We start from the raw sequence: 468,790 nt of genomic DNA, 5'->3' as shown, positions 1-468,790 counted from the left end.
TTGTTCAAGGAAAGAGCCAGGCTCTTGGCTCAACAGCGGTTTGATTCAGAGAAACCTGCGGCTTTTAAGAAGCCCTCTATGTTGTCTTTTTCAAGTGAGGTTTGTTTTCCATCTCCCCTCAGGTATTATTAGTCCACTTAGGAAATAAAATGTTAAAAGCAATTGCTTGACCAGTTTGGGCTAACCCAGGGGTTGACAAAGCCATGCTTCTTATGCAATTTACAAACTATTTTCTTTGTAGTTGTCCTTGAAGTCCAAGTGGGGCTAATGGCTTTAACTACCAGCCTACCTGGTTCAAAGTGATTTCCACATCAGGAAGCCATTGTCAACACCCCCAAACACTTAATTGGTATAGGATGTGAGCAATTCTGAAAGGCCACAATTCTGTTCCTGTCCCAGTCCCAATCCATTGCTCAGAGAGGAGTTGGTTTTCAGCAACGATTTCCATTCTGCCTCCTTGTGTGTGCAAAATCATTGATGGCTCCATTTTCCTATGGAATAAAAGGTTTCCTTGGTAATGAAAAAGCGTTATAATTATCCCCAGCACCTAAGAAATGGAATTGGCTTTGTGGCCACAAAAATCACAGCGCTCAGTCTTGGCATAAAATCACTGAGCGATGGCATCAAAAAGCCTCTGCAAGTGTGAGGTGGTTAAGAATGCGGACTCTAAAGTCTGGACAAGTTGTGTACTTGTCTGAACCTCAGTTTCCTCATTTGTATATTTGGGGTAATAGTACCACCTACCCTCATGGAGTAATTTGAGTATTAAATGAAATGATGTACCTAAGTCTCCTAGAACGGTGCCTGGAACACAAGAAACTCTGTAAATATTTATCATCGTTTCCGTAGTCCCTCCACCTCACTATCTTTCTCATCATCAATATTTTGAGTAAGGTCAGCTTTTTAGGAATGACACAAAATGCAGAAGCTATAAAGAAGAAAAATTACCAATTTAACCACATAAAAAGTGTATATGTGAATAAACCCTAAAAGTAAATTAAAAACCATGAGAAAAATATTTTCCACCCATTTGCCAAACTAAAGCCTCCTTCCCTCAATTTACGAAGATGAGCTGTCTGTTTAAAAATAAGTGCTTACTGTGGAAAAGTAAAGAACAAACAACAAAGAGAATGAATGAGAATGAAAGGAAAATGGAGGAAGAAAAATAATGAAAAGACATGATCAGGCGGTTTTTAGAAAATCAAAAATAAATGACAAGCAAATGAAAAATGCCAGACTCATGTCATAATCCATGAAATATAAATTAAAACATTAATGAGAAATTTTTTCACCTAGCAAGGAAGGAAAAATTTAATAATACTCAGTTTTTGCAGAGGTGTTCAGTGCAATGAGTTTAAGCAGTGTTGATGGGAGTAAAAATGGTGCAGACTTCTGGAGGGCAATTCAGTTGTTCTCAAAATTGGAGTGCACCTGAAGAATACTGAGGCAGAGTAGATAGGGCATCAATGGACAAATCTGGAACCTGGCAGAAAACTGCCACCATTGAACCCATGTCCTTTGGTACCTCCAAGATAGCTGCTGGAAGAACTTGCAAGAACTCCCATTCCAAACGAGATTTCCTCCAGAATCCCGGAGAAGCGGGAAGCAGGCGTGGCTCAACTGATAGAGCATCCGCCTACCATACGGAGGGTCCAGGGTTTGATTCCCAGGGTCTCCTGACCCGCGTGATAAGCTGGCCCACACAAAGTGCTGCCAAGCTCAAGGAGTGCTGTGCCATGCAGGGGTGCCCCTACATAGGGGAGCTCCATGTGCAAGGCGTGCGCCCTGCAAGGAGAGCCTCCCTGTGTGAAAAAAAAAAAAAGCACAGCCCACCCACAAGTGGCACACACGGAGAGCTGATGCGGCAAAAATGATGCAACGGAAAAGAAGAGATGCCATTTCCTGGCGCTCCAGATATTCTCCAGGGCCTTATCATTGGGCCCTCCCGAGGGATTGATAGGTGGGGTAATCAACCAAAACAGCAAAAAGGTGGGACTCCTCCCCTGTCATTAGCAAAGGAGCGGAATAAGTAAGGGTTCAAAAATCAGGCACAAAGGCTGACCTGGCCCCTGGTCTGGCCTCCTGCCCGCTGTTCTGGCCATCTTCACCCCTGCCTGGATCAATACGCAAGTAAACCTGGGCTTTTGTAACCTAAAATGAGAAACTGTAGTCTATAAGTCAGCCGTCTTTATCTCTCTTCAGCCCCTTTCTCTCTACCTGGGACCCATGTTCCATTATTTTCTCCCATTTCTCTTCTCACCATTCCTTAATATACTGGTGACCTAACTAACCTGGCTTGCTCTTGAAATTCATTTCTTATAGCTTAGCCAAGAACCTAGGGAAAATCTGACAACAATACTGTCAGGACAGGACAGAGAGATGTTTATTGTTGTATTTTTAATAACAAAAGCCCTCATAATAATCTAAGTGCCCCTTAATAATCTACAGGTAAAATGAACTAAAGTAAATCTATATATAATGGTATATTAATTATCTATTGCTATATAACAAATCCTCCCAAAATCTAGCAGCTTTAAACAAAGCACATTCATTATCTCAGTTTCTGTGCATCAGGAATCCAAGCACAACTTAACTGGCTCTGAGTCCCTTCCAGAGCCTCTCACATTTGGCCAAGCTGTAGGCCAGGGCTGCAGTCACAACAGGGCTGAAGGAGGAGGGATCTGCTTCCAGGCTTACACCCATGAGTGCTGGTGAGGGCTTACTTTCCTTGGCTGTTCAAGCAAATACCATGCAATGGGTTGGTTTAAGCAATGGGAATTTATTAGCTAATGGTTTTGAGGCTAAGAGAAAGTCCAAATCCAGGCGTCATCAAGATGATGCTTTCTTTTTTTTTTTTTTTTTTTTTTTTTTTTTTTTTTAAAGATTTATTTATTTATTTAATTCCCCCCCCCCTCCCCTGGTTGTCTGTTCTTGGTGTCTATTTGCTGCGTCTCGTTTCTTTGTCCGCTTCTGTTGTCGTCAGCGGCACAGGAAGTGTGGGCGGCGCCATTCCTGGGCAGGCTGCTCTTTCTTTTCACGCTGGGTGGCTTTCCTCATGGGCGCACTCCTTGCGCGTGGGGCTCCCCCACGCGGGGGACACCCTTGCGTGGCAGGGCACTCCTTGCGCGCATCAGCACTGCGCATGGCCAGCTCCACACGGGTCAAGGAGGCCCGGGGTTTGAACCGTGGGCCTCCCATATGGTAGACGGACGCCCTAACCACTGGGCCAAAGTCCGTTTCCCAAGATGATGCTTTCTTCCCGAAGATTGGCATTCTGGGGCTGGCTACCAGCAATCCTTGGTCCTGGGTTCCTCCGTCACATGGCAATGCACATGGCAGCCTCTCCTGCCTGCTTCTTTCTCCCCCACATTCCAATGGACTTCCAGCTTTTGCTTCCTGTGGCTCTCTCTCTTCTATCTGAATTTCATTCTGCTTGTAAAGGACTCCAGTAATAGGATTAAGACCCATTCTGAATGAGGTGGGCCGTACCTTAACTGAAGTGACCTCATCAAAAAGTCCTACCTACAATGGGTCCACACCCACAGGAAAGGATTAGGTCTAAGGACGTGCTTTTCTGGAGTACATCGCTCTAAATCACCACAGCAGGATTCAGTTCCTTGCCACATGAAGCTCTCCATAAGACAGCTCTCAACATGGCAACTTGCTTCAAGAGAGCAAGCAAGAAGAGTTCAAAAGGGAATGACAAGATGGAAGTCACAATCTTTTATTATCTAATCTTGGAAGTGACATCCCACCCCTTTTTCTGTATTCTGTTCACTAGAAATAGGTCACTAGGAAATTTCAAACATCAAGTTTTCATCTAAATTCTCGCATATTCATTTCTAATACCACAATATATTATGGCATCTAACATATCAAAATAATTTCTTATTCTCATCTAAGACCCTATTTCCATCTTAAAAATGTCTCCTGCAGAAGATTTATTTGAACCAAATAAGACCCATACACTGCATGGATTTGATTGTTAAATCTCTTACTCTCTTTTAATCTGGAGCACTCCTGCCTTTCTCATGCTATTGATTCGTTGAAAAGAAAGGAGGCCAGTGGTACTGTAGAATGCCTCACCTTCTGGACTTTCCTGAGTATTTCCTTGTGGCATCCTTCATCTTGTTCCTTTAACTCCTGTGTTTCCTATAAACTAGAAGTTAGATCTAAAGGCTTAATTATATTCAGCACGATATTTCATAGACAATGCTGTGTCCTGTGTATTCTATTTCATTAGGAGGCATATAATGACTCGTTGTGCCACTACAAGTCATTTTCAGGTGGATCACAGAGTAATCTGTTTTATATGTTCATATCACTCCCTGCTTAAAACCCTCTTAAGGATTTGATTCATTCAAAACCGTGAATCAAATTGCATCTCCTTATCATCATCGACCTTTCCTAATTCTTTCCCCATTGCTCACTATGCTTCAACCACACTAAATTACTGGCCCTCAAACTTGCCAAACTCTTTCTCAACTTCGGGCCTTTGCACTTATTGCTTGAGACACTCTTCCCCTAGAACTTTGCATGGCTGGTTATTTCTCACTCCTTCCTAACAGCTCTTCTTCCCAAACCACAATCTAACCCATAATCATGTTTTCTTTTCTTTTGGCATTTACTGCAACCTGAAATGATTTCATTTTGTTTGCTCGTGTCCTTTTTTATGGGTTTATGAGTTCATTGTCTATGTTCCCACTAGAATGTAAGCCCCTTGAGGATGGAAACTTGTCATGGTTGCTCACCACTATACCCCAAGAACTCTGAACAGTGTGTTGGACTAAGTAGGCAGTAAATATTTGTTGAGCAAATAACCGAATCTTACCAGCATTTTTCACGCATTTGCGTTAACGTTCTATCTCTAAGACACACACTTGATAAGAATAAAAACAAAGCACTAGCCCCTTTGTATACTGTTTCCATATTCTACTTTTGAAGGGGTATATACTGCTTTCATATTATAATCCCTTGCTCTTCAAAGTGGGGTGCACAGACCAGCAGCACTGGTGGCACCTGGGAGCTTGTTAGAAATGCGGGATCTCAGACCCCACCCCAGACCTACTGAATCAGAAGCAACATTTTAACAAGAAGCCCAGAAGACTCATGCATTTTAAAATTTGAGAAGTACTGGTTTAAGGTCCAGGTCTACTCCATTCTCCTCCCCACCCTACTCCCCAGCGGTACCCAACCACCCACTGTTAAGCCTAAATGGCCCATCCCAGGAAGCAGCTTCTGGTGCCCCCTGAACTATTTACCTAAAGGCTTATCTTCTTGGTTTCCTTCCCTCCGGATTTTGTTCTGTTTATAAATGTTGAAGCTGAAATATAAACCACATTGAAACTCTTCCCCAAAAGGCCTGTGTGACCTTGTAAGCCTTTACATCTGCAGGTATCTATTGACATATCTTAAGCAAACAATCTTAAATGTTTCCACTGGCATCCTGCGTTTAGCTTTTCCTTTCATCTTGTCTCATAAGCAGATTGAGACTAGTGTTTATTTTTAAAGCACAAAGTATTTGTAATATTTCTTAAATATGGGTTGAGGTCACATACCACCAAGCCATAGAATTGGGACTTGATTCCAGACAATCTGACCTCCAGCCGGGGCCTTCAGCTTCTAAGGCAGCAATGGGCATATTCTGTGCTTTTTGAAAACTTCATGCCTGTGCCCATTCATTCATTCGTTCATTCGTTCGTTCATTCATTCATTTGAAAGGCCTGCAAGGGTGTTGGGGTGGTGTAGAAATGTAGGATTTTTCAGCCCAGCAGCGCACAAGGGACCTTACCAGGCTGAGTCATGTAGATGGTGTTAGCATACTCTGAGTCCAGTGAAGGGAAACGGTCATGGCTGGGAGACCTCATGGCAGAGGCACGAGTCCAGGCGCCTGTAAGAAGCAGCGGGCCCAGGAAGTCAGGGCCCTGGTCCTGTCCCTGAGCCCTTAGACGGGACTTGACTCAGGATCTTGGGCATCCTCCATGCTACTACTGGGCTTTAGAACATGCTAAGAGCCCAGAAATCACAGGAGACCTAGGGCAAAGACTGGTTCTCTCTCCTTCAACAGACTTTTCTTGAGCATCTACGATGTTGCAAACTCAATTCTAAGGAGTAAGAAAACAGCAGTGAATCAACAGGTAAAATTCCCATCCTTGTGGGACTTCTGTTCTAATGAGTAAACGAATTTACAGAGAAATAATGGTAAAGGCCCTTGATGGTTTTTGTGTACAGAAAAGACTTTTCTGAAATATACCTTGGCTTTAGAAATTAATAATTTGTCAAAGTCACAAGTTAAAAAAGCAAGCTTGGGTAGCAGATGTGGCTCAAGTGGTTGAGCACCTGCTTCTCCCATGGGAGGCCCCAGGTTCGATCCCTAGTGCCACCTAAAAAAAAAAAAAAAAAGGCAAACGAATGAACAAACCAATTCAGGGGAACTGATGTGGCTCAATGGTTGAGCACCGCCAGCTTCCCACATATGAGGTCCCAGATTCAATCTCCAGCCCCAGTACTAAGAAAAAAAAAGCAAGCTTTTAAGCTCAACTACTCATAATCTAAAAATGATAAGCTCTCATGTTTAAGGGCCACTTGAATAATGTTTAGTTCCATTTGCAAACTTAATTAATTCAAACAACATCAGATATACTAATCTGCATTTACAAATTCCATGTATTCAGTTTCATTTCTAGTAGCTTATTTGTGTTACTGACAAATCTTCCCAGGTATTTATGTAATTTTTATTAAATTAAGTTAATAAATATGTTGATCCTTAAAGTACCTTAAATGTTCTAACACTTTATAAGCTTGGGAAGTTTTCAACTAAAATCACAAATCAAGACCAATTATGACTCAATTACATATTTTAAATGGATGCTTCTAGGCTGATCTGTTAATTCTTGTAGCTCAAATTCTTGTAAATCTAATAAGCATATAAAATACACATTTACTATATAAAAATATTATACTATAGCTTTGATTATCTTAAATATTTAGTAATTAATTGTATATTTCTCCCCAGTCAAAATATGCTTAACCAAGGAAACAATTTTATCAGCTCCTTCAGGTTTGGAAGGTTGTCTTTTGGGTTCACTGAGATTAATGACCAGAGCATGGTTGGACCTTTGAGGCCCCAAATGCTCAGAAGCAGGAGAAGGTGGTGGCTTCACCCTTTTCCCATAGAGTTACCATTCATGACTCCTCACCTGGATAGCCACACTGTTGGTTTTTGCATTTCTTTCACTCGACATAGATAAGTACATCTATTCCCACCTGTCTAAAAGACACATGAAGGGAAGCAGACTTGGCCCAATGGATAAGGGCACCCGCCTGCCACATGGGAGGTCTGCGGTTCAAACCCCGGGCCTCCTTGACCCATGTGGAGCTGGCCGGTGTGCAGCGCTGATGCACGCAAGGAGTGCTGTGCCACGCAGGGGTGTCCCCCGCGTAGGAGAGCCTCACACACAAGGAGTGCGCCCTGTGTGGAGAGCTGCCCAGAACGAAAGAAAGTGCAGCCTGCCCAGGCGTAGAGAGAAATAAATAAATAAAAATAAAAGTCACGTGAACTTGACCTGAATCCAGGTGTTTCATTTTGTTTTTAATACTCTCAGGGCCATATAACTCTTGCAGCGATTTAAGTCATTTCTGATTAAATTGGGGATATCTTTCAGCTGGAATTTTAAATCGCAGTATCCAAGGCAACTCAACAAGGGATACAATATGAAAAGAAAAATAAAGCAGAGTAGAAGGGTAAAAGAGTGATGGGAAGTGATCCTCTGAGGATGTGACACAGGAGCAGAGACCAATGTTGGAAAGAGCATGGCCATGCAGATATTTGGGGGAGAGACTTCCAGAAGAGGGAACGGAAGGTGCAGCAACCCTGAGGCAGGAGTGTGCTTGGCTTTTGAAGGGACAGCAAAGAGGCCAGGGGCTCAAGATTTGCAAGTGAGGAGAGAGTGGTAAGAGATGAAATCCAGTGGGAAAGGGGCAGCATGAGGGGATGGACAGTTCATACAATGCCTGTGGACCACAGAAGGAGCCTGGATTTCATTTCAGTGAGCCAAATAAGCAGAGGAGCCATGTGATCTGGCTCGGGATTTGAAAGCTGTCTCTGGCTACCTGTTGGAGAATAGAATACAGTGGGGCAAGGATAGAAAACAAATGCCAGTGAGCAAGGAGCTCTTCAAATTTGTCCAGTCCGGAAAGCAAGGTGGTCTTTGGCACCAGTGGAAATTGTGCGAAGTGACTGGACTCTAGACCTACTGTAAGGTAGCACCAACGTGATGGGATGAGAGACGTGAGCCAAGAGAGGAGTTGAGGAGGACAGTGACTGGATGAATGAAGTGGCAAGTCACTGGGATGGAGAGGACCAGAAAAGTGACAGACGGGACTCGGGCAGGGTTGAATCAGGAATCCATTTGGGGCATGTCTGGTAAGAGTGGTCAGGGGAGGTGTCAAGAAGCAGTTGGAAACGTGAACCTGGAGCTCAGAGTGGAGGCGGGAGCAATCCTGGGTGCCAACGCCCATGCATCCAGAGCTCCAGATTGAAGTCCCACTGCCCTGTGATTTCTCCCCTGGGTGCCTGAAGGACATCTGTGGCTCTCAGCAAAAAGCAGTTATCTATTAGCATGATCTGTCATGGGTGCCTGCGAAGGGGTATTGAAGAAGTACCTTCTAGGTAAAGTAAGTGTTGTCATCTTTTCAGAATTTCCAGCTCCTTATACAGTGGAACTTCAAAGGCTAATGTAGGGAAGCAGATTTGACTCAACTGATAGAGCATCCAGGGTTCAAACCCAGGGCCTCCTGACCCATCTGGTGAGCTGGCCCATATGCAGTGCTGATCCATGCAAGGAGTGCCATGCCACACAGGGTTTTCCCCTGTGTAGGGGAACCCCAGGTGCAAGGAGTGCGCCCTGCAAGAGCTGCCCCATGCGAAAAAAAGCACAGCCTGCTGAGGAGAGACACTGCACACACGGAGAGCTGATGCAGGAAGATGCAACAAAAAGAGATACAGATTCCCAGTGCCACTGACAAGAATGCAAGTGGACACAGAAGAACACACAGTGAATGGACACAGAGAGCTGACAATGGGGGTGGGGTGGGGGAGAAGGGGAGAGAAATAAATTTTAAAAAAACATCAACAAAGGCTAATGTACTTCCCACTCAAATTTCCAGTTCTTAGTTGACCCAAATTGGGCAAAATGCTTTGGGCGTATAGAAAAGTCTGAGGTTTTGAATTCAGAATGTGAATCAGGATCCCTTCACATTGTGTATTCCAGTCTTTATTGAGTTCTTCCCAGAGTTTATTGGTGCTACAGATACAGGAAAAGATGTAACACTTTCCTTCATTCATTAATTCACTCAACACATACTGAGCACATACCATGTATAATGCCCTGTGCTTGGCAGTGGGGCCACCAAGATAAGGAAAGAGGCAAGGCCTCACAAAGACCTCACAGCTTGGTCAGGGAAACAGGATGAAAAGGACCCAGCCGTCCTACATGCACTCAAGGACACAAGAATGCTTCATGCCCCCAGCTCTGGGAAGTAGCTATTAGTGCCTCCATTTACAGACCTGGAAACTATGGCTCAGAGCCACAAAGTGACTTGCCCAGGGTGACACGGTTAGAATTTAAACCCACGTCTGCCACACGGCACACAGCCTGCACTGTGCAGCGCACATGCACGTAATTAAAGGCTGACTTCTGTGGCACAGAGTTCAAACTGGAGGTGAGTGGATTTTAAATGGATTCCTATTTAAATATATAAGGGAAAACATTATTGGAATTTTCCGGTCAACCTTTTTATTTTACATTCTGCCAATCTAAATGTGTGGGTCTCAGGTTTCCTTAAAGCGTGGCAGTCTCAAGAGACCTCCATCCTGCTAAATAATATGAGACTGGCGTAACATGTTTTTGCCTGGGCCTTAACAGCCCAGGCCTTATATTTCCTAAGAGAGTGATACCATCAAAATATGTTGCATCTGCAAAACAACATCAACAACAATCCCTGGGAATTGATTATAGCAAGATTCAACACAGAGTCAACAATTGGTACCCTGGAAAAGTACACCTTGAATGCACACCAAGGAGTGAAAAATGTGACTTTCATTTATATTTACTATTTGGTAAGGGAATGGGGATCCATTTTTCCTTTTCCCTTGTGACCTTTTAAAGCTCTAGCCTAGCAAACTGGAGAACTGGGTACCCACTTAGCAAACCGAGCAACTCAGGGCACATTGCTTCCACTTTTAGCCTCAGGTTTCTCATCACTCCTGTGAATGTATGTACTAGGTGATCTTTGAGGTCCCTTCTGGCTCTGCAATGTTTAGATGACTGTGAGGCTGTTTATTGTATTTGCTAGCCTATGATGTTTCTGATTGTATTCTTTATGGCTGGGTATAGTTTACATTTGTTATGAGACAGATGGATGAGGTTAATAAGAATGGTTAATTAAAAAAAAAAAGATTGAATTTCCAGAAAGCATTTTGCCATGAATTTAATTATGGATAGTGCTAATTGCATCACTCAGACTTAGAAGTTGTCCAACTGCTCAATGTGCAAAGTACAGGACAGTTGCTTCAATTCTGACCCAGCTCTAAAGTACCAAGGGTGTGGAAACAGTCCATTTCTAGATAGGGAAAGACAAAGAAGGCAGGAGAGCTAGTCAGCTGACATAATGAGGTCTTGTCTTTGACAACATAATATCTCTACAACAGACAAGAAATGCAGATTTTTAAATATAGCTGCACTATTATCCACCTGCTGTGTGCTCTGGCTATAGGGCTGCCACTAGCCCATATGGCATCTTCATTGTAAAGATGCCCCCTTTCAGGGGACACAGCTCCACCAGGGAGCAACTTGGCAAGCAGATGGCTCTATGCCAGGGTGTGGCTTGGCAAATAGAGCGTGGGGGGAAGTGTAGTCCCTGCTTAGCCCTGAGGCTGAGCATCTCTGTACAGTGCACACACTGCCCCACTGGACATAGCAGCCCTGCATTGCTCAATCACTTAAACTCTTTCTGCCCCTCCAAGGAAGTGACCCATTTTGATTTTCCAAAAACCTGTGATCACTGCTTTGAAAATGGTTTCACTTGAGGTTGCTGGCAGAGGGTCTAGAACACCCGAGGGCCTCAGGGCAGGTGGAAGAATAGCATATTAAGGAATAGAGAGAAAACTGGATATGACTGAAACTAGAAACAGGGGAGCCCACATTAACCCACAAGGCTCTAGAGAGGGACAGGGTATTCACTGTGGACTTTCTAGCCCATTGTTAAAGGGGACTTTTTCCTAAAAACAACAGGACTCTGTCAGCAGGGTTGTTTTATTTAATTAACTACAATGATCTTTTTAAAAAAATTTATTTTTCCCTCTGTCTCCCCCCACCCTGCTGTTTTTTACTGTCTGTGCCCATCCGCTGTGTCATCTTCTGTATCTATTTCTCTTTTTGTCTTCTCTTATTGTTTTCCTCCTCTAGGATTCATGGGGACTCGATCCCGGGGACCTCTGATGTGGAGGAAGGTTCCCTGTCACTTGCACCACCTCAGTTCCTGGTTTCTGTTGCTTCTTGCCTTGACTCTCCCCTTCATCTCTTTTGTTGCATCATCATCTTGCTGCGTGACTCACTTGGGTGGGCACTGGCTCGCTGTGTGGGCACTCGGCTTGCTGTGCTGGCACTCAACTTGCCACGCGGGCACCGGCTTGCCACATGGGCACTCGTGCAGGCACTCGGCTCACCACGCGAACACTCATGCGGGCACTTGCCTTGCTGCATGTCAACAGGTTTTAAGCATTGGAGGGTTTAAACAGATCAGACAGTTCCTCTGTGAAGAGTGGATGGTAGGCACCCTTACTAAGAGGCAAGAAATGCTGGGACAGGGGTGTTACTGGAAAAAGGCTGATGATTTTAGAGCCAGTTACAAAGTAAAACTATCCAGAAATGATGATGGATTAGATTGAGGGACGAGGGAGAGGTGAGGATTAATTATGAAGGTAATAATAATAGCTAACCTACCACTTCTATATGCCAGGCACTATTGTAAGAGCTTTACATATATTATTAACTCATTTAACATATGAAGAAGGAAATTATTATAGAGGAGGAACTTGAGGCACAGAAAAATTATTTGTTCAAAGGTCCGCAGCAGAGTTGAAATTTGAACTCAGAGAGTCTGAAGTTTAAGTCCTTGCTCTCAACCAGTGGTTCTCAACTGGGGACAATTTTGCTCCCAGGGGACTTTTGGCAATATCTGGAAACATTTTCAGTTGTCACAACTGGGAACCATGGGGATAGGGTTGTGAATGGCATCTAGTGGATAGGAGCCAGGGATGCTGCTAAATATCCTAAACCATAAAAAGGATTATCCAGCCCCCAACGGCAATAGCGGTAAGGGTGAGAAGCTCTGTTCTCAACCACTATCTCACACAAACTCTCGAGGGCGGTGCCCATACTTCCGTCTTGGACAACTGATTTATCAAGACTAAGGGAAGACCAGTTTGATAGAGGTTGTCAGATGCTTTCTGGACGCATCCACTGGAAGTCCACCCTAGAGGAGCGGGCAAGTAGATGGTTGGCTGCTTGACTCTGCAGCTCAAGGGAGGTCTGGCATTGCTCAGAGTAGGTTTCTATTTCTGGCAACTGGATACACCCAGTATCTTATGTATTTTATCTTGTGTTAGTTTATTTATACTCCACTTCTTCCAAAAGGGTATAAAGCTACTTATAAGGATAAGAAACAAACAAGAGGCTGTTTGAAACAAACAAGTTAAAGTGGGACAAAAGAAAATATTAACATAAGGGTGGAGACATAGGATGGAGCCAGAACTGAGACTAAAAACAACCCTACTCATATTCCTGGTGGCTTCAGGACTGGTTTATAGCAGTACCAACACACATCTCCCCATCTCTGCTGAGCTCCTACCCTTTCTCTGCCCCCTCTCCAGCAGCGGAACCCCAAATCTTGTCTGTTGGCCTCCATAGCCGAGAAGAAAACTGTTAATGGTTACTGTCTCCCAAGTGCCTGGTACATAGTGGACAAGACACAAACCCTGTCCTCATGGAGCTTACTTTCTAGTAGTGGAGAGAAGCCAAAAAGTTGAGCAAGAAATTATGCAATGATTCACAACAACCTAAGTAAGCTTTGGTTCCATGATGTCCTTCCATCCCAAAAGCTTCTCTCAGTTAGGATTAGGTTCAGCTGTGACAGAAAAGTCATGACAACAATGGCTTAAACAGGACAGGTGTAGACAACTTCTGAGAAGAGTCCTTAAAAGAGTGGCCCTCCCCACCACCCCAATTGCCTTCTTGCTGCTGGATGGAGTGTAGACTAAATGGTTGGAGCCCCAGGACCATCTAAAACTATGAAGTGACCCTGGAAGTGGAAGCCAGGAATAGCGGTGCCACAAGCTAGGTAAAGGCTGGATTCCAGACACCGTTGAGCTGCCATGACAGTCTTGGTTAACCTAGTGCCAGATGCTTCTGTGAGAGACAGACACACACCTGTCCTCTTTTTTACCCCCAGGATCCCCAAGCTCACCAATGTGGGTAGAAAGAGAGCAGGAATGTCCATCCACCCCAACATCCCCAGTACTTAATAAATTTGCCTCCTTCCACAGAAAAAAAAATTCCCCTAAAACAAGGGAGTCAACCTCTCCGAGCATTACCCCTGGAAGGAACCTTCCGGATCCTGGAATCCTGATTTTACAGATGGGGAAACTGATCCCCAAAGAGAGAAAGTTGTCCACAGCCATACAGTAAGTCAGTGGTGAGGCAGGTTAGTACAGGGTAACGGAGAAGAAAAGCCACAACATGGCCCACAGACAACAAGGCTGCAAGACCTCACCCGACCTTGAGTTTAACCTTGAGGTCCTAGTTTCTCTTCCTGGGATCTCCCCTTGGCCCTGGATATTCCAAAAAGGCCTCACCATTGGCCCCACCATAGGTGAAGTAACCAGTAACAGCTGGGGCCCATGCCCTCATCATTAGCAAGGGGAAGGAATAACTAACAGCTTAAAAGGTAACCACTATGGTGCAGAGCCCGCTCTCTCTGCCTCAAGGGGCCACACCAAATCTTGATTTGTATTTCTGTCTTTCTCTTCCATTTTTCAGCAAATTCTGTTCTTTCTCCCATTTCCCAATAAATTCTTTTTACTGGCCTCACTAAATTCTTTCATTCATCATAGCCAAGAACCTAGAGGAACCAATGCTTCTCCACCTTCAAATGGGACAGAGATAATAAAATGTGAAGCTATGGAAGCTGGAAGATGATCTAAAAATCATCTAGCTCTACCTTCAGAGAAGGGAAACCGACGCCCAGAGAGGAGCAGTCGGGGGCAGAGCCAGGACCAGAACTCAAGACCTGTGCTGTTGCAGAGGACCCTTCCCTTGGGATTTAATGTTCTGCTGTTGCCATCTTAAAATTCTTACTAATGCTATCTTCAAATCTGTGTTTAAAAGAAAAATCCCAAGGGGCAATGGAACAAGCCCTGAGGGCTTGAAGCTCGGCTCAGGCACAGTCCCTCTAGGAGCTGCCTCCCCAGGTGGGTTCTCAGTCAACTGCTCCCTGTCCCTCCCTGTCCCCCTCAATGACCGCCGGGGATCGCCACCTGCAGCAGGGGGCTGGGCGCGCATGCGCCGCAGGGGCTCAGGGCCAGGCCCGGCTGCCGCTGCGAGTCCCTAGCCTGGCCCACCAGGGAGCAGTCAGCGGACAATTCTGCAGGGCTGAGCCTCTCGCCCACCACAGTCCAGGTCCTAGCATGGAGACTGCAAAACCTTTGGGGGTCGCCCGTCCACTGTGGGTTGCAGTGAAGCGCCCATCGGAGAGGAAGAGGCTTGGCTGGTCTCCCTCCTGTCCATCCGCCAACACCCTTCTCCCACCCTCGTGGCCGGGACCCTGGCAGCTGGTGGGCGCTGCTCGTGCACACGTCAAACTGCGGGGGGGGGGAGGCTCCCGGGTGCCTGGGAGGGTCTGCACTCACCCCGCCGGTAACCTCGAGCCCACGGGAGCGTGACATTAAATAGCAAATAAGAAACACCATGAGAGAGAGAGACTGCCAAACAAAAGGACACGCTGTCTACTTCACCTTTAAGGGCACTTTTTTTTTTTTTTTTTTTTAGTTAAGCAATGACTATTTTCTAAGTACAAAGACAAACTTGGGCAACCAGGGCAGAGGCCGTGGATGATTCCTTATTTCCAATTGGGGGGGGTGGGTGGAGAACTCGCTTTGCTGTGTAATATCGCGCCAATGGCTGAATTCGGCTCTCAATCAGGATCAGACGGAATTTAGCATCCCCTCGCCTTTTGAGCAAGGGTCCTGCATTTGCATCTCGCCCAGGGCCTGGGCCTGCCTGGGGGCTCGATTTGCTCCCCCAGCCGCCTCCAGCCCAGGCGGCGCAGCATTTGCCACGGCCCTTTGGCGCCAGCCTGCTGCCTGCCCGGCCTGCGCTAAGCCCTGTCTATTGTCTGTTTTGAAGGCCTGGAAAACCCCGATGCGGTGTGTACTATTATTAGACTCATCTCAAAGGTGAGGGGTGCAAGGGTGGGAGGTACCAAAAGGCCGAGCTAACTTGCCCAAAGCATAGAGCTGGTAAAGGGCAGAGCCTGGGCGCTTCGGGGTGAGGCAGGGAAGGCGCGGGGCTTAGCTACGAGCTCCGGCTGCCTCTCCTCCCCGCACTGGCCCGGGGACCGGTGTCCCCTCCCATCGCCTCCTCGCCGGCTCTCCCCGGGCATCCGTGCAGGGGCCACCGGGTAACCAAGCAACCGTTCCAAGACGCTGCTCGCCCTCCTGGCTCCCGCGCTCGCTGCTGCGCTGTGCAATTTCTGCCGGGCGGGGCAGGGCTCTTGGGAGCCTCCCGGAAGCCTCCGTAAGAAATAGGTTTGCTGGGGAGACCTGCTGGGACGTCTGATATTCCTGAGGTCGGAACCCTGCGCCCCAAAGTCCCAAGCTTGCCTGCGGGGGATTGTTGGGGCAGGAGCTTGCCTTGTGCCGATGAGGTTGCCCCGTGCTTGATGGAGATGCTTGAGAGAGAGGGCTGGGGAAGGCCTGGTGGGGGCGGCTTAGTGATATGATACACCCAGGCCCCAGCCGCAGGCCAGGTCCCAGGGCCAGCGGCTCCCCAAATGCCCTTAATTCTCCCGGATGGAGGTTCAGATACCTGTGCTCTCAGAAGCAGCTCTCAGCTTAGAGTTGGGCCTTCTCTTTACTGAATTCCTGTCATCCACAAGCAAGGGAGAGATTAAGGAGGTGACCGAGATTTTTAAACCTTTGTTATCTTCCCTGTGCCAGACACTAAAGAGAGAAAAATGAGCAAATCAGACCCAATTCCCATTTCACAGATGGGAAATCTGAGGCTGAGATAGGTGAAAAGACTTACCCTGAAGCTGTCTGCTAAAAATTTCTGCTGTTCCACTAAGCATACTGCTTTTACCGAGGAAGAGAGGAATTTAGGAGGAATCCGGGCCTGCTTCTTTATTTCACAGAGGGGTTAACTGAAGAACAGAGAGGCAGGGTATCTCCTCCACAGTCACGGCTTACTTGGCTCCGTGGTCATCTTTGAATTACTTGGGTGAAGACTGAACTCAGCTTTGACCTGCTCTTGAATTCAATAACTGTTTGGGGTTTTTTTTTTTTTTCTTCTTTTTTTTTGTTTAATAGATTTTTTTATTTTTTAAAGATACATAGATCATACTAAATGTTACATTAAAAAATATAAGAGGATCCCATATACCCGCACTCCCTCACCCCCCACACTCCTCCCACATCACCAAATTCTTTCATCAGTGTGGTACCTTCATTGCATTTGATGAATACATTTTGGAGCACTGCTACACAGCCTGTATTATAGTTTATATTGTAGTTTACACTCTCTCCCACTCCATCCAGTGGGTTATGGCAGGATATACAATGTCCTGCTTCTGTCCCTGCAATATCATTCAGGACAACTCCAAGTCCCGGAAATGTCCCCATATCACACCTCTTCTTCTTTCTCCCTGCCCTCAGCAACTCCCATGACCACTGTTCTCCACATCAATGGTACAGTTTCTTCCATTGCTAGAGTCACAGTAATTCTATAGTAGAATACCAGTAAGTCCACTCTAATCCATATTTCATTCATCCATTCTGAGGACCCTGGAATGGTGATGCCTACTCCACCTCTAAATTGAGAGGGGGCTTAGATCCCACATGGCTGATGGATGGATCAGTAACTGTTTAGAACTCCAAATTTCCTTCTGTTTTGTGAAGCTGGCTGAATAATGCCTGTGTCTATGTGAATGGGCATATAAAATGTAATTTAACAATAGGGCCACATAATGCAGGAAAAGGCTCAGTTCTGCCTCTTAGGAGCAGTGTGCTTTGGGACAATTATTTTATCTCTTTAGGTCTCAGTTTCCTCCTCTGTAAAATGGAGATAATGATAGCACTAAGTTCCTTCAACTAATAGGGGAATGAGGTAGGCAGCTAGAAAAGGCAGCTGAATGAGACACTCCTTAGTGTTGGATACAAAAGCTTGACCAGGCTGGGTTCAGGTCTTGCCTCTGCCATTTCCTGCCTGTGCTTTTATTCCGAAGGCTCGGAGCAAGCTCGTAAAAAAAAAAAAAAAAAAAAAAAAAAAATCTCAAACGTTGAGACACCCATCTTTGCTTGGCCATTCTCTTCTGAAATGATTCTGAGGGAATCAGAAAACTGGAAAGTAGGGCAAGGGATCTTTGATTTCAGCTAGTTTCTTTCTTTCTTTTTTTCCTTCAGATGTTGCCATGGCTGAGTTTAGAGTTTAAAATTCCCGGAGGGAAGGGTTCTTCAAGCTTGGCTTTGCTGCCCCTCCCTTCCTTTGGTGTTTTATGGTGACTCTGCAAGCAGGCAGCCTGGGTCCTCGGCCAAGCTCTGCCACTTTTAGCTGTGTGACCCCAGCTAAATTTCTCTACCTCTTTAGGTCTCCTTTTCCACATCCGTAGGTTGAGGAATATACCAGCGATGCTGCCCCGTGGTTGAGGGAGAGAGGACGTTAAGAGCACAGTAAGCCCTCAGGGGAAGAAGAGGCTCTGCCTCCACTATGCCTGCTTCTCACGTTTACATCCTCTGCGTCTGTGTTTCCATTCAGTCTTCATGCAGTCACCATTTACTGAGCATCAAGACAGACAATGTCCCTGTCCTCCATAGAGCTTGCAGGTGTCATAGGTGAGCAGGCACATACATAATTACAAACTGTAATAAATCAAAGGAATTGAACAGGTTGCGGAGACAGAGAATAAGGGGTGAGGGGCAGGTGAGGCACATGCTGGATGGGGCTGTCAAAGAAGGACTCCTGAGATGACGCTTAGTTGGTCCCTGAAGGCTGAGAAGAAAAACCAGAAAAGAGAAGGGCTGGAGGAGGAGTGGTCTTGGCAAAGGGGAGAGCATGTCAAGGCCTATAGGTAGACAAGAGCCTGGGGGTCAAGGGGCAGAGAGAAGACCAGTGTGACTGAGCAGAGGACCTGGGGGTCACAAGATAGGAGGGGCCCACATGCTGCCTGGCAGGCTGAGGTAGGGAATGTGGAGGGTGCCTCACACCCCCCAGGAGAAGGCTCCCTCATCTGTTTGCTTGTTCTTTTTTTTTTTTTTGCTCTTTTTTCCCACTGTTTCTGCTCATTGTCTGTCTGTTGTTTTGTTTTTGCTTGATGTCTGCTCATTGTTTGTATTCTTTAGGGGTACAGGGAACCGAGCCTGGGACCTCCCATGTGGGAGGTAGGCGTTGACCTGTCTGAGCCACATCTGCTCTGTGTGGAGGGATTTTTTTTTTAAATAAATGCAATGGGAAGTGATTAAAACAGGATCAGGTGGTCCGCATTTGAATTTTTAGAACAGTAGGTTCTCAAAGTGTGGCTCCGGGACCAGCAGCACCGACACCACCTGGGAACAGGAGGGAAACGCAGATTTTCAGCCCCACCCAGCCCTACTGGATCAGGAACTCTGGAGGTGGGATCTAGCAGCCTGTTTTAACAAACCCTCCCGGCGGGGCGGCGCTCCTCATCGGAGCTAGACGCTCAGTCGTTCCCAGCCCAGGCTGAACAAGGACTCGGCCAGGGAGCTCTAGAGAGCTGTGAGTGTTCAGAATGTTCAGACCCCCGGGGAGCTGAGTTAACTAGTCTGGGGTGGGCGCCAGGGTATCCGTAGCCCTTAAATCTCCCCACATTCCAGAGGCTCCTGCGCTGGGACCAGAGCTCTGGCCGCAGCTGGGAGAATGGACAGGAAGGCGGGGGTGGGGGGGTGGGAAGAAGCAGGAAGACCGATTAGAAGGTAGAGCAGGGGTCCCGTGAGTGGCGGGTGGGGGGTGGCAGGGAGGGTGGAGGAGCATGGACGGAAACTTTGGAGAAAAAATCCACAAGGCTTTTAGGTGGATTGCGTATGGAGGAGGGCCTCATGCGCAGCATCGGAGCGAAGGCAACGCCAGGCAGGACGGCCGAGAGCCTGCGCTGGTGGGGGGCCCGCAGCTAGCGCGCCGGGGGGGTGGGGGCTGCACCCTGAGGAGCCCCTCCCGGCACATCTTCTCTACATGAAGGGCAGTGAAGATCGCAAAGAAGATCGCGGCAAAGGTAGCAAGCCCAGAGTTTCTTGCTAAGCTAAGAGGACCTGCAATATGGAAGGGCCCTTTTTTTCTGAACGCTTGGGGAGGACTTCCCACGTTTAGAGCCAAGTTCGGAGAACCCTCTGCTTGGGCGATCCCTGGGTGGAGCGCTGTGTCCAGGTGCTGCCAGCAGGGGGCGCCCCAGACTCGGAAATGTGCGTTGCAGGTAGCGCCGTGGCTCTTGCTTTCTAGCCCAACCTGGAGAAAGGGATTCACCCCGGAAGTAATCATCATTATAGCTACATTTACTAAGCAGCTACTGTGCGCCAGATATTGTGCTAAGTGCTTTATGTGTGTTGTCTCATTTAATCCTCGCAGTTCCACAAGAGGGGTGTTGTAAGCACCCCCATTTTCCATATGCTCAGAGAGGTAAGTGTCTGGGCCAACGTCACCTAGCTAGTAAGTGGCAGGTTTGAGCTTGGGTTTCTGCCTGTGTGACCCCAAAGTGTTGTGGCCAGAATTCCTTGTCCTTATGGTGCTTTCACTCACACTTGGAGATGATCTTGGAAGGTGGCCCCTCACTTGCCGTGTGAAGATGAGAATGTTACTTGACCTCTCTGTGTCCTGAGTTCCCCATTTCTAAAATGGGGTGAGATGTGTTGGGGAGGGGTTGTGGGGAGATGGTTTTATGTAACTAATACAGCACCGTGCTTGGCCCACAGTAGGTGCTCAATAAACGATAGCTGTTCTGCCTGACATTGTTTCACAAGAGATGGAGCTACCTGTACCTCAGCAATGTTGAAAATGTTCTGTCCTTTGTGCTATCCAACAGTCACTAAACACATGTAGCTATTAAGCACTTGATCCATGGCTAGTGCAAGTAAGGAACTGGTTTTAAATTGTATTTAATTATAAAAATTTAACTCCATGTGGCTGGTGGCTACATATTGGACAGTGCAGGTCTAAACATGTCTGACCTCAAAGTCTGTATCCTTGAGACCCCCTTGGGGATGCAGTAAAATAAACCATGTTCAGCATTTAGAGCCTGTCAAACAGCAAGTGCTCAAGGAGGTTTGTTAGAAAGAGAAGAGAGAGGAAATCAAGGGAAGTCAAGTTCTACCTTCTACAAAATTATGCTCACATTTCCCCCAAGGAGGCTCTTACTTTGGTGACCTTTCAGACCAGTATTCTTTAAATATTTGTTCAACATTTGATTAGTGAGGGCAGAGAACAGACTTATTTTCTAGTTAATAAAGATTAAATTCAAAACCTGTGTTCTTCATTTATTCATTGGCTAAAGAAATCACCGTTGTGGTAAAAATGAACAGAATCCTTCCTCCTTTTCTAAGCCCCTCTCTTGATGTTTCTCATGCAATTTTACAAACCAGACAACTTCTCAAAGTTTTTAAAGATGAAAAATATAAGTAAAGTAACTAGTTACCAGGAAGTGGCACTACATTGTGCATTTCTTGGCTCTAAAATTTCATCTATTTAGACTTTGCCTTTAGGCACTGGTCACTTGGCAAACCTCATATTTGGAGGTACATTTGGTAGTTGAGTCTTGCACCTCGGCAAGACAAGTGGCAAAAATTCCCGACAGAAACAGGTTCATGTCAGCCAACAGTGCCATTTATTTCCACCCGAGGGTAATTTCTTCTCTGTCAGGTTTAAGGCCAATCTGTGAGGAAACCTGAGCAAATAGGCTCCTTCTTTCCAGTGGATTCTGGTGATGTTTAGTGTGCCTTGTGGACTGGCCCATCCCCTGCCCTGACCGTGACCCACTGGAACACAGTCCCCGTCAGCCACCTGCTCCTTTGCTGCATTCGGGCAGATCCTCTCTTTTGTTCCTCACAGTCCTGAAGACTCTGGCCCCTGCACTTGATGTTGCTGTGATTATAGCTCCTTGACCAAGCCATGGCTCAGGCAGCCCAAAGCTCCAGGTAAGGAGGGCTTTTGCTTTGACTTTTCCCTTGGCTATACCTCAAAGCGCTCTAGGAACTTGGAGACTCCTCTGTCAGAATGACATATTCATCTCTATTTTTAAACTCTTTATGTCTGAGTTGGCTCGTTCCCAGCTCTGTTACCAAGGTCTGAATACAGAGGCTCCCTCCTCGACTCTGCCTGTGACTGAGGGGTGGAGAGGCCACTGGGGCTGCCTCCTCATCCATCACTCTCCTCCACTGTGTCTTCCCTGCTCCCCCAAATGGTCTGTGCCCTCCTTGCACGAAGCCAGCCGCCCAGCCACCCAAGGAGCTATTAGTACACTCCCATAAGCGCTGTGGTACGTGGTATCCACCAGGTAAGCGTCTGCAGGGCTCAACCAACGGCAGCCGCCAGGAAGTGCTTCACCCAAGTCTAAGCCAGCCCATTGCGAAAATGGCAGTTCCCTCCCAGGGGCTCAGTGTGGATCTTCATTGTCATGACCTCCTTAATATCAGCGCCAACCTGCACTCCTGCCCCTCCTTTAGCCCTCATCTTCTGGCTGGGTGTCTTGGGTTTTCCTTCCACATCCAGGCCTCTGCCCCTGGCATCTGATCGGCCACCATACGGCATCTGAGCCTTGGGTTCAGTCAAGGGGAACCCCTGGCAGGAGAATGGAAAATGATGGTAGTGATTTCCCTGGCCCCTCTTGTCAAGGTCACCTCAGCCAGGCTGTGTCCCTACACTAAGGTCACTGCTCTTCTCCAGGGGCCTCCTTCCCACAGGTTGTGGCAACAGCTCCCGCCCTCTCCCTTCACACCTAAAAAGGGGACCCCCCTTTGCCCTGGGCTTCTACACCTGCACCTCTCTAAATAGTTCCTCTCCTCCCTTCCTCCCTTCTTCCCTTCTCTCCCTCCTTCCCTCCTAAGCACCAGAGTCATATTGCCTTGGTTAAAGTGCCAGCTCCTCTACCTACTACTTATGTGACCTTACCTTTCTAACCTTCAGTTTTCTCATCTACAAAATGGGCATAGTGAGCAGGTTGTGAGAATTAAAGGACATTTTAAAATGGCATCTGCACAAGCTGAAGCTCCTCCATATTGGTTGACTATGATTATTTCCTTAACCTCCCGTTTCTTCACTAATTTTCACTAAGGACTCGCATCCTTGCCCTCTAGCTGGTGGATGACTTATCTCCTTCACATTCTCCATGATCTCGAGATGACTTTTTGATTCCTGGTCTTCAAAGGAATCCTTAATTTCCATGGACCCAGGGTAGTCACAGAGCAAACTCCTTCCTAATTCTTATCAATTGGCTTATTTCCCTGCTTACTGGGTTTTTTTTTTAAAAAAGGAGATTTAAATTGTTTTATTATTTGTAGTATCTCCTTTGAAGTACTGGAAATTCAAAATGCCAGAGGGAAGCATAAAGAGGCAAGGGAATCTTTTCCTCCAAAGGAGATGGGCACAGTGGGAGGGAGAATTTGATACCATTTTAACAAGTTTGCAGAAAAGAGAAGTACAAAGTGCTTTACACATGAAGATTATTTAAGTATTTGTTGTTTTGCAGTTGATTTGATGGCGAGCACAGAGGAAGTCATTGAGACCAACAGCTTGAAGATTGAGGGAGATCTGTGGTTATGACTTCTCCACTGTTAATCTGATCCACTGACGTTTTAGAAAAACATTGATTATATAAGTTTTTCACCTCTGAGTTCCTGAGAATTGTGGAAATAGATTAGGAAAGTGGGATGTGCACAAAATTAATTGAGAAAAGAGTTGCGGATGCAGCTACAATATGTCCACAGCTGAACAACTTTTCTTGATGCTCCATTTTTTTCATAGTTTTATTTCCTCAAGGTACCCCCAAAATAGCAATTTATGCACATTTGTCTCCCCATCTAATCTTGCTTTAACAACAATAGTTGGGAAAACACAACCAGATGCCTTCTTTAAAAAAAGAAGTCTACATGTTGACATCAACGTCAAAATTAGCACTCAGTCTCCAGAAAGTCACTTTTTCAGTTCAGTTAATAATTAAGTTGGCGGGCTCACTTTCTTGAGTTCTGGGACTACACAGTTGGGGGCTGAACCCTGACCTGGCCTCGGGGAAATCAGCCAGCTAAGCTTCTCTTTCTCGCAGTTGCCTGGAGAACCTAAAAAAGGACGCCTATTTAAACAATTAAACCTTAATTACCTAAGTCATTAATACCTCACAGATGAGGCTAAAATTCCCTTGGACCACCACTCCAATTAGGACCCCTTCCTTCTTCTCTTGGAGGTCAAATAGTGGGCGGATATCCTTCCAGAACTTTTACTTTGCATTTGCCTCCATGTATACACAGGCACACAGCACCTAAGGAGCGCTGTTGTGTGTTCGTCTCACAGCCCATCTTCTCCTTGATTTCTCACAGGCCGGTTTTTCCTGGAGTCCTGCTCTTGAAGACCACCAGACCAAACTTAAAATCCCAACAGGCTGATTTCATCTTTTATTCTTCCCCATTGTCCTTTTATGATAAGTGATTGAATAGAATTCCTTAGTAGCGTAAACACTAATTTATTTATTTTAACTTCCGTCCTGTAGTATGTTCATCTTTATTAATGGGGGGAAGTTCCCTCCAGACTTTATTTTTTCATTGCTGCTTGAAGGATCTTACAGTGGATCAATTTTACACATCAAGAGCCTGGGGTCACAGGGGAAATGAGACTCTTGGGGACAGTGTCAGGACCAGACTCATGGCCTCTGTGTTCTCACTTTCTCTGCTTCGCCCTACCCCATTTATATATTTTTAGAACTTGGTTGTTGGGGGGAACCCCATAAACAGTTAAGGAAAAATCTCCCTGAAGGAACAATGCAATAAACTAAATATCCAAGGAACACAGGACCACCTTTCTTAGCTTTGTAAATAAAGTGGGTGGAGTATATTAGACTCTATCCATATCTTCTTTAAATTGTAACAAAAAATTATTTTCTGTTTGTCTTCTTCCTTTGTCTTCTCCCACTCCTACAAGCCAGCCTCTCTTGGTTGTATTCTCCTTTCAGAATCCATCTTTGCTTTTCAGTGACCTTTTGCTTGGAATTTCTGAATAGTAAACACTAAGAGCTAACGTTGATTTCACATCTCTACAAAAGATTATACCAAGTGCTTTTGATGCATGTTCCCTCTTTCTCCTCACAGAACTCCCTATGAGGTTGCTACTGTTATTCCCATTTACAGATGCAGAAACTGAGGACAGGAATCTTGACTGAAGCCTCCTAGGCAGTAAGTGGCAAAACTGGGGCCAGCCTTGGCTCAGTTTTTGACTCAGAAGCTCACACTTTTAATTCCAACCCTATACTGCCACATATTTAATTGTCTTTTACAATAAACAAGAAATATTCCATGATAAAATGGGGGGAAGCAGGTAGATGACTCTTAATAGGTTCTAGCAAACTATCCTCTAAACTGTTGGAGTGCAATGAATATTTGAACCCTAAATGAAATGCTCTGAAGACAAAATGAGTTCATACAGGCCTCACAGCAAACCCACTGTCTGGCACCTACTGAGGGCTGTTATTATTAATTTGTGGGGTGGCCTAAGTTTCCTGCAGCTTTTACGCTGCTGTAAATGCCTTGAAAAGCAAGACATTTCTTGTCCAAGATCCAGGTCTTGGGAGCCAATGTTGCTGTTGAGACATCTCAGAGAGGCCTCCCTGAGATGCGGCTTCCAAGCAGCTGGAGGGCCTCGCCTTGCTAACAAAACCATCTGGGATGGTCGGGCAGCAGGAACAATCCCTGCCTGGGCTCATTGGAGAGGAGGTTCAAGCCTCCTCATTATTCCTGAAGTTTGGAATTTGGGACAGATTCCTTCTCCCCAATGCATTTCCTTCTGCTGCCTTTCTGACTGACCAAAGGTATCCCCATGACTTCCTCCTTGGAACTGCTGTTTGCTGTGCATGAATCCATTTTGTCTACATTTGAAATGTCCATCATTATTTGCCAAGCCTTCTGGGGGCAGCCTGCACATAGCCTGCGTAAGTAGGCAGCAAATCATGTCACCTGTCCTTAAGTTTTCCCCAACCATGATGACCCAGTTGTGATGGACACTTCAGAGTCAAGGTCATAAGGCAGTGTTGCGACCCACCACCATCTGGGTCAAGTGCAAGATAAGGAAGCAAATGAAAAATCCCGAGTGCGACAGTAGTGTGGCCTGGATTCCTAATTTTCCCATTCACGTGTCCTGACTAAGCTCTGTTTCCCATTCTCAGATTCCATGACCTCTTTCTATTTTTTTTTTTTTTACTTAAAGTGAGTTTTGTTATGAGGATACAGAAAACCTTTTACTAGACACTGCTAACCAGATAAGCAAACTTTTTGAGGACATAGTCCCTGTGTATCTGGTACATCGTAGGCACCCAAAACATATTTGTTTCTTGATAGCGGAGATTTTAAGAAGTGAAAAGTATTTGATTTGTGACTTGGAATTAGATTGTTTTCTTGAGGCATTGAGGTCGTATATATTTATGTAAGGTGATAAGAATAACCATTCATTTGCTCATCCAAAGACATTTATTCTAGATAATGGAAATTGAAAGGTAAAATAAGGCCTGATTTGGGGGGTTTCCTGTCCAGCAGACAGCCATGTACAACAGATAAATTACAGCATGATCGGTTTGTGCAACCCAAACAAAATATTCCTCCCCAACTTCTGCTGTGATTGTTGTTAGTTTTCACAAACTCCGCTGACTCTGGCAAACCCAGTGCAAACACAAGCCCCACCCAGTGATCTGTGATTGGGACGCAGTCTGGTGGTGATGGGTTAAATGTCTAGGACTTCCTTCCACCCTACGTAATTACTGTTCACTTCGAACTAATCACTGACATTTGTTCATTTCAGGCTGTTACTCGATATCTGAAATTCATGATTGGTTCCCAGCAGTCTAGGTTTGCATGTGCATGATGTTTTACAAAAAACCGGAATGTCTTAAAATCATCATTCCCAAATTTCACAATGAGATGCAACATGCTCAAAATGAAAGGATTTTTCCTTCCTCTTGATCTCCCCTGATATGGTAGACCGAGTCGCAAGCATCCTTGCGTCCATCCCCTTCTCCACCCTACCTCAAAAACTCGTCTTATTTCCAAATAGGAACATCCAAGCCTCAGTTAACTGATTCATGAGTATAACGATTAGCTAGTATGAATGACTGAGTAGTGATTCCACACATTCAAGAACTAGTTTTTGGATTTCAGCCTGCTGCCATGCATCACAGGCTAGGTCCTGGCGACAGTGGAGCATCAAGTACGTCCGTCAGGACCTGTCCTCCTGGAGCTTAAAGTTCACAGAGAACGATGAGACTGCAGTTGGAGACGAGCTATGAAAAAAGAAAACCCCAAAACTGCCAGGTAAAAGGAAGGCATGTATCAGAAGACTCAGTGGATTTGGGGTATCTGGAAAGGTCTTACAAAGTCACATGAGAACAGAGAGCTCTGTGGGAGGGAACCCCTGAAGCGCACAGGGCAGAGTGTTTTGGGTTTAGGAAAGAATTTGTACAAAGACCCGGAGTGAGCAGGAAGAGCCTGAATAACACCTTGAGGGCTTAGGACAGAGAATAACAATGCGTCAAATTGTTGCTTTTTAGAAGACAAATGCTCTGTTTTAACCAAAATAGCTGGCTGGTGGGTGAGAAACCCACAATCAAAACAAATGCTCCAGTTGTCAGGGAATTCAAAACTTGTTATTGATGTCAAGATGTTTAAAAATATCAGTGGCGATTCTAAAATAGCCCCTCTCTCTTTCCTCCCCGCCCCCCCAAGTAATCAGAAGTTTAAGCCACCCTGGGCTCCCTAAAGGCATCCGGAGGATCTTTTCAATTAAGCAGCTGAGCCACTGAGGCCTGAAGTTTCTTGGTTTACCTTCTTATACCGTTAGCCTTTCTGTCTTGGTGGAGACAATAATAACTAACACCTGAAAAGCAAGAGTTGGAGAGAAATAGGCAGAACTGGTAGTCAAGTCCCCAAACCACTGCTGAGAAATGCTGCTCCTCCTGTTCTCTTTGATTTCTGACTCTGCTTCTTAACAATTCTCATAATCACAGTCACGTTCATAGTAGCAGTAGCAGTTAACATGTATCAACCATTCCTCTGTGCCAGGAGTTGTGCTAAGAACTGCCTATGTATTATCTCATTTAATCCTGACAAAACCCTATAACGTGGGAACGGTTAGGTTGAACCATGTGATATTGTCACTATTCAACCAATTTTTTTTGAACATTTATTTATTTATTTCTCTCCCTCCCTTCTTGTTTTGCGCCTACTGTCTGCTCTCTGTGTCTATTCATTGTGTTCTTTCTGTGTGTGTCTGCTTGTCTTTTTTTTTTTTTTAGGAGGCACTGGGAACTGAACCTAGGACCGCCCATGTGAGAGGAAGGTGCCAGATCATTTGAACCATCTCCACTTCCTGTTTGTGTGTCTCTCATTGTATTTCCTCATTATGTCACTTCATCACGTCATCTCATTGTGTCACTTTGTTGTGTCAGCTCACTGCGCCAGCCTATCGCCTCAGCTGCTTCTGTCTTCTTTAGGAGGCACTGGGAACCGAACCAGGAACCTCCCATGTGTCAACCAATTTTTGACCTAGAAAAAAATGGCCATTTCATATGATTGAAGCTAATGTAATTATTTCTCAGGGTACCAGAGAGTTTTCCCAAATTGCCTGTGTTTTTATAACTGGGGAGTGGTTAAGCTGAGATTCATACCCAAATTACCAAAGTAGCTGTGCTCTTTTGCCTAACGCATGTGAGGGAGAGGGGGTGGGAGAGAAGAAGGAAGCAAATAAATACCAGAAAGGATTTTTCCTCTTCCCCTGTCCCTAGTTTCTCATGTCTCATGGGGTAAAAGAGAAAAGTCAGAAGATGCTGACGCCGGCACATGGTCCTGTCCATTCGGCTGCCTACCCCATCTAAAACTGCTTTTACCCACGAAAGGGAGTCTTTGGCACTTGCTCCTGAAAAGTCCAGGTCCTCAAACAATGTTGACAAAAATTTGCCTCTGAATACCCCTCAGATCTTTCCACTGGCTGTTCCAAGCCTGCATCCCACAGCCTGACGCCTGGAGCAGAGAGAGAGAGAGGCTGCTGTCTCAAGGGGCCCAACAAATTCCTGATTAAGGTTCCCACTGACTGGGCCATGTTATGTGCCCTTGTGCCCAGGCCTGGACCAGAGCAGCCACTGCCAGCACTTCCTGAGGTTGTGTGTGGCACTTTAGGTGCATTTCCTTAACTGTCCTTCAACGGCCCTGTACAATGTGCCTCTCTGACTAAGGGCATCCAAGGAACCGATCGGCAGCTCTGACTCAGAGGCACAGCCCCATTTGAGTCGCCTGGACTGAGAGTTAGGGGAAGGTGATTCTTACCAGAAGACAGGAGATTGGATGCTGGGCAGTGGGAACTGCAGCTGTCCTCTGCGATGGGACACTGGGATAGGTTTCGACAGGATTTTTTCCCCCTCTGGTCTGCTGTTGAGCCCAAATTTCAAAGTACAGGAGGTTATAAAAGGGCCTGGGAAGGAAGTACTAATTAAAAGGTCTCTGCCAGCCTCAGAGTCAGAAAAAAAGAAAGAATCATCATTTGGGAGGTTCACAGCCTGATGTTTAACTGCAAGGGCTTTGGGGTAGGACTGAGGTTCAATCTCAATGTCAAGGATCTTAGACTGGGGATGTAAATTCTCTACCTCATTGTTGTCATTCAAAAAATGCAGCTAAAATACCTAACTCTCAGGTTTATTGACAGACTATGATCACTTAATGCATGTCAAGCCCGGGCCCGGTTCTTGGCCCATGGTTTGTTCTCAATATCTGGTAGTGGTTGTGGTTTTTGTTTTGTTTTGATTTTAGGAGGTACCAGGGATTGAACCCAGGACCTCATATGTGGGAAGCAGGCTCCCAACCACTCCCTGTAGTTGCTGTTTCTAAGGCTAGTCAAATATTATGGCTAGGTCTAAGGCTAGTCAAATTAGCATCCTGGGGATCTTTCCTCCAAGGCCAAGAGTCTCAACTGCTCCTCTGTCATCTTCGGTCCTTTCTTAGGGATGACAATGCCCAGGCCTTGCTCTAGTACTTGCTTCTCAGAGTCCTTGTGGCATTTTCCAGAACTTCTGCTCTTGCTGTGGGGTTGGGCAGTGTGGCTGCCACTGGCGTGGGCCCCTCTGGTGTTCTCCATCTGCCTCTGTAGACACTGGAGAAACCAGAGCCCTGCTGGTCCAGTGTCCTCCCATGCTCCCTTCACGCCGATTGGCTTCCTCAGGGCACCCTGGAGAAGGCTCGGGAACCCGCGTCCAGGGGCCTCTGGCAACCTTTCCAGGCTCAGCTTCCAGAATCCACTTGCTCCATCTGGCCTTCCCTTTGAATCCTGTCCCTGTGCCCTTGGACTTGCCACTGTAGACTTTTCTTGTTTCCTGACTGATACAGATGAGCCAGGTGTCTTTTTATAGCCAATGACAGAAACCCCATTGAAATGCACTTAAACAATTGTTTCACTGAAAAGGCCAGAACATAGCAGGATTCAGAGACTGGAACAATCTTATCAAGTCCCAGTCTCCCCTGCTCTCTTGCCTCTGATTTCTTTTCTGTTGGCTTCATTTGGGCAGACTTTTCCCAGCAGGTAGCAAAGTGGCCAACGGCAAATGTGGGTTACGCCGCACGGCCGGCCGAGTGCTTGTTCCCATTTCTTCACCCTCCTGTGTGCTGTCCACCGGGGGCTTTGCAGATTCTCCCACCGGAGGTAGAGCATGTTCACTGCCCCCTGATGTCGGGTGTGGCCACGTGACCTACCTGGGCCAGCGAACTTGGCTGGAAATGACAGTGTGCCGGATCCGAGCCTCGGCCTCCAAGAGGCAGCCTGTGTTTCAATTTGCCTTTCTCTTGTGCTTCTGTAATCACCAGGAACGTATGACCCAGGTAGCCTGCCGACTAAAGGAAACAAAAGACATTTAGAGCGGAGCTGCCCCAGCTGACCGTGGACTTGGAGCCGGAAGCAGGAGCCAGCCAGCGAACCTGCAGGCCTGTGAGCATGATGATAAATGACCACGCTTGCTGCTGCCGAGCTTTGTTATGAACTGTTGTAATGGCCGCAGTTGCCTGATGCACAAACTATTCTCCCAACAGCCACCACTGAAAGAGAGCTTTTCCTTCCTCATTGTCCAACAAAAAACCTTAGCTCGATTTTAGTCGGCTGGACGTAGGTCTGCTCCTAATGCTGGGGCGAGGGGGAAAGAGAAGCATGTACAGCAAAGCCGTTAGGGCTGGGGTGAAGAAGAGGGGGTTCCCCAAAGGAATGCCATGCACTGTTACCAGAAGAAAGGGGAAAGGAGGCTGAGCAGCCAAAGCGATTCAGTCTCGTTCCCCCATCCTTGAAGGATATGGTTCCAAATCAAGCCAGGAACCAGCCTTGTTCCCATCCACACCCGGCTCTGTCGGGTGGAACTCATCCAGAGCAAGAGCCAGTCACCAGCCAGCCAGGTAGAGCGACCCAGGCCCCAGCACTGGGGGCTTCATAAAAATAAAAAGCACCTCGCCCCTAACTCCCTTTCTAGGCCAGAAGGATGAGGCGGCTTGGACCAGCTGGCAGGCTCACGCCTGGCAGCTTGCCCCTCTTCCCCGCAGTGCCAGCCCACCTTGGAGGAGAAAAGTTGCGGCCAGAACAGCCGCGGGCTTCGCACCAGAAGCTGGTGGGGAGCGGGTCCTTTCTTCTCCAGCCCGATCTTCAGTTGCTCTGGTGGGGTTTTAACCGCCTGTGAGGTTGGTGCCCCCACGCCCTGAACCGAAAGCAGGGCGTGTAATAAATGCAACCACTCTGCCCTCTCTCATGGAGTCCTTGAACTTCCTGCTGAATATGATTTAAAATTGAGTTGAACTAAAAACTGTGGTGGCTGTGCTACTGCTTTCTCCCTCCCAATCCAGCTGCTCTACCTTGACCTTTTCCACACTGTGTTCAGCAGCTGCTGTCTTCTAGAAGGCCACTTGGCTTCAAAATATTCCTGGGGGCATTTCTGATGGACATTGTGCTGGGAAAAGGCAAGTTTCTGCCTCCTTCTGGCAAAATCATACCTCAGAGCTGCACTGCAAAACCTGTGCTTTCTCCAGGACTTGATCATCTCGAGGCATTTAGAGATGTAAAGGGAAGGCTGTATTTTCTCTACTCCCCAGGGGAGACCCCTCGCTTTGCCACACACCACTCCACCTTTTAATGCCAAACCTCCCCATGGGACGGAGAGAAAATGTTGGGGAAGGCCTGAATCAGGGAAAGCCAACACTAGCGCGTGTGTCCACTCTGATTACACCATTATGGGTGAGACAATAGCTGCTGTGAACACAGGCCGGCAGGGTTCAACACAGCTTTCTGCCCCTCCTCAGTACAGCTTCGATCAGTGGGGGTTGTCCAGGAGGAAGTTGAGTCTAACTGGGGCAGTCCAACCTGGGAACCATGCCTTCCTCCTCCCATCCTTTGGGAGGTCCCAAGCTTGGGACCTTCTGTGAACAGGGACCATTTCCGCCCAATCGGAGCCTCCACACACCAGCCTCGTCGCTCTTAGCACACGTCCCTGGTATTGGTGTGGTTGCCGGGGCCAGCTGGGTAAGCCGTGGCCCCTGAGCCCTAAACCCACCACTGTCCTGTGCTGCTGTGACTGCGGCTCTGAAGACTCCATTTCTCGCAGGCAGCTGGCACCAGGTTAGGCTCAGGCAGCAGGGGGGCCAGAAGGAGCCTGCAGAGCTGGAGGATGGGGATGGAGAAGGCTCTTGCCCCTTCCAGTTGCCTCCCAGTTCCCATCCGCTTAATGCAATAGCAGTTTGCTTCTGTCACTAGCTGTTTTCAATACTCTCCGATTTACAAAGTAAATCTGATTTGCTCCAAGATTTACAAAGTAAATCTCTGCCCCAAGATTTACAAAGTACTCCTACTTAAAAAAAAAAAAAAAAAAAATCAGTCTCCAGCCTTTTTAAACAATCCTAGCCCTCTGTGTACAATTTCATTTGCAGCCAAGAGAAGCATCAACAGCTGTGCCGATAGAGGGGTCCCAGTCTGCAGAGATCCAATTCCCGAGAGCTATGGATAATGCTAAGAAGATCAAAAATGACCTTTCACCTTGAGGCACAGTAATGTAAGATTAATCTGAGGCTTTGAAACTAATGAGTTGGCTGGCCCTGGCATAGCACCCTGTGTATACCGTGTATGTGAGGAGCCAGCAACCTGGGGGCTGTTTTCCTCAGTGGGGCTTACGAGGGGAGGAGAGAGGAGGAAGAAATTTATTTTAAAAAATAATCCTCAGGAGAGAGAGATCTGCTGGGTCCTCATAAAGCTGGTATAAGAGGAAGGGGAAAAAAGAGAGAATTGTGTGCCTTTAATCTGCTTAGCTTTTCACTGCCGAATAGCCAAAGGGCTCAATACAAGAGTATCGTGGGGGGTTAAGTCCATGACCTTGGAGTTAGACTGCTGGGGTCTAGGCCTCATCTGTGATTTTCTAGCTGGGTGATCTTGGGCATGTTATTTAATGTGTGTTTCAAAGGAGGTTTGCATTAGATACTGCATGGAAAGCATGTTTTTCAGATGAAGGATCTGGTTATTTCTGTATTTCCAATGGTGATCAGGGGAGGCTGGAGCAACTGGAGTAGGATCTCCCCACAGAACGGTAATCTGCTCTGACAAGAGGAAATATATTACAGCAAAACAAGCAAACATGGAAACAGCCTGACTTGAAACACGGGGCAAGTGGTTTCAGCACCACTCAAGAAAGAACTGTTTCATAGGATAGCTGACCGACTATGGGAGCTCCCCATCCCCAGAAGTATGCAAGTAGATGATCTTTCCACTCTTTGAAGGCATGGGTTCAATTATTTCTAAGGATCCTTCTCCCTGTCCAAATCTGGCTCTGCCACTTCCTACATGGGCCACCTGGGGTCCCTTAACCTCTTATTGGCTTGGGTGGCCTCATCTGTGAATGGGACTGATGGTGCACTGGCCTCTCTCTTAGGACCTCTGCCTCTTCCCTTCACTCCCTCCCTAGCACTGCACTGGGCTCTAAAGAAGAAGAGTATAGCGGTGCTGCCTTGGAGAAACTCAAACGTATCCTGGTGGAGACAGACATGTGAACAGATCACTGTAAAGCGATTCAGTAGGTGCCATAATGGAGATGGCGCCTGGAGAATGTGGGAGCAGGGAGGGGGGTGTCTAACCCAGCAGGGGCGAGGCAAGGAGGTGGGGTCAGAGGATGCTTCTGGATGAGGTGGTGTGATAACTGGGTGGTGGGGTGTTTCCAGCAGATGAAAGAGTATGAACAGAGACCAGAGGAAGAGGCAGCTTGCCATGCAGGGGACGATACCCAAGGCAGTAACGCTGGGATGCAAAGCGTGAGCCGAGAGTGATGGGAGAGGAGGCTGAAGAGGGAGCAGGAGCCGGGTCCCGGAGGCTCAGGATTATGAATAGATTACGAAGCTTCGATGGCAGACCTTAAGCAGGAGGGTGGCATGCTCAGGTTTACGCTTTGGCACAGTTGCTCATGTGGAGATGAATTAGGAAGAGGCAGGGCTGGAGACTTCATCCAAGCCAGAAGTGACCACGAAGCAGGTCTCTTACCGGTCGTGGTGAAAATCGGTTGAAGGGATGCCTACGAAGGCACGTAATAAAATGTGAATTGCTTCCCAAATGCGAAGGGTCGTTCTAATCATGACCACTCTATAAAATTTTGGCTTGGGGGCCCATATTATAAATTGTACCCCCTCATCACTTACCCAGGCAGTGGCAATAAAATCCACACGTGTGGTCCAAACCAGTATAAATGGCGCTTGTGCTTAATAAGAGCCTTTAAAAGGGCAATGAAAGCACTGGCCTGAGAGTAATTTTGCAGATGCTCCTGGGGTACAAAGCTTTCCATCCCAAGACTGAAACTGGGGGTCTCTTGGAAGGATAGGAGAGAGAAGCATAATTTTAGATTTCAGACAAACTAAGAGGGCAGATGATGCTCTTTGAATAAAACATCTAATGGATTTAGCACCAGAGGATACTGGAGATGGGCCCAAATGTCTCATATGTGCTGAGCTGGTTTTGCAGACAGCTGGAAATTCATCAGCATTATCCTTTTTTACCAGGATGTTTTGGATCTTGTAGATATGCCCCAAAATGCCCCTTCTCAGGGAAGCCAAGAAGAGTCTATCTGCAGCAAATGTGGTGTCTGCTTCCAGTGCTATTTATGGCACAGCTGAAAACTGTCTTGGAAATTAACAATAGATGTGTATAAATCTTCAGTTACCTAGCAACTGATACCATATAACTCAGAGGTTAACAGGGTGGGTGGAGGTATACTTGTTTTAGCAACACCTGGGAGCATTCCAGTGCTAGAGATTGCTGGGAGTGAAACAAGAAAATTAGAACTCATTGAACTCATTAAATGTTTGGTGGGTTTTTGTTTTGTTTTTTTTTTGGTAAAAATTGGATAAGATAACAAAAAACTTTCCTTAATCCCCAAGCTTTCCAGCAACAGGAGGGTTTTATAAAGACTAGAGAGCTCCTGAGGTTCTTCCAAAGCTAAAATTCTTGGCCACAAACTAGCTGTATAGGCTCACGTGTAAAATAAGAGTTCAGGTTAGGGAAATAGTGAAATTTCACCTACATTTCTAGGATGTTTGGGATGATGGGGTTTTTAGACTTCAGTTTTACAGACTCAGACACCCAAAACATATGTCTGGAGTCAAAGCAGATTTTTTTAAAAAGGGAAAGGTGTTGAAATATGTAGAAGAATGAAGTCACGGAGCATCTACGTAAGGCATGTGTTTACATATGTGTACATACATATATATTCTCTATGTATAAATATGCATGTACAATATATGTGTGTGGGTGTGTGTGTATTCTTGCTATTTTACACATTAAAGCATAGGTTGCAAGTGGAATGCCCGCAGGTGAACCTGTGCCCAGGGCCCACGCTGTCCAGTGAGTGGGCAGCTGCTGGGGGGCTCTGACCACACACACGGCCACAGGAGAGCCGGAGCCCGGCATGGCCGGCTCTGATTTTTCAAAAAACCAGAAATCCAGAATTTGTGTAGATTCTCCTATTTTTTAAATATTGGCAACTAATTCAGAGTTTTAAAAGGCACCTTGTGGGCTACACAAAGTAAGTGGGCCTTAAAGCAGACGAGCTGAGTGTGCCGTTCTCTTTTCAAATATTGTACGACGCCCGGCTGACTGGGTGGACACAATCTTGTGCAGGCCAGCGACTGAGCCAGTTCATCCAGAGCTGACCCCACAGCCCACCCAGGCACTGTGCTAGGTGCCTTTCCCGTCGGCCACCTCCAACTCCTCCCACTTGCGGGTGTTGGAAGGCGTGGCTTAGAGGTGATGTGCCGAGGCCCCGAGGAGCCCGGGTCACTCAGCTCCTAAGGCCTGGAGCCCGGGCTTGCAGTCCCCTTTCCCTGGATCTAGAACTGCCTGCTCTTATGAGTGTGATTCACCTGGCATTAAAAAAGGAGGAAGGGAGAGGAGTTTTGGGGTGTGTATGTGTATGTTTTAAGGAAAATAAATATTTTTCCCAGAATTTCTCTGAAGCAGTGATGGGAAGCCATCCCTTTTCCTTTCCCTCCTGTCCCTACATTGTGAAGAGGAGGCTGTGGAGGGAGGGAGAGAGGTTTAGCAAGCCCAGGCGTGGGGGTAAGGCAGGTAGGGGAGCGCGTGGGGAGGTGGGGTTATTTCACACGCCCCCAGAAGCGGCGGTTCATCAGCCGCAGCCGGGATCACGGAGGAACGCGGCGCTTCGCACCTTTGAGCCACTTTTAACCACTTCCGAAACTGGAGGAGACTGCATTTAGCAAAGTCACTGTTTTAGTTGGCACCACTGGTTCTCTCTGCATATCTTAATCTTTTTAAAATTAAAAAAAAATGTTGATATGGACTGGTAGCCTTACTTATGGTATGAAAAAGTTGGAAACAGCCTAAATGTCTCAAAACAGGATTTAGTAGGATAGAGTTCGCTGTAGTCTTTGAAAACCATGCTGTGGAAAAATATTTGCAATGGAGACAATAGTCATGACAGATGAAGTAGGAAAAAATGTAGCTTGTACAGTTTGATCCCAATTTAGCTATCTATTACATCTATATATATTCATTCATATATATATATGCATATGTGTTTAAAGTGTGTATTCATTTGAAAGGGTATACTGTAAAATACTTAAAATAGCCGTTAATCAGAGATGAAATTACATATAAGTTTAAATTTTTCTTTTATTTTTCTAAATGATCCGTATTTTCTACACTATCTGTATTTTTGCAATTAGGGGCAAAGCATTAAAATATATCTATATAAGCCTTCTTACATACTCATTTTATAGAAGTTTTCCTCTAACTTCACAGGAAGCTTCCTTAAAGCTTTTCAAATATGACATTTACAAAAATGTAAAACACTTGCCATTTTCCAGATATGACTCTCAGCCATGATTACCGGAGTTCTAGAATAATTTTTGCAGCAGGCCTGAGAACCTAACCTCTCTTTTTCTTGTCCATTCAATTCTCTTTTCCCCTTAAAGGACTTCCTAGAGTTCTCAAAGTATTCAGAGAAAGGGTGGTATTCTACAGATCTGGAGAGAGGGCACTAAAAATAAGTAAGCGGACTAGTTTAATGTATCTAAAATATCATCCAAGCAGACCAAAAAAGAAACAGGATGTAACTTCAGAGTAACTTTGGTCCTTCTAGTCCTCATTTATTTGAGAGTTCTTTCAGGCACACTTCCTTTTTAATAGAGCGTGCTTTGGCTAAATATCTCCTTGATGTATCCTTTTACAAGGCGAGCGGTGCGTGGCAGATCACACTGTCAGACTTGGAAAAAGCTGTAGTGATCATCTTTGCCCAAGCCTTGGCATCATTGCTTCCCAACCTCCGAATCCCCTGGGAAGCTTTTGTGAGGAAAACCAGGGTCTCCACATCATGACTACAACCAAATGGCACTGGGGTCATGGCCTGTGTAAGTTCTTGGCAGCTTGGTCAGGTTGGAGAACCCTTTGTCTACGTGGCCCGGGAGGTGCCTCTCAACATCACCATGGAGGTTGCCTAAACACCTCTAGAGACTCGTGTTTTCTCACGCCTGAGCTAGCCCATTCCACCCGGGACAGCTACGCCGCTCCTAATTCTCTCTTGCACATGTCCTTCTCTGGCTGCTTTCTTCCTCCTTCTGTTTTGCCCACTACTCAGACTTTCAACAACAAAGGAGAGGCCAGGAAATATCTAATAAGGTACACATCTTTCACCCCTTCTTCCATTCCACCAGGGCCTATTTCTTCCTACCCAATATTGTGATTTTGCTTTAAAATACAAAAAAAGGGAAAAAAAGGAGTTGACAATAGGAGAAGCCGAGGCATCAAAGACAAAATTCCCTTTATCAAGTCTGGTGGAGAAAGGCTTGCACTAGGCACGCTTGCCCATTACCAAGCCTGTCCTCCTCACAGCAGTGATTGCCCCACCTGCCCCTGCAAGGCCGCAGAGCCCTTACAGTTCCTCTTCAGTCCTGCCCCCACTCCCCACCCCCCACCCCCAGGTGTCACCCTTGGTCACAAACCAATCCCATCAACTACCAACGGGTGCTGTAATTTTTCTTCTTCTCCTGTTCTACTTCCCTCCCTCTGGTGATGTCCGTGCCTCTGGCAGTGTCCGTCTGGGGACTAGTAACCAACAAGGCTCTGTACCCCGGTGGCTCATAGAGAAGCATAGGCCATTGCGCTTAGTGTCTTAGCTTCTGACTCGGCAGCGCCGAGTTGCTTTTTTAAAAAATACTTTACAAAGCACTTTATTAGTGCATGTCTGTCCATTCCCATGAAACCTAGTGTAGCAGTTTGATCTGATTATGAATTTCAAAAATATTATGTTTGTAATCTGAGCTGTACCTGGGCATGCTTGAGTCCCCGCCCTTGGTGGGTGGGGACTCACAGACAAAAGGTATGGTAAAGGACAGAGTGAGGGCTTTTAATGTTGGAGTTTTGATGTTGGAATTTGATGCTGAAGTCTTAAGCTGGAGCCCCAGGAAGTAAGCTACACAGAGGAAACAGAAGCAAGTCCTGGAAAAAAGGAACCTTGAACCCAAAGAGAAGCAAGACCCTAAAAGGGAGGAACCCAGGAAGCCTGAACCATCGCAGCCGTCAGCAACCATCTTGCTTGAATACATGAAAATAGACTTTGGTGACGGAAGTAACTTATGCTTTATGGACTGGTATCTGTAAGTTCCTACCCCAAATAAATATCCTTTATGAGAACCAACCAGGTTCTGGTATTTTGCATCAGCACCCCCTTGGCTGCCTAATACACCTGGGTAGGTGCTGGGAGGCTGAGGGTGACTCTCATTCTGTCCTTCCCTTAGATGAAGAAGAGAGAGGTTACTTGCCCAGGCCATCCAGTGGGCTGCATGGGCCTTGTGTCCCCACCCGGGGACCCCTCTAGGGCCTACACTAAGGTAAGAGGCATCTCCTCTATGCATCTCCTCCCGCTCCTGCTCCTGCCCTCCCCTTCTCCCCCCACTGCTCCTTCTTCACTCCTCTGGTTGGGGCTCTCACTTCTTAAAAGCTCCAGGCCTCCCCGGCTCTCTGCAGTGGCACCTGGCACCACCTAGGCCAGTTGAGAGAAAGCAGGCAAAGGAGGCAGGCAGGTGTGAGGGAGGCAGGTGTGAGGGAGGCAGGTAAGGGAGGCAGGTATGAGGGAGGCAGGTGAGGGAGGCAGGTGTGAGGGAGGCAGGTGTGAAGCAGGCAGGTGTGAGGGAGGCAGGTGAGGGAGGCAGGTGTGAGGGAGGCAGGTGAGGGAGGCAGGTGTGAGGGAGGCAGGTGAGGGAGGCAGGTGTGAGGCAGGCAGGTGTGAGGGAGGCAGGTGAGGGAGGCAGGTGTGAGGGAGGCAGGTGAGGGAGGCAGGTGTGAGGCAGGCAGGTGTGAGGGAGGCAGGTGAGGGAGGCAGGTGTGAGGGAGGCAGGTGAGGGAGGCAGGTGTGAGGGAGGCAGGTGTGAGGCAGGCAGGTGAGGGAGGCAAGTGTGAGGCAGGCAGGTGAGGGAGGCAGGTGTGAGGCAGGCAAGTGTGAGGGAGGCAGGTGAGGGAGGCAGGTGTGAGGGAGGCAGGTGAGGGAGACAGGTGTGAGGGAGGCAGGTGAGGGAGGCAGGTGTGAGGGAGGCAGGTGTGAGGCAGGCAGGTGAGGGAGGCAGGTGTGAGGGAGGCAGGTGTGAGGGAGGCAGGTGAGGGAGGCAGGTGTGAGGCAGGCAGGTGTGAGGGAGGCAGGTGTGAGGGAGGCAGGTGTGAGGGAGGCAGATGTGAGGCAGGCAGGTGAGCAATGCAACGCCAGGCCAAGAGAGCTCAGCCTGGAGGCGTCCAATCTTGGACTCTTCCTGCCTTGGGGTTATCTGTTTGTCCATCACCCCAGGACAGGGCAGACAGACAGGTTCTCTCACTCCAAAAGCCTGGCCCTACTGGGGCCGTTTGCCTACTGAGTCACACTGGGAAAGTCACTTCACCTCTCTGTGCCTCAGTGTCCTCATCTGTAAAATGGGGACAATCATAAAATCTAACTCAAAGGGTTGTGCTAATTAACTGAAATTTTAATGAACTCAAGTGAAGTGCTTAGTGCAGCCACCATGTTGAGTATAATCGTCATCTCACAGACATCCTGAAAGACTGATGCTGGTTTTCATTTGCCATATTTGTTCTCTGGTCTTGGGGTTATTGCCATCCCCTTCACATTAATCCCAGCTGAAAGCTAAACCCATTCTTTAATTTTTACAAAAATACCCCCACCCCCAAAACCATTTACTTCCCATGGTCTTGGGTTTAATTTTGTTAGGGTACCTTGGAAGTCCCATGACATTGTTTCACTGAAGCTGGGGAGAGGACCTAAGTAGATATGAACAGAAGCTTGACAGTGTCCGTCATGGTCTCAAGCCCACCACTCCAACAAGTTCATTGTTTTGTTTTGTTGTTTAAAGATTTATTTATTTATCTCCCCTTCCCCCCCCCCCCCCCCCCCCGTTGTCTGTTCTCTGTGTCTTGTTTCTTTGTCCGCTTCTGTTGTGGTCAGTGGCACAGGAAGTGTGGGCAGCGCCATTCCTGGGCAGGCTGCTCTTTCTTTTCACACTGGGCGGCTTTCCTCACGGGCGCACTCCTTGCGCGTGGGGCTCCCCTACGCGGGGGACACCCCTGCGTGGCACGGCACTCCTTGCGCACATCAGCACTGCGCATGGGCCAGCTCCACACGGGTCAAGGAGGCCCGGGGTTTGAACCGCGGACCTCCCATGTGGTAGATGGACGCCCTAACCACTGGGCCAAGTCCGTTTTCTGACAAGTTCATTGTTAACACCTTAGTACAAGTCCTTGCTGAGGTTTCCCCCCATGCATGTAGCCGGATTTCCATTTTTCTTTTTATCGTTTGTGGTAGGTTAGATTATGTACCCCCCAAACACATGTTTTCAATCTTAATCCCCGTCCTTGTGGATGTGAACCCCTTGTAATTAGGACCTGTTGAAGCGGCTGGTTTCAGTTAAGGTGTGGCTCTGGGGATTACTGAAGGCCTTATAAGGAGAACCTTATAAAGAGAACCACAGAGGGAGAAAGGAGAGGACTTTGCCATGTGACAAGAGGAGGATATACAAACTAAGAAACTCCAAGGATTGCCCACAACTGGTGCCATAACGTACAGGCCCCAGGAGAAAACAAATCTTTCTGGTTATCTTGATTTTAGACTTCTAGCCTCAAAAACTGTGAGCTAATAAGTTCCTCTTGTTGAGCCAAAACCAACAGCGAGACCCATTGTGATCACGGGTCTGGCAAACTAAGACACCATTCTTCCCTTTTGGAGGGGGTGATTTTGCTAGGAAGTGAAGAGAGCCTGTGTGAAGGTCTCAGAGCAGACTTCAGCAAACTACAGCCCTTGAGTCAAATTTGACTGACCACCTGCTTTTGTAACTAAGGTTTTATTGGAACACAGTCATGCTCATTTGTTTGCATATTGTCTGCAATTGCAAAGTTGTCCTTGTGACAGAGACTGTATGACCCACAAAGCCTAAATATTTAGTCATGCTCTTTACAAAAAAAGCGTTTGCCAATCCCTGATTTACTATACACAAGCAGAGTAGCTTTTCCACATGATGTGCCATTGACGAGAAGACTATCATATGAGGTTTTCCTCTAACTAGTAAAGTGGCTGACCATTGTTGTAGATTTCTTGCATCTAGGAGCCAACTCTTCCTGCTACCTTAACCTTAATTCCCATTTTTCCTTCCCTAATAATTAGCATCTGTGAGCCCCAATCAAGAACAAAGCAATGTTCCTTAGAAGCTTGGCTAGTTCTACTAAAAATGTAGGAAACAGAGCATGAGATTGTTTTGCACATCTGGTAAGGTCACTGGGTCAGAGTCCCAGAGCTCATCCATGCTTGTGCTTCTCTGTTTCTTCCTGGGCACAAAGCCGGGTGACACTTCCCAGTCCCCTGCAGTAAGGTGGGCCGTGTCTCAAGTTTTGCTAATAGAATCATATGTCCACCAATTCCACAAGGCCTTGAACCCTCCTCATCGGCCCTCTACATTCACTTTTTTCTTGCCTGCAGGTCGGCTGCACACAACCCAGTGCAGAGCTGTGAAGTTTAGAGCAAGCTGTTCAATAGAACTTTCTGCAGTAATGAAAAGGTTCTATGCTTTTTTGGTTTGGTTTGGTTTTTCATTTTAACCATTTGAAGTATAAAATTCTGTGATATTGAGAACATTGATAACACGGTGTCACTTTCCTCACTATCCTCACTATCATTTTCGTCATCCCCGCCAAAAACTCATACCCATTAAATAACAATTATCCATTCCCCTTCCTCTTAGGCTCTGGTAACCACTATTCTGCTTTCAGCCTCTATGAATTTGCTTATTCTATTGTATGAGAAATCACACAGTATTGCTCAGAAAGGTTCTATTCTGCATTGTCTAATAGAGTAGCCACAAGTCACTTGTGGCTATTGAGCACTAGAAATGTGGCTGGTGTGACTGAGCAACTGACTTTTCACCATGATTTAATTTGCAGTAACTTAAATAGCCACATGGGTCCAGAGGCTGCCACGTTGGACAGCACAGCTCTAGAAGATGGCAGATGCTGAAGGTAGAAGGGTCCTGGACCCAAATGTGTGGGTGCAGCCGAGTGCCACCTCCCTGACCTCCCCTCTAGCACTGCCCTGCCCCTCCCCACTCCACGTGCATTAGATGGTGACTGAACAAGAAACGGCTCTTTTGATGGACCTATGAGACTTCGTGTTTGTTAGACTTAACAGCTTTAATACAGACACAAATCCTGGCCGCCATTTTTATGAAGAGAAAGCAATTCAGTCCACTACTCATTCATTTTACAAGCTCAAGGAATGCCAGGGGCCTCTGCTTGTATCTAGCTTTAAGCCTCATTTGTGGCACTGATTATCCTGTTCCAAAGACGAAAGGCTGGAGAGCCAGTAACTTCACTTAGCACCTGGACGGTACCGGCCACAGCTGCAAGCTATGTAGGAAGGCTCGGTGCCATTGAAAACGGAGTTCCATTTGCTTTCTTTACAACCGTTTTAAAGCGTACAGGCTCCATACATGACAGAGAAAGGGCCATCTGGTTTGTTGATTATTGGCTGGGAAGAAGAGAACACGAAAGGAAAGCATAACTTTTAATACTCAAGAGATCAGATTCTCTGCTGAAGAGGAAATGAACTGCGTGTCCAGGAAGATTCCGCCAACAAGCAGCCAAACGGGGCTGTCCCTGGGGGGGCGCTCAGCGGGGCGGCCAGCAGCATCCTTGTGTCCCTTCCAAGGCTGAGGCGCTGCCTGGCTGCTGGAGCGGGAGGCCTGGACTCTCCCTCTTTGGTATCAGCAGGGAGAGTACCCAGCCAAGGTCAGGTCAAAGCAGGAAGAGTGAAGGTTGCAAGAGCTGAGTCACCTATGCTGTGTCCCCTCCCATTTCTGGATGAAGTGGGGTGACACCTGTTTTATTGTAAAGAGAACCGACTTTGGACTCAGGCAGACCTCTGTTAAAATCCAGAATCCCCACATACTAGCTTGGACAAGTCACTTCACTCCTCTGAGCCCTGTCCTCTGTAAATTAGGGATAACAGTCAGCTTTCCTCTGAGAGCTCTAGTGCACCCGTCTGTGGAAACGGTGAGAACTGAGTTTGGTACAGAGTCAGCACCTTGAAGGACTGAGGGTTTGAGCCACATGATTCCAAACGTGGCAAAGCAAGGAGGGGGTTCAGGATGCTCCTGTAATGAGAACGCGGGCTTCCCAGTGTGTCTCAGATGTCAAAGTGCCTTCATATCGCCTGGGGCTTATGCTAAAAAGCGGATGCTGAGGGAGAGGGTGCAGGAGAGGCCTGAGACTCTGCATTTTGAAGGAGCAGCCCTGCTGGTTTGTGACCTCACTTTTGAGGAGCAAGGAATTAGAAGTCTTGTCCTCATCTGTGCCACCCACTTCTTTTACCTAGGTGGAAGAGATAGACTGCTTCGCGTAGAGAGGATGTGGTGGAGTGTAAAATAAAGCTAACGTAGTACAAGCTGGAAGAAGGCAAGCCAGGCAGATGAGGAAAGAAATCCTAGAGGGAAGGAAAGACGGGGATCAGAGGGTTGCAACCCTGACTAGACATTAAGATCACCTGGAAAATTTTAAAAAACTATCCACTGTCAGGTCCCATCCCAGGAGTACTGATTTAATTGATTGGGAAGGGGCCAGTCATGGCAAATTAATGAAAATAACTCCCCACATTACTTTAATGTGCAGCGGGGTTGAGAGCTGCTGGCCTAGACAAAAGAGGCAAGGTTCCCAGCTGGAGTGAATCAGGAAAGGGTCTTCTCAAGATAGGAGGCTATGTTTGGTGTTTTGGGGTTGCTAGTTTTTAAAAAAGCCTCAATGGAAATTACAGATAAGTAAGAGAAGCCAGCTGATTGAAACTTTGAAAAGTCAGATCCATTTGATGCCTTTACGGAGACACTAAATCTCTGCCTCAACCGCAATACCTTAGCTCTGGGCCTTTGAAGCGACTCATCTGTTGAGAAGCTAAGGGTCAGTGGGAGAAAGGAAATCCATGTCCAGGCTTTTCTTCTTCTGTCAACATCCCAGGTTCAGTTGTCCTCTGCGGGCAGGCGTTTGCAGAGGCTGTTGCTCATTTGGGCACAGAGGCCAGCCCTAGTGATCTCCAGCAGGGTGCCACGAGCCTGGCACAGGTGCACCCACAAATTCGGACCAGTGAGTGCAAATCACTTAGCTGTAAACGGAGTTTACACTCTTGAAGCCAGGTGGACGCTGCCTCCTTGTCACCAGAAGCCAGCTCAGACACGGCCTGTGCCAGCCTTCCACAAAGCTCAGCCCCTTGCCGGATCCCCTGAGATCTAGGCATGCCCAGCAGGGGCGAATATTGTGGTTTTACAGAAGACTTCTAATGTCCTGGGGCGGGGTCGCGTCATTTCACTTGAACAACCCCCTGTCCACCCTGCCAATAAGGGGATTCTGCTCCTTCGCCATCTCCTGTCCCCCTCCCAACCTTTTACCCCTGTGGAGGAGAGAACTTTAGTCCCGTCCCGGGGCTCTCCACTTGCGTGCCTGCACCGCAGCGAACCCACAGCCCTCCAGAAACTGGGGCCCTCCCTCTTTAGGTGTGTTACAAACTGTTACTTGGAAATTGATAAGGCCATTCCAATGCGGGTAGTGCTGGGCACCTGCTCCTGCTGAGAAGGAAAAGGACAGCCAATGTCAAGTCCTGTTAAGGAACCTAGCCGGGGAAGCCTTTGCCTAAAGGCTGTGTATGAGGGAGCGGGGTGGGGCAGTCGGTAGTTCTGCTTTGTGGCTGCTCAGTGGAACCACACTTGTTGGTTCCACTGTTGGTAAAATGCCGATGACGGCACCCTACCCCGGAGATTCTGATTTCACTGGCCAGGAATGTGGCCTGGGACTGGGATTTTTTTTTAAAGATCCCCAAGTCATTTCTAAAGTACAGTCAAGTTTGAAAGATGCTGTTCTGTTCAAACTGCTTAATGCTGAAGGGCAAGGGCCAAGGACCAGCCTGGTGACAGCTCAGCAGCAGTCACTTTGTCCTTGTTGCTGACCCACTGAGTCTTCAAGTGGGCCTTACAAAATTCTACCAGCCACAGACAGTGGAGAACCACTGAGTAATTCTGTCTTGGTAAGACAAAGAGGCTATTTAGTGGCAGGGTGGGGGAGAGAGAGTTAGGATTGAAGAGACGCTTCACCTCCCTGCATCAAACCAATAGCCTGGACTTCGCAATGCTTCCTGCGACTGGTCTGTGGAAACGGGTAATAGGGGTGTACGGAAGCTCTCTTCTCTCTCCTGTTCATGGTTTCTATCCATTTAGCAGAGCAATGACAAGCCCAGCCACTGCGAGGAAAGGATGCCACCGTGAGTGGAGGAGACTTCAAGGAAAGGGGCAGCCTTGGGAGGAAGTGAGCTGCTGGGAGGAGGTGCAGCCAGGATTACGGGGAAAAATGTAGCCAAGAGGGAAGAGGGCAGTGAATGTTCGCTCAGCTCCAAAAAAATACACTGGACCCACAGCTGATCTTTCAGGGGCACTTTTGTATGAACTGAGGTGCCCTTTTTCTCCAGGTTCACTGCACCCCACCCCCAGAGCACATGGGTCACTGAGCATGGCGTGGACCATACTTCTGCCATTTTTTTTGGGGGGGGGGATACCAGGGATTGAGCCCAGGACCTCGAACACGGTAAGCAGTTGTTCCACCACTGAGCTACAGCTGCTCCCCTCAGCCCTGTCTCTTATTCTCAGTCAGGTACCTTTTGTTCAGGGAATGCTGAACCAACTTGTGTGTGTGTGTGTGTGTGTGTAGGGGATGGAGAGAAGAGAGAGGAGAGAAAGCTTTAATAGAAAGGTAGTAAGGGGTCATCACATCCTGGGACAACAAAGATGGTCTTCATTTCTTCTGAAACCACCTCTCATTACCACCTGTAAGGTCTTAGGCAAGTCACGCTACCTCGCTAGGTATATTTCCTCCTCTGACCTCACCGTGAGTCTCAAGGTTCCAATAGCATACTTAGGAATGTTCTTTGTGAACCGTAGACTGCAACAGCGTAAGGGATTAGTAAAGTCAAATTTGAAGACAAATGACCCAATTAAAAAATGTGGGAATAAGGCTTGAACAGACATTTCTCCAAAGAAGATATACAAATGGCCACTAAATACATGAAAAGATGCTCAGTTTCATCAGCAAACAGGGAAATGCAAATCAAAACTTCAAGGAGATGCCATTGCATACACACTAGAACGACTATCATCTAAAAAAAAAAAAAAAGGAAGTAAGTGCTGGAGAGAATGAGGAGAAATAGGAACCCTCATATGTTGTTGGTGGGAATGTAAAATTGTGTAGCTACTGTGGAAAACAGTTTGATGATTCCTCAGAAAGTTAAGTATAGAATTATTACATGACCTGGCAGTCTCACCTCCAGGCATGTACCCAAAAGAATTGAAAGCAGGGACTTGAATAGATATTTGCACACCAGTGTTCATAGTGACATTATTCACATTTGTTAAAGGATGGAAGCAACCCAAGTTTCCACCAACAGATGAATGGCTAAACAAAATGTGGTATAGATATGGTATATGGAATATTATCAGGCTGTAAAAAGCGATGAAATTCAGATGTATGCTGCAACATGGTGAATCTTGAAGACATAATATTGCACAAAGAAAGCCAGACACAAAAGGACAAATACTGTTTGTGCTCATTTTTATGAAATTAGCATGTTCATGAAGTCAGAAACTAGAATATAGGGTGGGGGAAGGGACTGGGGAGTTAATGTTTAATTAGTACTGTTTGTTTAGGGTGACAATGGATGATGGTGATGGAGGCACAACTGGTAATATAACACCACTAAATTGTATATTTGTCTAATGTGAACAGTGGGCTAAAATTAATAACAATTATAATGTTTCATCAATTATCATAAAAGTACCACACTAATGCAAAATGTTAATAATAGGAAAACTGTGTGTGTGAGAGAGGAGTATATGGAAACTCTGTACTTGCTGCTCTAAACAGCTGCTCCAAAATATATATGTGGGCAAAAATGGCTGGATAAGCAATGGTACATATGTATGAGGTGTTAAATGTGTTTTGGTAACATTGAGAGTGGTTTTGTGTAGCATATTCAGAGATTTGCTTTGGTTCCAAAGTGAATATTCAATTAAAGTTACAAATTAAATATTAGTTCTTCTTTAGACTTTATGTATTATATTATTCTATTTATGAATCTAGCGTTATATTTTCACTTATAACATTTTATTATGTACTATTTGATACATACAAAATAATATAAATGACATCTACTAACCTTTGAGACATGTAATAAAATGAATACATGAAACCACTGCAGAATTTGTGGGTGTATATTTATGCTTTTGAAGTCACCATGTGCTCCCAGATCCCAACCCCAGTTCTCCAACCATTCCAAGTTAACCACTATCCTAAAAAAATAAAAAGGGTCAACTTTGCATCCTGTTCTTTTATAAACTATCAGGAAAATGAGGAGTGCAATGTTATTAAACCCCATAAATGCCAGGTTGAAGAGGGTGACAGAAGAGGGGAGACCAAAATAATATTTTTCTCTTATTACAAAAGACACATCTGTTCATAGGAAAAATGAAACAGAAAATTGCAAAGAAATAAAACCTGCAATTTCTCCCTCTGAGAGAATACAAGTATTTGTCTTAAAAACACTTATTTATGCACATGTAAAATTCATTTACACTTTCAAATTAAAAAGTTTTTTCTCTTTGTTCTTTCTTTTGGCAAAGATCTGTTCAGTGGTAAAATCTGAAACATTATAAACATCCTTCCAAAGAGGATTGTTGAAGTAAACTATATTTTATATAGTATGAATCTATTAAAAGGAATACTATGCTTCTGTATACCTAAGATGGAAAACTGTCCAAAATAGTTTATTAAGTGAACAAAGAATTATGTATAGGCAAATACCCCATTTTTGTAAAATATATATTTTTTTATGAAATAATAATTGCTCACCTAGGGATATCCATGGAAAAACTTCTGAAAGCAAGTAAGAGTCAATTCTAACTATACATGGCAGTTGTGTTTTACAAAGTTGTCAAAATTAATGACATTGCACTAGCAAATACTGAACCATTCTCCTCTCCTAGGGAAAAACAGGGTTAACCTCCTGTGAGCCTCTGGTCACATTTTGTCAGCTGATCAATACATGACGTTATTTATGTGTATATCTGTTTTAAGACATTTAAAATATATTGTTGATTCATTAACATTGAACTCATTGCCAACAGCAGTAGAACTCATGCCTGAATGAAGCTTATCTAACACAAAAAGTGTTTTTACTTAATTGTCTTGTAGTAACTGAGGATACATAGATAAGATAAAGAAAATAAGCTGCCACCTAGAGATACTTAGTCTGCCAAAACTTTAAAAATTCAAATAATTTTTAATATATTTACATATTTTCACCCTTATTGCTTATTACACAAGGAATACATGTTCATTTTAGAAAAATTATATATACAAAAGGTATATATTAAATCACTTGAAATTCAATCTTGCAGAACAATTGATCATAGCTTTTAGTATTTTATTATCATCTTCTGGGCTTTTAAATATTCAAGTATATGTATATTTTCAAAAGTAGACTGGTACCCAAAATCTTTTGTAAATCATTTGTAGCCTGCTTTTCAAATGGAACAATATTCCTAAAAATGTCCCCATCTCCTACAACATCATTTTTAATGTCTGGGTAGAATTCCATTGGGAGGATGCATACGATTTATTTAATGTGTTACCTGATATCAGGTATTTAGATCATTGTGATTTTTCTTTTTCCTCTTAGTAACACTGTAATGACTATCCTTTTGGCCACTTATTTGTACTTTTTTATAATTTGAATTTTAATATAACAAGGGTCAATGGCTCAGCAACTTTCTAAGGCTTTGCAAAGGGAAGGACAGATGCTTCTTAGTGTAGTATTTCTTGTTGTTTCAAATATTTTTGCTTTAGATATGTTAGAATATATTCCAAAATTTAGAAATTCAAGATGATTTGGTGTCCTGTGAAGTATTTACCTCTTTGACACTATCTCTTTCTTCCAGTTCTCTCCCAATTTCATAATTTTTTTCCTGATTATATATGTCTAATTCATGTGCCCATAAAAAGAAAAGCCCATTGGGAAGAAAAAGTCTCCTATAATCCCACCATTAAGAAAACCATCTCTCCAGGTACCCATCACTACCCCACCCCCCAAAATTCCCCCACTGCCTTTAGCTTTAGATACTCTTTTTCAAAATGCTGTTTGTAGACTTGAGGAGGATGCTTTGATGGAGCTTCTAAGTGTTGGCTACCATTCAAGGAAGTTTTTACCACTTTTCCAATGTTCATAATTGTTTCTAATAGGTAACAGAAATAAATGGCTCCTGGATGAGGCTGTACTGAGCTGCTATGTTCTTCCTATTTTAGAACGAACTATGTGGACCTAGCCCTGAGGTTTTTTGAGGGTGGGAACAGGGGGCTAGAGCATCACCTGGCTTTTAAAAAACCATAGACTTATGTAAGAAATAATAGAAAAACCAAAGTATGGAAGACAGGCACCTAGAAGCCAAGAAAGAGGAGATAAGTAGTTTCTTGCTGTGCTCAATCCGGACTTGATGTTAAAAGACCTGAGGCAACAAGGGCACAATTCTCAACTTTAAATAAATAATCTCACATTTCTGATTATATAGTAAACACATGTTCATTACAGGGAATATATTTAAAAGGCAAAAAGGATAAAAACTTAAAATCTTACCATCATTCCATTTGAATATTTTCTGTATTTCTTTCTAGTGTCTTGATGCATATTTTAAGACTAATTAAACCCCCACGGTCTATATTGGTTTTGTTTTTCCACTTGAGGCAAAGGCAACTTCCCATATTAACAGCTGAGTAGAAGAATTTCTTGTAATGATACATATTGCCTTGAGAGATGATGAAAGAACATATATCAAATGTCTATGAACAGCAAATGCAGTAATAAAGCAAAATAATATTGTCTACTGTTCACCTACATTGACAGCAAGAATTTTTTTCTTCCTTCTTGGGTTACTAAACTTTGTCTCGCTAAGCAAGATAAAGTAGTTAGATAGATAAGATACTGCTTCTCATACAGGAGCCTCAGGTGTAAATAAGTCCCTGGAAAACTGGCTTCTGATCAGAGGAAATAGACCAGGGGGCTTGGGTCCAGGGGAAAGCAGTCTTGGAGCCCTGATTGTGGAGTGGGAATCAGCCTGGGACATGTATTCACTATATAATCAGAAATGTGAGGGAAGCAGACTTGGCTCAACAGATAGAGCGTCCACCTACCACATGGGAGATCCAGGTTTCAAACCCAGGGCCTCCTTGACCCGTGTGATGAGCTGGCCCACGTGCAGTGCTGCCACGCGCAAGGAGTGCTGTGCCATGCAGGGGTGTCCCCAGTGTAGGGGAGCCCCATGTGCAAGGAGTGCACCTCATAAGGAGAGCCGCCCCGTGCAAAAGAAAGTGCAGCCTGCCCAGGAATGGCGCCACACACACACAGAGCTGACACAGCAAGATGACGCAACAAAAAGAGACATAGATTCTGGGTGCCGCTGACAAGGATACAGGTGGACACAGAAGAACACACAGTGAATGGACACAGAGAGCAGACAACTGGGGCGGGGGAGAGGAATAAAAAAAAATAAATCTAAAAAAAAAAAGAAATGTGAGATTACTGATCTCACATCATCTTGGTGTTTACTCTTTGAGCAAGTAACCAAAGGCAGAGTGAAACACTCAGACCACATCCCCAAGGGCATCACTTCCATTGCATCCCGCACTTCCATTCTCATCCATCTGGAGGAGAATTGTGACGCAGGTAAGGAACTAGCCCTGGTAGTTCCTAGAGTGAGTTTGAAAAAGGTTCCCCATCCTCGAGATATGCTCCTCCCATCTATTGGGAACTTTTGTTGGAGCAAGACAGTCCAATGAACCTGGCTAGAAATTTTCTTAGTTAAAATACAATTATGCTCTATCCACCATGTGAAAGCTGCCTCTTCACTTCTGCCAGTTACGGGGCCACATACAGGGCAGTGCAGAGTGTGGTGGACTTGCTGCCAAGGCCAGGTGAGCAGCCGGCCAGGAACTGTCACCTGGGGGTTGACTGCTAACACTGCTTGCTCCCTTTCTTGCTGAAGCATCTGCCTTCTCTTTAGTCATTAAACGAACATCTGTTGAGCATTTGAAATGAGTCAAATCCTGTGTTCTGCTGGCAAATAGAGATGAATAAGCTGTGGGTGTTTGCCCTTTGTCAGTACACCATCTAATGGCAGTGGTGGGTAAAAGGATAAATACAATATAGGGGAATCTGCTCTTTATGCCATCAATTTAAGAGCTGGGATTAGGGTGAGGCAAGTGAGGCAGTGTTGTTCCAGTACAGGGTTGGAACCTGTTTTTATTTAAGTGTTGAGATTCTGCTCATCATGGATTTTTTTGCATTAAATATTGCATTAAAGATAGAAAGAAATCTTTATATAAAGATTTTTTTTCTATAAAGAACTTTTTAGGAGTAATGTTTCCATAACTTGTTGAGCTGCCTTTTTCTGTTCTTTCATTTTTGTGAATTTGAAATAAAGTTGTTTAAAAATAAAACAAAAAAGAAGCTTTCAGAAGCAAAGAGCAAAGAAACCTAAAAAAATTGCACTAAAATATTGTTTATCTTGTCTACTGTTTTTTTTGGCATCTCTTTTTTTTGTCTTTATTTTTTTAATATTACATTAAAAAAATATGAGGTCCCCATATACCCCCCACCTTCCTCACCCCACTCCTCCCCCCAAAACAACAATCTCCTCCATCATCATGAATCATTCACTGCACTTGGTGAACACATCTCTGAGCACTGCTGCACCTCATGGTCAGTGGTCCACATCATAGCCCACACTCTCCCACGTTCCACCCAGTGGGCCATGGGAGGACACGATGTCTAGTAACTGTCCCCGCAGCACCACCCAGGACAATTCCAAGTCCCGAAAATGCCCCCACATCCCATCTCTTCCTCCCACTCCCCACCCCCAGCAGCCACCATGGCCACTTTCTCCACACCAATGCCACATTTTCTTCGATGACTAATCACAATAGTTCATGAATAGAATATCAGTGAGTCCACTCTAATCCATACTCTATTCCTCCATCCTGTAGACATTAGAATGGTTGTGTCCACTCCACATCTATATCAAGAGGGGGCTTAGATTCCACATGGATGCTGGATGCAATCCTCCTGCTTTCAGTTGTAGGCACTCTTGGCTCCCTGGTGTGGTGGTTGACCTTCTTCACCTCCATGTTAGATGAGTGGGGTAAGTCCAATAAACCAGAGTGTAGGAATTGCAAGTCTGTTGAGGCTCAGGGCCTGGCTATCACATGGTCAGTCCAGCGATTCAGGTCCCCTGGGTATACATTAAACCCCAGCACCAACTACAGTTCCAGTAAAAGTAAAAGGAGAGACTTGTGGACAAAGATCACATCTAAGTCCAGCTCCATCGTACAGAAACACAAACTCCAAAGTAGGGCCAACTGACATGGCACTGAACTCCATCTGCCATGACCATAGAACCTGTGGGTCTCTGTAGCCCTCAGCAGATCCAATACCTGGGGTTGTATCTACTTTTTCTGTCTCTGGGACTCTGCTCAGGTGTGCATAAGGGCAACCCATCTGATAACCTCCTGGCTCTTTTTGGAGACTCATATTTGGCATCTCTTTAAATCCCCTCTCTCCCCCCAGCAAGTGAGGCGCCATAGCCTTGACACACAACGCAAATCAAACCCTGCTTCTGGGCAATGAAGCGTCAGCCAACACTGATGCACAGGGGGTCCGACTGTGTCCTCTATTCTTTTGAACTTGGGGTATAGGGAGACTGGCCTTGCCACTAAGTTGTTGGGCAAACCCAGGCAAGCAGCTTTTCTTCTCTGAACTTCAGTGTCTCATCTGTAAAACACAAAAGCTAGGAAAGTTATCTTTTCAACAATAACAGTAATGTTTTCTTTCAACAAATGTTCATGGAGTAGCTACCACGTGCAGGCACTGTTTCAGGCACCAGGGTCACTGACGTGAACAAGAGAAACTCCTTGCCATCACGCAACTTGGATTGGAGGGGGTGGAGACAGACAATAAGCAAATAAGCAAACAAGATCATTTCAATGTATGCTATATGCAACATGAAAGGCTGTGTGTGTCACATTGCAATGGGGTCAGGGACATTTCCTTGGGGAAGATGACATTTGAACTAAAACCTCAACGGTGAATGGACACCCACCTCCTGTACCTCTCAGATTTACAACTTTTTTTTTTTTGGACAGCTAATCTTCAATGAACACTTACTATGTGCCAGGCCCTGTTACAGCCACGATATATGTAACACCTCATTGAAATCTCTCAACAACACTATGAGCTAAGGACTCTTCTTATGTCCCTTTTCATCCATGAGGAGAGGGAGGCACAAAGGCTTCAGCTGATTTGGCCGGATCACCAGCTAGTAAGTGGTGGAACCAGAATGCGAACATGGCACGTGGCTTCAAAGCTTGTATCACTGAAGGAACATCTCCTGGGTTCCCGGCACGCTCCGTTCCAGTGTCTTCCAGGAATTGTGTGGTTAGATGGGATGTAATTTATCCCCCTTTCCCTTCTTCTTCATCTACCGACACGTATTGAATATTAGCTACCTGGCATGGGGCAAATTTCAAAAGAGCCCATTTTAGGGGGTGACGGGACTGTCCCATATCTTGATTATGGCCTTTGTTACACATCTGCTAGTTTTGGCAAGCTAGCAGAAACATGCTCTAAAAACGGTGTATTTTACTGCATGCAAATTAACCGTAATTAAAAGAACCGCCCCTCACCCCCCACCTCCTGGGAAAAAAACCCTCAGCCCCACCCTTCTGCTTTCACCCCTTAACCACTCTCAACAGCAGGGGGACATGAAGTTGATCCCCGAGCTAACTTCAGGGGCAAGGGTGAGCGAAGAGCCCTCGGGGACGGGGCCAGGTGCGGGAAGGGCGTGAGACCCCGCGGGCCCGGAAGCAGGGGGACGGGCAAAAGTCGCCCGAGCCGGCGCGGGGGCGGCGGGGGAGAGCGGGCAGACCGCGGGGCGAGCCCGGGGAGGGCGGGGGGATGCCGGGAGAGAGGGAGGGACCTGCGGGCTGCAGAGGGGTTGGCAGAGGGAGGCCGAGGGAAGGGAGGCGGTGGAGGCGCGAGCTCCCGAGCAGAGCCGGAGCTGCGAGGCGGCGGCGGCCAGGCCAGGGGGCGTCGCGGGGGTCTGCCCAGGCCACCCGCCCTCCGGGCCGCGGCGCGGACTGACCGACGGACGGCGCTGCGTGCCCAAGTCGCCCGGCCATGTTCAGCCGGAGCTCCCGGAAAAGACTCTCCAGCCGCTCGGTGAGTGTCCTCCACCCGAGCGGGGCCGGCCTCCGGGGACCCGCAGTCGGCCGCGAGCGCCCCTGCCCGGCTCCCCTCCGCCCCGCGGCCGCGCACCTGTGGCCCCAGGTAAGCCGGCCCCGCGGGCGGAGGAGCGTGCGGGGCGGGAGGCAGCGCTGGCAGCCGCGGGAGGATCGAGTCCCCGCCGCCGGGATCGGCGAGGGGCGTTTCTGAAGCCCCGCCGAGAGCGGGGTCGGGACCTGTGGGGTCGAATGTCAGAGTCTGGGGGCGCCTCGGGGAGCCGCCTCCCTCCGGGCAAATCGGAATCCCAGCTCTAAAGCTCCGGCGTCCAGCATCTTGGAGCTCAACCAGCCGAGTTGACTTTGGGACTGACTTTTGGGGTGTCCAGGGCTACCCCAGTCCAGCAACACCAGGCCGGCCCAGGGCACGCGCGCGCTGGGCGCTCCTCGGGGACTCTGGGGGACAGAAAGGTCTTGCTTTTGTTTCTTAGAAACCCGTGACCAAGGTGTCTGGGGGAGACAAAGCCCCAGCCGTGGCCATTTCTTGGGGGCTTGGTGCCCACACTGGAAGCTGCCCTCCTGGGTCCGCACCCCTCCTAGGCAGGAGACCACCCCCGGGGCACCGGGAGCACCCTGCCCAGGGTCCCCCACACCCAAGATGCACAGCTGAGTCAAATCAGATGAGGCGGGAGTGGGAGGGCACAAGTGGGGCTGTGGAGGGAGCCCCTGCGGTGGAGACATGCATGTGTTGTCTTTTTGTTTTGAAGTTGACCGGACTGGGGCGGATAGAGCGAGGCCAGCCCTGTAACGTCTGTGGTGACCAGTGCCCCGGGTTCGCCTTGCACAGATGGAGGTAGGACGCCTTAAACCCGATCCCTAAGTGGACAGCACGGCAGGGGGAAGTACAGACACACGCGTGTGCACGTAGATTTTTCTCCCTTACATCTTGTAAGTCACATGGAAGGAATGCAAAGGCTGTTCCTTTAAGAGCGGGGGCTCCATCTGCTACAAACATTGAAGGTGGAAGTGGTGGCCTGACACCAGGGGATGCCGGAGAGCTGGACTCAGGCTCCTTTCCCTGATGGCAGAGCTTCGGGTCCCACGGACCTGCATTCCGTGTTTGGGTCACTCCGCCCCCAAAGACTCCCAGTGCCATGGGGCAGCCTGCAGGATCGCCCGCACTCGCTGGTGTTTTCCAGTTGTGCTTTTAATTCAGCCCCTGTGACTCTGGGTCCCGACCACAAATCCAGCCCTGCCTGCCTGTGCTGTGTCAACCCTCCTCTGTGGCCAGATGTTTCTTATTACTGTGCCTTGAGGCTTCACTTCCAGGCAGCCCTAGCCTGGATTGAAATGATTGTGTTTGGGAGACCAGGGATCTGGGTGCCTTTCCAGTACATCTGGCTGCTCAGGCTCTGGTTGGAAAAAAGTTGGGGGGCAGCTTGCAGGCTCCCTGTTTGGTGCTGTCAAGAGAAGAGGTGAATCCTTCCTGGCATCGCCATCAAAAGGGAAAAACCAAAGGCAGTTGGTAAATTCTCCAACCTCGCACCACGGTCTCTCTCCGACTAGGGCACTTCCCCCCCCCATCCCTCGTGCGCCCCTTTGAAGAGGGCTGTTTCTGGATCCTAGTGAGCAAAGCCTGCTTGGATTTTTTTTTTTTCCTCTGTGTATGCTTCTCCAGTTTCTCCCCATTGGTCATGTGTGCTGGGCATCCAGTTAGAAGGAGACTCTCAGTGGACTCCTTCAGCAATTAGATGCCTTTGTTCCTGCCTCAGATGGGTCTGGCAGACTCTTTGCCTTTGTTTCAGGGCACTGAGCGCAACCTTTACGGCCCCCGAGCGTTTAATAACTCCTGCATCAAAGTCAAGGCAGGGCGACCTTATAAATATGCAATCGGCAGAGAGGCATCCATCAGTCCTGCCGCCATGCGGTCCCAAGGAGGTGTGCTCTGGGCTGCCCCTCCTCTATCCCTAATGCGGAAGTGGGCGACACGGAACAGGTGGAGAGGCCTTATTGTAAATCACCTTGGGTGTGACTGGCCCACTGATTCCTTCCTCTTTGATGGATCTTGTGCTCTGATGGGGTGGGAAAGGCGGAGTGAGTGCTTTCCAGCCTCCTTGCCTTCGTTGTCCTGCAGTCGTTGGATACACTCCCTGGTGTGTCCTCTGCTCGGCCTCCTCTGCTCTCCTGCTCTGTGACCTCCAGTCCCTTCTCTACCCTCCTTCATTCTCGGTCCCCTCAGCCCTTCCGTGGGAATAATAGTGGTACTCACTTCAGTGGGTTGTGGTTGGGATGAACCGAGAGATTGGAAATGCATTGTTTGCCCAGTGCCAGGTAGTCAATATTCGCTTCTTTGTTTATTATTTTTAGCTTCCTGTCGATAGACTGCTCGGGATGCTTGTGTCCAGTGTCTCTCTAGACCTTCTGCCACAGTCTTTGGAGGAAGGGCCTTAAGCGGTGTTAACCCAGCTAGTCCTGTGGCAGGAAAACAAGTGTCTTATTTTCCATTATGGAACCTGTCTTTGGGAAAGAGACCCTTTCATCGGGCTGAGAGGGGTTTTCATGCCAACACGGTCTCCCTTTTAGCAGCAGCAGTGATTCGCTTTGGCTCCATGAATAGGGTTTTTATGGCATTTCCACCCATTACTGCAAAGGCAGCAGTGCCTTGCTCTTGTCCCCTCCCTTTGCTCCATAGGCGTACTTTCTAGTGGCCTTGTCAAGGAGAGGGACACTCATTTCTGAGTCACAGCACAGTTCTTGCCGACAGCGCACTGTTGTTTGAAATCCACAGTGTGCTCCGTCTACACTTCTGCGGCTGGGAAGTCTGAACTTCTCAGCTCTGGGAAGAGACTCCGAGCTGTATAGACAGAAAGGCCCGGCCGGAGCGGGAGGCTGAAAGGCTGCTTTGGTCTGACCCAGTGGGAGGAGAATTTCCCCTATGCCAGAGTACCAAGGACCGCCAAAGAGCACCACTTGTTTGCCTGGACCACCGCAGCGTCAGCCTTACTTGCCTCTCTGTCGCCGCTCTCATCACCTCCTCTCCAGTGTCCAAGTGTCAGCATCTCTTAAAGACAAAGGAGAATTGCACTACTGCCTCCCAGCATGAAGACACTTGAGTTCTGGGGAGGAAGCATGTCATAAACAAACTTTGCTTCCTCGTGGTGTGTTGGAGAGATCTGGGGGACTTTGAAGTCCGGATAGAGCTGGACTGGCATCTTACTTGGGCTTGAACAAGCTGTGTGACCTTGGGCAAATGACTTAGGCTCTCTGAGATTCCTTTTCCTCAACTGTTAAACTGGGATCTCTCCTCTGAGCAAGTATTTGAGTGCCTGTTCTGGGCCAGGCTCTCTGCTGGTGCTGGGGAAACAGTAGTGAACAAAACAGGGACTTTTTGCCCTCCTTCAGCAATTACATTTTAGATAAGGTGGACAAGAAAGGCCCTTCTGAGAAGGTGATATCTGAGCAGAGACCTCAGTGAAACACGGGAGGAGGATCATGTTGATTCAGAGTTGGCTCTTCAAAGTGTAGTACAAGAGCCGGCAGCGTCACTGTCTCTTGGGAGATGGTTATGAATGCAGAATGCCAGGCCCTACCCAGACCCACTAAAGTAGAGCCTGCGTTTTATTGAGTGCACGTAGACTGAGAAGTACTGGGTTAAGACACCTAGCGTGGGATGTGGCAAGTTGCTCTTCCCACTTTGGGTCTTGGACTCTTCTTCTGTGCAAGGAAAGATTCTAAGGGTCTTGTCCAAGTCTCTTACGTTTTATGGGGATTTTCCTGAGTGATCGTCCCCTCTCCATTTTATTGTCACTTACATCATTAGGTGGCAAACCTGGAGGTTTCTAGATTCCTTTAAAACCCTCAATGATTCACATGTCTTAGGGGCAAAGGGCGCCCAATCCTGGGCAAGGAGCTCTCTCCTGCACCTGATGTAGGGCAGCTGGGGAGCAGAGGTGGCCCTGCTGCCCGTGGGCTGACCCAGCCCAGAGGCTCGGCGCCTAAAGGCAGCCACCTGGGTAAGTCCCGCGGGGCCGGGGAGGGAATTTTCACGAAGAGGAAGATTAAGGTGTCTTCCTGGACCGCGGCCAGAACAAAATCATTTATAGCTAAGCATTTAGTGTACTCTGCTACAAGACAGCTTTCCACGTGGGGCTTAGTTAGGCTTGCTTGTTTTTAGCCAGTCTCAAAAGGGAAAGAAAGATAGCCATTTTTACAGTGAAGATTTGCCCTCCGAATGCCCAAGAGTTGAATAGTAATAATCACCGTATCAAAACAATATCAGGGAAGCAGATGTGGCTCCAGCGATTGAGCCCCTGTCTACCTCTTAGGAGGTCCCCGGTTCAGTTCTTTGTGCCGTCTGAAGAAGAAAGCGAGCTGGCGTGACAGGCAGGTGTGGCAAACTGATGCAACAAGAGACACAAGAAGAAAAATATAATGAAAGACACAACAAAGGATGGAGCGGAGGTTCCGGATGCATCCTAAAGAGGATGAGCAAGACAGCAAGCTGATGTGACGGGCAGGCATGGGAAGCTGGTGCAACAAGGTGATGCAACAAGAGACACAAGAAGAAAAACACAATGAGAGACCCAACAAAGCAGGGAACAGAGGTGGCTCAAGCGATTGAGTGCCTCCCTCCCATATCAGAGGTCCTGGATTTGGCTCCCAGCGCCTCCTAAAGAAACAGGGAGGATGAACAGACACAGCAAGTGCAAACAAGGGGAGGGGGAAGAAAGAAATAGATAAAGTAAATCTTTTTTAACAAACAACAACAGCAGCAGTACCTATGATGGGTGCTTGCTCTGTGAGGTGTTTTGCCTCTGTGCTTTAAATATATTTTTATTCCTCATGAGGTACTGAGTCTCAGAATTGTTAAATAACTTGCTCAAGGCCACGTGGCTAGAGAGAATCAAAGCTGGGATTTGGCTCCAAAACCTGGGCTCGTTCCCTTGTGATTCACTGCCTCTTGTTACTTCTTTCTTCTAAGGCAGAGGTCACAAGCTGGAGGCCCTTGGGTCCTGTCCAGCAGCAGGTGGGCTTTGTTTGAACTGCACAGTGTATTAAATTACAGGACTTTTTCTAATATAAAAATCCAGTCTTCCAGCTTCTGAAAAACCAGAAGATGTGTTAACATCAGGCCTACTTTCCTGCATGATGGCAAGTGGCTAGACAAAAACATTCGACCTTTAGATGGGATGTGACATCAGCTCGCAACAAACCCTAATATTTGTGCTGCGTTCAAGGATCGCTGCAAACACGTAGGTACTTTTCAGGTGCCAGAAGTGATCTGAGCTTGCAAATCCTGAATGAACATCCGTATCTCTCAAAAAAAATACTAGCTACCATTTTTAAAGTGTTTATCTTGTCAGGCAAGTGTTTTACATCCTTTCTCACTGTCACTCACAATGATCCTTGGAAATGGGTGCAATTATTTACGCCTATTTTAAGAAATAAGGAAAACTAGTCTCAGAGAGGTTAAGTAACTTATCAAAGGTCACACAGTCAGCTAATCAGTGCTATTCCAACTCTGTCTGACTTCAAAAATCTGTATTCTAGACCAGGATTTCTCAAACTTTACTTGCATATGAATTACCGGTGGCTCTAGTTCAAATGCACACTCTGAATCAGCAGGTTTGGGGTGGGGCCCGAGATTCTGCATTTCTAATAAGCTCCCAGGGGCGCTGATGCTGTTCATCCAGGGTCCACACTGTGAAGAGCAAGACAAATGACAGCCTGCTGCCCAACCCAGCCTTCCACCCGGCTTCGTGCGGCTCGTGAGATAAGCACAGCTTTTGTCCTTTTTAAATGGGAGGAAAAAGAAAAGAATGTTTCATGACGTGTGAAAATTACATGAAATTTAAATTTCAGTGTCCCTGGTAGTTTTGTGGGAACCCAGCCACGCCCATTCATTTACGTACCGCCTATGGCTGCTTCCGCACTACGGTGGCAGAGCTGAGTAGTTGCAAGAGATTGTATGGGCCACAAACCCGAAAATATTTACTCTCTGGTCTGGTCCTTTAGAGAACAAGTTGGCCGACCCCCAGTGAGTATGCAAGTAGCTTCACTTTGTTTTAGAAGAAAGCTGTCCGAGAATCTTTTGGAATCAGGGGCACAGGAAACATTCCCTCTCACCTGCTGGAAATGTTGCTGGAATCAAAGAAACCAAAGAACCAGGAAACCAAAGCTACTTCTAAAGGGCATGTGGCGATGAGGCTTGCAAGACCAGATCAATGAACTGCCAGTGGATTCTAAGCCCCTTGTAATCCCTTTAACGTTGCAGCTTTACTGATAAATGTAGATTCGACTTGAGCATTAAAAGGCGGGCTTTCAGAACAAGCCTCCTGGAGTCTCACTTTCATAAGTGGCTGACCTGGGAAGCCCAGTGTGGCGGTAGCTTTGTGAGGGTGTTGTAATTATGCAGAGCTGCAGACGGCTGCCTTACCAGGCGGGTTGCTTGGGCCATACTGCAGTTGCTCCAGAGGCAGTGCTCACTGGGTCAGCCAAACCAAGCCTTGGAAAGCATCTTAATTTAGTTGCCCTGGCAATTGTGTTAACTGATGACTGGGTAACGTGGGGCAACGCTGGACTGGTTTCCTTTAATGGATTGTAATTTGGCTAAGAAATGGTTCCCACCGATTATTTTGCTTGCGGAGGAGAAAATCCTCTCCTTGATCAACTGGTGTGCCAAGAAAAGGGAAAACAAGGAGATGTGGGGGGAAGTAGGGAAGGACGTGATTTATGCCTGGAATCCTCAAGGCAGGGATACTTAACAGCTAAGAAGGTTGTTGGTTGGCTCACTTTATATAATTTGCATTTGCTCATATACCCCATTGAAGCTAAAATATCTACATAGGGTTTTTCTCTTGGGGAAATGTATTGATCCATCCCAATCTATCTGTATCATCTCTGATTTTGAAATAAGACGTAAGTATTATAAGAGATTTAAAAATCATGCACACACACACAACATACAATCTAGATAGCTTAGAGGGGAAATCCCTTCTTATTCATAACTTCTAGAGCAGAGGCTTGCAAACCATAGCTGGTGGGACAAAATCTGATCCACTGCCTGTTTCTGTATTGCCTGCTAGCTAAGAATGGTTTTTACATTTTTAAGTGGTTAAAAAAATCAAAAGAAAATAATATTCTGGCGTGTGAAAATTATATGAGATTCGTATTTCAGAGTCCGTAAGTAACGTTTTATTGGAACAGAGCCATACCCGTTCATTTAGAATCCTCTATCACTGCTTTCATAGTGGCAAAGTTGAATAGTTGAAACAGACCTTATGGCCGAAGAAACCAAAAAAAATTTACTGTCTGGCTCTTTATAGAAATTGTTTGCTGACCCCTAAGCTAGAAATATGTGTTGCTTATGGCTTGGTGTTTATTTCCTCAGAGTCATTAAATTATTTATTAGTACGATGTTAAAGAAAACATATATTCTCTATGTGCTTTTTTGTTGCTTGCTTTTTTAAATACTTAGAAATACTTTTTGGACCTTGCTCCAAGTCAGTATATAAAGGACAAAAAGATCTAGTAAATTTATTAGCTTTTAGAATCCATTGACAGGACTGTCATCACTGAGTCAAAATTTCATTATCCGTGGCCATTTGGATTGTTTCCCGTTGTTCCTTACTAGATGCTACAATAGTTTTTCTTTTGCTACAATGTGCCTGTGTATAGTTACCTGATTTTTTGTTTATTTGTTTCTGCAGTAGAATTGGAATTGCCAGGTTAGAGGATGTGAACATTTAAAATTTTGAGAGCATTTGCCAAATTGGTCTCCAAAAAGATGGTGCCAATTTCCACCCCCACCTCTATTAAAAATTTGAATACATTTGTGTGTTCTTTGGGCTGCAACTTTGAAACATCTCATTTGTATAGCATCCTGGTAATTAATCCTTGTTTAATCTCCCTGAGTGACAATTTGTGCCTGATGAATTGTAAGAAAACACAGAGCATCGATGTCAGTCATCTTTTTTTTTCAAAATAAATTTTATCTGTCTTTAATCATGACAGTGCTCTCCACAGTGTGTCGAAAGGCTGCCATTCACCCTAATGCCTGTGTAGTTTATAGATAGTGGGAGGAGGGAGAAACTAATACATTTGTTATTTTGTGGTCTCCTGGATCAAAAGTGTCAAGGTTATCCTTTAACTCTGCAATTAATGAGTACCCCAGAGGGCTTTCCCTGTGGAGAGAGGAATCATTCCCTAAAGCAGAGATCAAAGGGATTCTACCTGCTTCTTCCCTTTGTGTATCAGAGAGTTGCTGGGGGCACCATGGTCTAGGGGAAAAACATGCTTCCAGCCAGTGTCAAAAAAACTTCCTTAAAGCTTGTAAGGGGCACAGTGGGAAGATTATAGCTGAGGGGTTAAGGGACAGGGTTTGGAGACGTTGCTAGGAGGGAGTCTTGATTTTGCCTCTGAGTTGATGTGTGATCTTGGGCAAGTGACTTAAGCATTCTGAGCCTTGGTTTCCTCATCTGAAAAGTGGGGGTAATGTTCCTCGTATTGTAAGGTTGTGAAGATTATGTGGGGTAATGCATGTGATGTGCCTCCCGCTGTGCATGGCACGTGGTGAATGTTTGCAGCTGCACCAGGAGTTAATGGAAACGAGGCCACATATGGAGTAGTAAGAAGACCTGGCTTCAAGGCCCTGGAAGTGGCAGGCTGTGTAACGAATAACAAGTCATTTCCCCACAAAGAGCTGCAATCCTTCCTTTGTTAAACAGGAGTGATGTTTCTTATCTTGTGGCCTTCACTGGGTAGTTGTGAATCTCAGAAGACATAGAGTGAGTGGTTTAGCCTCTGAAGGAATGAGACTTCCTAATGGAAGAACAGATTCATATTGCCCATCACATATTCACTTGGGGACATTTGCTCTTTGATTGAAATGGAGTTTGGAAGAATCGGACCCCACACCTTTACAGTCTCCTTGCTTAAGTGAAATGTGCACATGGTGTTTGTTAAAGACAATTCACAACCGGTACCAGAAAGACAACTTGCAAACTCTGCCCCTGAAGCAGTATTCAAAAGGGGACCTTGTGCCTTGTGTCCCACGCATCATGAAAATTCACGTGCAAGAGGAAAATCACAAATCATCAGGAAGATACTTAGTCTAGTTCACCCTAGCATGCTTAATAAGTAGGAGCTTTTGTGCCTCCCGATGTGTTATGCCAAACATTATCTTTACATGATCAACTAGTCCTTAAGCAGGACCTCCATCTTCTGAGCATTACAACCAAGCATACATACAGTATTTGAACCCAGGATCCCACCCTGGAAACTCCTGAGATGAGATGTAGCTTGTACATATTTTGTTGGCATTGCATAATATTTACATTTTAATTAGTTGTGAACATGTACAAATCCAGAGACTTTTGCCTCTGGATTTAGATTTGGGGCTTACTCTGGACAAAATGAAAAGATGTGGCAACTCTGGCCAGGTGTTTTCTATTTCTTCATAGTCCCTACCATTCCCTGTTGTCTTGCACCTGGCCTGCCTCACTCATCTACGTTACTGGCTGCCTCCTGTAGACATTGGATTTTGTGACCACTTATTTGAAAGAAGTGAGTGAGTGAGTGAGTGACAATGCACAACTGAAGGGAGGATGGGAATGGCAAACTGGAATAAAGTCAATACTTGGCAGGGAATGCTGTGATGAGCAAGTCATCCAAGCGTGGATATCCTCATCTGGCAGATGCTGTTTTAGTATGGAGCGCACATTGAGAACTCCTTTCATGCATCACCTCATCTAATCCTCAGAGCAGTTTTCAGAGGCATGTTATTTTATCTTCCATGTTTTTAAACATGAAGAAACTCAGGCCCAGGAATATTAGGTAACATGCTCTAGGTGATACAAGTAATGAGTAATGGAGTCAGGATTTGAAACCAGATCTTTGGGTTTTGAGATAATTTTTTTAGCCAAGAATGAATATTTCACTCTGGCATGTTGACTCTCCTGGTTTAAACGTAAAACTATCCTTTGCTGGGGAAAAGAGTCTTAGCCTAGATGGACTGGGATGAGATCTACTTAGTATTTACAATGAGTAACATGTCTGAATAACACTGGGCTAGCTGATTTCTTTAGGAGTGGGGTCTTAAAGGTGAAAATCCAATACAAATCGAAGGGTGTGGTGTTGAACTTATTAGGGTGTCCGAAAGGTGCCACCTTTTGAGAAAGTGAAATCAAATACAGTGCAATATCCAGCTCCATCAGAAGCTACGTGCTGCTTTCGAATCAGACCTGCATTACATTAAAGCAGGCATCGTTCAACTTGTTAACGTCTTTGGCTTCCAACTGGGTGGTCAGGGAGTTTGTGAAAGTGGGGGGCGGTTGTTAGAAATGCCATTGGCACAGTGTTTCCTAGAGAAAACGTTGACAAAACCAGGCAAGGGAGCGAGTATGAGCTTACAGGAGTTCACAGCGCATCCTTCAGTAGCCAACTTCAGGTCCATCAGCATAAATACAAACAAGATGCTCACTCTGCAGTCTTTGGACCTACCTTATCCTTTGGAATACATGCTCCTTAACACTTACCTGATCTTTGGCGCCCCGTTGCAAGCACATTTGAACATTGGAAGGCATTTAATGAGAGCGTTATTTGATTTTATGTTTGGTAAACTACTTGGTGATGCAGAAACTGCCTTCACAATTCTTAAAAACTGGCCTCATTAGATGTACCTCTTACACCCAGAATGGCTCCTCCACGAGTGAGTGCTGAGGAATTAGGCCTCCGGGGGACTTATTAAAATAATGCAGGTGTTTTCTTACTTCAACGCCACTGTGAAATTACTCTGATAATATAATTTCTCAAAGTCTTTTGTTCTGCAATCAGGCACCCAAGAGTGATCCGAGGCATTTGCATCCTTGATGACTTGGTCTTTGGAGCTCCTCCAGCGGCCTGTGGAGTTGTTAGGAAATCATAACCACAGGCTTGCACATCTCTATGAAGCCAAAAATTTGGAGAAGACAGATAACCAGGGAATGTCTCCTCCTTCTTGGGCCTGAACCATTTACAGCCACGGGAAAGGACACATACAATATGTTTAATTTACTGTGTTTATTAAACTTGATCAAACTGTTGGGTAACAAATGTACAGTATAAACGATTTGGAAAACTCAGCAAAATCAGATGATTTATTTTTAAAATTATTACAACTCTATTACTCAAAGATGGGAACTCTTTAACATTAGGGTGTGATTTCCTTACGGTCAGTGTTCTTTACATAGAGGTTTGCATAGTTAGTTAATAAAGCGAATGCAGTTTTGTTAATATTTTCTGAAGCAGGATGCCCTACTAGGGTTTTCTAAATATGTTATTTGCAAGATTACAGCAGCACAGGAAGGCTGGGACTTTATTTTGGGCACCTTTGGAGAAGGTCTTTTCTAAGTACAGTTGAATGTTTGGAACAGGAGGTGATCGTGTGAGGGAAAGTGGGTATAGGGAAACGGACTTGGCCCAGTGGTTAGGGCGTCTGTCTACCACATGGGAGGTCCGCGGTTCAAACCCGGGGCCTCCTTGACCCGTGTGGAGCCGGCCCATGCGCAGTGCTGATGTGTGCAAGGAGTGCCTGTCACGCAGGGGTGTCCCCCGCGTAGGGAAGCCCCACACGCAAGGAGTGCGCCCGTAAGGAGAGCTGCCCAGCGCGAAAGAAAGAGCAGCCTGCCCAGGAATGGCGCCGCCCACACTTCCCGTGCCGCTGACGACAACAGAAGCAGACAAAGAAACAAGACGCAGCAAATAGACACAGAGAACAGACAACCGGGGGAGGGGGGGAATTAAATAAATAAATAAATCTTAAAAAAAAAAGATAAAAAAAAACTATTTGATTAAAAAAAAAAAACAAAAAAAGTGGGTATAAAGCTGCTACCAGGGGATGGACTTCTGTAGTGGAATTTGCTGCTCATATTGATGAGTTCGGCTGTTTGAGTCCGTTGACCTCTAGGTCACCCTATTAAGTCCATCCATCTTCTTTTAGCTTTTGTTGGACCTTGCCAGGGCGATGTGTAGGAAATGAACTGGTGATGTGTGGACAGTTATTTGTGGGAAGAGCTTTTGGCCCTGGGACTCTTAATTCAAATCTAGGTTATATAATTGATTTACTTTCAAAAGGAAAAATGTACTTCCTTAGGAAAAGGAAATTCTTAGTAATCCCATAAATGGGTCACACCTCCAAAAAATCCTCCCAGAGTTAGTCTGTGCCACCTCCTAATTTTGTGTAAACACAAGCAGAAAAAATATAGTGTTAATTTTACTTTTCCATTCCCTGATTGCTTTTAAATCCAATGGGAAAGGATCTAGGTTTATCAGAATAAATTGACTAAAAGAAAAGGAAAGAAAATTATACTTTTTATCATCATCATCATATTTGCTGTCATTAATTGAACACTTACAATATCCCAGGGATATTCTAAGCATATTTCTTGTATCTTTTTTTATTGTGTTAAAATATATATCACATATTCTAACTGTAAGAGCCAAGACGACCAAGCTCCTAGAAGGTTATGTAGGGAAGCATCTATGAGATCTTATAGTAGGAAATAAATGGTTTCATAAACTTTACACCTACAGCGTGAGCAAGGAAAGAAAAGATAGGTAAATGGGACCTCCCCCAAATTAAAAATATTTGCACTTCAAAGGAGTTTATCAAGAAAGTGAAAAGGCAGCCCAGTCAGTGGGAGAAAATATTTGGTACCCATCTATCTAATAAAGATCTAATATCCATAAAGAAATCCTACATCTTGAAAATAAAAAGACAAACAACCCATTTAAAAAATGGGCAAGAGATTTGAATAGATGCTTTTCCAAAGAAGAAATACAGTTGGCTAAAGAGCCCTTGAAAAGATGCTCAACATCACTACCTATTAGGGAAATGCGAACCAAAACTACAATGAGATATCATCTCACACCTATTAGACCGGTGGCTATTAAAAAAGCTGAGAACTGCAAGTGTTGGAGAGGACATGGAGAAAAGGGAACCCTCATCCACTGCTCGTGGGAATGTAGAATGGGACAGCCAGTGCAAACTGTGGAGGACAGTTTGGCGGTTCCTCAGGAAGCTAACTATAGAACTGCCATATGATCCAGCAGTCCCACTGCTGGGTATAAACCCTGAAGAATTGAAAGCAGGGGCACAAACAGATATATGTACACCAGTGTTTGTAGCGGCATTATTGACAATTGCCAAAAGTTGGAAGCAACCCAAATGTCCGTTAACTAATGAATGGATAAGCAAACTGTGGTATATACATAAAGTGTAATATTACTCAGCTGTAAGAAGGAATGCAGTATTAACATATGGGATAACTGGGTGAATCTTGAAGACCTTATGTTGAGTGAAGTAAGCCAGTCACTGAAGGACAAATATTACATGACCTTACTGATAGGAATTAAGCAAATTGAGCAGACTCACAGAGCTAATCTGGAAGATAGGCTTTTAGGAGACAGAAGGGGAGTAGAGGGTGGTGAGCCAATGCCCATATGGGCAAAATCTATGATAAAGTGGAAGCGTGTAGTTGGGCAGGGGATGGTTGTGATAGTGGTGCCGTGATGTGATTGGTTTCTGTGGTGCTGGTCTGTGAGGGGAGAGGGGGAGGGGTTGGGTTGGAATATCCCTGGAACTGAGGGGAGTGTTGGGGACAGGAGCAGGTGAACTCGGGACTTTCAGGTCTGTGATTAAAACTACAATAGAGGGAATGTTCTTTTGGCAAATATGGCAGGGGAGGCTTACTGGTTTGGGGAGATTTGTGCGATAGGATGCACCCAGGGCAAGCCTCTATGGCAGGAGTTCTTAATCAGGGGTCCATGGATCCTGGCGTCCATGGAAAGATTTCAGGGGTTCCGTGAGCTTGAATGTAAAACATCAACTTACTATCTTTATTTTCTCTATCTTCTAACTGAAATCTAGCATTGCCTTCACTTATGAACGTATGCAATAAATAAATTATTGTAGTATTCATTTCATCTGACAGGCAAAGGGGTCTGTGGAACAAAAAAGGTTAAGAACCCCTGTTCTATGGAATGTGTAAGTGTTAATCTTGTTATAGTGTGTTTATCTCAGTGGGTGGAGACCTACACAATAAACAAGAAAATATTAAACTCCCATCCTGGGGAGTCCTGCTATGTTCTCAGCAAGGGAACATAGGCAGTGCCTAATAAAAGAAAACAGACCAATATGTCAAGCCTTCAATATTATTGCAAGTAACTGTATGAATCTTATTCTTCAAAAATTGAAACTTATAGTTACCATAGGTTCAAAGGGGAGGGGGAGGGAAGAGTAGAATAGATGGAACATAGGGCATTTTTAGGGCATTAGAATTGTTCTGCATGATCTTGCAATAACAGATACAGATGATTTAAAATTTCATCAAAACCTGTAAGTGTATGGTGCAAAATGTAAACCATAATGTAAACCATTGACCATAGTTAGCAGCATTGCTTCAATATTTGTACAGCAATTGTTATTAATAGGGGAGAGTGGAAAAGGGGAGGGCAGTGGGTATATGGGAATTCCCTATATTTTCTATGTGACTTTTTTGTATCCTAAAGCTTCTTTGAAGATAAAATGAAAAAAAAAAAAGACACTGGGGAAACATGTGGAAGAAATTGTCACTGTACATACAAGATAACAGAGCTTTCAGTGATGAAAGGCACTATATATAGAAAACATTTTATTTTGTTTCAGTTTATCTTTTTTATTTTTGTATTTTGTTTTTAAAATTATTTTATTTCATTAATTTTTTTGGGTTACTTTTATGGCTTTGTTTTTGGAAAGGTTTTGGATCACAGAAGGGTCACAACTGGCGGGGAGGAGTGCTGGTGTGGGGTGTTTGTGTAGGGAGGGGTGCACCTGGGGCATGCCTCTAAGGCATATGAATATGTTCAAATATTCATGGGGTGTTGTCTCAGTGGTTGGAGAACCACACAATAACCAAAAGAATATCGAATTCCCATCTTGGGAAGTCCTGCTGCATTCTCTAATGGACAGCAAGAATCCCCCGAGCACATGGACACTGTCTAGTGAATGAAGACAGACCAGGCCCTTGATATTGATGATTGTATTTATGAACCTTTTCTTGTGAAATTGAAACTTAGCCTAGTATTATATATTGCCTAAGAGTTACCACCTGAAAGCTTCTTTGTTGCTCGACTTTGGCCTCTCTCTAAGCCAAACTCAGCATATAAATGCACTACCTTCCCCTTGGCATGGGACATGACTCACAGGGATGAGCCTCCCTGGCACTTAGGGATTATTATCATGCACCAACTAGCAGTGCATCTGGAAAAAGACCTTGACCAAAAGGGGGAAAGAGTAAATACAAATGTGTTTTTATGGTTAAGAGAGTTCAAAGTGAGCCAGGAGGTCATACCAGAGGTTTCATTTAGGCATGTCTCAGCAGGATCTCATTGACTGCCTTGGTAAACAGTGCCTCAAACATCAGGACTCTTCAGGGCTCTAGTGACATCTGGACACTAGAAGCAGGGCAGACAAGCTCAGAAATTCAGCACCCTGTCAGTGGGCCTTTCTTAGGAATTTATGTTCCCCAGTGTAACAGAGTTAGACTCATTTATAGTTTCCCTACACATGGCTCTTCTGCCCCTTTTCCCGGAACATATAATTAGCACTATACTTGTTAAATATATGTCCCAGACACTTAAATCTTTGGTCTGTTTGTGTGCCAGTTGAGCCTTGAATCTCAGCAGAGTTGGCAACACCTACTCTCCAGTTCATGTGTCTCACCCAGGACAACTAACAGGGAGATGATGATGGAAAACACCCATTCCAAGGAACAGGAAGTATCTGCAACTGCAAGCAAGATAGTTTCATTCATTTGCCCCATGGGATCTAAGCCCCTTCTCAATTAGAAACAGAGTAGGCATCACTATCCCCAAATCCTCAAGATTGGGAAGGAACAATGGATTAAAGTAGACTTATCAGTATTCTATTATAGACTTCTTATTATTCTAGCAATGGAAGAACTTATATCATTGATATAAAGGCAGTGGCCACCAGAGGTTCTGAGAGGAGGGAGAGGGAAGAATAGCTGTAACATGGGGCATTTTCAGGACATTGGAATTGTCCTGCATGACATTGCAATGATGGATACAGGCCATTATACATTTTGTTATAACCTATAAAATTGTGTGGGGCAGAGTAGAAATTATAATGTAAACTATAGTCCATGGTTAGTAGCAGTGCTTCAATATGTGTTCATCAATTGTAACAAATTTTTATGTAACATTTATGTAATCTAAAGCTTCTTTAAAAATTTTTTAAAAATTAAAAAAATATATATCACATGAAATTTATCATTTTAACCATTTTTAAGTGTACAATTCAGGGGCACTAATTACATTCACAGTGGTATACAACCACTTTTTTTCATCACCCCAAATAGAAACTTTGCATCCATTAAGCAATAACCTCCCATTCTCCCCTTCCCCTAGCCCCTAGTAACTTCTAATTACTTTCTGAGTCTATGAATTTGTTTACTCTAGATATTTAATATAAGTGGAATTATAACAATGTTTGTCCTTTTGTTCTGGCTTATTTTACTTAGCGTAATGATTTCAAGGTTCATCCATGTTGTCTCATGGATCAGCACTTCATTCCTTTTTACAACTGAATAAATATTCCATTGTATGGATATACCGCATTTTATTGATGGATAGTGGGTTGTTTCCACCTTTCAGCTATTGTGAATAAAGCTGTTGTGAAACTTGGTGTACAAGTATCTGTTTGAGTCCCTGTTTTCAATTATTTGAGGTATATACTGAATATACCATACTTGCATTTTACGTAATTCTTGAACTCATTTAATGGGGTAGACACCATTATTTATATTGTTCAGATGAGGAAACTGAGGTCCTGAAAGTTTAAGTTACTTCTCCATTGTCATGCAGCAAGTTAGTATTTAAATTAAGGTTGGGGTTTTAGAACTCTGCCTGCACAGTTTCGATTCTTAGCCATCATGTTATATGCCTGCGCCTGAGGGATGATATACACTCTAAACCAGTGTTTTTCACACTTAGGAGTGTGTCCGAATTACCAGGACGGCTGGGTCCCACTCGCCAGAGTTTCCCAGTCAGCAGATTATACACTAGGGTTTAGAATTTGTATTTCTAACAAGTTCCCAGGTGGTGCTGCTGCTGCTGCTCTGAGGAACATACTTTGAGAACCATGAGTGTAAACCATAGGCCCAGCTGTCCCGCACTTGATAGACACATAAGCAAACTAATATACGTGGCTTCAGTGAAGTAAATGACAGTCCAGTTCATCAGCCCACAGAGTTCCTATGACAAAGTGGTTTAGATTATTCTTACTGCTGAAAGATTGGTGTTGATTTGGGGACTAGGAGTTTAGATTGGAAGGAAAGGGGTTTCATTTTGTTTTCCTTTAAGCTTTTGTCTATTCTTGGCTGCCTCTTCTTTCCTGTCACTTAGAAGCTATCTCTTACGGACTTTATTTTTTATTTGTTTAAAGATTTATTTTTTATTTATTTCTCTCCCCTTCTTCCCCCCAGTTGTTTGCTCTCTGTGTCCATTTGCTGTCTGTTCTTCTGTCACCGCTTCTATCCTTATCAGCGGCACCGGGAATCTCTGTTTCTTTTTGTTGCGTCATCTTGCTGCGTCAGCTCTCCGTGTGCGCGCGGCACCATTCTTGGGCAGGCTGCACTTTCTTTCGCGCTGGGTGGCTCTCCTTACGGGGCGCACTCCTTGTGCGTGGGGCTCCCCTATGTGGGGGCACCCCTGCATGGCAGGGCACTCGTTGCTCGCATCAGCACTGTGCGTGGACCAGCTGCACACGGGTCAAGGAGGCCGAGGGTTTGAACCACGGACCTTCCATGTCGTAGGCCGACACCCTATCCATTGGGCCAAGTCCGCTTCCCTCTCTTATGGACTTTAATAAAGTGGTCTTAAGCTCTTTAACCAGCTGAACTGTAGAATTACACAAGGTTTGGTATCTTTGGGGTCTGTATAGGCTATGAAAATGACCAAATATTAATGAGAGGTTCTAGCTGTACCAGATTATAAAATATATTATAAAGCTATAGAAAATAAAATAGAATAGTATGGGAGCAGGGATGGTGAGATCCCTGTGACAAATAGAGCATCTCCCAAACTAGATCCAATATTCTCTGGGAATATAGTATATAATAAAGGTGGCATTTAAAAACAATGGGGGAAAGATTTAATAAATGGTGTTGTGTCAGCCAACTTTCCATTTGCAATAAAAAAGAGATGAATCTAAAACTTGAACAACTTAAATTTTATTATGCATTATGAATGGCTCTTTTTACGATTTTGGAAAGTAAAAGACATATCGAAATTAGAATCCCCTTTTTTGCCCCATCGTTTCCTACCCTTTGGTCACACTGGGTCTGTTGCTGCTCACAGACATGGGGCACATTCCCACCTCAGGGCATTTGTCCCTGCTGGCCCCTCCCTGGGAGAAGCACCCAAGGTTCATGTGGGTGCATCCTTCCACACCCCTCCTCCATTGTCCTTACATTAGGGCAGCCTTCCCTGACCACATTCCAGTCACTCCCTTTTCCCTTCCTTTCCTTCGGTTTCTTCATAGCTCTTATTACTACTTGACTTTATATTTTTAATAGGTGGACGGTTTTTCTTTCTGCCCTAGAATATAACTACTTCAGGTTTCACAAGAGTTTAAACCCCATAAGCTGCTTTTGCTCCATGTCTCTTTGTTCAATTCCCCAACCCTAGAAAAACAGCTGGCGCCTAGGAGGTGCTCAATACAAATTTGTTGAATGAATGAATAATAAATGAATGGATGAAAAGAAGCCCGGAAGTCCTAAAGGAAGATGGGTGATTTTGACACAACTTAAAAATTGTCAGAAGACAAAATGAGAAAATTATTTGCAGCACATGTGATATACAGAGCCCTACTTTCTTTAGTATGAAAACAGCTCTAAGGAATAAGAAAAATAAATACAGAACAATTCATTAGAAAATTGGGCAAAGTATCTCATCAGGCAGATGTGTGAGAAGGTATCATTTGTTTTCTTAATGAAAATGTTTCCATTTCTAATGTTTCTGTTTATTTTGTGAGTCCAGTATAAATAGCTGTTAGAAAACATATTCATGTAGAATGGTGAAGTCTGTATTCAATGAACTCTAGTGTCTCTTTTCCCAGAAATTATTAAAATGGTATGCATACTCTCATGGTTAGGCCTAAACTTGGTTTGCTTCTGTCAAAGATGATTAAAAAACTGCTGGAGGTTCCTTGGGATTTGGAATTGCTGTAAACCAGATCAATAGCTGTGGTAGTGTGATCAAAGAGATGGCAGGAAACAACAATTACAAAACCACAACATCTACACAACAAAAAAATTACTTCTTGTAGATGCAGTTTTGTTTGGTTGTTCTTGTCACAACAACTCAGTAGTGTTGCTTACTGGCATTTTGTGGGCTGGGGTCAGGGATGTTAAAATTCTGCCGTCAGCAAGACAGTGCCACCACAACCAAACCAGTCTTGTCCCAAATGCCAATAGCAGCCCTTCACCTGATGAGAAACATCGGAAAGTATTGCCCCTAGCAAGCAGCAAATGCCATGGAGAAACGGCATAGACCCACTCTTTTTTTTTTTTTTTTTAAGGATTTATTTCTATTTATTTCTCTCCTCCCCCTTCCCTCCCCCAGTTGTCTACTCTCTTTGTCCATTCACTATGTGTTCTTCTGTGTCCACTTGCATTCTTGTCAGTGTCTCTTTTTGTTGCGTCATCTGCTGCGTCAGCTCTCTGTGTGTGCGGCACCACTCCTGGGTGGGCTGCGCTTTTTTCACGTGGGGCGGCTCTCCTTATGGTGCGCACTTCTTGTGTGTTGGGCTCCCCTATGCAGGGAAACCCCTGCGTGGCAGGGCACTCATTGTGCACATCAGCACTGTTTGAACCCTGGACCTCCTATATGGTAGGCGGACGCTCTATCAGTTGAGCCACATCTGCTTCCCTAGGCTAACTCTTATATATGGGATCCTACTTTATTTTTCTGGGCCTCAGTTTCCCTCATCTAGCAATTAAGAAAGATAGATTATAGAATGAGGAAGGATCCCATCATCATTAACACAAGGTAGTAATAGTCTTACCAGGCTTTACTGTTCAAATAGCCAACAGTTCCAGAGAACTGAAGTTCTCCACTCAGTTTCCTTGTGCATAACCCAAAGATCTCAATTCTTTTTATAAAATGTCCTGTTAGTAGGCCCCTGTGCAGGATGTTCTCACTTTTCTTCTCCCTCTGATTGTGTTGTAGAGTAGTATATTTACCAGCTGACTGGGTTAGTCCCAGACCTGTTTATGCTGGTGGTACCTGCTGCTGTAATTGCAAAAATTACCTTCAAAAACTGTGAAATATGAGTGCAAAAAGAATAAAGAATTGTTTTTATGAAAACTAAACTGAATGCTTGAAAATTACTCAATAATGAATGCTAAAAAGTAAGAAAGAGTTGAATGAGTTTGGGAATTTAACTGTAAAATTTGGGAGAAGAGGTGGCAGACATTGTAAAAGGGCTTAGATCTTTTTTTTTTTTTGTATCCAAAATGTTTATTGGGATGGTGTCCCACTCATCTTCCTTCAGGGTGCTTTTAGTGCTGCTTCTGTCTGAAGGCGCATCCTTCTGAAAGCCTTGCTTTTCCTCCTGTAGGTTGGCAGAGGACAGTGGAGCAACCCACACACAAAACTACTGTTGGTGCGTGGCTGAAGACCGTGGTGATATGATAGCATCCTGGGCATTTTACATCCATGAAGTAGGAACTGGGGCTCGGCACCAGGCGCTTCTTCTTGTGTTTCCTCTTTTCCTCTTCTGGAGAGGGATGGAGGAGGTCCTTTGAGAGAGGCATGTTCTCGTGGGGAGGTCGTCACCGCCGGAAAGGCTAGGGCTTAGATTTTTTGACAGTGTTTTTAAGTTCTGACACTGCTCTAAAGAAATCCAATTGGAAATTGAAGGAGAGGCCTTACAGATGCATTACACGTGAAAGATAAGGTGCACTAATCTGTAGACCTAAGTGCAAGGTCCCCTCCCCCATTATAAATGAATGTAGGGATATGTGTTTCAAGAAAAAAAATACTTAAAATGTGTTGTCTTTATTTTGGCAGATGCTGCTAATTGTCCCTCATCTGTTGTCTACTTCTTCCTAAAAAATAGAACTTTCAGATTATTGTCTTGCCCAGGGCCTGAGAATTAAGACAGTGTTTCCCCTTCTCCTTGCTCCTCTAGGTTGCCATTTGACTTGAGTTCTGGCCGGTGGGGTTAAATGGAAATTGTATGCATAACTTCTGGGAAGGGCTTTTTGAGGGAAAGCATGTACCTTCTCTCCCTGCTTCCTCCTTCCTGTCCGTTGGAATGTGTATATGATGGCTGCAGCTCAGGCAGCTAACTTGAACCATGAGGTTGAAACCCTGTGGAGGTTGAGGAAAGCAGAATAACAAGATCAGCAGGAGCACGAGTCCATGGTGACCGTGGAAACACCGTACTAGCCTTGTGCTGTGGGATCCAGACTGCATTTGCGTGAGCGAGAAATGAATTTTTGTCTGAAGCCACTGTTCTTTTGGGTTATCAGTCACTCACAGCTGAACTTAATCCCATCTGGATTTTTTAGATTGACCAGCCAATTACAGATCTTGATTAGTTTGGATAAGAGGCTCTGTTATACCAGGTACTGCCCAAGGGTCAGGATTAATTTTGACTACTTCAACAGATTTGCCAGAACTGTCATTTTTAACGAAAGGATACATGCTGTGTTCTCAATGGTTGAAAATCCAAAATTGTTCTTACAGTTTTAGAAGTGCTTGCTAAGGGCCAGTGTGCAATTCTAAAACAAACTGTTCTGAGGCAGAATGACTTCATCTGAAACCTTGACTTTTCAGAAGTTATTAGAGTAACTTGAATTACATCTGGATGTAATAGGTATTAAAAGAAAGGGCTTTTTTTCATACCCACTCATTTTCTCTGTGAATCTGTACCTTTATCTGTCGAGGAATAACCTGGAACATTTCAGGAATGTCACCATGTAGCACTGATTTCACCATATGAAAAAGCACATATGCTGTTTTGGAATGCATTTAGAGCCGCTTATTTTAGGATTAAAGGGTATAGAATGAAAGAATATGATTAATCCCTTTGATAGCCCATATCGTTTTACTAGCAGAGTAAGAGGGCTCGGGTTCACATTACAGACATAGGGAAGTATGCCCCAGCACTACTGTGCGTGAGCAAGGGCCAGGGTGAAACTCTAGCGTCCTTGTGTGAACAGAAAACTGCATGTGCCTTTTTAACCTCTTAATTAAATAATCACCAGTCAAAAATTTTCCTCGCTGAAAAGTCTGTTTTGTTGGTTGTGTCCCAGGATAGATTTGTGTGAAAGTCTTTGAGTTGAGATTATCTTCCCTAATGATTATTCCTGACCAGCTTTCTCAGATTATCTGAGAGAGAGGGTTAAATTGGTGATGAAAAATGTCTGAGAAAAATCTGGACAACATTTTGGGGCCAAGATTTCTCAAGTAAGAGGAACACAGACTGAAAATTGATTCGCAAGAAGTCAAGAGGGAATGCATCCATTCAGGAAAATGTGTGTCCTTACCATGACCTTGCATGCCATGAAATGCAATAATAAATATAATTAATGTACATACTTAAAATTAGTTGGGTGTCCTTCCTTGATGCATATACATACATATGCATGTATTAAATGTATGTCATTATAAACCTATGTGTGTGTATGTGTGTTTTGGAAAGATTGTATATGTGTTTTGGAAAGATTGTAACACCAGTATACATAGATAATTTTATATATCAAAAAGGCCACATAGTATCCCATTGTATAGCTATACCGTATTTTTACCAGTCCTTTATTGATGATCATTGAGGATGTTTAAAGTCTCTGGTTATTGCAAATGGTGCTCCCGTGGACATTCTTTTTTTTTATTTATTTATTTATTTTATTTTATTTTATTTTATTTTTTCCGTGGACATTCTTGTCTGCATATCCTCATTGCCTCTGTGTGTGAACATATCTATAGAATAAATTGCTGGATCAAAGGATAAGTTTGCTTTAATTAGATGGATATTGGTAAATGGAAAAAATTAGTTTTTGAAAATGTACAGACCTCTCAATATCTATGAAAAAGCAGTCTGATTCTAATTGGCTAAGCAATTAACATCAACAAACTTTTTACAATGCCATTTTATTCACTTTTTTTGGTATGCCAACCTCAGCTTTTTGCAAAACCAGTAATTGGATTTAACTCTCATGGGCCAAAGGTAGGAGCTGCTATATGATTTATATTGATAGAGTCTCTATGGGAATAAGCCGTACCATTCAAATTGTAGAGAGGACCAACCTACTGTCAACATTCGGCTGCTTGTAATGAGTAAAGATACTTAATTTTGGTGTATCAGAATGTGAGTTTGTGTTCTACCACAAGGTTGGGTGGCAAGAGGCAGATGGTTGGGTGTTAAGGATTTTGGGGTCTGCTCTGTTCCGCCCCTCAGTTTTTTTCATCTCATCTCTGCGTCCTGATATAATTTATCTGTAAAAATCAAAGGGTTAGGGAAACGAACTTTGGCCCAGTGGTTAGGGCGTCCGTCTCCCACATGGGAGGTCCGCGGTTCAAGCCCCGGGCCTCCTTGACCCGTGTGGAGCTGGCCCAAGCGCAGTGCTGATGCGCGCAAGGAGTGCCGTGCTACATGGGGTGTCCCCCGCGTAGGGGAGCCCCACGCGCAAGGAGTGCGCCCATAAGGAGAGCTGCCCAGCGCGAAGGAGGGAGCAGCCTGCCGAGGAATGGCGCCGCCCACACTTCCCGTGCCGCTGACGACAACAGAAGCAGACAAAGAAACAAGACGCAGCAAAAAGACACAGAAAACAGACAACCGGGGGAGGGGAGGGGAATTAAATAAATAAAAATAAATCTTAAAAAAAAAAAAATCAAAGGGTTAAATGGATTAGGGAATCGAACCCCTCTTCCTCACTGCACCCCCTCCCCCAGAAGTGTTTCTTCACTTTAAACCTTCAGCTGAAATTGAAAATCACAGGCTAAATATGCCTGGAAGCATTTACATCTCTCTATCATACCCTCCTCTAGTTCACATCACTATTCTGTTGTCCAAATTCCAGCCCTTGCTTCCTTAAAGATCTATCCACTTCTTCCTTTCACCCCACAAATCCATTCTCCACATGGCAGTCAAAAAAAAAAAAAGGTTATGAAACACTGAATAGATACAAAAATATTTATAACATATGTATAAGGCACTAACAATAGTGATACAATGGATACCTGCAAGCCTGCCACCTGGCTTTAAGAAAAAGTGCCTTGTCGTCATCTGTTCTGATTCTGTCCTCTTCCCTCCCCTACTCAAAGATAACCACTTTCCTGAGTTATGAGTTCATCACATCCTTGCTTTGCTTAATAGCTTTGTCACAAGTATGTCTCCCTCATGGTATTTTGTTTGGTTCTGCCTGTGTTCTATTGGGACGTGTCAGGAGCTTCTCTGGAGCATATGCCCTGGGAGTGGGCTTGCCAGGTCCTGGGGTGTGTGTCTGTGACTCTGCTAGATAAGGGTACATTATTTTCCAAAGGGATTGTGTCCGTTTATACTCCCATCAGTAGATAAGGTTTGTTTGTTCCTCATCCTCACCAAGGCTAGATTTTGTCAGACCTCCCCTTATTCCTTGGTCATGTGGTTTCCTCTGCCTGGAATATCCTTTTCCTATGTTTCCCCACCACTGGAGTCTTATCCTCTCATTCTTCCCATCTCAGGTTAACTGTCACCTTCTCAGAGCATTTCTCTGACCACCTATCTTGATATATCTCCTTACCCCAGACTAAGTTCCACAGGGCAGGGACCATAAGTGTTTAATTCATCATCGTATTCCCCAGGATCTAGAACACAGTAGGTGCTTAATATATACTTGGTAGAATGAGTAAGTGGCTGAGTGAGCCTAAAATACTGTGGTCCAATGAAATGAAATGAGGATACAAGGAAGTTAAGGAAACCTACTCCTTGTTTGCCTCTGGTTCCGAGACAATTTCATACTGGAGTTGGTATCTGAAGACCTTTTTTGAAGTTGTGTAGATGCTGAGCTACTCTGGTGGGCAGAACATTTACAACACTGTGCACCAAAACTGATTCTGGATGGGATAAATAAAAAAAAGCGTAAATACAAAGGAATTGTAGACTCATTTGTCTCCAAAATCAGGAGGTGAGTGGGGGTGTTCTGGGGGTGCAGAATTAATTTATATTCTGGCCAGCATTATATGGTAAAAAATACAAAGTAAGTGAGCCCAGATGGGAAGACTGGGAACGTTTGCTCAAGAGCCCAGATTCCCAACATGGACTTCCAAATGTACCTGTGGAAGTTTTTGTGTTTCTGCCTTCTCCTGTGGGAATTGGACTCTTTCAGTCCTTAGTGATACTGTAATACCTTGAAAATAAGCATGTTTATAGCTGGCCAGTCCAGCTGTGATACTGGACAGATCGGGTGGGGTTGAGAATTAAGACAAGGAGTTGCCCAGGCTGATATTCATAGAGAATGAAATCCATTACCCTGAGTCCCTTACAACGAGCGAAGCCCTTTCTGTTACATAATTTTATCAGATTGGAAATGAGAGGAAGATGATTGCTGCCCAGTAGACCTGTGAAATCCGCAGCAGGGATGCCACAGAAGAGTTTGATTGCAGGCTTTAGTATGGAATCTTCAGTTTGGCCGTGGACCAGCTCTGTAAACTTGGGCAAATCACTTGGTTTCTCTGCACCTCTGTTTCCTCATCTGTAAAATGGGGCATATCAGGACCTACCTTAAGATTTGCAGTGAGGAAAAAGTGATAAAACAAAGGTAAAATACTGGGCATAGTGCCTGGCACAGGGGAAGTTCTCAATGTTTCTTCTTTTAAAGATATACTAGGGAGCAAGACATATGTGAAGGAGGCTGACTCTCTCGAGTATGTTGTTGCAACTGGGTCCAGAACCCAGATACAGGACTTTTTCTCAGTGTTCTTTTGATATTCACTGTGAGAATAACTCAGATCATCTTAAGCCTTTCTTAATTAAGCTCTTTCTATGAAGGAACTACTCTTACCTAAAACTTTTTAAAAAGGTTTCTCAAGTCTCTTGTTGCTTCGATACATAACGACTCACTCTTGATTTAAAATTGGGGGGTTAAAATTGAGCAGCTGTTACCAGTTTGTAGGTAGAATGACTTTGCAGATTTGGTAAATATGAAGCAAGAAGTAAAAAGGGTGAGTAGAGCTGTCAGAACATCAGTCACCAAACAGCAAGTTGTGGGGGGGAAGGCTTCTCGAGGCCCCTGTGCCCTTGCCGCTTGCTGACGTGTGTTCCCCCTAAGCCTGTAGCCGAGAAGATTCCAGGCCTTTTAGTGAAAAGTCATCTTGGTGTGAAGAGGAGGGGCAGCCAACTTGAAATAATTAGTGACCCAGAGAAGCAGAAAATCCCCTCGAAGGCTGCTTTTCCCTACCAGTTGATGGATCCTCCGCTTTAGCCTCGGCCTTTTAAAATACCCACCTAGAACAGGATGGTCAGGACATCCTCGGAGCTCCCTGGGAGCCCATGGGTAAAATTAAGAGTGTCCTTGGACTTGGATGGGAAAAATTTACATCTGTATTTTTAACTAACCCCTCCTTGGACTTTAGCATTTCCCTCAATTATGCATGAGAACAGCAAGTCACAGTAGTGGCGCTGGCAATACCTGTGACTCTGTTGCCAATGGAAATCCCAGATGTTTCCATATCACAGAACAGTTGTGGCAGCCATCTTGAAGTGTTGTTTACGCTCCACTGCTTGGGAATTCTCGTAGTTATGAGACTTGCTGCTAGATCTTTATATGCCACGTGTTAATAACTATATTTTATCATATATACCAAGTTATATATGGAAACATACTTAAGAAGTGTGAAAGCTACTACATCAAAGTTTTAAAAATATTTTAATGACTCTAATGTAATTGGTTTCTTTTATAATCTGGTATGTTTTACTTTACTTGGTTTTACTTTGAGAAAGAGTTCATAGGCGTCACCAGATCCCCCACAGAGTTTAGGGCACACGAAAGTTTACCAACGCTTACGCTTGTTCTGGAAGGAGGAGAGAGTTCTAGGAGGAGGGTGTGGCCTCAGGTTTTTATGTTGCTCTCTCTCTCTACAAGTCTGTGAACATGGTAGAGTTGAAGATTCGGGGGCCTTTTGGCTTTTCTTAACCACACTGCTGAGTAGTCTTTTTAGTCAGACTTTGCTTTTCACACAGAAAAGCATGGTGCTGTTTCGGGCCTTGTCCTTCTCACGTAAGTGTTTTTGTGAAGGGTTTTCTCTCTGAATCCCTTAGGACAGAGTCAAGAAGAGACTATCCCGAGGTGAGCTGGAAGGTTTCAAAGGACCTCCGTGCACGTCGGCCTGGTCCACTCGGCCGATTCCTGTCTGTGTGTCCTGCTCCCTGCCAGTCACGTGGTCTCCTCACAAGCCTGCCCTGTGGGCTCCCTCCCACCTCCTTCACCACATGATGAACTGCTCTCTCCCCAGCCTCATCCTAGTCAGTGTTTGAAGAGGGGAAAGCAAAACCAGGATGTCACCAGGCACCAAGAAGGCCGAAGGAAGCCGCCACGGGTCGTGACCCATGTTGGAGAGGGGCCAGCTCTGGCGCCTCCATCTCTTTCTCCAGACGGTATTGCTTCTAGCCAGTCACGCTCCCGACTGTTTTGTATAGTGGTTCTGGTTAAGAGCCCTGCTCTGGGGTCAGACGGCCCGGGCTTCTGTGCCAGCTCCCCCCTGTAGGAGCTGTGTGCCTTTGGCGAGTTCCCTCACCCTCCAGGCCTCAGCGTCAGTGTCCTTCTCTACAAATGGGGATTAGAACGGTATCTACCTTGTAGGATTTCTAGGAGCGTTAAGTAAGTTAATCCATGTAAAACGCTTCGAACAGTGTATGGCACATAATAAGCGCTCGGTAAGAGCTGGTTATTCTAAAATTACTGTGGATTTAATCTTCTTATTAAAAGGGACTTGTAAAACTCAAAATAAATTTCATTTAGGAGGGAAACTAGTGGGTCACAGAAGGAACAAAAAGGCAAGTGCAAAAATAGGAAGGACAAAGCCTCAACTCCGAGGGCAGGGAGGGGGAGTTCTGAGCAGGGTACACAGGGTGGACCCCGGCCTGGTGACCAGCCGCCTCATTGCGAGGGGGGCGGTGGGAACGGTGAGGGCTCGCAGGCCCTGGGGTGTCTGTGCCCACGGGGGTCCAGGGCCTTGTGAAGTCAAGTTGGGGCAAGGGTAAGAGAGGGAAGAGGTAGAAGCTGGGCAACACAGGGTGTGGGCCTGGCGTGGGATGCCCCGGGGAAGGCTTGTGGGAAGAGTGAGGCTGGTACGGGAAGGAAGAGGAGGCAAGATGGAAGCTGCGGATGGGCTCTCAGGTGGAAGCAGAGGCTGGGGCTGGGGTTTAAGGCATGGAATTCAGATTGGGGTAAGGGCACCCAAAGGCATGTAAGGAAGGCTACTCCATGGCGATGCTTGCCTGGAAATTCTTTTTGGGACTTCTTTATTGAAGTGTAACATCTACAGACAAAAATGCACAAATTGTAAGTGCCACGACTTAAACCATTTTCACATACTGAACACTCTGCGTGTAGCTCAAGAAATGGTAGCAGCCTTTCTACTCCCAGTGCAGTGGGTCTGTGCACCCCTAGGTATGCGTGCCGTTGACGCAGGTACCGCCCTCTGGGAGGCACGCCAAGGATGAACTGGGTAGGAATAACCACCCCAGCAGGGACTCGACAGGCTTCAGCCGTGAGGTGTGGCTGCATGTCCTAACAGCAAAGTGGGTTTAACAGCCCTTTCCTCAGTTGTGCTTGGCAGTGGTGGTGGGGACAGTTGGGCATTTATATGCCCAGCATTTCCTCATGTGTCAAACAAAGAATCACAAAAAACCAAATGGGAAAGAAAGGGAAGGGAGCTGATGCTGGCTGGGCTGGTGTTTAATACCCATTGTTTGTCCTTAGAACAACCTTACAAGGTAGCTCTCCGTTTTCCAGAGGGTAAAACTGAGTCTCAGGATTTGCTGCTGGTAAATGTCAGAACCAGCATTCAAATCCAGATCTGTCTGATCTGAAAAATTAAGGCAAGGCACTTATCTTTGCTCATCCTCATTGCATCATCTGTAAAATGGGGACCCTGATATACACTCAAAAAATTATGATGGGATTTGACCAAGGGAAACTCTGAGGTGTATGGAGTTTTGTGAAGATGAAATGAGGTAGTGCATGTACTGAGCTTAGAAAATTGCCTGTACATATTAAATTCCTCAATAAATGTAGTTAATACCCCTGAAAAATAGAAGTGTTATATAAATGTTAACTTTTGTTGTTAAGTCTGTAGGCTCCCAACTGCTTATTCCATCTAACTACTGGGTGTATGTCTTTAATGCTATTTCTTAATGGTCACTTCTTGGGGCTAAAACATCTAATTGCACTGGGAGTGCTTCCTGATGATGCCTGATAAAATAGAACCTTTTTATATCCATTGACTCTTTCACTGCACAATTAGTTCACTTTTTTTTTTTTTTTTTAATATTTATTTATTATTATTTTTTTAAATTACATTAAAAAAAATATATGAGGTCCCATTCAACCCCACCGCCCCCACCCCCCACTCCCCCCCACAGCAACACTCTCTCCCATCATCGTGATACATCCATTGCACCTGGTAAGTTCATCTCTGAGCATCACTGCACCCCATAGTCAATGGTCCACATCATAGCCCAGACTCTCTCACGTTCCATCCAGTGGGCCCTGGGGGGATCTACAGTGTCCCGTAATTGTCCGTGAAGCACTATCCAGGACAACTCCACGTCCCGAAAACGCCTCCACATCTCATCTCTTCCTCCCGTTCCCCACACCCAGCAGCCCCCATGGCTACCGTTCCCACACCCATTCCACATTTTCTCTGTGGACATTGGATTGGTTGTGTCCATTGCACACCTATGTCAAGTGAGGGCTTAGATTGCACATGGGTACTGGATGCACTCTTCCCGCTTCTAGTTGTAGACACTCTAGGCTCCATGTTGTGGTGTTTGACCTTCTTCAACTCCATGTTAGCTGAGTGGAGTAAGTCCAATAAGTCAAAGTGTAGGAGCTGAAGTCTGTTGAGGCTCTGGGCCTGGGTGTCATATTATCAGTCCAGAGATTCAAATCCCCTACATATATCTTAAACCCAGCACCAACTACAATTCCAATAAAGTAGCATGCAAGTCTTGTGAAAAGAGATCCCCTCTGAGTCCATTTCCATCATGCAGAAACACCAGCTCCAAAGAAGGGCCATCTGTCATGGCAGTGAACCCCTTCTGCCATGACCATAGAACCCGTGGGTCTCTTTATCCCTCAAAAGAACCAATACCTGGGGTTGTATCTACCTTATCTGTCTCTTAGACTCTGTTTAGTTGTACATAGGGGTATTCCTTCTGACAACCTCCAGACTCTTTTTTAGAGACTCACAGCCTTATAATCTCATTTCTCCTTTCCATTTCCCCCTTACATTAGGTCAAACCACTTCCCGAAGTCATGTTATTATATGTAGACAGGTATATTCTGCTGTTCCACATTGAATCTTTGATTCAAGGTCATTTTCTAGTTGCTTCTTCAGCTGGTATGTGGTAGTGATCCCTCGGTGCCAGGGAGGCTCATCCCCGGGTGTCGTGTCCCACGCTGGGGGGAATGCATCACATCTACATGCTGAGTTTGGCTGTGAGAGTGGCCACATTTGAGTAACATGAAGGCTGTCAGGAGGAAACCCCCAGGCACAATGCTACTCTAGGCCTTGTTCTTATTGCAGGTGCATAGGCTCAAAAGTGTAGCCATTAGTATCAAGAGCCCACTGTTGGGCCCTCCTTCCTTCCTGGTTCTTGCCATTGCACCTGGAGGATTGCCGCTGCTCTCCCAGGGCCCACAACAATGACCCCCCGGCCAGGAGCCCAGTACCCCCCCAGCTGTTGTTTTTAATTGTTTCCACTATGAGTATATATAGACATTACCATATACCCTGGGCATATGCCCTGTATAACTCCCTGTCAACCATATATATCCTGTCAATAACATCCCATATCAGTATTCCTCCGCTGCCATTGTTGAACCACTCTGTGATCCAAAACTTCCCGTAAAGTGAATCCCAACATAATGCCAGCTTCAGAAGAGTCTTAGATCACCAAAATTCATATATACAATATACAGTATTTCCCCAGATCTACCATAACAATTAGTTCACTTTTAATTGTTTTCAGCCACATGAATGCAGCTTGTAAAAATGAAGCCTGCATATTTTGTTTCTTAAAGATGGTGAATTTTTCTTCTTGGATGAATCTTCGTACCTATCCTAGCTACTTAAAATTAAAAGGAAAAAAAAATGTATTTGAGAAAGCTATTTTAGCACATTCCACTTAAAAAGAAAAGGAAAAATCCATGGTAAGACATCCAATTTAGAATATTATGAGAGATTATCTCTGAAAAATGAAATACGTTCATCTAAAAAATTTTAAGACATACTATCTTCACTTGAACGGAAATATTAGTGGTGATTTTTAATTAGTTTTTTTTTAAACTCCCCAAGTACCCAGGCTAGAAAGGAAAAGGTCAAGACTGTTTCTGAAGGAAAAAAAAATGGCAGTTTTATTTTTCTCGTTTATAACCGTGTCCTTTTTTTTTCTTTCTGCTTTTCTTCTCATTAGTCGACATTCTAAAAATAATCTAGTGTTGGATTGTAAGCTTCCTTAGTCTGGTCTAGGATGTGATTTTTTTTTTTTTTTTTTTAAGATGTTATCACCACTTTGGGTTCCCAGTGATAATCTATATGGACATAGAAAAATTTCCCTAGCAAAACCTTGTGAGGTCACCCGGGCAGATGTTTAACATTTCAGCAACTTGTCTGCTTGTTTGTTTAGCATTTCTTAGCCTTTGAAGCTTCCCATAAATAGTCATGAAGTTATCATAGAGGAAATCAGCTAAGATGAATTGATGTTATTCCCAAACGCAAGTCTAGTGCCAGCAGCTGGCTGGTACCTCAGAAAGGTGGCGGTGAGAGCACTAGAATGTGCCTTATGGAAAGCCCCTCTTCGTTGCCTAATAAACTGCCCCGTTAGAGGTGCTTCTGATGGCTGACCCTGTTGGATTTCTGATCAGCATTGGAATTTTTATTTCAGTGTAATGGGGTGGTGTATGAATTAGGAAAAATTGTATCTCCATTCCAGAGTTAATTTACCAGTTATATGAATGCTCTAGTTCAGAAAAAAAAATTATGCCTTTAAAATTTCCCCCCTGACACATGCACACACCTCAGTGCCACTGTCAATTTCCTAGGGAATTTGGAACAGAAAAATGTATCAGACTCAATGGACTGGATAATTGTACTAATTAGGGACTTTGCTTTGACCATCCAGGCTGAAGGTTGTGAAACACGGCGATTTTATTGCTCTTCATTGAAAGTCCTGCCTAAGGCACCGTGTCAGCTCCATAAAATGATGATACTGGAGCTCTTGGTGAGAGAAGTAGCATTAAATAGCCTTTGTCAGGAGTGGCCCTTTTCTCGGCTCGCTTGCCCTCTATATAGCCGAGGTGGGCAGGGCAGAGCTCTGAATCTGTGAACCACTTCAGAATTAGAACCACTTCAGAGTAAGACTCAGCAACTAATGTGATTCAGGGATTGTACACCAGGAGTCTGGAGGGTGCCAAATACCCAAGACAGGATAGCAGAAAGAGGCAGAACAGATTAGGGGAGGGAGGGAAGAGTTCCATTCTAATAGGATGAGGTTGAGTGGCCGGAGGATATACTGGTGGGCATGTTCTAGAAGCATATTGTAGATTTAGGCTTAGGAATATGCCTAGGGCTTGAGATAAAGATAGTAGAGTCTTAGTGTTTTGGCGGTTGAAGGTAGACAGTTGATGCCATGGGAACAACATGACTGGGGGAGACTTGTTGGGCTCTGCATCGTGAATAAGGCAGGTGCAGGTATCCATGAAGAGCTGCCTGCGGCTGTAACAACAGGTAGCTTGCATGAGTTAGGAGTTTTCTTCTTAACAGAAGGTGACCTTGAACACTCGGGGCTGGTCCGCCAGCTCAGTGCTGTCTTCTGGGACCATTCTCTTCTCTTCCAGCTCATCCATCCTTAGCCTGTGCTCTTGTCCTCAAGGGGACAAGGTGGCTACTTCTTGCTCCCCCATTCCCCATCCTGCACAGCTGCTGGGTCTGAGGCAGAAAGAAAGGAAAGGGAGAGGGGAAAGCAGCAGTTCAATTGAATCATCTTCCTTTAAGGAGTGTCCGAAAGGTCAGCCTGTCATTTCTGTGTATGTCATTGGTCAGAACATGGTCACCTGACCACTCCTGGCTGTATGGGAGGCTAGGAAATGTCGTTTTCAAGCTGAGCATTAAAAGTGTGGGAGTGAGGGAGGGAGGGAAAGAAAGAAGGAAGGAATTAAAAATTCAGGAAATACTTATTAAATGCCAGGTGTGTGCAAAATACATAAGCATTCATTCGGAAGTATCTTTCTTCCCCTTGTTTCATAGTCTTCCAACTGGTTTATGGCCAGCCCTGGGGAAAATTGTGGAGTGTTCTTTGAGTATTTACCATGGCTTACTTTTGATCTTCACCTACAGCCCTCTGGGCTTTGTTTTGTCCATTTTACAGAGAGAGAAACTGAGGCATAGAGAGGCTGATTCATTTGCTTGGTGTCACACATTTAGTAATACTGTTTTCAGTGTTCTTTTTTTTTTTTTCTCTCCCAACCTGCCACATTTGGTAGAATCCCTTACTTTTTTTTTTTTTAAAGATTTATTTTTATTTATTTAATTACCCTCCCCTCCCCAGGTTGTCTGTTTTCTGTGTCTTTTTGCTGCGTCTTGTTTCTTTGTCCGCTTCTGTTGTCGTCAGCGGCACGGGAAGTGTGGGCGGCGCCATTCCTTGGCAGGCTGCTCCCTCCTTCGCGCTGGGCGGCTCTCCTTATGGGTGCACTCCTTGCGCGTGGGGCTCCCCTACGCGGGGGACACCCCTGTGTAGCACGGCACTCCTTGCGCGCATCAGCACTGCGCTTGGGCCAGCTCCACACGGGTCAAGGAGGCCCTGGGTTTGAACCGCGGACCTCCCATGTGGTAGACGGACGCCCTAACCACTGGGCCAAAGTCCGTTTCCCAAATCCCTTACTTTTTGATGCCCAGTGCTCTTGTATCAGTTCATCTCCTAAGTCACAGAGATAATGAATTCCCCTTTACTTGAAGTGCTATGGATTTACATTTCTTAAGAGAATTTGCATTTTAACATGCTCATTTTGTATGAGAAATTGCAGGTTCAAAGGAATCCATCTCTAATAGTGGAATTTTTGCACAGAAGTGGGAAGCATTTTGATGTGGGTAGAGGGATTCTAGAATAGAGAAGAAGGATCCTGTTTTAAGATTGTGGCAGATCAGTTCCTTTGGCTTCACTAATCATTGTGGAAAGACAGAGTGAGAGAGAAGGAAATAATTTAGGCAAGTGTGGATCATTTTCCTGCCATTGCACTCAAGCTGCGTAACTCCAGTGCCAGCCAGCCAGGGCCGAGTTGCATCTCCTGGTTCTTGCTGGCTTCAGTTTCTGAATGCCTCTGGTGCTATAGGCTTCTTGCCATACTGAGACTCTTAGTGCTTAAAGATACATATTTTTCATGCACTGTGGTCCTTTACTGCAAGCCAGTGACTTTCTCAACTGAAGCAACAGTGTCTGCAGTGACACTGGCAGAAAATGGGCTGGAATAGACAGGAGAGATGGTTTTCATTTACCAAGATAGCACCTTTCTCTAATGGATCGGGAGGCGTAATTTTCACTTTACATCATGATTTCTCAGCCTTGGCACTCTGGACAATTTGGGCCAGATAATACAGGACAGGGTGGGCAGAGGCTGATCTGTGCATTGTGGGATGTTTAGCAGCATCCTTGGTCTCTACCCAATGGATACCAGTTGCAACAACCCAAAATGTCTCTATGTCCCCTCTATGCCCCCTGTAGAGCAAAATCACCCCCAGTTGAGAACCTCTGCTCTACTTGATCTCACCGTGTGCGCTGACTTCAAAACCTTAGCTCTACCTAACGTGTAACTCCACTCGATATTTACGAGACTCCTGAAAAACTGCCACGGCTAGGATGTTTGGGGCTTAGAGAAATACCATGCCTTGGTATTGGGTAAAGAGTAACAACTGGAATCTACCTATAATATTCCATTAAATATTTACTGAGTGCCAACCGTGTCCAAGGCATTGAGCTAGGGTCTGGGTAAAGCCCTTGGAAGATAAAGCATAGATGTCGTTCCTGTCCTCAGGAAGTTTCTACTCTAAAGGGAAAATAGGCACTAAACATCAAATTAGAGATGTAGTTAAATTGTGTCAAGTGCTCTACGGGGAAGGACGCAGTGGCATGACCAAGCTGGGGAGACGAGATAATGACATTTAATCTGAGAACTGCAAGATGACTAGGTGAAAGGGGGGCTAAGAGGGGAAGTGTCCCAGGCAGAGGAAACACCATGTGCAAAGGCCCTGAGGCAGGAAGGGGCATGGCGTATTTGCTGGACTGAAACCCAGGGTGGCTGATAAGCAGAAAATAAGGCAGAGAGTGAGAGAGGTGAGATTCAAGAGGAACTCCCGGGCTGGACAGTCATGGTGACTTGGATTTTATTCTAGGAACAGTGGAAAACCGCTGAACAATTTTATACATGGGAGGGACATGATTGTGCTTAAAAAAAAAAATCACTCTGTCCCTTTCTAGGTCCAGAGAGCACAGATTTCTCTCTAGACCACCAGGGATTTATCTGCTCTCCTGCCGGGTGACTCTGACATGGATGGAGTCTTTTGAGGTGACAGCTCCCATTGGCACCTGCACCCATCCTCCAACCACCCCGATTTGGAACCTTTTAAAACTTTAAATAAAAGAAGCAATTCCTGTCCATGTTCTCTCTTTGTTCTCCTTCTTTAAACCATGATTGAAGCAGGGCTCAGATATCTTTGAAAACCCCAGAGAAGAAAACGATTTCCATAGCAGCTGTAACTATGGGAAACCTTCAAAATAGCTCCCTTCACTATACTCCTCTCAGCTCCCTTTCCTCTCTAGTGGTTGGTTAGAAATGAGGGCTTGCATTTTGGTGTTCTTTTTTGTCCAAATTCTTGCAGATGAGAGTCTGCCTTTCACATCCACATACATCTTATCAGAGCTTGAGAATCAAAGGACGGTTTATTTGAGGAGGGCATGAGAAGGTGAAGGGTGTAGGATACTTTCATTTGTTCGATAGTTAGCTGGGAAAATTCAAGGGGAACACTGATTTAAAGACGAGACCTCAATTTTCTTTTCCTGCTGCTTGGTTCCTCCCAGGTAACACGATAGGACCAAATACATCTTCTTTGAGAGGCATCCGGAGCAAACACATTTTTTTGAAGACACTTAAATATGTTTTTTATCACTTTCCCTTCCATTTTGCTCTCACAGCCTCTTGGTAATGAGCCATCTCTTGGTAATGAGCCATCTCTAAGTCATTTCAGAGAGATGCTCAAAATTCTTCCAAAAATATATGATTCCCCTGTAGGAAACTTTCGCGGCATGAAGCCAGTGACTCTTTTCGGGGATGGGCTCAGATAAAAATGGGCTGGCCAGTGTTTCTCTTGATGAACACATTTTCATGAAATATAGGCATGACAATGAATCAGAAGTTATTGCTGCAAAAGTTAATAGGGAGCCTGGAACATATGTGTATGGTGCTTGCTTTTGGAATTTGGCCAGGCCACTGGGAGAGGCTTGGGAGGAAAGCCGAGAAAGGAAATACAGAGTTCAGGCAAGTCCGTTATGTGCATTCTCATTTCCAAAATGTTTTAAAACCATGTTCAGAAATGCTATTGCATAAGTTAAACCAGCTGCCGGCAACTTTTACATTTAGAGCTTTCCTGGGTCGCCACAGAGAGTGGGGCAACTCTTCCTAGGTTTCTGAGTGTATATTAGAAAACTGTTCCCTTTATACAACATCCTTATCCTGACCGGGAGGCATCCTTTAGCCTTCGGATCTCACTGTGTAAAAAGAATCAACAACCATTGTTGGGCTGGATTTATCTAATGTTGTCATACTTTTGGGTTTATGTTTTCAAAGAAGGCACTCAGGGTCTGGCAATCAGATCCTCACTATCATGATGCTGGAATTTAAGAGATTTACTCTGGTTCCAGAGCTTGGCCTGGCCTTCCACAGTGTTCCCATTGACATCATGCTTCTGACTAGAGCACACTTGTAAAAATTAAATGAGATGACCTATGCAGTGTGTCTACCTTATGCTCCATAAATGTCAGTTCCTGTCTCTTGTTAAACCTTTATGAGTGTGATCTTAAGAGAAGACATTTGAGTCTGTCTGAATGAGCCATGTTGGGGGTCAGCATGTCGAGACACCTTCCATAACTTTAGTTTTCCATGAAGCGTATGGCATATAATCAAATCAAGAGGCAGGGAATGGTACTGACGGTTCGTTGAGTCTACCCTTTGCTTGCAGTCAGGACTGGTTCGCCTGAAAGTAATCCTTTGTCCCCAGTCTTCAAACTGAGGCATTGGTCAGCTTGCCTTGCTAGCATGCTGTGGCCTCTTTGTGGACACTAAAGTTGGCTGTTCCCCAAGTTTGCTTTTAAATACAAGAAGCAGTTCCGGTGCATGTTCTCTCTTTGTTCTCCTTCTTTAAACCATGACTGAAGCAGGGCTAAAGTGTTGGAGAGCCTCTTCTTAGAAAACTCACTCTACTAAAATGGCCTTAGTGAACATGTTAAGTCATTATTCATGAAAGTGAAAAGGTGCAAACCACCCAAGTGTCCCCAGCAAATGAAGGGAATAAGCAAAATATGGTACAGGCATACCTTGTTCTATTGAGCTTCGCTTTATTGTGCTTCACAGATATTGGGCTTTTTACAAATTGAAGGTTTGTGGTAACCCTGCATCCAGCAAATTTGTCAGCACCGTTTTCCCAACAGCATGTGTTTGTTTCATGTCTCTGTGTCACATTTTAATTAAGGTAATTACATGTTAAAAATTAAAAATATATATATAATGCTATTGCCCTTAATAGATTATAGTAAACATAACTTTTATATGCACTGGGAAACCAGAGAATTCCTGTGACTTGATTTATTGTGGTATTCACTTTATTGCTGTGGTCTGGACCCGAACCTGCAGTATCTCTGGGGTGCAATGGAATATTACTTAGCCATACAAAAGACTGAAGTTCTGATACGTGCTACATGGATGCACCTTGAAGACGTCATGGTAAGGGAAATAAGCCAGATGCAAAAGGATAGATATTTCATGATTCCACTTACATGAAATAACTAGAATATGCAAAATTCACAATTTTAAAAAAGAGAGACTAAAGAAACAATGAAAGTTAAATGCAGTACACGATCCTGGATGAGTTCTAATAATGAAGGAGAAAATGCCTCAAAGGCCATTATTGGGACAATTGAAAAACTTGTAATATAGATTGCATGCTTTATATCAGTGTGGAATTGCTTGTATGTGATAATTGTACTTAATGAGGTTACATAACTGAATATCTTTGTTCTTAGGAAATATATATAAAAAATTAAATGATAAAGGAGCGTAATATATGCAACCTATACTCAAAAGTTTAAAAAATGGGTGGATGGATAGACTGATTAATGAAACAAATGTGGCAAAATGTTAAATGTTGGTAAATCCGGGCAGGCAGTAGTATGTTGGAGTTCTTTGTATTATTTTATTGTTTTTGTATTATGTTTGCAACTTTCCTGTAAGTTTAAAATTACTTCAAAATATTGAAAGAAATGGTTACCCAGACTTTTTTTTTTTTAAAGATTTATTTATTTATTTCTCTCCCTTTCCCCCCAGTTGTCTGTTCTCTGTGTCTATTTGCTGCATGTTCTTCTTTGTCCGCTTCTGTTGTTGTCAGCGGCACAGGAATCTGTTTCTTTTTGTTGCATCATCTTCTTGTGTCAGCTCTCCATGTGTGTGGCGCCATTCCTGGGCAGGCTGCACTTTCTTTCGCGCTGGGCGGCTCTCCTTATGGGGCGTACTCCTTGCAAGTGGGGCTCCCCTACGCGGGGGACATCCCTGTGTGGCACGGCACTCCTTGCGCGCATCAGCACTGCGCATAGGCCAGCTCCACACAGGTCAAGGAGGCCCGGGGTTTGAACCGTGGACCTCCCATGTGGTAGATGGACACCCTAACCCCTGGGCCAAGTCCGCTTCCCACAGACTCTTTAAATAACATGTCCCTGATACCTTTAGACTATATTTGACTTATCAAGTTTTTTTCAGTAACATCCAATTTTTCAAGAGCACTTTGAGAAGTTTCTAGACTCAAGACCTCCTTTCTTCACAGAACCGTATTGTTCAATTCTTGGTAAACTCATGGTTTTATTTAACCGCAATCTAAAAACTTCTTTTCCTTTTATTTGACTTATCGCATTTCAGACCTGGAGAAAAAAGAGACACAGGGAGAGGAAATGGCTCTTCCTAAGAGGAAATATTTGATGGCCTGGTCGAGGGCAGACACCAACTCTAATGTGGTGTTTTTCAAATGGAGGTCTATAAATTCTATGAGTTTAAAATGTTAAAAAAAGTTTAAAAATATTTAAAGATTATTTCATCAGGTACAAATATGAAACTTTTCCTTTACAGTGAGTAATTCACAATTAATAGATGTTTTCATTGAATAAGATTTTGGCTGCTTAAGTTTTCCTTAAACTAAGGCCTAATCTATGGAGACTGGCTGGTGGGGGTGGGATGGGGTGGGGGCAAGGAGTGGGAGGGCGCTCTGCAAGGCCCTTTTCCTTGAAAAACTTTCCTTTAATGAAAACTAATTTTGTATTTATGAGATCTGATTCTTGAAGATCAGAGGAGAGAAATTTCATCTTTTTTTTTTAAGATTTATTTATTTATTTATTTCCCCCTCTTCCCCTCCTCCCACCCTGCTGTTTTTGCTGTCTGTGTTGTCTCCTCTTCTCATTTTCTCTCCTCTAGGATTCACCAGGATTCAATCCTGGAGACCTCTGATGGGGAGAGAGGTTCCCTGTCAACTGTTCCAACCCAGTTCCTGGTTTCTGCTGCGCTTCACCTTGACTCTTCCCTTGTCTCTCTTTTGATGCGTCATCATCTTGCTACGTGACTTGTGCGGGGCACCGGCTCACCACGCAGGCACTCATGCGGGCACTGGCTCACTGCGCAGACACACTTTATCTTCTTCTTTTTCACCAGGAGGCCCCACGGATCGAACCCAGGTCCTCCTGAATGGTAGGCAGAAGCTCTATCACTTGAGCCACATCCACTTCCCTCATATCTCTTTGCGGATGCTATTTGGGAAGGTTTGGGATTCAGACAGACCTGGGTTCAATTCCTGGCATTTGTGATATCTCTTTGTGGACAAGATTCTGAACTTGCTAAGCCCCATTCCCCTTCAGTAAGATGACATTCATCATAGTTATTACAGGAGGCACTTGTGGAGGTTAAATGATGGATAGTATATGTAAAGCCTTTAGCACAGTGTCTGGAAATTGCTGAAAGCTCTTATTAGCTGTTATTATCAATAGCTGGTTTCTACTCTTGAACTTGAGTCCATGCTGGAGAAGAAGACCCCCTCAACTTCCCTGTGATATGAAGAAGCTCTTCTAAAGGCCTGGCTTACTCTTTTTTTTGCCTCATCCCTTCTTAGCCTGACTAATCAGACTGTTCTTACCAGTAGTAAAGTAGGATGTTTGTTAGTTGGCTGTTAACGTTTTTCCCACTAAAGTCTCTCGTGTCCATATTCAGATGAATCCTCTGATTTTAGGCTTTTTATTACCTGGGTCCTGATAGACCCAACATAGCTACATATTTTCTTTCTAGCCCTTTTGTTTATCCTTGGGAATCTGAGTCCCATTGCAGGGATACAAAAGTTCTATTTAAAACTACGTGAGGAAAAGAACAAGAAATCTTTCAGGAACAATGCAGAGCTGTATAATAGCTCACCCGTTCTCACACATGGAACTAATCAGGACACCCATCCCGGGGCCCAGCTCCTTCCCACAGACCCCAGAGCCCACGTTGTAAGGATGCTTTGGAGTCCAGCCCCTGTCAGTGCCCGGTTGGAGAGGCCGTGATCCCGGCTTGGAGCTATGCAAACACAATAAAGTTGAACATTTTTTTGGATAGATGATCCATGTATTTAATAAAGTTCAGAACCAAAGTCAGGTTTGATTACAGGCCACATAAAAGCCTTACTTAGGTTGTTTTTCTCATTTTTCCCACTCTTTTTCAGAGTGCAGATTTAGTCAGATTCTCTGTATGGCTGCTGTTCCCTCCCTCTCCCTCGGTGCTGTGATCCCACAAAATGAAGAAACTTTGAATCCTGAGTTCACTCTCTTAGGTTCTAGAATATGATTGCTGGCCTCAAGACATGACTATCAACTCCTCAGACCGAAATGAAAGTTATTCATAATATTGGGGATAATAGACCTTCTTGGAAAACCCCATTAACGTACATTTTCATGTTTGATTGTCCAGTTCCTGAATAAATGGATCCCATTTAAATGCATAGTTTTCTCATAAGGAAACTTAAATAGTATACAGTTATTAAGTATATGTTATTAAGCAACATTAGTTAAGTTCCACTTATGAAGTACTGTTAAAACAGGAGTGTCCCCTGAAGATGCCACGTATTTCTGTCTGTGAATAAGAATTACTGTATATTTGCACAGGTCTTTACAGTTTTTCAGAACCCTTTTATGTATACCATCTCGTGGGATACCACCACCCTGGATATTCTTTTTTTTTTTTTTTAGATTTATTTTTTATTTATTTCTCTCCCCTTCCCCCCTCTCCGCCCCAGTTGTCTGTTCTCTGTGTCCATTTGCTTTGTGTTCTTTTTGTCCACTTCTGTTGTTGTCAGCGGCACGGTAATCTGTGTTTCTTTTTGTTGTGTCATCTTGCTGCATCAGCTCTCTGTGTGTGCAGCACCATTCCTGGGCAGGCTGCACTTTCTTTCGCTCTGGGCGGCTCTCCTTATGGGATCCACTCCTTGCGTGTGGGGCTCCCCTACGCTGTGGACACCCCTGCATGGCATGGCACTCCTTGCGCACATCAGCACTGCGCATGGGCCAGCTCCACACAGGTCAAGGAGGCCCAGGGTTTGAACCACGAACTTTCCATGTGGTAGACAGACGCCCTATCCATTGGGCCAAGTCTGCTTCCCCGTGGCTATTCTTCATAGCCATTTTACAGATGAAACCAAGGCTTAGAAGGGTGAAGTGGCTTGTTTATAGTCACATAGCTGGTATATGATAGTGCTTGCACTGTCATGCAAGTGATGTTCATGCTCACCAAGGCATCAAGAGGCAGAATCAGGAATTTTTTGAGCACCTTCTGGAGTGAGTAGGATTTCCGTTTTACAGAGGAGAAAACAGGCTGAGAGAGATCAAGTGACTTGTAAAAGGTACTAGTTATTAAGTTGTAGAGTTGGGATTTATTTCTATAGCCCATGTTCTATGCGGCCTTCCTAGAAAACTGTGAAAACTCTGGACCTGAATGCTCTGCTTCTAGGATAGGCAAGCCTACAAAACATTTTGGAGCAGTTGCAAGTAAAAATTGTCAAAAGTTGGTGCTTCTAAAAAGATAATCTGCAAGTATTTGAAAAGCTAAGTGACTTTGGTGAGGGCTCAAGGACTTGGCAAAATAGCAGAGTATGGAGAACCCTTCTTGGTCCCAGTTAGTTTCTCTTGGAGCAGAAGAACTAACCTCTTAGAGCCAGTGAATGGGAAAGTGATCAAGGGCTTGTGGAGAAGCTGGGTGAGAGTAAGAGTGTGCCTCACAGTACATAACCCGAATGGCACTGTTTATTTCTTCCACTCCACGAGAATTCTGGAATTTGTGTCTTCTGTCAGTTAGCGAGGTATAGCCTCAGAATCTCGGTGGCATGCAACATTCAGCATTTATTTCTCACTCATGAGATTGTGAATGGGCCGGGGTGGCTGTCCTCCTCATGGCTTTCATCCTTTTCTTGGGACCGGTGGGCATGCTCTTCTCATGGCAGGGGTAGAGGCGCTGGAAGAGCAAGCTAAAAACATGAGGCCACATTTGGAAATGTCGCATTGTCGTTTCTACCCATTTACCATTGGCCAAAGCAAATCCTGTAGCTGAATCAAAGGCAAAGGGCTGGGGAAGTATACTCCATGCATAATAAGGCCATGATAAGCAAGGGAGTGTATGCAAGGGTAAAAATTGGAACTGATATTGCAATCTCCTACAGGTACCAAGAGAAGATGTTTTGAAATTCATTCTTCAGATTAGATCACTGGCTTTATATTGTTGAGTTTTGGGGCCCCTTTGTGAACATGATGAAAGTTTTGAACGTGCACTCCAAGAAAATATATCACATGCCTAATTTGGCATTCAGTTTTCAGGGGTTTTCAGTTTTCAAGTCCAACCATGAACTCCATGATGATTAAATTCATGGGTCAACTTGGCCAGGTAACGGTGTCCAGTTGTTTGGTCAAACAAGCACTGGCATGATTGAGGATATTTCATGGACTTAAATCATCAGTAAGTTGATTGTATCTATGATTGATTACATCTACAAGCAACTGAGGAGAGTGCCTTCAACAATGAGAGATCATGTCTCATCCAATCAGTTGAAGGCCTTGAAAGGAGAAGTGATGTTTTCAGCAGTCAGAAGGGAGAATGTCCATCTCTACTTTAGCCAGCCAGCTTCTCCTGGGGAACTCATTGAAAACCTTGACTGGAGTTCCCAGCTTGTAGCCTGTTCTACAGAATTTGACTTGCCCATCCCCACAGTCACATGAGATAATTCTTATAAAGACCTCACAATATTTACAGATACCTCTTGTCAGTTCTGTTTCCCTAGAGAACCCTGACATAAACTCCATGTTAAGAGCCTGTAGGTGAGTATTACCCTGGGTGATGGGTTGGCTTCTGGTGAAGAAGGGGAAGACAGCATGGTGCCACTCCTGCTTCCTTCCTAAGACCTTCTGCTCTGCCAATCCCAGATGCTCACAGATTCTTCAGTTCAAGAACTCAGAATTGGACAGGGTCTTTTCTTATTTTTCCAAAATGAAAATAACTTTATTCTTTTTATTATAAAAAATTCATTTCCCAAAAGCAAATGAGTAATCATGCTGTTCTGTGATCACATTTTCATTGATTCACAGCAAAATGTGAAGAATATGGGTTGTGATGTGCATGAAACCACATTCAATCAATTTAAAGAAAATTCTGTTTTGCAGAGGTTTGTCTTTGGTTTTTAAATTTGTTTTAAATGGTTCCATCTTTTATGAAATCATGCTGATGTTAAATAGTTTTCGTAACTGTCCTTATTAGCAACCTTCTGTAGCTCCTCCAAGTTTTCTGATCTCATGATCTCAATACCTGAAAGCTAGTGGTGTAGAGCAGCTGCTCATCTGAATGTGGCCTCTTGAGAACCCTCCCCAGGCTAAGGCATCACCCAAACTCTCTTGATTACCCCTAGAGACAGGAAACTCATTGTCACATCTTCTCATGGCCTGTGTGCCATCACCGGTGAGCTATGACTACTGCATCATTTCTTCCTTAGGTCAAGCTGAAAGTCTTCCCCCAGGTGCAAAACTGAAGACACATCAGATAAGCACATTGACCTTGAGGAGCTTACTTAGCATTTTAAATTTGGAAGAGGAGTATCCTCTTTCATCTGCGTACTGTTGATTCTTTAAGTTCACCACTTTGGTTTCTGTGATAATTTGCTGTCCACCTGAAGCTTAGGGATGCTTCAGAGGCTAATTAGCATTTATTCTATTTTTGTGTACCTTCCCCTGGAGCCTGGCTTGAGTACTCAGGGATGTGGGTATCAGTTTGTTAGCAACAGTCTCTCCGCATTGCCCAGTCTCAGGCTATCCCCTAGAATTCCTCATTTGGTTGAGAATGCTGTAGGGATGGTCTTTCCATTTGGGAGTGAGGGGGTGGGGGTGGCGCCAGAGCTTGAAGAGCAAGTTGGTGTCCTCCACTCCCACAAGTCCAAGAGACCAAAGTCCTGACCCTGGATACCCAGACCAACACATAATGCACTAATGAAAATCCACAGCAGAGGGCGCTCTCTCATGCATATCCAGGCTGTCTTTGCAGTGATGTCTATTTAATTGAAGAACCCAAAGAAAAACTTCTTTAATTAAGCTGGCTTCATAAAGGGGAAGACAAATCCATTGCTATCCTAGAGACTATCTTTCATCCCCAGAAAGGTCCATTTTGTACTGAAAGGGGAGATTTCCCTCTTCGAAAATCCCCCCACTGTTGTGTTTAATTTGTGAAGTTCAAAAACAGAAGGGGGTTAATTTTAGAGTAGACTTTCTGATTTTTTATTTTAAGCCAGATATAAAAGTGGTAGGGATATTTGAACATGATGCAGCCAGACTTGCCGATTTATAAGCCTAACAACCTTCTGATCAAAGGATAAGCCTGGAGAGGATTATTAATACTAAACATCTGTTTTTCTTTCTGGCATCACGCACTCTGCTGAGGCTGTTTTATACATTATTTAATTTAATAATCACAAGAAACCCGTAAGATTGTTGTTATTGCCATTTTAAAGACCGGGAAGTGGAGATGGATATTAAGGGACTTGCTGTGTGATCTTGAGCAAGTCACTGGATGCCTCTGGGTGTAGCTTGCTCGTCTGTAAAACAAAGGCGTTAGATCAAGTAGCTTCCAAGATCCCCTTATTCTGTAGGTTCCAGACAAGATTCAATCTAAAGTACTGAAGCCAGAGTTATTATGGGGTCTTGATGTAATTGACAAACATCCTTTCCCAGGAACAAGGGGCTGTACTATTGTCACTTGTTTAAAATTCCTTAGGCTGAACCTCTTGCATATTGGAAACCCAACATCAGCTGAGATTTTCCTCTACCAAGGTTAAAATGCCGAGCACTAGCCTGCTTCAGTTTCCTGGGAACGTTAAAATAGAAACTGTATGTACTGGTTCTGAAAACTGGGCCCTCTGGCTGCTGCATATCCCCTCCTGCTCTTCCATGAAATGCAGAAGAGAACGGAGTGTACTGAATCACACAAAAGAGATTCATCTCATTTTCTTTTTCCCAGTAAAAAATTACCAAAATTCCTGACTTGCTGTTGTCCCCCCTCCCACCCCCCAAAATTCTCAGAAAGGCAACAGATAGAACTAAACGGTTGTTGGTCACCTCGGCTGAAAGTTTTAATCCCTGAGTCATCAACCAACTGTCAGAAGATGAATTCTGAGTCTGTTTCTAACCTTTTTTTATTCTTCTGACCAGGTCGTGGATGCTGGGGGCCTGGGGGCGTGGGGGTGGAGGCAGGAGTGAAAAAACCACGGGAAGGGGCTGCACCCCAGTCACATCTGTACTCTTCTCTCATCGTGAGAGGCAGTGGGTGGTTAGTTAATGCTGCTCCGTGTTTGCAAATCATGTGACCCAGAAGGCTTAGTTTTAAAGAGAGAAAAAAAACCTTACAGCTTTTTAGTGGTTGACATATTAAGCTGTACCATATGAAACTGCTGTTTGTAGGGAAGGTCTGGCCCGGGAAAAATAAATTTGGGAAGCACCAGCATTTCGGTGGTGAATGAGCCCTGATCTTACTCACAGAAGGAGGCGACAGAGCTAGGACAAGGGCCCCGCCCAAGCCCTGAGGCTTTGCAGCACTCCTGCTCGGAGGATTCCTGGAGGAGGAGAAACCAGCTAGAAGGTAGAGAGGGGAAAATGTCCTTAGATAGTCTACTAGCAAGATTTAAAACACACAGTCTCCCTCCTCCTCCCCCCACTTCTCTCTCTCTCTCTCTCTGTCTCTCTCACACACACACACACACACACACACAGAGTTAGAAGCTCTGGTTCCAGCCCTGCTTTTTACAAGTGAATCCTCCTCTCAACATATAACCTTGCCTGGCAGAAGATGCTATTTTGTGAGAGGAAGCAGCAGGAGCTGCTAAGCTGAGAGGATGATTCATTATCTGTTAATGGTCTCCCCCTGTGGTTTTTCTCTCTTCCTCACAGCTCCCCATCCCATTTTAATGGTGCTTTCTATGTGGTAGGAAATCCATCTGTATAAAATCTCCAGAAATCTCAAGACTTCTGGACTTTTCTTGATACATGGAACCTAGGAGCTTCTGCCATGGTCTAGAATCAGTGACTTTTAAGCCGTGCCTGAAATTTGGTTGATTCCTTCAGGTACACAATTTTAGCACTACTCATTACCATCCCTTTCTTTATTCTACACGAGCCTCAAAGGCCTCGTGAAGTACAACCGGACTGCTGTACTGCGGAGGTCGCCTTTGCTCTGGGACCCCCACCTTAGGCAGCGTCAGCAGAGCTGGAGGTCTTGGTGTAATGTACACATCCTGTGAAAACAGTGCAGTCACGTTTATGGCCCTCACCTCGGTGCTGGGAGAGCTGCCCTCATTGAAGGTTATGAGATGGATGTTGGCCATGAAGCACCCCCCCCCATACTGTTAACTATTTGAATTCTTCCCAGCACACCAGTGTGCTGACAAACTCAGCCCTTGTGGGGTTTTGTTTTGTTTTTTGTTTTCACGTGCATTGCAGATTGTTTCCTGGAGTTAGTGAACAGAAAGCAAGAGAAAAATGAATAGACTTGTATTTGGGTTCTCTTTGCATCATTCAGCACCCATTCAGTAGGTAAGAAGATGCCCCGAAGCATTTTCTAAGCATGATTTACTAAGTGTGTCTGTTGGAAGGCATCTTCTCATACATTTGCCCATGTAAATATCACAGCAATTCATATTGGGGGCAGAGAAGTATTTCTCAGGATTGGAGTTTGGTCACTAGGCACCACTGAATTCTGTTGGTACCAGAGCAGGGAAGGGGTCAGTGTGGGTACAGGAGGATGCTGGTAGCTGCTGAGTGGACCTAGGAGGTGAGTGCAGGATGGGCCCACGGCTCTGGGTGGGGCTCCAGAGACAGAATGAGGGCAGGAGGTGCCCATGGTGACATTCTCAGCAGAGGCCAAGGGCAGGGACTTTGGGTCCAGGTCATGTGGGAAGAGCTGACATTCAGTGTGTGCCCACAGTGCCCTGGCAGCCTCCCTTTGGCTTAGGTGCTGGGGGCCGGGGTCCTAAGGACGATTTAGTGGGAGTGTCCTTGAAAATGCTTGGTGTGGCTCCCTGTGTCAAGTGGTGGTGCAGACAGAGTCATCATTCACTAATAACGACTGCACTGAACAGAAGAGTGTGCCAACAAGTCTAAAAACTAAATGACTTCAAAATGTTTACAATTTGATGGGCAATATGTGGTTCAGTTTATGACACCTAGCAAATTCTGGCAAGCACTTAACTTTTATACATACATACATGTTAGGTAGAGAACAAAGGGCAATGTATTTAAAATGTTTGGCATGTATTATATAAAAATTTATATTATAGTTTGATATTTTGAATATAATCTCTGAGTAGTCTCAGTTTTCAGAAAAGAAACTGAGGGTGCCTGACTCCAAGTGCTGGGCTTTTCCCCTTCCGTTCTGCTTCATGGAGCTTTATTGATTTCTTCCCTGCATGATTTATATTCATAGAGTGGCAGTAACCAGTCAGGCTTTGCATCTGAGGTTTTATCCTTACGTCTGCCTAGAAACCGTCTTAATGTACACATGGAAGAAACACTAAATTAAACCAGTCAGCCATTGAGTAAATCGAAGGTAATTTTAGACGGAAGAGTCTCACTTACTGAAGAAGATTCAGAACCTCTGAGTATTACTTATAAATTAAAAGGGCAGGATGATAAGGCCTTGGTGCATATGTGGATAAAGAGAGGAATGGCACAGAGTAGGTGTAAAAAGCACCATCTGTGGAAGCAGACAGCCCTGGGTCAAGTCCCAGCTGCTTCCTTTACTCTGTGGCCTCTTGGGCTAGTTTTTTTAACCACTGGCCTCAGTTTCCTCATCTATAAAACTGGCATAATAATAACAACAACAACAGTAATGATGTCTACAGCATAGGCTTATTGTAAAGATTAAGTGGTATCATGCACGTAGAGTGCTTAGCACAGTGCCTGAGACCTAGTAACTGCTAAATAAATGTTTGCAGTTATTGTTGTTATGACTGTTGCTAAGTGGTCATAGGCAGTAAATAATAAACAGTATTCTAGCTTTGTCAGAAATTTTCAACCTTTGTTGGGAGGTGTTTGGTGGATCAAATGGATCTCCGTTTGTTGATCTTCCCTCCCGATTGTGTTTCAGTACAATACCAGGTTGTAAATATTCTTCCAGATAATTCATGTATCACCTGGAATATGCCATCAAAATCTCAGAAATGTCAGCATTTTGCCTTCTAGACCACTCTTCCCAAGTAGTCTTTTATACCCTTGGAAGGGCGCAAAAATCCTAGTTCGTTCTGATTTGAGGCTACAGTCTCTGTAAGGGACCAGGATCTGTGCGGTTGGTTGAGCACTTCAGTACCCCAACTCTTCCTCGTCTTGCTATTTCTAGTGACCCTAAACTAAGCCTTGGCCTTGTTCTGGTCGGTAGGTATTAGCAAATCTGATGCAACAGGGGCTTGGAAGAGTGCAGGCTTTCTGCCCCTGCCCTTCCATTTCTGCCCTCATCGTGAGCAGGTTGTACCCGCTTAGCCACTGGTGCAGGAGATGTATACGTATACATGGAGTAGAGCGAGTGGGCCAGCCAAGCTCATCCGAAATCCGCCGACCCCAGTGCCTGAGGAGCCCAGCCTAGATCCACTGAACCCAGAGATGCATGAGACACAAATGCCACTGAAGTTTTATATTCAGCATTATTGTCTGTGTTCAGCATTTTCGTAGCGATAAAGGATACAGCCAGACAGGATACAACCAAAGCCCTATTTTCTGGTGGCCAATTTTTCCATGTGGGAAATGCTAGAATTTTTGTGTTTAAAAATTTTCATTTTCTCAACATGCTTGATGCCTTAAAAGGATGTAGCTGCAGGCTGACGTGTCCTCGGGAGTGCCAACCGAATTTTCAGCTTGTGGCAGGACGTTGCTATTTAAAGTCTGTAGGGAAATAAAACCTGTGTACTCATTTGAAGCTGCTTGTAAGTGCCACAAACAATCATCTGTGAAAATAAGGGAAGGGGACTTGGTTTCCCTGCAGGATTCTCTGACAAGTACTCAGAGTGGTTCAGGGCCCAGGTCCTCAAATCACCACTCAGCAGGCTCTCAGAGTGCTGCTGCTGAGAAGGCAGGATGGGAAAGAAGGACAAGTCACTTGGCCCTGGGCATTTTACAGATCAGGCACGTCCGCCAGAATTCCTCATTGCCAGGGAGTTCGGCAAGGCTGATTCTTCCTGGGCACCTGGTTCCATCTCCTTTGGGGTGTCCACCGCCTGAACTGTATGGGGACCTGAGCATTCCGTTATCATTGCACCTTCCCCGTTAGGTCTGATCTGGGGGGTGGGTCCCCATCTCCCACTAGACTGTAATTTTTCTGAGGGCAGAAAGTGAGGTTTATTCTTTTTTTCTTACGTGCTGCCTTTAGCGTGTGTTAGGACTCAAGCGAATGAATGAACAAATGAATGTAGCATGAAACATTTGCAAGGTGCTGTAGATTGCCCTCCGTTGACATAGGGACTTGGCAGCCTGCAGAAAGAGGAAGAAGGCAGGTGTGATACTGGGCAAGGTGAAGCCTCAGGTTCCTCATAGGATTGGAATAAGGGGCCCTGCCTCATAGGACTGGAATAAGGATTGTGAGATCTGACCTAAGACTTAGTGCAGTGTCTGCACACAGGACATGGCTAATACAAGTTAGTAGCGAGGACAATGACGGAATTTACACTTCAGTAGTATAAATTTAAATTACAGATGTAAGTCTCCCCAAAGGGACTCCAGGTACAGATATTTGTGTGGAGCATCACCGTGAGAAAGGCACCACCCAGTGGGAGTCAAGACAAAGGGCACAGCTAACCAGAGGGTGCTGCTGAGGTGGGAAAGGCTGAGAGAACCGGGGAAGAGGCCGGGAGTGAGCAGGAGAGAGGTCAGGAGGGATTCCAAGGAGTGGGCGGTATCTGAGGAACGGCTGAGATTGTGACTGTGGAAGTTCATGTGACACAGGCTTTGAGTCTTCACGGAATTCTGAGAAGGTAAGATCTGCCTGGGTGTGTGAACCTGGGAGAGCTTATAGTGGAGAAAGTGGGCCTTCCATTGCATCTTGCAAATAACAGAATACTGTGACTAGTAATAGAAGAAATTGTAGCATCGAGGTGGAGAAAGTGGCCACAGCAGTTGCTGAGGGCAGAGAATGGGAAGAAGAGATGTGATGTGGGGGCATTTTGGGGACTTGGAGTGGTCCTGGGTGATGCTGCAGGGTCAGATGCTGGACTTTATATATCCTGCCATAACCCACTGAATGTACTGGGGTGGAGTGTGAGCTACAGGGTAAACTATTACCTGTGTGGTGCAGCAGTGCTCCAAAACGTGTTCACCGAGTGCAGTGACATAATGATGGGGAAGGTTGTTGGTGTGGGAGGAGTGGGGTGGGGAGGTGGGGGGCATATGGGAACCTCTTATATTTTTTAATGTAATATTTTTTGAGATGTATATATCTTAAAAAAAACTATAATTCACAAAAATGATGGGGGTGGGAGGTGGGGAGTGGGTTATATGGGAACCTCTTATGTTTTTTAATGTAACGTTCCTTGTGATGCATTAACTTAAATTTAAAAAGTGTTAAATTAAAAAAAAAGAAGGAATTTACTGGGCGTAGATAGAGAGGAGGAAGCCTTCTTCATTTCTTGGACCCCTTTTGCTTCTATATACTAATTAGCTATAATGCATTACAGTGTATTCCTCAGTTTTTTCTGCTTTTTCCTCATATTTCCCATTTTTTTCCATGTCTTTCCACTACTCAAAAGAACATGGACTGTGGATTTGGACAGATACTGGTTCTAATTTCAGACACTGCTTCTCACTTACGTTGCGGTTCCAGGAAAGATATTTTAGGTTTTCTGGATTTGATTTCTCCATTATAAAATGGAGGAATAATTCCTACTTTGCAAGGTTCTTGAGAAGGTCACTTCAGGTAACGTACGTTGAGGGTTAGAGCAGAGCTTCTTAATAACTGCTCGTGACTATCGTCATTCAATTGTGATTCCTTCTACCTTCCAAGGAAAAGGAACCCTTTTTAGTTTACCTGTCAGGCCCTGCTAATGCACCGTTTTAGACCCAAAAGTTCTAAGAGACTCAGCATTACTGTATGGCTCAGAGCCTCTTTTTTTTTTTTTTTTTTTAATATATGTTTTTAATTTATTTTTAAAAGATACACAGATCACACAAAATGTTACATTAAAAGAATACATAGTGGGGAAGTGGATGTGGCTCAAGTGAATGCGTTTCCATCTACCATATGGAGGCCCCGGCTTCAATCCCCAGGGCCTCCTGGTAAAAGTGTGCCTGCGCGGTGAGCCAGGCCTGCGCAGTGAGTCAGGCCCACATGGCAAGCCACGCAACAAGACGATGACGCAACAAAAAAGAGGCGAAGAGGAGAGTCAATGCAAGATGCGACAGAAATCAGGAAATCAGGAACTGAGGTAATGCAAGTAACAGGGAACCCCTCTCCACATCAGAGGTCCCCAAGATCAAATCCCGGTGAATCCTAGAGGAGAAAACCAGAAGAGATTTAGACAAAAAGAGAAATAGACACAGAGGATCACACAGCAAATGGACACAGCAAAAACAGCGGGGGGTGGGGGAGAGGGAAAAGGAAAAAATATATAGGGGATTCCCATATGTCCCACTCCCCACACCCCCTGCTTTTCCCATATCATCAGTGTGGCACATTCATTTCATTTGATGAATACATTTTGGAGCTCTGCTACAAAGCATGGATTATAGTTTAGATTGTAGTTTACACCCCATCCCAGTCCATTTGGTAGGTTATGGCAGGATATATAATGTTCTGCATCTGTCCCTGCATTATCATTTAGGACAACTCCAAGTCCCAAAAATGCCCCCATATCACACCTCCTTTTTCCCTCTTTCTGCCTTCAGCAACTCCAGTGCTACTGTCTCCACATCAATGATATAATTTCTTCCATTGCTAGAATCACAATAAGCGTATGATAAATACCAGTAAGTCCACTCTTGTCCATATTTTATTGCCCAATCCTGAGGACTCTGGGATGGTGATGCCCATTTGATCTCTTAATTGAGAAGGAGCTTCGATACCACATGGTGATGGATGAGACTCTCCTGCTTGTAGTTGTAGACTCTTTCAGTTCCCTGGTGTGGCAGTTGTCCATCCTTACCTCCTTGTTAGCTGTCCTGGGTGAGTCCAATGATCTAGAGAGTAGGTGTCACAACTCTGCTGGGGCTCAGGGCCCAGCTGACACATGGACAGCCCAGAGTTTCAAGTCTCCTGGGCATATACCCACTAACCCCAACATCAACCACAGGTTCAATAAAAGGGACAGAAGAGGCATGTGTAAAGAAGTCATATCTGAGTCCATCTCTGTCACACTTGGGAGCACAAACTCCAAAATAGGGCCCACTGGCAAGGCACAAAACCCCAGAGCCATCTGCCACGACCGTAGGACCTGGGTATCTCCGTAGACCTCAGGAGCACCACTACCTGAAGTAGTTATCTACTTTGGCTGTCTATGAGATCTTTCAGCAGCCGCTCTTGAGCTGAGTAATCTTCTTGTGGGACAGCGAGTTGGTTTCCATCATATGCTCTGAAAGCCATGCAGATGTCTCCTTGGGCTTGCCACTTCCCTGAGTCCTCACCTACCACCATCGAGTAAACCCACTTTCCTCACTTTGCCTTTCACCAACTGGTGTCCTCATGCAGAACTGATATTCACCCTGTGTATGAGAGGTGTGTGTAGCTCCCTCCTCTACAGCCAGTCTTCACTCTCATTCGTCAGTGCTGGTGGCTAAATACTTCGGTTATCACACTGGCCACCTCCTTTACAGGCACTGATTTGCAGGACTAACATTTAGGAGGCGATTTATCAACGCCTGTCCATGAGGACCTTAATTTAGAGGCTGGCAATACCTGAACTGTGAAACATGTAGGCACAGGTAACTAAAAGTGAGGGAATTGGAGGGGTTTCTGTGAAATTATTCATTTTTCCAGAAAAACAGATTTCATTAGTTGATCCATGTTTCTCAACAAGGCAGCGACAGAAATCTTGAGTTGAGTCTCTCCCTTATGGCGTGGGAATGCCTCACAGTTAACACCCTTGTCCCTCACTCACTAAATGACTCTAGTACCTGTTCCCGGCCATTGCGACTACCAAGAAATGCCCCCAGACATTTCCAGGTGTACCTGGTGGGAAGGTGGGAGCAGGGCAGCAGGGAGGAGAACCACTGCATGATCAGCTGAATAGAAATATTGGAAATGTTGTATAAACACATGGCAGAGCAAAATTTAAAGTTCCTACTTTAATAGTTTTGCCCAACGTTTAACTTGCCACTCAATCCAATCCTTGCTGACAGGTAGCAACCCTGGACTATGTCATGTAACTGACATACAGTGAAGGCGCTGTGTCAGGGACTGAACACAGTGCTGGGACAAGCTGGGAAGGACATCTAGTCCTTGCCCTTCAGGAGTTAATATTTGTAAGCTTCCTGGGGCATGTAAATACCTCTGGCTTCTGGGCAATGGACAGCAGAAGGACTTCCATTTACTCTTCCATCCCTTTATAGAAGGAATAGACCTTTATCTAATTTAACTGGAATCTTGGAGAGCAACATGTAACCCTAGAAGATTCTAGTTGATGGGTTCCTCCTCTTCTTAGCCTTGGAGTAGGATGGGGAAATGAAAAGGAGACTTGAGTGATTTCACAGTCAGGTAAACAGAGATGATACTCAAAATATTTAATGACTACCATGGCACATTTGCCCAAAGTGCACCCCTCCTGTGCCATGCATTAACCCTTTGGTGCTGGTGGGGTACCTCAGAGAAGGTGCCAGAGAAGTGGCTACTTGCCCACAGGTGTTTCAGTGTTTTAACAACCGGTGTGGCTGCTCATGCTTACCACTGAAAATTAGCCTTGCGTGTAAATCCTCGTGACCCTCCTTTTCCAGGCCTGAGAAAGCTGCCCAGGTTATTAGTTTCGAAGCCCAGCCAAGTCTCCTCTCCCTCCAGGTCAGGTAGGGGTCCTCATTATGCACAGTTAGTGGCACACAGACTAGGCATTCTGCTTCTGGACATAATTGTCCATTTACCCCAGGATAAACATTAGAAACACATTTAATGAGAATGTAATGAGTTTTAAAGCCTAAACATAAAGTGGTTTCTCTGCTATCAGCCACCACCTCTGCTCTTTCTCTTTTTATATGGGCTCCTGTGGTATCTTTTAAAATTATTTATTTAAAGGAAATTTTATTATTTATTTATATAAATTATTATTTATATAAAGGAAATTATATAAATGTTACATAAAAAATATAGGGGATACCCATATTCCCCACTCCCTCCCCTTCCCACACTTTCCCACATCAACAACATCCTTCTTTAGTGCAGTACATTTGTTACAATTGATGAACGCATATTGAAGTATTGCCACTAACTATAGATTATCGTTTATATTATCGTTTACACTTACAATTTTGTAAGTTATGACAAAATATATGATGGCCTGTATCTATCATTGCAACTTCATGCAGGACAACTCCAATGTCCCCAAAATGCCCCCTATTACACCTATTTTTCACTCTCCTTTCCTTCAGAGCCTCTGATGGTCACTGCCTTTATATCAGTGATGCAAGTTCTTCCATTGCTAGAATAACAACAAGTCTATTGTAGAAAAATAGTAAGTCTGCTTTAGTCCATTGTTCATTCCCTAATCTTGAGGATTCAGGGGTGGTAATGCCCACTCTGCCTCTAATTGAGAGGGGACTTAGATCCCATGGGGCAGATGGTTGCACCTATCTTGCTTGCAGTTGCAGACACTCTCTGTTCCTTGGAATGGGTGTTGTCCATCATCATCACCTTGTTAACTGTCCTGGGTGAGTCCAAGGAACTGGAGAATAGGTACTGCAGTTAAGTTGAGATTCAGGGCCCAACTGGCATATGGATCACATGGTATCTTTTAAAGGTGGTTCCACTCTCCTTTGGACCAGATCACTTACACCCAGCTGGCTCTCTGAGAATCCATTCCCAACTCTGATGCTTAGTGTTTTTGCTTCTGTGGTTTCAAGACAAATCCCTAACATTTGTCCAACGTAGCATTTTGTGGTCACATATAGGCGTGCACAGAGTATATTGCAGTTGATTGGCATTCTTGCTTTATAAATCGCTACCTTTTGAGATTTCCATGGTTTTCTTTGGCAAAACAACTTACTGTCTTGAGACACTGGCAGCATTGGATGTCTGTGGGCTTTTGTTTGTTTAATATTCTAATTGTATTGATATCTGTTCTCCTTGCCTCCAACTTAGTAAGATTGTTTTTGCCCAGTGCCCTGTGTTTGCACAAAAATCCTTAAATGTGTTTAATTTCTGCTTACTGGTTTATTTTAAGGGAGCCTTTTAGTACAGCACAGTGGAAATGGATGCCTTTGAATCCATTTGATAATTATCAGCAACCCAAATAAGTACTTGAAAGGGGGTATTTATTCCCAATCATAACCCCTAAATGTATATTAGCATTTGAAAGAAAAATGTGCCTGAGATGATAGACCCACAAAATCGACTGTTTGGCAAACATTTGTTGAGTTGTGCATAATTTAGTCATCTTTGTTCCTGGCTTTAGGTGAAAGGACCTAATTTGTCGACTGCCTTACAGAAAAGAAATTCATGCCTCTTGAATTTGATCCTTTTAGTCAAATCAGATCTTTATTGACTTGTATTGTTGAAACTCTACCCAAGAATAAATTTTAACCAGGTAATTATTTAGTCACAAATCAATGCCTCATTAAAATGAAAGCAGCACTGAGCAAAATGGAGATTGCTCCCTTTCATATGTGGTGTCACTCAGTTTGTTCTGCTTTTGAAAGTAGAATCCTCTTCTCCTGGTCTCTTGTCACTGGGGCCCATTCCTTGGTTCTATTTCCAAAGTTCCTAATGAGGGCCTCTGGGGGCCAGAGCGAAGTTGAAAGTAGGAGCCATTGGGGCATTTGTACATGGGATATGATATTGGATGGGAGAGGAGAGCGGGATTCAGGATGGACAACGGCAGAGTGAGAGGTTAGGGGAAGTAGGAAGATGGAACCACTCTTAAGCCCAACTGAATTTCTTGGAAGAGCTCCAGATACACTGTATAGTGAGCCTGGCACTTTCCTTTTTGCTATGATGAACCCCGGTGGTAGTGCATAAGGGAAGCAACAGTAGAAAGAGCAGCTAGCTTTTACTGAGTGCTGACTACATGCCCTTTCATATGCCAAGTGTTTTGAGTGACTCCTCCCATGTCATCCTCATAACAACCTTAGGAGGATGAAACTTGTCCTCATTTTTCCAGTGAAGAAACTGAGGCTCAGCAAGGGAACCCTGAAGACATCATGTGGAGTGAGATAAGCCAAAAGGGCAAATATTATGTGGTCTCCCTGATATGAAATCATTAAAATAAGCAAATTCATAGCATCAGAATCTAGATTAGAGGTTCCCAGGGGACAGCATAAGGTTAGGCAATAGGGAGCTAAGGCTTAAAATGTACTGCACTTCTATTTGGTATGATGGAAAAATTTTGGTAATGGGTGGTAGTGATGGTAGCACAATCTTCTGAATGTAATTAACAGCACTGAGATATATCTGACTGTAGTTCAAAGAGGGAAATGGTAGGTTATATCTATGTTACTAGAATAAAATTTTTTAAAAAATCCTATGAACTGTGCAATACCAACAGTGAACCCTAAATTAAACCATGGAGTATAGTTTATAGCACAGATATAAAAATGTGCTTTCATCAGTTGTAACCAAAGCTCCACACCAGTGCAAGGTGTTAATAATTTACATGGGAACCCTGTAAATTATGCATGATTTTTCTGTAAACCCACATGTCTGTAAAAAAAAATAAGGATGGAAAAAAAAAAAACCCCACTCTTCGCAATCACAAACAACAAGAACAACAAAAAAGAAATTAAAACTAAAAGAAGGAGTCATTAATTGAAAAAGGGGGGTTCTTTTGTGTTCTTTTCTTTTTACATGATCTGTCTGTAGGGGCCTAGTTGAGAACATAACCATGGAAAAATTCCCATCTGGATCCAGCTAAGATGTCATAAATGTAAAGGGGCGAAATACTGTAACGTAATTTCCACTATGTTGGAAATATTATTTTACATCAACTCATAGAGGTCAACATTTATTTATTTTGTTTCTCACTGCAGAGCTTAGAACACATTAATATATTTATCAAAAATATCCTAGAAAGTAATTTAGTGTGCATTTTCCAGACTTACTTTGACACAGAAACACCCCCAGTTTTTTAGGGAGTAGCTGTTAACTTCTTGAAAAATGTATATGAAGCACTTTCTGAGAAGCAGTGATGAAAGTAGAACGTGGGACTAGAAGGAAAGTAGTCTAGGGTGCACTGTTCAGTTTCTCTAAAGACTCTTTTTTTTTTATTTTTTTTTTATTTTTTATTTTTATTTTTTATTTTTTATTGACTTTGTAATAATATTACATTAAAAATATATATGTGAGGTCCCATTCAACCCCACCCCCCCACCCCCCCTCTCCCCCCCCAACAACACTCGTTCCCATCATCATGACACATCCATTGGATTTGGTAAGTACATCTTTGGGCACCTCTGCACCTCATAGACAATGGTCCACAACTTCCCTCTGCCTCAGTTTTACCTTCTCTGACTTGGAATGTACTTGCCTTTTGTACTATGTTCCAGAGATGTGTTATTGTCGAACAATTAAATAAAAATTAAAACATATTTCATTGTGTACCCTAAACTGGCATGAAGATGTTTTGTAATGAAAAGTGTTATTAAAAAATATGTTGTCCATCTTCAAAAGTGGCTCTATAGGGGAGGGAATTTGACTTTTCTTTCAGTACCTAGGAGTTTAATCATCTAAACAAATGAAACCAATAGTTTTTCTTTATGCTCAGAATATCAGAAAGGACATTTTAAGAGATGATTGAGGTGATCAAATCCTGACAAGCATGAGTTTGTGTTGACTCCATCCAAAGTCTCAGATGGAAGATGGGGTCCTGCAAAACTGTGGTCTCTTTCTTCAGACTTAGAGCTCAGGATGACACTTGAACCCAGAGTAAAAAAAGACAACTATATTAGTCAGCCAAAGGGGTGCTGATGCAAAATACCAGAAATCTGCTGGCTGTTACAAAGACTATTTATTTGGGGTAGGAACTTACAGATACCAGGCCATAAGCATAAGTTACTTCCCTCACCAAAGTCTGTTTCCACATGTTGGAGGAAGATGGCTCTGACGTCTGTGAGGGTTCAGACTTCCTAGGTTCTGCCCTTCCTGGGTCTTGCTTCTCTCTGGGTTCAGGGTTCCTCTTTTCCCAGGGCTTGCTTCTTCCTGGGCTGAGGGTTCCTTTCTTCCTGGGGCTTGCTTCTATTTCCTCTGACCTTATTTCCTAGGCCTCCAGCTTAAGGCTTCAGCATCTCCAACATCAAAAACCCTCAACTCTGTCCTTTGCCATGTCTTTTATCTGTGAGTCCCCACCCAACAAGGGGTGGCGACTCAATGCCCTAATGACAGGGCATTGATCAAAGCCCTAATCATAACTTAATCATGCCCAGGTACAGACCAGATTACAAACATAACCCAATATCTATTTTTGGAATTCATAACCATATCAAATTGCAACAACAACCTAGGGCCAGTGTTGCAGTCAAATAAGAAAAGGTCACACTTTGCAGAGTCCATGGGCCCAAAGAGCCTGGACCAAAATAGAGTAGAATAGGGTGTGGCAGCCATGTTGCAGAAACTCATCCTTGGATGTTGCATGTTTTTTTTTTTTTCTTCCTTTTCTTTTGTTGTATCAGATGCCTAGCCGGTGGAAAAAAGATATTCCTTGACACAAAATGGGAAAATGAGGTTGATTCTTCTCAAATGAGCTGTTACCAGAACAGCTCTGTGGAAAGAGTACATTTTCTACTCAGTGAGAAAATTAGCAGCTTTTTGACTACACTTGAACACTGAAGCACGAGTGCAGCAAAGTTATGATGCTGAAAGTTAAGGCACAGAGGGCGGTGGAGGGAAGGGCACCGTGGCTCTAATGGCCAGAGCTTCAGCTCTGGTTAGAAAGAACGTAACATCTCCTCCCATCCCAACAATGTCAGGCTGGTAGTGGGGTTTTCATTTTTGGTTTTTCAACCTGTCTTTCTTTTACAGTTCATTGACAATTCTGCTCATGCCTTCAGATAATCTGGGCTTGAAGTGAAGTTTGCAACGTGCTGATTTTGATGACTCCCACATACTGTATTTATTTGCCATTTAAGTCATCTTGTCGGAAGGAGATTCAGTTTCTGCAGCATCTGATCTCTGCTATTGTTAACTAAGGGACTGCAAGGGAGGCAGGTCCCTTCAGAGAGGCCTGTTGTATGAGGATGCCCTGGGGGAAGGAGAGGAGAAAATAAAATTCAAATGACAAGGAGGGGTTGACTGCTCACTTGAACCTTTGTCTGGTGCCTTCACACTCTTGCTGGGGGTTGACGGATGAATGTGCCTTCAGGACTGTTCTTGTATGAAATACACAACACTCATTGTTTTCCCTGCAGCTGCGTCTCAGACTCAATTCCACACACCCTCGTCCTGGGACTCTGGTCTCCTTTGTCACGCTTCAGGGTGACATAGGGGCTGGGCTACCAATAGCTGTCCAGTCTCCCATGAGCTCGGGAACTGGGGTTGGTGGACTCCTCCGCTCTTTTGGCAGATGAATAAAACTTCATGATTTTAAGTGAAGACAGGACATTAACAGTGCCCTGCAGAGTGGTCCTGAAGGAGCCTGAGACTAAAGTAAAAAGCAGTAATTCTGACTGTTTAAAAATGTTGATTTTTTTTTGTCTGCATTAGTTTTGGTTTTTAAGAATTTCTCATTAAAATATTAATAGTCTCAATTACTGGGATTTTTTTGGTGCCCTAGGTGAGTGCTTGACTCACCTCACCCTAGCCATGGTCCTGTAATAATTTCTTTGTGAGTCCTTTTATTTTCTTTTTTCAATTTATTGAAGTATATCACTCATACATAAACATACATAAATAATAAGTATATAGTAATAGTTGTGAACTTACAAAACAAATATATATAACATCATATAGGACTCTCATACCTCACCCTACCAATACCTTGCATTGTTGTTAAACATTTTTGACTAATGATTAAAGAGCATTGTCAAAATATTACTACTAATAAAGTATTCTCCCAACCCACCCTATTATTATTTTTTATGTATTAACATTTTTTTAAAAGATTTTATTTTTTATTTATTTCTCTACCCTCCCCTGCCCCCCAGTTGTCTGCTCTCTGTGTTCATTCTCTGTGTGTTCTGTGTCTGCTTGTATTTTTGTCAGTGGCACCCAAATCTGTGTCTTGTTTTGTTGCATCATCTTGCTGCGGCAGCTCTCTGTGTGTGCGGCGCCATTCCTGGGAAGGAGGCACTTTTTTTTTTGCACTGGGAGGCTCTCCTTACGGGGCACACTCCTTGCATGTGTGGCTCCCCTACGCGGGGGACACCCCTGCATGGCACAGCACCCCTTGCGCGCATGAGCACTGCGCATGGGCCAGCTCATCACATGGGTCAGGAGGCCCTGGCTTTGAATCTTGGACCTCCCATATGGTAGGCAGATGCCCTATCCATTGGGACAAATCCACTTCCCTGTACTACATTTTCTATTGTCTTTTTTAAAATAGATAAATAGATCACACAAAACGTTGTTATAAAACATAAGAGGATCATTAATCAAAATATTAACTTGTCAGATAACTGTCAACTTATCTCAAGATAAATTTTATTCGAAAATTCTTTTTCCTGAACTTTGTCTTTCTCTCTCTTCCAAACCTGCTCTACCTGAAGATCTCAGAAGAGGACAAATCTTCCAGTTGTTGAAGCCAAGAACCTCAAGCCATCTTCAATGCCTTTCTTTCTCTCTCATTCTCTCCTTCTTTCCTGCCTTCTTTCTTTTTTATACCCCATCAGGAAATCCTGTTGGCTCTACCTTCAACATGCATCTGGAATCCAGCCACTTTTCACTATTTAGAAATCTTTAACTGATTTTTCTAAATGCAAGAACCTGCTTCTTAATACTAAGGCTGCGCTATATTTCTACACCTTGAAATTATGCAACTTTCTTAACTTCAGAAAATTAAATTATACTTCCTTATTGATAAGCATAACTTGAAGCATAATTTGAACAGCACTTCTTAAAAAATGTCAAAGGTGGTTAAATCACCAGCTTCTGCTTAGTAATCCACAGTCTATACAACTGAAATTTCATTTAGTTATTTTCTTTCATGATTTTATTTTCTTCAAGACAATATCTGAGGAAAGCAGATGTGGCTCAAATGATTGGGCTCCCATCTACCATATAGGAAGTCCAGGGTTTGATTCCTGGGGCCTCCTGGTGAAGGCAAGCTAACCTGAGTGGCAAGCTGGCCTGCTTGGAAAGCTGGCACAGCAAGATGACTCAACAAAAAGAGACACAGAGGAGAGACAATAAGAGACACAGTGGACGAGGGAGCTGAGGTGGTACAAGAGATCAAGTGCTTCTCTCCCACTCCAGAAGGTTCCAGGATTGGATCCCGGTGCTGCCTAAAGAGAAGACAAGCAGACACAGAAGGACACTAGGCGAATGAACACATAAAGCAGACAATGAGTGCAAAACAACGGCGGGGAGGGAGAGAGGGAAAAAAAAGACCATATCTGATTTTGCCGGAGTTAATTACATTAAGAAACAGCTATTTTTGTGCTATGGATATCTTATGAAATATAAATTATGCTCTTTCCTGATACAGGTGAAACTTATGAAACTCTAAAACACATAAAACTATGCTAGTTTTACCTGTTTCTTAAGTTAGATAGCTATAACCAGCAATGTTCCCTCACAGAGTAACTAAATTCTCTGACCCACATGGGCTCATAGGGGAAGGAACTTTTGTTGGGCAACTACTTTGTGGTGGTTGCTGTATTTCAGAAGTTCTTAACCTGGGATCTGGGCTTCTGGGGTTTTTAATGCCTCTGGAGTTATAAGCAAAACATTGGGTATGTGTGCACATGAGCAGCTTGCTGGGGAAATGTCAAGGTGGGTTTGAGATGTTAAAAATATTAAGAAAATACTGTGCTAAAATCATTAAATTTACTATAAGAGAACAAAACAAAACAAAAAACCTAAGAGGTTACCATATACCCCACTCCCCACTTATTATCTTTATATCATTTATGTATGAACATATATAAACGATAAGTATATACTAAAAGTTGAGAACTTATAAAGCAAACATGCGTAACATTATGCAGGGGTCCCGAATTCATCAACCCTCCACCAACACCTTGTATTGTCATGAGACATTTGTTACAAATTAGGAAAGAATTTTGTCAAAATCTTACTACTAACTATAGTCCTTATCTTACATTTGGTATATTTTTCCCCCAACCCACCCTATTATTATTTTTTAAATATACTTTTTATGACAGAAATTGTAAACTTATAAAACAATCATGCACATGTGCAGAATTCCCAAATAATACCCCTCTATCAACACACCACACTGGTGGAACATTTGTTACTGATAAAATATAATATCATCTGATTGTTCCCACGTCCATAGTGTACATTTGGCACACATTTTCCAAACTGCCCCATTATCAACACAGTACATCTTTGGCATAGATGCAAGAATATTGTATTACTAGTACTAACCAAGTCTATAAGTCACTCCAGTTTTATTTTTCCCATGCTTCTCCACATTCTCACCACCTTGCAATAGTGATGTACATTTGCTCTAGCTCACAAAGGGCACTCTTGCATCTGTACCATCAAACACAATTCTTATCCACCTCTTGATTTACTGTGCTATTCAGTTCCTAGATTATTCTCTAGTATTCTGTCAGTTGGCATTTACATATCTAGACTACCATTTTCAGCCACATTCCCATTTATAAACTAGCTGTTACTCACTATGTGTTACCATCTACTCTTTACATTTCCACACTTTAGCAGTAAAGCTAAATTAAACTTCCACGTATATTAAACATCATTAGTCCATCTCAGTCCTACTCTTATGTCCTTTAAGAATCCAATATCTACCACTAGGTCTTGAAGATATTTTTGTACAATTTCTTCTAGGAACTTTATGGTTCTTGCTTCTATTTTTAGGTTTTTTATCTGTTTTGAGTTAATTTTGGGATAAGGTGTGAGATCAGGGTCCTCTTTCCTTCTTTTGGCTATGGATATCCAGTTATTTCAGCACCCTTTGTTGAATGGACTGTTCTGCCTGAGCTGTGTGGGTTTGACAGTCTAGTCAAAAATCCCTTGACCATACATGTGAGGGTCTGTTTCTGAGCCATCAGTTTAGTTCCATTGGTCTGTGTGTCTGTCCTTATGCCAGTACCATGCTGTTTTTTACCACTATAGCTAGGTAATATGATTTAAAGGCTGGAGATGAGAGTTCACTTTTCCTTTTTAAGATGTGTCTGGCTATTCAAGACCCCTTACCTTCCAAATAAATTTGATAATTGTGTTTTCAATTTTTAAAAAATGCTGGTGGACTTTTTATCAGGTTTGCATTGAATCTGTATATCAATTTGAGTAGAATTGACATTTTATTGATATTTAGTTTTCCAATCCGTGAGCATGTAATATACTTCCAGTTATTTAGGCCTTTTCTGATTCCTTTTAACATTGTGTTGCAGTTTTCTGAATACAAATGCTTTACATCGTTGGTTAAGTTTATTCCTATATGAGTTTTATCTGCCATATTTTCATTTCGCCACTCTTTTGATACTTTTAGTTACTTTTATTGATATAATCTTCATTTCTAGACTCTCTTCCAGGCCTCTCTCTCCTGTCTTTTCTTTTCAGGCTCTAGCACACCCTTTAGTATTTTTTGAAGATCTGGTCCCTTGGTTAGAAATTCTCTCAGTTTCTGTTTATCTGTGAATATTCTAAACTTGCCCTCATTTTGAAAGACAGTCTTGCTGGATATAAGATTCTTGGCTGGAAGTTTTTCTCTTGGAATATCTTAAATATATCATACCATGGTCTTCTTGCCTCCATGGTTTCTGGTAAGAAATCAGCACTTAATCTTATTGGGTATCCCTTATATGTTATGCTTTGCTTTTCTCTTGTTCTCAGAATTCTCTCTTTGTCTTTGGCATTTGACATTCTGATGAGTATGTATCTTGGAGTTGGTCTATTTGGATTTTTTCGGATGGAAGTAAATAGTGCTTCTTGGACATGCATATTTATGTCCTTCAATAGGGTTGGGAAATTTTCTACCTTTTTTCTTCAGTTATTCCTTCTGCCCCTTTTATTTCTTCAGCTATTCCTTCTGCCCCCTTTCCCCTCTCTTATTCTTCTGGGTCACCCATGAAGCACATATGTTTGCACATATTTTGCTGTCATTTAGGTTGCTGAGACCTTGTTCAACTTTTTTCCATTCTTCATCTGTTCTTTTGTATGTTCACTTTCAGAGGCCATTTCTTCAAGCTCACCAGTCCTTTCTTCTGCCTCCTCAAATCTGCAATTATATGATTCCATTGTTTTTTTTATTTCATTTACTGCACCTTTCATTCCCATAAGATCTGCTATTTTTCTATGTATGCTTTCAAATTCATCTTTGTGCTCATCCAATGTCTTTTTTTTTACACTTTTTTAAAGTTAATAGATCACAAAGAACATTACCTTAAAAAACATAAAAAAATAAAAAACATAAGAGGTTCCCATATAACCTACTCCTCACCTCCCACTCCGTCATTTTTGTAAATTGTATTTTTTTGAAGATATATACCTCACAAAAAAGTTACATTAAAAAATAAAAGAGGTTCCCATATACCCTCAACCCCCCACTCCACTCCTCCCACACCAACAACCTCCTCCATCATTGCAGCACACTCATCACACTTGGTGAACACAATTTGGAGCACTGCTGCACCACATAGATAATAGTTTACCCTGTGTGTTCACACTCTCCCCCAGTACATTCAGTGGGTTATGGCAGGATATATAAAGTCCAGCATTTGACCCTGCAATATCATTTAGGATAACTCAAAGTCCCCAAAATGCCCCCACATCACATCTCTTCTTCCCTCTCCCTGCCCTCAGCAACTATTGTGGCCACTGTCTCCACCTCAGTGCTACAATACCTTCTATTACTAGTCACAATAGTTTTATAGCAGAATATCAGTAAGTCCATTCTAATGCATATTTTATTCCTCCATTCTGTGGATCCTGGGATGGTGCTGTCTATTCCACCTCTAGATCAAGAGGGGGCTTAGGTTCCACATGGATGATGGATGCAATTCCTCTGCTTGCAGTTGTAGGCACACTCATTTCCCTGGTGTGGTGGTTGACCATCTTCACCTCCCTGTTAGCTGACCTGGGTAAGTCCAATGAACCAGAGAGTAGGAGTCGTAACTCTGCTGAGGCTCAGGGCCCAGCTGGCACATGGGCAGTCCAGAGATTCAAGTCTCCTGAGAATGCACCATCCCTAGTGCCAACCACAGGTTCAGTAAAAGTGACAAAAGAGGCATGTGTAGGAAGATCACATCTGAGTCCAACTCCATCACACTCAGGAGCACAAACTCCAAAGTAGGGCCCTCTGACATGGCACAGAACTCCAGATTCATCTCTGTAGCCTTCAGGAGAACCAGCACCTAGGGTTGTATCTACTTTGGCTCTCTCTGGGGTCCTGCTGAGATGTGTGTTAACGTGACCCCTCTGATGACCCCCTGACTATTTTTGGAAGACTCAGTTTCTCATTGAATTTATTAAGGAGATTTGTTTGAACACCTGTGATTAGTTGTCTCAACTCCTTTATGTCATCTGGAGGCTTATCTTATTCATTTAACTGGGCCATATCTTCCTATTTCTTGGTGTGGATTATAATTCTTTGTTGGTGTCTTGGCATCTGGCTTACTAGAGTATTTATTCTGGGTGCAGTTTCTCTCTTTAGGGCTTCCTGCCCTTTCTTCCTTGCTGTTCGTGCAGTAGGAGCCAAGGATGTAATTGGTGCTATAAGCTGTGGAGGCTCAAGCTGCCCTCATTGCCCCAGGGACCAATGAAGCTTCTCCCATCTTTCTCCTTTGCCAGGGGTAGGACAGAGCCACAGCTGTGTGGAATAATCCAAGTAATATAGGCCTAGACTGTAGTGCCTAGAGAGACTGATGGAACTTCATGCCCCTTTCTCCCCTGCCTGGGGCAGGGATGGAGCTGCAGGTGTGGGCTGCAATCTGTGCAGTGCGAAAGCTCAAGATGACTGCAGTTGCCCTGGTAGGCTTCCGATTATTCAGCCTGTGCCAGCCAAAGGTTCCTGGATAGGCTAGTGCAGGGCCTGCCAGCCTCCTCCCTGCCAGAGGTGGGGCTGAAGCCTAGGCTAGTGCTGCGGGCAGATCTGGGTGGAAGAAACTGTTTCCTACCATCACTGTGATTTTTGGTCAGCATGGCTTCCCCCTAGGCTGGGGGTGGAGTCAAAATGGTGGCCACCTCCTTCTCTCTGACCTGGACAGGTTCGTACAGACTCTAGCTGTTCCTAAGGCTATTCTTCAGTCAGCTGAATTCACCAATCAGTAGCCGAAATTGGTGGCCAACCATCTCTTTCTCCCCCATTTTTGGAAAACGGAGCTTCAAATTCCAGCCACAGAATAGCTCCTGGGGTGGCTTGCACTGCCAAAGTCGGATAATCACCGGCCTCCGCGGCTTGGCTGGTATTTTCCCAAAGAGGTTGGTGCAGGTCCCCCCAGCTTCCTCCCTGCTGGAGGTGGCACTAGGGCCTAGGCTAGAGCTGCAATCTGATCTGGATGTAAAGGAGCCCAGTCTCTACCAGCACTGGGATTTTCAGTCTGCCCCATTTCCCCTTGTACCAGGCATGGCGTTAAGATGGCGGCTACTGCCTCTTTTTGACTTGGGCAGGCTCAAACATTAGCTGATCTCAGGATTATACTTTAGCCCACTGAATTTACTTATCAGTAGCTGAAGCCATGGAACAGCTCCTGAGGCTGCCTGTGCCTCCAGTGGAGGATGAGCACTGGCCTCTGGGGTGTGGAGGGTTGCACCTACGAATCTTCTCTGCAGATGAACTAGCTTCAGCTAGCTCCAGATATCTCTAGGTGTTTACTAACTGCCCTGTAGCAGGAGCTGACTTTAGGATCTCCTTACTCCTCTGACGTCTTGCTGGTTGTCCACATGAGTGCTTTTATAAGTATATATAATAATAATAATATTGGTAATATCATTTACTCTATATTGAGCTCCTACTCTGTGCCAGGCATCATGAGAAACATTTTTAGGCATTAACTCGTGTAATCTGTCTGAAGTAGATACAGTGATTTTTTCCTTTCTAGAAATGAAGAAACTGAGGCCCTGAGAAATTAAGTTCTTTGCCTCAAGTCACCACCCAGCAGAAAGGGCAGAAGCAGGATGGTAGCCTCTGTGTATCTGGCCCTGAATCTCTACTTCTAATCCAGGCTACTTTTGAGGGACTGATTTTTTTTTCCCTCCCGATTCTGCCGACATTTATGCTCTGTTTTACCTGTTCAGCAACTTGAAATTTTCCATGCAGGAAATACGCTGTCTTGCTTTCTGCCCAGGAGATAATGGATCAAATTCAAGTGGAAACTGAAATATAAGACGTGAAGGAAGTGCATTAAAGTCCTTGATTCTGTAATCCTTGGAAGAGGGGATAGATGAGTGTTTGTCCAGTCTCGCTCCAATTTGTAACTGAGACTGATCTAAAGCTTTCTTGAATGAATAAAATTGAAAGAAGAAATACACAATTGCCCATTAACATATGAAAAAGTTCAGTTCTCTCTGGTAGACCAAAGCAAATGTCAATGAAACTATAAAATATTTTCTTTTTTTCTTTTAAGATTTATTTATTTATTTCTCTCCCTGCCCTTGTTGTTTGCGCTCATTGTCTGCTCTCCGTATACATTCTGTGTCTGTTGTTTTCTCTTTAGGAGGCACCAAGAACTGAACCTGGGACCTCCTGTGTGGGAGAGAGGCACTCAATCGTTTGGGCCACCTCCGCTTCCTGCTTCGTTGGGTCCTCATTGTGTTACCGCTTTGTGTTTTCTCGTTGCATGATGTTGCTTCAGCTTGTGCCGGTTTGTCGGGTCAGCCCGCTACCGTGCTGGTTTGTCGGGTCAGCCCGCTACCTTGCTTATCTTCTCTAGGAGACACTGGGAACCGAACCTGGGACCTCCCATGTGGTAGGCAGGTGCCTAAATATTTGAACCACATCTCCTTCCCTAAAATACATTTTCAATACATCAAGTTGACAAAAATTAAAAGGACAGTGCCAGCCCAAGGCTGGTACACTGAAATCATCATTCAAGTGAAATCATCATTTAAGTTCATAGATTGTGAAACAATAAACTGAAAAAATATCTCTAGAAAGCAATTTGACAGTAAGCATCAATAACTTTAAAAAGATTCAGGGAGTGGATGTAGCTCAACTGGTTGAACCAGCTTCCCATATACAAGATCCTGGGTTCAATCCCCAGTACCTCCTAAAAACAAAACAGAAAAACCCCTGAATAATCCAGATCTCATTGGGGAGCAGATGTAGCTCAGTGCTCCCATATATGCTTCCCATATATGAAGTCCTGGATTCAATCCCAGGTACCTCCTGAAAAAAAAATCCAAATACTGTGATCTAATAATTCTGCTTCTAACAGTTTATTCCAATGAAATAATCTGAAATACACTTGAAGATTTCTGTACTGTTGCTGGATTTCCTCTAGGCTCTTGGCTATGTTACAAAAAAGAATTTAAGAACATGCCAGTTTAGGTAGGCCAGTAGTTTATTAAGGAAATGAGAAAAGAGAAAGAAAATAACAGGTTACAGGTCCCAGGTATACTTGCAGGTTGGTCCAGGCAGAGGAAAAAAAGGGTGATTTAATTCTGGGCTTGCTTTTTTTTTTTTTTTTAATTAATTATTTATTTATTTTTAAATTTACATTAAAAAAAATATGAGGTCCCATTCAACCCCACCGCCCCCGCCCCCCACTCCCCCCATGGCAACACTCTCTCCCATCATCATGACACATCCATTGCACCTGGTAAAGTTCATCTCTGAGCATCACTGCACCCCATAGTCAATGGTCCACATCATAGCCCAGACTCTCTCACGTTCCATCCAGTGGGCCCTGGGGGGATCTACAGTGTCCCGTAATTGTCCGTGAAGCACTATCCAGGACAACTCCACGTCCCGAAAATGCCTCCACATCTCATCTCTTCCTCCCGTTCCCCACACCCAGCAGCCCCCATGGCTACCGTTCCCACACCCATTCCACATTTTCTCTGTGGACATTGGATTGGTTGTGTCCATTGCACACCTATGTCAAGTGAGGGCTTAGATTCCACATGGGTACTGGATGCACTCCTCCTGCTTCTAGTTGTAGACACTCTAGGCTCCATGTTGTGGTGGTTGACCTTCTTCAACTCCATGTTAGCTGAGCGGAGTAAGTCCAATAAATCAAAGTGTAGGAGCTGAAGTCTGTTGAGGCTCTGGGCCTGGGTGTCATATTATCAGTCCAGAGATTCAAATCCCCTACATATATCTCAAACCCAGCACCAACTACAATTCCAATAAAGTAGCATGCAAGTCTTGTGAAAAGAGATCCCCTCTGAGTCCAATTCCATCACGCAGACTCAAAAGAACCAATACCTGGGGTTGTATCTACCTTATCTGTCTCTTAGACTCTGTTCAGTTGTACATAGGGGTATTCCTTGTGACAACCTCCAGACTCTTTTTTAGAGACTCACAGCCTTATAATCTCATTTCTCCTTTCCATTTCCCCCTTACATTAGGTCAAACCGCTTCCCGAAGTCATGTTATTATATGTAGACAGGTATATTCTGCTGTTCCGCATTGAATCTTTAATTCAAGGTCATTTTCTAGTTGCTTCTTCAGCTGGTATGTGGTAGTGATCCCTCAGTGCCAGGGAGGCTCATCCCCGGGTGTCGTGTCCCACGCTGGGGGGAATGCATCACGTCTACATGCTGAGTTTGGCTGTGAGAGTGGCCACATTTGAGTAACATGAAGGCTGTCAGGAGGAAACCCCCAGGCACAATGCTACTCTAGGCCTTGTTCTTATTGCAGGTGTATAGGCTCAAAAGTGTAGCCATTAGTATCAAGAGCCCACTGTTGGGCCCTCCTTCCTTCCTGGTTCTTGCCGTTGCACCTGGAGGATTGCCGCTGCTCTCCCAGGGCCCACAACAGTGACCCCCCAGCCAGGAGCCCAGTACCCCCCCCAGATGTTGTTTTTAATTGTTTCCACTATGAGTATATATAGACATTACCATATACCCTGGGCATATGCCCTGTATAACTCCCTGTCAACCATATATATCTTGTCAATAACATCCCATATCAGTATTCCTCCGCTGCCATTGTTGAACCACTCTGTGATCCAAAACTTCCCGTAAAGTGAATCCCAACATAATGTCAGCTTCAGAAGAGTCTTAGATCACCGAAATTCATATATACAATATACAGTATTTCCCCAGATCCACCATAAAACCTTTTCCCTTCCACAGCAATAATCTTTTAACTTATTCATATCATATTTCCTGAAACTGATGTACAGATTCCGAAACTATAGTTTTCAAACAAGGTAACATTTGTGCTTACTATGTGGTCCATACTTTAGGTTGTACAGTTTTCTAAATTTTTTAGTTATCCTATGTTTTGTCTTATGGATTTCATTATTAGTCTGTCATCCCCTATATGTTTTTGGTGTAATATTAGCTGTTTTATATTCATCCTCGTGTACTCTCACATAACTCCTCTTTTGCCCCCTTATTTACCTTTGTTCCATCCATTGCACATCCATTTTCCCCTCCCCTTAGGGCCCACAACGACTGCCAATCTAATTGGGCTTGCTTTTTAAACTATTAATTCATCTTTCCACTTGCTAATGTTTGGGGAGGGGGTCCCAGTTGTTTGCTGTTTTGATTCGTTACCCCACCCATTAATTCTTGGGATGGGGGGAGGGGTGGAGCCAATGATAAGGCTTCTTGAGAATATCCAGGGCTTTTCCTTGATCCCGATCAAGGAAAATTCTTGCAGGTTCTTCCAGCCATTTTCTGGTGGGGGTCTTTCTCTCAGAGGAATTCCATGGCCACATGTTTCACGGCTATGTTTTTCTGCCAGATCTCAGATTTGTCTTTTCTTTCCCTAAACTAACCTGCCTCAGGACAGGCATATTCTACTACAGTTATTTATTGTATCAATTAGGAATGCATTTGGCTGCAGGTAACAGAAACCTGACAAAGGCTTAAATAAACATGGTGTTTTTCCTTCTCATTCATCACAAAGCCTAGCGGTCAATATCCAAGGCTGGTGCAGCATCTCCGTGGGGCCTGCCATCAGGGATCCAGTGATGCTCCTTGAGTCTTCCCACTGGATCACCCAGACCAACTGGCTGGCTGCTTGATGCTTAAAAATGGCGAGGTACTTTTTTTATGTCTGCGCTTCAGGCAGGATGAATAAAGAAGGGCAAAGGTTCATGCTGGTCGTGGCTGTCCTTTTGTATAAAAAAACACCCCCCCCAAAAAAAAACCCAGTAGCTTTATTGGGCATACCTCCACTTTGTATGTCTTAATTTTCCAGAGCGGAGTCATATGGCCTCCCCTAGCAGGAGCTGGGGAGGTATTTTTACCACATTATCATCTGTCCCACCCTAAGCAGGATTCAACTAATAAAGAAGATGCAATAGGGGCTCCATTTAATTAAGAAATTCCCTGTAGCTATTTAAATGTCAGGTTTTTAATTTTTTGACCTGGAAAATGCTCGCAGTATAATGTCAAGTGATACGTGGAACACTGAATCACATATACAAAGAAATCTCAATTTTGCTTAAAGTGTATAAAATTTATATATGCAAACTCACATACATGAGAAATAACAAAATGTTAATAGTAGTTAACTTCTACATGATATTTCAAATCAGAGGGGTATTGACGGTTGGATATAGTTTTTATTAAATTTTTTCCTTATTTTCTAAATCTTCTCTAATGAACTTGTATTATCTTTAAAACAGGGGAAAAAAGTTATTAAAAAATACACCATATACTCTCAAAGGAAATCAAGCCTAAAATTTAATCATTTTCATCTTCATTATCAAGAGAAAGGCTACTGTTTTTTATTGCTTTTGTGAGTCCTTTTTAACTGAGTCCTGCTTATTTAGTTCATTTTCTGTGTCATCTTCTTTTTTTGAGCTTGCCATTGAACCTGAATATTTTTCATCTGAGGGATGCTTGACTGGTTTTCGATGCTTGATTCTTCCATTGGCAGGAGCTGGTTCTTCATCTGGCAGCTTTTATCTCTGCTTTAATTTCCATGACTTCTTCAGCTAATTGGACTTCCTTTTTCAAAACCATCCTGTGGGGCTGTTATCTTTGTCACCATGATCATCTGTGTCAGGGAGCTAAGGCTGGATTTTCTTGGTCTCAAAGGTGTGCCCCTTGAGTGTAGCCCACCCTTTCCTTGAATTTCCTTGAAGTGAGCCAGGCATGCTGGCTCAGTGGGCCACACGTCGGAGACCTGGCTCTACTTGCTCATTGCAGCTTGCTTGGTCACTCTCTTTTAAATAATGTAATATAAAAAATATCTGTGTGAGTGCTGGTTGGTTTGTGATCCTGTAACAGTTTCTTTGCCCTTATTTGTTTTTTCCTCAAAACATTCACCTTGGAATCCATGTGAGGAAGTTTAGATCCTGATTTGAGATTTTACCCATTCTGTGGACCTGTGCTCTCTAGCAGGGAATGCTTTCTCTCCATGTCCAGTTGCTATGCCCTTGAAGTGTGGCTTGTCTGGCGTGCTGTCAGGGCAAAATCACATGATTTTTGAAGACTTGCTAAGGTAGAAAGGATGCATACTATCTCATTAATAATTTTTGAACTACTGATTACATGTTGGCATATTTTGGATCTACTGGTTTAAATAAAATGTATTATTAAAATTAATTTCACCTCTATCTCCTTGTTTTTTTAATGTGCCTACCAGAAAATTTAAAATTGCATGTATGGCTCATGTTGTATTTCTCTTTGACAGCACTGTTGTGAAAGATTGTCTCTCAGGTGTTCCATTTGTAAGTTCAGATATTGGTATTTTTTTGTTTTGTTTGGAGCTGGAGCTGGAGGCAGTAACATTTGTGTGGGGAAAAAAAAAAGAAAGAAAAAGACAAAATTTGGAGCTTAAGACCCTCAGCCAATATTTGCTCCATTAAGGAAACTTTACTTTGTTCCTGCCATCTTGACAGATATTTGAATTCTTGAGGCAGTAGCTTTAATTTACATTCCAAGAAGTTTTGTAAATGGCCAGGGCTGTCTTTCAGAGCAACTGCCTTTAAATGATTTCGTCAGACTCTAAATAGTCCCAGGTGCTCCTTTAGACAGCGGCTGTTGGTAGAACTGTTAGCCAGCTCGGGCAGGGCTCCGCTCTCCTCCTGGAGGTCAGTGCAGACCGCTCTCCCGGCCCTGGGGCCTGGCCTGGGCAGGAGTCATCTGGTGAGCCTGATAAAGATGCAGATTCCTAAGGGCTGCTCCCTGGAATGTCTGGTTTAGCGCTTCTGGAACTAGCACAGCAGTTGTACTATTTTTAACAACCCCCTCCACCCCGCCTCTCTTCTGGTGTAGGTATTCAGGCTCTCTCTTCCCCTGTCTGGGGGATATTCTTATATTCTTGCTCTTTTCAGAAAGCATTCCTCAGGAAGCCCGTCCGTTTCCCTCTTTCCTTCCCTTCCACTCACCGCGGGGCCTCATTAACTTCCAAGTAGATCTTGGCCATTCTTGTCCTTCTTGTGCAAGGGGGGGGAGGGGTCTGTCTTTGCTCTCTTAATCTTCTTAATTGTTTTATGGAGTAGTCGTGTTTCCCGTGAAAGGTGTCTCCGGTCCCCTTGGAAGTAGGTGAGCTGTAGGAAATGCTGGTTGAATAAATGAATTTCTTTCCTTGGGAGCTGCATCAGCTGCTCCCTGTGATCCCGAGACTGACCTGTAGGGCAGGAGCCGGTAGTTAGCTCATTGCTGCAGGGGAGGGGGGGCTGGAGCCGTGTTGCGGGGCTCACCTTAACCCGATGTTGCCACCCGCTGAGCAGAATGCCCCTCCCTGTTTGTGCCACGTGGACCCATTCTCCGTCTCTCCCCAGTAGTGGAACTGCATTTGTCCAGTCTCTGAGTTCCAAGTGACAGAAGAGCCATCCCAGAGGGGTCCAAGAAAAATCTGTAAGTTACTGGTTGAGGTTACCGAAATGCCCAGGTGGGGCCTGTGCCCTCTCCTGCGCGGCGTTGTCGGGGTGCGGCTCTCGCCCTCTTGGCCCTCCTTCCCTCTGTTGGCTCTACCCTCACTGCTGTACCCTAGAGGGGGTCAGATGGCGGTCCACTGGGAAACCTCCTCAGCACCCCCATGGTTCTGCAGGTGGCTGCTGCGGGGAGAATTCTTGGGATTAGGTCTGATGGGAATATATACCTCCCCTGAACTGGCATCAGGGCATTAAACGCACTGATTTAGAGAAGAGGGTTTATCCGTAACAATGGGTGATGTGAGAACAGCTCCAGGCCACAGCTGAGGGGCCTTCCTGATCCTTTGGCAGAAGTCTCATCATGTTTTGGACTTGCACAAGTGGCCTGGGAATTCCGCCGTTTACACAGGTACAAATGTCCCCTCTTCGCTAGGAAATGGTTTCCTCACGATGCCGAGCACTGTATGTCCTACAGCCAGGCGGGCGCTTGACTGCTCTCCCGCCGCGTTCTGCAGGAGAGGTGTGTGAGCCGCTTCCTACGCAGGGCAACTTCTGGGACAGCGAGCCCCTGAGGCCACCTCCCGGCAGCCTCACCAGACATACCTGTTCCCAGTGTGTGCACGAGGGCTACGCCGCTGGCTGTTGAACTGGGACCAGGGGCCTGCACTGCGAGGGGCCAGCCAGGGTACAAAGGTATCCTACCACTTTTAAGTAGCCTTTTTTCTTAATTTGGTGCGTGCCCTGTTACTGCAGATTTTTAAATGTTTTCTGGAGCTTTGAGAAAGGTATTTCTGCTAGTTTGCGCTGGTTGTTCAAAGCTTCTATGGGGGGAGAGAGCCCTGTAGCCTCTTGCCATATTGGTTTTTGAATACTCCCCAATATGCTGCGCACTGCAGGTTTTCATTCATTGTTCCAATCAATAAAATTTTACTGTGCACCTACTGTGTGCCCGGCACTATTAAATGAATAAAGTGTCTCTTCTTACTATTGTCAGTCAAGTTGGTTTTTACACCATAGCTTGCTAAGAATGTAATTTTTGCTCTGAAGCAGGTGTGGTTCAAATCTGACTCTGCCATTACCAGTCCCTCTACTTATACTTTCCTCATTTATAAATGGGGCTAAGGTAGTATACCCTATATAGATCTAGAGTGATGATTAAACGAGATAATTAATGCATGTCAAGTGCTGTGAACAGGGGCCAGCTCATAGTTAGGGCTAATATATAAATTAGTAATTAGTATTACATGTATATATTAAAAAGAACAAGTATTTGTTGGCCGTTGAGTATTCTTTCATTTGGCATCTATTAAATTTTTATTCTACCCCAGACCCCTTAATAGACACTGGGGATAAAGATAAATAAGATAAAATTCCTGTCCTAAAGGAATCTGTGGTTTTGTGGTGGAGGCAGTGTGTAAACAGATAATTAAAGGTAATGCTTATAATTCCACGGTCCATGTGTTTCAGTCCCCAGAGCTGTGTACAACTAAAAGTAATTTCGAACTAATTCAGATTTCTAGAGTACCATGAAAGTGATCATGGGCCCAGTCAATACTTCTCATTCTCTCTTTTCTTCTTCATTGACCCCTCAGCCCGCCAACAGGCAAGTCCCTCAGAGCGGTGGGCATGCTGACCCCCCTGCCCCACCCAGCCATGCCCGACTGCCGCAGCTCCTTGAGGACTATCTCTTTCTTACCTTGGATTATCTGTTCAGATATTGGTCTCTGCCCCAAAGGCTCTCTTCATCCCTCTCTAACCCAGTTCACACCTACTTTTCTTTCAGGTGTCACCTGCCCTCTTCCTAGCTCCTCATGCACTTGACCAAACTGACCCTCTGTTGGTGCAATTAGCACCCCCTTGGGCTTCCCCACTGTTGAGTGTGAACTGCAGGCTGAGCTTTCCTAGAGTGGGTCTTGATTTCCTATATCCCAGGGATCTGGCTCCATGCAGGAAGGAGGGAGCAAAGGAGAGTGGCCTTTTCTAGAGACAAGCCACAGGGTCCTCGAGGGTTGGCATTCCTCTACAGGACCTTGCTGACACAGTCTCGCCCTGGTAAATGACATTTTCTGGTCCAAGTTGTAAACTTTGAATAAAGGCAGAGTAGTGTGGTCTACCCATTACAGTACCCTTATCACTAAAATGGACATATTAATAGCACCCCTCTCCCATAGGGTTGCTGAGAGCATTTTATGGGATGATGCAGGGAAAGCCATTGGCACAGAACCTGGCCCAAGTAAATTCTCCAGAAATAGTGGCTCTTATTATTACAAACGTGGAAATATATTTTGAAGATTTCCGATTGTCTTTCAAGATGAACCACCAGCAGTAGTTTTCTTGAAGGAAGGAGGTTGATTTTTAAAAAAAATTTATAATAATAAGGAAGAAAGAAACAAACAGCATGTTGGTTGCAAAGCAGGGAAAATTATTTTGTTTTGGTTGTTTTTGCTTTTGTTTTTCGCACCTGTTTTCTCGGAGGAATGGGACTTAGTGTCTTGCCGGAACTCGACAACAAGTGAAAAATACGTGATTTAAAGTCCTCAGCAGTCTTAGCAAATGTGAAATCCAATCTCTCGTTTGCTTTGGAGCGTCCGCACGGCAAGGACAGCTGGAGTGTTGCTATTTTTTCTTTCAAATAAAAGAGTCAGCTCCTCGTTGCCATAAAAACCACCAACCTAATTATAAGGAGTTTTGTTCACTGGATAAAAGTCATCATTTCTCTTTCCTCCCCACGCTCAGACAGGTCCTGAAAATATTGGCATGGATTTGGTCCTAGGGGAAGGGATGTGTTCCTTTTTAGCAAAATGACAGTGGTGTATTGACCAGCCAACACAGGAGATAAAGAAATTGGGGCTGACCAAAGATGAGGGAATGGCATCCACAGCCTGTCTTCTGCTTCAAAAACATATCATGAGCATTTAGCAAGAAGAAATTAGTGATTTTAAAGTAATGTTCAAAGGGAGATGCTCCTGATCTTTCCAACCAGTAGGTAGGCATACCTTTTGTCTTCAGGTAGAGGAGGGGGCTCTGTCCCATTTTAACGTCCATTCTAGGTTTGTGATTCTCCTGTTCTGGAATTTTATACTGAGATTCTAAGATCAATCATATTATATAACGTTGTAGTGCTTAGAGAAGAAATGCTAAAAAAAAATGGGTTTCCAAGAGCTGACAGGCTGTTTAACATACGTTTGGGGTTTGCTAGAATGGTAAATAGTTGCATCTCACCACCATGGCTCTGCTCAAAGAATGCAGAGACTTCTGTGCTTGCTTTTCTCTTTTTAACCTGCTGCTCCATCTGTTTACTGACCTTCATGCTGCTAGGTACCTAATTGGAGATAATTTTTCTTGATCCTAGAGAGGTGGTCTCCTAGGAGTCAACTGACCTAAATGTCATTGAGGAGCCAAGAGTCTTGACGTATTTGGGACATAAAGTTACTTAGGGGTTAGATATTTGCAAGTGCAATTTTTTTTTTTTTTTTTTTGAGATTCCATTTATAGAATGTACCAGCTGCAGGTCAATTCTGGTGGTGGGCACATTGCTTACATTTTGTAGACACTCGAATGTTCAGCTGAGACATGAATGTTCCATAAACACATGTCAGGAGTTCTGAAGATCCAGCAGGTCTTTTGGGGGTTGGGGGAGGGGTGTCCTGCTTCACAGAGGGGCTGTACTGGGATGTAGCCAGCGAGAGCTTGAGAGCAAAGACTGGGGAGCCAGAAATGGGTCCCTAAATAGAATGTAAACATGGAAGGACGTTTATATAAATGTTTGTGAAATTGGGCTTGGGGGAAGAATGGTGGTAGAAATGATGTAGGCCGTTGAACTTGGGCAACATCCCAGAAGAGGTAAAAGTTCGCACTTGTCCAGAGCCAACCCCTTGATTTGGTTGTAGGCTTCTTTTGTCTGTGCTTGTTCTTGGGTGGATCTCCTCCCTGTTCTTCCTCCCAGTTCTCTACTGCCTTTGTGGTGATGGTGAAGGCGGTAGTGGTTATCATGGCAGTTAGGGTGGCGGTGGTGACGATGGTGATAGTGGGTATCTTAAGTTGTGATCATGGTAATGGTGGTGATAGTGGTCGTTAGAATGATGGTAATAATGGTGGTATTGGTGGTGGCAGGTACAGCACAGGTGATGGTGGTGGCGATGGTGGTAGGTATGGCACTGGTGGTGGGGACTATGGCAGTTTTAATGATGGTGGGAGTTTTAGCGATACTGATAGCAGTGATGGTGGTGGGGGAGGTGACTTTTGAGCCTTTTCTATTACAGGTTCTATTCTAAGCACTTACTGTCTGCTCTCTATTCCCTTGCTCAATTCAGAAAACCTCCTTGATTGTTTTCTTTTTTCTCTCTTTTTTAAGGAGGTACTGGGGATTGAACCCAGGATCTAGAACGTGGGCAGTGGTGCTCAGCCACTTGGGCTCCATCTGCTCCCTTGATTGTTTTCTTTCTCTCACATACTGCATCAAGCCATCAGCAAGTTCTGATCAGTTCTACCATCACAAATCATCTCGATTCTGCTTGTCTCGGTCAAATTGTCTTCCTCTTTCACCTGATTACTGCTAAAGCTTCTCCCTGTTTCTATTCTTACCACATAGCAGGCAGAGTGATATTTTAAAATCATACCTCAGATTACATCCCTCCCTGCTTAAACACCTTCTTATGGCTTCCCTTCACACTGAGCATTGCATCCAAGAATTCAAAACTTTACTACCACGGCCTTCAGGCACCACTGCCCTTCTCACTGACCTCATCTCCTACTATTCTCCCCTTGCTGACTCTGGCGGAGCCACAACCTCCTTCTTCCTGATCCTTGAACTTACCAAATCCTCCAGCCTCAGACCCTGCCCCTGTGATCTCAGCATGGCTTGCTGCCCTTTTTCTTTCAGGGCTTTGCTCAAATGCGACCTTCTGGGACAGGACTTCCCTGGCCATCTTCTATTGAAGAGCAGTCCTCCCTTCTCGTCTCCTGACTTTTTCCTATCCTATTAATCTGATTTATTTTTCTTCATAGCACTTAACACTCTGTCATCATAATATAAAGTTTAATGATACATCTAGTGGGAGAGTTTGCCTCTCTAGAATATAAATGTTATAAGGACGTGTAATTCATTCTCTACACTCGGGGCACTAGAATAGTGCCCGGCTCATATTAGGGGCTCAATAAGTACTAGTTAAAGGAATAAATGAATGAGGAGCTTGCATAATACTAAAAAAAAATAGCCCTAAGAGTTGTAGTTTCCTTGTACCGATGAAGAAAATGAGGTAAATTATGCCCAACATGCCAGAGAGAAAAGCCAAGAAGTTAGTTCACTTTTCCTAGGAAACCAATTGTATAGAAGCTCAAGTTTGTAACTTGAACTTCTCATTCAAAACTCCAGCCCCAGCAGACCAAATACAACATTGGCTGAACTATGTGATCTTTGGCATTGTTGGTGTACTGAATGTTTTAGATGGTTCACAGAAAGGTATTACTATTGAAACATGTTATGAGTTCACTTTTCTGCAGTGGTATTTTTTATATTTTATTTTTGAACAGCTTTATTGAGATGTAATTCACATCCTTCACCAATTTAAATGGTATGATTCACCATATTTTAGTATATCAACAGAAGTGTAAAACCAGTACCACAAATTTAGAACATTTTTATCACCCCCAAATGAAATCCAGTACACATTAGCAGTCTCTTCTCATTTCTTCCTTATCCAATGTCTACCTCTAACCCCCAGCCCTAGGTGAACACTAGTCTATTTTCTTTCTATACAGATTGGCCTGGTCTGTTGATTTCATATTCATTGATTCATCCAGTGTGACCCTTGGTGGCCGCCTTAGCATTATGTCATCAGGGTTCATCTATGCTGTGTCATATATCAGCACTTTTGTCCTTTTTAGTGCCAAATAATCTTCCCTTGTAGGGATATACCACATTTAGTTTAACCATTCATCAGTTGTTGGGCATTTGGGTTGTTTCTACTTTGGAACTATTTTGAATAATGATGCTGTGAAATTCATGGACAAGTTTTTCTGTGTTTTCAGTTCTCTTAGGAGTAGAATTGCTGGGTCATGTGGTCATTCTATGTTTAACTTTTTGAGGAACTGCCAGACTGTTTTCCACAGCAGTGACACCATTTTATATTCCCATCAGCAGTGTATGAGGATTCCAGTTTCTCCACATCTTTGCCAACACTTAAAATTGCCTATCTTCTTTTATTATAGGCATTCTAGTGGATGTGAAAGCGAAGTCATTTTTGAATTTCTCTTTTAACAGAAAGGATAAGGCCTCAGAGCTATTAGCAGGATTACTACAGGGTCTAAGTAAAATTATTGACTTTTATTATCTTTTTAAAAACTAGGTTAGCTTACAGTTATAGCAAAGGTACTAGTTTTCCTATGGAAATATAAAGTTTCCTTTTAAAATAAGTGTATTAAAAAATTATGGGAAGCAGATGTGGCTTAACTAATAAAGCATCTGCCTACCATATAGGAGGTCCAGAGTTTGATACCCAGGGCCTCCTGGCCTGTGTGGTGAGCTGACCCATGAGCAGTGCTGAGGCGTGCAAGGAGTGCAGTGCCACACAGGTGTGTTCCCCGCATAGGGGAGCCCCCCACACAGAGTATGCCCTGTAAGGAGAGCCACCCCTCGCCTACTCAGGAGTGGTGCCGCGTACATGGAGAGCTGACGCAGCAAGATGATGCAACAAAGAGACACAGATGCCCTGTGCTGACTGACAAGAATGCAAGTGGACACGGAAGAAAACACAGCACATGGACACAGAGAACAGACAACGGGGGGAGGGGGCGAATAAATAAATCTCTAAAAAATAAAAATTAAAAAGCTTAATATTAAATAAAAATAATATAGATGGTAGGTGCAGAAAAGGCAAGGGTCGTTAAGGTGGTCGGTGGGGGTCCATGGAGAGGGCAGGTGTTCTCCAGGTGGAATGTAAAAGCTTTCGTTTGGCAAGTGCTGGCTTCATTGAAGTGCTTGGATTGAAATGGAGGGAGCCTTAACCACCTTCTAGGCTCACACATTGGCATCGTCAAAGAGCAGGTGCCACTCATGAGCTGTGCGGCCTTGAGGATTAGTGCCTCAGTTTGCTAATCCAGCCAGTCTCGTCAGTCGGGATGGTGTTAATCAGACCTGCTTCATAGAGCTGTCGCAGGGACTTAAATGATTGAACGGTGAAAAGCATTTAGAACACTGCCTGACTGATACCACACGCTCACTAATTGTTAGCTGCTAGCCAATTTAAATCATAGCCAAGAGGGAGCTCTATTTCCTCCCCACCCCTCAGCCCTGCCCTGGTTTGCTCACTCTTCTCTTGCCCAGCTTCCTGCAACTTGCCTTCAGTTGGGGGCTGGCTGCTGCCTTCTCCTGCTAAAACACCCTGGCAAGCCCTCAACTTAAGTTGCCCTTAACCAAGTTTACAAAACTCAGGTTACCTCTTTTATGTTTTGCAGACTGCATTCAAGCAGACATTGAAAACCAAATTTTATAGGGGGCCTTTGTTATCAGTTGAGCCAGTAACCCTAGGATATGTATCCCAATGTTTGGGTTATATCAGCAGACCAGAAACATGATACATTTTTGTTTAAAACCATTATACAAGTAAATTCAAAATTTTAAAAAAAGCATTTTTAACATGTTTTTCTTCGGTTGGATCAACCATATGTTAAAGTAAGCTTCACCTATGGCAACAGTTTTCATCTGAGGCTTATTATAGCTTAATAAAAGAGTGTGTGGGTGGCAAGCAGAACCTCACACAGTACTGCTAGAAAATCAGAACTAATGGCTTTTGTCTTTCTGCCTTATTGATCTAAAATGGTTTGGGTTTTGCCTGGATTGGAAACAGGTGAAGTCAATTCACCCTTACTGCAGATCCTAAGTGGGCTCCATAGCTGTCCAAAGAGAAGGCACTGGAGGTGGCAGAGGGAGCCAGGACTGAGAATGCCCAAGCTCAAGTAGTACCAGCTCTACCGCTACTTGGCTGTGCAAAAATTATGAGTTATTAACCCCTCCAAGCTTAGCTGTTCATCTGAGATATGAGGATGAAAATACCCATCTCATGGGATTGTTGTGGGGTCAAATGAAATATTGCTTGTGAAGTTCTTTGCATGATGTTTGCCATAGAACTAACTCAACCATATTATTTTTGTTAATTATTAACTTTTCTCATTTCTGGAGATACTGGATTGTTTGGCCCTTTGGGGGCATCTGGCCTTCCCTGAGATATCTTGAATGTCTACATAATTGTTGAATTACCACACTGGCCTCCTCTCTTTTTCTTGAACATGCCAAGTTCCTTCCACCCTCGGAGCCTTTGAGGTTACTGGTCCACCTGCTGGACTTGCCTGTCTCCCACCACTTCACCGTGCAGCTCTTAGATAATCTTCAGGCCTCCCCTTAACATCTCTAGCCCCACCTTACTTGCTGTCCTCTCACTGTGTTTCTTTCCCTCATTGCACTTGCCACCATCTGAAATTCCCTTGCTTGTTTGTCTACTTGCTTATTGTCTATCTCCCCTCTAGAATGTAAGCTCCATGAAGGCAAGGTCCTTCTCTGTCCTGTTCAAATTGTGTGGCCACCACCTAGCTCAGTGCCAGGCACTTAGAAAACCCACCTTAAATATCTGTTGAATCGCAGTGTATAACTTGAACTTCAGATACAGAGTTTGGTAAGTAGTGGGACATGAAATTTTAGAATAAGTTTTATGCTAGAAAGGCAACCAAAATATTCAAAAGCCTTGCTTTCTGAACTTTCATTGTCTCTCCTGCAACTATCCCCCCTTGATCCAACTCTGACGCTGTCAGTAAGAAGGCAGATAACCTGATGAAGATTATTGATACAAGTGATTGGAACTAGTTTAAGGACCATCAGAGTATCTGTTTTTCCTGTGAAAATACAGGAAACCATATGTCATCTTTGGCAAAATGCCAAATGGATGTTAATAGATTTGTCAAGGGAACAGTTGGAAAGGTTGTGATGAAATTTTGCAGTGCCTCAAATGACATAGTGGGACATGTCAGTTGACCAATGCTGTTCTATTTCTAGTTTTCCAAATCGTTGGGGGTAGATGATAAAGAAGTCAACTAATAACTGTACACATTAATTGATTATGATAATAAATGCCAGGGAGGAGAAACATGACAACTATATCAACTATATGGTTTCTCTAAGAAGGAGAGTTATTCGAAGGGACCCACTTTATTCTGGAATGTCAAAATGAATTAATCCCTTAGAGAAGGTAAATATAGTTTCCTGTATTTTAGCATGGAAAAAATACCTTGATTATCCTTAAGCCAGATTCCTTCTCTCTACTTTGCTAGCACAGGGCAGAGTGGACAGCATTGAGTCTTTAAGTACTCACACAGTTTCTCTCTCTAGTAGGGTCACTTCTCCCCTTGGTCCAGCATCCCTGCTGTGCCCTGCCCCCTATCACAGCCATAGGAATGAGTATCATGTGGTCCAGCACTGCACGAAAGCCTTGGACCTGCTGCATGGCCGGCTGCCATGTCGTGTTAATGAGAAACAAAATTCTTGTGGGAGGGGTGATGGTCATGTGCTTGGCAGAGCACAGTCTTGCCTGCAGTGTTCCAGAAGCCCCGGGAACCGATCCTTAGTGCTGCTTGGAGTCACACAGGAAGGGGAATGTGCTTTGGTAAGTGGCCTTCCCTTCTCCCATCCCATTTCTTGAACACGCATTTTGGTGATGTGGCCAAAAGAAGTACCCTGCGTGCATATTTGTTTATTGATATGTATGTATTTTTAAAAATCGATTTCTCGGGAAACGGACTTTGGCCCAGTGGTTAGGGCGTCCGTCTACCACATGGGAGGCCTGCGGTTCAAGCCCCGGGCCTCCTTGACCCGTGTGGAGCTGGCCCATGCGCAGTGCTGATGCGCGCAAGGAGTGCCGCGCCAGCAGGGTGTCCCCCGCGTAGGGAAGCCCCACGCGCAAGGAGTGCACCCATAAGGAGAGCCACCCAGCGCGAAGGAGGGAGCAGCCTGCCGAGGAATGGCGCCGCCCACACTTCCCGTGCCGCTGACGACAACAGAAGCGGACAAAGAAACAAGAAACAAGACGCAGCAAAAAGACACAGAAAACAGACAACCGGGGGAGGGGAGGGGAATTAAATAAATAAAAATAAATCTTTAAAAAAAAAAAAAATCGATTTCTCTTGAAGAGTTATAGCTGTATCTGAGGGCTGACTGTGCACCAGCATCCAGGTTAAACACTGTGCATGTGTTGGTTCATATAAACCTCCCAAGAGGGTTATGGGAGAGACACTACTAGGATTCCCATTTTCAAATGGGGAAATTGCTGCTCAAGGAGATGATACTTACCATAGGTCACATCTCTAGGAAAGAGCTAGGTCTAGGCTAGCATCCTGCCCTTTCTCATAACTGCTGTGCCCTCCTGGGCTTTTGGGTGCTTGCAGTCTTACTACCGGTAGGAACTAACCACAGAACTTCTCCACAATGTGAAAGTTGACACCAGTTTTTATTTTAGAACAAAGAAAGTGAAAAGAATTTTAATCACCTCTCTGGTTTGTAGAAGAGTCTCCAGCTATCATGTCTGAGGAATCCTTGGAAGGAGTCCAGCCATGGGCCACATGTTGGTGTTTAGTACTGTGCAGGTTCTGGAAATATTTATAGTAGCAGAAATAATTTGCTGTAAAGATAATTGTTGGGGATTGAATCATGTCCCCCACCAAAGACATGTCTGAGTCCTAACCCCAGGTTCTATGGGTGTGAACCCATCTGTAAATAGGGTTTTGGAAGATGTTATTGTTTAAGGCGAGGCCAGACTGAATGAGGGTGGGCCTTAATCCAGTGTGGCTGAGGTTCTTATAAGCAAAGGAAATGGGACACAGAAGTAGAAGCCAGAGAAGAAGACAGAAAGGTTGATTTGCCATGGGATGGAGGCAGAGATTGAATACTACAGACTTTGGGGAGAGCATGGCTTGCTGATAGCTCAACATTAGACTCCAAGCCTCCAAATCTGAGACAGTGAATTCCTATTGTTTAAGCCAGTCAGTTTGTTGGGTTTGTCATAGCAGTCCTGGCAAACTAAGACAATGATGTAGAATTGTATGTAGTCTCCCCTCATTAGTGGCTCTTGACCTAGTGAATGTCTTTTATGCTCTTTGAGCCCTTGTTCCCTCATCTATAAAGTCCTTGTCCTCCCAGTATTGTGGCAAGGAACGTATGAAATACTGATTGTAAAAATAATTTACTTGGAGGTACTGTGTGCTGAGCACTAAGAGCTGTTCTGTAAGAGTCCCAGAAATGCTCTCTAATCTTGGTGAAATTACATCCTGTGAGGGGAGACGGACCTAAAGCTGGAGAAGTCATGAGAATTCTCACCGAGGAGTCTTTGAGTCCTCCTGGAGTACAGGGACATGAGGGTGGCACAGGAAGTAGCATGCTGAGAATTAGAGACGAGAAAACAGAAGTTCCATGTGCTTGGACTGTCAGGGGCTTGGGAGGAAGGAGACAAAAAATGAGGCAGGACAAGTTTTTTGGGGGGCTGCGTGTGGTATGAGCTGGTACTGCACAGAAAAGCTCCGTCCCCCAGTTGCAGATGCCTCCTTAAGGCTGTTAGTTGTCTTGCAGATGACGCCTTCCAGGATCATAAGGGGAAGTACATGCTGATGATCCTGGGCACAGCCATCCCTGTCCCATGAACTTCAGACCTAAGCTAGCAGCAGCATCTTTGTCCCCAAAGGGTAGTGGTTAATGTTTATTAATCTGGATTCTCAGACAGGTCACTTTGGGTTGCAAGTGACAGAAACCTTGGTGTGAATGATACAAAAAAGAATATTGGCTCGTGTAACTGAGCATTTGGGTGGGGGAGGGACAGCATTGACTTCAGGGTGGGGGCAGGTGTTGTGATGATTTCATCAGATGTCTCGCCACCCCCATCCCGCCCCCAACCCCCTCTCTGTCTCAGCTCTGCTTTCCTCCATGTAACCTTCTTGTTCTGATAGAGCCTCAGTAGCCCCAGATTATATCCTATTACTGTAGTACCCCCATGGAAAGAGAGCTTTCCTTTTCTCGTGACTCTTGCAAGAGTCACGAGGTTGGCCTGTGCCCCGCCCTGAACCCTCTGGCCAGGAGGATGGAATATGCTGACTGGCCAATCTTGGGCTGTTTCTACTGGGCTAGAAGCTGCTCAGCTTGCTCAAACCTCTTGAACTGAGAGGGAGGGAGGGGTGTGGTTCCCAGAGGAAAATCTAGGTGCTGTTACCAGAAGTGGGAATGGATCTTGAGGTGGTGAAAACAACAGAGGTCCACTGCATGTACCTTTTCATCTCATAGCCTCACATTGGTAACAAGGAGAAAATGACGCATACCAAGGATTATGAGCATAGCAATTGTTAGGGCTTTTTTAGGGAGAGAAGGAGTAGAGTGTGTGCAGGAACTATGTGTGCAGAAGGAAAAATTGATTTGGAACGAAGCCCAGCCTCTTAGTGGTTTTTTAGTATCTTGTTTGCTGAGGAGACTTAAACAAGAAGAGAATTTGATTGCATCTGATTGCTTGTAAAGTGTTCAAAAGACATTTTATCATACATTTTAGGTGGATAAACAGCCATCCCTCCAAAGTAACAAACAGAATAGGAAACTCTTGCTTTATGTTGCATCTATTTAGGCTTTAGCCAGTGTAGCCTGTGCTCATTGCTTAAACTAAAGAGGAGCTGTGTTAAATTCAAGACAGATGGAGCTTAATACTGACCACACATGAAGACCGGTGGCCCCAGGCTCCAAGGTCAGGCAGAAGGCAGGACAGATTTGCTTCCATATGGGATGGATACTATGAGATGTGAGGATGCTACAGCTTAGGAGTGAAAGTGCAGAAATATTTTGGCTAGGTAGATACTATTACTCTTGGGAATTTTAATAACCTTTTCCTAACAGAGCTCTACCATTTACCTGATGCTTTCAGATACATCCATTTGCTTTTGTCCTTATGATAACCACTTGCAATAAGGTTTGCTCACCTCCATTTTTACACATGACAGGTGACTGGTTCAAGGTCACAAAGCTCTGTGGTGTTGGGGTCGATATTTGAATATTTGAACCTGCACCTTTTGACTCAAAATCCAGGACTGTTTGTACTATTCCACTTGCCCAGTGATCCTCCTCAGCTATTAAACTGCTGTGTTTCTTTATATGCCTATCAGCGCAGCCTTCTGAATGAAACTTCCCAGGTTTAAGGCTCAGCTCCTTACCTTACCCCAGTGGGGTTGCAATAATCTTCCTCAACCATCCTTGAACGCATTCTTTTAACTCCACAGTAGAATGCATGTACAAGATGGTCCAGTAGGGGAGGAGAAAAATTATTAGAACTTCTGTTCATTTTTATTTTTAAATAATTATTTAAACTTCACTAATTAGGAACTTTTAATTTTGAAATTATTCTGGACTTACAGTTGCAAGAACAGTAGAGACTTCCTGTGTATCCTTCACCCTGCTTCCCCTAAAGTTAATGATCAAAACCAGGAAATTAACATTGGTGCATTACTATTTACTAAACTACAGATCTTATTGGAAATTCTCTAGTTTCCCTGCTAACGTCCTTTTTTTCTAGTCCTGGATTCCATGCATTTAAGTGTCAGGTCTCCTTAGTCTCCTCCTCTAATCTATGACAGCTTCTCAATCTTTGTACTTTTCATGATCTTGACACAGTTGAAGTGAATTGGCCAGTTATTTTGCAGCATGTCCCTCAATTTAAAAAATATATATCTATTTGCTTAATTAGATTGAGGTTATGCATTTTTGCTGTACCTTCTCAGTGCATCATATCAGGAGATGCGTGATAGCCACATCTTATTACCAGTGATACTAATTTTGATCAGTTGTTTAATGTACTTTCTGCCAGGTTTATCCACTGTAAAGTAACTATTTCTCCCTTTATAATTCAATACATATCTTATTGGGAAATACTTTTAAGACTATGCAAATACCCTGTTTCTCATCATAATTTGTCTACTAATACAACAATTATCACTGTGGTGTTTGTCTAATGGGCTTGAGTAAAACTTAACTCCCAGGGGCTCTTACTCAAATAATCATATTAGATGGTCATTGCCAAGGTAGTATGTATTTTTTCATTTCCTTTGCCAATATCTGCTCACATGCCTACATATTTTTACTCATAATAATAGTCCATGGATAATATTATAAAGACCTTATTTTAATTTTTTTTTTATTTTTTAAAGATTTATTTATTTCATTTATTTCTCTCTCCTTCCCCCCTCCCGCCCCAGCTGTCTGTTCTCTGTGTCTGTGTGCTGCGTCGTCTTCTTTTGTCCGCTTCTGTTGTTGTCAGCGGCATGGGAATCTGTGTTTCTTTTTTGTTGTGTCATCTTGTTGTGTCAGCTCTCCGTGTGGGCGGCACCATTCTTAAAAGGCAGGCTGCACTTTCGCACTGGGCGGCTCTCCTTATGGGGTGCACTCCTTGTGCATGGGGCTCCCCTACGCGGGGGACACCCCTGCGTGGCAGGGCACTCCTTGCGCGCATCAGCACTGTGCATGGGCCAGCCCCTCACAGGTCAAGGAGGCCCAGGGTTTGAACTGTGGACCTCCCATGTGGTAGGCGAACACCCTAACCACTGGGCCAAGTCCACTTCCCTTATTTTTATTTTAAAGAAATGAAAAAAATAAAATAATTTTGGGGAAGCAAAATAGAATTGAGAGGAGGCTGGAGAATTGAGCTTGGAATGCAGACAGTAATCTTGGAAACATCAGGCTCACATGGGAGGAGCCATGGAAAAGAAAAGGCGTTTCCATGTTCACCCAAGAGTCAAAATTCTACCCTGCCCATTTCACTTGATGTCACATCATAAGCATTTCCCTATGTTTCCATAGGGACCGTTTTTAATGCTTGCATAATATTCCACGACCATTTTTATATATAATATAATATATAAAATAATATAATGACCATTTTTAATGTTTGCATAATATTCCACGTGCTACATTGGATGTTTAGGTGGTTTTCAAGTTATGATGTCTTAACTGATAGGCCCAGTGTTTCTCAACTCTCGCATTACCCAAGTGGAATTACCCAAGGAGCTTTAAAAATTACTGATGCATTTGCTCCCACCTCCAGGCACTGTAACAAGTGTGGATGTGGCCTTGGTATAGGGATTTTAAAAAGGTCTCCAAACTAGTGTGCAGCCAAGATGAGAAACACTGGTTTAGAAGCTTGTATGGCATAGGTGGCATATGTATTTCTTCTACATAAAGCATCCATGTAACTACTATTTCCTGTTGATCACCAAAACTTATCCTAGACCTAAAAAATATGAACATTTACACTTAGTCTAAGACTGCATTAGAATGTTACCACTTCTTTCTTAGATGAATGGGGAAAGTTACATAACTTTCCTGTGACTTAGTTTTATCATCATTGTAATGGTGCTATAATCTTATGTCCTTCATATGGTCATGGAAAGGATTGAAAGATATTGAAATGAGACTCTCTCTATATAGCTGTCTAGTGCAACCATTTTGGAGAACAATTTATTAATTTCCAGTAAAGAGGAAGTAGTGTATCTCTGTAAATGGTTTGAGGTTTATGAGAGTAGTTAAATTCTTGGGTTACCAAATCCCCATGGTGCTGTTTCTTCAAGGCTCAGTTTGTGAGGTTATGAAGCCACCAGGATAACATTTCTCCAGTGCTGGGCTGGCAAGGCATGGAGTCATCATGGTGATGTTTCTCCAAGGTTGGGCTGGCGAGGCATGGAGTCACCGTGGTGATGTTTCTCCAAGGCTGGGCTGGCAAGGCATGGAGCCAACATGGTGATGTTTCTCCAAGGCCGGGCTGGTCAGAAAGTGTGAAAGGGCCTCAGCCGCCTCTTGCTCCCTGGAACCACACTCTTGGTATTACCATCTCAGCATATTGTAGGTTTCCAAACCAGTATTTTGTTTATTTGTTTTCCCTCTTAATTTATTTGAAATCTGTTTTTGACTTTGTTTTGCACAACTAATACCATGTGTTGAGTTGCCTACATGACATTCTAAGCATTTGCTCACAAATGCCAGATAACAATGAAAATTGGAGTGCAGCTGTCACAAATGAGTGACTGGGAGAGCCAGGACTAGAACTGAGGCGCTCTAATACTGTATACACTTCTTCTTTACTCCCAAAGCTCTTCATTAATTAAAAGGGAAAACTGTCATTATTGAGCACTTTTTATTTGCCAGGTAATATGCTAAGTTTTTTGCAGGTATTTTAATCCTCACAATTTAATCCTCAAGGGCTTTGAAATAAGTGTTCATTTTAATGATGAGGACATTTAATAGCAAACATATATGCAATTCACTTAATGGGCAAAGGACTCTAGGTCTAGAGCAGGGGATCTAAACCTTTTTTGTTCCACGGATCCCTTTGCCAGTCAGGTGAAAACCATGGACCCCTTTCTAAACCCACACCATACTGTGTATTATTTAATAAATGTATCACACCCGCACCGACATGTCCCCACAAGAATGTTTTTTTTTAAAGCCCCTGGACCCCTTGTTAAGAACCCTCGGTCTGGAGGAACTGGAGCACCATTGGCAATTGGCAGCACCTGACCCAGTGCTTGCTTATTTCTATGAAAGCCTGCCTGCAAGATGGGAGAAGCTCAGTCAATGTTTTGTGAATAGTTAGGTTTGTGAGTAAAAAGATCAAATAGAACAGCCTTTTTGTTGATACCATTAACACCGAAGTGGAGAAAGGGTCTGTTGATTTTCCCTTCAGGGAAGAGTGGACTATGCAAGAACAAATGGCTCCGATTCAGTTGTGCTAGAGCTTCTACAGTTAATCCTGGGTATCTTATGAAAAACAATTCATTTCCTTCTTGTTGATCATCCACTGTGAGCCCATTTATTTTGAAAGGTGGTGCTAGATGGATTTTATAAATGCCAGTTCAGGTCTCACATTTAATGTTCATTTGCCTCTGGAACACCCAAATTTCTGTACCTTTGCAAAGCCCTAACACTCACTCTGCACCCGCCTTAATCTACCTAGCATAGAAATGTTTTCAAAGAATTAATGTACAGCTCTGTTGCAAGATGGTCCTTTCCTGAGTCATTTTCCTCAGACCAGCAAACTCCCGCAGGTCGAATTTCTGTCCTGTGTAATGAGAGGCTTTCTCCGTGTTCTTTGTGCAGTGGGCATATCAGCATGGTTGGGGCCAGGGTCTCGCAGCACCAGTTTCCACTCTTCTTGGAAAGCGGATTAGGGGAAGTGATTGATGCTGAAATCGGTCTTGGCAGATCTCTAATTTTCTTTCCGATTAAAAGCTGTTGTTGGAGGTGTTTCCTAGGGGTATCTCTTGTAGGAATTCAGTTTCCCTCCCCCTCTGAGCTCTGCAGCTTTCTTCTCCCACTGGCATCTGTGGACTCGAGGTGCTAAGGATGAGAGGGACAGCAGCGCAGAGATGCGCTGTCTGGCAATAACTGTGTTTTGAATGGGGAGGAAAAGGCAGGTCTCTCCTTTGTAAGTGGGAACGATGATCTGATGAGTGTGAAGGGCAGGGCCAGAGCCTCTGCTCTTCTTCAGAAACGATGACTGTTTGCTTTCAGAGTGCCTTCCAGATGGGCCAAGGACATGAACAGAAAATGTGGAGAAGCTGCTTCCACATGGCAAATAGGGATCTTAAAAGTTTCTCCATCTCATCAGTAGTGCAAATTTAAAGAAAAATGAGATCTCATTTAACCTATTAAATGAGCAAAGTTTTTTTTTTAAATTTTCCTCCAATTGACAGTGGTAACGCTCAGTGCTTAAGAGGTGCTAGGAGATGGACACTTTTATACTCGCTGTTGGGAATACACATCAGTTCAAATGTCCATACCCTTTGACTCAATAATGTCACTACCAGGAATCCTTGCTGAAGAAATAATAAAACAAATTTTTAAATTTTAAAAAGGAAAAAACTATATTGCTCAGGTATTTATAACAATGCTATTTTTATGATTGAAAATGAGAAGCAACCTAAATATCTAGCAATAAGCGTATGAAGAATTCTAGAATTAGGGCATTAGGATTTTAATATAGGAAATGGATATGATATATTGGTAAATGAAAGTTGTGTATGTAGTTTATTTCCCATTATTAAAAATATATATGCCCATAGAAAAAAAGCAGGAAGGAAATCTACCAAAATGTTAATGGCATTTGTTTCTGGATGGTGGGACACTTCCCTCCCAACTTTTAAAAAAATTTCTGTGTGTGCTTACTTTGTCTCAAGTCTGTTCTGTTCCACATTTATTCCACCAATTAATATTAATAAGTGCCATTTATGTATCAGCTCTGATTTATTGTCTTAAAGTACTTCTCTTTCTACATATACATAAATTGATTACAATACTGAGAGTTGGTTTCCCATGACTGGCCACTGGAGTGTGAGTTTCTGCTGATAAGCATGAATATGCCTTCCTCTTCTTGCCACAGCATGCACGCCCTTGCTGGGCTCTTGGATTGCTCCATTCTCCTTAGGCCTTTATTTCATGGTCTCGTGAACATATGGACCCGGGAAAGGGCTTATGGAAACTGTGCTGAAGGTGCCAGGGAGGTGCCAAGGACATCAATAAATAGTGGTTAAAAATACCAGATTTAGTGGAAACTGTCCCCAAATCAATGGGCTATTTGGGTGTGCCAGAAGTCATTAGACAGTGTGAAGGCCCCACCAAACTGTTTTCCACCAGCTGGAAGGATTAACCCATAGTTGTGTAGAAAAGTGGGTGGTAGAGGAGGAAAATATGGTTGGAAATACAACTTGACTTCAGGGCTTTAAACTGTACAGAGGAGCATTGTCTGTGTCCTGATGCAGAACTTTTATCTCCATAGTCCTGGGCTGTGAAGATCCAGTATGAGAGTTTAGTTAGTCCTTCTGTCCCAAACAGGCTAAGGGTCTGTGTTCCAAATTTTGCTGTAATGGGCTACACACATGACTTATGTTTGGGGGGAAAACATATTATTTTATTTTATTATGAGAACTGATGTAGGTTTACAGAAAAAATAATGCAGAAAGTACAGCATTCCTGTATATCTGCCCCCTTACACACACACGTCTTCCCTATTAACATTTTGCATTAGTGTGCTACATTTGTTAAAAATTGTGAACTATAGTGTTATACTTACATTATTAACTATAGTCCAAAAGTTTATATTAAGGTTCCCACTTTATATTGTACATTTCTAAAAGCCTTTAAATTTTTTTATTGTGGTAGAATATATGAAACATAAAATTTCCCATTTTAACTACTTTCAAGTGTGCAATACAGTGGTGTTGATCACATTCAAAATGTACTACCCTCACCACCATCCCTAACCAAAATTTTTCTGTCACCCCCAAAAAAAGCTCTATAAAGCATTAACTCCCCTTTTTCTACCCACATCCCTGCCCCTGGTATCTTGTATTCTCATTTCTGACTCTGTAACTTTGCTTATCTATATTTTTTAATGTTTTATTTCACTCAGCATGGTGTCTTCAAGGTTATCCATGTTGTTACATATATCAGAACTTCATTCTCATGGCTAAATAATATTCTATTGTATGTATATTCCACAGGTTGTTTATCTTCATCTACTGATAAATATTTGGGTTGCTTCTATCTTTTGGCAATTGTGAATAATACATTTATGAACATTGGTATGCAAATATCTGTTCGAGTTCCTGCCTTCATTTCTTTGGGGTTTATACCTAGAAGTGAGATTGCCAGGTCATATGGTAGTTTTATGTTTAACTTTTTGAGGGACCACCAAACTGTTTTCCACCACAACTATACAATTTAACATTCCTACCACCATATACAAGGGTTCCTGTTTCTCCACATCCTCTCCAACACTTGTTATTTTCTGATATATTTATTTTTTTTAGTAATAGGCATTTTAGTGGGTGTGAAGTAATATCGCATGGGTTTTTTTCCATTTTAAAAACAATATATTGAAATATTCATACATGAACATGTATAAATAATGAGTGTATAGTAAAAGTTGTGAACTTACAAAACAAACATGCATGACATCATACAGGGCTCCCATACATCTCCTCACCCACAAGTACCTTGCATTTTTGTGAAACATTTGTAACAAATTATGAAAGAGCATCATCAGAGTATTACTACCAACTATAGTCTGTATCTTACATTTGGTGTATTTTTTCTCCAACCCATCCTATTATTTTTGTTATTGTTGTTCATATAAACCATATAGTTTATCAAAAGTACATAGTCAGTGGCATTTGGTATAATCACAGAGTAGTTGTGCATTCATCAATAGCTATAAGAGCATTTTCATTATTCTAAAATAAAACAACAGAAAGCAAACCACTATTATACCCGTATGTTAGCACTAATATTATAAATCTGAAGACGTGTTTTCAGCATTTCTATTCATTTCTAAGCACTTAAAAACAGCTTTTTACCAATTCTGCACAGATTAAACCTCAGCTTTCCATTCTCTAACCACATTCTATTCTCCGGTGGCATATATTCTAGTAATTAACTCCATGAATTTGCTCATTATATTTAATTCATAATATTAATAGTGAAATCATACATTATTTGGCCTTTTTTACCTGGCTTGCTTCACTCAATATAGTTTCCTCCAGGTGTATCCATGTTGTCATATGCTTCATGACTTCATTTCTTGTTACAACTGAATAATATTCCATCGTATATATACACCACAGTTTACCATTCATTAGTTGATGGACATTGGAGTTGATTTCATCTCTTGGCAGCTGTGAATAATGTCACTATAAACATCGGTGTGCAAATGTCTGTTCGTGTCATACTCTCTATTCTTCAGGGCGTATACGTAGTAGCAGTATGTGGTAGATCTATATCTAACTTTCTTGGGAACCACCAAACAGACTTCCACAGTGGCTATACCATTATATCCCAAAAGTGAATAAGCATTCCTGTATTTCCACATCCTCTCTAATACTTGTCGTTTTCTGGTTTTTCAATAGTGACCCTTCTAGAAAATGTGAAAAGACATCTCATTGTAGCTTTGATTTACATTTCCCTAATAGTCAATGATATTGAACATTTTTTCATGTTTTTTTTCCCCTGCCATTTGTATTTCTTCTTTAGAAAAAAGTCTATTCCGGACTTTTGCCTATTTTTTAATTGGGTCATTTCTATTTTTACTGTTAAGTTGTAGAATCACTTTCATATCATGGATATTAGACCCTTATCAGATATATGATTTCCAAGTACCTTCTCCTATTGAGTGGGCTATCTTAGAACCCTCTTCACAAAATCCTTTATGGGGCAGAAATGTTTAATTTTGAGGAGGTCCCATTTATCTATTTTTTTCTTTTGTTGCTTGTGCTTTGGGTGTAAAGTTTGAGAGACCCCATCTGCTATAAGTCTTGTAGATATTTCCCTGCATTATCTTCTAGGAGTTTTATGTCCTGGCTTTTATGTTTAGATCTTTGATCCATTTTGAGTTGATTCTTATATAAGGAATGAGATAGGGGTCCTCTTTCATTCCAGATTTCCCAGAACCATTTGTTGAAAAGACTGTTCTATCCCAGACAAATGGCCTTCGTAGGCTTTAAAAAAAATCAGTTGAGGGTCTATTTCTGAACTCGCAATTTGATTCCATTGACCAATGTGTCGATCTTTATGCCAATACTATGCTGTTTTGACCACTGTAGCTTTGCAATATACTTCAGAGTAAGGAAGCATGAATCTTCCAACTTCACTCTTCTTTTTCAGTATATTTTTGGCTATTTGTGATCCCTTTCCTTTCCAAATAAATTTGGTATTTGACTCTTCTATTTTTGTAAAGTAGGATGTTGGAATTTTGATTGGCATTGCATTGAATTTATATATCAATTTGGGTAGAATTGACATCTTCATGATGTTTAGTCTTCCAGTCCATGAACATGGAATGTCCTTCCATTTGTTTGGGTTTTCTTTGTGTTCTTTTAGCAGTGTTTTGTAGTTTTCTGAATATAGATCCTTTACATTTCTGGTTAAATTAATTACTAGATATTTGAGTCTTTTGTTGCTGCTGTAAATAGAATTTTTGTCTTGATTTTCTCCTCAGCTTCCTCATTACTGTTGCATAGAAATGTTACTGATTTTTGTATTTGACTTGCATCCTGCCACTTTGCTGAATTCATTTATTAGCTCTACTAGCTTTGTTTTAGATATTTTGGGATTTTCTAAATGTAGGATCATATCATCTGCAAATAGAATTTCATTTCCTCTTTTCCAATTTGGATAACTTTCATTACTTTTTCTTGCCTAATTGCTCTAGCTAGAACTTCAAGTACAATATTGAATAATAGTGGTGACGGTGGGCATCCTTTGTTCCTGATCTTAGAGGAGATCTTTCAACCTCTCCCCATTGAGTACAATGTTGACTGTGGGATTTTCATATATGCCCTTCATTATGTTGAGAAATGTTCCTTCTATACCTATCTTTTGAAGTGTTTTTTAATCAAGAAAAGGTGCTGGACTTTGTCAAGTGCCTTTTCTGCATCAATCGAGAAGATGATTATGTCTTTTTTTTCCTTTTATTTGTTAATGTGTTGTATTATGTTAATTGATTTTCTTATGTTGAAACACGTTTGCATACCAAGAATAAAACCTACTCAATCATGGTTTATAATTCTTTTAATATGCTGTTCTATTTGAATTGCAAGTATTTTGTTGAGAATTTTTTTCTTTTTTAAATAAAAATTTTGTTGAAGTATTTCATTCATACATGAATACGCATAAGCAATAGGTGTGTAGTAAAAGTTGTGAACTTACAAAACAAACATGCATACCATCATACAGGGCTCCCATACAACACTCAACCATCAACACCTTGCATTGTTGTGAAACGTTTGTTACGAACTATGAAAGAGCATCATCACAACATTACTACTAACTATAGCCCATATTTTACATTTGGTGTATTTTCCCCCAACTCACCAGATTATTAACACCCTGTATTAGAATTACGTATTTCTTATAGTTCATGAGAGAACAAAGGCTTATGCTATACTCTGTACCTCCTGTTACACCATGTTAGTTGAGAATTTGTGCATTTATGTTCATTAGAGAAATTGGTCTGTAATTTTCTTTTCTCGTAGTATCTTTATGTGGCTTTGGTGTTAGGGTGATGTTGGCTTCATAAAATGTGTTGGGTAATTTTCCCTCCTTTTCAACTTTTATGTATTTGTATTTTTTATATTAAACCCTGTCAGATAAGTGGTTTACAAGTATTTTCTGCCATTCTGTAAGTTGTAATTTTATTTTTTTGATAATACCCTTTCAGGCATACAAGTTTTTAATTTTGATGAAATCCAACTTATATGTTTCTTTTTCTTTTTTCTTGCTTTTGGTGTAAAGTCTAAGACTCCATTGCCTAATACAGTTCTGAAGATGTTCCCCTTCATTTTTTTTAGGAGTTTTAGTGCTTTTAATTAGGTATTTAACCCATTTTGAGTTTATTTTTATGTATAGTGTAAGGTAGAGATCCACACTGTACATAAAATTCTTATGCATGTGGATATCCAGTTTTCCCTATACCATTTCTTTTTTTCTTTTTTTAAAAATTCATTTATTTCTCTACCCCCCCCCATTGTCTGTTCTCTGTGTCCGTTTGTTGTGTGCTCTTCTGTGTCCACTTGTATTTTCATCAGGTGGCACTGGGGATCTGTGTCTCTTTTGTTGCTTCATCTTGCTGTATCAGTTCCCTGTGTGTGTGGCACCACTCCTGGGCAGGCTGTGGTTCTACGTGGGGCGGCTCTCCTTGCCGGGGCCACTCCTTGCACGGGGGGCTCCCTTATGTGGGAGCGTCCCTGTGTGGGCCGGCACTCCTTGTGCACAGCAGCACTTGTGCATAGGCCAGCTCACCACACAAGCCAGGAGGCCCTGGGTATCAAACCCTTGGATTTCCTATATGGTAGGCAGATGCTCTATATGTTGAGCCATATCTGCTTCCCCCTATACCATTTCTTTCTTTCCTCCCCCCCATACCATTTCTTGATGAAACTTTTCTTCAACACCTTCTTGGCACCCTTGTCAAAAATCAATTGGTCATAGATGTGAAGGTGGACAACTTGGTTTTAAAATAAGGGAAGAAGGAAAGAAGGAAGGAAGAAAGGAAGGAAGAAAAGTATTCTTTTCAGTATCACAGCCTTGGTTTCAAGTGATTGTTTTGGACTTGCTAGACAAGTGTGGTTTTGAAACAGAGTTGGGTGAGTCTAGGATTTTAGCTCTTGTAGCTTGTAGACATCACCTGTGTGGGATCTGGTAGTACCCAGGGGAAATCGTTGTATCATGGCAAAAGAGCTTGTTCCTGTGAGTGTTCATCTGGGCTATGGGCCATGCTCTAACCTTGGGTGACCCTCAGCTACTGAGGCCTCAGTTTCCTCATGTAACATTAGGGATTGGGAAAATGATCTCTAAAGTCATTTAAGGTCAATAATTTTATGACCAGGATGAGTTATCAGGAGAGCTTCTTAACGCTCCTAAAAAAGGAACCACTTCTTATTCTGCAGGTATCCCTTGAGTTAGTGTGGTTCTCCAGGCATAGGTAAGATTTCAGAGAATTATGATTGGGTTCCTGAAAAAGCAGAGTTACCACATGATAGTCTTTCTGTAGATTTAGTAAGAGGCTTTGATAGCTCCACAAATAATTTGGGGGTCAAAATAATTATATTCATGAAACTGGCTATTATATATTTCGTGCTTATTGTATACCAAACACCATGTTAAATGCTTTGTAGTCCTTGTCACACTTAATCCTCACAACTCCCCTCTGAGTTAGGTATACCTATTACCCACTTTACAGAGGTCGAGAGAGACTTAGAAGTCATGGAAAGTCACAAAGCTGGGAAGTGTCAAAGCCAAGAGTAGAGACTCAGTGTAGCTGACTCTGAGACCTTTCTTATAATCACCATCCACATTGTTTCTCTCTACTCCGATGATGAGAAGTGATGAAATTCACAAAACATCCTCCCAAGCCTCAGTTGGCCCAAAACAGTGGTAGCAAAATGGTGGCTAGAGGCAGCAGTATGCCCACAAGTGGATGTGTTTGGCCCACATAGGTTTTTCCTAAAGAATAGAATCCGGGAAGCGGACTTGGCCAGTGGTTAGGGCATCCGTCTACCACATGGGAGGTCTGCAGTTCAAACTCCGGGCCTCCGTGACCCATGTGGAGCTGGCCCATGCGCAGTGCTGATGGGCGCAAGGAGTGCCGGGCCACGCAGGGGTGTCCCCTATCATAGGGGAGCCCCACACGCAAGGAGTGTGCCCCTTAAGGAGAGCCACCCACTGTGAAAGAAAGTGCAGCCTGCCCAAGAATGGTTCCGCACACACGGAGAGCTGACGTAACAAGATGACACAACAAAAAGGAACACAGATTCCTGTGCTGCTGACAACAACAGAAGCGGACAAAGAAGAAGATGCAGCAAACAGACACAGAGAACAGACAACCAGGGCGGGGCGGTGGGGGGAGAAATAAATAAATAAATCTTAAAAAACAAACAAACAATAGAATCCATCGATGATGTTTAAACACTCTCATTTTCACGTTGGACCCGCAGCATGACAAGGCTGGTTGGAGCTGAGTAAATGCTGCCCCTTTCACTTGGGGTCCAATCGCAGTTTGCTGTGGACCCCATCTTTCCTTCCTCCTTTATTGACATTAGTTCCCAGCCCATGTAGCAGTAGAAAGAAAGATTCAACCTTTGCGATGATACAAAAATGGGACAGTCAGTTCCTGAATAATTCTAACCCTACCTTAGATACAATAGAATTGAAAGCGCTATAGATGTAAATCCCTCTTTTCCCTTTCTGAAGGTAACTGAATACCATGTCTGAAAATATAAATGTGTAAAACAATGAATTATCAGGTACACATTGTGCAGAGTCTCTTATATTTACAAAAGGATTTATCAGAATATTCCCTAGAATAATGAGCTCATTTAAACGATCATTCTTTTAGAAGGACTTTGAATTTAATGCAACTTCTTAGAAATGTCTGTGATACACAGAGTGAGGCCCTCCTATATTCAAATGTCTTTTATCTGTTGAAGGTACCACAGCTGCTATGGCAGTGCTGGAGGGTGGAAGGGTAGCAATTTATGTAGGAGCTAGCTTTGCTGTATGTTTTTGGAGCCTTGAAGACCTGGGTTCAAATCCTGGCTTTTACATGTACTAGTTGTACAAGTTTAGAACACTTGCTCAACTTCTCTGAGTGTCAGTTTTATTTTTTCTTTTTTCTTTTGTAACAAGGAGTTGAGGGTGAAAATATATGCATTTGTGTGTAGGTATACATGTACACACATATGCATTATTTATTGTTTTATATATTTTTATCTATGCCCCTTAAACCTGGCACTTGGCACATTGAAGTAACATGAGGTCTTAGAGCTATTATTATTTTTCTTTTCATGGCAATCCCCAAGAAATCTTATTCCTTACTCCTTTTGATTCTGACACTTTCTAGTATTTCTGGAAAAGACTTTATAATGTATGAGAGCCCAGTTCCCCAAGGTAGGTAACTTTCTTGTTTTAGTGAAATTAAGTGCAGGAGTAATTACCTATGTTTACAAGGAAGCAATTTCTTGTGAGCAGTTTCTCAGGGATGGTGTTTGGAAAGAAGTCTGCTGCCCAGTGTGGTTCCCATGGGGACAAGTGTGGGGGTGGGGCTGAAGTCCTGGGCAGGGCCTGGGAGGGCGCTGGGCTCAGCTCCCTCTCCAGGCTGCTCTGAAATGGGCTTTCTTCCAACTCATTACCCCATGCATTCTCCGCAGGCCACTGATGTTCAGGAGACAGGTGCCAGTTATTACTTGAAGTGGGAGGATGAATTGTGGAACTTGCTTCTGTCCCCTCTCCTCTAGCCTCTACGCCATCCACTGTTTCGCTCTCATGGTGTTTCCTATCACTCTGACCCTTTCATTCGTCCTTTCTTAGTGTTCTGTGCTGCTGGGAGGAAAGGGCATTTGTCAGGAAAAAGGAGGAGACTTAATTCGCCTCTTGTTTTCTCAGGCCTTGGAGACCTCCTTGCTTACCGCAGTATGCAGACACTTCTCCCTGCATCCCATCCCTCCTTCCCTTCTTTTGTGCTGACATGTAGGCGGGCACATGAGAAACCTCCCTTGCAATTAGGTGGGGCCAGGCCCTCTCTTTGAACCAATGGATGTCTCATTCCCTTATGCTCTGAGTGGGTCGTAGAAGGCAAGCTGTTCCTCTTTTTCTCCATTTTTTCCCCAGCATCTGGTATGTGGTTGTGGTGGTAACAAGCCATCTTTGACCCTGTGGAATAGGCTAACATTGGATGGATGGGAGTACAAAAGAGGAGTCGTCTGGGTCCCTGAAACCATGGGGTCTCCTCATCAACCCTGTTCAGCATATACTCAGACCTGTTAACACAAAAGAGAAGGAAATGCTGTCTTGTTTAAACCCCTGTTTAGTCTATGGGATGGCTGGTGCTCTAGGGCCCTAACATATATGCCCAATGCTAGGCTTTCTGACTAAAGATTTTGTCTGTATCCACAACTCAGGTGGCTAAAAGCCACTGTTAATGCATCCTGGTAGCATATGGCCATGTGTGGCTTAATCCCCAAGGTACTACAGAAGGGTGGGTGAGAGTTTGGAGTCAGCAAAATCTGGGGTTGAGTCTTGGCTCTGCCACGTATTAACTGTGAACTTGAGCAGATTCATCAACACTCTAAGCCTCGGTTTCCTCATCTGTAAAATGGGATAATAATGCTTATCTTGTGAACTTACCATGAGCACTTTTGTCAAGTGTTTAGCCAGTTGCCTAGCACGTAGTGAATGCCCAATAAATTCTAGATACCTACGTTTGATGGGGATAGCTTCAGCAAAGAATACAGAGACGGTAGCAGCTGCATAACCAAATGAAATCTGATGGCTAAGGGGTTTGGGGTGTTGGTTCCAATGTCAAGTCACGAGGCAAGCGCTGACTGTCATCATAGTTGGAGACAGGTCTGTGAGAACTCCACACGTGGGCCTCTCCCTGGTTTCCTCTCTCTGTCCTCCAAAATCTGCTTCACATAGAGCTCACCAAAATGTCTTTGTTTTAAATTATGAATTCATTTGTTCTTTTGATTGTGCCAAAACTCTTTTATTGCAATAGAAGTTAGGACAGTCTAGTTTTAAGACAAAATAGCTTCAGACATATTTGCATTGATTTTGTTATGTGAAATGATGGTTTTCCAAATCTGATTTGCTTGGGTCAGTTGAATATTTTTACCTCTAGGAAGGAGCCTGTCTGGTACAATCTTTGCATGTGTTGTTGACAAATACATTAGGTCAATTTTGTCATTAGATGTCTAACTTACTGGGCTCATGGTCTTGTTGTTTGTGTTGGTAGTTATAATATCTATTGGTAGATGAGTTTTAAGGGGGCACATGTCTCTAGTGTTTATAGAAGGCAGCAGAGTCAAGAGATTTGAGTCAATCTAGGGTCACATTCCAGCTCTATCCTTAGCCATGCGCTAATACCTCAATAAGCATCTTAACTCTTTGGGCCTCAGTTTCTACATCTCTAAAACAGGAACAATAATTTGTATCTCATGGAATTATTATGAGGATAAAATAAATTATTGTAGTTTCTCTTATTTTCACAAAATTTGCCTGCCCACCACCACCCGTTATATCAGCCCTATTGCTCTCAGGTGTGATCATTTAAAATGCTTTGGCTATTGAACTGTGGGTGAATATGTCACTTGCCAGCATGGTTTGCCATGTTTTCTTTTCTCTCTGTGACGAGGCTGGCAATATTCCTAATAGAAGATGCTCCATCATTCTGGGTTATAGAGTGGAGACCATGTTGCAGAGCCACTGCCGATGGTCATGTAGCATAAGAAATGCCTTTGTGGTTGTAAGCCTTAAGATATTGGGGTCATTTGTTATGGTGGCATAACCTCACCTATCCTTACTAATGCATAGATTAAATGTAAAGTCCTTAGCTTGATGCTTTTTCTTTATTTTTTAAAGATTTATTTTATTTCTTTCTGTCCTCTTCCCCCACCTCCCCCCCATTGTCTGCTCTCTGTGTCCATTTGCTGTGTGTTCTTCATGCTTGCATTCTCAGTAGCACTGGGAAACTGCGTCTCTTTTTTTGTTGCATCATCTTGCTGCATCAGGTCTCCATGTATGCGGCACCACTTCTGGGTGGGCTGCCCTTTTTTCACATGGGACAGCTCTCCTTGCAGGACACACTCCTTGCGTGTGGGTCTCCACTATGAGGGTGTGCCCCTGCATGGCATGGCACTCCTTATTCATGGCAGTGCTGCACGTGGACCAGCTTACCACATGGGTCAGAAGGCCCTGGGTATCGAACCCTGGACCCTCCATATGGTAGGCAGACACTCTATCTGTTGAACCACATCTACTTCCCTAGCTCGATGCTTACTAAATGCTCAGCCAATGTTAGCTTGTATAATTATCTAATATTCTTCTCATCTTATACTTTTCAACTGCAGCTCTCAATGTTTGGGTAATTTTTTTAAAAAAACCTCCTCCATCTCTGATTATCATTACATTAACACATGGAAATGTCACTGGCTTTCACCAGTTTGTTCCTGTAATTTAAGAATAGAACAACCTAAGGATTTTGAGGAAAGTTGCTTTTAGAAAAAAGCAGATATACCAGTTATTCTTGGTTAGGGATCAGTCACCAATTGTCCAAGAGTCAAACCCAAAAACTAGAAATGGTTTTTACATTTGTAAAGTGCTAGGAAAAGTCAGTTGAATAAAAAATATTAAAACATAGGTAATGTTTTGTTGCATGTAAAAATTTTAAAAAATTCAAATTTCATCAAGTTTTATTAGAATACTTCTGCCCTCTTTTTTTACCCATTGTTTGTGGCTGCTTTCATGCTGTAACAGCAGAGTTAAGGAATTGTGACAGCCCAGCCTGCAAATCCTAAAATATTTATTATCTGCCCTTTTATAGAAAAAGCTAGCTAACTCCTGTTCTTGGAAAATCAAAGTTAGGATTTGATATCAGAATTATGAGTCTCAACTCGATCACCACATTTGCTATTTCCTTGGCCAGGTTACCTTAATACTTGGTTTCAGTATCTTAATTTGTACATGTTGTAGGATTATTTTAAGCACCTAAAGAAACCATATATCTGAGAAAAGAATAAGAGGCTGTAATATTTCTAAATGGGTAAAACTTAGCTTGTATAACAGAAGGTGCAATTTGAAACCATTTTTTGTTTTGACATTTTTCTGGAAAAATTACTAGAAATGTATATAAACAACTCTCAGGATTGGTGATCCTGGATGGTGGGATCATGGGTGATTTTTTTGTTATATAAATCTGTGCCTTTTGATAATTTGTTTTATGTATTGAGCATATAATTAGAAAAGTTATTTTAACATAATGAAAGGGTAAGAACACAATATAAATATAGGGGGACAGAAATAATCCAATTTAATAAGGTCTCGGGCCTCCCGAGCCCCCAGTCTTAAGTTATACTGATTGAAAAAAAAAGGCTTTATGCCAGAGAGTGTCTCCTTCAAATCCCATCCCCCTGTTTTATGTGCCACCTGGAAACATAGAAACATCCTGTTCTTTCTGTGTTTTTTCAGTCTTGGCACCTGAGCCCGGCGTCACCTGTGTGCTTTGGAGCTCCTTAGAATTTGTGACTGCCCTAGAACCCCACAGGGCTGCCAGACACTGTATGGCATGTGTTCAGTGGCTGACAGACATGCTAGTTCCAACTCGTAAAACTCCAGGACTGTTTGGCTGTCTAAGAGCATCTCTCTTGGACTCTTGCCAGGACTGCAGAGTGCCCACAGCCTTTGGCTTTGAACATCAGGTGGTCCTCCATGTTCATGCATGGACAATGCAGCATGGAGAGCTGAACGGGGTTGGTGGTGTGGGCTTTTCAGAGGGACATGCCTGGACTTGGGGACAAGAGCGGCTGGTTATTGGAGCCATCTATCTAGCTCATTCCTAGACGTATGACTCCTAGGCACGCAGTCCCCCAAGTGTAAAAGGAGCCATCCTTTGAGCAGTTGAGTTGGAGCCTCCAAGGTGAATGTGGCTTATACTATTCCTCCTTTTTCTCCAGGGTCTGGGCAGACCAAATGCTCTCCAGAAGGCATCTCAGCAGGTGTTCTTGGATGTGTGTGTTTTATTTAGGCTTCCTCGAGTTATAGCACTTAGTGGACAACCCAGATGAAAAATGCAGCAGCCAACCAAAAAGAAAGAACCAAGAAGAGTGTATGTAGTTCACCTCCATTGAGGGGAAACTCATGTCACCATTGTGCATTCTCAGTTCACACTATGCTTTTGTTCATTGTGACATAGTTCAGTGGTAAAACACTCGGACACCCAAGTCAAGGTCACCTGCTTTCTAATCCTGGTGCTGACATAAATTGGCTGAGTGTTCTCTGGCATGTTCCTTAACCACTGTAAGCTTTGGCTTCCTCACTCGTGAAAGGAACGTATAAAAGGGCAATGAAGGAGGCAGTGTGATGCTATGCTTGGCATAGTACATGACTCATAGTAAGTGCTCGGGCAGTCTAGTTGTTCATCTATTAAAGACATCCATTGGCACAGTTAGTGCTTAGAACAATTCTGAAGGACCTGTTTGTATCTGTCATCCATCTGAGCATTGTTTGCTTCCTACGTTTAAGAAACTGTTATGCAGAAAGTTAAACTTGGGGACACCTTGCATCTTTTTCTTTCTTTCTTTCTTTTTTTCACCAGTAAAGCCTTAAATCCAAAAGGCTTTGCCGTTCTTCTCTTTCTTCAAGAGAATAATAACAAAAACTACAATAGAAAATACTTAAATAGAATCAGACATTCTGCTAAGCAGTTTGCTCATTTAATCCTTACAATGGCCATATGGAGTTTAAGTTTTATTACCCCAATTTACCCATTAGGAAAATGAGGCAGAGAGAGTTTAAGTATCCTACCCAAGGTTAGGAAGCTAATAAGTAGTGGCATTGGGGTTCACACCAGGTGGTCTGGTTCTGGACCCTTGACTCCTGACCACTCTGCAGTTTCCCAGGTAGCAATGCCCTTGACCCTTTTCATGGTTGAACCGAGCGGTTCCTTTAAGAAGAACTAAATAATAAGAGTTGAGCACTTTTAAAGCAAGGTTCATTCCTGCCTTGCAAGGAAATGAATCATACTTATTCCTTGAACATTTATTTTTTATTTTTTATTTTTTTTTAACTTTCACTAGATCTGTGAAATGCCAAACAAAATGAAACCGGATTTTTTCTTTTGTGGGAAGATAAACACTCTCTAGGTAGCTGAAGATGATAATTAAACAAGTTATTAGGTTGGGAAGAATAAACATCTTTCTTTACGTCCATCTTTGTGCTTCCATTTCTCAATCTGGAGAATTCTCTAAGTCAGGGATTGTCAGCCAGGGCACTGTTGACATTGGAGCCAGATAGCCCTTTGTCCTGGGGCCCGTCCTGTGCATTGCTTGGGGTTTAGCAGCAGCCCTGGCCTCTACCCTCTATAGATGCCAATAGCACCTTCCCCCAGAAATGCCCCAGACATTGTCAGATGCTCTCTGAAGAACAAAGTCACCCCTGGTTGAGAACCACTGCCCTGAGACCCTACTAAGTCTATGTTGGAATTTGGGTCCCAGCACTTAACGTGACCTTGGGCATGTCTTTAGAACCCTGGTTAGCTTCAGTTTCTTCTTCTGTGTTCCAGAAGGGTGTGCTGATCCCTCCATGTCGGATGACTGCAAGACTTAAGTGAGAAAGCATAATTAAGTTGTAGTGGATGGTTAATATAGATGCATTTTTTAAACTGTTCCTCCCATTCCCAAAATTGTAATCGTAATTATAGTCCTTAGTTTCATTCCAGATGCTACCATATGTATGTGATAAATCAGTTTATATTTCTCTGGAAGATAACGCTTGGGAATAAAAGTTGAGAGTGAGTTTTTCCCTTTTCCCTTTTTGCTGAGTTGTGGATATTTTTCTTCTAACTACTATAGAAAATTGTTTTATGTTATTCAGCTTGAAGGATTGCTTCAAAGAAGATCAAGGCCAACTCCTTTGACTATCCACTAGCAGTTGAGGAAGAAGTGAGTTTAAAAAGCAGTCCCCAGGATTTAAGTTAGCTCTAAGAAGGAACTTTCAGACAAAGCTGTCAACTAATGGGAGTTCATTCTTAGGGCAGGTGATGGAATCACCTTTCTTGGAGACTGGTAAAAAAGTGAGAAAGCCATTAATCTGGAAGAGTCTGGAGTTAGAATTAAAAATTTGGGAAGCAATCTAAGCCTTGTAGATTGCTCTTGAATAATATGTATGCTCCAGTCTGGGTCTGAGCTTCTGAGACAGATACGGGAACAATTCTCTAGTGGATCAACCCTCTCTCTCCCCCATCTTCCTTACCACGCTAAAAAAAGGAAAACCTGGGAAACATTTGGATGAATTTTAGCACTTGGGACCTTGATGAAGGCACAACAACAACAACAACAAAACCACAAGAAATAACCATTGCCACTTTGTCAGCAATTAGTTGTACTTTCAATATAACTGTTTTCTTATTGGAGGTGTAAGGAAGCAGAGGCTTGTGGCTCTCCAGCAGCCAGAACTAGAATAGCTCTGAGTTGCTATGCATCTTCTTAAAAAGATGAATACTTGGCGCCCACCACTGGGTCTCCCACTCAGGAGGTTTGGGAGGTGCCCAGGCTACTGTAATAATGCCATGTGTGTCCACACTCAGGATTCTTAACACAAGCTCAGTTTAACGTTAAAGCCATGGACTTTGGAGCCTATGATCCAGAGCATTTCATGTCTGTCTCTCCTTGCCTGCAAAGTGAGAATGAAGATAGTACCAACCCCACAGAAGTGATGAAATGATGGAATAAGATCATTCAAACCAAGTGCTCTAGCCCAGCCCCAGCATAGATGAGGCTTCAGTTTAGGTTAGTGGATGTTCTTGGCACTATGTTTACTGTCATCATCACCACCTCTGCCCTAGAATCCGTGGACAATTCTTTTTTATTATTATTATTGTCTTTTTTTTTTTTAAAAAAGATACATAGATCACACAAAATGTTCAATTAAAAAACATAAGAGGTTCCCATATACCCTACTCCCCACCCCCACCCCACTCCGCCCACATCAACAACCTCTTTCATCAGTGTGGCACATTCATTGTATTTGAAGAATACATTTTGGAGCACTGCTACATTGCATGGATTAGAGTTTACATTGCAGTTTACACTCTCCCCTGGTCTATTCAGTGGGTTATGGCAGGATATATAATGTCCTGTATCTGTCTGTGCAATATCATTCAGGACAACTCCAAGTCCTGAAAATGCCTCCATTATCACACCTCTTCTTCCTTCTCCCTGCCCTCACTAATTCCCATGGCCACTGTCTCCACATGAATGATATAATTTCTTCCATTGCTAGAGTCACAATAGTTCTATAGTAGAATATCAGTAAGTCCACTCTAATCCATATTTTATTCCTCCATCCTGTGGACCTTGGGATGGCAATGTCCACTCCACCTCTAAATTGAGAAGGGGCTTAAATTCCACATGGCTGATGGATGCAATTCTCCTGTTTGCAGTTGTAGACTCTTTTGGTTCCCTGGTGTAGTGGTTGACCATCCTCACCTCCCTGTTAGCTGACCTGGGTAAGTCCAGTGAACTGGAGAGTAGGTGTTCCAACTCTGCTGAGGCTCAGGGCCCAGCTGGCACATAGACAGTCCAGAGATTCAAGTCTCCTGAGCATACACCAACCCCAGCACCAACCGCAGGTTCAGTAAAAGTATCAGAAGAGGCATGTGTAGAGAGGTCACATCTGAGTCCAACTCCATCATACTCAGGAGCACAAACTCCAAAGTAGGGCCCACTGGCAAGGCACAGAACTCCACTGCCATCTGCCATGACCGTAGAACCTGGGTGTCTCTGTCACCCTCGGAGCACTATTATCTGGTCTTGTATCTACTTTGGCTGCTCTGGGAGCCTGCTGAAACGTGTGTAAGCGTGACCCCTCTGATGAACTCCCGATTCATTTTGAAGTCTCTTTTAGCTGTATAAACTCATTTGTCTTTACCATTTCCCCCTTGTATTCAAGGTCTTTTTTAGTTGCATCACCAGCCGGTGATTGGTAGTAATTCCTCAGCACCAGGGAGGTGCAATCCGGGAGTCATGTTCCACACTGGAGGGAAGGTAATGCATTTACATGCTGAGTTTGGCTTAGAGAGTGGCCACATTTGAGCAACATGGAGGCTCTCAGGAGGTAACTCTTAGGCACCCTGCAGCTCTAGGCCTAGTTGAAATTTCAAGCACACAGGCTCATAAGCGTATACATCAGTATCAAGGGCCCATCATTGGACCATCCTTTTTCACTGGTCTTTGCCCTTATACTTCAGAGATTGTTGCTGTTTCATGGGGAATGTGACAGAGCTGCCCAGGATGGGAACTCAGCACTCCCTCAGTTGTTGTGTGTAACTCTACCCACTGTGACAATACCCAACGAATATCTGAACATATCTATATACCCTATATGCATGCCCTGGGGACCTCCCTCCCACCCATGCATCCTCCATCAATGACACCCCACACCAGTACTCCTCCCCTGCCATAGTTGAATGCCTCTGTGATCTAAAACCTCTTCAAAAAATGAAGCCTAATGTATTGCCAAATTCAATTAGTAGGAAAATGAAATAGTAACGATAGGTTTAAAGATTAGAAATATACATAATAATTTAGAAAAACTAAAAAATAAATTGGGATATTAAAAAATGAAAAATGTCATAAAACTTTTTTTTGATGTTATGCCTTACATCACTGCAATAGGTGTTGCCCTGTATGTACAGTGGCAAGGCAGTCTCTTCTATTCCTTCATCAGTGTCCATATAATTTGAAAAAAAATTTTTTATTACGTCTTCAAAAAAGTTTTAGATCACAGTAAAGTCACATATACAGTACAGGGGACTCTGATATACCCAACATCAAACCCTTTTCCCCCTTCTGCAGCAGTGATTTTTTTACATGTGGCTGTTATATTTGCTACAGCTGATGTACAGATACTGAAACATACATACTAACCATGGTTCCATTATGGTTTACATTATGGTTTATATTTTAGACTGTACTGTTTTATAAATTTTTGGTTACATTATGGTTTACGTTTTAGACCTTATCCTTTTATCAATTTTTGGTGAAATTTAACATGGCCTATATCCATTGTTGCACAACCTTGTGGAACACTTCCATTGCCCCCGAGTTACCCCCTCTTCCATTTATTCTATTCCTCTCTCCCCCTCCCCTTGGTGCCCACAGTGACAACCAAGCATCACTATCTGAAGGACAAGATTCACAGATACTTGCAAGAATGCTGAGGGCTTGACACACTAGTCTGTTCTCCCCATTGGGAGCCACCCATCCTCTTGAGAGACACCCTCCCCTCGGAGAGCATCAGGCCTCCCCAGGATGGGGATATAACACCTTCCCGCTTATTGTATGTGTCTCAACCCACTGATACAACACACTATGACAAGATGAGCACTCAATCCGTAGAAGCCTGCCCCAGGTGCACTCTGTGCCAGAGCCCCCCATCAAACACCTTAAACAAGTAACCCTTCCTTATTACATTTTCTAAAGAGTTTTCTCAACATTATGGTTTCAACCATGTACCCGACAATCTCCCGTGTTCACCTGCTCCCCCCAAACCCTCCCCCCCAATTCCATGGACCATCTGACCCATCCTCCCAACCCTAGCCCTGCTCAAGCCTGCCAAGCACCCCACCCAATTGTATCCCTATGCCCCCATCTTATCCCTTCACTGAACAATTACTTACCTCCACTTTATCATAGATTTCGTCTGTGTAGACATCAGCTCACAACCTTCCTCTATCCCTCTTTTCTATAAGCCTATCTTCCAGTCTCTAGCTCTCTGAGACACCTTGATTTGCTTAATTCATATCAGAGAGTTCATGTAGTATTTGTCCTTCAATGCCTGGCCTGCTTCACTCAGTAAAGGTGTTATCCCACATGTTAGTACTGTATTCATTCTTACAGTATTCCATTATATGTATACACCACATTTATCCATTCATCTGATGATGGGCATTTGGGTTGATTCCAACTTTTTGCAATATTGAATAGTGCTGCCATGAACATTGGTGTGCATATATAGGTTCATGTCCTTGTTTTCAGTCCATACAGCAAATCTATAGTTTTTTGAGGAACCGCCAAACTCTTCTCCAGAATGGCTGGATCCTTCTACATTCCCATCAGCAGTGGATGAGGGTTCCCATTCCCCACATCCTCTCCAATACTTACAGTCCTCTGTTTTTTTAACAGCTGCCATTCTAACGGTGTAAGATGGTATCTCATTGTAGTTTTGATTTGCATTTCCCTAACACCTAGTGATGTTGAGCACGTTTTCATGTGCTTTTTGGTCATTCGTATTTCTTCTTTGGAGAAGTGTTTGTTCATATCTCTTGCCCATTTTTTGAATGGGTTGTTTGCCTTTTTATTTTAGAGATCAGGGTTTCTTTATGTATGTTGGATATTAGGTTCCTATCAGACATATGGGTACTTGGAAGATTCTTGAGTCCTCTCTTTGTCCATTCTCTTCTCCAGTTATCCAGCTAAGTTGCCAAATCCTATTGGTTCCAAATCCTCTACAACTTATCTGAAACCTATGCCTCTTCCCTCACTTCCCTTTCCCCCAACCCCTTCTTTTCTATTTTCATGTCACCATTTTCTCTTGCCCAGAGTATAAAACAGCCTGTTAACTGACCTTCCTGCTTCCCTTTGAACCATCACTTTTCTATGGTGCACCCAAAATGATCTTTAAAACTTACATTGGGTATCAGCTTCCTGGCTTAAAACCCTTCATTGCATTTAGGATAAAACTCAAACTTCTTCCCATGCCTTACAAGATCCTGATTGACCTGATCCCACCGGGCATCAGCCCTTGCCCCCTGCTGCCCTGTTTGCTGTGTTTGAGCCAGTGATCTCTGAACACACTTGGCTGTACTTCATTGTGTCACCTTCTTTTCTGCCTCAGGACCTTTGCACAGGGCTCCTTCAGAAACTTCCTGATTCCTCATATAGTTGCTTCCTTCTTATTTCCAGTCTCAGCTGTTACCACCTCTTTAGAGAGGCCTCACTGGACCACTCCCATCCAAAGTCCTTATTCTCCTCCCTTAGTATTTTAGATTTCAGTCTCCTCTTTATTTCCTTCATCTCACGGACTTCGTAAATATTTAATTTTTTGGTTTACTGTGCTTTGCTGTTCTCTCCCTCACTAGAATTTAATAACTACATTGGTTTCATTCACTAACCTGTCTCTCCAGCTCAGCTCCCACCATGTAGTTTATGCTTACGACTTATTTATGGGCTGAGAGAGTGAATGGATACTAAAAGGGAGGATAAGTTTATTTGGTCATCTTTTCATTCTCTTACCCACACATATTTGTTGACCATCTCCTGTAGGCAGGGCCCAAGATGGTATTGAAAGAGGAGCCCTGCCCTTTAGAACTCTGCCTTTAAGCAGATTACCATCTGCAGGAGAACCTGGGACTAAGGGAGATACCAGGACGGATGCAAATGTTTTCCCTTTACTAGAGCACTTGGACTGTTTTACTTTTTCCGACACTGAGTTGTATAAAATTTTCCCTTTTGCACATTGGCTGCTACGAAACTTAGAGTCAAATTTGCGGCCCATGCTTCTTCTTGGTATGCAGTTAGCCTCATTCTTGGATCCAGTTCATGTCCCTATTCTCATTTTTCTTTTCCTTTTGCTCTTATTTTTAATTTATGCCCTCCTGTATTTTATGTCTGCTCATAAGCTGCCTTAAATTCTGAAACAAGATTAAATATCCATCAATCAATATCTACAAATGTGAAGAGAAGAGCTTTATGGGCGGTATAAATAATGTGCTTCTTGCATTAAAGAGGAAGATATTTCCCAGATGCCTGTGAGGGGAGGGGGTCATGGCAGGTAAGCTCCGTGCAGGGAGAGAAGAGGTCAGAACCTTTGATGGGGGGGCAGGGCCGGGGACCCTAAAAGCTTAGAGACAGGAGATACGACTTGAGTTGAGAGTAGTTTGGGGAGAATTTAATTTGGGTAACTAGTTATTTTGTACTTTTTGACTGCATACCGGGGCTCTAGGCCTTCTGCTGTCTTTTCCCATCACCATCCTTCTCCAGAAGCACCACGTGACATTCACGATGGGGAGGGGGGATCACCTGCTTGGCTCTCCCTGAGATATCGATCACACAAGCTTTCCCATAACGCCTGCGCCTTCTCACATGGGCTCCTTGGCAGATTGGGACTGACTTGGGGCTGCTTCTCCACGTGGTCACCGCCGTTGGTTTACAGGGCATGCTGACCCAGAACTGGACAGTGGGGGGTATCCAGGACCTTTCCTGGGTTTGGAGGGCTTTGTGCGCAGCGTGCCGCACCACCTTTACACCTCCCCCTGCTCCTAGCTCTAAACACCCCCAAGGCCCTGCACACCCACGTCTGTGTCTCTGGCCCAGAGCTCTCCCTGAGCGGCAGGACTTGCATGTTCAGCCTCCGCATCCATGCCTCCTCGCGGATGACTAGTAGATGTGTCAAGCGTCACGTGTCTAAAATCAGATGGCAGGTCATCTCCCCAAACCCTGCTCCACTGGAGCTTTTGCCATCTTCACGACAGCTCCATTTATCCCATTTCTCTGGGATTGTCTTCGACTCTCCTCTTTCTCTTGCACCTTATATCCAGTCCCCCCGGGAAGTGCTCTTGGCTCCACCTTCAAAATGTATAGGGAGTCTGACCTTTGCTCACCACCTCTGCTGCCACCAACCGATTCCAGTCACTTTCCCCTCTTGCCTGGATTTCAACAGTAGCTTCTTAACTGGTCTCCCTTCCATCCCTGTCCTCAAGATTATCCTTTGAAAGCATGTCAGGACTCTAATCAGAACTCTCCAGTTTATCCCCAGTCTCCCTCCGTCTAAAAGCCAGGGTTCTTCAGTGGTCTTGGGGTCGCCATGTGGCCAGCAGCACCTCCCCTCCCTCACCTCCAGGTCCTGTCATCTCTGCCCTACCACTGCCCTCTGGCAGGCTCTCTCCACTGGGCTGTTTGCAGTTCCTTTGAACCTGCTAGGCCTGTTGCTGCCACAGGGCCTTTGCATCAGCTCTTCCTGCTGCCTGGAGCACTTTTACTTTCTTCAAGTCTTTGCTTGGTCTTGCTTGATAGTTTGTTTAAAATTATGGCATTCCTCCCCTAGTACTCCAAATGTCCCTTCTGCACTTTTTCTTTTATGCAAAGCACTCACTGCCCTCTAATGCACTGGATAATTTACTCACTTTGTCTACCTATTGTCTGACTACCCCTGCTAAACTATAAGTCCCTCCCTGCCTTCCTGTTAAATGAAATGTTTTATTTTTTATTAATTTAAATAAAAATAAAACATTAACTTATTAATGTTTTATTCATTAATGTATACCAAATGCCTAGAACAGTCCTGAGTACATAGTGGGTTCTCAGAAGTCTTTTTTGAATTAATGAATGGAGCAGTGTCTCTTCTCCAGTGAGAGTGCCTCACTGTCTCTTACTGTCATTTACCTGGTGCTCTGACTTTCTTTAGGGGCCACTCTGTAAAGCCTTAATTACATCGATAAAGCAGGGACAGATTCCCCATAAATAAATAGTTTGTGAGTTAACAGCACCCTCCACGTGAACCTCGCATAATTCTCTAGAAACCTCTCTTTTGAGCCTCCTGGATCCATTTGGACCATTCCAGGAAACATCCATCCAATACAATAGATCACTGTTTTCCTTTTTAATATGATTCTAGCTCCCAAGAGTCTAGGTCAGCATGGAATTGGATTTCTTATCTCTGTTCCTTCACCAAGAGCTGTACAAGTTTGGTTGCCAATGCTACGGTCCTCCCCAGTGCAGTTTGTTGCAACAAAAGAAAGTGTTTGCCAGATGATTTGTCAGCATATGTTATAAAGCCACACAGGCACTCTTTATGTAACTGGAAAGTACTGATCCCAATTGGTGACAGATTCAAGCCCAAGAGGGAGAGATGGCGTTGCTTTAGTCAGAAGAACTTACAGTGTGATTTAGAGGTGCAGGCACAGGATGGGGAGGAAGAAGGCAAAGAAAGGCAGAGAATAGAAAAGGATCAGGTTGTGGGTGAAGGACTAAGGTTCCAGAACAAGGGCACAGAGGTTTGGCATCACGGGTCCCAGCTATCTACCTTCTCGACTCCCCAGCAGTCTCTTGGTTACTACCTTTCCAGGCCAGTTCATCTTAAGTTTCCACTCAGGAAGAAATATTCCTAGGCTTTCTGAAGTGGCAGTGACTGGCGCTCTGCGTGTCAGTGGGGGGCTGGCAGTGATGCTTCCTTCCCCAGGGGTGGGTGAGCCTGTGATGCTGAGAAGTGCAGGGCAGGGTGGAAGGCCGTTGCTCCGAGGTTGACAGCCATTTGTGAACTCGGCCCTGTGCCATTGGTTGCCTTTGAAGTGACTCACCTGCGAGTCAGGAGATCCCGTTAGAGTCTGGCCTCTTCTTTGTGAATAAGTAGCTGACCTCTTGATATTCTCCAGGCATCTTCCTAATTAGGAAACTCAGACGGCTTCTAAGAACACTACCAAACATGGCTTCCCAGGGCGCGCACAGTCCTTTCGCTTGTGTTAAGTACCCTAGCCTCAGCCCCAAGGCCGTTGGTATCTTGGTAACATCTCTTAAGACTTTTCTTCAGCGAAACAGTGCAAATAATGGCACCATCTTGTTTCGATGATAGGAAAAGAACTTTCCTTATCACAACCAAGGGTTTATCTAGGAAAATGCTTGCTTCATCCAGCGTGCTTTTGGCAGTGTCATCGAGTAAATGTACATGCGTGGAGGGCAGACAAACACGTCTTTTCAGTCGGTGAGGTAGCTGACAGTCTAAAATTGTCCCACGAAGGATGCGTTGTCCCATTTTGCACATCTGGGGGAGCCATGGAAAGAACCCCTTTCTCACTCTGAAGCTCTTCTGTGTTAACTTTCCTGGGACTGTTTTAAAGTTGACTGAAGTCAAGAGTTTACGACTGTGAGATGACTGTGATGCTCTAAAATGTTGTGATGTAGCAGGGAGGATGTCTGCATGAGGAACTCAGATGTCTGAATTGCAGGCTAAATGAGACGCTTAATGTGCTCATCCTGTCGCCTGTGGTTTTTGGGTTCAGACTTGTTCACTTCAGTTATTGTCCTTTAGCTAACGTTTTCCCTGGATGAAAACCAGCCTCTAGTCCCTGCCCTGCCCCCACCTGTGTCGACAGGAAGATATTTTATATTAAGAAGAGATTCCTCAGGAAATGAAGAAAGAGAATTGGGAGTTGGGCTAAAAAACTCCAAATGTTGGTTTTGAATCAAGTGACTTTTTGTCTTTGGTTGGTAAAGTGACTTCATCCACAGCCACTTACACACTTCAAAAGTTAAGCCTGAGCTTGGGATTTAAAAAAAAAAAAAAAAAGGCAGTCTGCGACCACACATTTAACAGAAAAGCTACCCTGAACATTGTTTAATTACCAGCCCCGATGTAAACCCTGTGTGTTGAATAGGGCAGTTCTGGCAGAGATGAGAAACAGGCTCTGCTCTGGGTTAATAATGTCATATCTATCTTTGGGCAGCATCTGATTACGGCTGTGTATATTATTTAAAAGCTTCTTAAAATAAACATGACCAAAGGGGAAAATAGAGAGGCTGTTCTCTTCCTGCCGTCTGCAGATTAGGTTTTAATCATGGGTGTAAAGATGCGGTGTTTTCTGATGAAATTTGTCAAAACTAATAAGGCAATTTTCTCTTCTATGGCCACTCCACTTAAGTAATTCATGTAATTACTTAGAGCAACCCAAGGCCTGCCCTGGGTTTTTAGGCCTTGTTCTTCTTTTTTTTCCATCCCCTTCAAAACCTACTTGGGTGAAATGGACTTGGCCCAGTGAATATGGCGTCTGCCTACCACAAGGGAGGTCCGCGGTTCAAACCCCGGGCCTCCTTGACCCGTGTGGAGCTGGCCCATGCGCAGTGCTGATGCGCGCAAGGAGTGCCGTGCCACGCAGGGGTGTCTCCCGCATAGGGGACCCCCATGTGCAACGAGTGCACCCCGTAAGGAGAGCCATTCAGTGCGGAAGAAAGTGCAGCCTGCCCAAGAATGGCACCGCACACATGGAGAGCTGGCACAACAAAAAGAAACACAGATTTCCGGTATCTGATAAGGTTAGAAGCCTAGGTCACAGAAGAACGCACAGCGAATGGACACAGAGAGCAGACAACTGGGGGCAGGGGAGGGAAGGGAAGAGAAATAAATAAAAAATAAATATTTAAAAACAAAACAAAACCCTACTTGGGATGAACCAATGCCAATTAATCAATTCCCTTAGAATCCTGTAAATGTACGTGGAGCTGTGTTTTCCAGGGATGAAAATGATTAGTGTTTAGAGGGTTAGGTTCATTTCAGTAGAAGGGGGTTTTAATGTAAACAGCTTAGGGGTGCAGTGCTCCAGGGGTCTGAGGTGCAGAGTTGGAGGAGAGGTAGGCAGGGCCTCCTTGGAGCTGCTGTGTTTTTAGAAACCACGCTGCTCCTCTGTGAGGTGCTCAGCCAGGACCGAGGCGACTTGCAGGCTTGAAGGCATTCTCACCCATCAGCCTGACCTTCGTGGAAGGCTGGGGTCCTAAACAGTCCCTGACTGGTGCTGACCCCATAGTTCAGCAAAACTAAAGCAGGGATCAACTAACCATGGCCTATGGCCCAAATCCTTCCTACTGCCTTTTTTTTTGTGTAAATAAAGTTATATTGGAATGCAGTCATACCCATTTGTTTGATTATCATCTTTGGCTGTTTTTGCACTATAATCAGCAGAGTTACGTAGTGGTGACAGAGACTTTGTGGCCCAAAAGGCCGAAAATATTTATCATCTGGCCTTTTCTGATAAAATTTGCCAACTTTGATCTAAAGGATGGATTTTTAACTTAGAGGCCACGATTTTCCAAAGGCTTCCATTGATGACCTTCATAGCTATGAATCCCTAGATATCACACACAGAATATTTTATGTATGTGCATGGCCATATAGCATTTTCTGGAGAGAGAGTGCATAGATTATAACAGTTTTTCCAAGATGGCTGCAATCCCAAGATGAAAGGATATGCAAATTTTACCCTGTTTTACACTCTTGAGTTCTGCATTCCCATGTGTTTTTTTTTTTTTCATCTTAACCACTTTAGGATCCTGCTAAGTAACTGGTCTGAAAAATAAATCTAAAATAGGAATGCCTAATTGAAAAGTGTTTTGCCCCACAAAGACAAAACGGTTTTATTTTTAACCAGGGCCTTTCATGCCTGAACCTGAAGGTTTATGTCACAGGGCAACCTCAGGAAGTGGGTCCAAATTGGGTAGGAGGGAGGGACTGCAGGGCCAGGAAGCTCTTGGTTGGAGGCAAGTGGAACTTTTTCGGTTGTTCTTAGAGAGAGACAGCGCAGTTCTCTTTCTGGCCAGAGAAGGCCATAAACTATAATAATACATTCTCTTTAACGATGTGTAAGGCAGTGTGCTAGGTTAAAGGAAATTCCTTACTTCCTACTCACAACTTCCCAGCAAACTAGTGTCTGTAATGTTAGAACAGAGGTTAGCACAGAGTGAAGACAATATGAATGTTGGTGATTGCCATTATTTTCTTTAGCCTCACCATCCCCATTTATCATTTGAGGAAACTTGGGCTCAGACTTGTCCAAGGATTTCCAGCTCCTGAGTAACAGAGGAGTAGCTGGTACTTGGGTCTCTTGATTTCAGAGGTGGAACTGGAAGTCAAGTCTGTTGACTTACAGAGGTTTTACCTTTTTAACCTTTTTCTTTTGGCCAACCTCACATTACCCAGTACGCAGGTGGTTCCTCTTACAAAAGGCAGTCAGAAAGAATCCTACGGTGTTGATGTCAAGAAACATGTCTTTCCTCATATTTTTCTTGCATCTCACTTCTTTGAAGGGTTTGTCTTTAATATCTTGGCTCTAGAGCAGTGATTCTCAAAACTGATTGTCCATCCGTACCACCCACAAAGCTTTAAAAACAAGACAAAACAGATTCTCAAGTACCACGCCAAGAACCTACTCAATTTGAATTTTTGGGCATGGGCCCTTGAATACTGTATTTTTATAGAACTCTCTAGGTAGTTGTACTCTGGCAGCCAAGCACTGATCCATCAACTGCTGCTTGGATAGCCCTATTCTAGTTGCCACCCTGTCCCTGTCGTGTGAGGCAGTTGGAGTGAGGATGTAGCTGCTGCAGAGATCTGACTGCTTGGACCAAGGTGACTCATCCCCTTTTGGAAACAGGCGAGATGTTCCCTCATTACAGTTGGGTCCTCCTGTCCAAACAGAACCAGGAGACTGTGGGTGGTCCCAGGCATGCAGGAGGGCTCCCTTCTGGCAGAGCCAAGAGGGAACAGGCTGAGATGCAGTTGGTTCTTAGGAAGGGATTGGGGAAGGGTGGGGGTGGTTGGCCCAGAATCAGCAGGATTAGGAGTCGTTTGAGAACTCCAACTGGAGTTGGAGGAAGAATATACCCCCTTTTTTTTTTCTTCCTTTAGGCCTCATTTTAAGGTATCTACTACATCTTCATTCATCTCATAAATGCCATGGAAGTTTAGGATTAACCTGCAAAAAGAAAAGGAAATCACACTGTGTAACAAATGGTGGTGCTTTATTGTATAGTTTATGGGCAGTGGTCCTGGTTTCATACTAGCAGCCTCCTCCTGAGCCCTGGGCTATTTACCAATCGGCCAGTACATTTTAAGTCCAGGTAGGTCTGAAATGACGTACCGACTGAAAGTATGAGAGGGGGCGAAGCTGCAGGGTGGGAAATGACTACAGGACACAGCAGGCAAGCTTGCCAGATTCTTGATGAGAAATCTGAACCGCTCAAAAAGAGTAAGGTGCCCTGTGTGTGTGTGTCTGTGTGTACATATTTGCTCGGTTGCACCAGTGTTTTGGGGGTCAGAGTAGTTAACCTTTTTTTTTCTATTGCCTTTTAACTAGAAGTTTGGAAAGCACTCACAGCATTTAAAGTTTGGAAAGTGATGCAGGGAACAGACGTATTTATGCTAAATTCGATATTTGAGAGTCTTCTTTCTTCTGAAGCAACATAAGTAACTACCAGTGGGAATTGAGCACTTTGAGTCATGCATTTAGATTTCTGTCTGGCTTTCCTGGTGAGATGATGTCCTTGGAATCTCCAGGGAATATGGAAACGTCATTTTTAAGTGCTCCTTTCCTGGGCAGATTCATGGAGGGGGGAGTGTCATAATTGAAATGTAAACTGCCCATAATTTCTCAGCTAATTGAATTATTAATTATGCAAATAAGCCCCTTTCAATTCCACCTTCTCTAAATTCTTTGCTTTGCAAACCCATCCAGAATGAAACCTTGGATTGGGATGAAATCTCATGTTCTGTTAGTATATGGATTTAAGAAGGCATGGCAGATGGAGTCAGCCTAATTAAAATGAAAATCTAATTAGTTGAGAAGGAGAGAAATTCGTTGTCACACTTGTATTGCATTAAAAATTGCTTCTCCACCAACCATCTCTCCTTGACTCTGTTATTCTGATTTGGAGACTAAAATTTGAACTCAGTTCCCTTACTGGCTTCCCTGCCCCCTCTGAGAGGGTCCTCAAATTAGAAGCTTGACACATCTTGGGAAAGTAGTAAAAAATGGAGATCTGGCTTGTGAGCTGGTAGCTGTGTTAATTATAACCCTGGGCCCGGAGAGACCTCACTGCCTGGCTAACCCATCATCATGCTCCTTACTCCTCAAGAATGAAAATGTTTCTGTTTTGAATAGCAGTAGGACCGGGCCAGACTTAATGGGAGCAGCTGAGCTCTAGCCTCTGCCCTGAATCATCAGAGCTGTACTTAGGATGGCTAAATTATGGGAATAGCCCTAGATACTCAATTTTTTCAAGAGCTTTATTGGCATATAATTCACATACCCTATAATTCATCCATTTAGAGTACACAATTCAATGTTTCTTAGTGGATTCAAGAGTTGTGCAACCATTACCACTATCGAATTTCAGATTATTTTAATCACCCAGAAAAACACACACACAAAGAACAACGCATACCCATTAGCAGTCACTGTCCCATTCCCCCATCACTACCCATTCCCCCACCACTTCACCCAAGGGCCTGGCAACCACAAATCAATTTTCTGTGTCTATAGATTTTGCCTATTCTGGCCACTTTATATAAATGGAATCATACAATACAAAGCCTTTCGTGACTGACTACTTTCACAGATCATGTTTTTAAGTTTCATCCATGTTGTAGCATGTGTCAGAATTTCATTTCTTTTGATAGCTGAATTGTATTCCACTGTATGGATATGCTACATTTTATTTATCAGTTGATGGACATTTGGTTTGTTTCCAAATGGCTATTGTGAATAATGCTTCTGTAAATATTCCTATACAAGTTTTTGTGTGCCCTTATGTTTTTACTACTTTCCCATAAATACCTAGGAATAAAATAGCTGGGTCACATGGTAACTCGTATGTTTTTAAAAAGTGGCTGTATCATTTTATATTCCCACCAGCAATGTACAAGGGTTCCAATTTCTCCACATCCTTACTAATACTTGTTATTACCTTTTTTTTTTTTTTTAATTATAACCATCCTAATGTGGATGAAGGGGTATCTCATTTTGTTTTTTTTTTGTTTTTTTTTTTAAGATTTATTTTTTATTTATTTCTGTCCCCCCCCCCCCAGTTGTCTGCTCTCTGTGTCCATTTGCTGTGTGTTCTTCTGTGACCACTTCTGTCCTTTTCAGCGGCACTGAATCTGTGTTTCTTTTTGTTGCGTCATCTTGTTGTGTCAGCTCTCCATGTGTGTGGTGCCATTCTTGGGCAGGCTGCACTTTCTTTCGCGCTGGATGGCTCTCCTTATGGGGCACACTCCTTGCGTGTGGGGCTCCCCTCTGCAGGGGACACCGCTGCGTGGCATGGCACTCCTTGCGCGCATCAGCACTGCACATGGGCCAGCTCCACACGGGTCAAGGAGGCCCGCGGTTTGAACCATGGACCTCCCATGTGGTAGGCAGACACCCTATCCATTGGGCCAAGTCTGCTTCCCTCATTTTGGTTTTAATTTACATTTCCCTAATGGCTAATAATGTTGAGCATCTTTTCATGTTAAGTATATCTTCTAGTAAATGTTTATTCAGCTCTTTTGCCTATTTATTAATTAGGTTATTTTTCTTTTTGTTACTGAGTTGTATTGTTTATATATTCTGGATACTAGTCCCTTATCAGATATATGCTTCAGAAATATTTTATCCTATTCTGTGAGTTGTTTTTCTTTCTTGATGGTATCCTTTGACAGACAAATTTTTCAATTTTGACTCTGTCCAATTTATCTGTTTTTTCCTTTTGTCACTTATGATTTGTTGTCATATCTAAGAACCATTACCTATCCCAAGGTCCTAAAATTTTCATTCCTATATTTTCTTCTGAGTGTTTTTATAGTTTAAACTCTTACATTTAGGTCTGTGATCCATTTTGAGTTCATTTTTGTGTGTGGTATGAGGATGGCATTCAATTTCATTCTTTTGCATTTGGATATCCAGTTGTCCCTTTACTATTTGTTGAAAAGTCTATTATTTCCCTGTTGAGTTGTCTTGACATTCTTGTCAAAAATCAGTTGACCATAAATGTGAGAGTTTATTTCTGTACTCTCAATTTTGTTCCATTGCTCTCTATATCTATCTTTATGGCAGTATCACACTGTCTTGACTTCTGTAGCTTTATACTAAATTTTGAAATAGGACATGGAAGTTCTGTTCTTCTTCATCAAGATTGTTTTAGTTATTTGGGAGTCTTCGCATTTCCATATGAATTTTGTCAAATTCTGCAAAACAAAAACATCTGGGGGGGAAGCATATGTGGCCCAAACTGTTGGGCATCCACCTCCTACATGGGAGGTCCTAGGTTCGGTTCCCAGTGCCTTTGAGCAAGACAGCAAGCTGACGCGACAGGCTGGCACAGCGAGGTAATGCAACAAGATGACACAACAAAATGACACAGCAAGGAAACCCAACGAGAGACAGAGCAAATGGAGCAAATGTGGCTCAGATGAGTGGGTACCTCCCTCAACATGAGAGGTCCTGGGTTTGGTTCCTGATCCTGCCTAAAAAAAAAAGATGAGCAGACAGAGAGTACAAACAATGAGCGGGGCAGAAATAAATAAGTAAAATAAATCTTTTTTTAAAATCTGGGATTTTTTAAAATGATTTAACATTTATTGAGTCACACATTGTCACTCAAGGCTGTGTACAACATAAGTGAAATAGGAGACAACTCAGAGATAAAATGAGTGAGCATGCACAAGCACACAAATAGTGCAGAGAGGAACATATTTTTTCAGATGCTTCCTCTCATTTACTAAATTGTAGTTTTTTCCAATAAATATAGACTGGTTCAGGAGAAGAGTGATGTAGCCAGTGTTTGTGGCCCAGTCATCCACTGTGGTCATAGAGAGACTTGCAATTTTGTTGCCATTTTTTATTTTTTATATCAATGTTACAAATTACTCAACACAAGACAATCACTACAGTAACAATAAATCTACTTTAGTCAGCAGATGCACTCTCCCTTATTTTAGATCATTCTTCAGTCTTGAGGGATTTGGGATGATGTCATCTCTGCTTCAGGCTGAGAAGGGGTGCAAGATGTCATGGGGCAAAGGAATGGAATTGTTTTGCTTGCTGCTGAAGTTATTCCTTGCTTTCATGGTGGGACTGGTCCACTGTCATCATTTTGTTAGTTATCCAGGGCAGGCCAGAAAACTGGAGAGTGGAAGTTGACCACATACCTCCTGGATTTCAGGGCTCAACCAGCAAAGAAACAGTCTGAAGGCTATTAGAAATAAATTTAACAAGTAAATTGATGAAAATTATTGGTTCAAAAAAAAAGAAGAATCATGATTAGGAAATTTATAAATGAATATAACTATGTTATATTGGGAAAATAGCCCTTTTCATATAGATAGAGCTCACCAAGGGGGTACTGATGTCACGTAGCCATGTGGCTTGCCTCTAGCAAATGGACATCCCTAGGGCCCTCAGGAGCAATTTTGTTTGAGGCTTTGTTTACTGTGGCAGTTTGTGAAATCTGGCTAAGACCTGCATAGGCATAATCTCCAGAATGATGTCCTGACTCTCTTTGAAGACTACATTTTATTTAATATTTCCCCCTTTTAATCAAGGTCTTTCTCCAAATGCATTGATGATTAACTCTTGGTAACTATCCCTTGGTGCAAGGGAGGCTCATCCCTGGGTGTCCTGTCCCATGTTGGAGGGTGGGGGAGGGAAAGTAGTGAGTTTATTTGCAGAGTTTGGCTTAGAGAGAGGCCATGCTTAAGCAACAAGGAGGTAAATCTTAGGCATTAACTATAATTAGGCTTAGTTTCATTATTACCAGCTGGGACTTTGATTTATACTCAAAATTTGAAGTAGTCCTAAATTTGTTATCTGTAGGCAGTTACTCAGGGAGGTGGTGGGGTGAGAACCTAAGGAAGATAAGCAGGCGACTTTTTGCAGAGATCAAAGTATGTACATTCACACATACACACTCACATGCATCCACAGACAACCACCGACCCACCCACCCACTTTCAAACCACTCCCCCTCCTTCTGAGGCTCATGTATGCAGTGAAGTTTGAAGTCCCATCTACCCTACCATTACCTGGATTCTATGCAAACCAGTTCCCTGCTATCGTATGTGTGTTGGGGAGTAGTATCATTATTCCCAGTTTTTATAGCTCATGTGAAGATTGAGAAGATATGAGTGGTGTATCATACTGCCTGGCATAGAGCACCATTGTTGCTGCTGTTACTCTTGTTATGAGTGCCAGAGAAACAGTAAATCCTTGAACAAAACATGGATTTCAGTAAGTAGTCCTTGGATATCTGACAGTGGGGATTTCTCTCTGCCTGGCCTTCGAGTTTCTTCTTAGGCCCAAATTTTAAGATGTCTAGAGCAATGACTCTCAAACTTTAGAGGATAAGAATCAATTGGGGATCTTGTTAAAATACAACTTCTGACTCAGTGGGTCTGGCTTGGGGCCTGGGATCTAGCATTTCTAACAAGTTCTCGGGCAATGGCTTGCTGAGGGCCACACTCTGAGGAGCAAGGTGGTAGCTGTCTTCTAGGGACATCCAGGTAACAGGTGTCCAAGAGGGCCACTGACACTTGGGGGCAGGCCGGAGATTAGGAGGAGAGGCTGGAATAGAGGAAGATGAGTAAATGGCACCTTCAGACTGGGATTATTTCCTTCCTTGTCACTGTAATCATTTCCCTTTTGTCTTGCATACTGTCTTAGCATCATCTGAACCAGATCTCCAAACTGTCGCAGTAGAAATTGTTTGAACATAGACTGCCAAACTGTATATATTTGCTTATAAATAAATGATACACATATATTCCTGTTATTGGCTAACACAGGCAGTTTTCTCTTTGCATGGTAGAGTGGGACCATAAAAATGACCATACAAGCTGAAACAGGGAAAATTAGCCAATTGTTTTGTGGTCTTTAGAAATTTTTGTTAAAACATTAAAATTCTCTTATTGTTGGCTATAAATGTATAGGGGAATGAAAAGAATAGTAAAATTTATTTAGTAAAATGCAATTTAAAGCATTAGAAACATTGATGATGAAAATGATTTATTTTAAAAAAAACTTATCAAGAGTAGTTTGAACAATGTTTGCCTTCCTCCTCTCATTGTACAACTTACAGAACTGAACAAACATATTTTCTGTATCTCAGCAAATTGTCATACTCCTTTCTAAGTCTGGATCAGTTTCCAACATTTTTTCCTTTGTGCTTTCAAGGTCGTGAAATATCTGAGCATTCTTAGGTATAAGGCCTAAAATTAGTATTATGTGCTGCCTTGGTAAAATCGGAAGGACCTCAGGTGGTATGGCTGGAAGGTCTGCTTCCTCTCTGCTACCACAGAAAGGTCCCCTAGCTAAATAGCTCACCTCTGCGTGGGGGCCAGGTGCAGTGCCTGCTTATCTCTGAGGAGCAGGCTTCAGTTCCCTGCCAGCTTGCGGAATGGTTCGGACAAGCCGTTCCCATCCTCCTGCAGGAACCATGGGTTATCCTGCCTCCGACAGTCCCTGCTTGTTCCCTCTGCTTCCGATGGCAACCCTGGGTGGCTTTGCGTGGTGGGCAGTGGCTTCCTTCCCCAGGCTGTGATTATATGTGACTAGGAAGTGGACTGGGGGAGAGTGTAAGCTACAATGTCAACTATAATCCATGCAGTGTAGCAGTGCTCCAAAATGTATTCATCAAATGCAATGAATGTGCCACACTGATCAAATGATGTGGGAGGAGTGGGGGTGGGGAGTGGGGTATATTTTTTAATGTAACATTTTGTGTGATCTATGTATCTTTAAAAAAAAAAACACAGACTGCTGTCAACCTAGTCTGTCCAGTGTCGGGTGTTGCATGTTCTACCATCTCCACAACCCTAGAGCAGGCATTGCTTGCTTACTGGCAGGACGAAGAGGGAGTGAATAAAACAAGATCCTTTAATGTGAAGTTTTTGCTTGTTGCACTTCCTTGGGGACATCACCGTCCTTTTTCTCACAACCACGTTCCTTTTTATGTCGATAAGTTGGCTGTCGCTAAATTCCTCTGGCTGCACATCTGCAGTCTCTTGAACAGAAGCAGTGTCAGTTTCGCCATGTCAGCTACTTCTTCTCTAACTCCATTTATATTCTATTCAAATTTCATTTCCAGCATTATCACTTTTAGTTTCTTTGCTGCACTTTCATTATTGCTGGCTAGTTCACTCTTTTTAGTAAAATCTCACATGGGCTTATCAGAGGCAGACAAGGAGGTAAAACAACTACATACCTTTTGGCCATGGGTGAACTGAATAGCAGTTGGGCAGTGCCCAATACTGACAGACTTTGGAGAGAAAGTCTGATCACTGATCGTGATGTGCATCTGTTATTTCAATACTGATTTGTGGACTGGAGAGTTGATGGGGACGTTAGCATGCAATTTTGTATGCGTTTATCCAGTTAATAACCCATGGTGATACCCAGTTTTGGGGGACTGGTTGTATTTAACTGATCTGTGGTAACTGAAATTTGTGCATATCAGAACTGTGCAAAGTGAGAACTATCTGTACTCCAAATCCAGATATATACCTAAGTCAACGTTCATAGTGAATAATAGGATATAAAAATCTGTACTTCAAAGTAAGTTATCTTTGATGACATTGATATTTTTCAACCAAACTCTAGACAGATCTCTTTGTTATCATTGGGCATTCAAAGAGCCCACACCAGGCGGAGGACTTGGCCCAGTGGTTAGAGCATCCGTCTACCACATGGGAGGTCTGCGTTTCAAACCTCGGGCCTCCTTGACCCGTGTGGAGCTGGCCCATGCGCAGTGTTGATGCGCACAAGGAGTGCCCTGCCATGCAGGGGTGTCCCCTGTGTAGGGGAGCCCCACGCGCAAGGAGTGTGCCCCGTAAGGAGAGCTGCCCAGCGCGAAAGAAAGTGCAGCTTGCCCAAGAATGGCGCCACACACACGGAGAGCTGACACAACAAGATGACGCAACAAAAAGAAACACAGATTCCTGTGCCGCTGACAACAACAGAAGCGGACAAAGAAGACGCAGCAAATAGACACAGAGAACAGACAACCAGGGTTGGGGGGGGGAAGGGGAGATAAATAAATAAATAAATAAATCTTTAAAAAAAAAGAAAGAAAAGAGCCCACACCAGGAGTAAGAGATGCGTGAACTCAACCATCTTCTCCTTTTCTTGTGCTTGTATTATCACTATATTAATCTATGGAGTTTTTTTTTTTTTAAAGATTTATTTTTTATTTATTTCTCTCCCTCCCCCTCCAGTTGTCTGTTCTCTGTGTCCATTCACTGTGTGTTCTTCTGTGACCGCTTCTATCCTTATCAGCAACACCGGGAATCTGTGTTTCTTTTTGTTGCATCATCTTGTTGTGTCAGTTCTCCGTGTGTGCGGTGCCATTCCTGGGCAGGCTGCACTTTCTTTTGCCTTGGGCGGCTCTCCTTATGGGGCTTGCATACGGGGCTCCCCTAAGCGGGGGACACCCTGCATGGCAGGGTACTCCTTGCACGCGTCAGCACTGCGCGTGGGCCAGCTCCACATGGGTCAAGGAGGCCCAGGGTTTGAACCGCGGACCTCCCATGTGGTAAGTGGAGGCATCCATTGGGCCAAGTCCGCCTCCCTCTATGGAGTCTTTGTAGCAATTTATTTAGGTCATTTATAAGAATTCACGTGAAATCAGATATCCATAAATTCACTTAACCAGTCAACCTGGCAAGCTCCATAAGATGTCACAGTGTGCTAAAATTTTACCCGTGAGGTGCCCACTGTTCAACGTCCCATATTGTAGCATTTCCACCCTTGGCTCAGGGCACTCCAGTGCCACACAGGAGGCAGATCACATGACCACCTGACAGCAAAAATGCAGGGAAGGGACCAGTGTGGAGACTCATATCAAATATTTGTGAACTTTAATCTCTTAAGTTTTAGGTAAAAATACCCTTAAAGATAATTCTAATGTCATTTAATCCACTTTGGAGACCACTCGCCTAAATGTTCCAGCTGTACTTGAGTTGTGCTCCAGCTGGTTAAGTGGAGGGTTCTTTGTTCAAAGGAGGCAGGGGGCCAGTGCCGCCCTTGTGCCGCCATGGCTGATTGGCACTTGAAGGTCCTTGAAGGCAGTTCTCAGTCACGGTTGCACAGTAGATTCACCTGGGGAACTCGTAAAACGTGCTGATGTTGGAGGCCTCACCCCAGACCCATTAAACAAGAATCTGGGTGTGGGACCTAAGATGCATGTGCTTTTTAAAGTCCACTGTTCTAATGCACAGACCAAGTTGGATACTAGAGCCCTACGAGGAAGAAGGTAAATTCCCAGGAAGAAATGCACAATATAGGGTCTTCTGTGCCTGGTTTCTTTCATTTAGCATAATGTTTCTATTTTTTTGTATAGCTGTTGAGGTACCCCCCTCCCACCTTCTACACGTAGCCCTTATACTGTCTTCTTAGTGACATATATTTGAAAAGAAGATATCTCTTGAATCATTTAAATACTCTTTCTAGGAGAAGAAAGTTAGCTGAGCACACAGTCGTTTCTGCTAGCTCTGTCCTCCAAGGATGGCTGTGTGAATTGCAGTAAGAGTCTTGCAAATGCTGGAATGGGCCCAGGCCTTACTACAGTGTTCAACTTTAGCATTTCATCCGGAGTTCTACACTTAAAAACAAAGCCCTTATGGACAACTCCAGAGGAGAGTAGATGGTACAGTGACCAAACACCAAAAAATAGGAAATTCTGAAACAATGAGTCCCAGTCAGCCTCCAAAGAGTGGGAGCCAGGGGATGCCTAAGAAAGATAGAATTGCTCTCCATACACAAATCCAGAGAGGTTGGTTAAGTTGTCTAAGGTCGCACGACAAAATTTCTGCAGAGCTAGGCTCTCGATTCTCAGTTGCCTGCCCCTTCCCTGGGACCTGTTGAACACAGACTGTGGCCTAAGGCCCACTTACATCTGAATGACCAGAGCGTTTTTCAAAGCTCAGATACCCGGGCTCTACCCTAAGCAGTTTGAATCATAATGGGGTGGCTAAGAATCTGCATTTTTAACAGCCTTCCCTGGGTTTATGCTCATTAAGGCAAGTTCAAGTTGGAGAATCACTGCCCTGGCATAAGCTGCCACTATGTAATAATCTCCTACCCCTGCACATCCACCCCCAAAACACTTCTAGAATTTGAAGAATAAACGGGAAGGGTCTCTTGTGTTTTTAAAGGATTGAGATTTGTATTTTGAAAAACTGGTCTGAAAGGATTACCATGTCTCTTTAGCAAGTGGAATACCTTCTTTAAAAGTTTTTATAGTAAAGGAATGAGTTATTCATTGCATGTGTGAGAATGTTGAGAGGTTACTCAAACTATAACCAGGGCACTTAGATCCGCAGCCGTGGCCAACAACTAAACCAACCAAGCATTGTATGACTTTGAGGGAAACACGGGAGTTTTGGAGTCAGATCCAGGATCAAGAAATCTTGCCTCTAGTGCTTATTAATTGTGTGAAACTGGAAAGGTATTTAAGCTCTCTGAGGCATGGTTTCCTCCTCCAAAAATAGGGCTACATATACCTACCTTTAAGGGCTAGTGCATGGGAAGCAGACTTGGCCCAGTGGTTAGGGCGTTCGTCCACCACATGGGAGGTCCGCGGTTCAAACCCCGGGACTCCTTGACCCGTGTGGAGCTGGCCCATGTGCAGTGCTGATGCGCGCAAGGAGTGCCCTGCCACGCAGGGGTGTCCCCCGCATAGGGGAGCCCCACGCGCAAGGAGTGCGCCCTGTAAGGAGAGAGCCGCCCAGCCAAAAGAAGGTGCAGCCTGCCCAGGAATGGTGCTGCACACATGAAGAGCTGACACAACAAGATGATACAACAAAAAGAAACACAGATTCCCATGCCGCTGACAACAACAGAAGTGGACAAAGAAGATGCAGCAAATAGACACAGAGAACAGACAACCGGTGGCGGGGGGGGCGGGTGGAGAGAAATAAATAAATCTTAAAAAAAAAAAAGGGATAGTGCAAGGATGAAATGAGATAGTAAATGTAAAGCTCTAAATAAAAGGAGTGCTTTTCTATTCTAGAACTGAAATACTATTTTCTGTATCTTAGACAAGCAGATCATATTCTCAATGTTTTAACTGAGTTGGCTGAAGAAAACCTTAGGTGAACCCTTTTGTAGAGGGGCGAAAAATTTTGAAAGCCAGCCACTCCCCGCCCCACCACAACCTCTACTCTATGGCTGCTGTTACTGTGGTAAGAGGTACAAGGAAGTATAAGATGGTACCTTTAGGTAGAAGTAGCACACGTCTAGTTGGAAAGAGGATAGTGATAATACCCTTGCTATTGTTTTAGTGGCACTTAACTGTTTGCAGCCCGGTGTTTTCATTTTTATCCTCATAGCAGCCTGGTAGATGGGGCAGCAGTGATTCTCATCATCACCTCCATTCCACAGGGAGGGGAATTGAGACGCTGAGGACTTCTGACTTGGTCATTGCAACTAATACACTCTGAATTCTTCCCAGGCTGCTTCCTTGCACCCGTGGAACAATCAGAACACAAAACCGCGTTGCTAATGGCCCAGGTGTACATCTTAGAGTTTTGATGGATTGGTTCTCTTTATTTATTTATTTTGTCTTTTTTTTTTTAAATAGATCGGTTCTCTTTATTCCCAGAACCTCTGCATGCTTTGTTTCCAAGGGCAAATTTGGCCTCTGCTGACTTCTGAAATGGGCCATGATGTAACAGAGGGCTCTGGAATTTACTTATCGCATTCTCTTTGTGAACTCTCTTTGCCTTGGTGTTTTCATTCCATTACACGTCCAGTTTGTAAAAGCACATACCACCCGACTACAGCTCATCTCCTTAGTGCTGACTTGAAAATAATTAAAGCACATGTAAAGTCAGCATATCTGTCTTCCAAGTGCTTTTTAAAAATAAATCGGTGTCTTGCTGAAATTGAATTAACTGCTGGAATCAAGAATGGAGTAACTATTTTCAGGAATTCACTCAGATTTTTTAACCTGTTTTTTTAAATACGTAAAATAGGTCTCCAGCTGCTTACCTACCTCAGAGTGGACTCCTACGGCTTGATTAGGTGCCAAGTGTCAGACATGGTCAGCATTATTATTAGGATGATGATGATGATCTTCATCACCACCGTCATCATTTTCATCCTCATCATTTCATTATTATTGTCACACGTAGCTCCCTTATATAATGACTGTATTTCAAGGACACAGAAACGTTTTTCTTTAATAAGCTCCAAAACTTTTTCTTCTCCTCCTCCCAACTACCTTTCCATTTTCGTTGCTCTGGGATTTGGCAACCCAGTTTAATTTATGATGAGAAGTTGCTCTGGAAAATTGAAATGAGATAACATGAGTTGATTGGGGAAAAAAATAACTTCATCTTAACTCTTGAAGCAGAAGACATCAGGTTCCCTAATTCCTTCCTTTCGTCCTTGAAAATAGAACATCAGCCACAGAGCGCACCTGTGCCGAATTCTAAAATGAATCTGCGGCAGCCGTTGCCAGAGCAGCAATTAGACAATTAAAGCTGAATTTCACCTACAGAGGCAGACTGCAAAATACCTGCGGTCTGACCTTCCACACTCTGGGAGTGAGGTAAACAGTCTGGGGGAGGCGGAGTGAGTCATGGAAATGCTCCTGGCGGAATGTCAGGCAGTGGCGTGGCTCTCAGCTGACCTCCTCGGTCTGGGCGACATTGGACGCGTCGCCTAATTCAGCTCTTTTGCGTCTGTTTCTCATCGTGGTAGAGAGGCACATTATGCTTTCCATTCCTCCTTGTAGAGTTGTAAATAACCAAGGAAATCACCCAGACTATCTATCATCCTGTTGTTTTTGCTTTAGAGAACTTAACCATAGCTGGACGGACCTTTTTGATTTATTCAATTATTTTTTTGTCTTCTCTACTCTCTCCCACCCCGAGACAGACATCTCATCTGTCTTGTTCGCTTTGGTATGCCCAACTCCCAGAAAGGTCCCTGGCATACAACAAGTGCTCAAAAAACATCCATTGCATAAATGTGTTGAAAATGCTTTGGACACACAAAGCAGAAATCATAAATTGTCCGGAGGCCAAATTTGGCTTGCTAGCTTGTTTTTTGTTTGTGTTTTAGCTTATATAGTATGAGTCAGTGGCCAGCATCTAAATATAGAGAGCCCTCATATAGAAGTCCAAATTTCTGGCTTCTCTTGAATTTCAATCAGAAGACCCAGAACAAGAGACCAGCTTTAAAAGAGGATGAATGGCATTAGAACACTGGTTCTCAAAGTGTGGCCCCTGGGCCAGCAGTCTCAGCGGAGAGCTCTTAGATGAACGTTCTTGGTACACTCCCCCCCCCCCTTTCCCCCACCTCCTGACCTACTGAATCAGAAATTCCAGAAGTGGGGCCCAGCAATCTGTAACAAGCCTAAGCTAGGCCTTTGACAAACATTGACAAACGTCATCCTCTTCTATCCCCTGACAGCCCTACAAGGTTAATATTGTTTTACTCATTTTAAAGATAAAGAACTGGAGACTCAGAAAGGTTTAGTAATTTGCCTAAAGCCACACATCTGGTAAGTGACAGAGGAGGGATCAAACTCAGGTATTGAACTTTGAAGTCTGTTTTTTTTTTTTTTTCCTCTCTTCATTTGTGTTCCCAAAATATAGGAGTTTACAGATGCCACAGTAGTTTATAGATGATTATACCTGGTATTGAGATGTTGTCGGTGGTGAAGAAGATGGTTTTGGTTGGTAAACAAATTCTGCATTAACTGAAAATAAAGTACATGGTGCAGAAGTTAATTTACTTTCAATACTCCTACAAACCTGAGAGGAAAGTCTGAGTTGGTGCATGTTTTAGTTTGCTAAAGGCTGCTGAAAGCAAAATACCAGAAATGAGTTGGCTTTTACTATGGGGGTTTATTGGCTTGCAGGTGTACAGTCTGAGGCTGAGAAAAGTGTACAAATCAAGGCGATGCTCTCCCTGAAGACAAGCTGTGGGCTCTCCTGGACTCCTCTTTTACATGGGAAAGCATGTGGCAGAGTCTGCCAATCTCTGTTTCTCCTCCGGACCGTTGCTTTCAGCTTCTGGCTGCTCCATCTGTGGCTTTCTTTTTCAGCTTCTGTGGGTTCTCGTCTGAACCCCTGCAGCTTTTCTCTCAGTCTCTGTGACTCCTCTCTGTCTTCATCCTGTTTATAAAGGACTCCAGAAAGAGGATTAAGACCCACCCTGGGTCATGCCTTACCAAAGTGATCTAATCAAAAGGAAGGTCCCACCTACAGTAGGTTCACACCCACAGGAATTGATTAGCTCTAGGACATAATCTCTTCTGAGGTCCATAAAAGCCTCAGACTACCACAGTGCTAATAGGTCTTTTTCTTTTAAATTAAATTCTGGTTTAATAATAATCTCTAAGATGATATATTTTTAGTTGCATTAATTTAAGATGTATTTTTGAAGACTTGACGAAACAACCTTGGAAAAGATATTATGTACTTAAATTGGCACTTAAAACATTCTTGTCTAAAATTTGTTTTTTCTTTATATTGAAACATATTGAATTTATTTAACTTTCTGATGGAATTCTAGCCATTAGGTCTTTACCACCTCTCAGTTATTAGCCCCTTGTCCCACTCCCTTTTTTAACAAAAAGAGTCAGCCACAGGCTCAAAGCCTTTAAGGGACATGAGTATCTAGTAAAACTGAATAATTTTTAAAATTTTATTTTTACAAGTTGTCTTCTATTTATGGCAAGTAAAAATGGTTGTCATGTATGATAATTGTATATAACTTCTTTTCCAGAGAAGTCTATTTTGATGAAAACAAGGAGTTAAAACTAGTTCAATAAATAATAGGAAAACTATTAAAACTATTCAATAAGTAATAGTAAAGGTAGTGTATAGATGGGACCTCAGTGGTAGAGGTGAGATGTAAATGATGGAAACCACTGTTCCTGCCAACATAAATAGGAAGAACATGGATGACTGCCATTCCCCTAGACAGAGTCCCCAAGGCCTCTGCTGTGGCCTCAGAGAGAAGCTGTCACCAGTGCCACCTCTCTCGCTTCCAGGAATTTGCCATCCACATTACCCTAAAGCTAAAGTTGACAGGAGACACCTGGTAGAAAATTGAGTCCTTCCAGAAGAGTAGAGAGGGTGTGAGTCTGTTAAGACTATGAGTCAAGCGGTATTTTGGGAATTAGAGCTCGGATCTTACTCTTGGGGACAGAGACCATGGGCACATGACTCACTCTAGAGGAGACCATCCACAAGGAGGGATTTAAATCCACAAATGGATCTTGAAGAGGGGACATCAGGGGTGGGACAGAGGTGGCATGGTATGGTCTTGCTTCCTTGTGTAACTTTAAACTGCCACCTACATGCTTTGAGAAAGAAACAAGCATCCCCAGGAATTTCCCCCTGTTAAATAGCAGTTTGCCTGGTGGTTGAGGTCTTTGGAATGGATCATGGGAGACCCAAGTTGGATTCTCGGGTCTCCCTATTACCAGGAATTTGCTCTTGGGCAAGTCACTTAACCTCTCACTATATGTAAAATGGGGATGGTGTATTAGAAGTGAATTAAGCTGCTGAAATCAAAGGATGTCACATAGACCTGATGAGAAACAAATATTATTGTTGGAAGTAGAGGTAGAGTTAGGTGAGGGAATGCTACTATTATGTTCTCCCCACATAAAACTCTGAAAATCTACATGTTGCCCTGAGACATCCATTTAATTGTGTTACACTATCTTTGGGTGACCATTGGAGAAACACTGGTGGAACTCTGTTGATTTCCTTCCATGTTAAGCAGAATTCTTTGTATTGCAAGGGGTGATAGCTAATTCAAACTTGGTTAAGCAAAACTGCTAAAGAGGTGAGGAGGGGCAGGGGAGAGTTTGGGGGAGGGATTACTGTCTCAGTAGCTCAAAATTTCGAGAGTTCTAGTTTCTAGATCCAGTGTTCCATAAGAACCCTGAGGACCTCCCTCTGTTCTGTTTTCATTCTCATGCAAACACTCCCTTGTGGTGGCAACATGATCGCCAGCTGCTGGAGGCCTAAAATCTTCATAGATTCTCTTTTCCAAACTTCTGACAAAAGTTCTGGCCCTGAATCTCACTGGCCCAGTTGAGCCTGAACCCGTCACTGTGACAAGGGGGAATGTATGCCTTGATGCGCTTAGACCAGGGCCATGGCTCCTCTGGAGCTGAGCTTCAGTTCCACCCAAACCAAGTGGACTCAAGTTCAGACAAAGAACTTCCCCATGGAAAATCAAGTAGCTTTTTCCAGGAGGAGGTCAGGATGCTGGGTAGGCTAAAACATCAAGTGACTATTCCAGCCTCACATACCCATCTTCTTTTCTCCCCTCTTTCTCCTCCCTGCCTGTCCTATCCCTATTGTTTTTCTTCTTTGCCTTTCTCCATCAGTGCATAAACCACTTTCTAGCCCTTTAAAAACCTGGTTCTTTCTTTCCTAATTTTGAAACTCCCAGTTCTTCTAAGAAAGCAGATGCTTTGGAAGCAGGCTTCCTCAGAGAGCAGTTTCAAGCCTGATCCTCTACTTGTGATCGTTGCCCAGGGACAATTTGGTAGCGGTGGATCAGCCAGTGCCTTCCTTACACTTCTGTTCCTAGAGTGGGAGGATGGAACTCAGAGTGATTTAGTGCTCAGTGGTCTAGGGAAGAAAGCAAATTATGCTTCTTGTATCTTTTCTTTGTCTTTCTGCTTAGCCTGAGGTCTACAGTAGGAAGTTTAGAAGAGAAAAAAGGAACTTACCTCAGAGTTGTAGCAGACAGAAATCTCATGCTCAAGAAATCAAAAAGTTATGGGGAAAAGGGACCTGCAACCACTTTTATTGGCTCATAATTGTATATAAATATAAATAAATATATAAGACAGCTTTATTGTTTTAATCCACGTACCATACAATTCATTCATTTAATGTGCACAGTTCTTTGTTTTTTAGTATATTCATAGGCCTGTGCAACCATCACCAAAATCTAATTGTAGAGCATTTTCATGGCCTCAGCAAGGAGCTGGTGCCCTTAGCAGTCATTTCCCACTCCCCCCCTCCCTCCAGTCCTAAGCAGCTACTAATCTACTTTCTGTCTCTGTGGATTTGCCTGTTCTGGACATTTTGTGTAAATGGAATTATAGAATATGTGGTCTTTTGTGTCTGTCTTCTTTCACTTAGCATAATGTTTTCAGGGTCGATCCATGTTGAAGCACATTTCAGTGCTTCCTTCATTTTACTGCTGAATAATTCTGTTGGCTAGATATACCACATTTTGTTTATGCATGAACCAGTTGATGGATATTTGGGCTCTTTCCACTTTTTGACTATTACGAAAACTGCTGCTATGAACATCCACGTACAAGTTTTGGGTGAATATATGTTTTCATTACTCTTAGGTATATATCTGGGTAACTTGCTATGTTTAACTGTTTGAGGCACGGCCGAATCCTTTCCAAAGCTGTCACACCATTTTACATCCCACCAGCAATATCTGAGTGTTCCAGTTTCTCCACATAGGTACTGTTAGTATTCACTGTACATCATAGTCCATATAATACCCTTATATTAGTATGTCTTTGTATGGGCTCATTAGTTATACTACAACTTATTGGTGATTCAAGAAATGTTACAAATTTTTTTTGACTCTATGTTGTTTTTGCCTTATGCACTGCCTTCAGAACCTAACCCCTGAGTAAGATGACTCTTATCTTACTCTTGGAAATCCGTATCTATGAAGTTTTGACATTTGTCTCTTTTCCTTTCAATTTTCCTTTCTCTTATGGTGGTGAAAACCACAAGCCTTGCTTAATTAATCCCACTACAGTTCTAGTCCATAAGTTACATCCATGCCTTATATCTCCCCTGCACCCGCTCTTCCTAGTAACCACAGGAGAAATGGGAATTATTAACCCCAAGCTAGCCTAAGTGCCAATTTTATTGCTGTCTTGAAAATAGATTCTTACTAATAATAAATAATACGGCACACCTAATGGATAGAAACATGTTAATTTTATTGTGCTTTGAAATGGATTTCCTTCCTTGGGAAGGCAAGGTTTTCAGATTTAGAGCTTATATCATTTCAGATTCTTTGATTGCAAGCAACAGACACTGATTTCTGCCAACTTCAGTGAAAAGGAAAGATGTGGAAAGACTCAAAGGCGGAGCAGAAAAGCAGACTTCATTAAGAGCAGGACCTGAGAATCCCTGAGCAGGAACCCGTGTCTAATTGGTCCTCCTGATTCTATCTTGTGTCTCTCTGCTTAAGCTTCTTAATCATGCTAGAGAGAAATTAAATGGGCTTGATTGGGGTCAGGTGTTTTGTGGGGAGAGCAATAGAATTTGATTGACATTCCCTCTGGGGAAGGCACCTGTTCCCAGGGGAAACGTGGGCTGACCTTTCCAGAAGAGGAGGCAAAGGAGGTTATGCAGGGAAAACAAAACACTGCCCCTCAATCCAGCACCACCATGTATCTTTATAAATTACTGTCTTTGATGTACAGTAGCCTGTGATTTGGATAGCAAGGCATTCTGCCTATCCCCCTTCACAGACAGCCACACATGTTATCACAGACCGCTGAGGATCCAGTAATCAGCCCCTTCCTTTACCCTCTTCTACCCTGGCCACTTTTCTCTAGAAATCCTGGTATGCCATAGGCAGCAAAGTAGAAGGGAAAAGAGAACCAGATAAGATAAGAATGGCTGAGAAAGAAGGAAAATGGTTGATTCTCTCTTGGACATTTCCAGCTGTCAAATACTTCCATAGACCAACACCTTTCTCATTAGAAATTCCCCGGCTTGGTCACTGCTGCCTGGAGCTGTGGTATATAAATGTCAACTCTCTCACTGGCAAGTTGCTGAAATTTGCTGATGGCATGAATCTGCGTAGGTTTGGGAAAAGGAAGGATTATGAGAAACTCCAGATGTATCACAGCAAAGCCCGTGAGTCACTCAGATGGGTCAGTAGAGAGTCTGTTTGTTGGGTGGTGGTGAGAAGGGAATGAAGGAGAATTAGCATATTTAGCACCAGAAGGAAAGAAGTTAAACTCGAGGACAGCAGCATTATTAAATGGCCTTCTACAAAATCATCTTGAGTTCTTTTTTGGATCTCTGTATTAATTTTGACTCTTCCTATGTCAGAGAGAGAGAGAGGAGAGGAAAAAATAGAGTTGTGCATCAGAGCAAGGCTGATGCACAAGAAGCTATTTTTATTAATAGATTGCTGGTTTATTGATTACTTACTAGGCACTGGGCACTGTTAGTAGGCATTTTACATATATCATTGATCCTTTCAATAATATATGAGAAAATGTAAATGACAAAATGGAGGCACAGGTTAATTGTCAAGGGTGCCACAGATAGTAAGTGGTAAGGTTAGGATAATAATAAAAGACAACTTTATGAATTTATTACATAAATAGCAGATGCCCTGATTCCTATGGCCCTTGATACCTCTTGGCACATTTGGCTGAACCCAGGGAGTTGATATAAAGACCCCACGTGGAAGCCCCACACTTGAGATTTAAGTATTCATTATTTTCATTAAACAGATATTTATTGAGCTGTTGCTTTGTGCTAAATATGCACCCTTATAGAAAAATCAACTTCTTAAATCCCATTTTCATAGCTACTAACCCAAAGTTAAGCTCTTCTGGGCTTTGAGCCTCTTATACCCTTCTTTAACCCTTTGTCTAACAAGGTAGAATGTGACAGCACTTCCGTTTCCCGCCCCCCTCCCCCCCATTTCATAGCTGTAACCGGAGTTAGGCTTTATGTATTTAGTCAAGTCCAGGGCTAGGAAAGTGGGAAGAGGAGGTCATAATGAACAGGGCAGGAATTTGGCATTTAATAGCAAGCACATGTTGTAAAACTGACAATTTTTGAGCACCTGCTAGATTCCAAAGCATCTTACCATACTTAATTCTCACAGTCCCCTGTGAGATACCTGTGAACCTGACAGATTGCCTTTTACTACCGAATAAATGAAGACATGGAAAGGTTTGACGGTTTGCCGCAGGACACACAGCTCACGAATGCTGAAGGCAGGTGAACACGCGGGTCTTGCTGATGCCAAAGCCCCTTCACTTTTGTGTCCTCTTTCTTTTGTCCTGGGGACTCTACCTCCAAAATATCCTTAGAATCTGATCACTTCTCCCCAGTCCCTCTGTCACCCAGCCTTGTCTGAGCCATGACCCCTCCCTGCTACCACCGCTGCTCCCCCACAGTCTCTTTTCAACATGGTAGCCAGAGTGATGCTGAACTGTCTGTTCAGATCAAAATTCTGCAGAAGCTCCCATTTTTCTCCAAGTTAACGTCAGACTCCTACAGTGGTCTGCATAGGTCCTGTATTGTCCAGGGCCTGCATGATTCAGAACCCCAGTGGTAATCTTCCTGCTTCATCTCCTGTTAATAAGACCTTCCCCTCCACTCACTCTGCCTAGTCCCTGGTGTCATTGCTTTTCCTGGGACACATCAGCTGAGTTCCCACCTCAAGGTTGTTGTGAGAATTAATTGAGATAGTGTGCCTAAGACACAGGGCCGCTCAGTGGTAGCTGCTTTAGTATTATGGTATCGGTCAGGGTTCTTATTTGTAAGCCGCAGACATGAACCTGGCTGATTTAAGCAGAAAGGTAATTATGCAAAGTATATCGTCAGGCTCACTGAATCTCTAGAAAGCCTGGGGCAGCAGACTCAGAAGGAGGCAGATCCTAGGGAAGCACTGTTGAATAAAACAACCAGAATCACACCCTAGCATGGGTCCATGTGCACCCAGCTGCTATGATGGCCACAGTGGTGTAGGCTTTGGCTCACATATCTCTGTGTGCCCATGCTGGACACTGTTGTTGCCCCAATAGTCCCCAGACGCAGAGATGCTTCTCCAAAGAAGAAATACAAATGGCTAAAAAGCACATAAAAGATGCTCAACATCACTAGCTATTAGGGAAATGCAAATCAAAACTATTGTGAGATACCATCTTACATCCATTAGACTGGCAGCTTTTAAAAATCAGAGGACTACAAGTGTTGGAGCGGATGTGGAGGAATGAGAACCCTCATCCACTGCTGGTGGGAATGTAGAATGATGCAGCCATCGTGGAGGACAGTTTGACGGTTTCTCAAAAAACTAGCTATAGATCTGCCGTATAACCCAGCAATTCCACTGCTGGGTATCTACCCAGAAGGACCGAAAACAAGGAAACAAACCGATATATGCACACCAATGTTCATAACGGCATTATTCACTATTGCCAAAAGTTGGAATCAACCCAAATGCCCATCAATAGACGAATGGATAAACAAAATGTGGTATATACATACAATGGAATACTGCTCATCTGTAAGAAGGAATAACAGTACTAACACATGGGATATTATGGATAAATCTTTAGGAATTTATTGCTTCAGAGAAGCAAGCCAGGCATTGAAGGAAAATACTACTTGGGAAACGGATGTGGCTCAACTGATAGAGTGTCCACCTACCACATGGGAGGTCCAGGGTTCAAACCCAGGGCCTCCTGACCTGTGTGGTGAACTGGCCCATGCGCAGTGCTGATGTGCGCAAGGACTGCCGAGCCATGCAGGGGTGTCCCCCACATAGGGAAGCCCTACACGCAAGGAGTGCACCCTGCAAGGAGAGCCGCCCTGTGTGAAAAAATGTGCAGCCTGCCCAGGAGTGGCACCGCACACACAGAGCTGACACAGCAAGATGATGCAACAAAAAGAGATGCAGTTCCCCAGTGCTGCTGACAAGAATACAAGCAGACACAGAAGAACACACAGCAAATGAACACAGAGAGCAGACAACTGAGGGGGGGCGGGGAAGGGGAGAGAAATAAAAAATCTTCAAAAAAAATTACAACTTGATCTCTCTCATATGAATTAAGCAAATCAAGCTGACTCAGAAACCTAGAGACTGGATGATAGGCTTACAGGAAATAGTGGGGGAGAGGAAGGTTGTGAGCTGATGCCTACACAGAAGAAATCTATGATAATGTGGAGGTAAGTAGTTGTACAGTCATGGGATAAGATGGAGGCACAGGGATACTATTCAGTGGGGCTTTACAGGCTTGAGGCGGGCTAGGGTTGGGAGAATGGGTCGAATGTTCCATGGAATTGGGGGGAGGGCTTGGGGGAAGCAGGAGATTGTCAGATACATGGTTGAAACCATAATGTTGAGAAAACTCTTTAGAAAATATAAGGAAGGATTACTTGTTTAAGGTGTTTGACAGGTGGCATCTGGCACAGGGTGTACCTGGGGCGGGCTTCTAGGGAGTGTGTGAGTGCTCATCTTGTCATAGTGTGTTACATCAGTGGGTGGAGTCATACACAATAAGCAGGAAGGTGTTGTACCCCCATTCTGGGGAGGCCTGATGTTCTCAAACAGAGGGGAGGGTGTTTCTCTAGAGCATGGGTAGCTCCCAATGGGGGAGGACAGACTAGTGTGTCAAGCCCTCAGCGTTGTTGCAAGTATCTATGAATCTTATTCTTCAAGCAGTGAAGCTTGTTTGTCTCTGTAGGCCCTGAGGGGAGTGGGAGAGAGGAATAGAATAGTTGGAAAAGGGGGTAACTGGGGGACAATGGAAGTGTTCCACAAGATTGTGCAATGATGGATATAGGCCATGTTAAATTCCACCAAAAATTTATAAAAGATTATAGTCTAAAATGTAAATCATATTGTAAACCATAATGTAACCAAAAATTTGGAAACGTGTACAGTCTAGAATATAAACCATAATGTAAACCACAATGGAACCATGGTTGGTGGCTATATTTTGATGTCTGCACATGAGCTGTGGAAATGTAACATCCACATGTAAAAGGATCATTGCTGCGGAAGGGGGAAAAGGGTTTGATGTTTGGTATATGGGAGTCTGCTATATTGTGTATGTGATTTTACTGTGATCTAAAACTTTTTTGAAGACATAAAAATATTAAAATAAAAAAGGTTGTAGACACTGAGAAAGGAATGGAAGAGATTGCTTTACCTCTGTACATAAAGGGCAACACCTATTACAGTGATGAAAGGCAAAATGTCAAAAAAAAGTTTTATGATATTTTTCATTTTTTAATATCTCAATTTATTTTTTACTTTTAGTTTTTCTAAGTTATGTATTATATTTCTAATCTTTGAACCTATCATTACTATTTCATTTTCTTTCTGGTTGAATTTGGCAATATATTAGGCTTCATTTTTTAAGAAGTTTTGTATCACAAAGGGCTTCAACTGTGGCATGGGGGGAGCACTGGTGTGGGGTGTCATTGATGGGGGATGCATGGGTGGGAGGGAGTTCTCCAGGGCATGTATATAGGGCATATAGATATGTTCAGATATTTCTTGAGTATTGTCATAGTAGTTAGAGTTACACACAACTGAGGGAGTGCTGAGCTCCTAGTCACGGGAGCTCTACCGCATTCCCCAATGGAATAGCAACAATCCCCCAAGTGCAAGGGCAAAGACCAGTCAAGAAAGATGGTCCAGTAATGGGCCCTTGATAATGATGACTATGCTTATGAGCCTGTGTGCTTGAAATTTCAACTAGGCCTAGAGCTGCAGGGTGCCTAAGAGTTACCTCCTGAGAGCCTCCATGTTGCTCAGATATGGCCTCTCTTTAAGCCAAACTCAGCATGTAAATGCATTACCTTCCTCCAAGTGTGGGACATGACTCCCAGGGATGAGCCTCCCTGGCACTGAGGGATTACTACCAATCACCAGCTGACAATGCAACTAGAGAAAGACCTTGAATGAAAGGGGAAAATGATAAAGACAAATGAGTTTATATGGCTAAGAGATTTCAAAATGAGTTGGGAGTTCATCAGAGGGGCCACGCTTACACACATCTCAGCAGGATCCATGAGACAGCCAAAGTAGATACAACCCCAAGTACTGGTGCTTCTGAGGGCTATGGAGACACATAGGTACTACGGTCATGGCAGATGGCTCTAGATGGCCAGTGGGCCCTGCTTTGGAGTTTGTGCTCCTGAATATGATGGATTTGGACTCAGAAGTGGCCTCTCTACACATGCCTCTTCTGTCACCTTTACTAAAAGTTGGTTGGTGCTGTGGTTGGTGCTAGGGTTGGTTTGTGCTCAAGAGGCTTGGGTTTCTTGGACTGTCTGTGTGCCAGCTGGGCTCTGAGCCTCAGCAGAGTTGGTTTGTTGAACTTACCCAAGTCAGCTAACAGGGAGGTGATGATGGTCGACCAGCATACTAGGGAACTGGGAGAGTCTACAATTGCAAGCAGGAGAATCGCATCCATCAGCCATGTGGGATCTAAGCTCCCTCTCAATTTAGAGGTGGAGTGGACATCACCATCCTGGGGTCCACAGGATGGAGGAATAGAGTATGGATTAGAGTAGACTTGCTGGTATTCTACCATAGAACTATTGTGACTCTAGCAATGGAAGAAATTATATCATTTATATGGAGACAGTGGCCACAGCGGTTGCTGAGGGCAGGGAGAGGGAAGAAGAGGTGTGATATGGGGGCATTTTTGGGACTTGGGGTTGTCCTAAATGGTATTGCGGGGACAGATGAAGGACATTGTATGTCCTGCCATGGACCATTGGATGTACTGGGGTTGAGTGTAGACTACAGTGTAAACTGTAGTCCATGCGGTGTAGTAATGCTCCAAAATGTGTTCACTAAATGCAATGAATGTGCTGCACTGATGAAAGAGGTTGTTTATGTGGGGTGGGTGGGGAGTGGGGTACATGGGAACTTCTTTTATTTTGTAATGTAACATTTGTCTGATCTATGTATCTTTTTAAAAATGGAGGACAATAAAATAAAAATAAAAACCCTGCCTTCCCTGCACCTTCATGTCCTTAGATCCAGATTCCAATTCCTGGACAAGGACATGAGATTAGCCGAGCCTGGCTCATGCCCATGCTGGGAGCTTGGCTTTTTACCTTCTCTGGTGTATGACAGGCTCTATCTTCCACTTAAAAGGCAGGAGTTCTCAAATAGGAATTTAGAAGACAGACAGCTCAAAAACGTAAAAGAAAAAACAAAGCGAAACTGGAAAAAAAAGCCCCTGCATTCATCATTAGGTTGCAAATCCAGGGTCAGAAACACTCTGTTTCTGCAGGGCAGGGGAAGTTTCAGGGTTCAGTCCCAGGATGATTCTAAGTAAAAGGGAAGATTCCTGTTGCCTTAAATGCTCAGATAAATGGGAGTGTGTCACTTCTTCCTATCTGTTTGACCCGTTCTGACTGATCCTGCATGGGGGCCATGGACAATGAAAAAGTCATTTATATTTAGCCTCAGAATGTGCTTAGACCACTGTGTTATCTCTAAGCATAAGCTTGTTTAGAATCTAGTGCCAGAGCTCTTTGACCTTCATGCTCCTAGGAGGACCTGCAGGGACCCACTCAATATCCAAGGACAAATAATTCCATGGTTATGAAGTCAAACTTTGACTCTTTTATTGTTGTTTTGGGGTGATTTTTTGTTTGTTTTGGGGTAGTGTGTGTGTATGTTCTATACCTGAGAATATCTATATTGTTATGATAATAACAATATTTATCTAATGCTTTTCCTTTTATAGTACCTGGCTAAAGGCTTTATGTTATACTCTGGCTCATTTAATCCTTAATATAATCCTTACCTCTGTGAGGTATGCTGTAATTATACCCATTTTATAGACCAGGAAATAGAGGCTTAAGGAGCAGATCAATCAGGTTGTAGGTAGATTTTGGACTTGAGCCAATGTGTGCTTGGCACCAATACTTGAGATTTTAACCATCAGTTTACATGACGCAGATCGAGTGTGAGCAGCAAAGGTCCTTTTCAGAGCAAGGTTTGCTATTCATCACTCATCATTAAGCATTATGATGTATCAATGTTAGATGCAAATTCAGCCTCAAGACTATAAAATCCACAAAATTTTAAATCAGGATGGAACATTTGTAATTTTAAGATCTCCAAGTCTAAAATTGAAAGGTTTTGCCTGCAGATGAAGTATTTGTAAAATAGTAGTAGCAGTATGGAGTAGCATCTAATTTTTCCTGCAATCAAGATAATGAACTGAGTTGCCTATATTTATTTCCATTAGCACAGTGATTACATGTAATTAAAACTAAGGCATCATCAGAAAAGGTCAGATAACAGAAAACATAGGATAAGAAAATGAATTATCTTTTCATGGGAAAGAGCTTGTGCAGATCCACTAAGAGGAAATGCCTGTATCCCTACCCTACTGCCAATTCCGATACTCTGCCCTACATTTCCTTTTTCATAGGACCTCATATTATAACATACTGTCTAATTTATTCTTAATAAAGTTTATTCCCTATCATCTCTTACTGCTAGAATGTAAACTGCCTGAGGGCAGGACCTTTGTTTCATTCTTTGCTAGATCATGAATACTGGAAAGAGTGCCTAGTAGTGTATAGTAGGCACTCAATAAATATCTGTTGAATGAATGGATGGATGTAATAAATAGGAGAAGTAGAGAAAGATGAGAGGAAATTCTCTAAGGGTATGGCACTTATTTATACAGTTGTTTCAATCACGTATTGCTGTGAAATAAATCACCCCAAAATGTAGTGGTTTAGAACCACCACCAGTCCATTGCTCACCATTCTGTGGGTCAGGAATTTGAGCAGGGCCTGGTTTGGATGTGTTGTCTCTGCTCCACGAGGTTCCGCTGGGGCAGCTCCACTGGTTCTAGAGTCCTAGATGGCTTCACACACAAGTCTGGTTTCCCGGGGCTGGCTGTTGGCTGGGGTGCCTCTGCTTTCCTACAGGTGGCCCCTCTTGCACCTCGCTCTCATCTTGCAAGGGCCTCTCTCTCCAGGCAGATAGTCTGGACTTCTTTATGGGATGGCTGGGTCCAAGAGTGAAAGTGGACGCTCCAGGGCCTCACAAGGCTTGGGCTCAGACACCCCAGAATGTTCCTTTCACCTCATTCTGTTGATCAAAGCTAGCTCCAGGGCCAGCCCAGAGTCAAAGGGTGGGGAAATTGACTCTGCCTCTTAGTGGGAGGACCAGCAATGGCATGTTGTAGAAAAAGGTGTGGATGGGGGAAGTGGGTGAAGGAGAGAGGTTCATTTTTAATAATCCACCACAATAATATAGCCTCATTTTCTGTATAGCTTCTAATCACCACTTTTAAGAGGAATTAAAACTTTGCTGTTGTTGTTGATGAAAAACATATCACTAATGCACATACACTTTCTTTAGCGAGGTGCATTTCTGGTTGTGGAGAAGTTAATTTGTGGCAGGTGTTTCACCCTTCCTAAGGGAAACTCTTCTCCATGGTGAGAAGTCTACTTCTCGTTTGGCTGACAGTCAAGGGTCAGTTACACCAAAGCCTCTGCTCTGGTTTGCTTGAATTCTGCAGATCACACAGATTTCTAGATTAGGGCGGGTCCCCCTTTCCCTTAAAAGCTCTGGAGCATTGCCTCGGAAGATGGCCCTGAAGTACCTTCAGCTTGCCTGCGTTTTGCCAGCCCTCCATGACTAATCTGAAAGTGAATCTTTTGAGAAAACAGAAGAGGGGGGAGAAGCAGTCTCCCAAGACAAACAATAAGAAATTGCTAAAAATAATAGATGCTTTATTGTTTCTATTCCTTAAAGGCCATATTTTTGGCTGGTTCCAGCTTGTATTCCTTCCCCTGGGACACATTGTTTTCTCTGAAAGATTGTCTAGTAAGGGGAAACAGCTTATAATTTAGGCCACAAATTGCATGTGACATTTCCGTATCTTATCTGGTGGTTCTCTCTGTCGTTGTCTGAGAAGAGCTTTTCCCTTCACGGGCGTTGTTGGAAAGCAGGTGACCCCCTCCTGAGCAAGCACCCCTCCTACTGCAAAGCTAGGGTATATTCTGTGGCTCATTTCTTTGATTTTCAAGAACAGGATTAATGGCCCTACCCCTTACGGTACTCTTCTGTGCCTACCCCACATCAGCAGGAATTACGTGCCTCATGTCCCTGTAGCCCTCAATGCTGGGAGGGGACCTGTGCAGGTGCCATCTTGGGATCTCTTCTGGCCTTTTTTGAATGGGGATGCACTTCCATTTCCTCTGAAGATATCCTTTGATGCAAAACTTGTCAAGATTCATACCCCTATAGTGATACTATAGGTAGAGGTAAAAAGCAAGGGCTTTGCAGTTGGGCACAAGTAGGTTTCAATGCTGTCTACTCACACACTGTTTGATCTCAGGCAAATTATTAAATCTATGTCAGTCTCAGTTACCACAACAGTGAAATGTGGATAGCAATATTACCTACCTCTGTGGGTTGTGTTGAAGAGTTGGAGAAGAGCGCTTGGCACAAAGTGTGAGCTAAATAATGATTTGTTTTTCCCATTATTAAATTACAGGTCCCTCGGGCATAATCCGCTTTTTAAAAAATCTTTGTATACATAGAGTTTAGATTGATATGTAACAACAAGTATTCAGAAATAATCTGCTGAAAGGAATTGTAGAGTAAAAACAGCCTGCATGTTGTAGGTTATTTTCCTGCACCCTGTTTTCATGTATATGATTTGCTGAGCATTCACTATGTGCTAGGTATTGTGCTAAGTACTTCACATGTATTAATTCACCTAATCTTACAACTTTGTGAGGGAGGTGCTATAGTCATGCCCCTTTTACAGATGAGGAAATTAAGGCAAATAAAGAGAAGTAACTTATCTTGGTCAGTCAGTAAGTAGCAGAACCAAGATTTGAACCCTCCTAGTCTGGGTCCAAAGTTAGTGCTTTTGCGAGGAGATGTGGCTCAAGAGGCTGAGCACCTTCTTCCCACGTGGAAGGTCCCAGGTTTGGATCCCAGTGCCTCCTGATAAAACAAAACAAGCAACAAGCAGAACAAAAGAAAAAATCAACTCAGGGAAGCTGAGGTGGCTCAGCGGTTGAGCGCTGGCTTTTCACATACGAGGTCTTGGGTACACTCTCTGGCCCCTGGAACCAAAAAAAAAAGCCCATGCTTTTAACTTCATGGTTCTCAAAGCTTTTGTTCTCAGGGACCCTTTTCTACTCTCAAAAGAGCTTTTGCATATGTGGATTGTAGCTATCAATACTTATCATAATCAAAATTAAAAGAAGTATTTTGAATATTTCATTTATGAAATAAAAATAAACTTCTTACATCTTGACATAAATACCATGCTTTCTAAAACAATAACCATAACAAAATTAGTGTGAAAGAGTGGCATTGTTTTGCTTTTTCAACATCTTAGTGTCTGGCTTAATAGAAGACAGATGGATTCTCCTATCTGTTCATGCATTCAGTTTGTTGTGATAGCACAAGGCATTAGCCTCTGGAAAACTCCATTTTACAGTCGTTTAAGAAGGAGAGTGAAAATGACACATAACATATTAAGTGTTATTAGTAAATATTTTTTACCCTGTGGACCCCCTAGAAGGGTCTTGGGGGCCCCTGAGGTTTTCCAGACCACACTTCTGGAACCACTGTTGATCTTATCCTTTTTTCTGGTAAGAAGTTTATGATGTAGTTAGAATAGGAAGTAGAAGGGGTATTAGGAGCTACTTCTAAACCACATAAAAGAGGTACAGAAATGGCCAGCACAGTCACTAGCCTAATTTCAACTACTCTTTCTAATTTAGTTCACATAATTAGCCCAAGGGACAAATATTTTTACATCCATTTTATAGTTTAAAACACTGAGGCGAAGAGATTGGGCCTTGCTGAAAGACACCCAGCGGAGCTGAGGTTTGAGCATCTGTCATTTGAGTCCAAGGTACCCGGCTTCTTCTGCCATTTTCCCAATAAGTAGTAGACCTGCTACATTGCTGTGTAGATCACGAGGAATTAGGGGCCTGTACTAATTGGAACTTTGGGTTTTAAGTGACAGAACTCCAACTTGTTTAAACCAAAATAAGGACATTTATTGGCAGAAAAATCAAGTGGTAGATTAATTTCAGGCATGACTAGACCGAGGGACTCAAATAACAAAACCAGACCTTACTCTTCCTCTCTTCATCTCAGGGGCTTGTCTTCCTCTCAGTTGGCTTCATCGTCAGACAGGATTTGACCTCAATAGGTCTATGCTTTATTTAACCAGCACAGCAACCCTGCAAAAAACAGAATATGTCTTTCCCAAACTTTGCAGCCGTGGTCCTGGAACTCACTCTCATTGAGCCACTTGGGACAAGGGATTGCCCCTGAACTGGTCCCTGGTCCAAGGAGTGGATGGCTGTAATTGGCCAGGTTAGGACCACGTGGCAATCCCTGGAGCTGAAGGAAGAGGGTCGCCCCACCTTCTCCTGTTAGTCTCAGCTACCTCATCTGAGAGTAAAGAGGGGACGTTCTCACGTGAAAACTGGGGTGCAATAACCAGAAAACAATGGAAGGGACTCTGGGCAGGCAAAAACCCTGTAGATGTTCACAATGGGTCCAATCCATTTTTCTTATGTATCTCATTTAGACTCACACGATACATGGAATTCATTGATTTTTCCTCCTTTTTCTCATTTGACAGGGCCATGTTATATGGAATGCTGTGGTCATATCAAAACTTTATTTGGCTGGGGCTCGTAAGGAATTTTTAATGCTGTCCTGGAGACAAATTGACATAGACAGTAAATATTCTAAAAAATGGTTACCAAGCGATGGATCAGCAAATGGAAATGAAATTGTAGTACAGGTTAGATGTCTGTGAGCCATGGGACTGTGTTGAAGGCCATGACAGACAAAAATTACAGACGAAACAGCAGCTTTCATATAGAAATTACACCCTATGGCCTTTCCTCCTGCAAACTAGTGTTCTGAAGAAGTCTTTCTCTCTTCCTAGGAGACAATGTGTTGAAGTTGAGAGAGTACAGAGTTACCATCAGAGACTCCACAAAGGCTAGATCCCTTCTCTCATCACATAGTACTGAGGTTTGCTTTCTGGGCAAAGGTCTCACATCTAACTAGAACCCAGACACATGCCATCCCCATTCTTTCTGTTCTGCTCCCTTACCACATCAAGTATGTGTCTTTCTCAACAGTTGGTGTCCAGGTAACTATTCAGATGCTGAATGCTGATGAGGAAGCAAGAACAATTTGTTGTAGTGCTGGTTGTTTTCACAGGAAAGAGGTGCAGCTCAGAAAAGAGTATATGGATGATTTTCCTGGGAATCAGCTTGCGTAGTTAATACTTACACTGGATATCTGCCATAGACTCAGCTGTGTGACTGGATTCAGGTAAATTGAAAGAAATGCAGCATTAAAAATTACATACTCTTATTTAACCAAGATGTTATTTAGCAACTTAGGATTTCTGTTTAAAGGATATTAAAAAATATATTTCAGGCACTTCATGCATTGTGATGTAGTTACTGTTATTAACTGCTGTGCTGTATTTGCTTAAGGACAGAAGGAAAAATGTAGCTTGTGTTTTGTGAAGCCAATTTAGCTCTTAACCAAGCTTCAGAAATTCAGATACTGTTACATTTATTTAAGGAGTCATAAACGGCTCACTCTGAATTATCTTCACTTGAAGATTTTGCTTTGAAATTTTCAGAGATTGTTTTCTCTGAAGCTCCCTTTTCCAACCCAAACATGCATAGATCAGAATTTCTCACTCAGACATTGTAATGCTCACTTGCTCCAGTGCAAAAAAAAAAAAAAGGAAATTGGCATTTCTACAACCAGTTGGAAGCTTTTATCTCCAGGTTTCTGGGTTTGATGCTTGAAACTGCTACGTGTATCGGACTGCGCTCTCTTTCCACTTTACCTTGTGAGTGGTCAGCAAAAGGAACTGACTTGGACTTTCCATTGATACTGCTTCTTGATGGCACATGGTAGGTAGGGTCTTTTCTTTTTTTCAGTTTCTACCTCCTGATTTTGATAGAACAGATCTCCACAGTGCATTTAATGGAACTCCACCTGATAAAATGGAGACCCCTTCTCTTCATTACTTAGAAACACTTCTCTCAATAGCACTCAATTTTCTTCTCTCAGGGAGAGTAAGATAAAGATCTTTTCTGTGCTTCCAGTTCACGTGGCGCTCTTGCCTACTGTGTCGCTGCTAGGAGAACTCAACCAGCGCACTGTGGGTGGGAGAAGGACACAGTAAATTACATCAGCTGGTGAGAGTGACATGCAAGATTAAAAGCACAAAAATCTTGATCTCATTGCTTCTTCTCCTTGCCTGTAAATGCAGACTGCACTGTCTGTAACTGCCTGTGTCTTCATGGCCCTCTTCTGATGGGTGCCTGGTATTGAATGGACTAGGTCCTGAAGTGGCAACGACAGGGGCGATTTCCCAGGGTGAGAAGGTTTGCTTAGGGAGTAGATTAGCCTTGTGTTCAGCAATCTCGCCTTTGCCAAGAGACTGGGGATAGGATGGCTTGGGGGGAAATACACCAAATGTAAGATATGGATTATAGTTAGTAGTAATACACTGACGGTGATCTTTCATAATTTGTTACAGATGCTCACAACAATGCAAGGTGTTTGTGATGGGGTCATGTATGGGAACCCTGTATGATGTTACACATGATTGTTTTATAAGTTGAACACTTTTACTATACACTTATTGTTTATGTATGTTTGTGTATGAATGATATACCTCAATTAAAAAAAGAGAGAGAGAGACTGGGGAGAAAAGACCAGACTTTTCTTCCATTTAACCATGGAGTGTAAATGTGTCAAGGTTATTTTCTGAGACAGTTGGCTTTGGCCTCTAATTAATACCTGTGGGTGACCCACTTGTTTATGTATTTGTAATAGGATGGGTGTCGAGGCCCTGGGAGAGGTTGTCCCCTGTTGTTTCATAATTTTGATTGCGGGCCAAAGTAGGGACAGAGGGCCCGACTGTACCCCTCATTCCATATTCAGAAGTCAGGAGCTGTGCACGGCTTGAGGAAGGGTTCTGTCCCAGGAGGACGGGCATTCCCAACAGCACCTCCACCCCGAGCTGATAGATACAGACTAAGGAGAGAGAAAGGTGGTCTTTTCAGGGAGAAGAGAGTTTACTGGAAACTTTCATCCCCCCTCCCCTCCTTTAAGTCAGGTAAGAGGGTTGCCCCTGTGTTGTGACTTCTTCTGGAATCTGCCAAAGAACCAAGGTGGTGGGTGTTCACTATTCTTCTCTGTCCTTGCCCCGCGGTTTAATGAAAGCAGGCCTCAGACCAAATTCTCCCACGCATCCAGACATTGACTAAATGAATATTCACTAGCAGAGCAGGCTCAAAACAGCTCATAAACGTGCTCTGTAAGCCCAGATCTGTCCTGTAAGCCCTATCCCGTAGAGAAATGGTGCTTGTCCCTGGCTGGACATTGGAATCATCAAGGTTCCTGCTGTAAGAAGTCACTGATACTGGTCCTGCCAGTCTGACCTCCAGGGATTCCCATGTCATTTCTCTGGGCTAGTCCTGGCCATTGGGATTTTTAAATGTTCCCCATGTAGTTCTGATGGTTAGCCAAGGTTGAGGACCAGTGTTTTAGATGCTCCAAACACACCTTTATGAAAGGTTCGTTTAAGGCCAACCCCACACATCACGTAGGCAGGATTTTGTCCCCTGTAGTAAGTACCATTCCATCTAAAACCTCCTAAACCAGTGGCTGGGCCTAGGGTTGGGGATTAAGTCATGGGTGCTGTCTAAGGGTGCAGTGTACAGGCCTGAGAGGCTTCTCCTTCTTAGTGGATTCTTATTCACGCAGGGGTGGGAAATGTCTCCAGACTATTTTAGCCACTTTGCACATCCCGAATACCTTTGATTTCACCAGCAATACCCTGTTTCTAACATCCATCATGCTAATTAACAGGTCATTAGTTTCACCAATAAGAATCTGTTTTGACTTCCTAGATGCTAATTAGCAACTGCTGGCTGTTGATTAAGCTGGGCTCAGAGAACTGTGCATATGGTAGCTGCCCCTGGATTGTGGTCTTTTCCATTGTGGCGCCAACTGACCTCCCTGAGTCTGTGCATATTCTTGGTAGCATGTTAGCTGACAACCCCTAAAATTAAGGCTAACCTAAATGGCCTGTACATGATCTCCCACTGATTATGCAGATGTGTTTTGAAGTAAATTACAGTCATTATAGCGCTCCATCTTCCCAAAGCCAAAGGAGGGATGTTACAAGAGAATTGTTTGTAAAGTCTGAATATGTCTCAATGGTCCACCCTCCCTCCTCTCCCCTCCCGCCAACTCAGGACTGGCCATCTTCTCTCATCTGAAGGTTGCAGAGCCTTGCACCAGCTCAGTGCTTGAAATAACCTTGGCAAAAAGAGATAGCAAAAAAGGCAGGGGAGATGTGGCCTGTGGACTGGCCAGGCACACTTAGGGCCAAGGTGCCCTTTAGTTCTGGAGACGTATAGGTATTATCCAGAATTGGAAGACAGAGGAAGTAGAGGAGATGAGAAACCCTGGGGAATAGTATGTAGGATAGGAGAGGAGACACAGCAGGAGGCACACGAAGGAAAGGAAGGTGGCCCAAGGCTACCACGGGGAGGCAGCCAGCAGATGTGGCTGCATCTCGCAAGAGGACAGCTGGGTGCCACCTTTTCACACCAACTGCGCATGAAAGAACTGTATTAGCTATGCGTCATCTGCGTACACTCCACCTGTATTGGTTAGCTTTTCCTACAGGAATACAGTCCAGCCCTAAATCAAGTGGTTTATAACAACAGTTATTTCTTCTTGCTCCTGTTGCCTTCTCTGCAATGGGTTGGCCCAGGGCCTCTGCGGCAAGCTTTCAGTTGAGCTATGCAAACGATCATCTCATCTGTCACAGGGACCAAGAAAGAGGTGACATCTCATCTTTCCTATCATCTTCCTTGTCCTGATGCTAGGGCAGTAAGCTCAGGTAATGAGGGAGGGGAGCACATGTGAAGGCAGACCATCTCCCACTTCACTTCAAGTCTTTTGAGCCCCCCGTGCTGGTGAAGTGGGGGGAAGAATGTTGCTTAAAATACAAAATTGAAGTGTTACCAAAAGCAGAACTTCCTCTACAAAACCGGAATGTGACTATTCCAATACCTGAAAGTTACTGAAATAATATAGGCCTAGATTAAGTTGTTTATTGAGGGAGCCTTTCACTTGCAAGGAAAGGGGAGTTTGAAACAACAAAGTTGAATGTTGGATTTGGTAAAGATGATCCCTGCTTGGATTTATACCTCAGCAGGTTGATACCCCTTGGTAATCTGTTACATATGTTTGTTTTGGTATCATTAGGAAAATGCCTCTCTAGATCATCTGTTGTTAGTTGCAAGGAGTGTATTTCACATGCGCTGTGTCTGGGGAAATTCACTTATTTGGCCCAATAGGATGTCTCTATGGAGTCTTGCCATACTGTAGGAAGTGCGTCCCCTCTTGGGGATTCTAGTTGTCCATCTGTCTATTATATATAATGCTGCTTTTTCATGAAGTAATATTTCTTGAAGTATGTTTCACAGGACCCTAGGTTTGAATCAAGTTATAAAAGGGGTCCTTGGAGATTAAAGGATTTTATGGCCAAATAAATTTGGGAAACTTTGAGTTAAATAAATGTAATAATTTTCCTTGCTACATGGCTTTTCAGGGCTCTTAAAAATGTTAATATTCACTGTAAATATCTAAAAGGGGAATAGATTATACTGCCTTTTTTTTTCAAATCTGTTTGACCAGAGAATACTTTTTTAAGGAATAGTGGATATGTAGAAGATGCTGTGGCAAATGCCGCCCTAGGGAATCTATAAGATAAATTGTATAAGAATACTTTAGGTTCTGGAGAAATTCATGGGGCATTTTTTAATTATTAAAATTTTTCTTTAATGTGCTGTTTTAAACAAATCACCTAGACTAAGCTCTATATCGCTATGTGAGCCTGAGTAATAAAATCCATTTTCTACAAGAGAATTTGACATCAGTGGTAAGGTCTGAGAATAAAAGAGTTTAAAGAGAAAATATTAAAGGAAGTAAAATCAATGAAACAATTAACATATGTCATCATTGATTTGCCTTATTTCAATGAGGTTAAAGAATCCCAATTCCTTTGTTCTTACTGTGTAGCTAAATTTCATTTTAGACTAATATTTGACCAGCTCTTTGGAGAAATGTAGCGGAATTGTCAGTACATCTCTCTCTTCTCAGCTGAAACTCCATTGGCCTCCTCTGGGACATTTCTGAAAACACTTAATTTTCCCTCAACCCAGTTTTCTTTGCTCACTGCCTTAACCAAGTAGCATCCCTGGAAAAGTCCCGACATATTCTGCCACTGGTCCTGGTTTGCCATTTTCTTAAGGAAAGATTATGTGATAGCCTTATGGGTAACAACCACACACTTCCGTGGCTTCCTTCATGGGCTGGGCCTCTGTCTACTGTCGTCAGTTTCACCATGGGAACTCTGCAAAGGGGTCCCTTCCCCACTCCATCCTTTCCTTCTCAGCAGAAAACCTAGAGGTACTCAAGGAGGATGTCCTCAGTTTCTAGACATTAGCAGTCACTCTCTGCTCTCCCCTGTCTCCAGTCCTTGATAACCATTAGCCAACTTTCTACCTCTGTGGATTTGCCTATTCTTGACATGTCAGATAAGTGGGATCATACAATATGTGACTTGCTGTGTCTGGCTTCTTTTGCGTAGTATAATGCTTTCGAGGCTTATTCATGGTGTAGTATGTATCAGTATGTCATTCCTTTTTATTGTTGAGTAATATTCCATTGTACAGATACACCACGTTTTGTTTCTCCATTCTGTTGACAGCCATAAGGAGAGTTTCTACTCTCTGGTTAGTATGAATTTTGCTGCTTTGAATATTCATGTACAAATTTGTGTATGGACATATGTTTTAATTACTTTTGGGTGTATGCCTGGGAGTGGAATTGCTGGGTCATATTGTAAGTGTGCAGGAGAAGTTCCTCTTTTGGAGGACTTGCCAAACTGTTTTATAGAGGCTGCCTTATTTTACAGTCCCATCAAGAGTGCATGAGGGTTCCAGTTTCCCCACATCTTGAAAAATACTTGCATTTTTTATTTTAGCCATCCTAGTGGCTCATAGTAGCTCATAGTGGTTTTGATTTGTATTTTCCTAATGAGTACTGATGTTAAGCATCTTTTCATGTGCTTCTTGGCCATTTGTATATCTTCTTTCCAGAAATCTCTATTAAAAGCCTTTGCATATTAAAAAAAAAGTGTTGTCTTTTTATTTTTGAGTTGTAAGAGTGCTTTACATATTCTGAATATAAATTCCTTATCAGATATATGATGTGATGAAAATTTTTTTTATCATTTGGTGAGTTGTCTTTTTCTTTATAAAATCTTTTGAAGTACAGAATCTTTTTATTTTGATGAAGTCCAATTTACTTTTTCTTTTGTTGCTTGTGCTTTTTGTATCATATCTAAGAAACCATTGTTATATCCAGTGTCATGAATATTTACTCCCTATTTCTTTTTTGAGAATAAAGCTGCTTTGCTTAGTTTTAATTTTTGAAAAGTCCATTGTGTTTAAAAACCCATGTTTAAAAATTTTTTTTTAATTATTTTTAAAAACTCAATCAATAGTATAACAATTAGGCAGCTACAAATAATTATTTTCCTTTCCGGGGGGGGGGGGGGGCGCTCAGAAAATAGTTTCCTTGTTCAGTCTTTTGAAATAAAAACTGTGGGTCAGGTTGAGTTTTCTAGGCAAGTGCTCTTCAGTGCCTTTGGGAAGGAGGAGGTTGGAAATACCGCTTATTCTACACATTAGCTCTTCCCATTCCTTCCACATTTGGATGGGCTCACAAGGTTCCAAAAGGGAGCCTGGGTTTTAGCTGGAGACCCTCAGGACCCTCCATCCTGTCCACTTCCTGCACCCCAGGAAGGAATACAGTGATCTGTTCATTTACAGACTTTAGTGTGAAATGCCTACGTGCAGACTGCGCACTCACCAAACGAGCCTGGTGGCCATGTCGATACAGCAATGGGCTGGCTGTGTGCAGAGGGGGCTCTCTGCACCCACCTGGGCCCCAGCTGGCACCTGCAACTGGGGCGAGCTGAGGGTTCTCACACTGGCTCTGTGGCCGGGCAAGGCAACAGCAGATCTTAGAAAGGAGTGGGATCTGGGAGGGGCTTATCACCACCTTCTGTTGGAGAAGGAAGGTTGCCACCTCCATTTTCTCCACCTCCTACGACTTTAGACTTTATGGCCCCAACTCGGTCCTCAAAAGACTCATGGCTGGCACACTTCCTGAGTGGCGGATGGGGTAGCTGCTCATATCTCTGAGTTTCCTACTTATTGCAGAGCCCACAGCAGACAGGGCGACCCAAGTCTTCTGTCCCGCCTGCGAGGGAGTTTCCTGAGTCTTCCCGCAGGTGGTAGAAACCAGCACATCGTGCCAGCTCCAGGTCAGGTCCTGCTTCAGCCCCTCCAAGGCAGAGAGGCCCAGCTTCCTTTTCACTTCCCCACAGTGCCTCTCCCTGGCAGCCAGGATTTGGCGCAGAGTGACAATTTCCTCTTCCACCTTGGCAAGCTCAGCCCTGAGCTCCTGCTCCTCAGCCTCCGTGAGACCCTCAACAGCAGGAGTCCAGGCAGCCACGCCTGTGTCAACAGGACATCTGTCGTGGAGTCAGACAGCAAACCCTTGTTAAGAGAAGTGACCTGGGGCGGTCCATGTCCAGGTGGCGGCTGGGCAGCAGGTGGCAATGGGACCTATGTCACAGGCGCAATCGGAGCGGAGCGGGCCACCACGACTCCCGTTTTCTTTTGAGAATTTTGTTCTTTCAACTCTGTTAGGTTTATGATCCATTTCGAGTTAATTTTTCCATATGGTGAAGGGAAGAGTCTAATTTCCTTCTCTTGCATATGAATGTACAGTTGTCCCAGAACCATTTGTTAAAAACACTATTCTTTCCCCCAATGGATGATCTTTACACCCTTGTTGATAATAGATTTACTGTAGATACATGGATTTATTTCTGTACCTCCATATCTATTCCATAGAACCTTATATCTATCCTTAATGTCAGTCTTAATTACTGTTACTTTGTAGTAAATTTTGAAATGACTCCTCCAACGTCATTCTTCTTTTTGAAAATTGGTTTGTCAATTTGGGTCCTTTGCATTTCCATATGAATTTTAGGATGGAATTGTCAATTTTGGCAAAAAAATACATCAGTATTTTGATAGGAATTGCATTGAATCTGTAGGTTAATGTGAAGATTATTGCTGTCTTGCAATATTGAGTCTTCCATTTCAGCTGTCCATTGCCAGTGTGTAAAAATGCAATGGGGGAAGCAGAACTGGCTCAAGCAATTGGGCTCCAGTCTACCATATAGAAGGTCCAGGGTTTGATGCCCAGGGCATCCTGGTGAGGGCAAGCAGGCCCATGTGGCGAGCTGGCTTGTGTGGAGTGCTGACCTGCACAGAGTACTGCCCCACACAGGAGTGCTGGCCTACATGGAGAACTGGCGCAGCAAGATGATACAACAAAAAGAGACACAATGGAAAGATAATAAGAGATGCAGCAGATCCGGCAGCTGAGGTGGTGTAAGAGAATGATCACCTCTCTTCCACTCTGGAAGGTCCCAGGATCAGTTCCCAGAGCCATCTAATGAGAATACGAGCAGACACAGAAGAACACACAGCAAATGGACAGAGAGAGCAGACAATGGGGTGGGGGGTGGGGGTGGGGTGTTAAATAAATAAATCTTTTTTAAAAATGCAGTGGATTTTGTATATTGATCTCAAATTCTGAAATCTTGCTGATATGGTTTATTCTATTCATTTATAGTGGATTCCTTACGACATTCTATATATAAAATCTTATCATCAGCATATAAAAATAGTTTTTCTAGTGTGGATGCCTTTTATTTCTTTGTCTTTCTTCATTGCCTTGGTTAGAACTCCAATACAAGTGTTGACTAGAAGTGATGAGTATAGTCAGCCTTGTTTGTTCTTGATTTTTAGGAGGAAACTTCTCCGTCTTTCATCTTTAAGTATGTTATTAACTGTGGCTTTTATGTAGATGCCCTTTTTCATGTTGAGGAAGTTCCCTGCTATTCCTAGTTAGTTGAATGTTTTTATAATGAAAGGATATTAGATTTTGTCAAATGCTTTTTCTGTATCTATTTAGATGATCATGTGAATTTTGTCCTTTTGCTAGTAATAGTGATATATTACATTGATTCATTTTCAGTGTAATTTCTGGAATAAATTGCACTTGGTTGTGGTGTCTACTTCCTTTATATATTGCTGGATTTAGTTGCTAGTACTTTGTTGAGGACTTTGCATGTATATTCATAAGGGACATTGGTTCATAGTTTTCTTGTGATATTTTTGGTCTCGATGAGGGGTAATATTGGCCTCAGAATGAGTTGGGTAGTGTTCCCTTCCCTTCTTTATTTGTTCTTGTGTTTTTTAAAAAGATTTATTTCTCTCCCCTTCCCCCTTGTTGTCTGCTCTCTGTGTCCGTTGGCTGTGTGTTCTTTGTCCACTTGCATTATCAGGTAGCACCAGGAAACTCTCTCTCTCTCTTTTTTTTTAAATCAAAATAGCCTCTTGTATAAAAATATGGAATACTTCATGAATTTGTGTGTCATCCTTGCACAGAGGCCATGCTAATCTTTTCTGTATCGTTGCAATTTTAGTATATGTGCTGCCAAAACAAGCACTGTATCTCTTTTTTGTTGCATCATCTTGATGCATCAGCTCTCCGTGTGTGTGGTGCCGTTCCTGGGTGGGCTGTGCTTTTTTTTTTTCCTGGGGTGGCTCTCCTTGCAGGGCACACTTCTTGTGCAGGGGGCATCCCAACGCGGGGTGTCCCTCCTTGGCATAGCACTCCTTGCGTGAAGCAGCACTGTGCATGGGCCAGCTTACCACATGGGTCAGGAGGCCCTGGGTATCAAACCCTGGACCCTCCATATGGATGCTCTATCAGTTGAGCCACATCCACTTCCCCGTATTAGTTTTTAAATGACTGATAATAATTCTCTAAATATTTAGCAGAATTCAAAAATGAAGCCATCAGAATCTAGACTTTTAAAGTTCCTAATTAAATCTCTTGTTATAGGTCTATTTTGATTGTCTAATTCTTTTTGAGTCCGTTTCAGTATTTTATGTCTTCCTAGGGATTTGTCCATTTAATCTACGTTATCTAATTTGTTGGCATAAATTGTTCATAGTATTCTCTTATGATCCTTTCCGCTAGTGTGAAGTTGGTAGTAATGTGCCCTCTCTTTAATTTCTGAATTTAATTCTATGAGTCTCTCTCTCTCTCTCTCTCTCTGTTTTGTTGGTCACTCAAGCTCAAGTTTTGTCAATTTATTGCTCTTTTAAAAGAACTTTTCATTTTATTTTTTCTATTGTTTTTCTAGTCTGTATTTCATTTATTTCTGCTCTCATCATTTGCTCTTCCTTTTCAAGTTTCTTAAGGTAGTAAGTTTGGTGACTGATTTGAGATTTTTTTTTTAACATTGGTTATTTAGAGTTATAAATTTCCCTCTAAGTAATGATTTTGCTGCATTCTGTAAGTTTTGATATGTCATTGTTTTGTTCTCTTTTTTCTCAAAGTATTTTCTAATTTCCCTTGTGATGTTTTCATTGAACGATTATATAGGAGTGTGTTATTCAATTTCCACATATTTGTGAATTTCCCAAATTTCTTTTTGTTATTGCTACCTACTTTTATTCCATGTGGATAGAGAACATGCTTTGTATTATTCAGTCATTTAAACTTTATCAAGGCTTCTTTTATTTTCTAAGATATACTCTGTCCTGGAGAATGCTTGTTCTGCTGTTGTTGGGTGAGGTATTCTATAGGTACCTGTTATGTCTAGTTAGTTTATAGTATAGTTTATAGTATTGCTCAAGTCTTTTCTTTCCTTATTGATGATATAATTATTTGCTTTATCTGTTATTGAAAGTGGGGTATTGAAGTCTTTAGTTAATGTTGAATTGTCTAATTCTCCATTCAATTCTATCAGTTTTTTTTCTCTTCATGTGCTTTGGGACTCTGTTGCTGGGTGCTGATATGTTTGTAATTTTTATATCTCTCTTTTATCAATATAAAATGTCCTTTTTCTCTAGTAACATTTTTGTCTTAAAGTGTCTTTGATCTGATTTTAGTATAGCCTGTCTAGTTCTCTTTTAAATTTTGTTTTTATGATATATTTTTTCCTATCTTTCTACTTTCAACCTACTTTTGTCTTTGTATCTAAATTGTGTCTCTTATAGATAAAATATAGTTGGATCTAGGTTCCTCAGAAAGTTAAATATAGAATTACTGCATGACCTGGAAATTCCACATCTCAGTATATGCCCAAAGAAAATGAAAACTGGGTCTTCAACATATACTTGTACACCACGTTTGTAGCAGTGTTATTCACAATAGCTAAAAGGTGGAAACAAGCCAAGTGTCCATCAACAAATGAAAAGATAAACACAATGTAGTATATCCATGCAGTGGGATAAGCCATAAGAAAGAATGATGTTCTGAGGCATGCTGCGACATAGAAGAAACTTGAATATCTTAACTTAAAACACTCTAGTTTAGATTAATATGAACTTAATTTCAGTAGTATACAGAAACTATGCTCCACTGGAACTCTGTTCCCTCCTCCCTCATTTGTGCTATTATTATAATACCAATTACACCTTTATGTATGTAAGTCCATCAAAAAATTTTGTAATTGTTGCTTCATGCCATTATCTTTTAAATCAGATAGAAGAAAAGTATTATGAACAAAAATGCATTTAAATAGCTTTTATATTTACCTGTGCAGTTATTTTTTGCTGATATACTCTATTTCTTCATGTGGATTGAAGTTACAGTCTATTATCTGTTCATTTCACCCTGAAGTAATCCCTTTGGTATTTCTTACAAGGCGGGTCTCAATTTTTGCTTTCCTGGAACTGTCTTAATTTTTCTGTTGTTTTTTCTTTTTTAAGATTTATTTTTTATTTATTTCTCTCCCCATCCCCCCCGCCCCCAGTTGTCTGTTCTCTGTGTCCATTTGCTCTGTGTTCTTCTGTGTCCACTTGTGTTCTTGTCAGTGGCACTGGGAATCTGTGTCTCTTTTTTGTTGTTGTTGCATCATCTTGCTGTGTCAGCTCTCTGTGTGTGTGGCACCACTCCTGGGCAAGCTGTGCTTTTTTTTTTGCATGGGGCGGTTCTCCTTACGGGGCTCAATCCTTGCACATGGGGCTCCCTCATGTGGGGAACGCCCCTGTATGGCACAGCACTCCTTGCGCGCTTCAGCACTACACGTGGGCCAGCTTCACCACACGAGTCAGGAGGCCCTGGGTTTGAACCTTGAACCTCCCATGTGGTAGGTGGATGCTCTATCCATTGAGCCAAATCTGCTTTCCTCTCTGTTCTTTTTTGAGAGGCATTTTGCTAGTTATAGAGTTCTTGGTTGGCTGTCTTTTTCTTTTGGCACATTGAATATGCCATTCCAGTGTTTTTTGACCTTCATGGTTTCTGATAAGAATTCAGCTGTTAATCTTATTGGGGAGCCCTTGTACATGATGTGTCACTTTTTGTTGCTTTCATGTTTCTCTCCTTGTCTTTAGCTTTTGATGGTTGTGTTGTGCCTATGAGTGGGTATTTTTTAAGTTTATCCTACTTAGAATTTGTTGAGTTTCTTAGACATACAGATTAATGTTCTTCATCAAATTTGGCCAAGTTTTTTGATCATTATTTCATCACATATTCTTTCTGCCCCCTTTCCTTTCTGCTCTCCTCCTGGGTTGCCCATCTTGTGTATGTTGGTATACCTGGTGATGTCCTACATGTCTCTGAGGCTTTGTTCATTTTTCTATGTTCTTTATTCTTTCTTTTTCTCAGACTGGATAATCTCAATTCATGTATCTTCAAGCTCACTGATTCTTTCTTCTGCCATCTCAAATTTGTTTTATATCCCCTCTAGTGCATAGTTTATTTTAGCTACTATGCTTTACAACCCAAGAATTACTCTCTGGTTCTTTTCTATGATTTTTATCTTTTCATTGCTATTTGATAGTCTCTGTTTGGTAGATATTGTTCTCATACTTTCTTTAGTTCTTTAGACATGGTTCCTTTAGTTCTTTTCATATTTATAATAGTTGATTTAAATTCTTTGTTTAGTAAAACCCAATGTAGGGGCTTCCTCAGTGACAGTTTATATTGACTGCTTTTTTCCCTGTGTGTGGACTTTCCTGCATCTTTGTGTATCTGAAAATTTTTTGTTGAAAACTGTACCTTTGAAATAATATGCTCTTACAATTCCAGAAATCATATTTCCTCCTCTAGGGTTAGTTGTTGTTCCTGTTGTTGTTTGTTTGCTCATTTACTTTCCTGGATAAATTCTATAGTCTGTATTCTTTGTCATGTTTGTCCTCTGAAGTCACTATTCCATATACTTAGTGTTCAGTTAACACTAAACAAAGATATTCTTAAATGCTTTAAATAAGTAAATCTTTTTTTTTTCTTTGCTAAAGAGATTTGTATGTGTGTGTGTTTTGGGGCATGCCATCTACACTCAGTCAGTTTTCAACTCTGAACTTCCTTTCATTTCTTGCTTGTGCAGAACCTCAAGGTCAGTGAGGTATGAGAGAGGGAGTGCATGCTTTCTTAGGTGTTTTGTGGGTATGAACACAGCTCTTTGCATCCCTATAACTTTTAGGTTCCTAGAGATGTCAGAACTTTTCAAGTCTCCCTGTGGTCATCTCATTCACTTCACTAGATTTTCCTTTTAAGTTTTTTTGGCCACCTCATTTTCCCCAACTGATATTGTTGCCTTAGGCGCCCTCCATGTTAATCAGTTGCTTGGACAAAAACCCCAGGACAGAGCTTTGCCCTTTGAGTCAGGTCCAATGAAAACAAATCCTGTTCAAAAAAAAAACAAAAACAAAAACCTACCAAAAACAAGTCCTGTTAATGAGGCTTTCCCAGGGAACTCCCACACTGGTCAAATTTTGAACTGGTCTCTGAAAAGGCACTTCTGGAGAGCATCAGACCTATTCTGTTCTCTCCAGTGGCTGCTAGTTTTCACGGTTTTCACATTTACCATTCTTACAAAGTTTTCTTGCCAGGTTTCTCCACTACTGCAGGGTTGGGGAAAGGAGGATGGGAATATTGCCACTTAAATGCTACAAAGCTTGCTGTTCTTACTCAGATTCAGCCTTTGTTTTCTTGAATTCATGCTCCTCTGATTGTTGCAAGCCTTTGGTTAATGTTCAGAATTAAGAAAAAGTTACTTTTGATAATTTTGTCAGTGTTATTGTTGCTTATAAGGAGGAGAGGATTTGGGGAGGTACTCTCTTCGTCATTCTGGAATTATTAATATTTCTCCAGGCAATCTGTGTTAATTTAGGAACTCAAATTTTAGTGAACTCTTAATAAGTACTCCAAAGACCTAGTTATAAATGAAAGTAGAACTCTCTAGAATTGAAAGTCTTTTGTGCAAGTGAACTCAAGAAGTAACTTAATTTTTAAATTTATTAGATCAGGACCATCAAATAGACATTTGTAGTCAGTGAATGCAGGTTATACTTTAAGAAACATTTTTCTGTGATTTATATTTTCATGACTGGATAGTGTTATTTTTTTGGGGGTTGCATCCAGATTTATTGTTGATGGACATTTAAGTTTTTTTGTAAGTTTTCCCTGCTATAAATAATAGTACAGGGCATATAATTGGACACATATATTTGTGTATGTGAGTCAATCTGTCAGATAAATCCATGAGGTAGACTTAGTAGGTCAAAGGTAGATGTGTTTAAAATTCTGATACCTAGTCTAGGATTTTTGTTATTATATCTTTAGAACTTATATTTTCTTTCTCATGCTAGTGTTGGAATGTTTTTTTTTTTGGTGTTTCATTCTATATCCTCCTTTATTTTAAAAGATCCTAGATATGCACAGGGTGTCTGAAAAGTTGGGAAACAAGATAAACTAATTTTATATAGTATATTAATTATACTGTTAATTGTTTTTCTGTACCCTCCCCACATCTTTTTTTTTTAGATGAAATCCCTCCACATTTAAAGCAGTGGAGCCAATAATCTCAACAGAGGATGGTGAATACATGATTTTCCTCGTGTTTGTACTTTTTGAACAACCTGAAGATTGACAAGTGAATATTCTATTCCAGACAATAGCCTGAATACCTAAAACCCTTCTTGGTATTTGAAAACCTAGTGTTTAAGCTGCTCCATTTGAATATTTTCCTATCTCAAGTGACTTCTAGGGTGTGACTCACCTTCCTGGATTTGTTACCCGAAGGACCCAGTAGCTTAAATTCAAGCATCCATGCTCTTAAAGCTGGGATTTCTTAAAAGTCTAGAGTGTAGTTGAAAGTAATGCAGTATAGAGAGAACCTGGGTGTTTCTAACACTTTTTAAAAAGCGTTTTTGAATTGCGATCCACAGTGTTTCATTCCAGAAAGGGAGAGAAACGGTCTCTTGTAGATATCTCCCCCCCCCCCCCCTTTACCTTAATGTTTGTCTGGCTGCCTTTTGATATTTTGTTACTTATCCTACCTTCTGGTGAGCAAAGCAGTAAAATGTGTTTAAGGCAGACCTTGAGGTATTATTTGCCTCATTAAGAGAAAACTGGTTCTTACACCAGTACCCTCTGGCGCTAGGGTTAAAGAAATAAAAGTGGCCCTTGCCTAAATCTCAGTTGTTATAGGCCAAATCTCATTACAGCAAATCCCAACACAACAGAATCTTTGTATGACAACAGGATATCCAAGTTTCAGCCAAACAATGGCCTGCTCGTTGCACCTAACAAAATCCTTCCTATGCATTAGGAGTTTTTCATAATGCAGCCGGACCTGAGGTTACATTTGGAATTGGCATTATGCTTTGGGAATGGTGAGTCTGCACACGAGTGCAAGGAGTAAATGTCTCTTTGCCTTTCCCTGAAATATGCTCTCAGTGAACCAGAGCAACCCCATAATAACATGATGAATTCCCATAAGTATACAGGGGATTAATAAAAGCTGCTCAGGCTCCTGTAACAAGTGGTGGCTGCCAATCTCTGCCCTTTGTACAGTCGCTGGCATCTAATATGCATTTGAGAAATATTTGTTTCATGAAGAAAAGACTAGAAACAACTTTACTTGTGTTTCTAGAGTCTCTGAATGGAAAACGTCCACGTTGTGAATTTTGCTTTCTACGGAGGCTAGTTTTGCATTAGTAGTGTGGAGATGTCCGGTCTTTTATGGACCTATGTGCCGAAGTTCTGCTAGCCCCTTAGCAGCCTACACTCAGCTGCTAGCTTCTGCTAGAGGTACACAGGTAATGAAGGAAATGATGCTATTATAATGAACTTGGGAGTTGGTTGTGTAGAGTCTCACCAAGGGACCATTTGCAAAGCTGCTTTCAACCCACCTCAAGAGGACATTGGGGGAAATAGATGTGGTTCAAGCAATTGAACCCCACCTACCACATTGGGGAGGGGGGAAGGTTTGGTTCCTGCTGCCTCCTAAAGAAGACAAGCAAGGCAGCAAGCTGTTGCTATGGGCTGGTGCGGTGAGCTGATGCAACAAGAGACAGAAGGAGGAAAACACAGTGAGAGACTCAACAGAGCAGGGAGCAGAGGTAGCTCAGCAATTAGGCGCCTCCCTCCCTCATGGAGGTCCTGGGTTCAGTTCCTGGTACCTCCTCAAAAAAGGAAAAACAAGCACACAACAAACAGACACAGCAAGTGCAAACAATGATGGGGTGGGGAGAAATAAAATAAATCTTTTTTTTTTTTTTAAAAAAAGGACATTGGGATGACATGGGAATCTCTAGAATGAGGAAGTACATCTCTCCGTTCATGATTTAGAGGAATTCAGCTGTGACTGCTGTTGTCACCTGTGCAGCTATCAGGAAAAATCACGCTGGTACTTCATCCACCATCCAGAAATGAAAATCATACTAATACTCATAATAATAATGATAGCAGCACATTCTTATATAGCACTTTTTATGTCCCAGGCACAATTGAAGACTTTATATACTGTTATATACTTTATAGGTAAGGATACCATGAGGTTGGTACTCTTTTCTTCACTCTGCAAACTGAGGAACAAAGAGGCTAAATGTATTGTCCGAGGTCTAACACCTGGTTAGTGTCAGTGCTGGAATTTGAATGCAGGCAGTTTAACTCCCAAATGTATATACTTAACCGCTTTCCTTTAGTCACTCTCATCTGCCAAACCTCCATATTCTAAGAAGGTATCTTCCTTCTCAGGTACTGATTGTGCAGGGATATTTTTCTTTTTATTCACTAATACATTCAATGAATATTCATTGAGTTCCCATCATGGACCAGGCACTGAACTACATTGGTGAACAAAAGTCAACAAAATCCCTCTCATGGTAATGGCCATACTGAGGTACATACAGATTGAGAGAAGGGCTAGGAAGAATGACACTTGACTCCACGATGGCCTTTAATGAAGGAACCTGCTCCAGACCAGGAAGAAGGAACACCTGAGGTCCACAGGCAGGGGGGAGGGAAGGGGCGTTCTGCACACATGGAACAACATATGCAGAGGCCAGGGGGCAGGTGGGATCCTGGCATTTTCAAGGAACTGCAGCACAGGTGGTGAGGGACACGCGGCTGCAGCGGTTGATGGGGGCAGACCATTGAGTTTCCATAGATTGTTTGAGGAAGTCTTGTCGTACAAGCAGGGAAAGCTGCTGAAGGGGCGTAAACAAGAGAGTAGAATGAATAGGTTTGGGTTTTGAAAATGTCTCTTTGGTGTCTCGGGAGGGGCACCAGAGTGGGTTCTAGGAACCCCGTGAGCAGGCTGCTCCAGTAGTCTACACAAAGGATGGAGGCAGCTTGGGCCAGGACGATGGCACAGGGGATGAGGAGGAAAGACAGATCTGAGGAATATTTGAGCAACAAAATCAATGACATTTTATCATGAATGAAATATGGGGGTCAGGAAATAAAGATGACAACAGTTGTCATGGTAACCAAACATCTCAATGAAATACCCTATCAATGGCTTAGCCTCAAACTTCATTCTGGAGCCCCTGGAGCCCTCTAAACAACAGCCACAATGTTTTCCACTCTGTAGCTGGAGAAGGACACTGCTTTTGCAGTGACCATGTATTTGTTGAGCACCTACTGAATGCCAAGCCCTGTTAGGCAGCAGGTAAACAAAGACATGGACACAACTCCTGTCTTCAGAGGGTTTTATAACAGTGGTTCTCAGCCAGGGCAATTTTTTTTTTTTAAGATTTTATTTATTTATTTATTTCTCCTCCCCTCCCCCCACCCCACTTGTCTGTTCTCTGTGTCTATTTGCTGCGTTATCTTCTTTGTCCACTTCAGCTGTTGTCAGCGGCACAGGAATCTGTGTTTCTTTTTGTTGCGTCATCTTGTTGTGTCAGTTCTCCGGTGTGTGTGGTGCCATTCCTGGGCAGGCAGCACTTTCTTTTGCGCTGGACATCTTTCCTTATGGGGTGCACTCCTTGCGCGTGGGGCTTCCCTACGCGGGGGACACCCCTGGTGGCAGGGCACTCTTTGTGCGCATCGGCCAGCTCCACACAGGTCAAGGAGGCCCGGGGTTTGAACCGTGGACCTCCCATGTGGTAGACAGAAGCCCTAACCACTGGGCCAAGTCCGCTCCCCAGCCAGGGCAATTTTGCCCCGTCCTGCACGGGACATTTAATAAAGTCTGAAGACATTTTTGGTGATGACACCTGGGGTGAAGGGGTTTTGCTACTGGCATCTGGTTGGTGGAGGCCGGGGATGCTGCTACATATTCTACAATGCATAGGAACCTTTCCCCAACAAAGAATTATTTGGCCCCAAATGTCAATAGTGCAGAGGTTGAGAAACCCTGTTTTACACTTTAGAATGGAAGATGGGCCAGTAAATAGTACGGCTTATCTGACAGTATGATCAGGTCAAGTGCAGGGTGTTGTGGGAGTTCAGAGCACCTAACACAGCTTTGTTTGGGGGTTGGGGAGACAAGGGTGGCTCTGACTTTTAGCAAATGTTGGGGAGGGCACAATAAAGCTCCTGGAGCAGTGTTTGAGTTCTCTTTCACTAAGAAGAACTCAAGGATTACTTTGTCCAAGGGTTCAAATCCATATTCAGCTTTTACTAGCTATGGGAACTTGACCCTCAACACCTCAGTTTCTTCATTTCTGCATATGATTCCCCTTCATAACACTGTAGTGAGATTAAAGGAGATAATCCTATGAAGCATTTAACATAGTATCTTACACGTTATAATCTCTTAATAGATGCCCATAATAACCTTTTTACCACAGTTGCCTGGTTTACCTTATTTTTTACTTTCTCTTCATTTTCTTGAACAAGCAGTAGATCCCCCACTACCTGACTCCAGCCTCTTCACAAAACCAGATCCTAACCCTCCATTCCTCACTTAACTTGCTCAGTGTACATAGCCTCTTTCCTGCTTGTGACTGGAGAACTGAAGAAGAAGGTAATGCAATGACTGTCTGTTTAACTGTAGTATTCAGGTATTGTGTGGGAACATCTGATGAAAACGCTGGAGTTTTTAAAATGGGGCACTCAGGCTTTGCTCACAGTTGAGCAATAAATGTGGTGCTCCCTAAAGCAAGACCGAGCACGCCTGGAGAGCATAATTGTCCAGTTATAGAACTGCTGTCCAACATACTTAGTCATCGTGTATAATTGGCTCAGAAGTTCTGCAGAATTTGAAGCATCCTGGCCTGTTAATGTGCTAACGCCAAGTGCATTCACGCAACTGTGTTTACCATAGGAGCAAAGCCAATTTTTTTTCAGCTCCTCAAAGAACTTAATGCATTTAAACCCGTTTAATTTGATTTCTTTGTAACAAAAACACAAAAACAAAAGGCATTTTGGGAAATTTCCCACTAGTCTTTGAACTGTAAAATAATCTTAAGATTAAGACATAACCATCTGACCTCAATAAGAAGAAAGTGGTGTTTGACAAATCAGGCAAATGATGTTACTGGGAATCTGCAGCTTGGTAACAGTGGGTGAGGAGCCAGCCTGGGTGTGCCTTAAAAGGTGGAGAAAGTGTTCTTTTGTCTTCTATTAATCAGAGAATGGTCCCTCTTAGTGGTGTAGCCCCTGTTCTCTAGAGCACAGGTTGGCAAACTGTGGCCCAAGGACCAAATCTGACCACTGTTTTGTTTGTTTTTTGTTTTAAAGATTTATTTATCCTCTCTCCCTCCCTCCCCCCCCTCCATTTTCTGCTCTGTATGTCCATTCACTGTGTGTTCCTCTGTATCTGCTTGTCTTCTCTTTAGGCAGCCCTGGGAACTGATTCTGGGACCTTCTGACCTGATGGGATATTCTTATAGCAGGCAGGAGGCAGTGTGGTTAAGAGCACAAGATTCAAGTCTTGTTCCTAACATTTATTACCCTGTCATCTGAGCAAGATACCTAATGTACCTAAGCTTTAGATTGTTGCTCTATAAAAAAAAAGGGGAGATGCTGTCTATAAAGCACTTATCCCATGGTCTGGCCCACGGGAGGGATTCAGTAATGAGTGATGACTGTTATACTGGACTGGGCATACCCTGAGATACGTTGCATTGCCATGAAGGAATTGGGAACAATCCCTATTTTGACCCTCAACTCAGCCCTTGGGTCGCGTCTTAGAGGCAGGGACCTATGAGAGTTTTTTGAGGTCCTGGAGGACAGTTTTTCATTTAAAGCAAAAATTATTTAGAGAGTGCTATGATTTTAGAAATTAATATTCAATTAATTAAAAAATCTAATTATTCCTCTAATTCAGAATTCAGATCTTACTGTTCTTCCATGTTTGTAAATCTTTGCTTGCCATTACAAAGTTAAATAATTAAGCTCTTTATATTTTTAAAGGCAGTCATAAATACAAACTATTTTATGCTTCTTTTTAAATATCACCATCATCTGACTTAATCCCCTCTCCCCCAATAACAATACCCTTTTGCCTCTTTTTAAATATTTTTAAAAATTCCTGTAAATTCAATTTGTAGAGCTCCTTGACTGTAGTTTTACTGAAATATCCTAAAAGTCTATGTACATCTCATAAAATTTCAATTTAAAATCATAAGTCTAAACCAATTATTCAATTGAGCATTTTCAGTTGAAATTACCAGATGATCTATTACTGGAATTATTTTTAATAATTTATTTGCATTATTTTGAGTTATTTAAATAGGACTGTTTAACCATTTTAACATTTTAATCACTTAAAATGTTCAAATGATTGAAGTGTGTACAGGTTCCATAATGCAAAAAAGTGTACGATTATAGGTTTGTTTCTTTCTCTTAAACGTTTCTATACCTCATTCCAAATCTTACCATGATTAAAAGATGCTTACCTGTTAAGGAAACATTTGTCATCCTAATAGCAGTTTGGGGAGATACCTTGTCAGCTAGTTGAGTTTGCACGATGACGGGACTGCTGTCCTGATGCTATTGGATGCCCTGAGCCCTTTTTATATCTACTGTGTCATGGACTTCATAATTTAACAAAGAGGTGGTTATATAGCCTGTGACCCATAGATTCAAGTTAGAGGCTACAGAAGTCTTGGTAACTCATCTGGGTTGCACCATGTTTATTTACTTGGATTTTACATTTTGTCTCTCAACATATATAAATGTCATGTCAGCGAACTGTAATAAACGTTATACTTGTTGGAAAAGGCATCTTTTCCAAAACTTCTTATCTCTTAGGGCCACAGCTTTCCTAGATAACAAAATGAAAGCCTTTTCCATTTGGATATCGGATCTTGACTGATTGGTGATCATGACTTCTAAAGTCATTCTGACATTGGAGTTGGCCTAGGTCATTAAATCCCTTTGGTGTTAGGTGAACAAAACAGTTAAATATTACCCAGGTGCTATCTTTGGCTGATCTAATCGTAGAGGGATCATATTTTCGTTAGCTGAGACGTCTAGATTGTGTACCCCAACTCTCTCATTTCAAAGAAAGGAAAAGCAAGATGTTTATGGGACACTTCAAGCTCAATACCAGTGAATGCCTAGCCTACTGAGTGCTAGATATACTAGGTGGTCAAGTCTTCCTTGGGAGACCACTGCTAGTCATAATACAACTCTTTTCATACCTAGTCATGGAGGCCTATTATAATTGGGATGAGACAAATGATACCAGATAGTTATTTTAATTTTTGCCTGCATTTCCTCATTTGAAAATGTGAGTAGGTTTTTAATTATACTGCAATAATTCAGTTGGAAAGCATTCAAAGATAGTATTACTTCAGCTTTGGCCATTTGATAAATGGCTGCGTTGGATACCTGTTTTATTTGTTTATTTATTAGTTTATTTACTTATAAAGATTTATTTGATTTATTTCTCTCCCCTTCCCCCTCATTGTCTGCTCTCTGTGCCCATTTGCCGTGTGTTCTTCTGCATCCACTTGCGTTATCCAGCGGCACTGGGAAATTGCATCTCTTTTTTGTTGTTGTTGAGTCATCTTGCTGCATCGGCTCTCCGTGTGTGCGGTGCCACTCCTGGGTGGGCTGCATTTTTGTCACGTGGGGTGGCTCTCCTTGCAGGGTGCACTCCTTGTGTGTGGAGAACCCCTACGTGGGGGACACCCCTGTGTGGCACATCACTCCTTGTGCATGGCCACTGCGCATGGGCCAGCTCACCACACGGGTCAGGAGGCCCTGGGTATAGAACCCTGGACCCTCCATATGGTAGGTAGACGCTCTATCAGTTGAGCCACATCCACTTCCTGGATATCTGTTTTAGATGTTACCACCAAAACAAGATTTTTTGGGATGGGATTGGATTTCAGTATACACTGCAACTTTTGCTTTTTGTTACAAACGTTTACTCCATAGGTATAAGGTTTTATGAGCTGAAGCTTTCCAGGAAGAGAATACTGATTATATCTTACTGGATCGGTTCTCCTGAGGGCCAATTTCTGCCTAGAGGCAAGTAGACTTTTGCATGGAATTTCCATTGTGGTAACTCTTGCCTAGTAGGCCCTTCTCAGCTGGGTATAGACTTCTTTTGTAGTTAAAAGGTAAAAGAAGGGAAGTGGATGTGGCTCAAGTGATAAGGCCTCTGTGTACCATATAGGAGGACCTGGGTTCGATCCCTGGGGCCTCCTGGTGAAAAAGAAGAAGAGAAAGCATGCCTGCGTGGATAGCCAATGCCTGCTTGATGAGCTGAGTGCTCGCATGGTGAGTCAAGTGCCCACACAAGTGCCCGTGTGGAAAGTTGAGTGCCCACATGGTGAGCTGAGTGCCTGCGTGGCAAGCTGAGTGCCCATGTGAATGCCTGCATGGTGAGCCAGTACCTGCGCGGCAAGCCAGTGTCTGCGTGGTGAGCCGAGTGCCGACTCAGCAAGCCAAGTGCCCGTGCAGTGAGCCAGTGCCTGTGCAAATGAGTCACGCAGCAAGATGATGATGCAACAAAAGAGAGACGAAGGGGAGAGTCAAGGTGAAGCACAGAATTGACCAGGAACTGAGGTGGCAGAATTGATAGGGAACCTCTCTCGATATCAGAGGTCCCAGGATCAAATCCCAGTGAATCCTAAAGGAGAAAGATGAGAAGACAAAAAAAGAAGCAGATATAGAAGATCACACAGTGAATGGACACAGACAGCAAAAACAGCAGGGCGGGGGAGGGGTGAAGAGGGGGTGGGGGCAGGGCAGAAAATAAATAAATTTTTAAAAAGGTAAAGGAAAATGTTTAGCCACTTATACTTACAGGATCTCAGAAGGTAAATCAGTCATTGACCTTATAGGTATTAGATATGATCCTGCTCCCTGAAAGAAATTAAAAATTAAGCCACTACATTTGGTCTTGGCTCTCTTAGATGCTCATTTTATCTAATTAGGATGTGATTCTAGTAAACGTATCCTTAAGTGCAGCATCTTAGTTTGCCAGGGTTGCTATAACAAAAGACCACAGACTGGTCGACTCAACAACAGAACAACAGGAATTTATTGGCTCCTGGTTTGGAGACTGGAAGTCCAAAATCTAGGTATTGTCAGGCTGTGCCTTCTCCAAAGTCGGTAGTGTTCTGGTCGGTGGCTTGCTGGCGGTCAGTCTCTGCCTCCATCACAGCGTGACCCCTCTCCTTTTTTTCCCCACCTGTGGCTCGTGTTCCTTTCTATCCAAATCTTCTTTGCTTATGAAGACTCCAGTCAGACTGGATTAAGGCCCACTCTGAATCAGTTTGGCCTCATCCTAATAGATAACATCTTCCAAGATCCTGTTTACACAGGAGATCACACCCATAGGATAGGGAGTTAGGACTTGAACAGGTCTTGTGGGGATCTGGTTCAATCTACCATAGGCAGCAGTGATTTCCTAGCTCAGTGTTACTGACTCATTTAGTTTCCATTCATTCAGTGAATCAATTTGAGTGCTTACTCTATATCAAGTACCATTCTGGATCTGGAGTTACAGTGATGGGCAAACATGGTCTCTGCTATTGTGGTGGTTTTGTGTTCTAGAGGGAAGATCAACGTGGAACAGATAATACAGTTGTTTGTTATTAGTGAATACTATATTGAGTACGGTGATGTACACTCTTAGGCCTAGTGATTAAGCATGGCTAGTAATAATTGGAGAGGAACTTCCAGGATCTGCTTAGTTCAACCTAAGCTGCCCTGCAGTACTGGCCAATGTGTTTTTAGAACAGATTCCTATGTGTTTGTCATTTATACAAGGTTCATTTTCTGAAAGGTTTTAAACATTGGGATTTAAAGTAGTATTAGCAAACAAAGAGGGAAACAATAGGCTAACCTCACCTTTCTCAGTTATGTATTATTACAAGGGAATGGGGATTTTCTTGGTGCCTTAATATTGCCACAGAATTAATATCTGTGTGTGGGCGATCACGTGTATTCATTAATATGCATGTGATGTAAGCCCCATTTCTCCCCCCTTAGGTCACTTTTAGCATTTATTCCTTGTAAATACTTTTGTATTTTTTATTTTTCAAATTTTCACTCCATCTGACACCACTGACCTTATGAAAATGCTAAGTATTGGTCTAACGATTCAGCAGTGACAGATAGAGACAGATTCAAATTCTAGCAAGGCTCATAAATATGGTCCTAGTAAAGAAAAGTAATGATGAACAAGATACATGGTGGCAGCACAAACAGAAGAGGCTTATACGATTTTATTTTTTACAAGCCCTAATTCTGGTTCTGCCACAGTAATAATAGATCTTTCTCATCATGGGAAATGACAGACACATCAGGCGTTGGAAGCAACAGAGAACGAGTGATTTCTGGTGTACTCTTTGTCAACTGATACTAAAAATTTTATCAGTCCATTTCACTCTGTTAACATGCAGATGGCAGAGATGTCTCATGAGGGCTTTCAACAATTGTAGACTCTTGAGCCACAGAGTGGAACATTTCTATATCATCCAAATGAAGAGACATCATTCAAATGTAAAAGTAGCCAAGTGCCACTCTACAGATTAATATTCCATGGCAAAAAGATGTGTGGTCCGTCTGCTCACACCCTCTCACATTTGCCAACCCACATGTTCTCTCCAGGTGGAGTTCCTCCCCCACTTCTGGCCAAGGCTGGCTTTTGAGAAGTATTTCCAGATGTGCTCTGGTGCTGACATCTTAAAAGATGATAGTGGGCTCTTAGGACCCTCAGTCAGTTCAGAGTTTCCTGGGCCATTCCCCAGCCTGGCAATGAGAGCCTCAGGACCGTGCGATCTTACTGCCCATGCATGGCCTTCCATAAATGCTGTTCTCTTGGTAATGGAGTAGACTGAAATGCCACCTTGTAGCATTCAGGCATTTGCCAAACAGATCTTTGGCAACAGGAACCTGTGCTGTTTCCATAAAAGGTTATTGAGCCTTTTTTATTATATATTAATGGCACCAATTCCTGCCAGGTGAGCAGATTGCTTATAGAAGTTGGGTGGAGTGTTCACACTTTCAAGCTGCTGGGACAAGAGTTACAAATGTGATCGGGATAGGCAGGCAGGTGAGTGAGTGAAGTCAGTGAGGGAAGACCTCCTTCGGGAGTGGCAGTGACGGGGAAGAATGGAAGCTCACCGGCCTCTGCCGGGCTCCTGCTGATTGCCACCTTTTGGAAATTTAGAGACCAGTTTGTCTGATTGTAAAATTTTCAAAAGAAGCTGGAAATCCTGCTCTTTATATAAAATCTCCTGATCTTTAAAAGTTGGGAACTGGTTGAGAGGGTTTGGAGCACTACACGAGCCAAACAAAACACATCTGTTGGCCAGAGGCCCCTTTTTGTACCAGGGCTTGGCTACTCCAAGTGTGGTCCTTGGACCCAGCAATCCTGGCATCACCTGGGAGCTGGTTGGGAATGCAGTCTCAAGCTCCACCCCAGATCCACTGAATCGGGATCCATGTTTTAACGAGATCCCAGGTGATTCATGTACACATTAAAATTGGGGCATTACTGTGCTAAAGGCCTTATGCAGGTATCACTCACTCAGTGCAAGAGGAAGCTTTTGAACCAGTGGATGGAAACGAATTATTTTAAGTGGAATTCCATTTTAAAAGTCCAAAAGAACCTAGTCCTTGAGGTACCAGCTTGAATGTAACTTCTTTGAGGAGACCTCCTCCCTAAAGCCAAGTTAAGTGTTCTTCTGTGACTCCATGTCTGTTGGCTTGAGTCCTTCTTAACTGTGGGCCCCATGAAGGCAAGAGCCATGTCTTCCCTTTGTTCATCCAGCATGTTTTTGTCCGATTCTCTAGGGAAACAGAACTGACAGGAGTTATCTGTAAATATTAGGAGATTTTTATAAGAATGGTCTCACGTGACTGTGGAGATGGGCAAGTCCGAATTCCGTAGGGCAGGCTGCAAGCTGAGAACTGATGAAGGTTTTCGATGAATTCCCCAGGAGAAGCTGGCTGGCTTTCCTTCATTTCAGTACCAGTACAAAGTACAAAATCTCATCAAAATTGGTGATGGGTGTGCTCTGTCCTGTGGCAAAGTTCCTCTCAATCTGTGAACCTGTGAAAACTAGAAAACAAGTTACCTTCTTTGAATATGCAAAGGTTACACAAGCGTAGGAGAGACATTTCCATTCCAGAAGGGAGCAATTGGTAGGAAAACAGGGGTCATGGGTCCTAAACAATTCTGAAACCCAGCAGGGTATCCTCCATTAAATTTCAAGATCTGAGAGTCATCTATGGAATGATGTTTTGTCTTCCAGGTATGATGGTATGGCAGCCCCACTCTTTCCATGTGCTTGTGCAATGGCCATGCTTTCCCCAAATACTGGGGTGAAGGCTCCACCCTCTCCAATCCCAGGCGCACAGGCTCATCCCTCTCAGAATACTGGGATGGTGGCCAGATTCTCTGCAATCCCTGGGGCATATACTCTACCCCTGAGAAAAAGTAGGGCCGTGACCTCCTTCCTGAACAATGGGGTGGAAGGCCTGCCCTCCCCAGAGCAGACTCACCCTTTCCACGCACATGGGTGGGTTCGCTCTCTTGGCCTGAGAAGATGTCTTCAGTCCAGACCTCAATTTCCGTGATTCTGCCCTTGAAGTCATTTTTCCTACAGTCTGACCCTTTTCTGTCCCTTTTAGTCCAGGCTGGCAGTGGTTCTGTTCATAGAGACCTTGCAAAAAAGTTGTCAGTGTTGCATGTAGTGCACAGGAGTCCAAACCATCAGACAGCAGGAGCTTCCACAGATCCTCTCTGGATAACTGTACTTCCAGTCCTGACATGCACTGCAATGGCTGACTGGATCCATGTTCAGGTAAACCCTCACGTGGAGCACTGTTCTCTGGGGATGCACTTTCCAGAAACTCAGAGTTTTCCAAACCACCACCTTCTGGTTTCCTTGTTCCCAGGAGTTCAGTTCTCAATTTATCCCTTTCTTCTTGCGTTTTACTGTAAGCTGGAAGGAGAAATCAGTCTGCACTTTCCACAGTTAGCTTGGAAATTTCATCTAAATATCCAGGCACATCGCTCTCAAATTCTGCATCCCATCCAACATCAGAACTCAATTTTGCCAAGTTCTCTGACACTTTAAAACAAGGATTGCCTTCCCTCCAGTTTTCAATAGCATATTTGTCATTTTCTTCTAAGGCCTCATCAGAGGTACCTCTAGCATTCATATTTCTACAGAGTCTCTTCAGAGCAATATAGGTATTTTCTGTCAAGCACTACACAATTCTTCCAGCATCTATCCATTACCCAATTCCAAGGCCATTTCCACATTTTTGGTATTTGCAGTAGCAGCACCCCACTCTCCTGGTGCCAAAATCAGTTTTTGTTTCTAAGCTGCTCAAAGCAAATACCATGTTGGGTCACCTTATTCAGTCATGGCTAGAGTCCAGGAGAATGTCCAAATCAAGGCATCATCAAGGTGCTGCTTTCTTCTCAAAGACTGGCTGTCTGCAATCCTTGGTTCCTCTAACACATGGCAAGGCACGTGGCAGCATCTGCTGGTCTCTCACTTCTCTTCCAGGTTTCATTGATTTCAACTTCTTGCTTCCATGGTTTTCTATTTGACTAATTTCATTTCTTATAAAGGACTCCAGTAATAGGATTAACACCCATCCTGCATGAGGTGGGGCACACCTTAACTGAAGTGACCTCATCAAAAGGTCATACTTACAATGGGTTTACATCCACAGGAATGGATTTAAGAATGCATTTTTCTGGGGCACTTAGAACTTTAAACCACCACACAGCACTAGCTATGGTGCCTGGCACAAAGGAGTTTTCAATGTGTGATTGAATTCAGTGAAATCTCATGGTCTTGACTCAATTATTAATCACTTGTTAACTTATTATTTGAGAGATCTAATCAGACAGGAAAAAAACAGGAGCCATACACTCTTTTATGCTTGCAGTTTTCATGTCCGTTCCTTTGAGGTATGTCTTCTGTCCCACTGTATGCCTGGTTCACTGTTGCATTCCTAAGACCCATCCCATGATCTGGCACATAGTAGTAGCTCAGTAAGAATGCATTGAGTGGAGGAACGAGTAAAAGCAAAGCGCTTAGCAGGAGCTCCTGTGTTAATACTCCTGTCCTCATTGCTCCTTAATTATTATCCATCCAAATTAAAGACTTATGGCTTAGTTATGAACTTTTTTTTCCTCTCCTCTCCCCGCCCCACCCCAGTTGTCTGTTCTCTGTGTCCATTTGCTGCGTGTTCTTCTTTTTGTCCACTTTCTGCTGTTAGCCGCAGGGGAATCTGTGTTTCTTTTTGTTGCATCATCTTGTTGTGTCAGCTCTCCGTGTGTATGGCGCCACTCCTGGCAGGCTGCACTTTTCGCGCTGGGCGACTCTCCTTACGGGGTACACTCCTTGCACACGGGGCTCCCCTATGCGGGGGACACCCCTGCGTGGGATGGCACTCCTTGCGCGCATCAGCACTGCGCATGGGCCGGCTCCACATGGGTCAAGGAGGCCCGGGGTTTGAACCACAGACCTCCCATGTGGTAGATGGACGCCCTATCCACTGGGCCAAGTCTGCTTCCCAGTTATGGACTTTTTTAAAAGCTATTATGTTTTTTAGCATAGTGCTCACCAGCACCACTCTGAGTTTTTGTGTGGTTCTAGTGCCTTAAAAATGTAGATTATGTTCCATTATGGAAAGTCTGGGGAGCATCATCTTCATGTTTATATTATCCAAATAGAACAATTAGGAATGCCTCTCTTTCTGTCTCAACAGGTAGCCTTATGAAATCTGAAATGTCTTTTTTTCCTTTTAAATTTTTAAATAACTTCAAACCTAGAGGATCATTTCAGAAATCATACAAACTCCATAGAGAGAACTCTAACATACCCTACCCCTAGATGCCCATATCTACCAATTTTAACATTTGCCACCTGTGCCATATCATTATCTATCTATCCATCCATCCATCCATTTATCTGTCTTCTAACATTTGAAAGCAGGTTACAGACATCATATTCCTTGACTACATAATATTTCCATGTACATCTCCTACGAACAAGGCTATTCACTTTATGTAATCACCTTAAGTGCAGTAATCATGTTTAAGAAGTTTAAGCTTACATTCTATATTCCTATATTTTCTTATGCCCTAATAATACCCCTTTGAATTTTTTCTCCTCCATTCTTAGATATCATCCAGTATTATGTATAGCATTTGATTGTCATTATATATATATATATTTTTAAGATGTATTTTATTTATTTCTCCCCCTCTTCCCCCCATTGTCTGCTCTGTGTGTCCATTCACTGAGTGTTCTTCTCTGTCAGCTTGTATTCTCATTAGGTGGCTCTGGGAACCAATCCTGGGACCTTCCAGAGTGGGAGAGAGGCAATTACTTTCTTGTGTCACCTCACCTCCCCGTTCTGCTACGTCTTCTTATTTTCTGTCCTCTCTGTCTCATCTTGCTGTACCAGCTCTCCAAGGCAGCTGGCACTCCTGCACAGGACAGCTTTCCTATGCGGCGCAGTGTTTCCACATGGGGCAGCACTCCTGCGGGGGGGTCACATTCCTGCACGGGCCAGCATTCTGTGTAGGCCAGCTCACCACATGGGCCAGCTTGCCTTCACCAGGAGGCCCTGGTCATTAAACCCTGGACCTCCTATATGGTAGACGGGAACCCAATTGGTTGAGCCACATCTGTTTCCCTGTCATTATCTCTTTAGTTTCTCTTTCTTTTTAAAATAATTGTGAAAACATGTATAAATATAATCTTCCCAACCCCTCCCAAGCAACCATTCAGTGGGATTAATCACATTCACAATGTTGTAGTACCCTCCCCACCATCCTTTACTGTAATTGTCCTTCACTCTAAACTGAAACCCTATACTCATTTTGAATTAACTCCCCATTGCCCCTCTCCCCACCCATAACCTATTTTCTTTCTCTATGAGTTTGCATAATCTCTGCTATTTTCTTTGTGGTTACCATGGGACTTAAATTTAACAACCTAAATCTGTAACAGTCTTCTTTGCTTTGATATCAACTTAACTTCAGTAGCATACATAAACTGTGTTCCTTTATCTATCTCCCCACAACTTTATGTAGTTCTTATCATAAATTATATAAAATGAATCTAAAACCATTGATTAATCATTATATTTTATGCATTTGCCTTTTAAATTCTGTAGGAAGTAAAAAGTAGAGTTACAAATCACAAATACAACAGCACTGGTTCTTATATTTACTCACATTATTATCTTTACTGGAGATCTTCATTTCTTCACGTGGCTTCAGTCAGTTGTCTAGTGTCCTTTCCCTTTAACCTGCAGAACTCCCTTTTTAGCATTTCTTGTCGGGCTGGTCTAGTGATGACAAAGACCATCACCTTTTGTTTATCTGGGAATATCTTAATTCCTCTCACTTTTTTTTCCTTTCCCTTTTGAGGTACCAGGGCTGGGGACTGAACCCAGGACCTTGTGTGTGGGAAGCCAGCACTCAACCACTGAGCCACATGTGCTCCCTTGAGCAGGATGTTTCATTTGATTGCTTGTTGTTTGCTTTTGCTTTAGGAACATCAGGGATCAAACCTTGGACTCCCATGTGGCAAGCAGGCACTCAGTCACTTAAGTCACATCTGCTCTCCCCATCTCACTTGTGAAAGACAGTTTTGCTGGATATAGAATTCTTAGTTGACAGTCTTTTGCTTTCAGCACTTTGTATTCGTTAGAATTCTAACTTTATTGTTGACATTGGATAGTTTGATTATAAAAGGCATGGTATGGATCTATTTTGGTTTATCCTGTTTGGGTTTTGCTGAGCATGGTAGATGGTAAAATATTCAAGGTCTTCATTAAAATTGCAAAGTTTTCAGTCATTATTTCTTTGCATAGTCTCTCTGATCCTTTCTTTCTTCTTCCAGAATTCCCACAATGTGTAAGATTGGCACACTTGATGATGTCCCACAGGTTTCTAAGGCTTTGTTCACTTTTGTTCATTCTTTTCTCTTTCTGCTCCTTAGACTGTATACTCTCTCATCCCTAAGTGGTATGGCTTCTCGCTTTTCTATTTGTGCATGTGTTGTGTTTTTCCTTTTGCAGTTTTATTGATATTTTAGGCCTCCTGGGCTACCATCTACCATGGCCATTCTGAAAATTGGACTTCAGTTTTGAATGGGGTAGATAAGAATTCTATTTTAAACCAAAAGAACAGAAAATCTTCTTCTTGTATATTATTGGTGAAGCTAACCTTTCTGTCGATTGTATAAAGTAAATGAATAATTGTCAGCTTTGAGAATTAAAACACCTTTAGATTTATAGATACTTGATTTTCATGAACTAAGGTTTTTACCAAATTTCTTAAATATGTTCTTAAGTTTATAGTCAACTGACATTTTTTTTCTATTTTAAAGAATGGTAACATGTTAGGCCTTTAATAACTATGTTTGCATAACTAAAGGAAATGTATAAAAAGACACACATTGAATTATTAATAGTTTGTCATATTAACTAATTGGAATTGAAGGGTAAGAGAAGAAAAGAGAGAGACTCATTTTATACTTTGTATACATTATTCTATATAAAATAAGCTAATATTACTTTTGTGATCCTGTTGACTGGAATAAAATATATGAAGAATAGGGGAAGTGTATGATCTAAAAATTTTGTATTGATAAAAGTATACATAACAAATAAAAATAAGATTGAACCTTATTCACTTCATATTTTCCAAATTTATTCTAAAAGTCACATTTTATCAGCGTTTTTAAATAGAATTGAATGGGTAGCTGGCGGGGGTACTTTTGATCTACTGCTTTCAGGATCCAAAATATCTTCCTGTGAGACTTCCTGGAAGCACAATATTATTCTGTGATCTTGACCATTGATGTGGTTATTCACATTAAGGAAAGCTTGTCATAACTGTCAAATAAAATAAATATTTCTGTAGGGGAAAATGTCACATTCTAGCTGTGTGTTTTAATGTCCTCATCTATGAAATAAATAAGCAATCAAATATTCTAGGGATTAAATGATTCCATTTATATAAAGTACTTTTAAGAATGTAGGATACAATATAAGCACTGTATCAGTTAGTTTATGCTGCATAACATAACAAATCATCACAAAACTTAGTAGCTTAAAACAACACACATTTATTTCTCTTATGATTCAGGTTGGCTGGTCAGTTCTTCTGGTCTGATCCTCCTTGGCTTGGGCCAGGAGGGGCTTCACTTACATGTTTGGTGTAATGGTCACTGGGGCAGGCAAGAACAGCTGGGCTTGTTCCCGTAATTGTGGTCACAGGGTTCCCAACAGCGGCAAGAGGACAAAACCCAAATGCACAAATGCTTTTCAAATCTCTGCTTGTGCCATGTCTGATAATATCCCATTGGTCAAAGAAAGTCAGATAATCAGGCTCAGAGTCTGTGTGGTAGGGGAACCACCCCGTAGCATGGGTATAGGGAGGGGAATTATTCAAACCAATTTTTTCAATCTATTTCAAGTACTATATAAGCATTTACCTGCTGCTATTACTATTTTTATTATTAATGATATTATTATTAACTGTCTCAACATAAAGCTACTGAAAGTAACATGCTCTTGAATATGTCTTTAGTTAGTCATTAGCACTTACCATTTCCAAATATTGTGGGAGCCTCAAAAATTAATACTTGCAACAAGAGAGTTTTTAAGAGGAGTTTATTCTGCAGGGCTGAAATTATTATTTTTGTTACAAACTGTAGCTGTCCCTACTGGTCTCCCTGGGAGCATTTCGCAGGTTATAAAATACAACAATTACTATGATAATCATATTGCAAGTATAAAATGGCTTTGACCTACTTGTTAAAATGCAGTGTGTATTAAAATAAAGACTGTGAGCTTAAAGCTAAATGAACTCAGAATAAAAACAGAATAACAAAATGCTAGGAAGATCTTGAAAGGAAAGGAGGACATTTGATAAAGAGGATGCATTTTCCTTCAGTCTCTCCATTTTCCATTCATTGTCATGACCCCTGGGAAATGACACCAGTATCAGAGAGCATTTCTGAGTCCCAGGCAGAAAATTTTTTAAAACAATAAGAGCTACCCTTTGTGGAGCCACTTACTTGGTACCAGGCACTGTGCCAGGTCTTTAAATACACTATTTCTGTTCTACATCATGACATCTTTCTAAAGAAGGAATTATTATTCTCCTTTTATAAATGAGGAGACTGAGGCACAGAGAGAGTAAATGACTTACCCTGAGGATGGGAAATTCTCCCCTCAACGGCTGAGATCACTGAGGACCAGGGTGCCTGAGACCTGAAAGAAACTGGCTACAATCACACATCAATTTGGTTTCCATAAGACTCCATTCTTGGGACATTTCCATTACTTTTGTAAATTAACGTACTCATTTATTGAACAAATATTTGTCGTGTGCTTGGCAGTGTGCTGGTTGCTGTGTTAATCAATGGATAGGACACCCTAGAGGTTTTCCTGGGGTCAAGGAAGTCTTCCCAGGTGGCCTGTTAAAATGAGGAGGATGAGGAGGCATTGGTCAGAGGAAAGGATGGACAGTGCTGAGTTGGAAGAGGAAGAGTCCAGAGGACCTGCAAGCAGATCAGATTAGCTAGTGTGTGCAGAGCAGAAGCTGATGGACTATTTTGATAAAGGAAGTTGGCATCATAAGCAGCGCTCAAATACCGAAGGGCCTTGTGAGTCAGCTTCTTTTATCTCAAGGGCACTAGGGAACCATAGCAGAGTTTTGAGCATGGAATGACAAGATCAGATGCATGGTTTAGCAAGACCATGCTAGCCATTAAATGTCCAATGTGATTGGATTGGGGGTGGAGGGAGGTGAGGCAAGATCTCTGGCAGTAAGTCCAGTGAGTAAGGCTGGTGATGTAATACAGGAATGAGACCAGGTGGCCTGGACCAGGGCATGGCAGTGGGAGTAGAGAAGAAATGGTGTGGAGGGACATTTAGATGATGTTTGGATGAAGAGGGAGGGGGAGTAGTTAAGCATGACGTCTGTGCCCTACTTGGGAGTCTAGGTAGAGGAAGGGGACATAGAGGAAGAGGATGACGTATCAGTTGTGGACATGTTGACTCTGTGTCTGTATGATCTCCTGGTGGGGACAGAGACCGCAGTTAGGACATGTGACTCCGACCTTAGGAGAAATCTCTGGGCTGGAAGCAAGATTTGAGGTCATCCTTGCTCTCTAAACTAGCACCTCTGCCCTTCCCCATCATTTTTCTGACTTCTCATTAGAGTTTATTTTGCCCCTTAGTACTTAGCATCGTATTTACTTATTGTCTTTCTCCTGATATCACAATAGAACATAAGCAACATGAAGACAAGGGATGTGATCATCTTGCTCCCGGCCGCATCTCCAGTATGTGGAGTAGCCTGACACTAAATGAATCTATCAGCTGGCAGAGGGTGAGAGACATGAGGGGAGTGGATGGGAGTGAATGAGCTCATTCTTGGAGGGTGCAGGCTCTGAGAAGAGACGGGGGCCCAGGAAAGAACCTTGAGGAACTCCACAAAAAGAGAAGATTAAGAGAAGGTGTCAAAGAAAACCAAGAAGATGCCTCATCTCTCTGTTCTGAAGGAATTCAGAGCAAGCTGGAGGTTGAAAGGCAAACCATTTAGAATTCTCAGGTACTCAAACAGTGGCTTTTGGCAAAACAGAGCTGAGTAGATGCTTTTCAGTTCTTAGTTCTTTTCCCACCCTTTCCTGCATTTAAAAAGAAATTCAGTCAAGTGCAAGTGTGGCTTTTAGAGCGCGAGTGAGAGGGGTAACTATCATTACATTTAATTCAGTGGGAGGTGACTTGATCATATTTTGCAACTGGGATCAGTTGGTGGCTCTTCATTTCCTGAATGTTGAGAAAGATTCTGAGATAGTTCCAGGCCAGCAGGAAAGAGCTCTGTGGTCATTTAGTGGTATATGCCATGGACACTTGCCCAGGCTTGTGACATACCTGCCCAATATTCACCTCCCTTATCTAGGCAGTCAGTTACTATGAGTAATAATTTTCCAGAACACTTATAGTCTACCTTTCATAGTATGTCTTTACCAAATGTGAATTCTGCCCTCCAAAGTTTCTGGTAGTCTTGTCCTTTGTTTGGTCCTACTGGCATAATTTACTGAAGAGTTCAATCAGGCCAAAATGAAAGCGCCTGTTTTTATATCTGATACTTTTTATGTCTCCCAGAAAAGCCATGACTCCATAACTCCTAAGTTCAGGCTCTGATTTTTGTCCATAATTACTTGTTCTTTAGCATAAATAATTTTGATACATTATCAGCCCCAAGTGTTGCAATTATTAGAGTCATTTTAATTGACCTGCAGTTAATTACAGACGTGAATGAAAACTACACATAGGCTGGCTAGTAAATTCAAGTCCCAGGAGCACTAATTCTAGAATTCATCCTGGAAAGAAATCTGAAGGTGAAGCCTTCACCGTACATATACCTTTTTTAGAGTGCTCAATTATTTTGGATTTTCAATTCATTGTAAAGAGCAATCAGGTCAATAAGACATAATTGATGACTATGGATTTAACTTATTTTAGTTAATAATTTCTATATACTCCTCTACCTCTGTTTATCAGTTTCCTAGAGAAAAGTGATCTCTTCAGTTTCTCTTATTGCCTGTCTTAATTTTCCAGGACTGCTATGACAAATACCTCTGGCATAAACAACAGAAACGTATGTACTCACAGTTTCGGGAGGCTATAAGTCCACAGACAGACAAGGTGTTGGCAAGGCCATGCTTTCTCCAAAGTCTGTAGTATCTGATGCTGGCTATCTGGCAATCCTCCGTCACAGAGTGATCTCTCTCTACCTGTCTCTTCTGTTTCCTTGCCTCCATGTCCAATTTCCCTTGCTTATAAAGACTTTGGCCATATTGGAGTAAAGCCCACCCTTCTTCAGGTGAGCTGCACCTTAACTCATAACTGCCTCAGAAGTCCGCTTTATAAGTGGGGTCATACCCACAGAACTGCTGTTAGGACTTGAACATGTCTTAATGTGGGATATGTTTCAATACCCACCATTGCCCCTCTAGAGGTGGGCACAGATGTTGAATGGATAACATTACGGAAGGAAGCCTTCCTTTTGGAGACCTACAAAAATGGGCCTGTCAACTAGGAGCCTAATCCCCAACTCCAGTAACTGGAAGCCTCAAGCCTTATTTCCCAGAAGGAGGAATAGCCAAAAAGTCTAAAACATGCAATGAATATTGAGTATTTGGGGCTGGTGGCTTACAGTTCAGTGGCAGGTCATTGACTAGTAGTCACTTAACCCTGAGAAAGACAGTTATCTCATGTAAGTAATTATTGAATATAAATGGGTCTTTTGAATGCCAGCATGTTGCTCAAGTCAGTTCACTTATAATGTGAGTTCTGGCAGTAGCATCCAATAGCTCTTCTCCCTCTACCCCCAAAATAAGGTGAGGTCAATCATTAATAATTGAATAAGTGCCCACAGTGTACTTACTACTATTACAGCCAATGTGAGAAATTCAAGAGAGTCTATAAAGCATGACCCCTGTCTTCCAAATGTTGATTTTTTCAGGGAGAAGGGAGGCAAACGAGAAAGAAAAGTCATTCAGGAAATATACAATGGTAGGGATTAAAATATACCAACATGAGATTTCACGAAAAGAAGAAGATTTGGGGAAGCAGAATCAGTGTGAGAGAGTGTGGTGCTTTGTGGGAAGCGGCAAATGGCCTGGCTTTCCGTCTGCTCACTGTGGGGCAGAGGCTTCATGAAGGAAGAATAAATTAAGCAGGACCGTGGAGGATTGTGGGGTTTAGGTTTTATTAGTTTTCTGTTGCTGTGTAACAAATTACTACAAATGTAGCTGCTGAAAACAACACCCTTTCATTATCTCACAGTTCTGTAGGTCAGAAGTTAGGGCACTGCGTAGCTGGCATCTCTGCTCAGGTTCTCGAAAGGCTGAAATCAAGGTGATGGTTAGCTGCAGCCTCATAGCATCCTCTTCCAGGCAATTCCAGGAGCACAGCAGTCCTTGTGGTAGACTGAGGCCTCTTGTTTCCTGACTGTCAACATGGGACCACTGTCAGCTCTTTTTTTAAAATTTAACTTAATTTTATCTTTTTTAATCACAAAAAAAGTTACGTTTTGTAGCAGTTTGATATAATTGCTGAATTCCAAAAAGAAATATTGGATTATGCTTGTAATCTAATCTTTACCTGGGCATGATTGAGTTTTTTGTTTTTATCATAATACTGTTTAGTTTTTTTTTTTAAGATTTATTTATTTCTTTCTCTCCCCTCCCCCCCCCCACCCCAGTTGTCTGTTCTCTGTGTCTATTTGCTGTGTCTTCTTTGTCTGCTGCTGTTGCTGTTAGCGGCACTGGAATCTGTGTTTCTTTTTGTTGCGTCATCTTGTGCCAGCTCTCTGTGTGTGCGGTGCCATTCCTGGGCAGGCTGCACTTTCTTTCACGCTGGGCGGCTCTCCTTACGGGGTGCACTCCTTGCACGCATCAGCAGTGCGCATGGGCCAGCTCCACACAGGTCAAGGAGACCCGGGGTTTGAACCGCAGACCTCCCATGTGGTAGACGGACGCCCTAATCACTGGACCAAGTCCGCCGCCCATGATTGAGTTATAATTAGGGTGTTGAGTCCCCACCCCTTGGTGGGTGGTGATTCACAGATAAAAGGCCTGGTAAAAAACAGAGGTGAGGGCTTTTAATGTTGGAGTTTTGATTTTGGAGTTTGATGCTGAAGACTTACACTGGAGCATGGGGAAGTCAGCACACAGTGGAAAGAGAGACCAATCCCAGGAAGGAAGGAACCTTGAAGCCAGAGTAAAGCAAGCCCCAGGAACATAGGAACCCAGGAAGCCTAAACCCTCACAGACGTCAGCAGCCATCTTGCTCTAAATAGACTTTCGTGAGGGAAGTAACTTATGTTTTATGGCCTGGTATCTGTAAGCCCCTACCCCAAATAAATACACTTTATAAAACCAACCAATTTCTGGTATTTTGCATTAGCACCCCTTTGGCTCAATAATACATGTTAAAAAATATAAGAGGTTCCTATATACCCCACACCTCCCCCACATCAACTCCTCCCACATCAACAACCTCTTTCATCATTGTGGTACATTCATTGCATTTGGTGAATACATTTTGGAGCACTGCTATACCACGTGGATAATAGTTTACAGTGTAGTTTACACTCTCCCCCAGTCCATTCAGTGGGTTATAGCAGGATATATAATGTCCAGCATCTGTCCCTGCAATATCATTCAGGACAACTCCCAAGTTCCAAAAATGCCCCCACAGCTCATCTCTTCTTCACTCTTCCTGCCCTCAGCAACTACTGTGGCCACTTTCTCCACATCGATGCTACACTTTCTTCCATTACTAGTCACAATAGTTCTCTAGTAGAATACCAGTAAGTCCATTCTAATCCATATTTTATTCCTCAATCCTGTGGACCCTGGGATGGTGATGTCCACTCTACCTCTATATTGAGAGGGGGCTTAGATCCCACATGTTTGATGGATGTGATTCTCCCGCTTGCAGTTGTAGATACTCTCGGTTCCCTGGTGTGATGATTTACCATCTTCACCTCCCTCTTGGCTGACCTGGGTAAGACCAATGAACTGGAGGGTAGGAGTTGCAATCTGCTGCCCAGGGCCCAGCCGGCACATGACCAGTCCAGAGAGTCAAGTCTCCTGAATACACACCAGTGCCAACCACAGGTTCAGTAAAAGTGACAGTGTAGAGAGGTCACATCTGAGTCCAACTCCATCACACTCAGGAGCACAAATTCCAAAGTAGGGCCTGCTGACAAGGCACTGAACTCCAGAGCCATCTGCAATGACTGTAGAACCTAGGTGTCTCCGTAGCCCTCAGGAGCACCAGTACCTGGGGTTGTATCTACTTCACTGTCAGCCCTTAAAGGTGGTCCTCAGGTCCTTGTCACATGGCCCCCTCGGTCTTCAAAGCCTTCAAAGCAGTAGTGGAGACTCTCGCTCATGTCTAATGCCCCTCAGGCTTCCTATCTCTAGCTCAGGAAGATCCCATTCCCCCTCCCCTCTCTCAATCTTCTCTTTACATTTAGAGTCTCTTTATTGCTTTAACTGGCTGACAAAAGGCATAACTTTGTGTTCTGATTGTGAAGTTCCTTTGATCAACAATACAGTGCAAATTAGTCTTCAATAACATCCCCAAAGTGTACCTTTGTGGAAGTGAAAGATTGAAGCTGCTTACTGTCATTTCCAAGAATGAAAAGAAACAAATTGAATTCACTAACATAAAAATCCTTCTACAGTGAACTTATAACAAATATGTTCTTTTGGAATAAACAAATACTGCATTCAAGACTATCTGCAAATTGCTCTAAAGTAACAAAAGAGGGAAAATGGAGCTATTCAGAAATAGAGTTAAATATCAAAGACACCTGCATGCCATATGAGGCACCTTTCCCCCAAGAAATAGAAGGTTAACAGTGAATATCCCATAAAGTCACATTTCTCATTCTCCTATTCAATTAAAATAAGCTTTGAGTTTGATCATTTGCACTTGTCTGTAAACTGAACCATTCCTCTCCTCAGTCCTAGAAGCTGAATGGAAAAACAGTCTTCAGATTCCAAGGATCAATGAGAAAGATCTTGATTTTCTATTTGTAACTCTCTGCTCAAGGGTAAAACGATTTGCTATTTGCCAGGAGTAATGTCCGAGTAATACTTCAGCACTCCAGCCAAGTGTTTATTATGAGTCTTAAATCACCACTTTTCCTATGAAGTAGGCTTTTTCTTCCTCTGAATAGGGGCCACTTTCTTTGATCCGGATTCCTGGATGAAAGAAATATCCTGTCAATTCAGACTCTCTTCAATTTTCTCCTCATCCGTTGAATCCACCATGACATTTTCCAAAGTTTCTGAAATTCTTCATGCACAGAAAAGTGACAGCACTTATCATTGAGAAAAGAAAGTTTTCTTCTTATCAAGATGGTTTACAAATAGTATCTGGTCCCCAAAAGCCTTGACAGCTTTCTGTTAGTTGGGGAGACCATCCTCTATTTCTTCTAAAAGAATCCCCCCAAAGCCTCTCTACTCCTGCTTACCTAAGAGCCTAAGGAGAGCCTTCTTACCTTTCAAGTCGGACTTGGGCTCGAAGGCATACTTCCCATCTATTGCTTCAATTTTGGGATTGTTGACCAATGCCTCAGTTATTAGCCATTGTTTCTTTGAGTCCAAAATGTCAATGCTGTGTTTCATCCAAAATTTCTTCCAATGCCATGTCTTCACGTAATTCATAATCTTAACAAGAACTTTAAACTTGTATGCAGAGCTTCCTGATAGAACATCCAAGCTGAACGATCCATTGCTACGAGCAGTATTTTGTTTAGAACCTGACAGCCCTCCATGCTCTTGGCTGGCTGAAGCGGAGGCACAGGGAAGTGGCCGCAGGTCACATGGGATGGCCCTCCTTGCTCAGCATTATGAATCCAAGCCTGTTGAGAGAAAGGAAGCTGTTCAAAAAACGAGCTCTTTCCATTCCTGTAGTAGAAAAATGTTCAATATCTTCTGAATCATCATCATCATCAAAAAAAAGAAAGCAAAACCCATTCTCTTTTAAGGATTACTGGATTATGTCAGGCTCACCAAGGACACTCTCCTTGTCCTGAGATCAACTGATTTGGGTCCTTAATTACATCTGCAGAAATCACAACAGCATCTAGATTAACGTGTGATTGAATTTCCAGGAGAAAGTGTGGTTTTACCTGGGGCAGAAATCTTGGGGGCCATTGAAGAATTCCTCCCACCACATGTGCAAATAGAGGGCTTCAATGTCTAAGCTGGTTACCCAATTAATTACCAAAGAAACGACTTCTCATGTGGATTATATATTCTGCCTAGAGTTGGGAGGAGACTTGCAAAGGAAATGAGCTTCAGTGTGGGCAGCTGACCACTTAGGCATTTGAGGGGCCTGAATGTCTTGTTTATATTATAATCTAGACCCAGCCTACCTCACTATGCTTCTTCCAGTTACTAGCGTTCTCTTCCTTCTCGTCCTTCTCTCCTTACATACGTACATGCGAGCTTTCCCATCAGTCCAGTGGTTCCCATGGGATGATTCTGCTGTCCAGGGACCTTTGACAAAGCCTGGAGACGTTTTTGGTTGCCACATCCTGGCATCTAGTGGGTAGAGGTCAAAAATGCCTCTAAAATGAGAGGTGGAGGCATCTTTGGGACATGGAGCTGCCCTGGATGGTGCCTCAGAGGTAATCACCGGACATTGTAAATCCTCACAGGGCCCACTGGATGGAATGGAGGAGAGTATGGGCCATGATGTGGACCATTGTCTATGAGGTGCAGAGGTGCCCAAAGATGTACTTACCAAATCCAATGGATGTGTCATGATGATGGGAACGAGTGTTGTTGGGGGGGGAGAGGGGGGGTGGGGGGGTGGGGTTGAATGGGACCTCACATATATATATTTTTTTAATGTAATATTATTACAAAGTCAATTAAAAAAAAAAATGCCTCTAAACATCCTACATGCACAGGACAGGTCCCATAACAAAGAAATAACTGGGCCCAAATGTCAACAGTGCCAAGGGTGATTAGCTCTACTGAATGTCTCTCTTTCCTGCACCTCTTGGGTCTCTTTCGAGCCTCCATAATAATTTGATCTATGCTGTTGCATCGCTTGACTGTACTTCTCCCCTTTCTCATCTCACGATTTCCCATTCACTCTTCAAGGCTTGCCACTGCCATCACCTTCCACTGGCCAGGTCACTCAATCCAGTGTTTCTGCAGTGCTTCTTTATAATTGGGCTTTATTTTATATATCATGTATAACATAGATCTGTCTCTCTCCCATCCAGATTGTGAGTTCCTCGTGGATGTGAACTGTGTCAATTTTACACCTTTGTCCTACAGCTTATTACCATGATGCCTTGTATGTAGTTGATACTCAATAAGTATTGGGTGAATGGGTGACTGGATAAATACATGAACACATGAAAAGTTTATAGTCAACTCTGATTCATCCTGTTTCCTTCTCCCTATCTTCCAAGTGTTTCTCATGACTAGGAGTTATGCTATAGATTGGCCATAGTGACTCATACGTGCGAATAGGTACAGCTTAGGGATCTGCAGGCAGGACTATCCGGATTTGAATTCCCTCCCTGGCATTTACAAGCTAGTGTTACTGTAGGCAGGTTACTTAATTTTTTTGTGTCTCAGTTTCCTCCCCTGAATAATGCAGATTATCAGAGTCCTTACTTCAAGGGGTGTTGTGGGGAATGAGTGAGGAGTTCCTGTAAAAGCAGAGTGGGAGGAAGTGGGAGAGGTAGCCATTTGCATAGTGCTTCCTTGTTTTCCAAACTCTTGATTTGATTAACTCACTTCCCAAGAATACCAGTGAGTGCAGGTCATCATGGCTGAATGTGGCGTACACCTCCAAAGTAGTATGCTTGAATATACAGGGCCAGAATGGTCCCCACAGCCATCAGGAAAAGAGGTGTCAAGGTTTCGGCCCAGAGGGTGAAAATGCTGTTACCCAAATTTCACATTCATACAAACTACCTCTTCTGGAAATGCTCTTCAGAGACTGAGAGTCATCAGTTTACCCTCTGAACTGGAGAGCTTACTTTTTCAATTTAGAAGTAGTCAGTCCGAGGTAGTATAAATATTTCTGTTTCTCCCCTTCTTCAAATGTAATAGAAAGATTCTACTCAGTCTTTAGATGTTACTCAAGAATTTTTTTAACCTAGTTGATGATATAATGGAAAGATAATGAATATATTAGTTTGGTTTTGAGAAAGCTTTAAAAATGCAAGTGGCAGGCCTTGTCCCAAATATAATGGATTTGCATCTCTGGGGATGGGCTCAGGAGTCTGCAAAATTGACACAGTCCCCAAGTGGTTCTTAAGTAGAGAGAGCATAGTGTGACATTTGGCAGCTAGTAGACTAGATGGTGCCCGGTGTTGAGAGGCAGATGGAGGATCCCGAATTTCTGCACACGTTGGGATGATGGACTGAATAAAAAATAAAAGCATTAGCAGAACTGTACTTGGACCCAGAAACCCACCTACCCAGGTATGGAATGAAATAGATAGTCTAGTGAGAGATGGGGTAGGCAGGGGGCGGGGGGTGGAAACAGGAACTAAACTGAACTGGTTTTGGTCAATAGCTCAGTGGGAATCCCATTAATAAGATCTTAGTATCATAGTGTCAAGAATGAGGATGGTAAATCCCCCCCTACCCTGCCCTAGTTAGATCATGCTGGAAAGTTTTTTATTAAGAAAAATTTTAAACATAGTCAAATGTTGAAAGAATAATACCATGAACCCCTCTATAACAGATTTCACAGTTATCAAGGTTTTTCTGTTTATTTTTTATCTCTTCTGCCTTTTTGTTTACCCTCCCTCCCTCCTCCTTCACATTTTAAAGCAATCCTCAGAATCATGTTCCATTTACCCTTATGTATCAAAAAATGTTTCTTTGAAAAAAAATGGATGGTTTCTCACATAACCATAATGTCACTCTCTCATCTAACAAAATTGACAATAATTCCTTCTTATTATTTAACTGGAGTGTCACATTTCTAGTGGCCAGTATGGTAAAAGGGTTTGACAACCATGTCCTATGAGGAACAATTAATAGAACTTGGTTGATAGAAGATTTTTAAGGGCTGTCCAACAGAAGAGTACTGGACTTGTTCTTTGTGTTCTGTATTGGAATGTATGGCTGCCAGCTTACTATAGAAAAGAACTCAGTCCTGAAGCAGACTGTCCACACTGGACTACACTGCCTCAGGAATTAGCAAGTACTTTCTCCCCAGAAGTGGGGTGTGGGCACACAGTGGAAAGGTGTCTCTCATTCATTGCATATTTATCAAGTGCCTGCTATGTTAGGTGCTGAGGATGCTGCGAAGACTAATCCCTTCCCTCGGGGAGCTTCCACTATATAGCAGTATTTTCAAAAGTGTGAGAAAGTTTTAGGTGGTATAGGGTCAATTCATTAATTAACTTTGAATTCCTCATCATTAAAAAATATTCTTTGTTCAACCTTCCCTAAACCTTGTGAGTACATCAAGAAAATCTCATTTGGGGGCTGGAGTTATTCCTTCTCTAAAACTTTTTATTTATTTTTATTTATTTTTATTTTTTTAATTTTTTATAAGATTTATTATTATTATTATTAATTTATTTCTCTCCCCTTCTCCCCCCCCCAGTTGTCTGCTCTCTGTGTCCATTCACTGTGTGTTCTTCTGTGACCGCTTCTATCCTTACCAGCGGCACCAGGAATCTGTGTTTCTTTTTGCTGCGTCATCTTGTTGCATCAGCTCTCCATCTATGCAGCACCACTCCTGGGCAGGCTGCACTTTTTTCGCGCTGGGTGGCTGTCCTTACGCGGCACACTCCTTGCGTGTGGGGCTTCCCTACATGGGGACACCCCTGCGTGGCAGGGCACTCCTTGCATGCATCAGCACTGCCCATGGGCCAGCTCCACACGGGTCAAGGAGGCCCGGGGTTTGAACCACAGACCTCCCATGTGGTAGGCAGATGCCCTATCCATTGGACCAAGTCTGCTTCCCCTCTCCCTTTTTAATGGAAAAAAAAAAAAAGAGCAGCTTCAGGTTCATTGCTTTTGGTAGGCCAGAGTTCCTAGTTGTTTTTTTTCCCAGTAATTTGTTAAACATCTTATAAAAACAAATCAGGTAGGAAAATATTTAAAAGAAGAATAATAAAAAGCAAAGGGATAATAGGATGATTATAAGTTGTTGTTTTTCTCTCTCACTTTCATACTTGCATACTGTAAGATTCACTCTTCAGTTTACGGTTTCATGAGTTTTTACGAAGGCACAGTCTTGTGACTCTCCCCATACTCAAGATACTAATCATTTCATTTCTACCAAAATGCCCTCTTGCTACCTAATTCCAGCACCTGACCCCAATCACTGGCAACTACTGAGCTGCTTTCTGTTCCTATGTTAGCCTTTCCTGGAAGGTCATATAATGGAATCATCGTATGTAGCCTTTTCAGTCTGGTTTCTTTCACTTAGCATATTAATTTGTGATTCATCCATTTGTATATATAAGTAATTTGTTCCTTTTCATTACTGAGTAGTATTTCATTGTGTGGAAGTATCACCATTTGTTTATTCATTTTAATTGATGATATAAAATGTATTCATATGAGAAATCATGAACATGGTACTTATAAAAAAAAAAAAAGAGAGATTTGGCAGAAATCCTAAAGGTGGTATGCCAGTGACTGGAGATTTGGGCGTTGGGGGAGGACTAGTCTAACCAATTCATGTAGAAAAGAGCCCTCTGAGATAGGTCATCTTTTAAGAACTTACCTACACCTTCAGCTGTACATGAAATATGAATGTTTCTGTCATCTTGACTTGGAGCAGAACTTTTGAGGTTTCAAGGTAAGCCTAATGACCTCGAAAGTATCCTATTCATCTTCTCTGCTTTGTTTTCATTCCGTCCCTCCTTCCGTCCCACCTCCCCTCCTCTTCTAATTTCTTTTCTCCTGCCTCCTCCTCTTTCTCTTCTTCTTTCTCTTCTCCTGCTCTCACTTTCTTTCTCTCATCTATCCCCTCCTCCCATAATATCATTGGAGTTTATGTAACTGAATTAATTAGACCTATTTCTCAAGGAGTTAGTTTTCCATAAAATTCACTTTGCAGTTGGCATGACAGAAGAGCTGGCATATTAATCAAATGCTACAATTTGTTCTTTGTATCTGAGTCAGGCTAGGGTTGGACTTGCTGCTTATCTGTCGTCCATTTGTACCATTCTGTCCTTTGCAGCGAATGAGCCGGGATTCTTTGTGATTGGGCGAGGTGATGGTTGTGAGTGTTGATAGATTGGGCGTGGAAACGCTTAGCAGGGAGTTAAGACCCTATCTCCTTAGTTAGTATTACAGAGTACCTAGGATATAAAGTGTCTGTATGAAAATAAATAAGGGCTTGTCTTTTTCTTTCTTTGCCTGGTGATATCTATACCACTTAATTTTAAAAAATGATAAAATCTTTGTCTTTTCTTAAGTATCATGTTAATTGCTCTTCTACGTGTTTATCCATTTTGTGGTTCTGAAACATATTCACTTTATAGACATTTTTGTCCCCCAGTGCATTTTAAATCCTCAAGCAATAGGCTTTAATATAATCTTAAGGGAGAGGTAGGGTAATGTGCACCATGTAGCTAACCAGGAGAATGCAGTTGGTAGTTTTCTGCATTTTGTCAGTTTGCTGCAGAATACAAGGGCTGCTAAAGGATTGGCGCTCATATCTTAAAAACTAATCAGAAATATTCCAAGCTGTAGAGTTTTTCTGTCTCAGCAGCCTTTCAGATATGGAGGTTCTCCTCGGTTGCCCCTGATAGTGTTGCTGAATTCAAAATGCCACTGGAGGAAAGAAATATCTGTCTGTTTTCTCATCTATGGAATGAGGGGGTTGGAGTTGATGGGGGATGTCAGATTTACAGCACTAGTGCTGTCACTCCTTCTCCATCCACAGACAGACATCACTAATCAATCACAGCGTGCTTTCCTGCCAAAAACAGCCTCAGTCTTCTTGTCCAGTCAGCACTTGAGAACGCCACTACTAATCAATCAGTGTTAACCCAAGAAATGAAATCTATTTGTCATTCTGAAACAAGATGGTGTTCAATCTCTACAGTTCATTAATGTACGCCTTGCATACTGAGATGGTTTTCTGAAGGTTTGCTAGCCTTTGGGTGATAGAAGGAAAGAGGTCAGAGAGCATGGGCAGTTTCAGGTGAAGATTTCGGATCACCATAGTTTATGCTCCTTGAAGGCAGGCATCATGTTTTATTCGTGTTTTCCCATCTTTACCCAGTGTGTAAGGCAAACTCTTTCTCAGAGTAGATGCTATGTAAATATTTCTTAAATGATGCACAAAGAAATGAGTGAAAGAGCTTGTCCTTGGCTAAATCTCTCCTCTCTAAGACTGCATGATTGAGTTCTTCTTCCAAATGACAGGCACAGCCCTTGCCATTACTGAATTTCATTCACTTTAGTTCAGGCCATTGAATTTAATTCAAGCCCAGCAACTTGGCATCAGTGGTTGGACTTGACTTGTTTCCTCTCCTGGCCCTTCACAAACCTATTGAGTAACACTGAGGAGGGTCCATTTAATCCTTCCCTTGCTTAACTCTGAATTCTTTCAACTTGATATGTGGTTGGGAATCTGAAGGTTTAATGATATGGATAGAAATTCTGTTATGGCAGAAAATCACTTATTTGACACTTAATATATGCCGTCTTTATTAGTTCTATTTTGGGACATAGACTTTAGCTTCCTTTATGGGAAGAACCAGGACTGATAATTCTTTGTATTTTGATGGCATAATACTGTGCCTGTTACATGGGACATGTTTAATAAACATTTTACATTTCTCGTGGTGGTTTCATGAAACTAGGCTGAAGCCTGTGTCTTCTTTAACTTTTAGAATAAAATCATCTTTTCATAGAGAAGGGATTTTTTTTTTCCCACTCAAACACTTGATTCTATCTAATAATACTGTCTACACATTTAGTAAAAATCAAATATAGTTCAGGCATTCTGCTAAATCCTTTATAGATATTATCCCTAAACCTCAAAACAACCCCAAGACTAGTGATAGGAATTCCGTTTAAGAGATAAGCTTGAAGAAGTTCTATAACTCGGCCAAAGTCTCAAGATTATGAAGTGACAGAACTGGGCTCCAAAGCCACCTTTAACTCTAATGTCTTTTTCCCGGAAGGTACCAGCTAGCTCAGTGCAGATGCCACTTGTTTCAGGAAGTCTTCTCTGGGTATCACCTCTCCCCCAAGGCTGGTTGAGAGGGTTTCCTTCTGTTTTTCTTAGCAGTTACACCCCTTCTCATGATACTCCCCATTCTGGCTGCCTCTGCCACCAGACGGTAAGATTCTTGAGGACAAGGGCTCAATTTGGTTTCTTTGCCACTTTTGCTTGTTGAATACATTTTTCCCAGGAGATGTCTGCCACTTTACCCTAGTAGGTGGGCCGCATATATAATATACAGCTATGCCTTTAAGGGCCTACTGTAGTTTAGAATTCATTATATTTGGGGATGAAAGATTCAGGGAAACCTGCTTAAGCTTCAAATGTGGAATGGCAGAAGTTGCCTCTCTTCTGTTATAATAAGTGCCTTCTGCTTACCTCTGTCATTGCGTTATTAAGCCATTTCTTTTTTTTTCCCCACTTCAGTTTTTTTTTATTAACTGTACTTCTATGAATAATTAATACATGCAAATGGCCTTATGCTTATTTCTCCTGCTTGAGATGTCTTGTGCTTCTTGAATCTGAGGAGTTGTGTGTTTTATCAATTCTAGAAAATTCTCAGCCATTATATGTTCAAATACTCCCTCTCCCCATTTTCCCTTTTCCCTTCCTACCAGACTCCTGGTAGATATATGTTGGGCCTTCTCATTCTATCCTCCTCCTTTTTTTAACCTCACAAATTTTTCAATTCTTTATTGTTTTGTGCTTCAGTTTGCAGAATGCCCTGAGATTTATATTCCTCTTTTCAACAAACTCTAATCTTCTGTTTAACCTAGCCATTGAGTTTTTAATTTCAGTGAATCCATGGAGAAAGTAGTCATGTCTTGCTTTTTTGTTTGTTTGTTTGTTTTGGGGGGGGGGGTTCAATTCCAATTTTAACGTTTTTAATCGTTTTAAACCTTCTTGCCTTATGTTCTTTTTCAGATTGTTGTTTTGTGACCTCTAATTCTTGAGGGTCTAATCCTTGTATTTGTTGACTTGTGATTGGCAGTTTCCTTGTGTGTTCTATAATCCATTTTTGGGAGCTCATGCTTTGCTGGACTGGTTATAGTCTGAGTTGTAGAAGTGGCTCTCCAGGGAAATTTTTCATTTGCTTCTATGAAAACTTCCCTGGCATTTCATGAACAGGACCAATTTTTATATTAATTTTTCAGTCTGAACTTCCTGATTCTGCCTTTTGTATGAATTTGTACTCCAAACCCAAGAAAGGCACAGGTATAGGGTTACTAATTCTCAGTTGAAACTTTTCCCTCCTACCCAGAGCACAGGTAGAGACATACGAGTTTCACTGGACCAGCCAACAATTGGTTCACTGAAGGTGCAGCCCTCAGTGAGGTCTCTTCTTCAGAGGTCTCATAACAACTTCCGGCTTCTCCTTGTCCCAAGGACTTGTCTTCTCTCCCACATGGGCCTTAAAACCCAAGCGCCCAAGGCACCAAGGCAAATCTTTTCCCTGACAGCACCCCCCTTTCCCTTCAGCCAGAATCACAGCATGATTTCCCATGCTTACCACTGTTGTTTTCAGTTACCTCGTTATTTCTAGCACCTGGTATTTTCCTGTTTCTCGTGTGTCAGCTAGTCTTTTACAGGAATTTTTGTTGTGTTTTATCTAGCATGTTTAGGGTTGGAATTTTCAGACTGTCATCATCTACCATCTTGCCAGAATCAGGAGCTTTTTACAAGCTCATGGTAAGACACTCAAATACTATGCAAGGGTATATGGGGAACTGTTAGTTTCCTTCCCATCTTAGATCTGCCCTGTTCTCGTACATCTTGCTAGAAATAATAACCTTAAACAGTTTCTAAGGCATAGTTCTATAAGCATTTTGTACATATACAGTATACAGATGTGTGCATAATACTTGCAGATTTATTGATGCAAATAGAATGTTTTACCCACTGCACTGTACTCAGTGATATATCTTGGAGTTCATTGCCTATTAGTGTTCTTAACTCTACCTCTCTGTTTTCTGTGACTTTATGGTATTCCCTTATATGGGTCTACCATAATTTATTTAACCATACAACCATGATTATTGGAAGCTTATATTTATTTTGATATTATAAACCATCCTTCAGTAAACATTCTTGTACATATGCCTTTGCTCATGTATCACTGAACATAACTTGGTTTATTTGCCTAGTTCCCTTGCCTCTCACCTATACCCACCTCCTTGATTCCTTGTGGACTTTTTCTTTCTTTTTTCCCCACTTCAGGGAGGGGGCCCGGATTAAATCAGCACTTAATTCATTATGTTTCATGAATGAGTGAGTGTGTACCCATCGAGATGTCAAACTGGCAGTCAGACTTGGTTCTGGTCTCAAGCAGTGATAACAGCAGCTGCTGTTGCCCGAACACCTCCTCTAGTCCAGGCACGATCCTCTGCAACAGTTACCACAACCCTGTGAGTTGGTAGACCTCATGGCCATGCTTTACAGACAAGGAAACGGAGGCCCAAGGTTACGTAATTAGTAAGAGGTGGAGTACTTGAACACCGATTTATCTGAAATCAGTGTCTGGCCTCTTGACTGCTGCGTCTTACTTCACATTTGTCTTGTCACAACCAGCATAGGGCATGTGTCATTGTTCATTCCATCATCTATCCCTTCATTTATTCAAGGAACGAATATTGACTGCAAGCTAACATGTGCCACACGCGGGGTGCAGTTAGCAGTGACAAGGGAGGCCAACACCCCTACCTGGTGGAATTTCCAGCATGAAGGGAAGAGACAGATTGAACAGAAAAGCATACGCAGGAGGAATGAGGGGAAGAGGGATGAGGAGGGGGGCTCTAGGAACACAGCTTGGGGTTCATGCAAGGCCTCCAGCATGTGATGAACTGGATGTGCCTTGAAGGATGAGAGTGAGTGGAGGGGCTGGGATGGAGGAGAGGGATGCAGGCAGGGGGAGCAGCACGTCCCCCTTCTTTCTTGTGGGCTGGCACAGTATAATCTTGCTCTTCCAGCCCCTGCCATCTGTCAGGACCACCGCGTGGAAGGGCCTGCGAGCCAGTGTCCTTCGGCTTCTGAAAGGTGGCTGAGTCCTCTCCCCACCCCCCAGCCAGTCCCCCTCAGCCCTTTCTAATTTTAAAGCAGTAGCTCCCTTGATTGAAATCTCAATTTGGGAACAGGCCTAGGATTGGCCTGTGGCTCGGAATTTTCACCAATAAGCGGAGCGGGAGGTGGGGAGGCGTCCCTTTAAGGTGCCGGGAGGCAGCCCGGAGAGCTTGGCGCTGCGCTCCCCAGGACCCAGGCGATTTGCCGAGCTCCGGAGCGGCGCACCGAGCGGCGGCGGCCCCGGGCATGTTGCCCCTCTCGCGCGGTGCCCCCGCAGGGCCCTCTCCGGCCCCAGGCAGTTGGCGGCTGCCGCCCAGCTGGGCTCCTTAGCTGCAGCCGCACTCCCTACCCCCCCCCCCCCCCCCCCCCCCCGGGGCTCGGGTCCCTCTCTCTCATCCCCCTCCCCAAGCCAGTCGTCTGGCTCCCGGAGGAGGCGCCGCAGCGGCGGAGCAATGCGAGGTTGAGCAGGGTAAGTGGACCCCCCCACGGCTGCAAGGGTAGGGGGTGCACGGGCACATCTGTACTTGGTTTTCAAGACCCTCCTGTGGAAGAGGGGGCTTGAACTGGGAAAGTAACCTCTGGGAGATTTGCGTCCTGCTACCTAGACGTTGGGGAGGTTTTGAGCTCTGGGGAGAGGACCTTAGGATCATTTTAGACTTAGTGTCCGCCGAGCTTTTGCGCAGCCACTTTATTAACCAGTAATGGTGATAACGATAGAATGCGAGGAGGGAATGATGATGTTATTGCATCATTACTTTTGAGGGGGAAACATTTGAACTTCCCTGAACTTGCTTTTTAAAAATCTTTCATCTATTATGATTCATTTCCTTTAAATATTTAAAAATTTATTTATTGCTAATGACCTATTTATTTCCCTTAAACCATGGTTCTTAACAACAGGACCCTGAGCTTGAATTGAAATCCATAAAAACATTTTTGTGGGGACGTGTTGGTGCGGTGTGATATATTTATTAAATAATACACAGTATAGTGTGGACTTAGTAAGGGGTCTGTGGTTTTCACCTGACCGGCAAAAGTGTCTGTGGAACCGAAAAGGTTAAGAACCCCTGCCTTAAACTATCAAAAATATTTAGCAATAAGATTTACTTTAAAAAAATTATTTACTTCTTCCACACAATCTTTGTGTTTTGAGCTTATTGCCCTAAAATTGAAAAATTGCTTATTTTTCTACATCTTAAAAAATTCATTAATTTTCTCGTTAGTGGATTTCTGTAATGAAGCAAGTCTGAATTTGTTCGTTTGTTTTCTTGAATGTGGAGAGAGGGGAGACCCCTTCTCCAGGGCTTCCTAGCTCTGAACTGGGGAGTCTGTGGTATGGAGAAAGCTTTAGAGAGGAGTGTTAATTGCAACTGCTCTTCTCCCAGGTTTCCAAATGCAGATTCTCAGCTGCTGGGATAGTGAGGAGTTAATGAGGACTGAGATAATGCAAATCTAGGGTGCCTGGGCAGCTGTATCCTGGGAGATTTTAAAATGAAAATAATCTGGAGGGATGGTGGGGGGTAGATTTGCTTAAAACATGCCATTTCAGCTTCCCAACCACCTCCCTACTGCCCCCAGTCTGTTCTCTTGTGTATACCTAAAGCAAGAAGTTGGGAGCCTACTGCAGAGGATCAGCGTTTAATTTTTTCTAAAGATGAGGCAGCTGGAAGAGATACCTTCCAAAAATTGGAGCAAAGTCTGATCCATGAATTCCCAACCTCCGTTTTTGCCCACAATAAATTATTTTGGCAATTGGCCTGCCTTAGTTTGTTGGGCTGGCCTTTATTTGCAGTTGTTTTGGTGGGGTGAATCATTTGTATACTTTCGGTTCCCTGCTTTCTGCAAACAGATGTTTTTTTCTGTGCAACTCGAGTAATTAGATGGACATGGACCTGTATGTACAGACCAAAAATACCACTTGGAAAGGATTTGGGCTATTCCTTTTCAAATCTTTAATTGCCAAATCTTCCCAGCCGTTGGGCAATTCAGATAAAGGTGTCAAGTGAGCTGAGCAGTGAAGAATTTATATGTGCAGCAAATTCTGCTCATCCTACTATAAAACATCTTCCCATGGGGCCAAAAAGCAGGGGGGAGGGAGGCTTATAAAAATGATCCTGTGTTCTTAGTCACTGACTACCCAGCTCTCTCTAGATTTCTGAGACCCTGCCAGGAGAAACTGTTGACTGGGTGGAAGTTTCAAGAAATCAGTACAGGCCCTCCTTGAGCGACTTTTATTTCTGTTTGGAGGAAAGGAACACTTTGTTAGAATAACAAATCGTGGCTGCTTTTCAAGGGCAGAAAACGGTTCTTGTTCCGAGTGCAGGTTCGTTTTAAGAGTGTGAATCATTTGGGTTTAGGTTTTTCCCCCCCCTTTTGCGATGGAGGCTTGGAGATGATTAAATGTCCTGTCTGCAGGAAATTACCAGGAGATTTGAGTATTTTCCTGAATCAGCCTCAGATGGTACACAGCTTTGGGTGTAATACAAGAAAGCTCTGTTACTAGGCAATTTTTCTGCAGTGATACCCTCAACCTCTCCCCGTCTTTCAAGCTTCTCCGTCAACAAGCCTTTCATTTTATTTTTTTGATTTTAAGGGTTGTAATTTCATTTAAGAAGCTGAAATAACTCTTTCTCTTCACGAGCTCTTTAAGATGGAACTTATTTTTGCGACAGTTTTATTGAGCCCACTTCCCCACTGGCCTCCTCCTACCTTGCTTAGCAGGAAAAGCTCTTGGCTCCTTTTCCCAAGATTTCCTTTAAGCCGTGATTGTTATCCTTAGGGACATAGCTGTCTTGAGGAATGAGTGAGATGGGAAGGTTTGAACTAGTGCTCAGCAATCTGGTGGTGACATTTATGGTCTTTGTAGAGCTCTTTGCAGAGAAGGCCAAGTGGCTCTGTGCTGGGCTTACTCTAAAGTGCATCAACAATGTCGAGCATGGGCCATTAGGAGACTGTATGGGGCAACTGAGGGAGACACCCGGGTGTTTTGGGTAGTTGTGCTTGCAGAAATCTGTAGTTTTTAATAATTTGGAAAATCAAATCTCAGACATTCTGTGCTCCCAAGCTGTTTTTTTCCCCCGTCTTTCCTGAACAGTATCCAGCTACATTAAACACTTCCTAGCCATATAATAAAATAGGAGAGCTCGGTTGAATGTGAACACAGTGTGATATTCCAGTGTCAGTGGGAAGGGACCAAGGGAATAATTTTTTTTGCTACCAAAACACAGAACAGGGATGCTGGTTGACTATAATGGAACTTCATGGAAATTGTATTGAGCGTTTCAATGTAATGTTCCAACAGAGTTTCTTTGATATATGTATTTTTTATGATCTCAAAATCTAAATGGCAAGGGATTCTTTTTCCAGAATACTTAGCATTTGACCATCATGAGGTTTTTTGATGACTTTCTTTTTTCGTATCCTGCCGTTCTGTGTGACAAGCAGAGGAAGACTCGTTTTCTTAAAGATTATGTCTGGACATCTTCCGGAAGAATGGAAGTAGGGGCTGTGGAGGGAGCAGCCACAGACACTATGGGACTCAATGTCTGGGAAAACTCGGGAATGATTTCCCTGCAGGTTTAGCCCAGAGGCCCTTGAGAATTGCTTCACATTTTCCTTTTTTTTTTTTTTTTTTAATTAGAGAAGTTGTGGGTTTACAGAACAATCATGCATAAAATGCAGGATTCCCACATACCACGACATTATTACCACGTGCATTGGTGTGGTACATTTGTTACAATTGATGAAGGTACATTTTGGATAGCTGTACCATTAACCATGGTCCGTGGTTTAACATGTACTATTAACTATAATTCATGGTTTGTTTGTTGTGGGGTTCTAAGGATTTTAATTTTTTTAAAAAATTGTTGTACCATATATGCAACCTAAAGTTGTTCCTTTTAACCTCACCACATTCAAATATAAAATTCAGTGCTGTTGTGTTCACAATGTTGTGCTACCATCACCTCCATCCGTGACCAAAACTTGGTAGGAAAAAAGATCAGATTTTTGCATGTTACTACTGATAATAGTAATAAAGAGAATGATAGTATAAACTTACTATCACACACTGATTAAATGCCTTGTCAGTCTTTCTTAGACTTAAGTGTGCAAGAGAATATCCTTCAAGAATCTGTTTTATAAAGTTTGTGGTAAGATTTGGAAATGTGCACTTGAAGAAGTATCCCGAGTGGGACCTTGGACTCTTGCTTGAGACACAGTATGTTCATTATTGTGTTAAAAATCCTCCCACCAACTTTATGCGGTCGATACTATGAGCATCTCAATTTTAAGTGAAGAAAGGTCATCTCAGCGAGGTTCAGTAGCTTCCCCTCAGGCACCTGGCTGCTCAGTGGCCAAGCAGGAGACCTGGACCCTGCTGTGGGCCTCAATCACATTATGCCGTAGGTGGTTTGGGGACCTCCTCTTTGCAGTTTGAACCTGGTGAGTCCCTCTTCCCCACTCTGTCTTCTGAAAATCCTTTCTCTAAGTTGCTGACATTCATCAGGCAACTTTTGAGGGCCCTTCATATGTAGTCCACTGTGGTAGAATTTAGGGGAAACTGCCTAATAGTAACACTTGAGGAATGTGCAGCTCATCTGCTTTGGGTTCTCTAAGTGCTGGACCCAGGTGGCTCAGGATAACATTGGTTTATGCCCCTCCCCTCCCTGCTTTTGGAACGGCTAAGGCAGCTCTGTCCCGCCGGTGGCCCCTCCCTCAGGTCCCGGGGCTGCTTGCTTGCTTCTATCTTGACACCTTCTCCAGGATTCTCCACAAGACCCTCCACAGTTCTCAAGTCCAACTAGAGTGGAGCCTCTTCCTAATGCTCATCACCTGAGCCCACCTGTGGCCCGTGCTCTTCCGCCATCCTCTGTAGAAACCCCTCCTGCCTTGGGCAGCTTCCTGGGAAAAGCAACCGCAAAGGGAATAAATAATGTAAAGAAGAGACGCTGAGGCAGGAGCAGCCTCCGCAGGCCTCTTGCCTGAGTTATCCTGGGTGTGACCTGCTTCCTGTCCCTCCTGGGCACAGGGACCAGTGATGATTTTCCTGTTTAATTGCTGCAGGATCGTGATTCAGAACAAGCCTTTTCGACCTTGGGGGCTTTGCCTGCAAGTGGTCGTGTTGCTTTCTAGCAGTGGTTCTCTTACTGTGCTCTAGGGAACCCCTGTTTGGTGACTCATTCTTCTGGAGAAAAGAAAACAAAACATGGTTCTGTGTGTGTTTGGAAAACGTGGTGTGCTCCATCTCCCTCTTGAGGAATCACAGTTTACACCAGCAGAGCAAAGGCTCTGAGAAGTCTTGGAGTAAAGAAGCTGGTTCAACTCTGCATGTTCTATGCAAATGTGACCGTGGAACCCCCTTCTTGGCCGTACCTGTTGATGTGCTGCTAAGCTTCACATGCTGGCTCCGCCACTTACTGGCAGTATGGCTTTAAACAAGACACTTCTAACTCTAAATCTCGGTTTCCTCGGCTGTAAAATGGATATAGTAGCAGTCTCTACCCTACAGAGTTGAGAGAGGGTCAAATAAGTTAAGAGATATAGAGATCTTCCTCCCCATCAGCACCATGTGTCTGAACAGATCACGGCCCCCTCCTTGCAGCTTTCTTCTGTCTTCTGTAGGCTTCTGCGTATCCCAGCTACCTTATCTTCTGCCTCAGTCTCCTTTCCTGTTCTTTCTCCTCTACTAGTTCTGGGCCCCTGGCCTCTTTCATCCTGCTCTTCTCTTTTTTATCTTTATTTGCTCTCTTACAGACATGTCCCAGTGCATGACTTTTATCATATGTTGTTGACTTCCAGATCGACATCCTCAGCTTGAACCTATCTCCTGAGCTCTATATTTAAAGACACAGCTCTCACCTCAATATCTCCATTAGGTGTTAAATAGGCGTCTCATAATATGCCAAGCAAAACTCGAGATTTTTCCTCTCCCCAAGCCTTTACTACATCGAAAACCAGAACTTCCAGTCACCCAGTGGCTGGAGCTACTGGCATCTTCTTTGAAGTTTCTCTTTTCCTCACACTGCTATATCTAATTCATTGGGAACAAGTCCTTTTAGTTCTACCTTAAAAATACATCCCAAATTGGGTGTAAGGGAGTGGGTGAGAGGAAAGGGAGGATGCACTAGAAAGGGACTCAGGATAACTTCCCGGAGTGATGAAAAAGTTTTACATCTTGATAGGGCGTGGGTTACATGGATTGTACATTTGTCAAAATTGATCAAGCTCTACACTTAAGTTCTGTGCATTTCACTGTGTGTAAATTACACCTTGGTAAAATATGGAAGAAAAGATATACATGCCAAATGGGACCACTTCTCACAAATCCCACAGGTACAGCTTTAGTCCAAACCACCAATATTGCTCATCTCAATTACTGTGTAGCCTTCCCCCAAAGCTGGTGTTTCTAAAGCTTAAATCAGATCATATCACTCTCTAACACCTTCCAGCAGCTTCCAATTGCAATAAGAATAAAATTCATAAACTTTACCATGACCTAGGACCCCCCCCCCACGCCCCTGCCAAAATGAGGTCTGGCCCCTGCCTGTCTCTGCAAAGGCATCTCCCTCCCCTTGACTGCTAGTACCTATGCTCCAGCCATACTATCTGCTTGGAATACTCTTCCCCTAGAACTTTGCATGGCTGCCACCTTCTCATCATTGACGTCTTAGTTTAAATGTCATTCTGTCAAGACATCTCCCTGCCTTGCCTTATTCTCCTCACTCCAACTGCCCCCACCATGTTTTTCTTTGCCACAGTCCCTCATTAACCTTTTTCCAGAGCACTTAGCAAGACTCACACCGTCTTAAGTACTTGTTATTCAATATCAAAACTCTGTCCCTCCTCATCCCTTGAGGGCAGAAATGGGTCATCCTCAGTGCACATTACCTGCCACCTAGTAGGAGTTCCCTGAAGATATTTTGACCCACTATTACCTGGCCGAGTGTCTGACATAACGACAGCAAGAAAATTGTCAGCTAATTAAAAATATTTAAATTATGTTTAATACCAGCAGTCTTCCTTTTCTGTCTCCCTCTTCCCTCCTTGGGGGATGGGGAGACTAATGTGCTACTTGACCCCACTAAGTCCATGTGCTTAACATTCTGAACCTCAGTTCCTTTACTGTAAAATAAGGTCAGCGATAGTTGCCCCTTGCAGAGGTCTGTAAAGCCCTGGGAGGAAGCTGTTATTGCAGTAGGAGTGAGGCATTAGTGTTTCATCACCTTCTAGAAATTGCACCCCCAGCTAATGGTTCTCTTTGAAGATGCTGAGCTTTGAACTCTCCTGCCTAGGAACAGTCTGATCAGATGCAGCTGCTCTGGGAATTGGGATCCAGAGATTTTGAACATCAACCACAACTCTCGTGAATTGCTTTGGAACTTAAAGGGCAGTAAACATATATAGATATATTTTATCTGTGTTGGAGAAAATCTTGCTCAGAGAACAAAGGTAGAGCTGGATGTTTAGTGCCCCAAATTTCCTCCCCTCCTGCTCCTGAAGGCTACAGCCTCTCACCTAGTATTTTTGCTAGAGTACTCATTTAAAAATCAGAGCGAAGGTTTGCATGTCCTAGAAGTAGGAAAAAACAACAGATATTGGTAGGGAGGGAGGATGTCCTTCCCTGGGCAGGAAGAGAATCATATAGGTATTTCTGAAAACCCTAAGCAATGGTTTATTTGTTTGGACTGTTCGTAGAGTTAGAAAGTTGGGAAAAGGACAGAAGTTTTAATTGTGTGTTGCTCTGGTTGAAAGAAAGTGGAAAAATGCTGTGATTGATTAGCAATGTCTGCCGTGGACAAGACCCATTCTTGGTATTGTACATAAAGAATTAGAGAATTTTAGATTTGGAAGGACCCATGAGATCATCCAGCCCAACTCTTCAGCCTGTGTTTAGAAAAGTCATCATCAGGTTGGCATAGTGATAACCCCTAACTTTTCAGGCCTCTGTGCCCCTGTGGGCCTCATCAGTGCATTCAGCATGGCGTCCTGCGGCATTTCCGGTGAGCTTCTCACAGACAGTTCTGAAGCCAATTAAGTTTGGGGAATTCTGCATTGCTGTATCCCTTTCTCAAAGACATAGAATGCACAATGAATGTATGAAAGGTCCTGAGAAATCCAACCTCAGAGAAACCTGTTAAAATTGTTTCCCAAACTTGGGTGATCCCAAGATGCTTTTCAGGGACACCTGTTGCCGTTTTACAGCACACCCTCTTTAGACGGTGCTGCCCGATGTTTACATGATGGAAGCTGGGGCATATTAGTTTTCTGGGGCTGCCATATCAAATTGCTGCAGACATGGTGGCTTAAAACAACAGAAATTTATGCTCACAGTTCCAGAGGCCAGAAATTGGAAATCAAGATGTCAGCATGGCAATGCCTCCTCCCAAGGCTCTGGGGAGAACAGGTTCCTGGCCTCATCTGATGTCTGGTAGCTGCCAGCATTCCTTGGTGTCGCTTGGTCTATGGCCACATCTCTGTCACCTCATCGTCTTCTGTGTGTGCCCATCACATATCCCTTTGCCTTTCTCTTCTAAGAACTCATGATGATTCTTAGGGCTTACCTGGGCAATCCAGGATAATCTTGTCATCTGAAGTGCCTTAATTACATCTGTAAAACCCCCCTTTTCCAAATTAGGGAACATTCACAGGTTCTAGGGATGAAGAGGTGGACAAATCTTTGAAGTGCCATTTTTTCAATTTACCACAGGGTTGGAGGACCTGGAGGACCTGGATCAAGCTCAGTTTTTGCCAGGAGCGCCCCTGGTCACATAGGGAAGCCATGCAAGTGCTCATGAAGGAGGCAAGCCTCTTTCTTTTTTTTTTTTTTTTTTTTAAAGATTTATTTATTTATTTAATTTCCCCCCCTCCCCTGGTTGTCTGTTCTTGGTGTCTATTTGCTGCGTCTTGTTTCTTTGTCCGCTTCTGTTGTCGTCAGCGGCACGGGAAGTGTGGGCGGCGCCATTCCTGGGCAGGCTGCTCTTTCTTTTCACGCTGGGCGGCTTTCCTCACGGGCGCACTCCTTGCGCGTGGGGCTCCCCCACGCGGGGGACACCCTTGCGTGGCACGGCACTCCTTGCGCGCATCAGCACTGCGCATGGCCAGCTCCACACGGGTCAAGGAGGCCCGGGGTTTGAACCGCGGACCTCCCATATGGTAGACGGACGCCCTAACCACTGGGCCAAAGTCCGTTTCCCAAACCTCTTTCTTAACCCCTGGGAACCTTCTTTCCCTCAACTGTAAAATGGGATGTAATGGTACATACATTAATGAAATAGTCACTGTCAAATGCTTAGCACGGGTGAGTACTGAGTGAAGATTAGCGGTTGCTGCTGCTTGTGTTTTTCCTGTATGTGCTCCAGCTGCCACTAGCAACCATGTTCCTTCTCTCTGAACCATACTTTAAAAAAATTTTTTTTTTATTTTTTGTCTTTATTTTTTTAATGTTACATTAAAAAAATAAGAGGTCCCCCACCCCTCTCACCCCACTCCTCCCCCCATAACAACAACCTCCTCAATCATCATGAGACATTCATTGCATTTGGTGAATACATCTCTGAGCACCGCTGCACCTCATGGTCAGTGGTCCACACCATAGCCCACACTCCCACATTCCACCCTGTGGGCCACGGGAGGACATACAATGTCCGGTAACTGTCCCTGCAGCACCCACCCAGGACAACTCCAAGTCCTGAAAATGCCCCCACATCACATCTCTTCCTCCCACTCCCTAACCCCAGCAGCCACCATGGCCACTTTCTCCATACCAATGCCACATTTTCTTCGATTACTAATCACAATAGTTCATGAATAGAGTATCAGTAAATCCACTCTAATCCATGCTCTATTCCTCCATCCTGTGGACCCTGGAATGGTTGTGTCCACTCCACATCTATTATCAAGAGGGGGCTTAGATTCCACATGGATGCTGGATGCAGTTCTCCTGCTTTCAGTTGTAGGCACTCTTGGCTCCCAGGTGTGGTGGTTGACCTTCTTCACCTCCATGTTAGCTGAGTGGGGTTAAGTCCAGTAAACCAGAGTGTAGGAGTTGCAAGTCTGTTGAGGCTCAGGGCCTGGCTATCACATGATCAGTTCAGAGATTCAGGTCCCCTGGGTATACTGAAGTTGTATGGGATGCTCTGAACCAACAATGCCCAGGCTCCCTTCAGACCCAACATTCTGGGTCTTTCAAAGTCTGTGTTATATCTTGTAAATCTTTTCACTGAAGTATGATATACACATAGGAAATCAACATATTGTTAAGTGTTCAGTGCAATGAATTTTTATAAGCTGAACACATCCGTGTTACTATCAGGCAGATAAAGAAAGTAAACATTACCCATGCTCCTCCAGAAGTGTCTTTGTGACCCCTCTTCTACCCCTTAATGCTAACCTTATTTTTAACATCATAGATTTTTCCTGTTTTTATACTTTTCAGAAATGGAATTATACATTAGGTGTTCTTTTGTATCTGATTTTTTCCATTCACCATGCTCTTTGTGAGTTTGAATTCTGTATAATTGTAGATCATTCATTTTCATTATTGTATAGTATTCGATTGTTATATAGACCGTAAGTTATCCATTCAACTGTTGAGTGCTTGGGTAGTTTCCATACAATTATATTCTAATTATAAATAGTGCTATTATGACTATTCCAGTATATATCTTTGGGGGGGACATATAATGCTGGGATGAAGTCCACAATATTGTTAATTAAGAACTCTCATTTCTTCATTAAATGCTTACTTTAGATGCTCTGCAACAAGGAGAATTTTTCATGACCAAGAGTAATGACTGCTTTAAAGGAACCATTCTCACTAAATAGGTTCCCCACCAGCCTTCCAAGCCATTGGCCATGTCTCCATTTTCTTGATGTGTTGAAATCTTTTGATTTCACTCTTTCCAGAATACTTCTCCCTTGGCTGGCATCCAATCATGGACTGGGACTAGATGTGATCATTTTTGAGGAGTCACAACTCCACCTCTGAGCATCCTCCTCAGTGCTGCTACTCATATCCCCCTCCCCTCCCCCACACCTAGTCAGCCCTTTTTTCACTGGCGGCTTTAAGTAGAGATCTGATGGGTCCGAAATATCCTTTTCCTTCTCCATCTGGGCCCTCCACTGAACCAGTTCTTACCCCCATTTCATAATTCCAAGTTTGTGTTTGGAACAGCCAAAACTGTCATGTCAATTAGAGCATGTCCAACTGAAGTTGGGGGCAGAAGGGCCAATGGTGGAGTTGGCAGAGGCTGGCAGAATAATGTGGACTTGAGCCAGAAACTTGGTACCATTGCCCATAAAAGGGTAGGAGCCACTGGTTTAACTCAGCCATGTAATTTTCCTTTTGTTGGGGAAGGCTGGAACTCCTACTTCAACTGTTCCTGGTGTCACATGCATGAGAGACTCTCCCTAGACTCCCAAATTGAGTTTGGTTGCAGACGAGGCATTGCTGAATTGCGGTGAATGGTAGAATCTTATCTGTGGCTTTTCCCAGAATTTCATCATTTTGTGCCAGGTTGGCAATTTACACATGTCGATTCTGGAATTAGCTGGGGAATACTTGATGGATGTCGGGCCCAGTTACCAAAACATTCCAGAGAGGGCTAAAAGAAATTAGGTTTCTTGCTCTAATCCCCTGTGTCCTATTCATTTCGCCTTTTGTTGCTATTGTTGTTTGTTGACCTTGAAAATACATGTTTATGGCAGATGGGGTAGGGAGGGAGGCATCTTTGTTATGTTCTTATGTTTATTTTTTCTTGCCTGGTGAGCAAGAGTAGGAAAGAACGTAGAGATGGTGGGGAAGGGTGAAATTGACTCTGGAAGATTTTTATCTGTTCAAGTCAACAAAGAAATAAGCCATGCTTTTCTGCAGGATCATAACACCATAAAAACAAACAAATAATTGTCAAATTCTGTGCCAGGTGAAGATAAAATAATAGTTGTCATTTATTGAGCATTATCTATTATGACCAACACCATATTGGGAACTTCTCTACATCATAGGTTGATAAATGTTTTCTGAAAAAGGTCAAATAGTAAATATTTTAGGATTTGTGGGCTAAGAGGCAAAATTGAGAATATTATGTAGGTACTTATATAACAAGGGAAAAGAAATTTCCACAAGTTTTATTGGCAAATTTCAAAATACAATGGTAATTAAGTGTAACTATTTTGTAATAGAGGACTAATGAGAAGAATGGAATTCTTTGAGAGGATAACGTTTTGCTTACGTGGATTTCAGAGTTAATATTCTCTATCATCAAGTTGATTGAAAATGTTCATCTGTAAAAACCATTCTTAGCTCCTGGGCCATACAAAACAGGTGGTGGGCTAGATTTGGCCTTTTGGCCATAGTTTCTCAACCCCTCTTCTACATTATCACTTATTAATTATGATCAAGTTAGACTGTACAGAATAGAAAAACTCCATAGTGGCATAAATGAGTTAGGTGTTTATTTCTCTCTGTGTAAAAGAAAGTTTAGGGGTAACTGAATAGAGCTGGCCTGGCAGCTCCTCAATGCCCCAGGTTCCTTTTTTTCCCTGCACCGCCAACCTCAGCACTTAGCTTCCTTTCTCAAAGTCACTTGATGGTCCCAGCCACCGCTACCATGTCTGCGCTCCAGGCAGGCAGATCAAGGAAAAGGGGGGAGAGAAGTATGCATCTACTCCCTTTTAAGGAGACTTCCCAGAAATCCCATCCATTACTTATATTTCTTAGACCAGATCTTGGTTTCATGGCCACACATCTCTGCAAAGAGGCTGGGAATTGATGTCTATTTCTCCATTTGTTAGAGTGTTAAAATGAAAATTGAAATCTTGTTACTGCAGAGGAAAGGGGAGATGTAGGGACAGGCAACTTAGAGTTTTCTCTCATGCTTAACAAGGTCAGCAAATGAATCTCAGAGAGAATACTATCTTCCTCAAGACCAGAGCTGCTCACCTACAAAGTCGACTCTCCCTAAGCCTGTCCTTGAGTGTGGCAGGTAGGTAGACGTGAGTACACATGTGTATGTGTGGGTTAGGGTTGAGAGAGGGCTTGATTTATACCCTTGCTCCTGCCAAAGATGTTCCCTGGAGACCTGAAAGGAAGGATGGTAACCATCATCCTTCAGTGGAGGACTGGGGCCCATGGCTTAGGTTGAAGTCTACAGGGGCCTTACTTCTTCCCTCTAAACATAAATAGAAACCTGAAGAACCTACCAAATCTTCTCTCCAGTCTCCTGGAACAGGAAACTTAATTCAGAAACTGACAAGCTCAGGTCTGCATGTGGAGAGCAAGTTGGTAGGCCTTGTCCTACCAAGCAGCTGGGAAGCAGGGATGCGGGGGAGAGGGACAGTGGCTGCGCCTGTGGCCTTTTAAAGTGACCCTACTCCCTGGTGTGGGTCCTTTTAGCCACCCAGGATCACAGCTTCTGATCCTGAATGAGAAGGCTACCAAAGGTAGACATGAGGTTTCAAGTTCCCTCTACCCATCTAAATATATTGCATATGTATATAGATCATATAAATAAGTATTGCCTTTAGGGAGAATTTGAGTGCTTGCTAAATATCAAAGCATTTATCTTACATAATCTGCACAGCAGTCCTTTGGGGAGATCACATCATTATCTCCATAAGTTAATAGGGTGTTGAGAGGTTAAGGAACTTGTCCCAAGGCCACACAGCTGGTAAGTGGCAAACTCAGGCAGCTAGGCTTACACACACCTTCAAAATCAAGTGTAGCTTTACTGACTGTGATGCAGAAGTCACCCTCTGAGATAAAAGCAATACCAACAAAGTACAGGGGCTTACCATGGAAGGCATGGTTACCTTTGACTTGGAATGGGGAAAGCTTCCCAGAGATGGTGACATGTGAGCTGGGCTCAAAGAGTGACTAGGGGCAGCATGGGTGAAAAGATTGAATATCCAGTGAGACCAGTTATTGTTGATGAAATTGTTTTTTTTTATAAAAAATAATAATGATAATGGACTGTCGTGGCCAGTTAAGGGGTGAGAAATGGGTTCAGGGCCGTGCCTTTTGTTTATCATCTTCTGAATAGCACTCTGCCTACATCACCCCAACAGCTGATCCATTCTTGAGGCTTCTTCTTTCTAGCTCTGTTTCAGTCCCATCTGTCATATTGGGAACAAAGCCTCTTGCTGGAAGATGACTTGCACTGAGTTTTGACGGTCTGGTATTGAGTTGTCTCTCTTTCCACTGTATTCATGACTTCAGTTGGTCTAAACTGTGTTAGTGTAAAGGAATAAAGCTCATAAATAAAAGAGGAAGCGAAAGTAGAGTTTAGTAATGAGGCTCTTGCTTAATCGCATCAGCAGCTAAGGAAAGAGCCATTAAATATTTATTGAATTGTTGCATTAACATTTTCACTGTGCTTGCTGTGCCACTGGAACTCTCTAGAGACCACAGCTGTCTGCACCAAGCAAGAGGAGGGAACTCTGGTGGCACCGGAATATATACCTCTGTTACTGTCAACTTCCAGCCATTTGAAGGCCCCAAAGAGATCCCATTAATAATTCCCAGTCCCAGCAAGAAGACTTTGTTAAAGTTTAAGTGAGTGAGACAGTGCACAGGCGTGGATGGAGCAGATGCCTCACCTGGCAGATTGTGTATACAGCCCAGGCTGTCCTTTGCTTTTTCCAGGTCCACTGTTTCTTGAGAGTTGTGTTTGTGATCAGTTGAACCGAGATATAGGTCCTTGATTCTTTTTTTTCCCCTTTCTTCTTGGTTTAAAGAATGCTTTAAATCGAGCCGTGTTTCTCCCTGGGTGAGAGACTGCAAATTGCATCAGCGGAACCAGTGTCTGTCTTGTGGTCTCCTTCCAAATAAGGCATGCCATAGGTATTCCAGCCTCTGTAAAGATGGGATCTGGCCTTAGGAGTCAATTATTATGCATTAAAAAGCAATTCATCATCGAGAGTAGGGAACTTCTGGGCTATTTTTAGGCCAACTTTTAAATTTATGTGGCACGCAAGAGCAGGGTTTCTCATATGAACTTCTGGAGGGTTCATGGGAGATTAGCCAGGGCAGGAGTGGTGGTGTGACCAGCAGGGCAGGTCTCTGAACAACTTTGCAATGCTCTTTCATAGCTTAGTAGTTTCCAGGAAGAGCTCTGGGGTCAGACAACAGTTTATATCCTAGTTCTGCCTCCTACTGGTTGTTGACTGCTGAAGTCTCAGTTTCTTTACGTATAAAATGGTATCTACCTCAATAAATTGCTGTGAAAATGAAATGATGTACAATGATGATAGTTGGTGTACAACAATCAAATAATAAATGGTAGCTGTCACTATTTTTTCCTGAACTCTTTAATTTCCTGAGCTCTAGAACTTTGTAGCCTTTCAGACTTTCTATAAGGCCAGATGAGAGGTGAAGCATGATTAATTTAATTATGGAAATTAAGCGAGATTATCTAATCCACAGATCTGCAAACTCTGGCATTCTGGCCAAACCTACCCCGCCGCCTGCTTTTGTAAGTAAGTTCTGTTGGAACACAGGCAGCCCATTCATTTCTCCTTTGAGTGTGGGTGTTGTACCGCTACAGCATCATAGTTGGGAGTTGGGTAGTTACAACAGAGTATGTATTTTATGGCCCACAAAGCCTAAAATATTAAATATTTATTTTTTAGGAGGTACTGGGGAGTGAACCCAGGACCTCAAACATGGGAAGCAGATGCTCAACCACTGAGCTACGTCTGTTCCACAAAGCCTATAATATATACTTCTGGTCCCTTACAGAAATGGATTGCCCACCCAGAGGTTTTACCCCTGAGGAATCTGAGGCCCAAGGGAGAGAAATGACTTGCCAGATCTTGAATGCAAGCGCCCTGACTCCCATGCCAGCACTCTCACCATTAGATATTCTACATTTTGGTTTGTTAGGGAAGAGTAATTCAAAGCACAGGGAAAAGCTTATGCCATTTGTGTGCTGCAAATCATTAATAACAAAAGTGGGGAAACGGACTTTGGCCCAGTGGTTAGGGCGTCCGTCTACCACATGGGAGGTCCGCGGTTCAAACCCCGGGCCTCCTTGACCCGTGTGGAGCTGGCCATGCACAGCGCTGATGCGCGCAAGGAGTGCCGTGCCACGCAAGGGTGTCCCCCGCGTGGGGGAGCCCCACGCGCAAGGAGTGCGCCCGTGAGGAAAGCCGCCCAGCATGAAAAGAAAGTGCAGCCTGCCCAGGAATGGCGCTGCCCACACTTCCCGTGCCACTGACAACAGAAGCGGACAAGGAAACAAGACACAGCAAGGAGACACCAAGAACAGAAAACCGGGGGAGGGGGGGAATTAAATAAATAAATAAATCTTAAAAAAAAAAAAAAAAAGTGGTCTCTACTAGCCCAAAGACTGATTCTGCCATGGAGGAAGCTAATTCTTAGAAGAGAAACAGCAACTTTGAGATGATGCAGTATTGTGCCCACCGTTCTCTTACTGTATCAGCTGAAGCGGTTCTAATCCCATGCTCAATTTTCTCCAACCAGTCAACTAGAGGCTGGGTTGGAGCATGGTACTTCCAACCTGTCCCTCTTTCATGTGGTTGACATGAGTTGGGCATATTCAATGGTGACCAAGTATGAACTTGCTTGGTGAGAGAAAGCTGGTGGGGAGGTAACTTTTATAGGCTGTTATTTATTTTGCTTCAAAGTATCTCATTGCCTTGGATTCCTCATTTTGTTAAGCTTCCTATTTGAAGCACTTCCTTCAATCCTTTCAGCAACCTCATGAGGTAGGAAACTATTGTTACTCTCATTTTACCGAGGAAGAAGTAGAAATTCAAAGCAGTTGAATATCCCGTCTAAGGTCATATGGTCAGTCACTGGCAGAGCCAGAGCCTGCTCCAGGTCTGCCAGATTCCAAAGAAAGGAAGACACTTATTGGAGGTGAGGGAAGAAGTTAGCATGAGTGTAGGTTAGGCCTACTACTTTAGTTTGTTTGTTTTAAGCCATCTTAGGTTGATTCAGATGTATTCTTAATCACTTGGCTATAATGTCTCCAGTACATTGCGTTAAAATGTGAGTTTACCCATTGGACATTCTGACCAGGCAGGCAATAAATCCTGTCAGTGTGGCAAAGTGACAAGAGACTTCCATCCTTAATACATCAAGACGAGGGGGGCAGGGGGCTGTCTGTCAAGTTCACTTGTGTGTCCCCAAAGCCTAGAACAGTTCTTGGCACATAGTAGGAGCTCAGAATTCAAGATGTGAACTATTATTTTAAATCACCAAATGTACCTGGATTACTGTGCAGAAAGGAAAAGCCAAATCTGGGTGAAAGGGCCCAGATAGAGACCCAGAAACTGAAAACTTCAGACATGCAAATCAGGATGAGCCATGACACCCTGATGTGACTTCACACAGCACCTCACCAGCTGCCAGGCATCCAGAATTAACTCTGTGCCTCTCCACAAAAATGTTAAGGGGATCTCCTGACTACTTCTCTCCCACTGAACTGAAATTTTCTCTTTTCCTGTCAAAGTCTGTTGTGTCATGTTTTGTCATTTCATGTAAACTGATTCAGTGCTTGGAAGGTTGGATTTTCCGCTGATGAAGAACCAGTGAGGAACCTGGGGAGGTGGTGGTGGTGGAGTGGGGTGGGGTTGCTACTGGCATTTATTGGGTAGAATTTAGGGATGCTGCTGAACATCCCACAATGCTCAGGGCCAACTCCCTCAACAATGGATTATCTAGCCCAAAATGTCTACAGACTGAGTTTGAGAAACTCCAATATAGTCCCACAAGGAGAGCTTGTAGGGCAGACCCAATAACAGAGGTCAGCTTTCATAGCCTTCCATAAAACTTGCTGATTGGTGGTCTGTGATTGAGAGGTAACATTGGTCTTTGCTTTGGTGGTAAAGGGAAGGGAAGCAGATGTGGCGTTTGAAGTCCCTGGTGCATTTCTTCCTTTGGTCCTTAAGAGTTGTGTGGTCTTGACCAAGTCATTAAGCTACTGTTTTCTCTTCAGTAAAATGGGTGGAAAGAAATACATCTCACCAAGTCCCATGGAGTATTCAAAGCTCTATATGAAAACAATTTATTATATAAACTGATGCAATAGACAATTTATTGCATGCGGGGTGTTTAGCTAGACATGATGACTTTCCAAGAGCATCAGTGATAACTTGGAGATAGGAGCATATTTGTACAAGACAACAGTTAGAAAAGTTTCCCCAAAAGGTGGAAGGGATTCAGATCTGGATGACAGAATATTCTGGGAGGAGAACAGAACAAATCAGCTGTAGGGTCAAAGGAAAGGGAAATGCAGACATTTACTCTCTATTTGCCTCCATTTTGCTGGTGAACCATACAATAACAAATGGTTGTATGGTTTTTGCCCATCACTGTTTGGCAAGACAGTGACTTGTACAGTCTTATAGGTCTACTACAATCAATGCAGATACTTTTTCTTAGATTATTAATGTATTGCTTTATGGAAAAGGGAAGGATCGTCTGAGTTTTAAAGATGTTAAAACATGGTAAACCAGAGGAGTTTAATTCACAGTCTTAAATTATGGCTTTGGGTGAGAAGTCAAAAAAGAATTTCCCTGAAAAATTAAGTTCTCAACTCATTTTTCAGCTTCGTTTAAATTCAGTTACTAGCCAAGACAGTATGGTATCATGGTTTCTATGAGGTCTATTGTTGCTTGATTCTGTTTAAGAGAGTCCGTTAGGGTAAAAGATTGGCCACATTGTGCAATATGGAATAGTAGAGGAGAGGGGGCGGCAATGTTTTAAAAATGGTGTCGCACATTGTATCAAATGAAAGTCAAGGTTTTCCAGCTGGGTTTGTCTGATTGACTTCATCTTTTGCTCCTTTTATGTAAACAGTGTTTGATCTGAGGTTCAAGACACCTTCTTAACTACTGAGAGAGGTTGACCTTTTTCACTTTATATGGCGGACTTTAATTATTAGCCAGCAACTTATTGGATGTGTGGGTGACCCAGCATCCACATATTCGTTCACATTAATTAGCTTTTCCCCAGTCCTTTCTGATTGGAAACTTACTGGGGAAGGGAGGCAGTTCCTCTTGGGAGTTACTGGCAAGTTTTTTTGTTTTTTTTTTGCCTAATTATTTGCCATTTGCCCATTATTAAATGCTTTCCTTGAAATGAATAGGGAGGATTGAAGAGGAGTTAAGTGAAACAGTTTTCTGCCAAGAGAGATCATTATCGAGAAATTAGTAGGAGTGACTCATGAAAATTAACTGATGTTAAGTGAATTATTTCTAAAGTGCGTTTTAATGTTCATCTGGTAAGATGGTGGGCTGCCTTTTTAAAAAAATGGTATGTGTTCAACTTTAATTGCAAGAATCTTCAGTGAGTAAAGTTTCTATTACATAAGGTTTCATAGAGGATGGTTGGATTTTAAAGTTTTACAGATTGGGGTGTGCACACTGTTAGAAGGCTCTTACTTTTCCTGACCCATCTAAAGAAGGAATGGTTGATTTCTCAGTTGGTGACAAGCTGGCGAAAACCAGTCCAGACCCAAAGTCACTTTGATCTCCAGGTGATTTTACACAACTACTTGTGCTTGAGGCCCATTAGAAAGTGAAATCCATGCTGTAACCCTAATTAAATTAATTTTCTTCATTAAGCATCAGTTTAAATTGTCAGCCCAGTGGTATCCTACACCAGAAGGCCTGTTTCATAATAAGCCTTTACAACTCAGCAGGTTGCTAAAGAAACTTGTTGGGGAAAAAGTTCATTTTCTCACATGTCATGGTTGTGGTGCAGGTTATTTAGGTTATGACTTGACTTCACTCTTTGCACTCCTTCTTTTGAAATGGTGTTTTATTAAGTAAGGGGAAGAAACGTTTAGCCTTTCTCCTAATTGCTGCAAAATTTTGCAGCGCTAAACAATGGAATCAAAAGAATCCACCTACAATTAAAGCCTGATTCAGTAAGATATAGGAGGTTATGTATGATGTAAGACAAAAAGATCGCAAAAGAAAATGTCTTTGTCCCCTGAGTATAATAGTCATCTTTGAGTGTTGGTTTTACTCTTTCAAGATCAGAATGCTTAAATGTAATCTGTAGCCTATAAATACATCAAAGGTAATATAAATAGGATGGTGCTGCTTTAAAAAAAAATAACCTTACTTGTAACTTCTGTGCATGTTAAAATGCATGCATAGTAATGGCAGCAGTTATTAAAATGTATTTTAGGAACTTCCTATTTAAATGAAAAAATATGATACGGATAATTAAATTGTATCATCTAACCCAAGAGGAGCATTGCCTGCTAGAGATGGACTCTGACAGTCAAGAAGCCTGGGTTCAAGGTGCAGGTCTGCCAGTTGCTGCTACCATTTAGACAAGTCACCTGACCTCGTTCAGGTTCAGGATCCACATCTACAGAATGAGATGCTTAAATACATGATAAAAAATATGCTGATTTTCATAAAATGGACTGTGGACCATGAAGAGTGTTGTTTTGGGCCTTCCTGTGAACGAACATTGCTAAGCCCTGGAATGAATTGTCTGAGCAGATCCCTCCTTCTCTGGGATTCCCTGCTGTGTTGGAGGGCAGGATATGCCAGTGGACCCGGAAAACTTAATGAGGGACCTTATTACCGGGAAGTTTGTCAGAATGAAGGGAGAGGTGTCGCATAGGAGGTTGAAACCTTTGGCTGTGAACTAAACCAGTCTCTTTAGATGGAGTGCTTTAACTTTCATGTTTAAGTGTTTAACTCAGTGGTCCTTAAATTGTGATCCCCAGATCACTAACATCAGCCTTTACCATCACCTGGGAACTCATGACAAATGCAGGTTCTCAGGCTTCACTCTCATACCTGCTGCAAAGCAGGAACCCTGGACCCAGCAATCTGTGTTTAACAAGGTGATTCTGTTGCATGTTAAAATTCTAGGACCACTGGTCTAACTGAATCCAGACCACAGGAGTTACAAGTGGAGAAACTACAAGATCAAAAAGGGAGAAAAGGGAATTTTATTATGGTAAAGGTAGGGGTGAGGGGGGGTTTGTGGATTTCATCACTAATGTCTTTTCCAATTCCAGAGAACTGTTTTTATTAGCATCACCAAGGTCCCTCAGATAAGGTTTTAAAATGACAACTGTGACAACTTTCCAAGGAAGAGGAGGATACCCAAGAGGGATTTTGCTTTTCAGTGATTTTCAGGAGACCCCAATGTGAAAGGTATTCAGTGAGCTATTAGGAAGAGAGAGCCCCATCTTTGCAGAAATATCTAGTTTATTGGCAAATGGAAGAGCACACAGTCCTGCAGCTCTGTCTTCTTTTATACTTACACTTCTTTTCACCTTCTGCCTTCTTTTGTACTTAAGAGACCAAGTTTCAGGTTCATACCACTGGACCTTCAGTTGGAGAATGAATCGGTGCCAATTATACTGGATTTTCTTGGGAATCATCCATTGGCAATCAAAGAAGACTCTCTTATGAGCCTTTCTGGATTTGAATTCCTGGACTGGAATCGTTATATACCATAGACGAAAACCCCAAAATTGCTCAATGCATCCTCCTAAAAGTCTGCTTGAACAAATACCACTCTTAAAGGATCTTGCTCTAAGATCCTCTTTTGTTATGAGTATGGACTGATTCCAAGGAGAAACAGCAGTCTACATGTAGAATATGATTTCTGAGTCCTCTAAATGCTCTGTCCAAAAGTGGAAAGATGGTACTGGGAGATGAGAACAAGTCTCCTTGATGTGGGCTTGACTTCTAAACCAGTTTTTTCCACAGTATTTCCCAGATTAAGAAAGCCAGTATACCCACAGAGGCAACTTTACCCCACTTCCTCATCAACTTATTCAACCCTTTCGTTGTGAAACACCTTCATTTTTGGCAGGGCATTTTAAGGGCTTAAAGAGTGAACTGTTTTTTAATCTAGCTTTGGAAAAATTGTAAAAAAAATAAAAATAAACTTTGCAAATTTATGTCCACTGGACACATGATTTTTTCCTTAGGACAATTTCGGGCCAATTTTTCTATGTTTCTTACCACTTAAAATAATATTTTACCCCATTGACACAAAGTAGCCATATAACTTAATTTCATATTCTTCAGACTAGCTGTCAATGTTATCATCAATGTATGTATCTTCAATTGCAAAAAAATTATACACATTGATCAAAATTTGACAGCCAAACTTTGAAGGATTGGTATGCTGTTGTGTGCTATGACACACTGATTGACAATCATTCTTCTCACCCATAACCCCAACGTAATCATGCATGCACAATATATATGCTCTTATTTCTTGCTACTTAGAGCTGCGAGCTACTTGAGCCAGGGAGTATGCTTTTTCTCCTACATCCCGATGAACAGATGAGGCCTAGAGCATGCTGATTTGTGACTTGTGAAAGCATGTGAATATAGCCATACACATTCTCTCCTCATCTACACACACACACCATTCTCCTTTTCTCCTCTACGCTTATTATTGTTTTTCCTCTCATCTTCATCACCTTATAGCCAATATCAGAGCATCCAGCTTATGTCCACTAAATCCAGGCTAACTGGATGTCCAACCCTAGGCAGGGAGAGCATCTTCTAAAAGTGACTTGATGATTCTTCCCAGCATTTTCAAGTGAGAGACTCAGTAATTACTTGATCAGTTACTACATGACTCCCTTTGCCAGCCAGCTCATCCCATAAGTTCTCTTAAAATGACAAGACACAAATAAGTGTACAAACTGGAGCATGTTGAGATGGTGTTTTTCCACTTGAATTGAGATCCCAGGGTTTCCAGCTGTGGTTGCCAAGTTGTGGCACAAACATTTTCGCTAAGCAAATTCACACAACATGAGGTCTTCCAGGACTGTGGTTGATTTCCACAGACTATCAGGGCCAAATTGCTATAACTTCCCAAATGCTGGAAGGGTCTGTGGGAGCCACTGCTGTGATTCCATGGAAGTTAACACTTTTATTCTTCCTATTTTTCTTTTGTCTTTGATTCATTGTGACATCAAATGAATGGTAGGCACTTCCCTAAAAGACACTACTTGTCTCATCCCATAATTTCACTATCACAAATTGAAACACTAACAATTATGAAATGAAGGAGAATTGGTAGTCTAGAAATATCATACTGGAAAGCTCAAAGATAGTTTTATGGGGAAAATCATCAAGGGTATTGGGAGCAGAGGCCAAATATGTGTATTTCTTGGAGAAACAGACCAGCCTAATCAGAATTAATATCTCCTATTCCTGAGCCTCAGTTTACTCATCTGTGAAATGAAGTGACACCCTCCGACCCTGTTTTTCTTAGTCAAAATAATAACAGCTGTTGTTAACTGGGCTGTTACTGTGAGTCAGGCACTCTGCTAAGAACTTCATCTGCATTTTCTCCTTCAATCCTCAGACTACTATTATCACTCTCCATTTTACTCTGAAAGTCTCAAAGAGGTTAGATAATTCATCCAAATCTGCACAGCTAGTAAGTAGCAAAGCTGACATTCCAACTCAGGTATGGTTCATCACTGGCATTTGGTGGGTACAGACAAGGGCCGCGGCTAAAAACCTTACAATACATTGGATAGATTCCCCGCCCCAAAACAAAAAACAAAAAAACAAGTCATTTCTTGACCAAATTGTCAGTGTTTCTGAGCTAAAGAGAACCTAATCTAGACCCTGCCTAGAAACCGGGGGATCCCTGAAACGCCCAGCTCACCTCTGTCTGCAGATGGTAAATAAAAAGATGCTGTGCCCAAGGGGTGATATCCCTGTTTTTAGAGCATTGTACAGATGTGCATCATAGTCCAACCCCCTCAATAAGTCATTGCATGCATTAAAGAGCCACAGATTTTGGTATGAGACTGCCCCTGGTTCAAATCCCTGTTCCATCATTTTGTTTTACTTTAGGGTCAGACTTAAAGTCTTAAGCTGCATGTTTCACATCATCAGATGAAAAATAACCATCCCCTATCTTGTGACTGGGGCTTAGTAAGTATGGTTAGAGCCTCCTCTCAACATTTCCTTTCTTTCCTTTTATTAATGTCTCAGTCAGACTCTGTCCCTTGTACAGAAGCCCAGGTATGCTCTTGGTTCTACCGTCAGTGCAGGCAGGGGCCGCAGACATGTTTACAGACTTAGGCTCAGTGTCTTAAACACACACAAGCTGGAGTAAGTGAAACACACCCAAAGAGAAGTGGCTGTCAAGTAATGGTGGCCCCATGGGAGGGCAGGAGGGAGGGAGGGTAATAGAAGCAAAAGAATCCAGGAATCTTGGCTCCCGGCCAAGGTGTTCCCTGAAGTGGACTCTCAGGGTTGGCTAGTTTTATTGTAGAATAAATTGTTACTCTATAATGTAAATGGAAAATTAACTGGTGTAACCAATCAAAGGATCTTTGTGATTCTTTTTGAAACATACCACCCAGATAAGCTGAAGATTCATGTATTTTCTTTCAAAAGACCTTTTCTGGGCTAGTCAGGGTGGGAAAGAAGAAAGACTGGGCTGGTTAGGTAGAGAGATTTCCTTCATGGAAAGGCCCCCAAGGAAAATATGTAATGGGAAATGCTGTGCTTGGCTCAAGTAACTTGAGTTACAATGCAAGATTTCAGCTAGATTGCTAAGAAAGTGACGTTAAATATGCCCTTTTCCTTCCTTAAGAAAAGATCATTATCGTCATGTTCACATTATTTATTTATTTGGATCCATGTGAGGATGGGAAAAACAGGGAAGAAAACTGACTGGAAAGCTCCAAGTAAGCCCTCTGATCTCTTAACCTGCTTGCAGAGAAGAGAGAAGATGAGAAGTCACATCTGGCATTCTCAGCGTTCCAAGGAACCTTTCAGTTGATCTGAGCAAAATGATGTACGTGAAGAGATTTCTTTCCATAGTCTGTCAGTTGTGGGGCGTGAGATGGATAATGAGAGAACCAGTGTAGGAGAACTATAATCCGTTTTGATTTAAAGAGGTGTTTAGATATCCGAGTAGAAAAAAGAATTCCCCCACTTTGGCGAATAGCGAAAGGCATAATTTGGCCTGTTGACACCGAGGCCCTTTTCTGCAGTACTTTGTTCTTTCAGAGAGCTTTCCCAGGTCAGCAGTGCTGGCTCACTCTCACAGCAATCCTGCAGAACAAGCAGCAGAGGCATGATTTCCACAGTTGGACCCAACGGGAAACTGAGCCTCTGAAGGGGTAACAGTCTTGCTCAAGTTACTGCGTCAAGGTTAGACTGAGGGCTGAAGCCCCCATTCCTGAATGCTGAACCAGACTTTATACTGTTGTGATATTAAGGTATTTTAGTGATAATTGAACTAGATAGACCCACATTATGTAAAGTATTTGGGTGCTAAAATATACTTACATAAAAATAATACACACACATGCATGCCTCCATAGACACACATGTATGTATACCTCTGTGTATATATGAATATATACAAACATTTATGTCAGTGTAAGTGAACTGACTCTCTGTCCTGACATTGAAGAGAAATTAAGTGGGAATTTGGGGAAACTGGAGAATGTGTCCCCATGTTAGGGAGGCTGTCCCATTTGATTCCAGCAGATTGCTGCCTCTTGGGAACATGAGCACAACATGGCCATATCTTCAGATTTTTATTTTAAGAGAAGTCATTGTCTAGATTATGGGTTGTCCAACTACAACCCACAGGCCAGGTTGAACCCACCGCCGGTTCTGATTTAATAAGCTTTATAGGAATACAGCCATACCCATGTATGTATTGTCTATGGCAGCTTTCATACTACACGGCAGAGCTGAGTAGCTGCAACAGTGACCTGTGGCCTGCAAGGCCTAGCTTTACAGGGAAAGTTTGCCGACCTCTGGTATAGACCCAGTATAACATACGTGTAGGCCAAATTCCAGCTCTAGGCGACCAGTTGACCATCCTGGACCCCTCCGGCCTCAGTGCTCCTGCTTGCCCCATCATCTTTTTGGCCCTCAGTAGCTGTTGTTGGGGATTAGACTGGTGGTGATCAAACTTGAACATGCATCAGAACTCATTTGGAGGATTTGTGAAAACTGAACACCACCCCCAGAGTTACAGGCATAGTGGGTCTTGGTGGGGCCTGTGGATTTGCGCTTTCACTGTGTACCCAGATGATGCTGGGGCTGAAGCTGCTTGTCTGAAGACCACAGATGAGAACCACTGACTCGGGCACTCTGCGCTCTCGGGGAGATCTCAGCACACTTGGCCTATCAAACAAGTCCCTCAGTTGGCCAAAGGAGAGAGTTCAATTCTGTAGAAGGCCAGGTTAGATTCATGGAAGTATGTTACAGCACACACAGGGCCTTAAAGCAGAGAATTCTGTGGACTCCCAGAGTCTAATAGAGTCCCTCCATTTCCTTAATTTGAACAGCAACCTTTGGAATGCATTTGAGCCCAACTCCATTTAGCAGTGAAGGGGCTAGAGCTCTATGTACAGTGTTCAGTATTTACCATCATCTTACTCTCCAGCCTCAGTGATGCTGAGAAGAGGGGCTCTGGCTGGTTAACACTTTATTCATAAGTCGAAGGAGCTCCAGCTTTAGTCTTAGAGTATTTTGTTCTCTCATCTGCTCTTCTGGGTCTGGTGGTGTCGTGGCTTTCCCATGTTTCTGACTGTTACAGGTTGAATTGTGCCCCCCCAAGAGGCATGTTCAAGTTCTAAGCCTGTCCTGTGAATGTGACCTTATTTGGAAAGAAAGTCTTTGAAGACATTATTGGTTAAGAGGAGGCCCACCTTAATCCAATATGACTGATTTCCTTATAAGAAGGGTACAGACAGAGGGATGCGGGGGAGACAGCCTTGTGATAACCGAGGCAGGGAGTGAAACCCAGGGATTTCCAGCAAACCGCCAGAAGCTAGGAAGAAGCAAGGAAGGATTCTGGCCAAAAGATTTTGGACTTCGAGCATCTAGACTGTGAGACAACACATTTTTGTTGTTTCAAGCCATCCAATTTGGGATACTTTGTTAGGGTGGCCCTAGGAAACAAGGACAGGGGCCAAACCCAAGTGTGCTAAGCTTGTATCAGGATCAACCCAGACCTAGATTGGAATGGGAAGAAAAGACTCAGCAAGCTACATGGAAAATTTAGTAATAACCATAAATAGAAGGAGATAGATTGAGAAATGAGATGAATGCTTGTGCTAATAGCTACCTTGACTTCTCTGGGCCTCAGTTTTCTTATCTAGAAATGGGACTATTGGTATCACCTTGAAGGGTGGCTGTGAGGGTTAATTTAGATGCAGTGTAGGTAGAAAATGTCACCTGTAAACCTGACTTAGGAATCGTCTCTCCTCCCACGGATTGGCGTGCTCCAGACTGTAATCCTCTTTGTTAAACATGGGCCTCTGGAGTGCCTGTGTTGGCCGTTTTGGCTCTGCCGCAGGACCCGTCCGGGGAGCCCCTGAATTCTCGGGGCAGCTGTCTCCGGCCACTGGCTCACTCTACCCTCCTTTCATTCCTGGTGTTTCTCATTGCCACGAACGTGCGCCCTCACCCCAGCTAGCTGAACCCCCTCTGCGTGTCTTCTGTTTGGCTGGGCTTCTAACTGCCCTTCCTGCCACGGCCCCCAAGCTGTGATGAGTTGAGCACAGACGACTCTGACAGCCCCCAGCACCCCGGCGGAGCTCTGCGTGTGCCATTTAAGGGAAGAGGAATGTGGCTCCTGGCGGGTGAGTCAGAGGCTGCTACCTCGCTGTGTGCAGAGCCCGCTGCGAGGTGCGTGCCCCACCCCCTCCGAGAAGGGGCGCTAAATAATTCACCACAGCAGCCTGCTCTCACATCCATCCGGGCCTGTCCTCCGGTGACCCCGATGGTGCGCCAGCGGGGGTCCTGCGTGCTGTGCTGCAGCCTCTCCGGGAGCAGGCAGAGTAAACAAGGCAGCCGAAGCCCCGCCCTGGCCGGCAGTGACTGCGCGGCCCCTGGTGGGGGAAGAGTGCAGCTGGGTGGGCTGTCGACGGCCACTCAGATCTCAGGGCTTCAGGCCCCCACTTACAGAGCAAGATTGATGGTGTGTTTACATGCAGACTCGATAAACATTTATTGAGCGCCTGCTGTGGGCTTGGCAGTTTTACCTGCATTATCTCATATAACCCAGTAAGTTGAAGAGGCAGAGACTATTGTATGAGGCCCAGACTTCTCCTAGTTTGCACAGCTAATAGTAACAGGCACAGTCAAGATTCCCCCTTACACCACCTCCCACCTGGCAGGCAGCCTGTTATCCAGATTCCCTGGCAACGAGGGAACTCTTCTCCCACTCTTTTCTCACTGGGGTCTCTCGGGGGTTCAGAACCTACACATTAGGCCCTGGTCCTACCAGCATAATTAAACCTCTCCTGCTGCTCATCTTGGGCTGGAGTTCCAAGGTCTATAGTTTGGGCCCTGCTTTGGCCTGGTCCTCTCCTGAGATGGTGGCTGGGAGACCATCTTCAAGAGGAGCAGCTGTATCTGAGGAAGTTCCGGCCCTGAGGAAGATGGCGGTCATCAGGCAGATGTCCAGGGCTGTCCTAAGGATTTGATTTAGCCGGGGGTTGAAGAGGAAGAGCCATAGGCCTAGAGCAGTAGAATGATGAATGAGAGCAAGAGCAGAAACAATGATGGGGCTTTTGCTAAGCCCAGGAGTCCAGGAAGACTTAGTTCAGCAGTTCTAAGAAGGGAGCACAATGCATGTAGATAATCTACCTTCATGGGTACTTGCCCTCATAAGCAGCACAGATGGGATGGGTGGGCAGGCAGATCTGTGGTTACTGTTTTACAGCTAATAATAAGATATCTTTCTATGAAAATGAGATTCTGTTGGAACTTAAGGAGCATATAGCAGTCTGATTGGATATAATTTGGTAGGTTGAATAGAATTGGAAAGAACCCTTTTAGGTTCATTTATTGTATTGTAGCTCAGTACCTAACACTTACTGAATGCTCCTGGTGTGTCTAACACCAAGCTAAGTGCTTTGTGAAAACAATGAGGCTAAGTAACTTGCCCAGTGTCACACAGACTGTGAGAGCCAGAGCCCAGATTCAAACACACACTTCCTGGTTCCAATTCCAGGTCTAGTTCTGTTATAACAGGACTAACTTTCAAGCCAAGCTAAGTTAGTTGTCCTTTGTAGCAGGCCATTTATAGGCATTAAGGAATATTTAAGATTAAAATGAACAGATGCAGAATTCAGCATGGGAGGCACGGGGATGTATGTCATAGCTGTGCTTCTCATTCCTTTTTCCGCATCAATCAAGTGTCTGCTGACATTCACAGGTGTGACAGTCTCCCAGGGCTGTGATGAGCTTCTAAGGAAATTGAAAAAAAAAAAAAAGTTATTTGGAAATGAAGGACTGCAATTATTTATTCATAATTGTCACAACCGTGAATAGATGATTAACTATGGCAATTTATGTTCAGCCATGGCATACATAGGATAGGCTGTGGGTCGTGGGTGCTTTTCTGCCTGTTCATTCATTCATTCAACCCATATTTATTGAGGTCCTTCTCTATGCCAGGCAAAGTTCTGGTCTCTGAGATAGAGCAGAGTGAAATTGACGAAAGCTCTGGATCTACTGGAACATACATTCTAGGACTGCACAGGGAAACAGACTATAAAAAAATAAAACATCTGTTGGTTTAAGCACGCTAAGTTTGGTGCATCAACTTCCAGAATGGCATTGTGAAAGAGTGTAATGGACTGCCTCCCCAGTGAAACAAGCCTTTGTTGAAAATTGTAAAAATAAGACAAAAGAACCAAAAAAAACAAAAACAGAAAAAGCACACACACACTCAAAAAACCAACCAATTGAGGTCTCTGGAAATTTTCTTAAGGGCATGTAGTAAATGGAGAAACATCTATTAAAAAGAAAAATCTACCAAATCTCAGTAAGAACACTGAGAGTCTATTCTATGACTATGATATTTGAGCCACAACTCTCTCTAGCTCCCATTCTATTCTAGGGCTATGATTTCACCCTGGTAGGAGCAGCCTCAATGACTGGCAACACCCTGCTCTGCAAAAGGGCCCTACTTTAATCACTACAGATCAGACTGTGGAGCAATTTATGCCCCGGGTCCTTGTCATAAACAATAGAACAATTAGCTAGCAATTAGTGGAGGCTAACAGCTGGGTACTGTGCCAATGGGACACACCAGCTCGGGTACTCTGGGAGACTGCACCCATGACCAAGGCTGCACCCTCTGAGAAGCAACATCAGAGGCTGCATATTGCAGGGAAAACAGACTTCACTGAACTTGCCTAGCCGGATACTAAACAGACAAGTAAACAATAACCACATTTTTTATTATTTTTGTTAACTGTCTTATAAGTTTAAACATATGTCAAAATAAAAAGTTAAAAAAATATGATTGTATAACATAAACAGTGAACTTTAATGCACACTGGGAATATAGTTAATAGTATACTTATAATAGTGTTTCATCACTTCTAACAAAGGTACCATGGTAGTGTTAATTGGGAAAAAACTGTGTGGGGTGTCAAGTATATGGGAACTTTGTATTTTCTGCATGATTTTTCTGAGTCTACAACTTTTCTAATAAAAAGTACTTAATAGTTTAAAAAAATAACCACAGAAGTAGCAGGAAGAGTAAGTCAGTATCCAGAACTGCTACAATGTGTTATCTAAAATGTCCAGTTTTCAACAACAACAAAAAATATGAAACATTTAAATAGGAAGGTGTGACTCATACACACAAAAAAGCAATATGGGCAAAAAGAGACTGCCTGTGAAGGGGCCCAGATGTTGGACTTAGCAAACAAAGAGTTCAAAGCAATAGAGGAAGCGAATGACCAAAGAATTAAAGGAAAACCTGATAACAATGTCTCATCAAATAGAAAATACCAATAAAGAGATAGTAATTATTAAAAACAATGGTTAGAAATGGAAATTTTGGAGTTGATAAGTATAATAACTGAAATTGAAAATTCAATTAGAGGGGCTCAACAGTAGATTTAAGCTGGTGGAGAAACTTAAAGATAGATCAATAAAGATTACGTAATCTGAAGAACAGAGAAAAAAAGAATGAAGAAAATTGAGCAGATCCTTCGAGAAATGTGGGACAAACATTAAGTTTATCAGCATTCACAATAGGAATACCAGAAGAAGAGGAGAAAGAGTAAAGAAATACTGGTTGAAAACTTCCCAAATCTGATGAAAACTGTCTGCACATTCAAGAAGGTTAATGCACTCCAAGTAGGTAAATGCAAAGAAATCCTCACTCACACATATCTAGTCAAAATATTTATTTTTTTAAAAAATTAACAACTAATTTTGCAGTCCTGGCAAAAAGTTCTAGATGGATGCTCTTAAATCAGAACGAAGGACAAGATTAAAAAATATATAAATATAAATTGGAATTCATCAGATTATCATTTGTACTTAAAAGGACACTCTCAAGAAAGTGAAAAGGCAGCCCACAATAGGAGAAAATATTTGTAAATCATATATCTGATACTGGACTTATTTCAAGAATATATAAAGATTTCTTATAACACAGTAATAAAAAAGATCAATATCCAATTAAAACACAGGCAAAGGATCCAAATGTACATTTTCCAGATAAGATTTATAAATATTCAGTAGGCCCATGAAAAGGTGCTCAACATCATTGTCATTAGGGAAATGGAAATGAAATTATGAGATACTACTTCACATCACTTAATGGCTATAATAAAAAAGATAGACAATAACAAATGTTGGAAAGGATGTGAAGAAATGGATATCTTCATATATTGCCATTGGGAATGTAAAATGGTACAGCCACTTTGTAAAACAGTTTGGTAGTTCCCTAAAATGGTAAACATAGAATTCCATATAACCCAGGAGCAATTCCATTCTAGGTGGAAAAATGAAAGCACACATCCAGTAAAAAACATACTTGTGAGAAACACATACCCAAGAAAATGAAAACAGACATCCACTCAAAAACATATAAAATGTATAGCAGCATTATTGATAATACTCAAAAAGTGGAATCAGACCAAATATCCATCAGTTGATGAATGAGTGATTAAAATGTACATCCATACAGTGGAAAAGTATTCAACAATTTAAAAAAATGAAGTAGTGATACATACCTCAGCTTTGATGAACCTTGAGAGTGTTACGCTAAGCAAAAGAAACCATTCACAAAGGACCACATATTGCATGATTCCATTTATTAGAAATAACTTTAAAAACCACAAGTCTATAGAGGCAAAAAGTAGATGAGTGGTTGTCTAGGACTTGGTTAGTGAACATATTTTAAAATTTGATTATGGTGAGGGTTGCACAACTCTGGAAATATAGTAAAAGTCATCGAATTGTACATTTCAAATGGTTGAACTGTATAATGTGTAAATTATACCTCAAAGCTTTTTTTTTTTTTTTTAAAAAGGAAGAATGCTAAGTGCTCAGGAGAAAAGTAAAGCAGGAACAAGGTTTGGCCATATCAGGAATGTGAGAGGAAGGATGGAAAGGTCCTCACTGAGGTGACATTGTCGAAGGACTTAAAGGACATGAGAGAGTGAGCTACAACACCATCTGCAGGAGGAACAGTTCAGACTGAGGGAAGAGCTAGTGCAAAGAACATGGAGGGAAGCATGTTCCTGGCATGTTTGAGGAACAGTGTGGAGACCATGGTGTTTGCAGTGAAATCAAGAAGGCTCTTGTAGCATGAGTACAACCATGGACAAGAAGCAGATGATATCAGAGAAGTTAAGGGTGAGTGAATGGGCATGGCTGCATTTTAATAAAACTGTATTTGCAAAAACATGAACAGCAGACCAGATTTGGCCCATGGGACAGAGTTTGCTGACGACTTGATTATATGGACAGATGGGGGGTGAGAGGAAGAAAGGAGTCAAGAATGACTCAAAGGCATTTGTTGGTAACCACTGGAAGGATGGAATTCCCCTTCACTGGATTGGGAAGAATGCAGATGGAACAGATTTGGGTTGTGAGTGGGACATGCAGAACTGAGTTCTGATCATGTTAATTTGAGAAGCCATTTTAGACATTCTTGTGTAGAAGAGATGTAGGCAGGTGGATATGTAAGTGTTGAGTCGGTGGAAAAGATCCTGTGTGGAGTTGTCAGAGCAGAGATGGGATTTAAAACCCTGGGCCAGATCAAAGGTGTGAATGTGGATAGAAAAAAGTAGAGGTTCCAGGACTGAGCTCTGGGCTTCTCCCCTGTTTAGCTTTTGGGGAGATGAAGATGCACCAGTGTAAAAGTTTGGTATTATTTATGAATTCCAAAAATAGGTATTGGACTGTGTTTGCAAATTGGTCTGTCCCTCTGGGTACATTAGATTGTATTGAATTCAGAGGTTTCACTTTTACTTGATTAAATTAAGATTAAAGCTTTTATTGGGCCACATCAGTAGGAGAAAAGACATGGCAGAAAACAGAGTTTGGAGTTTTGATTCTGGAGCCTGGGAAGTAAACAAAGAGAAACAGATATGTGAGGAAGGAAAGAAGGTTCCATTAGACATAACAGACCCTGGGAAGAGAGATGAGTGATTAGCCTGATAGGTCACAGCTGGCCTTGTAGAGCAAGCAGCACAGCCATGCCTGGAGAGAAACGAGCCCCAGGAGAGAGATGAGACTTATCCCAGCCTACAGTTGATATTGGAAGAAGCTGGGACCACAGAGCCTTAAGAGGAAGAGAAAGGCTGAACCTTTGCAGATGTTGGCAGCCATCTTACTTCAACACAAGGAAACAGACTTTGGGACGTAACTTATGCTTTATGGCCATGTGACTGTAAGCTTCTACCCCAAATAAAGACCCTTTATAAAAGCCAACAGATCTCTGGTATTTTGCAACAGCACCCCTTTGGCTGACTAATACAACCAGCAAAAGAGATTGAGAAGGAACAGCCAAAGGATCGAAGGAAGCCAGAAGCATATGGCATCCTGGAAGCCAATCTAAAGAAGCATATCCGAGAGATAGCACCAACCTTTTCTTTCCCATTCACAAAAGCATGCTGGAATGCATATGAGCAGAGAGCCCTTCTTCCAGATGTAATTCTGAATTTCCTCTAATTTCTAGGTGAGAAAAATCACTATAAAATGTTTTATTCATTCAACAAATACTCATTAGCCTCCAGGTGACTAAGTACTGTGCTAGGCAATTGAAATAGAATGATGCCTACAAAGGCATGGGCTCAGCCCGCGAAGAGTATAAGGTCTATTTAGAGAGAGAAAGAGAGAGATTTTAACCACGTAATCAGAAATTTTAACCAAGGATCTTAATCACTAACCAAGGATGAAGAATTCTGAACCAAGACAGAAAGTTCTCAAGGAAAAGAGCAATACTGTGAGTTTCGTACATAGGAATCAATCCAAACTAGAGGGCCAGAGAACCTTCTATGTTTTTCTCTTTTTAATAATTCTAATATATTACACCCTGCTTGAGATATACTTGGTTTTTGAGAGGATGGTTGAGAACCTCTGAATTAGAGGAAGGAATATGAGTTTTGTTATCAGACCCAGGACCCAGTCTCAGCTCTTCTACTTAACTAGCGGTCTTTGAGTCATGCTTTTATCTTCTTTAAACCTCAGCGTCATCATCATCTTTATACTGTGGAGAATAATTAAAGCTGCATTTTAGGATCATGGGGAGGACTAAATGAAATAAAATATACAAAACACCTGGCACAAAAGTCCTTCCCATTCCTTGAGAAAAATAATGTGTCACTTTGTACATCTGTGATATTTTGTCTTCCAGGATAATTTTCCCAGGGCAAGTCTTTGCTGCCAGTTTGCTACTTTATGAGGCAGAGGGTTTTCCAGGGGTTTTTTTTAGGCTGTCTTTCCATTTTCCAATGTTATCTCCCAGGAAAAGCATATAGAAGCCCAAGTGCCTGCATTTAGGGCTGGGAAACCAAAGCATCCCTGTGCAATTCTTGCTTGTTCTCCTGGACCTTGACATAGTAAAAAATTCAGGTTTCTGCTCAGCCGTTTAATGGAGATTAGTAATTACAAAAAGCTGCCATAATAAATGCAGATTTCTTTGCCTAAAACAAAACTGATGTTTGCTAACTCATCATGTCAATTTAACAATATTTTCATGGAAATGTGTAATGGTAAACATATTTATATCATTGATGCAATTTTTAATCTTTTTTTTTTTTTGGTAGGAAGCAGAATCTTCAGCAGTCTTTCATTTTGATTTGCAGTCTAGCTTGTCCTTATTTCTCATTTTAATTAAGGTAATTAAAAGGGGGATAAAAGACTGAGTTAACACTTCGTGCATTTGATTATTGGGACCAGGAATAATTAAAATGTATGAAATATGGAAGATTCAAATTGATGGAAAAAGGCCTTTTTCTAGATTTAAAGCATACCAGATTATTTTTCACAAGATAGAGAAATTTCTGTTCATGATATGAACAGTATTTTTGACATGGAATCTTATACAAATAGTCAAGAAGGAAGGCTCAAAAATTGGCTGGGCTGTCATCTTTATCTTTATTGTGAGCAGTTTTATTATTTATGGCTGCAGCTCTTCTTCCTGCTCTCTTCTTTATTAACCAAGCAGGCACTAATATTGCTTTAACATCTGTTTATATGGTAGGTTCTCTACAAGATAAGCTATATACCTAACTTGACTAATCCCCCCAAAGCCTTTGGTAGATAAGTATCTCCATTTTTATGGATGCATAAACTGAGTCTTAGAGAGGTCATTGATAGTCACCACCAAGATGATATAACCAGGAAGCTATGGAATCCAGGTTTGAATTTGGATCTTTCTTCCATGCTTTTTCTTTTACAATAATATACCTATTGTGGGAGGCAAATTATAAATCAGAACTGGAAAAGTGGTCAGAAACTATTGAGTATCTCTTTAGCATTTCTTTTATATGAAGGTAGCTCCACCTTTATAGATGCTATATACATCTTTACCCATACTGTAGAAGCATTATATATTTCATACATTTATTTTCTGTTTGGTTACTCAGGTTGGGTATTGTTGCTTGAAAGTCAGTAAAAGTCTAGAATATTTTCTTTGTGTTCTCCCTTCTGGGGTTAGAGGGAGTCAACCTTGAGTTCTAGTGTCCACCATAGGGCTACATGGGTTTTTTAAAATGTTAAGCACCTCTTTGTTTTAAAACATTATGGGTCTAATAGATGTTAATTTTTTTAAACAGCTCTATTTGGCAAAAATAAAAATTGACAACTGTGGTAAACATTACCAGGGCTCACCATTATCTGTTTCTCCTCCTCTTCCTGGATGTACAATTCCCAGCCCCACCTACAGTTGGGTGAGGTCATAGGACTAGCTTGACCAATGGGAGTCATGACTTTCACCTCTAAAATGAAGCACTTAGCTTCTCTCATCTTCTGTTGCTATAACCTGGAAATTATGTATTGAGACAAGGAAGGAAGCAGACCAGGTCCCTGAGTTGCTGCTTGGAGGAGGTACCTAGAGAGCTGCTAGATCAGCTGACTTGGCTTGAGTAAGAAATCTACCTTTGTTGTGTTAAGCTCCTGAGATTTCCACCATTATTTGTTACCGCATCATAAGCCTACCTAATCCAATTTATATGACAATTCTAGGTCACCTTCCTCCCTTAACTTTTTTTGATTCCCCCAACCACTTGTGCTCGCTCTTTGTTCTCTGTGTCCATTTGCTTTGCATTCTTCTGTGTCTGCTTGTCTTCTCGTCTTCTCTTTAGGAGGCACCAGAACCCGATCCCAGGACCTTCCAACATGGGAAAGAGGCACTCAGTCGCTTGAGCCATCTCAACTTCCTTGTTTGTTGAGTCTCTCATCGTCTTTCCTCCATGTCTCTCTTTTGTTGCATCATCATTTTGTACCAGCCTTGCACACGAGCCAGCCCACCTTCACCAGGAGGCCCCGGGAACTGAAGCCAGGACATCCCATATGGTAGATGGGAGCCCAGTGACTCTTCCCATCTTCCCTTAATTTTTTAAAAATTTACTGGGCTTTGAAATCTAAATATCACCAAGTCACTCTTTTTTTTTCCATCTGACACTTCTACTTTTATTTTTGATAAAATTCACACTTAAATTCCCTTATATTAAAGCCCTAAAGCATAGCACCTTATGTGTTTTAATTTCTATTTAAATTAAAACTTTTTCCATTTAAGAAAATTTTGTTGAAGAATATCAATTATACATGAACATCATACATAAATAATTGTACAGTAAAAGTTGTGAACTTACAAAACAAACATGCATAACATTATACAGGGTTCCCATACATCACCCCACCACTAACACTTTGCATTGCTGTAAAACGTGTTACAAACTATGAAAGAGCATCGTCAAAATATCACTAGCTATAGCCATAGTCTTAGAACCCACCCAATTGTTACTACATTTTAATATTATGTATTTGTTACAGTTCATGAGAGAATGTTGTCGTATTTGTCCTGTTAGCCACAGTCCATCTTCCACTACAGAATTCACTGTTATACAACCCCATGCCTTGTACAATCCTTCCAAAGTGTGCACTGAATGGCTCTCATTTTCATCATAGAGTTTTGCTGTCATCACTTCAATTTTAGAACATTTTCATTACTTCAAAAGGAAAAATCCCATACTCCCTTATTCTCCCCTATTGTCCCTTAAAATTGATATATCTGCTTTGCCATTGCTGCAGAAAGATTACAATATTACTATTAACTATCGTTGACATATTACATTAGTTGTAATTTTCCCATGTATTCTTAACATTTTGTAAAGCAGAACACTCTTATATTTATACTGTAAACCGCATTCCTCATCCACCACTGAAATCACTGTTGTACAGTCCCTAGATTAGCCTCTACCTTCTTTTCAATTGACATTTATGCCCACAGACATAAATCATATTGATAAATCAGCAGTGTTATACTCACTATAACATGTTACCATCAACTCTATTCATTTCCACACTTTTCCAATAAACCTTATTTAAAAATTCTACATATTTTTAAGCATCAGCTCCCATTCTCAACCTACATTTTATCTCCTAGTAACCTATATTCTAGAGTTTACCTCTGTGAGTTTACTATCATATTTAGTTCATATTAGTTAGACCAGACAATATTTGTCCTTTTGTTGCAGAACCACTCTTGAATGGCTTACTCTGCCTACACATACACACACAGATACATTTTAAAAAAATAAACTTTGTTAAGTAGATGATTTGAAACTCTGGCAGTATCCCTTATAGTAATTGTCATTTCACAATAGCAGGGCCAGAAGGTGCTAATCTAAACCAGCTAGAACTGGGACTGGTCTTTATCTTTTTGAAGTCTGATCAAGATGCTGCCGTTTCTCTGAATGGCAGGTGCCCGTTTGAATCATCTTAATAGTCACGAGTCCTCCATAGGTCCAAGTGATTTCCCTCTTTAGTTAGTTAAAACCCACTCCTTATTTTATGCCTGTGCAAATAGAGATTTTTAAAATTGTTCATTAGGATCTTTCTCATTAAAGTGCTTCCTCTAGAGCAGTTGGTTCTTAACCTTTTTTGTTCCACGGACCCCTTTGCTAGTTGTAAACCATGAACCCTAAGTCCACATTATACTGTGTATTATTTAATAAATGTGTCACACCTGCACCAACACGTCCCCTCAAGAATAATGTTTTTTTTGAATTTCAATTTAAGCTCCCAGACCCCTGCTTAAGAAGCTCTGCTCAAGAAGGGCCACAGACCTTGTCATCACTCAACCTTCTCTGCTGTAAGCTAACCAGCAGCGATTCGCTTAACCTTTCCCCGTAATCCTCCAGTAAAAGTCTGACGAATGCTGGTAGAGTGGAAAGATGATTGGATTTTCCGCCATGCACGTAACTGCCTCTTTGTCAGGGCCTGCCAGGGTTGCGCTGCTGCTGCTGAGCTGTTTTGTGCCCTCACGGGTCTCTTAAGTCCACATTTGTGTGGATACTTTCCCCTCGTATGCATGCTCATCTGCTTGTCTAGAACACTTCTTGCCACTAAAATTTGATCTGGAGGCCTGACTTAGATCACACTCTTCTTGATGCCTGATCACCTCAGCCACAATCAGTCTTGTTCTCCTTACACTCTTCCCATACATTGCATGTAGACAGTTGCAGCCATTTATATAAATGACACATCATTCCCCTTAAACAGGAAGTTCTGAAGGTCAACAGTTGCATCCGCTTTGGTCTCCCAGCAAGAGTGCCCTGCGTTTCATATATCCTCTATAAATACTTGATGAAGGGCCTTATGTATATTGCTTGTCCCTCTCCACCCCCACTGGCGTAAGGTTTACTGTCAGGGATGTAGAATTTTACTCTGAGTTTGTAAAAACTGTATGAATTTTGTCCCTATTTACGAGCCTTCTGAAATTTCTGAAGTAGGTGTTGCCTCACCTTGTCTAATACCTAGCACCATATTTTCCAAAAGTCCTCAATAGAGTGGTCTCCAGGATGAAGGTGATTGTCATAAAGAATTATCGATGCTTGGATTTTTAAATTTTAATAATCTCTGCAAAGGTGATGCTTTGGCTTCCAGCCTCCTTGCCACTGATCCACACTCACAGACCACGTGGAGTTCGATGGACTTAGGGGAGGCACTTTTACATGTCCCTCTCCTCACAACAGACTTCCAGGGACTCTACTTGCACCCTATCCTAACATGTATCACATTCTACTCTAATTTCTTGCTTAATCTACTGTAAATGCCCTTCCCTCTCATTTTCTTTTTTTTTTTTAAAGATTTATTTGTTTCTCTCCCCTCCCCCCCGCCCCCCACCCTGCCCTCTCATTTTCAAGCTCTTTTTAAACAGGGCTCATGTCTGTCTCAACCACCGTGATGGCCCTAAGGCCTAACACAATGACTGGCAAAATAGTAGGAGCTCATTTAATGCTGAACGGCTCCATGAATGAATGGAGATAACATCCATACATTGCAGAAATAGTAGTTGTGCCCTCTTGACAGCTGCAGAGGAGCTCCCCTTGGTGCCTCTTGGTTGTCTTTATTGTTTTCTTACCTAGTTTCATAGCAACTGCAAAGATTTTGTGTTGTATCATGTAGGAAAGAGCATGTCACCAGCTCGCTCACATAGGTGGAACTTCAAATTATGCCCTAGGAAGGGGGTGCTTTTGCAGTCTTCCCTGTACCCACTTCCTTGCCCCCTCTGGTCAGTTTACTTATTAGTTCCAAAGTTTAACAGTGAAAGTAGCATCATTACTTCTACTACCAATAGCTAGCGTTTATTGCGTGTTTGCTAGGTGCTAGGCACAATGCTAAGGGTTTCACATTAGTTCTCTTTGATCCATACAACAGCCCCGGGAGGGTGGGCATGAGCTATTATTGTCCCCATGTTTCAATGAAACTGCAGGCCCCAAATCATAGAACTGGCAAGTGTCAGAGGAACCCCTGGCAACCATTATGAAGTTACCCTTACGAAGTTGGTAATCGTGTGTCATTTCTACTCCAGATTAGATCTCTTCACTTTCTGTATTCCACCTTTCCTCTTCATTGTCAATCACCTGTAAATTGTTTCCCATCATTTCCATATGGTCATCCTGATAATAAGTAGATCAGAGAGGAGTGTGCCCATCTTCAGATGAAGAAACTGCGGTAGGATGCCACTGCTTCTACCTGGCCACTGGTGGCCCTAGACTGTTGTGTTTTTTTAATAGACTTTGGAGTCTGGGGGAACCAGCTCCTCCCCTAGGATCTCTGAGTTATGTGGAGACCTAATGCAGCGTATTACTCATTCTCTTGTATTCTCTTTCTGTTAGTGAAAAGTTATTCCAGGTCCCATGATTTTCACCATGAAAAGTCTTCTGTGAACTAGAGAGGAGCATTCTGAAAGAAGTTATTAAGCATTATTAATACAATTACATATAACAAAAGATGTAATTTAACTTCTCCACATCCAACAAAGAAATTCATTTGAAGCTTCAGGAACTCCAGCTGGAAGGGCAGAGCTCATCAGAGTGGGCTCTTGAGGCAGGGGAGTGTGGGCAAGGAGCTGTGCTGGCTGCTTTGTCCTCTGGGACGCCTCTGCGGATGATGGATACACCGCTCTCCCCAGCCCCTCCCCAGCCCACCCTCGCCCTCCCTCGCCCTCCCGCACCCTCAGCATTCATTCCACCACTTCTTTATCATTGGCACAGAGTCTGGAATATTGGCTTTGCTTCTCTTATTTGGCCCAGCGTGCTGCACAGATAGCATTGAAAGAACAATTGATTTTAAAAATAAAAGATGGAAGTACTGAGAGGATAGAAACATGGTCATCTTAGTGGAAAAAGAAAGCCTTGATGAATATTTTTCTGACTTCATCCAAAATATCAGAAATAACAGTGTGTGTCACATTGTGTTGCACTTCACCATAGTTCCCAGTAGATAGTTTTGCTTTCTTTTCGTGCAGTAGAACATAAGGTCCACAAGAGTAAATGCTGCATCTCTCCCCAGTCCCTAGAACAGTGCCTGGCACATAGTATCTGCTCAGTAAATACGTACAGCCTGAGTGAATGGTGCCCGTGAGGAAACTGAAGACCCCGAAGATTAAGTTACGTGTCCCAGGACACACTGCTAGCAGGAAGCAGGGTCAGGATTCGAACCTAGGGCTGTGCGACTCGAGAGTTCTTCCAGATTGCTTACAGAGACCCTTTTATAACGCATAGAATTGGAGTCAGGGATCCAAAGGTATTTAAGAAAGCCCCAGCCTAAAGTCCAGGAAACGTGGGTTCTTGCCCATCCTTTGCTGAGATTTCCATTGGAAAAGTCAGTTCTCCACTCAAAGCCTCAGTTTCTTAATCTGTAAAATGGAGATGGAAAGGCTCCTCTCTAAGGATCACAGATGCCCCCGGGCAGCTTTATTCTTTGTAATCTTCCATGCTTACTTGGAATTGGGGTAAGGAGTTGGCGGGTGACTAATTCATCACCCAAGCATGGGAGGAAAGCAGTTAGTAGTGTTTTACTTTGGGGCTGCACAAAAACTCAAAGGTGACGTAGTCCCAGCCAACAAGCCACCGACACCTTGTAAAATGAAAGTTGACGAGAGAAAAGAAAGAAAAACCAAGTCGAGGCATTTGGAGGCTTGACACAGCTTTGGGCGGGGGGCCGAGCTATGATTTCCCTCCCGCGTCGGTGCGGCAGGCAGGCATTTAATCTGAAGCAGGCGCTCAGGTTGATAACTGTGCCCAGACCTGATCCTGGCACAGAAGAGCACAGCCTTAAAAAGAAAAAAGAGGCGTGTATTTTTAAAACCTCTCATTAGATGTGATTTTTTTTTTTAATTCATTTGAGGATTGCGTAGCTAGGGCCGCCAGTATCCAGCAAAGGCTTTCTTCCCCCTCTCCCTGCCCCCGGGATTATTGATTTGGAAGGCGAGGCTAATTTACATGTAAATAAATCTCCGCGCTGGGCAGCAGGGCCCGGAAGGTCCAGATGCTGTGACTGACTTGCTGACATCACGGCGTCATTAGCATGCAGAGGATGCGAGCACTGCAACAGCGACTTCTCCGGCTCCCCGAGCAGCGCGGCCGACAGTTATTATTATTATTTCTTGGCTGAGCCGCACGTTTCCTGGTTCAGTGTCGCGGGCTCGGCGAGAAGCTGGCTGGTCGCCCTGGGTCTGGCTCCGGATCAGCTGGTGACGCCAAGACTGGGGTCTGTGACTTCTTTCGGATAGTCGGGAAGCTGGGGAGTTAAAACGAAACTGGGGTTCTCAGGAAGGCGATCGGAGCTCTCAGGCAGATCCAGAGGAAGGGTGGAAGTCCTACTTGTCCCCCTGCTCGGTGGATTCCCCAGCAGGGTCTCCATCCAGCAATGCTGTTTTCCAGGAGCGAAGGCAGAACAGCGCGGGTGGGAGCCTGCTCCCGGGAAAGCTCCGGATTCTGAGAAGGGTTTTGACAAGATGCTCTCGCTGCCTGCAGTCCTGCTTGCGTTCTTAGAAGCCAGATCCAGGGAGAAAGTGAACTGGGGCAGTTGGTAAGCTCAGATCTGCTGGAAGCATCCCCTGAGCCTGGGCATTTCGTCCTCCCCGGAGGTGGGTAAGAAATTTGCTGTAATTCACAAATGGAAACAACAGCGCATTTTTCTAGGGAGAACGTGAAAGCTGGATCTAGAGGCTTTGCTTTGGGGGAGGACATTGGGGCTACGATATCTGGGCCAGGTGGCATTTCAGTGGCCCTCCGGTGCAGTTTGCCTCCTCTGGGCTTGTTGGAAAGCGCTATTGCAAAGGGATATGTCACAACTGTAGGGGGTCCTAAAGAATCGCTTAAGTCTTGGTGCTTAAGAAAGAGCTTTATCTAAAATATTATTTACGGAAGTATAGCTTTCTTTTAAAAAATAATCAAGGGCAAGAGGGTGAAAAAAACAAATGTCTGACAATGTCCCTGCCCAGTGGAGTCTTTCAGCCCAGGATGTCAGAAACCATTAGGAGCCGCGAGGAACTAGGGCTTAGCTGAGATTTCGATGTAAAAAAAAAACAGTGCTCAAATTATTTAGGTTTAATTTTAGCCAATGCTTTCAGAATAGAAATGGTGACAGAGCTCCAGAATATGACTGCACAGCCCAGCTGAAGCATGTTCCCTAAACTGGGTTTCTTGGAGGAGCGTTCATAGTTGGTTCCCTTCATTCTTGGCTTCTCCAAAACCACTCATACCATCACTAATCTGCCATGGAGGTCTTGCGATGATGAAATACAGACTTTTTAATCCTGTTAACTCTTTGTTTATGCGGTCCCAGGGTATGCTGGGGTCCAACAGGACCTTACGTATGAACCGTAAATAATCTGGACTGGGCCAAATCACACCAGGGTAAGTGATCCATACCAGATGCCGTGCCATCCGCCGGTCCACGCGTGGCTCTCGTGTAACTTAGACACTCAGGCGAGAGAGCTCTGCTTACAGTGTCAATGTGTCCATGACCACAGTCGGAGGGCCCCAGCTTGCCGAGAATGCGTGGACTTAGGCTGCCATGCTCCGAATCTGCAGCTCGTGAGGCTGCGATTTGTTCTGCTTCAGCGTCTCTCCCTGAGTGGTTGGAACCATCTCGGTGAGACAAACTAAACGAAGCAGTCTTCCCTCCTTGCTGGAGACTGATCTGGCTGCTCTAATCCTGCTCCCCAGAAGACTTACTGCCCGCTGATGGCTGTCACAGATGGGTTGGGGTGAGTGTCCCTGTGGGCCCCAGAGTAAGTCACAACTTTGACAGAATTACCGTATTTTGGAAATTTGGATTTCAGTGCCTCCTTGAGTGCTTGCGAAGGTTTTTGCCTTTCCTCCAAATGCTCTTTCAGCTCAGGCATTCTTTTTTTTTTTTTTTAATGTGAAAATTAAAATGGATTTGCTCCATTGGTCTTCGCAGTCTGTAAACAGTCGAGGGGCAGGTGAGAAATAGTGAGATAGCATTGTTTAAAATGGCAGGTTTGTAAAATGCAAGTGGAAAAGGAAACAGGAAGCAAGATGCACTTACGGAAGCTTAAGGGATGAGAAGGGAACTTAGAGGTAAGATGGAATGATGTTTACCAAGGGCTCGGACTCTGGATTCAGAAAAGAGCTGAGGGTACTCTCTTGGCATTGATTCCTTATCTGTAAAATGGGAAGAGCAATAGAACCTGTGGGCAGGGTAGGTGTCTGATTAAATGGATGACAAATGAAAAGTGCTCAGCACAGTGCCTGGCCAGGTACTCAGTAAATGTTAGCTAGTATGTTGTTGTTCAACCTTTTTATTGCTGTATTTATGAGCATTGTTGCCAAAAACTAAGAGTCCACTGAAAAGGCAATATATTTGCTTCCATTTGTCTGCAAAGAGGTGTTAGCTGAAAAAGTGCCGTCTCTAATCCCTGGAATATCCAAATCCATTCCTATTCAAAAGAGCTTTCCACCCTGTTGATTGAGTTAACAGAACAAAATCTATTATCCAGGGCTACTATTATTTTACAGAACCAAAAGTGATTGGATGGTATCGTTAAAATCATTTAGCACTAGCTGGGGCCCATGGACCCTTAAAGAAAGCCTCCTGTTTTGGCTGCTGACAAATCACACGTAGAAAGGTGCAGGATCCAATTTGGAATTGATGTATTTCTGGATTTTTCTTCCATTCCAACTTTGTATGTAAAGGACCTTTCTTTTCTGTGCAAGCGCTTAGCATTTTCGTCTCTAACCATGGAGGCCTTGAAAATGTGATCTACCTGCCAGTGGCTCTTTAGAAGTTTTAAGGCCGAACTTATGCCACCATTGGGTTGCTTTGCCTTATGGCTGGGTGGTTAGGGGAAAGACTATAGGCCTTTCATCTACCCATACCCCAGTCCCCTCTACCCTTTGTGTGTGTGTCTACTGACTTGATACATCTTTCCCAGATTGTGATCTTCCTCTTTCATGTTGGAGAGCATGCTTCAGTCATACAATTTGACAGCTGCTCCCCCTCTCTCCCCAACGTCTTTCTTTTTAATTTAGGTGAAATGGAACTCCAGTGCATGGGTCTGGAAGACCAATGTGACTTAAAGGAGCCAAAAGGGTCTGACATAAAATTCTTTCTCAGCTGGGAAACTCAGAATTGGGAATTGATAGTTCCCGCTTGCAATCGAACTTCAATAGACTTGTGTTTTGCGTGGAGAATAACATTTATATACTGATAATGGCCCAGCAGGAACCTGATTAATATGTGATCATGGGAGAGTTACATGGCCTCTCTAAACGTTGGTTTCCTCATATGAAAACTCAGGGTAAATTCACCTGAACTCCTGGACTGCTGTGAAGATGATGGCTCTAATGCCCTTGCCCTACCCTGGTACCTTCTGAGAATTGGATGTTCTTTATTCCTCCTGGTGCCTATGAGTTTAAAATTTCCCATTGAATCCCAGCCTTGCGAACAACAGGGGGCAGGAGTTTTAACACTCATTTGACAGAGGAAACTGAAGGCCAGGGAGGTAAAATAATATACCCCAGATCACACAGCTGGTGACACATCTGGTCCCCAGGCTAGAGCTGCTTCTGCTATGCATTGATTCCCAATGCTCTGAGTTTGAGAAGGACTCTTAACTGCCCCACTGCACTGCCAGCCTTGAGTCAACAGAAACCTATGTATTCAGAGCTCCCTTCTCTGTTGCCTTCAGACACAGTCAAAGTTCTCTGGCCTTAAACAGGAATTCTGGGTGGGATTGGGCTTGAAGACCCACTAAAGCCCTTCTGTTGGCTCTATTTGCTCCTTTCACGATGACAGTGCTCATAATCACGTGACCGCTGGTGAGTGTGAATGGTTACAAGCCAAGACACTTGGGGACTAGTTAGTCATAGGCAAAACTGTTTTTCCTTTGGCCTGTTGTTGAACACATCTTTGTTTGGAGAGGGAAAACTGGAGGCTTGCATGTTCCATTGTTTCCCAGGGGACAAGACAGAGGGAGAATGAAGCAAGGCTGGTATGTGGGTGTGTGGGTGTGTGTAGGAGATAGGAGGAAGGGAGAGAGGGGAGGACAGACTGGGTAAGCAGCTCAGAGAATATCAGAGAAATCTCAAATCTACCATGAACATGCACAACTGAAAGCTCCCTTTGGGTAAAATCACAACCCAGACGTCAAGAGCCTCTATTCCCCTTTATCTAGAAACATCTTTGCCCAGCTGTATGACAGATCTCAAAGTGCAGCCATTTTAAGTCCTAAAACTCGGGACTTACCACAGTGCATATTTTCCACCAGAGCACTATGGACTATTTTAAAGAAGTGTATTAATTAAAAGGAGGACATTTCAAGTACAAAATGAGCCTGACTTTCTTTGATGGGTACAGAAGATAAGCTTCAGGCACGATTGGCTAGAAGGTCTGTAAAAATTGTTGACCGAACTCAAGACTCAAATATGAGACCTGAAGTGGAAGATGAGACATGCCATTCTAGAGTGCACAGGTACAGAAATATCAGAGGCTGGTGTGGATGCACCAAGGCATTCAGGTGTGACGTCATTTGGAAGCATGTTACCTGAGTTATACTCTCTCTCAGAGCAGCAGAGTGAGCCTGAAGGAGGAAGGAATATTGGCAATTTCTGTTACCCCCTTTTTTGCTGGTCAGAGCATTTGAGCTGCTGTGTGTAAACCTCTTGGGCCCTGTGGAGATGGCAGGTACCTTTACTTCTTGGGATATGGAACAGAGCTGACCTTGACAGTCCAGCATCCTGCCTGTCTCAGATGATAGGTGCGTATTGGAATCATCACCTTCCTCTCACAGCACCTTTGACCTCAGGTCCTCCATACCGTCTTGGCTCTTTAAAATAAAACCTTATGGTGGTAGACTTGGCCCAGTGGTTAGGGCGTCCGTCTGCCACATGGGAGGTCCACGGTTCAAACTCTGGGCCTCCTTGTGGAGCTGGCCCATATGCAGTGCTGATGCGCACAAGGAGTGCCGTGCCAGGCAGGGGTGTCCCCCACGTAGGGGAGCCCCACATGCAAGGAGTGCGCCCCATAAGGAGAGCCACCCAGCGTGAAAGAAAGTGCAACCTGCCCAGGAATGGCGCCACACACAGAGAGAGCTGACACAACATGATGATGCAACAAAAAAGAAACACAGATTCCTGTGCCACTAACAACAACAGAAGTGGACATAGAAGAAGACGTAGCAAATAGACACAGAGGACAACCGGGGTGGGGGGAAGGGAAGAGAAATAAATAAAAAAATCTTAAAAAAAATAAATAAAAACTTATAAATATTATTCAGCCCCATTCAGGGTTAAGAGTAACTGGGACAGAAATTCTTAGCATTTCATTCAACTGGGCATAATGCCATTTTTCCAGCTTTTTTTTTTTTGGCATCCATTTATGAGTCGTGAGTCCTCAGAGAAGCTTGTTCATGAAAGTTCTGGATTCAACTGAGAAACAGCTATACATTCTACCTTTACAGAATCATAATGATGATATGTTAGTATATATGTAAGTGTATATTTTGGGCATCTATATGTCTGTATATAGTCTGTGTTAGTATTTATGTGTATGTGTAGAAACAATAGTAACTATCACATGTTGAGCACTGCTGTTTGCCAAGTGACATAAAAGATGCCTTACATACCTTGGCTTATACTTATTGCAAGAATGGTACAGCCAACTATTCTCATCCCTATTTAATTACTGAGAAATCAAGACTTTTAGAGGGTAAGTCACTTGCCCAAGGCTCCACTGAGAGCAAAGGGGAAAGCTGGAATTCAAATCCAGGATAATCATAGTCCGAACCATGATTTGTCAACCATTCCAGGCATTCTTAAACTGTTTACTATCATGTTTTTCTTCTTTTCCCTCTAGATCTTCTCTATAGGCCTCTCATTTGAGAAACACCTCCTGAGTTAGCAGTTTAATTAAAATTCTTTGGGTTATCTTTTGGTAAAGTTGGAAACAGTCAAGAGAATGTGCCAGGGATAAAGCCAAACAGTGGCTTCTTCAACCATAGCTTTGAATGTTGAGTTTAGAATGGAAGTATGAGGTTGGTTTGAAATTCAGTAAGATACACTGAGCTCAGGAGTAGACTCCAAACCAATGAAGAAGGCTGTGATGGACTAGAGTGAGCTTCGATGAGCTAACGTGAGCGTGTAACATTGTGTTAGGCTATACTTGAGGCTATGGCAAACCAGCTGGAGAGAGGGGCCAAGCTTGTTGATTCTTGATTCCCAGTTGCATGCACATGAGATTCTAAGGAGGCGTGTATGTCTTTACTAGGGTGTTTCTCCTTTCTGAGCCTCAGTTCTTTCATCTATAAAATGAGAGTGCTGACTCAAATGATCTGTAAGTTCTCTTTCAGCACTGTCCTTGATGGGTGTGAACCTTTAGAAATTAATTTGGCCTTATCACTGAAGGGTGTGTTTGCTCTGTTGGCGGCTCTTGGGAAGGGAACTGAAAGGTCAGGTTTAACATCAGGACCTGACTTCTCTGTGTTGTGAATATGTGCTGGAATATGAGAAGCAGTAGGCCTCCAGAGAATGACTCGGAGTTTCCTGGAAGAACGTCTGACCTTTGGATGTCTCACACTAGTGAAGAGAGAGGTCCGTGCATCCCTCAGTGAATCAGGGTTGCTCATTCACTCTCAGAAGTTCTCCAGGGCTATGTTATGTATGCAGGCATCCTGCAGAGTGTCATAGACAGAGGCTTCTCAAATTTAATGGGAATATATCTGGGAGTGTTGCTGAAATGCAGCTTCTGCATTTCTCACAAGCTCCCTGGTGATGCTGATGCTGCTGGTTCTAAGCCACATTTATCATAGGCATAGAGGGCTCCAGAAAAAAGAAAATTTGATTAAATTCAGAAGGTCCATATTCTAGTCCCAAATATGTCATTTCTTATTTGAATAAAGTCAAAGAAATCACTTAGCCTCTCTGTGACTCAGTTTCTCCATTTGCAAAGTAATAAAAATAGTTATTACTATTTAATGTCTCTTACCAAATGCTAGACCCTGTGCTCATTATTTTATATATTGTATCTTATTTAATCCTCATGCTAACCTTATGAGGTGGGGACTCTAATTGTCTGTATTCTAGAGATAAAGAAACTAAGTGCAGAGAGGTTAAATAACTTGCCCAAGGTCACACAGCTGGTAAGTGGCCGAGCTGGGATTTGAATTCACACTCTCTGGCTCCAGTGCCTTGTAAAGTTCAATGTGTAGTGAAAGATCTTGGAACTTATCTTATGTGTTTTGTGTGTTTGCGCTGCACAAGCATACCATATTAATAAATTCATTTATATGACATGTACACATAGAGATATTTAGGGTACCTGAGATTTTAAGAGGTAGATATTTCCCACATGAAGTTATATTGTTTTTAATTAAAAAATGTATTTCCAAGTAATATAAATTAAATCAAAAGCTTTGTGAAATTTTGATAAGCATGGGAGCAAACACCCATGCTTGGTTGGATGGTTCAACTCGGAAAAAAGTGTTACTTAAGAGAAATGGGAGTTTTGGGTAAACTGAGTTTCTGGTTATATAGAATTAAATCCCAGTTGTTTTCTATCTTATTTTTGCAAATTTGGATTTAATGTATCAGACCACTTTACTGCTTTACTGTGAAGAGCAAGGTTAGCCCAACTGAGTGTATCTTGTGATTCAGGATGTGACAGGCATGTAAATTATTATTGCGAACATGAATTCCCAGTGCACCTGTCGTAGAAGTATGGAAATCATAGGAGATTGGTTTTGAGGGTCATCTGAGTTTGACATCTGTCACCTCACTGGATATCAGGCTGTGATGTGGCAGGATAACAGGATGTCTGGTGCTTTCATCACTCACTCTGCCTTGTTATTCTCCCAGATGCTTTTCTTTGAATGAGAGAGGAAGTGTTCCTCAGTGGGTATATTATTTTTCAGTCAAATGTGTACCCATGGGACTTCACTCATAGAACATTAGATTGGTCTGGCAAATACCTGGTATCTGCATCACCACTCCCCAGCTTCTCTTATCCAGTGCAGATCTCACCAATGACCATCATACTCTTTTCTGTCAAGCCCAGACATAACCTCAGAATCCTTCTCAACACAGCACTCCAGACAGCCTGTATTAATTAGTTATAGTTGACCCAGGAGATTTAATTAAAATGCTCTCTCTACCCTTGGATACACTCCGGAAGTTGATTCTCTTTTCTATATAGTAAATATGTAATTGCCAAGACATGCTGAGAAGAAATTCTATTTTCCCCTTACTATAACTTTGGTCATTTTTTCTTCTTTCAGAAAGTAGACAGTCTACAGGCTAATTAAAAGATTTAGTCGGTTGAAGTTTTTGGTAAAGTAAGGTTTTAATAGTTTTTTTCTTCTCTAGGAAACAACTTCTGTTGTTCTGATTAAATGGTGACCTTTCTTAAGGCTTCTGTTACTTTTCATTGCTGGTGACGTTGGGTCTTTATCCAGCTTTCCTGTCTTGAGGCTCCCAGAGGAATACTTACTTTACCGTCTGTTTTAACAGTGAACGGTTTTCTGTAGGCAACCTCTGGGCATCCATACATTTGTTAGGTGGCCAGCACCTGCGCGGCACTCAGCAACAATCCTTACTCTGACAGCTCATCGATGGAGATTCAGGAGTTCTTTTAAATCAGTGCCTCAGTCCGATACTGGCATTGAATTCATCATGTGAGAAGTCACCTGGAAAGCCTGTCAAGACTAGAAACTTGCCACTGATTGGAACTATGCGCTTCTCCAATGCTTGTTGTGCAGGTCAAGCCACTCCTGCCTCGTTAGGAAGCCGGGTGAAAATGCAAAGTGAACAATTCATGTGTTCCTCTCTCACCAACAGGAGCTTGGGTTCCTGCTAGAACGGCTTCTGAAAGGCAAATAGGTGAAAACCACATAACCATAATCACTGAGCTCAATTGATCAGACAAGCTTGAACCTGCGTTCCTTTTACTTTGTCGGTTTGGCTGCCTAAATACCAATCTGGTCTGCCCTTGCGAAGCTTAAAAATGGCTTAAAATCCTGTGCCCCTCCCATGCGCAGTGCTGATGCGCACAAGGAGTGCGCCCTTGTGCAGGGGTGTCCCCCGCATAGGGGAGCCCCACGCGCAAGGAGTGTGCCCCGTAAGGAGAGCTGCCCAGCACGAAAGAAAGTGCAGCCTGCCCAGGAATGGCGCTGCACACACGGAGAACTGACACAACAAGATGACGCAACAAAAAGAGACACAGATTCCCATGCCACTGACAACAACAGAAGCGGACAAAGAAGAAGGCGCAGCAAAATAGATGCAGAGAACAGACAATGGGGGCGGGGGGGGGGGGCGGGAGGGGAGAGAAATAAATAAATAAATAAATCTTAAAAAAAAAATCCTGTGCCACTGAATTGCTAAGGTTCAGCATCCTAAATGGCAACTACGGTATGCTTGCATTGTTTTGAAATTTTAAGAGAACATTGCATAGAGTGAAAAATATACATGGAGCCATCTACAAGATACCAGGCATTGTCTTTTGGCCCTGGGGGATTTAAAAGTATCAGGGTCGATCTTTTACCCTTAACTGTTTATCCAAACCAGATGTTTCTAACTTGGGATCCTTGAGCACCAAAGGACAAGGGAGGATTGATGAACTTTCACGAATTAAATGTGCAATTTTCTTTGAATGTGTATGTGTTCATTTTTTTTTAGGGAGAGAATCCCAGCTTTCATCAAATTCTTTAAGGAATCCAGATCACCCAAGATGTTAAAAATTGCTAAGTTGATGAGTGATTGTGGTATACTTGTCCAGAGAAACCTCTGTAGGTTAATGTGGGACTGTAAAATACTCTGCCCTGTGGATACTGGACACTTTTCTCCTTAACGACCCAGGATCTCATAATAATGAGCCTTTTGGATTATCTATCTGGTCCTCTTCCATTTCATAGATGAGTAAATTGAGAGTTAGTGTCTCAGAGGCCAAAGCCACATGAGTTCTTCTTTTTTCTGCATCTCAGAAATAAGAAGAGATACTTGTTCATTTAAAAATTTAACAATTTTTTTGAACCTTTGCCTTGGCCTGGACTCATGGTTTTTGGTCTTTCCTGAACAGACGACATTCTTTCAAATATCGTATCTTTTGCAACACGCCTAATATAATAAATTACACGACAGTGGTGGCATGATTCTTAGTCACTCTCAGTGGTGAAATATTCACCTCTGCCTTACTCTTTTATGTACCTTTTATGAAAGACAAAGGCAGTCTTTCTTTAGTGTGGTCTTGATGGTGCACTACTCATCATGTAATTGAATCACATGCTACATTTTTTTTGTCATTGTAACAATATGCTTTTTCCCTGATTCCAAGAAAAATAAAATTGAAATTTGCACACTGATTATATCTTGTTTGCATGCCAGTAAAGTTTTCATAGCCCACTAGTTGAGAACTGCCAAACTAGATTCTGGGCAGGGCATTAGGGATTCAAAATTTTAAACAGCTACTTATTAAATGTTTATTGTATGTTCTAGATGTATGATAAGGTCCTTGACCTTACGGAACTTAACACTACAGTAGGGAAAACATACAATAGATGCAAATAAGATAATTTCTGATAATGATAAATGCTCAGAAAAGAAAATGCTATGGTTAATAAAATGGAGAGTGAATGAGAAGGGAAGGCAGGCTATTTTTATAGAGTCCTTGGTAGAGGTAACTTCTGAGTGATGACATGAATAATGAAAAATAGGTAAGCCCATGAAGAACTAGAAGAAGAATATTCCAGATAAAGAAACAGGCTCTGAAAAACACTAAAAGAGGAATGGCTTTGGCAAGTTCAGCAGGCAAATAAAAGGCCACTATGCCTGAAGCATGCTAGATAAGATGGGGGGGGGGTATTGCAAAATGAAGTTGGAGAGAGGGGAAAAGGCCGGAATATTTGGCCCTTAGAGGCCATGGCTAAGGAATTGCTATTTCTTATTGCTGTGGAAAACCAGTGGAGGATTTTAAGGAGTGTTGAGTGTTATCTTCGTTGTTTTAAAATAAGCATCTGGTGAAAAATAAATTCTAGCAAGCCGGGAGTAGAAGCAGGGCATTAAGAAGAGGACTATTGAGGTAGCCAGGGCAGGAGATAATGTTGAATTGGACTAGGATAGTCAACAGGTAGAGGTGGTGAGACGAGGTAATCAATAAATGACTAAGCTTCTTTTGTGTGCCAAGGAAGTCCATTGCCTGGTCTGTTGTTTAGTGTGTCAGCTATGCCAAGCAGCTAGTGGAGATGCATACATCCTTCAACCATCACCTCGACAGTTCTGAGTAGAACAAATTTTTAAGTAGTTTCAAAAGCTTACTCCTGTAGACCATGTAAATTAAGTTCATCAAGAGCATCTTTCCAATAAAACATGAAACTCAAAAATGTTATTTCTTTGTTTACTTCCCTCCTTCCTTTCAGTGCTACAGAACGAGGAAACTAGTTGTGGCTCAGGACAAAACCACAGGAACCATTCCATAGATCACGTTTGAAGAAGAGAAGCCAGCATCCTGTCTTTTTTGCCTTTCCCCCCTCTGGGAAGCCCTGAGAATTTTGTTTTGTTTTGTTTTGTTTCCCCTTGGACCTGACTAAAGCCAGTTCTCTTCTGAAAATAATGTCTTTCCCTGTTGTGTCTAACTCGTTCTAAACCAAGGGGCTTTACTTCCAGCATCGGTATTTGGTAAACACCCAAGTTCTTGACGCTTTCGCTTCCCGAGTCCACTGGGGTCACCCTGAGCCTTTGGCCTCATTCACTGAGGAACGTGGATTTCTGGGAAGTTTTTGCCTCAAGCCCTTCAGCACAGATATTAAAGGGCCGCTGTCAAGTTGCGAAGGGTGTGGCCACTGCCAGAATCCCCCAAGCGAAGCCCCTGAGGGATGCCCCTGCCAGCTGGCCCACGTCCACACCAGAGATGGCTGGGTTTCAGTGGTTCTCTGTGTACAGAGCTGGCTGAGTTCCCCCGGATGAAAGGCGGCCTAATATAAACTGAAAATGTTATTAATAAGCAGCCACTTAAGACTTTCCTATGACTTGCCAATGATTTGGGGCCCTCTCTGTGAACAGGGAGAAAAGCACATCTTGTTTGACATGGATTAAGGGTCCAGTGCAGTGAGTCTGAAGATACTCAGGTGCCTGGTGAAGGTAGACCTGGACTTGGATTGCCTTTTCATTATTCTTCTGCTGTGGGAGCTTGGGGAAGTTACATAAACTTTTTAAGCCTTGGTTTTCCCATCTGTAAAATGAGGATAATAATAATTCTCATCTCGTAGTGTGGTTTGAAGATTAAATATAAAATACCTGGAAAGTGTCTAGCACAGAGCCTGGCACACACTCAAAAGCTATGCTGGGAAGGGCACTGGGGAGAGCAGACCCCAGAAGGGAACCACACCGATTGACTTCGGGCCCAGGGATAGGGGGTGGAAGGAGAGGACAGGGGAGGGAGTGGATTTGGCCTTCCAGACACCCCTCCAACACTCTTTAGTGGCTTCTCTGTCACTTGCTTTACCTGTAAAATGACTGTAATAACTCCTGCTCTTCTGATTAACCTTGCAGGCATTTTTGGCAATTATAAGAATTACCTGAATTGAAAGTGCTTTCTAAGCTCTGAAGCACTTGATTAGTCCAAGGGGTCATTAATTTGCATCTACCCTGTTTGCCTTGTTAAAATGTATTGAAATTTAAAAGGGTGGTAAAGGCAAGTAATCTTTTGGTGAGGAGAGTAAGCAAATTATTTTGCTCAGCTCAGCAGACCTTTCGTATACACAGGTTGTTTAATAAAGGCTTTCAGAAGTGAATTTTTCTCCACCCATCTGTTTCCACTGATGTGTTTTCATTCTAACTGGAATACATTGGTAGGGTCTAGATTATGACTTCTCACAAGCATGACTATCTTTAGTTGTTTGTAATTTTGTTTTTCTTTGTACCTCTAGTCATCGCACAGGGCCTGGCCACACAGTCTGCTTCACGAAGTAAGGATTATATGTATAATGTATAAGGGCCTTTTATATATTAAGTTATTTCCTCCTGACAGCAAGCCTGTGAAGTGGCAGGGTTAGGATTCCAGCCCAAGCACTGTGCCTCCAGAACCCAAGACCACTGCACAGCACTGCCTTTTAGATTCTTAGGGAATGTTTAATGCCTTAGATCTTATCTACATGAATTTAACCACTCTCTTCCACAAAGGAGATGAAGACTAAACAAATAGTTCAGCATGCGGCATAGAAGAGAAACGCAGACAAAGAGGTATTTTGTGGATTCTTCCAGTCCTTGCCTTCAAATGTGGAGGTGAGGAGGACTAGAATTCAGTTTGCAGTCATTTCCTCAGAAACGCTTCCCCTGAAGAACTCATTGGGAAAGGAGGGGCTCTTGGACTTTGCCCAGCTAAGCATCCAACGAAACAAAAGCTTACAGTCATGAAATCACAGCAGGTGGACAAAGTAAAAGGAAAGAGTATATCCAGATGGAACCCATTCTTCCTGCTTTGGTTTATTCCTAGCAGGGCAATGGGTCTAACAAGCAGCTAAGGAAACCAGTGCTTCTCTGTATACCCATGGCCACTGGTAGGGATGCAGTGTTGTAGGTACCAGTGTTGCCCTGGGGGCACTGTCACTGGCCAAGCCCTTCTCCTTTGAGGACCCACTCTGCCTACTCATCACAGTGCTGCATTAGTTGTCAGTGGCTGGTTGATAGGCAGATTGCTCACTGGCTTCCAAATACCTTTATAATCACGTCAGAACTCCTTCATGTGACTCACGTGTAGTTCTCCAGCCTCCATCTTGTAGCTATGGTAGAATCCTTCGTAGGGTCTTTTTTTTAAGATTTATTTTATTAATTTCTCGCCCCTTCCTCCCTTGTTGTCTGCTCTTTGTGTCCATTCGCTGTGTGTTCTTCTGCGTCCGCCTGCATTATCCAGCAGCACCAGGAATCTTCATCTCTTTTTTTTTGTTGCATCATCTTGCTGCATCAACTCGCCATGTATGTAGCGCCACTCCCGGGTGGGCGACTCTCCTTGCAGGGTGCACTCCTTGCGTGTGGGGCACCCCTACACATGCACAACACCCCTGCGTGACACGGCACTCCTTGCACATGGCAGCACTGCACGTGGGCCACCTTACCACATGATCAGGAGGCCCTGATAATCGAATTCTGGACCTTCCATATGGTAGACGGACTTTCTATCAGTTGAGCCACATCCACTTCCCACATAGGATCTTGATGACACTGTTCTCTCCTACCTCCTTGACTTTATTTCACTGTTAAGATAACTCCTACTTTCTCTTTCTGCCTAGTCACCTCCTACCCAGCAACCTTCAAGTCCAGCTTCCTCAGGAAGACCCTCTCTGAACTCCTATTAACCAGGATTCCCTTGTAGCCTTATGCCTGACACATGGTAGTCTTCTGTTAATTGAACTAACTAGAACATCTCACACAACACTTTCCCCACACCTCTTTGTGTTTCCATCTTTGTGTCCCACTCAGACTCCCTTACTGGTTTATTTTGTGTGATCCTTCACAGCACCCATCATAAAGCCTGGTCCATGGTAGGTGTTCAGTGAATTATTGCTTAATAAACAGAGCTGCCTGCAGTCAACATTGTTAACATGCCGCCCATACCCCCTCGGCCTCACCATTCTGATGCTCTCTGACCCACACTTCTTGCTGCGGTAGGACCTGCAGCTTTTTGTTGAAACCTGCTTGTCTTGCATGTGGGATAGGCCAGAGGCCCCAGGAATGGTCCTCAACCAATGACTGTTGGGAATTGGTGGATAAATACCCCCTGCCTCTGTGACCCCCAGTGGGGGACATCCCTGAGGAGTGTTCTCTCCTATCTCAGAGGTTTCCAACAGGACTGAGCCCTATTGCCCAATGCCGGGACCTGCTCATTAACTCACCCTATCCTGGCATCTGTCCCTTCCCCATTTCCCTTTCCTGTCCAATCAATTCCTTATCCAGACAACTTGGGAGTCACCTCTTTTTTTTTTTTTTTAAGATTTATTTATCCCCACCCCACCCCCCCGCTGTTGTCTGCTCTCTGTCCATTCGCTGTGTGTGCTTCTGTGTCCACTTGTGTTCTCATCAGGTGGCACCGGGATCTGTGTCTCTTTTTGTTGCGTCATCTTGCTGTGTCAGTTCTCTGTGTGTGTGGCACCACTCCTGGGCGGGCTGTGGTTTCGCACAGGGCGGCTTTCCTTGTGCAGGGGCCAGTTCTTGCGCAGGGGGTACCTTTACGCAGAGGCATCCCTGCGTGGGCCAGCACTCCTTGCACACAGCAGCACTGTGCATGGGCCAGCTCACCACACAAGCCAGGAGGCCCTGGGTATCGAACCCTTGGACCTCTTATTTGGTAGGTGAATGCTCTATCTGTTGAGCCACATCTGCTTCCTGGGAGTCACCTCTTAAACTTCTTTACACTCACATACCTTTCTAGAGTCTGATTCTGGGTAAACCCACTCTAAGGGTATTACCCCACAATTACTGGTAGATGGATCATCAGACTCATAAATCAAAGTATGATCATAAATCAAAGTATGGCTAGAGAGCTTCAAAATATATGTTTCTGAGGAAGGTTGTGCAGGAAGCTTATTTTGAAAGGGAAATGTGTTTTACTGCTCAAAATCAAGAAGATAAAGTAAGCTGTATATATTTGTTCATCTAAATAGAAAACTGGCATATGAAGAAAAGAAAATAACTGCCACTGAAAATTACCCTAGATCACCCCCTAGAAGAGAGACGCGCCTGGAACCCCTGGAAGAGAGACACCCCTCTTCATGCAGATGGCCAGAGCTGCTGGAGCCCAGGCGGAAGGCAGGGGCTTGGTGCAGGCCAAGCAGCGTGGGTTTTGGCAATCAGCGCACACCAGCCTGACACCCAGCTGGCCCCATCACCAGCCGTGCCCTTTAGCTTCTGTGTTTCTTAGGAAAGCATCCTTCCTTTCTCACAGCTAGAAATCTCACTTCCAGACATGGGTAATGTCAAGGTTCATGCCTGAGTCCCTCATTCAGACTGTCTGCCAAAAAGATGGGGGGAGACAGAGTCCTGTGGCTGGGGGCAGGGTGTGAAGCATCCAGTAAGGCTGCAGACAGTGCGATACACTGACATCTGAGCAGCGAGACAGAGGGAGGTAGGCATTCAAAAGGGGAGTGAATTAGGGCGCGTGGAAGAACTTTCCTACACCCACTGAGATGGCACCGTCCCCTGAATTTCATATCCATGCAGTGGTTTGGGGAAAGGTGGTGGCTCAGCCAGTTTGACCACTGTCATCCCGCAGAGGCTGAGGGGTGAGGGAGGAGCCACCACACCTGCTCCTGAGAATGACTCATGCCGCACTCCTCCCCACCTCAGGGCCTCTGCTTGCTTTTCCCTCTGCTTGGAAAACTCTCACCCCAGCTTTTCTTCTAGTTGCTTCATACTCAAGCTTCTGTTCACAAGGCAAACATCACGTCGATAGAGAGGCCTGTCATGACCCTCAGTCCCTCTCTTTCCTGCCTCCCTGTTTATTTCCATCATCACACACTGATTATTGCCTGCCTTCCTTACTTGACTCCACACTCCATGAGGGCAGGATGTTGTCTGTCTGAGTGGGGGTATATATGGCCCACCTCGTAGTATAGTGCCTAGCGTGCAGTAGATGCGCAGCCAGTGCTGGGAGGGAGGGAGGAGGGTGAGTACTTGGCCCCTCTACTTAAAACAATGTAGTGGAAAGAGCACTGGACTTGGAGTCAGACAACACAGGTTCTAACAGTCAAGTCAAATATGTTTTTAGCCCAAATTTCTGAATCTGTGAAATGGAGAAATGGAAAAAAAAAGAGCCAACTTTTTAGGATCTGTAAGAATGAGTAAATTAGAAAACATAGGTAAAAATAATATGAGTAAGTCCTCTGTAAATGTAAGAAATTATATTAGGAGTAGAAATATGGCCAATGTTCTCACCCCTTACTTGCCATCCTCCAGTGAATGTGGGAGTGGAGAGGCGGGAGGCAGGACCTGGAAGCCAGATCTGTGTACGGAGCCCTTGATCCTTGGGGGCAGACCTCGCCTCTTAGGACATCTTCATTTTATTTCAGTCCAGCCTCCACAAATATACTCTTCCTTCCTTCGTTTCACACATTCTGACCCTCCGTTTTGTGAGGGATGTTGCAGGTTGTAGCTGAAGCCCTGGGTGGGGGTCTACGCGGCCCTGCAGTTTCGCGGGGGAACAGCCTGTGTTCTTTGTGCTAGCTTGGTTTGACAACGCCGACCTCATCAAGGCAGGATTATCTCAGCGGTGACTTAGGTCCGCCAGACCTTGCCTCACGGCCTTATTGACTAGGTCAAATACAACAGAGTAATGCCTTTTTTGCTAACAACACCCACTATCTCTTTACTCTCTCTTTCTTCTTCTGATGACCCTGAAGCCCAGTAAAAACTCTTTTCACCCCAAAACCTAAATTACCTCCAAAATCACTGGAAAGGTGACACCAGAGAGCAGTAAACTTGGAAAGAATTTTTGGCTCACTTGAGGCTGCTGCTTTGCAAGCGTGTGAAAAGTCAGTGCTCTCAGTGGAAACTTAAGGAAACTGGGCAACAGAGCAGACGGACAAAGTCAGCGTCCTGCCTAGCTCCTCCTGAGTCAGTCCTTCCCAGGGCGTCCCTTTCAGGTGCCTTGAAGTGATGCAAGTTATTGTTGCATTGAGAGTAAGCGATTGATGTACAAAGAGGCAATTCAGAGCCAAATCTTAGTGGTTTTAAATGATCCATGCTCCATCTCTCCTCACTTGCACAGAAAATTGAAATTAGTAACTGTTAAAATCTGATTTTCAGATGTTTTTGTCGGACAGACCTAACTTTTAACTCTGTACTACCCAGAAATATATATGCAAGTCTCATGCTGGGGGACTCTTCCATGCTACAAAAATAGATCCTCTTATCCTATTACCAGGGACCAGATCAGAACAAACCCACTTATCTGTATTGAATAATGCACATCCATTTGCTGAATGTGTTGTGTGTACCATTGTGGGTGGCTGAGGCGTATGTCTTGTCACTACAAGCCAGAGTCGTGTCCCCTGGCACTTGGTGATGGGAAATGCACAGAAGGAAAACTGGTCTCGTTTTTTCATACTAAGTAAAAAGAGGACCAGCAGCTGTTTCTGTCTAATAGTGGTAATTTCTGGGATTTTTGAGTGTTCTGAAATTTTTTTTTCTTGATAATCTGTGATTCCTGATTTTTTTTCTATATTGTGTATTGCTCTTTTTTTTTTTTAAGGGTATAGAGGCAGTAACTTTAAATTACACTAAGGAGGAAAAGGGGAAAAGGCGAATTATTCTTTTGCCTTTAGTGATTTAGAGTCATGGAAGACTAAATACCTAGAATACATCTGTTGTTCAACAAAGTTACGGAGGCCTTTGGCTAATTTTAGCCCTTTGTCTTTAACAAAAGTGTGCCTCCCCACACCTGACCTCAGCCGCCGGGCGTTGCCATGGCGCGCCCCGGCACCGCCCATTCCTCCACCATCTCACGGTTTGTGTTGGGGCTGAGCCACTCTTCAGGCAGTCTGTCTCTGAAACCTCGGCATAAAAGGGGCCTGAACTGATCTGGCCATGAACTTGGGGCATTGTTGCTCATACTGTATGCTGGGCGGGCAAAAGAGGCGCAGCTCCGGGGGCCGATGTGGTCCCCCGCCTCTCTCCAGCACCTTGTCGCAGACATGCCCTAGCCGGTACCCAGCTGAGTGACAGGCGGGCTGAGTGACGTAAGCGCTCGGGACAGGACAGGCGGGAGGGGTTGGCATAGATGTCCCAGAGTTGCTGAGACCATGTGCGGGGCACGTCAGTGGTGGCGTCTGACGGAGGGCCTTCCTTGTACAGAAGAGCATCCTTCAGGTGCGGGCTGAGGGACTGCTGCGTCAGAGGCACCCAGGATCCTTGTGGAAACGCAGATCCCTGGGCCCTGACCGGTTGGATCAGTGGGGTGCCCCTCCCCCCAGCATCTCATGTAATGTTTTGGCAACCAGATATATGACTTCCATGACTAAATTATTTATGTGCAGGCAGACGTTCATGATTAGGAATGATTTGTCTCTTACAAGCCATCAACAGCCTGTTTCTTTCATCTATTTAATTATTAAACACCTACTAGATATTTCAATCAGTAGTAGAGTTGACCTTGAGGAGTTCAGGGAGTAAAGTGGTTTTCGAACTTGGTCCTTTGGAACCCTTAGAACTATGAAAATGGCTCGTCTTGAGGACGGGCTTGAGCGTGAGAGAAGCGGGGCTTGGGGAGCTCCCCCCCTCCCCCAGCCTCTTGAGCAGCCCTGTTTTATAGAGTTTCCTCATAGCAGTTCTTTTACAAAAAATATTTTCCTCTCGTTAAGAAGTGGGGGAGGGGATTAAAGCAAGAGAGAAAGGAAGAGCTCCTGCTTAAAAATGTTTACAATGCCTTCCAAGTCTGTAATTCTGTGGTTTTAGGACTTGAACTTGTCAGAAAGGTGTCGTGGAGGGAGGTCCCTTTTGTGCCTCATCCTGCCACCACTCATATGGAACAAGACACTGTGGGTCTGGGCTCAGTGTTGCAAAATAACCTGTCAACATCTCAGGGCTGTCCCCGGCCCCCATCTATTTATGCGGGATCCTTCCACATTGTTGTAGGCAAATTAACAGGTATAAATTGTCGTTTTTAGGACAAATGGTGCGGTCCCCATACAGGCGATCAGAGTACTTTGAGACAGTTAGTGAGGTCCTCCACGTGCTGATACCGCGCAGCCTGTGGACGCAGCCTGTGGAAGAACCGATGGTGGCTTCTGATGTGGAAGCAAATGAATTAACCGCTGCAACTTTTGGGTGGGGGTCGGAGGGGCAGTTGTGGCAAAGAGGGAGGGGAGGAAGGAGAATGCAGCATCCCTGCTCTCTGAATCATGGCTTCTTCCTTGGAAATCTGTCATTCACTAACCCAATTATGTGCAGATGGAATGTCAACTCTGACAGAATGAAACCAATGCACTCTTTGTGTGTGTGTGTATGTATGTTTTAATGAAATCCTGCTTTACTAGCAGGTTCTATTTTCATAAATGTCTATTTAAAAAAAAAAAAAGAAGCCAAATCATATATTTCCCCACATGCCCCTGAATACGCTTCATTCAGGTGAAAGGCTTTAATCAGTGTGCTGAAAGAGAGAGAGAGCTGTTGGGTGTTGCTGTGTGCATTTTGCCAAGAGGGGAAAAGAGATGTGAGGGTGGAGAGAAATCTTGGCTTTGTTTCTGACCCGGTGCCCATTTCTGAGCATCTGGGCCTTGGGGTCCCAATTTGTAAACAGAGGTTATTAAATTAGTCTTTTTGAAGACTCTCATGGAAATCACTGAAATGTTGAAAATTCTTTGCAAATAAAAAAAAAAAAATGCCATGCCATAGAATTATATGAGAAGTGGAAGGCAGGCAGCTAGCAGGCAACACAGAGGCTCCTCGAGGCTTTAATTTACTTTGTTTTCTTTCCTTTCTCTTCTCTTCCTCCTTAGTTTGGACTTTTCTGAATGTTTTTGTTGTTCAGGGTAAAAGGGTACTCTGTGGTTGGAATCAGATATGCCTTCTGCAGGTAATTATTTTAGTTCGGGGGTCTACTTGGATCCTGCTCTCCTTGATCTGTAGGGCTTGCTTTGAACAAGTTGTTTAACCTCCCTGAGCCTTTGTTTTCTTCTCTGGAAAATAGAGATGCTGTTCCTCCTTTGGAGGAGGAATCTGGGGTGATGTACATAAAGTATAACTTGGTGAATGCCAACCCACCCTTTATCTCTATTCTTTCAGTACCTTCTGTGCCTTTCATTTTTTTAAAATAGCACGCATAGGTTTATTAGGTTCATTGCTTATGTATGATTCTCCTCTCTAAGAAAGGAAGCTCCATGAGGGCAGGGAACTTTGTTCAGGTTAGGTGTCCCATGTACCCAGAGCAGTCCCAGGAACATAGTAGGTGCTGGATCATTATTAGGTGAATGGCTAAATAGATCCCTTGGCCCTCTCTCCCTACTTCTTAGAGTTGGGAGATGCAAACCAGATATGAGGTATACATTCTACTCTGTCTTTTTTGTTCCATGAAAAGCAGAAAATGGGAGAATCTGACACACCTATTTGGCCTGGATGAAACTGATTTTTTCCCTTCAAGTACATTTTTGGGTCAAAATTCAGGCACAACACATTAATAAAATAAGGGCAAAAGGCAACTGATCATTTTAGTAGATGCAGAAAAAGCATTTGAGAAAATCAGTGCCCTTTCATGATTTAAAAAAAAGCAAAAAACAAAAACAACAAACCAACCAAAACAGAGGAAGAGAACTTCTTAAACCTGATGAAGGACATTTATGGCATGCCCATAGCCAGTATAAAACATATTGGTGAAAGATTGAGTGCTTTGCCCCTAAGGTCAGGAACAAGACATGGGTGCCTGGTTCTGCCACTTCTATTCCACATTGTACTAGAAGTTCTAGCCAGGGCAGTTAGGCATAGCAAAGAAATAGAAGCCATTCACATTGGAAAGGATGAAGTACAACCATTCTCGATCTTCAGACGACAGGACCATATATGTAGAAAATCTGAAGAAATACATACAGGTACACATGCAATGCATACTATTAGAACAAATAAACTAATTCAGCAAGATTGTGTAATGTAGGATTAATATATTAATACAAGAATCACTAAAATCTGAAAATGAAATTCAAAGAAAATTCAATTTAAAATTAGCATCAAAAAGAATAAAATAGTAGTAATTTAACAAAAGAGGTATAAGACTGGTACACAGAAACCTGTAAAATATCACTGAAAGAAACTAAGACCTAAATAAATAGAGATATATCCCGTGTTCATGGATTGGAAGACTTAATGTTGTTAAGAGGTTAACACTGCTGAAATCCATCTCCAGATCCAATGCAATCCCTACCAAAATCTCAGCTAGCTTTCTTTTGCAGAAATTGGCAAGCTGATCCTAAAATTCACATTTTACAAATGTAAACGCAAGGGACCCAGAAGAACCAAAACAGTGGTTTTTTAGATATGACACCAAAAGCACAAAAGAAAAATAATAACTTAGACTTCATCAAAATTAAAACTTTTGTGCTTCAAAGAACATCATCAAGAAAAATAATAGGAGGGAAGCGGACTTGGCTCAGTGGTTAGGGTGTCCGTCTACCACATGGGAGGTCCACGGTTCAAGTCTGGGCCTCCTCGACCTGTGTGGAGCTGGCTCAGGCACAGTGCTGATGCAGCAGGGACCCGCGCAGGGAGTGCGCTCCATAAGGAGAGCCGCCCAGCGCGAAGGAAAGTGCAGCCTGCCCAGGAGTGGGCCGCACACACAGAGAGCTGACGCAGCAAGATGATGCAACAAAAAGAAACACAGATTCCCGTGCTGCTGACAACAACAGAAGCGGACAGAGAGGAACACATAGCAAATGGACACAGAGAACAGACAACTGGGACAGGGGGAGGGGTTGGGGGGAAGGAGAGAGAAATAAATAAATAAATAAATAAATAAACTTAAAAAACTTAGAAAGAAAGTAATGGGAGAAAAAAATGGGAGAAAATTTTTGCATATCTTTATCTGACAAGGGATTTGTATCCAGGATGTATGTATATGTATGTATGTATGTATAAAGAAATCTTATAGCTCAACAATAAAAAGACAAATAACCCAATCTAAAATGAACTAAGAATTCACATAGACATTTCTCCAAAGAATATTTACAATAATCATGCAAAAGAGATCCTCTTCATTATTAGACAATGGGGAAATGTCAATCAAAACCTTAATGACATACCACTTCACACCCACTGGGATAGCTGTAATCAAAAAGACAGACAATAACAAGTTTGGCAAGGATGTCCAGAAAATAGAACACTCAGTCATTGCTGGTGGGGATATAAAAATGGTGGAAACATTTTGGAAAACAGCTGGGCAGTTCATCAAAAATGGAGTTGCCATATAACCCAGCAATTCCACTCCTAGCTGTATGCCCAAGAGAAATGAAAACATATGACTACACAGAAACTGGTACACAAATATTCCCAGCAACATTATACATAATAGCCCCAAAGTGGAAACAATCCAGATGTCCATTAGCTGATGAATGGATAAATCAAATATATCTGTATAAATGTGAAGTCCTGACACATGCTGCAGTGTGGATGAACCTCGAAAACATGCTCTGTGAAAGAAAGCCAAATATAGTGCGATTCATTCATATGAAATGTCCAAAGTAGATTAGTGGTCTCCTGAGCCTGGGGTGGTAAGAGATATGGGAAGTTACTGTCAGTATATACAGAGTTTCTTTTTGGTCTTATGACATGTTCTAAAATTAAATAGTGGTCATGGCTGCAGAGCTTTGTGAATATGCAAAAAGCCACTGAATTTTGTACACTTTAAATTGGTCAATTTTATGGCGTGTGAATTATTTCTTAATAAAGCTGTTATAAAAAATAATGCAGATACAAGCAGGTGTTAGGATTCTGGGGTTTTCATCTTCTTTTTAAGGCTCTGCTGAAACTACTTATAAAGCTCAAAGTACATGCAGAATGCTTATTTTCTTTAAAATTTCTTCCTCTGTTCTTTTTTATTTTATATATATATTTGTGATGGAAACTTGAAATGCTGACAGCAATCTTTTTATTGCTTCATCACTTTTGTAGCCATGGATAAGAGAACAGATGGTAACCTTCAAAGGGAAATGTTCAATTTGGGGGAGAGATTTTTATCTTTGCCTGCTACCCTTTTGAAATAACTGACATGCAAGATCTTCTTGTATACAAAACCTACCAACACAGGGAAAATTGGGGTTTCTAATTAGAATTTCAAACCTGCTGGGATCTTGAGTAGAGGTGCAAATGTCTTTCCATGAGACCTCAGGGCCAGATTTGGTTAGTGGGAACATTTTTTTTTGCTCTTCTCTTTAAAGATAATCTCACCCGAACATTCTTTTTAAAATCACCTCTTCCATTTTCCAAGGCCTAGGAACCTCTTATAAAAACTTGTATGTCAGTACTTATTAACTCTTGGGTAATTTGCCTGGTCAGCATATGTAGTACGTATGTTTAATTACTATCCCAGTCAAAGAAATTGTGGTCATGGCCTCTATTCAGCTGCCTGCCTAGTAAAATAAAAAATATATCTATTGCCATTCCTCTAAAGTTGGGTTCCCTGTTTAAAGATTCTTAGGAGGCTCACCTAGTGGCCTCTCACCTTTCAAGATGTTTTTTCAGGAGCAGCGCCATGCCTTCTGCAGAGAGAGGCGTGCTGTGGAACCCTGCTTTGGATGCTGTGGGACTTTGCCAGAAACCCGTTGCCAAGGAATGTGTTTATGGTTTTGGATCCAAGGGCTGGTGACTGGCAGGCCTCTTGAAAAAAATGGTTTCTCTTTCCTTCCTTCTCACTCCTCACCTTTGCTGCTTGCAGGAAGATCTGCCTGCACTGCAAGTGTCCTCAGGGGGAGCACATGGTGACGGTGATGCCCCTGGAGATGGAGAAGACTGTCAGCAAACTCATGTTTGACTTCCAGAGAAACTCCACCTCGGACGACGACTCGGGCTGCGCCTTGGAAGAATATGCCTGGGTCCCGCCAGGTCTGAAGCCTGAGCAGGTACTGTTCTTGATGGGAGGGCGGTTGTGGTTTTGGCTTTTAACTTGGTCTTGCCAGTCCTTCTTCATTCCATTTCGGAAGGAAGAGATGACTTTGCTGAATCAGAGAAGTGTTTGAAGTTATACGGGTAAAAGCTGTCAGGGGTTCCGGTGGGAAATGAAGAAGAGAAACAAAACTGAGCCCTGCGTGGTCCATTGCTAATTCATTCTGTTTTGCCAGTAGTAGAGTTGAGAGGATATAGACTAGAAACTTTTCCAAAACTTTTGCCTTGAAACATTAGATAGCAAAGCCTCATATTTTTGGTGAAGGGAAGGAGTACCACTTTAGTTTTGAATCTTAGCATGAAGATTCTTTATAAAAGTAGAAAGAGAAAATATGGATTTGCCTTATTCTTCCCAGTGATATATGCTATGTTTAAATAAGTTTGGCTTTGCTTTATAAAGAAAGACACTGGCATTTCCTGAAATACTTTGGCATTACCTATAGCTATAAATATTATTGGCTGTATTAAAAGAACTTGGTTTCTTTCTGTTTTCCTGCATTTTTCATAGTGATATACATACAGCCTCTGCTTTTCATTTCTTGGTAGAAATTTCTCTTTTATGGTGGTTTAGAAGCAGTGTCTAAGTTGGATATTTTCATGATGTGTGAGACAGATTCGCCAGAATCTCATGTGTTTGACCCACTTTTGCCTTTCTTGACACATAAAATGTATTCCTCTCTATCTGACAGAATGTTTTGAAGCTTAAACAGCCCCGAAATTTGAAATCAAGAGATTTAGGTATAATGAGCCTTTTAGAAACAGCTCTTTATAGTTAAGAGACACCTAAGAATTCACCAGTGACTGCAGGGTCATGACCCTGATGAGCCATTTCTCATTTTTGTCTTCCAGTATTGGGGCTGCAAATTGGCCCATGAAATTGGGCACACAGTAGGATACGTTTAGGCAGCAAAGTATTCCATTAAAAAATCCGAGTGAGTTATTAATGTTTAAAATAAGATGTTTTCATTGAAAACTTTCAGATTTTTATATCTTGAAATTTTGAGGATCTGGCAACGCTGGGATCTATTTCTGTGAGGATATAATAAACTGGAGCTGAATGCTGGCCATTCCTTTTAGACAGGATTTGTTCTCTCCTAGTCACCTCGGTCTCGACTAAACCCACTTCATCCATTTGTGCCACCTTCCTGAGTTCTATAGACCTTTCAGTTTTGTGACCCCCCTAATTCTTACTATATAGAAAATACCTTAGATTAAAAACATCCATAGAAAATTCTTCATTAGAATTGAAGGTGGTTCAGTGTTATGATATCAGGTTGGGACATTAGCAGGAAAAATTAAGAACACATTTTCCCAGTTAGTAGGTTGATTCTATAATGCTCTTTTCTTTCATTTCATTAAAAATTGTGTTACTAAAGAATTAGTTTAAGAACAATGAGAGTATTTGATTGGATATCTGTAGAAACTCAAATGAGGTGGTGGGTGTTCCTTGTTTGACATTGCCTTTCTTCAGCCAGTAACTTACTTGAGCAGTGAGTTATTCACACCTAGATACATCTGTCAGCTTGTTTCATTTTCTTGCTAACCTCATTTTCAGCATATATAAGGAGACCCATCTTTCTTTCGTTCACCTGGAGGACGTTCCTCCTTACTGCACTGAGCCCTGCAGTCTTCCAATTTAAGCTGTTCTCAGGCCCCTGCTTATGTAGATTCTTCTCTAAGACCATTAAACATCATTCCATGATGTTCAGGTTCAGAGAAGATTCTATACTCACTGTGGCCCAAGAGAACAGGCAATTGCAGAAACTGAGGGTTTTGATTAAATCCACCATTCCAAAAGTGAGTGTTTATGGTATTGGAGAAGGCCACTTGACCCACCCACAACGAATGTCTTTGAGAAGAAAACTGAAGTTTCTTTGGCTTGTTTTGAGAGAAAACGATTAAAGCTTTAAAACAAGTGGTTTGAATTATGCTGAATGAAAAGGTATTTCCATCTCTTAAAATTCTGTTGTTCTTTGGAGTATGGAAGAATAAGTCTCCATATTCCCTAGTCTTACTGAAACCTATAAGACACAGATGATTAGAAAGGAAATTTGCCCTCCAGAAAGAGAACAGGTCTTCCAACTACTTGAAGGACCCTATATTTGCCTTTAATAAAATGAGTTTATACTTAAGGTGACTGAAGGGGTCATGTTGCAAAAAAGAAATGTGCTTCAAATTTTAAAATATGAGGTTTAAAGTCTATTACTTGCAGAACTGGTTATAGGTATAAAGGCTAAGAAAAAATGAAAGTGTCTAGTATGCTCTAAGATTAGAAAATTTCTAGTCCCTAAATGGTTTTCAAAATTAAAATTGTGTTGTTAAAATCATGTTAGTTTTCTCTAATTTGACTAAAACCATTTTTCCATCAAAAGGAATTATGGTGAACATTAAAATGCTTTGAGTTGGAAGCAAAATATTAAGGACTGGTTAGAGCTGAGAGTAATGTTCTTTCATTTTTATTAGAAACCTTTTGTTTCACTCCCTGATCATGGGTTTAGTAATATACCTTCCGGTGATGCTCTGTGTTATTCTATTTCTTCTGAGAAAAGCCTTCCATTAAATGTAATGTAAACTGATTTAGGGAAATGTTCTTGAATATGGGCATTTAATTCTATAAAAAGCCACTAACTGTGAAACCCAGTCTTCTTAAAATAATGTGAAAAATGACAACTATAACAGATGGTGCCTGAAAGAAAAGACGTTTATCTTATGATGTCTTGAGACTGGACTCAAAACTAGTCAGAGAAATTGGTCAGATCCTTTGCCTCCGTTTGCTCCAAATAAGGTGTTTAATGTCAACCAGAGAGCTCTGTGGTAGCAGAACAAAGAGCTGGCTCCTGCCCCTGCCTGACCATCTGAAATCATCTCCATGTCTCCACTTTCACTCAAAACCAAACAGTTAATGGTGTGTGCCCTAACTCCTAGAGAAATAAATTTATAGCAGAAAGAATATGGAAAATATTTAACAAGCTCTGTAAAAAGGGGAAGGGTAAGTAAGATTTCTCAAGCTCAGTGCAGTTGACGTTTTGGGCTGGATAATTCTTTGTTGGGGGAACTGTAGGATATTTAGCGGTATCTTTGGCCTCTCTCCACTAGGTACCAGTAGCACCCCTCCCCGCCTTACCCCACCTCTTTGCCCCTAGTTGTGACAACCAAAAATGTCTCCAGTTATAGCCAGATATCCCTAGAGGGGGCTCTGGTTGAGACCTACTGGATGAAAATGATGTTATTTCTCCAAAACTTGAGGATCTGTCAGCAAATTCTGGTCCAGTCCAGACAATAAAAGATGACTAAATTCAGCAAGCATTTATTGAGCATCTACCATGTTCAGGCTCTGGGATAGCAGCCACTGCCATGCAGTGGTGGTCACACATTCAGCGCAGGGAAAAGGCCAAGCTGCTGGAGCAGACAAGCAGACTCTGAGACAGATCCTGCTCTCTTTACTATGTCCAAACAAGAATGGGTGTGGTGAGAAGGGTAGGCTGTGGGTAGGTCTTTTTCTTTTCCAAAACAAATAACTTTTTCCCTGTTTATAAAAGGAAGACGTGCTCAATGAAGAAAAAAAAAAGGGAAGGGTAAGTGGAATTAAAAATCATTCATAATTCCACCAACCAAGGAAAACTCTTTTCCAATTTTTTCTTATATGTAAACATACCTATGTATGCAGGGGTTTATTTCTGTTTTATTTGGGGTCAAAATGTGACCATGATATCCATTTACCCTGAATTTTTTTTTTTTTAAGGTATTGTGACCATTGCTCTAAATATTTAGACCCTCATAACCCTTTTTAATCGTTGTATAGTTTTCCATTTGTCATTTCTAACCTGGAATGGTACTGTCTATCAAAAGGAGGCATTTGAAAATGTATATTTGAAAGAGGGTGGTTATTGTCAAAATGATGGGGGGGGGGCTCTACTAGCATTTCAGTGGGTTGGGATTAGGAATGCTAAACATTCTGAAAAGTACCAGATGATCCTGTGCAAAGGTGAACCGACCCATCCAAAATGCTGAGAGTCCCGACATTGTACAGCATTAAGCTGTCAGTTTATTTTTGAACATTTGCATTGTTGGCAGTTTTCCCCTATATTAAATAAGGCAGCAACAACCAGACTCATGCATTCTGTTCACTTGTCTGCTTCTCTTTTAGAGAACAATTCCTAGCGGTACAGTAGCTATGTATAAAACCTTTTAAGGCTTTTGATTCATTATGCCAAACTGCCTTCCAGGAAGGGTTTAACTAGTATGTCTTCTCATTGGGTAGCTTTCACTGGAAAAATCATATAGATAGGAATTTTCTATTAGTTTTCCTACTCCTTGCTCAGTGAAACTCTGAAGAGATTGTCATATTGCTTCTCCTGAGTCAATGTCCTTCTCGTTGATGTTTTGGATACTCCAAGTGTGTGTAGAGAGTTCTCAAATATGTATGTCCCCAAATCCTTAGGCTCCAAATGTTAGTAATTACATCTTGACCTTCACCATGTTCTTGTGCATGTAGATAGCTGATTAGGTTATTTGCCCAGAACCCTCAACTTCCACTTCAAACAATAGCAGGAAGGATGAAGAGTAGATACCAGGAGTAATTGTCCGATTTTTGGCCTTCAGAGCATTCTACCATATGTGTCAAAGCTAGAGTAGCTAATACTACCCAGAGACAGGGTGAATTATTTAGTTTTGAGTCCTGTGAAACTCTAAACATCTCTGTGGGGGGAAGCAGACTTGGCCCAATGGATAGGGCGTCCGCCTACCACATGGGAGGTCCGTGGTTCAAACCCTGGGCCCCCTTGACCCGTGTGGAGCTGGCCCATGCGCAGTGCTGATGCGCGCAAGGAGTGCTGTGCCACGCGGGGATGTCCCCCGCGAAGGGGAGCCCCACGCACAAGGAGTGCACCCCGTGAGGAGAACTGCTCCACAAGAAAGAAAGTGCAGCCTGCCCAAGAATGGCGCCACACACACGGAGAGCTGACACAACAAGATGACGCAACTAAAAGAAACACAGATTCCTGGTGCCACTGATAAGGATAGAAGTGGTCACAGAAGAACACACAGCAAGTGGACACAGAGAGCAGACAACTGGGGGAGGAGGGGGAGATGGGGAGAGAAAGAAATTAATCTTTCAAAAAATAAACATCTCTCTGGGGAGTGGATAAAATGATTCATGTCACTTTTATTTTAGTGACTCTTGCCCATCCACCAGGTGTCAAATTAAATTCGCCACTTCGGGGACCTTCCCTGACCACCCCCTCCCCAGGACAAAATTTTTAGGGAACCTACATATTTTTAGGGAATCCTACAGTTTTCCTTACCACACTTATAATTAGCTATTTATTGGTATAATTATTTGTTTCATGCTGGGCTCCCTCAGGCTGTAGTGAGACCCAGGAGGGCAGGTCTTGTCTGCTTTGTTCTTTAGGGATCCCCCAGTGCCTAGCACCGTGCCTCACACATGGCAGGCACCCAACAATATTTGTTAAGAAACAGACTGATGGAGGGCAGATGACAGGTATCCTCCTCTGCAAAGCCAGCAATGCTCAGGCCGGCCTCATGCTGAAAAGACTTTAAATCCTTTTTCTGTATGAAGGCTCTCTTTCAACCCTCTGCAGCTTCTCAAGGTCCATGTTTTTTTTAAATTCCCCCCACCCCTCAGCTTTTGCAGCTTTTTGCGTCCCGTCTGCTCTCTGTGTCCATTCGCTGCGGACTCTTCTGTGTTCTCTCTTGTCTCCCTTTTTTGTTGCGTCACCTTGCTGAGTCGGCTCTCCGTGGGGTCTGCGGGCTGGGGACACCCTGCAGCGTGCGGGTGAGCCTGCCTTCACAGGGGGGCCCCAGGACGTGAACCCAGGGCCTCCCACTTGGTAGACGGAAGCCCAACTGATTGAGCCACAGCTGCTTCCCCCTCAGTGTCCTTTGATGTTGATGACGAAGATAGGGGGAAAAGGTTTAAAACTTCCACAGAACACTTCCTATGTGTCCATCACACTTGTAGCACTTGGCGTGAATGATCACATCTAATTGTCATAACAACCTTAGGAGGCATTTACTACTCCTGACTCCATTTTAAAGCTGACTAAAACAAGGCTCGAGACGTTAAATCACTTGCCCAAGATCACACAGGTAATAAGTAGCAGAGACAGATGCGATTCCAGATACCTGACCCTAGAGCCAATCCTCTGAAACCTCTAAATTGCAATAGCTCCCTCACAGAGCTAAGCACACAGAAGTTGCTCAGTAGAATGGTTGTTTCCTTACTACCTGGCGTGGATTGAATTGTGTCTCCCCAAAAGATACACTCAAGTCCTAACCCAGTCCCATGAATCTCATCTCATTTGGAGACAGGACCCTTGAAGAGATTCTCAGTTAAAATGAGGCCAAACTGGATTAGAATGGGCCCTTAATCCAGTATGGCTGGTGTCCTTATAAGCGAGCAGATGTGGACACAGTAAGCGAGGGACAGCGTGGGATGGAGACAGACGTGGAGGTCTGTTGCCACAAGCCAAGGAGCACTTTGAAGCCAGGGGCAAGTCAGGGAACAGATGCTCCCCTTTTAGAGGGAGCACAGCCTGCCAACTCCTTGATTTTGGGCGGCTGGCCTCCACAATTGTGGGACAGGAAACTCCAGTTGTCGAAGCCCCCCTAGCCTGTGGTACTTAGTTACGCCAGTCCTGGAAGACTGAACTGCTGTCCTTCCTGTGACGTGTGGGAAGTGGCTAACTGATGACTATTCCTTTGAGCTGACAGGAAGACCAGCAGAAGGACGGTTTGGCCGTCCAGGAAAGGAGCAGTGTAGGGACAGGTGGGGGAAGGGAGCTAGGCATAGCGTTCGTGGGAGTCCTCGATTCCTTCTCACTCTACTTAAAAACTTTTCATAAAATAATTTTGTGTTCTCCCAGTACGGGAACCTCTCTGTTCCCCAGGTTCTCTGCTGTGGGACCCTCGTACAGGGCTTTATCCTGAGGAAGTTTTCCTCATTAGGGCAATGTGAATGGGGCCCAGGGAGAGCCTCCTGACTGAGTTCCCCGCTGCCTCAGCAGGGCGGTGGACTGTCCGCTGGGAAGTGAGCTTTGCCTCCCACCTCGCTTGGTGCCTGGAGATAGCCTCACAGTGCCCAGACCTGGGAGCAAGGAGTCCCTGGAGCATTTTCTATATTTAGCTCAGACTGTAAAGAGAACGTCCCCGAAGAGTCTTCTACACCCCTTTCCAGGGATCGGCAGGTCAGTAGGATGCTTTGGCTCCTCCATCTGCCCTCTTTGTCACTCCAAGCTCATTAGCACCTGCCTCTGATCACTGGTTACAGCTTCTTTGTAGGGTTCCACTGGATTTTCCCCCTAATGAAAGTATAAGGAATGGATCAGCAAGTATGTTGGAGAATTGGAATTTTGTGGGAAAGGAATGACTGTTAGGCTTTTTTCATTCGTTCAATCACTTATTCAACAGATCTGTAAGTAGTGTGCACTACTATGCATCAGGCAATGTTCTGGGCATTGGGGATAAAACGGTAAATAAGATCCTTAAGGTTTCTGCCACTTTGTAAGTGTGAACGTAGGTAGAATCAATTAGAAAATTAATAAAAAGATGTATTCTAGCCTGTGATTTTAAAATAGCCATAATGATCACTGCAGCAATAGAAACATTTAGTGAACTCTTGTATGTGCCAGGCACTCTCCTAGGTGCTATACAATTAGTGTCTCACTTAATCTATAATATAAAGAAAATAAAACTGTTCTGTGACAATGGATGAGGGCCGGGGGTGGGGGGGGCTGGGCCGGCTAGTTTACACTATTGCTTAGAGACAGCTGCTGTCGGGAGGTCTCCTGGATGACAGGAAGATGCCTGCCATGCCAAGATCTGGCTGGTTGCAGAAGATGAAAAATTCATTTGAGAGAAGCTTATAAGTGAAAGGAAATCAGTGCCAGCTTGGTGTGGGCATGCAGAATTTGGGAAGAGTACATTGTCTTGTCACCACTGTATGCTCAATGCTTAAAATTCCTGCCACATGTATTCGTCATTCAGTAATCTGATGTTACATGAATGAACAATCCCATTCAATCCTTGGGACAGAAGCCCCCCTTTTTCTAATGTCTGCGTGGAGGCTCAGGGAGGATCAAGAACTTTCCCAGGATGCCACAGCTATTAAGGGGCAGAGCCAAGACTCACACTGACCAAAAGTCTGTCTCCTTTGGCCACTTGGACCCTCCCTCCTCCACCCCTGCCTCTTCCGTGGAGCTCTTCCCAGGATAGCAGGCAAGGAAGCCAACTTGGCCTGTGTTGGAAGAGGGGAGCAGCATGTGGTTACACAAGCTTCTTTTATTCTCAGGGTGGGAAAGTTCTCCTAATCTCAGGCTGACCCTGGTGACTAAGAAATTCATCTTTTCCCCACCTCCAGTTTCCCCTTCGCTTCAGGAAGCAGCCTGGCCCTGCTTTCAGAGGCTTGTTTTCCCTATCAGCCATGTCTATTTATCTCTGCCTTTTCTCCCTCTCTCCTGACTGGGAGCCCACATGGTAAAAATCACATTTACCATACTTCCTCCAGGGACCTCGTTGTCCTGATAGAGGATTAGGTGGCTGGGCACTCAACAGCAATAGTCGCTCATTTAGCAAATATTTATTGAGTGCCGACTATATGCCAGGCACCTTTTAAGGCACTGGGGGACAGCCACAAACTGACAGACAAATAATCCCTGCCCTCGTGGAGCTGACATTCTAGCAGAGGATACAGACAGATTAACAATAAATAAATAAAATTAACAATAAATGAACAAGAGAGTGACAAGTGCTGAGATAGCAATAAAAAAAAAAAAAGGTAATGTGATGTACATCAGGGTCAGCTAACTTTTTCTGGGTAGAGCCAGATAGTAAATATTTTAGGTTTTGTGGGTCCTACAGTCTCTGGAGGAACTTCCCGGCTCCGATGCTGCAGTGGACGAGTAGCCACAGACAACGTGTAGATGAATGGGCATGGCTGAGTGACAATAAAACTTTCCTTACAAAAACAGGCAATGAGCCAGGTTTGGCTTGCAGGCTATAGTTTGCTGACCCCTGATGGAAAGGCTCTATTTTAGTGTGTGTGGCCAAGGGAAGCCTGTCTGAGGAGGTGACATTTGAGCTGAGCTGTTGGAATGATGGTTAGATTACCCAGTAATTGTCAGCCCAGTGCAGTGGTTTTCAAAGTGTGGTTCCCACGCCAGCAGCGCTAGTATCATCTGGGAACTTATTGAAAAGGCAGATTCCTAGGCCATGCCCCAGACCTACTGAATCGCTGGGGCCCCGCATTCTGTTTTAACACACTCTCCATGTGTTTCTGATGCATGTCGAAGTTTGAGAACAAAGGCTGCTGGGTAATAGAAAAGCCACAGTCCTGGGAACATCTGGGGCTAAAGCTTGGCTCTGTCAATTAGCTATGTAACCGTGGACTCCCTGGACTTTGGTTTCCTTGTCTGCAAAACAGAGAGGCTTATGTTTAAGAAAGTCTAAAGTAACTGTAAAGAATATATGAATTAATCTATTAAAGAGCCAAGGATAAGGCTGGCACATAATAGGTTTTTGTAAAATGGTATCTCCTGCCTCCACCACCATCATTATTTGAGTCTTCAAGACAGTGAAGCATATTCGCATGTGAGTAGGAGCAGAGGATAAACCTCACAAGCTAACCCCATTCCATCGGTGGCTTCTTGCCTCTGACTGACATGCCCTGGATATCACCTGTATTTAAGACTGGTTCTTAAAGGAGAAGTCAAGATGCTTTTAAAATCCTTCTACTGATCCTGCCACAGCCACCTCCTTGGCCTGTTAGCCCAGAAGACGCTCTGGTCCCTGTTGCTGCTATGACTCAGCACCGCCAGGCTAGGGCTACAGTTGCAGGGGCCCAGCTTCACCGTTTTCTTCCAGCCTATTGACAGTTTGCTCCTCTCTTTATCTGATAAGCTATTTATATCAAGAGGGACAGGCTGGCAGATGTTGGGGGCAGGGAGAGAAGAAAAGACAAAGTGGTTCATCTCTTTAGGGCTGCTGGGTGGTTTTGGTTCATAAGGAGGGAGTGCACAACCTAATAGCCCTTCTAAAAAAACCCACAAAAACCATCATTTGACTCACCCACCATTTGCAGAGTGTCATCTTCATTTCATTACTCCATCAGCACATGCTGAGCTCGAGATGGAATTTCATGGCACACCTCTCCAACTGGACTGGATTGCATTTCTCCTAAGCTGCCTCTCCTACGATAGCCTTTGTTGTCACTCACTCCAGTGCTTTCGAAGCTTTGCAAAAGACAAGTGGGGAAGGGAGGTAAGAAGGAGAGAGGGGAGACCCCAGAGCCACCTCTCTCACAGTTCTCAGGAAACCAGGCACAAGGACAATGCTTTGTTTATGTTGGCCCCAGAAATGCTCTGACATCATTGGATGGCAATGAGAAATAGGCCTTTGCATGCAGAATTCAATAAAATTGCCTGTTCATAAACTTGTTTTCAATGAAGCTGTCAGAGATGGGACTAGAACCCTGGCCTTTCGGGCCCTTCCAGATGAAGTCAGCAGCAGCTTGGCCAGACTCAACGAGCAGGGACTTGTTACTGCTCAAGCATATGGAATGTGAGGCCCAGGAAAGCCAGGGCCATTTGCAGATGCAGGAAAGGAAACCTGCAGCTGGAGCTCGCAGCTTTCCTGATGTGGGACTCCATCCTTGAATGCGTCCTGAGATCCAAGAGAATGGGAATGGGCCTCTGGACACAGGCTTCCTGCATGAGTTCACAGCTGCACGTGCTTTCTGCTGACTGAGCAATTGTGTGACAGTTGATTTACTATCAAGAGTATCTCCTCTGTCTTGTGACTCATAAGGTACCCACCATCAAATCAACTAATAACTAACTTCCTTCTTCCTTTCCTCCATTTATCCACCCATCCATTCATTCATTTATGCATCCAGCCATGTATTTATTTAACAGTTGTTTAAGTATCCGTTATGTGCAAGTGATTAGTCTAGGTATTATTTAAAACTGGAGCTTCCCAACCCCAGGCTTTATGTTCTGCTTTGTGTGGTGTGGAGTCATCCACAGGCAGATGAAGAACAGTCCTCTTTGTGGAAGATCCATGCAGGCGTCACGCTTCCCACTGGCCTCCCGCCACTCAGATTGATGAAGTACATGTCATTCTGAGCCCAAAGAGTTCGCATGTAGACCATGGCTCTAATCTGTTTCAAATCCTGGCTGTGCTGCTTCTTGGATGTTGGGCAAGTTAATTCACCTCCACGAGCTTTTATTTCATCATCTGAAAAATAAGGATGCCATTACCTACCTAATGAGACAATGCATGTAAAGCCCTAAGCATGGAGCTTTAAAAATGGCTGCTCTTAGCCATTTGTTATAACCCAAAATAGGAAACAACCCAAATTTCCATTAACAGGTGAGTAGATGAAGAAACAGTATTATATTTATTTAGTGGAATACTACTCAGCAATAAAAAGGAATCCACTATTGATACAGGTGACAACATAGATGAACTTCAAAATCATGCTGGGTGAAAGAAGCCAGACAAAGCATGAGTGCATTGTGTATGATGCCATTCGTATAAAACTCTAGAAACTGCAAACTACTCTGTAGTGACAGAAAGCAGCCCAGTGGCTGCTTGGGGATGGGAGGGAGGGTGGGAAGGAGTGGGAGGGAGGAACGATGTAATGGTAGGAGGGAACTTTTGAGGGTGATGGATATGTTCCCTTCTTGATTTTGCTTATGGTTTCATAGGTATGTGCATATGTTGAAACTTAAAGTGTGCACTTAGAATGTGTGTGTGAGAGAGAGAAGGGAGGGTGGGAGGAGGAAGGGAAAGAAAGTTGCACTTCTGCAAACAGGAAGGCAGGCATCCTCCCATCCAGATGGATGGCACTAAAAACTAAGTTCCACAGGTTGACTCATTTAATCATCGTTGTAAAATCCCTAGGTCAGTGCTCAGCCTGTAGTTGATACTCAGTGAATAGTGGTACCAGAGGAAGCCAGCAGCAGCTCTACTGCGATGACAATTAAAAAGGCTGATTAAAACTCAGCTATCTGACCTTGCTAAATGGAGCTAATTATGCGAGCAATTTCTGAACCTGCAGTTTCCTTGATCCGAAAGAATAAATTCATAGGCTCCCAGTTAGGGAAGGGACCAGGGCCACCACGTAGAGTTGTTTAGTTTGTGTACTGCACAAAGGTGTCTGGCGAAGTGGTTGATTGGGGGCCCCTACCCACTGGACTCTGGTGACTCCCAGAGGAGGAGTACGTGTTGTTTAACACGATGCACCTCAAAGCTTACCTGGCTGTGATGTAGGACTCCATCTGCCCAGACTGGAGATATGCTTTTTCCAATTTGTAATTGGGAGGTGTTTTTGTTTTTTGTGATTTACACAAATGTTCCTGAAAGTCCAGCAACAAACTAGTAGGGACCCTAAACAAATTAGCCTAGCTCAAAGATGACGGACCCTTCTTACTTCTTTGCTATCCTACCATACTGGGAAACCTCCTTTCTGACTTTTGCCAAAGAGTGTTAGGAAAAAGTGGTGGTATCTCTTTCCTCACTAGTACCCCGTGCTGGTGAGAGGAGGGGACGTTATCATTTCCCAGGGTTGATGATCAAGATAGTGACTATCTCAGGCCTTTTTTGTTCTCTCCTTCCTCTACCATCTTTTTGCAAATCACTGTAAATATCCTACCCTTGGCCAGAGTGGCAGGCAGGGAAAGTAGCTGAAATACAAACCAACTGATTTGCCAGTCAGTCAGCACAATCTATTCCTGGTTTTTGAGAGAGAGGGTCAAACGTTAGGAACTTCAAGGTTGGGTTCTTTTAGATTTGAAATAGCTATCCTATCCTGTTCCTCATTGCTGTGGATTATCAGCGATGGTGAATATGACATGAGAAATAGCTGGACTAAAATGCAGTCAATGGGACATCCTTCCCCAGCCTAGTGAATAAAAGCCATGACTTTGGTATCAGACACACTTGCCATCTAATACAGCTCCGCCACTCTCTAGCTACATTGATGATTGGGGCAAATCATTTTACCTTGGTGAGGTCAAGCTTCTTATTGATACAATGAAGGTAGCAATGGTTCCTGCCTTTTAGACCATCTAATGTAGTACCTGGCATGCTCATAGATACTAGATGTTATTACTGATTGGAAAGGTCATTTGGTATGGAAACACTTTTCTTATAAGTCCTGTCTGGGAAAACAAAACTTAGATCTAGGTCTAAAACACTTGCCCAGAGATGGTGGGGGCCAAGAACAATAGAATTCTAGAAGGTTAGCAAAATAAGAATTGCATAATTTATTGAGCCCAAACGTTGCATTTAACATTGAAGGAAACAATTTCAGAGAAAGTCTGTGTGCCCGTTGTCACAAAGAGGCAGAACTTCAAGAGCAGAGTTAACTTGCTTCGCCATTCTTTCCCTTACAACATCAGGGAAAGGTAGCTCAGGGATATAGAAGGGGCAGAGACTCAGAAAAGGGAGCCCTCAAGTGCAGTAAGTTACAAATCAGGAAACTTCTTTCAGACAGTGATATGTCTGAGTGGTCTTGATCAAGTTTCTTAGCATGTTGCTGCATGTTTCCCATTTGGAAAGTAATGATGTGAAATATTTTTTCTCTATATAATGTAAGAATAAACAAGGTAATGTTTCCAAATCATAAGAATAAAGGTAATGAAGTTAATGAACGATAATTGCTATGGATATAGTAATAATATAGCCTTTATGATTTTTGTCTTTTTGATCTGTCAGTGCTGATAGAGGTGTCTTAAAAAATCTCTTGCTATAATTATAGATTTGTTTCTTCATGTATTTCTGTTCTTGCTTATATATTTTGAGGCTGTTTTTGGGTGCTTACAAGTTTATGGTTACATTATTTTCTTGATAGATTGCTCCTTTCATTATTTTGTAACATCCTTTTTCATCCCTCTCAAGTGTATTTGCCTTAAACTCTGGTGTGTATATATCTTTAATTTTGCACAACAGCTTTCTTGTGGTAACTGCACAATCTGTACTTTTCCATTCCTTTATTTTCATCCTTTTTTCATGATTTTATTTTAAATGGGCCACTTCTTAACATCCAGCTACACAGGATCGCACACACTGAGCCACTCCTCAATACCCCAAGCTTCCTCCAGCCTCAGGACCTTTGCACTTACTGTACTTCATTCATTTTTAACTAATCTCTAGTTATTTAGTGTTTCTTTCCTCCACTTGATTATGAAAGGGACCTTATGGATGCACTTTATAGTACCATTTCTTAGATTACTTATGAAGATATTTCCTCCCAGCTTGAATAGCCTGCATCTCAATATACTTCTTTTTTTTTTTTTAAGATTTATTTATTTTATTTCTCTCCCCTTCCCCCTTCCCCCCACCCCAGTTGTCTGTTCTCTGTGTCTATTTGCTGCATGTTCTTCTTTTGTCCGCTTCTGTTGTTTGTCAGCAGCACGGGAATCTGTGTTTCTTTTTGTTGCATCATCTTGTTGTGTCAGCTCTCCATGTGGGCAGCACCATTCCTGGGCAGGCTGCACTTTCTTTCGCACTGGGCGGCTCTCCTTACGGGGTGCACTCCTTGAGCGTGGGGCTCCCCTGCACGGGGACACCCCTGCTTGACATGGCATTCCTTGCGCGCATCAGCACTGCGCGGGCACAGGTCAAGGAGGCCCGGGGTTTGAACCGTGGACCTCCCATGTGGTAGACGGATGCCCTAACCACTGGGCCAAGTCCGCTTCCCTCAATATACTTCTGATCTACCTCTCCTGACCTTGAGTGACTGTTTGCTCAAGCCTAAGTAAAATATAACTTTTGATAGTTTTTCTTTAAGGCAAAATCATACCAATACTAATAACTTTAGGATCATTTCATTCTGCTTCTCATAACCTTGCTCTCTTCATTTAACACAAACTGATTCTGAAATTCCCCATTTTCATAGATCACCTTCTTAAAAATGTGTGAAGTTAAGACTTTTTTTTTCTTTTCATCCATTTACAACCTATTTCCAAAAATGGCTCAGAAGAGCTTTTGGTAGAATCACTAAAACAAGAGTAAGGAATGCTGTAGTTGATAACAGGAAAGGGGATAGTGACATCAATAAGACCAAGATTAGACTACCTCATTTAACTATGAGAGCTGGGCACTGTCAGTAGCTAACCACGTTACAGCGTATACTGTTCTGTGATAGTGTGAATGGGAATTATCTTAGACTAGATGTTGGGATGCCAAGGTACTGAAGAGTCCCTGCCACTACAGCCTGTTTGGGTCCGAACCTAGTTGATACTGCGCTCTCTCTTCTTACAGCCATTGTCTAACAGGTTCAGTTGCCTTTCATGCCACTCCTACAGCAATCTGTCATGAACAAGCAAGTGGTGATAAATAATGGGAGTTCTGTGATCCTAGCCTTGATAGCAGGGACTGAAAATTCAGGAGAAATGGTGTGTGCTCAGTTATCAGTGGTGCATCATCTCATGGATCTTCTCAGTGGAAACACACTCCAGACAATTGAGTTCTCCTTTGCTACAGATTCTAACAGCTAAGGCCAGCTTCTTCCCTGAGAGCTTTGTCTTATTAAAAACAAAAAGAAAGTTGCCTTTAAAAGAATTTGAATGTAAGTGAAGATGCATTGTCTGACTCATTTTCCCCCCACTGATTTTCACCATAATTTCGGAGAAGTGTTATCACAGAAAAACTTTTGGTTCCAACACGTAAAAAAATCACTCTCAGGAATCAAAATATTCCCTCCAAAGACCATGTTGCCTTTATCCAGGATGAACCCCGGGCACATTAACTTCTCTGCACAGACCCCAGTTTGTCAAACCTGAGTCATTTTGCGGGATCTGTACTACATAATAGGTGCACATTCTTTCAAGGCATACGCATTACCAACTAATTTGGTTGATTTTCACCCCTTTGGAGTTGCAGCTGGTCCGTGTGGCTTTCAGAATGAAGCAGCCATGCTGGCCTGTTTATTCCGAGCTTTAGCAGGAATCACAAGTTTGAAGAATGAGCTGTGACCATACCGCTCATTGAATCATCACATAGCTCAGGACAGAATGTAATCCTGTGGCAGGTTTATGGAGATGGCAAGGTAGTGTGGAAAGAGATTGAGCTTTGAAGTCAGACCTGAATTCACATCCTGGCTCTGCCCCTTACTCCGGAGTAGGTCAAATAGATTATAAAACTCACCTTTCCCAAAGGTCATGCCTTGCTCTGATCATTCCCTGCTGTGGTAGCGATCCAGGCTGTTCCCCGACGATCAGGCACAGGGGAGACTTGTGCTTTCCCACCCCCTTGAAGTTAAGCATGGCTGTGTGGCTCGCTTCAGCCAGTGAGCTGTGAGCAGAAGCCACCTGCGTCACATCCAGGTAGAGGCGTGTAATTGCCCACGTTCCTTTCCAGCCTGCCTTTCTCTGCTGCCGTCGTCATGGAGGGAGGGATATATTGTGATGGAACCTCCCTCACCCTGGGCCCCTGCCTCCCCAACCCATATCGGATATAGTATGAGTGAGAAATAAAATTATAGTGTGAAGCCAGTGTCCTGCTGCTGCTGTTGGTGACTGCGGCATAACCTAGCTCATCCTAACCCAACGTCTTCCTGTCTCTCTGAAGTGCCATAATATATGGGGCATTTAATGGCCGTACCTAACCTTCAATCTCCAGGCCCAGAGTGTTAAGGAAACCAGTCTTTTGGCCTCTCAAAACAGTGAAGACCAAATGCTTGCAATTTTATGGGTGATTCGTTTGGAAACTTAATAGAGGAGGGAAAGTAACTCAGGCTGAAAGTAGCCACTGTGATCAGACGCTTAAAATCTTTGAGTTCTTCAGTTTTTATTCTTTCACATAGGCTCACAACCTTTCATTGTTGTATGTGCAGAACTGAGACTGCCTTAAATGTCCTGATTCTAAGCAGGAGTCATCTGTGTTTTAAAATGTGTTTCAAAACAAAAACAAAAACAGGGTTTCCAACAATGTCCTGTAACAAGGAAGGTCTGGTCTTTGGAACAAAAGTTCTTTTTTTGGATTGTAGCATTTGTCATCATGAATCACTTTAAATAGTTAAAAAGTTGAATTTGTCCTGAGGTTTCTTCTGTTACTGCTTTCTAAACTTTCTCCAAAATCGTTTTACAGGACATTTTGAAACTATATTTACTAATTAGAGTAAAAAGCAGGCTACCTATATTATATGTCAAGTGTAGAATCATGCACAATGATTTAAAACACAAAGGGATACCATATAGAAAACTCCTAAGGAGTCCACATAAGAAAGAGGTAACCCAAAACTCATTTATTTATTGAGAACAAAAATTGCTCAGTGTCTAGCATCTGCTCCTTTCTTATTAAGAGAACCTGGAAATGGACTTGGCCCAGTGGTTAGGGCATCCGTCTACCACATGGGAGGTCTGCGGTTCAAACCCTGGGCCTCCTTGACCCGTGTGGAGCTGGCCCATGCGCAGTGCAGATACGCGCAAGGAATGCCACGCCACGCAGGGGTGTCCCCCGCGTAAGGGAGCCCCACGCGCAAGGAGTGTGCCCGTAAGGAGAGCCGCCCAGCGTGAAAGAAAGTGCAGCCTGCCCAGGAATGGCACCGCCCACACTTCCCGTGCTGCTGACAACAACAGAAGTGGACAAAGAAACAAGACGCAGCAAATAGACACAGAGAACAGACAACCGGGGGAGGGGGGGAATTAAATAAATAAATCTTTTAAAAAAAAAAAGGAGAGAGAACCTGCTTTTATTCTGGGCACCGTATTTCCCAGTTTCCTTTGCTAGCCAATGGATTATAAATAGAAGTTGGGTCCTATGCTTCCAGGAAACTTCTTTTAATGTTGTTAACCCAACTGGGAGAGAGGACTTTTGCCTCTTTCCCTTCCCTGTCATCTTGCCTGGAACATGAACATGATGGCTGGATCTCCAGGAGCCATTTTATGATTTTGAGAATAAATGCCATGAACATTTAGGATAGTAGAACTGAAAGAGTTTAGATGCTTAATGGTTTTTATAAAATGCCATACCAGCCCTAGACCACCATATTCAGGTCATTATTGCTAGCAGCTCAATGTAATTCTTATTCTCTGTTGTTGATTTAAATAATAATTAACAATAATAATACTGCTCTGACAATTATATATGGCCCCCTAGTTCACAGTGTATTTTCATTGTGTCATTGGCTTTAATCCTCACAATAGCTTATGAGATGTGTACAATTTTTAAAAGTAGAATTGTAGTAAGATTTGCAGTGGGGTATTTTGTTTTTCATGGAGCCCTATAATATGTTCAACTCAAGCCTTTTTTTCTTGGAAGAGAAAAAAAAACAGTGATCAATATATAAATAATTTTAAATTTCTTCAGTTTTGTATTATGCCTGGGGAGTAGGAAAAGAAATAGTAAGGGAGTAAAGGATAAGAAATATAGAGAAAGGGAAAATCTCAATGGGTGAGGGTATGGGAGAAGGGGATGTGGGAAAGGCTTGGAGACTTGGACACCGATGAGCTGACAGTATTTTTTTTTTTTTTTCCTCCCCTTCCCCACCTCCGCCAGTTGTTTGCTCTCTGTGTCCATTGGCAGTGTGTTCTTCTGTGTCTGCTTGCATTCTCAGCAGCACGGGTAATCTGTGTCTCTTTTTGTTGTGTCATCTTGCTGTGTCAGCTCTTCGTGTGTGCGGCACCACTCCTAGGCAGGATGTGCTTTTTTTTGGATAGGGCGGCTCTCTTTATGCGGTGCATTCCTTGCACATGAGAATCCCCTACATGGGGCGCGCCCCTGCATAGCACGGCACTCCTTGCACATGGCAGCACTGGCTTGGGCCAGCTCACCATACAGGCCAGGAGGCCCTGGGTTTGAACCCTGGACCTCCTATATGGTAGGTGGGTGCTCTATCAGTTGCGCCACATCCACTTCCCCTGACAGTATTCTGATGTGTATGTCAGTTGAAGTAGATACATTGGATGAACCTGCTATTTTCTAGAACCATGGAAGACAGCGTTAGTTATATGTTGTCTTAATACACTTTGAAATGTTCTATAGCTGTGTAATTCCTATTTACACCTCTTCCACAGTTCTTTTATTTCTTTACTTTTTAAAGTGAGTTTGCAAAAGAAATTGATTTGTGTAAGTTTCCCAGAACGCTGTCTTGGATATGGCCCTTACTGGCTCATGAGAGCCAATCGATCAGTTTTCAGGATTTCTTTTTGTCAGTTCTTAAATGCAGCCATTATAAAAATTCAATTATATAAACTTATAATTAAATTATTTTAAAAGCAAAGCTAGTAACTGCTCAAAACTCGTTACTTCATAAGTACCTTTCCATATTTCACTTTTGTTTATGCTCTTAAGGTATTTACGTCTTTTGTATCTATATGACAGTTTATTACATAATAGTGTTATTGTGCACTCTTCCAATCTCATGTTCAATAATGACACATTGGAATTTGAAATCAGCCATAGTGCAAGTATTTACACCATGGAAATTGGCAAGCGCTACAAATCAGGACTTGATTGTTTTGTTGAGTCTTTGTGTTTTTATCTGCCTTTTATGCTCTTGCATCAGTTTAGCTTGGCATTTTAGTCATTTTCCTTCTTGCATATACATGCTACTAGAGTATAATCTCCTTCTGCCTAGGCTGGTTTCTTATTCCTGTGTGCACCCTTTCACACAAGTACTCAACTTTTGCTGTGCATAGAGTTGAACTTTTGCTGTGCATATAGTTGACATTTAGGAATATGCATTAGATTGCTTCAGAATTAATAAATATAGAGCCTTTACTGTGTGCCTGTCTCTGTGCTGGTTACATTATGTCAATTAAGCCTCACAACAATGCTTCAAGTTAGATACTATTATTGTCCCCATTTTTCCAATGGAGATAATGAATCTACAAGAGATAAAAGTAACTTGCTCAACAATATACAGATGGTAAGCCATAGATCCAGGATGCAAACCCAAACAATCTGACTCCAGAGTCCAAACTTAACTACTACAGGAAACTGCCATTCTGCTTTCTTCATGCATATGTATGTGTGTATTTTGTCTAAATGCAGTTTTTTTATTACCAAAAAAAGTAAGCAGCTGTTGGGGGAATTTTTAGTAGGATGTATATGCAAATGCATAGACATTGTGCAAAGAGTTTTTTGGTAAAAATGGGTGGGGAAACTCTGTAATTGTTGCATAAAAAGAGCTTGTTTAAACCCCAAGTTTTTCAATTTCTGGGACCTTTTCTTTAAGACAAGATAAAATAAATAACTAAAAATAATGATCCAAAATAAAGGGACAGTATTTTCTAACAAAACATTGGAGCTTAATACTCTAAATAAAAGTAGTGAAAGAGTTAGAAAGAGAATGAGCATGTGGGAGCTAGCAGAAACCTAGGAGTGAAAACAATTCATGTGACTTTGAATTGCACTAACTTCTTATATATATAATGTAATTATTTTCCACAATTTGTTCGAACACAGTTGGCCCAACTTGAAAGAAATTCTCTAGCTTCAAATACAGATGGGTGTTGTTTGGCCTCTCCTCATAGAGAAGCAGTACATTGCCCTTATTCCATTCACCCATCGCTTACTATCTCTTCCACTATAATCTTTGATGAAAAACCAAGTGCCTTGATAGAATAAAATAAAAACTCAGCCAGTTTTACTGAAGTTCCTCCTGAACTCTGGCCTGTGAATTGTCTTGCCACATGTCCAAAATCCTTTGATTAATTGGAGAGGCAGAAAGACGAGGTTTTTACAGTGTGCATTCATTCATTCAACGATCATTTGTTGAGCAACTAATTGCTCTGTGCCAGACCCTTTCCTGGGGCTATAATGGTGAACAATATCCCAGCTCTCATGGCGCTCACATTCTAGGTGGAAGAGACAGACAATGACCAAATAGATGATGTGTCAGAAACTGGTAAATGCTTTGAAGAAAAGCAGGTTCAAGTTTCTCAATCTTGATGCTCTTGATATTTGGGGCCTGATAATTCTTTGCTGTGAGGGGCTGTCCTGTACATTCTAGGGTGCTTAGCAGCATCCCTCACTTCTCCCAACTACTAGAAGCTACTAGTACCACCTCCCCCCACCTGTGACCACCAAAAGTATCCCCAGGCATTTGCCAAATGTCCCTTGGATTGGGAACGACAGGGCTAGAGATTGAGGTGGAAGTGCTCTTTTACTGGGGAGGTAAAGAAAGGTTTCTCTGATAAAGTAACATTTGTACAGACACTGGAAGAAATGTGAATGGGCGCCATGTAAAAACCTGCCGTAGGGGTGGTGTTCCAGGCTGAGACTGGCAGAGGCGAAGGTCGTGAGGCGAGACAGTGATTGTCGTATTTGAGAGAGAGCTTGGAGGCCATTACTACATTGAACCAGAGGAATGTAGTAAGGGATAGGGTCACCAGATGGTAAGGAGGTGAGCTCGCAGCGTTACAATGAGAACTTTGACTTTAGTTGAGAGAGGGACAGGGGGCAGGGGGTGGAGGACAGGAAGTCAGCAAGGGTTCTGAGCAGAGCAGGGATGGGGCCTGCCTTATCTTCAAATAGGATTGTTCCTGGCTGCTGAATAGAGAAGTGATTGCAGAGGGACAAAGAGGAGAGCCAGAGTCCAGAAGCAGCCAGGGCTAGAGTCCAGGCGAATACTTAGTCCTGGCTAGACTGGTTGCGTAGGGGTGGCGATAAGTGACTGGATTCTAGATATCCTTCTTTTGGTTTGTTTTAAAGATTTATTTTTTTAAATTTTAATTTATTTATCCCCACCACCACCACTACCACCACCACCATTATCTGCTCTCTGTGTCCATTTGCTGTGTGTTCTTCTGTATCTGCTTGTATTCTCATTAGGCAGCTCCAGGAACTGATCCTGGGATCTTCCAGAGAGAGGGAGAGAGATGATCATTCTCTTGCGCCACCTCAGCTCCTTGATCTGCTGTGTCTCTTATTATCTCTCCTTTGCGTCTCTGTTTGTTGCGTCCTCTTGCTGCGCCAGCACTCGACATGGCCCAGCACTCCTGCATAGGGCAGCACTCTGCGTGGGCCAGCTCACCACACGGGCCAGCTTGCCTTCACCAGGAGGCCCTGGGCAGTGAACCCTGGACCTCCCATATGGTAGGGGGGAGCCCTAATTGCTTGAGCCACATCCGCTTCCCTCTAGATATGTTTTGAACACATTTTTGACATGATTTGTTCTTCAACTAGATGTCTTATGCAAGAGAGAGAGAGGCGTCTTTGAAAGATTCTTCTTTGAAAATGCCCTGTGTGAGCTTTATTTCCCATTTTCATCCCAATCCTGTGGGAGTTTAAATGTGATGGAGACATTGTTTGGGTATTAGGAATTAGATTGTTATTTCTTAAATTACTTCCTGAGTAAACCAATTAAAATTGTAATGTGGGGCTCCAGGAGGAAAGGTACGATCTCACCTCTCAGATACACTTAACAACACTTTTCTGCTATTACTTGGGTAATGAAATTCTGGAAAGTAGGGGCAAAATGAACAGACAGGCCCTTGGCAGCAGCCCATCACCCATTGCTCATCCCTGTTCCTCCACCTGATTGTTCTCCAGGTCCCCATTTGAGAAACAGTGTGTGCTTTTCATAAAAACTGCCACATGCCACAAATTCAGGCAGCGTCTTTCCCTTCTGCATAGCGCCTGCCTTCTGAGATGCTCAAGCATATTCCAGATATTGCCTTCCAAATCGAGGTAGATTAATGGAAGCTCCACACCTCTCAAACTGCAGTTGAGGGAGAATGTGAAATAGAAGCCCAAATCCTCTGATTAGTCCCTGGGTTAAAATGGGCCTTTATAAAAGTTTTCAAATGTATCAACGCACACTGGAGGTTAGACTTCAAGAGTTTTTACCCTTACCTTCTGGAATCACATTTGATTTACCTTCCCTTTAAATCAATGTTTCTCCTGGTGTAGTGTTGATGCAGATTTCTGGGCTCATTTTAAGACCCAGGAGGCATCCTTTTTAACAAGGGCCTTGTGTGATTCTGAAGCAGGTTAGAGCTTGAGACCTACTGCTCTATCATTTAGAAATTGCATTCACTTTCTAGGAAGAGAAGCTGGGCAGTGGGGGTGTATTTCTCTCACTGGGAAAAGGATTTCAGAGCTAGGTAAATGGCTGGTATGGGGGCTCTGACATAAAATCAAAGACCAGGCTCTTCACTTTTCTCTCCTGCTGTCTTTCACCTATAACATCTATTCTTATTGTCACTCATGGTACAAAATGGCTCAGGAGCTCCAGCCATTGTTTTGCATTCCAAATAGAAGCAGGAGAAAAGGGGAACCGGCAAAAAAGGGCCTTTGTCAACTGCTTAGTTTCTGTCTCTTCGTTAACTTTTTGTTTTGAAATAAGTTCAAATTTATGGGACAGTAGCAAAAACAATACAAACCCCATAAAGAGAACTCCAACATAACTCACTCATCCATATACACAAACCCACCAATTACAACATTTTGTCACCTTTGCTGTATCGTTTATCAATCATCTACCTACCTATTTCCTGAATATTTGAGAGCAGTTTGCACATATCATATTTCTTGAATGCATACTACACTTCCTGCAATCACGGCTATTCAGTAATTTAATATCTTCCATGCAGTTATCAAGTTCAAAAAATTCAGCATTGATATAGAGCTTATATTCTGTATACCATTTTTATCCTAAATTCCAATAATGCCCTTTTGGGCCATTTCTCTTTCAAGCTTAGATCCTATCCAGGGTCATGTTTTGCATTGAATTGTCATTATCTCTTTAGTTTATCTTTCTTTTTTTTTAATTGTGGAAATAAATGTAACATAAATCCTCCCCTGCCAACCCCTCCTACACATTCCATTCAGTGGGATTACTCACATCCACAGTGTTGCAATACCCTCCTCATCCTGTAGTACTAGAACTTTCCCTTTACCCCAAATAGAAACCCTACACTCATTTTGCATTAATTCCTTTTGCCCCTGCCCCCCGCCAGTAACCTGCACTCTACTTTCTGTCTCTGTGCGTTTGCATAATTACTGATATTTTCTTTGTGATTACCATGGGGCTTAAATTTAACATCTAAATTTATAACAGTCTTGATTGCTTTAATACCAACTTTGATAGCATACATAAATTATATTCCTATACCTCTCTGTCCCCCAATTTTATGTAGTTGTTGTCACAGATAACATTTCTACATTATGTGTCCAGAACCATGGGTTTATCATTACATTTTATGCATTTGCCCTTTTAGATCCTGTAGGAAGTAAAAAGTGGACTTATAAATTAAAAATTGTGCTTTTATTTATATTTACCCATGTAATTATCTTTACCAGAGATCTTTATCTCTTCAAGTGGCTTCAGTCAATTGTCTAGTGTCCTTTCCTTTCAATCTTAGCATTTCTTGAAGGGCCAGTCTAGTGGTGACCAACTCCCTCACTTTTGTTTATCTAGGATTGTCTTAGTCCCTTTCTTCATTTTGGAAAGACAGTTTTGCCGGATATAGAATTCTTGGTTGACAGTTTTTGCTTTCAGCACTTTAAATATGTCTTCCCACTGCCTTCTTGCCTCCAGGGTTTCCCATGACAAATCAGCAATCAGTCCGACTGAGGATCCCCTGTATGAGGCATGTTGCTTCTCCTCTTGCAGCTCTCAAAATTCTCTGTCTTTGGCATTTGACAGTTGCAGTATAACATGGTATGGTGTGAATTTATCCTGTTGGAGTTTGTTAAGCATCTTGGATGTGTATATTCATGTCTTTCATTAATTTGGGAAACATTTCAGCCACTATTTCCTTGAATATTCTCTCTGCCCCTTTCTGTCTTCTCCCCCTGGGACTCTCACAGTGTGCATACTGGGATGCCCGATGGAGCCCTACAGCTTCCTCAGGCTTTCTTCACTTTTCTTCATTCTTTCCTCTTTCCGCTCCTCAGACTGGTTGGTTACAATTGTGTTATCTTCAAGTTCACTGATTCCTTCTTCTGCTAGCTCCAATCTGCTGTTGAACCCCTCTAAGTAAATTTTTATATCTGTTACTATGGTCTTCACTTCTCTCTGGTTTCTTTCCATAATTCCACCTCTCTATTAATATTCTCTTTGAGTTCATCATTTTCTTGATTTCCTTTAATTCTTTGTCCATGTGTTCCTTTATCTCTTTGAGCATAATTAGTATCTTTTAAGTCTGTCTCAAATGTCCCACATCTGATCCTCCTCACTTATGGTTTCATTATGTATTTTATAATCTTTTCTTGAAACCTGGATTCTTTATATTAATGTGTTATTGCTGAAATTTAGATTCGGAAGCATATGTTCCTTATACTTGTATCTAGCTAATGTTATGACAGAACTTTCCTTGAATGCCAGAAGATAAAGTAAAAGAAGGGGAAAAAAACAACAACAACAACACTTTTGCTAATCTTTGCATATTGACCTGTGCAAGGCTTCTCCTTCAGAGCTTATCCACACTATGAGTTTAGAGAATAGCTCCAGGCCAAAGCTTAGGGGCCTCCCTGGTCCTTGTCTTGGGCATGCACATTCGGCCCTAGGAATTCTCCCAATTTCACTGTTCCAAATGTCCCCTCTTCTCTAGGAAACAGTTTCCTCTTGGTAAGATGGACACCACACTCTATTTCCTACAGCCAGCAATCCATTGCCCCAGGCATCCACTGACTGCTCTCCCACAACATTCTGTAGGAGTGATTGGTGAGCTGCCTTCTACATGCAGGGCAAATTCTAGGACAGCATATCCCTAGGCCACCACCAGACAGATTGGGGCAGACATACATGCTTCCAGTATGTGCATGAGGGTTACTGTACTCCTGCTGGACCTGGGACCAAGGATTGGCACTGGAGTGAAGGCTGGCTCGACATCCAGATGGTGACCATCAGGAGGGCAGCGAGGGCACAGTGAGATTCTACCACTTTTAAATAGCCTTTTTCTTGAATCAGCATTCACCCTGTTACTGTTGTCCTTTAATCATTTTCTGGAGCTTTGATAAAGATATTTCTACGAGTCTTTACAGTAGTTGAAAGATTCTGTGGAGGGGAACCCTGATGTCACTCCTCCATCTTCATGGGGCAGAGACTAGATCTTCTTTTAAGGAGCTCTCCCAGAAGTCCCATTCTTTCATCTCATTGACCAGAATTTATTCACCTGGACACATGTAGCTACTAAGGAGTTGTCGTTTGCCAAAGGCTGCTGGTACAATACCAGAAATGGGTTGGCTTTTACACTAGGGATTTATTTGGGCTAAAAGCTTATAGTTCTGAAGCTGTGAAAATGTACAAATCAAGGCATCATCAGAGATGCTGTCTCACCAAAGGTCGGGTGCTGGCAATCCTGGACTCCTGCCATGTGGCAAGGCAAAGTGGTGTCCCATCTCTGCCTTCTTTTCCCACTTAGTCTCTCCTGAAGCTCAGCTATGGGCAATCAGGCATATGGCTCGTCTCTCCCCTCTCTTCCTTCAGGCTTCATTGCTTCAGCTTCAGCTGCTCCACTGATTCCAGCCTCCATCCTCTCTCTCGGCCTCTCCAGGTTTGTCTGTCTTTCTACAGCTGCAGGTGATCCTGGAGTCCTGCCTTACATGACAGTGTATAACAGCAGCTCTTCCTCTCCTTTCTCCTCCATTTATGTAGGACTTCAGTAAAGGATTAAAACCTACCTTGGGTCCAGCAATCTAATTAAAGGCCCTTAACTGAAGCAATGTAATCAAAATGATCTAATCAAAATGTTCTTAATTGAATCTAAGCCAAAAGTTTCCACATAAATAGGTTTATTTGCACAGGAATGGGTTAGCTTAAGAAAATAGTTTTCTGAGGTCCACAAAAGATTCAAACCAGCACAGGAGGTGTAAACATATATTTTTTTTTTGCCAGCCATTTTGACAATCTAAATAAAATGAGGGATTCTTACTAAGGGAGAAGAAGATGGATATGGTGGATAGCCATCTATGCCATAGCTACCTTTTACATCATTATGCCATGGTGTCATGGAAAGAGTGTGTAATTTGGAGTACACCATTTCCTACTCTCTGTCATCTCATCTTGGGTTTGGTGGGGAGCCATACATTGAGTATATAACAGTGAACACCAAAAGAAAATGTGTTCATTACTTCTGCAGTCAGCCAGGCAGGCATACAGGGAATCTACTGTGTCTGACTTTTTCATCATTCTCCTCCTCCTCCCCCCACCCATTATTAGTTTCTTGTTTTCTTAATGTAGAAGGCCAAGAGTCCACACACACACAAACAAAACAAAAGAGGAGGAGGCAGCTGAGTTCAAAGGCCCTGCCACCTTGTAGCTGTGTAACGTTCCATGAGCCTGTCTCCAGGTTGTAGAAGGCTCATGAGACTCTTTACATCAAAGCACTTTAGGCATAAGAATATCTGAGTTTGTTGATCCCTTCATTTAGTCAATGAAGGACAATTGATTCTGAGATCAAGTAAGAAAATATAACTTTTCTTTGGTTAGAGTTTGACCCAAGGAAATAGGGATGATTTTGGTACAGAAAATGTCCCCTCTCCCCCTCCCCGCCCCATGACCACCTTGCCCATAGGATTTCTTATTCTTGTCAGACCTGATGGAGTCCCCTTGCTTTAACACATGAGCAGGTATGGAAAGAGACAGCTGCAAAATTGGGTGAGGTTGAACAGGTTCTTTGGAGAAAGCAGTAATCCCGCCACCTGCTCTGGGAACTTCCCGGGGTTGATTGTTGAAGGAAAACACTTGGAAGCTCTTACCTACCTTGATAACTGCAAAATCAGAGGTTCTCCAGCATGTGAGCCTTGGGCCCAGCAGCGTGGGCTTCACCTCGGAAAGTGTCGGCCCACCCCAGGCCCATTGAAGAAGGCTGTGTTTTAATTAGCTTTCCAGGTGATTCTGACTCAAGTTAGAGTTGGAGAGCCACTGCTCTAAATAAAGCACTTTGCACCCTTTTTCTTTTTTTTTTTTTGCATACTTTTCTCCCAAATGCGGAGTCACTGACTCTCCTGCTTTCATCTCTCTGCCCAGGCAGAAATGCTGTCAAATGTGCAGTTCCTTCTAACAAGCCCAGTCTTTCAAACTGGGCGAGGCCTGGCTTTGTAGACTTTATTTGCACACTGACTAAAGCTCTCATAATCCGTCTGACACAGACCGAGGTTACTGCCAAACCTCCCTGTTGGGGAGTAACACCTTAAATAAAGGCCTTCAGCTATTTCATTTCCATAAGCCAGTTTGTGTTCAAAATGCTTTTGTTTGGGGGAAATGCAGCTAGCATTGCATCACCCAGGGCGGAATCACAGGACACATTTACCTGGGAGTGTTGAAATGGAGCAAGGATCTAGCACATACAACAGAAAATGTGCTGTATACACCCAGGAGGAAAAAGAAAATAAAATAAAGGTAATAGCTTGGTAATGATCATCATTGACAAAATTCTATTGAATTTGCTTATTTACTCATTTAAAAAAAACAAGTGAAACATGTTTGGGCTCCAGTGAGCAATCTGCAGGATTTTCAAGGGTAGTGCCAAATTTAATTTTTGTAGTGCCAGAATGTATACTAAATATTTTCTCCTTACCGTTGGTCTGCTTGGTTGCTTGCTGTTTATTTTGGGCTGTATAGTAGTTTAATTACAGAGAATGTCAGAAGAAAATGCCTTCTGCCTTTCCATGTTCAGCCAGAGATGGTTTAGGCATTGAAGAGAGTGGTTTCTCCTTCATTTCCATCCATCTGCTAACCCCCTTTGCTTGATAAAGAGTTTGGAAAGTCCAGCACCTAAATATCAGGAAGAGAGAGAGTCCTGGATTTAAACTGACTTTGAAGAGAATTAGAAGTGAAGGATCTGCTTATTCTTTTCAGCAGAGCAAACCAGATAGCCTATCATGTGGTGCAGATGCTTAATTAATATTAGCTGAGTTGTGTTAATCATAGAGCATCTCACAAACCATATAAAAAAATTTTTTTAAGTGATCCGTTAAGTCATTGGTTTCCTTATAGGACAATATTTTAGCACCTTCTATCTCAAAAGAATTATTGGGATACTGGTATAAAGGTTATATTTTCAGTGGTGATGATCCATAGGTCTGAATTATGAAAAATAACAGAAGATGTCCAGGAAAGATAGAGCTTTGATCCCAAAGAGTAGTCACTACCCCTATTGACTTAAGAACCCAGACTCTTTAGATGGACCTTTTATGCCAAGATATTTCTCTCCTAAATATCTCTAGAATTTTCCATCACTGCTGCCACCACCTTAGCCCAATCATGTCATTTTGGAACTCTGATAGCCTCCAGTTCTTGAACCAGTGTTGAAATTGTTCACAATCTAATCTCCAGGGGTGGACCCTGCCCAAGCTGGGGTAATCAAGGTCCTTCTCTAGGAAGTTTGGAATTGAGCAAAGCTAGTCAGTCTAGGATGGACTATTGAGCTAAATTTAAGTGTGCTTCAGTGCTGTGGGAAACCATAAATAACAGATCAGCAGAGAGAGAATAAGAACAGAGGTAAAAAGGATTCAGACCCTGAGAAATGAGACCTCTGTCACTGAGAACTTTCCATGGCAGGTTCTCTTCCTTCATGAGGCCACACCCTACTGCTGGGTTCCTTGAGAAAACCACCTTTGTAATACATTGCCATTTTTTTAAATCTGAAATTGAACTAGCACTATTAGCTTTATGTTCCTTGCAACCTCTTTTTGATTGCTTGGGCTGAGATAGGAGGGGGTCCCAGATTTGGCCTTTCTCTGCAAGCCAGCAGACCGGTCTATGCCTTAAATGGAAGGCAGCATCTGGATTGCTCCATTTGAAGAATGCCAGGCTGGATAACATGATTATTATTATTATGTATTCATGCAACTCATTATTGATTGCCAAATGCTTTGTTCCCACTCCCATTCAGTCCTCAACAATCGCACGATAAGGATCCCAAGAGGTTATGTAACTTGCCAGGGGACAGAGATGGGAAATGACAGAGCCAGGGACCGAGGCTGCAGGTGTTCTTGATCTCCAAAGCATGTGTTCTCAGAACACGTGGCCAAGCTGCAGAAGGTGCAGGAAGATTCCAGCCTGGGTCAGAGAGGACTTGGCCCAAGGTGCCAGCTCAGAAGGGCTCAGGGATGGCTCCGTTCCCTGGGCAGTGAAGAGAGGGGTGGATGAGTGTGAAAGGAGGTGAGAGGGGGCCAGATCGAGCTCAGATTAGATGCTGCATTATTAAGCATCCACGATAACCCATTGCATGTTGGCAATTGTCCCTTATTGCTACAGCTATACTGGTAGTTGTGAGAATGACAAAGTGATATTGAAATGGGGCTTTTTTGCCAGCTGTCCTCAGCTGAGAGGCAAGGCCCATTCCCCAAGACACACGGACTATGCCTGCTTCTTTATAGGTAACACTTACCTGATACTTGGTCCCAGAGGTTGTCCTGAAGAGGGAGTGATGTGCCAGTATCTGATAAGCTAATGACCAGCTTCCAATCCTTAATTAACTAGCCATTTAGGCTTTTATTTTTTTCCCAGAGAGAATGCTGGTAATTCATGGCTGCCTTTAAAAATTCAGAGCCAGTTCTTCCCATCCCAGGATCTGGGTCCCTTCTGGTGCCTGCAGCCAGCTAGTCTATGACAAGAATGTTTATGGTTGTTTTGGGGATTTGATTAAGAGAATGATAGGGCACATGCTGGTAAATGGTTATGTTCATTAGTTACGAAAATAAAGATGGCTTTCACATATTTTAATGCCTTGTCATCACAAAGCCTTTTTTCCCCTCTTCAACACTTATAACTTAGTTTTTGAGATCAAAGTACACAGAACTTTCACAACTCCTCCTGCCTCCCCCTCCAGCATTCTCAAAACATATGTTTGTATCCAAGTCTCCCCAAACTTAAGGGAATTAGACCCAGTCAGAGTGTAACAAATATGACAGACACAGAGCACCAAGACTTCTGTGCTCTCCACATTGTTGAATGAATGCCTTATTTTACAGGAATTGGTCGTGATACTAAGAGATACTTGAAAATTTCTTTACATAATGTCATCTGAGCTTGTGGGTTTTTTTTCCCCCTCTCCTCTGTAATAGTATGTCTTTGCTTTGGACAGGTTTTTTTCTTCACCTAATTTTGCATGTTTTCTCAGTAAGCTGGAGCTTTGTGAACATGTAGCTGGATAGTGGAATGCCTGTTTTCTTAGGCAAAGTTAGGTACTCAGTGTTTTCCCAAGTTGCTAGGATCGAATGAGCTTCAGAAAGTACGGTGCGTAAGTCGTAAACATGAGCCTTCTCGGATATTCAAAATCCTCATTTGATATAGATTTTAAGTACACGTGCTGCATCCCTGTTTAGTGACCCTTTCTGACAGATGTCAGCAGCTGCCTGTCCTTAGAAATGGCTCAAAACCTGGAGGGCTTTTAATGTAGGTGGAGGCTGAGGTACCCAGGAGTTTGCAAAGTGCCAAAGACTGGCTTTGACTCTAGTGTCGAGACAGGTGCTGACATATCCCTTTGGCTAGGGAAGCACGTTACCTGCTGGAGACTAACAGAGAAAATGGTAAAGTCAGCTCTCGGGGGAGTCTGCCGAGAAAGCCCTACCCTCCGGGTTCACCAGCACGTTTGCCGAATTCTCCTTTTCTAGGAATATTTGCTGGCTTTATATTGCCCTTACAGAGAGAGGGGAAGCCCCAAGATATGGGTGCTTTGCTTGGCTCCTTAGGGGTGAATTCCTCTCCGTGCTGGAAGAAACTCATATCCTACTGAGTTTCGTGAAGGGTGGGGGCAGCAGGAAGGGGGCTCTGTTCTGCTGCAGGGATTATAGGGGCCATTGTTGGAGTAAGTGGGAATGGGCAACTGGTCTGAGTAATGGGCAAGTGTTCTGTGTCCTTCCATCCTTCAGGTTCACCAGTACTATAGCTGTCTCCCAGAAGAGAAGATTCCTTATGTCAACAGTCCTGGAGAGAAACTGCGAATCAAGCAGCTACTACACCAGCTGCCACCACATGACAATGAGGTAAGGGCTAGAAGAGGCTAACGAAGACTTCTTAGAACCTTCTGTGGATTGTCACCTTTCCTATAAACAGATTGCTGTGATCGATGAGATTTACAAAGCAATGCTTTGATAATTTAGTTTAGGTTTTAACTTCCTTAATTGGAGCCAAAAGAAACTGCCTGGCTCCTTCTAGACAGTGTTACTTAAAAGTAGGATCTCATTATGGACTGGATTAGCCCCTGTGCCTGGCACTACTAACTTTTTTGGGGTAACCAGGGAGCGCTAAAATTTTACAGCACAAGTCCAAACTTTCTTAGTTGAAGAATGTGCCGTGCCGCTTACCTACGTATGTTGGAGAGGTGATTGATATTCCCTGGGCCAGTTCAAGCCCAGCAAAAACTTTGTGATGCTCCTGAGTTTTCAGCATCATTTCATATTAAATGAGTGTGCAAATTTTCCCATGTTACACTGCGGTAGAAGTGATGTGGCCAGATTTGTAGCTCCAGACATCTTTGTTTTTGTCGTCGTGCAGTAAGATTTGTGATATTTATCATTTATACTCTTGAAGGCACGGCTCATGGGTTGTGTCTGAACCAGATACTAGGTACTACGAGCAGGTATATTTCTTATCTTTGAAATCTAATTGCTCATAAAGGTAAATTTGCAAACATGCTTTTAAAACATTATCAAAATTAAGGAGATTAGCTTTTGTAAATTAGAAATTTTTCGGTATCTGGTTTTAAAAAAAATAAGTCCTGTAGAATTGAACTGTCTGTTCACTTAACTCTGTATTTTAAACAAAAACTGTAACTTTACATTGAAAGGAGAAATAACCCCTTTCGAGAGCTGGACACCAGCTTTGTTATGAACCCACAGACGGGAGCCCAACAACTCAATCCCAGGGGAAATAAGTGAGTGCCTTTCAGTCTTCTCTGTCCACATTTGAATAAAACGGGTAACTGAGAGCCTCTAACATAAATTTGAGTAAGCCAGGCAAAAGCTGGAAAAACCGAAGCAACTGCCTAGAAAGAGAGCCACGATTCCCCTTCCTGCTGCTTATTTCAGACTTTATAAAACAAATATAAATAATGCTTTCCCCTTTAAAGCTGAGAGCAAGCGCTGTAACCTGATGCCCAGTTAACTAATTTGGAAGAGAAAATGCGGGTTCTTACAAGCAGGAGGGGTGTGCCTTTCTTTAAAAGCATGTCCATAAAATTTCAGTGGTAACTGTATATTCTGGGGCTCTTCAGGTCACTGCAGATCTCTCTGGGACAGCTACAAGAAACCTTTCTCGCTTTTAACTCTTTTTAGTTGACAGAGGGAAGTGATCTGCTCTTCTCTGCTTGTAGTGGTTTGTTCTGTATATGGTGACTGTGGTTTCATGAAAGAGACACCCGTCAGATTACTGCAGGCCATTCGTGGGAATTCTATGCAAGTGCCCCAATGGACAGATTCAGCCCATTTGGCATGGCCCTGTTGAGAACAAAGGGTGATCCTAAAGTAAATATTTGATCATTCTTCCCTCTTTCTCCCACCCCCCATTGATAAGACAATTTTGGTATACGCAGTTGCAGTTTAGCAGCAAATTTTAAATGCACTGACTGTATGAAAACTCATCCGAACAATTTGGTTAACTCCTCTGATGCTCAGATTACTCTTAAGTCAAACGGGAGGTGGAATTAGAGCCCTGCTTCCCAAAGTTTAGTATATATGTGGCTTTGCGTGGTACATAGACAAGGCAGTAAGTAAATTGAACCACATGGTGAGAAAGTTACTCCCTTTTAAACTTTCATTGTTGTGATTGGAAGGCTGAAGAATCAAGGAGGAAATTTCAGTTTGGTGCTAGTGGGGTATCTCACATCCCTCTAACTCAAACTGGTTTCCACTTTCCAGTAAGAGCACTAGCAGTCTCTGTTTCAGGGTGTCCTGTAAGCATAGTAACCAGCTAGAATCTAACAACATGACTTTGTTTCACTCTATTTTTATGGTCGCTTTCTACTTGTTGCAGGTGATAGTGGTTTTCCATTTATAGTCATAAAATACTTTCTTTATGAATAAATGTGTTTAAGTAAAATTTTCAAAGTCGGTCAGTCTTAAAGACAGTATTAAATGAATGATAGTTCGAGGCTATGGCAGAATTCCCAGTGTGCAGAAATAAGGGAAGAGAGTGGGAAATAGCTGGATAATAATGTCTTTAGCAGCCCTTCCTAAGGTCTGTGAGTTTTTGTGTTTAACAAGAAGGAAAATACCTTCTGCAATTGGATGCACTTTACAAAAGTCCAGTAGGCAGCCCTTTGCCCCCTGCCCACAGTTACACGGGCAGAAACATCCACACAGCACCACAAACACTTCTCAGTCCCTTCCTGTTTCCTCCTTTTCCCCAAGTGAGATGGGAGAACAGAGCCCAGAGAGCACATGGAGCACAGGAACCAGGGTCTCGTGGGCTGGCCTGGAGCCCTCGTGGTGTCAAGCGTCATTCACATCGTTACGGGGAGCTCAAAGGATCAGGACCTCCCAGTCGAAGTGGGAGAGTGAGGAGGTCTCAGCTCTTCATTAGCACCAAAGCCATTGCAATATGGATTTCAGTTCAGTGATAGGATAGCCATGTTGTGAGCAGAGGGAGGCAGTAGGGACGAGGAGCAGATATAGAGCCTTTGGCAGGCCCAAGACTTAATCTCCAGGCTTCGGAGATTTTAAGAAGATTTTAAGAAGCCCTTTAGCTCTTACCAGTCTTCGTGGAGACTCACCTTAAATGGCTCCAAGCCTGGTGATGATAAAGGCCAGGCAAGGGCTATAAAAGGAAAAGGGAGCACAATGGATGCAAAAACAAAAAAACCCTGAGACCTGAGCTTTGGTTACTTTAAGGAGCTACAGTGACCTCCTCCTTGCCATTCTTGGTGTTGTACAGGTTCGATACTGCAACTCCCTGGACGAGGAAGAGAAGAGAGAGCTCAAGCTGTTCAGCAACCAGAGGAAACGAGAAAACTTGGGCCGAGGGAATGTCAGGCCCTTCCCAGTCACGATGACAGGAGCTATTTGCGAACAGGTAAGGAATTGTTTTGGTAGCCTTATGGTTAGTCATTCATTCAATAAAATTTTATTGAGGCCTACTATGTCCCAGGCATGGCTCTAGGCTTTGGGGATATAGCAGACAAAAAAAGACAAGAAAAGCTTTTATTTTGCCTTTATAAAAAATTATATTCTTGGGGAAGAAGTAGACAATAAAATTAATTTTAAAATAAGAAGAATATAGCAGGGAAGGGGGCTGGCAAGTGGGGGAAATGCAGGAGGCTATACTTTTAAGTAAGGTGACCATGGAAGGCCCCCTGTAGAAGGTGTCACCTGAGCAAAATGTGAAAGAACTAAGGGAGTGAGTCCTGCAAGTCTCCAGGGCAAAAGGAACAGCCAACTCAACAGCCCAGAGGCGGGGGCCTGGCTGTTGTGCTTGAAGAACAGCAGGGAGGCCAGTACAGCTGACACAGAGGGAACGAAAGGACAGAATCAGCAGGTTAGACCAGAGTTCACTGAGGGCCTTGCAGGCCACTGGAAGGAGCTGGGGTGCCATTGTAGGGCTTCGAGCAGAGGAGTGACAAGAAGGGCTTGGATTTTAAATTAGTCCTCTACAAAATGGGGTTTGCCTGGGCCATGGTCAGCCTCTTTCCCAGAATCATCCCAGGACAGGGGCCCTTTAAAGAGGTGGTGAGTAATCTCCTTGGGTTTTAGGGTTTCATCAGTCAAGTGTGTGGGTGTGTTCGCCCCAGTACCTCGCTGAGCTGAAGAGTCTGTATTTATTTCCCCTAAAGTCTGGTTGGTAGGGTGCTCAGGGTGGCCAAGGAGGATTTTCAAGAAAGCGGGGGAAATCCTAGATGCCCCTGTGCTGCCTCGTTGCTGCCAACCCTCCAGCGTTGATTACCATTTTCTGGACCTCTCTGAGCCTTGCTGCTCTTTTGTACAGCTCTAACTCCTTCAGGTCGAGATGGACCCATTTAGATGCTGAAGATATGGCAGCTGAATCAGTGAAGGAGGAAGTGGGATGCTGCCTGTGGGAGCTGATAACATTTGGGGGCCCATTTTTGCAAATTCCAAGGGATAAGGGGTGAGAGCACTAGTGCATGGGATGAAGAAGCTACTTTACCAGGGGCATCAAAGGACCAGAGATTTGGCAGTGGGGTCTTCGTCTTTGCGTCCTTGAGAGGCAGGAGGCCAGTGGTCACAATGTGAAATTTGGTGAGCTCAACTGCAAACTTCTGCCACTCTCAGAGCCAAGCTGGGCTCACCTACGGCAGAAGGAAGATTGAGCGTTTTGTGGGCAGGGGTCAAGAGCATATGGAGAAGTGCCTAGAACAGGGAGGCTAAAAGGCTAAGTTTGACTCGTGTTTCTGCCACATAACCTTGACCAAATAAGTTCATCTCAGTTTTGTCTGCAAAATTAGGTTAGCAAGTGCCTCCCTCCCAGAATTATGGTGAGAACTAAATGGATTATGTATATGTACGTCAACTCTAGTATGTTATCAAGGAAGGCAAGATGGGTACTTTCTGTCACAGAATGTCTTTCTTTTGACTGGTCACACACAAGTATGAACTCCTAGAGACTATTCTTTGAGGGCTTTACTTTCTTTTCTATGATGTTTTCCTACCCATACAAAATCTGTAATAAGGGAAAGATTTGGAGGTACCTTTTCTGCTCTTTGTGGGTTTTTTTTAATTTCTTTCTCTCCCCTCCCGGCCCCCCCCTCCCCCCCCCCCCCCCCCCGGTTGTCTGTTCTCTGTGTCCATTTTTTCTTTTGCACTGGGCATCTCTCCTTACGGGGCGCACTCCTTGCATGTGGGTCTCCCCTGCGTGGAGGACACCCCTGCGTGGCAGGGCACTCCTTGTGCGCATCAGCACTGTGCATGGGCCAGCTCCACACGGGTCAAGGAGGCCTGGGGTTTGAACCACGGACCTCCCATGTGGTAGACGGACGCCCTAACCACTGGGCGAAGTCCGCTTCCCCTTTTCTGCTCTTCGGATGTCCTCACCAGAGCTCAGCCACTTGCATAGCAGTCAGCAGAGAGCATCCCCTGGACCCTCAGGCCTCAACTGCCAGCATGAGACATCAGTCATTCTGCCTTGTTCCTTTTTGGGGAGGGAAAGTGAGTGGGAAGGTAGTGAAGGGACAGAAAAGAAGCCCTTTCCATGGTCTGGCATTAGAAGTTGTATCTTTCCTATCAAGACCATGTAAAACAGTGAGAAAGCAGGCTAAAAACATGCCTGAAGATGGGAAAAATACAATTGGTGAGACCTATGGGCTGTGGTTAATAGCAGTACTCTAATATTCTTGCATCAGTGCCAAAGATGTACTGTGTTGGCAATGGGGGGGTATGGGGGAGTATGGAAAAAGTGTGCCAAATATACACTGTAGACCATGGTTGGTGGTAATAGTCTGATGATATTATCTCAAAACCTGTAACAAATGTTCTACCACAGTGTGGTGTGTTGCTGAAGGGATATTGTATGGGAATTCTGCACATGTGCATGATTGCTTTTTAAGTTTACAATTTCTGTAATAAAAATATATATATTTTAAAAAGCATGCCTGAAGGTGCACAGAGAAGGTAAAGGTGGGCACCTCTTTATGGACCCACTCCCCTACCATCCAGCAGTGCAGCCCTCCCGTCCAGTTCCCCCACTTCCAGCCTGTTCCACCCTTTCCCCTGCTTCTAGCCTAGTCTCTGGAAGGAATCTGGAGTACCTAGAAGATAATGAAAACTCTACGTTAGACAAATGCTCATGCTGTATGTTATTCTAATAGAGGTTTTCTGTCCTCTCCACCTTTGTGATTCATCGCTCTCTCTTTACTTATCTTTACTTTTACTTTGTAGGCTCTAGGAAAGGAGGGTAGAGGAAGGGCAAGGAGAACCTGCCCTGCCAGGTATGTCAGGCAGATCCCACTATGACTGGATGGAAAATGGGTGCTAGCGACCAGCTATCATGGCGGTTGCTGCTGTCAGTATGACAGTTACCATTCATGTAGAGCAAAAGGGAAGCCCACTGGGAGATGGGGATGGGGTTCCTAATGACCTTTCTATTTGCCGCCCCCTGCAGTGTGGAGGCCAGATTAACGGCGGGGACATTGCTGTTTTTGCGTCACGCGCTGGCCACGGTGTTTGCTGGCACCCACCCTGCTTCATATGCACCGTCTGCAACGAGCTCCTGGTGGATTTGATTTACTTCTACCAAGATGGGAAGATCTACTGTGGCAGGCACCACGCTGAGTGCCTGAAGCCACGCTGCGCAGCCTGTGATGAGGTCAGAGGAAACCCCTTCTTTGGAGCCCTGTCCGTCACCCCTCTGCTCCGCCATGGCTAATGCTTTGTTCTGTGGCTTTGTGCCATGGAAGAAAAGCAGAGACATCCCCACCCCCTTTATTTTAACCCTTCCAAGAGAGGAGGTCTGGCAAGCCCCACCCATCCTTGGTTTAGAATGGCCTGCTTTACCAGAACACAGCAGTCTCATGGGCATCCAATGGCAAGGCAGTTCCTAGAGCCAAGATTCCCAGGTGGCAGACAGCTGGCACTAGGTTAGTTGAAAACTCTTAAAAAAAAAAAAGACATCGTGAGCCCCAATTCAAGGGTGCAGTTGTCAGAAATGGAGTGTCACTTGTCTTAAAACAGTTGCATTTCCTGAGTTTTGATGGGACAGATTGGTTTGAGAAGAGAGGACAAGTGTAGCATTATTTGATTTTCACACAACTTCATGCACAGGTTCTGCGTGAGGCTGCAGGAAGCAGATGGAATACTCCATTTGGATGCCTCTGCTCCACACTCTGAGGGTATTTGAGTTGGTGGCCCCAGGCAAGAAAGCAGAATGGAACACCAGGTGCCTGGGGCTTTTCTCCCACTGGAATCACACCCAAGCATGAACTACAAGGTGACAGAACAGAAAGCCTGGTTTAGATGTAGAAGCTTGAAACAGAAAGGAGAATGTTATAAACCTGAATCCTTTGGTGGGAATCTCTTGGCAGGAGGCCTTAGATAGGGCTTTCCTCTGCTGGTCTGTATTTACCACCCTGTGGGAAGGAGCACTCCCAGTTGCATTCAGAGAGTCCATATTACTTAGCCATAGAGGGCATTGCTTTCTTACCAATCGCCAATGAGGGATGAGTCCTTCAGTCTTCTAAGACAGCTGCTCAGACTTGAGTAGTTTGATGAATCTAATGTTAATAGTGGTATTCTGGAGAAACCCTCTAGTTGGGAGAATGAGTTAAGGTCCATCTCTGGGACCCTAGGCTTAATGCTTCAGTTTCCACATCTGAAAATTGGTTCTCATCATGTGACTTCATGTTATCTAATGGCAAATATATTGATGGTGATGATTTCAGTGAATGTGCTTGAAATTTTTTTTTACTGAAATATACCATAAAATTCACCCTTAAGCTTACAATTTAATGGTTTTTAAAAAACCTACAGAGATGTTGTGCAGTCCTCACCACTATCTAATTTAAGAACCTTTTTATCACCCTAAGAAGAAATCCTATTCCCACCAACAAGTCACTGTGCATTCTTTCCCATCCCTCCCTCCAGCCCCAACCAACCACTAATCTGCTTTCTGTCTCTGTAGATGTTTGCCTATTCTGGACATTGCAGATAAATGGAATCATACAGTATGCTTCCAAGGCTCATCCATATTGTAGCATGAATCAGTACTTCATTCCTTCCATGGCTGAATAACATTCTTTATATTGTTATATAGATATATCACATTTTGTTTAGCCACTCATCAATAGATGGATATTTGAGTAATTTCTATTTTTTGGCTATTATGCATACTGCTGCTGTGAACATTTGTGTATACATTTTTTTATGTGTGGACATATGTTTTCATTTCCCTAGGTATGAAATTCCTGGATTAGATGGCTACTCTATTTACCTTGTTTGAGGAATTGCCAAACTGTTTTTGCAAGGCAGCTGTACCATTTTATGTAGCCTCCATCAATGAAACGAGGGTTCCAATTTCTTCACATTCTTGCTAACATTTGCTGTTGTCTACCTTTTTTATGATAGCCATGCTACTGCAAGTGAAGCATATCTTCTTGTGTTTTGATTGCATTTCCCTAATGACTAATAATGTTGAGCATATTTTCATGTGCTCATTGACCATTTCTTAATCTTTTTTATTCAAATATTTTGGCCATTTTTTAATTGGGATATTTGTCTTTTTATTGATGAGTTACAAGTGTTTATATATTCTGGGTACTAGTCTCTTACCAGCTATATGATATATAAATATTTTCTCTCATTCTGTGGGTTGTATTTTTACTTTCTCAATGTACTTTGAAACACAAAGGTGATTAATTTGGATGAATTCCAGTGTATCTATTTTTTTTCCTTCTGCTGCTTATGCTTTTAGTGTCATATCCAAAATATCAATGCCTAATCCAAGGTCCTGAAAATTTCCACTTGTTTTCATGTAATGTTTTATAGTATTAGTGCTTCCATTTTAGACTTTGACCCATTTAGGTTAATTTTTGTATGTGGTGTGACATAAGAATCTGAATTCATTCTTTTTCATGTGGATATCCAGTTGTCCTAGCACTATTTGTTGAAAAGACTTTTCTCTCCCTGTTGAATAGTATTGACACCCTTATTGAAAATCAATTGATCATAAATATATGGCCTTATTTCCAGACTCGCAGTTTTGTTCCGTTAATCTATATGCCTGTCCTTAAACCAGTACCACACAGTCTTGATTACTGTAGCTCTGTAGTAAGTTTTAAAATCTGTGCTTTGAAATGTAAAACTCTCTGTCAATTGTCAAAACTCAAATGCGTGAGGGCCAGGGAGGTATCGGAAATGAAGGTGACGTATTTTAACACAATATGCCAAACTGGAGAAATGACAACCAATCTGAAAGCAGCAACCCACCTTTTCATCTCTAGTCTGTCTTTGCCATGCAGGAATGCATACCGAGCATCACCAAATGCTATATTTGTAAAAGAGAAACCAGGTTCCAGAGGTTTATGTTACTTTTCCTATTTTTAAAAATATTGTGTACTATGTCTAGCCTTTCCATGGGCTGTCAGTTTTGGGTCCTGCTTTGTAGTCTTCAGAGTAGAGCATTCTTGCTGGTTTTGATATGTGGTTAAGTTCATCTCTAGCCAGGCCAGAAACCATATTTATTTGTCCTTTAGGCAAATATAAACGTGGGAGCTGATATATAGAATAAATGTGTACACGTAGATTTTTGTTTAAAAACTTGTAGGATGGACCTTCTTGCCTACCCTTCTAACGTGGGGCCCCCTCAGTTTTGCTCCTTTAGAGTTTGTGTTCATGGCTGGGCTTCAAACTCTGACCACTTGGCTTCCCCGTCTCCAGATCATCTTTGCAGACGAATGCACAGAAGCGGAGGGGCGGCACTGGCACATGAAACACTTCTGCTGCTTCGAGTGCGAGACAGTGCTGGGCGGCCAGCGCTACATCATGAAGGAGGGAAGGCCCTACTGTTGCCACTGCTTCGAGTCCCTGTACGCGGAATATTGTGACACCTGTGCCCAGCACATAGGTGAGGCAATACTTGGCGCTGAGCGCTGTCCTACGGTGACCTCATGCCCTTTGCGTCTGGAGTAGTTAGAACTCTTCTGGTTGTGGGTGACAAAGAAAACCAGCTCATACTAGCTTAAGTGGAAAAAAAAAAAAAAAGGAATTTCCTGGCTCCTATTACTGGAAGGGCCAAGGAATGCTCCAGCTTCAGGTACGGATGGATCAAGGATTCAGACAAAGTCTACTTTTCCCTCCACGTGTCAGCCCAGCTGTCCCTCTGTTGGTATCATTTGGGAGCAGCCTTGTTCACAAGGTGGCCAAGATGATTCCCTTGCTAAATGTAGGCTCAGCACCTGCGAGCTCTCTTCCAGTATCCAAGTCAGTTACTACAAATGGGAATTTGACTGGCCTGCTTCAGTCATAAGCCCATCCCTGGAAACAAGATAATAGGGTATTCTTATGGTCTGCACCCACCCCCAAGGTTGGACTTTGTGATTGATGGGCAGCCCCACTACCAGGGCGAGGGACGAGGAGGTCTCAGAAGAAAAATAAGAGGCAAAATATAAACAGATGTCTTCCACAGCCTCCTTGGAAAAACTTGGGGGCCAGCTGAGGGATAGTCAGGGAACCCAAGTGTTTCTGGCAAGCACATTTTTAGAAAAGAAAAATCAGCAAAAGCTCCCCCAGCGTAAGTGCAGCCAAATACGAAGCAAGAAACCCTCAAATAACTCATAAGCTTAAATTCCCCCAAGTAAGAGGCAGCTCTGAAATGGTGAAAGTCATTTTTCCTTTGCAAATAACCAATTTGTGCAACCCTTCAACACTGTTCCAGAGCTGACCGCCTTCGCGCCTTGTTCATTCAGCTTGCCTTCTCTGGCACTTTGGGAATGAGCTGCCCTTTAAAAAAAAAATTGGCATTGGATGAATGTCTGTGAGACAAGCAGCCCGATCTTCCTGTGGCTTGTGCAATTCCAAGAAGTGTATTCCGAAGCTGCCAACTTCTTTCCTGTAGTGAAGAGATAGAGAGATAATCCGTCTCTGAAACCATTTTGCCCCACTTAAAAGATTTCATCAGGACCAGAAAGAAGTGGCTTTGTCTCCCTTGTTCATCAGAAGTGATGTATTCAAGTGAAAAATTCTATTAGCTAGTAATTTGGAGAGATTCGTACGCTGATAAAACTCCCAGCTCTGTGCATCAGCGGCCCCCCGTGCTTGCTGAGCTGTGCTTTGTCATGGGGCCATCCCGTCCCACAGACCCCACGCCTGCCTGAGCCAGGCCTTTCCCGGCAGGAGTCCTGTGTCAGGGCCAGTCGAGCACAGCCATGAGGAGATCTGTGCAACTGCACTGCCTTCTAGGGGTTTGGATGATGCACAAATCCCCTTTCTCCTTCCGCCTGAAAGCCTCTCTCATAACCTGATGCCTCAACCAAGTGCTCAGAAGCTTTCATTTCTCACAAGAGCAAGATGGACAGACAAGCCTTCTTTTATGCTGAGAGTTAGGAAGTGGGGAGCTGGATTTTGACAGATGATGGGGCATTCAGGAAGGGGAGAGGGTGGACGAGGGTCCGGGAAAAACGGTGCACTGTTCTGCTCCGAAAACGCTCACTTGTGGATTCTGATTCTGCAAGTAAATGACTGCTTAGAAGAGAGAGGCTGAATGTGTAGAAAAGTCCCCCACAGTGGTGACACATTCCCACCCTTTGGTATTTCTGTTTCTTCTGTCCTTTTCCATGGAGGTTTGAAAGCCTCTCTAGAAACTGCCACTTCAAATTCTCACTTAGTAGCTTGGGAGAGAGAAAATCCACTGGTTGCTACGGCATGTCCACCTCATGAGGCGGCCTCTGCGTTATTCTCATTCTCTCTCTAGCTCTCCAGGGCATTTATTGGCATCCCTTCCCTTTTCCTTTAAAGACCACGAAAAGGCATCAGTGTTTTACCAGAAAAGGGGGCCTCTGGGACCTGCGCGTCACTGCCGCTGTGGTTAAAACGCTGTCCCTGATTTTATGTCTTTAAAGAATGATCCACTTTTCTGTAAAACACAATCTTCCTGCAACCGTGTGCTCCATACATTATGCATACCGCAGTTGCTGGGTGCTTTAATTCTGACCATACTGTACAAATATTCCATATTTATACAGCCGCTCGCGGCAGACCCTGCATCAAGCAGCCGTTGCTAGGGCAACGGTCCCTTCTGCCTGCGCACAGCCGAGTAAACAGTCCTATAAACAGACCCAGGCTGGAGCAGCAGTAGACACACACACCCTCAGAGAAGTGCTTTAAAGGGCTTAGAGAGAGAATGCAATGGAGCGCTTAGATGTTGGACAGCAGAGCCCTTTTCCAGATGTTTAGGGTTCAGGAGCAGTTCAGGGGACCATCTGACAGGCTTGATGTTTATCAGGGGCCACGTTCCGCTGCCTGCTGCACTGCTTTATAACACGCCAGCCCCTCTGCTCCCCCAGCCCAGGCCTATCCTTCCGGGGGGCCCCATCCCCAGAAACTAAGTCCCTGCTGGAGAAGCAGCTGGTGGAGGACAGGCCATCAGGAACTGGACTTCCTGTTCCCTCTAATGGGGAGTGGTTCAGGCTGCGGCTGCGTGGACGCTGCGCTGCGTGGACGCTGCGCTGCGTCGGAGCTCGCGGTAAAGGGCCCTGAGTGGCAAGGAGGCCAGCACGAGCCCTCTAGGCTCTTGGCAGGAGAGCTGAGTGGGGAGGGCAGGCCGCTTAGCTACCCTTGGAGTTCTCTTTTGGACTGCTTTCAGTCCGTGACCTCCAGAATAAAGAGGGAGACAAGCGTTTAGACCTAATAATTGCTTGGGACCAAATTCTCGGGTGGGCTCTCCCTCTAGGGGCCCCAACAGCTCTGGCTTCTGTTCTGCCAGTTTCTCAACTGTGGCAGGAAGAGGGCATCTCTCTGCACCACCTTAGCACGCGTCCCAGGGGAGCCTGTTAGGCCTTGTGCAGGTCACACGCGGACCCCCGAGCCACTCACCAGGCCTGGGGGGTGCAGGTTTACACTGGCCGGGGCGGGGTCCAGGGCAGGTGTCCCCACCCAAGGTCATGGCCTGAGGGTGGGGAAAGATGATGTCCTCCAGGGAGAGTTCATCCTCTGACCAGAAGAGGGAGAAGAGATGATGAGCAGGGGAACTGAAAACCATGGAACGCCCAGGCCCAGCCCGGCCCAGGGAGGAATGTTTTTCTTCCTTTCCTGATCAAGCTGAGCAAAGCGTGTGTGTGCTTCTGGAGGGGCAACGTCTTTGACAAACCACTTCCAAGTTTTTCCCGAGAGCAGGGTTTTTCCCTTACTGAGAGTTGAAATCCACTCTTTTCTTTCCCACTGAGCTGTCACAGTAAATTACCCACTGGAATGACACATGCTCGTAGTGCAGTTCACTTTGTCCATCTGTCCCACACACAAAGAACCCTTATCACATCCTGGGCCTTCTGGGTCCTGAGGATACCACAAAAACTTAACAGCTCTGTCCTCAGAGAGCTTCGCCGGGGAGGTAAATAAGAAAAGCGTGCACACGTGTCATGGTGTATTGCCAAGCAGCATTAATGCTGTGATGAAAAATACGGCAAGCAAGAGTAGGGAGGCATGCTATTAGGGTGGTCAGGAAGAGTTCTCCAAGGTGTAAGTATTCCAGTCATGTCCTTGTTAGGAATAAGACTTCCCAAGGATACTCGTCTTGGACTTGTTGTTTGACCTCACTTTACCTCCCTGTGCCTCCAGTTTCTCAACTGCAAATTTAAGATAGCTATAGATGCCAACCTCATACCCTTGAGGGATTGAATGACTTTACACACATAAAGCACTTAGCATTGCTTTGTTATATGTTGGTATCGTGATTGCTATTTATCTGTGTGCCAGAATTTGGAGAGGGGAATTTAATCAAGATTCTCTGCTCTCAGAGCAAATGAGTTGCGAAGGTCCTCCCTGGTAGAGCAAGGGAGCTCTTATAAATAAGAGACAAGCGTGCCGTTTATGGGGTACCTGGTTATTGATGGGCCGATGTTTTATTCTGCTGCATCTGGAGTCCAGAGCCAAACCAGAATGCTGTGTATTTCAGGGCACAGGGAGAGCTCAGAGCAGCAGGTCAGCCTCTTCTGTGTCTCTTCTTTCCCCAGGGATCGACCAAGGTCAAATGACCTATGACGGCCAACACTGGCATGCCACCGAGACCTGCTTTTGCTGCGCTCACTGCAAGAAATCCCTGCTGGGGCGGCCGTTCCTCCCAAAGCAGGGCCAGATATTCTGCTCGCGGGCCTGCAGCGCCGGCGAGGACCCCAACGGCTCTGACTCGTCCGATTCCGCCTTCCAGAACGCCAGGGCCAAGGAGTCGCGGCGCAGCGCCAAGATCGGCAAGAACAAGGGCAAGACAGAGGAGCCCCTGCTGAACCAGCACAGCCAGCTGCAGGTGAGCTCCAACCGGCTGTCGGCCGAGGTCGACCCCCTGTCGCTGCAGATGGACCTGCTCAGCCTGTCCAGCCAGACGCCCAGCCTCAACCGGGACCCCATCTGGAGGAGCCGGGACGAGCCCTACCATTACGGGAACAAGATGGAGCAGAACCAGTCCCAGAGTCCTTTGCAGCTCCTCAGCCAGTGCAACATCAGAACTTCCTACAGCCCGGGAGGGCAAGGGGCCGGGGCTCAGCCCGACATGTGGGGCAAGCACTTTAGCAACCCCAAAAGGAGCACGTCACTGGCTATGAAGGGGCACGGCGGCAGCTTCATCAAGGAGTGCCGGGAGGACTACTACCCGGGAAGGCTGAGATCCCAGGAGAGCTACAGCGACATGTCCAGCCAGAGCTTCAGCGAACCCCGAGGCAGCATCCCAGGCCCCAAGTACGAGGAGGAGGAGGAGGAGGACGGGGGCATGTCCGCGCAGCAGTGTCGGACCCGCCACCCAGTCAGTTCCCTCAAGTACACGGAGGACGTGACGCCCACGGAGCAGACCCCGCGGGGCTCCATGGAATCGCTGGCCCTGTCGAATGCAACAGGTAGGTTCTGTTTACCCAGAAACAATGGCAAGGGGTAACATGGGGGCAAGCCGATGCTGGGCCTCAGGATTTTAGTTGGCTGCTCGGGAAAACTGGCGCAGGTTTCACGTAGCTTCTCTTTGATCGGATTCCCTGCAAGCTGAGCCTAAGCCAGGGATTCAGATGTCCATGGCTTATTGAGGGAGAGCTGTTGGGAAGAGGCGGGGGAGAGCAAAGGGATGGGGCAGGAGGAGCTAAGTGAGGAGTGGTGGATAGGCTGGAGTCTGACTTCAGCCTCATCCCACGGGGAGGTCTGGAGGACAGCCAGCTCCCTAGCCTTGTCCCACTTGAGACAGAGGCCAAACTTCGGTACCACTGTGTCAGTCAGTCCCTGGCTTTGGGCTGCAGAGATGCAAGCCAGGGGTGAGGCTGTGGGTGTGGGCCTGACAGCTCCTGTCATGCCAAAGGCAGCAGTCAGGAGAGGAGACAGCTTGGTGAGCTGTTTGCAGCACTCAAAAAGCCTGCGAGCTGAGACCTCCAGCTTCCAAGGCTGTTCTCTTCCCCAGGATGTCCTAGGAAGCTAGTGGTCCTGTGTGGGTAGAGACGTACTGGATGTGTAGATAGGCAAGGAAAAGGCAGCAGGCTGAAAAGGACAGCTGTGAGGAGTGAGAGGCACTTGCACACGTCGGTTCCACACAGGATGTGTGCGTGTGAAGAATGATGCCAGCGTTCTCCAAGACGGGGCCACTCAAAGCAAACGTTTTCCAGTCCATCAAGAGGCAAGTGATGAAATTGCAAGTGTTCAGAAGCTCTTAGGCACTGCTGCCAAGGGCGTATCCATTGGGCGCATGTCACGGATCAGGGTGTAGAGCGGTCAGGGTGTTGGAGAACTCGCCTGCGCCCCAGGTGGCAAGTGCTGCCCATTGGTCATGCTCAGTAGGACTGTGTGTCAGTCCACAATGGACTGAACATAAAATCAAACTGGTCCTTCACCACCCATAGCTCAAGAAGCAGGGCTTTCATTAAGGATCCCATAGTCAAATGTCTAGGGGGAGACTAGAAAAAACTGGCTCATGCCAGCCCCTCCTAAAGGGGGTAGCTCCTACTCTGATCAGTGGAGTGTTGCTGTGTGTAGGGGTATTTATCACCTATAACTTATCTAGCTTTTCCCACAGGTCAAACATTGTTCTAAGCACTTTATAAATATTGGGTCATTTAAAGTACTCATAGTGGTCCTGTGAGGATTATGCTATTGTAATTCTTACTTTGGAGATGAGGAGACTGGGGCACAGAGAGGTTGAAAGATTTGCCCAGTCACCCAGCTTTTTAGGTGGTCTAACAAGGATTTGAACCCAAGCATATGACGCCAGAACCATGCTCTTAACTACACCAGCTGTCAACATAATATGAGCCCCATGCTGTCAGATCATCCAGTTTTTCCAGCAAAGTTAAAAATGTGCATTTTTTTCATGTGAAATCTACTTAAACTCTGTGCTAGACAAACCAACCCTGTCTCTGAGCTATGGGATGTCTATATAGTGCATTGTACCTTTTATCCTCCCTCAAGTTGCTTTCACATCTGTGTTCTCGTTTATCCCAGAAGGACAAAAAGCAGATATCCTTACCCCTATGTTTCAGGTAAAAAAATAAGGCCTGGGTGACTCAGCGTCTTTGCCTGATGTCAGAGAAATGAGCAGTTAGCACAGAGTGATGTCTGCCTGGCTGCCAGCCCAGTCTGTGCTCATCTTGAAAGATTCATGTGCTATAATTACTTAGAGGTCAGGAGATAAATACATAATTCAGCCTCTAACTCAGAGTTTCTCGAAGCTGAACTCACCTGCATTAGAATCACTGGGGTGCTTGATTAATACCTGGACTCTTGGGCCCCACCCCCAGACACCTTGCGTAAAGCTCTCCAGAGGCGAGGCCCAGGAATCTGCATTGTAACCAGCTCCTTGTGGATGCTGATACGCACCTAGTCAGCCCTGGGCTTGTCTGTTGTCACTTCTTGTCCTTACACTGTGAGTCATGAGGCAGGTGTGTGGGGTTGGGGGGCGGGGGGTCGGGGAGAATGTTGGTGAGGCCAAGCGAGGAAGAACGCAGTCTCTTCTCCTAAGAAAGGGCCCCTCATCTGCTGTGGCTCCCTGGGCAACGCAGCTAATGCCCTCCTTGGTGCTGAGGATTTTGGAAGACAACCCTGAACCATCTCTCATAAAAACTGGGGGGGGAAGCTCCTTTGGTCAGTGCTGTCCAATATGGTAGCCCCTGGCTATGTGAGTATTGACTAATGAAATTTAAAATTCAGTTCAGTAGTAGTACAACTCAGGGACTGAAATTTTAATTTCCCTTCCTTTTAATTCATTTCAATTTCAGTTGCCACATATGGCTCCTAGCCACCATAGTCTCGGGCAGCACAGATGATGGAAGTGAGCTGTTAGAATGGGCATATCATCCTTTAGGAGATTCTTGCAGGAGCATTAAAAGGGCCTGGTTCTTAATTAAAGGTTAGGCATACCAGTTCTGGAATTGCACTCTCTGGGTTCCAATCCAGCTTTCGTCAGCTGTGTGGCCTTGAACTTGTTACTTAAATTCTCTAAGGCTCAATTTCCTCATCTATGGAATTTGGTGAATACTAGTACTTCCTTTGTAGAGTTTTTGTGAGAATTGTGATCATGCATTAAACTTGTCAGCAAAGGGCCTGACACACATAGCCCTCAATAATGGTTATCTGATACTTTTATTATTATTTCTTTCTTCTCCCAAAACGCTCCTCTGTAGTTTTGCCTCCTAAGAATGTTTTGGCTGTTAACTTCCTCTGATGTCCACCAGTACTGCAGGTTTGCCTTTTTAGGTTTGAAAAATGCTGTGCTTCTCTTTTTCCTTGAGAAAAGCATGAGAAACAGGGAGCTAAGGAAATCCATTTTGTGCCCTTGTGTATCTGTGGGCTGGTCAGACACGACAGTGTGGAAGAAAGATTGTGCCTAATATTCTAAACACAGCTTCATCATTCGTCATCAGAGTAGACCCTAAATGGCCTTTCACATCCTGCACCGTGCACGCACACACATACACACACACACACACTGCTATGCTGGGTTTTGCTAGGTAATTCAGTGGTCTTTTGAGAAGCTGAGTTTTGAACTGTCTGTGTATCTTTAAATCCTAAGATCACAGTCTATGAGTAACAGGTACATGTTCACAAAAGGCTTAATCAAAACACCTTGATCCTCCAGCTGAAGTCAGATTTCAGGATAAGGGAGTTTTTCCTTCCCTGGTCAGTAAGTTATATTATTGAATAAGTCTGTAGTGTTTAATCTGGCACAAAGCATGATCTTGTCGTGGGCAGCCTTTTTTCTCAGAATAGATCTGCAAAATCGGATAACTCCAGTGGCTTGCCCCCTTCAGTGCTGGACTTTGGCCCCTCCCGGTCTGTTTGGAACTGGGAGTGTATAGTCTCTGCTGCTTGGAAGACACAGTCCATCCCGTATGCTCACACAGAGTGAGTCAGGCGGCAGTCACCATCTACACCATGCAGGCTTGCAAAGGCTTCTTCACCCTGTCATGTCCTAAACATGCCTCCTAGCATTCTGCAGCCTGGATGATCATGGTATTAGAAAAGTCCAACTAACAGCATCAACCGCTACAAATGTTGCTGAGTATTTGTCATATACTAGGTACATTTCTAAGCACTTTACATGAAGTAACCTGTTTATTCCTCCCAGCAATCCTTTGAGTTAGATACAGTTGTGGTTCCCATTTTACAGATGATATAAATGAGGCAAGGAGAGAGTAGCCCAAGGCCACACACTTAGAAGTGGAGGAGCAAGATTCAAATTTGGGCTTTCTAGCTCCAGACACTGTGTCCACCCTTAGTCACTACACTATGGCAGATTTAAAGGATGATGATGATGAAGATGAAGAGCGTCCTGCTACTGCTGCTAATGATACAAATTGATGATAATCACGATAGACCTAACTTGCTAAAGACTTCATGCATAATATCTCTTCAAACACTCACAATAACCCTCTGAGAAAAGTCTGATGATTATACCCATTTTACAGATGAGAAAACTAAGGTTCTTAGAAGTTCTGACCTCCCTGTAGTCACCACAAATGGTCAGGACTTGATTCCAGGTGTGATGGTCTGCAAAACCCTCACTCTTAAGCACTACACATCCTCACAAGAAGGTCATGATCACAGTAGGGATTTGCACATTGACCCTATCTGAAGGGATCAAGGGTTCTCTTTTCTTTCGAAGCCAATTCAATGACTCCAGCAGGGCTAGAATGAAACTAGAGAGAGAACACATGAGTGCCGAGTGAATCTGATTGACAGGAGACAGAGGTGGCAGTCAGAGGTGATATGCCTGAGTCAGAGGCAGGAAGGACAGTGAAGCAGGAAAGATTCAGTCCAAGTTTGGCGCCTAGACCAGATCCCCCAATGGGAGAAGAGACAGAGACTATAATGCAACAAGAGGATGGATGGATAGAGTGGTGGCTTAGGAGTGGAAACGGGCAGCTCACGGTGCCCTTGGAGAAAGGGTCCTGGGAGACAGAGGAGGATGGGTGTGAGAGCCTAGGAAAGGAGAAAACTTTGCCTATTCTGTGGTTTTGGACGCAGGCCAGTAGCACGCATGTACACGCACATACACGCACACACACCCTCACAGCTGAAAGTGCATGTATTTTTGGCCTAGATACAGAGAAGCAGAGGTTGGAGACCCAGCAGGAGAAGTCTGAAAGGGCTTGCTGCCGCCTTTGATCGAGGTTGAACTGTTGTGGCATGTCCCCGCCTTTAACACGCACCACCTGCACGTCTTGGCCAGGGAAACGCACTTGTGCAATGCTGAGACATATTGACTGCTAGGGGATAATGGGGCAGTTGGTCGGCCTTGCTGGCAAACTGGGAAAGAATGGGAAGAGAGCAGAGTGGGGATCTGAAGCAACAGCTGGGACAGCTCACTTTACCAAGAATGTCTGAAATGTTGCTTTTAATCTTCGTAATGCAAACCACTTCTGTATTTAATTTGGGGACGGAACATTCCTCCTGTTCTTTTGCACAACTTGGATAGCCATCCTTTTACCCACTTGCTTCATTTAAATAGTTGGGTAAAACCTCCTAACCCGCTGGCGCCCAGTTCCTTGCGTGGCCACACCTGCGATGTACTCCATAAGGGGTACAGCCCAGATCTTTCTGTTTATTCCCTTTGGGGACAATGTGCAGTGCAGTCTGGAATTAAGAAATTTGAAAACCTAGAACTCATCTTGAGGGCCAGTGGGGCTGTATTGGAAAATGCTTCAAGATTGTCTCTGTGCACTAGTGTTTCAGAACTCTCGTTTACAACGTTTTTGATTGCAGAATCCTAATTCTTCTGGTGAAAATGAACACGATGTTTTTTTTTTAAATCAAGTAATTGCAGAGTTCACAGATTGTTGATTCCAGGCATACAAAGTGGGATGATCAAGGAGGTGGGAAGGGGCATCCCGCTCCAGGGGCCCAAACGATGTCAGGGCTTGATTTCTTTCCACCTCTGGATTCTTGTTTCTTCCACAGTTGGCTTCTTGTGAGAGGTAGCGAAGATGGCTGGCCATCCGCAGCTCCAGGCTGGCACCCATGAGCATCAGGTATAGGGGAAAGAAAGCTGCTTTCTTAGTAATGTCACTAAAAACCCCAGAACTGAGTCTCTTTGTCTTACTTGGGTCACCTGACTCTTCTTTTAGCCCTTGGCCAGGAGGAGAGTGGGGAGGGGGAAGTAGATTGCTCTGATTAGCCAGGCCTGAGTCACAAACTCATGCCTGGAGCTAGGTGATGGGGTCAAGTGCATCAGACCTGCAGGGATGAAGAATGGGGGAGGGTGTAGTTCTCCAAGGGAAATCTGGGTGCTATTTCCAAAGGAAGGGGAAGTGTGCTGCGGGGAGGTGAAAACTACAGGCGGCCTCTGCTGAGCACTAGGTATCCATCCATCTCAACTGTCCCCTCTGATCTGGGGCTTCCAGAAGCTCCACCACCCAGGGCTTGACAGCACATTTCTCATGCACTTTAACTGTGGTTTTTTGGAGATAAATCTTTGGCCTTTGGGGTAAGTCCCTGTGGCCATATATATATATATTTTAATTTTATTGATACATATAGTAAAGCATAAATTCATCCAAAGTGTACAATCCGTGGTATTTGGTATAATCACCTAGTTGTGCATTCATCACGTCAGTCATTTTAGAGCATTCTCTTTGCTCCAGTAGTAATAAAAAGAAGAAGAAGAAATGCGCTGTGATCATTTTAGTGTGGGGGTTTCAGGCCCTCGAGGAGACGGTTAGAGGAGTGTTGGGTGATGGCCAAGCATAAGACTGCCTCTCTGGTGGTTAGAACACTGACTGAGGAACACCTGTCGCCCTGTGCGGTCACTTCCTCTGTGCTCCTCAAGGAAGCTGGACCCTTCTTGGTGTCTGTTCACAGCTCTGACCATCTCTCCTGGCCCCCAGACCAGCAGAGTGATGGTCACAGGAGACTCACCCCTTGTTTCTCTTTCTGGCTTCATTTCCTCGTCTGGCGGGGAACAAGGACCTTCTCCGTGCCAGGTGAGAGAATGGAAGCAGGGGACAGGGCAGAGCCCTAGAACGGCCGAGGCAGCCTGCTAAATATCATGGTCATGCTGGCACTGTGCGTCCAGGAGAAATGTCCCAGTGTTCTGGATTTTGATAACCATTCAGGAGGCTTATTTCTAACGGCCTTGGGCGTGGCAGTCATCGTGCCCAGAGTAAGTAACCATGGCTGCTGACAAGGGAGAAAAGATGGCTGATTTTATTCATATTATTATGGAAAAGGCGACACTGGGCACATGGGCTCAGGTGGAGGTGGGGGGCGGGAGTGGGGGTGCCGGGCTCTTCATCCTGACACAAGCTTTTAGAGAGGAGGTTTTTAAAGAGCATGTGTGCATTTTTCTAGGAACTTTTAAATTTGGGAAAATGAGAGAGCTTTGGTCAACCTAAAAATGACTTTAAAACTCAGGTTTTCATGATTTTTTTTTTTAAATGTGGGCAGGTAGGAAAATGTAGAAGAGAAAATGAAGAAAAATGAGAGAAGAAGGGGGAAAATGCCCCAACTCTCACAACTTAATATTTTTGTGAATTTTCCATTTTTTCCCATATGCATTAGTGTATTGTGTTTTCCTAACTTAATTATAGGCATACTGAATATTATGTGTCCTAGATTTCTTCATTTACAGTCTATCACTGGTTTTATTTTCATAGTTTTTGTAACCATCATGTTTAATGACTGATTTAAAATTCATGTGAGTGGGTGTTAACCACATCTCCAGAATTAGACTTTAGGTAGCTTCCAAAATGATTTGTGGCGGTGATGGTGGTGGTTTCTTAGAGCAGTCGTGAATTTGCAAACAATCATGCATAGCATACAAGATTCCCATATACCACCCCACCACCACCACCATCTCGCATTGGTGTGGAACATTTGTTACAGTTGGTGATAGCCCTTTTTTATAATTGTACTATAATTTTACAGTATTTATCTTTGTTATAACTGATGAAAAAGTATTAAAATATTTATATATAATATCTGTTACTTACCTTAGGTGTATTTCCCCCATATACTACCCTATTATTAGCACCTTCTATTAGTATCATACATTTGCTATATCCATGAAAGAACTTTCTCATATTCATACTGTTAACTATAGTCCATCGTCTATAGTAGGGTTCGCTGTGGTGTACAGTCCTATGTTTTATCTCTTAATTTGTATTCTAGTAATATATACATCCTAAAGTCTTCCCTTTTAACCATATTCACCTATATAGCTCAGTGTTGTTGATTATACTCAAAATAATGTGCCACCACCACCACCATTCATTCCCAAAATAGAAATTCTGTACAAGTTAAGCTGAACTCCTCATTCTCTAATCCCACTCTATCTATCACTGGTAATTTATACTCTAGATTCTAACTCTGTGAGTTTACTTATAAATATTAGTTAATAGCGGTGAGGTCATACAATATTTGTCCTTTAGTGCCTGACTTATTCCTCAACATAATGTCGTCAGGGTTCATCCATGTTGTCACAAGCATCAGGACTTCATTCCTTTTTATGGCTTAATAATGTTCCACTGTATGTATATACCACACGTTTTTTATTCATTCATCGGTTGATAGACACTTGGGTTGTGTCCATCTTTTGACAACTATGAATGATGCCGCTATGGATATCAGTGTGCAAAAATCTGTTCCAGTCTGCTTTCAGTTCTTCTGGGTGTATACCTAGGATTGCCAGATCATATGGTAATTTTATCCTTAGCTTCCTGAGAAATTGTGAAACTCTTCCACAGAGACTGCACCATTTTACATTGCACCAGCAATGAATCAGCATTCCTGTTTCTCCACATCCTCTCCAACATTTGTAGTTTTCTGCCTTTTAATAGTTGCTATTCTCTTGGGTGTGAAATGATAGCTTATTGTGGTTTTGATTTGCATTTCCCTAATTGCTAGTGATGTTGATCATCTTTTCATGTGCTTTTTGGTCATTCGTATTTCATGTTTGGAAAAACATCTGTTCAAGTCTTTTGCCTATTTTTCAATTGGGTTGTTTGTCTTTTTATTGTTGAAGTGTAGGTTTTTTTATATGTTCTGGATATTAAATGCTTATTGGATATGTGGTTTCCAACTATTTTCTCCCATTGAGTAGGTTGTGTTTTTACTTTCTTAACAAAAATCCTTTGATGCAAAAAAATGTTTAATTTTGAGGAAGTCCCATTTATCTATTTTTTTCTTTTATTGCTTGCACTTCAGCTGTAATTCTAAAAGACTATTGCCTAGCACAAGATCTTGAAGATGCTTCTCTACATTTTCTTCTAGGAGTTTTGTAGTCCTGGGTCTTCTATTTAGGTCTTTGATCCATTTTGAGTTAATGTTTTATGTGGGGTGAGATAGGGATCCTCCTTCATTCCTCTGCATCTGTATATCTAGTTCTCTCAGCACCATTTGTTGAAGAGACTACTCTCTTCCAATTGAGGGGACTTGGCAGCCTTATCAAAAATCAGTTGACCATAGATGTGAGGGTCTATTTCTGAGCTCTGGGTTCTATTCCGTTGGTCAATATATCCATCCTTGTGCCAGTACCATGCTATTTTGACCACTGAGGCTTTAAAGTCAGAAAATATGAGTCCTCCAACTCTGTTCTTCTTTTTCAAGATATTTTTAGCAATTTGGGGTCTGTACTCTTCCAAATATAAACTTGATAATTGGCTTTTCCACTTCTGCAAATGAGACTGTTGGGTTCTTTATTGGGATTGTGTTGAATCTATAAATCAGTTTGGGTAGAATTGATATCTTAATGATATTTAGTCTTCCAATCTGCAAACATAATGTCTTTCCATTTATTTAGGGCTTCTTTTATTTCTTTTAGCAATATTTTGTAGTTTTCTGTATATAAGTTCTTTGCATTCCTGGTTAATTTCATTCCTAGATATTTGATTGTTTTAGTTGTTATGATAAATGGAGTTTTTTCTTGATTTCCTCCTCAGATTGCTCAATACTAGTATATAGAAACACTCCTGATTTTTGTGTATTGATCTTGTATCCTGCCACTTTGCTGAATTTGTTTATTAGCTGTTGTACCTTTGTTGTACATTTTTCGGGACATTGTATACATAGGATCATGTCATCTGCAAATAGTGAAAATTTTACTTCCTCCTTTCCAATTTGGATGCCTTTTATTTCTTTTTCTTGCCTTGCTGCTCTGGCTAGAACTTTTAGAACATGTTGAATAACAGGGGTGACAGTGAGCACATTTGTCTTCTTCCATATCTTAGAAAGAAAGTTTTCAGTCTTTCACCATTGCATATGATGTTAAATGAGGGTTTTTCAATATATGTCCTTTATCATGTTGAAAAGTTCTTTCTACTCCTATTTTTCAAAGTGTTTTCATCAAGAAAGGATTCTGGATTTTGTCAAATGATTTTTCTTTGTCATTTGAGATGATCATGTAGTTTTTCCCTTTCATTCGGTTAATGTGGTGTATTACATTAATAGATTTCTTGGGTTGAATCACCCTTGCATACCTGGGATAAAACCCATGTGATCATGGTGTATAATTCCTTTAATGTGCTGTTGGATTTGATTTGCAAAGTATTTTGTTGAAGATTTTTGCATCTGTAGTCATAAGAGAAATTTGTAATATTCTTTTCTTGTAGTATCTTTTTCTGGCTTTGGTGGGTGATGTTAGCCTCATTAAAGGAGGTAAGTCGTGTTCCCTCCTCTTCAGTATTTTGGAAGAGTTTGAGCAGAATTGGTATTAATTCTTCTTCAACTGATTAGTAGAACTCCCCTGTGAAGCCATCTGGTCCTGAGCTTTTCTTTGTTGGGAGGTTTTTGATGACTTATTCAATCTCTTAACTTGTGGTTGTTTCTGTTGAAGTCTTCTGTTTCTTCTAGAGTCAGAATAGGTTGTTTATGTGTTTCTAGGAATTTGTCCATTTCATCTTGGTTCTTAAACTTATTGACATACAGTTGTTCATAGTATGCTCTGTGATCCTTACATCTGTCAGGTCAACAGTAGTGTTCCCCCTCTCATTTCTGATTTTACTTATTTGCTTCTTCTTTCTTTTTTCCCTTGTCACTCTAGCTAAGAGTTTGTCAATTTTATTGATATTTTCAAAGAACTAACTTTTGGTTTTGTTATTTCTCTCAATTATTTTTTTCATTCTCAATTTCATTCATTTCTTCTGTAGTCTGTCTTTCTATCCTTCTGCTTGCTCTGGGATTAGATTGCTATTCTTTTTCTAGTTCCTCCAGGTGTAGAGTTAGGTCTTTGATTTTAGCTTTCTTTTTTAAAGTAAGCATTTAGGACTATAAATTTCCCTCTCGGCACTGCATTTGCTGCATCCCATAAGTTTTGACATACTATGTTCTCATTTTCACTTTTCTCAAGATGTTAACTAATTTCCCTTGCAATTTCTTCTTTGACCCACTGATTGTTAGAGTGGTTTTTTTTCCTTTTTTTTTTTTTTTTTTTTTTTTTAGGGCGTACTGGGGATTGAACCCAGGGCCTCATACATGGGAAGCAGGCACTCAACCACTGAGCTACATCCACTCCCCAGTGAGATTTGGTTTTTTCATATGTGTGTTTTTAGAAGGAACTGGGGGTTGAACCCCGGATCTTGTACCTGTGAAGCAGGTGCTCAACCACTTGAGATACATCTGCACCCTAAGAGTGTGCTTTTTAACTTCCCTATATTATGAAATTTCCAGTTCTCTGCCTCATATTGCTTTCCAATTTCATTCAGCTATATTGTATAATTTCAATCTTTTTTTAATTTATTGAGACTTGTTTTGTGTCCTAACATGCTGTCTATCCTGGAGAATGATCCATGTACACTTTAGAAGACTGTGTATCCTGCTGCTTGGGGTGCAATGTTCTACATATGTTTGTTTGGTCTTGTTCATTTATCATATTATTAAAGTTCTTTGTTTCCTTATTGATCTTCTGTCTCAGTGTTCTATCTATTGATTAGAGTGGTATATTAAAGTGTCCAGCTATTATTGTAGAGATCTCTATTTCTCCCTTCGGTTTTGACAGTGTTTGCCTCATGTACTTTGGGGCACCATGGTTAGGTGCACAAACATTTTTTATTATTATTACTTCCTTGTGGATTACCCCTTTTTTTTTTTTTAATATATAGTATTCTCCTTTGTCTCTCATAGCAGTTTTACATTTAAAGTTTATTTTGTACAATGTTAGTATTGCTACTGCAAATCTTTTTTGGTAACTATTTGCATGGAATATCTTTTTCCAACATTTCACTTTCAACCTATTTGTGTCTTTGAGTCTAAAGTAAGTCTCTTGTAAACAGCATGTAGTTGGTTGGATCTTTTCTTTGTTTTTTAATATGCTCTGCAAATCTCTGTCTTTTGATAGGGGGTTGGTTTAATCCATTAATATTCAGTGTTATTACTGTAAAGGAGGTACTTATTTCAGCCATTATATCCTTCTGTTTTGAATGTCATATCTTTATTTTTGTCTCTCATTCTATATTTTGTTTCCCTTAATGACAATATTATTTTTCTTTGCAATGTTCCAAACCACTCTCTCTTGCCTTTTCCTTTCAACATGCAGAATTCCCTTTAATATTTCTTGGAGGGTAGGCCTCTCATTGATGGACTCTCTTATTCTGTTTGTGATTATTTTAAACTCCCTCATTTTTTAATTTAAAAAATTTTTTTAACTTTTTAATTAAAGTTTATCATTCATACATGAACATACGTAAACAGTAAATGTATAGTAAAAGTTGTGAACTTACAAACCAAACATGCATATCATACAGGGCTCCCAAACATCCCCACACCACCAATACCTTGAATTATTGTGAAACACTTAAAACAAATTATGAAAGAGCATCATCAAAGTATTACTACTAACTGTAACCCATAGCTTATATTTGGTGTATTTTTCCCCCAGCCCACACTATTATTTTTTTTTGTTCATGAACCATACACATTCAGTGGCATTTGGTATAATCACCAAGTTGTGTGTTCATCACATCAATCAATGTTAGAACATTTTCATTACTAAAAACAACAAGACAGCCATTATCATGCCCATATATTTGCACCACTAATTACAAATTCCATATGTGTTCACCATTTCTATTCATTTCCAAACATTTATGAACAACTTTTTACCAATTCTGCACAGATTAAACCTCAGCTTTCCATTCTCTAACCACCCTCTTTTCCTCCAATAACTTGTTCTGACTATTTAATTCCATGAGTTTGAGTTCATAATGGCAAAGACATACAATATTTGTCCTTTTGTGCCTGGCTTGCTTCAGTCAACATAATGTCCTCCAGATTCACCCATGTTGTTTTATGCTTCACAACATCATTTCTTCTTACAATTGAATAATATTCCATCATGTGTGTATACCACAGTTTGTTTATCCATTTGTCAATTGATGGACACCTGGGTTGTTTTCATCTTTGGGAAATTCTGAATAGTGTCACTATGAACATCGGTGTGCACATGTCTATTCGTGTCACTGCCCTCAGTTCTTCTGGATATATTTCTAGTAGTGGTATTGCTGGGTCACACAGTAAATTTATATCTAACTTCCTGAGGAACCGCCAAACAGACTTCCACAGTGGCTATACCATTCTACATTCCCATCAACAGCGAATAAGCATTCCTGTATCTCCACATCCTTTCTAATACTTGCAGTTTTCTGTGTTTTTTTCAATAGTGACCATCCATGTAGATGTGGAATGATACTTCATTGTAGCTTTGATTTCCATTTCCCTAATAACCAGTGATGTCGAACATTTTTTCATGTTCATGAAAGGGGGAGATTTGCAAATATATGGAAGCTAAACAACAAACTCTTAATCAGTGGATCAAAGAAGAAATTGCAAGAGAAATTAGTAGCTATCTTGAGACAAATGAAAACACAAACACAACATATCAAAACTTATGGGATACAGTGAAGACAGTGCTGAGAATGAAATTTATAGCCCTAAATGCCTATATTTAAAAAGAAGATAGAGCTAAAATCAAAGAACTAACTGAACAAGTAGAGAAAATAGAAAAAGAACGGCAAACAATCCCCAAGGCAAGCAAAAAGAAATAACAAAGACAAGAGCAGAAATAAATGAAACTGAGAACCAACAAACAAAAAACAACAGAGAAAATCAACAAAACCAAAAGCTAGTTCCTTGAGAAGATCAATAGAACTCAACAAGCTCTTAGCAAGACTAGCAAAGAAAGTAAGAGAAGATGCAAACAAATCAGGAATGAAAGGGGGGACATTACGACTGACCCCACAGCAATAAAAAGGATCATAAGAGGGTATTATGAGAAACTGTATATCAACAAATTAAACAACCTAGATGAAATGGACAAATTCCCAGAAATGAAAAACTTATATCAACTCTACAAGAAATACAGGTACTCAACAAACCAGTCACAAGCAAAGAAATTGACTCAGTCATCAAAAATCTTCCAACAAAGAAAAGTCCAGGACCAGATGGATTTACAGATGAATTCTACTAAATATTTGAAAAAAAGAATTAATATCTATCCTGTTTAAACTCTTCCAAAAAATTGAAAAGGTAGGAAAACTACCAACACATTTTATGAAGCCAACATCACCCTAATACCAAAGCCAGATAGGGATACTACAAGAAAAGAAAATTACAGACCAATTTCTTTTATGACCATAAATGCAAAAAATTCTCATCAAAATACTTCAAATCAAATGCAACAACATATAGAAACAATTATACATCATGACCAAGTGGGTTTAATTCCTTATATGCAAAGGGAGTTCAACATAATAAAATCAATTAACATAATATACCACATTAACAAATCAAATAGAAAAAAACCACATGATCATCTTGATTGATACAGAAAGTGCATTTGATGAAATCCAGCATCCTTTCTTGATAAAAATGTTTGAAAGGATAGGTATAGGATGAAAATTCCTCAATATAATAAAGGGCATTTATCAAAATCCCACAACCAACATTGTACTCAATGGGGAGAGGTTGAAAGCTTTCTTTTTAAGACAAGGGTTCTTAACCAGGGGTCTGTGAGCTTCAATTAAAATTCAAAAAACATCATTTTGTGGAGATGTGTTGGTGCAGGTGTGATATGTTTATTAAATAATACACAGTATAGGGTGGACTCAGTAAGGGGTTCATGGTTTTCACCTGACTGGCAAAGGTGTCCATGGAACAAAAAAGTTAAGAATCCCTGCTCTGAGATCAGGAACAAGACAAGGGTGCCCACTATTACCAGTATTATTCAACACTGTGCTCAAAGTTCTGGCTAGAGCAATTAGGAAAAAAAAGAAAGAAAGAAAGAAAGAAGAGGCATCCAAATTGGAAAAGAAGAAGTAAAACTTTCACTGTTCACAGATGACATGATCCTGTATTTAGAAAATCCAGAACAAAGCTACCTGAGCTAATAATGAGTTCAGCAAAGTGGCAGGATACAAGATCAACATGCAAAAATCAGTAGTGTTTCTGTACACTGGTAATGAGGATGCTGAGGAGAAAATCAAGAAAAAAATTCCACTTACAATAGCAATAAAAATAGTCAAATACCTAGTAATTAATTTAACCAGGAATGTAAAGGACCTGTATTCAGAAAACTATAAAACACTGCTAAAAGAAATAAAAGAAAACCTGTACAAATGGAAGGACGTTCTGGGTTCATAGATTGGAAGACTGGCAAAATTAGATATCCATAACCAAAAGAATGAAAGAGGACCCCTATCTCACTCCCTATACAAGAATCAACTCAAAATGGATTAAAGACCTGAACATAAAAGCCAGTACCATGAAACTACTGGAAGATAAAGTGGGGAAACATCTATAAGACCTTGTAATAGATGTGGGTCTCTTAAACTTTATACCCAAAGCACAAGCAACAACAAAAAAATAGATAAATGGAACTTCCTCAAAATTAAACACTTCTGCACCTCAAAGGACTTTTTGAAGAGGGTAAGAAGGCAGCGTACTCAATGGCAGAATATTTGGAAATCACACATCCGACAAAGGTCTAATATCTATGATATATAAAGAGATCCTACAACTCAGTAATAAAAAAGACAAATGACCTGAATAAAAAATAGGCAAAAGACCTAAATAGATATTTTTCTAAAGAAGAAATACAAATAGTAAAAAAATGCATGAAAATGTTTAGCATCACTGACTGTTGGAAATGCAAATCAAAGCTACAAGAAGATACCATTTCACACCTACTAGAATGACCATTAACAACAAAATGGAATTACAAGTGTTGGAGAGGATCTGGAGAGATAGGAACACTTATTCACTGCTGGTGGGAATGTAGAATGGTACAGACACTGTGGAAGTCTGTTTGGCGGTTCCTAAGGAAGTTGGATATAGATCTACCATGTGACCTGGCAATACGCCTACTAGGAACATATCCAAAAGAACCAAGAGCAGTGACAAGAACAGACATCTGCACACCGATATTCATAGCGGCACTATTCACGATGGCCCAGAGATGGCCCTGTCTACCAGGCTTCTCCTCTTACCTGCCCTCCCCAAATCAAAACCAGACTGCGACACATTTCTGGGAAGCAGCTGCCCTGCATCAGTCTGAGCAAACAGATGGGGCACCATTAGAAGATAAAGCCCCTGTCTTCCAACACAAAATCACTATGTTCTCATTAAAAAAAAGCCCAGTGTCTTCTTTGGTACAGAGTTTTAACAGTGTTTAAATGTCATGCTGGATTCCCCATCCACTGAGCTCAGACGGGCCTATTCACCATCCTTGCCGCCCCCCACCATCACCAGCCAGTCTTTCTCTTTACTTCAGAAACAGCCTTTCTCAAGTCTTGGCCAACCCAGGTTTTGATGTTTCCAGTCCCTGTCTTTTCTTCCCCCTCTTAGTTTCCCACTTCCAAAGAGCAGAGACAGAATCTTGTTTGTTTCGCTCCTTGCCCAAAGGAGCTTAAGCTGTACTTCTGTTCATTTCTGTTCTCTGAACCCTTCTTTGGAACAAATAATTGGTTCTCGCCTGTACTCGGTCTAAGGGATTATTGCTTCTTGGAGTCAATTGTCCAGCCCAGTCAGATCTGTCTCCCTGAGGGTGTTATCGGTCTCAGGACACCTGCTGGGATTTATTTCTGATTCTGACATTGTGCTTTTGGCGAGAGCATGCCTGGCGTGTTTTCTCTACTGCCTAGCAGCGCACAGTCTGGACCTTGCCAGTGTTTCTCATCCTGGTGGCAGCAGACTTCCCCACGGCTGCCTTAACCCAGAGCTGCTGATCTAAAAAGGCAGCAAAGCCTAGTTCAGGCTTTGCCTGTCCTTTTCTTGGGAGCAGATTGCACTCACAGCTGGAAGTGAGAAGACTGTTGAAGAGAATAGACTGAAATAACTTTTTCCTTCTTCCTGTAGGTTTGACTACTGGGTCCTAGATAAAAGATCAGGAGAAGAAATCTTCCCTTTCCCTGAGATGCGCTCTTACACATGAGCAATGCCCTATTGGGTGCAGGGTGCTTGGCTCATTGGTTCTCAGTGAGGGGTCATTTTGCCACCCGGCGGACAAATGGCAATGTCTAGAGAGGTTTTTGGTTGTCACAGCCAGGGCGGGGAGTGGTGTTGTCCTGGCATCAGTCAAGTGGGTAGAGGACACAAATACTGCTAACCATCCTGTAGTGCACAGAACAGCCCCCCACAGCAAAGAATCTTCCGGTCCCTTGTGTTGATAGTACCACCGTTGAGAAAGCCTCATCTAGATACACAGAGAATTCCACTGAAATCATCTAAGTCATTCAGAACCAAATCTAAGGAGGGCATGTGAAGGGCGCCCCCAGCTGGCCACTTCAGAAGTTTCCTCCACAGCTGAAAGAGCCCCTTCTGCTTCTTGGTCTGGCCCCAGCTGCAGCAGACATTTGGGTCTAGTGTTAAAAATCAAACCAACCTGGTTGGAGTCCCACCACCTCTCTGGTTGTGTGACCTCACGTTAGTGGCTTAAACCTCACAGTCCCTCAGTTTCCCTGAGAACAAATGCAACATGGGGTTGTTGTGAGGATTAATATAATATGCATAAAACACTAACTGTATGCCTGAAACATGGCAAAAATATTTGAGAGTTATCTTGACTTATGATGAGATGCCCCAGAGTGCCATCTTCCTGCTCTTAACGCTGTCTCAGCCATGGCTCACTAAGAGGAAGAAGGAAGATTGAATGGAACTCGGGAATAGTTCTAGTAGAAAGATAGGAGAGGACTGAAATTGATGGATGAACATGAGGTTGGTGGCCAGTTCTGTAGATTTCAGCAAGCCGGCCCGTACCAACTCTCCCTAGCGCAGCGCTAAGTTACTAGAAAAGGTGGCTTGGATTTTCAGGGATGCTTCAGCAAGAAAGATGAACCCTTACTCCCTGAATCTCAGTTTTCAACCTTGCCTGGGCTTCCAGAATCTGTGGCCAGAGTAGCCCCTAGCTACTCTGGCCTACCTTTTAATGCAAATGGAACTCAGCCTTCCTGCTTTGAGAATGTAGGCTGTCAGCTCATAGATCTAGTACTTTCCTGGGCTGATGCCCCTCCCTCCCAACATTAATTAACTTCTCAGAGAATTACCATTTGCCACAGCTTAGAGGGGTTCATTGGTTCTTCGAGCCTGTGAGTGAAAAACAGGCACAGCTTTTCCATTGAGGTTATTATCAGTTCCAGAACCGAGCCCAGCCAGGTCCTTGTTGTTGGATCTGTTTCCAGTTTGGGCCCCGCTCTGGGGAGAAGAATGAAGAATTCAGCCTGGCCTGAGCTTCCCTTAAGGAAAACTCCCCCCGATGCAACCCAAATCAAGCCAGCTCTGAGGGTACCGTGATCCTTAAGTGGGCACACTTTCTGCCCCCTGAGCAGTGCCTGTTTTGGCTCTCTTTCTACTCTGGAGTTAGGACTGTAGATGGCTTCCTCAGTACCTTTCTGAAGCTATTTATTGTGGAGGGAATTGGGGATAGAGGCATCTAAGTGACACCTTCATCTAGCAATATCGGATAGAACACATCAGATCCAGAGAACATAGTTTTTCTCTGGCTTTTTGCTGAGCCCTAGGACTGCTGCAAAAGAATTTTTAACACTTGGTGGGTTTATGGAAGTGCCCCTCACCCTCTTCCACCTCTGTTGTCTTCCATAGCTGAACTCAAAGTCCTCCTTAGAGTACTGAGTTGTAAATATCAATGTGCTTCTCAACAAGCACCTAAAAGTGTATGTCCATTTGCAGAAACTGTGTAAGATGCTGCAACTCTCCCTTACAGCCCTCCCCCCAAAAAATAGGTCTCTACTGCCCTAGATTTTTTTAGATTTGCCATTTGAGAGGCGGCTGTGCTGGTGGGTCTCCCCCATCCACCTTCAGTCCCAGCCACCAGATTTTTCTCTGCTTTCTATACTAGGGCTTGATAAAAAATTTTCATGGAGATGAAAAAATGGTATCATAGTTTGTAATGGCTGCTATGACAAATACACAAAGGGTTGGCTTTAACAACAGGAATTTCTTGTCTCACAGTTTTGGAGACTAAAAGTTCCACATCAAGGTATTGGCAGGGCTTGCTTAGTCCTGGAATCTGAAGCTTTCCGGCAGTACTCCATCCCATGGCCATCTCTCCCTCCTGGTATCTGCTCCTCTGATTTCCACTGACTTCTGCCTTCCACTGACTTCTGGCTTCTTCTGACTCTGTCCAAATTTCCTTTCTTACCAGTTCTCCAGCCATGTGGATCAAGGCCCCCTTCATTCAATTTGGCCTCATGTAAATAGGATCTTCAAAGATCCTGTTCACCAGTGAGTCAGTCCACACCTTAACTAATAATATTATCTTCAAAGCTCCTGTTTACAAATGGGTTCACACCCACAGAAAGGTGGATTAAGACTTGAGCATATCTTTTGCAGCTTACATGATTCAACAAAAGGGGAAAAAGGACATGAACATTTTAATTTGCTGTTATTTTCTATTTATCTGTTCAAATATTTATTGAGCACCTACTACATGCCAGACACTCTGCTAGTAGCCAAGAATTCATTGATGAACAAATCAGCCAATCTGTGTGGAGGTCGGGGCCCACTCCAAAACAGATTCCACACTCAAGGGATGATTAAAGAGAGCCTAATGAAGATGAGGCCACTTGGGTAGGAACCTGGGGCCTTAGTGAAGAAACATAGCCAACTACAGCCCTGCAGGGGGAGCCAGGGCAGTAAGTACCCTGACCTCCCACCTTCTGCCCTCTGATCTCCTCCATTGATCAACCCCTATTAGAAGCCAGAAGACAGGAGAGCCAATGGTGCAGTTTTCGGGGTAGAGCAGGATGATGAAAAGTTTATAATCCAGAAGAGGCTATTCAAACACACCTGTAAGGTCTGGTTGTGATAAGTGCTGTGAAGGAAATTAATACAGCAACGGAACAAAGAATGAGGGGTAACTACATAAAAAGGAAAGTCAAGGAAGGTCTCTGAAGAAGTGATCTTAAGGTTGGGACTTGAATAAAAAGGACTTGACCATTCAAAGAACAGGAGGGAAGGAGGCTATAGGCCTAAGGAATAGCACGTGCAAAGGCCCTGAGGCAAGAGAGAACTTGAGTTCACAGAGGTGAAAGGAGTCCTGTGGGGAGAATACAATTGGCCAAAGTGACACAGCAATGTTGAGATATGCAGAGTGCTGAAATTCTATAGCTAGCTTAAATTCAACCTCCTAGTATCCCTTGGAGAATGCTTTTTCACTAAAAATTAAAAACTTTTGCAAAGTGGATTGAGAAAGCAATGAGAGAACACAGAGAACCATTATTAGGTCAGAAATATGTTCTTTGGGGGGAAGGGAGAAGTTGCCATTTAAAAAGGAAAGAAAAAAACTTTGTCAGTTCTTTTTCTGTTGATCTTTCTATGGCCATAGTTTATTTTTAATTTTTCCGGTGACTTCTGGCTTGGTTATGTTGTGGATTTCATGTACACAGTTCATTTGAATTTTACCTCAGGTATCCTGGCTTAGCCAAAGCTGCTAATATATAAATCTGATTAAACCAAAAGCCCTTCCTTAAATAAGCAGTAAGCCTTGAAAACATAAGGCTAAGCAGATGTACAATTCACAATGCCCTTATTTTCCTTCCTTTATTGTTTAAATTGGTCACTATTGACCATGGCAAACAGCCTCCAGTACTCTTCAGATAGATCACTTGGCCCTTAAGAAGAAAGATTAAGCAGTTGTGGTCCCCTCACCCCCTGATATTGCCATAGTTACAAAGATCTTTCAAAGATCTGGATCCCTCCACCTTTCCTCAAAATCCCTTCCGACCGGGAGAAACAGGAGTTCAGCAGGAAGAGTTTACATTGGTGGAGTAGAGTCATCATATGACATTTTCATCCTAGAACCTCATCACTCCTGGTGTGTCAAGAGATGGGACCAAAGATTTCCAGGTTTAAACAAATACAGTGCCTGGTAACAGGCTCAGTCTTACAAATCCCAAAGGACTACCAACTTTGTTCTGGTTAACTTGGAAAAGTTAAAGGGGTGGAAGAACGTTTTTTCCAAGGTGCCTGTGGCTGCCAGCTGACCCTGCCCACTTGAGTTTCATCTGCTGATGTCTCTCTGGAGAACCCATCCCATCAGAAAAGGGCCTGAGCTTTGTGTAAACCCCCTTTTCTCAGCCAAGGTAAAGGACTGGTGTCACCAGGAGCCCCTCCTTCCTCCTTCAAGAGCTTTTATTTTATGGAGTCATGGTCTGGAGGGTAGACTGGCATGCCAGGTCTGATCTCCGTCCTTCTTTTACTAGCTCTGTGCTCTTAAACTCCTTGGTCCTTCATTCCCTCATCTCCAAGATGGTGGTGCTAGCTCTAATTGTTGTTTATTGTAGTCCACTTGATTTTTACACTTCAGACCTTAGCTATAGAGTATGGTGATGAAAACAACAAACATTTACGGGCGTTTCCTGTGCTCTAGACATTGTATTAAATGTCTTATTTAACACAGTGAAGAAAGCATGTTCACACATGAGGAAATTAAGGCTAAAGAGTTCAGGTAACTTGCCCAAGGTCACTGAGTGGGCAGAGCCGTGATTTGAATAGGTTTTGGCCTCTAGAGATCAAAAAACCTCAACAGCAGTGTAACGCTACATCCTCTGCAATTTCTGGGTAGGCTTTGGTAATGCAAAGATGTTGCTAAAGAGCACTTTGGGTTCTCATAAAAGAGTTCTTTCTCTTAGGGTGTATGCTAATTCAGACAGAGAGAGAGGACCAAACTAGGGTGCTAGAAGCAGAACCACCCACAAATTATCCCAGAAGCAGATCACTTCTGATGGAATTTCCTGTGTATCTAGACCAGGCTTTTGAGACAAGAAAAGTTCCATTGTCGTCCTTTCCCCTTGAAAACATAGATACCTGATGAAGAATTCCGATTTGACTTGGCTGCCCGTTAGAATTACTGGGGAGCTTTCCTCCCTACTGCCCTGTCCGTATGGCACCCACAGCAGCCAACGCAGCACCCTGGGCTTGGCCCAGACAGCCTCAGCAGCTGCCATGTCAGGCTTAGGGCGCCCAGCTGAGCTGGGGGGCTCTCCCCTCTTCTTCCTCCTGCTCATGGCTTTTCCTCAATCCAGTAGAAGCAAGATCCTCTGCAATTCTGCTTTCACTGGAAGGGTTCAGATCTGTTTCTCAAGCTTTATTTTTAAGGCATGCCTTCCTTTAAACGAGCAAAGCAGGAGGCTCTCACCCCCCCACACACCCCACCAGTGTTTCTGAGTCATTGCACTCCCACTCCCTGGTCCAGACACTGTCCTCTGTGCATCCCCAAGGCAACAAAGCCCTGCTGTCACAAATAGAGCTAACAGCTGTGAGGCCTTGTGTTCACAACTAAGGCATAATTAGGTGAGTTAAAGCTGGGAAGCATACGTTCCTTATCATCTCCACTTTGCAGATAAAGAACCTAAGACTTGGAGATGTTGGGTAACCGGTTCAAGATCACCAAGTAGCAAGTGGCTTAAACCAAGAGGTACCGCTCTTGAGTCCCATATTTTGAACCCTAACCCTGTGGTTGTCAAACGGCTTATTTTGCCCATCAGGGGGCATTTGGACATATCTGGACACATTTGGGGTTGCCACACCTTGGGGGAGGGGTGCCACACGTATCCAGTGGGTGGAGGCCAGGGATGCCACACGCCATCCAACAATGCCCAGAAAGGCCCACCCCCACCCAAGCCCAAAATGTCAGTGGTGCTGTAACTAAGAAATCCTGCCATAGCCCTGCACAGCTAAGCTCTTGTGAAAACAATCGTTTTTTGTAGTTTTTTTCTTTTAAAGTATAAAATTATATTCCAATATTGAATATGCTCTTTAAGTTGCTCCTGCCCTTCCCCTCCCTTTCTGATTCTCTTCTGGTCAGGTCAGGGCAGGAAGACATACCCACTCAACTCCCCACTGGGAATCCCTGCTTTGACTTTGCCAGAATCACTTCATCACGTTAGGAGCAACGGTTGAATCCATCCTCAGAAGTTTCTTTTTGCCTGTGGAGCATCACGGTTTCCATGCCATGCCGGCTGCAGTCACTGGTTGCTCACAGTCTGTCTCAGGCAGCTGGGTGCCTCTTGCTGAGCTAATCCTCTGTGGCTGCTCCCAGACCAGGGCAGCCCTCCCTGCCCCAGAGTGCTTTCTCTCCCCTTTCTCCTCCTCGTCTTCCTTCTTTTACACCACCCAACATACCACCTCCTCTCTACAAGGCTGGGAAAGATGCCCAGAGCTGCAATGGAAGGAAAAGAGGAAATTTCAAAAATCGTATCAGATGTGAGGGGAGTGTTTGGTTGCCTGCCCTCAGCTGTGCCACTAATCCACACACCCCCAACCCCTACTCCTAGCTGACCTTCCAGTTTCATCCGTGCCCTTTCCTTCTGGGTAACTGACAGGCAGCTGAACCTGGTTGGGAGAACCGAAGTCCTGCAGTGGGACCAAAAGAGAGAGCACAGCTTGGGATTCCAGGTTTGCTTCTCTGCCGGTGCTCCTGAACATCATGACCTGGCGTAGCTCCCCGGGAAGGAAGCTGTGCCAAAGGGCACTACACGCCGACAGCTGTCGTGTGCTCAGGCTGCCGCGGCTGCCTGCCTTCTAGGAGAGGCAGAGGCTGCTCGGCGCTGGGTGCTTGGTGGGATCCGCTTTCAGGCTGACAGTCAGGAGAGCTCTGTGGTTACGAGAGTGAGCCTTCATTCAGGCCAGCCAGGCTTTGAATGATCGTTCTGTGATCTTGTTGCTCCCACCACCCAGCCCCCAGCCTCAAATGCCTCATGTGAAAAACAAGACTAGCACTACCCACTCTTGGGGCAGGGGTCAGTTCTGAGAATTTAATGAGGTTGGATTTATAAAATTGCTCAGCACCATGCCTTGTCTGAGCATGGTATCCCTTGGCATATACCAGTGGAGAAAAACTTACAGAGGATGGACCTTGGCTGGGGTGGGCAATGGCAGGGCAGGGTGGACGAGGCAGGTGATGCTGGTGATGGTAGTTTTAAAGGTGGAAGTGATGGCCTTCACTGGGTAGGTACTAGGGGATGGGGACCCTGCTCTGAGCTTTATTTATTTATTTTTAAATTTTATTTATTTCTCGCCCCCACCCCCAATTGCCTGCTCTCTTGTGCCCATTCTCTGTGTGCGCTTCTGTGTCCTCTTGAATTCTCAGCGGCACCAGGAATCTGTGTCTCCCCTTGCTGAGTCTCTTGCTGCACCAGTTCTCCATGTATGCGGTGCCACTCCTGGGCAGGTTGCTCCTTTTTTGCGTGGGGCGGCTCAATGCAGGGCACACTCCTTGCGCGTGGGGCTCCCCTACGCGGGGGACACCCCTGTGTGGCACAGCACTCCTCATGCACATCAGCACTGCACATGGGCCAGCTCACCACATGGGTCAGGAGGCCCTGGGTTCGAACCCTGGGCCACCCATATGGTAAACGGATGCTCCATCAGTTGAGCCACATCCGCTTCCCTGCCTGCCCTGAGCTTTAGGCGCATTATCTCATTGCTTAAGGGCCGGTTCTGTTCTAACACCGTGAAGACAGCCCCCTCATTACCTCTTCCCAGCCTTAATTTTCTGCTTGTCTCTTCCTTGCCTTTTTGTCTAGAGCACTGAGGACCATTTGACATTACTGTACACTTGACATGCTTCTTTTATTTATCTGTCACCTGCCCTGGAATGAAAGCTCTGCAAGGTCAGAGTTTTTTGTCTGGTTTTGTTTCACTGCTGGCTGTGGCCTCAGCAACTAGAACACCGTCTGGCACCAAATAGGCATCTGGTAAATCTGACACATGGTAGGCTTTCATGAAATATTTGTGGGCTGATGGAACCTCCATTTTACAGTTGAGACAATGAGACTTAGAGAGGTGACGAAACATGCCCAAGAGCGCATGGCTCATAAGAGGCAGGCCTATGCCAGAGCTTCTAGCCACCACGGTAAACTGCCTCATGCAACCTCAGCTGGCCAATAGCAGTGACTGCAGGTGAAACATCTTGGTGACTCAGACCTAAAACCAGCTGCATAGGCAGCAGCTCCTTTCTTTGGGTTTGGAGCCCCCAGGTAGAGGTGTGGATAGAATTGGGATGGCTTGAAATGCCTGCAAGATCAGAAACCACCTGGCCTGGTGTCTCATGCTTCCCCTGTGAGCTCCAGATATTTCCAATTGCAAAACAGCTCTGAATAACTTAGCACAAGATTTGGGGAGGAATTTATTTTCTTTGCCACAGCTCACAGTGTCCCAGAAATGATAAACCTTGTGCTAAACAGCCTTGTCCCAGGCTCAGTTTTAGCCCCAGAAAAAGTATCTTGCTTCCAGTTCTCCTGGGAAGTATGCCAAGGTGAGAAAGGGGGTAAAGACTCAACTTTTTCCATATAGTTTTATTGTTTTCTCTACTTACAAACAAAAGTAGTTTTTTTTTTTTTTTATTACAAAACTACAGAAATATTTACTGTATAAACATGTATCATATAAACCAATAATTTCCCTTCCCCCACCACTAGGTGACTATTCCTTTGATATTTGTTTCTGGGCATACTGACAAGCACTTTTTGAAAGGTCATCCTACTGTTTAGCAACTTGTTTTTTCACTTAGCACTTTACCTTGTTCATCTCGCCCTGTTAGTGCATGTACCTCTAACTCATTTGGAGCTGTGTAGCATTTCATTGTATGATTGTACCATAATTCATTTAACCCATCCACTATTGCTGGACATTTGGATTTTTCCCAGGTTTTCACTGTTGCAAATTTGGGTTACAGTGAGCGTCTTTTTATATTTGTATGCTTATTAAAGTTTTTTCCATAGCCTAAATTCCTTATTGTGGGATTGTAAGTTTCATTAGATTCTATAAAATTGCCCTCCAAAAGGTTGTGTCAATTTGCACTTTTACCAAAAGGGAGAAGCTCTAGATGTTTGATAGGACCAAATCCTGTTGCGTGTAACACCCACCAGTTCTGACAGTTTGAGAACAACTCCACTGGCTCAAGAGTTGGAGCCAGACCAAGTAAAATCCCTCCCTCTCTACCAGGTCTCCAGAATCCTGTTGGGTCCCTTGGGTGCCAGTCATCTGAACAGTTTCCAGGGGAGCTGGGTTGCCGTCCACCCTGGCTAGGTTGGCACAGGGGCCATACTTAGTGACAGGAGCCGGGAAATTAAGTCATCAGTCTTCACCAGCCAAGATCTGGCAGCAAGGGCAACACAAATCATCCTGGAAATCCTGAGTCTGACAGCAGCTCGGGACTTGGCGGGTCACAGAATCCTCGCACCTTGCTTGGCACAGGTGAGGCAGAGTTACATAACAGGCAACTTTTCAGCCTCTGAATTCCAAGGTCGCACACAAGTGAGGGGAATTGGTTCTGGGGACCTACTTATTTATTCACACTCTTGTGACTTCAAAGCAGATCACTAAAGGCATCAAAATCAACTGAAGAACTGAACTGAAAATGCAGATTCTTGATCCCCATCCCCCAAAATTTTAATTCAGTAGGTCTGGGATAGGGCCCAGAAATCCACATTTTTAACTGTCATCCCAGGTGATTCTGACACAGGAGGTGCCAGAACCACACTCTCTTTTAAAAGTGAGCCTTGACTATTGGGTTAGGAATTTCTGTGGACAGAGAGCAGGCTAGCAGGTACTACATGCTCCACTTGAGACCTGGAAATAGGTTTGGACTCAAAAGATGATGAAGTAGACAAAACTTGGCTTTAGGTTTCTCTTTCTCTCCTTTTCCTTTCTTCTTGTCAACAAACTGTAACCCAAAATGTTCCTTGACTGCCCAACAGCCACATAAGAGTTTTCAGTTCTGATTTTACTGGCAGCAACCCAATAATAACTCTCCTTTCTCTCCCTTTCATTAGAACTTACCTCTCCCCGTGTGCCATCTCATCAGGCCTCACGCTCTGCTGAGATTCCCATTTGTTAATCCATGCTGATCTGGTGATGCAGCGGGGGCGTCTGTCTTGGATCATGGGATCAAACCCACGGGCTTTACCCGAGAGGCTTGGAGGCGATCTGGTCACGGTTCAAAAGAGGAAACCGAGGTGCAGAGAAAAGTGATTCATGGGTGATTTCACTGATATTTTGTAGCTGATTTAGGACTGGATTCCAGGTCTCCTGCTTTCCAGGCCAGTTAATTTTTTCCTACTATCCTAGCAACCATAGTTTATAGAAAATTTACATAAATGGAATTTCACAAGTGTTAATCAAAAGATTGGACTAAGGCCTGGCAGAATTCGGGCCCTCATTAGGATGAGGCGAGTGAGGCACTCACCTTTGGGTACAATAATTTTAAATATCAAAATTAATGCCAAAACATGATTAACAAATACAAAATTTTAAAATAAAGCCAGGATTAGTTCTACTGGTTTTTCCTTTTGCCTCTGCCCCAGTATGGCACTGCATGTCCCATTAACAGATTGGGATAGAAATTGTGAACAGTATTTGTTTGGAATTTAACAAGAATCAATGTGGTTAAACCAGTACTTCCCAAAATCTGTACATTGGGATAGCGCAGGGTAGAGTGAGGAAAGAATTTGATTGTCAGAGTATGGAAAATATTGTTCTATCTTCTTCTGAAAATTCCTCCTGTACTTAAGCCAGTTAAATGTTTTGAGACACTGCAGAAATTCCTAAATTTATTTACCAGTTAATTTTTTTTGTTGTTTGTGTAATACAGAGAGAATACATTGGAAAAGCTTTGTTAACTCATGGACTGGGGTGTAGTGGGGTTTGCTAGGAGGGAGGAGATTGAGATGGGGGGCCCTGGAGGACTCTATAGCCTCTCGACTCCTACCAGGTAAGCAGCTGCTGGTCCCATCTGCATGGAAGGTGCCAAGTCCAAGTTGCCTTAGGAAGTCATGCGAAGGGCACGTTCCTGCTGAGACAGGAACTAGAGATCAAGAGCAGGAAAGGAGGTCGCTGTGGCCTGGTTTACCTTCTATATGCTCTCCAGAACCCAGCCCTAGCTTCATTGAGCCTCTTGTAAGATGGGTAATAAGTTGGTGGCCACTTTACTTTTGCTGATGAGAAGACAAGTAGGGAGCAGGGCTGAGCAAGGCCAACCTTCTCTGCTCTTTCTGATCTTTGGCTCCCTGACCAGAGGTCTGGGAGTGTTACCTGCTCAGATACCGCTCTCTGGGTGGTCTCTAAGACATGCTCTCCTGAATGTGTGCCAAGAAGTAAGTGGAACCACACTTTCTCAATTCATGAGATAAAGGAAGCACCCCAGACCCTTGCATTCAAAGTGTGTCTGTGGACTAACACCACCAGCATCTCCTGGGAGTGTTAGAAATTCAGGATCTCAGACCCAAATCCAGATGAGGTGGATCCAGATCTTCACTTTAAGAAGATTCCTGTATGACTTGGATGCCTTTGGAAGAGGCTGCCTTAGAAAATGTGGAGATCTGATTCAAACCCTGGTTCCATCACCAACTCTCATCATCAAGACCTTGGGCAAGTCTTGTTTAAAAATATTAATGGGTGTTTTTTTTTTAATCTTCTTCACAAGTATGAGGAGCTCTGCAAATGCAAATTAATAATCAAAGCAGGAATGATTACCTTAAAACTTAGTTCTTACCTGAGAACTTGTATTTTGTAAGAGGTTGACTTTTTTTAAGAACCCATGTTCCATACATCCAACACTGCCTCCATTCATTGATAATTAATCCTTCCATCTGTCTATCCACACCCATTCTTCCATCCTTCATTTCCATGCATTTATCCATTTAAAAAGCAATTCCATCTCCCTCTCTTTCTTTGTATCCATTCATCCCCATTCAATCTACTAATGGGTAATTGGTTCTGTCATACATGGTATCATGAACTGTTATAAAAGAATGACACTTTGTCAACCCCCTGCTGTGGGAAAGTAAGATCTTGTGAAACAGGGACCCCAAGCTTAAAAGAGTACCCCCACTACTGCCTCTTAAATTCATAAACCACTTTCATCCAAACTTGTAACCTCTCTTATCTAACTGGCTGACACTGGTGAGAAACATATAGGCTTAAAGGGAAGGAGGCGTGTAGACAGATAGGCATCCTAACTGTGTAATTTTGGTCAATTGTAAGACCATAAGTGGTGAAAGTGCCAGTGCACTCCAATTTAAAAAGGAAAAGAGAAGGAAAGAAGGAAACTTAACCCTTCAGACCAAACAAGGCCTAATGTACGCACCAGTTTGAGCCATGTGTATTAGCCACACGAGCCTAGTATCCTAGCAAAGCTTTTGAAGAAGTGGGGGAAGGAGGGGTGTTTGCATATTCACCTCTCGTATTCTCATGAGTATATTCTTGCCTCTTGATAGTAATTTTTAATAAACATTTTATAGATGTATTAATACATAAACAGAAATATGCATAAATCATAACTTGCGGCTCATTGACTTATTACATTCATAGAACTTCTTAGGTCAAACAATAGAACATAACCAGGGCCCATGAGACTCCCCAGTGCCCCTCCTGCCCACTGGCCCTCTTCCTCTCCAAACTAAACACTCGCCTGACTTCTCCAGCATAGAATGGTTTGGGATGGCTTTTAACTTTATATGATTTAAATGGAATCATATAGTATGTATTCTTTTGTGTCAGGCATCTTTTGCTTAATATTATATTTGCAAGACTTATCCATGCTGTTGCGTGTAGCAGTAATTCATCTTTGTACAATACTGCTGGTTAGAAGCTGCAGTGTATCAGTGGGACTTTACTTCTCTTTGCCTCCCGTCCCTCCATTCTCTGACTCCCAACTCTCCTGCCATATTCCTTTTACTGTTTCTACTTAATTATAAAAGGCATGCGATAGAAGAAGGGTTCTGAAGCAGCTGCTCTGTGATCTTGGGCAAATTATCAACTCTCTATTACCCAGCAGAAAAGTTTGCATAGCAATGCCTGTCAATATCATATATGGCAACACACATAACAGTGCTTTAAAAGTGGCAGATAGGAGTAAAGGATAATAGGACCGAGTCTTCCGTCTGCTCTCACTTTGCACCAGCACAGCTCTAACCAATTCATGTGTCAACCCACTTCACGCTTCCCTTCCCCTTAATGAGGTCGAGTCTATGGTTACTCCCATTTTACAGAGGAGGGGACTGAGGTCTGGTACAGTCCTGGGTGTTGCCTGAGGAGGCACAGCTGTAAGGGATAGAGCTGGAAGGTGAACTGCAGACTGGCGTTCCTCCTGCTCCCCTGTGCCGCCACTCAGGTGCGGCCATGAATCCTGCCCACGAGCACATAAAGGACCCTCAAAACCCATGCTCCTCGTGGTGGCCTCGGAAGAGCCCCCTTCTGATGCCACGCCACCTGCCCAGCCTCCTCCTTGCTGTTCCCCTCCTTGCTTACCATACTCCAGTCGTCTTGCCCTTCTGTCCTTTCCTAGAGCCTCCGGAGCTTTCTCGGGTACAGAAGACATTCTTGTTCTCTCTGCCTAAAATGCTCCCCCCCCTCCCCCGGTAGCAGTTTGATATGGTTATGAATTCCAAAAATAGATATTGGATTATGTTTGTAATCTGCTCTATACCTGAGCATGATTGAATTATGATTAGGGCTTTGATTGGGCCACGTCATTAGGGCATGGAAAAGGACAGAGTTGGAGGGTTCTTAATGTTGGAGTTTGATGCTGAGGTCTTAAGTTGGAGCCCCAGGAAGTAAGCACACAGAGGAAAGAGAAGCAAGCCCTGGAAAGAGAGTAATCCTGAACCCAGAGAGAAGCAAGACCCTGGAAGGGAGGAACCCAGGAAGCCTGAACCCTCACAGATGTCGGCAGCCATCTTGCTCCTACTCGTGGGAATAGACTTTGGCGGGGGAAGTAGTTTATGCTTTACGGCCTGGTATCTGTAAGCTCCTACCCCAAATAAACACCCTTTATAAAAACCAACCAATTTCTGGTATTTTGCATCAGCACCCCTTTGGCTGACTAATATACCCCGCCCCCACCCCCTTGGCTCAGTTGCTCCTTCTCCTCATTCAGGTCTCACCCTAATTATCACCATCACCAAGGTCTCTCCCAATGTTCCCTCTTTTCTTCTCCATCCTAGCATTCCATATATTCCCTTCCTAGCAATTATTATCTATTGTAATTGTATTCATGTGTTGATTTAGTTATCTGTCACCCCTGTAGAATGTAATATCCTTGTGAGGTGCTACCTCAAAGGGCCTTGTCACAGTTGTAGTCAATGTCTGCTATAGTAGGGCTTTGACAAAACTCTTTGAAGAAACTAAATGGGTCTCCAGCATCCTGGCTGCCCGGCCATCCGCCACCAGAGAGCCATTTAGCTTTCAGCCCCGTTAGTCGAGTGTTTCCTGAGCAAATACTCCAGTGTGGTCTGCTTGTTGACTTGGGCTAATAGGTTCTGGAAAGTAGCATGGGCTGTAAACCCAGAGCAAACTCAGTACAGCCGTCTTCAACTGGTTTGAGTTTTTCGCACCTCCTTTCAATTAGTAACAGGCTTTGTAGCTACACTGGTCAGAATCCCCCAGGGAGCTGAGGAGCAGTTAAAATTAACTGACAAAATATTTAATCTCTGGTTGGGTTGTCTTCACTTGTTTGTGATCATTTCTTAATTTTCCGTTTGTATCTGTAAAGTTTTCAATCATGTCTCAGTAAAGGTTTTAAGAAAAGTGAAAAAAAAAAAAAAATTAACCCCACATTTCCAAATAATGTCCCTTCCTGGGTTTCCCTTTCACGACCTTTTAAGGTAGGTCCATCTTTGTTGGGGCAATTGGTTTATCAGGAAGTTAATGGACCATGCAAGACTGTGGTTAAGACAGGGAGAAGCTTCCAGTCCTAACCCAGGCTTTCAATGCTGTGCTTTTTTGATCGGAGTTGTCCTTGGAACTGTACTGGGGCTCTAAAAGAAGTGACTTCAGTCCTATTGTAATGCTTGTCATTTTCCAGGCGTGCTGGTTCAAAGGCAAGTCCTCAGAATGAATGTGGGTAAAAAAACAAAGCCTCTATTGTTGGGAAGACCCACCGGCAGTGGTGGCCCTCTTGGGACCAACTGGTGGTAAAGAAGCCGTTCTTCAGTTTGGTCAGCTCCACAGAGTGGACTGGAATGGGGCAGACAGCCGTTCCCTGGAGGGGGAGGGGCGAGGACGCCAGCCTGGGTGGCGGTGCCGGGGCAGAAGTGCATCCCCTTCCCAGACCCGGGCCTGCCCTCCCCTGGCAGCAGGTGACATGGACTTGGCTTAGTGCATCTGCCAGCACCATTCGTGGGACTGTGGGGGCAGATGGCAGACGCGTGGCTGCAAGCAGGCTGATGACCTGCTGGTCCCTTGGGACCCGCTAGACCTGCCAGCGACCAGATTAAGGAAATAAGAAAGATACATCAAAGGCTCAGGATTTGAAAAGCTTTGGGTAGGGACCGCGGGGGGCGGGATACCACAGTGAAGGCCACCATTGCTAGAGAAACTCTTGGACCCCATCGAGGGAAGAAGGATCGAGAGCAGCTTTCCTGAGAGGACTTCAGAGAGAGCCACTTGACATTCCCCAACTTGGGGAGCCACATCTCCACCACACACTGTCCAGTGGAACACGTGAATCCTAAGAGAGGCAGTGCAGGGATTGGGTTTATGTTTGTGGTACGTACGGGGTGGAGCAGGTTCGTCCCACTGCCACTTTTAGGATGGGGAGGAACAGAGGCCTCCTTAACCTGTGGCCAAGCAGGATTGGGTCAGGTCAAGCAGCGATTCTCAGGTTGGGGTGAGTCTGCCCCCACAAGACATGCAGCAGTGTCTGGGGACATTTGTGGTTGTCACAGAATGGGAGGGCAGGGCGCTCCTGGCGTCAGATGGATAGAGGCCAGGGAAAATGCCAGACCTCTTAACAATGTACAGAGCAGCCCCACAGCATAGAATTGTCCAGCTCCAAATGCCAATAGTGCCAAGGTTGAGACACCCAGAATTAGAGTTTCTGGGGTTTCGGAACCACACATTCTCTTGGAGTAGAAGTTCCTTTAGAGTCAGAGAAGAATGTCCTTGAACCTGTCACGTGGGGCTGTGCTGCTCTAACTCTACTATGCATGTGCGGAACCAGGGGCTCTTGTTCAAATGCTCCATGAGTCTGGCTAGGGCTTGAAAGTGTACTGTTTTTACCAGCTCCCAGGAGACACCACTGCTCCTGGGCCATAGATCACACTTAAGCAGCAAGGGATCTTGAGTGTGTTCACATCCCCCTTCTCCTCCTCCCGCATGACCCCCAGTCTCTCGCTCCCTCTGCACCTCAGCTTTCGCTGTCATACTCTGGACCATTCCACGCCCTGTCACCAAGAAACATGTGCTGGTGTTTAAACTCCACTGCCCAAATGACAGTTTCTCACCAGCTGTTGGCAATTTGAAGTTCAGGGTGTTGATGAAATCAATTGACTTGGCTGGAAAAAGGATCCTGTGGGACACGATCAGGCTACCTCCCCACCCCAGACAGACCAACCAATAAACTTGTACCCAAGACATTTTTCTTTGCATGATCTGAGACCCTTGGACTGTGGCGAGCCTAATGGCGAGCCTAATGCCTAATGTCAGGCATTAGGGACACTTATGCCTGACATAACCTCACTGACAGCACATTTTGAACCAGGGGTTGAAAACTGTTGCTGTAAAGGGCCAGACAGTCAATATTTTAGGTTTTTCAGGCCAGACAGCCTCTCTTGCAACTACTCACCTCTGCTGTCATAACAGGAAAACTATCATGGACAATATGTAAATAAGTAGATGTGGTTGTGTCCTCATAAAACTTTACAAAACAGGCAGTGAAGTGGATTTAGCCCACGGGTCATAGTTTGCGGGCCCCTGTTCTCAAATATTCCCTATTGCGTCATGTTTCTGCTTTGGGAAAAAGAAAAAAATCATAGGGTAAACCTTCCTGAAAGGCAGCTAAATCATCAGTTTGAGTTGTAAATGTCTGGAGGGCAAGGGTGAGTAGATACTATTTCTCTTAGCTGCACGGAAATGTGAAATGTGAATGCATCCCTTAAGTTGGCAGAAACACAGCTCTCTATCTTTTTATGCCATATTTTTTAAGAAGTGGGACTAGACAGAGCAATAAATAAGGCACAGAACGATGTACCCAAAGGGCTTCCATTAAATTAAAGCCTGCGTTTTCTTCTTTCTGGATTTAAGTGCCTACCGTCTGTTCATAGAAAGATGGAGGTTGAAGGGGCAGACAGCAAAGATTGCTTTTCTCCTCATCAGACCCTGAGCATTCTGGGAAGGCATGGCTTTTTCTTGCAGAAGCCAGTTTCTGGAGGACCTCCTGATTGCAGGGCAGGTCCGCAGGGAAGGGGACATTGCCTGCTGAGAAAGGCTGTCGTCCCTGAAAGTGCCCCTGGCTGCCTCTTCGTGTTGACAGTTTAACCACGGAGGACCGCAGCATCGCCAGCTAAATTTGGTGCTGATCTCTCCTGGAGCAAGGCCGCGGGTACTGAAGAGAACCCTCTGGCCCTGTGGTGCAGGGACGTTTGTGTAGTTCCCAGCCCCACTGACCCGGGGATAAGGACAAACGGAGGCCTTCAGCATTGCCCTCACCGTCTAGCACCTCTCACAAAGCCTGCATTATTGAGAGAGAGAAAACCCTCTCTGTCTATTAATAAAACAGAGTTCCACTGGAGGGGAGAACGGCCTGGCAGCTGTATCTCCTGGCTATTGGGTGGGAGCCTTCTGCCAGGTCCTCCAGTGTATGCTGGGGCACTGTAACTGCCAGGTTTAAATGTGGGGTCTCACTGTGGGTTTCAGACAGAAGTCTCTGGAGAATTGACAGTGTTCCCCACCTCCTTCAGCACAAACGCGCGTGGGCACACACACACATACACACGCCATGGCTGCGGCACCGAGGAAAGTACATTTGTTGTAGGGGGGCGGAGTGGCATTTGGACGTCCCATTTGCACGAACCCTATAGATTTGCAGTATTTTGACACTGAGGCTGGTTATGTATAGACAAATAGAACAAAGAGTTGAATTTCATTTGTATAGAGAAGAAATCTCGAGCTGCAATTTGGAGGTACACTTATTTATTTATTTGTTTGTACAGCGGTTCGAAAATAACATCACTATGTGATGTACCCTGTGTGGGTTGTGTTTCTTAGGTTCATTCATCCATGTGATCACACATTCAGCAAGTATTTGTTTGGCCCTAGAGTTGGCTGGGTGTAAAAATTCTTGGGTGGTGCTTTCTTTTTGGGGGGGTTTATAGGCTTTGCTCCACTTTCTTCCAGCATACTGGATACCAGGTTAAGATAAGGGCTGGCAAACAGGACACAGTCCCTGCCCTCTTGGAACTTGTAATCTACCCAGAGACAGAGAAGAACCAGAAACAACACATTTATTATAGTCATGCCGAGTGCTAAAATGGAAAAGTACATTTTATCTCATCTGCTCACCACTACTTTTGTATTCACTGTTATTATCCCCATTTTACAGATGTGGCTCAAGAGGTTGAAAAGTTGCCCCACGTCACCCAGGAAGGAAGTGGCTCTGTAGGTCCATCCAGTTAGGGAGGGAGTGAGCGTTTCTCATGGTGGGGGGTGAGCTGAAATAGTACAGTCCCATCTTGCAGACACGGGAGTGGGTAATTTACACAGATCTCCAGAGCCATGATTAATAAAGTAAAACATTTTTGCAGATCGGGGAGCTAATTATAAATCATGCTTTCTTCAGCTTTAAAATTGGAGCTGCCCCAGATGGTGGGTCGTGTAATGAACCACGAAAGACAATAAGATTGACAAGTGCGATCATGGTATTTTTGTTCCTGAGGTTCGGAGTTGCACTTCTTTGAATTACAGTCTGTTGTTCTTTAAGCCCTGACCGACTGTCCGGGTGATTGCTTTCTTTCCTGGCTGTGGGCAGCATGAGGATCCATTTACCTTTATTCCACTAATAGAAAGTGAGCACCAAGTGGGTGCTGGGCGCTGCACTAGCCCTGGGAGAGTGCAATGAACAGTGGAACACGATCCCTGGTCTCGTGCAGGCCTTGAGGTCTGCATAAGGATTCTGGATTTTGCCATTAAAAGAATTAACCACAGAACCACCTGTTTTAGAAGCAAGTACATGATTATTGCACATCTGTGGGCAATATTGGCCTCTCTGTTCATGTCCAGCATGCAGGCAGACCGTGGAGAAAAATCTGAGCTAATGGGTAAGAAGTAGATGTTGCCTCTTTCTGCAGGCAGCAGGGAACATTTCCATTCCTATCCACGTATCCCCCAGGGGAGTTGCTGACGCTTAGGTGTCACCGATGATAAACTTTAGGCTTAAGCAACGGGACCCTCCTGGTCTTGCCAGGGCACTTTTCCTTTGTGGAGAGAGGGCAGTGGTTAGGTTGTCCTGAGATTTCCCAGAGGTGCAGAAGCCCAGTACAAGAGGACAAGACAGTCTCGTGCACAGCTGAAGCTGCTCTGCACATTGACCTCCGCACTGAAATATGGATCCGTTTGCCCACAGGATGGTCTCAGAAATGCTTCCCTGTGGGATCTATGAAAGACTGGTTCAGGAAAACGGCGTATTTGAAAATTGTAATATTTGCTAGATATTTTTGCTGGCCCTAATTCTGTTCGAGGGCTTGTATAGAAAGCCCCGCAAAGATCAAGGGGCCTGCCTAAATTGCTTTCGTTTCGAAATGTGATTTTGAAGATTTTTTTTCCCTTCCTTCCTCGAGTTCATTTTCTTGGGCTACTCATTCATCATCTTAGGTTGATATCCTTTCCTCTCCGCCTTCAGGTTGGGGAGGCTCTGGAAGTGATTAGACTGCTGTAAATCAGCTTTTGTGATTTATATGTCAGAGATAAGCAGCAGGGAAAGCAGGAGTTGGAGGAACCAACTCCTCTTGCCCTAAAAACTATCCCAGCAATGAATTTTTTTAAAAAACAAAGTTACTGGCAGAGTGCGTGTAGCTCAGTGGTTGAGTGCTTGCTTCCCATGTACGAGGCCCCAGGTTCAATCCCCAGTATCTCCTAAAAAACAAAACAAAATAGTTACTAGAGAGTACAATGTTTGGCAGAACAGGTTCTCCATATAAATATCCTATTTAAATTTGGCACTTTAATGGGCATTGCTTTATTTTTTTCAGCCATTTTATTGAGATATAACTTAAAGGAAAGCATACAAATATTAAAATTGTACCTCAGTGAATTTTTAGACATGGACCCTTTTGTAACCACTGCCCAGATCTGGAGCTAGAATAATTCCAGCATCCTCTAGACAGCCTTACCCTTTTCTGAATCTTCATGCAAATGAAATTATACAGCATAGACTCATTTGTGTTTCTTAGCATTATCTCTTAGATTCATCATGTTGTTGGGTGTAGTTATTCATTCTCGTTAAACTGTGGCCTGTTCTGTTATGTCAGGGTTTCTCAAGCACGGCACTACTGACATTTGGGGCCAGACAATTCTTCAGAAGCTGTCCTGTGCATGGTAGCAGATTTCACAGTGCCCCTGGCCTCTACCCATTAGATGCCAGTAGCATACCCACTCCCCATGTGTGACAACCAAAAATATCTACTGACATTTTCAAATTTCCCCTGGGAGCCAAAACTGGCCCTGATTGTGAACCATTGCATCCCTTGAATATACAGCTTTTCACTTTGGAAGTAATTTCAGATGCATTAGAAATTTTCCAGAATGAGACAGCACCCAGTGTACAATTTACTCAGATTCACATAATGTTAACACTTTGCCCTGTGTACTTTATCATTTGCTCTCTCTTGCTCACACACTACACACACACATACACCAATTTATTTCTGAACCATTCGAAAGCAAATTGCTCACATCTTGGCTACTTACCTTCACTTACTTCTATGTATGTTTCCTAAAAATAAAGATCTTTTCCAACACTATCACAATACAATTATAAGTTAGCCACAATAAATTTATCATAATGCCTTTAGCTATTGTTTATGTTCCAATTTTTGTCTGTTGGCCCAAAATGATCCTTTATCGCATTTATTTTTCCTATTGAACAGGTTCCAGTCCAGGATCAGGTATCATGTATAGTTGCTATGTTTCCATAGCATCCTTTAATCGAGAACAGTTCCTTGGCCTTTCTTAGTTTTTCATGATTATGATTGTATTAGTCAGCCAAAGGGGTGCCGATACAAAATACCAGAAATCGGTTGGTTTTTATAAAGGGTATTTATTTGGGATAGAAGCTTACAGTTACCAGGCCATAAAGTATAACTGACTTCCCTCACCAAAGTCTTTTGCCATGTGTTGGAACAAGATGACTGCCGACATCTGCCAGGGTTCATGCTTCCTGGGTTCTTCTCTTCCTGGAGCTTACTTCTCTTTCCTCACAACCAAGCTCCTCTGTGTGCTTACTTCACAGAGGTCCAGCTCAAGACTCCAGCATCAAAAACTCCAAAATCAAAAACTCCAACTCTATCCTTTGCCATGCCTTTTATCTGTTAGTCCCCACCCACCAAGGGCCAGGGACTCAACACCCTACTGACATGGCCCAATCAAAGCCCTAATCATAATTTAATCACACCCAGGTACCGACCAGCTTATAAACATAATCCAATATTTCTTTTTGGAATTCATCAATAATATCAAACTGCTACAATGATGTTTTTCTTTCTTTAAGAAGTCGGTCCCTTCTTTTTGAATAGAATGTTCCTCCTTTTGGGGTTGCCTAGTGTTTCCTCCTGAATAGATCATGGATCAAATGATAGGGTGTCATTCCTAGGGTATCACATCTGGAGGTAGACAGTGGCCATGTGTACCTCACTGGTGATACCAAGTTTGATCCCTTGATCAAAGCATTGTCTGATTTCTCCACTGTATAGTTTTTAATCATCTCTTACAATTATTAAACAGTAGGTGGGGAGACATGTTAAGACTATGCAAATATCTTGCTCCCCATCAAATTTGACCCCCAAATGTAAGCATACTTTATTTTAGCATATTTTTATTCTACCATAAAGCAGTAGTTACCTATGACACTTACAAAATGAGGATTTTCCAAATCCAGTGCTCCCTCCACATGCACTCAGATTTCTGTTCTCCGCAGGAGACCTCTCTTCTCCCCCCACCTATACATTGATTGATGAATTCCTGTTGGGGTTTTTTTTCCCTCAATGGCTTATAAATCATTACTTTCCTGAACTATTTTAATGCTCAACCTGGGCCCTGTTTTCTTCTGGCCAATGCCCATCTTTTATTTTTAGCATGTCCTTGCTTTCTGGTGTAACAAGATGTTCTGGACTCACCTTTTTACCTTCCCTTGTCCTGGAATCTGTCGTTTTGCCAAGGAGCCCAGGTCCTTTTAGTGGGGAATGGCAGGAAAATACACTATTTATTTATCCGCTTTTCTGCTAGTGGACATTTGAGTTGTTTCCAGTTGTGGGCTCTTATAAATACAGCTGCTTTGAATAACCCTTGCACATTTTTTTTTTTTATCTGTGCACTAACTTCTGTTGAGTGTATAACAAAGAATAGCAATGATAAGTCATAGAATCTCCACATTTGGCTATATACCCAAACCGAAATGAGTGCATAGATGCACAAAAAAGTGCACAAGGATATTCAAAGCAGTTTTATTCCTACTTCATATTTATGTGTTTTTATTTTTAGCTTTAGTAGATATTACCAAGTAATTTTCCAAAGTGCTCATCGTATTGCTTAGTTTTGAGACAGAAAGGGAAGTTGTATGCCCTGGGACGTAAGAAGAGTAATCAGTGATGGGGTTGTAATGGATCGTGGCAATCCAAAGAAAGGCATGTTATTTGTGACTAGATATGGCAAAATTGCTGATCCTTCTGATATGGAATCAGAGGGAAATGTTGAGATTTTGTCACCTGGCCCATTCTTAAGCTGCTTCTGAAACTGCTGCTTTAAGATGAGCAAAATGGAAGTTACTAGAGAAAGTCAACATCTCTCACTGCTTTCAAAAGGGGTTTCATCTCAGGGATTCCAGGAGCTCATTTCACAGCACTGAGGAAATGTAGCTCCATTGCTGGGGCACCCAGTGTTAGTCACTGCTTTATTATTATCAGTGCATACCCAGGGGAAGGAGGGATGGATGCCTGGGGTCCTGCTCCCAGCTTCTCGCTGATGGGGGAGAGATGCCCATTTAGAACCCAGTACAGTCATTCACTAAACCACCTGAGAAAGTGCATATCCCTCTAAGACGCATTAATCTAGTGCTAGAGTCACTTTGTGCCCAAGACATTTGAGATGGGGAGGAGGGGTACATGTTGCCTTAGGGACGGCAGGAAACTGTCAGGGGCTATGCCCAGCATCTTAGAACTGCATTCTAGTGGCAGCGGTGCTCAGGCATGGCCCAGCCTCTATAGCTTAAAGTTGACTCATCCAAATATCTGTCCTAGATGGCTTGGAGCCCATCGTTAAAGTCAGAGGAGTAATTGACATATTTTTGTAATGTAGAATTCTAACGGGAGAGAAAACATGCATAAGATATACCAGGGACCCTTAGTAACCTTCATGAGCCTTTGGAGGAATTGGTAACTAGTAAAACGCATCTCAGTGGAGGCATTTTTTTTAAAAGCAGATGCGCCCCCTCTAGGTGATCGCTGCCCCACTGCGGAGCGTGGAGAGCTCCCAGCAACCCTTTCCAGAGAGCCTTTGTTGGGTAGGCATCTGCACAACTGTACAGCGCCTGGCGGGTGATACTGCAGAACCGTGCGCTGTTTGGACCCCAGCAGCCAACTGCGCCCCCCACTGCCTCATGTTTGTATTAACCTCAGCGCCCTCTTCTCTCGCCCCCAGGCCTCTCGGCAGACGGTGGCGCCAAGCGTCAAGAGCACCTCTCCCGCTTCTCCATGCCTGACCTCAGCAAGGACTCGGGAATGAACGTCTCGGAGAAGCTGAGCAACATGGGCACCCTTAACTCGTCCATGCAGTTCCGGAGCGCGGAGTCGGTGCGCAGCCTGCTCTCCGCGCAGCAGTACCAGGAGATGGAGGGCAACCTGCACCAGCTGGGCAACCCCATCGGGTACCGAGACCTGGCGGCCCACGGAAGGATGCATCAGAGCTTTGATTTCGGCGGCGGAATGGCGGGCAGCAACCTGCCAGGGCAGGAGGGCGTGAGGATCCAGCCCATGAGCGAGCGCACCCGCAGAAGAACTACTTCGCGCGACGACGGCCGCCGCTTCCGCCCTCACCGGTCCCGGCGTTCCCGGCGCTCTCGCTCGGACAACGCCCTCCACCTGGCCGGCGAGCGCGAGGCCATCTCGCGGTTGAAAGAAAGGCCGCCGCTGAGAGCCAGGGAGGACTACGACCAGTTCATGCGCCAGCGGAGCTTCCAGGAGAGCCTGGGGCAGGGGTCCCGGCGGGACCTGTACGGCCAGTGCCCGAGGACTGTGTCGGACCTGGCTTTGCAGAATGCGTTCGGGGAGCGATGGGGACCCTACTTCGCCGAGTACGATTGGTGCTCCACCTGCTCCTCCTCCTCGGAATCCGACAACGAGGGCTACTTCCTAGGAGAACCAATCCCCCAGCCCGCCCGCCTGCGGTACGTCACCAGCGATGAGCTGCTGCACAAGTACAGCTCCTACGGCATCCCCAAGTCTTCTACCTTGGGTGGCCGAGGACAGTTGCACGGCAGGAAAAGACAAAAGAGCAAAAACTGTATCATTTCTTAATATCACTGGGGCCCGGGGATGGGGGAAGATGGGAGCCAAGAATGTAAATTCCGAAACTTGCACTGTTTTAAATTTCAAAGCGCTTTCTGGGGGGGAGGGTTAACTGGGGAGAAGAGGGGAAGTGCTCTCAGTTGCTAGAGGCAAGGTTACAGACTGACGCATTAGGTAGTCCCAGTTCTTGGCATGTTGAATATTATTTGCACATTTCACTTTGGAAACACTATAGACTCTATCGAGGCCGGGCTTGGTCACCTTCCTCTCTCTGTCCGTGTGGAGTTGCCACTCTTGTGATGGCAAATTGTTTCCCCGCTCGCTTGTGTCCCCCTCTGGTTCTCTCACTTTTAGGCCCCTTTTTCCAGTACTGAATTTATTAGGCAGGACCCAAGACTAAGTTATTTACATGTCTATTGTAAATGCAATGTAAATGAGAGTTCTGATAAAAATATTTTTGTATTTTGTAATATCAAAGGAATTTCTATATCGTAGGGACTTGCATGCACATCCAGCCCTGTCTGTGAGTAGTATTCAGAGGTGGTCCAGGACCGCTTCTTTTTTTTTCTTTATACAAATTTGTTACATGTTAGTGAGGCCTTTTTCAAAGGAGCATATTCAATTTGGTTTTTTGTGGCTAGGAAAAAAAATGAACTATTATACCCAAAGCATTTTATACGTCATTCCGTTTTAAGGAGTTATCCTTAAGTCTTCTGCCACCCTCAGTAGAAGTTACTCTCTACAAAGTGATAGTAATTTTTTTTTCCATTGCAAACGTATCTTTTGCCAATTAGAGAAACTAGCCAGTGTCAGTTCCGTGAGAAATGCCATCCCTGCTGGGAACATTGAAGTTGCTTAATATTGATCTATCCCTTGGGGAAAATAAAAGTGACTGTGAGTGGTGCTGTTGTGTGATGTCAGCATGACGTTGTTTTGAATGTGGCATTATTTTCTGGTGCTCATGTTTCCTGGATTGTATTATCTGCTTTCCTTTACCAAGGCAGACAGCACTGCTGCCTTTGCCAGACAACCGGTTGTCCTCAAAGCAAATGAATGTAAGCATTTGGAATTGAGGGATGGAAAGGTTCTAAGGGACTCCAGGTGTGACCATGTGTTCTGGGTTGCACATCATGAAAAAACAAGGCAGTCTGAAAACAGAAAGCGGGTCAAGGGTAGAAGCTGAAGGAGAGTATGAAGGAAGGTCAGGGACAAGAACTTCTAGACATGAAAGAGAGGTGATTGTCACCTTGAATTTGCCCCCAGTGCTGGTAGAAAGAATCCAGTTTAACAAGCTCAGTAACTGGAGTCTCTGGGTTCCCTACAGAAGAAGGCTGAGACAGGGAATTCAGGAGATTTTCCATGTGACTTCGAAAAACCTACTTTGTTGACAGGGGAATTTTCGTTTTGAACTTTGAGGAGGACTGTCAGTCCGACAGAAAATGGGCACAAAAGTGAGTTTGCTTAAAGAAGACATTTAACGGTTGTGCTGTTTATAGTAAAATAAAACTTCTACCTTGCTTCAGTTCAAAATGAAGCACTTGTTTTTTCTTCCTTTCTCCTCCTCCCCTTGATGGATTGTGGCAGTTGAAATAATCCATCGGAGGACCCGCCTTTAGTGAGATGTACTGTTGCTGTAGTACACGGTGTATCTCAGTGGCCATCTGCCATGGTGAGGTGAGCGTGATCTCTATTCAGTATAGTAGTTAACATTTTCTAGTATTTCTTTGTGGCGAGAATGTGAAAAGTGGCTTTTCAGACACCATGCCAAGGGGTCTGTGGAAAGGAAGGCTGTAATGGACATGGAAATGGCACTCCATTCAGGATGTAGTAAAATAATTTGCCTTTCAGGTATATTAATATGACATTTGTCATTGTCACTGATTTTTTTAAAAAAGCAATGCAAATGTTGGTTGTGGCTGTTTTCCGCATGCTATCTTCATATCTAAATGCTTCATTAATTACCCGAGCCTCCGGAGAATTAACTATTACGTTTGTATAGTAAGTTTATAAACTGCTTGGCAAACCGATTAAGAAATCATGTGCAACACCACGCTGCTAACGTGGCAGGTTTCTGGTAGAAATCGGGTGAGTCCAATATGGAGTTTTGAGTTTCTTGACTGATGAGAATAAAAAGGCATTTTTGAAGGAAAAAAAGAGAGAGAAAAATAACTTAACTAAGCAAACAGCTGAAAATGTGTCTGTCCTCTGTGGCCCCGAATCCAGTGAAAGAAATTCTCCCAGTAAAAGTTTTCTATCCCTGTCCTTTTCAGAGTACCTCTTGTATTTCTCAAATAAAGCTTTTACCATCATCAGCAGAAAGAAGGTGGCCTAGAAATGGACATGCAACCAGTACCCAAAGGGACCGGGAGAAATAAGCCATGTCCAATCTAGCTACCCAGGGAGCATCCAGGGCACTGAGCTGGTCAGAGCTTGAGATTTAATGAGATACAAGCCTCAGGATCAAACTGCCTGCAAGTACATGGCCTCCGTCTATTTCCTCCACTGCTGATTTCTTCCCCACAACCCACCCCACCCCCAGCCAGATGCCTTATAGAGAAGGCAAGACAGAGAAAGGCTAATTCTTCACAATGATAGGGGAAACTCCAAGCCATGGCCCTAGAGAGGGCAGGACTTCACTGTATGGGGAGAACCACCTGTTAATGATAACACATGTACCTTGTCAGAGGCCCATTCCCTAAAACTGACTACATTCTCTCCTAAGGCAATAACTCAAGCTTCTTACCTGATTGCTCCATCCTAATCATTAGCTCTTATTGGCCAAGTTTTTCCTGGGAGTGATCCTGTGCTCACCCCTTCTTGGAATATCATTTCTTCTTTCATAGACAGTTTTTCTGAAGAATAATCTTTTCCCAGTTTCCTCTCTTCTCTAATGCCTTGACTGTGTGTGTGTGTGTATGTGTGTAATTCCCACCTCTCCTCCTATCAGTCGTCTTTTAGTTAAAACTACAAATTTGGGGTTCAGTTCCTTCTTGCTGCTCAGTTCAATGGCTTCAGAACTAGTTCCTTCCCAGGCTGGGGAAGTACAAGTCACGGCTAGTGTCCTAATGGTCCTACCAATACACACCACCCTTGGCACTGTGGAAGAGGTGTCTTAGCCTGGTGGCATGGAACGTGGCATTTGGGGACCCTTTCTTCTGTCATATATTTCTGGGGTCTCTACCAAGTATGAAATGGGGGCAGGGGTAGGAGAAATCAGAACCATGCCTGCCAGTTTGCCACACGTCCAAGGGGGAAAATAGCTGGTGTCGGTTGTTTGGCACCTTTCATTATCATTTTCCATTCTTTAATCCTTCCTTTCTACCTCCAACCAGCTGAGTGAACAGGCATTTTTGTGTTTCTAGTCTGGGGCCTGGACATAGCTCTTTCTCATCCTCTTTTCCCATTCCAAAGGATACCCATGCACGACTTCCTTCTCTTCCTGCAGCAGCTCTCTGCTTCTTGAGGAAGACTAGAGGTGGTTGAGGTCTGGTGGGGCCTGCAGTGGCATCTGCCGGCCCTACAGCCTGGGTAGATATTATCAGCCTTTTGCTTATGCTTTCCCAGAGGGCCTGGACACAGTCTCAGAATCTTTGCAACCAGCAAGAGCAACTGATCAGAATCACTATGTAAACTGATTCATATTTATCTTTCCTGGGCTCTCTTGCCATTCATTGACCAAAAACAGTACACCAAAACTTTAGGGAGTACCATTCATAAATAATAATTGTGAGGCTCCATTTCCTATGCATCCCAGATCGTGGATGCTAAAGGAAGGTAATATCTTTATGCTGAACAAAGACAATATCTCTGACCTCCTCTTCCATTCTCGTGGGTTTTTTTGCCAACTATTGCAGGCAGCCTTCTGTTGGTCCTTATGCAGAGGTCAGAGAATAGTCCGTCTTATTCTTCATTTAACCCCATCTTCTAACAAGAAATACACAAATATTTAAATTCCAGGGAGAAGTGCTATTTGTGTCCTTCTGTCTAACAGAAACCAGATGCTAAAGCCTGAGCAGGAAGATCCATCTATGACAAAGGAAAGTGGAAAATTGAATCCGTTATCTCAATACTTTGTCCAAGAAGAGTTGCTATTAGCAACTGTTCTGTACCTTCAGGGGCATTAAAATGGCTTAAAATGGGCTTTGTGGACAGCACTTTCTAGGCAGGACTCATTAGCCAAGTCCCCCCTGCTGATGTCCAAAGGCAGTTTCAGACAGCCACTTTTTGAGGTATGTTTCTTTAAGCACAAGAGAACTGAAAATGTAGGGAGCTTTGCCTCCAGTGGTTTGTCCCGCAGAGCCTTCGGCAGACACCAGAGCTTGTCTGTGTGACCATTCGGAAGCAGCCAACTGCATGCTTCTTGGTTAGGATCAAGAAAGGATTGGATTCCTTTTCCATTTTCTCATAATAGCCCAGTCAACACCAGACTCCCATAAAACATGACTCACTAATGGAGCGATACTCTTAATAAGCTTACTGCCTGCTGACAAAACTAGCTTTCCTCAAGAGGAATAAAAAGGAGGGAGGGGAAGTCCTGTAGTGGTAAGAAAACATTTCTGTGGTTTAGATACAGTGAATCCATAGTATAAGAAAAATATGGCTCACTCTATCCTGGGAGTTGGCCTTGACCCTTCTGGGAGTCACCAGGGTCGCTGACTGACCTTTGCTAAATTTTCCTGGGAGCTGCCACCAGTGAGGTCTGCTCTCAAGGGTATCTAGTCGATGTCCTCCTTTTTCCCTAGGTGTTTGATTCCATCATGGACCTTGATTAACGTTCAAGGTTGTGTTCTCCACGTTCCTTAGCAAATTATGACTTTGGCGGTTTTCCCTCTGCTGAACACATTCTTTCCTGCGCAGGACTGTTTTGCCCGTCTCCTGCTTTGATTTCAAGTGCATAAACAAAACCTCCGAGGGCCTGAGAAGGTGAGGCAGGCCAGGGTCTGTGCTGTGTGTCGAGTGTCGAGCTCTGTGTTGAGAAGGTCTGCAGCCGGCCTGTGGCGTGGGCTCTGCCAGAGACTTGTGAACATTTTGCCTGAGATCCGTGCCCTGTAAAATGGATATGATGTTTTACTGATGTCTGTAATACATTTGTAAACTTCCAATAAAATTTGAATAAAAGAGATGATGTCATTCTGCTCCATCATCCCTCACTCCCACAGTTTGGGCATAGTGTTTGCCTTCGAGCAGCTCAACAAAGAAGAGAGACCACTTGTGTCAGGGGAGGCGCTTGGCAGTCAAAGATGAACCTGACCGTTTAAATCAGGGTTTCTCAACCGCAGCACTATTGACATTTCGGCCCCAATAATTCATTGTTGTGAGAGCCTCTCTGTGCATTGGTTGCATCCCTGGCTTCTACCCAGTATGTGCCAGTAGCAGCACCCCCCATGCACCTCTCCCCCGCTTGTGACATCCCCCAAATGTCTCCAGATATGCCAGATGTCCCCTGAGGGCAAAATCACCCCTAATAGCAAACCACTGGTTTAAATGCACACACTGCCTTCTTAGCCTCTCTGTCCCTTGAGGATTCTGAAACTCCTACCGAGGCCACATGGTTAATTTTTAGTTAACCATGGAATTGAAACCAGCAGAGGACCCAAAAATATTTGTATTTGCTTTTAAGCAAGTAATAAGTGGTTTGTCTGGAAAGTTATACCACGGCTGTGTTCCGGTTAGGTCGGTATTAATATCGTCTGGCAGCTAGACCAGCACAGCATGTGAATTCGATTTTCCCAAGCCTGATCCACAATACTTGGGAGTTGGTGGATGCTGTTGTATTATTTATGCATTCGTTTAACAAGTGTTGAGAGCCTGCTCTGCACAGGCACTGTTACAGGTGTTTGTAATAGAGCAACACAAAACAAGCAAAAATCCCTACCCTAAGAGCTTATATGGTTTGCCTTGTGAATGAACTATCTTCATCTTTAAATAGTGCTTTCCAATTAGGCAAGAAGTGCGGTACACCAAAGAGTCCCACCCTAACCACAGGGACTTGAGAGTAGTAGACAGCAAGAGTCACTTCATTCTTAGTCTTTCTGAGAGCCTCCAGATGAAGGCTTCTATTACGTTGTGTTGGAAACGGCAATTGCTGTGCCTGTTCTGCTCACAGACCCAATGGGGAGCATGGCTTTCCGGGTAGCCATGGATTTTACCATGGAACTCCTCCTCTTTCTCCTCAGCCAAAATAACGAGTCAGGATTGGCACCTAATAAGCAATCTCCAAGTGTGGGGCCTGAAGCTAAGACGATGTAGAGACAGAGGAGCCAGGAGCAATCACAGCGGGAAGAAGGATGAGGAAGCAGAAGGGGTGGGTGAGCAAAAGCCCAGGCTGAGGGCAGGCCCAAGAGTAAAGACAGATGGAAGAGAAGAGCATCGATACAGAAATGTCAAGAGGAGTACAGAGTCTCCTGAGGAAACCCTCCCTCACCCACAGATCCCAGTTCCTGCTCCTACCAGCCTCAGCTGCCCTGCAGGTGTCTTCTCAATTAGAAAGCAGGAGATAGGATTTTGGTCCTTCAACCCCCACCCCCACCCCAATGTGCTTATCTTTACTTGTAATGCCCACCTACACAAATTCTTTTTGGGACTTGTGTTCCTTGCAATTGAAATTATATGAAGGGGGCGGCGGACTTGGCCCAGTGGTTAGGGCGTCTGTCTACCACATGGGAGGTCCGCGGTTCAAGCCCCGGGCCTCCTTGACCCGTGTGGAGCTGGCCCATGTGCAGTGCTGATGCGCGCAAGGAGTGCCCTGCCACGCAGGGGCGTCCCCCGCATAGGGGAGCCCCATGTACAAGGAGTACACTCTGTAAGGAGAGCCTCGCAGCGAGAAAGAAAGTGCAGCCTGCCCAGGGATGGTGCCGCTCATACAAAGAGCTGACACAGCAAGATGACGCAACCTAAGAAACAGAGATTCCCGTGCCGCTGACAACAACAGAGGCAGACAAAGAAGACACAGCAAATAGACACAGAGAACAGACAACCGGGGTGGGGGTGGGGAGGGGAGAGAAATAAATAAATCTTTAAAAAAAAAAAAGAAAATATATCAAGGATGAATTCCAAATACCTGCCACATGCCTCTTATGTTGCCCAACCCCCCTTTGAATTTTAAATCCCATCTCAATCACTTGCTGGGCGTGTGATCTTGGCCAATCTCCACTGCCTCTCTGAGCTTCAGTTTTGTTTATCAAATGGGATAATAGTGGAATAGTGTGGATTTATTGGAATAAGGCACGTAAACTTTTTAGCATTGTATTTGGCACTATAATGACTTCAAACACATTAACTATGACTATTAGTATTGCTTCTTAGTATTATTATTTCTCTCCTACCCAAAGAGAGGGAAGGTGGCAGGAAGTAGATAGCATTGGTATCTCTTCTAAGAGTGCTAGTCACACTGTCTTTTAACATAAGCATTAAATAGAATTTAGAGACAATCCAAGAAGTCCTAAAACTGTACTATGTGTAGGAAATGCCTGCAGAGCTTGTTTTAAAAATGCAGGTCTCCTGGTCTTATCCACAGAAGTTCTGGTTCAGTGGATTCGGGGTTCTAATTTGCTAAAGCAGGTAACATAAAATGGGTTGGCTTTAACTATGAGAATGTATTCTCTTACAAGCTTACAGTTTCAAAGCTGAGAAAAATGTCCAAATCAAGTCATCATCAGGCGATGCTTTCTCCCTGAAGACTGGCTGTCAATGGTCCTCTGTCACATGGCAAGGCACGATGGCGGCATCTGCTGGCCTCTCCCTTATCTTCCAGACTCTGTTGCTTTCAGCTTCTTACTCTGTGGCTTTCTCTCACTTTGTCTGAATATCATTCTCTTATAAAGGACTCTGGGGAGAGGATTAAGACCCACCCTGGGCCATGCCTTAACTGAAGTAACCTCATCAAAAGGTCCTACTTAAAATAGGTTCACACCCACAGAAATGGATTAGCTTTAAGATCATACCTTTCTGAGGTCCATAAAGCTTCAAACCATTCCAGGAGCAGAACCCTAAAATCTGCTTGTTTAACAAAGCCCTCCATGCCATTTTGATGCAGGTGGTTTGAGGATCACCTTTAAGAAATTCTGCTTAAGACTCTTTAAAAAGTCTCTAGGGGAAAAAATAAACCCACAAACCCATGTCTCCCAGCCCCACCTGCTTCAGAAGATTCTGAATACAAGCCCATGGATTTGGATGGAGAGACCTGAGCCCATGGTTTATAAGCCAAGTCTGGAGGCTCTCAGGTGTGCTCACTTTTCTCTTGACAGTCTTCAAAAAAAGAAATATAGCTTAACTAACTTTAGTTCTCTGATAGACACTACTGCACTGAAAAAGAGGGTGAGCTTATTAGGAAATACAGTCTAACAATTATATTTAGATTTGAGAATCGCTGTTCTTGGCTCACAGCAAAATTACCTAGGCAATTATTTAAAATGCAGAGCCCTTGGGCCCACCCCAGAGAGCCTGATTCAGCAGGTCTCCAGCAGGCCCTGGGAAACTGCATTTTGTATAAACATCCAAGTACCTGAGATGAGCCTTTGGGTAAAACTGCCCTGAGCCTCTCTCACCATGGGAAATCCTCTCTCCTCTATGACCCCTTGTCTAACAAAAGCAGTTCAGCTTGTGTTCTAGAGCTTCAATCTGGAAATATCTGCTTCTCAAACTTATCCACCTTATGTGGGAAATTAACACTGGTTTACTTTTGACCTAGAGTTAGAAACATCAGCCTCTTTGAAAACCTAACTCAGCATAACTTCCAAATACAGCTAATTTTGTCTGAGAAAGATGTCCAGAGAAGAACCCAAGACAGAAAGCTTATCAGAAGATGCAATAGATAAATAATCAAAGGCAAAAACAGGTTGAGGTTTAGGAGAAATGGCTAAGCTATGAAATGAAACCCAGCAGGAGATGAGATGCTTTAACAGCTTTCTCTGCGAAATACTGGCAGATACTTGTTTCCACTGCTAGGTTGGCTGATTCTAGAGATAAAACAGATAATGGGGTTGATGGAAGGCTTTGTTAAAGCCTTAACAAATAAATGTGGTCAGAAGTACTAGAAAGTAAACCCAATAACCTGAGGAACTTGGACCATAAAGTGCAACGGACCAGATTCTTTAGATTTTAAGTAATCAAAACTTACTTCTAGCTAACTTAAGAAAAAAAGGAAGAAATAGAATTTCTTTGAAGAATACTATGTATCTTACAAGAACCCAAGGCCACAGCTTCATGAAGGCCTGAACCTAGGAAAGATTCTGCCCCAATTTTTAAAAGATCTCTGCTACCCTTTGATTTTTAGGCTTAGACTTCCTCCTTGGTTGATCTGCTTTTGCAGCTTTGGGCAGCTTATGGACATAAGAAGGGCTCCACAGCTTCGAAGTTGTCACCTTCTGCATTTAACAGCTTGTTCCCAGGGAAGATACTCCGATTGGCCCAATCAATTTTTGTAGGAAAAGAGATGGAACTCTCGGGTGCTGGCAGAGTACAAGGTCTTGTATGTGGTATGAGGGGACAATTTTCAGATAGAAAAAGTCATGGGCTGGGCAAACACCCTGTGACAGATTGAAGTTTCTTAATGAAAATATAATGTTCGTAAATGAATCCATTCCTCTGGGTGTGAGACCCTTTGATTGCATTAGATTCAGTTAAAGGACCCTTGATTCATTTGGTTAGATTGCTTTGGGGCTTTTGATTGGACCACATCAGTAAGGCATGACCCAGGTCGGATCTCTACCCCCTTGCTGGGTCTTATGTCAACTGAGATCACACAGAGAGAAAAGAGAGGCACAGAAAAGCGAGCTCTGCCATTTTGACCCTGCCATGTAAGAGAGAGGACGCCAGGTTCACCCACAGGTGCAGAAAGACAGAGAAGGTCCGAGTGGCTCAAGTTGATGAGGCCCAGGGAGAGATGCCTGATGGCCCACAGCTGAGCTGGAGGAGAACGCAGAGCGAGACCGGCAGACCCTCTAGCTTGCCTCGCCAGGTGGCAGGACTCTAGGATCTGCTGGCAGCTGACCTTTGGTGAGAAAGCATCTCTGATGATGCCTTGATCTGAACATTTTTGCAGCCTCTGAACTATAAGCTTGTCCCCAAAATAAATTCCTTTTATACAAGTCAACCCATTTCTGATATTTCTATCTTAACAACCTTTAGCGAACCAATACACATGCTGACATGTATTTCCTGTAAGAACTATCTAGTAACGCCCATGTGGAAGGCCTGAGTTTATTATCTGTTAACATATTTCTAAAGAGCTATTTGCACTCTGATTATTTCATTGGAGCTATGATTTCATGGGAAAGCTTCTACAACCTCTCAAGCCCTAGGTCTCCAACTAGCTCTATCTCAACCAGGAATTATTGCATTCAGAGAAACACAACTCACAATACTGAAATTTATACTCAGTATTTCAGATCTGTACTGTGTTTCAAGGAAATAGAGTTGGCGAATTAGCAAATATCTTGAGAATTCTCCCTCCCCAATGCTGACCCTCTCACCCTCCTGCTGACAGATGGTAGCTTTTGCCCAAGTTCTGTCTCTAACTTATGCTCATCTTCCATTCCAAACACACCCAGTACACATGGCTTTTCTGTCATACTCTCCCATCTCTCTGGTCTGCTTTTTTTTTTTTTAATAGTAGAGACTCACCCTGCTCTTTATTGTGCAAAACAAATTAGCCATTCTGTTATCTTTAGATTTTTGCCTCTGCTCTGCCTGACACTTTTTCCCTCTATCCTGTGTTGTTTCTGATACTGGATTGATTACTTTTCTCCCAAGGTGCAGGAACCATAGAGATTTTTTCTTCTGACATTAGAGCCTATATGAATTCCATCCAGGTGATCGCCTTCCATCAGGTAAGAAGATGGCTATTAGAGTTGTTTTGTCTGTTCTCATAGTCAGGGCCCATAATCCACAAGGGTATCTTTATGGCAGGCAAGGTCCGGTGCCTTGCCTCACCTCCCTCACAGACACGGCAGCTGGAAAGCATTGCGTGATTGGCATGTGGTGAACATACGCCGTGAATGTTCAACCTAATTGATCTTCCAGTTTTCCATCATGTGTCTTCCTTGCACCCAGGTCTTTGTACTTGCCACTCTGCCCACTGAAAACACTTCCCTCCCTTCCCTCCTCCACCTGTTCTTCCCCTGGCCAGCTACTGCTCATCCTCAAGGTCTCAGCTTCGACATGCTTCATCCTGAAGTCTGGTCCCAGCAGTTTGGAAATAGATACCTCCTCTATGAGCTTTCATGAGATTCCGCTCGTGCCCTGTCACTACATTGTAATGAGTTTGCTTTTCTCCCCCCAGTACAATTTGTCCTCCACGAGGGCAGGGGTCACAGCTGTCATTTCAGCACAGTGCCTCGAGGGCCTAACATAGTAGGTGCTCCAAAATTATTTCAAAGGAATGGCAAAAGGAAGATCCGCCACATCCTGGTCAGTAAAGTAAAAAAGAAGAAGGGAGTAGCATGAGTTTGGCCTTTCACTTATTTGAGTGTTTGGATTCCCCACCCAAATACTCAAAGAGGGAAGTGGACATGACTCAACTGATAGAGCATCCGTCTACCATATGGAGGGTCCAGGGTTCGATCCCCAGGCCTCCTGACCCATGTGGAGCTGGCCCATGTGCAGTGCTATGCACACAAGGAGTGCCGTGCCACACAGGGGTGCCCCTACATAGGGGTGCCCCACAGGCAAGGAGTGCGCCCCACGTGAAAAAAGTGCAGCCCGCCCAGGAGTGTTGCTGTACACACGGAGAGCTGACGCAACAAAAAAGAGATGCAGTTTCCCAGTTCTGCCAGATAATGCAAGTGGATGCAGAAGAACACACAGTGAATGGACACAGAGAGCAAACAACGGGGCAGGAGGGGGAGAAAAATAAATAAAAAATAAATCTTAAAAAAAAAAATACTCAAGAAATCAGGCTCCAGCCTTCCTTCTAAGGTGAAGGATTTTCCGCTTGGATGATGAGTGGCTGCAGGGAAACATTTCACTCGAAGTTTCCTGTTCGCGGCTATGCCTGAGATCAGGTTTGCATTACAGAATTTCCCCCGGATTGGTGATTTTCTAAGACTCTGCTAGGCATAGAGTGTTTTCCAATTTCAAGGAGTGAGAGTACCCTTAGACTCCATAATGAAGCTACCAGCATTTCAAGTACTATCAAGTATAAATGCAAAGCCCAGAGTCGAGATTCATGCCACTGAATTGTAATCAGATGATTTATGATATAAATGAAAGGACTGTCACTAGGAAGTGAAGTTTTAAGAATATTACAGAGGAATAAAATTATATTAGCAAATGGAATAAATTAACATATCTCAACATACTTCTTTCATGGGTCTAGTGCTAATTACTATACAGTTGTTTATTGGAAAATGTGCCTGAGCAAGCAAAGACAGAATCAAGGCACACTTAGTAGGTAATAAAAAACTGAGGCTGAATTAGAAATAAATGAGGTGCTGCAACGCTTCATATAATAGAAATCAATAGCAGAAGAAAACAAAGAAAGGAGTTGATGTTTCTACCCAGGAAACAAAAAGTGAACCTAGCAAAAGCAAATGTTATTGTAATATTTAATATACAGTCAGTTGAATATTTATTATAAATTGGAACCCAGTGCTCTAAAGTTCACAAAGGTATAAATTCAAGAGGTGGGTAAAACTACTGCCACACAGTTTTTAGAGATAATTAAAGCCATTTTTTCTTGTTCTACAAGCTTGGTTTCCTCTCATCTTATTTTTACCAACATGGAAAAATCAACTTTGCCGCTGGAAGATTTGCAGTGTAGGGTGGTCTACGGAAGAAAGCAAAGAACAGTGGACTGTTCTTTCAACATTCAAATCAATGTTGGACTCCCCCCACCTAGAAAGAGTAGGAACTAACAATATTCCTTTCATTTCAAAAGTAGTTCCAGATAAAGATCCCAGGAAAGAATTTGACCCACTTATTTGCAAAATCCATTCTCTAAATCTCTTCTGTCAATTGTTTCCTGAGTTGTTTCTCAGTTCTGCAGAAATGATTCGATTCAGGGCAAGTTTTGTGTGAAGAACCAGTGTGGCTAAGATATTTAATGCTCCCCGAATATCCATGGGTTCCCTCCCACTTTCCAGCCCCCTTGCAGTTGGATGAGGTCATGGGACTATTCCTGGCCAAAGAACTGTGAGGGGAAGTGAGATGTCACTTCCAGCCTAAAGCAGTGAACAGCCACTAGGCATTTGTCTAAACAGGTGTGTGATCTGGAAGCCACACTTGAGATGCCGAGTCATTGGATGGAAGCTGACCAGGTCCCTGAGTCACTGCATGGAAGAAGCCACCTTTGTTGTTTTAAACTGTGGAGATTTCAGGGTTAATTTGTTACAACAGCATTGGCCAGCCTATTGGGACTAACACATAGGGACCGATACCAAATGATCCCTTGAAATCCTTTCTAGACCAGATGATCTGGCCATGTGTGCCACTGGATGGCCATGTGAAGTCTGAAAACCAAAGGGGTTAGTGCTTTGGATGTAGTTTGTTTGTATGTTTGTCTGGTTGGATTGTGTTGGGTTGGGTTGGGTTGAATCGGTTAGTTAAAGCCTCCAGGCAGGACTACAGTCTTGGAGAAATAGAGTCCATGAGACTCTGAGCTCCAAGCAGAGGCACACCTATTTTGCATACCACTGTATCCATGCTAAGCTCGGTGCCTCTACAGAGTAGTGCCCAAGAAATATTTGTTGAACAGAAGAAATAAAAGAATTAAATAATTAAAATGGTCCAGGCAACGATTGCCTAGATTACGTGGAGCCTGCTTCTACCTCAAGCCCTCCTCTTGAAAGGCAGGGGAAGTCTTTCCCCCTTCACATCGAAGCCAAGGCTGTAGAAGAAAGCCACCAAGCTGACTTCATTGCGTAGTGTACTCTTTCCTCAGACATTTATTGAGCACCCACTGGGTGCAGTATTCTAAAGCTGGAGATAAAGCAATGAAAAAGTCAGACAAGTTCCCTGTTGTGATGAAGCTATGTTTTTCTCACGTTTGTTTTTTTTTTAAACTAGAGGTTAACCTGACAAAAGACAGTTTTCCACTTGTCTAGCTACATGAGTTATCTAGTCTAAAAATTAAGACATGGGTGATGGTCCAAATACTTCAGTAATGTGTTAACTCAACCAGCCCCACTCCCCGGAGCCGGTGATGACTCTCCTGCCTGCCCCGCTTTACCCTCCTACTGCTTCACCTCGGGCATGCCTGCCTCCCCATTTCTGATTTGAACTGAGCGGATAACCCCTCTTCTTCTCCCTTGCCACAGCCTCATTCTTCAGAAGAGCTCTTTCCTTCTGTGAGCTTCTCTTGGTCTCTGCCCTGAGTCAGTTTCCTGCCATTTTTTCCTCTCAATGTTTTTGGAGATGGTCTGCTGACATGTCCTGTGTTAAACCCCCCTCTGTCAGGGTCTCAGGACTATTAGTGTTTTCAAAATGGCCACTGCATGTCCAGAGACATGCTCCCAACAGTCCTTGACTAGAGCCCATTTTGGACTGGCCAAAGGACTCAAGAAAAAGGCTTGCTTCCTCAATGTGTTCCTCAGAGTGTGGCCTGAGACCACACAGAGCCGTTTCTCAGAAGAGCAGCAATACAAGTGCACGGCTGCTAATTATCCCCTCTCCTACCAGGGCATTCCTCTCCCTCGCCAACTCCCCCTTCCCAACCTGCCACACTAGGGTCATCAAACAGCTGTGAATACATTGCCGACCACCCTCAAGGAGCTGGAATGGAGGGGAAAGTCTCCAAGATCCAGTCCTGCCTTTCTGCCTCCTGAGGCCTCTCAAGTGCTTGGCCAGTACTTTGAGTGGACTCAACCTTGCCCATGAAATCTATGTCAGCCAGAAACATGTGTTCTCCAGAAGTCTTCCTGACCTCCTAAGGGCTGCCCTCCCCCTCTTCTCCCTATCTCTCTGCCTGCAAATGGGTGCTATCCAAACAGAACTGTTGATGAACAGTTTTTTAAAAGACTGAGTGAGGAATGGGTACAATAACCCAGGTTTCAACCTTGTGTGCTGAAAACGACAAATAAAATCCTTAGAGCTGTGGTAAAATGCCCTGCAAAAAAACAAGCTATAGAAGCAAGCTGGAAAGGAACAGGACATTGGGCAGGGACATCAGGGATCTCCAAGTCTTTTTTTGCTCCTGTAGCAGAGCTTCTGCTTGCCGTCTCCTTCCCCACTCTGAACGTGTGCCTATGACCCAAGAGGACCCTCAGAGGGCTCTTCTTTCTGCTGGCTGGGCTGTCCAAGTAAATAATCCGGGTGATGACGAGTGAAACCTTCACCAAGGCGAGATTGTGTTCCCCTGTGGAAAGCTTGCAAATCCAGATATGGATTTACAGGCCAAGAGTGTGAGTCAGCTGGACCTACAGGAAGGGAGAAGGGGGAAGGAGGGGAGGGCACGGCCTCCTCCAGTTCCCAACATTAATGGTTCTAAGTGTTTGAAATCTGCACAGAACTTATCTCCCTGCATCTATCACTTGGGTCTTTGTCCAAAATGATGACAGCATCAGGGGGAAAGTCCCTCTCTAGACTGGGTAAAGTATACTCTTTAACCCTCCCAGATGATTCAACTAATGAGCAAACTTCTAAGCGATAGTATTATTCATTTTTGCATGGCTCACACTCAATGGAGAGAAACGAAGGGAATCATCTATATTTTGTGCATGCTTACCACTTCTAATTTATTATTTCTCCTGGATACTTGATTTTTCTTCTCTCACTTCCTTCTTTGAGACTACACTGTAAGAAAGAGACATTGGCTGTAAATGGACTGCCCCTTGTATCCTTCATCTGCCATCACGAAGGACCGTGGTTTAGCAGTCATTTAAGTAGCCAAGGATAACCTCTGCCTAATAAAAGCACCACATTAACTGCACTGTGTTAATTCAGAGGCTCATTTGACAGCACCATGTTCCCAGGACCATGCTTTGCCCCAGAGGCGACCCATTGGACTTTAGAAATGCTATAACTCTGTTGGGGGGGCGGGGGTAGGGGAGTGGTGGTGCTGGCTGTGTTTGTAGAAACTTATTTTTTCTGGAATTCTACATTTAGGCTAAAGCTGATAGATTTGTTGTATTGTATTGAGTCCACCAAAGATGTCTTTGTTTTAAGGGCTTATTATAGGAAAGTTTTATAAAAACATCACTTATCTACTATTTCTTAGAAACAAGCTTGTTGCTAAAATGAGGAACATGTGACTGGAAGAACACAAATAAAGCAGCAACCACCAAACACAAATCTTAGGTATTGTGAGTGAGTATCGAAGAAGTGAGGATGTTGTGATGTGAGAGAGTCCACCCCCATCCAGGGGAGAGTCTTGTAGGAGTATGTGTTATTAAATGTTTGTATTCCTGGGGCCCAGCAGAGGACCTGACCCATGGCAGGTGCTCGATAAATCATTCTTTGCAAAATCTCACTAAGAACCACCTATGTGCTAACCATCATGCTAGAACTAGACTTAGAGAAAAATGATCGAGGACATAGCTTCTGACCTGAGGAGCTCAATCTAATAAGAGGTATAGACATAAAGGCTTCTTGAAGGAACCATCTGAGTCTGATTTTGAAGGAGGTCTAGGTGGAGACAGAGTAGAAAGGCAAAGGAAACCACAAAGGCAGAGCTAAGCAACATCAAAAGGCATGGTGTGCTCAAGGAATATTGTGACTTTAGTGTGGCCGGGATCCTAAGTGGCAGGAGACAAGGCTGGGGAGATAGATGGGCAGCACTGCGAATAGCCTTGGGTGTAAGAGAATTTGAGCCTCATGTACTGGGCAATAGGGAGCTGCTCAGGTTCTTAAGAAGGTGCACAAAATGATAGATTTTTTTTGTAGGAAGTTTACACTGGCAGAAGTATAAAGGATAATTTTAGAATGGAAAGAAAATTGAGACCCTGGAGCAGGTAGACTGTTGCCTCAATCCATCCAAGCAAGGGAAGTTGAGATCCAGAACAAACTGACCAGAAGATTCAGTATCAGAAGGGAAGAAGTGGGAAGAAAAGCTGGAAAGGTTGGTAAGACTAAGAGTGTGGAGAAGCCAAGAAGATTGGCAATCAACCCATCAATCGATGCCTTTGATTCAATCTGGTTGAATCAATCTGGAATCAATCAGAAGATGGAATGTTTTGCTGGTGTTTAGATGCCTCTTTCACTGGCTGTGGCCTTAAAGGAACCTGAGATCACTTAACAGGGAAATGTGCCGTGGAGTCAGACTATGCTCATTCGAGACCTTTGCTCTGCCTCTTGCCAAGTCTGTGCCTTTGGGTAGTTTCGTTTCTCTCTCTCTGCTCCAGATAGAATAGAAAAGATACAACAGATGAGGGACAAAGAAGAGCTCTTCTTTACCAAGAGTGCAAATGTGTACAATGAAGTGCAAATGGACTAAACCAGAGAAAGAAATTTAAATGGGTCCATTTGGTTGTCTGATTTCTCCTTTCTGGCCTCACTCCTACTAGGCTCCTTCTTTCTCAAGTGTCTTTCCTCACCCAGCTTTGAAGCCTGGGAGCCAGTCTGCTGGAGGAGGCATAGGACATAGTGAGCAAGAAGTCTGTTTTGACATACTGGTTGCACTGCAGATGCAGCAAGTCTCCATTTATTAATATTTTCCCCATGTTTATTTTCCCACATTGTTTCATTTCACTCTCTTCCAACAGAGACAATCTAGGAAAGGACGAGGACCCAGTGATCACACCTTTGGATCTAATCCATACTAGCATCCCATCTATGAGTCCCAGGGATATTCAAAGTTGGCCAGTGCTTGGGGCCAGTCCATATTGATACCATTTCCAGATGGAACCTTTTGATGGATACTTGGCAAACACATGAGTAAATTTACTTTCTTTTACTTCCTTTTTTTAAAGGAGGTCCTGGGGATTGAAACCGGGACCTCATACATGGGAAGCAGGTGTTCAGCCACCGAGCTACATATGCTCCCCTACTTTCCTTTTTATTTCCAACACTGTTATTGCCTGGAGCCAAGAAGTATCTTCTAATTATCATACATATGACAAAAATGGCATGAATACGACTGATTTCGCATTTAGCTTGGGACCTTTTAGAATGTTAGAGGTTTGGGGGAGTTGTCTTCCTGGGTTGTGAAGTTGGATGACCCCACTGTCAATTGACTTGGACATTAGTCACTCTTGGGGGAGGGTGGGATTTCTTCCACAGTCAAGTTGGAGGTCTGTTGTGCCACGAGTATAAGGCATGGAGAAGTCTCAAGAATGGAGCGTGCCCCCTGATTGCATCAGGACTGTGGGCATGCATGGCCCAGAAGGGCACTGTTTTCAGAGAATATTACATGAATGGTGCCCCATGGAATGGTGAGACAAGATGGCCCTCTGCCACATGGATATGAAAACTGCTCTGTAGTAGAGCCTGGGACAATTATGGGCTTGTGAGAAGATGAGAGGGCATGTAGTCATGCTTAGGGTGACACTGGAGAAGAGAGACCTTATATTCCCCTGCTGCAATCAGAGTTGGGAGATATAGAGAGCAGGGCATTGGAATCAGCAGTCGGAGGGCACCTGGGACAATAGCAAGCCTTTGCTTTGTGGCAGAGGTGGCAGGTTTCCAGGGCAGCAAGGATTTGAGGCAGTAGTTGAGTACTTCAGCTTCACAGAGGCATATAACACATGTGAACAACCAGGCATTTGGGTGTGATTAATTAATATGCTTCTTGGACATGTCTGTTTAGAGAAGGAAGAGGGGCAGTAGGACTGGACATCTGGTTCATTTGAGCAGCCTGGAGCAAGGAGTAGTTATACTTTGGAGTACCAGTGTGGACTAATGTTTGTACACTAAGCTGGTGAGTAGACATTCCAGTTACATGTGATTCTGTTGACTTGTTGCCTTGTAGAGAAAAAAAGAAATGATGAACTGGTTGTGGATTTTAAAAGTTTTATGAAAATGAATTCTTGCCATTTTGGGCATATTCAGTGTTTGTCGATATAAAAGTAAAGACTGATTATTTCATGCCCCTCTCTCTAATGGGAGATTAAAAAAAAAAAAACCTGGTTGAGAACATGTGACTGATTCATTTAGCTCTCCAAGCAGCAGTTCTCAAACTTGAGCATGCATCAGAATCTGCTGTAGGGACTAGTAAAACACCAACTGACCCCTTCCCCTGGGATTTCTGATTCAGGAAGTCGGGGGTAAGGCCTAAGAATCTGATTTTCTAACAGCTTTCCAGGAGACGTTGATGTGGCTGGTCTGGGGGGAAAATTCCATTTGCAAACACCAGAATAATGGAAAGAATATAATTTATTCTTTTATTTGGAGTGGTTAACAGAGATCAAAGTTATAAATCAAATAAAACTATTCTCTTATGAGCAGTATTGTGTCTTCTCCAATTGAATGCCCCGCCATTTTCCTGAGTATTAAGAAATGTATCTGCTGGGTCATGGGAAACCCTTTTGAGACCTCTGGGGCGCCCAACAGTAAGATCATGGATCCATGCACCAGACACAGTCTTGGTTAGAAATACAGGGTCATTTCTTACTACCCTGGGTCCCTCTTATACACCACTTCATGTCCCTCAGCCTCGCCTCTTACTGCACCTGCTGCTGTGCCAACCAGGTCCACCCAGGCTTCAAACAGCTTCCTGTTGGTGGAACCTGACATTGCCTCCCCCTGGGGCTCTCTGAATCCTCCTGGGATTCTCATACCACAAAGCAGGTAATACCATGAGACCATTCTTGACCATAGGAAACTGAGCTGATGGATATATATGCCCCCCTTTCAATTACTAGGCAGACATTTCTGGCTTCTCAGTAACATGTTTTATGTTGGGGTTTTTTTTTCCACAAAGTCCCATGGGGTTAAGTACCTATTGCCATAGTGGTGGCCAACTATAGATAACAATCCTTGGTACAGACTTCCTCTTTTTCCCTGTTTACCATTGTCTACCCCCACCCCCAGTCCATCCCTCACTCCTGCTCCCTGGGAACGCTTCCCAAATACACCACCTGTCCTTTGTCTCGGGTTCTGCTTTCTGCAAATCCCAGACTAAAACACTTACCTGTACCTGCCTCCTTCCTCTCTCCTTCCTTTTGCATCTTTTAGAGATTGGTGCAAATCCAAGGATTCCAAGTTGTAAGGGATTATGAAGTTGGGGATTGTCTGCAGAGGAGAATGCTAAGTTTATTGGCTTTGACACTAAGAAATTACCTATAAGTAATTCAATGAAGTGGGCAAAAAGGAGCTGATCTACTCCCAAACTGCCACTCTCCCCGGAGAAATACCTTGGATTTCACCGACTGTTTTCATCAGAGGGAGGCCCATTATTGGCTCAGGCAGGTATCCAAAAGGCTCGAGCTCCTCTGGGCTCATGAGTAGCTTATATGAAAGGGATGCCCTAGAGTTTGTTTTAATTTAAGAGACAGATATCCATACCACAATTCAGTCTTCTTGGGTGACACCTCGCTTTGTGCAACATAGGAGATGCCATGCAAATGCTTTGGCTTTTAGCCTATGAAACTCCCAGAGTGGTATGACAAGCCATCCAGCTAGGGAGCTTTTTAAGAATTCGCATTCCTGAGCTCTACCCCTGGAGACTTGGGCTGGGTCTGGGATTGGGGCCATGAACCCAGTACCACTTTCCATCCGGGGTAGAAATCTCTTTTTATAATTCCCCATAATGTTAATCCAGTTTCTGCATACCTCTAATAATATGGAACTCACTGCTTCCTGAGGAAGCGCGTTCCATTTTTACAGTTCTTTATCTCCTAAGTGGGACCTGTGTAACTCACAGCTACTGACATCGTTTTGCATCACACGTTTCCTCTGCCTGAGGTACACCCTTCTCTCAACCTGCTTCCCTTCCTCCTGGAAGTTTCTTTGCCCATCCCCATCCCCAGGCTGAATCTGGTGAACTCCCCTAGCATCTTAATCTTCCTCGAGCACAGTGTTCCCACATGTTCTATCATCTCTTGTTTGCTTGTCTCTCTCCCCTTCCACACCGTGACAACTGGAACACTCGCCGCGTCAACAACACGTGTCACTGTTCGTACCCTACTCCCCAAACACTGCCCAGTGCATAGGGTAGGCACGCAACAAGTGGTGGTGGTTGGAAACCATAGGCACAGCACTAAATGCACAAGAAAACACTTAGATATTCTCCAGCGTGTAAAAAGTTATGCCTGTTAACATCAGGAGGTACTCAGTCGACAAGAAAGAGGATTTACTAAAACCTAGAAACTCTTCAAAGCAGGTGATGTCGTTCTAAACAAATGAGGACCGTCATCCTTAAGCACACTGACCTGAGAGGCTAATTCCTTTCTCTCTCCACTCTTTTTTTTCTCAAGACTTCTTGCTAGCACATGTATTTTTTTCAACCTGGACTTTCTGTGTGCTAAAGAAAGATACAGCACCTTAGGGTGCATTTAAACAATCACAGAGTTATATTTCACTTGTGCATTTTACCTACAGCATTGGGGAAAAGCAGTTTTAACTTTTACTCTACTTTGTAGAGTAGGCCTTCTCAACTGCTGACACATTGTGAGCATCTGGATGTAATCTGATCAGCATCTGGTACAAGGCTGTGTGTGAGATGCTATCTTCTGAGGACTCCCAAAGAGAAGGGAAGGTTCCTCAGTTTACACTTGCCCTCACTCGGACCAGCCTAGTGTTGACATCTGCTGTTGGGTCAAGGCCTCTGAGCCTCCCATCCTTGAACTCTTTGCCAAGGTTCATCTGGACGGGGAGCATCACCCTAAACTCTCTAGGTCCCACTTTAATTGGAGCAGAAAACCAGTGTCAGCACTCTAGCTGGTGAAAGAATCCTGACTTTCCCCTTTTCCTCTGCACACATTAGAGCCAGCTTGGACTGCATCATACACATCTAAAGAAGGAAGAGTATCAGTAATTGATAGGCAAATGTTGCCAACTCTTCAGTTTGTGCATTCTCCATTCACCTTCAATTAGCATCGGCAGATCAAGCTGTGGGATCCATTTCTTAAGAATTCCACTGGCTGGTTTTTGTTTGTTTTCAGTTTCGCCACCCCTTCGGGTCCTGTAGGGCCAAACCAACACATTGACTTCTTTTATGGATTTGGCAACAAACATTTACTAGGGGCCTCTTATCCGTAAGTCACTGGAATATGTGCTGGGTGCATGGAGTGAAGCAAGCCACACATTGTTCCCTTGTCCTTGCTACAGATGGAGTCTGTTGAGAAAGACCCGATAGTCAAGAAATGATCACACACATCAACGTGACATCCTGAACTAGGGCATCATGGGTGAGAATTCAGGGCCCAAGAAGAATAGGGGTGAGCAGATGTCCTAAGTGCAAGGCTTGGAGAAGGCCACTCGGACACTTGGAGCAATCAGGCATTCGAGGACAGAGTTCAAGGCAAAGGGAAGAGCATGTGCAAAGATGGAAGAGAGGCTCCATCAAGGAACTGAAATAGTGCCAGTGGAGGTGGCACAGAGGCTGAGAATGAGAGAGTAGAGGATGACACATGGGGGGGGATGGGATGGAGAAAAGACATAGGGGTGCCGGGTCACACAGGTCATTTAGGCCTTACTAAGCCTTGTGGTCTTATCCTGAGTACAAAGGAAAACATTAAAGATGTTTATTTTTTTATTTTTATTTTTTAAAGATTTATTTTATTTATTTCTCCCCCACCCCCCCATTGTCTGCTCTCTGTGTCCATTCGCTCTGTGTTCTTCTGTGTCCGCTTGCATTCTTATCAGCGGTGACGGAAATCTCTGTGTCTCTTTTCGTTGCGTCACCTTGCTGCATCAGCTCTCCATGTGTGCAGCGCCACTCCTGGGCGGGCTGCACTTTCACATGGGGCGGATCTTCTTGTGGGGCGCCCTCCTTGCATGTGTGGCTCCCCTACATGGGGGTGCCCCTGCATGGCAGGGCACTCCTTGCATGCATCAGCACTGCACGTGGGCCAGCTCACCACATGGACCAGGAGGCCCTGGGTACTGAACCCTGGACCTCCTATATAGTAGGCAGGCGCTCTATCAGTTGAGCCACATCCACTTCCCTAAAGGTGTTTAAATTGGGGAGAAAGTTATAATCTGATTTAGAAACAATGCTTGGTTGTTTGGAGAATGAATTTTAGGAGACAAAAGTAGAAGCAGGGAAACAACAAGTCAGTATGCATGGCAGAGAGTGCTAATTGCCCATCTAATAAAACTTTTTTCCTTCTATTACAGAAACTTAAGTTTATTTTGCGTGGCAGTGCACTGTATTTCCCTGCCTCCCTAGCAGTTTGAAATTGTTTGGTAAGGCTTCTGAAAACTCTAAGAGGAACTGACTCAGCTGGAGGAAGACCTTTTGCATTTTACTTCCTTCCTCCACCCTGCTGCCTGGAGTACAGATGTGATGACTGGAGCTCCAGCAGCCACCTTGAAGCATGCTGTAATCAGGCAATGTGATGGTGGCTTGGACCAAAGAAGTGGCAGAGGAGATGGAATGAGGGTGGAGTAAGAAAGGAAGGGGCTGTCTAGAAAGACTTTCCATAAAAGGTGAGGTTTGTGTAGCATTTGGAAGGAACAGAATTATTTGATCAAGTAAAAAAGCACGGAGAGCAATTATTAACAACATTTCTTATGGTTTTGTGTTATTGGTTTAGTTTTGTTTTACCTCAACACATGTGAGGAATAAGATCAAGGGTTGAAAATAGTAGCTTGGTGTCAAAACCAGCCCTGTAACTTCTAAGACGAAAGCCCAAGTTTTCCCCAAGAGCTACTTTGAAAGACAAAAGATGAAATAGCTGATGCATTTCAGATAATGAATTAGCAATCAGAAAGGAATAGTATTTTAAAAATTGATAAGAGGAAATGGGAAGACATCTGAAACCTACTTCTCTTCCTTTCCATCCATTAAATCTAAATGCCTCTTTAGACATTTAGACATTCAATGTCTTGAGGGCCTTTCCTTGGTCGTCCACGGGCATCACTTTCCAAAGTTGCTCCCACTCACCACCACCCCCCCCCACATTCCACTTTCCTCCCAAAGATGAGCTGCCTCTTGGGGACTTTGGGCTTCTTTAAGGGACAGCAGAAGCAGTAGCAGCCCTCTGTTCCTCTTTTCTGCTCAGCCTAAGGCCCCTTCCCAATCCCATTTTTCTTTGGCTTCCTCCTCCTTTCCCTTTTGTGAACTTTTCTTCCAGTGAACATCTAAGTTGCTCCCGAGGGCCTCATGACCTCATGGAGGCTGCCCACCCTCTGTGGTTATTGATCCCGTGTCTCAGCACCCCAGGCATCCCCTGGAACCCACACAGATCTGGGGCTGGGCAGGCTGGAACACACCTCGGAAGGTCACTCCGGACGTCTGGGCTGACTGAGTCACGCAGGAGAGTCAGCACCACCCAGGCCGCCCCAGCCTCCAGGGAAAGTCACTCCACAGCTCTCCACCTTCTACCTCCAATTCCCGCATCTGTCTACATGGGAAGTCAGGAAGTTTTCCTAGCAACTCACCTCAAGCATACCAAGCATATTTGGCAAGGACACTGGCCATTCATGCCGGCCTCTCCCAGACTTGCCTTCCTTTCCAGAAATGAAAAGCTTGGCCTTCCCCATCACACACACCCTCTATTCTGCTCCTCTGGGGAGTGAGAAACTTGGCACAGGATTGACTCAGGGCTCCCAGCTTCAGCTGGCCATCTGGCATGACTGCTGCTTCCAAATTATGTTCACATCCGTAGATAACCAAATGGATTATCTCCAAAAATCATCTTCTCAGTGAGAAGAGAGGAGGTGGAGAAAGGATCGCATTCATTCGCTTGCCTGGAAAAGGCCGCTGACATCAGCTCTTTGCCCTTTCTGGCAATAACAGTTGGTTGTTGCTCCATGATGCAGAGCCCAAATCAGGCTGATTAATGTCAAAATACAAGGCCCTGAAGGGCAGCCAGGATTTCCAAGACTGGCATTTGTTGCAGTCTGGTACAGCCTTAGAGTCGACGGGCCCCAGCTTGGAAAAGGTCAGCAAGGGCTCCGAGTACCCTGTCACCTCCCTGGCCCATTAACGACCACACAGATCATTAAGATGCTTGTCCCTCCATTGCTGGACCCGAGCACCTTGTTGACAAGTCAGTTGGAGAATGACAGCTAGTTTTTAATATTAGCCCAAGCAAAACATGAGCTGGGAGGAAAATCTGGGATAAGCCCAATGTCTTGCTGGCCTCCATTAGCGCCATTAATGAAACTGATGCCAGTGAGCACAACTCATGGGAGCCTGTCCATACACTGAAGAAACAACTCTTCTTTCCATGGTTCTCAGTCAGGTTCAGCAGTGCGGCCCAGGTGACATTGGGCAACGTCTGGAGACCTATTTGATGGTCACAGCCTAGGGGGAGGGTACTACTGGTATCATGTGGGGAGGGGCCAGGGAGGCTGCAATGCCCAGGAGAGCTCCCCGCCCCCACAACACAGAATTATCCAGCCTAGGCCGTCAACGGTGCTGGGTTGAGAAACCTGCCTTAATTCAACACCGTTTCTGACTCAAGCCTCCCGTTCTGCTGGTGAGACTAATGTCAGTCATTGTTGGGGTTTTGACCCAGGACTGTAGCACTGGTTCCAGGGTCTTAGGCTGAGCCAGGGTGGGTGGGGAAGGCTGGAACTGGAATGCGGAATCTTCTGTGAGGCAGCGAAAGGTCCCAGGCAGACTTGCCTTTCAGTCATTCTTTTCTGGAGTCTTCCCTTCTCTGTCAGGCAGTGAAATGAGATCTTCACAGCTCCAGGACCCCCAGGTTGGGAAATCCCATTCGTTAGTCTCTTCCCTTTGCTGTTTCAAAGCCGCTTCTTGCTCTTCTTACAACCTCCCTTTTTACACTTCAGAAATCCCCAAAGTTCCTCTAGGGGACTGGACATCTCCCGGGCTATTTCTACTCTCTGCTTTGGGACATCCCTCCGTAGAGCTCCCTGCTTGAATAGGAGCAGGGGAGACGAGCAGAGAGCCTTCTTCCCACATGGTGACTCCATGCCTGCGAGGGACAGGAAGTTCTTATCTCCAATATCAGCAAGTTTGAATGAGAAGGGTTTTAGGATCTCAGAATTAGGGAAAGTTCCTTACAAACATCTCTTCCCTGGCATCAATAGAAAAAAAATTAGTTTTTCTACTTTCACTGATTTTACTCTGTGCCAGAATTCCTAAGAGCTTGTTTTAAAGAATAAAACTTGGGAAGTGGACTTGGCCCAACAAATAGGGTATTCGCCTACCACATGGCGGTTCAAACCCGGGGCCTTCTTGACCTGTGTGGAGCTGGCCCATGTGTAGTGCTGATGTGCACAAGGAAAGCCGTGCCACATAAGGGTGCCCCCTGCGTAGGGGAGCCCCACGTGCAAGGAGTGCGCCCCGTAAGGAGAGCTGCCCAGCGTGAAAGAAAGTGAAGCCTGCCCAGGAATGGTGCCGCACACACAGAGAGCCGACACAGCCAGATGACTCAACCAAAAGAGACACAGATTCCTGGTGCCACTAATAAGGATAGAAGCGGTCACAGAAGAACACACAGTGAATGGACACAGAGAGCAGACAATGGAGGGTGGCGGGGGGAAGGGGAGAAATAAATAAAAAACAAATCTTTAAATAAATAAATTAAAAAAACTTATTTCAGATGACCCAACAGCATCTGTCAAAATCACAAATTAACATTCCATTTGACCCAACCTTCTTTCTTCTGGGAGTTTATCCTGTGGGAATAAAAGGATTTTGATACATGAACATTGTTTATAGAGGCTAAAAGAATACAGGGGAAAAAAAAGAAAAGAAAGAAAAGAAAGGTAAGTATATTGATTGAGCCCTAAATTGGAAATGAATGAACTGGGTGCATCTATGAGTTAGGTCTGTACCTGGGAACCTGGAGGGAACCATGGTTTTTATCAAGTGGGAAAAGCAAGACCTGAAGATGTGTGTTATGAAAACACAACAGTCCCAAATGTGCACATGTTATTAGCATATTATATATGAGCACAGGAAAATGTGTAGAAGAAAACAAAGCAGGTTTTAACTGGTCCTCAAGAAGGGGAGTGAGAGATAAAAAGAATAAAAAACTAGAGCAAAATAGAAAATTATTCATGAGGTATTGTTATTGGAAATCATAGAATATTAAATTCTATCTGATATTACAAAAATATGAAAAAATTAATTATGCCCATAGGCAGGGAATAGAAGTTGACATGGAAAATGGAAAAGTTGATATGCTCTTGATTGGGATTTGGTGCTACTCCTTTTCTTGGATTTCTGATATTTTAATATTACAATTATTTAAATTCCTGGGTCTCAGCCCCAGGGGACTGGCAAAATGAGAATCAGCACTTTTAAAATAGAGGTCCCAGAGTGATTCTTTTTAGAATTATTCTTATTGGAGAAGTTGTAGGTTTATAGAAAAATCATGCATAAAATACAGAGTTCCCATATACCACCCTATTATTAACACCTTACATTAGTGTGGTACATTTGTTAAAATTGATGAAAGAACATTTTTATAATTGTACTATGGTTTGCATTAGGGTTCACCATGTTGTACAGTCCTATGTTGCTGGGGTTTATTTTATTTTATTTTATTCTGGTAACATATATACAACCTAAAATTTCCCTTTTCAACAACTTTCAAATATGTAATTCATTGGCGTAAATTACATTCACAATGTGCTACCATCACCACCAGCGCCTTTTCCATCAACCAAAATAGATGCACGGCTGGCTGGGTTTGGGAACGACAGGGGTGGATGAGAGAATCCTCCCACAAGAGCCATCATAAATTCCAGAGAGCAGAGGGCTGGAATGCCTTCTACAGAGTCCTGAGCACACTGGGGTGAGTGGGAGAGGCGCACTCCCCCGTGCTCCTGGCCTTGGGCCTTCCTTCTGGTGGCAGCCAGGCTGAGCACCCCCGATGTTCAGTGTACTTCCTTCTCAGCCCAAACCTGCCCCCAGTGCCTTCAGCTGTGCTCACATATCACATACTGAGTTCAGTCTCATCAGCTTTTCTTAAGACCCCAAGTCCAGGACTTGATTTCCTGGCACACATGGCCCTCGCCTCCTCCTTGGGAAGGGCATTGGCTCATGGAGGGAAAACACATATAAGGTTGTAAGAAACAGAGAGTGCAGTCAGAGTTGGAATGGAACTATTTCTGGTTCTTATTTTCCCACTCCAGGCCCAGATTCAGGTTCCAGAGAATCTCAAAGTCGTTAGTGTCATCCTGATCAACACTTCAACTGCCCCAAACCAAATCTGCTGCTAACTCTTACCTAATCATTGTTTTGAGTTTGGACACATTTGAGTTTTTCTCTGACCACAAGTGGAAGAAGGTTCTCCGGGGGAGCAGGAGGGACTGCCAGGGCCTTGGTTAACTCCACAACCAAACAGCATGCCCCAAAGTTGCTCCTACGCCACCCTGGAAAGTTGGACTCAGATGGAAGACAAGACTGAGGGCACAGGCCATTCCCAGCTCTCGCAGCTCCGCAGTCAGTTCTGCTCTCTTGCCACCTCTGCCATTTGAAATGACAGCTTTCTTTTTTCCAACATAAATATTCACATAACACTGTATGTTACTTTATTTGAGTTTTACGAGCTCGGGACAGTGGAGAGATAGAGCTTAGAAACTAGTTAGGGGAAGCGGATGTGGCTCAAGCAACTGAGCTCCAGTCTACCATATACAGGGTCCTGGATTCAGTTCCTGGGGCCTCCTGGTGAAGGTGAGCTGGGTGAGCTGATGCAACAAGATGACGCAACAAAAAAGAGTCAAAGAGGAAAGACAACGAGAGACACAACAAAGTAGGGAGCTGAGGTGGCTCAAGCAATTGAATGCCTCTCTCCCACATCAGAGGTCCCAGGATCGGTTCCTGGTACCTCCTAAAGAGAAGACAAGAAGACACAGAGAGCACATAACGAGCACAGGTGGCAAAGGGGGAGGGGGGCAGGGGCTGAATAAATGAAATAAAATAAATTTTCAAAAAAAAAGAAAAGAAACTAGTTAGATGACCTCCCAACACTCAACTTAGATCACAGTAGAAGAAATGATATAGACAAGTAGTCTGACTCCTAATTGTTTTACTTTTTCCTATACCCACCACACTGCCTTCTCAAATTTCTTAAATTGTTTGTTAAAGGACATCCTCTTTTTCATCCTTAAATATCTAGGCTTTACTCTTTGGTGATTAGATGCAAAAAATATTCTCTTATGATTGGCATGGGCCTTGACGCAGGCTGTTTTATTTTTGTGATTACTTTCATTGTTAGCTGTTTTATATCTTGCCTTCATTAGTCATTCTGTGCGGGGGTTTAACTTTATACTCTATGCATCACAGATTATTTAGGGTAGAGAGTTTTACAAACATACTTGGGACAATGCAAACTGAAATTGTCAGGGTGTATTTTTTCCCCCTAAGTGGAAACTATTGTTGTGTTGATGGGATGGTTTGTCTTCTTCAGTCCAGGGCCGCTTGAACAATGGGCTTAAATGCTCTGCTTCCAAGGCAGTGGAACAAACAATGCCACACCTGAGAATTAAAGCAGAGCAGTGTCTTGAAATTTGTGATAAGAGTGGCGTTCCTTGGTTAAGGAAAATGTTTCTCTTCTGAAAAAAACAGCATGGAATAGAGCCAGATCCACAGGGAACAGGAGAATGGAATCCCTGTTAGCAGAATTCTCTGGGGCCTGTATTTGTTCCTGACAAAATAGGAAGGTCTGTGTGTTGCTCATAGAAACATTTTCCCTATGGAAGCCCAAATATATTTTCAAAGTATCTTCTAGGTATTGGCTACTAGTAAGATGCAGGAGACACTCATTAGTCCACTAATTAGAGTGGAGAAAAAATAAAAGGGCTTTAAGTTAGGGTCTTCACTTAGTAATTTTCTTTTCAGGAGGTACCAGAGATTGAACCCAGGACCTCGTACAAGGGAAGCAGGCGCTCAACCACTGAACTATATCTGTTCCCCTCACTTGGGCAATTTTGATGGCCAGAAGTATTTTCATTAAAAGCCAATGAACTCTAGGGTAAGATTTATAATTCAGTGTAGAATTAAAGAAATTGAAAAGCTCCTTAATGAACTGCCAGGACAACTGACCTTGTGCAAGTAATCTGACTCATGACCAAACTCCTTCTGCTCAACTCAAAGTGCACTTGAACCTGACTTGCAGCTTGGCCTCCTTTTGAGCTTCAGAGAGGGCAGTTGTAGATACTGTGATACTGCAATCTTACCAGTATGTCACACTCAATTGCAGTAAATGTCCTTCCTTGCGATGCTGGAATTTGGTGCTTTAATAGCCTGGAAGGTTATGGAACCTGTTTCCTTAGTGACTTGGGAAACTAGAGCCACCCCACTTTCTTTCCTCCACCCCTAAAAATCAAAAGCCTTGATTTTGTGTCTTGGTCCTTTTTTAATGCCCAATCCAAGATTAGAGTTGAAGGAAAGGTTGACCTGGCACAGGCTAGTGTCATTTGCAAAGGAGCCAATGATCTAGAGATGGGGCTGCAGGCCATTCCGAGGGAAAGGTGGACCGCTCTTGTAGTCAAGGGGATGGAAAACCCCTGTCTCAATAGGAAGTGAGATGCCACAGTACTGCTGGGGGAAGCAGAGCACGGAGGGGCCTTCTTAATCTGACTGTGGGTGACTGCTGCTTCACCTCTTCTTGTCCCCTTCTTGCTGGCATTAGCCCCTTACTCAGCAACTCAGGTGCATTTCCAGCCCACCTCTCTGAAGGGCCCTGAGAAAGACCCCAGCTTCAATTCTGTATTATCTTCATAAGGCAGAAGGCAAGGCAGCCTATTGCCCACTTCCTCTTAATTAGTAAAGAGCCCTCTGAATCTAGTCTTTCCACCTCAGTGAACAATTGTCCACCCTGAAAGGTAGAGGACCAAGGGCCTTTGCTAGTACAGCAATACAGAACTGCCAACAATTGAAGTACCAAGGCAGACATCCAGGGTATAAAATCAATAGTCATGATTTTTGGCTCGTTGATTGACCCAGCAGCTCTGACACTAATCATTAAGATATAAACAGCTAAAATGTCATTATTTTGGCATGAGCTCAGCTCTTCCCCTAGGGCACCCTGTCCTAGGGATAGCTAAAAGGCAGTATTGTGTTTTGCTTTGCAGAGTTGTAAAACACTTTGATACGTATTAACTGATGGATTCTTCACAGTCATGCTGTGCGGGATAGGGGGAGGGGTTCTGCCTATTTTACAGATAAAACGATTGAGCCTCAGAGGTGTTTAAGGTGTCTTCCAGGGAAATGGATGTGGCTCAACTAATTGGGCTCCCGTCTACCATATAGGAGATCCAGGTTCGATGCCCAGAGCCTCCTGATGAGGGCAAACTGGCCCACATGGCAAGCTGGCCCATGCGGAGTGCCAGCCCGCGCGGGAATGTTGCCCCGCGCAGTAGAGCCGCCCTGCATGGAAATGCTGCCCCCTGTGGGAAAGGAGTGCTGGCCACACAGGAGTGCTGGCTGATGCTGAGAGCTGGTGCAGCAAGATAATGCAAAAAGAGACACAGAGGAGAGAAAATAAGAAGACATAGCAGAACAGGGAACTGAGGTGACACAAGAGAGTAATCACCTCTCTCCCACTCCGGAAGGTCCCAGGATCGGTTCCCAGAGCCACATAATGAGAATACAAGCAGACAGAGAAGAACACACAGTGAATGGACATAGAGAGCAGACAACAGGGGAGAACAGAGAGAGGGGAGAATTAAATAAAATAAATCGTTGAAAAAATAAAAAGGTACCTTCCAATAAAACATGAAGAACTGGCATTTGCAACTGTTCCACTTCTCAGACTGTTCAGGTGCGTGATAGCTCATCCAAGGGATGGAAAATGACCACTGCTGTTTTTTTAAAAATGAGATGCCTCCATGGGGTACTAATATGGGGAATTTGCCATAATACCAAGCAAAGGTTGTGAAAACACAGCACATATACTTATGTACCTGTGAGTGAATAGAAACAGTTCTAGAAGTACACACATGATTGGAAATGGTTACTTCTGGGGAGGCACATGGGATGAGACATGAGACGTGTGGCCCCTTCACTATTTACTTAACAGGCTCATGTATCACTCGAATTTTTAATGCCAAAAATATGTCATAGTTGTAATAAAATTTTCTTTTACTAAAGATAAACAGCTAAAACATATTCCCTATCTCAGGTCTCTTTTTCCCCTCCATCCCCAATTCTCCAGACTTGAAAAAAGCATAAAGAAATTATCTTCCATGTTAAAATTAATCCATAACAATAAACACTGATGCATATAGCCACAACTATACACCGCAACTGCTCTGCAACTAATATTGAGTGCCTTATGTGTGCAAGATGCTTTCATGTTGCTAGTCAAGCAGAACATTTTGCTCCCTGTATATCTAAAAAGGTATAATTAGCCCTGGTGCTACCCGTGATAAATCTGGAACTCTGAATGCGTGGGTAAGGTGTGTGCCACGACCACACAGATAACATGTGGCAGAGCTGGATCTGAGTTAGTTCCACAGCACAACGCCTCCGAGAAACTAGTTTCATAAAATTGTATTCCAGTGAAAAATAAGATTGAGAATAATTATTGCTTGTTTTTCATTTCTGTTTTTGGGAGACCCTTGAGTGTAATCCCTAGTGACTAATCTACATGATTTTAGCTTAGAGAAACGGGGCAGTTCCTTGGGAGGAAAACGGGGTCATTGGTTAGTGTGATTTTATTCACTGTAAATGTTATGAGCTAAAGAGAATTTTGGGGACCAGAGGCATTCCGAGTAAGAGTCTGTGATTTAAGCTCTTGCAGCCTCTCAAGCTGTCTTTTAGCCATGAAATGTTCAGTCATAACAAATTTGCCTTCCCCTTGGCCTGGCCCTTCTCTGAAAGCAGGGAAACAAAGGGTGTAACTCAAGGGACACCTTTGTTCCCAGTTAGCTCTCTATTTGCCTCCTCCCTGTAAGGCTCATGATGAAAAATGTCAGCTGACAAGAGAAAGCCATGTACTCGTACTAAAGGAGTTGACTTTTCTGGGGGTCTTTAGCTTAAATTTTAGCTAAATGATGATTGGATACTGAAGGAATGGCCCCAACTTTCTCAAGTGAGTCAGTAGATTTGTTAAGGACCAACAAGAAAAGAAAAGAAAGGAAAAAAACACAGAAGGGAAAGTCACCAAAATATTGACAGTAGTTATGTGAGGTGGCAAGATTATGAGTGTTTTTTTTAATTGCCTGCTTCATACTTTTCTGGTTTTTCTCAGATTTTATACAATGAGCAAGTATTGGTTTTATTTTTAAATTTTATCGTGGCAACATCTATTGTCTTAGATTCCTAGGGCTGCCATAGCAAAGTACTGCCAACTGGGTATCTTCAAACACAGGAGTTTATTTTCTTACAATTCTAGAGGCTAAAGTACAAAATGAAGGTGTCAGCAGGAACTTGCTTCCTCTGCCAGGCACAGGAATGAGTCTGTTTCATACCTCTCCTGGTTCCTAGGGGTGGCTTGCTGGCGATCCATGGGGTTCCCTGCCTCAGTTGCCACATGGCATTCTCCCCAGCCCACCCCAATGGTTTGTCTGTGTCCACGTTTCCTCTTCTTCTAAGGACATCTGTCATATTGGATCAAGTATCCACACTACTCCCTTTATAACTCACTCTAATTAGCCTAATTCCATCCCATCAGAAATGGCCCTATTTCCAACTAAGGACATATTCTGAGGTACTGGGAATTAGGATTTCATCATGCCTTTTTGGGGAACACAATTCAATCCATAACACTCACACATATATATAACATTTATATATATAACATTCAAAAGTTTCCATTTTAGCCATTGTGTTCACTTTTTAGTCTAAATAAAAATATATATATACTTTTTTTAAAGATTTATTTTTTATTTATTTCTCTCCCCTCCCCCTTCCCCCTCATCCTTCCCCCCTTCCCCCTCCCCCCCCTCTCCCCTCTCCCCATTGTCTGCTCTCTGTGTCCATTCGCTGTGTGTTCTTCTGTGACCGCTTCTATCCTTATCAGCGGCACCGGGAATCTGTGTTTCTTTTTGTTGCATCATCTTGTGTCAGCTCTCCATGTGTGTGCGGCGCCATTCTTGGGCAGGCTGCACTTTTTTTCTCATGGGGCGGCTCTCCTTACGGGGCACACTCCTTGCGCATGGGGCTCCCCTACATGGGGGACACTCTGCGTGGCGTGTCACTTGTTGCGCGCATCAGCACTGTGTATGGGCCAGCTCCACATGGGTCAAGGAGGCCCGGGGTTTGAACTGCGGACCTCCCATGTGGTAGGCGGATGTCCTATCCATTGGGCCAAGTCCACTTCCCAATATATATACTTTTAAATTCTGAAAAGCAAGATGCAAAGTTATACATGCAGTATTATCCAAGCTATGCAATGATTTGCTTAAAAAATCACTGGGGAGAAATAACCCAAAATATCTCCAATATCTATTCCTAGTAAAGGGATAGGGGTTGGGTTTTTTCCCTTATATTTTTATAGAATTTTGAAATACTCTATAAAAATCCTATAGAGGGTTTATAATCTTAAACAATGAACATATTTTCAGAGGCTAGATATTTGGTGAGGGATATGGGGAAGAGAGATTATCTTAAATTTTATTATTATTACTATATTAGTGACATAATCCATCTAGTTCTTGGAATAGTTGTGATAGCTCTAAAATACCTCATTTCTACATGAGGAATAATGTATCAATATTTAAAACATGGCTCAAAAAATACCCTAATTCCTCCTAAACTGATTTAACTTATTTCATTCACCAAATATGTGATGAGCCTCTACTCTGCTAGATGTCATGCTTGGCTCTGTTTGAATGATACTGTCATCTTCAGGTGGTCTCCCTTCCATGGAGCACCCCAGGTACCCAGTGCCCCAGTGGACTCTTGTGTTGGGGACAATTTACTAAAGGGGTACAAGCTGATACCACAAGTTCTTTTGCACTATCCCCTCCACCCTTCCCTTTTTTCCCCCTTCTTTTCATGTGCTCCACCTCTGGAGTTACTTTATGGGTCAGTTCCTACTGCCATAAATGAGAGTTCACATGTGGGACAATGTGATGATCCTTTGACTTAGCAAATCACCATCTAACTCCACTTTAAAAAAAGGTATGAAAAGCAGTAATTGAGGGTGAGAGAGGAGAAGATTGGCATGAAGATAAGAGCTGCCCAGATGATGGAATTAGAATCACAGCATTACCTTCCTTTTGTGAGTCATCTATCTCTTTGTTCATCATTGAAATTATGACTGAGTCTTGTATAGAGGTCATTACTTAAAAAAATATTCCTCTGGCCAGCTGTATCGCATTTGAGATCTTATTTCATTAAATACTCTCAGTAAAGGTCTTTGGCAAACTTATGAATTAATCTATTATGTCAGATCATTTTTTAAGCATTTAAAGAGTTCTGAATTTAGGAGTTGGTTTAAAACCAGACTTCTTTGCTTTAAATGAGAACTTCAATTTAATAAAGGGAAGAGACTTTTTCTGGGAGGAAAAAGCAGTGACTGGAAATTGCAGCTGTAAATTGGAACAGCTTAGCAGCATCAAAAAAAGAAATCTGTTTGTGGAGCTAAACGTTTCTTCCTTGACACCATACAGTTAATGCAATATGGTGACACAAACCATTTAGGTAAATGCCAACTCTAATAATAGCCGTGTATCAATTGGAAAGTATTTTTATCATGTGTGTGCTAACTCACCAACCATAGTCTTTAAAAAGCAGAGCAAGATGTGTGATCACTCTGGCCCCGTTTCAGAGAAAGAGATGATTGATTGTTTGATGCCTAGAAACATTGAAGCTGCTTAATGGGTCCTCGGGTCTAAGAATAATGGAGGAGAAAACTGTGCGTGTCGTTTGATAACCGCCATGGCCAAGGAGAAGAGTTTGGGACGGAAAGGCATAGGACAAGAAATGAGGAAAATTAATTCCCCAATTAATCTCGCTCTGCCTCTGACATAATTCTGGATGGCAAGGAATTTTAAAAACTGGCAGCCCCACATTCATATTCTTCCTCTCCATCCTGTCTCCCATTCATCTCTGTCAGATCTTCTTTGTAGAATGGGGGCAGGACTCCCCAGAGACTTATGGGAAGAGAGAAGAAGAGACTGAGTTCTCCTAAATTTTGCAGTACTTGATTCAATTTTCACCTAAAGCTCAGAATCCCTTCACCTATAAGTGGTCCTGTGAGATTAAAGTTCTTCTCACTGTTATGGTTTAAAATATGTCCACATTCTCACATTCCCTTTTTAAAGTGCAGTCTAATTCCCATTCCCTTGAGTGTGATTGGACTCAGTAATTCTCTTCTAACTAGGAAAATATGGCAGACATGAACATGTGAGAGTTCTGAGGCTAAGTCATAAAAAGCATTGTAGTTCCCTTATTACCCCCTATATTAGTTTGATACAGTTATGAATTCCAAAAATAGATATTGGATTATGTTTTTAATCAGGTCTGTATCTGGGCATGATTAAGTTATGATTAGGGCTTTGATTGGGCCATGCCATTAGGGTGTTGAGTCCCCACTGGGGATTCACAGATAAAAGGCATGGCAAAGGACAGAGTTGAGGGTTTTTGATGATGGAATTTTGATGTTGGAGTTTGATGCTGAAGTCTTAAGCTGGAGCCCTAGGAAGTAAGCACACAGGGGAAAGAGAAGCCAGCCTCGGAAAGAGAGGACTTGAGCTGAGAGAAGAACTCAGAGGAATAGAGACAGCTCCTTAGACATGGCAGAAACCCCAGGGAGAGAGACAGAGCTGTTTACCTCATAGTCTACAGCTGACCTTGTGGAGAAAAGAGAGTTGCTGAACCCAAAGGAACCCAGGAAGCCTGAACCCTCACAGACATCAGCAGCCATCTTGCTCCAACATGTGGAAATAGACCTTGGTGAGGGAAGTAACTTATGCTCTATGGTCTGGTAACCATAAGCTCCTACCCAAAATAAATATCTTTTATAAAAGCCAACAGATTTCTGGTATTTTGCATCAGCACCCCTTTGGCTGACTAATACGCCCTCTCTCTTGGATCACTCAGTTTTGTGGAAGCCAGCTGCCATGTTGTGAGGATGCTCAAGCAGTCCTGTGGAGAAGCCTTTGTGTTAAGGAAATTTTCCCAACAGATAGTAAGGAACTGAAGCCTCCTGTCAACAGCCACATGGGTGAGGCATTCAGAAGTAGAGCCTCCAACCCAAGTCAAGCTTTTAGATGCCTGCAGGTCCAGCCAACAGCTTGACTGCAACCTTAAGAGAAACCCTGAGCCAGAACCACCCAGCTAAGTCACTGCCAAATTCCTAACTATAAGAAAAGGTGTGCCAAAATAATTGTTTGTTGTTCTAAGTTTTGAGCTAATTTGTTATGCAGCAGTAGATAACTAATATATTCATTTTCCCTCTTGAGCACATTGGTAAAAATTTAAGTCTTGGCCTGTGCTCTGATTTACTGTGAGAATCTGAGTAACTTCAAGTTCATATACCTGAGGTAAAGTTTTGTTCCCTAATTGCTTTAGGGCAGATTTAACCATTTTCTATATCTTTTAGTCATGCAATTATCATAAAACTGTGTTTTAGTTTCCCAGCTGCTAAAACAAATACCACACATTAGTTTGGCTTAAACAATGGGAATTTATTGGTTTATGGATTTGAGGTTAAGAGCAGTCCAAGGAGATTCTTTTTCCCAGAAGACTGTTCTGAGACTGGCTGTGGATGACTATTGGTACTTGACTTTTGTGTCACATGGCAGTGATGATGTCTTGTCCTTTCTCCTCCTGGTTCTGTTGACTTCTGGTTTCTTTCCTCCACATGCTTTTTTTCTGTGTCCATTTTCCTTTGCATATAAGGACTTCAGCCATATTGGATTAAGTGCACTGTCATTCAGTTTGGACACACCTTAACTGATAACATCTTCAAAGTTTCTATTTATTACTGGGTTCACTCCCACAGGACCAGGGGTTGGGACCTGAACATGTCTTTTATGGGGGACATGATTCAATCCCCTAGAAAAGGAATTTATGGTTTGGTGTATAGTAGCGATTATCTTGTTCATCTCCTCATTCTATAGATACAACAAATGTGGCCTAGGTGTGCCCCAGGTAACAGAATGGCAGAGATGCCAGTTTCCTGATATTTTATTAATTTTAATGTGATAGGCCTTAAAATATGTATTAGTAGCAGGGACCAGAATTCCTCTTTGGAAGAAAATTCTCTCTCTTCAGAAAAATACCTGTATGAGATTCCAAGGAAAAAGGTGAGACCCTAAAAGAAAGATTTGGCAGGAGTGAAAGCAACAACTGTTGGATAAACAATGTATTAGAAAAATTCCATTATGACAGTGGAAGTGGTGGTGGGAAGAGGTGAGAGAAGGAACGAGTGACTAAGAGGGAAGCTGCAACTCATGCTGGGCTGTGGTAGTATAGGGCATTTTGCATCAGGTCTGCCCCTACTCTGGAACTATTGTAATGACCTACTGAATGCTTCTGTTTCCTTTTAAGAATTGGAATCTTTTCTTATTCTTCTCAATATCTTCCCTTATATGTAGTACAGTACCTGGCACACAGAAGCATTCATAAATGGTTAAATAAATGAATGATCAAGACACAAAGGAGGAGCAAGATGGCAGAGTGAGATGCTTCAGGACTCTGTCCACCCATGGAAGCTTAGAACAGCAAACAAGAGCCAGCAGAAACACCTTTCTCAAAGCTCCAGAAAACAGTGAAAGGGTCGCAGTAACAGGGAAAGTGCCAAATCAAGGAAAAGACTTCCTAAATGCAGTAGGCTCTTGTGGCACTCAGGCTGGCCCTCCCCTACCCCCTGACCAGCTCTGCACAGAGCTGGCCTGAGCTTGCAGTGTGGCTCCCTGGTCCTGGTTCCAGAGGAAGGAGAGTATTCTTTGTGCACATACTGGGAGTATGTAAGTCTGACTGGCAGCAGTCTGAGGAAATGAACCGGGACACTCACTGCGGTCTTGCTATCCCAGAGCTTACACTGCATGTAGCCAGCAGCTCACAGAACTCTCCTACAGAATGTCATGGGAAAGCAGTCCAGTTATCCCACTTGGGACAAGGGCTTGCTGGCTATAGGACATAGAGTGAAGAAACTGTTTCCTAGGGAAGAGGAGACATTTGTATCCATGTAAATGGGGAATTCCTAGGGTCACAGGCACATGCCCATGACAAAAGGCATGTGCAGAAAGGATCAGGAAGACTGCTGTTCCTTGGTCTGAAGATATTTGCTAAACTCATATGGATAATCCCTGAAGGAGGGCACTCCACAGGTCAATCTGCTAAGAATGGAGGAGATGCTTACATACCACCCCTCCCCCATTTTTTTTTTGTTAGTTCCTGGCAATCAAGGAAAGCTTTATCATAACATTAACTGTATCCAAGCTTAAGGAACAGACACTTCAGAGTCTAAATTCCAGTGATAACACATTAAAATATCAAAATATCCAGATCTCAAGAAAAGATTACAAAACATAAAGAAACAGAAAGTGATGACCTGGGCAGGGAAGAAGATTAAAGCAGTAGAACCATCAACAAGGACCAGATGTGGGACATACTAAAGATTTTTTAAAAAGGTCCTAAATATTCAAAGAACTACAGGAAAAATGGACAAAGAACTTGAGGAAATCAGAAAAATGATAGATAAACACCAAGAGAATAACAATAGAGAGGTTGAAATTATGAAAAGGAACCAAACAGAGCCAAAGACCACAGGAACACAAATTAGAAATTCCCTAGAGGGGTTCAACAGCAGATTGGAGTTGGGAAAAAAAAGAATCAATGAATCTAAAGGAAAGACAATTGAAATCATCCTGTCTGAGAAGCAGAAAGAAGAAAGAATGGAGAAAACAGAGCCTGAGGAACCTGCGGGACATCATCAAGCATACCAATATACATGTGATGGGAGTTCCAGAAAGAGAAGAAAGAGAGAAAGGAGCAGAGAGAATATTCACAGAAATAATGACTAAAAACTTCCCAAATTTAATGAGATGAATATATACATCCAAGATGTTCTAATGAACTCCAAACAGGATAAAACCCAAAAGATCCACACTTCAGCATATTATAATCAAATTGTCAAATGCCAAAGATAAAGCGAGAATTCTCCAAGCTGCAAGAGAGAAACAATATACATGGGAGCCTCAATAAGATTAAGCACCAATTTCTCATAGGAAACCACAGAGACAAGGCGGCAGTGGGATGACATATTTAAAGTGCTAAAACAAAAACTTGCTAACCAATAATTCAAAATCTGGCAAAGCTGTCTTTCAGAAATGAGGGAGAGATGAGATATGTCCAGATAAACAAAAACTGAGGGAGTTCATCACCACTCCACTGACCCTACAAGAGATGCTAGAGAGTTCCACAGGTTAAAAAGAAAGGATGATAGATAATAAATCAAAGCCATGTGAAGAAGTAAAGATCTCTGGTTTGGGTAATGATATGGGTAAATATAATTGCCAGTATTATTGTAGTTTGGATTTGTAACTCCACTTTTTACTTCCTACAGTATCCATAAGGCAAATACATAAATGTAATGATACCTCAGTGGTTTGGAACTCAATGTATAAACATGCAATTTTGTGACAAGAACTACAAAAAGGTGGAAGGGGGACAGAGAGGTAATAGAAACATACATACTTTGGGTAGACTATTGAAGTTAAGTTGGTATCAAAGTAAACAAGATTGTTACAAGTTTAGAATGTTAATTTCAAGCCCCATGGTAACTACAAAGAAAATATTAGAAAGTATGCAAGCTCATAGGACAGAAATTAGAGTACAGGTTGCCAAGGACAGGGGGGAATGGGAGTGAATATAAAAAGGTTACAGCATTTCTGTTTGAGGAAATGAGAAAGTTTTAGTAATGAAAGGTTATGAGGGTACCACAACACAGTGAATGTGATAAATCCTACGGAATGGTATGCTTGGGATTGGCTGAGATAGGAAAGTTTATGCTGCATGTATGTTCACACAATGAAAAAAAGAACAACTAACAAGACAATGGCAATTAAAGGCAATATGATCCTGGATGGGATCCAACAAGGGAGAAGAGAAGGGTCAAAAGGACATTACTGGGATAAATGGGAAAATTGAAATATTGACTGAAAGCTTCTAGATCAATGTTCAATTTCTTGAACTTGATAACTGCATTTAAGGTGGTTACCTAAGTGAATATCCTTGTTCTTATGAAACGTACATGGCAGTATGATGTGCTCAAGCAGCATGGTGTATACAACCTACACTCAAGTTTTCAGAAAATGGACTGAAAGATAGATGGGGGAATAGATAGATAGTTTAATAGAATGATACTGAAAACAGCAATATGTTAAAATTGGTGGACCTGGGAATTTGGAGGGGGAAGGGTACATGGAGTTCTCTGCATGGGGTCTGTATGACTTTGGTAACTGTTCTGTAAGTTTGAAAGTATTTCACAATAAAAAGTTTAAAAACAAAACAAACAAATACAAAGAAGGAGGAAGAGAGGCAGCATGAAGTAGTGGTTGAGGCAAGATACCCCAAGTTTGCTCCACCTTCTCCACTTACTGTCCAGGCTGCTTTGAGCATGTTTCTCCCCAAGCTTCAGTATTGTTATCCACAAAATAGAAGTAATAACAGTCACAACTTCCCTGAGCTGTTGTGAAGGGTAAATGAAGTAAAGTGTATGAGATATTTACCAGAGTTCCCCCCACATAGTAAGTTCTGCAGAATGTCAGATCCCTCTTATAACCCAGGATAGGAGCTCAAGCTGAATTCTGATGAAATCTTAAGGGACATGAGGACCTCAGCTGTCTTCTGGGTTAGAAGGAAAAGTACACGGGAATGCAATTGTGAAGGGCCTTGAATGCTCCACCAAGGCAGGTTTTGAGTAAAGTAATAATAATATTATATCTGTTTTAGAAGATCTTTCTGGTGGCAGTCTGGGTGATGACTTAGGGCACAGAAGTCCTAGAGAAGCTCATGAAGAAGCTACCATGATGGTCCTGGCTTGAATTAATGCTGTGACTGGGAGGATGGAGAGAAGAGGTTAGATCTGAGAGGCTACGAGAAAGAACTCTGCTGGAATTAGAGCCTGACTGAAGGTTTGAGGCATGAGAAAAGTAGGAGGCAAGGATACCTGAGGCCAATTTGGGTACCTGGGTGGCTGGTGATGCTGGGGGCAAGAGGGCAGGCTAAGGCAGGGCTGACTGAGGGTTTCATTGTTGGCAGCCAGGTGATTCCATGAATGAAAATAAAAAATAAGAGGGAAAGAATTTGTTTTACGCTCTTACAATATCTCTTTTTAAGAATTCTTACTTGCCCAAGAAAGTTCCAATGGACTTTACCAGAGTGAGAGAGGTAGGGAGGAGGAAGGAAAGAAAAAGAAAAATTCTTGACAGTCCTTCTATTAATATTTCAGCTGGCACTCCATACCACTTCACCACTGGTCTTGAGAAGGGAGAACTTTGCCTCAGGGATACCCACAGTTACAGTGAATTTTCTGTAGAGCAGAAAATTCTCCCTAAACTGATGACCCACTTATGAGAAGTAAAATTTAAAACAAGTAAAGCGGATGTGGCTCAAGCGATGGAGCTCCCGCCTACCACATGGGAGGTCCTGGGTTCAGTTTCCAGTGCCTCCTAAAGAAGACGAGCAAGAAAGCGAGCTGACACAATGGACAGGCGCAGTGAGTCGACATAAGAGACACGAGGAAAACATAATGAAAGACACAACAAAGCAAGGAGGAGAGGTGGCTCAAGTGATTAGGCGTCTCCCTCCTACATAGGAGGTCCCAGGTTCAGTTCCCAGTGCCTCCTAAAAAGAAGACCAGCACACAACAAACAGACACAGCAAATGCAAACAATGAGGGGATGGGAATAAATAAATTTTTTTAAAAATCTTAAAAAAATAAAATAAGCAAAGATCTTGGAATCAAATTCCTACCCAACAAAAAAATCTGTCACTGAAGTTGAAGTGTACACGTGTGTGTGTGTGTGTGTTACACCCAGTGTATGCATGCTCAGGTATCCCCATGCACAGAGCACATACCGCTTTGGAGAGCTCCCTTCTAACCGGTCTTGCTAACATCCTGGTAATGTGAACAGATGCAGAACCCCCTGAAGGCTTAGAACAACCTGCAGTTGTGTGATGCAGGGAGAATTTCAGTCACCATGTGCATGTCACAGCATATGATGCTTCGAATAACTCAGGGACTCTGTTTATCCTTGACTGCTTCTAATATCTGCCATTTCAATCCAGCTTCCCTGAGATTCACCCTGCTGCAGTTCTCACCCCAGTCCCAGCTGCTGAAAAGTCCTTCACCACATGGCTCTTTGGGCCCTTGTGAATGGGTGACACTGGTGCAGACATAACTCAAATAATTACGTTGCATCTTAATGTGATTGGGAATAACATACCTTATTTAAAAAATAATAATGACAAACAGGCTTCGAAATGCCAGCGGCATCCTTTTCTTGGGTTATTTATGTAAATGCTCATGAAAATGACATATCCATGACCTACAGACACAAAATACCAAGTCAGAGGTCAGCTACCTGTGGGTGAAGTCCAAGAAAAGCCTACTCAGTCACTCCAAGCAAAATCAACCTGACCTTTAGTATTTTTTAAAAAAGAGAATTGGAAATAGCATTCATTAGAGGAACCCACTTCTCCCCAACTCTAAGGGGATTTCAAATTTTCCAATTGTTGCTTAAATGCTGTATTTCTGGTAATAGTTGTCCTGAGAAAGAGCTGCTGTCTTCTGGAAGCATTCAGATAATCTTCAAAGGTTCTAGCTGTTAAAACTCATACGAAGAGTGCATTTTACTTAAGAATCCAACTTTAAGTGCCAACCCATTACTTTCTCTCTGTCATGTATGTACAGTATCATCTGCAAATATTTTGAACCTTTAAAAAGTCAATGATTTTCTATTTTAAGTTCCAGTTGAAATATAACTTCATATTATTAAAAATTTAAGGATATTCATTTTAGAAAATTTTATAGTAAATAGGTATTCCTATTGTAGTTAAATGTCTGGGTATATTACATAGGTATACATATATGTATGTAAGACATATGGTGTAGAGGTCAAGAGCATGGGTTCCAGAGGAGCAAAGTCAGTCAAGAGTCAAAGGTCAAGTGGGGTGGGCTGATGGGTAAATTGGAAATGAAAAAATGGGGGCAGCATGTGTAGCTAAATATTTGGAAAAGCTCGAGCGATAAGGGGATAACTGAAGGGGGCTCTGTGTTGAAAGACAACTGTTTAGCCATTTGTTTAAGATATAGCCAGTGGGGTAGATTTAAATCTGCTGGGAAAGATCCATCATGAGGGATGAGCTGGTGATGTTGGGCAAATGAATCCTTCTCTCTGAGCTGGTATTTCTTCATCTAGAAGAGTAGAAAAATAAATAGTACCTGCTCCACCTATATCACTGAGTCCTGTGCAGTCCAAATTAAGTGAGAGCTGTGGATGAGCTTTAGGAATGATAGGAGCTAAGTAGGGTAGGTTTAGTAGACAGAGGTTGCTTACATATCTTTGTGTAGAAATCAGTTCTCGAGTGTTCACTGTGTACCAAATATTTTCATATATCATCTAGTTAATCTTCACAACAATTTGCTGAGGCAGATGGTAGTATTCCTGTTTTTCATAATTGAAAAGGAGGTCTGGAGAAGGTAGTTTGTCCAAGGTCACCCAAGTGGTAAAGAGCAGAGCAGAATTAAACCCATCAGAGGCAGTACTATGACATGTTGTGTAACTTGGGGCTCTAAATTTACTATTAGAATAAATTCCATTTTTAAAAAAAGGAAAAAAAAAAAAAGAGAGTATGTGTTCTGGGCTCACACTGCCTAGATGTGAATCCTCCCCTCTGTGTGATCTTAGGTAAGTTCCTTAACCCCTCTGTTTCTCCGTTTCCTCATCTGTAAAATGGGAACTGTGATAGTAACTGTCTTATAGAGCTGTGATGACCAAATGAGTTAATACGTATTTCATGCTTGAAACAGATCCTAGCATATAGTAAGTACTCGGTAAATATTGGCTATTTTTATTAGAAGTATCCCAAATTACCCATATTTTGAAGAACTGAGGTAATTGCAAACAAGCAACTTTTAAATTGATGGTGTATTTTACACATGTCATTGTATTATGACTGCTACTGTTCGCTCTTATTGAAGAGAATGGATAAACGGTGGCACTCCACTGCCCCATTCTCAACGTTGTACTTGGTTGGAAATGTCTGGGGCCGAGGTTCACACTCACAGAAGGGACTCTCTAAAAGCTTCCGCTTGTCAGAGAACACGTTAAGTGACTGCAGACAAAGCTGTTACAACTCTGATTATGCTTTGTTGTTGTCGCTGGTGGTGGTGGTGATCTTTTACTCGATTTTGTGAATTCTTCTTTTTATGGTTGTCGGCATAACTAGTATGAGAGAAAACTTGCCGTTTCCGGGAGGGCTACACACCTGCGAGCAGGCTGGGAATTTCGGAAGAGGCCGAGGAAGAAGACGACCTATGGAACTGCTTGTTTGGAAATCAAGAAGGGCGCGTGGTGGCCGGTGATGGGGTCGGGTGGAGGAGGCTTTCCGTAAGTTTTGCTTCGTATCACAGAATTTAAACAACATACCTGTAACCTTGAAGAAATCTGGACAAACAAAATGATAATGGCGGAAGGGAAGTAAGAAAGAGGAGATAATAAATGGCTCCACTAGATGAGCTAGTGGAGCTAGCCCTGGCCAGCTACAGGCCCTCCTCCTCTTCCCCCCCCCCACTCCCCCCACCCTGCCCCCTCCCCTCTCCCCCCTCTCCTTCCCCTCTCCCCTCTCCCCTCCTTCAGCCCTCCTTCTCCTCCCCTTACCATTCAGGGCAGGTCTTCCGGGAGCCTGAAGCTCAGGTCACACTTTCACATTGGGGTCTTCAGATAGCTCTGAGCAACTAACAGTGCTCTCTAACCATATATAGGTGCTCTCACACTTATTTTAAGTAATTTCTTATTGTGGTAAAATACACATAACATAAAAGTTACCATTTTAACCATTTTAAAGTGTGCAATTCAGTGGCATTTAATGCATTCACAATGTTGTACAGTCATCACTTCTATCTGGCTCTAGAACATTGTCATCACCCCAAAAGGAAACCTCCCTATTCTCCCCTCTCCCCGGCCCCTGGAAACTATTAATTTGTTTTCTTGTGTCTACGGGTTTTCATATTCCAGATATTTCATATCATGCAATATGTGGTTTTTTGTGCCTGGCTTCATTCACCAAGCACGTTTTCAAAGTTAATCGTGTTGTAGTAAATATCAGTACTTCCTTTCTTTTTAGCCTATATATTTATATTTTTAAAAGATTTATTTTATTTGTTTATTCCACCCTTCCCGCCCCCCCCCCCCCCCCATTGTTTGGCATGCACTGTCTGCTCTCTGTGTCTGTTCATGTTGTGCTTCTCTTCTGTTTAGGAGGTACTGGGAACCGAATGGGACCTCTCATGTGGGAGCGAGGCGCCTGATGACTTGAGCCACCTCTGCTCCCTTGTTTTTAATAAACTTTATTTTTTTGGAACAGTTTTAGATTTACAGAAAAATTGCAGGAACAGATGTGGCTCAAGCAGTTAAGTGCCCACCTACCACATGGGAGGTCCCAGGTTTGGTTACCAGTGCTTCCTAAAGACAAACAGACAAGCTGACAATGAGCAGACAGCGAGCAAAAACGAATGAACAGGGAGTGGATGTGGCTCAAGCAGTTGAGTGCCTGCCTCCCAGAGGGGAGTTCCTGGTGCCTCCTAAAGAAAACACAGGCAACAAGCAGACAATGAGTGCAAACAATGAGCAAAAACAATGAGGGGGAAAAAAAGACAACAAAAAAATAAGCAAATCAATGAGGGAGCCATCTCGGAGGTGAGGGGGGCGGGTATCAATTGACCAAAAAATAGATAGATAGATAAAAATAAAAATTTTAGAATGTAACTCTAATAAATTAAAACAAGAAGAAAAATCAAGAAGATAATACAGCAGGTTCCTATGTATCTAAGTTTCTCCTATTAGCATCTTTTATTTGTATGATATATTTGTTACAATTAACAAACCACTCTTAATGCCTCACTAATCACCAAAGTCCACACTGCATTTAGATTTTATTAGTTTTTACCCAGAGTCTTTTTTCTCTTCCAAGATACCACATTACATTTAGTCATCATTTCTCCTGAGGCTCCACTTGACTGTGGTAATTTCTCAGGCTTTCCTTGTTTTTGAGGACCTTGACAATTTTGAAGAATAATGATCAGGTATGTTGTAGTATGTCCCACTAGTAGAATTTGTCTAATGTTTCTCTCATGATAAGATTGGGCATATGGGTTATTGGCATGCAGACCACAGAGGTAAAGTGCCATTTTCATGATATCATATCAAGGGCACGTGCTATAAACATAATCTATGACCACTGATGTTGAACTTCATCACCTCGCTTAAGTAGTGTTTGTCAGGATTCTCCGCAGAAAGTTACTCACCCGTCCCCCCTTTGCATACCATATTCTTTGGAAGGAGGTTGCTATGTGCAGTCCACACTTAAGGCATGAGGGGCTATGCTCTCCTCCTTGAGGGCAGCGTATTTACATGAATTATTTGTAATTCTACACGAGAAATTTGTATAGTCATTTTTCAAGTGAGACTATGTAGGAGAAAACTGGTCAAAGAGAAAATTGTGGTTGACATATATAGAGATGAAAAGGAAGGCTTGAGAACAACAAAGAAAAAACAGCCAGAGAAATAAGATTTTCCATTCATTTTTGAGAATTACCTGAAGAAAGTTTCACACAAGTACTCAGAAATATGTCCAGAATTTTTTTATTGCTGTGTTGTTCATAAACTTGGGAAAACTTGTGAAAGGTCCGACAAATCATGGTGCATTCATAGAACCATTACGTAAAAAAAACATTTTTTTAAAAACATTATAAAACTATTGGCAGAGAAGCAACATTTATGGCATCCTGATTTCTTTATAACAAAAAGTACATAATAAATACATTGTAACATATAACTCTGGAAGGTTAGTTATTGCTACAACAACAACAGTTATTGCTGTTGTCTCAGGCTGGTAGGATTACATGTCATTTAAAATGTCCCTAGTGGGAAGCAGATTTGGCCCAATGGATAGGGCGTCCACCTACCACATGAGAGGTCCAGGGTTCAAACCCAGAGCCTCCTGACCCATGTGATGAGCTGGCCCATGTGCAGTGCTGATGCACGCAAGGAGTGCCGTGCCTGCGTAGGGGAGTCCCACATTCAAGGAGCGTGCCCTGTAAGGAGAGCTGCCCAGCGCAAAAAGAAAAGTGCAACCTGCCCAGAAATGGTACCATACACACAGAGAGCTGACACAGCAAGATGATGTAACAAAAGAGACACGGATTCCGGGTGCCGCTGAGAAAAATATAGGCAGACACAGAAGAACACGCAGAAAATGGACATAGAGATCTGACAATAGGAGGGGGGCGGGGAAGGGTAGAGAAATAAAAAATAAATCTTAAAAAAAAAATGTCCCTAGTGAAGCCGATGTGGCTCAAGTCATAAGGCCTTGGCCCACCATGTGGGAGGACCCGGGCTCGATCCCTGGGGCCTCCTGTCGAAAAGAAGAGAAAGCGTGCCTGTACGGCAAGTCAATTCCCGCGTGGTGAACTGAGAGCCCACATGATGATCCAGTGCCTGCGCGGTGAGCCAGTGCCTGCACAAATGAGTCACCCACCAAGATGATGTAACGAGAGACAAAGGGGAGAGTCAAAGCGAAGCGTAACAGAGACCAGGAACTGAGATGGCACAAGTGACAGGAAACCTCAGAGGTCCCCAGGATCGAATCTCCTAGAGGAGAAAGATGAGAAGAAAAGAGAAATAGATACAGAAGAGCACACAGCAAATGGACACAGACAGCAAGAACAGCAGGGTGGGGGAGAAAAATAAAATGTCCCTTTCCTAATTCCTATATATTCTGTTCTCTTCAATAAAGTTTCTTTAATAAAAATTAAAATTAAAGGAAATTTGCTTAAAGCAAACACTTTACTGCCAAATATAACACTAGCACATGGTATTATTAGTAACCCAAGCATTCAAAATTCTGCTATATGCCAACTTTAAAAATGCCTCTTACAGTAGGAGGACTTGAAATAGGGAATGAGAGCAAGCACTTCAGTTCTTACTTTTTTGCTGTTCCCTATAATACCAATAATTCTATTTATAGGCAGGTCTATATCCATTCCAAGGTGCTGGACTCCAAAACCAGGTGGGACAAGTCCTCTTCCCCAACTCCCGCCTCCCCCCCCAGCCTGCAGCCCCGGATGTGCCTTAATCCAGCCCTTTCTGACCTCCCAGAGCCCCTACAGTCCTTTCCTCTGGATCTGCCCCCTTCCATCTGCACTTTCTTGACTCACCTCCTCCCCACTCCTTCCAAGTCTTCAACAACACCCACCTATGCACCAGACTCCTTCACTTGCCTCTTGAAGACCCTTCCTCATCTGGCACCCACAGCTTCAATTCCAGAGTCGCCCTCCTTCAGTGAGGAAGGGGTCACTGCCGCCAAACCCTGAGCCAGCGATCCTCCTTGCTGCCTTCCTCTGCCTTCCCAACTTCTGGAGACACGTTCACCACGGCGTCTCCATTGTCTAAATGTCCTCATTCCTTTAAGGTGCATGTCGGGTGCCACCCCCTCACTTTTCCAGCTACCCCAAATCCTGTGATTTTTCCCTCTTGTTGTCGCTACACCTGCCTCTTAGTGGAAACCGCCTTGGACTGTTATATTTCCATTATATTTCCCAAGAGCAGGGCTCATTATCTCATCATCAGGAACCCGTGCTGGGAATACGTGATGCATGCATTCAGCTCTCAGTGAATGCTTATTGATGCTCCCAACTCTGACAGTCACAGAGAGAAAGAACGAAAGGTGCAGCAAGAGGGTTTGAAATGAGAAGAAGTATAATATAGGTATAGCGGAACCAAACTGCCTGTGAGGTCAGGTGCCCACGGCTGAGTCATCTTGAGCTCTTTACTCACCCTCTCGGATCTGTCTCCTCCTGTGTAAAATTATGAGGGGCACCTACCTCAGAGAGCTAGGTGGGGATGAAATGAGGTGAGTCGTGTGAAGTAGTACATTAGTTGTTATCATTATTAGCTTGTTTTGTGAGCTGCACCTTCAAAATCACATATGCCGTGAGCACGGCGTCTGTCTACACAGACCTCTGCTTATGCAAACACCCTTCAGAAGTGCACACGCGGGGGGAATGGGGAGTGGGTTATATGGGAACCTCTTACGTTTATTGTTTTTTAAGGTAAAATTCCTCGTGATCTATTAATTTTAAAAAATTTAAAAAATAAAATAAAATGCTACTTTCATCAGGAAAAAAAAAAAAAAGCGCACACGCTGCTGAGGACTGAGAGTGATGATGTACAGCCCAAGGCGATTGCTCACCATGATTGCTCCTTCCCTTAGTCTTCAGTGGCCAACCTCCTGTCTAGTGATTTTCATATCCCTTACTCTCCTCCTGAGGTACACCTGCTTTGTTGCTGGGACATTGGCACATTTTGGTTGATCTCTCTCCTCCTCTTTGACTCTGCTTCCATTCTGCCTGAAGGAAGGTTTTCTCAGACTCGCACTCTTTCTTCTATGGACGAGGGATGCTCCTTTTCACAGGCAAGCATGGAAACTTGGAAAAGAGTGAAGCCAAGGTTCTGTTGTCATGTCAACCCAAGCAGAGCTCACTTTCCAGCATCACACATGAATCTTTCTGGTTTATGAACTGACAGGGCCCTGGGAAACTGTTTTGATCACTGAAATGCCTTTTGACAATTATTGCGGATGCCCAAACTTTGTCACAGATGTTAGCCCATCCTGTAGCTGGGGTGAGGTGCGTGTGAGAGCTGATGAAATTATCTCACTGTCAAGAGAGCTCCCGACCACATCCCAACACCCCTTTCTCTTTCTCCCTTTTCTAAAGAGAAGCCTCACTTAATACCCACACCAGCCACATGACTGGATAATTACAGGAAATCCTGGCTCCACTCAGTTGAAAAGAAAAGAAAGAATTCTTGGAGAAGAATTTCAGGCTCTTTTACTATTTCCCCCTTTCTGGATCCGTGCCCTCATTTTGCTTTCTTTTCTCCGTGCTATTTCTGTGATGCTTCCCTGCCCTGCCCCAACCCTCACTGCCACCACCACCACTCCTACAGCCTGTTTGCATGAATATGAGGCTCCTAATATGCAGCCTTCCTCTCTGAACTCGTTGAGCTTGCTTTCTCTTTTCCGATGAGGAGAAAAAAATAAATATTTACTAGACAGCCCTTGCTTTACTTACTTTTTTTTTTACTATATATATATATATATTTTTTTTTTTTTTTTTTTTTTTTTAAAGGGAGGGAAGTGTATAGGTGGGTAGCAGTTCTCTCTAGCTTTTGTTACTGCTCCGTTTTACACCGGGCTCTTACCTGATTATTCCCTTTAATGACGGTGGCAGCAGGGAGGAGGGGACTCATCCAAAGTCCTAGAGGGACCGCTTGATTTAAAAGAATAAAAACAGTTTCAACAGGAGCCCTGGAATTTAGACCACAGTAATTGTCTTTCTTTGACTTTGGCTTTGACTTTCCCAAACCTGGCATCGTGCTATCTGCACGTCTCTTTCGCTTGGAATGTCATGCTGCAGGTCTTAACAGAAGGGACAGAACAGAGCAGGGCTAGAAGCGCTTTTAAAGGAGAGACCAGAAGGGCCCAGCCAAACCTGCCCAAGTTTCAGCAACAGTATTTATTCCAACACAGGATCCAGACTGAAACGCAGCTGCCTCTTGCTTCATTTGACTGAAGCAAAGGCAATCGGTTTGCATTTTCTCTGACATTTATTATTTCAGGGAGGGGCTGGCAGGGGAAGGGGCATGAGCCACAAATATGACAAGGTTAAAGAACAACCGATCTGGTCTGAGGCATTGTATTCAGATGGTTGCCATCCTGGGCTCATCAATCAATATTATTGACTTGGCCGAGCTTTAGGTTGGAGTAATTTCTATAATGCGATTTAGGCTGCACCACAAAATGGTGTGTTGGGGATAAAATGTCTGAAGCCAATCTTCTGTAAGATACATTTTGGGAAAATGTTCTTTATCTCAAAAATAGAACTTGAAGTGTTTGCAGCCAGAAAGATGCTTAATTAGATTCGTACAGGAGCCACCAGCTGTTCATAAGACAAACAGAAATGCCTGAGGTCTCTTCTGCTTCGATGGAGACAGCCCCTTTGCATGCCTCGTCTGAGAGACCCTCCAGCTGAAAGCCCACCGGGTCTGCGTAGCCATGCTTGGCACATAGAGCTCATGCTTTCCTCTTCTTCTGTCCTCTAATCTGCTCTCCAAATCTGAAGAATTCTTAACACAATAGTAAAGGGTCCACAAAGTGATACTGCCATGGGAAGGGCAGTATTAATTAATGCATGGTCAGTCGTAACCCATCAGTCTCCTCCCTCAGCTCCTCTGCGCACTCTCAGAGGTAAATCACCTTAGTGGTGCAGAGTGGGGGGTGATGGTGTAGGGAGAGGAGATGAATGAAGGAAATTGAGAAGCTGGAGGGAAAGTTGAAAGGACTTTTCTAGAAAGGCTAGCCAACCTATACAACAAAGATTTGGGAGAGAACAAGAAGAGAGTGTGGAGGGGAAATCATGTGAGCTAGGACTGAGTTTTGAGGTTTGGTGTGTCCAAGGCTCTGTGGATGACTGCGAACATGTAACAAGTATTGATTTGGGGGTTAAACTCCAGTATACAGAATTTGCAAGTAGGCACTTCAGAAATACAGTGTCTGCAAATAAGGAGGATCAGCTGTATACTTATTCTTAAAGGATATTATTCACTTTGTATAGTGCTTAGTGTGCAACAAGTGACATATAAGCATTTGTTATTATTATTATTACTATTGTCAGGTTGTTGCTCCATGTAAAAGAAAGGTCATGAGAAAATTTGGCTTCTCTTATTCCTGCCTTTGTGTCACAGTTCTCAGTCCTGAAATAACTCAGACCAAGTCTGCGTTCCCTTCCTCACAGGCACCCTGCAAACATTTGAAGACAATTATCTTGTCCCTGTTCTCTTTCCTATGATGTGGAGGAGAGTTTTGCATAGACTATGCCTTCTGCTGAGAACACCTTTTCTTCCCATCTGCCCTTGGTCATATGCCAGCTGTTCTTCAGAGTCTAATTCAGATTCCATCTCCTTCAAGATGTCTTCTCTCATCTGAGTAATTTACACAATATTTACCCAAATTCTCTATGTTTAAGTATAAAGTTGTAAGAACACAGTACACGTTTTCATAGTCAACATTTTAGCATATGACTTATTCATCTTGGTAACCCAGCATCTTTAACATGGGACCCAACAAAATAATCTTATTTTAAAAAGTGCTTGCTGAATCCATCAGATGGAATATAAAACAAGATAGGTGGAAAGAAAGCAAAGGCCTTCTTCAAAGGCAAATAGCATTTTCCTTGGAGGGTAGGGTGTTTGGAGCAACAAGACAGGTGGGAGGAGAGGTGGCTTTTTCAAACAATTACAGGAAACGGGCATGCCTCTAATTACAGAAGCCCATCGTCTTTGTTTCTGTTAATTCCATCAGAACAGGGAAGCCTCCTGGATTCTTGATTTTCATTTGCTTGTTCGGCTCTCAGACAGATTCTACTTTGTCACACAGAATCCCGTTAATGGGAAAATTTGAAAACAAAAGACGAAGAAGCAAGAGAGAGTAAGTCAGTACATGCAATAAGGAAATAAAGCAGACATTGATTAATGTCTTTTATTCTTTTACAAGTGGTTATCCAGTTTTCCCAATGCTATTTGTTAGAGAGACCTTTCTTCCTCAATTAATGTACTTGGTGTCCCTGTCAAAACGCAGTTGGCCATAGAATATATCTGAACTCATAACGTGAACAACATATCTGAACTCAGTTTTATTCTATTTGTCTATATGTCTATCTTTATGCCAGTATGGCACTGTTTTGATTACTGTGGCTTAGCAGTAAGTTTTGAAATCAGGAAGTGTGATTCCTCCAACTTTGCTTTTCTTTTGTAATACTGATTTGACTATTCAGGATTTTGGTGCAATTCAGTATGAATTTATTTTTACTTTTATTTATTTGTGTGTGTGTTTATATTCTCTTTTTTTTTTTAATGTTATATTAAAAAAATATGAGGTCCCCATATGTCCCTAACCCCCCTCAATATGAATTTAAAGGCCAACTTTTTCATTTCTTCAAAAAAGTCTGCAGGGATTTTCACAGATATTGCATTGATTGCTTTGGGTAGTATTGCCATCTTAATATTAAATGCTCCTATCAGTGAAAAAATAAATAAATAAGGCAGGGAGTAAAGATAGAGACAGAGGTGGAGGGGTTCTTTGGGTCCAAATGTGGACAGAAATTCCTTTGGAGGAAGAGAGAGAGAGAAGACAGTATTTTGATGGAAATCACTGGCAGGTGTATGGAAGAGTTTGAAAGTAGAGAGTCATCTGGGAGGCTTTTTGAAGGAAATTTGCTTTGCACTAAAAATAGTCTTGTCTATTTGATGTTTTCTTGTGAAACTGAGGAAAGATTTAAATGGCTTTGGTTTCAATTTTCTGCCAGCCTGCTGTTTCTTTTAATATGGCATGGCCCAGAGTTCCAACTATGTGAAACCCAAGTTGTATTTGGGTTAGGTTCTGCTTAGGCTGGTTGATTACGTGTTAAAAGTCATGGGTGCTGTTTTTATGTGGGCTGGTAAACGACATGTTACTCTAGCAGATGGCAGTCTCTTATTTAGGGACTTATTACACAGAGGCAGCACTGTTTATGGATGTAAATTTCTGAAATGTTCAAGCATGGGTACAGTTCAAAGTAGCCCACTGACCTCTTAATATTTCCTTTGTGTATAATGGTGGGTGGTTTCTCCAAGCTTCCCAAAGTGAACCATTTCTTTCTCAGACTCTACCTAGATACTGGCTGAAAGAGCAAACCATTTTGAGGTAAGACCACAGGGAAATATTTCTTGTGTTTATTTTTAATTTTTTCTATGAGGCAGCGGCAGAACTGTTATCTGGGATATAAAAATTATGTAAAATGCCAGCACTCTTCTACAGACTAGGCTACTGATTCCCACCAAAAAGGTATTTGGGTAAAGTCTTTTGTCTCTGAACCTCTGCTGAAACTCCTGCCTATCCTTGGAAAAGCCTCTTTCATGAGGGAATCTGTGCCATACTCTGACTCCCCAACATATGAAAGGATTAGCTATGCCTATCCAACTTTGGCCAAGTGTTCACATTTTCAAGATGCTGTTTTAATTACAGTTGATATTGAAAGTTGATATTCTCCAGTTGTTCAAAGAAGAGGTGCTGTTTTCACCCTTCCCAATAAAAGAGATAATCACTTTGAAGGATAACATCAGCCAAAAATCTGAGATAATTGCTACATGGCAATACACGGAAGAAGGATCCTTAAAAATAATGCCCTAGTGGGCCATTTCTTAGAGGACATTAATTTCTGCCCTTTTTTACACAAATCCAGTCCTATTGCAGGTATTTAAGCTTGTTGCTCCTTTGAAGTTAAGCTTTTCCACTTTCCTTGGAAAATACTTAGCAAAA

General features: G+C 43.4%; 1 protein-coding gene, 1 non-coding gene and 2 pseudogenes across 6 annotated transcripts; 1 reads left to right on the top strand and 3 right to left on the bottom strand.

Moving 5' to 3' along the window:
* The first annotated feature begins 54,679 nt into the window (after positions 1-54,679).
* PRICKLE2 (prickle planar cell polarity protein 2) lies at positions 54,680-418,407 on the top strand. 5 transcript variants are annotated; one of them, XM_058288593.2, is made up of 9 exons: positions 54,680-55,014; positions 55,673-55,758; positions 325,092-325,275; positions 357,110-357,223; positions 360,111-360,248; positions 363,288-363,491; positions 366,557-366,743; positions 370,846-371,718; positions 412,424-418,407. In XM_058288593.2, exons 1-9 carry the CDS (start codon positions 54,865-54,867, stop codon positions 413,296-413,298), a joined length of 2,811 nt encoding a protein of 936 aa, XP_058144576.1. In that variant the 5' UTR covers positions 54,680-54,864; the 3' UTR covers positions 413,299-418,407. The 5 variants fall into 5 exon arrangements, with proteins under 5 accessions (XP_058144576.1, XP_058144577.1, XP_071068237.1 ...); XM_058288594.2 differs by having other exon boundaries at positions 54,713-54,906; XM_071212136.1 differs by lacking the exons at positions 54,680-55,014; positions 55,673-55,758 and adding an exon at positions 258,445-258,906.
* On the bottom strand, positions 128,123-128,585 carry LOC101432016 (uncharacterized protein KIAA1143 pseudogene; annotated as a pseudogene).
* Positions 216,299-216,405, bottom strand: LOC111761646 (U6 spliceosomal RNA). Its single transcript, XR_002794942.1, has one exon. It is a non-coding gene; the product is annotated as a U6 spliceosomal RNA (small nuclear RNA).
* Positions 247,262-258,685, bottom strand: LOC139437678 (general transcription factor IIE subunit 2 pseudogene; annotated as a pseudogene).
* Positions 418,408-468,790: the final 50,383 nt, after the last annotated feature.

Source organism: Dasypus novemcinctus, chromosome 26, assembly GCF_030445035.2.
Source record: "Dasypus novemcinctus isolate mDasNov1 chromosome 26, mDasNov1.1.hap2, whole genome shotgun sequence".
In the NCBI taxonomy this organism is placed as follows: Eukaryota; Metazoa; Chordata; class Mammalia; order Cingulata; family Dasypodidae; genus Dasypus; species Dasypus novemcinctus.
This window is presented reverse-complemented; position numbering and strand designations above follow the sequence as displayed.

Excerpts from the sequence above, each read along its gene's own strand:
- PRICKLE2 (XM_058288593.2), top strand. The coding sequence starts at position 54,865 with ATGTTCAGCCGGAGCTCCCGGAAAAGACTCTCCAGCCGCTCGGTGAGT. Across the intron at positions 55,015-55,672 it reads CCGCGCACCTGTGGCCCCAG|TTGACCGGACTGGGGCGGAT; the intron begins GTAAGCCGGCCC and ends TTTGTTTTGAAG. Across the intron at positions 371,719-412,423 it reads GGCCCTGTCGAATGCAACAG|GCCTCTCGGCAGACGGTGGC; the intron begins GTAGGTTCTGTT and ends TCTCGCCCCCAG.